The sequence below is a fragment of the Lynx canadensis genome, chromosome A1, assembly GCF_007474595.2.
Source record: "Lynx canadensis isolate LIC74 chromosome A1, mLynCan4.pri.v2, whole genome shotgun sequence".
NCBI lineage: Eukaryota > Metazoa > Chordata > Mammalia > Carnivora > Felidae > Lynx > Lynx canadensis.
Genome location: NC_044303.2, coordinates 14,429,882 through 14,969,288, shown reverse-complemented (window position 1 = coordinate 14,969,288; position 539,407 = coordinate 14,429,882). Strand labels below are relative to the sequence as shown.

General features: G+C 39.9%; 3 protein-coding genes across 7 annotated transcripts; all 3 read left to right on the top strand.

Annotated features, from left to right (window-relative positions):
• The first annotated feature begins 6,756 nt into the window (after positions 1 to 6,756).
• Positions 6,757 to 53,631, top strand: CCDC169 (coiled-coil domain containing 169). Its single transcript, XM_030309055.1, has 8 exons — positions 6,757 to 6,947; positions 8,690 to 8,769; positions 16,785 to 16,895; positions 16,977 to 17,017; positions 36,996 to 37,094; positions 37,314 to 37,367; positions 42,329 to 42,405; positions 53,110 to 53,631. Exons 1-8 carry the CDS (start codon positions 6,865 to 6,867, stop codon positions 53,207 to 53,209), a joined length of 645 nt encoding a protein of 214 aa, XP_030164915.1. The 5' UTR covers positions 6,757 to 6,864; the 3' UTR covers positions 53,210 to 53,631.
• An 18,418-nt stretch (positions 53,632 to 72,049) lies between these two features.
• LOC115511344 (spermatogenesis- and oogenesis-specific basic helix-loop-helix-containing protein 2-like) lies at positions 72,050 to 132,299 on the top strand. Its single transcript, XM_030312027.1, is given in 13 exon segments — positions 72,050 to 72,292; positions 72,294 to 72,339; positions 72,342 to 72,469; positions 85,465 to 85,679; positions 97,544 to 97,605; positions 97,684 to 97,788; positions 99,323 to 99,422; positions 101,294 to 101,404; positions 118,497 to 118,644; positions 118,782 to 118,870; positions 119,543 to 119,664; positions 131,010 to 131,266; positions 132,109 to 132,299. Coding segments are annotated over 13 exon segments (1,686 nt in total). The 3' UTR covers positions 132,169 to 132,299.
• Positions 132,300 to 185,269: 52,970 nt separating this feature from the next.
• Positions 185,270 to 533,444, top strand: DCLK1 (doublecortin like kinase 1). Of its 5 annotated transcripts, none has more exons than XM_032593840.1 (18): positions 185,270 to 185,322; positions 190,354 to 190,748; positions 209,067 to 209,413; positions 365,421 to 365,520; positions 435,144 to 435,260; positions 451,436 to 451,530; positions 466,299 to 466,383; positions 469,329 to 469,437; positions 476,064 to 476,121; positions 476,611 to 476,730; positions 481,250 to 481,396; positions 493,206 to 493,339; positions 495,364 to 495,441; positions 495,818 to 495,914; positions 498,072 to 498,152; positions 509,216 to 509,329; positions 514,756 to 514,829; positions 527,755 to 527,883. In XM_032593840.1, exons 2-18 carry the CDS (start codon positions 190,373 to 190,375, stop codon positions 527,810 to 527,812), a joined length of 2,190 nt encoding a protein of 729 aa, XP_032449731.1. In that variant the 5' UTR covers positions 185,270 to 185,322; positions 190,354 to 190,372; the 3' UTR covers positions 527,813 to 527,883. The 5 variants fall into 5 exon arrangements, with proteins under 5 accessions (XP_032449731.1, XP_032449724.1, XP_032449710.1 ...); XM_032593833.1 differs by having other exon boundaries at positions 466,299 to 466,386; XM_032593819.1 differs by lacking the exon at positions 514,756 to 514,829 and having other exon boundaries at positions 527,755 to 533,444.
• Positions 533,445 to 539,407: the final 5,963 nt, after the last annotated feature.

The window sequence follows — 539,407 nt, the reverse complement described above, 5'->3', positions numbered from 1 at the left end:
ATCCAGGAACACTCTCACAGATACATCCAGAATAATACTTGGCCAAGTGTGTGTACATCTTGTGGCCCAGTTAAACTGACAAAATTAACCATCACAGCTGCTTTGTAGTCCCGTTTTCGCTGTATAGAGGCCCTTACCTAGTAGCTCTGCTTTGCTGTTTAGTATTCATAAGATACACCATATGAAAAACAACAGTTCTCAATATTTACTGCTACCAGGGTTTTTCCTCATTTTGCCTCAACAGACTGTCCCTTCCTCATGCCGTATAGGGTAGTTTTCTGGGAGTACGTCAAGGCACCAACTGTCTAGAAATAATGATAGCTAACGTTTATGTAGTGCTTACTGTGAGCCATTAATGTTCTAAGTGCTCTTACATACATTAACTCATTTTAACCTCACAACATTCCTATGAGTTACATACTATTACAATTTCATTTTATAGAATCGGAAACTGAGATAGAGATCAAAGAGAGGTTCTTGAGAAAGATCTAAAAGTATGAAAAAGGTTCTACACTAACCTCAAAAAGGAGAGACCTACATGGAGTGATAGGCCAGACATCTTTCTTAAACTGAGGTAGATAGGAAAGGACAAATGGCCTTTATAGATATCCTCTGACTCCAGCTGCTTAACACTAGTTGTTTTTATTTTATTTTAAATTACAGTTCCACTCTCTTGATACTTGGTAGAAAATTGCCCAAGTTATTACCAAACAGATCATTAGTCTTTGGTTTTGGTGATAGTGTGAGCTTGTCTTTTTCTCTGCCTTCATGGGTATTTTAGGCCAAGCTAAGAAAAGTGAAGCTTAGGGCTTGTTAGCCAGAAATCCTTTTATATTTCACTTTTTAGGTAAGCCTGAGTAAAGCTCTGCACAAACAGAAACTAGTTCTCTGGTCTGTTCTTGCCAAATTCAAGACTTCCTATCGTTTTCACCATTTTGTATTTAGTTTAGCAACAGAAATACTTAAAAGAGAACATTATATTTCTCGATAGCTTTGTTTTCTTCAAAATTTTTTTCTATTCACATTTTCAAGATACAGAAAGATGAATTAAAAATTACAAGAACATCGATGAGGTGGGAAAAAAACTCCAAGTAATATCTTCAAATGTATTCTATGTAAAAAGTTGTCACAAGTGAAGAAACTGATCACCCTGGAGAAGCTATTCATTGGAGGAAACAGTAACTAATGAAAAGTGTTCTTTGTACACATACACACACCAATCTATTTTGTTCAAAATTGGAAGCCAGCTGAAGAGCAAATTGTTAGAGTGTGCTATTAAAGAACCAAGATCTCTGTGATAAGGGACAGGTTCCCAGCATTTGCAGGTTTAAGAAGCTTCATAGACAATATCCCTGGTTAACAAAACATTGTTATTTAGAGAGTATCTGAGTTGGGACCTAAAAGAATGAGGTTTTGGTATGCGGTAGTTTTGTTAATTTAAGTTTTCTGAGTTAAAGCCACTCTGATGACAGGATTCAGAGTATAGCTATGGAAGTGGAGTGGAGATTAAAGTGATGAGAGTTGCAAGTTGAAGGTCAAGGTGTGGGCAAGACTTCCAGTGGAAAGACCACTTTGATGTCAAAGTCAGACAATGGATGACTGTGAAGTCTTTGGGAAGTGAGGAATAGATGGTGTTACATCAGGAAGGAATGCCCATTTATAACTGCACCAAAATCAAAATACCTAGGAAAACACTTAACCAGGAAGGTAAAAGGTCTGTATTCTGAAAACCATATAACACTGAAAGAAATTGAAGATAACACAAATGGAAAGATACTCCATGCCCGTGGATTGGAAAAACAAATACTGTTAATATGTCCATACTGTCCAAAGCAATCTACAGATTTAATGGAATCACTATCAAAATACCAACAACATTTTTGACAGAACTAGAATAATCCTAAAGTTTGTATGGAAACACAAGACCTTAGCTAGCCAAGCCATCTTGAAAAAAACAAAACTGGAGGCATCACAGTCCTAGATTTTAAGATGTATTACAAAGCTATAGTAATCAAAATACTATGGTACTGATGCAAAAACAGACACTTAATGGGACAGAACAGCCCAGAAATAAACTCATGATTACATTTCACAAAAGAAGCAAGAATATGCAATGGGGAAAAGACAGTCTGTTCAACAAATAGTGGTGGGAAAATTGGATAGCTACATGTGAAAGGATGAAACTGGACCACTTTCTTATACACAAAAATAAGCTCAAAATATATTATAAAGATCTAATTGTAAGATCTGAGGGGAACCTGGATGGCTCAGTGGGTTAAGCATCTGACTTCAGCTCCGGTCCTGATCTCGCGGTTCATGAGTTCCAGCCTCACACCGGGCTCTGTGCTGACAGCTCAGAGCCTGGAGCCTGCTTCAGATTCTATCTTCCTCTCTCTCTCTCTGCCCCTCTTCTGCTCACGCTCTTTCTTTCCAAAGTAAAAATAAAACTTTAAAATAAATAAAACTGTAAATAAACTTTTAAGAAACTTTAAAAAAACATTTCTTAAAAGAAATACGACCTGAAACCATAAAAGCCCTATTACATCAAAATAAGCAGTACAGCAAAAGAAACAGTCAACAAAGTTAAAGGTCAGTTTATGGAATGGGAGAAGATATTTGCAAATGACATCTGACAAAGGGTTAGTATCCAAAGTCTATAAAGTACTTATAAAACTCAACACCCAAAAACACAAATTTTCCAATTTATGGGTTTTTTTTTTTAATGTTTATTTTTGAGAGAGAGAGGGAGGCACAGAATCTGAAGCAGGCTCCAGGCTCTGAGCTGTGAGCACAGAGCCCAACATGGGGCTTGAAGTCACAAATCGTGAGATCATGACCTGAGCCAGTCAGAGGCTTAACCTACTGAGCCACCGAAGCGCCACTAAATTTTTCAATTTAAAAGTGAGCAGAAGATATGAACAGATATATCTCCAAAGAAGATAACAAAAATGGCCAAGATGAGATATCACCTCACACCTGTCTGAATGGCTAAAATCAAAACACACAAGAAACAAGTACAGCAAGGATTTGAGAAAAGGGAACCCTCATGGATTGTTGGTAGGAATGAAAACTGGTATAGCCACTGTGGACCACCGCATAGAGATTCCTCAAAAAACTAAAAATAGGGGCGCCTGGGTGGCTCAGTCGGTTAAGCGTCCGACTTCAGCCCAGGTCATGAACTCACGGTTCGTGAGTTCAAGCCCCGCGTCGGGCTCTGTGCTGACAGCTCAGAGCCTGGAGCCTGCTTTGGATTCTGTGTCTCCCTCTCTCTCTGCCCCTCCCCTGCTCATGCTCTGTCTCTTTCTCTGTCAAATTTAAATTAAATAAACATTAAAAAAAACTAAAAATAGAACTACCATATGATCCAATAATTCTACTACTGGGTATTGACCCAAAGAATGCAAAAATACTAATTTGAAAAGATATATGCACCCCCATGTTTATTGCAGCATTATTTACAATAGCCAAATTATGGAAGCAGCCCAAGTGTCCATTGATAGATGAATGAAGATGTATATATATACAATGCAGAAGTACTCAGCCATAAAAAATAATGAAATCTTGCCATTTGCAACAACATGGATGGATCTAGAGGGTATCACGCTAAGTGAAATAAGTCAGAGAAAGACAAATACCATCATATGTGGAATTTAAGAAACAAATGAGCAACGAAGAAAACAAAGAACAGACTTTTAAGTATAAAGAACAAACTGATGGTTACCAGAGGGAAGGTAGGTGGGGGGATGGGTAAAATAGATGAAGGGGATTAAGAGCACACTGTGATGAGCACTAGTAATGTATATAATTGTTGAATCACTATATTGTACACCTGAAACTAATATAACACCGTATGCTAACTTTACTGGAATTAAAATTGAAATTAAAAACAATTTAAAAGCCATGCATATCAGAGGAGTGAGGGTTTTTTTGTAACTTTTTAAATTTTTTTTAATACAATTTATTGTCAAGTTGGCTAACATACAGTGTATACAGTGTGTCCTTGGTTTTGGGGGTAGATTCCCATGATTCATCACTTACATACAACACCCAGTGCTCATCCCAACAAGTGCCCTTCTCAATGCCCATCTCCCATTTTCCCCTCTCCCCCCCACCCCCATCAACCCTCAGTTTGTTCTCTGTATTTAAGAGCCTCTTATGGTTTGCCTCCCTCCCTCTCTGTAACTGTTTTTCCCCCTTCCCTTCCCCCATGGTCTTCTGTTAAGTTTCTCAAGTTCCACATATGAGTGAAAACATATTTCACTTAGCATAATACCCTCCAGTTCCATCCACGTTGCTGCAAATGGCAGGATTTCATTCTTTCACATTACCAAGAGAAATATATATTTATAATATGATGGACATTTAGGTTCTTTCCATAATTTGGCTGTTGTTGAACATGCTGCTATAAACATTGGGGTACATGTGCCCCTATGAATCAGCACCAGAGGCGTGAGTTTTTACATGAAGATGGAAGAGTAGTGATCTGGAAGTAGCACTACAGGTGGAGAGAATTCTTGCTCCTCCTGACCGAAAGAAGCAGGGGGTTCTACAAAGAAACCAGAGAACAAAAACATCAATTCTTGGCTTTTGATATTTCAAAAGCTATTGTTTAGGTGTAAATCATAAAGATTTGGAAGAATATATAATACATGACTATCCCTCTACCATCCCTATCTCACTCCCACCCCCACTCCTATAAGTCTGTAGGAGAGTCTGTAAGAGAGAAGAACTGAGAACTCTGGCTAGGGAAGAAAGGAGAAAGCCACTAAGGCAGGGAATAGACGCTGGTGAGTGTCTGAGAGGAGACCTGCAACTTGCTCCCCACAACCTGTCCCAGGCTAAGCACAAAAGTGGGAGTGCAGGATTTGCCATCCACTTGAGTAATTGACAGAATTCTTTCATATTACACTTCTTTTTATGTTTTATTTTTATTTTTTAAAGTATTTATATTGAGAGCAAGCAGGAGAGGGGAGAGAGAGAGAGAGAGAGAGAGAGAGAGAGAGAGAGAGAGAGAATCCCAAGCAGGTTCTGCACCATCAGCACAGTGCTGGGGGGGTGGAGAGCAGGGCTTGAACTCACAAACTGAGATCATGACCTGAGCCAAAACCAAGAGTTGGATGCTCAACCAACTGGGCCACCCAGGTGCCCTTCATATTACACTTCTTTTTAAACTGTAGGTTTTATTTTTTTAAGTTTATTTATTTCCTAACAGAGAGAGAGAGAGAGAGAGCACGCGTGTGCGCATGAGCTAGGGAGGGGCAGAGAGAGAGGGAGACACAGAATCAGAAGCAGGCTCCAGGCTCTGAGCTGTCAGCACAGAGCCCGATGCGGGACTCAAACTCACGAACCGTGAGTTCATGACCTGGGGTGAAGTCGGACGCTTAACCGACTGAGCCACCCAGGTGCCCCTGTAGGTTTTATTTTTAAAGCAGTGAACATATTTAGCATCTCTTTGTACGTAATTGATATTAATTGCGCTCGTTCTTCAAAATGCTTAAAATTCTCTTTTGCCTACAAATCTGGGTTGTTCTTTTGGACATTAAACATGTTATCCATCAAATGTGTTACTTACTACATTTATGTTCTATTCAAACAATTCAATTCCAAACTGTCCCCATGCTTAAAATATCCCCCAATATAGATTTTTAAACTTCCTTAATCTCTTTTCTCCTTTAAAACCTACTTTCTAATTGAAGACTTTGCTTAGCTCCAGCATGCATTTAATAAACAATTCTATTTTACACAAACTTTAAGTGTAGCAACCATAGGTCGAAAACTTTTGCTGTTTATATTTTTCCCATACATTATCAACTTTCCAAAAATATGCTGATAAGCAGCAACCGAATGAAACAAGCATTTACCACATGTGCTTTTTATGCTTAAAAAATCTTTGAAATTGTTGTTTATTAGCATAACCGTACATAACTACTAAGGGTCCCTCTTCTCAGCACTAAAGATGAAGCAGTAAGCAAAATAAATTCTGTACCAGAGTACTAGTGCTGATTTCTGTCAGACAAGGTCTCACATTCACACTTCTCAAACTGATTCACAGTAGGGAAAATGCACCAGATAAGTCAAAGGAAAAGGCAGATCAATCTTTCTAGTCAAAGATGGATGGGAGCCAGGGATAATACTAAAGCACAGACCTATCAGGAGCAGAATGCAAACTTTGTGATTACAAATATAAGCTTGAAATTTCAAACTGTAGTGGGCAGCTCTGACCTATGTCCATGGACAATCAGTCCCCAGATTTGTCAAAACTCAAAGACAGAACAATCTGGACTGGAAACTCAGAGGTCAGGCAGTGCCTTCTCAGGGTCTGCTCCTCCTCACTCTTAACCAGAGCCTCTGGTACTCGGTAAACTGAAGCAAAGAAAGACACAGCCATTCTTGGATTCCGCATTTCCCTAACAAGGAATAAGAGTAAAGTGAAGAGTGGGCTTGGGTCAGTGTTTAAAACAGCACCAGAGCCGATGGTTCCTTACTCCCTTGCAGTCGGCGATGTGGCTGGTGCACGTGCCCCCTCCACCAGTTTGGGAAAAGGAATGAGGCCGCAGGTTTCGGGCACTGAGGAACTTTTCTCGACGAAGTGTTCCCGGGGTAGCGAGACCTCTTTCCGTTTTAGCAGCACTCCAAGGCTCAGCCTGCGCACTGCTCCCCGACTCGCTCGGAATGCCCTTCCCGGCTCCCGGGCAACGCCCTGTGACGTCACCGCGAGGCGCCGAGAGCGGGCGACTGTGAGTCAGTAAACCTCAGTGACAGCTCGAGACAATGCCCTCACGTTCCCAGCTTCTGGGAGGGTGTCAGGTTTTGTGGTGTTAGCTGTAAGAGGGGAAGGGCGTGGGACGTTTCTGACCTGACACTATGGAGGAAGGAAGAGGCGCCAACTTCGACGGTGTGAGCACCGACCGCCTTGAAAAGGAGTTACTGGAAGAAATCCATCAGAAGTGAGTTGAAGGGCGGCGCGCGGACTTTCGCGCGCGTGTAGGGTTCAGGTACACGTAGCTCAAGGAAATGCACCTGTGTGTGCTCCGCCCTTCCAAGCTGAAGCCCCTGAGGTCGATGTGACACAAGCAGTGTGATTAATACCCGGGGAGATCTGGCGACATCTAAAATCAGTGTTTTATAAGAAAGATTCATTTGCTTCTTTGATTAAGCATTTAGTATTAGAAATAGGCAGATTTTGAGGTAGGATTTTCTGTCTTTAGGATCAGATCAGATGGGAGTGTATTGTGTGCGTATACTATAATGCTAACCTATGTGTCTTGTTTTCATGTTCCACTAAATTCAGCTTTTCTGTTTCAAATTCCAAAGGTTTTGTTTAGTTATGCTTATCTTTCATCCCATCCCTTTAGAAGAACTTAAAAAATGGTGGCATTTTGTAAAAATGACGCCCTCCTATATACTTAAAAATACTCAATATTATACTTCATATTAAATCTTTGAAACATTTTAAGTTTTTTTTTTTTTTTTTTTTAAATAACCCCAGTCCCACCAGCCAGCCCCACAAGATTTAGACCCTCTTATGTGCCCTAAAGCTTCCTGAGCTTTCTTCTGTTGTGGCTCCAGCCACACTATTTTAGTTAGTTATTTCTTGATCTGATACTAAACCATAAACATTCTGGGGACAGGTTGTATATTCCCTTAGGCAGTAGACTATAAGAGCAAGTACTTAGAGGAATCCTGCATAAATTCAAATCCCAGCTCTTATCACTTAGTAAGTACCTGATCTTGGGCAAGTTAATGAACCACTAAAGCTTCAGTGTTCTGAACTCTAAGATAGGTGTAAGAACTATTACACTTGATGTGGTTGTTGGCAGGGTTGAGTGAAAAGAATGTAAAGCACTTCTCATCCGCTTATAATAAGCATTCAGTGGAAGCCGCTGCTGTTGCTATTGTTCAGTTCACTTATTCACTGTAGTATTTTAAGCATTTAGCACAATGCTTTGACATAATAGGCAACCAAAAATACATAGTGCATAAATGATTCGGTCATCAAATTAAAAAAAAATATTTTTATGTTTATTTTTGACAGAGAGAGAGACATAGCATGAACGGGGGAGGGTCAGAGAAAGGAAGACACAGAATCTGAAACAGGCTCCAGGCTCTGAGCTGTCAGCACAGAGCCCGACACGGGGCTTGAACTCACAGACTGCGAGATCATGATCTGAGCCAAAGTTGGGTACTCAACCGACTGAGCCACCCAGGTGCCCCTCGGTCATCAAATTTTAATAGTTAATGTGCTAATTTACTAATGTCCTAAATACATCATCTCTGGAATGCTATTTGTATGTGTGTGTATATGTGTGGGTTTTTTTTTTTATTAGTGTTTCTTTTTTCCTCTTTGTTTCAGATTATCAGTTATTACCTAGCTATTCCGTTCTCCAGTAAATTGCAGTTCATTTGCTGGTCTTTGAGAAGCCAGATAACAACTTCTTGGGATCATATTTAAGTTAAGAGTAAAGGGTTTCTAATGGTCACCTGGAGGCCTCCGAGCCTTAGTGCATATTAGTGTCCTTGTCGACCTTCGTAATCAGAAGCCTCCATTTGCCTGATTTCTGATTGTCAACCATGCCTTCAATTAGAGACATTTCATAATAAATTGTTCCTAAAGTAGTTGTGCATTGATATGTGTTATTCTTTTCATGTTATAATTGGATCATAATTAACAAGATATTTGTAATAATAGGGATATAGTGCAACTATCAATGCTTGAAATAATACACAAGATAGAGGAACTGGAAGCCAAACTCAATACTGATGACAAAGGTATGTAAATAAATATTTTTATATGTGACTCTGGTATAATTATTGTTTATTTTGCCAAGATACTGGTAGTGCATTAAATTAAATACAGGAAATAGTAGTACCAAGATCTCAGCACTGCTTTTTGGCAGCATTAATAATAATTTATTAATTATTAGGCTTTAAAGCCAATATTTTCTTTTTTTCAATTTTTTTATGTTTATTTTTGAGAGCGAGAGTGAGAGAGAGCATGAGTTGGGGAGGAGCGGAGAGAGAGAGGGAGACACAGAATCCGAAGCAGGCTCCAAGCTCTGAGCTGTTAGCACAGAGCCCAGTGCAGGGCTCGAACCCACGAACCATGAGATCATGACCTGAGTCGAAGTCAGATGTTTAACCAACTGAGCCACCCAGGCACCCCTAAAACTAATATTTCCAATGTCAAACGTGTTACTGCATAATTATTCACCTACTTACAACTTCAAAATGTTCATTAGTTAGCAAAACTTTTGTTACATGACATCAATACATTATTTTTTTGGTAAATAATAAAATACAAGTTTTCTATTTAACTTAATACCTCTCATATCTTAACTTCTGTATTTGGCCATAACTTTAAAATCTTTATCTAGGTTTTGGCTATTTGTGTTGAAAGAATGGTGGACGAGTGCTGTGCACACACACACACACACACACATCTGCACACTCACATACCCACATATCTTTAAAACCTAAAATGTATGTAAGATACTAATTCATTCCACAAATATTGAGACCTGCCATATTTCAACACATTGAATGGAAGACCTTTCTTTTCCCTGTTCTAAAAAGGTTCACTGACTATTGGGAGAAAGTATCAAACTAAAATATGAATATGAGAAGGGATGTAACTTCTGCATGAGGAGGAAACCCAGTTAAGGGAACCTAACACAATTTAGATGAAGGCATAAAGACAGCCTTTCCAGAGGAGGCAGTGCTTGAACCGAATGCTAAAGAACAGTAGGGTTTTATTAAGCTTATGGGGGTGGACTTTGGTTCTTAAACCCATTTATACTTTTCTATTGGGGAAGCCATGAACAAAAAGAATTAGTAACTATATAGGAAATAAAATGCTACTTTTCTTAAGTACCCAAGGCTCTTTTAAAGCTTGATTGGAGAACACTTCTTTGTCCCAATTCTGAAGTAGCTTCCTACGTCTTCACATCTGGGATATAACTATATCTGGGCTATAACTGGCTCTGTGGCAGGCAGACTGTGAGTGCACTTACCAAGTAGTTGAAGTGGCAAGGCTAGCTGAATTTTCTCATCTATCCAGTTACAGGCAAAACGGGTCACACTCACAGATATGCATGCAATGAATAACCATGCCCACTAGTAAAATGTAAGCCCAACAAATTGTATTATGAGCAAATCTTCTCATGGGGAGGAGCTGGATTAAAAAAAAGACAACATACAAGAAGTTAAACAGCATTCCCTACTAATGTAATGGGAAATACATTAGTAGCCAAGATGATAGACAAAAGGTCCATATTTTGACTATATTTATATCCTCTGCAATTCAATTAGAAAAAAATGAAGTTCTCAGTAATAAATATGAGTAGAACAGAGAGAATTCATGAGTATGGAAAATATCCAACTTGTTTTTTCCTCAAAGAAATTTGAATTGAATTGAAACACATACAATTTGTTGCCTATTGAAGAAGTAGAGTTTTTGTTTGTTTGTTTTGTTTTTTTTTTAAGTGAAATTGGAACTTTATACATTACTGTTAGCAATGTAGTACTACCCTTTTGGAGAACAGTTTTGTGGTAAATTGCTGCTGCTGCTGCTGCTGCTGCTGCTGCTGCTGCTGCTGGTGATGATGGAAAAGAAGAAGAATAAAATAATGACAATATCAACTAACTCTTATAGAATTTTGTGTGGGCCCTGCACTGTTCTGAGTATTTTGTATATTTTAATGAATCCTCCCAATATCCTATAATTTAGGAACTTGAATTGTCCTTGTTTTATTTCATTATTTTTATAAGGTTTATTTATTTATTTTGAGAGAGAATGTGTGTGCGTGAGCAGGAGAGGGGCAGAGAAAGAGAGAGAGAGAGAGAGAGAGAGAGAGAGAGAGAGAGAATCCCAAGTGGGCTTCTTGCTGTCAGCACTGAACCTGACTCGGCTCAGTCTCACGAATTGTGAGATCATGACCTGAGCCGAAATCAAGAATTGGACAAAGTTTAGCTGACTGAGCCACCCCAGCAACCCTGACCTTATTTTAGATATGAGAAATTGAGGTGCAGGATAGGTAACTTGCTCAAGATCACATAAATAAGCTAGCGGGTGGTAGAGACATGACTCAAACTCACTAGTCCTACTTTGGGGATGTTTTTCCTCATGAAATCTGAAAATTTGGTGGGGGGTCAACTTCACCATAGGAGTTACTCTTTGCCTCATTGTATCCTCTCCTTTGTTGACACATAGGTATTTTTGTTCATGCTGTTCTTGCTGCTTGAATATCCTTTCTCACCTCCTCTGGCTTGGAACAGGTGCCATTTCCCCCAAGAGCATTTCTTGACCCTCTTCAATCTTGACCTCCCTATCTCTCAGTGGCTTCTGCCACCTTCCACATTGGATGTCCTTTTGTATGTTCCATTGCATCCATTTAACCAATAGTCTCAAATGTTCTGGCTGTATGTTTCCCCTCACCACCACTTGTCCTACTGCTAATTGACTTCTGGGGCTGTGTCTATTTTATTTTTGTATCCCTCGTGCCCAGTACAGTGCCATATATTAGGCTTTTTCCTTTCCTTGTTATCATTTTCTTATTTTACAAAGTCTTTTCAAGTCAACATAACTTCATCACTATTATCATTATAAATACAATGACCAATACAATTAAATATGACTGAACTTAATAAGTCTGTGTAGGGTCAAGTTTCAACCAATTCAACTGTGTTCTTTTTTTAACACTTTAAAATGTATTATTTGGCATTGTTGCTTAGTGGGGCTTTGTTTTTGTTAACACTGCTATCTCTCTTAGACCCCCCCCCACCCCCCAAAAAAATTCACATCTAAAAGATAGGGTTTCACCTAATTTTCTCTTGCTTTATGAACTTCCTCTTACAATGTCAATTCAAAAAATTGACCATGAATCAAACTTCTAGAATGTTTCCATTTTTGGTTTGATTTTGCTTTTTCTTGTACTGATCCTAGACAAGATCCCTCTTTGAGATTGTAAAGCAATTTTATTTTTCCTTTACAAATTAGTGCTTATTTTTTGTTTGTTTTTAGAGTTACTGAAGGAGTATTACTCAGGATATTTTCCCACCAAGAGACACAAATTTTTCTGCTAAATTTTTATCCTCATAGTCTGCATTTTATTTTATTTTTGTATTTTTAATTAATTAATTAAGAGAGAGAGAGAGAGAGAGCTCAAGCAGGGGAGGGGCAGAAAGAGAGGGAGACAGGGGATCCAAAGCAGGCTCTGTGCTGACAGCAGAGAGCTCAGTGAGGGGCTTGAACTTATGAACCATGAGATCATGACTTGAGCTGAAGACAGAGGCTTAACCGACTGAGCCACCCAGGTGCCCCTCACTGTATTTTATTTTTTTTTTAAATATCGTCTGTATTTTATTTTTTTTTAAATATTTATTTTTGAGGTGGGGGGGAGAGAGAGAGGGAGTAGGGGTGGGACAGAGAGAGAGGGAGACACAGAATCCAAAGCAGTCTCCAGGCTCTGAGCTCTCAGCACAGAGCCTGACATGGGGCTTGAACTCATGACCTAAGCCAAAGTTGGACACCCAACTGACTGAGCCACCTAGGCGCCCCAGTCTGAGTTTTAAATACTAGTGTATTATAAGTGTATTGTAGGCCTTGATACATTGGCTGCTGTTGTGCTCAAGATCAGGAAGCATCTATTTTGATGTCGAGTTTATTGTGGCTGTCTCAAAGATAGCACTACATCTCTTATTTGGGTTAGTTTCAGATGTCTCTTAACTTCCCTTAGTATCAAGACTATTAAAAAAAAAAACTTGCTATTTTTTTAAATTGTATTTTATTTATCTAAAATATTTTTGAGAGAGAGAGAGAGTGGGAGAGAAGGACAGAGGGAAAGAGAGAAGAAGAGAGAGAGTGAGGGAGAATCTCAAGCACACTACAGACTCAGTGCAGAGCCTGACACAGGGCTCGATCCCATGACCCCAGGATCATGACCTGAGCTGAAATCAAGAGTTGGACACTCAACCGACCGAGCCACTCAAACACCCTGAAAAACTTGCTATTTTTTACTGCCACTCTTCTTCCCCATTGAAAACATACTTTAAACATTATTGCATTTTAAAGATGGATGGGGCACCTGGGTGGCTCAGTGGCTTGAGCGTCTGACTTCAGCTTAGTTCATGATCTACCGGTTTGTGAGTTCAAGCCCCTCATTGGGCTCTGTGCTGACAGCTCAGAGCCTGGAGCCTGCTTCAGATTCTGTGTCTCCCTCTCTCTACCCCTCCCTCGCTCACACTCTGTCTCTCTCTATCTCTCTCAAAAATAAATAAACATTAAAAAAAATTTTAAATAATAAATAAAGATGGATAAAGAATTATGCAAAATTGTAAACCTTAATATTTTGGGTACTTTTGAGTTATCACAGAAGAAAGTGTGGGAGGGAAAGAAATAATCAGTGTGGTCCTTTTTCAAAAAAGGAAATACTTGATAAATAGGAAGTTGATGTGATTTGTGGTAGCCAATGCTGTTTTGTGAAAAGTAAACAATTTTATTAATCTCCAGTTTTGTGGGCCTCCATCCACTTGTTAAGGAATCAGAAATTATAACACATTTTTGTATTAGCCATGTAAATCAGTGATGGCTGCAGGTTTTGGTAAGTTATATAGTCCTCATTTTTATGCACTTGAATGTTAATTGATTAATTATTAATTAATGAATTATTAATAATATACACATTGTCTTCCCAGGATTAGGGACATAATTTACCTGGAACAAATCAATGTTTTATTTAACTGTTTGATAGATCTGTCTTGTCTTTTCCTGTCAGTTCAACAACAGAAACTGATCAGTTGGGCTCAGTTAGTTTATACATCTTAAGATTTTTCTAAGATAGATTCTCCTGTTTTATGTGTCTTCTTCCTCATAGCAAGGTCAAAACAGCAATGAATACACTCTCAGGTCAACTTTGGCAAAGTGGCAGTAATTAGTGCAGGCAGGATAGATTAGATTTAGATATGAACTCATTGCAAAAATATCAAACAAAGGTTATTCCAAATTAACTCTGGACATCAGTCCCAGTGATTACCCAATAGTCTAGACAGCTTAAGAACAGAGTATTCTTTGCTCTGAACAGATTAATTTGTACTCTATTAAGAAGTTGACCTAAAACTAGCCAAGCTTGCTTTCATATCTGCTCTGGCTGACTTATCCATTAGGCACAGTCGGGACATTATTAAGGTCCCTTGATGTTACTTTTAGAGGCCAATGAGATATTTTATTTTAAAATCAGAAGAAAAAAATGAATATGATCCAGTCTGGATTATGTTTGTCTTTATACCAACGTAGTAGTAAAATAGAATTTTTAATATTTTTTTTTTTAATGGAGGAAGAGGCCCACTAAGGCAACAGTGTCAAGGTCCCATGAAAGTCCCAATGTGACCCTACTACAGTAGCATCAAGACTATTTTTTCACCTTTTTTAATAGACACTACTGTTTTACAATTTTCTCCTCTAATTCAACAGTCAGTATGCTTACTCTGTCTTTTGTCCCCTACAATGCAGAGCCGTCTGTATATATACTGAAGGAGTTATACGTTTGAGTGTATGTTTGGGGTCAGTTCACCACACTGGGGGATGTGAACATTGACATCATTACCTCCAAGGCGTTGCACTTATTAACATTAATACATGATAGTATACTATTAGGTTTACTTGTATTTGAGGATCTCTAGATCAGTAATATTTTTAAAGTGGAGGCAAACATTTATAAACTATAGTCAGATGTGTTCAGAATGACTTACGTTCTTAATGTTTCAGTAACTGTTCTGATTTTGCTCTGAAGTCCCCATTCCCATGGTGGGAAAAGGGGTCCCAACAAAGAGAGACTTCAGCTAGTCAGTTATACAGATAACTCCATCTATTTGGACTCTGGTATCTTTTGGATAAATGTTCAGTCTCTCTTCTCTTTCAGGCTTCTCTTTTCTTGTTCCCTAACGCATTGGGACTAATGACTTTCAACTTCAGTTTGGGAGGGTGATTTGCTAGAGATGAGGGGGCTAAGGGAGACATGTGTGGCTGGGTGGAGAAAGTTGAGGCCAGTAGCATGTGCTACTACTCTTTCTGCTTAGACTCCTCTGTCAACTATTAAGGAGCAGAAATTGCCTCATAAATGTAAAGCGCATTTAAAGTTTAGAAGCAAGCTATCTTTTTTTCTCTATATAAAGTGTGACTTTAAAGATAAAATAAAATTAGCTTTGGGCCCTGAAGCCGACCAAAGATGTTTAAATTCTAGGCTGTATTCTCCTCCTCTCCTGTAGCAATAAGACAAATGTTTTGGCCTTAATAGCCAAAGGGGTTTGGTGAAGGAAACCTGTTTGCAGACAAGAGAAGATGCCTGCATAGGCAGCTACATTTGCATAGCAGTGAACAAGATACACTTTTGGGGTACCTGAGTGGCTCAGTCAGTTAAGTGTCTGACTCTTGATTTTGGCCCAGGTCATAATCTCATGGTCATGAGATCAAGCTCCACGTCGGGATCTGTCCTGGATGTGGAGCCTGCTTAGGATTCTCTCTCCCTCTACCCCTCCCCCGCTTGCTTGCTCTCTCTCCAAAAAAGAGGGTACACTTTCAAGTCACATAAAACCCAGTTCCCTCATCTATTAGCTTTGTCATCTTAAGAATGTTGTTTGACATCTCTGACCCTTGGTTTCTTCATCTGTATAATAGGTAACTAAGTTTTTTAAAATGAGGAATAGTTACTTAATACATGTAAGGCATTGTGTACTTTATACATAGCAAACAGTCTTCAGAATTTGTTTGCAAAGGAAAGAAAATGAACGTGACATTGGATGGAGGGTCAGTATTATTTACGCTGTTATGTATGGATATTTCAAGTTCCTATGAAAGAAACATTTTCCTGATAGTCCCTCTAATAGAATTCCGTATAAGGATACATGAGGAACTAAAGGACAAAGGGGTTAGGGAGTGAGAAGACCAGGAATCACATTAGTCCTAGTGAAGTCTGGCTGGGTGGTAATCCGACTGTGAATCTACTGTCTGCAATCTGAAAGATCCTACATAACAGAGAAATGCATACTTAAAAATTAGTTCACTCTAGGGGCACCTGGGTGGCTCAGTTGGTTAAGTGTCCGACTTTGGCTCAGGTCATGATCTTGTGGTTCACAAGCTCGAGCTCCGCTCAAGCTGAGCTGACAGCTCAGAGCCTGGAGCCTGCTTCAGATTCTGTGTCTCCCTCTCTCTCTGCCCCTTCCTTGCTCTCACGCTCTTTTTCTCAAAATTAAAGAAACAGTTAAAAAAATAATAAAAAATAAACAAAATGAAAACCCCCAAATCTTAAAAAAAATATTACCTGTCTTTATATTATATTAGAATTAAGTTGTTATATTGACTTAGATGTGTTGGTAGATTATAATATCTATGAATTGCAGTTCAGGTTTATAAGAAGGATGTAAAATATTTTTTTTTTAAGTAATTTAATCAGGGGCACCCGGGTGGCTCATTTGGTTAAGTGTCTGACTTCGGCTCAGGTCATGATCTCATGGTTTGTGAGTTCAAGCCCCGCATCCAGCTGTGTGCTGACAGCTCAGAGCCTGGAGCCTGCTTCAGATTCTGTGTCTCCCCTCTCTCTGCCCCTTTCCTGCTCATGCTCTGTCTTTCTCTCTCTCAAAAATAAATTAAAACATTAAAAAAAATTAATCACTCTAGTTCGTCTATATTGCTAACAAAGTCAAGTACAGTAAGATTGAGCCAATTAATGGTGGTGTAATGAATAAATGAGAGGTGGCAAAATGATCTTGATTTTCCCCTCTTTTTCACTCAGGTGGTGAATGGAAAGTTCGTTATGAGACACAACTTGAACTGAATGATCAATTAGAAAAGCAAATTGTTTCTCTAGAAGAGAAAATGAAAAAAATTTGTGGAAATCCTTCAGGTACAGAAACAACTATATATATGTTTTTAAGTTGATTTAAAAGTGATAGAATATTAATTGTTCATATTTGCTTTGTTGTAGATAGATTGTCTTTTATCCGTGTCTATGAAAAAATGCCAGTGGTGAGTAAAAGCTGGTTAAATAAGAAGAATAATTGAAGGAAAGAAATTATGTACTTTTTAAAAAAATAGATCCTCCCAAACATTTAAAGACTGTATCAAGTTACAAATAAAGTATTTTGTTCATTGGAACTCTTCCTAGGAAGTAAGGAGTTCTGTAGCAAAATCTTCAACTTAATGTCCACCTTATAAAGCTGGGCAGGGCTGCAGGTACAACCAAAATGGAAGAAAAAGAATTTCAGTAATCAGGCTGGGTGAAAACACAAGTGTGTTTATTCTGTAACCTAAAAGAGCCTATTAAACACAGAAATGCAAATCTTTACCTACGTGAAAACATTTGCATTCCACTTCCTCTGGAATATATATATATACACATGTATAGATATACACACATATATATTCACATTCACACACACACACACACTATATATATATATATTATATATATAATATATATATATATATATAATCCAACAGAGAACCCACAAAATTACCCTATAACATGAAAGAAACCTCATTGAGCTTATCTACCTATTTTTTCTTTGGGCGGCCCTAATGACATCCTTTCCTCCTGATAAATTACTTAAATTCATATGTTTTATATTTTACAAAGAACATTTATTTGTTTTTCATTGATTTAAATGTTTATCCTTTAAAATGTAGCTGGGGCGCCTGGGTGGCGCAGTCGGTTAAGCGTCCGACTTCAGCTAGGTCACGATCTCGCGGTCCGTGAGTTCGAGCCCCGCGTCAGGCTCTGGGCTGATGGCTCAGAGCCTGGAGCCTGTTTCCGATTCTGTGTCTCCCTCTCTCTCTGCCTCTCCCCCGTTCATGCTCTGTCTCTCTCTGTCCCAAAAATAAATAAACGTTGAAAAAAAATTAAAAAAATAAAATAAAAATAAAATAAAATGTAGAGAAGATCTGATGCATGACTTTTCCTGGGTCTAGAGCATGCTTGGAAATAGCCTTTTCTTTATAACTCATGCTGCATTTTTACTTAAGGAATATTCAGAAAAACATGGAAATATTATTAAAAATCAAGGGTATCTAATATGAAAATGAAAATATAATACTCACCTAAATTGGCAGGATTATAACTCCATGAGATAAAATTTAATATTATTCCTTTTAGTACCTGTGACACTAAGCTTAAAATGACTAAGTGAGGGGCACCTGGGTGGCTTAGTCATTTGAGTGTCCAACTCTTGATTTCAGCTCAGGCCATGATCCCAGGGTCGTGGGATCCAGCCCTGCATCAGGCTCCATGCTGAGTGTGGAGCCAGCGTAAGATTCTCTCTCTCTCTCTCTCTCTCTCTCTCTCTCTCCCCTCCTCTGCCCCTCTCCCTCTGCCCGTCTCCCTCCGCCCTCTCTTCTATCTCTCAAAACAAAAAAAAAAAAAAATGACTAAGTGATTTGCTCAAAATCACACAGTCTGGAAATGTGGAGGTCAATTCTCTTCCTCTAAAAAAAACTTATGCCCATTTGACTACACCATACTATGCCAACAGCCGCTCTATACCACTTACCAGAAGTAACATGTTTTTTAATAGTGGTACATAGAGCACTAAACTGACTGCTATATTCACAGAGGTCCTGGGGACCAGAGCATTTATGGAGATTGCTCTTTGAATAACTGCAGACCTTTAGTGAAAAATACAGAAAAATCTTGTATTTTTTAAAATAATGATTCAGGAAAGAAATAATCTAATTTGTACACCTCCGTTATTTTCAACCCAGAAATACCTTTATTACTATGGCTTGGAAAGTCAGGAACATAACATTTTTTCCCCCTACCATAGAGTCATATCCCCATCTTGTGGTATTTAGAAATTGCTGCAAGGGCTATTTTAAGCCTTGTCTTTCTTAACTGTAGATAGAATTTTAATTCTACCTATAGAATATAGAATATAAAATATTCTGGCTCCCTGTTTCTTGATAACTTATCCTCAGTACTAGCTTAAGAAATTGGGTATAGCCAGCCTTATGGAGAGTGGCCACAAGAGCTGCTGTGCCATGGTGCAGTACTCTAGAGCAACCCAAGAAGCATTTGATTGGCTTTCTAACTGGTGCCTCAGACTCCATAACATACTCATGTTGACAAAAAATACATTTCTTCCCTTTGATGGGTTTGTGTTAATCTTGAAAAAAATATGGTCTTCTAAGAGGTTTAGCTCTGGAGACAGATAATTTTATTTCTTTTCAGTAAAGGACTGAAGACATTTTAGAAGAACCAAGAGTAGGGCCATGTACCAAGCAGAAAGGAAAGATAATGAAAGTACAGCTCTTGAGGAGCTAGTTCTCTCTATTTTGGGGGCAGATACCCTGCATGCATGAGTATTTAGGTTTTCTTACACATGGAATCTGGGAGGAGTTTGTCTGAACAGCAGCAGATTAGGAATCTAGCCAAGGAGCTGGTGATAGAAGTAGCCAACTACTGAGCAAAAAGCATTGGGATCCAAGAATCTGATATCCAATGACAAAATCTTTTATTCAAGGTTAAAAGAGAATATATTAAGTCTTATTCTTTATATAAAAACAATATTTATGAAATTCAGATATATACTCTATGAAATGCAGACATTTTTGGTTTCCTATTAGGTTGATAATTGGAGAAAAGGGTTTAAATTGTTTTTTGGGCGGGGATAGAATATGAAATGAAACACTTTTTATAAATTTACTGATTCTTAATCTTTGCTGTAGATTGTTTAGTCTTTAGGAGTAACCTATACAGACATACGTAAGCAACTGATGTCAGTTTGAATACCAATTTTGACTAACTTCAAATTGCAAGTTTGTGTATGGGCAAAACAGGGATGAATACTAATTTATGACCAGTATATATGTCATTTAAAAAAATGTTATCATTTAGAAAAAAATATATAAAATATTAAGTAAGTAATTTACAAACTGGGTCATAAAAGTGGACTTGATCTTAGTATTCGAGAAAAAGTATTCACTTAAGTGAGAATGAAGTTCTGGTCCTTGTTCTGATACAGAATGGTATCAACCTTTTTGAAGGTTGAAGATCAACCTCAACCTTTTTGAAGATTATTTTTCTCACCCGCAGGTACTATATAGATTAGGTAATCTTTAAAGTGCCTTTCAACAGTATAATTTGTTAGAATTTAATTTTAGCAAGATATTTCAGTAAAGGGTTACATTTGGTTGCATGTAAAAGAAAGGCTTAAACCAGTAAGGTGTTTGGTTTTGTTTTCTCATGTAACAGGAAGTGTTAGAGGGATGCAGTTGGGGTTGGTATAATGGCTCCTCCAGACTCTTGACTCTCCACTCGGTCCTTTAATGAGTGGTTTTTGTCCAGCATGGTCACAAGGTGGCTACTTCACTTTCTCACCTGCTTCACCTTCTCTTTCAAAGAAAGAAGTAGATGAAGGGAAAAGGGCAAAGGTGAAGGCCAGTCAAGTCTGTTTTCTTTCGAAGTATTTTCCAACGTGCTGCACCCAGCATCTCCCCTTACATCTCATTGGTTAGAACTGCATCATGTGGCCTCCTGTGTCTTGAAGGAAGACTGAGAAATTTAGTGTTTTACTGAGAATGGTAGTAGGAAGAAGGGGAGAATGTGTATCAGTTATACAATTAGCTCTATGTGCCATACAAGATCATTTTCAATGAATACCATTAATTTTAAAGTAGTATGCATTCATTTAATATTATTCAGAAAATAAAAGACAAAGATAAGTATTAAGTCAAACATATCTACTGTTGGCCTCTTTTTTAAAAGTTTTGCATGCATGTATATTGATTAAAAATTACAACCCGGGGCGCCTGGGTGGCTCAGTCGGTTAAGCGTCCACCTTCAGCTCAGGACATCATCTCATGGTTCTTGTGTTCAGGCCAGCATTTGGCTCTGTGCTGACAGCTTGGAGCCTTGAGCCTGCTTTGGATTCTGTGTGTGTGTGTGTGTGTGTGTGTGTGTGTGTGTGTGTCTGTCCCTCCCCCATTTGTGCTTTGTCTCTCTCTCTCTCAAAAATAAACATTAAAAAAATAAAAATTACAACCCAGTAAATAAATGAACCCCAAAAAAGGAAAAAATAAGGACATACTTTTTTTTTTTAGTAAAAGGTAAAAGATTTATTCGAAAAGAAACCAGAATATAAGGATAGCATTTCTAAAATATATATTTTAGAATTTTAACCTTGTTTTGTGGATAATTTTGTATCCTGTAGTAGTCATGGATAATTAAACCAATGATTTTCTTATGTTATATTTTCTTCCTGTATATTTTTGAAAGCTACGTTATTTTCCATTGCACTGGATTATTAATATTCAATTCCTTTTCCCTATATTTGAATATGTTAGGTTATTTGTGGTTTTAATTTTGAATAGAATAAAACTCACAGAGGATAATCTGACAACCAATATATTCTAGTATTAGTAACTCTTTAGTTTTTGTCACTTTTTGATTTCAGTATTTTAATGAAAACAATCTATAGAGTCGAGGACCCTTTTGTTTCTCTCCCTGTCTCTCTCCCTTTGCTTCCTCTTTATAGGACAGTACTATCATGGATTTGGTATACATCATTCTAATTTATTTTTAAATACCTTTCTACAGATATTGTATCTAAAAATTCATATAAAAATATCATGTTGCACACATGCTTTTTAAAAATTCTGTCCATGTTAATACATAAGGATCTGATAAGTTTTGTTTGCTACATAGTATTCTACTTTATATCTATATATCTTCATTTGTTCCCCTATTTATGTACATTGTGGATTTTTCAAAATATCACTATGACAAACATTGCCACAGGGAACATGCTTAATACATGTCTTCTAGTGTAAAGTGTTCCTCTAGAGTTGGCTAACTTTTCTACAGAGGGCTAGATGATATTCTCAGCTCTGCAGGCCATATGATCTCTGTTTGCTGCTGCCGTTATAGTGTGAAAGGAGCTGTAGACAATAACTAAATGAATAGGTAGGGTTTTATTCTAACAAATCTTGACTTATAAAAGCAGGCTATGGCTGGACTTGGTCTTCAGGCTATAGTTTGCTGGCCCTTGCTTTAGGCCAGTGGTCCTCAAACTTTGGTAGGTAACAGAATCACATAGGAAACTTCATAAAAATACAAAGGCCAGCCCTATCCTTCAACCAGCTTGCCATTTCTGAGTTCTTTATTAACTCCAGATAATTCAGATATACACCAAAGTTTGAGAATCACTGCTCTAGTGTACATAGAGTGAAATTTTTAGATCATGATATATGCGTATTTTCAAAGAATGATAGAATCCCTCTGGATCAATCTAAAGACATCTCAGGCCTACAGTTAGTTCAGTAGGTCTGGAATAAATACAAGAGGTGATGGGAGATACGACTGGAAATATAAGCAGGCCCTCGATAACAAAGGATTTTGTATACGTGTGAACCTTTTTATATGTGATGGGAAGCTTTTGAAGTATTTAATATAGATTTTAAAAGCCTTTTACCCCCATGGAGAAAGGCTTTCCCAGGGTCAGTGAGATTTGGGGCAGGGAAACCAGTTAGGATACTTTTGTAGCAGTCCAGGTGAGGGAGGGTGAGTTGTTCAACTTGGGCAGTAGTATATGGGGGTGGAGCCAACGTGACAGATTTAAGAGATATTTAGGAATGTGGATTTCATGAGTACTTGGATGCTGGGGTGAGACTGGGAGAGGACTGGAGGATGATTAAGAGCTCTCACTTGAACAATGATTACAGTGAACCAACACAGTAGGAATCAGAACTAGGTGGAGTGTTAGGAATTGAGTTTAGTGTTGTGTATGTTACATAGATGATAGTGGTCAGTAAACATCTGGACATGACTTTAGACCATGGAAAGTTGTCTTTCCGTAAAGAGAGATCATGGAGTCATCAGTGTCATTTGAAGTCATGAAAGTGAGATTGTTCAGAAAGAAATACATGGTCTGAAAAGTAGGATTGAGGATGGAATCTTAGGGAATACTAACACTTAAGGTTTTAGCTGAGGAGGCAATTCAGTGAAGATAACTGACAAGGAAAAATATTGAGAAAGGGAGAAGGGAGAGCTGGAAAAGGGTGGCATTACAGAAGTTAAGGGAGAAGAAGGTTTTAATGAATGTTTAGCAGAAGAATGTTCTCCAGGAAATTTCAGGTGCAGGGTAGGACAAAGCACATGGTCCGAAGTTCCAGCACATTATTGATTCAAAGGGGAAAGAAGGTAAGCAAATGCTAATGAGAAGATAGGATACTGAGAGAAAATGAGTGTAGTGAAAAAGCAGGGGTGAGACAGTTGGAGTCAGTGTAACCCACTTTACCCAGAAACATGACTTTTAGAATTAGACTGCGCTGATTCAAATTCAGACTATGGGGCACTAAGGAAATTATTTCATTTCTCTGAGGCTTAATTTCCTCATCTGTAAAATGGAGTTAATTAAGCCCTCTTGCAAGTTTGTCATAAGTATTATTAGAGTTATATATAAAGCCAATAGCATAATACCTGACACCGTAAGCACTTCTCTCAATAAAGTGTTAGTTCCTTTCTTCCCTTCCCTTGATAGCAGGAACTTTAGAGGGAACTCTAAGTTTCATTAGAACAAAGTCTGTTGTGAAATTAACCTTAGTACATTTCAAGAAAATAAGGGCAAGGGTAAGTTGTGCAATATGTTTTCACTTATTCAGCTGTGCTGTTACAGAGGTTGTAAATCTTCTGGTATCTTCCTAAAACTATAGTAGAATTCTATGGCTCCTTAGTACCTTTCCAGAAAGCAGGGGGCTCTTCAGGGATCTAATAAAAAGCACAGAACTTTTACTTCTTTGGGGGTTGCTGAGTGGACATTTTCTAACCTCTTCTATCTGCATCCACCAGAAGAACCTAGTGCTTACCTAATGTTCCCTCCAAGAATTTCCTGGTGTATTGAGCAAAGATCTGTATCCATTCACTCACTAGCAGACTAGAATCTATCTTAAGCATTCCAAATGACTAAAAGCTAATGATAATTAGGCTGTGTTGTCTCTGATGAGCAATAGCTATTTTTCAGGTTCTGACTTGGCACTCTGGGCTTCCTCGTTAATCTCCAGTTAGAATACAAAGCTGAGAATTCAGCTGAACTCTTTATCAGAACTTTATGGCTCCTGGTAGATAGTCCCATAGGTAGTTCCCCAGTAATGTTTTGAGTACAACAACAACAACAACAGATTTAGGGGATATGTGTCCCTCAGAGAAAGAGTTACAGGGTAGTCTCTCTTGGGAAAAGTTCCTATAAAGTCTTTATCAAAAAGTTCTATCGTATCCCTGCGGTCAACTCTATTGCATGGTGGAAGTCCTGTTCCTTGATTCATTAGCAGTCAAAAAATTGATGACCCCTTATCCTATAGTCTGTTTAGGCTGCTATAAAAGAATACCACAGACTGTGTGGCTTAAAAACAACAGAGATTTACTTCTCACAGTTCTGGAGGCTGGAAGTCCAGGATCAAGACACCAGCAAATATGGTGTTTGGTAACAGCAGTTTCTGGTTCAGAGATGGCTCCTTCTAGCTGTGTCCTCACATGGTGGGAAGGGGCTTGGGAGCTCTGTGGGGTCTCTTTTATAAGAGCATTATCCTATTAATGAGAGCCCCACCCTCATGACCTGAGCATCTCTCAAAGTTTCCACCTCCTAATGCCATCATAGGAGGCATTAGGATTTCAACACATGAATTTGGGGAGGTCACAGTCATTCAAACCATAGCACTTCTATTTCTCTCTGCTTCTTTTTCCCATCAGTGCATTCCCTTGTTTCTCAGTACATGCAGACAGCTTGGACCCTTACGGGAAACCTCTCACCAGAGCAAACACTCTGCCAGTCAGATGGATATAGCACAGAAGATCCTGCTCCTAAAGCCAACAAGGCTATGTGCTGGTGGGAGACATGGAGGAGAAAGTATGGAAACAGAGAAATATTATTTAGGAAAATGTTGAGTTTCACATTAAATGTTCTCTGGAAGACTCTTGATCAATTTGTAGAATGTCAAGTCATAGGAAATTAATTTGCTGAAATCTAAATCTTTGAATACATTCTTATGAAAATAACCTTAGTAACATTTTAAAGAATGTTCAATTAGTTAGAAACTAAAACTTATGAAAATGGTTTACATTTAGTATCATCATTGAAAATATATTCAGAAAAAGAATATGTTTATAAGTTCATATGTATGGAAGATGCTACTAAAAGCAAATTTTTGATGACTTGGTAAATTTAGAATCCTAGGTGAATTGGCCTCTTTGCAAGTTAATCCTTTGGTCAGTTGACTTCTTGAAATGCTAATTTTTGGATATTTATCTAGTTTCCCTTCTGAAGTATGTTTCAGCTTTCCTTAGGACAAACCATAAAACCCCTCTCCTAGTCCTGCTTATTAACAGGAGAGGCTTGAAGGAAGAGATGGTTTTAAGTCTTACAAATTCCTTCGAACAGCTGGACTAGTCTCTTCATCATGTACTTGATCCTTCAAAGAAACAAGACTCTCCCTTCGTATCATCCTCTATTTTGGTCTGTTTATGTTCCACATGCTGACTTCCAGTGTCCTTAATCATCGTGCTACTCTTGTTCATCCTGATGCCCCATACCATTTTCCTGAACGTGATTCCCTTTATTGTGATTCAGATTCTTCTTTTAGTTACGCTGCTTCATGGGGTCCTGGACAAACATACAGCCCAGTTTGGACCTTCCTGAGAGCTATTATCTCACTGAAGCATCCAGTCATGCTCCTACTGGGCTCATTCTGGTCATTTCCACATTCAGAACATTGTTAGAAATTCTGTTTTTAAAGCCATAAATACATATTTTAGAGCCTAATAACTGGGAATTGGTAGTAATGAACCAAAAGCACTACTGAAATCTCTAAATATATTTGTATTTAAAGTGATATATCAGCCATATAGTGAAAGGATTACTGAAGGGATCTTGGATTCTCAAGAATGTGATATAAACAAAGCGAGAGGTGGAGTTCCCACTAGGCATCTGGCTGGTGGTAGACCTGTAGAATCCATCTTAGACTGCTTCCTGATATATTCTGTCCCAGATATCACCAAGTTTGTGCTCTCCCCAAAGATCATGTGTCAATTTGGAGACGGGTGTAGCCTCAAATCACAAAACAAGTTACACAAATTTTATATATAATCTAATAACAATGTTGTCCACAAGGGGGCACTTGGTACTTAAGCACACAGAAGGCTGCATCCACTCACTGCTGCAATTGCCTTCATTGAAAAGTACTACATATCTAGGAGCTGTGATTTAATTGTATTCTCATATTTTTTCTCTTGTAAGCATTCAATAGAGTTATTTTTTTTGTAGTTTTTATGTGTTCTTTAGTATAGTATAGCAACTACCATTGCTTAAAAAATAGGTGGCTAATAGAACTTCCTTTTGACTTGAGATAGAAGAAAGGGACTTAAAAAAAAGCAAGTAAGTATATTTGATTTCAGGTATGTAAAAGTAGGCTGAAGTTTCTTATTTTTACCCTTTTGTTTCAATGTACTATTAGAAAGTGACCTTTTCTCATTTCTGAGGAAATAGGTGAAAGATTAAGAACTCATTAGTATCAGAAACAAAACAGCTCTTCCATGATAAGAGAAGAATTAATTTTTGTATATGTGATTTATTTTTGGTTAATTTCCAGTGGAGTCTTCAATTTGGCTATAGCTTTAGTATGTCTTTGCAGGCTGTAGTTTTCTAGTATGTGACCATTCATTATATAATCAGATAAAAAGAGCTCCTTAGGAAGATCAAGAACATTAAGTTATAGGTCTTCTAATAAATTATAAGTGCTGGGATGAGAGAGTATGCCTTTGATAAAATAATTTTTAAAAATAGTTCATTTTGGAGTCAAAATAAAGAAGCCAAATCTAGAATAAGCCTTAAAGTTATTGGAATATAATTTTATAATTGTAAAGGATTTCTGATGTGTATAATAATTTTATAAATGAAAAATTACAAATATCTTGCTTTTAATGGTCCAGAGTATTTAATGCCTAATAGTTTTTACAAAATCCAGAATGTGTCCTTGGTTTCTCTCCAGAACGATTTTTTTAAATTAATTAATACTTTAACTTTATTTATTTATTTATTTATTTATTTATTTATTTATTATTTTTATTTTAGAGAGAGAGCAAGTGGAGCAGAGGGTCAGAGGGAGAGAGAGGGGCTTATAATCAGGCTCCATGCTTAGCACAGAGCCCAACACGGGGCTCAATCCCACAACCCTGGGATTATGACCTGAGCTGAAATCAAGAGTCAGACATTCTACTGGTTGTGCCACCTAGGCACTTCTAATTAATACTTTTTTTAAAAAAATCAGTTTTAGGTTCTTAACAAAATTGAGAGGAAGTCACAGAGATTTTCCACATACTCCCTAACTCTACACATGCATAGCCTCCCCATTATCAACATTACTCACTGGAATGATCCTACATTGACTCATCATAATCACCCAAAGTCCATAGTTTACCTTAGGGTTTACTCTTGGTTTTGTACATTCTATGGGTTTGGAAAATGTATAACGACATATATCCATCCTTGTAGTATCATACAGATTATATTCACTGCCCTAAAAATCCTTTGTGCTCCACTTATTTCTCCCCACTCTTAACTCCCAATCACTGGCAACCCCTGATCTTTTTATTGTCTTCATAGTTTGGCCTTTTCCAGAATGTCATATAGTTGGAATCATACAGTATCTAGTGTTTTCACATTGGCTTCTTTTACTTAGTAATATGCATTTAAGATTCCTCCATGTTTTTTCATGGCTTGAAAGCCCATTGGTTTTAATGCTGAATAATATTTCCTTGTCTGGATGTACCACAGTTCATATATCCATCCATCTACTGAAGGGCATGTTGGTTGCTTCCAAGTTTTGGCAGCTATGAATAAAGCTTCTGTAAACATCCATATGAAGGATTTTGTAGGGACATAAGTTTCAACTCCTTTGGGTAAATACCAAGAAGTGCAATCACTGGATCGTATGTTAAGAGTATGTTTAGTTTTATATGAAACTGCCAGACTATCTGCTAAAGTGGCTGTGCCGTTTTGCATTCCCACCAGCAATATATGAGAGTTTCTGTTTCTCCACATCCTCATCAGCATTTGGTGTCTTCAGTGTTGTTGATTTTAGCCATACTAATTGATGAGTAGTGATATTTTGTTGTTTTAATTTGCATTTCCCTGGTGCTGTATGACATGGAACATTTTTTCATATGCTTATTTTTTATCTGTGTATCTTTTTTGATGAAGTATTTGTTAAGATCTTTTGCCCATTTTTTTTTTAAACGTTTATTTATTTTGAGAGAGAGTGAGAGAGAGTGGAGGAAGGACATAGAGAAGGAGAGAGAAAGAATCCTAGGCAGGCTCCACACTGTTAGCATGGAACCTGATGTGGGGCTTTGAACCCACAAACCGTGAGATCATGACCTGAGCCAAAACTAAGAGTCAGACACTTAACCGACTCAGCCACTCAGGTGCCCCTTTTGCCCAGTTTTAAATCAGGTCGTTTGTTGTTGAGTTTTAAGAGTTCCTTGTGTATTTTAGATAACAGTCCATTAACAGATGTGTCTTTTGCAGTCTGTGACTTGTCTTAGAATTCTCTTGGCATTGTCTTTCACAGAGCACAAGTTTTCAATTTTAATGAAGACCAGTTTATTTATTATTTCTTTCATGAATAGTGTCTTTAGTGTTGTTTCTCAAAAGGTATCACCATACCTTTTCTCTAGGTCATCTAGGTTTTCTCCTATGTCATCTTCTAGGAGTTTTATAGTTTTGCATTTTACATTTAGGTCTGTGATCCACTTTGGGTTAACTTCTGTGAAGCATGTAAGATGTCTATATTCTTTTTTATTTTGTATGTGGATGTCTAGTTGTTCTGACACCATTTGTTGAAAAGACTATCTTTGCTTCATGGTATTGCCTTTGTTCCTTTGTCAAAAGTCAATTGAAATAGGATCTATTTGTCCTGGGTGGTCTATTTCTAGGCTTTCTCCCATCCAAGTACTACCCAGGCCTGACCCTGCTTAGCTTCTGAGATCAGATGAGATTGGGCGCTTTCAGGGTGCTAAGGCTGTAGACCAGGCTTTTTATTTGTTCTATCGTTTTGCTAATACCAGTCTTGATTTCTTTTTGGTAAGTCTTGAAGTTGGTAAACATCAGTCCTCCAGTTTTGTTCTTTTTCAATGCTGAATTGGCCATTTGGGCTTTTGCTTCTCCTATAAACTTTAGAATCAGTTCATCAATATCCATAAAATAATATGCTGGAGTTTTTATTGGGATTGCACTAAATCTGTAGATTGAGTTGGGAAGAATGGACATCTGACGATATTGAGCCTTCCCAGCCATGAACATGTTTTAATTTTTTTTTTAACGTTTATTTATTTTTGAGACAGAGAGAGACAGAGCATGAACGGGGGAGGGGCAGAGAGAGAGGGGGACACAGAATCAGAAGCAGGCTCCAGGCTCTGAGCCATCAGCCCAGAGCCCGACGCGGGGCTCGAACTCACGGACTGCGAGATCGTGACCCGGGCCGAAGTCGGACGCTTAACTGACTGAGCCACCCAGGTGCCCCTGAACGTGTTTTCATTTATTAAGTTCTTTGATTTTGTTCATCATAGTTTTGTGGTTTTCCTTATCCAGATCTTACACATTATATTTTGTTAAATTTATGCTTAAGTATTTCATTTGTGGGGGGTGCTAACATAAATACTATTGTGTTTTTAGTTTCAAATTCTACTTGTTCATTGCCTGGATATAGGAAAACAATTGATTTTTTTTATATTAACCTGGTATCCTGCAACCTTGCTATAATCACTTTTTAGTTCCAGAGTTTCATTTGTTATTATTGTTGATTATTTTGGATATTATACATAAATGATCACGTTATCTGCAAATGAAGATAGTATTTTTATCTTCCTTCCCAATCAGTACAGATTTTTATTTCCCTTTCTTGCCTTATTGTATTAGCAAGGACTTTCAGTGTGATGTTGCAACAGGTGACGAGAAGGCACATCCTTTATACCATCTGATCTTAGTGGGAAAGCTTCAAGATTCTTACTATTAAGTATGTTACTATAGTTTTGGTTTTTTTTTTTTAAAGATATTCTTTGTGAAATTGAGGAAGTTCCCCTGTATTCCTAGTTCACTGAGAGTTTTTAGTATAAGTAGGTGTTGGATTTGTCAAATGCTTTTTCTGCAACTGTTGAGATGATTACATGATTGTTTTTAGTCTGTTGTTATAATATATTCCATTAATTGAGACAGTTTATTTTTGTGCTTGTCTTATTCCCATGAGATTGCCCCAATGAACCATCCTACTTTCCCGAGTTATGGCATAATTTCAAAGTATAGAGCATCTAAAACTCAACTGTAGGAAACAGGCTCAGGGAAGGAGAATGTGATGGGTCCCAGGAATTCTGCTTGTGGGAACAGTGCTAAGGTGAACCAGGAAATCAAGACACTTTGTGGCTAGCATCTCAAATAAAATCTATTTTAGAATTCATAGTGTTTGAATATAAAATTATTGAAGAGCTATTATTGAAGTAATACTAGTATAGTGTTTTAAAAAATGTGCTTAATTGGAATGGCTCCCATTGTAATCAAGATTATTTTGGTTGTAAAATTAAGAAGGGAGATAGTATATGTAGTAGGCTCTCAGACCTAAGCTCTGTTAGGAAAAAAAATTTAATGACTACTACAGTTCATTGTTTGGCATATTCACTCTTACATGGCCCTTTCTCACAAACCCATAGTCTTCTTCCCATGTACAAAATTTCTAGACTACTCCCACTTAACCAAATCTAAATATATCATGTGAAATTGGAAAACTATGCCTGGTACCACTAAAGCATTTTTATTGGGATATAAGTTGTGTAAAGTTGTGTAAAGTTGGTTTTGGTAAAATTGAACTTGAAATGTCAAGCAAGTGTTAAGAATAGACACCATAGGACTCTTAGATTTGGATGTGATATTTATTAGCAGAGAAATGATAGTTTATAATTGAAGTGAATGGATAAGAAGAATAGAGAAAGAGATCTCAGCAGGTGAGAAATTTAAACAAATTTTGGAAGATCCTCAGCTGGAAGAGTAGTCACTGACTTGACAGGACATATAGACATAAAGCAGTTGGCCCCTGGGACCTCTTTGTCACCCTGCACAGTCAGGATGCTCTCCTTCCGTCAGGAGTCTATTTTCTGGAGAAATTAAGCTGCAGAACCTCTAGATTTGGGGCCTTCAGGCACAGAGGAAGAGGAGAGTGAAATAGAGGTCTAAGAATGAGGAAATTAAAAATATATGGTCTGAATAATGGAACTCTTAGCTCTTGTCCCCCAGAAAACCAGTGGCTAAGATTAAACCTCATAAGGTAAGAGACTGGACAATTCTTCAGTTGAAAAACTAAAATGCCCTTAAGAAAAGACTTTTAATGTGGTTACCCAGAGAATGTACCTTACGGACTTTCCGTGACAGGGGGGTTAATTGACTGAGGACCCCAGGTATTAGGCTTCAAAATCCATCAGTACTTTTGCATCAAGATCATACCTCCTATGGGCTGCTCCATGCCCATAATCAGTGCAGTGGGGATACTAAAGCAAACCTATTCCTAGGAAATGGGACTCCATTGTCAGTGACTTGGCTTAAGGATTCCTTGATGGTTTTGCTTAGGCTGCATGCCAACCTAGGATGTTTCCACTTCCACCTAACCTTCTTTTCCTTTTTCCTTCACTAAGGCTCAGACTTGCATTGTAATCAGTTTTTTGCATTGCTTTCCCAGCCTTCTCCTGCTCCTTCCCTATTTCCTCTCAGGCAGATATTTCTGATAACAGAATCATTTCACATTTAATCCCATCTTGGTGTCTGAAAACCAAGTCTACAGCTAGAGGTTCTAGGAGTGATGCAAGAAAATAGGAGGTAAGGTGGGGACATGGGCCTGGCTCTCTTACCATGTGGCAGGCAGAAGATGCTGTCCTGGCTGGTAGATGTGGCACCAATAGATGGCTCAGAGTGGCAGTTCACCTGCTAAAGACTTCACTAATGGTGACCTTGGGAAATTTTATGGCAGAGGGGAATATTGTGAAAGGTTTCATATTTGGACAATAGGGGGTTATTTTTAACTTGTATTGACACCCTGTGTAAGGATAAATGAGACTGAGAATAGTTGATAAGCACTAATATCTAAGAGTGAAAAGCAGAGAGTCTTGGTGGTAGTCTCTAAAGAGGCCTTCTATACCAGTAGTAGAAGGGCAGACACAGTAAAACAGTAGGGCTGAAGACCTGATTGTGAGTTGCAGAGCTCCAGAGGTATTCAGATAGTCAGTCCATGCACATGTGTTATGCAAAGGGCAGGGTCCTGATAGGAATAATCAGGGGTCCTGAAAAGTATGATAGGACATCTGGATGGATGCCCCTGAGGATGTTGACTTAACAACTACAGCTGCACTCTCTGGGCAGGCAGAGGTGACCCACCTCTACCTCTAGTAAGGGCTAGAAACCTCACTGTCTTAGAAGATGCTATATAGTCCTCTCTCCAACAAGGCAACAGGTTCTCCCCTCAGGAGTTGCTCTCACTTCCTCTTCTGGCAGCTGAGCCAATTAATGAGGGTGCTGTTAAGCATCTATAAAAAAAAGAGGGGCACCTGGGTGGCTCAGTCAGTTGAGTGTCTGTCTCTTGATTTCAGCTCAGGTCATGATCTCATGGTTCATGGGTTCGAGCTCCGCATTGGGCTCCGTGCTGATAGGACAGAGCCTGCTTGGGATTCTCTCTCTTTTCCTCTCTCTCTGCCCCTCCCTTTCCATCCTCACTCCCTCTCTCTCTGTCTCTTAAAATAAATAAACATTTAAAAATTAAGCAAAAGAATGGAGGAGCAAGAGGCTGAGGACAGTTAACCCAGTAGAAAGCACAATTCTTTGCTCATTTGCCAGATCTGAACCAATTTTCAGTTTCAGAAATCATTGACCAAAGAGGTGGGTAGATTCCTAGCAGAAAGGACCCTATGTTGGTCCAAGTATATATCTTGACAATATCTCCAGTTTTCGCCCAAAAGGGCCTCTGACCACTTGTGTGGGTGACGGTACACTGTGAGAAAGGAAACGACCAGACATTTTGAAGTCCAAGTTGACATTGATTCCCCAAATGCCTACAGTCCAAATCACACTGGGCCCCATGTGTTCATAAACTCCCCTGCTCCCATGGTGATCATTTTCCCAGTCCCGGAGTGTATAATTGGAACAGATATACTTGACAATTGAAGTTAACCCCCCTTACTGGGCCTTCATCTCTGGAGTAAAAGCTATCACAATGGGAAAAAACACATGGAAACTTTAGAAACTGTCCCTCTCCCACCCAAGGTCAAAATTGTAAAGCAAACACAATTTCTTATCCCGGGGAAAAGAGCAGTGATTAGTGCCACAATTAAAAACCTAAAAGATGGAAGGGTCCTAGTGCCTATCATTGCTCTATTTAAGTTGCTAGTCTGGCCCCTGCAAAAACTGGATGAATTTTAGAGAAAGACTATAGGCCACTGCAGGCTTAACCAATTGGTAGCCCCAACTGCAGCTGCTTTGCCAGATGTGGTATCCCTGCTGGAGCACGCTAGTCAGCCTTCAGTGTAGGGTGTGCAGCCACCGATTTCGAGAATGCATTCTTTTTGTTCCAATTAAAAAAGAGGATCAAGAACAGTTTGCGACTTCTGGCTTCAGCTCCAGTGTGCATAGTGCTGTCATTACAACAAAAAAAAGGTGAATCATTGTTCACACTGTTCAACACACCCAATCACTGTTCTTGACTCATTAGTGAACTGAGTTTGCAGGGCAAACTCCCATCCTGAAATCTGTATAAACAGACAAATCTAGATAGTTACTAATGACATCTGCTTCCTTGGAACAGAGCCTGCTGGAAACTGGTAGGAACACTTACATGGTGATTTTGATGAATTAATGGAGGAAAAATAGGCATATCCACTCACTATTAAAATAACACCCACCCTGTCAGTAATTGATAGATCAAAAAGGGAGAAAAGTCAATAGACATAGTTGACCTGAACAGCAATCAACTCAATCGATTGACATTTATAGAATATTCCATCCAATGACAGAATACAGTTTATTCTTATGCTTACATGTAACATTCACCAAGGTAAGCCATGTAAGACTCTCAGCTTCGTGAGGTCAGGATCTGGGTTTGTAAATCTCACTGTGGTATCCTTAGCACAACGTCTGGAACATAGGAGGTGCTTGATGAATATTTTTTGAATAAATGAATGAATTGTAATATTAGGTAACAAGACAAAGAATTTAGTCAGGAGTAGTAGTGCGATATAGTCTAACACAAAGAAAGTGTATTAAAAATATTTAAGCTTCAAAGCTTAGAACTGCAAATCCACATCAGTAAATAACATAGAAACTTCTTCTGTCATAGAAACTGCCACTTGGTTAGTATTCCTACCCCCCCGCTTTCATTTTGCCACTTGTTTAATACCTTCCAATAGCCCCCTGTGTTTAGCTTCCTGAGCCTGGCAATCTAAGTCTTCTATAACCAGGGCTTTCCTTAATTATCTTACCTTACCTCTTATTTATTTCTCAAATACTTTGCTTTACCTCTGTTGTTACCACTAAATAATCATTTTGACTCAAGTCTTTGATCAATATATAGCTCCCCTTTTTTTCCCATCCAAATCCTTCTCTTTTGGGGGATCCTGAATGCTCTCTCTAGTCCGTGTTGATTGGCCTCTTTAAAAAAACTTGTGAGACATTTATTGTCTGTGCTTCACATTTTGGCATTTCATCATATATTGCCTTGAATTTTACCTGTTGCATATGTACATTTCTTGTATAAGCTTCTAGAGTTCTAGGTCATATCTCATTCAGGTCAACATTAATATAAAAATAATTTGTATCCCAGTAGTTTATCAATAAGATAATTTCTTTTAGAACTTAGAGTGTGAGGCACCTGGGTGGCTCAGTCAGGTGAGAGTCTGACTCATGATTTTGACTCAGGTCATGATCTCATGGTTTGTGAGTTCGGGCCCCCACATCGGGTTCTGTGATGACAGTGTGGAACCTGCTTGGGATTCTCTCTCTCCCTCTCTTTCTGCCACTCCCCTGCTGACTGACACTCTCTCTCTCTCTCTCTCTCTCTCTCTCTCTCTCTCTCTCTCTCTCTCAAAATAAATAAATAAAATAAAATAAGAACTTAGAGTGCATTTTCCCATTGAAACAATATTAAAAAGAGTTAGATTATCTTTTACCTTTATAAAAGTGTACTTAACAAATGATGTTAACTGAACCATATTACTCTGGTGGGCTAAGCTTGGAATCCTTGGAGCAAAGGTCTGTGCAGCAGTATTTTGCACTACTTCCATCAGTCTCTGATTATTGGTTTAAAAACTCTTCATACTTGAGCAGTGGCTTATTTCATTAGATTATAGTTTCCTTAAGATAAATCAGTTTAGCCTCTTAAATTTGTGGGATTTTCATGGAGCTTCTTCTGGAGCAAGTTTGTATTTGGGGAAGGTGGACTGAAAGCCGTTTATGATGCCAGTGTATAATTTTCAAAGACAAATAATGAGTGCCTGAGAAATATCACCCAGTTATGTTTTAATGGTAATCAAATATGCATAGTGGAGAATTGTCACAACCAAGGGATTTGTTTTATCACTGGTGTTATTTTTAGAGACAAGAACTTTCCTGGTCTCAGCTGACCTAATTATCCTATTGATACAATTTTTAAAATCCTAATAATTATAACAAGTATCTAGGAGAGAATTAGTAAAGTTTTTACAGAATTAACTATTTTTCAGGAGGAAGATATGAGCTCTAAAATATCTCAGTTTCACCTTGTGGAGCTTTAAATTAGCTGCTTCTGTTTTTTTTTTTTTTTTCTTTAAATGTTTTAATAAATTCAGTGACCTAGATCATGACCAACAAGGGTTATATAGAATTCGATTTGGAGATTTTTTTTAAAAACATTAATGTGTAAGAATACAAGAAATAATTGGGGTTACTGCAAATGATTAGTTATTAGTTTAGGGATTAAACTTTTAATTCAAATTGGTATAATGCATTATTGCTCTGGCACTTGGCTAAACCTCTACTCAGCTCCAGCTATTTGTGATGAACGGTATCTGGATTGAAGTCTTAGCTTCCAGAACTGTCCTACTCTGCAATATTCCTTTAGTTCTTCTGGCCATCAACTTCATTGTCTGTTCTTCCTCTCTACTATTGTTATGCTGGTATCAATCATATGGATATATACATAATAATTGTTTAGCATGTGTGGCTTTTGGAGTCAGATTACCTGGGTTCTTTTTTTTTCCCCAAAGATTTTGTATGTATGTATGTATGTATGTATTTATTTATTTAATGTTTATTTATTTTTGAGAGAGAGAGACAGAGAGACAGAGCATGAGCAGGGGAGGGGCAGAGAGAGAGGGAGACACAGAATCTGAAACAGGCCCCAGGCTCTGAGCTGTCAGCACAGAGCCCGGCGCGGGGCTCGAACTCACAGACTGTGAGATCATGACCTGCGCCCAAGTTGGATGCTTAGCCAACTGAGCCACCCAGGTGCCCCTAAAAATTTTAGTTTTAAGTAATCTCTACACCCAAAGGGGGGCTCAAGATCAAGAGTCACATGCTCCACTAACTGAGCCAGCCAGGCACCCCAGACTACCTGGGTTCTAATAACAGCTTCACCACTTATTAGCTGTGTGTCTTTGGACCAGTTATTTAACATCTATCAGATGTGATTTTCTTAACAGTAAAATGGAAATAAATATATTAGCCGTCTCTATGGCTGTTGTAAGGATTAACTGAAAAAATCTGTGGAAAGCACTTAGCACAAGTACTGACTTGGCATATTGTTAGGATTCAAAAATATTGTAGTTATTACTATTACTTAAAAGGTATATACTATAGAATTTGAAATCACAGAACGTTATGGGGTAGAAGGCATTTGTCATTGAAATGTATTATTATTTAGAACATGAGTAAATGTAAAGATTTACTATTTATACTTTCAGGAATCCTTAAATATATTACTTAAACAGCTAGAAAAAGAGAAAAGGAGGCTTAAAAATCAAGTGAAAGACTATGCACTGAGACTGGAACAAGAATCAAAGGTTTGTTTTTATTCTATACTAGAAATTTCTTTGTAACTGCCATGATTTTTAGTATGTTATCTACAAACCTACTATATTATTATCACAAAATACTTACAAAACTATTTCCTACACTATTTAAAAAAAACATAGAGACATAAACTTGACTTAGTAATAGTCTTGCTAGTATTGCAAATCTTCTCTGATGTTGGGTTCTTTATTTTTGTATGTTTCTTGTAGGCTTACCACAAGACCAACAATGAGTGCCATACCTATCTGGCTGAAATGTCTCAGGTAACTTTTATTTTCTTACTTCCAAATTTTAAGAGTTTCCTCTCACTATAAATTACATTTTTCACTTTTCTAGGTTTTTGATTGGTTTGATTTGATAAACATGTTGGGATTATAGGAGAAAATGTACCAAGTTTCTAAATATATAAAGTGAAAAAGCAAATTTATAGCTTTTATAAAAAGGCATAAAAGGAGATAAAAGTTTCCCAAATTAAGGGATTTTTTTCATATTTGCTTCTTTCGTTATCTTTTAAGTTTGATCTGTAATTTCTAAAACTCAACCAAATAAGCAGTTATCCCTGTGCTATAATGAAATTCATGGTATTTTATGTCATAATTATGCACAGTGAGATCTAAGATAGATATAGCACTGCTATCACTAGAAAGGGCTAGCAACTTAGTACAGAATTGGAAAGTATGCAACTACAAATGACAGGACAGGAAAGTGATCAGTAAATTAAAAATGATGTTGCATATATTTTCCATAGTTTTTCATTTGCCTTTCAGTTTTATTTATGATGTTAGTATTATAGAGTTTTTGTTTTGATGTTGTCAGAGCTATCTTTTATTTATGGCTTCACATATCATAGTTTAAAAGACTGTTTTCATCTCAATGTTTCATAACATTTATCACATCTTTTTTTTAGTAGTTGGTTACCTATTTAACATTTAAATATTTAAACCTTAGCAACTTTATTCTGATGGATGTTTTAAGATCACGATATGAGTTTAGTTTTCAATGTGCATTATCTAAATGGAAGCATCCAAAGAGCAGTTGGACATATGAATCTCAGGGAAGAAAAGACAAAAATTGGAGATATAAACATGGAAATTATTGGCATATAGATAGTAAATGAAGCCAAGTGAATGAATGAAATGTATCAGGGAGAATACACACAGGGTGAAAAGAAAAGAGAGTCTAGAATATAGCTCTGCAGAGTTTCAACAGTGATAGTCAAGGGACAAAGAGCCAAAAAAGAGGATTGGAGTCTTCAGGAGATAACTAGGTGAGGTAAGGAAGTAGAGGACCTTGAGGTCTAGGTTGCCATAAAGATAGTCTGCTAGTCACTAATCTGGTGTTTCCAGAGGATCAATGAAAGGATTGAGAGGATGGAATTAAGACTGGGGATTGGAATGGCACCTGGGTAGCTCAGTTGTTTAAGCATCTAACTTCGGCTCAGGTCATGATCTCGCGGTTTGGGAGTTCGAGCCCCGCGCCGGGCTCTGTGCTGACAGCTCAGAGCCTGGGGCCTGTTTCAGATTCTGTGTCTCCCTCTCTCTCTGCCCCTCCCCCACTCACGCTCTGTCTCTCAGAAATAAATAAATGTAAAAAAAAATTTAAAAAAAAAGACTAGGGATTGGAGCTGAGAAGGGGATGTATAGAACAACTTGGGAATGAAAGTCAGGGCAGTAGTGGGTAAACGGAGGCTTAGATTTCTAGTACTAAGATTAAATTAGGAAACTGAGACAAAATAGGATCACTCCTTGTAGCCTCCCACCCATAAAACAGTCAGTTTATACTTGATGGTACTGGATACTTAGTTGGCAGCACTACTTACTCCTGCCTTTCATCAGACCATGAGTCCCCCTAGAATATGCTGCTTTTCATGCATGTCAACTCTGCTTCCCTGAAGTTCTAGCGTAAACGCTACCTGCTTTATGAGATTGTGATTTAATGAAAGAACCACAGATTTTGGAGTCATTGTAAATTTGGATTTAAAACCCAGCTTTGTACTTGAGTGTCATTTGAGCTTTGGGGCCGTAATTTCTTTCCTTCTTGGTAGAAGGGGAAATAATAGTAGTGTCTTGCAGGGGATTTGTGAGTGTTTAGAGATGTAATATATGTAAAGTGCTGAGTAAAATGCCTGGCCCATAATACATTCTGAATTCTAATAAGTGGTGAGTATTATTTTCCTGTTTTTCTTTCCTGATCTCCCGAGCCTCCCTCTCTGTGACAGGGGCATTAGATTTTCTTCCTGCCTCAGCTTCCTCCTTTACCTTTGTTTATCTGAAAAATTCATTTAGGTGGAATAGGTTCTACTCTGATTATGCAGGATCACTGAACATACAATCAAAGCCTATTTTAACAGCTTCCCAGGAAGCTGTTAATCCTGTTCTCCAGTATAAATGTTAATAAGGATTTTCACTCTAGAGTGAATTGTTAATCTTTACAGTCAAAGATGGTTCTGACCATGTGGATACTCCAGTGACTGGAAAGGTCAGTGGATGATCTGCAGTTCTTTCCATGCTGAATACATAAATAATTATTCTTAGGTGGATAACTAGAGCTATTGGCTGAGTCTGTTGTGTATACTTCTGCTGTCTTCACTGTTTTGAATGAAACGGAGTTTCCATATCTCACGATTTTTCCAGTTTACACACTATGTGTATAGTTGATTTTCAAGAATATATAAGTACATTCATTACTTAAAAGCCAGGCAGAAAGACTGACTAGAGCTGCTTGTAACACATAATAAACTTAAGTTCTATTCCCATAAACATAGAATTTTAGCAGTGGATCTGAGACATTGTTGAATATAATACTTTGGTTTAAAGATAGGGAACCTGAGGCCATTCTGTTTCATTGTCAAGCAATTGTAATTATTAGAATTGTTACAGCATCATGTGATGCTCCTTATTCTCCTTCCTTAAAATCTATTGGTTTTAGTTGCATCCTCTGAAGAATATAGAATAATTCTATACTTCTCCTGTGTAACAGCTTCTCAAATATTTGAAAACAACCCTTAAGTGTTTCCATAGTTTTTTCCCCTACGCTAAAATATTAAATTACAACAAAAGTTACACTAGCAATTCCCTCCGACATGGGTTCTAACCTATCCAACTGTTCTGTTGTCTTTTCAAACAACTCTATTTTGTTATTGTTCAATTGAAAATAGAGTTCCCCAGATTTAAATCTAGACTTGAAATATAATCTCAATAGCATAGCTGTTAAAATCTTGCCATTTTTTTCCTCCTCTGCTGCCTGAGAAATCCTTGCGAAATGCAGATACGATGTTGTTCCCCATTTAAAACCTTCAGTGACTCTGCATTGTCCAGAGGATCTCAGCAAAGCTTGTTAGAGGGGTCTACAAGGTCCTTTCCAACACACAGTGCCTGCCTTTCCATCCGTGTTCCTGCTCACATCCTGTACTGCAGCCAGACCAGCCATATATGTGGTCCCTACATCTGTCATGTTGCCTTATAGTTGTAGGCCCTTGCTGCTCCTTCTGCCTGGAATGTCCTTTCCAGCTCTTGACTGGCTACTCGTCCAGGCCCCCTATAGCCCAAATGAGCATCTGCTTTATGCTTACAAAGCACCTGTGCAAACCTCTGTCGAGGCAGCGAATTGTACAATCTATTTATTGTGCTGTTTTCTCCAATAGATTGTAAGAACCATGATTTATCTTTGTGCCCTAGTGCTAAATTTGAGGTTGCCCATAGTGGATCCTCCATAATATCTGCTGAGTGAATAAATGAATGAATTCCGGGGGCGCCTGGGTGGCGCAGTCGGTTAAGCGTCTGACTTCAGCCAGGTCACGATCTCGCGGTCCATGAGTTCGAGCCCCGCGTCAGGCTCTGGGCTGATGGCTCAGAGCCTGGAGCCTGTTTCCGATTCTGTGTCTCCCTCTCTCTCTGCCCCTCCCCCGTTCATGCTCTGTCTCTCTCTGTCCCAAAAATAAATAAACGTTGAAAAAAAAAAAAAAAATGAATGAATTCCGTCTTCTGGTCCAATATGCCCAAAATTGCCCCTCTTAGCAAATGGTCTCCCATCTTCGTAAAAATGCTCTTGTCTTCTACCAAAATAAAACAAAAACAAACTTTTATTTTGCCCTACCTTAATAAAACTACTACTAGGGTCACCTGGGTGGCTCAGGCAGTGAAGCCTCCGACTTTGGCTCAGCTCATGTTCTCATGATTCGTAAGTTTGAGCCCCGCATTGGACTCTGTGTTGACAACTCAGAGCCCAGAGCCTGCTTTGGATTCTGTGTCTCCCTCTCTCTCTCTGCCCCTCCCCCACTCAAGCTTGCTGTCTCTCTCTCTTTCTCTCTCTCTCAAAAATAAATAAATGTTAAAAAACAAACAAAAAACCCCCTACTACTTAGCTTTCCTTTTCTCAGTTAAACTTTGTGCAAAGGTGGATATACTCACTGTTTTGCTTTTACTCCTCGACCTCTTTCAACTCCCTCTGACTCCCACCACTGGCTGTGCCACAGTTTACTTTTTAATTGCCAAACACGACTCCTTTTCAAGCCTCCTGGTAGTAAACACCTCTGAGGCATTTCATATTGCTAACCACGCTCACTTTTTTGAATATCCCTCATCTCTTGACTTTAATGACAGTATTTTGTCCTGGGTTTTCCTATTGTTTAAATAATGGCCTTTGGCAATTCTCCTATCCCTTAAAAGGTGCTTTCTTTAGTTTATATGATCAGCTCTCTTCTCTGTGTGTTCTTACTGAATGACCTCATTTACTCATGTCTTGAATTGCTATCTATCTCTAAGGTCATCAGCCTTGATTGTTCCACCACCTACAAAGAAGTCTCCACTCTTGTGCCGTGGAAGTATCTCAAAACAGACAAAAATAAAAATATGATCTTGTCTTTCCATTTCAGGACGCATACAGCTTCTATGGTCATATCTTCCTTAATGACAGAATGCATGTATTATTTATATTCAGTGTCTATTACAAAAACTTTTAATGATCTTTATACCCATAGATGATATGATTTAAACAATTTCCTCTGTATTTGTTATAAAAACCACATGGAATGTGGGGTTGAGATAGAGGGGTCTCCATAATATTTAGAAACCTTATAATCCTGGAGAAGGCCAGAATTTAGCTTCTCTTATGCATGCCACCTAAGGGCCTGGTTATAAAAGAGTTAATTGAGAATGGACTATTTCTCTTAGCTCAAAATCAGTCATGAAATAAGAGGACAAATGCTCAAATGTTTGTATTTCAGGTCTCTGACTCATACCAAGTTTCTAAAAGGCAACAGATGGATCAACTGCCTAGAATGAAAGAGAATTCAGTGAAAATGTAAGTCTAACTGTATCCTTCCTTTCTAATTAATTATATTTGCCTGTGGATGGTACTGACAAAACAGGTGTCCATTATATTTGGAAGTTGAACTTCTAGATTTTATAGCAACAATATAAAATAACAAACAGATGGTAGAAGAACTTAAAGAAGTTTGTGCTCTCTATTCACTATTTATATACATTTTTGTAGATCCCGAGAATATGTTTTGTCCTCCAACATGGTAAGTTCTTGTTTCCTAAGCTAGAACAATGCCATACCCAAGAAGAGCCTAAATCGACACCATTAACAACAATATAAATACAATTAAATTATCAGCCTTAACTTTTTTACTGACCAAAGATGGATACTGAAATTAGTGTAGATGACAGTGCAGTTTAAACTGTGTTTTCCTATGTAAACAAAGACAATTTAGGATGAATAAAGAACAGAGGAATGTTTTATGCGTTTAGGAAGTTATGTCCACACATGATTTTTCCTGTTCTCTACTAAATCCAGAAGAATTAGTCAGGCAATTCTACCTTATTCTATTTAGGAGAATATACTTATATATAAGTTAATGATATAAAAAAGTAAACCAAGATGTAAATTAGCTATAAATCAGAATTCTTTTCAAATACAGGCACTCAAGGTATATGCAATATCTTAGCAATTTTTTTTTCGTAGAGATTCAAGGGATACATTTTGTCCAATATTTGGTTAGATGGGTAAAAGTGTATTCTTCCTTCAGTAGTCATAGTTTAGTTTAGTTTAGTTTAGTTTAGTTTAGTTTAGTTTAGTTTATTCTGATAGAGACAGAGCAGCACAAATGGGGGGAAGGAGCAGAGAGAGAGGGAGAGAGAGAGAATACCAAGTAGGCTCCCTGCTGCCAGCTGTAGAGACCAGTGTGGTGCTCAGACCCATGAATTGTGACATCATGACCTGAATCAAAACCAACAGTTGAACACTTAGCCAACTCAGCCATCCATGCACCCCATGGTCATAAATATTTTAAATTATAAATCATTATCCTGTATATTTTTATCAGTAGAAATATAATAGAGTTAAAACATTAAATTCTGGGAAAGAACTTCCCTCTGGAAACTATTATACCTGTGCTAGGGGGCCCCAAGACCACTCCCCTGTTCAGTGATTTGCTAAAACAACTCACAGGACTCAGCATGTATTTGTGCACACAGCTAGGATGGATTTCAGCCAAAGGATACAAAGAAAAATCATCAAAGGAAAAAGGTATATGGGATGAAGTTTGGAGGCAACTAGGTACAAGTTTCTAAAAGTCCTCCAGTGGAGTCACATAGAACACACTTAATTCCTCCAGCAGTAGGTATATACCATGTGCAACAATGCATGAAGTTTTATCTTCCAGGGAAACTCATCAGATACAGTGCCTAGGGCGGTGGTGGGGGGGCGCCCACTGGTCACATATGTGCCCTGTGCTCAACACATACCAAATTCCAGACTTCCAGAAGGAAAACAGATGTTCACATAAACCATAGTGTTTGTACAGCTTAAGTACAGTGAGCCGTTCTTTTTCATTTAAGGAAAGTTATATCCATGTATGGAACTTTTTACCACTAAGTTCCCAGACACCAACCAAGGGCCAACCTTGCAAACAGGCCTTTGTAAGGAAAGCAGTTTCAGGCCTGGTACAGTCACCCTGCATATTTCTTTTTTTATTTTTACATATGTCTTCCGTTTCAAATTTCTTTTAGAAAGATATTACCTCTTTTATTCAAATCTACTTAAATAATGAAGGGAGAAATATTTTGAAAATACAGATAAAACTTACCCTAATCATCACACATATACATATATAACACTAGACTATACTCTGTTAGAGCAGTTTGATTTTCCACTGAATACTGTTGTAGATTGGATCTCTCAGGGAGACTCTGAAATCAGCATGCAAGAAGTTTACTAGTGAGCCTTCTTAAAATGAGTTCCTCGAGGGCAAGGGAAGGAAATAGGTTTAGGCAGAGAGAATAGGAGTGCAGTGCAGCTGCAGTCCCTTGTATCAAGCTGACTCATCAGTGGACGAAGCGTGGGCTTTCTTTCCTTCTAATGAGGTGACCTACCCTGAGAATCTGAGTCCTGTTTGCCATGTGTAAGTGGTACTCATCCACTTACTGTCAAATTGAGCAAGGCAGTATTAAAGGAGCCTTGAGCGAATGACCTAGATACCAAACTCCTTCCTCCTGGCCCCCTGCTGTATCACCCTGGCAGTCAGTGTCTGCTGGGCCTCCATGACATCGGTCTGAATTGAGCTAGAGGTGCTGGTGCATCAGAGGTGGATGACGTGGTCTGAAATACCTGCTCAGTAAGCTTGTTTGGGGCCTCTGGCACCGCACTGCTTGAGCTCAGATGTATTACTTCCATCTTTGATAGAACCTAATGTTGAATATAGTGCCTGGCATGAATAGGTGTTTACTAATTTTTTTAATGAATGCATGAGTGAATAAATGATTACACAAATAGACAAACAACTCTTCATTTTCTAGAAGTATTAATAACGCAAATAACTCAAATAATAGAAACATTTCTATATACCTATAACCTTCCAAATTAGGTATATATAATTGGCACTACTTTAAAATATTATTGGGGCGCCTGGGTGGTTCAGTTGTTTAAGCGTCCAACGCTTGATCTCCATTCAGGTCATGATCTCAGGGTTCCTGAGATTGAGCTCCGCATCAGGCCCCGCTCAGATAGCATAGAGCTTGCTTGGGATTCTCTCCCTCTCTCCCTCTCTGCCCCTCCCCCACTCATGCGTACTCTTGCCCTCTTGCTCATTTATTATTAAAATAAATAAATAAACTTAAAAAAATTGTACTTAATTACTGCCTTAACTCTGGAATTTAGTATACTTTTTGATTTTAGTCTTAAAATCAAGTTTTAGAAAAATAAAGAAAACCAAGTTTTAATGTTAAGCCCCCCACAGAAGAGGATATCCAAATGGCCAATGGACATGTGAAAATGTACTCAACACCATTACTTATTCAGCCAAATGTAAATTAAAATCATGAGATGACCAGGGGTGCCTAGTAGCTCAGTCAATTGAGCTACCGACTCTTGATTTCGGCTCAGGTCATTATCCCAGCGTCGTGGGATCAAGTCCCACATTGGGTTCTGTGCTGGGTGTGCAGACTTCTTGGGTTTCTTCCTCTCCCTCTCCCTCTGCCCTTCTCCCTAGCTTGCTCTTGCTTTCTCTCTCTCTCAAAAAAATTTTTTTGAGAGGCCACCACAAATTTTAAGATTGATAATTCCAAGTGTTGTCAAAGGTATGGAGGATGTGTAAATTTATGCAACCACTTTGGAATAGTGTTTAGTATTACTTTCTACATTTAGATGATTATATAACTACTCTATGACCCAACAATTGCATTCTTAGTTACATACCTAACCAAATGGTACATACATTTACACCAAAAAAACCTGTCCAAGAATGTTTCATAGAAGCTTTATTCATAACAGCCATAAGCTGAAAACAACTCAAATATCTATCAGTAGCAGAATGGGGGCGCCTAGGTGGCTCAATTGGTTAAGCATCAGACTTCTGATTTTAGCTCATGTCATGATCTCATGTTTTGTGAGATTGAGCCCTGCATTGGGCTCTGTGCTGACAGCGCAGAACCTGCTTGGGATTCTCTCCCTCCCTCCCCTTCTACCTCTCTGTAGTTCATGCACACACCCTCTCTCCCTCAAAATAAATAAACATTTTTTAAAAATAGTAGAATCAATAAAATTTTTAAGAGATACAAATTTATACATCTATGTTACTCATATAAAAACAAATATTCACATATTTATTAATAATAACATGAATATATTATATATATGAATAATAACAACAATAAAAACAAACTACAGCTCACACAACATCATGGATAATCATCACAGTGTTGGGGAAAAGAGGCCAGAAATAAAAGAACACGTATGATTCTATTTATATCATGTTCAAAGACAGGCAAAATTAAACTGTGGTGTCAGAAGACAGGATAGTGTTTACTAATGGAAAGGAGAAGGGGGATGATAATTGGGAGGAGCACAAGGTATTCCGATGTGATGGCAGCATTCTGTTTGTTGACCCGGGTAGTGGTTACATGAGTATTCACTTTATTATAATTCATAGCGCTTACAACGATGTTTTATGCACTCTGTATATGTATTATACTTAAAGCAGTATTTTAAAAATCAAGTTTTGGTGGCTTTTAATGTTTGCTTTGGTTGATATTCCTACATATGCTAATATTAAATATCGACTTATGGAGTTTTCCTAATGTTCAGAATAAATCAGAGCATTAGGAAATACCCATTTCACTGTGATATGCTGTTTTTTAAAAAATATTTATTTATTTTGAGAGGAAGAAAGGGAGAGAGAGAGCATGCACGTGGGGGAGGGGCAGAGAGGAGGAGAGAGAATTCCCAGTAGGCTCTGTGCTTACAGCATATGGTGCTTACAGCCCCATGCGGGGCTGGATCCCACAAACCGGGAGATCATTACCTGAGCTGAAATCAAGAACCAGATGCTTAACTGACTGAGCCACTGAGGTGTCCCTGTGATATACTATATATTTTTTTAAGTCTATCGAAGAGGGATAAGTGAATATTAGCCACCATATATACTCCTACTTTGTGGAACCATGCCCAGAAATGAACAAGATATCTATACTGCTATTGAAAGATGTATTCCAGAGATCCTTGTATAGACTGATTTGAAAAAAAGATACAGGGCATCTGGCTGGTTCAGTCAGTGGAGCATGAGACTCCTGATCTTGGGGATTTAAGTTCAAGCCCCACATCAGGTGTAGAGATTACTTAAAAATAAAATATTAAAAAAAGAAAAAAAGGATAAATAAGAGATATTATCTTTAAGATAAATAGAAATCATCTCTTTAGGATGAAGTTTGGAAGTTGCTGAAAACTTCTAGACAAGTTAATAGGTAACCTTATTATTATGCCTCATGGCATGTATTAACTATAAAAAATCATTTTCCTGCAAGCAAGGAGTTCAAAAGCTGGTAACACAAGCAGTGTTTCCTAAAAGTAAACAACTATAAAATGAATTTTTCTTTAGTGTGAACAGCCTCATTATTTTTTTTTTTTTTTCTGTTTAGAAGTGTTCTAGAGTGATGAAAAGCTCTAGAGGAAGAAAATAACAAAGCAATCCTTTAGTGCCCTGGAATCACAGGACCTGAGGGAAAATGATTCTAGGACTCACTAAGAGATAGATTATTCGGGGAACCTCCTTTTGATAAGAAAAGCAGCTAGAACAGAGAAAACACAACCAAAATATCCAACATTAAGGGAATGAATAATTTAATAAACTATGAGGGTATTATGAAGTTACAAAATATTACATTCTAGGAAATTATATAACTGACATAGGAAAACATTTATTTATAGTAGTAAGTAAAAATTATAATACAAAATAGGAAGGTGGGATTATGAATGACTTATACCTTCTGGCATTTTCTATAAGAATATGTGTACTTTTACACAACCTAAAGTACCCAGCTTATAATGGGTATTCAAGATATAGAGCTAGTTTTATAAAGTTCCATTGGTTCTACTCAGAAAAGAACAATAAAGATTTTAAATAAGCACAGAAAAAAACTAACCCTTGATAACTTCACTTGGAACTAGACGTGTGTAGGAAGTCAAGGTAATTATTAACTGGGTACTTGTGTCTAATTGCTTTTCATGTTTCCACTTGTTTCTGTAGGGTAGAAGTGGGGCAGCCATTTTAAAGAAAAGAATATGTATTCTTTTTAATCATTTTTAACTATATTATATTAATGGAGAAAAACCAAGGGGCACCTGGCTGGCTCAGTCAGTAGAGCATGCAACTCTTGATCTCAGGGTTATGAGTTTGAGCCCCATGTTAAGTGTAGAGATTATTTAAAAAATTAAAAAAATTTTAAACTTAAATAAAATAAAGGAAAAAAGGCAAGAGAAAATTCATCTACTAGAATGACTATGGAATCCCTCAAGTCAAAATAACAGTGTAAGTATTTGTGTAGATGATGCAGTATGGTATTTTAAAAAATAGTGAAAAGTAAGGTGGTAACTGAAAAATTTGACTGGGTTTGGAGCAGATAGATGAATCAGTTTTTGCCTCTGCCACTTAGATTTATTGTGGCTTTATGTAAAGTAACCTCCCTCATACTCTGTTTATTCACCTGTTATATGGGCATGATGAAATCCAGATTGAATGGTTAATATGAAAATTAGAGATTATTGAAAAATCCCTAGTTCCATAATAGCAGCTGTTATTATTATTCTACAATGTATAGTATTTTTTAATATAAAGAATTAGCAAAGTAACAAAGAATTTGTTTGTGGGAAGAGAATAAAACATATGACAATAATTTGAAACTGCAAATGACAAAGCATAATCTTGCAAGGGTCTAAGCTACTATGATGTATATAAAAACCACAATGCACAGGAATGGAAAGTGGTTTCCAAATTTTATTTACCATGACTGTTAGCATATTGTGACCCACTATACCCACATATATATTTATATATAACTGAAAAAACATTATGAAACAGTACATAGTCTTATTATATGTGATGCACCCTGGTATTTTCTATTTTGTTTTATTTTTTTATATTGCTGTTATAATTCACTAAATAAATCCACTATTTTTGGGGGGCCCAGCGTGGAGCCCAATGTGGAGCTTGAATTCACAGCCCTGAGATCAAGACCTGAGCTGAGATCAAGAGTCAGATGCTTAACCAACTGACCCCCTTGCGCCCCTCAGTCCCCTTTGACCTATATCAATTGCGGTTTGAAAAACACTGTTCTAAAAGATATCTAGGAAATTAAACATATTTTTAGAGTTAAGTATCTCAGCTTGATGATTAGTGTCATCATGTCAGTTGGATCCTATAGAGATCATTGATATTAAGGAAGCTATTTGAAATATTCTCAGCACACTATAAAAGCACTAAGTATAGTAAACAATGTAGAATGTATAATGAGCTATGAATTGAATATGATATAACTGAATGCTTGTGGTTAATTCCATATTACACCAGAAGATGAAATTATTCTAAAACATTGCTATTTAATTAAGGAAACATTTTAGCATAGGAAATGGTTTATTCCCAAAGTACATTTAAAAAATATTTATATTGAGATATAATTTACATACAATGAAACTCATTGCTTGTTGGAATATTCACAAAGTTGCAAAATCATCACCACTAGAACATTTTCATCTCCCCCCAAAACCCTTTTACCCATTAGCATTCACTTTCTATTCCTGTCTCCCCCTAGCCCCTGCCAATCACTAATCTACTTTCTGCCACTACAGATTTGTTTATTCTTGTTATTTCATATAAATGGAAGCAAACAATATGCAGCCTGGTATGCCTTTGTCATTTAGCATAATTTTTCAAGGTTCATCTGTGTAGGAGCATATATCAGTATTTTATTCTTTTTTGTGTCTGAATAATATTCCAGTGTTTGGATCTATCACATTTTGTTTATCCATTAATCAATTGATGGACATTTGGGTTGTTTATATCTTTTGACTATTTTGAATAATGGTGCTATGAACATTCCTGCTGCATATAAGTTTTTAATTCTGTTGGGTAGATGCCCTGAAATGGAATTGTTGGGTCAATTGATAACTGTTTATCTTTTTGGGGAACTGCCCAACTATTTTCCAGAGTGGCTGCACCATTTTATATTCCCACTAGTAATGTATGAGTGTTCCAGTTTCTCCACATCTTTATCAACATTTGTTATTGTCCTTTTTTACCCCTCTCCTAGTAGATGTGAAGTAGTATCTCATTGTAGTTTTGATTTGTACTTCCTAAGGACTATTGATGTTGAGCATCTTTTTGTGTACTTGCTTGCCATTCATATATCTTCTTTGTAGAAATGTTTATTCAAGTTTTTTGCCCATTTTTAAATTGACTTGTTGTCTTGTTGTTGTGTTATAAGAGTCCTTTATATATTCTGGTTACCAGACCTTATCTGATACATGATGTGCAAATATGTTCTCCCATTTTTTGTCACTTTTTTTTCTTCTTAATGATGTCTTTTGAAGCATAAAAGTTTTGATTTGGATAAAGTACAATTGATCTGCCTTCCTAGGATTTGTTTTTCTTGGTTACTTGTGCTTTAGGTATCGTATCTAAGCCTAATTCAACAACACAAAGATTTATAGATATGTTTTCTTCTAGGTTTAATAGTTTTAGTTCCATTTTTGAGTCTTTTTTGAGTTAATTTTTGTATATGATGTGAGACTGGGGTCCAGTTTCATTCAGTCTTTTGCATGTGTCTATCCAGTTGTCCTAGCGCCATTTGTTACAAAGAATATTCCTCCCCAATTGATTGTCTTTGCACCCTTTTAAAAAATCAACCATATTGAGGCACCTGGGTGGCTCAGTCGGTTGAGCGTCCAACTTTGGCTCAGGTCATGATCTCATGGTCCATGGGTTCGAGCCCCATGTCGGGCTCTGTGCTGACAGCTAAGAGCCTAGAGCCTGCTTGGGATTCTGTGTCTCCCTCTCTCTCTGCCCCTCCCCCATTCATGTTCTGTCTCTCTCTGTCAAAAATAAATAAACATCTAAAAAAATTTAAAAACATAAAAAACCAACCATATGGAAAAAAGGGGGGCACTTGGGTGTCTCAGTTGGTTAAGCATCCAACTCTTGATCTCAGCTCAGGTCTTGATCTCAGCGTCATGAGTTCAAGCCCTGCATTTGGCTCCACATAGGGCATGAAGTCTACTTAAAAGGAAAAATAAAAAATAAAAAAAAATTAAGCATAAACATAAGAGTTTATTTCTAGGCTCTCAGTTCTTCTATTCCATTGGTCTATAAGTCTATCCTAATGCTAGTGTCATGCTGTCTTGATGACTAACTTTTCAGTAATTTTGGAATAAGTTAGTGTGAGTACTCCCAACTTTATTCTTCTTTTTCAAGATTGTTTTGGTTGTTTGGAGTCCCTTTAATTTCCATATGAATTTTAGGATCAGTTTTTCAGTTTTTTCACAGGGATACCAGAGAGCTGGGGGAAAAGGCTAAGGCGAGTTAAAATGCTACAAAGTTGTGTTCTTGCTGAATTTCAGTTGTGTGTGTGTGTGTGTGTGTGTGTGTGTGTGTGTGTAGTGTGTTTAATAAATTCTCCAGGGGCGCCTGGGTGGCGCAGTCGGTTAAGCGTCCGACTTCAGCCAGGTCACGATCTTGCGGTCCGTGAGTTCGAGCCCCGCGTCAGGCTCTGGGCTGGGCTGATGGCTCAGAGCCTGGAGCCTGTTTCCGATTCTGTGTCTCCCTCTCTCTCTGCCCCTCCCCCATTCATGCTCTGTCTCTCTCTGTCCCAAAAATAAATAAACGTTGAAAAAAAAAAAAAATTTTAATAAAAAAAATAAATTCTCCAGAATTGCTACAAATCCTTGGTTAATTTCCAGAGCTCTGAAAAAGTTGCTTCTGACCATTTTTGCCAATTTTTTCATTGATTTTATGGAGAAAAGAATTTTCTAAAATCCTTATTCTATCATTTTCCCCAGCATCACTCCCTGAGTAAAAGATTTTTGAAAAGCATCTTGGAGGGAATTGAAGCTGACTCTACTCCCAAATAAGAGCATGGGAAAGTTGGCTTTATAAAGATATGTAAGTCAATAAAGGAAAGATAGTCCCATGGAAATTCAAGAAAAGGACTTCTAATATAACTGGGCCCAAGATATTAAAGCTAGAATTCAAGGTAGCTTTAAAAAAATGAGCAGAACTTCATAGATCTTCACGTTAGTGGTCTGCCATACAAAATAGTAATTAAAGGCACAGACTTTGAACTCAGCTATCTGGATTCAAATTTCAGATCCACTTACTAAGTATATAACCTCATTTTTCTCATTTATCTAACAGGGGTAATAATAGTACCTACATCATAGGCATTTTCATTGAGGTTGATAAGAATCAATCTTTGAATCTATGAATCAATTCATAGACTAGAATAGATTTTAGAATAGTCCCTGGCAGGGGTGCCTGGATGGCTCAGTCAGTTAAGCATCCAACTTCGGCTCAGGTCATGATCTCGCGGTTCATGAGTTCAAGCCCCACATCGGGCTCTGTGCCGACCGCTCAGAGCCTGGAGCCTGCTTTGGATTCTGTGTCTCCCTCTCTCTCTGCTCCTCCCCTTCTCATGCTCTGTCTCCCTGTCTCTCAAAAAATAAACATAAAAATAAGAATAGTCCCTGGCATAAATTGTGTGCTGTAAAAATGTTGCTGTTATTATTTTTATGTAATCAACTAGTTCAGTCTCTATTTCACTTTTCTTTTCATTACCAACTGCCATCTTCACTCTCTGTATCTTTTTAATATCACAGACCTTGGTCTTAGTTTCAATTTTATTATAATTTTTGGTAACATATCTTTGGCTTACTTATTTCCTTACTCTCCTTGCTCAACTTCATGGTCACTGTCTATATTTTCTTAGCTTTAATTCATATTTCCAGAGGTAATATCAGAATGGTCCATCTCATCCCTCTTTGAACAGAGCTTTCTACATTAGGCCACCTCATGGGCTCCTTCCTGGCCTTTGGATTATCTGCCCTTGAGATGGTTGCCTGTCTGTAATGAGATAATGTGGTATAACATATGGCTGTTTAGGATGGTACCATAAGCATATAATGTTTCTGTTGTACACAGTGGTGACTGAAAAATCATGATTAACACTTCTTTTATTTCAGGGTAAGATATAATCCAGTTAATCAGAAGACAATGAATGCCAAGAGAGGACCAGGAAAAAAGATTACAAGATCAAACCATCTTCCAAAACTTGATCCATAATTCTAGAACTGGAATTCTATTTCTTCCTTTTTCTCGTCCATAATATTCAACTTATGAAGTTAATGTTCAACACATTTTTCAGGGAATGAAATAGACAAGAAAGAGCTATCAAACTTCTCTTTAGCTCCTCTTACAAAAGTTTTTTCCTTTGTCTGTATTAAAGTAATTTTCTTAAGTGATCTAATATAAGTGATCTAAAATACCTAATAGTGTTGCTTTTGATTTTAAAAATATCCTGAAAGTTGGCATTATTACACTTGCCTTTAATAATATATCCATGATCTGTGCTGGTAGTAATTGGTTTCTAGTTGGTTGTTAGCTAAAAATGTGAGCTCATCAAAACATTTAGTTCTTATAGGCTATATCATATTCATATCTTTTAAACTTATGGTTTAGCAACAGATATTGGTGAGGATATGGAGGAAAGGGAACCCTCTTGCACTGGTAGTGGGAATGCAAACTGGTGTAGCTGCTCTGGAAAACAGTGTGGAGGTTCCTCAAAAAATTAGAAACAGAATTACCCTATGACCCAGCAGTAGCACTCCCAGAAATTTATCCAAAGGATATAGGAGTGCTGATTTGTAGGGACACATGTACTCCAATGTTTATAGCAGCACTATCAACAATAGCCAAATTATGGGAAGACCCAAATGTCCATCAATTGATGAATGGATAAAGAAGATGTGGTGCATAGATACAGATATAGATATAGATATAGATATAGATATAGATATAGATATAGATACTACTCAGTGATGAAAAAGAATGAAATATTACCATTTGCAACAACGTGAGTGGAACTGGAGGGTATTATGCTAAGTGAAATAAGTCAGTCAGAAAAAGACACATATCATATGTTTTCACTCATATGTAGAATTTGAGAAACTTAACAGAAAACCATAGGGGAAGAGAAAGAAAAATGAGTTATAAACGGAGAGAGAGCCAAACCATAAGAGACTCTTAAATACAGAGAACAAACATTGATGGGGGTGGGGGCTGGGGGTTGGGGGGTGGGGAAAATGGTTGATAGGCATTGAGGAGGGCACTTGTTGGGATGAGCACTGGGTATTGTTTGTAAATGATGAATCACGGGAATCTACTCCTGAAGCCAAGACTACACTGTATATACTGTATGTTAGCTGACAATAAATTATAAGAAAAATAAGTACTAAACTTATGGCTTAGGGCACCTGGGTGGCTTAGTTGGGTGTCCAACTCTTGATTTCAACTCAGGTCATAATCCTAAATGGTAGGATCAAGCCCTTGTTAGGCTCCATGCTGAGCGTGGAGCCTGCTTGGGATTCTCTCTTTCTCCCTCTGCCCCTCTCCCCTGCTTGTGCTGTCTCTCTCTCTCTCTAAAATAAAAACAAAACACAAAACATAAAAACTTATGGTTTAAACAAAGCTACAAATCAGATGGATTTTAACCTTGATTTGAACTAATGTGGTGTTATGGACATAACCTTCAATCAGCCATCAGCTTGGTTATAATTCCTACCCTGCCATGAACTTAGATCTTGGGCAGTTTCCTTCATCCCATCTTTATTTCCCATATCAGTAAAATGATGGAGGCAAATGATATAACTTCTAAGGTTTGTACTTTGCTAGAAAACCAATACTTACTTGACTACAAGCTCCTACTACTTAGCACATAGTAATTTAAATCATTTTATGATGTTTCTTAATTCACAGTGATGTCCTAATTCTGTAGACCAAATATTGCAAGCATTCACAATCTTCAAGTCTAAAAGTGGAGATAGAGAGGATAGGAGAAGGGTTTATTTAAGGCATTTATATAATTTATTGAAATTTTCTATTTATGTTTAGGTTGTTTTATAATAGTTACCTAGGTCTGGAACATACCTATGATTTATTTGCCCAACTTAATAAGTAAAATTATTAGACTTTATATTTCCAGAAATAACTCACAGTTAACTAAGTATATTTTCCAGCAAATGGTGTTCCCACCTTATATCTGGAACTAAAACCTAACTTCTATTTAGTATCAACAGTAATGAATACTAAATGCATTTCTATAATAAATTGTATAGATATTCACTTTCTTTAAGGAACAATGCATAAATTTCAGATTGACAAATAATTCTTTCATGTGACTTTAAAAAGTAGTACAGAACATTCAGTAACTTTCTATAAATTATTCCAAATGGAAACTGTTTGGAAATATTTCTCCCATTCCTTTTTTTTTTTTAAGGTTTATTCATTTTTCAGAGACAGAAAGAGACAGAGAATGAGCCAGGGAGGGGCAGAGAGAGAGGGAGACATAGAATCTGAAACAGGCTCCAGGCTGTCAGCTGTCTGCACAGAGCCTGACGCTGGACCCGAACTCATGGACCACGAGATCATGACCCGAGCCAACGTTGGACGCTTAACCGATTGAGCCACCCAGGCACCCCTATTTCTCCTATTCTTAAGCTAACAACAGATATCAGGTATAGTGACCCATATTGTTAAGCAAATATTAGATTTTTAAGTCTTATACAATCTTTCTTAGCATTAGCAGCAAATTGATGATTTAAATATTAATGATATTTATAATCAGAATTGTCACTGAAAAATAAATTTATTTCTATCATACAAAGCAAGCCGTTGTGGGGATTGGATTTAAGAACGTTTAAATTTATGTCAATTACTAGGATGGGTAGTTGAACATCTTATTACGGGGACACTGTCATGTTTAAGTATTATTTCTGCAGGAACTACTTTGGGATACTTCCAATGACAGAAAAGGTCTGTCTTAAACAGAGAGATGGCGTAGCATAAAGAACTGATATGGGGGCTCTCTAAGATCTAAGTTCTAATATCAGCTTTGCCACTTCTAAGCTTCTGACCTTGAGTAAGTCACTTTTCATTGTCTCATTTTCATCATTTATGGAACTGGGAATAAATTGCTGTGCAGATCAGGGATACTTACTACATATTTATTTGTTTATTTGCCCTATTTCTAAAAAGATTATGTTAGATTTTACTAAATATAGAGGTATAAAAACAATGATCATAAGATAACAGAAAAAAAAAAGTTAATTTCTTGTAAGAATTCCCAACTAAGAAAAGCTTGAGCTTTTAAGCTTTCTAGCAATCAGCACAAAGAAGGACTGAATTATACAGCTCTCATTTTTTTGTAGAAGGAATATATAAGTAGAGAAAAAGTTTTACCTAATTCTAAGCTTTAACGATAATGTATCGTGAAGTTTTGTTTTGTTTTGTTTTGTTTTGTTTGTTTTTTTGACAGAGAAAAAGAGAGCGTGTGCGCACACACACGTGTTAGCTGGGGAGGGACAGAGGGAGAGGGAAAGAGAAAATCCCAGGTAGCCTCCGTGCTGTACAGATTTGAGGCTTGATCTCACGACCATGAAATCATGACCTGAGCCAGAATCAAGAGGGGGACACTTAACCGACTGAGCTACCCAAGCACCCCTCATGTGCAGTTTTATAAGAAAATGTAATTATTTATTGAAATAACAAGTGCAAAAATGATAGCTTGGGATTTTAACTTTGTTTAATACTGAAATATGTATTAATATCAGTGTTTGGGGTTTTTTTGAAGAGTTTAGAATTCATAAAGCAAAATATCAGTGAGCAATATTTAATATATTTCAACATTTTAATATCTAAATGTGTTATAAAATATCAATATCATTTATGAAAACAAATTTTGCTATGAAAAAGGCAGATGGTGAGTAAAAACAAGGATGTGGAAAAATTGGAACCCTCATAAACTGCTGGTGGGGATGTAAAATGGCACAACCATTTTGAAACAGAGTTACTATATGATCCAGCAATTCCACTCCTAGGTATATACCCCAGAGCAATGAAAACCTATATCTATATAAAAATGTATATACAAATATTTATAGCACCATAATTCATAATAGCCAAAAAATGTCCATCAACTGATGAATGGATAAACAAAATGTAGTATATCTAAACAGTGGGATATTATTCAGCAATAAGAAAGAAGTACTGATGTATACTACAATTTGGATGGACCTTGAAAACATTCTAAATGGGAAAAGCCAGTCACAAGAGGTCATATATTGTATAATTCCATTTATATGAAAAGTCCAGAATAGGCAATCCATGCAGACAAAAAGTAGGTTAGTAGTAGTTTCCAAAGGCTGGTGGGGCTAGGGGAAGAATGGTGGGTGATGGGGAATGACTGCTAATGTGTACAAGATTTCTTTTGGGGGTGATGAAAATGTTGCAAAATTAATTGTGGTGATGGTTGCACAACTCTGTGAATATACTAAAAAACACTGAGCCAGTTAGATGAGTTAATTGCATGTTATATGACTTGTACCTCAATAAAGCTGTTATAAAAAACAAATGTTAAACATGCTAATATGTTAATATAAATTAGCAAATAAATTTTAATAAAGTCTTATTTGATCTTCCTCAGAAGATGTGATCTTAAAAATTAAGGTGGATCGTCATTTGGTGCTATTGTTCAGTCAAGAGCATAATTTTGAGCATAATTTTCCAACAAAGAAACTCAGATACTACACTAGTCAGAAGAATAATGAGGATTAAGTGCTACTTGCCAAATTTCCTTGACTTCTTTTGAATAATCTCATCTCTTGCTTCATAACCTTGTGGAGATATTTATGAAACATTTTTTAAAGGAATCTGTATGTTTATTTATTTATTTACTTTATGAAATTTATTGTCAAATTGGTTTCTATACAACGCCCAGTGCTCATCCCAACAGGTGCCCTCCTCAATGCCCATCACCCACTTTCCCCTCCCTCTCACCCCCCATCAAACCTCAGTTTATTCTCAGTTTTTAAGAGTCTCTTATGATTTGGCTCCCTCCCTCTTTAACTTTTTTTTCTTTCCTTCCCCTCCCCCATTTCTCAGGATCCACATAAGAGTGAAACCATATGGTATCTGTCTTTCTCTGTATGACTTATTTCACTTAGCATCACACTCTCCATTTCCATCCACGTTGCTACAAAAGGCCATATTTCATTCTTTCTCATTGCCAAGCAGTATTCCATTGTGTATATAAACTACAATTTCTTTATCCATTCATCAATTGATGGACATTTAGACTCTTTCCATAATTTGGCTATTGTTGAAAGTGCTGCTATAAACATTGGGGTACAAGTGCCCCTAAGCATCAGCCCTCCTGTATCCCTTGGGTAAATTCCTAGCAGTGCTATTGCTGGCTCATAGGGTAGATCTATTTTTAATTTTTTGAGGAATCTCCACACTGTTTTCCAGAGTGGCTGCACCAGTTTGCATTCCCACCAACAGTGCAAGAGGGTTCCTGTTTCTCCACATCCTCTCTAGCATCTATAGTCTCCTGATTTGTTCATTTTAGCCACTCTGGCGTGAGGTGATATCTGAGTGTGGTTTTGATTTGTATTTCCCTGATGAGGAGCGACGTTGAGCATCTTTTCATGTGCCTGTTGGCCATCTGGATGTCTTCTTTAGTGAAGTGTCTATTCATGTTTCCTGCCCATTTCTTCACTGGATTATTTGTTTTTTGGGTGTGGAGTTTGGTGATTCTTTATACATTTTGGATACTAGCCCTTTGTCCGATATGTCATTTGCAAATATCTTTTCCCATTCCGTCGGTTGCCTTTTAGTTTTGATTGTTTCCTTTGCAGTGCAGAAGGTTTTTATCTTCATGAGGTCCCAATAGTTCATTTTTGCTTTTAATTCCCTTGCCTTTGGAGATGTGTCAAGTAAGAAATTACTGCGGCTGAGGTCAGAGAGGTTTTTTCCTGCCTTCTCCTCCAGGGTTTTGATGGTTTCCTGTCTCACATTGAAGTCCTTTATCCATTTTGAGTTTGTTTTTGTGAATGGTGTGAGAAAGTGGTCTAGTTTCATTCTTCTGCATGTTGCTGTCCAGTTCTCCCAGCACCATTTGTTAAAGAGACTTTTTTCTATTGGATATTCTTTTTTGCTTTGTCAAAGATTAGTTGGCCATACTTTTGTGGGTCTAGTTCTGGGGTTTCTATTCTATTCATTGGTCTATGTGTCTGTGTTTGTGCCAATACCATGCTATCTTGATGATTACAGCTTTGTAGTAGAGGCTAAAGTCTGGGATTGTGATGCCTCCCGCTTTGGTCTTCTTCAAAATTACTTTGGCTGTTCGGGGTCTTTTGTGGTTCCTTATAAATTTTAGGATTGCTTGTTCTAGCTTCGAGAAGAATACTGGTGCAATTTTGATTGGGATTGCATTGAATGTGTAGATAGTTTTGGGTAGTACTGACATTTTAACAATATTTATTCTTCTAATCCATGAGCACGGAATGTTTTTCCATTTCTTTATGTCTTCTTCAATATCCTTCATAAGCTTTCTATAGTTTTCAGCATACAGATCTTTTACATCTTTGGTTAGGTTTATTCCTAGGTATTTTATGATTCTTGATGCAATTGTGAATGGGATCAGTTTCTTTCTTTGTCTTTCTGTTGCTTCATTATTAGTGTATAAGAATGCAACTGATTTCTGTACATTAATTTTGTATCCTGCGACTTTGCTGAATTCATGCATCCGTTCTAGCAGACTTTTGGTCTGCAAAAAGTGAAAATTTGACTTCATTTTTGCCAATTTTGATGCCCTTGATTTCCTTTTGTTGTCTGATTGCTGATGCTAGAACTTCCAACACTATGTTACACAACAGCAGTGAGAGTGGACATCCCTGTTGTGTTCCTGATCTCAGGGGGAAAACTCTCAGTTTTTCCCCATTGAGGATGATATTAGCTGTGAGCTTTTCATAAATGACTTTTATGATGTTTAACTATGTTCCTTCTATCCCGACTTTTTCGAGGGTTTTTATCAAGAAAGAATGCTGAATTTTGTCAAATGCTTTTTCTGCATCAATTGACAGGATCATATGGTTCTTATCTTTTCTTTTATTAATGTGATGTATCACGTTGATTGATTTGTGAATGTTGAACCAGCCCTGCAGCCCAGGAATGAATCCCACTTGATCATGGTGAATAATTCTTTTTATATGCTGTTGAATTCGATTTGCTAGTATCTTACTGAGAATTTTTGCATCCATATTCATCAGGGATATTGGCCTGTAATTCTTTTTTTTTTGTTGGGTCTCTGTCTGGTTTGGGAATCAAAGCAATGCTGGCTTCATAGAATAAGTCTGGAAGTTTTCCTTCCCTTTCTATTTTTTGGAACAGCTTGAGAAGGATAGGTATTATCTCTGCTTTAAATGTCTGGTAGAATCCCCCAGGGAAGCATCTGGTCCTGGACTCTTATTTGTTGGGAGATTTTTGATAACTGATTCAATTTCTTCGCTGGTTATGGGTCTGTTCAAGCTTTCTATTTCCTTCTGATTGAGTTTTGGAAATGTGTGGATGCTTAGGAATTTGTCAATTTCTTCCAGGTTGTCCAGTTTGTTGGCATTTAATTTTTATGAAACACCTTTTGATTTTTGACTAAGATTTTTTTTTAATTTATAAAGAGCTATATAGTTTTGTTCAAAGAAGGTATTTCTAGTTTTCATCATCTTCATTACTTCTATCATGTGCAGCTAGACATTCCAAAGCAGAGTTATCTATATCAATTTTAGTACTGTGATATCTGTATTCAGTGGACAAGAAATTCTTTATTTTGGACTAAAAACTATTCTTGCAACAGAAGCTTATTAAAAACACTTGATTTTTTTTTTTGCTATGTATACAAATAAGGACATGTCTAGACTTATAGACCATATATTATGTGTCTTTTTTTCATAAATTGAGTACTTGAGTTATAAATATTTATTCCAAGATGTAAATAATTTAGATTAAAAAAACACATTTAATGTTTATTTATTTTTGAGAGAGAGAGAGAGTGCAAGCAGGGGAGGGGCAGAGAAAGAGGGAGACACAGTATCTGAAGCAGGCTCCAGGCTCTGAGCTGTCAGCACAGAGCCTGATGCAGGACTCTAACTCACGAACTGCGAGATCATGACCTGAGCTGAAGTCAGATGCTTAACTGACTGGGCCACCCAGGCACCCCTAAATAATTTAGATTAAAAAAAATACCAGAATAACAGAATTATGACAACAGGGATGCTAAGGGTTTTGGTATTTTAAAAGAGCAGAGTATACCAGAATACTAAAACTGCTATTAAGGGGTGCCTGGGTGGCTCAGTAGGTCGAGTGTCTGATTTTTGATTTCAGCTCAGGTCATGATCCCAGGGTCATGGGATCGAGCCCCATGTCAGGCTCCGTACTGAACATGGAGCCTGCTTGGGATTCTCCCCCCCCCCCTCTGCCCCCACCCCACCCCAGCTTGCTCTCTCTCTCTTTTCTCTGAAATAAAAACAAAAACAAACTGCTGTTAAAGTCACTAAACATGATTAATGTATGAAAAAGTATTTTTAAAATAATAAAGCACCATTTGAATGTAAGGTCATATCATTGTGATAGTAGGGTGCTATTTTACAAACAAGTTAACAGGGGCGCCTGGGTGGCGCAGTCGGTTGGGCGTCCGACTTCAGCCAGGTCACGATCTCGCGGTCCGTGAGTTCGAGCACCGCGTCAGGCTCTGGGCTGATGGCTCAGAGCCTGGAGCCTGCTTCTGATTCTGTGTCTCCCTCTCTCTCTGCCCCTCCACCGTTCATGCTCTGTCTCTCTCTGTCCCAAAAATAAATAAACGTTGAAAAAAAAATTAAAAAAAAAAAACAAGTTAACAGATTAACCTGATTTATGAATTAGACAAATTTTGAATTTATAGAACATCCTTTTAACTTTATCAAAGCAATTTCATAGTATTATCTAAGTTACAGGAAAAATCTTATTATCTGGGGAATCAGCCAACAGTGAGTTTATCATTAATTGGACATGTTCAAGGCTAGGTGACCCTTTGTCAGGGATATCATAGAAGGAATTCCTGCAGTGGGTGGAAGTTGAATTCAATGACTGCCAATATCCCTTCTGTGAGTCCCCTGCTCATTTATCAGATAAGGACACTAGAGACAAAAAAACACTTCCTAAAATATAATTGTATCATGTAGACTGTAAATATGGACTTTCAAAAACATTATTGCTTTACCAGTAGCCACAACTAACAAAATCAGGGATAATATTATTAATGGCCATTTGTTAAATGTAAACCAAAAACATACCATTTTTCATCTAAAAAATAATGAACAGTGGTTTTCAAAAAGATAATTTTTAATGCTAATACATCTGAAGTTTAAAAGTTCTAGTATACTGCTGGTGGGGGTATGAATTAATATAGTTCTTTTGGAAAACAATTTGATTATATTCTTGAAAAGCCTTAATGTTTATACATTGACTCAATAATTGTATTTCTGATCTATTCTAATGAAAAATCATGCATATAGAAAACACAGAAGGACAGCCGTATCATCAGCATTATTAATACCAAAATAGGGAGGCTTCCTCAATGTACAATTATATGCATAAGTGGATTGTGATTCATCCACATGGTTATTATGCTGCAATTAGCACTTTCTGTTTTATATTGAAATTATTTCTCCTCGTGTATTTCCTTCATTTGAAGCACTTCAGTGTCATTTATGTCCAGCACTTTAAAATGGACAATTTTATTCATCATTTGTCACCAGCTAGCTTAGTACCTAGTATATGACAGGTACTTGATACATTTTGTTTAACTTTAATGAATGTTTGCAAAACCATTTATAATATCATGGGGTGACAATGTTAGGATGTTAACGCAATGGTACAAAGTCATACATGCAATATGATTTTAACTATTTAAACATATCTACAGAAGAGGCTACAAAAAGGGGACTTTAGTCTACTGATGCCGAAAGATGTGTTTCTGTTATACAAATTTACCATCCAACTCTACAGAGGAACGTGAACTAGGCTCCAAATGGTGATCTAGCAAAAGGGGGAAGGCAGAGGCAGAGACAAGTGGAGTACAAGGGAACCTATTTTAACATGCTAACTTAAGGGAAGTTTGCTTACCTTCCTGTCAAGCTTTTACTTTGTAGAATAAAAATAGAAATAATTGATTTCAAAGATACCTTATGTGTGTGTGGGACAGAAGGGGGGTATAAACCCTTTTATTGCAACAGTTCTGATATCTTCGTGTAATAAAAATAAGTTTATAGAAATCGCAGAACATCACAAGGTATTGAGATAATGCATATTGACTTACCAGTGTGTAAATAGTTAAGAAAGTCTTGAAAGTAGCTCACAGCACTAGAGTAATTTGTCTATATAATGTTAAAGGAATTGGAGCAAAAACCTTCCTTTTTGAAAGATAATTTCACTGGTATGCACAAATTAATGGTCAAGTCTACAGGGGAAGATTAGGCCCCAAAATGATGATTCCAGGGTCTGGAGGAGAGGGACAGGAGGAATCTTCTGGAATAGAAGGAAACAAGTTAGGTTGATGGTATTAGTCTTTCAACACATTAAAAATTCCATTCTTTTGTGTGATTGCACCCACAGTTTCTGATAAGAAGTGTGTGGTTTTTCTTTGTTCCTTTGTACATAATGTGGTTTTTATAATAGGCTTATTTAAGAGTTTCTACCATTGGTTTTCAGGAATTGCTTATAATGAGTCTTAGTGTGGTGTTATGTTTATCATGCATGGGGTTCACTGAGCTTCTTCGATCTGTAGATTTTGAGTTTTCATCAATCTGGAAGATTTTGGGTTATTTTTCTAGTTGTTTTTCTGTCCCTTTTCTCTCCTTTCAGGACTTAATTACGACCTGTGGTAGGACACTTGATATTGTGCCATTTGTTTTTTCTTTTTTTATATCCTTTATTTCCCTTGATGTATTTATGTTTCTCTTTAAATAGTCAAATATAGTTATAATAGCTATTTTAACATATTTATTTGTTAATTCCTTTATCTTTATCTCTGTCATTTCTAGGTCTGTTTCTAGGGGCTGATTTTACTCATGGTTTTGGGTCTCATTTTCTGTGTCTTGTCATACCTACTAATTTCTCATTAGATGTTGGACTGTTTTTTTTTTATACACTCAGATGTTTTATTGAAAACTTGTTGCAGTTGTATGAGCAAAAATCTATAACCATTTAATTACCTTCCATTGGTCTGACTCGTTTTTAATTTTGTGAAATCATGACCTGAGCCAAAAGACTCAGATGCTTAACCAACTGAGCCACCCATGTGCCCCATTTTGTCCAGTTTTTAATTTGTTCACAGCAAGAGGGTAAATCTTGCCCTTGATACTCCATGAAGGCCAGAAGTAAAGGACCCATCCCTTTAAACTTAGAGCATCAAAACATGGAAAATATTTTTAAATCCAGTATAAAAACTCATCTTACTTAGTCTATAACAATTTGTTTAATGTTATCACCTAAATAAATTTTTCTCACCTTAATTTTGAACTAAAATTTATACTGGATAAAATGACTGGACAGGGCTTTGTCTTGTGTTTCTTGGTGGGAAGGTAAGTATATCCTGGGAAGAAAGGAACAAAAGGATATTTGGTGATCAAATCGATGGATTATGGTGAAGACTGCTATGTGCTTACCAGACTGTTGCCTTTTTTCTAATGGGACAGAATTAGGCCACATTTTCCATGTGTGAAACACATTGTTTACCAGTGCCTGGTATATACGCTACTTTTTTTTTTTAATGATATATGCGTGAAAAACACTATTTAGTAATGAGTGATGTGTGTGCTACTGTGTTTAGAGATACAGTTGTGAAACACTATGTGTAGCTAGGTGTGGCCCTGTGACTGACTTCAGGACACTATAATCTAAGCTGTATATGTCATTTCTGTGACTGGCCCATGAAAACCTCCCAGGTGATCATTCTTGGTTGTGCTCTTTGAAAATTTTGTGTGATGAGTGGATGTTGAGGGTCTAGACGTAAATGCCACGGCTCCAGAGGATGGTAGAGCCACAGATGGAAGAAACATAGGTGCCTGAATTATTGCGATAGCAAATCCATTGATTTCACCTTGTGACCCTCATTTGATCGTGGTGTATGTGAAAAGTAAATCCTCTTGTGAGTATGTATATGTGCACGTGTGTTGTCACTGAGATTTGTGTTTTACTTGCTGAAGCAGTTAACTGATGCTCACTAATATAGTACCAAACAATGTTTTTAGTAAGGCTTACAGGTATTTGGATTTTTTTTTTCTTTTCAGTAGATTAATGATATCTTTCTTCAAAACTACATAGAGATAAATTCAACGATTCTTGATAGTGATGGCCCCTGGCCTGCCTGCATCATTGAGTCAAATTCTAGAATGTCAGTTGAGATTTTTAAATTGGTTCCAACTCAGCATATTTTCCAGTTTGCTGAACATAACTAGATTTTTTTTTTTTTCCTAAACAGAATCTCTTGCTTTTCCAGCAATGACTTTCTAGGATACTGTTCTTTTAAGCCTCGTGCAAATGCTGTACAGAATGATAGCCAAACACAGGCTGTACCCAAACATTGTTGGAATGCACCAACTAATGCGTGAGAGGGGTAGGATACCCTTAATCACTTACTTAGAAAAGGAAGAATGCATAGCATCACTGGTCCATAGCACTCATGGAATCCCATTAGGTAGACATGGTGAAAGCCCTCTCTCGCAAATGGAGGATGTTCCTTGATCAGGCTCTGATTTGCTTCCAGGAAGGAATATTCTTAGCCATTTTTCTCGGTGACCTCTGGCACTACTCCATGGGAGTTTCTTTCTTTTCAGTCTTCTTGCCCATAATTGAAGTGGGTGTTGTAGGTTAGGCTTGCCTTTGGGGATGCACAGCTTCTAGTGTGCTTTTTTGAACAAACCAGCCTGGGTGCCCTGACATAACTTCACAGTTCAAATAGTTAAAGGCTTTTGGTCAAAGTTTATGGTTTCTTGGATAATATAACTCCATCCAAGTAGTAGTCAATTCCATGTATAATAATGATAAATTTCAGAGCATAATTTGTTTCTTTGGCCTATTTCTCTCTGTACCTGACGGGCAGCTACCTTGCAGCTATTTGAAATAATAGGTTAGGGTGTAAATCTAATACTCATAATCTGATCTTTGCCATAAGGCTGTCTTAGTGGCTCCTGTTGGTCAAAATGCTTCTCAGTCTTCTCTCTTGCTTTTTGGGGTCTAAAGGTATTGGCCTTTCCAACCCTCTAATGCCCCAGATTTCTGGATTCTCCCTCAGATTCTTTCTATTCCTTTTCATTTCTCCTTGCAAACTGGCTAATAATATCCCAAGCTAATCTTTTCTTCTGTCCTGTCAAAGGCAGTCAGTAACATCCATCACAAATTGGTAGTAGTAGATTTTTTTGAACATCTTTTCCTTGACTTACAGGTTTGGTAACCACTTGGACCTCTGGGATGTAACAGGGATGTCCAGGCCTTCTCTTTCATGCTTGTTTCCCTGCCTCCCCTGCAGATCTGCTAAGTTAATGCCACAAGACTTGTTTTATTTTACTATTTTGTTAATGCAGCACCTAAATTCAAGTTATTCTGAATTATGACTATAAGAAACAATTCCAAACTTCAGAGGCTTAACACAAAGGTTTATTTCTTTCTCAGGGCACAATCCATTTAGGTTTTAGTAGTTAAAAAAATCAATAAGTAAGTAGTCTTTATATCTTGGGAGAGAGAAAAGAGAATGGAAATGGGAGAGGCACATAAAAAAGATTTCAAAATTACTGGCAGTATGTGTTAGGTGGGGTCATAGGTATATACACATTCATATACTTTATATTGTATATCCGTAATATATCTACACTTGGATGTGTATGAAATTTTCCATAATAAAAAAAATTACACTAGCTGACTTTTAAATCATTACTATACATCTAAGTATTTTCAAGGAAAGTGTGAACTACATTCTTTTTTCCTTCACCTTGTCCTCCACCTTCACATATAAGAAACTTCTCTCCTTTAAGACTGTCTGGATTGTTTGTGTAGAAATTCCTCATGACTTTGACTTGGTAGTCATTGTGACCAAAGAAAAAATAGTTATTTTGTAACTATGTGATAGGCTCAGGTAGTAGAGGCCTAATCAATAACCCCAGGCTGCTTCTAATGGTTCTGCTGTTTTGTTGCACTGGGAGGATGCCCTCCAAATTAACCAGTGTGGCTGGCCTCGCTCTGAAATCAGTGTGACAGAGCCCCCTCATCCAGAATTATAGTGTCACTTTGGTATAGCTCCACATTACCTTGCAAAGACTTATGGTTAATAAGGCAAATATACATCATTTTAATTTGGTAGAACTAACTCCTAGTTTTGAAAATATATTGGTATATTGGATGATGAGAAAATTGTCACATCTTAGTGTAATTGATTGCAGGACATCACTAGAAGTTGCTATTTTCTGACCTTTATCACTGCCTACTAGCAATAGTTCCTACTTCATTGGGGGAAAACATGTATTTATTGATCACCTTCTATATACTAGATACCAGGATATGAAGTCTAGTAAAACAACCTCTGCCTTAACATTCTACTGAAACAGAGTTCTACTTGTTGAACAGAGGTATAAAATGGAATTAGGAATTCTTTGAGAATTTTCCTGTCTCCCCAGATTACCCACAAAAGGAGAACGTGAGTCAGACGGTAGTGTGGGAGAGAAAGCCAGGACAAAGAATGCTCAGGGAATGTGGTTGTCAGAACTGAACTTGCTGGTTAGGAGAACTGAGCCAGAGGCAAGAAGGAGGCATGTGAGCAGGAGAGGTCCTACCCTCTTTGACACAGGGATCACAGGGCAAGTAAAGTTTTTAGGCTGAGGTCAGAATCAAAGAACAAGGCATAGATGAATTAGCAGCTGGGAAGGATCAGGGGAAATACCCAGGGGAGTTCCCAAGTCAATGACCTGTGCTCACAGATGTTTGCTGGCCAATACTGTCCTTTAGAAGTAGTTCAGGATGTCTTAAGCCTTCAAGTGATTGATCCCATTGACCCTGCAGTTCCAGAGAATGTGGTTACTCAGTCTGATTGTGGAGTTCCTACACTGGACACTGTTGGGGGAAATCCAAGGACACTGTCAGGGAATAGAAACAAATCTAGTCAACTTGATTAAAAGCTGAATCTAGAAAGCCAAATCGGTGAGGTAACATGGGCCCTAATGCCACACTGAGGAATGGGAATTTAATTAGGTAAACATAGGTGTCTTTGCACATTTTTAAATATGGAAAGGATGGGATTAAAAGTCATCTTTCATTTTTCCTGGGCCACAACCAACACAATTTATACTAGTTCCAACTTTGAGATACCAAGCTTATCATTTTGATGCACACGATATTTTTTCCTTTCCTCCAAACCTTGTCTTTTTGTTTCCACTACAAAATGAGTGGCATTATGAAATAGAGGACAGATCATAGCCAGAAAGACCTGATTCCAAGTCCACATATACCAGTCAACTTCGAAAGTAACTTTATTTTTATTTTTTTTTAATTTTTTTTTAAACGTTTATTTATTTTTGAGACAGAGAGAGACAGAGCATGAATGGGGGAGGGGCAGAGAGAGAGGGAGACACAGAATCGGAAACAGGCTCCAGGCTCTGAGCCATCAGCCCAGAGCCCGACGCGGGGCTCGAACCCACGGACCGCGAGATCGTGACCTGAGCCGAAGTTGGACGCTTAACCGACTGAGCCACCCAGGCGCCCCTAAAGTAACTTTAATTCATGCTTCAAATAAGTGCCTGCTATGAGCCAGACCAACGTGAGGGAAGTGGATAGTACAGACAGATCCTCTGTCTTAGGGGAGAAAGATAAGGAAAAACAAACACATATGCTTTCTAATATAGAAAAGTGCTATGAAAAATAAAGTAAGAGGTTAGATTCTGACAGGGAATGTTTGAGGAGGTGACATCATAACAAAAATTTAAATGAAATGGAGCAATGTGGGGGGAAGACAGGTAAGAACATTACAAACAGAAGGAAGAACAAAGGCAGAGTGCTTTGCACTTATCGGTATTCTCAGAAGAAGGCAGTGTGATTAGAGGTCTTGAAAGGTCATAAGAATGGTAAGAGATAAGATAAGGTTGGAGGGGGAGAGTCATAAAGTCTTGCTGGACATAGAAAAGAATTTGGATTTTTTTCTGAAGGAATGATTTTGAGAAGAGTTAATATTTCAATTTATATTTTAAAAGATTATTCTGGCTATTCTATAATGGACCTGCAAGGAGGAGGGGGAAGATGGCATAAGTGGAAGCAAAAATCACCTTCCTCAGTTAACATTATGAAAATATCCTTGCTTGTAATCCTATATAGAACTCAATGGTTAGTCAAGTTAGGGTGGACTCCTGGATTTAATATTCCAAGGATAATGTAAGCACGGTGTTTAAAATGTTTTTTTAACAGATTTAAAAAGTGAGTTTGGGGGGGAAATGAATAAAGTTTTACACCATAAATGTCCAAGGGGACTAAAACAAGATCTGGTCTCTAGCTTAGAGACCCCTCTTCCGGTTCTTCTTGCCCTGTTTGCCACACACAACAAAAGCTTGCCACAGATAGGAAGCTGACAACTATAAATTACCTTTCCCCCCTTCATTCGGAGCTCAGATCTTTGGAGAAATGGTCTCCTCTGAGCCCACCGGTGTGAAGTAAATCTGATCCACCAAGGTCTCCAAGTGCTGCTTGGTTTTTCCGCCAGCGTTCCAGCCTGGTTCTGTAACAAGTTCAGTGCACTGCTAAATGTAAAAATTATCAGTGAAAATTATTGCAATTAGTTAATTCTCTGGCTTCCAACTTCTATGGTTACAGTTCTACTTATGAGAACATTGTTTGGGCCTTACCATCTTTGAAAGGGAAAGCAATTAGGTCATCTCTAGGGTCTTGTTGAGTTGTAAATTTCTGTGTTTCTGAGAACAAGCCAAGTAATAACAATACTGGAGAGAGCTTTCTATATTAGTTTCTGTAAAATAGCTGGATGGAAAAATTCCTAACATTTCAAGCATAGGTTCTTTACAAGAGCTCATTTGAACAGACCATGTATACTGTAGTACTTATAAACCTATTCAAGGTTGTATCATATTGTGAAAAATACACAATTGGAAGGGAAATAATGTAAAGTGCATACTATGAATGCTAATAATCTTAAATGACCAGGATACTATTTTTTATTTATGTATTTATTTTGAGAGAGAGAGAAGGAGTGCTGGGGAGGGGCAGAGAGAGAGGGAAAGAGAGAATTCCACCCTGTCAGCACAGAGCCCAACATGGCGCTTGAACCCATGAACTGTGAGATCATGACCTAAGCTGAAATTAAGAGTTTGTCCCTTAACTAATTGAGCCACTTAGGCGCCCCAGAACATCATTTTTAAAGAAGCAACTTGATGTTGAGTGCAAGTTTTAAATATATTCCTCTGTGTAAAATTATTCTTGTCCTATTTATAATTCATCATATTCAGTTTTCCATCAAGAGTATAAGTAGCATATTGTTATTTTGGGGAACCACAGAGAGCATCCATCTGCCCATTTTTCTGCCCAGTAATAGGAGTATGATTCAAGAATGTTAAAGGTGACAAAAAATTACATGGTTTGCATTCTATGTTATAACTTACAAGGTTTAGAGTAGTTTCTCAACCTCAGCACTCAGAACATTTTGGGCCAGATAATTCTGTTATAGGAGGTTGTCCTTGTGCATTGCAGAATGTTTAGCAGCAAGCATCCCTGACTTCTGCCCATTAGAAGCCAGTTGTGATGACCAAAAAAAATGTCTCCAGACATTGGCAAATGTCCCTTGGGGGTCAAAATCACCCTCAGTTGTTTTCAAGTAGATGCGTGCTCACTTATAAAGTAAGCTTGCCTTTGTCTTTCTTTTAGATTTGAAACTATTAAAATATCTCAAATTAATTCTTAGGGAACTTGTGATGATCTTATATTACGGATCCTGGAGAAATTTATTATTTTTTATTGCTTCCTCCAACACATAATTGGAGGGATTTCTTCCTCTCACAAAAACTTAGGGGCATTGTCCCCTCAAATTTAAAAACAATGAGTCTGTGTCAGTTCCAACAATGTCTTTGTTAGTATTAGAATCAGATTTGCTTATCTAGACCCCTGGAGCAGTGCCCTGATTACCATAGAGAGGGGGAAATGCTCAAAGCTGTCTCAGTTCACACCCACCCAGGGCTTGGGCTTGGCTTCACCTTTGTCCAATATTGGTTAGCAAGTGCCTCAGAGATGTTTATCTAGACACTCAGTTCCTGATTAACTGGAAAAGCGATAAAGAGCCAAAATCATAACTATTAAATGTGAACATTTACTTCCCAAAACGTTGCAGAATGATTTCATCAGAAATTTATCTGCGCCTTTTCTTCCCATCAAAATCAGAGCATCACAGCATATTTTTGACACGCTCTCATGGTCAAAATTAGGGTTTCAGAACACTGCAGGACCTGCTCAGGAAATCAAAGCTTGCCCAAGAAAGCAGGCACTGATAATTCAAGTACAGCACGTTTGTATTATATGTTAAGTGAGATCAAGAATCTAGGGAAATCCAAAGTGACAATTACCAGATACCATCTTCTCCCTCACTCTCCTGCCCGTCCCGGCGCCCCGCCCCCAACCCCAATTTCTAGCAATGGAAAAATCAGGAATAGTAAAGACCATAAGAGAAAGGATCCCCTACAGCTCCTGGCACTCAACAGATCTAAATAAAACGTCCAGCCAAGGCTGAATGAAGTGAGTTACACGGCAGCTACCAGAAGACTTTCTAATTGTCCAAGTTTCTCGGTTGAGAAAATGGGGACAATGCTGAGTCACCGGCAAAATGAAATACTTCTAAAATATTTAATTTCTTTGGAACGAAACGCCATAACAGCACTCGCCTTCTCTAGCTTCTACATGTTTGTCTAGGGAAAAAAACCAAAAAACCATTTGCTGATCCAAAAGATACCCTAAAGATTTTTAGAGCAGCCTGAGGCGAGGCAGTGCTTCCGCCTTCTCATGGCTGTTCTACGAAGGCCTGGGGCCGTGACCTCCCTGAGCGTGGGACGGGGACTGGGGCCGGGACTGTGGGTGGGGCAGCGTGCCACCAAGGGCCCCCAGGGCACCCTGGACAGCCCATCCCGGCAGCCCCCGGGAGCCCCTCACCCAGCACCAGGTCCCGCGGGGCCCCTTGGAGCAGGCTGCAGCACCCCCAGGTGCACGGCACCGGGCGTCCTGGCCACTTTAAGGCGGGCCTGGGGCAGTGCGCGCCCACAGCTGCGGGCCGCGAGACCCATCAGCGCGGCCCGAGCGGCGTACGGGACGCGGCGGCTCGGCCGAGCTCCTCCTGCGGTGAGGCTGCCCCAGGACACGGCACGTGGGCAACAGGCCATGGCGGCCTCAATTACCCGCCCGGAGCGCGGCCGAATCTCTGGCCAGGTAAGAGGCAGAGGAGGAGGAAGGGGCGGCAGCTGCGTTGATCACCGCGCGCGGGCCCTGGGCCGGGTGGCCCCCTAGGCCCGCACAGGCATCTCTCATTCAGGGGACGCCGGAGGAGCGCGGGCGCCGGGAGGGCCCTTCCAGGGGCGCGAGCCGGCGTCCGAGGGCGGGGGTGGGGGGGGGGGTCCCGCCCGGACGGAGTCGCCCAGGGCGGGAGGCCCAACTGAGCTGTTTTCCACAGGCCTGCCTCTGTGGCCCTCGGCACCGGCCAAACTCCGCTTTTCTAGCCGACCACTCGGAGGGTTAGCCGGGAGCGAAACCTAGTAGGTTGTCTGCACAGAATGTGAATGACGACAACTTTGGTTTTACTTTGAATACGGGGAAGTTTATTTAACATGGGGAAATTTATTTTGAGCATTCTTGTCTCCGCACAGCTTGGCAGGCTTTTTTCAGTTTGCTTACGGGCACGGGGTCCAAAAAGTCCTCGCACGTCCTTCCTCAGGCTTCCACCCAAACAGGCAGTTGTGCCTGGAAACCAAAGCCGTTGGCGGGAAAAGGCATCTGTGCTGTTCACACGTCCTCCCACCTCCAGGGGACTCAAAAAGCCCGCTGGCCTCTTTTGAAGGCACCTGATTTATCTTCCCCTTAGCAGAAAGAAGCACAGGATCATTTCCGTGACTGTCGTAGATAGAAAATGAAAGGTGATGATAAGCTTTCTAGAAGGAAGGCATAAAACCTCACCCACCCCAGAGAGCAAGGCAAGCTGGTGTTGGCTTTCTTATTTGACGTATCTTGGTAGAGAAATAGGAGAGGCAAGCCTCTTGGGCTGCCTGAAGTTTTTTAGCCCTTAGAATGTTCTGCATACTTAAATCTCCTCTGCTTTAAGCACAAGCTTTCTGAAATTACCACTTTGAAGTGGACCGGTTTAATAGGTTTTCTAATTATTTCAGAATGGAGGCACCTCTTTAAACTCAAAGGAAAAATAGTATTTTAAGGTGCGGGATTAGGCAAAGCTACACAAAATGGAACTCTGAGTGAAATATCTGATTATCTAGTAGTGCATGAACAATCTCGGCTTCCTACCCTTAAGAAAGTCTGAAGCCCCAACTGAATCTTTTGTTTGCATTTGAAGAGCAGCTTGATCAGTTTCTCCAGATAGAGCTGTTTAAATCCCTTGACTCTTGGGGAAACTCGAGGCCAACAGTTGCCCTGTGAGAGCGTTGGCCCATGCAGCTGCTGCTGATTGTCAGCACTGCTCCTGGCGATAAGAGTGACATAAATAACAACTCACTAAAATGTAGGAGTGATTTGCTTTAAGCACTTCAGCACCTGCTGTTACTAATTAAGGGTTTAGCCTGCCGCACATTGCAAATGGAAATCCAGTGTTTTCAACATTGTAGAGACTAGAGTGCCCTGAGTGGTACTGTGATTTAGAAATCAAACTGAGTGGATAAAGACCAGTGGTGATGATGATGTCGAAATCTAAAAACTGCCCACACTTCAGAGATCTACACCAAGGTGTTAGTAGTATTTATCCCCAAGTGGTGAAATTACAAATGCTTTTTATTTCCTCGTTAGGCTTTAAAAATTTTTTTTCCTATCTTTCCCAATGAATATGTATTCCTTTTTTTTTTTTTAAATAAAAGGTGCAGTAATCAATTCAAATAGAAAAAAAAAAAATCCCCACCACACGAAGTCAAGCATCTGTTGAAGTTGTGATACTCGGGTGAAAATCTTGGATGTACTAGAAAAGGCAGTTTCCCAAAGCAGAATATAGTAGAAAGTTTTGTTCATTTCCCTTTTATTATTCCTATCAGTGGATTTTTCCTCATCCCTGTGTTCATATTATACTGCCAACAAGATATTTTTAACTTAATGAATATTCAGATTTAAGTTGATTAGAAGCTATTCAGTTAATTCGAGTTACCTTGGGATAGTGACTAGGGCAGTGTTCTAATTTGTCTGATTATTAACATTCCATGTGTGCTATGGCATTGATTTTGTAGGGCAGAGGAGGAAGCCTTTGGCAGGAGAGCAAGTCCTTCTTTCTACAGCTGCTTTTTTTTTTTTTAAGTTTATTTATTTTGAGAGAGAGAGAGAGAGAGTGTGAGTGAGTGGGGGAGGGTAGGAGGGGCAGAGTGAGAAGGAGAGAGAATCCCAGACACTGGGATTCTGTCAGTGCAGAGCCTGATGGGAGGCTCTAACTCACGTACCATGAGATCATGGCCTGAGCCAAAGTCGGATGCTGACCTACTGAGCCACCCAGGCACCCTCCAGAGCTGCTGTTACTCTGTGAAATGCCTTGCACCATGGCACAGAACTATAGACTCCTGTGCAAAACAGCCTGTTACTGGTACTGCACCTTCTCATCCCTTTCTGGATTTTTCCTACTTCCTCTCAGATTTCTCTCCAGTACCTGTGTCCTGCCCTTCAGAGCTTACTCTTGCCTTCTCCATAATACTAGCTGAGAGATTCTGGGGGAGTTGGACACTGAGCCTCAGCAGGGAATATTGCAGTCAGAAGCATCAGAGCTAGTAGGAAAGGGTTTAAGTTAGCAGCTGGTTTTTGTTATTCAAGGCTTACCTTTTATTTACTGTGGGCCCTGTTTCCCCTTCTCTATGGCTAAAGTAATGCAAAGACCCATTTGATTTAGGGCTGTCTTCAGACACATTTTCTTTTCCCCTTCTACTTCCTTCCCATCATATTGATTTGATGTTGTCTCTGCTCAGGTTTGATATTCTTGAGAAAACATGGCAATACACCTACAGGGCATCATACCAACATTCTTCCTATAACAGTCAGGATTTAAGTATTTTCAACTCCCAGATGAGGATCACTAGTATCTTACTCAAAACCACTAGTAAGTGGCTGACCTAGGCAACAGACCCTGGTCTATGTGCATGGAAAGCCTTTGCCCTCTTCCCACACTGCATCCAGCTGTTTAAAGAGAATCAGTAGTAGCTTTGGTGGAACTGAGATGCATTCTTCCTGTGCTCCAAAGAATGAAAGCTATTCTTAGTAGCAGAAAAAAAAGGATTACTAGAATGTCAGCCCATGAAGGCAGGACCTTCTCTGTCCACTTTGCGTTTCCAGTACAGCATCTGCCTTGTAGTAAGGGCTCAAAAAACATCTGTGGAGAGAATAAATAGATATCAGTCAAACTTAAGCAGATGCAAGTGTTGGGTGTTTTAAAGGAAAGAGAAAATAAATATTGGTAGAAAGCCTTACAAGTTATTCATAGCCCAGGACACCTTGTTTTATATGTGTTATTTTAGTGTAATTTTATTAGCTCCCCCTTTCATTCTCAAAAGTATCTCAGTTTGGAAGGTTAATTAAATGATTAGTTTTGGACGTTCATAGGTTTAGTTAACCAGGTGAATTAAAAACAAAACTATAATCCTTTTATGACCACTTGTTAATGAGCATTTCAATTCTTGGCATTTTGTTCACAAGGGAATATATTGATGGAAGTAATCCTGTGCTACCATGGAGCTTCACAAACAATCCGCACACAAAAGCATCACAGTGGTTTTTTGAGTCCCACGTTGCTCCTAAAGCGCTATTGGAAATGCGAGATGTTTATAAAATGAAAAGGAAACGCTCTAAAGGGTCGTGATATTTTCTACTGTAGAAATTCCAAATTTCAAAGCTCATTTGAAAGTGTTTTGCTGTCTTCTTAGATCATAGGGCATTTGAGGGCAGTGGAAAGAATAAGGCTGGTGACATGGGTTGATATAAGCTATTGAAAGGCTGTGCTAAGGAGTTTGAATTCTTATCCTGTTTGAAACAGGGTGGGGCAGGTAAATCAGATTGACTCTTGATGAGGAATGGAGTGCACATGTCAACTTCCTGGTCTGGCCCTGACCCAGAGCAGGAGATACTTAAACATGTGCTGATACCTTCAGCAAGAAAAAATCATGGGGGGGAAAAAAAAAAGGTGTGTGTGTGGCAGGGGGAGCAGGGAGCAGGTATTCCAAATTAGAGGTCCAAGAGTAACCTAACCAAATGTAATGCATAGTCCTTCTTGGGATCTTGGTTTGAACAAAGCAGCTTGTCTCTGACCATTAAGAAAAAAAATCCACAGGAAAACTTGAAACTTAGAAAGCAGATGGAATGAAATTGCTACTAAAAGAAAAGTAGAAAAACCACAGTTTAAAAGACCTAAAGAAGAAGGGCAAAGGCAAAAACAATACTAACGGTAGCTCTGGCTGAATGTTAGAAGAAACAGATGAAAGTTGACCAGAGGGTGCTCACCTGGTGATAAATTAGCTGTATGCAGAGCACCTGGGCCACGTGGGCCTCTGCATTTCTTTACCCCTTGACTCTCCCAGTTCACACCTACTTCATCCTAAAGAGAATGGACGACATATGGCCCCCGGGTTCCTGGTGTTGGTCATTTCCAGATCTTTGTAACTGACAAGGAGGCAGCTCTGCCCAGGAGGGAAATAAACTATTGTTGCTTGGCCTTCAGAGTAATGCCTGCCATTATTATTATTTTGACAGTTAGCTGGTCCCAGCCTCTCTGCTCTCCAGCCTTGCTTCCACTGTCCTGCCCACTTACGCCGAACCCCAGTCAGTTGTCCCTTCAAAGGAGGCAGCCGCTGAGATTACTTATACACATTGACTTAGTCCTTGATTCATATTTATGTTCAAATACCAAGGATCTCCAGACATTAACAGAACTAGACACAAATGCAGCCACTGGACACAACTATTCCAGAGACAAGTTAGTAAGGGATATAACAAACTTAAAATTCTAATTTGTATTCTCTGTGAGGATATCATCCTAAAAATAGCAGGATATGAAGAATTACCAAAAATGAAAAATCTTAGAAGGGAGCAATTCACATTAAACGAACTGAAATTATAACAATCTTTGGAAGGACTTAAGACTGAGCTGGTGATATGAAAAATAAAGTTAAGGGACTGTCTCTGAGAGAAGCTGAGCCATGAAGGATCAGTTGTGGATGTACTGCATCTAGGAGTGATGAAGACAGGAGGAAATAGAGAAACAGAAGGAAACTTCCAAAGCCAAAGATCCACTGAGTGCCAGGTAGGAGGAATAAGATCGATACCCAGACACATCCTCACAAACTATCAGAACCCACAGCATAATGAGAAAAGCACTGAAAGGAAAGCAAAGCAGCTTATTTTTATTAACAACTGGATGCCAGAAGAAAAATGGACCAATAGCTTCAAGGTTCAGAGGCAGGGGATTTTGACCTTGGAAGTATTTACCAGGTAGGGGTGTCTGGGTGGCTCAGTCGGTTAAGCGTCCCACTTCGGCTCAGGTCACGATCCTCGCGGTCCGTGAGTTCGAGCCCCGCGTCAGGCTCTGTGCTGACAGCCTGGAGCCTGTTTCAGATTCTGTGTCTCCCTCTCTCTCTGACCCTCCCCGTTCATGCTGTCTCTCCCTGTCTCAAAATAAATAAACGTAAAAAAAAAAAAAAAAAAAGAAGTATTACCAGTAAAACTGGAACTGAATTGTGGGCCCAAATGCCACTATTGAGTAATAGAAATAAGGGCCTTAACTCCCAAAGTATTGTAGGAACAGCAGGAGGGGAAAAAGGAAAATTCCATCAGCCTAACAGAAGGCATAAGGAAAAAGAAACAAAATTACTATGATAGGAAATGTGAAATAACAAATGAAGGGAATAAGACCACTTCAGGTTAAGTTATAAATGTTTCACAATTAATGTTATTACTTGATATTAATGTACATTAGTTAATGCCATTAATGAAATTAATTAAATTCCTATATTAAAACTAAAGTCACATATCGTGAAAAGAAACCTAAAAATTCAGATATATTCTATTTACAAAATTCACACATAATCAAAATGATATATAGAAAAGCTCAAAATAAAGAGATATGAAAAACTACTGTATACCAGAAAAAAATTTCAAGTAAAAAACATTAAAAAGGACAAAGAATATTTCATATATATATAGTTTTCTGTCCATTAATGGGCATAATTATCAATATATGATATTCTTGATATAGTATTTAAAATATGCTATATAACGTGTTATTTAATATATATTAAATATTATGTTTTATGTGAATATAATTATCATGATCTTTATATATCTAACCCCAAATTAGAGTCTGTAGTTGGAGAAATTGATAAATTGACAAACCATAATTAGAAAGGAGAGATGTTGATACATGCATAAACTGAAACTTCAAGTAGACCTAAAAGTAAGAAAGAAACAATTAACAAGTTCTGTGCCCAGCAGAAAATACACATTATTTCAAGTATCCATGGAACATTAACAAAAATGACTATGTATTACGCCACAAAGAAAATAAATTCTAAGAAGTAGTCATGCAGGATACATTCACTGTTGACAATGCACTGAAAGAAGAAATTTTGTCAATAGACAAGAACCAAAACCAAAAATATCATAATCTTGAAAATTAAAAACATTTTTATATAGATGTTTAATGCAACTCCTAGGTTAAAATGGAAGTATAAAGTGAATTACATACTACCAATGAATGAACACAAACGTAATATACATGAAAATCCGTGGGGTACAGTAGAATGCCACTTGGAGGACTGTGCCATCCAAAGCACTTTATGCAGTGATGACAATGTTCTATGTCTGATATGGCAAGCCATTTGTCATACATAGATATGGAGCACTTGAAATGAGGCTAGTGTAACTGAAGTGAGTTTCAAACTTTAATTTTAGTTAACATAAGTGTAAATAAATTGCCACATGTGGCTATCATTTGGACCATGCAGTTCTATAGTCTCTAATAAAGCATTATCATAAAAAAGAAGATAGAAAAGATTTAATTATATATTAATTTCCAGTTAGCAAGAATAACTCAACACAAATAGTAAGCATTATATACATTTAAAAATTAATATATTTGAAAAGATAGATAAAATAGAATTAAAAAAATATATGAACAAAATTCACTTAAGGGAGAAATTTAAATTTACTGGTAGTCATTAAGGAGCTGTAAAAGATACTCTAAAACCCATCTCTCTAAATGGCCTCAGGCCCAGATTCTGCAGACATGTTTACCTAAATTTCAAGAAGCAGATAATTCGGTTTTATAAAATATTCAAGACCATAAAATAATATTGAAGCTTTCTGTTTTACTCTTCAAAGCTGGCATAATCCTGATGATACCCAACCCAGATAGGACAATATAATGAAACAAAATTGTATCCTATTTTGCTCATGAATATAGATGGAAAAATTTAAAATAATACGAATGAATTTAATCTATTACACATTATGTATAGGTTTATCCCAGCAAGGCGATGATGGCTTGTCATTAGGAAATCTGTTAATGTAATTCACTAACAGAATAAAGGAGAAAAAATATGATCATGTTGATATTAAAATATTTGATAAATTTCAGCACCCATTTCTGATTTAAAATTCTTATCCTCCAAGTAGAAAGAAACTTCTTTAACTTGGTAGAGGGTAGTGACCAGAAACCTTCTGCATCATATTTAGTGGTAAAAACATTTCAAATATTCCCACTAAACTCAGGAACAAAGTAAGAATACCCAGTGTTACTCCTTGTATTCACCATTGTTTTGGATTTCTAGCCAATGCTTTAAGATCAGTGAATAAAAAGCATAAATTCTGGGTGTGGAGACAAAAATGTCATTTTTGAAGACTGAGTGATTATTTATATTCCTAGAAAATTCAGAAGAATCAACTAAAGTATATTGAAACTAAAGAGAGAGTACCATAAGGTTCTTGAAGCAGATTCCTCATACAGAAGTCAGTAGCACTGTCTGTGTTGGCTATAATCAATCAGAAAATACAGTGAGAAAAGCTATCCCCTTTACAATGACTCCTCAACTTTCAAATATCTAGCAATAAACATGAGGACATGTGCAGAATCTGTATGAAGGTTACATTTAAAAAAGACCTGAGTTCTCTAAGTCCTACTTCCTAAATAGGGAGATTTAATACTGGAATGATATTCCCTAATTAATCTGTAAAATAAATGCAGCCACAATCAACATTTTAACAGGCTTCTTTATGGAACTTGACAACCTGATGCTAAAATTCTTTGGAGGAGAAATTGTGGGAATTATCTAAGAACCAAATTGAAGGATAGCAAGGAGGGAACGATAAGCTGTATCAAATATAAAAGATATAAAAAGCTAGTAATTAGTGTCGTATTAATTAGGAATAGGCAAATAGATCAGTGGGGCAGAATGAAGCCCAGAAAATCGTACATGCATATATATAAACGTGGCATTTGAAAATACTGGGAGAAGGTTACTCTATTCAGTAAGGCTACTTGGGTAATTAGCCCTGCATTTGAAAGAGATGAAATTAGATACATCACCAAATAAATTCCGTATGAGATAAAAAGCAAAATGCAAAAAAAAAAAAACAAAAACAAAAAAACCACCATAGAAGTATTAGAACACACTATGAAAACATATTTTAATAATGTAAATAGAGATGGCTTTGAAAGCAAGATGAAATTCACCAAGCCCATAAAGGAAACAGTAGGTGGCTGTTACTAAATATTAAACATTTATTTGTGACAGACCTTGTAATCAAAGTTAAAAGCCATGACAAATAGAAAAAAGTAGTTAATATATCCAGAATATATAAACTATGGAGCAATAAGAAGAAGATAAACAACAAATAGGAACCTAGAAAAAGATAATAAATAGACAAGCATAATAAATAGAATATGCAATAAATAGAAGTGGAAATTGCCACAATAATGAAAAGATACCCAACTTCACAGTTAATCAGAAAAACACAAACAAAAAGGAAGATTGGGTTTTTTTTTTCCTCATAATATTGGCAAAAATGAAGAAAATTAATAAATAGTCTTATTAAGGATTGAGGAAATGGTACTCCTGTACACTCTTGGGGATTTTTCTGTCTTTTGGGAAGAACAATTTGGCAGTATCTAAGTTGAGAAACAAAAGCAAAAAATTACCTTTTAATCTTATAGTTTTGGCACTAGGACTTAGACTTACTTGTACAAAGATGTATTTATTCCTCCATTTATTTTCCTTTAAAAATAAACTTTTAGGGGCGCCTGGGTGGCGCAGTCGGTTAAGCGTCCGACTCAGCCAGGTCACGATCTCGCGGTCCGTGAGTTCGAGCCCCGCGTCGGGCTCTGGGCTGATGGCTCAGAGCCTGGAGCCTGTTTCCGATTCTGTGTCTCCCTCTCTCTCCTGCCCTCCCCGTTCATGCTCGTCTCTCTCTGTCCCAAAAATAAATAAACATTGAAAAAAAAAATTTAAAAAAAAATAAAATAAAATAAAAATAAACTTTTATTGAGACATGATTCATAACCATGCAATTCACCCGTTTAAAGTATACACTTCCAGGGTTGCTATTCACAGAATTGGACCAACATCACCACAGTAAGTGTTGGTACATCTTCTTCATCCCAAAAAGAAACTCTGTACCCATTAGCAGTCACTCCAACCTCCGTATCCCCCCGGTAAGCACTAAAGTACTTGTCTCTATGGATGTCTACTCTGGACATTTCATGTGAATAGAATTGTGGTCTTATAGCCTCCTTTTACTTAGCATAAAGTTTTCAGGCTTCACCCATATTGTGGAATGTATTAGCACCTCATTCCTTTTTATTAAATTGGGGTATAATATACATAACATACTATTTACCACTTTCGCCATTTCTTTTTTTTTTTTTTTAATTTTTTTTTAACGTTTATTTTTTTTGAGACAGAGAGCATGAACAGGGGAGGGGCAGAGAGAGAGGGAGACACAGAATCCGAAGCAGCCTCCAGGCTCTGAGCTGTCAGCACAGAGCCCGACGCAGGGCTCGAACCCACGGATCGTGAGATCATGACCTGAGCCAAAGTCGGACGCTTAACCGACCAAGCCACCCAGGCGCCCCACCCCTTTCGCCATTTCTAAGTGTACAGTGGTATTAAGTGTATTTATGACGCTTTGCAACTTTTACCACTACCCATTTTCAGAACTTCTAAAAAATCATTCAAAACAATGCTGTATTTCATTAACACTAACTCTTCATTTTCCCCTGCCCCAGCCCGTGGTAACCATTATTCTATATTCTGTCTCTTTAAATTTACCTATTTTAGGGACATCATACAAATGAAATAATTCAACATTTCTGCTTTTTTGTCTGCCTTTTCTCAGCATAATGTTTTCAAGGTTCACTCACGTTGTAGCATGTATCAGAATTCAGTTCCTTTTTAAGGCTGAATAATATTCCATTCTTTGTACATGCCACACTTTTCTTTTTCATTCTTTTAAACAGTAATCTTGTTTATTTCTTTGATTCAGTCCTGTCCGTTATTCATATTAGATCTGTCATAAGTTGTCCACGGTTTGCTTTGAATTTAATGAGACTAAAAATACATATGTACACAAAGGTGTTCATTACAGCATTATAACAATAATGGTTTGATAAGTTACTATCCTCATAAATGAGGAAGATTGGGTCAAGATGACAGATGAGTACACGTTCTCCTTCTACTCCAGATCCCAACAAATGATAGAAAACGTGTATTTAAGAGAATAAATCTTTAACAGCCTGGGAAGTGAAAATGTTCCCAGTGAACTGGAATTTCTGAGGAATTGTTGAACTACAGTGAGAAAAGAAACTCACTTTTAAAAATATCTCCTTTATGAAAAAAAGGTATATACGTGTTATATGATTAACAGAATTCATCTGGAAGGTTGGGAATGCAAGCTGGTTCAGCCACTCTGGAAAACAGTATGGAGGCTTCTCAAAAAACTAAAAATAGAACTACCCTACGACCCAGCAATTGCACTACTAGGCATTTATCCATGGGATACAGGTGTGCTGTTTCGAAGGGACACATGTAACCCCATGTTTATAGCAGCACTATCGACAGTAGCCAAAGTATGGAAAGAGCCCAAATGTCCATTGATGGATGAATGGATGAAGAAGATGTGGTATATATATACTATGGAGTATTACTCGGCAATCAAAAAGAATGAAATCTTGCCATTTGCAACTACATGGATGGAACTGGAGGGTATTATGCTAAGTGAAATTAGTCAGAGAAAGACAAAAACCATATGACTTCCCTCATGAGAACTTTGAGAGACAAAACAGATGAACATGAGGGAAGGGAAACAAAAATAATATAAAAACAGGGAGGGGGACAAAACAGAAGAGACTCATAAATATGGAGAACAAACTGAGGGTTACTGGAGGGGTTGTGGGAGGGGGGATGGGCTAAATGGGTAAGGGGCACTAAGGAATCTACTCCTGCAATCATTGTTGCACTATATGCTAACTAATTTGGATGTAACTTTTAAAAAATAATAAAATTTAAAAAAAAACGGAAAAAATAAAAAGAAAAAAAAAGAATTCATCTGGAAGGATATAGACAAAATCATTGACAGTGGTTGCTTCTGAGGAGGAGATTAAATTAGGATATGAGAGAGGGATAAAAGAAGAGTCACTTTTTCTTTTCTTTTTTTTTTTAACAGAAGAAGAAGAAAATTAGAAGGCAGAAATAAGAAGGGCCAAAGTTTTACTTTAAATCTGACTAGTTTCTTGCACCTCCTAAGTTCCCTTCAGCAGCCCCTGGGAAACCGGGTGAAGGAGAGGGGATACTCCATGGTGGGCCACCTTCAAGAGCATCCTGCTCTGAAGGGATGTATCTTTGGCAAGCTGCCTTTCTCCGTCTCTCTCTCTGTGTCTCTCAATCCTCTCTCTCTCTCTCTCTCTCTCTCTCTCTTTATTTATTTATTTATTTATTTATTTATTTATTTATTTATTTATTTTAACATTTATTTATCCTTGAGAGACCAAGAGAGACAGAGCGTGAGCTGGGGAAGGGCAGAGAGGGAGAGGAAGACACAGAATCTGAAGCAAGTTCCAGGCTCCGTGCTGTCCGTGCAGAGCCCGATGTGGGGATTGAACTCATGAATGGTGAGATCATGACCTGAGCCAAGGTCGGATGCTTAACCGACTGAGACACCCAGGCGCCCTAAGCTGCCTTTCTCTTCCTAGGTATTTCCAACTCCTTCACCCACTTCTTTCGGCTTCAATTCTGGTCAGCTCCCAAATCTGTTTTCTCATGCGGACCTGTGGCCTGCTGTTTCCAAGTGTCTGCTGTTTCCACTAATTTAAGCATTGCCCTTCTTTGACAGTTTTAGTGGATTATGTTCAATAGCTGTAGAAAATAAAACATAGGAAAATAAAAGGTGAAGATGGAAATTATATTTTTCTTGATTGAATGTGCTTGAAAATAACCCCCAAGGGAAAGAAAGATGCTTTTTGGCTCTAAAATAATGAAGTTTGAATGGCATGTATATTCCATTTACAGAAAAGACTGTGAGTGTCTCTTGGAATTTAGGAATTTAAATCTTACTTTGTTCTCTGGAATGTGTGTTTCATTAAAACAAGTGCTTTAAGAGAATCACCAGTTTTTTTCTCATTAGTAAACACTTTCCAGCAGGATGAGTGACTGGGAAACTGGGCCTTAAGAATCCTGTCTATTGTTCCTAGAATGAAAAAGAAACTGGGAGGAAAATCACAGTAGAATAGTTATTTGTAGGCAGAACTTTTAAAAATGGCATGACCTTCGGGGCACCTGGATGGCTCAGTTGGTTAAGCATCGGACTTTGGCTCAGGTCATGATCTCATGGTTCATGGGTTTGAGCCCTGCTTCGGGCTCTGTGCTGACAGTTCAGAGCCTGGAGCTGCTTCAGATTCTGTGTCTCCCTCTCTCTGCCCCTTCCTCGCTCTCTTTCTCTCTCTCAAAAATAAATAAACATTTAAAAACCTTAAAAAAAAATAGCATGACCATCAGATCTATTCACTACCCTAAGTACTGAGGACAAGAAACTACTAGTTCCTGTCCCTGAGGTGCTTATCGTTGACCATTCAGTCTGTTTGTATAGTCAGTCATGGTATTATTTGTCACCTTTATTTTATCCTCTCATACATGGCATCTTCTCTGTGCTCAGATATGAATTATGTGGTACTTCTGCTTTTTTTCCTTCTCTTTCAGGCAAAAATAGACCTCTTATTAGTTGGAGATGTCACTGTTCAGTACCTGGCTGATATTGCACAGAAATCCTTTTCACATATTGCAAAAGTCTCCATAACCATCAGAGATGTGGAGGGGGCAGCAGCACTTCTGGAGAATTGCCCATTTGACATGGTTTTCTTGAAGATGACTTCTTTACCAACTGCTGACGAGCTGGAAGCTGCCAAATTAATTAGGTGAACTTCAAAAACGTTTATATTTTAAAATTTTTTTTTAAGTTTTTTTTTTTTTTTTTGAGAGGGGGAGAGAGAGAGAGAGAGAGAGAGTGTGTGTGCACAAGTGGGGAACGGGAAGACAGAAGGAGAGAGAAAATCCCAAGCAGGTTCTGCACCATCAGGTTCTGCACCATCAGCACAGAGGCGGATATGGGGCTTGAACTCATGAACTGTGAGATCATGACCTGAGCCAAGATCAGGAGTCAGATGCTTAACCAACTGTGCCACCCAAGTGCCCTTAGAAACCCATTTCTATAAAAAAAAACCCTTTAAAGATGGTACTGTTTATGCTTTAATTTTAAGATGAGAGATACTTTCATGGGAAGAATAGGTATACATAGTATTTTTTTATTGCCAGTTTGGCATACTATTATAAGAATTATCATTTTAATTTAAAAAGTAATTGATGTGGGGGAGCGTAGGTGGCTCAGTCAGTTAAGTGTCCACCTTCGACTCCCGTCTTTTGAGCCCCATGTCAGGCTCTGTGCTGACAGCTCAGAGCCTGGAGCCTGCTTCCGATTCTGTGTCTCCTCTCCCTGCTCCTCCCTGACTTGCACTCTCTCCCTCTTTCTCTCAAAAATAAATAAACATTAAAAAAAGGTAAAACAACAGCAAAAAAAGTGATGTGGGTGAATGTGAGAATTAATTGGTCATAGAAATTTATTTGGTACATAGTACTTACCTTAATCCCATAGGTACTCCTTTTGAATAACTATGTCGTTTAAAATGACACATCCGGGGTGCCTGGGTGGCTCAGTCGGTTGAGCATCCAACTTCGGCTCAGGTCATGATCTCACAGTTTGTGGGTTTGAGCCCCGCATCAGGCTCTGTGCTGACCGCTTGCTCAGAGCCTGGAGCCTGCTTCAGATTCTGTGTCTCCTTCTCTCTCTGCCCCTCCCCCACTCACGCTTTGTCTCACTCTGTTTCTCAAAAATAAATAAATGTAAAACAAAAAAATTAAAAAAAAATGACACATCTTTTCGGAGTTCATTAATTTTTATGGCAGATACTAAGGTGAGCACTCTTCGCTCTGTGTTATATTAGCGATGGACTCAAAGTGTCTCCTTCAAGAGATGTCCTAATGTGGAAAAGCCTCAAAACTCTTTGGATCCGTAGAGTCCAGATCAATATCACCTCCAATATTTTTGTTTCATCTTGTAGCTCCATAGATGTTCTGGTTCTGTTTGACCCACTCTACTTTAGAGATCTGGAGTCTGGTGGTGGGAGAGTTAGGTGCTTCCTTGCCTGACTACATAGGATTTTGAGCCATTCTGGATGTTTTTAAACAAGGTTAGGTCAAAATTTCGTTCCCCTTCTACGAGAAGATTTGATAGAGAAAGTAATTGCAGCTAATATTGGAATATACAAGGACTTGTAATAATTGCTGGACAGGCCTTTCGAGACTAAAGGAGAATGTTCAGAGTCAATATTATCCCTGAATAAAAAGGAGCAAGTGTATTCTGTTAGGGGACAAGAAAAGTTGGAATGGGAAGAGGCCAAAGTAATGAGTTCCTTGTTAGAGAGGTGGAGAGACAGATACAGCTCTTGGGGTTTCTTAGATTATCTACTGCATTTGTTTTGGCTTTCTCCTGGGAGTACGAACTCTAGACAAACCAGGCAGGCTACCTCAAAGTGGATTTCATTTCCAAGACATGTTGTGAACTGTCCTTCTTCTGAAGATAAACCTATTTTATTATATACCTTTAAAAAATGACTCCTATGAATAGAATTCCCCTGGCTGGGACCTCATCATAATATTGCATTTATTACAGTATTTCAGCATTTTTACAACAGTGTTATGGGGAGGTGGAACAGGTTTCTTCATCCCTACTTTACAAACAACTAAGGGTGAAGTGGTTTACCTAAGACCATATGGCTTGTTTTTACAAAACTCTGAGGAGAAGTCTTTTCTCTTCATGTTCCTTATAAAAGTCTATAATTACTTGGCTTGTGTGTTGAAGCCCCTTCTTTTACACCTGAGATTCAATATATGCCAAACTTTGTATAAACTAAAAATACATGTCATTTTATAAGAGCACTGGACAAATCAGTGTGGCTGATCTCTCTCCTCATTCCAAGAGTGGGAACCTAGCTAGGTCCCTCTGTGGTAAAGGCTTCATATTTGCTCAGTATTGAAGCTACATTTTGAACAGGATGAGAATAAAGTTCTATTTAAGAACAAATTTTATGTCCGGTTGTAATTATTAAAAGGTAGAAGATTGGAGGAGAGAACATATTCACCATGTGGATTCTCCCTATTGCTGGTTTCTTTGCTCTGAATAACACACCTAAAGATTTCTCAGCAGGGAAAAAGAAGGCATTAAATATATAGACATGCCAAAATAGTATATTTACCATATGGTTCTACTATTTTGCTATAGAAACATTTGTTTGAAAAGAAAAAAAAGGATCATTTGAAAACACCTGGATTTTTCTTGTCTCTTGTTCTGCTATTCCCAATATCTAGTATAGATTTTGACTAATAGCAAGTATTCAGTACCTTGCTGTGGGTATGAGTGAGTGATTGTGTGGATGAATAGAAGAAATGCCATTCAGGGCAGACAGTTCTAGCTTTTGTGTTCCTCCCTAAAAAATGGACAGTTTTCTTTGTGAAATCTTTGCCTTTCATGATACTGACCTCAGAGGCTAAGAATGTCTCTGGAATTCCCTTTCTTGCCCTAAGATCTGTTATGAGTTTATTACTTATGAATTATTTAAACCCTTGTGGAGCATGTTTATATTTTTGAACCTGTGGTTTTTCTTAGAGTAATGAGTCCTATAAACATACTATCCCATTTGTAAGGCATTTAAGCCTTTATCTTTCCTAAAACACTGTATATTTTGAGTTTGGGCTGACATTTAATGACTAAACCAAAATAAAATGTCTTGTTTAGCTTTTCTTCTGCTGTATTTTAGATTTTCCCCCCTTAGATCCTTGTTGTTGTAATACCTCAAAATCTGGATGGGTTTGGCAAGATATACGACTATTCATCTTACTTTTTTCTCTCCGGGTACTTTATGTGTTTTACCAGTTAATGAGGAGCTTAATATAGAGTAGAAGTGTCCACCTTTATTTGCAGTATTAGAGCCCATGATCACAAATCTATTTATCTATAAGGCATATGGATTTCTATTAAAAATAAGAATGAAGCATGTAGCCTATTAGCTATAGTGTTAGGCTTATTTTAGAATAAAATGTAAGCAGCCTGTTTAATAAGATTCTTAAATTTATTCTTACAGAAGAATGATATTTTCAGCTTGAAGCTAATCAGGGATCAATTTTAATCATTCATAAAAAATATTGGTACTTCACAGACTGACATTCTCAAGAATTATGGCACATCTCAATTACAGGTTAACATTCTTAATAGTACTCCCCAGTTGGGTTTCATTTTATAAATACATTTTTATTGAGCTGGTTTAACTCAAATACTACCTGTTGTAAAACGTATTTAAAAAACACTTTTTAATGTTTATTCATTTTTGAGAGAGAGAGAGAGAGAGAGAGTGCGAGCAGGGGAGAGGCAGAGAGAGAGGGAGACACAGAATCTGAAGCAGGCTCCAGGCTCTGAGCTGTCAGCACAGAGCCCATCACGGGGCTGGAACCCACAAACTGTGGGATCGTGACCTGAGCTGAAGTCAGACGCTTAACCAATTGAGCCACCCACGTACCCCAGCATTGATAAAATATTTTAAGATAGTTTTAGGGTTCATATGCTTAGCTTCAGAATTCTAAAATTGAACCATACTCAAAGAGCAGATACTTGATAATTCAGACACATCCTGATACTTTATCTTCCAAAGGCAGGTATGGAAAATTAAAATATCTTTTAAACTCATCAACAATGTATGGATCCTGTCTGAAATTGTGATTTTCCATTCCATGAAATGTCTCTGCAGTTTTTAGAATTCTGTGGTTCTCGTGAGCTCCAAGCAGTCCAGCAGTAGCAAAGGAATGAGGTTCCATCTGCTCAGTCTACAAATCAAGTTTGGCTCTGACTTTATCTTTCCCATGTAGTTTCAATTGTCTGATCAGTTGACTTATTAATTCATTAAGAAATCTTAGTGAGCCACAGGGGTCTAACAAGTTGTGCTTTTGTGTCCGTAATTCGAAAACATCTTTGACTTGACAGTGCAACTCAGTAAGTCTCATTAGTCAGTTGACATGACCTACCCTGCTGAATGCTTGATAATAAACAAAATAACAACAAAACATGAAAGTAGTTTTATTAAAAACATTATTCTATAATTGATGGTTGAGTATAAGTAGGAATTGCAGAAAATTCTAGGTCTTAATATGCTTAACATCGGGTCATGTGGTGACCCTGACTTAGGATGGTCACAGCAGGAACTCTTCTGAAGAATAACATAATGGGAAGAGAGCACACCAGCCTTTACTGTTGACCAGAATAAATTCTCAGAACTCAACTACATGTTATCACAGGTACCCTACTAGTAGTGAGTGAACTTAAGTGTTTTCACATGTATAGTAAAGCTCTCAGTTTTCTCACTGAAAATGTTTTAATTAATGGTCATTAGCAAAGAACGTTATTTGTTGCAAGTCCCAAATAGACCAGCCAAGTTAATTTGGCTGCATTTGGCCCACAGACAGCATAATGGATAACTGTACTCAAGGAGACCACTACCCAAAAATGACACTGGCTTTTGTCCCTTGGAGTCCTTTTGACTCTAAAGTAAATGAGTTTAGAAATTTTCCCTGGCTTCATAGGGACTTATAAGACACCATTGGTTCTCTTATTGATGATAGATTTCAGAGGCCAGGACTTTTCTGAGGCTCTTTAGTCAGTTGAGTGTACAGCTCAGCTCAAGACATTTTATATGATCTCCCCCCCCCCCCCCAGCTACCAGGGACCAGACCTGGGTATAGTGGCAAGACTAGGGAACTGTACTACTGCATTTTGAGCTTATAACTGCCTTCAGTTTCAGAGAATACCTGAGACAGGCATAGGAAGGGACACTAGAATATCAACATCCAATCTTGTATGTAGAGTATGGTCTCAGGAACCATCATGACATTTAAACAGTATATTGTATGAAATACAATGAGGAGAAATGGATTGTCCCCTAATGAATTGCAAATGTTTAAAACCCAAGAGACTTCAACTGAGAAGGTACTTATAAGGTCTCAGAATCTGCAATTTGATTTTGGCATATGAAAGAAGTGCTGTTAATTGGGGTGGATGAAAGAGATGTTTGCCTTGTTTTTGTGTTGCTTTGTTTTAAGGAACATTGATTTATTAGGAAGAGGACTTTTTTTTTCTTTTTCCTTTTTTTTTTTTTTTTTTTTTTTTTTTTTTGGTGATCCTGGAAACTAGAAACTCTTTTAGCTTATCGATCTGTAGAGAATGTGAATGAGCAGCTGAGCTCCACACCAGTGTTGGATTCTGGGAATTCTATTGATTAGTGGAGTTCCTGTACAGCATCACAATTAGTGTTTCGCTAGCAGGGGAAGTATTTGAGTTGGTAATTGATTCTGTGCTAATGACAAAAATCCAGGAATTCCAACTCTGATGTAAAGCTTGAAGTTTGAAAGTCATCATGAGGGCATTATATATATTCATATATCCAAATCTAACTTATTTTAATGCCAGTAAAATCAATTTGTAAAATGAAAAAATAGACATAGAATATTTCTTTTAAAAATTTAATGTTTATTTTTATTTTTAAGAGAAAGACAGAGTGTGAGTTGGGGAGGGGCAAAGAGAGAGAGGGAGCCACAGAATCCAAAGCAGGCTCCAGGCTCTGAGCTGTCAGCACAGACCCTGATGCCTGGCTCGAACCCATGAACTATGAGATCGACATAGAATATTTCTTTCTTTTTTTTTTTTTTTTTAATTTTTTTTTCAACGTTTTTTATTTATTTTGGGACAGAGAGAGACAGAGCATGAACGGGGGAGGGGCAGAGAGAGAGGGAGACACAGAATCGGAAACAGGCTCCAGGCTCTGAGCCATCAGCCCAGAGCCTGACGCGGGGCTCGAACTCCCGGACCGCGAGATGGTGACCTGGCTGAAGTCGGACGCTTAACCGACTGCGCCACCCAGGCGCCCCAACATAGAATATTTCTAAAAGCTAATAATCTGTTTTATTTAAAATTCTCTAATTCTAAAGTGTGCTTATAATTTACTTTTTGTGAAGCAACAAGTAATTTTTATTCCAAAGTTGAGCTAAACTACCTTGTAAGTTTCTTTCTGTGGTCCTGTTTGTTCAGTCCATCTTTCCCTTCCACTTCTGTTTCCTCATGCAGTATCATACCTTCATTATACCCCACTTAAAATATACATGAAATACTTACATTGTGGCAAGCGACATTCTTGTCATCCACCGTGCCAGCATGCCCTCCTATACCAGTATGCTCATGTGCCTTTCCTATTTCCATGTCCAGTCTGCCAGTCTAATCCTATGCTCCCTCCCGTGTATGCCTACTTGATGGTATTATTCTGCCTGAGCTTCTCATTTCTTCTTAGAAATGTGTATTCTCTCCTTTTTTCTCTTTTAGCCCAAACTCCTCAGAATTCACAGAGCAGAATCAAGCCTGAAGAGACCTCAGTTGTGTGAATGTCACGTTAGCACTATCCTTCTTGTCACATGTTAGCACTAATAATTAGTAATATTCAGAATTATTTATTTATAACAATTTTTTTAAGTTTTAAATTTATTTTGAGACATAGTGAGGAGGGGAGGGGCAGAGAGAGAGGGAGAGAGAATATCCCAGGCAGGCTTTGCACTATCAGCACAGAGCCTGATTACAAGGCTCAAACTCATTACCATGAGATTATGACCTGAGCTGAAACCAAGAGTTGGATGCTTAACTGACTGAGCCACCCAGGTGCACCAGAAATATTTATTTTTTTATAGAAAGTTCTCAGGTATGTCTTTTTTCTGCCATCAGTTCTTGCCTGCATAACTGCAATATGGTCTCTCAAATTCACCCCGTGGCACCACATAGGACGCACTCTGCCTGTCTGTCCCATCATAGAGTGGCCTTTTTAAAATGCAAATACAATCATGCCAGTAACTTAATATCTGGTATTTTAATATTTTGGGACATTTGAATACCAAATGTCTAATTTGGCCCAAAGGCCTATGTACCCCTCTGGTTTCATCATATGTGTCCCTCCCTCAGATGCTCTGTACCATATTGGGCGTTTTCACTTTCTCAAACTTACCTATTCTCTATACCCCAGGCCTCTTCCCAGGGCCTGTTCTGTCTGTCCCGAATGTACTTTACTGCTTCTCTGAGTCTGCTCTCTCCCCAGTTCTACCTTTTGTGTGGCTAACTCCTAGTCATGCCTAGAGGCATTCCTGCCTGGAAGCCTGAGGCTGCAAAGTAGGTTAGTTCTCAAGTAGGTACTCCCACCAGCCCCTAAGGCTTTCCTTCACAGCACTGGGCACATATTTGACTACTTCATTAATTATCTACAGTGATTTCTTCAATGTCTGACCCCTTCAAGAAACTATTAACTCTATCAGAGTGCAGACCTTGTTTTCCTGTTTATGATATCCCCCAGAGCCTAGCACAGAGTCTGGCATATAGAGGGCTCTCAATATATATATGACTCAGATATATAAATCTCATATACAGGGGTGCCTGGGTGGCTCAGTCGGTTGTGCGACCGACTTCGGTTCAGGTCATGATCTCAGGGTTTGTGAGTTCGAGCCCCGTGTCGGGCTCTGTGCTGACAGCTCAGAGCCTGGAGCCTGCTTCCGATTCTGTGTCTCCCTCTTTCTCTGCCCCTCCCCCACTCATGCTCTGTCTCTCTCTGTCTCAGAAATAAATAAACATTAAAAAAAATTAAAAAAAAATAAATCTCATATACAGTTGACCCTTGAACAACGTGGGGTTTAGGGGCATGAATGCCTTGCACAGTTGAAAATCCATGTATAGCTTCTTTTTGTGGGGGGTATTTTTTTTATTGTGGTAAAATCACATAACACAAATTTTACTATCTTGTCCATTTTTAAAAATGTTTCTTTATTTTGAGAGCATAAGCAGGGGAGGGACAGAGAGAGAGGAAGAGAGAGAATCCTAATAAGGCCCTTCAGTGCGAGTGTGGAACCCCATGCAGGGCTCGAACCCACTGAATCGTGACCTGCACCGAAATCAAGAGTCAGATGCTTAACCCATTGAGCCACCTAGGTGCCTCCCATCTTGTCCATTTTTAAGTGTTCAGTGCAGTAGTGTTAAGTGTATTCACATTGTTGTGAAATATGTCTCCAGAACTTTTTCATTTTGTAAATCATAAATTCTATTCCTATTAAACAAGTATTCCTTTACCCCTCCCCACATCTTTCAGTAACCACCATTTTACTTTCTATTTCTATGAATTTGACTACTTCAGATACCTCAGATAAATGAAATTATATAGTATTTTTGTGTGTGTGACTGGCTTATTTTACTTAACATAATGTCTTAAAGGTTCACCCATATGGTAGCATTTAACAGATTGTTTTTTTTTTTTCAACGTTTTTTATTTATTTTTGGGACAGAGAGACAGAGCATGAACGGGGGAGGGGCAGAGAGAGAGGGAGACACAGAATGGGAAACAGGCTCCAGGCTCCGAGCCATCAGCCCAGAGCCTGACGCGGGGCTCGAACTCACGGACCGCGAGATCGTGACCTGGCTGAAGTCGGACGCTTAACCGATTGCGCCACCCAGGCGCCCCCAGATTGTTCCTTTTTAAGGCTGAGTAATATATTCCATTGTATGTATATAACACTGTAGTGGTTAATTTTTATTTTTATTTTTTTAAGGTTTATTTATTTTTGAGGAAGAAGAGACAGAGTGCTAGTGGGGGACGGGCAGAAAGAGAGGGAGACATAGAATCTGAACCAGGATTCTGAGCTCTCAGCACAGAGCCTGATGCAGGACCTGAACCCACAAACCACGAGATCATGACCTGAGTCAAAGTTGGACACTTAACCGACTGAGCCACCCAGTTGCCCCTGTGATGGTTAATTTGTATGTGTCAACTTGATTGGGTCATGGGATGCCTAGATATTTGGCAAAACATTCCTCTGGATGTGTCTGTAAGGATGTTTCTGAAATATTTTCACACCATGTTCACAGCACTATTCATAGTAGTCGAGAGGTAGAAGCAACCCAAATGTCCATAGACAGATGAATGAATAAATAAAATGTGGCTATATTAATCAGGATTCTTCAGAGAAACAGAGCCGGTAGGATGCTGATCAGTCTATCATCTATCCATTTATCTAGAGATAGGGAAGAAGTTGGTTTCTTTAAGGAAGTGGCTCATGCGATTATGGAAGCCAAGATGTCCCAAGATCTGTAATTGGCAAGCCAGAGACCCAGGAGAGCCAACGTGTAGTTCCAGTTCAAATCTAAAGGTCTGAGGATCAGGAAAGCTGATGGTATAAATTTCATTTGAAAAGTTGGCAGGTTCAAGACCTAAGAAGAGCCGATATTTCAGTCTGAATCTGAAGGCTGGAAAAGGCCAATGTCTCAGCTCAGTAGTCAGGCTGGAGGAGTTCTCAGACTTTTTATTCTACTTAGGTCTTCAATTAATTAGATGAAACCCACCCACTTTAAGAATGGCAGTCTGCTTTATTCAGTCTTTCTCAATTCAAGTGTGGTTCTCATCCGTGTGTAACTTTCGACTCTCCCCCAAAATTTAACTACTAATAGCCTGTTGTTGATCAGAAGCCTTACTGATAATTTGGCAATTAACACATATTTTGTATGTTATATGTATTATATACTGTATTCTTGCAATAAACTAAGCCAGAGAAAAGAAAAGGTTACTAAGAAAATCATAAGGAAAAAAAATACATTTACTACTGTATTATACTTTATCCAAAAAAATCCACATACATGTGGCCTGGCATAGTTCAAACCCATGCTGTTCAAGGATCAACTGTAATGTAATTTGGAGCATGGCATAATGTGCCTTTATTTTCAAATGCGTATATAAGATAATATACAATATTATATAGTGGGGGTTCTTCCAGGTCCTGTCTTAAGGGAATAAATAATAACCACACATAACTACATATTAAGATAATAGGTGATACTTTAAGTATTATAGAATATTTTTTCTTAGGCAGTTTAGCTTAGCAGTTTAGTTCTCTGTACTTATTTTTAATTTTTTTAATGTTTATTTACTTTTAAGAGAGAGAGAGACAGACAGAACGTGAGCAGGGGAGGGGCAGAGAGAGGGGGAGACGCAGAATCTGCTTCAGAGCCTGACGCAGGGCTTGAACTCATAAACTGCAGGACCATGACCTGAGCTGAAGTCAGATGTTTAACTGAGCCATCCAGGCGCCACTAGCTGTTCTCTTTAGTCTGGCTCACAGTAATAGTCTCCTTGGAAAATAATTTCCTTTTATTCAAAGCCAAAGTTCAGTACCCATTAAATTATCAGAAATTCCAACTTCCTGAACTCCTAAGTATAGTTTATTGTAATACCACATTTCTTGTATTTATTTTTTTTTGTTTTCAAGCATATAAAAGTATAATGAACTTGCCTATACCCATAATGCAGCTTTAACAGTTATCAACACATGGCCAATCTGGTTTCATCTCTGGCCCTTCCAGTTCTCCCACCCCTGCTGAACTGGTGAACTATTTGAAAGCAAATCTAAGATATCATTTTCTTTCATCCATAAATACTTTAATAAATACTTCTAAAAGATAAGGACTCCTTTAAAAAAATAACCGCAGGGGCGCCTGGGTGGCGCAGTCGGTTAAGCGTCCGACTTCAGCCAGGTCACGATCTCGCGGTCCGGGAGTTCGAGCCCCGCGTCAGGCTCTGGGCTGATGGCTCAGAGCCTGGAGCCTGTTTCTGATTCTGTGTCTCCCTCTCTCTCTGCCCCTCCCCCATTCATGCTCTGTCTCTCTCTGTCCCAAAAATAAATAAACGTTGAAAAAAAAATTAAAAATAAAAATAAAAATAAAAAAATAACCGCAATAACAATACACACCTGAAAATTAATAACAGTTCTTTAATTTTGTCAAATATCCAGTGTTCAAGTTTCTGTGTTTATGATTTTTTATTTTTTTTAAAGTTTTTATTTAAGTAGGCTCTACCCCCAATATGGGGCTTGAACTCATGACCTTGAGATCAAGAGTTGCATGCCTCTCTGACTGAACCAGCCAGCCACCCATCTTATGATTTTTTTAAACTGTTTCTATAAATCAAGATTCAATTATCCCTTTCCTTTTTTTTTTTTTTTTTTTTTTTTTTTGTCTTACTCTTTATTTATATGTATTTTTTAAAGGGGCCATTTGTCTCACCGAGTTTTTCACATTCTGGCTTTTGCTGATTTCATCCCCACAGCATTTTTTTAAGTTTATTTAGTTATTTTGAGAGAGAGACAGAGAAAGTGTGAGCTGGGGAACAGCAGAGAGAGAGGGAGAGAGAGAAAATCCCAAGCAGGCCCCTCACTGTCTGTGCAGAGCCCCGACGTGGGATTCAATCCATGAGATGATGACCAGGGCTGAAATCAAGAGTTGGACACTCAACTGACTGAGCCACCCAGGTGCCCCATTCCCACAGCATTCTTTAAAATATTTCTCTTTTCCTTAAATTTCTTGTAAACTGGTGGTTAGCTCAAGAACATGGATAAAAGTTAGGCTTTTTTTTTTTTTTAAACAAGAATAAAAGTGGTTCATCTTTTTTCCATTGCTAATTTGAGATGCTACTTTTACTAAATTCCATATTAATGCCATCATTTGAAGTTCTAAAGAAATAAAATCATTCTAGTTTAGTTCTTAAGGTAAAATATTGCATCCCAATTTTTCAAATGATGATTTTGCTTCATTTTAACACTTTTTTCCTCTCAGATTTGGCAAGAAGAAAAATATACATTTGCTGTTTGTTTTTATAACCCCTGAAAACTTTAAAGGTATGTGCCTATTGTATATATTATGTTTTTTCTATAAATAGAAGTCATAAGGTCAATATTTAATGCAGAAATTCTTAGGTTGTGTTTCAGAGCATGGAGCTGATGTTACTTTAATTGAACCACTGACAATCGAAAAAATGAGTATTGTGGTAAAATACTGGAAAACATATTTCTCAAATACCGGTGAGTGAAAACCAAATTTCCAAAGGTTTGAAAAATTCTAATTAAATGCTCCAAAAACTATATATATACATTTTTAAGTTGGTATTCCACTTATGCTTTTTATTTGCTGAGGATTAACTGTGTGCTGTGTACTGTAAAGAACATGTAATCCTTATTAATCATAGTCTGAAAGAAAAAGTGTAAATAAAATAAAAGGAAACATATGTTCCCTACCTGCGAAGAAAAAATTTACGTGTTCCAAAGTTTAAAGTGTGTTGCACAAGGGCAAACAGTGTTGCAGCAGGCACAGGGTTTTTCTTTTTAGTGCCCTAGCTGTTACCATCATTTCTTGCTCTTTAAAATGGAATTAATCATGCTGTGTCATTGTATGAGTGTCTAAAAGCCAGGGCCACTAACCTTGAATCTTATCATACTTTCTGCTTGCAAAACCCTTGCTTATAAATTAGTTTACTTCTGTAAGTTGCTAGGGTGGTTGTCCTTTCCGTTTTAGATTTTTAGACCTAGGTAATTACTGTCAGTGCTTCAATTAGACCTCACATTTCAAAACTCTTCACCTACATTGTCTAATGTGTATCACCAGCATCTAAACACTTAAGCTAAATTAGCTTTAATTTGGCTCATGAAAGGACAAACTCCAACTTCTGAAATTAAATTCTACTGAAATCATTGTGGTCAATGACTATTTGTGGTTTTTCTAGGCCTGGGATATTAGCTAGGAATCTTTTAAAATTAAGATGTTTTTTTTCTTAAAATGGGCCTGAAAAACACTTTCAGGATTATCCTGTATAAACTCATACTCCAGATGACGTAGGACTCAGTACACTCCTCTTTTTTTCATGTTCTTTTTTAACATTGAGGGCAGATTGGTGAGTCTGTTCTATAACATTCCAATGGCTTTCAGCCCCTGAGTTTCAGAGTTCTTCCTGGAAATGGCTAACTGGTGACCCAAATCCTCTTTGCAAACTCTTATTTGGTTCTCAGTGGAAATAGAGCAGCTGCTCGTCACCAGCTGTCTAGCACCTTCCTATTGGTCATAACCACGTCTGCTTCTGGTCATCTCATGTTTGCTCTGAAAATGAGCAGCTGCAAAAAAAAAAAAAAAAAAAAAAAAAAAGGAAAGAAAGAAAGAAAAAACCATCAGATGTCATATTTTGACAATACAGCTGCCTACTGCAGACTCATACTTATTTTCTGTTAAGTATGACAGTTACCTATAAAAACTTAATAAATAAATCTCAGTTGAATGTGTTTTAAGCACACCTACCACTAAGTTACTAGAATTTGGTTCTAGAATTTGGTTGATGTCTGGAGTGAATAGAATGTAGTATTTTCATTTTGCTTTCTAACCTGGATGGTTTCCTGCTTTATATATAGACTGAAATCTATAAAATGCATTCTATTTAAAAAATCCTGCTTTGTAAACTCTGTTGAGTAAAAAGTGGCAACTGCTTTCTGTTCAGGGCTTGTATGTGTGATTAACATCGTCCCCACCAGTGATGTTAGAATTAAAATAGTCCCCCTTTAAAACTTTCAGTTAAGAATGAATATTCTGTGAAGCCTGAAGAACCTGGATTGCCCATGCAGAACTCCTGCAGTGAACACTTGGGATATTTTTCTACTGACCTATTTGCTTGGTTAGTTTTGTTTTCACTTTTTCATAATATACATTTTTACTGGGTAATTTCTGGAGAACTCTGTTTGTCAACACAGAGCCTGATGCAGGGCTGAAACTCACAAGCTGTGAGATCATGACCTGAGCCAAAGTCAGACGCTTAACTGACCGAGCCACCCAGGCACCCCTAGGAAGTACTTCTTAACAATCCTATTTGATCACAGGGGACCAGGGTGAATTGCAAGGTAGTAAGTTCCCCAACACTGGATGTGGTAGAGTCTGAGTTACCATTAATCAGAGTTAAATAATAGCAGTAATATTCAAACTTTTTAGAAACAGTAGAATCTTCTTCAGAAAAAAATTTTACATATAACCCCAGTGTTTAAATAGACAAGAACAGCCTCAGATGTTATCCACCTACCACTAAGCTTCTCCCTGATGTCTTTTTTGAACTTATGAATCTGTCCCCTCAGTTAGTGAGAAAACAACCCTTAAAAAAGGTCTCTCTATCTCTGTCTCCATCCACCCAACCCCCCACCCCCATAGATATTAGAGCTGGTGTTCAAACCTGCATTGGATAGGCAGTTGAACTGGGGGTCAGACCTTTCTTTATCTGCTTATAAAAATACAATTTTTGTGAATTTATTTCATTCACTTTAAGCTGATTTCCAAAGGGATTTTAATTTTAAATAGAGCATAGAGCTACAATAAACATAGCTGCTGAGGACATGAATGGTGATGGTGAGAATTTTGAGTCAGTCACTTCCGGAATTTGTAGAATGTGACCATCAACTGTTTGTAGAAATGTGACCATCTACTATTTTGAACAAGGAAAAGACTTGGCAACCAATAAGTGTGGTTAAACCAAAGATGTGCTCACTTAAGTGGTGCAAAAATATCAACAAGTTTCTTGATATTTTAACATTTTAACATTTTAACCAGAAAGAAATTTATTGTATTAAACTTTATCTGGGATATGAGATTGGGAAGGGTTTTAGAAGGCTTTGTAATTTTCTCGTATTATTTGCAATTTCTTTTTGAACCCTCCTTGTCTTGAATCTTTGTTTTGCTTCAGAATTCTACCACTACAAATAAAAGTAAATTTTCTTCTTTTTTTTTTTAATTTTTTTTTTTCAACGTTTATTTATTTTTGGGACAGAGAGAGACAGAGCATGAATGGGGGAGGGGCAGAGAGAGAGGGAGACACAGAATCGGAAACAGGCTCCAGGCTCCGAGCCATCAGCCCAGAGCCTGACGCAGGGCTCGAACTCACAGACCGCGAGATCGTGACCTGGCTGAAGTCGGACGCTTAACCGACTGCGCCACCCAGGCGCCCCAAAAGTAAATTTTCAAATTAAGTTCTGTCTCTTGGGATAAAGGAGATAATATTAGTTTATTTGTTTCTTAGGGAATTATTTAAAAAAAATTAATCAAAATGCATGGAGAAGTTTTAGAAAAATGGTAGAGCCAGAAAATATCCATAAATGGAGGATATCTGACCTTTGCTGATCAGGTTGGAATAGTGTAATGTGACCCTCTAATCCTTTGTGGTTTTTTCCTATTATACACCTTTCGATACAGTCATATAATTTGGAGAGTCATAATCAATGAAGTCAGAATATTTTAATACTGCTATACTGTTACTCTGTATCTGTATATTTTAGAGTTTAATCAATCATGGATTTGTGATGATCTTGATCATAAATTCTTTAGAGTCTTTGAAATAAATATTCTTCACCAAGTATGTAAGGTAAAGTGCTTTGGTATTTACCGCACCTTTACATGAAGCAAGGAACTTAGAAGCACCTTTGATTAGTGTATTGGTGCTGATTGTTTAATATTGTCTGACAATTTTCCTCTGAAATCTGTGACATGATTTTCTCTTGTTTCTAGCTCTGAATCACTAAGAAGTGAGACTGGGCTTGAATTAAAGGCTCCATTGCCAGAGTTTGAGAAAAGCAAAAAGGTTTCTCTTCTTCATTCAAGCAAAGAAAAGCTGAGAAGGTGAATTATGATACAACCCTTTTTTAACATTCATTATTCCTTTCTAGGAAGAAATTACTTTCATGAATTTCATAATGTTTTGTATTACTATTAAAAGTCTCTGTGAGACTAGTTAATCAGGCAACCAAATATGTGCCACTAACTCATTCATTCATTCATTCATTCATTCAAAAAATATCTGTGAGTATCTGATATGTGCCAAAGGGTGACTGGAGAATTTAGATAAAAAAAAAATCCTTGCCTTCGAAATCTTAGTCTAGTGCTCAGACAGACCTCTCAATAGGATGTTACATAGAAAATTATGTTCTAAGTGTCATGATAGAGAAGAGCACATAGTAATCACACTGGGAAAGTTACCTAAGACAGAATAAGGGGGCAGGAAGGCTTTCTTGAGAAAATGATCGCTAAATTGAGCTTTAAACAAAAAGTGACTATTAATTTGTTTTAAAAGGGGAGGATGTTTCATGTAGCAGAAAGAGCAGGTATAGAGACTGGCAGAATATGAAAATTCAGTGAATTTATGAAACTCCAAGTGTATCCATGTACTTGGCTATAATGGCACAAGTGGGAAGAGGCAAGAGATGAGAAGTAGTAGCTAAGGATTGTGCTCGTCATGTTAAGAAATTTGAATTTGAATCTGAAACTGTTGGGGAGGCACCAAAGGGTTTTAGCCAAAGAGTGATATGATAAGATTTGCATCTAGAGTGAACACTCTAGCAGGATGTTAGAGAGTGAGTTGAATCCGGAAGCCTGTGGAATCTGTAGAAAGAAGTGATGAAATCCTGAACTATGGTTTTAGAAATGGGATAAAGAGGAATAAACCATTTCCAGATATACTAAGTAGGTACATTCAGTATAAGCATGGATGCAGGAGGAGTCAAGTGTAACTTTCAAATAGATGTTGCATTTACCAACTGACTGGGAAGTCCAGGAGAATGGCAGTCTGGCAGTGGGAGGTGACTTTTGCTCTTGTTGGGTGTGAACACTCCAGGGGAGTTTCCATGAAGCTGTCCAGTCAGAATTGACCCTTAGGTTCTAGAGAAAGATCTAGGCTACAAATATGGACTTAGAACTCTCAGGACACAGCATCTACTTGAAGCAGTGGTTGTAGGGATGGATATGATGAGTTTGCAAACCATGTAAAGAAGAGATAAGTGGAAAAGAGAACCTTGGGAAAAATCTATTTAGGGTACAGGCAGCAGAGAAGAAATAAGGGAGAAAGGAAGGAGTTACTAGGAAGATAAGCCAAGAGGGAATGGAATTGAGGCGACCAGAGAAGAGTTTCCTAAAGGAATGAGTGTTCAATGACATGACACAGAGAGCAAGTAAGAGAAGAACTAATAATTAACTGTATTTGTCAGAGCCTAAACATCATTGGTCTTGGCAAAAATAATTTCATTGGCATGATTAGGGAAGAAGCACCACTGTGGAAAGATAGAGAATGAAAGGCAGGAGCATAAGTGGAAGGAAAGAAAATGAGGGTGTGTGATAAGTAAAAGGGGATCTTGGGTAAAATGAAAAATGTTGATAAGACATGAATATGTTTTTATATTCCAAAAGAAAATACCTGGAAGAGAGACAGAGGTCGTGAAGATACTCGTGTTCTGATGATCTATAGTGTAAAAAAATGACATATCTATGACATAAAAAATGAAGCCAAAATTTATTGGCTTGATACATGGTTTTATGGATCAGCAATTTGAGCAGAGCTCAGTGGGCAATTCTGTCTACATGACATCAACTGGGGTCACTTGGTAGTATTCAGCTAGTGGATGGTCTAGTCAGGATGGTCTAAGACCTTATGTCTGGAGCCTTTGGAGGGATGGCTAGAAGTTTAAGCTCAGCTGGGGCTATCAACTGAAGCTCTTCCTGCATGGTAGTCAGGCTTCTTACATGGCAGCCCAGGGATCCTAGAGAGTGTTCCAAGAGACAGGGAGAGGAAGCTGCCACTCTCTTGAGGTGGGGGACCAGAAACTGGCCCAGTGCTACTTCTCCTGTATGTCTATTGGTCATAGCGGTCACAAAACCTATCCCAATCTAAAGGAAGGGTACATAGAACCTCACCTCTCAGTGGGAGGAAGGTCAAATAATAGTAAAATTCCCTATAGCTAGAGAGGGGGTTGGTGATGGACTTAGCATCCCTAAGTAGGTAGAAGCTTACGGAATCTATAACCAGGTGGAAGAACACCTCTTCTAAAAATGGAAAGAAGAAGCTAAAGCTAAGTGTGGATAAAGATGAATCTTTTCATGAGGAAAATTGAGTAATTTTTGCCAAATGGCCTGTGTTATCTGCTGAAGATTAATGGGAATGTGGTAGGGTTTGGTCTTGATGACATGGGCTAGTTGATGGCCTAGTTTAGTCCAAAAGACCATCACTCACGTTTGCCACTTTGGCTGAGTGAAGACTTAGGGGGGACCTGTTGGCTAGTGCTGTCCCATAGATTTCAGTGATCTGCACTGAGTGAGAAAAACACAGTGCAGGAGTATTTTTAAAACTATATATTATACATTTTATATTCTAAGATTGTGTTTTCCATACTTTATTTGGTGTTAGAATTTGTGATATTTCTAAATGGCTGCAATGAAAGGATGTTGGGAGATGCTACCTCTCTTTCATTGTTTTTCATGCCCAGATCTGATGTGAGAGTGGAGGGGCACAGAGAGAGAGAGAGAGAGAGAGAGAGAGAGAGAGAGAATGAATCCCAAGCAGGCTCTGCACTGTCAGCGCAGAGCCTGGTGCGGGGCTCATACTCACAAACCATAAGCTCATGACCCGAGCCAAAATCAAGAGTTAGATGCTTAAGCAACTGAGCCACCCAGGTGCATATGGACACATTTTTAGTTAATACATAAGACTTGAAAGAAGTCTTTCACTTCAAAGTGTTCATAAGCGGTCACTTTGAGTTGTGTCTCAGTCAAAGGATGAAACTTTACTCAATCTGTTTGCTCCACTATCATTTAAGGATACAGGTCTCATATTTTCCTGCCCTCTCCTAACCTCAAGTTCCTAAATTTGATGTTAGAGCCAGAAAGATTTGAGAAGCAATGAACAAGGCTAGATCCATAATGTTTGCTAATATACTATATAGTCTCAGGAATATTAGAGCATTTAGGATAAACAGTTACACTTAATTGATATCAAGATTAAATCAGTGTCTGTAAGAGGTAAGTTGCATGTGTTTAAGTGTTTGGTTTGATGAATTTATTTAATTTTATTTTTATTATTTTTTGTTTTGGAGAGAGAGGTATCCCATGATCCTGGGATCATGACCTGAGCCAAAATCCAAGAGTTGAACGCTTAACTGACTAAGCCACCAGGCACCCCTGGTTTGAATTTTAAAAAGATGGTTTGTTACCCACAGTTCCCAAGAGGAGGAGGTATATCACACCATTCAGGAATACATGGGGAAGGGCCAGCATTGGTCATGAGGCAGACAAATGCATACACCCATCTAAACCACAACATTGCCATTATCAGAATGTCCCCTTGTGTATTAAGCATGTCTTTTTTTTTTTTTTTTTTTTTTTTAATGTTCACTTGGTTTGAGAGAGAGAGAAAGAGAGCAGGGGAGGGGTGGAAAGAGAGAGAGAGAAAGAATCTGCAGCAGACATTTTGCTGTCAGCACAGAGCCTGATACAGGACTCAAACCCACAAACCGCGAGATCATCACATGAGCCAAAATGAAGAGTTGGATGCTTAACCGAGCCACCCAGGCACCTCCAAGTATGTCTTTTTATTCTGACGTTTTGACATCAGGTACCTTATTGACCATGTAGAGACTGCTCATCCCAGCACTAGCCAGTTTCTAGAGATAGTAAATGATTTGCTGGTGAGCATGCCCTGCATATGTACAAACTGACCAATCCAGAGACCATCCACACCCATTCTCTCTATCAGGCTCTTATGCTCCAGGCCAATATTTCCCTGCTCTTATCACCTCATGGTAATGTGCTACCAACCTGGGACAGCCCCTACATCCCACAGCCTGCTGAAGTTATTCAAACTAGCCAATCCTAGGCCTGCTTACCCACCTAGCCTGTTTCTTCTCTCAGAAACCACAATAAACTCTCTTACCCTTGTTTTCTTTCCTCTGACTCCTCCTGCCTCCTAACTGACCCTGGTGCCTCCCCATGTGGCCTTGCATAGTGTGAAGTGGCCCCCTCCTCTTGGGAACTGTGAGTAACAAACTCTTTATAATGGTGGTCATCTCCTGATCTGTTGGCCTCAGCATACCTGAATAATAATAAAACCTGCATTTTAAATTATCTCATGTTCTTTCCTGGTCTATCCTTTCGCATCTCCTAGCAACAGCTACTATTCTATCACTATAGATTTGTTTTGCTTGTTCTAGAACTATATATTAATGGAACCATCAATATGTACACTTATGTCTGGCTTCTTTCACCTAGAAAATGTTTTAAGATTCATTACAGTTGTGTGCTTTAGTGGTTTGTTCCTATTTATTGTTGAGGAATATTCCATTGTGTAAACATACCACATTTTGGTTATTCATTCTCTGGGTTTTATCTATTAAGAATAAAGCTACCGTTGGTGGTGGGGGTTGGGGGGGGTGCCTGGCTGGCTCAGTTAATAGACTGATAGACTAATAGAGCATGTGACTCTTGGCATAGAGCTTACTTAAAAAAAAAAAGAAGGAGAAGAAGAAGACTATGTACATTATTTTATATATGTTTTACGAACCTACATTTACATTTTTCTCAGAAATAGAGTGGCATATCACAGGATTGGTGTATGTTTCTTTTTAGGAGACTTCCAAGCAGAAATCCAAAATAGTAGCACCATTTTGCACTCCCACCCGCAATATATGAGAACACTAGTTGCTCCATATCCTCATCATTTGGTATTGTTAGTCTTTTCCATTTTAGTCATTCTTGTGGTTGTGGAGTATGATCTAATTGTGATTCTAAATTTGCATTTTCCTGATGATTAATGAGGTTGAGCAGCTTTTCACATGTGTTTGGCCATTTGTATATCTTCTTTTATGAACAGTCTGTTCAAATCTTTTGCCCATTAAAAAAATGTGCTTACTTGTGTTTTTATTATTGAGTTATAGGAGCTCTTTAATATTCTGGATTCAAATCCTTTGCCAAATTTATGTCTACAAATATTTTCTTCTAACCTGTGGCTCACTATTCTTTTTTGCGAACAGTTACATCTTTTGATCAGCAGAAGTTTTCAAAAATTTTGAAGTACAATTTATCAGTATTTAAAAATATGCTGTCTCTATCCTGTATTAGCAGCCATTGCCTACCACCAAGTTCAATTACATGCCCCTATGTTGTCTACAGGATGTTTTATTTTATAGTTTTAGCTTTTATGATTATTTATCTTAATTTATATGTATGAGATGAAGTGATTGTTGAAATTTTTTTCAGATGGAGATTTTTAAGATTTTGTTGAAAAGACTTCCCATTCTTTAGTGAATTGTTTTGGTACTTTCATAAAAACCAACTACCATATCAGTGTATTTCTAGATTCCCTGTTTCACTGACCCACTTTTCTTTCTTCTTCACTCCAGTAATACACTGTAGTGATTATTTAGCTTTTCTAGTCTCAAAAATCAGATAAAGTCTTCCAACTTTGTTTCTCATTTTCAAGTTGCTTTGGATATTAAAGGTACTTTGAATTTTCATGTAAATTTTAAAATAAGCTTGTCAATTTCTTTCTTTTAAGGAAATCCTGTTAGGATGTTTTTTTTTTAAAGTTTATTTATTTATTTTGAGAGAGAAAGAGTGCGTGCATGGTGAAGGGGCAGAGAGAGAGAGTGAGCGAGAGAGAATGCCAATGCAGGGGCTCAGTCTCACAAGCTGTGAAATCATGACCTGAGCCAAAAGAGTCTGATGCTTAACAGACTGAGCCACCCAGGTGCTCCCGCTAGGATATTGATTTGGATTGTGCTGAATCAGTAGATCAGTTTGGGGAAAAATTGATGTTGAACAGTATTGATTCTGGCAGTTCATCTCTCCATTTTTAAAAAGATCTTTATTTCAACAGTGTTTTGTAGTTTATTATTTCTGAATGTTTTGGGAAGTTTTAAAACATTTTGTTTTAAGCAGTTTTTTTATTCATATTTCCAAAATTTTCATAAGTAATATCTAGAATTAAATTTATTTTGTATGTTGACCTAGTATCCCATGACCTAGCTTTATCTATTCATCACTTCTAGTCATTTTTTTAGATTTCTCACATACACAATTATGTCATCTGTGAATAAAGACATTTTTCTTTCCAATCTTTGGCTATTTCTATTTTTCACCTTAATGCCTTGACCAGTTTTTTGAATTAGAAGTGATGAAGGTAAATCCTTGTTTTGTTTACAGTCTTACAGGGAAAGTATTTAGGTCTTTTACCATTACATATGATGTAGACTCTGTTTTTGTACATGCCTTTTATTAGCTTAAGAAAGTTTTCTTCTGTTCCTGGTTCAAGTTTTCATCATGAATGGATGTAAAATTTTGTCTGTATGTTTTTGGTATATATTAAGCTGATTGTATGGTGTTCTCCTTTCTTCTGTTAATGTACTGGTTACATTGATTATTTTTAAATGCTGTACTCTATCTTAGTGTATTTTTTTATTGCTAGATTTGATTTGCTAGTATTTTGTTAATTTTTGTTAATTATCTGTGTTCATGAAGGTTCTTGGTATCTAAATTTCTTATGTCTTTATTGGATTTTGGTATTGGAAATGCTGACCTCATAAAATGAAATAGAAAGTCTTTCTTCTGTTTTCTAAAAGAGTTGTGTAAGATTGATATGTTTCATAGAATTTAACAGTGAAGTAATCTAGGCTTGGACTTTTCTCTGTGGGAAAGTTTTAATTAAAAATTCAATTCCTTTAATGATTATAGGACTAGATTTTCTGTGTTTTTCCTCTCAGTTAGTTTATGTCTTTCAAGAAATTTGTTCATTTAACCCAAGGTGTTAAATTTTTTGAATGACTTTTGGTTCATAATACTCTCTTATAATCCTTTTAATGTCTGTAGGTCTCTGATGATATTCTTTCATTCCTGGCATTGATAATTTGTGTTTTCTTTCTTTTTTTTTTTTCTTGATCAGTCTCACAAGGGGTTTATCTGTTTTATTGATTTTTTTTTCAGTGAACCAGATTTTTATTCATTTATTTTCTCTATTATTTGCCCATTTTATATTTCACTGATTCTATTCTGTCATTTCCTCTTTGTGTATACTTTGTTCTTTTTCCCATCTTCTTAAGTAGAAGCATAAATCATCGATTTTAACCTTCTCTTCCTTTATAATAAAAGTATTTAAAACTGTAAATTTCCATTTATAAAAGTTTTTTTTCTTATCAGTGCTTTAGCTGCATCTCATAAATTTTGACTTATTACATTTCCACTATCATTTAGTTCAAAGTATTTTTCTCATATCCCTTGTGATTTTTTCTTTGACCAATGATTATTTAGAAGTATATATATTTGGAGATTTTCCAAGGATTGATTCATAACTGAATTACATTATCATCTGAGAATATATTCTGTCAGGTTTCTGTCCTTTGATATTTTCTGAGATTTGTTTTATGGCCCAAAGTATGGTTGCCTTTGGTGAGTATTCCACATGCACTTGAAGAGAATGTTTTCTGTTTGGGCATAGTATTCTAAATATTAATAAGGTAGAATTGGTTGATAGTGTTTTTCATATATATTCTGTATCCTTATTGATTTTTCTGAGAGATAAATGTCCAGTGGTAACTGTAGATTGCTCTACTTTTTACTTCATTCCTGTCAGTTTTTGCTTCATGTATTATGAAATTGTTAGGTGACTGTCTTCTAAATGAATTGACCACTTGTTAGGAAATGATAAGTGCTAACTATCTATGCTAGTACTTCATCTTAAAATCCACCTTGATATTCATATAGCTTTCTTGTGATTAGTGTTTGCATGTTTTTTGTAAACTAAATATGTCTTTATATTTAAAGGGTATCTTTAAATGTAAAGAGCATGAAGTTGAATCTTATTTTCCTTTTTTTTAAAAATGTTTATTTATTTTGAGGAGGAGAGAGAGCATGAGCAGGGGAGGGACAGAGAGAGAAGGAGAGCTGTTAGCAAAAAGCCCAATGTGGGGCTGGATCCCATGAACCACGAGATCATGACCTGAGCCGAAATCAAGAGTCAAACACTTAACCCACTGAGCCACCCAGGCACCCCTTATTTTCCTTTTTAATTTGTCCATTCTAACAATTATTCCATTGGAATGTTTATTTGATTTACTTATAATTACCGTTAAGTTTGATTTTAGGTCCATGATTTTTCTGTTTGTTTTCACTAGTTCTATGTTCTTTTCCTTTTTTTCCCTCATTGCCTGCCTTAGTTTGGATTAATTAAGTATGTTTTGGCATTCCTTTTTATTCCCTCTATTAGCTTTTGAGCTAAAACTATCTTTTTTTAGTGGTTCTCTAGGGTTATAATACGCATCCTTAACTTACCGTAGTCTACCTTGATTTGACATTATGACACTTGATATACATCAGTATATTTCTACCTACCTTCTATTTTTGTTATTGTCATATATTTTACTTTTACATATATTATCAACCTCACATTGTTATTATTTTTGCTTTAAATTGTAAGCTATTCTTCTAGTTCTTTTGTGGTGTAACAAGTTACCCTAAAACTTGGTGGCCTAAAACAACAGCCTATTTATCATATCTCACAACTTTATGGATCATCAATTTGAGTAGAACTTGATTTTGTGATTCTCCTCACATGGTGTTTACTGTGGTTACCCCGTGGTGTTCAGCTCAAGTATCCTGTCTGGAGAGCCCAGCACAGCTTCATCCACATGGATATCCTCTTGGTGGGGTGTGGTTGAAACGTCCTCAAATGGGTTGCTATCTTTCCCTGTGGTCCCAGTACCTCTCCACGTGGTCTCTCCAGCAAGCTAAGACAGACCTCTTGCCTGATGGCTCAGGGTTTAACGAGACCAGCATTGAAGCTTTGTCTTCTCAGATGTTAGTCCTGGAACTGTTGTAGTCACTTCTCTGGATATCTTTTGATTAGCTTAGGCACAGGCCAGGAGAGATTCAAGGGGAGGGAAATACACCCTACATCTTTATTGAAGAAGTGGTAAAGAATTTTCAGTCATTTTCACCTATAAATATTTTTTCTTCTAGCTCAAATTTTAGATTTTTTTTTTTTTTTGGTTTTGGTTTTTTTAGTAAAATAGGCTCTTTACTGTTTACAAGGTTATTTCTCATTTACATAAATTCTTTCTCCATGTTTTTTTCTGTATTACCATGTTTTTCCCTTGTATTCTCCCATTTAGTCATGGCTGCCACAATCAGACAGGTAGAAAGTGTGAGAACACTTTGTTATTGCATCTGTAGTAGAAACCCCAGCAGCAGACATAACTGCTCCAGATCTGTCAGAGGCCTACTAATTAGTTTTTAAGATGTTAATAAATTAGATACAAATTAGTCTTTTATGTATGCCACTGTACTTATTATATCTGATACCCTTCACTTCTTTGTATAAATCGTATTTCCATCAGGTATTATTTTTTAACAGTAAATAATGAAATAAGATATTTCAACATAAAAGACAACCAGAGATTTTGACAGCTGCAGACCTGCAGGGTAAGAAGGCTAAAGGAAATTCTTTAAGCTAACCAGAAATTGTAACAAATGGATACTTGGATCTTTAGGAAGGGCTGAAAAGAATCAGAAGTGATCAATACATGAGAAAATATTAGAAAACAAACATTTTTCCTCCTTATTTATATAAAATGCTTCAGTGTGTTATAAGTGAAAATTTATAGCATTGTATTGTGGGGTTTGTAACACCGTTGACTCTTAACATAAGTGTTAGGGGTGCTGATGCCCATGCAGTCAAAAATTTGTGCATAGCTTTTGACTCCCCCAAAACTTAACTACTAATAGCCTACTGGTGACTGGAAGCCTTACCAATAACATAAACAGTTGATTAACAAATAGTTTATATGTTATGTATATTATATACTGTATTCTTATAATAAAGTAAGATAGAGAAAAGAAAATGTTACTAATAAAATCATAAGGAAGAGAAAATACATTTATAGTGCTATACTGTATTTACTGAAGAAAATCTGTGTATAAGTGGATGAGTGCAATTCAAACCCATGTTGTTTGGGGGTCAGCTGTATATGTAGATGTGTACATATGACAGCTATAGCATGAAGGATGAAAGGGGCAAAGGTACTTATGTGATGGCAGCATTTGTATATTTTATGTGATGTCACAAAATTTTAACTCTAAATAGACTATGAAAAATTAGATATATATTGTAATCCCTAGAGCAATCCTAAAGAGATATGCAGAAGGCATAACTATGAAGCCAATACATTAAAATTGGATTTTAAAAATTATTTAAAAAGAAGTCAGGAAAGGAAGAAGAAAACAAAAAAAAAGCCAAAGAAACTACAGGCAAAAAAAATCATAAAATGATAGGCCTTTATCCGACTATATCCAACTATAGCACAGATTGTCAGAATGGATAAACACTATTAACCATCTTGATCTAGTAGATATTTATAGAACATTGTATGCAGCAACTACTGAAGAATACCCATTCTTTTCAAAGGCACATGGTACAATGACTTAGATAAATCATATGCTGAAGGATATAATATGTTTTGAAAGAGTTGAATTTAAAAGAGTTGAATTCATAAGGAGTATGTTCCCTGACCACAATGAAGTCAAATTAAAAATCAATAAGAATTAGATATAAAGGAAAACATCAAATAATTGAAAAACATACTTCTAAATAATCCATGGGTAAAAGAAAAATATCACAAGAAAAACTAGAAAGTATTGCAAACTGAATGATTTTGAGAGTAGAGTATTTCAAAATTGACAAGATGCAGCTAAAGCAAATCTTATGAAAAACACTATGACTTTAAGTGCTTATATTAGAAAAGGCAAAAGGTCTGAAAATTAGTGACCTAAGAGTCCATTTTATGGAGCTAGAAAAAGTAGAGTGAATTAAATCTAAATTAAATAGAAAGGGGAAGCAGGCAAGTGAGGAGAGATATTGAAAGCATTTTACCAATATGTTAAATGAAATGAATTATCACTATGTATCCTATAAACATTTAAATATAGGAATAATATATTTTGAAGAATTTTATGCCAGGAAGCTCAGAAATTTAGACAAAATGGACAAATTAAAAAAATTTTTTTGTTCATTTTTGAGAGACGAGACAGAGTGTGAGTGGGGCAGGGGCAGAGAGAGAGAGGGAGACACGGAATCCAAGCAGGCTCCAGGTGCTGAGCTTTCAGCACAGAGCCTGATGCAGGGCTTGAACCCACAAACCGTGAGATCGTGACCTGAGCTGAAGTCGGATGCTTAACCTACTGAACCACCCAGGCACTCCCACAATGGACAAATTTTTGAAGAACGCAATTTACCAACACTGATACCAGAAGAAGCAGAAAATCTGAGTAGCTCTATATAGTAAAGAAATTGAACTTGTTATTAAAAACCTTAACAAAGAGAAAACATTAATCTCAGATGGTTTTACTGATGAATTCTGTCAAACATTTAATGAAGTAATACCAATCTTAAATTTTTACAGAAAATGGAAGAGGGGGAATAATTCCTAACCCATTTCACGAGGCCAGCATAACCCTAACCTAATAAAGACATAAAAAAACAATTACAGACCAATATTCCTCATGAACAGGGACATAAAACACTTAACATAATTTTAGCCAATCAAATCAAGCAATATATGAAGATGTAATACATCATGATCACACCAAGTATATTCTAGAAAAGCAAGACTTGTGTAATATTCAAAACATCAATCAGTGGAATTCAAAGTAAACAAAATAAAGGAGAAAAACCATGTGAGTAACAGATTCTGAAAAATGATTTGATGATATTCAATACTCTTTTCAGATTAAAAAAAAAACAACAAAACCAACCTTTCAGCAAATCAGACATGGAAGAGAACCTCCACAGTCTGTTAAAGGGCATCAATGAAAACCTATGGCTAGCATTGTACTTAATGATGAAAATCTGACCATGTCTCTTAGATCTGGAACAAAGGAAAGGTGCCCATTTGTGCTAACTGTATTCAGCATTGATCAAACTGTTCTAGCCATTGCAATTAGGTAAGAGAAAGAAATTAAAAAAAGTACAGATTAGAAAGGAAAAAGCAAAACTTTCTTATTTATAGACAGCATGATTGTTTATGAGTAAAGTCCTAAGACATGTACAATACAACCTCTAAAACCAAAAGATTAATATAGCAAGGTTGCAAGATGTAAAGTTAATATACAGAAATTAATTGTGTTATTACATATAAGCAGTAAACTATTAGAAAATAAAAATGAAAAATAATTACATTTATGGCAGTACTTAGGAAAAAATATCCAAAAGACACATAGTATCTGTACATTGATCACTCAAACTATTGCTGTGAGAAACCAAGGAAACTTAAATCATGCATTATACTATAATTACAACTTGAAAGAATCAGTACTGTTAATGTGTTCTCACCAAATTGAAATATAACTTTTTTTTTTAATTTTTTTTTTCAACGTTTATTTATTTTTGGGACAGAGAGAGACAGAGCATGAACGGGGGAGGGGCAGAGAGAGAGGGAGACACAGAATCGGAAACAGGCTCCAGGCTCTGAGCCATCAGCCCAGAGCCTGACGCGGGGCTCGAACTCACGGACCGCGAGATGGTGACCTGGCTGAAGTCGGACGCTTAACCGACTGCGCCACCCAGGCGCCCCTATAACTTTATTTGAATAAAAATCATAATTCCATAATTCCATAATGCCTTTTTTTTTTTTTACAGAAATTTATAATCTGGGGCACCTGGGTAGCTCAGTCAGTTAAGCGTCCGACTTCAGCTGAGGTCATGATCTCACGATTTAGGAGTTCAAGCCCTGTGTCCGGCTCTGTGCTGACAGCTCAGAGCCTGGAGCCTGCCTCAGATTCTGTGTCTCCTCTCTCTCCACTCTCCCACTCATGCTCTCTCTCTCTTTCTCTTAGAAATAAACATTAAAAAAATTGTTTTAGGGGCGCCTGGGTGGCTAAGTCGGTTGAGTGTCTGACTTTGGCTCAGGTCATGATCTCATGGCTTGTGAGTTCAAGCCCCATGTCGGGCTCTGTGCTGACAGCTCAGAACCTGGACCTGCTTGGGATTCTGTGTCTCCCTCTTTCTCTGCCCCTAACCCACTCGCATTCTGTCTCTGTCTCTCTCAAAAATAAATAAACATTAAATTTTTTTTTAACTTAAAAATTAAAAAAAAATTAAAAAAATTGTTTTAAATTTAAAAATATTGATAATCAGATTTAAAAATGAAAAAGACCTATAACATAAAAGGACTTAGAATAAAGCAGTCTTGAAAAAGTACAACAAAATTGGAAGACTTAAACTATCTGATTCAAGACTTAGTATACAGTATGTTAATCAGTGTGTTACTATCATAGAGGTTGACCAATAGATCAATGGAACATAATATCCCAGCAGTAGACCAACAATTAGTGTTCATTTGATTTTCAGTGAATCACCAGAGCAAAGTTACTGGGAAACAAAAGTCTTTTTTATAAATGACGTTGGAACAGCTGGATATCCAAATGGAAAAACAATGAACCTTGATCTCTTACTATATTGTATAAAAATTAATTCAAGTTGGAGCATAGACAAAACTATAGTATAAAGCTAAAACTTAGAATAGTACTGTTTAGTAGAACTTTCTGCAATGTTAGGAATACTCTATATCTGCATCCATTGTCCAGTAAAGGAGCTGCTAGTCATATGTAGTTGTTGAGTATTTGAAATGTGTCTATTGTAACAGGTAATGAATTTGCATTTTATTTAATTGTAACTAGTTTATATAGACTAATGGCTATGTAAATCATTATAGACCAGTCTACTGGCTATTGGATTGGACAGTACAGTTCTAGAAGAACTGTTTTCACTTTGTCACATATGAATCCTCCCACTGGCCATATATCAATCTATTTTATTATACTGAAGAATTTCAAAGTAAGTTGTAAACTTAAGACATTAAACTCTTACTGTTCTAGAAGAAAGCATAGGAGAATGTCTTCACAAGCTGAGGTTGGGCAGTTGTTCCTTAGGACATAGAAAGTAATAACCATAAAAGAGTAGATAAATTAGACTCATCAAAATTTAAAAGTGGCTATCAAAACACACCACTAAGAAAATAAATAGGCAAACTGTAGACTGGGAGAAAATACTTGCAAAGCAAAAATGCTAGAAAAAAATATGGTATTACAGAAGATAAAGAACTCCTACAGTGCAATACCAAAAAGCCCTGCAATCCAATTAAAATGGAAATAAAATATTTGAACAGACACTTCACAAAGGAAGATATGCAAGTGCCCAATAAACACCAGAAAAAGTGCTCAACGTAATTTATTTTTGTCATGGAAATGCAAGTAAAGCATGAGGTACTACCATGTACCAAAAATGCTAAAATTAAACTACTGGCAATATGCTAAATTGTTCAGAAGGGCCAACATACTAAAATTAAAACTACTGACAGTATTAAATGTTGTCAAGGATTTGGAACAATAGGAACTCTCATACATTGACAGTGGGAGTGTACAATGGTACTATTTTGGGAAAAGTTCTTCCAGTTTCTTATAAATTTAAAAAATTAACCCATTAATTCTATTCTTAGATGTGTTCCCAGAGAAATAAAAACATGCATTCACAGAAAGATGTACAGAGTGTTCTAGCAGGTTTATTCATAATGATCGAAAACTGGAAACAGCCAAAGTGTTCGTCAGTAAAAGAATGGATAAATAAGCTATGGCATACTTATCCTATGGAATACTACTACTCAATAAAGAGAAACAAACTACTGATAATAAACAGCCACATGGACAAATCTCAAAAATATGCTGAGTGAAAGAAATTTTACACAAAATGGCGCATGCTGTAGATTTTGATTTATGTGAAGTTCGAAGACAGGCAAAACTAATGTGGGATGGAAAAATATCAGAAATGTTGTTGGCCCTTTTGAGGGATGAGATAAGGAACTTTTTGGGGTTGTGATCATAATTAGGGTTTTTGTTACATAGTTTTGTGCGTTTTTCAAAACTCATAGAATGGTACACTTAAGGTTTGTGTATTTTTTAATTTTATGTAACTTTTATTTGAAAATAAAATAATTGAACTCTAGCTAATGATATATTTAAGAGTTTAGTGTCTTAAGTTTACAACTTATTTTGAAATTCTTCAGTATAATAAAATAGATTGAGGTATGGCCAGTACGATGATTCATATGTGACAAAGTGAAAACAGTAAACATTCATTGTAGATTCTAGGTGGGTGAAGTATATATATGTTCTTTGTACAAATTCTTAATTTTTCAACTTGTAAGAATTCAGATTCTAAGTTCTTTCAGTCTTTCTGTGTGTTTGAACATTTTCCTAACGAATGTTGGAAAGAATATCTTATAGGATTTTTTAGTGTAAAAGTAGCTTGTACCCGGCAAAAATATTTGGGAAATGTAAAAAATAAAAGGAAGAAATAATATTTTCCATAGCCCAACCATCCAGAAATAACTATGACTTGATGGTTTCACTTTCAAATCTTTTCCTATGCTTTATTTTTACTTTGTTTAATGTCTTTGATCATATTTTATATACTGCCTTATATTTTATAGCTGTATCTTCTAAAATATCCTATTTTTTCCCATAAGATTTATAGCATTTCATTTCTACTGCCAGATAATATTCTACTGAGTTAGTAAGCTATAGCTTACTTAAGCGTCCACCTATTGTTGTGTTTAGATTTTTTTTTTTTTAAATTTTTTTTTTTTTTTTTCAACGTTTATTCATTTTTGGGACAGAGAGAGACAGAGCATGAACGGGGGAGGGGCAGAGAGAGAGGGAGACACAGAATCGGAAACAGGCTCCAGGCTCCGAGCCATCAGCCCAGAGCCTGACGCGGGGCTCGAACTCACGGAGCGCGAGATCGTGACCTGGCTGAAGTCGGACGCTTAACCGACTGCGCCACCCAGGCGCCCCTAGATTGTTTTTTTTAATAGCTTACTGATATACTGCTATAATGCATATCATCTTGCAAAAAGTTTGTTCTGGAAAGCTTCAAGCCTTTGTGTACATGGTCAAATTGTTGATTTTTTTTATCCTTTTTTTTTTTCTAGAATAGTCCCTGAGACACCTCTAGAAAACTGTCAGTGCTGATCAGAGTCCAATTAAAATGCTGCTGATCTAGAATATTTGAGTTATTCACAGGCTATATATCAATTTGAGGTTCAGAAAGGTTTGGTGATTTGCCAAAGGTCTGGTAATTGTCAGAGCCAGCGTTTGACCCTATATATGTCAAGGTGCTTGCTATTCAGCGTAAAACAGGTGCTTAATAATGTTTATTAAATGAATATATGCATAAATAGAAGTACCAAAGGCTTAGATCAAAAGCTTGGATTTATGTTTCCTATGCATTTCCCTTCAGAACCATGAAAGACTTAGGTGAGTTTCTTTCTGATACTAGCCTGAATGATGTTCTCATTTGCATATTGGTTTATTTGTTCTGTTCATACCTACTTTATTTGAAGAAAGCAGCCTTCTGATTTTCCTTTGGCTCAGAACACAGAGTTACATGTAAAGCCCATGTAATTACAAGATGCTAATTGATCCGTTGTTGACAATGTGGTTCAGGTCACAGTGACATGAAACATCTCCTGACTGTTCTTTGTCTGCTAGTCTTCTAGTGTGAAGTACAAAAGGACTTATGTGTAGCATTCCACTCCCTCCTCTGAGGGGGTTTCCATAGGCAGGGTCATCCTGCACACTGCAGCAGGCCCGGGGCAAGTGAACTGGGGCTGCGGTCAGCACGAACATTGTACTGGGCAGCAGCGTGAACAGACGCCCCAGGAAGTTGTGGTTCCAGGGGCTATGGCGGCTGCTGGCTTACGGGGACATGGCCTTTCTGTGAAACAGAGACTAGATAGGGAGGGAGGCAGTTTCTCTGTTAACAGACCCAGAAGGAAGGACTGTTTGTCCTTGTTGTACAAGGAAGAAAATGAAACTAATTATTCCTCATTTATTACAATTCTCTGCTCAGAGAACGAATCAAGTATTGCTGTGAGCAGCTGCGTACTCTGTTGCCATATATAAAGGGGAGAAAGAATGATGCGGCTTCGATTCTTGAGGCAACAGTTGATTATGTGAAGTACATCCGGGAGAAAATCCCTCCAGCCATTATGGGCCAGGTATTTGATTCTAAGCCCTTGAATTTTATCCCCATAGACCGTGCTTTAAAGCTCCAGTTTTGTTTTTTATAATTGGAAATGTATGTGTATTTGTATACATGAAAAAATATCTAAATAAATGTCTCTCTGTCTCTCAGATCACGGAAGTACTTCAGAACAATATGAGGTTTTGTAAGAAACAAGTGTCCATCCAGCCATCCCTCCCAGGCCCAATCATGGCACAAAGGTATGATGAGGGCTCTTGTAAATTGGCAGTTGGCTTGTTATTTTCCTCCAGTGCTAACGCTAGAAGTATTGTGACAGGCAGTGAACCCACCCATAATGAAAACTCAGGTATTTATGAAGAATCCATGAACTTCTTCCATTGCCAATCTGTATCATTTAGTCACAGTGATAAAATATGTAATATTCTCAGGCCCACGACCTTCTCATCATTTGACTCACTCTTATTTCTTGTTTTGTTAATTCTGAAGATCATAAAATAAGGCTTTATCAGTAGTGACGGTCATGACTGGCAGACCAACAGAGGCAGGATGCATTCTACCATTCCCCAGCAGGAGATCATGGACCCTGGAGCAGTCCAGCCCTATTTCAGTTGGGGGTTTTAAAAAAAATTTGCTGGTCCAAAATGTGACATGCCAAATGAATGCTTCTGTATTTAAATTTATTAGAATGTATAAACAAAGAAAAACTATAAAGCAAATCATTCCTCTACATCCGAAACTATCATCATGAGTCCTGTTCACCAATTTGTTCATATGCCTAAATAATGTATAATTTGTCTCTGTCAAGTTAGAACTTGAATGATAGAGGGAGGAATTGAACTCAGCAATGTTCATGTTGTCTTCCTTGGGAATTGTATAAGGTGTTTTTTGTTTTTTTTTTCTATCCTTTTAAGGGAAAATGGTGTATTGACAAGCACCTATTCACCTGTGAGAGGGATCAGATTCCTGGCTAATAAGTGTGTGAATGTGTACTCTGTTCCTGCCTCAGGGGGCTCCTTGGATGAAGCTGTGAGAGGTGAGCTCTGCCTGATGCCCTGTGCGGTTGTGTGCTTGGGTTATGTGGGTGTCCTGTGCACCCCTGTGCTTCTATGCATTCATTGCCATAACCAGGGAAAGGAGTGTAGCTAGAAGATTACACCATGAGTCCTTTTGGTATTGTCTGCTTGAAGTACACAAGATGGCCACAAGCATTTATATGGTGTTGTCCCAGAAATTGGGCTCAAATTGACCATTGTTACCAGAAAGCTCATCTTTTTTTTTTTAAATGAGGTATAATTGACATAAGACATTATATCAGGTGATGATATGTTCTAATGTTATAATGATTTGTTATTTGTACACATTGTGAAATGATCATCACAATAAGTCTGCTTAACATCTGTCAACAAAATTACAATATTTTTTCTTGTGAACTTTTTTTTTTTTTTTTTTTTTTTTTTTTTAAATTTTTTTTTTTTTTTTTTTTCAACGTTTATTTATTTTTGGGACAGAGAGAGACAGAGCATGAATGGGGGAGGAGCAGAGAGAGAGGGAGACACAGAATCGGAAACAGGCTCCAGGCTCTGAGCCATCAGCCCAGAGCCTGACGCGGGGCTCGAACTCACGGACCGCGAGATCGTGACCTGGCTGAAGTCGGACGCTTAACCGACTGCGCCACCCAGGCGCCCCTCTTGTGAACTTTTAAGATCTGGTTGCTTAGCAACTTTCAAATATGTAATATAGTAGTATTAATTATAGTCACCATGTTGTACATGTATCCCCATGACTTATTTATTTTATAACTGAAAATTTTATGCCTTTTGACTACCTTCACTCATTTCATCCACTCCTCAGCCATCATATCTGGAAACCACCTGTCTGTTCTCTCTATCTATGAGCTCAATTTTTATGTTTGTTTTTTGAGATTCTGTGTATAAGTGGGATCATACAGTATTTGTCATTCTCTGACTTATTGCACAAAACATAATGCCCTCAAGGTCGACCTATATTGTTACAAATGGCAAGATTTCATTTTTTTTTTTTTTTAGGATTTCATTCTTTTTCACAATTGAATAATATTCCAGTGTATGTGTGCGTGTGTGCTTGCCTGTGTGTGTGTGTGTCTATATATCTCTTTTTTTTTTTTTTTTTTTTTGCTCTTCTGAGCTTTTATTAAGACCATAAATAGATAATTTGAAAATGACTATACCTACATCATGAAATGAACTTTATACATTTATTGAACAGTTAAGTGTGTATTTATTTTAAGTCCCCATCGAGAAACCCAGTGGTAATTTTTTTTTTTATTTTTATTTTATTTTTATTTTTATTTTTATTTTTATTTTTATTTTTATTTTTATTTTTTTATGTTCAAATTTATTTTATTTTTTTTTTTATGAAATTTATTGACAAATTGGTTTCCATACAACACCCAGTGCTCATCCCAAAAGGTGCCCTCCTCAATACCCATCACCCACCCTCCCCTCCCTCCCACCCCCCATCAACCCTCAGTTTGTTCTCAGTTTTTAACAGTCTCTTATGCTTTGGCTCTCTCCCACTCTAACCTCTTTTTTTTTTTTTTTCCTTCCCCTCCCCCATGGGTTCCTGTTAAGTTTCTCAGGATCCACATAAGAGTGAGACCATATGGTATCTGTCTTTCTCTGTATGGCTTATTTCACTTAGCATCACACTCTCCAGTTCCATCCACGTTGCTACAAAGGGCCATATTTCATTTTTTCTCATTGCCACGTAGTACTCCATTGTGTATATATACCACAATTTCTTTATCCATTCATCAGTTGATGGACATTTAGGCTCTTTCCATAATTTGGCTATTGTTGAGAGTGCTGCTATGAACATTGGGGTACAAGTGCCCCTATGCATCAGTACTCCTGTATCCCTTGGGTAAATTCCTAGCAGTGCTATTGCTGGGTCATAGGGTAGGTCTATTTTTAATTTTCTGAGGAACCTCCACACTGCTTTCCAGAGCGGCTGCACCAATTTGCATTCCCACCAACAGTGCAAGAGGGTTCCCGTTTCTCCACATCCTCTCCAGCATCTATAGTCTCCTGATTTGTTCATTTTGGCCACTCTGACTGGCGTGAGGTGATACCTGAGTGTGGTTTTGATTTGTATTTCCCTGATAAGGAGCGACGCTGAACATCTTTTCATGTGCCTGTTGGCCATCTGGATGTCTTCTTTAGAGAAGTGTCTATTCATGTTTTCTGCCCATTTCTTCACTGGGTTATTTGTTTTTCGGGTGTGGAGTTTGGTGAGCTCTTTATAGATTTTAGATACTAGCCCTTTGTCCGATATGTCATTTGCAAATATCTTTTCCCATTCCGTTGGTTGCCTTTTAGTTTTGTTGGTTGTTTCCTTTGCTGTGCAGAAGCTTTTTATCTTCATAAGGTCCCAGTAATTCACTTTTGCTTTTAATTCCCTTGCCTTTGGGGATGTGTCGAGTAAGAGATTGCTACGGCTGAGGTCAGAGAGATCTTTTCCTGCTTTCTCCTCTAAGGTTTTGATGGTTTCCTGTCTCACATTTAGGTCCTTTATCCATTTTGAGTTTATTTTTGTAAATGGTGTGAGAAAGTGGTCTAGTTTCAACCTTCTGCATGTTGCTGTCCAGTTCTCCCAGCACCATTTGTTAAAGAGGCTGTCTTTTTTCCATTGGATGTTCTTTCCTGCTTTGTCAAAGATGAGTTGGCCATACGTTTGTGGGTCTAGTTCTGGGGTTTCTATTCTATTCCATTGGTCTGTGTGTCTGTTTTTGTGCCAATACCATGCTGTCTTGATGATTACAGCTTTGTAGTAGAGGCTAAAGTCTGGGATTGTGATGCCTCCTGCTTTGGTCTTCTTCTTCAAAATTCCTTTGGCTATTCGGGGCCTTTTGTGGTTCCATATGAATTTTAGGATTGCTTGTTCTAATTTCGAGAAGAATGCTGGTGCAATTTTGATTGGGATTGCATTGAATGTGTAGATAGCTTTGGGTAGTATTGACATTTTGACAATATTTATTTTTCCAATCCATGAGCAGGGAATGTCTTTCCATTTCTTTAAGTCTTCTTCAATTACCTTCATAAGCTTTCTATAGTTTTCAGCATACAGATCCTTTACATCTTTGGTTAGATTTATTCCTAGGTATTTTATGCTTCTTGGTGCAATTGTGAATGGGATCATTTTCTTTATTTGTCTTTCTGTTGCTTCATTGTTAGTGTATAAGAATGCAACTGATTTCTGGACATTGATTTTGTATCCTGCAACTTTGCTGAATTCATGTATCAGTTCTAGCAGACTTTTGGTGGAGTCTATCGGATTTTCCATGTATAATATCATGTCATCTGCAAAAAGCGAAAGCTTGACTTCATCTTTGCCAATTTTGATGCCTTTGATTTCCTTTTGTTGTCTGATTGCTGATGCTAGAACTTCCAGCACTATGTTAAACAACAGCGGTGAGAGTGGGCATCCCTGTCGTGTTCCTGATCTCAGGGAAAAAGCTCTCAGTTTTTCCCCGTTGAGGATGATGTTAGCTGTGGGCTTTTCATAAATGGCTTTTATGATCTTTAAGTATGTTCCTTCTATCCCGACTTTCTCAAGGGTTTTTATTAAGAAAGGGTGCTGGATTTTGTCAAAGGCCTTTTCTGCATCGATTGACAGGATCATATGGTTCTTCTCTTTTTTTTTGTTAATGTGATGTATCACGTTGATTGATTTGCGAATGTTGAACCAGCCCTGCATCCCAGGGATGAATCCCACTTGATCATGGTGAATAATTCTTTTTATATGCTGTTGAATTCGATTTGCTAGTATCTTATTGAGAATTTTTGCATCCATATTCATCAGGGATATTGGCCTGTAGTTCTCTTTTTTTACTGGGTCTCTGTCTGGTTTAGGAATCAAAGTAATACTGGCTTCATAGAATGAGTCTGGAAGTTTTCCTTCCCTTTCTATTTCTTGGAATAGCTTGAGAAGGATAGGTATTATCTCTGCTTTAAACGTCTGATAGAACTCCCCTGGGAAGCCATCTGGTCCTGGACTCTTCTTTGTTGGGAGATTTTTGATAACCGATTCAATTTCTTCGCTGGTTATGGGTCTGTTCAAGCTTTCTATTTCCTCCTGATTGAGTTTTGGAAGAGTGTGGGTGTTCAGGAATGTGTCCATTTCTTCCAGGTTGTCCAATTTGTTGGCATATAATTTTTCATAGTATTCCCTGATAATTGTTTGTATCTCTGAGGGATTGGTTGTAATAATTCCATTTTCATTCATGATTTTATCTATTTGGGTCATCTCCCTTTTCTTTTTGAGAAGCCTGGCTAGAGGTTTGTCAATTTTGTTTATTTTTTCAAAAAACCAACTCTTGGTTTCGTTGATCTGCTCTACAGTTTTTTTAGATTCTATATTGTTTATTTCTGCTCTGATCTTTATTATTTCTCTTCTTCTGCTGGGTTTAGGCTGCCTTTGCTGTTCTGCTTCTATTTCCTTTAGGTGTGCTGTTAGATTTTGTATTTGGGATTTTTCTTGTTTCTTGAGATAGGCCTGGATTGCAATGTATTTTCCTCTCAGGACTGCCTTCGCTGCTTCCCAGAGCGTTTGGATTGTTGTATTTTCATTTTCATTTGTTTCCATATATTTTTTGATTTCTTCTCTAATTGCCTGGTTGACCCACTCACTCGTTAGTAGGGTGTTCTTTAACCTCCACGCTTTTGGAGGTTTTCCAGACTTTTTCCTGTGGTTGATTTCAAGCTTCATAGCATTGTGGTCTGAAAGTATGCATGGTATAATTTCAATTCTTGTAAACTTATGAAGGGCTGTTTTGTGACCCAGTATATGATCTATCTTGGAGAATGTTCCATGTGCACTCGAGAAGAAAGTATATTCTGTTGCTTTGGGATGCAGAGTTCTAAATATATCTGTCAAGTCCATCTGATCCATTGTCTCATTCAGGGCCCTTGTTTCTTTATTGACTGTGTGTCTAGATGATCTATCCATTTCTGTAAGTGGGGTGTTAAAGTCCCCTGCAATTACCACATTCTTATCAATAAGGTTGCTTCTGTTTATGAGTAATTGTTTTATATACTTGGGGGCTCCGGTATTCGGCGCATAGACATTTATAATTGTTAGCTCTTCCTGATGGATAGACCCTGTAACTATTATATAATGTCCTTCTTCATCTCTTGTTACAGCCTTTAATTTAAAGTCTAGTTTGTCTGATATAAGTATGGCTACTCCAGCTTTCTTTTGGCTTCCAGTAGCATGATAAATAGTTCTCCATCCCCTCACTCTGAATCTAAAGGTGTCCTCAGGTCTAAAATGAGTCTCTTGTAGACAGCAAATAGATGGGTCTTGTTTTTTTATCCATTCTGATACCCTATGTCTTTTGGTTGGCGCATTTAATCCATTTACATTCAGTGTTATTATAGAAAGATACGGGTTTAGAGTCATTGTGATGTCTGTATGTTTTATGCTTGTAGTGATGTCTCTGGTACTTTGTCTCACAGGGTCCCCCTTAGGATCTCTTGTAGGGCTGGTTTAGTGGTGACAAATTCCTTCAGTTTTTGTTTGTTTGGGAAGACCTTTATCTCTCCTTCTATTCTAAATGACAGACTTGCTGGATAAAGGATTCTCGGCTGCATATTTTTGCTGTCTAGCACCCTGAAAATCTCGTGCCAATTCTTTCTGGCCTGCCAAGTTTCAAAAGAGAGATCAGTCACGAGTCTTATAGGTCTCCCTTTATATGTGAGGGCACGTTTACCCCTTGCTGCTTTCAGAATTTTCTCTTTATCCTTGTATTTTGCCAGTTTCACTATGATATGTCGTGCAGAAGATCGATTCAAGTTACGTCTGAAGGGAGTTCTCTGTGCCTCTTGGATTTCAATGCCTTTTTCCTTCCCCAGTTCAGGGAAGTTCTCAGCTATGATTTCTTCAAGTACCCCTTCAGCACCTTTCCCTCTCTCTTCCTCCTCTGGAATACCAATTATGCGTATATTATTTCTTCTTAGTGTATCACTTAGTTCTCTAATTTTCCCCTCATACTCCTGGATTTTTTTATCTCTCTTTTTCTCAGCTTCCTCTTTTTCCATAACTTTATCTTCTAGTTCACCTATTCTCTCCTCTGCCTCTTCCATCCGAGCTGTGGTGGTTTGCATTTTGTTTTGCATTTCCTTTAAAGCGTTTTTCAGCTCCTCGTGACTGTTCCTTAGTCCCTTGATCTCTGTAGCAAGAGATTCTCTGCTGTCCTGTATACTGTTTTCCAGCCCAGCGATTAATTTTATGACTATTATTCTAAATTCACTTTCTGTTATATTATTTAAATCCTTTTTGATCAGCTCATTAGCTGTTGTTATTTCCTGGAGATTCTTCTGAGGGGAATTCTTCCGCTTGGTCATTTTGGATAGTCCCTGGTGTGGTGAGGACCTGCAGGGCACTTCCCCTGTGCTGTGGTGTATAACTGGAGTTGGTGGGCGGGGCCGCAGTCAGTCCTGATGTCTGCCCCCAGCCCACCGCTGGGGCCACAGTCAGACTGGTATGTGCCTTCTCTTCCCCTCTCCTAGGGGTGGGATTCACTGTGGGGTGGCGTGGCCCGTCTGGGCTACTTGCACACTGCCAGGCTTGTGATGCTGGGGATCTGGCGTATTAGCTGGGGTGGGAAGGCAAGGTGCACGGCGGGAGGGGGGGCAGGCTTAGCTCGCTTCTCCTTAGGTGATCCACTTCAGGAGGGGCCCTGTGGCAACCGGAGGGAGTCAGATCCGCTGCCGGAGGTTTGGCTCCGCAGAAGCACAGAGTTGGGTGTTTGCGCGGAGCGAGCAATTTCCCTGGCCGGAACCGGTTCCCTTTGGGATTTTGGCTGGGGGATGGGCGGGGGAGATGGCGCTGGCGAGCGCCTTTGTTCCCCGCCAAACTGAGCTCTGTCGTCTGGGGGCTCCGCAGCTCACCCTCCCTTTGTCCTCCAGCCTTCCCGCTTTCCGAGCAGAGCTGTTAACTTATGACCTCCCAGACGCTAAGTCGCGCTTGCTGTCGGAACACAGTTCGTCAGGCCCCTCCGCTTTTGCAAGCCGGACTCGAGGGCTCTGCTTGGCTGGCGAGCCGCCCCTCCGCCCCGGCTCCCTCCCGCCAGTCCGTGGAGCGCGCACCGCCTCGCCGCCCTTCTTACCCTCTTCCGTGGGCCTCTCGTCTGCGCTTGGGTCTGGCGACTCCGTTCTGCTAATCCTCTGGCGGTTTTCTGGGTTATTTAGGCAGGTGTAGGTGGAATCTAAGTGATCAGCAGGACGCGCGGTGAGCCCAGCGTCCTCCTACGCCGCCATCTTCCTGCGCCTCCCCTATATATCTCTTATCTATCACATGTTTTTTATTTATCCATCAATGGATACTTAGGTTGTTCTTGGCTCCTGTGAATAATGCTGCAATAAATATAGGGGTGCTTCCATCTTTTTGAGTTAGTATTTTCATTTTGTTTGGATAAATACCCAGAGATGGGATTGCTGGACCATATGGTAATACTATTTTAATTTTTTTGAGAAACTTCTGTACTGTTTTTAGTGGCTGCACCAATATACATTCCCACCAACAGTGCACGAGTACAGATCATCGCCAACACGTGTTATTTCTTCTCTTTTTGATACTAGCCATTCTAATGGGTATGAGGTAATCTCTCCTTGTGCTTCTGAATTACATTTTCCTGATGATTAGTCATATTGAGCATCTTTTCATGTACTCATTGGCCATTTGTGTGTCTTTCTTGGAAAAACGCCTATTTAGATCCTTTGCCCATATTTAAATCAGTTCGTTTCTTTGCTGTTCAGTTGTATGAGTTCTTTATATATTTTGGATATTAATCTCTTATCAGGTATGTGACTTGCAAATGTTTTCTCCCTTCTCATAGGTTTCCTGTTCATTTGGTTGATGATTTTCTTTGCTGTGCAGAGGTTTTTGTTTGATATAGTCCCACATGTTTATTTTTGTTTTTGTTACCTTTGCTTTTGGTGTCAAATACAAAAAATCATTGCCAAGACCAATGTCAAGGAGCTTACTCCCTGTTTTCTTCTAGGAGTTTTATGGTTTCAGATTTTATGTTTAAGTGTTTAATCTATTTTGAGCTAATTTTTGTGAATGGTGTCAATTAGGCCTCCAGTTTCATTCTTTTGCATGTGGCTGTCCAGTAGAAAGCTTACCTTACTGATAGATGATAAGCACATTAGTGACTTTATTACATGAATAGAATCTAAAGGAAAGGGAGATACTCAGATTAATTGCATAATAACTATGTTGTGAGGATTTAACATATTAACTTACTTACCTTCTTCATATCTTTGCCTAATTGTCTCCTTCTCAGTAAGTCTCAACCACCTATTAAAATTGTATACTTCCCAGCATTACATAATGCATGGACTTTTCTTTCCTTTCCTTTCCTTTCCTTTCCTTTCCTTTCCTTTCCTTTCCTTTCCTTTCCTTTCCTTTTTTTCTTTTCTTTTCTTTCCTCTTCTCTTCTTTTCTTTCTTTTTTTAAAGCATGAGACTTCTTATCCACTTTCTCTGCTGTATTTTTCTTCATAGCACTTATTACTTGCTAATATTATTTATTTGCATATGTTTTCATTGCCTGTTACCTCCCACTAGAGTATCAACTCCATGAAGACACGGAAATTTTTTTTTTTTTGCTTATTTTGTTCATTGCTGTATTTCTAGTACCTAGTGCAATGACCAGCATACAGTAGGTGCTCAAGAAACCTTCATTATATGAATATTCTTTGTGAAAAAAGTATTTACCCACTGTGAGGCATTTTTGTTATTTGTGTTATAATGTCAAGGCATGCCAATGTACTTGTAGAAATAAGAAGATGGAAAAAAGCGGAGCCAGAGTAAAAAAATACAGCTACCAGTTTGTGACTTTTTTATTCCTGGAAATGACTCTTCACTGAGAAGTCAGTAAGGTACTGAGCTCCTAATCTGCATGTTAGATGCTAGATGACACCTGGACCTGTCTCTTCAGTGCCTGAGTCTGAGGTCACCCTTCTGCTGACTTCCTTGAAGGGATTCCACTCACTTAATTCAGTACCTTCCCTGTGCTGGGGATGTCCTTTCCATACTCTACCTGGGGGACTCCCAGTTCATCCCTTAGTTCTCAGCTTAAATGTCCCTGCTTGAAAGATGGGGGCTCAAAGACGAACAAGGTGCAGCTCTTGTTCTTATGGAGCTGGCAAATGAGTAGGGGAGAGGGTCACAGTAGCAAAATAGAATTCCTGTAGTACTTTAAATGCTGTTGTAGAGGTACTGTGCATATTATCAGGACATGGTAAAAGCTGCAGGAATAAATGATGTTACTAGGGATGGTGTCTAAAGTCAAAAGAGAAAGAGACCCAAAATAGCATATAGTCCTCTTTGTTCATATAATCAAACAAGATTCAGGGTGTTTTATTAGTCAATTCAGACTTTCACCCTGACTTAGGGGAGAGGGGAAGAAAATAGAAAAAAAAAAAGTAGCCATGAGCCACAGTTAATCTACTTAAAGTAGTTGTGGCTGAATATCACCCAGAATGATTAAATCAGCCCAGATTAAATCAGATAGAGGTCAGACCACAGGCATATGCCTGTCAGTGTTACCTTTTGAACATATAGTACTTACTTCTGCATTCTCAGTGTTTATACTCTGCAGAAACTCTGAACTACTGTTTACATGGTGGTGAGTTCAAGCCTCTCTGTGACCCAACATCTCTTGGTGTTGTATCACATGAAGCAGCTGCTCTTGGGAAGACACAAATATACTAGGACTGTGGACTTTATGCCATGTTCAGACTGGGGAAGACCTGAAGGTCGTTGAGTCAGAACCTCCATTTTAATTTTATTTATATACATTTTTCCACTTGGAAAGCAATATTAGTCCTTAACTAGCCCAGCTAAGATAATAGCTGTTCATTTTTAATGTATTTCCTTCAAGTCTTTTTCTATGTATATTTTTCTACAGCAGTAATCATATTGGACATCCAGTTTTGTTGCCTGTGTCTTTTACTTAACATTATGTCCAATATACTTTAATTTTTTATTGTGTGCCTCATACCACCATTTAATGGCTTATCAAATAATTTATAGAAGATTTTCTTAGCCATCCTCCAACTGCTACATTTAGTGTTTGTAGTTTTGTGGGGAGAGTGATTCTGTGTACAATATGATAGGAAATATTTCCCCATACATAGATTTTCCTATATTTTGAACTTTTCCTTGAGGTAGCTACCTGGGAGTGTATGATGAATGAGTTTGAAAATGTGAGCACATATATAGGTCATAATGCATGTTGCCAAATTATTTTTGAAAGAGGATTGGAACAGTTGAAATCAGTTAAGTCTTCCAATGTCACTTTCACCACATAGGTCAGTAAATTGAAGGCTGTAGAAATGAAATTACCACCCAAGGTCACCAGGTGTCTGCTAACATCTGACCTGTAACACAGAAGTACTGATTGAGTTCAGTGTTTAGATTTTATTAGGTAACCTTTACCTGTCCTTTCCATAAATCTTTGTACATATCTGCTGAAATGATTTTTCAAAAGTATTCTAGATACATTTGTATGTAAAGTAGACATAAAATTTCTTTATTTTCTTTACTACTAATATCCAAAAGAAGATAGGTATTCACAGTGTTACTTCAGATTACATTATTAATATTATGTATATGTGTGTGTGTGTATATATATATGTGTGTGTGTGTGTGTGTATATATATATGTATAGTTTTTGTTTTTGAGGGAGAGAGAGAGTGCATGCATGTGTGAGGAGGGAGAGGGAGAGAGAGAATCTCAAACAGCCTCTGTGTGCTTTCAGTGCGGAGCCCAACGTGGGGCTCGATTCCACATTCCTGGGATCATGACTTGAGTGAAATCAAGAGTCAGACACTCAACTGACTAAGCTACCTAGGCCCTAGGCACCCCTCATGATATATTTTAAAATTTTTTTCTGCCTCCTAGTTACTGTACAGACCATAGATATATGATTATACAACCCATTTCATTGATATAAAATCAACCACACTTTATTTGTGCTTGAATAGAGTTCAACTTTCCAACATTCTTTCATGCTTCTTTGGGTTCATAAGAATGGTCACAATTTTGATTACTATGAAAGACACACACACACACACACACACACACACACACAGTCACAGAGATCTGATGCTCCTCTAAAATCTGTCTTCTGATGACACACACAATTTACAGTATGTGTATTGCACCGTCATACTAAAAAGTCCGCTGTGTTTTTCCATCAGCATTTGAGTATAAGAGTAGTATAAATTTGTAACAGGAGGGAACAACATAGAGGACTTTTATTTCAAATACAGTGGTTCCAAGTTACAGAGTTGTGAATACTGATGGATATTTGTTTTCTTTTTTATTAAAGGTCAGTCCAGCTCCACTTCAGAGAATGCAATTGGTGATATGTATAAAACTCGAATTCCCAGCAAAGCTCTCTCTCTTAATTCCTTCCATGCTGTCAGATACTATTCTAAAGTTGTCCCTTCCTATGATGCAGCTGCTGTAACAAATCAGAACATTTCAGTTCATTTTCCATCAGCTGTGCCCAAAGTCTCAAAGTTTCTTCCTCAGCACTACAATTCTGTGCTGGGCCAGACGTGCTCAACACATCCCAACTGTCTGGTAAGTCTTCTGGGGTCTTGGATCAGATTGGATTCTTTCATTCCAGCTATCAGGGCCCCTGGCTTGCATTTTGTTATTAATACTCTGGTCAGAAGTCTCTTAGACTGGGGCCAGGTGCACTTAACCCAGGCTCTCTCATTCCCCATGCTGCAGGACTGATATCTAGATATCCAGAATTAGTGAATCTGAATGTGATGCTGCTGGTGTGACCTTAAGTGGCCAGATGGGACCTGTTTCCTCTAGAGCCCCTCCCTTCAGCCCCTCTGCTTCTATGATGCCACATCCCATTTCACCAGCCTCATCCTCAACCACCCCCTTCACCCCCCGCCAACTGTCTGCTGCTTTATCTCATTGGCTGGTAGTAGTCAATCAGGCTAAAGGAAAACCTGTTCAGTCAACATAAACCAGGCTGATTTGAGATCCCAGATGTCCTCATATCACAGATATTTATTGAGCATCCACTCTGTTCTAGCATTGTGCTAAGCACCAAGAATGTAGTGTATAGATAGACATGATCCCTGCCTGAGTGTCATAGGGAAGCATAGAAGCAGGCAATTGTGATCCACGTTGGGGCCTGTAGGAGGAGGACCCTAGTATATATAGTATAATCTAGATTTGGGAGAGGTTAGTGACTGCTCACCCCTGGAAGAAGTACTATCTAAGCTGAGATCTGAAGGATAAGAATTAGCCCAGTAGAGAGGTCAGGAGTTGGGAGTGAGGAGGGGAAAAGCATTCTAGGCAGATGGATATAAACAGTGGTATCTTTTTTTTTTTCAATGTTTCAAGTTTTCATTTAAATTCTAGTTAGTTATATAAACAATGGTATCTTTATTTTTTGGAAGAACTGTCCCGTTTTAGATGAAGACCCAAACCAGCCTGGCCTGCTTTCAATGGACTCCTGATAACCTTAATATAGTTGCTAATACTTTTGCATATTAATAATAGCTAACATGTTTTGAGCACTCAATAAGTAATCTGCCACATACTCTGTGTACTTAATGTGGATGATCTAATGAATCTCTGAAACAATACTTTGAGGTAGGTGCTATTATTATTTCCATATGGCATCTATAAAATGGGAATAATAGTGACCTACCCAAAAAACATTTATGAGAAAAATATTTTAAAGATACTTACAAAGAAATTTTGAAATATGAATTATTTACATGTATAATACTTTTGCTAATGATCATCAGTATACCGACAGGAAACGGGGTAAATGAAAAAGAGATTGTAACATTATTATTTTTTTAATGTTGACCTTTACTTTGTGTGTAGTTTTTGGTGGAGAATTGCTGTAAGCTAATAATTACTTTTAATAGCAATAAATAATACATCTTTTAATGGGTTTATTCACCTAAAGATTTCACATGGTTTTATGAATCATTTCGTATTGCTTTAGGACATAGAAAATATATTTGTGACATTATGAGTAAAAACAGGCCAAGATTCAATTAATGTGGTTTTCTTTCCCCTTTGCAGCAACAGTTTTGGGCATATTAATAGCACATGTTTGAAATTCACACTCTAGACCACCTGTTGGGTACAGTTTGACAATAAAGGAAGAATGGAACAAAGAATGATCTTGAAAGCTACACCCAGAGACCTAATATCAAAAGAGTTTGCACTGTATGGCTTCTGATAAATGTGCTAAAAGCTTCTGCAGATAGATAGCAAAAGTGCTAGCCACTCGCTTTCACTTAACCTCAGATATACTTGGATCTCCCCCAGCCAGAGCACTACAAGAACAGATGGCCTGGTGACCTAGACTTCTTTTTTTTTTTTCCTCCTCCTCAAAAAATATTCCACAATTTATGACCCGCTACAAAGAAGGACCAGGTACACTGGATAAATTGGTAAGATTAGGGAGGTGCTTTGATACTCCAGCCTCACTGAGTATAGATGTTACAACCCGATTCCTATTTTTAGTATCACTGTGAATAACTGTCACTCATTTCTAGGTGGTATCTTTCTAGATTTGACATCTTAGAGAGCTTCCTCCATTATGCACCATCCAAACTAAGATCTCTCGGTTCAACAGGGGTGTTTATCTCCTCACTTGACTCCTAATGAATAAATTGATGTGTTTGTTTTTGCATTTTGTAATCCCTTGAGTGAAATGATAGCTAATAGGTAGATTTTTCTTTCTGGATCTTCAGCTACAGACTTTCTTTGTTATTCATCTCTTCCTCCCTACTGATATTAGAAAAGACGAATTAGAAAAAAACTGCTGAAAATAAGGGGAGAAAAATATTTGTTTTATATTTCACTGAAATGTTCTTACACATATAATAAGTTTTATTGTTAAAGAAAATATTCAGTGTTCACCTTGAAAATGGTAGTCTGTTTTTGTTTTGTTTAATAAATATGTGTTCCCTTTTTTAGTAGTACAATATAGGGAATTTAATTTTACTAGATTTTTGAGAAGTTTAAAAATTACTTTAGGCATAGCCTAATTTTCATGTTAAATTGTATAACTTTTCCTTGAGGATGCCATGATAATGGAACCTGTAGATATTTGACCAACTTTATCTTTATAAAGGAACTACAAGTTTCCAACTAAGATTCTATGCTTATTATTACAAATGTGTGCTTGACTCTTTATACTCTGGCTTTTAGGAGTGATTGCTTTGATACTGTAAGAGAACCTGCTGAGGTATTTTGGGTACTTGTGGCCACTTCCTATGTTCACAACTGGTCTTAATCGTTACTAGGACTTTTGCTCCACATGAGGATTTCCTAGGTGCACATGTGGATCATGAGAGACAGCCTGTGGCTGTGAACTCAACAGAAGACCTGGAGAGTATATCCTGGCTCCTGGCCGCTCTCAGTCCCCCTTTCCTTTCAACATGAAGAGCAAGGCTCTCTGATCCATTGTTAAAGCTCTGTTTTTTCCATGACTGCTTCCCATGATCCTGAACTTCATGCAGGTGTCCAAATTTGTTTCTTTTTTTTTTAAAGAATATTATTTTTCTTAATTTTTTTAATGTTGGGGCGCCTGGGTGGCGCAGTCGGTTAAGCGTCCGACTTCAGCCAGGTCACGATCTCGCGGTCCGGGAGTTCGAGCCCCGCGTCAGGCTCTGGGCTGATGGCTCAGAGCCTGGAGCCTGTTTCCGATTCTGCATCTCCCTCTCTCTCTGCCCCTCCCCCATTCATGCTCTGTCTCTCTCTGTCCCAAAAATAAATAAACGTTGGAAAAAAAAAAAAAAAAAAAAAATTTAATGTTTACTTATTTTCAAGAGAGCACGCAAGCAGGGGCTGGGGGGCAGAGAGAGAGGGAGACACAGAATCTGAAGCAGGCTACAGGTGAGAGCTGTCAGCACAGAGCCCGACGTGGGGCTCGAACCACGAACCGTGAGATCATGACCTGGGCCGAAGTCAGAGGCTTAACTGACTGAACCACCCAGGCACCCCCCAAATTTATTCCTAATATTAGAGCTTCGTTTTTAGTAAATTGTGCTCTTCCAAGTAAGTTCAGCTCTCAGCCAAGGAAGGAAGAGCCCATAAAAAAAGGAGCAGATTTTCCTTTGTCAAATCAAGTTGGCTGGTCATGAGACAGTTGCAGTGTTATTTTTACAATGAAAAAGGTGCAAGGAGTTTGCTTAGAAAAGGTGACAGCTTGCAGGTGTTATAGCAGTCACTGTCCCTGTCTGAACAGGAAGTAGGGGCAGAAACAAACATTTATTGAGCCCTTCCTATGGCCCAGGCAAATTATTAGACTTTTTCTTTTTCTTTTTTTTTTTTAGGGTTTATTTATTTTGAGAGACAGAGAGATAGAAAGCAAGTGGGGGAGTGGCAGAGTGAGAAGGAAAGAGAGAATCCCAAGCAGGCTCTGCACTGTCAACACAGAGCCCAACGTGGGGCTTGAACTCGTGAACCACGAGATCATGTGAGTCGAAATCAAGAGTTGGACACTTAACCCACAGAGCCACCAGGCACCCCAGCAGTGGATTTTTTTTTAAGTTTATTTATTTTGAGAGAGAGAGAGAGAAAGAGCTCATGAGCAGGGGAGGGGAAGAGAGGGAGAGAGAGAATCCCAAGCAGGCTCTGCATGGTCAGCACAGATCCCAACGCAGGGCTCGAACCCATGAATCGTGGGATCATGACCTGAACCAAAATCAAGAGTCAGATGCTTAACCAACTGGGCCACCCAGGTGCCCCTAGACTTCTTCTTGAGGAGAATTTAGCCTTACTCATTTCTATATCCTCAGTGTCAGCCATCTCGCTAGTTGGATGGATGGATGGATGGATGGATGGATGGATGGATGGATGCACAGGTGCTTGGATGGATACCTGTGTGAACGTGGAGCCAGGAGGTGTAACGGTCTGAAATTGGACGATGACTATGAGAAAGGAAAGCAAGAGACATAGTCAACTTAGGAACCCCTCTGAAGCCAAGACAGATGGAAGAATGAAAATTGATGTTTAGCCATCACTGTGTAGTTTTCATCAATAGTGTATCAGTCTGTTTACACCTATTTTCTTCCCCTCATCACACTCTTCTAATATAGAGTTAGATGGTCTCCCAACAGGGCAGAAATGACAGTAATTGGTAATGTTCATAAATACAACTGTTGTATGTTTAAAGGAGAACACTCAAATGTTGAATAACTCAGAAGTTCTTCAGTCATTTATTAATTTCTTCAGCAACTATTTATTTGAGAGGCATCGTCTTAGCCTTTTTTTTTTTTTTTTTTTTAATTTTACCTTCTATATCCAAGAGCTAGGAATCTGTTGGGAGAGAGGTAAAACAGAATTATGGTGGAGTTTGGTGAGTGCCGTGACAGGAGAAAATATGAAGCATTACTGGGTACCTACAAGCATCACACAACCATTCAGGGGACTCATGGGAGGCTTTTGAAGGTAGTAACATCTGGGGCACCTGGGTGGCTCAGTCTGTTGAGCATCCAGCTCTTGCTTTTGGCTCAGGTCATGATCCCAGGGGTCCTGCAATCGAACCCCACATTGGGCTCCGTGCTGAGCACAGAGCTTGCTTGTAATTCATTTTCTCTCTCTCCCTCCCTCCCTCCCTCCCTCTGCCCCTCTCTCCCACTGACACACTCTCTCTGTCAAAAAATAATAATAAAATGCAGATATCTTAGATGTCACTTATCTTCATCTCTGAAACTAATGGTAAAGTATTTGCATTGTTGTGAGGGTTAAATGAGATATGTGTAAAAGCCCTTAGAACAGTCCCCTGGCACATATGAAGCGTTTAATACCTGTTTGTGATCATTGTAATGATAATGATTAAGCTGAGATTTTAAGAACCAGTAGGCAGAGCTCAGCTAAGTGGTGGAGATGTGGAGACCAATGAGGGGGATGAGTTTCCAGACTGCATTTGCAAAGGTATCAAAGAAAGGACTGCATAACACAAATGGAGGAATAGAGGAAATTCCACGGGGCTGTGCATCGAGTTCAGGTGTGAGATGGAGAATGAATGAATGGAGCAAAGAGACAGCCAAGGGCCATGCGATACTGCCTTGACTGAACTTATCATGGTGCTCATTGCTGTTATGAAATTGACATAATCAGATTTGCATTTTAGGATAGCTGCTCTGGCTTTGATGAATTAAAAGCAGAATGAATTGAAGGGGGCTAAAACTAATTGGGGGAAGGGTGTGGCTATTCTAGCAATTCAGGCAAGAGATAGCCAGAAATAAGTCATTGTCAGTGGGGATGAAAAAAAGTAGACAAATTTGATTAATGTGAAGAAGGCAGAGTCCGCAAGACTTGGTAGATGATCAATATGGGGCTTGTGAAGAAGTAAGGCAAACACCTAGATTTCTGGCTTTGGTAGCTGGGCAGATAGTACTGATGGCCACTGAGGGAACACAGAGAAAGAGCATTTGGAGGACTGGTGCTGGAAGATGACAGTTTTATGTGGGGATATGCCGTGTGTAGGATATCCTAGTGGAGGTAGCCAAGAGGCATTCAGATTTGTGCGGCACAGGTGGGATATATCTGGATGAGAGATAATGTGGTTTGGGGAGTCATCACCCTGGGGGGTGGGGAATGCTAAAGTTGGGGATTCAAACATTAAACATTAAATGGTGGGATTGACTCGCAGAGGCCTTCTAATCCTGCAGTTCTATTATAATACCTCATAAGGAATCGCTTGGTCAGGCCCATAGTGTCTCATGACATTGTAAGTCACCAGATTCGAGATACTTTGGTAAAACTCTCAAAGGCAGAGGGCACAACTCGCCAGTGGCAGCTGTGTTTGTTTGCTGGTTTTTTTTGAATTGTGGGAAATTTCTCTGAATATCAAGGTTCTGAAAAAGGCAATGCTGGATCTATTCCTAGTATGCAAAGTAGCAACAAACTGCTCAGGCAAGTAGTACCTACCCCTCTTGAGGGGGCATTAGTTTTACTCTGGTCACTTCCTACCCAGCTTGCCTCATTCATTGAGCTGACTTGCCTGGTCCCTGTAGGTATTCTGGTGTGACTCCTCTATAGGGAAATCACTTTGGGGGAGAAATGAGGGCAGCATGTTAGAATGCAGATTTCCAGGCCATACCCCACAGGGTCAAATTGGTAGACTTGGCTGGGCTAGTACTTAGGAATCCACTTTAAACATTGCCAGATGTGCTGTGGTATTTGATTATCCTACTCAAAAACCCAATGCACATAAATGGATGCAGATACCTATAGAGGACACAAAAGCAGAATAGACCCAGAATGAAACCATACATTGCTGACTTCCAAACCTGGCAGTGCATCGTAAGCACTTCTAGATTTATGAAAACTACACATATCGGGACTCCGATCCTGGAGATTCTGATGCCATATTTTTAGAATGGGGCCTGGTACCCCGCATAGAATGGATCCACTGTTAGATTTATAACATGCTAATCATGATGTCGAGAAGTGTGAAGCAAGGAGCATAGCCCTCCTAAATCTAGACAGGTCAGCACTGAAAGAATAACCACTTCCACACTACTTGATTGGGAAAGGTTTTGCTGAAGAGGTAAGTTTCAAAAACTGCTTTGGTGAGTCAGAAAGATAATTAGGTTAAAACATTCCATACCCAGAGTCTAGCTGTGGGAAAATTGAAAGGTGATAACAGACCCAGAGAGTTTTGAGTAGATATAACTAAGAAGAGTGAAAAACAAAAAAGCAAGGTAGGGTTTTGCTCCCTTTAGTTCATATTGATGCCAATGGAAGCTGCTTACATGAAGGCAGGTGATTTCTCATGCTTATTAAATCTTTCATGTTTTATGAAATTACACTAAAGGTATTGTTAAAAAGCAGAATGCCACTTTTGCAAAATAGTGAACATTGGAAAACCTGCCATTTTTTTGAGTACTTGGGGTTGACTTATCATAACAGAATCTTGAGACCAGAACCTGTTAATATTCTGTGCATCTCTTGGGCACGCCATTGGTTTTCCCCTTTCCTCCCCTTTCCTTTTGCCTGTCTTCCTGTTACATGGGATAAGGAAGCAGGAAGCCCACAGATCACCTTGGTTAATCCGGAATCAAGAGCTTGTTTCATCACCATGGAAATATGACACTCTCACCGAAGACAGTGAAACCTCTTATCTCTGTATTTTTCAAGGTTGTTTTTCCATCCCAGAATAATGTTCTTTCTGAACATACACACACAAAAAAACAAAAACCGGGAAGACACGCACAATCGCATTACTCCGTATCATGTATGCTGCTGAATTTTACTCATCAGACTCCAGAAGAAAAAAAAAAGATTTTTTCATTTTTGCTTGAAGCAAAGATTTCTCGATTCAGATTATAGGCTAAGTGGGCTTGACCACTGCTGGGAGAAACTTCAGGGAAACAGACTTCCAAAATGCACAGATAAACTTGTTCTGAAAAGTCTGCTAAACCGTATATCCTAAGAAGTCCCTGTAAACAGACATTCTTTTCCGCTTATTTCTTCCCCAAATAGTCTTAAGGCTGATGGGAGGGTGTTGGGAGTGGTGTGTTTTCCCAAACACCGAATTCCTTCTCCTTTCATCCAGTTTCAGGCAGTTTTCTTATGTCTTTCAAAATAATAGCCAAAATCTTTAAAACTTCTAGGGCCTAGGCGTTATGTGACTCTTGGCACTTTTAAACCCCTACAATAGATCTCAGTACTGCAAACACTGTGAAAAGTCTTTGACAGTCATTTTCCCCCATAGACCTGAAGTTCCTATCAATCCTGAATGAGAAACTACTGGAAAGTAGACAGTCTTTCCCATAGCTATGCGTATGTTGGAGTAGGTGCACAGAAACAAGAATAAACATTGATTTTTTTCCCCCTACTGCTTCGGTCTCACATTGCTTTTCTCACGTTGTGGTATTCTAATACTCTTAAACCTGTTGTTTATAAAGCATTAAGGGGTGAAAAATCCATAGGATTCACTTCCCTATCGGTAATTGTTTTTTAAAATATTTTTAGATTTTATTGACTATCATTGAAGAAGGCCAATGTGGTTGCAGCATTGCTTTTTATCTTCTAATGGGGAACTATAATTGACTTACCCTTTTATGACATCTAATTGGTAAAATAATGATTTTAAATATCTTGCTAAAAAAGACACTCCAGATTTTTTTTCCAGCGTAAGAAGAAGTTCAATTCTTTCATAGGGTTAGTGAGTCCAGACCTGGGCAAAAATGCCTCTAAGCTTTTGATAGAGTCCGGGGAAGGGCTAAGGGTTGAGCTAACCAGTTAAGCTCTTTTTCTTTAGAATTAAAAGATAGTGTTTGAAAAATTGAATATGAATGTATTATCTTGGCATTAAAAAAAACGACTTTTTAAAGGGTTAATCCTACTCTTGAGTAACTAGGAAACAACTGCAGGATTTACCCTGAGCTCAAAATACTCCCTTTCTTGAGTCATGTGGGAAGAATTGTATATGGAGAAGGGAATTCCTTTCTTGACCATCATCGCCCTCACCCTCTGCAGCAAGAGCTGAGTTTCAATGTAAATATTATTCCTGGCCACAAGACTTCCCAGCTCCTTTTAAGAAATCTAGCCACAGAACCTGACTGGCAGAGAATGTGTTTGTACTTAGGATCACTATCAAGTCTCCCTAAAATGGAAAACCTACAACAAAGGATGCAATAAAATGCTGCTCTCGGGGTGAGATTGTGTCCACCCAAGGGGCAGTTACAGGGAGATCATGTTGAAGGATTTGTACTTACAACCTTGGCTCTGGTCCAGCCAAGGCTGGGAAAAATACTCCCAGTTCTCCAGCCCTGTAGCAAATGGTGTCAATTCACTCCACGAGGAGGCATGTCCTCTGGCTTGGTTTGGGGGAGGTGAACTTGGAGGTGCTTGTGTGAACGGTTTGCTTGTTGAGGCTCAAAATAGTTTGTGAAAAGAAGGTACCTAACCAGGTTAATTGCATTAGAGAAAATGAGTTAAAATGTTAAATCTCCGTTACTAGAATTGGCTTTGTGTCATCTGGGTATTTCCTTCAGATGTTAATGGAAGCTCAAGAATACTAATCAGATCCCATTGGCAAAGCCAAGCTAGTCACAGCAGGCTTCCAGCTGATGATTATTTTTCACTGTCTGCACATGGATATTCTGCTACCACTTAAAGGCAAGGCAAAGCCATTGGTGATTGTGCTCCTTCTATGGCCAGTTTTACCACAGCCTGTTCTCTATACTGCTCGTTCTTTTGCATTTCCCTGGCCCTTACCTCTTTATCATCAATGCCTGATGCTCTTGCTCTGTTCAGCTCTGGACGATTGCCTTACCCATGGGCCTGTAAGCTTCGCAGGGAGGTAGCTGAGTTTGTAGGAAGAAGCATGAGGTTAGAAGTCATAGTGGCTTGATCCGAAGCCTGGTTCCACCACTTATTAGCATATATTTGAGCTAATTATTTACTTCATCGCACTGTTTCCGCTTTTGTAAAACGGAGGTGACAATATTCACTTATTCAGGCTCTGAGAACTGAAGATAATGTTTATAAAGTTCCTGGCACGCAGCAACCTCTCCCTAAGTGGCAACTGCTGTTATCTTGCTGCCCTCCCTTCCTGCAGCTTCTCTGCTCATCAGGGAACTGCGGGGTGGGGGGAAGAATCCTGGTTCTCAATATCATTTCATGCCGCTCCTCCAGCTTTGTAGGGTTCTAAACAGTGAGGGTCTCTCTCATAAGCTCTCTCCCTTCTTCTGTGATTGTTGAGCCAGCAGAGTAGAACACTTATGTTTGATACCTCTTCCCCATCCCCACAACTCCCCACACCTTCCACCATCGTCAGACTGAAGCATTTTTGTAGCAGGGAGGGAATAAGCAGTTTGTGTGGATTCTCCACATGATTCTGGGGTTGCTAAGGAGCCTCCTCCGGAGCTATTACTCTCCAGGTCCTGAGTTTCTCTTCTGCTGTCACACCCAGCTTTCGGGGCTCATGTATGTGAGAGGCAGCATGGCAAATTTGAACCCCAGCTCCATCGCTTCTGCTCTTCACTCAGGGCTCGTGAGCACTTGGTTTCTCTGGGCCTCGTTTTTCTCATCTGTAGAGCTAATCCCTAACCTGCAAGCTTGTTCTGAGGATTAGAGAAAATGCTCACGATATGTTATTGAGGATAGCACCTTTCCCGTAGTAAGGGCTCAATAAATAAATTGCTCGTTATACTTGTACAGGCTTGCTCTGCCTCTTTGCTGAAAGCCTGCAGCATCCCACTGGTCATTTCCCCCCATAACTTCTGCTTTCTTGCCTTTCTTACTGAGAACCACAGACACCATCAACCAGCATTAATCATTGGTCCCTTTCTAATCTTTTCAAAGACATTTCATGTTACGAAAGTAACACGGGTTTATAAAATTTAAACCAAACAAAATTGCATAAAATGGAGTAACAATCTCTTCCTCTGAGATTCCCCCTCTCTCTGGAAGTAACCCCTCTTAACAGATGGGTGTGTTTCCTTCTAGATTTTCTTTTATGCACACAAAAACATATGAATTATGCATATGAAGAGATGTTTAGATATCTTACAAAATTAGAATCCTATAATATTGCTCTTCATTTTTTTCCCTACTTAACTCATTTATGGACATTTTCCATACCAGTGTGTCAAGACTTCATTCTTTTTAAGAGCTGACTTTGTGTTCTATTTTAAGAATATCTCAAAAGATATTTAACTGTTTTCCCAATGACACGCATTTGTTTTTTCTTCATTTAAAAATTTTACAAACAATATTACAATAAGCAACATAATTATATCTTTGCATGGTTATGAAAATATATCTGGGTGATATATTTAGCCAAGAAATATTTATTGACTGCCCTCCACAAGACGGGCACTATTCTAGCAAACTCTTTAACTTCAGGGAGCTTAAGTTCTAAGAGGGAATACCTTAAATAAATAAATATAAAATACCATGTCAGCTAGTCATGACCTGTGATGAATACCGCAAGGAAGAGAGAAAGCAGGGACAGGGACAGTCAGGATGCTATTTTAGATAGGTAGGTTGGGGGAGAGGGGTTGAAAAGTTGGCATTTGGAAGACACGACTCAAGTCAGAGAGCAAGCTGTTTTAGTGATCTGGGAAGAGAGCGTACCAGGTAAGAGACACAAGGGTGGGTGTACTCGAGGAGCAGCAGGGAGGTCAGTGAGGCCAGAGTGGAGTGAAGGAGGAGAGAATGGGGAATAACATGGCGTAGATCCTCAAAGGCCTGTGGCTTCCTAGCAGATGGAAGCAGGGAGGCATGTGATCTGAGGTACATTTTGAAAGGACCAGTGTGATGGCTGGGCAGAGCGTTGACTGTGGGGACCCAGAGCAGAAGTGGAGAAATGCAGTTAGAACACTCTTTCAGTAACCCAGGCAAACTGATGATGGTACTATGACTATGGGTCCTAAAACATAGTTATTAAAAATAATGGTTTCGGTGGCTGGAAGAGATATAAGCCTGATGAGAGGATTCAAGGGAGAATGGGAGAAGATGCAGAGGCATCAAGAATAGACAGCTCTAAATGGAGTTTTGCCATGAAGGAGGGCTGGGGAATGAGGCAATTGTTGGGGGTGGGGGGAGCACGTGTGGTTAGAAGAGGAGAAATTTCTGTATGTGCATGCTGATAGAGGTGATCCTGTAAATAAGGGCATATTTATAATGCAAAGAAGTAAGGTAATGCTGGCCAGTGTCTCTGAGTAAGCCAGAGAGTTGCAGAGACAAGAGCAGGTGTATCCTGTCAGTGGTGGTAGGAGGGAAGGCAGCATACATGGGCCCAGATGCAGGAAAGAGGATAGGTGTGATGGTGGGAGTTTTGAAAGGCTGGAGAAAAGAGAAGGACGTTTGACATAGTTTTCTAGGAGAGTGGGAGTGTGAATAAACTATGGCAACATAGGGTTGCTGTGCAGCACGGGCTTTCACTTGAAGCATGTGGTCATGAACTGAAGTGAGACCAGGCAGCACGTTTGTGTGTTTTCTCCAGGCAGATCCAGCTGCCTGCAGGATGGTGTTGAATAGGCAGAGATTTAATTGGGGTCTCACCAAGTACTTTTGACAGAGAAGATAGGTTCTAGAGAGTCCATGGAATGTACGAGAGAGTCATGATAATGAAACAGGGAGCATAGCATAATATATAAGCTTGTCAAATAACTATGCTGTACACCTGAAACTAATTTAATGTTTATGTCAATTATACTAAATGTTTTTTTTAATTTAAAAATTTAAAAATTTAATTCAGAAAACAAAAAGAACCAGGGAGACTCAGCTAAGTAGGGAGAGTGGGAAGGGGACTGTAAAGAGGGTCAGTGGATTGAGTTTTCAGTCCTGTGTGTATAAAAAAAAAATCATTGGCATCACAGCTGAGACATAAGGATAAAGTAGGGGTAAGATCAGCTGTAGTGGTTAGAGAATGGGATACTCAGCATTGTGGGTACGGAGTGGGTGCTGTTATTGGTATAAACTTGGGAGTGTTTCTTCTCATTTGTGGAAAAGTGATCGTGTAGGGTTATTGAGAGAACACATGCACCAGTAACTACAGCAAGGCCTCATTTATCCAATATTGTTAGAAAATGAGAATCATATTCTGGAATGTGAGTATTCCAGAACACAAATACTTAAAGCCTATGTTTTATTGTAATGCTTTTGATAGAATTCTTTCTAATGGCCAGTTAACTGATTAGCTTCAATCTTATAACTAAGAGAGATTGTCCTGGAATAAACATGTGCACAGAGAGAGAAAAAGCATGAGAGAGTAAGACTATGTGAGCATGTTAAGGAGGAGTGTAAATTCATCAGCCCATAATTTCGGAGATCAACCATTCCCAGGGAGTTAGACTTTTATAAGGTAATAAATTTCCATTTTTATAACAGGTATAGGAAGGGGACTCCAGTTTTTTGCTGGTAAGTCATTTATTTCCAGTCTATGGCAATAAGTAGGAAACTAAAGACACAGAAACACAGTAAGAGACTCAGATTAATGTAACCCCAGATACAGAGTTCAGGAATATGGAGTAAGTGCCAAGTACTCAATGTGCTGAGAAAAAAGGATAGTCCTTAGGTTGATAGAGTGTGACTGGATCCAGATGAGCCCTCCTCTTGAGTTGAATGGTAAGTATTTTTAAAACTGGGGAGGATAAAGTTAGCATTTCAAGTATGTCACCAGAAAGTAGATTATTTCAGCAACAGTGATGGGACCACTGCTAGCTATTTGGAAGAGAAAATAAAAGCAGTAAAGCTGCATTCCTACTCATTCAAAATAATTAATTCCTGATATATTAAAGAGTTGGGAGTTAAAAATTAAAACCAAAACAATTATTAAAGAAAACAGATGTATATTTTTATAAACTCAAAGTGATGACTTTTTTTAAAGAATGGCAATGAAACCCAGACCCACGTGATTCAGCGTGCACTCACGCGTGCGCACGCACACACACACACACACACACACGCACCATAATTTCTATTAATATGATTGACAAATGGCTTGTTTCCCTAGCATATCAGCTCTTTAAATCAATAAGGAAAAGACAAGCAACCAGAGAGAAAAATGGGCAAAGTTCATTAACAGGATTTTATAAAGGAGCATAAGGAAAACAAATGTATGAAAAGATGTTTACAATAATCATTGACAAATGAAAACAAAGAGCTATTTCCCTTCTCCTAGAGTTGGCAAAGGTTATAAACTTTAACTCGGTGTTGGCAAGAGAGTGGGGAAAAACTATCATATATGCAGGCAGGAGTTTAAATTTGCATCACGTCTTTGGCAGTGTTTGTCAGGATTTTAAATGTACATTTAATTCCACAATCCCATATCTAGAAATTCATTATAAGTTCAAGACCCCTTTCTCTTCTAGAGGTGACATAAGGGCCATGAAGACAGCCATTGTCTTTTTTTCCCTCCAGTCACAGCAGTCTGTCCCACCACTCCAAGTGAAACCAGTCCGCAAAGAGCCAATAATTAGAACCAATTGCCCAGCTTCCCCTAAAAAGTCCACGGGGACTAACTAGCCCCATCACTGTTTCATGCCTGTGTGATTCAGTCTCCACCAGAAGTCTTAAGGTTCTCATATCACTCTCCCGCCATCATAGCTCTTAATATCTTCTATTTGGACTCAATTGTCCACCCCACCTTGAACCCAAACTCTTCTTCTGGAATCCAGTCATCAGCAAAATCCTTTGTACCATACTCCTTTCTAGGCCTACCCCTCTACTCGCATCCTGGGTCTCCTCCCCTCTTGACTACTCAAAGACATTCTTCTGGCAATTGTCCCCTGTCCTTGAATACTGGACAGAACCTTTATATAGGGTAGATCTCACAGAACAATAAACATGCTTTAATATCTCCCATTAAAAAGACAAAATCTTTTGACTCCACATCCTTTTCTGCACTTCACTCTCCACCCACACTCCCTTCCGGTTACTGTTCCATTTCTCTATTCCCCTTTAGAGTAAAACTCTTTGAGAGAATTGTTTTATGCTTACCTTCTTCACTTTATCACCTCTCATTCTCTCTCTGGTAAGCATTTTTACTGAAATACAACTAACCTCCTGAAAGGTGCACCAATAGTAGGTATACAGCTCAATGAATTATCACAAAGTGAACATACCATGTACCAACATCCAGGTCAAGAAATAGTACACTGTCCACATCCCGGAAAACTTGTTCCCTCTTCTGCTTACTATACACTTCTCCCCCCAGCCCCCAACAAATAGCTATCATAACTTTAAAAAAAATTTATTTTAGAGAAAGAGCATGAGTGGGGCAGGGAGGGGCAGAGGAAGGGAGAGAGGGAGAGAGAGAGAGACCCTTAAGCTCCCTACTCAGCATGGAGACTGATGTGGGGCTCCATCCCATGACCCTGGGATCATGACCTGAGTTGAAATCAAGAGTCAGATCCTCAACCAATAGAGCCATCCAGGCGCCCCAGCTACCATTGCTTTAAAAAAAAATCTTTATTTATTTTTGAGAGAGTGCAAGTGGGGGAGGGGCAGAGAGAGGGGGACAGAGGGTCCAAGTGGGTTCTGCACTGACAGGCTGATAGCAGCGAGCTTAATGTGGGGCTTGAACTCACGAATCACAAGATCATGACCTGGGCCAAAGTCAGACACTCAGTCGACTGAACCACCCAGGTGCCCCTATCATAACTTTTAATACAACACATCATTTGCCTGTTTTTAAAAGTTGCTTTGGAATAATACATGTTTATTTGGAATAATACATATTTCTTTGTGCATGTTTTCTTTTTTAAAAAAAATTTGTGTTCATTTTCTGTTTATTTTGAGAGAGAGTAAGGGAGGGGCAGAGAGGGAGAGAGAGGATTCCAAGCAGGCTCCATGCTGTCAGCCCAGAGCCCGACATGGGGCTTGAGCTCATGAACCGTGATCAGGACCTGAACCGAAATCAAGAGCTGAATGCTTAACCAACTGAGCCATCCAGCCCCTGTGAATGTTTTCTTTTGCCCATTATTATGTTTGTAAGATTTATTCAAGTTCTGGTGTGTATCAGGGGCTAGATCACATCGGGCCTAGTAGGGCCTGAGGATTTATTTTCTGAGTGAAATGAAGCCCTTGGAAGGTTTTAACAGAGGAGTGACAATATACAGTTTTTGCACTAAAAACCTCACTCAGCTGCTACCTTGAGAATAGACTGAGCTGGAGGGTGAGGATGAAAATGAAAGCAGAGAGATTGGTTAGGAAACCATTGCAACAATCCGATCACATTATTGTTCAGCTTTAGGAAGAAGAGGCATTTTAGGTCAGTCCCTCAGCGAAGCTAAACAAAGCAATAATAAACCACGCTCGGCGTTGGACCTACAATAATTAGGCCAGCTATCACAATTTAGGCCCAGAAAATAATTAACACCTTTACAACACAAATTGCCATTGGAAGCAACTGTAACTTTAAAAATTAAAATAGGATAATTTATGGCTGAGAATAAAGAGAAGCCTCAATATTCTGAAAATTTGTGTCTTAAAAGCAGTTAATACTTCATCAAACACAAAAAGCATACTCAAGGCCAGAAAACCAAACTAATTTCAGCTCCAAGAGGGAAGCACAGGATGGTAATGCTCATCAAAAGCTGATGGATAAGCAATGTTAAATCTGCGGATTGCCCTGATACACACATTTGAGATGTGGTATAACACACTATCCAGCATTTTGCATTACTGTTTACATTTGTCCTTGTTATTCTTGGCACTTGTGGCATCGCAGAGATTTGTTTTCTTGGTAGCAAGTGTTTTTAAATGAGTCAGTTGAAACCAAGTGTTACATGTGGTTGGTTTTTTCATCTGCACATTTTGTCTTGGTCCTGAGAGTTCTCAGCTTTTGAAATGGAGATTTTAACATTTTTACTCAGACCCAGATATTTGGTTCTGTGTTGGTTTTCATAGCTCTTGGGACAGGAAATAGGGTTGGGACTTGATGGATTTTAAATCTAGGACCATTTTATATCATACACCAAAATGAACTCAAGATGGATTAAAGACTGAAACCATAAAACTCCTAGAAGAGGGGCATCTAGGTGGCTCAGTTGTTTAAGCATCTGACTCTTGATTTCAGCTCGGGTCACGATCTCATGGTTTGTGAGATCAAGCCCCTCATTGGGGTCTGTGTTGACAGCACAGAGCCTGCTTGGGATTCTGTCGCTCGCTCTCTCAGCTCCTTCCCCACTTGCATGCATGCTCACTCTCTCTTTCTCAAAATAAAGAAATAGACTTAAAAAAAAAACCTCCCAGAAGAAAACGTAGGTGGTAAGCTCCTTGACATTGGTCTTGTTGATGACTTTTTTAGATCTGACACCTAAAGTAAAGGCAACAAAAGCAAAAATCAACAAGTGGGAATGCCTCAAACTAAGCTCCTGGAAAGGAAATCAACAAAATGAAAAGGCAGCCTATGGAATGGGAGAAGACATTTGCAAGTCACATATCCATTAAGGGGTTAATATCCAAAATATACAAAGAGCTCATACGACTCAATAGCAAAAACCAAACCAAAGCAAGCAAAACAGAAAACAACAACCCAATTAAAAAACGGGCAAAGAATCTGAATAGACACTTTTCCAAGAAGTCACACAAATGGCCAACAGGTACATGAAAAGATGCTCAACATTGCTAATCACGAGGGAAATGCACATCAAAACCACAATGAGCTATTACGTCATACCTGTCAAGATATCTGTGATGAAAAAGATAGCAGATTCTAGCAAGAATGTGGAGAAAAGGGGACCCTCACGCACTGTTGGTGGGAATATAAACTGGCACAGTCACTGTGGAAAACAGTATGGAAGTTCCTCAAAAAATTAAAAATAGAGGGGTACCTGAGTGGCTCAGTAGGTTAAGCATCTGACTTCAGCTCAGGTAACGATCTCATAGTTTGTGAGTTCGAGCCCCATGTCGGGCTCTGTGCTGACAGCTCAGAGCCTGGAGCCTGCTTCGGATTGTGTGTCTCCCTCTCTCTCTGCCCCTCCCCTGCTCACACTCTCTCTCTCTCAAAAATAAATAAACATTAAAAAAATTAAAAATAGATCTACTATATAATTCATCCCATCTCTGGATATGTATCCAAGAGAAGCAAAACCATTATCTTGAAGAGATGCATGTAGTCTCCTGTTCACTGCAGCATTGTTCATTAGGGCTAAAGTATAGAAACAACCTGTTTTTGTGTTGTGTTGTGGACAGATGAAGGGATGAAGAAAATGTGATATGTATATATTTTGATGAATTTATATATTTGTATATATTAAAAACTTTATGTATTTATATATAACATATATTTAAAAATGTATTATATATATTTAATATATGTATGCATATAAAATATTTAGTCTTAAAAAAGAAAAAAATCCTATCATTTGCAACAATATAAATGAATCTAGAGGGCATTATGCTAAGTAAAATAAGCCAGACCAAAAAAAAAAAAGATCAACACTCCATGATATTATTTATATATGCAATCTAAAAAAAGAAAAAAACTCAAGCTCATAGAAATAGTAAAAAAGTGGTTGCCAGGGGCTAGGATATGGAGGAAATGGGGAGAGGTTGGTAAAAGGTTATAATATAGATGAATAAGGTCTGAGGATCTAATACATGACATGGTGATTATAGTTGATAACACTGTACTGTATAATTGGAATTTGCTAAGAGAAGTAGAATTTGAATGTTCTTACTCAAAAAAAAGAGGGGAAATGGAGAAAGAGAGATATAAATAAATAAACCTAGGAACATGACAATACCAGAACACTATCTAATTCTATAATTGCTCTAAGGCACTGATGCATATTTTTTTGGTGGGGAAGCCTGGCTCATATAATATCAACATCAAATGATTAGAATTATAACAAATATAATTTGGTAAGTAAATCTCACTTATTTACCAGTTTAAGGTCTATTGCTAATGCATTTTTCTGGGCATTTTGTTTTTGCACACTTTATTTTCAACTTTTACTACCTTTGAAGGAATGCTTCCCTTTGGAACAAAATTCTTCAAAAGGATTTCTCTAATTCTCTCTTAAACCCATTCTACAGGCTTTTGCCCCCAATATGGTCTTGTGGAGGTAACCCCAAACCTGCCTATTGCTGTCCCTACGTCAACTGCTCAGAATCATTTTATTTTAACCAACCAGTTGAAGACAATGCTTTTAGCTGTATTTTCTGACCAAAAAAGGTGAATCAAATGACAGTTTGAAGCCAGGTTAGACATGAAGCCAACAGTGTAAAAGCCTTGGAGTTGGACATACCTCCACAAGGTGCAACCCCCATCATTTATGATTGGGTGACTATGAACGGGTTGCTGTACCCCTCTACACCTTGATTTCCTTATTTGTGGAAGTGAAGAGTTAATAGAGCCTGCCTCTCAAGGTTGTGGGAAAATTCAGTGAGAAAACAGGCCTGGCACTGTGACCATTCATTATGTGTTAGCTGCTATGATTATTGTTGTTGATGATGTTATTGTTCCCATCTAAGGCCAATGGGGACAAATCTATTTTGTCAGTAGATTCCCACCCCCACCCCCACCCCCCACCACAAATCCTCCCTGGTAAGCAGCTGCTTCTAACTGATTCTTTCTCAGGCTGCTTTGTTGGACTTCCTGCCTGCTAGAGGCACCAATCAATAACATGGATGAAGCCACTGCATGTGAAATGAGGCAGGGGGAGGGAGTTTTTAAGAGAGGGTGGTGATCACTGAAAAAGTAATAGCAGGTGTATAAATCCAGCACCCCATGGATGCAGGAAATGCTGGAATTAAATTGGCCTTTCTCTCTTTACATCTGGGTTCCCTTCATAAAATTTTAAGCTTTTAAATAGAGGATGTCTTCTCTTTCTTGAGTCCCTCCACATGGCTGTCCTTAGGTAGCTAAGTCAGCAGCCCTCAATCTTTTTTCTGTTGATTCACACCATGGGCACCATCCACGGGGGTGGTCAAATCTACGGGGATGTTCAAGATTTGGTGACATTCTCAACACACCAGCAAATGGTAATCCCACCTTATTCCCTATCCAAAATGCAAGAGAAAGTGACAATGTAGAAATGTATCTGAGCTAGCTCCAGTCACTTTTCAAAAAATAAATAACTTACACATCTATCCCTACTGTTCCTTCTGACACCTCACACAGTTCACCTTCACCATTTTGACAAGCAACTTTCTGGATACAATATGATCAAATGGGCCAGAGAGCTAGCTATGAGGAGATAGGAGAAGGGTCTGGGGATGTTTACCAGTGTTTCCCAGAAAGTGTTATGGGGCCTTCCTTTTTTTTTTTTTTTTTTTTTTTCTCGAGAGAGAGTGTGTGTGTGTGAGTAGGGGAGAGGGGCGGGTGGGGGGGATCTTAAGCAGGCTTCACAGATCCTGATGTGGGGCCTGATCCCCAGACTCTGGGATCATGACCTGAGCTGAAATCAAGAGTCAGATGCTCAACCAACTGAGCCACCCAGCTGCCCCTGAGGCCTTCCTTTTTAACTTGACCCTCCTGCAGGGGCAGATAAAAAAGAATAATCCCAATGTTTGTATGATACCAACTTCTGAAAATAATGTCTGGCAAATTTTTCTTGCGTAATGGGAATATGAAGGAAGGTACAGAATAATTACAAAAGGGGGAGATTTGGCGAAGGGAGCTGTATCAGGTCAAAGAAGATAGGTCAAGAGTTTTGCGGGCCAACTAACATACTGTGTTAAAAGACACTGTGTCATAGAAAGGGCTATGGGTTAAACTAACCAGTCCTCTTCCTCCCTGTTAGTAAATGAGCCAGAAAACTTTGAGTCATCCTTGACTCCTCTCTTTCTCTCATACCCTGCATCTTATTGATGAGCAAATCCTGTCTGCTCAAGTGTGAAAATGTTACTAGAACCTGACTACTTCACACCTTCTCCTCTGTAAATGTCCTGGTCCTAAGCCATCAGTATCTCCCACCTGGGTTATTTCAACAGCACCCTAACTAGTTTCCCTGCTTGCCCTTTGCCCCTTATAATCTGTTGTTCCCTGCCCACTCCCCCACCCCCACAGTAACAAGAGTGATCTCTTAAATATTTAAATTGGATATCATTCCTTTGCAACCCTCCAGTGGCCCCTCCTCTTGTTCATTGAAAGCCAAAGGCTTTACCCTGGGTCTGAGAAACCTTGGATGACCTTGACCCTTGCAACCTTTCTCACATCATCTCAGATAACTCTTCCCTTCCCTCACTCTGCTCCAATCCCAGTGGTCACTTCCATGTTCCTTGGATAAGCCTACCTCAGGGACTTTGCATTTGCAATTGTTTCTACAAACTGTTTTCTTCCAGAAATTTGCTTGGCTAACTTATTTCATTCAAGTCACTGCTCAAAGCCTTTGTTACCAAAGAGGCCTTCCCCTTCTTCATGGGCACCTTAATCATAGGCCCCTGCTTTAGCAGTCAATACTTGTGAGCAGATTAGCAATGTTGAACTGTGCAAAATTTGTACAAGTGTTGTTTTGTTTATTTTTATTTATTTTTTTTAAGGACCTCAAGTGGAAAGCTTCTATTTCAGAGATTAGGTCAGATTTTTTGTGCATTACCTTAAGCACATTGTTGCTTTTCCATTACAAACTCTTTCTTTACTATTTTAAAGAATTTTAAAATTATTTTTAGAATTTAAGTCCATTTTTATTTTTTTATTTTTTTTTAATTTTAATGTTTTTTTTTTAATTTTTTTTTAACATTTATTTATTTTTGAGACAGACAGAGCATGAACGGGGGAGGGGCAGAGAGAGGGAGACACAGAATCTGAAACAGGCTCCAGGCTCTGAGCCATCAGCCCAGAGCCCGACGCAGGGCTCGAACTCACAGACCGCGAGATCGTGACCTGAGCTGAAGTCGGAAGCTTAACCGACTGAGCCACCCAGGCGCCCCTTTAATGTTTATTTTTGAGAGAGGGAGAGAGAGAGAGAGACAGACAGACAGAGCGTGAGCGGGGGAGGGGCAGAGAGAGAGGGAGACACAGAATCTGAAGCAGGCTCCAGGCTCTGAACCATCAGCACAGAGCCCGACGTGGGGCTTGAACTCGTCAACCGCGAGATTGTGACCTGCACCGAAGTCGGAGGCTCAACCGACTGAGCCACCCAGGCGCCCCTTAAGTCCATTTTTAAACACAGGTGTGTATTTTTGTAACTGTTGTTTTTCACACTGACACCGATTATATTTTATGCACTCTTAGTTCCAGAGACCCTAAGTTACAGAAAGCTACCCAGGGAAGCGCAAGATGCAGCCAATTGTATTGATGAGAAAGAAAATAAACTAATAGACCTAGTGACTTGGACTGTGAGATATTTATGAAGGAAGGGCCTTTTTCTCTCCACTTCTTCAAAACATAGGTGGGTATAATGTTATGTGGAGTCAGTCAAGTCGTAATTCACTTTGACAATTTAAACTCCCAAAGCTATTTATTTATGAGGCTTTGGGTGTTTTGTATTCACCTAATTCAATCACGTGGTGAAAATTATGCTTGGGTGTGAATTCCTGCATGGAAACATGCATCCCTTATTGTGTTCACACAGACCCTTTTGCGTCTCAAGGGGGATGAGCAGCTGTTGTGGAGTCTGATGAGCCCAGTTCTGAGTGAGGAGGAGGCCCTTCAACCCTGGGGTTGGAGGAAGGGCGCAGAGGTGATTTCCATCTGGGGAGCCTGGGGGAGAGCACAGTATGCCTTCATTACAGGACCTCCCCACCCTGCAGGCTGTTGATCCCTCACCAGCCTCCTGGCAATGCTCAACGCTCAGAGCTGGGGGAGGATGTCCAGGCTGTAGGACTGTCACTAGCAGCATCCTCCTACTCTGGGGAGACCCCATAGTGACCTCTGCCCTAGGGCCTGACAGCAAGGTGCCCAGTCCCCCCAGCCCTGCTGTCACTCTTAGGTGGCCAGTGGTTAGTAATCAGATCCATCATCCATGTGGGAGGCACATGACCCACCTTTGCATGCAGCCTGTGAGCCAGTGCTTGGAAATTTCCTTCACAGTCTGCATCTAGAAACCAAAGGTTCTTAAAGTAATATGTTCAACCCCTGCCCCTGGGGCTGGGGAGAGTGTTATAGCTCAGTAAACCACTGCTTTTAGGGAAGAGTTCTTTCTTTCTCTGCCACCCTAGCTATAGTGACATTCTCTCAGTTCTTTCTGTTTCCCTGACCAGGAAGGTAATGAAAGAAGTATGGCTGTAGTGGCTGATTATAACCAGATTGGGGAGACATCCACACTAGTTATCACTAAGACCCCAAATGCCCTAGGGCCAGTAATCCTAAACTTCCTCAGTTGTGAAATAAAGCGTTTAAATAAGTTGTTTAAACTTGAGTTGCTTTCTGAGTGTTCGTTATACTCCAAAAATTAAGGCAGTTTCTCGCACTAAGGTCCAATTCCACCTGCTATTTCCACATGGCAATATTTTTGTCAGTGTAAGGGACAGTTGATCAATTTGCCAGGTATAGGTTTTGGTAAAAAATTTTACATTCTTTTCTTCTTTTTCTCTCTCTTTTTAGGCTTTATTGAGGTATAATTGACAATTAAATATATTTAAATATATTTAATATATTTAAAGTATACAATGATATACGTATGCATTGTGAAATGATTCCCACAATCAAATTAATTAAAACTTATCTATCACCTCACATACTTACCTTTTATTGTGTGTGAGAACACTTTTCTACTCAGTAAATTTCAAGTATACAATACAGTGTAATCAACCATAGCAACTGGTAGATCCTCAAAATTTATTCATCCTACAGCTGAACGTTGTACTCTTTTACCAACCTTTCCCTATTTCCCTTACCCCTTAGCCCTAGCCCCTGGCAATCAGCATTCCACTTTGTTTCTATGAGCTTGACCTTTTTGTTTTTGTTTTTAAGATTTCACACATAAGTGATACTATGAAGTGTTTGTCTTTCTCTGTCTGGCTTATTTCACTTAAAATAATACCCTCCAGTTTCATCCATGTTATTGCAAATGACAGGATTTCCTTTTTTTTTTTAAGATGGAATATTCCATTGTGTATGTTTGTGTGTACACATATAATACACATTTTCTTCATCTCTTCATTTGTCCACAGATGCTTAGGTTGCTTCCATACCTTGGCTACCATCAATAATGCTACAGTGAACACGGGAGTGCAGATATCTCTTTGAGATAATGGTTTTGTTTCCTTTGGTTACATATCCAAAGATGGGATGGATTATGTAGTAGATCTACTTTAAATTTTTTGAGGAACCTCCATACTGTTTTACATAGTGGTTGTGCCAGTTTACATTCTTACCCATAGTGTACAAGAGTTCTCTTTTGTCCACATCCTTGCCAACATTTATCTCTTTTGTCTTTTTGATAACAGATATCCTAACAGGTGATATTTCATTGTGGTTTTGATGTGCATTTCACCGATAATTAGCAAGAGTGATTATTTTTTCATGTTTCTGTTGGCCATTTGTAGGACTTCTCTGGAAAAATGTCTATTCAGGTTCCTTGGTCATTTTAAATTAAGTTACTTATTTTTTTCTATTGAATTATGTGAGTTTGTATATTTTGGATATTAACTCCTTATTGGATATGTAGTTTGCAAATATTGTCTCATATTCCATAGGTTGCCTTTTCATTTTGTTGATGGCTTTTTAGTTTGATGTAGTCCTACTTGTTGATTTTTGCTTTTGTTGCCTTTGTGTTGTGTGAAATCTAGAAGTCATCACCAAGACCAATGTTAAGGAGCTTACTACCTATATTTTCTTCTAGGAGTTTTACAGTTTCAGGTCTTATATTCAAGTCTTTAATGCATTTTGAGTTGACTTTGTGTATTAGGTAAGGTAGGCATCCAGTTTCATTTGTTTGCATGTGGATATCCCATTTTCCCAAAACCATTTGAAAAGACTCTTCTTTCCTCATTGTATATTCTTGGCACCTTTGCCAAAAATTAATTGATCTTATTATGCATAGGTTTATTTTATGCCAGTATCATCTTATTTTGATTACTATAGCTTTGTATTTGAGATCAGGAATTATGATACCTTGAGCTTTGTCCTTCTTTTTCAAGATGGCTTTGCTGTTCAAGGTCTTTTGTGGTTCCATACAGATTTCAGGATTATTTGTCTTATTTCTGTGAAAAATGTCATTGAAATTTTCATAGGTATTGCATTGAATCTGTAGATCACTTTGGTTAGTATGGACACTTTAACAATATTAATTCTTTCAATCCATAAACACATATTTTTCAATTTATTTGTGTTGTCTTCAATTTCTTTCATCAATGTTTTATAGTTTTAAGTAGGCAAATCTTTCACTTTATTGATTAAATGTATTTCTAAGTATTTTTTTGTTTTTTATGAGATTATAAATGGAAATGTTTTCTTAATTTACCTAATAGTTTGTTATTAGTGTGTGGAAATGGAACTGATTTTTGATACTGGTTTTGTAACCTGCAACTTTACTGAATTTGTTTATTAGTTCTAACAGTTTTTTGGTGGAGTTTCTCAGGTTTTCATTATATATATATAGTATCATTTCATCTGCAAATAAAGACAACTTTATTTCTTCCTTTCCAATTTGAATGACTTTTATTCTTTTTGTTTTTTTCCCTAATTGCTTTGGGTAACACTTCCAGTACTATGTTGAATAAAAGTGGCAAGAGTGAATATCCTTGCTCTGTTCCTGATCTTAGAGGAAAAGCTTTCAGTTTTTCATTATTGAGTGTGATGTTAGTTGTGGGCTGGTCATCTATGGCTTTTATTATATCGAGGTATATTCCACCTATATTTAACTTGTTGACAATTTTTATCATGAATCCATATTGAATTTCGTCAAATGTTTTTTCTGCATCTGTTGAGATAATTATATGATTTTTATCCTTCATTTTGTTAATGTGTTGTATCAAATTGATTTGTGGATGTTGAGCCATCTTTGCATCCCAGGAATTAATTCCGCTCGACCACAGTGTATGATGCTTTTAATGTACTATTGAATTCATTTGCTAATATTTTATTGAGCACTTTTACATTTACTGTCTTGGTTTTTCTTTTTTTGTAAATGTTTACTTATTTTTGAGATGGGGGAAGGGGCAGAGAGAGAGGGAGAGAGAGAGAATCTCAACTCATAAACTGGGAGATCATGACCTGAGCTGAAATCAAGAGTCAGACACCTAACTGACTGGCCACCCAGGTGTCCCATGTCTTGATTTTTTGTATCGTACTAGAGTTTCCTATGTCACTCAACCTTGGGACAGAAGAGAAGAGTTAACACGTCACTGTGGGGCTTGGTTCTATTTAGTTAACGTGAACCTTTCTCAAGCAGGCTCCCGGGGCTCATGTGCTTTGTTCCTAATGCTGTTCTGCCTCTGTCCCCTGCTTCTTGGTACCTACTCAGGCTGGGTCCCAGGGGAAAAGTGCTTACGGCCTGGGTAAATATTTTGCCTTCTCCATTTGCTCTGTAGGATAGTCTCCACCTTCTTCCTTCATTTGTTTGTTTAATTTCAGAAACCCCAGAATCTGATCCTGGCCCTCCTCCATCAGACTGGAGGAAGTACAAGCCTCCTTCAAAGTGCTTCCAGACAGGTGGCTCACACAACTGCTTGTTTGAGTCAAGCCTCAGGGGACGTACCTGATTCCATCATCAGTTCCTTTATCCCCTGGGAATAACCCATTTCATAGTTGACCATATTCTATAACATCTGTTTAAGTTCCCACAAGCATCTGGCAGCTTGGACTACTGGAAGAGATATGGATTTGGGACCCATAGGCTTGACTTTGAGTTCCAGCTCTTCTACATGCATACTTTGTCACTGGAACATACACTGGGACTGATAAGCAGATTAGTCTGCTCATCTGTGAAATGGGAGTAATAAGAGTTTTATAGGAATCGAATAAAATAATGTATGACAAAGGAATCTATGACTTTAAAGCATTATACAATGGTTTTTACTTGTGCTTATTTATTTTTTGTTTTAATGTAGTAGAGTATGGTAACTAGGAGCACAACTTTTTGGAGTTAGACTTCTGTTTAAAGCTAGGCTTTACTATTTACTGATTTTTGTGACCATGGATAAGTGACTTTAACCCCTTTTTACCCCAGCTTTAACATCTATAAAATGGATAACAATACTTGTATTTTAGAATTTTTGAAATATTAAGTGAGATCATATATGTTCAGCACTTAATGTAGTTTTTAACATATCATAAAAAATAGTGGTTGCTTCTTTTTCATTATGATGGCTATTTTGCCTCCATTATAAGAATATTACTGACTCTGAGGATGTTTTTAGCCTCAAAAGTGGGTCCTTTAGACTTTTAACTTACCTCCTTTTGTTATCCACATCAGAATTTTTATCTTTAGTAGTAAATGCATGTAAATTTGTCTTACTTAATTTCAGTGTTTAGAAAATATTTTTTCAATAGCTTGAAAATACATAAAAATATAGTACACTAGCTTTTGAGCAGTTGAGATTATTCAATTTGACCATCGATTCTTAAACTCAATCAAGAATTTACCAGGAAAGTCATGGAAGAATCAATCCTCAGAGGCCTATGTTCTAAGGGAAGGCTTTTCTTGTGGGAATAACAGGCCTGAAGTAAGTGTTTTGAGAAAACTGTTGAACAGATGAAACTAACAAGAGCTTTTGCCTAAACCCTTTTGTCGATAAACCAAAAGGCTTCATAATTAGGTGTGTTTGTCCAGGTTGTTCAGGGGACTTCTTGGGAAACTATTATCCTGCATTAGGATGGGGCCTCTAGGAGATGCTGTCTTGGGCATGTCTTTTATATCCATAAGCAGCCTTCTTGAGGAAAGTGAGATTTCTGAACATGAAACGTTTTCTTCTGAAATAGAAAACTGTAATTACTTTTGCTCACATTTCTGTGGTTAGCTAACAGGTTGCTGGAGGCTGGCTGCTCTAGCATCACCTCAGCTGGGACAGCTAATCTCTGTTCCATGTGACTTCTGTTTCTTCAGCAGACTCATTTTCATGGCGGTTGCAGGAAGCAAGAGAACAAGTGAAGGGGTGTGCTTACGTTTGAGGCCCAGATTTCAAAGTCTCTTCTGCTGCATTCTGTTGGTAAAAGCGATAGAATGAAAGTCAGCCTAGATAGAAAGAGAAAGCAAATAGACCCCCCTCTTGATGATAGGAACTGCAAAATCATATTGCAAAGGGAGAAATAATCCACCATTTTTGCAATCCACCACATATGGTGTAACTGCTATGTTACTCTCTAAATAAGCTGTAGTCACTTTCCTTCCCTCTCACTCTATGTAAGAGTTTCTGTTCCCCTACATTCTGGGCAACACTTGCTAGAATACACTCAATTTCTTTTATCAGTCTGATAATAAAAGCTAACTGGTATCACATTGTTATTTGATTTTAATTTCCTTATTGCTAGTGAGGTTGAGCATATCTTTATATATTTATTAGCAATTTGGATTTCTTCTGAGAATTATCAAATCATATCCTGCTAATTTTTATATTTGTTTGACTTGTTTGGCTTGACTTTTATGATTCTTTTCATATTCTAATTCTTTAAATGCCGTATCACTGCATGTCTCTTCCGTTTCTTTCATTTGTCCTTTTAACCTTGCCGTAGGGAAAAATGTTGTGTGTTTATGCAGCAAAATATGCCAATCTTTTCCTTTATGAGTTGTGCTTTTTGTGACTTACGTCACTCTCAATTTCAAGACCTTTAATGTATTACTCTATTTCTTTCTAAAAAGAGTTTTAAATTTGCATTTTACACACAGTTCTCTAATGTATCTGGGATTTATTTCTATATATTGTATGAAGGCAAGGATCTACTTTGCCAATATTCTCAATTAACTTTTTGAAGAGTGCATCTTTCTCCTACTGGTTTTTGGTGCCATTTCTGTCACATACCAAGACTCCATATTTGAGTGGGATTGTTTCTAGACTCTGCAAGTTCTGTTGACTTGTCTGTTGTGACACCAAAAATGTGCTGTTTTTCTTGTGTGATAATTTGACTACAGAATAGTTTCTAATGAACAAGAATAGTTTCTATTATTTTTTAAGATTGCTTAGCTACTTGTGTATCTTTTCTATATGAATTCCATGTATACCAGCATTTTGAAAACTCTACCTTTGACTTTTCTGTTTTGAAATGCAGTGGGCACACATCTAGCAAACAGCCGTTTTTACTGGACACATAGAGCTTACTCCTCCCAAATCCATGGTCTTTTCTTATCAAGGGGACCTGTGCCCATTGGAAAAGGGCTGGAATTATATTCTGTTATACCACCTTTCATCCTGGTGAAGCCATTTCTCTGTTTCTCAATGTTCCCACTTTCTGAAAAATGCTATTAATGTAGAATCTTAAAGCAGTAGGAATGTTTCTTTAAAAGATCAATAATTACTATGAATCCTATTTCTAATTAGAGCTCTGGTACTTTTTAAATTAAAAAATTTTTTTTTTAATGTTTATTTATTTTTGGGACAGAGAGAGACAGAGCATGAACGGGGGAGGGGCAGAGAGAGAGGGAGACACAGAATCGGAAGCAGGCTCCAGGCTCTGAGCCATCATCAGCCCAGAACCCGACGCGCGGCTCAAACTCACGGACCGCAAGATCGTGACCTGAGCTGAAGTCGGACTTCCTGAGCTGAAGTTGGACGCTTAACCGACTGAGCCACCCAGGCACCCTGGTACTTTTTGAGTTCATATTTAATTCCTTATCTCAGATGTCTCAGAATTTAGCCTCTTCACTTATTCATTCAGCAAATATTTACTTAGGTCCTATTACCTGGCTCTAGCCATGTAGCAGTAGCTTTAGGTTCAAGGGATAGAATAGCTTACTCAGCAGTTCTTTGAAAAAGAAGAGAGAAGATTATTTTAATTTTATATGTGAAGGAACTAAAGCACAAAAAAATCTGTTTAACTAAATTGATTCAATGTAAGTTGCATTTGCTGAGTGCTGACAGAAGTTCCATCTCAGACTGTAAGTTAATGTATTAGGTGTTTAGGGATGGGAGTGTAGAAGATGAAGAAGAAAGGTCTTCCCTTCAAGACTGGTCTCATCCAGTGTGACATATTATAAGCCACATATAGACATTGCAGTTGAATCCGCAGAAAGATCACTTTCCTCCTTGAGATTTTGATTACTTCCTCAAGCATGTAGACTCTTAATTGGCTTTTGAAGAATGGGAATATCATTGTCTGATTTCCAATGAGATTATTATGTGAGACGTATTGAGGGCCAGAGGAGATATTAGAGCAAAAGGGACCTTAGGAAAAATGCAAGATGTTAGGCTAGTTGGAATGGAGCAAGTATTTGGAACATACAGAGATGGAATGAGTCGGTTCTCCTGTTCCTACAGGCTAGTAGAATCAGTGGATTAGGAGACCTGACACAAATTAAAATCATGCACTGGCTGTCAATGCTTTCGCATTACAATGCTAATTCCTTTCTAGAAGTAACTCCAGTGTAATCTCCTCTTCAAAACCTTTTATAATTCACCTCCTAGACTTAACCATTCTTCCATTTATGCCTGCTGTACTCGGTGCATTTTTAAATAACAGCATCCATAATTGTTAGCACACTTGTTGATATGTGTATCTCCCTGAGAGTAGGGACATGTGTGTTGGGCTTTGTGTCCTCAGCAACTAGCACAATGCTATTAGTTGAATAAATTTTTGTTGACCAATTTATCAATTAATCCCTATTTTCTACATATCCCTATATCTGCATATTTAACGCATCTTCTGTGGTAGTAATCTGTATCACTGATGTAACACTTTGGTCATAGAATCTTGTGATTATGTGGTGTTGTTGCAGAATGTGATGTGATCCTGAAAAGAAAGTTCTAGAGAGTAGACTTGGCCAACAGTGTACAAAGAATGGTCATTGAGTCACATATCTCAGACTAGTCTAGGCTTTGTTGAGGTTTATAGGAAAGATACTTTTATAGTAATAGGACATTTTCTTCCTAAATCCATGTATTTCCCTGTTCTATAAACTTTAAACTCAAATAACTCAAAGTTGTTTAAAAAAAAGTCTAAGAAAACCAAATAAGTCTAGTGTTTCCTATATTTGGATTTTATTCTGTTTTTAGATTAAACATTCCTTCTGCATTTCCCAGATAGCCTTTATGGCATTTGTCATGAAATTCGAATGTTCATTTGGACATAGATGGTGTGACACAGCTAGGAAAGGCATTAACTGTATCTTCAAATTGATTTTGTCAATTTGATAAGCATTTGCTGAGAATTTGCCATGAGTCAAGTGCCATTCTAAGGAAGAGGAAATACACTGAGGTTAAAAACTAAAAATAAATGTTTATTTATTTTTGAGACAGAGAGAGAACGAGTGCAAGCAGGGGAGGGGCAGAGAGAGGGGGAGACACAGAATCTGAAGCAGGCTCCTCGCTCTGAGCGGTCAGCACAGAGCCTGACATGGGGCTCGAACATATGAACCGCAAGATCATAACCTGAGCTAAAGTCAAATGCTTAACGGACTGAGTCACCCAGGCACCCCTAGGTTAAAAATTTTTGAAGTATACTTATACCCTTCAAAGAGCACACTGCAGTTCTGTTGGGGAATCAAGACAAAAACTCAGAAAGCTGCAAATAAGACAAAAGAAAAACATAAGGCTCTGGGTAGTTCAGAATGTAAGTGCTGGAGGTATCAGAGGAGGAAGTGGTGAATGAAAGGATCCTAGGAAGAGGTAGGGCAGATTCATGGACTTTGGAATCAAATAAATCTTGTTATGAATCCTAGTTCTGTTATCACTAAGTAGACGTGTAACCTAGGGCAAGTGACATAACCTATAAACCTCATTTTACTCATTTGTAAAACTAGGCTACTCTCTACCTCACAGATTATTACAAATAAAGAGTAGGATAATATACGCAAAGTAGAATGTCTGGTACATCAGTGGACTGAATAAGTAAAAGCTACTTTTATAACTAAGAAAATAAAAAAAAATAAAGGTGAGTATATAAAATAGAGTAGAATGAGGTTAAAACAACAAAAAATAATGACATATGCCCTTGTTACCAATTAAGATATAACCTGTCGCCAAGCATTCCAAGAGTCGTGCTTTTAAAATTACAAACTAACACATTACTCAAAAGACATAAAATTGTTCTTAAAATAAAATCCGGGTAGAAATTTTTCCCACAGGGCTCTATAATAAAGACCCTATGGTATGAAACATTTTAAATCTTCTCGACAGATACAGCAATAAATCCTACAAGATATTTTTTTCAGCATCTTTCAGTACATTTGGGGACCTCACAGCAAGGCACACTTCAGTCTGAGTAGTTCTGTATGGGACCAGTATGAAGAGTGAGGTCTAAACAGCCCGGAGGCCAGTCTGGCTTAAAGCAGAGGCTCTTTACCTATGTTCCTTGTAAACAGCAGAGATGGGTTTTGCTTTAGAAGCCTACTTTAAATTATTTTCTTTTAATGGATGAGTTAATTCCTACTCACATTTATTCATATGACTGATTTGTGTAGTCTCAATTCTGTCAAATTATGTCATGTGTATTATGTTGTATTTATTTGCTTTTATTTTTAACCGATGTGTCTTCCTTGCTCCTTTTAAACATTTATTTTGATGTTTAGGAAGATTTGCATTTTTGTTCTACTGAGTGTTTTGTATTTTTATCATGAATGTGCCATTGATCTCTTTTTTTCCTATTCAGATACTCACCAGTTACTTCTAAGAGACTTAGTCAATGATCTTATGTTTTCTTTCTTCTCTCATTTTTCAGTTGCGTTCTTTCTACTTCATCAGAACATATTGCCTTCACATATTATACTTCCAGCAACGTCCCTATATTTGTTTTATTATTAGCTTTACACTTAAATGTATCAAATTCTCACCATCTTTTGCCAAGTTGTCTGTTGGTTGGATGAGCTCATCCTCAGTAAATTCCTCAGAAAGTCTTGTGTGTACAGTATTCTTTGAGTTGTTGCATGTGCAAAACTGTTTTTGTTTTGGTTTTTTAAGTAGTCTTGATACTTGAAGAACATCTTGGCAGGATAAAAAAAAGATCCTTGGCTCACATTTTATTTCCTTGAGTTTCTTGAAAATGTCGCTCCACTATTTCTTTCCTTGTATATGGCTCTTGATAAATCTGCTGCTAGCCTCCTGTAAGATGGCACTCACCTCTTCCACTCATTCTCCTATTCCCCTCTTCACCAGTGACCAAGTCTAGTTGCTGTAGCATAGATTATTTGGTGAGAAAATGCATCACTGACAGGCAAAAAAAAAAAAAAAAAAAAAAAAGGAATTACAGGACACATGGTAAAGACTTCAAGGCTATGAGGACTAACACATAGTAAGAGAAAATGTTCATTTCATGAATATTCATATTCATTATTCAACATACACTTAATGACCACCTACTATGTTGTAGTCACTAACCAACCTCTCTGGGGATGAAGTGCTAAGAAAACACAGCAACATAGTTTTTGATTTCGCAAATACTAGCAGGGAAGACAGCAAACAGGTTTGCAAGAGGGCAAGTAAATAATAATATAGAAAATAATGTGATGGGATAGAACATGTGGTATGGTAGCACACCAGGAGGTACCTAGCCTAGGCTTGGGGCAGAAAGTCCTCCTGGTGGAAGTCACGTCCAAGATGAGAACTTCAGAATGAGTAAGCAGAAGAAAGAAAGAATAGGAAGGAGGGAAGGAAGGAAGAAAGGGAAAGAGGGAAGAAAGAGGGAGGGAGAGAGAAAGGTAAAAGAAAAGAATGGGAGAAAGAGCAAGAGAAAGAAAATAAAGCAAGGGAGGGGAGGAAGGAAGGAAAGGAAGAAGGGAGGGAAAAAAGAAGAGTGAAGAGAATGAGGAGAAATTTTAGGCACAGAAAACATTATTGTTAAGAAAAAGCTTGGCAAGGGGTGCCTGGGTGGCTCAGTCGGTTGAGCGTCTGACTTCAGGTCAGGTCATGATCTCATCATTCGTGGGTTTGAGCCCCATGTCAGGCTCTGTGCTGACAGCTCAGAGCCTGGAGCCTGCTTCAGATTCTGTTTTTCCCTCTATCTCTGCTCCTCCTCTGCTTGTGCTCTGTCTCTCAAAAATGAAAAAACGTTAAAAAAATTTTTTTAATTAAAAAAAAAAAAAGCTTGGCATGCTGGGGAACTGAATATGCATTATTGTGGCTATAACACAGAGTTCAAGATTGAGAAGGATAGGGTAGGGGAGAGACCATAAAGGTCTCATTGCTTCTCAAGCTATTTGTCATGAAAGAATAGTTTTTAAAACATTTTCCTAATCTGTTGCCGACCTATACTTTAGTAAATTACCAGGGAAAGAAATGACTGATGACATGTTTGCGTGTTGTGGCAATATCAAATGACTATAAAGATTCCTAACTGTTTACTCTGTTCCTGTCCTGACCTTGTTGGGGCCCAGCTGGCCAGTCCTCACCAGTCCAGGGGCCACACTTGAAGAGGACTGTTGCAATGTCACTATCTTCATGCCCTTCCTAAGAATAGTGTGGAGCCAAGGAAGGTCAGTCGGGGGAGGGATATGGGACTGCAGCATGCAAATATCTGCCTTTCCCTTAAAGTGTTTCTTCTCCCTTTTAATCACCTTTATCTGGTTCCTATAAGGCATGCATCCCAAACCATTCTTTAAGCAGAGACCTGACCTCCTCTGGGTCATCGAAAATCAATTCCATCTGAGTTGTTCCAAAATCTGCTGTTGGATCCTTTGATCATTCCTGACATTTGCACTTGAATATAGAGCTTCCACAGTTAGGTTGGGCCTGGTGAGGCTCAGGAGCTTGGGTCTCTAGTAAAAGACTTCTGTATCAGATATGAAGTGCTAACGTTTTTCTGGTCTCCCAGGTACAGTGCTCATAGATAGGACTCTGTTCTTCCTTCAGAGCTGGTATATGGAAATGATAGAGGAATTCCTGAAATAGTCGTCCCTTTATTCAGCAGCAGTAATTATACAGATTTCTACAATCTGGAATTCTAAATTTTCAACAGAAAATCTTCAAGAGGAATTAAATACCATTTAGGCTTACACTGAGAAATCAGATACTTTTCTTATATATTATTAAGGGCCCAGATAAAGTAAAATCAGCATATAGGAGATTTCTTTTGGTTAGGATATAAAAAGTTGCAAGAGAACATTAATCTCACCCTAACAATAGGAAAAAAGGATATGCTGCCAAAACGAAGGAAAGAAGGGAAGGAGGGAGGGGGAGAGACAGAGAGGGAGAGAGAAGGAAGGAAGGAAGGAAGGAAGGAAGGAAGGAAGGAAGGAAGGAAGGAAGGGAGGGAGGATCATAGAATTGAAGGTGCAAAGAAACATCAATGAACTATTTCCAAAAATTGGTGGGCCCTTCCCAGAAGTAGGGACTCATGAATGCTTTCATCCCCAATGGAGTGATGGGAAAAGAAGCAATAGGCCATGGAGGGGGAGAAATTAGGTAGCTGAACTTTTATTTAAGTGTAAACAAATTATTTATTTATTGAGGTATTATTGACATAACTGTACATATTCAAAGTGCACAATTTTTAAAAATTATTTATTTTGAGAGAGGGAGAGAGAGAGACAGAGACAGAGAGAGAGAATCCCAAGCAGGCTTCACGCCGTCAGCTCAGAGCCTGACGTGGGGCTAGATCCCATGAACCATGAGATCATGATCTGAGCCTAAATCAAGAATCAGTCACTTAACCAACTGAGCTACCCAGGTGCCCCTCAAGTGCACAATTTGATAAGTGTTAATAAATGTATAAACCAGTGTAACCGTCACCACAATCAAAATAATGAACATATCCACTGCCCACAAGTTTTCTCCAGCCCCTGGATGATTTCTCCTTCCTACTCCTCATCCCATCTCAAGGCAACCATTTATCTGCTTAGTATCACTAAGGATTAGTTGCATATTGTGGATTTTACTGATCCACTTGCTGGTGGACATTTGGCTTGTTTCCAGTTTTGGACTATTACAAATAAAACTGCTACAAACATTCCTGTATAAGACTTTTTATGGAAATATACTTTCATTTCTCCTGAGTAACTAGGAATAGAATGGCTGGATCATATGGTAGGGTATATGTTTACAGTTCTAGGACACAGCCAAAATGTTTTCTGAAGTGGTTGTACCATTTTATTTCCCACCAGTAGTAAATGAGCCTCATCCCTCCACACCCTTGTCAACACTTGGTAAGTGTAGTCTTTTAATTGTAGCCATTCTTTTTTTTTCAAGTTTATTTATTTATTTTGAGAGAATATAAGTAGGGGAGGGGCAGAGAGAGAGGGAGAGAAAGAATCCCAAGTAGGCACCATGCTGTCAGCACTGAGCCCAGCGCGGGGCTTGAACTCAGGAACCGTGAGATCATGACCTGAGCTGAAATTGAGAGTCCGACGTTCAACTGATTGAGCCACCCAGGCATCCCATAATTTTAGCCATTCTAATGGATGTTTAGTGATATCTTGTTGGTTTGGTTAACATTTACTTCAAGACTAATGATGTTGGCCTTATTTGCCATCAATATATTGTCCTTGTGTCCTTTCAAATATTTTCTGCACCTTTTAATTAGGTTGTATTCCTACTATTGAATTTTTAAGGTTGTTTACACATTCTGCATTCAAGTCCTTCATCAGAAATATCATATGTAAATATCTTCTCAAATCAGTGACCTTATCTTTTCATTCTCTTAATTTTCAATATCTTAATAATTCTTTCCATTGTTAGTATCTTTAATTTTGATAAAATCTATTTTATTTTATTTATTTATTTTTTTTATGGATTGTGGTTGTGGCACTGTGTCTGAGAAAAATTTGCCTGACCCTGGGTCACAGAGATCTCCCTATGTTTTCTTCTAGAGTTTTATATTTTTAGGTTTTACAGTTTTTTAATGCCTTATTTTTTTATTTAAATATAATTAACATACAGTGTTAGTTTCACATGTACAGTATAATGATTCAATTATTCTATGCATCGCTCAGTGTTCATCATGGTAAGTGTGCTTTGAATCTCCTTTACCTATGTCACCCATGCCCCTACCCACCTCCCCCGTGGCAGCCACCAGAAGCAGAGTATTGCAGTTTAAATAGCTTATTGTATAAAGGCTTGTACCTAAGTCCCAAATTTAGCATTTGAAATTCTTAGATCCACTTTTTACCAATGTGATGAATCATATAATTTGAACAATAGCTAACATTAGGAGAAAAGAAAATAAAGAACAGCCTGATTCCTGGATTTTGGTAATTTCTTTACAAATACAATAATCATTGTAGGACAAATTCTTTTGATGTGTTTACTTATATTAGTTCTGTTCCAACTGTGAGTTACATTATGTTACTCTACCCTTCAGTCTGTTTCTTTTTTATTTCCCCCACCTCCTTGCTTTTTAATCATCTTCCCTGAAATGCATTTGCCTTCTAGGCCCTTTCTAGGTTTAATGGTATAGTAGAAGGAGCTCTGACTTTTGAGGCAGATTTGCTCGCAAATCCTTATTCTGCCACCTTTATAATTATGAGACCTTTTGGAAAGTTACTTCACCTGTCAGTGAACATACTTTTCTTAATAAGTAAAAATGGAGCTGAAAGCCTATGTCAAACAGTTGTCGTGAAGATTAAGTGAGAGAACACCTACAGGGTGGCTGCTGTAGAGTAGACCCTCAGCAAACATTCATTTTCTTTCTTTTTCATTATGTAATAATAAAATATAGTAATATAATATTTTGATCTGAAGTTATGATACAATAAATTTAGAATGTTAGATTTATTTTTGTTCTAATAACTCTTCTATCACTAAATTTCAATGTTTTTGTTCATTTCAATCTCTTTTAATCCAACAGTTTGCCCTTAAAAGGCGAACTCCTGAGATGGTTGCTGCTACTTGTTGTAATTATAGAATTTAACATATAAATAGATAGATTGGGAGCCAATACAGTTCACTCTTTTGGTGAATTATGCTTTCCTAATAATACATGTACGATTGTATTGATATGAAAAACCATAGGGGAAACATGACATTTGCGTTTATATGTTCCATAATTGGGAAGTGAAGTAGAAATAGAAAATATTCTTTTTTAAACAATATTTTAATTGAGTATAGTGGACACATGATGTTACAATAGTTTCAGGTGTACAACATAGTGACTCAACACTATATTTCAGGCTATACTCACAAGAGTAACTACCATCTGTCACTATACAACACTTACAGTATCATTGACTACATTCCCTATGCTGTACCTTTATTCCCATGACTTATACATTCTATAACTGGAAGCCTGTATGTCTTCCACTCCCCTTCACCCATTTTGCTCATCCTCCTACCGCCCTTCCCTCTGGTCACTATCAGTTTGCTCTCTGTATTTTTAGATCTGATTCTGGTTTTAGTTTGTTTGTTTATTCATTTGTTTTGTTTTTTAGATCCCACATATGAGTGAAATTGTATGGTTATTTGTCTTTCCAGTCTGACTTATTTCACTTAGCATAACACAATCAAGGTCCATCTGTGTTGTCACAAAATCATTACAAATTATATATCTGATAAGGGGCTAATAACCAAAATATATAAAGTACTTCTACAACTCAACACCAAAAAAAAAAACAAACTACAATTTTAAAAAATGGACAGAGGACCTGAATAGACATTTTTCCAAAGATGACACACAGATGGCCAACAGACACATGAAAAGATGCTCGATATCACTCATCATTAGGTAAATGCAAATAAGAACCACAATGAGATAGCATCTTATACCTGTCAGAAAGGCTAAAATCAAAAGGACAAGAAATAACAAATGTTTGTGAGGATGTGGAGAAAAAAGAACTCTCATGCACTGTTGGTGGGAATGTATATTGGTGCAACCACTGTGGAAAACATACAGAGGTTCCTAAAAAATCGAAACACCATATGATCCAATAATTCTATACTGATACTTGGTATTTACCCAAAGAAAATGTAAACACTACTATCTATTTTTTCTAGAGTCAGATTTGGTAAATTATATTTTTTAAGAATTTATTTTATCTAAGCTCTAAAGTGTATGGGTATATTCACTCATATGAGTACTTTAAGACACAGAACAGATGAACACAAGGAAAGGGAGGAAAAAATAATATAAAAACAGGGAGGGGGACAAAACATAAGAGACTCTTAAATTTAGAGAACAAACAGAGGGTTACTGGAGGGGTTGTGGAGGGGGGATGGACTAAATGGGTAAGGGACATTAAGGAATCTACCCCTGAAATCATTGTTGCACTATATGCTAACTAACTTGGATGTAAATTAAAAAAATAAAAAAGAAAAGAAAAAAAGAAAAATTAAAAAAATAAAGTGTATTGGTATAGAGTTGTTTTAATATCCTCTTATCTTTTAAATACTTGCAGCATCTGAAGTTGTGTCCATTTTTTACCCTTATTACTATTAATTTTCACCTTCTTTATTTTGTTGTTACTTGATATTGCCAAAGGTTGATTTATTTTATTAATATTTTTAAGGAACCAACTTTTGTCTTTGGTGATGTTTGTATTATATTTTTGTTTTCTGGAACATTAAGTCAGCTCTGTTCTAGTTTTCTGTTGCTGTGTGACAAAAGACCACAAACTTAGCAACTTGAGCAATACCTGTTCATTGTCTTAAGTCTGGACATGAGTTAGCTGGATCCTCTGCTCAAGGTCGCACCAGCCTGAAATTAAGGTGTTGGCTGTGCCTGTGATTCTCTTCTGAGGCCTGGGATTCTCTTCCAAGCTTACTGGCTTTAGCAGAATTTGTGATTACATGACTGTGTCCCCCTCTCCCCATTTTCTTGCTAGCTGGTGACCAAGGACCATTCTAAGCTTCCAAAAACCAAACACAGTTCTTTGCCATGTGGTCCCCGTGGTCTGTTCACAACATAGCTATTTGCATTGTTCCAGGCCAGCATGAGAACCCCTGCTAAAGCTTTGAGTCTTTTTGACTTCTGTCTCTGACCTCTAGATCCTCTTTTAAAAGGGTTCGCCTGATTAGGTCATGCCCACCCACATGCAACAATAGGGGATTAGGTTGGGTATGTGCACAAGGAGACAGAAATCTTGAGAGTCATCTTAGAATTTTCCTACCAGAAGTTCTTAGATTTATCTTTAAAAAACCCTTATGTTGTTTTTTTTTTTCCTGTTGTTTTTAACTTTTGAAACTAGATGCTTAGTTCATTGGTTTTCTAAGGTATTTTTAAAACACCCATCATAATTTCTTTGAGCAATGTATTATTAAAAGCATATTTGGAATTTTTTAAATGTATGGGTTTTTAAATTCATTTTCCTTTAATTATTCATTTCCTTCTTAATTGAATTGTAGGAGAGAATATTGACTGTATAATATCAATACTTGAAAATTTGTTGAAATTTTTTCCATTTTATTATTATAATTCTGTCAATTTTTTTTTTTTATGTTATTGAGGTCATGTTATTTTGTATATACCTACTTATAACCATTGTATGTCCTGGATCAATTAAATATTTTATCACGATGTAAGACCTCTTTATCACTAGAAGTTTTTACCTTGATATACTTGTCTCAATTTTGTAAGTATTTTTTGTGGTATAATTTCTCTATCCTTATATTTACAATTTTATTGTGTCTTAATAGCTTAGATGTGTGTCTTGTCAACAGTATATATCTGGATTTAAAAAATCATGTCTAGCAGCTTGAGCTGTTAATTGGAGTTTTCAGCATACTCATGTTATTTCCAGAATCTTATTAAAAAAAAAAAAAAAAAAAAAAAAAGAGGTTAGAGTGGGAGAGAGCCAAAGCATAAGAGACTGTTAAAAACTGAGAACAAACTGAGGGTTGATGGGGGGTGGGAGGGAGAGGAGGGTGGGGGATGGGTATTGAGGAGGGCACCTTTTGGGATGAGCACTGGGTGTTGTATGGAAACCAATTTGTCAATAAATTTCATATATATATAAAAAAAAAAAAAAGAATCTTATTTTATGCTTTCTATTTGTTCTACTCTTCTATGGTTTTTAAATTCTCCTTTCATAGCTTATTTTGCATTAATTATAAAAAGTAGTATTATTTTAGAATAAAATAATAATAATAATTAATAATATAATTTTTATTTTGGAACTTACACATCCTATATCTACTTTTTGTGATTTTTCTAGATATGTAAGCATTCGAGCTTAATCTGTTAATATGTAAATTTAATCAGCATGTCAGTTCTTCTTCCAAACTCAAAACACATAAAATTTTAACCACCTCTTCCATCACTGAATTTTAGTTCCATCTTTTTGTATCTCCACGTTATTATTTTTACACACTTAGTATTGTCATTTTCTTTGCTGTTCATTTCTTTTACCACCTGAATGAATTCTTTTAGCATTTAAGTGAGAATTTATAGGTGGTAAACATTTTCAGTTTTAGTTTCTCTCAAAAATACCTTTATACCACTTTTACTCTTGAGAATCGTTTTCTTTGGTTTGCCATTGTAGGTGATAATTGTCTTGGCACCTTGAAGACGCCATTCCTCTGTTGTCTGGCTTCCATTTCATTCATTTCCGGATGAAGTTGGCCCTCATTATTTGCAGTAGTTTTGTCTATAAAGTTTGAAGTCACTGTAAACTATGAATTAGCAAATACTGAACTGTTGTTCCTAGAGGAAATACAGGGTTACGTCCCTCCTGTGAGCCTCTGGTCACAAAATTTTCATCAATGATCAATATATAGTCTTGTTTTATATGTGTTTTATACAGATTTTTGATTCATTAATATTGAAATCACAGCCAACAGCACTGTAACCCATGACTAAAGGGAGCTTATCCTGTTTTTCAGGCACATCACAACCTTTTTGCACTTAGGAAAGGTGCATTTCAGCATCATGCTTGGGAGACATTTTCAACAGCAAAATCAACAAAAAGCACAAAAATGGGAAAAATGAGGCACTCAATAGACTGTGGAAAGAACACATGTTTGTACTACTAGACCTGGAATAAGACAGAAGGATGCCTTGTCAGATCTCAACTGGGAACATGTGCTGGGAAACTCTGGTATTTTGCCAGCCTGTGCTTGTCCATCAACCACCGTGAAAGGGCTGCAAGTACTGATTTTGGGGTCACAAATTTTAGCAAGTAGATAAATTTGGAAATGGGGAACCCGTGAATAAGGAGGGTCAGAGTAGTTGGTCTTTTTTCTCAGTTTGTTTGTGCTCTGCAGTTTCACTATAAACTGTAAACTACAGTTATAAACTATAAACATAAACTATTAAAGTGAAGAAATAAGCATCTTCAAACATTCCCTGTCCCATTCTCTTTCTCTCTCCTCTCTGGATTTTTTGAACTTTTTACTAAATTAGTATTTATGACTCTTAACTAGCATTTAGTATCTTCTATCTCTTCATTTATCTATGTTGCATTCTGGATTCATTCTTTGAATCTTATTTCTAGTTTGCTAAATCTTTTTTCAGCTGCACAAATCTGATAAAGCCAGTGTTCAGATTTTAATTTCAGTTATTTTATTTATAATTTTTACAAATTCTTCTGATACTTTTCTTTAAATATACTTGGTCTTTTTCACCATTCCTTCCCCTTGTATCCTCTCTTTTATTTCTTTAAACATATTATACACACATTTATATTTTTATATACCATGTTTGATAATACCACTAACAAATAATTTTGATTCTGATTTTTATTTTCTGCTATTTTTTTCTAGCTCATAACATCCATGATGCCTTCTTTACTGATATATTTTATGATTTTTAACCATGACTACATTTTTTGGAAGTTTATTAGTAATTTCTTGAGGCCTAGACTGTAGATGAGTTTCTTCGATGAGGTTTTAGTGTGCTTCTCCTAAGTGCTTGGAGACCATTTCAACTGAGTTGAGTACTTGAAGGTTTTTTGAGCCACAAGGACAGTGTGAATTTAGACCGCAAACCTACATGAGGCCCAACTTGTGTATCTAAATTCTTTTTTTTTTTTAATTTTATTTTTAACTAATCTGTACACCCAACATGGGGCTTGAACTCACAACTGCGAGATCAAGAGTTGCATGCTTTACCTACTGAACCAGCCAGGTGCTCCAGTGGTTAGTTTTTTTGTTTGTTTGTTTTGTTTATTTTATTATTATTTTTAAAATTTAAATTCAAGTTAGTTAACTATATATAGTGTAATAATGATTTCAGGACTAGAACCTATTTATCACTTACACCCAGTGCTTATCCCAGCAAGTGCCTTCCTTAATGCCCATTGCCCATCTAGCCATCCCCCCACCTGCCTCCCCTCTAGCAACCCTCAGTTTGTTCTCTGTATTTAAGAGTCTCTTATGATTTGTCTCCCTCTCTGTTTTTATCTTCTTTTTGCTTCCCTTCCCTTATGTTCATCTGTTTTGTATCTTAAATTCCACATGTGAGTAAAATTATATATTTGTCTTTCTCTGACTCATTTCACTTAGCATAATACACTCTAGTCCATCCACATTGTTGCAAATGGCAATATTTCACTCTTTTTGATTGCTGAATAATATTCTATTGTATATATATATATCACATCTTTTTTATCCATTCATCCGTCAATGGACATTTGAGCTCCTTCCATACTTTGGCTATTGTCAATAGTGCTGCTATAAACATCAGGGTGCATGTGCCCCTTTGAATCAGCATTTTTGTATCCTCTGGATAAATACCTAGTAGTGCAATTGCTGGGTCATAGGGTAGTTCTATTTTTAATTTTTTGAGGAACCTCCATACTGTTTTCCAGAGTGGCTGCACCAACAGTGCAAAAGGGTTCCCCTTTCTCTGCATCCCTGCCAACATTTGTTGTTTCCCGAGTTGTTCATTTTAGCCATTCTGACAGATGTGAGGTGATATCTCACTGTGGTTTTGATTTGTATTTCCCTGATGATAAGTGATGTTGAGCATCTTTTCGTGTTAGCCATCAGGATGTTTTCTTTGGGAACGTGTGTATTCGTATTTTCCATCCATTTCTTCACTGGATTACTTGTTTTTTGGGTGTTGAGTTTAATAAGTTCTTTATAGATTTTAGATACTAACACTTTATCTGAGATGTCATTTGCAAATATTTTCTCCCCTTCCGCCAGTTGCCTTTTAGTTTTGCCGATTGTTTCCTTCACCATGCAGAAGCTTTTTATCTTGATGACGTCCCAATAGTTCATTTTTTTGCTTTTGTTTCCCTAGCCTCCAGAGATATGTCAAGTAAGAAGTTGCTGCAGCCGAGACCAAAGATGTTGTTGCCTCTTTTCTCCTCTAGGATTTTGATGGCTTACTGTCTTACATTTAGGTCTTTCATCCATTTTGAATTTATTTTTGTGTATGGTGTAAGAAAGTGGTTCGGGTTCATTCTTCTGCATGTGGCTGTCCAGTTTGTCCAGCACCACTTGCTGAAGAGAGTGTCTTTTTACCATTGGCTAGTCTTTCCTGCATGGTAAAAGATTAGTTGGCCATATGTTTGTGGGTCCATTTCTGGGTTCTCTGTTCTGTTCCATTGATCTATGTGTCTGTTCTTGTGCCAGCACCGTACTGTCTTGATGATTACAGCTTTGTAATACAGCTTGAAGTCTGGAATGGTGATGCCTCTAGCTTTGGTTTTCTTTTTTCAGGATTGCTTTGGTATTCAGGGTCTTTTCTGGTTCCATACAAATTTGAGGATTGTTTGTTCTAGTTCTGTGAAGAATGCTGGTGTTATTTTGATAGGGATTACATTGAATATGTAGATTGTTTTGGGTAGGATCAACATTTTAACAATACTTGTTCTTCCAGTCCATGAGCATGGAATGTTTTTCCATATTTTTGTGTCTTCTTCAATTTCTTTCATAAGCTTTCTATAGTTTTCAGTGTACAGATTTTTCACCTCTTTGGTTAGGTTTATTTCTAGGTATTTTATGAGTTTTGGTGCAATTGTAAATGAGATTGATTCCTTGATTTCTCTTTCTGTTGCTTCATTATTGAAATGCAACTGATTTCTGTGCATTGATTTTATATCCTGTGACTTTGCTGAATTCATGGATCAGTTGTAGCAGTTTTTTTGGTGAAATCTTTTGGGTTTTCCACATAGAGTATCACATCATCTGCTAAGAGTGAAAGTTTGACTTCCTCCTTGCCGGTTTGGATGCCTTTTTTTCCTTTGTGTTGTCTGATTGCGATGTTAGGACTTCCAATACTATGTTGAATAGCAGTGGTGAGAGTGGACATCCCTGTTGTGTTCCTGACCTTAAGGGGAAAGCTCTCAGTTTTTCCCCACTGAGGATGATATTAGTGGTGGGTCTTTCATATATGACTTTTATGATCTTGAGGTGTGATCATTCTATCCCTACTTTCTTGAGGCTTTTTATCAAGAAAGGATGCTGTGTTTTGTGAAATGCTTCCTCTGTGACTATTGAGAGGATCATATGGTTCTTGTCCTTTCTTTTATTGATGTGATGTGTCACATGGTTTTGTGGATATTGAACCTGCCCTGCATCCCAGGTATAAATTCCTCTTGGTTGTGGTGAATAATTCTTTTAATGTGTTGTTGGATCTGGTTGACTAGTATCTTGTTGAGGATTTTTGCATCCATGTTCATCTGTAGTTCTCCTTTTTAGTGGGGTCTTTGGTTTTGGATTCACGGTGATGCTGGCCTCATAGAATGCTTTTGGAAGTTTTCCTTCCATTTCTGTTTTTTGGAACATCTAAACAATACGTGTTAAGTCTTCTTTAAATGTTTGGTAGAATTCCCCTGGAAAGCCATCCGGCCCTGGACTTCTTCTGTTTGTTGGGAGATTTTTGTTTGCTAATTAAGTTTCTTTACTGGTTATGGGTCTGTTCAGATTTTCTATTTCTTCCTGTTTCAGTTTTGGTAGTTTATATGTTTTTAGGAATTTATCCATTTTTTCCAGATTGCCTAATTTGTTGGCATATAATTGCTCATAATATTCTCCTATTAGTGTTTGTATTTCTGTGGTGTTGGTTGTGATCTTGCCTCTTTGATTCATGATTTTATTTATTTGGGTCCTTTCCTTTTTCTTTTTAATCTGGTCATTAATCTGTTCTACTGTTTTGTTGTTGTTATTGTTGTTGTTATTGTTGTTTTTATTTTGATATCATTGATTTCTGCTCTAATCTTTATTATTTCCCATCTTCTGTGGGTTTTGGGTTTTATTTCCTCTCCTTTTTCCAGCTCCTTTCAGTGTCAGATTAGGGTGTGTATTTGAGGCCTTCCTTCTTTAAGAAGGCCTGGATTGCTATATACATCCCTCTTATGACCACCAATGCTGCATCCCAGAGGTTTTGGACTGTCATGTTTTCATTTTCATTGGCTTCCATGTACGTTTTAATTTACTCTTTAATTTCTTGGTTAATCAATTCATTCTTTAGTAGGATGTTCTTTAATCTCTAAGTATTCATGGTCTTTCTAAATGTTTTCTTGTGGTTGATTTCAAGTTTCATAGCATTGTGGTCTGAAAAGAGGCAAGGTATGATCTCAATCCTTTTGTACTTGATGAGGACTAATTTGTGACCCACTATGTGATCTATTCTAGAGAATGTCAGCACAGAGCCCATTGTGGGGCCCGAACTCACAAACTGTGAGATCATGACCTGAGCTGAAGTTGGAGGCTTAGTCCATACACTAAGCAGGTGGAGGGACTTGTGCCAGTCTTCTAGGGGATGTGCTTCGAGGGTACAGTTGGCCGGGCCTCGGTGTAACGGCTCTGTTTTCCACTAGGTAGCGCTGCTTAGCTTACTGGGGTGGATTACTTTGCATGCACACATGCACATGCGTGGGAGAGGTAGAAATGGCTTCACCCAGCTCCCTAGTCTCTAGCACAGGAACTTTGCGCTCTCTCCCACCTGCAGTCAAGCACCCCTCCTTTGTCTCAGGCCTCTGTCCACTCCCTGCCTCTACCCTGTCCATATCCAAACTGTCCACCTGGCAGCTTATATTAAAATCTAGTTTGGCGACTCCAGCTTTCTTTTGATGACCATTTGAATGACAGTTGGTTCTCCATCCCCTTACTTTTAATCTGCAGGTATCGTTAGGTCTAAAATGAGTCTCTTGTAAGCAGCATATAGGCGGGTCTTGCTTTCTTATCCATTCTGTTACCCTGAGTTTCATCTCAAATGAGGTTGTATTTCAAAACCCCTCACTTCAGAGACCCCTGTGGCTCCAACTCTCTGTGGGAGGGTCTCTCTGAGCAATGGCCGGGTGCTGGATTGCCCCAGAAAACGTTCATGTGATTGCTTAGTGGCAGAGGTTCAGAGATTATGGCAAATCACAACACACAGCCGGTGCCAGGTTTCACTGCACTCTGGCGTCTTTGTCCCAATACCAGCAAATGTGGCTGCTCTCCGGGGTCCCCTGGGACCTTTGCCTGTGGGGATGGCCTCTACCAAATGCTCTCCAAGCAGGGGAACTGCTTCTCCCCATGTGGCACATGGACCCCTCAGCTGCCTGCTCCTGGGGATTCGCCCTTTTTCCTCACCGGAGCACAGCCAGGCACCGAACTCTGGAACTTCAGACTCTGTGCTCCACTGTTTTCAGAATCCTGGTGGTGTTGAAACCCTCTTCTTTCTTCCCATCAGTGGTTTTGGGTAACAGATTTTTTGTTTGGTCTCCTGTGACTGTTTCCAACTTTTCTCTCCAACAACTTTTGGGGGGAGTGCTTTTCTTCCATGATCCTGATGTGCCGCACTCTCCCCCTTTCTTTTCTCTGTCCTCTCTCTGCAAAAACAGCTTCCTACCCTCCACAGCTTTTCTTTCTTCCAGTTCACCTCTCTGCACCTCATACCTGCTGAGTTCTGTGGCTCAAGTTATGCAGACTGTTGTGTTAATCCTCAGATCACTTTCCTAGGTGTGCAAAATGGTTTGGTGTTGATCTAGCTGCGTTTCAGAGATGAGACAAGCTCAGGGTCTCCATGCTGCTTTGCCATCTTAACTCCTCCTCCTTGTGTATCTAAATTCTTAGGGAATATTTTCCTTCTTTACCTAACACCAGATTTTGAGACAGGTGCTCTTTTACTCAGAGTGCCCTCCGAGGCCACAGCTTCATGAATAGGGTTTCCTTTTCAGTGTTTCCCATTAAGTGTGTGCTCAGCTTTGTTTCCCAGTCCCCTGCCTTGGGCAGCTGTGAACACTGAAACTCAGTGCCCTCAAGGTAAAGCCAGTTCTGCTTCCTTACCCTCTTGTGTATTTGTTACTTGAATCATGCTTACTGATTAAAACAAAAACAAAAACAAACAAAAACACCACAATATATTCAATCATCTGGCCTCATGTTTTATTAGAACCAAGAAAGGTAGGGCGGCTTTCCAGTGTTTAGTGTCACATTCATGCACACTAGATGAGTGTATTTAGATTTGTCGTATATTTTGAGTTGATTAAGTCAATAAAAGTTCCAAAACATTATATACATTAACATACCACTTTTTTTTTTCCATAGAAGACTATATGTTTCTATGTTTACATACACATGAAAAAAGTTTAGAAGAAAATATATGATACTTTTTTTTTCACCTAGAAAATTATCAAGAGCAGAACTTTAGTAAGTTTTCTCTTTGTTTGGAAGGTACCTTTCAGAATCCACTTCCACAAATAAAAAACAAAACAAAACAAGATAAAATAAAACTTGAGATACATTAAAAAGTTGCCAAAGATTCTTTGACTTTATGGATGAAGCTATTCAGTCTACGTGCATATTTGATAAAAGGACTATCACTGTTCTCTGAACCCAGGTCTAAAAAGTCCTAGATGTTTCTGGTAGATTCTACATTCCCAGGGTACTAGCATAACTATTGTGACTTCTTAAGTATTTGTGTCTTATAGAATCAATGAGAGATCTCAGGACATGGAATGCAGCAAAGTGGTATATTTTAATGTAAGTGTGCCTTAATGAATATAAAAAGTGAATCATCTACTTAAGAAACTTCTGGGGGAAGATTGTAGCAAACTAAAATTCTATTCAAATGCATTTTAGCAAAGGTGACTATTTTGAGGCTACTTTTAGGATTAAGTAAAATTTTCCTTTTGTTGAGGGGGACTCTTCCATGTTCTGTAACAGTGACAGAATGTATAAATACACACTTTAAAATTATTTTTCTGAAATGATTGTATAAAAAGCAACCTAAAATTTTAAATATTTTTCACTCGGAGATGCTGTATTTAATCTATGGACTTAAAAAACTCCACGGATTTAAATACCTTAATAAGCGCTGATTCACATCATCAGGGAAACATAGTACAACCGGAAGGAAGTTTCCCTCCCACCCACTGTTCTTCCCTGCCACCCTCTCCAACTGAGACCTCGAAAGTGAAATTGTTCTTATTCCCCTGTGCTTCTCCACTATGCTCCAATAGCAGCCAGGAAAGCAAGAGGAGCTTTTAAACACGCAAATCTGATCTGGCCAGATTTCTGCTTAAAACTCTTTAGTGATTTCCCTTTTCTCTTACAACAGAGCCCACATTCCCTAATATGGCTCTCGGACCTGGACCCTGAAGGGGTCCTACCCACATTCACAGCCCACGTCTCTCCACTCTGCTACAGCTACTCCGCCCATCTCCTGCTCCTAGAACAAGCTGCTTCCCACTCAGTTTTCACAGGGCTATTTTTTCTGCTTGGAATCATACTCTCCCACCCTGTTGCCTGGCTGGCTTCAGGTCTCTGCTTAAATGTTACTTCCTTGGGGAAGCTTTCTCTGAAGCTCTTTGTTCTTTTCCTTCCCAGTACTTAGCCATTTTGAAATTAAATAATTATTTGTGTAAGTATGTGTTTAACATCTGTGTCCCTACAGGCTGTCAATGCCATGGGCAGAGAATCCTTGTAATTCTACCTCATAACTGCATTACTCTCACCTAGCACACAGTGCCTGGCACATTGGAGACACTTGAAATTTATTTCTTGGGTGAATGGATGAATGGATGAAAAAGTGGTATGGAAGTCAATGATACAATCCTAGATGGAAAAACACAAATTTTAGCTATCACTAGATCTCTAGATGTTTATTTGCTATGGAGAACATGTTAATGTCTGTACTTACCAAGTACATTGAGAGTCATTTGCCATCAGTGGTCAACTTGGAGAGAGATCCTGGGCAGTGAGCTGACAGAGCCTGCTGTGACCATGTTCCTGCTGAAAGCTTTTAACAGCAACCGAGATGACGATGTTGGTGTGGTGTTAATCAGACGGACAAAAAAAAGCTGAAGTAAGTGACATAATGTGCCCAAAAAGGATCTCACTCCACAGGTTGAAAGGTTGATCACATAACAACAGACAAGTTAATGAGGGAAAATACAGAGCGTTGGACTCAGGTGCCCCAAATCTAATTGAACAAATACAGGATAAGGGACTTTAAGAGCAAAACACGTGAAATGAATGGAGATTTTAGTTGACTGCATGAGTCAATAGTGCAGCACGCCTGCCAGAGACACTGATGTGATGTTAGGCTCCTTTAATAGAAGCAGTGTGTTGAGAACCATCGAAGTCATGGAACTTCCCCAGTCAGACCACCCTGTCGCGCCTCGTCCAGTTCTGAGAAGCAGACGTGGCGGGAGATACTGACAACTGCACACCACGGGCGCTTCCAAACTATGTCACGTGAGACATAGTTGAAGGGCTGGAGCACCTGGGTGGCTCAGTGAGTTAAGGGTCTGACTTCATCTCAGGTCACGGTCTCCTGGTTTGTGAGTGGGAGCCCCATATCTGGCTCTCTGCTGTCAGCACGGAGCCCACTTCGGATCCTCTGTCTCTTCGCTCTCTGCCCACTTGCATTCTCTCTCTCTCCCAAAAATAAAATAAACATCAAAAAAAAAAAAAAAAAAAAAAAATGGTTGAAGGACTGGGGATTCCTAGTTAAGGAAGAGTAGAATTTGGTAGCGTATAAGAGGGCTGTTAAGTAAAAGGCGGGGCCATTAGATTTATTCTCATGTAGATTGAAAGAGAAGACCTGGGGGAAGTGTGTTTAATCTGAGGAGCTGCCCAGCGGAGGAGCCGGCTTTGCTCAGTTCCCTTCTACTGAGGGAAATTACACTTTAAGAATTACACAGGAAAGGGAGAAATGAGCTTTGGGAAGCTTTTTGGGAAGCGCTCTGTCAGTTTAAGAGAGGGCATCTCAAGGTGGTAGAGTCCCTTCCTGCTTTGTGAATGTCCCAAACCTTGTGTAGTTTGGCCCCTTGGCGTATTTGGAGTGCCAAGCCAGAGGTAATTGGCTAGTGAAAAAATTATTTATAGAGATCTCGGCCACTGTGTCTAGAATCCCGTGACCTAGCTTAACTCTCAGAGGATAATCTTACTTCTCTCCACTTTTGTCATATGGGCCACGATTAGAAGGCTGAAAGACCACTTGTTATAGAGGGCATTCATGCATGGGGTAAAAATTGGGCAGGCTGCTGTCAATGTCCCTCATCACTGACTTTCTGGCTTTCTAGTAGAAGGCAGAAGTAAGTGCTCTGTAATTAGGGGGAATTATGAACAGATGTGGGAAGTGCCATAAAGAGCCTTTACTGTACAGGATGAAATGAAAGGAAAATCAGAATGATCATATTCTATAAAGCTGTTTCTCACAACTTACTGGTGGTCAAATAGCCAAGAGTTGTTCTCTCTCTCTGTTATGAAATGACAAATTCATTGATTAAAAGGCTGTATTTTCCAAAAGAGAATACACTTCCTACTACAATTTGGTATTGCTTTATAAGCATATGGCCATAGCAATTGGAAAACTGACTTGAATTTTAAAACACAGGGATTTTAAAAATGGAGGAAGGCTCGACATTTATTAGCTGCACGACTCTTTGCAGATGATGTAACTTCCCTACGCCTAAATTCCTTTATCTGTAAGGTAAGGATACTGATGCCTACCTTGAATAGGATGAGTATGAAATAAGAAAATGTATAGAAGTCGTGGCACAGCAAAAAGCAAACGGTCGGTTACTGGGAGTCATTGATAGAGCTGTGGCCAAGCCACTGTCAATCTTGTAGGATGCGGAGCTGTGGCAGTCTGCCTGCAAAGGCAACTGGGGTGCACGGCTCGGCTCGGACAGCGTTAGTTTCCTAGTTTCCGGGGGTTGCAGTGAGATCTCCGTTAACGTCAGATTTTCATGAGGAAAGGATGCATTAATTCCAGTCACTTCTTTGATCGATACCCTGGGAATGTCAAGGAAGCAACATCAGTTTTTTGAAAATTACTTGAATTAGGAGTTTCCTGGCTAAATTCATTAAACTTCCTAGAAGTAACTTACGCACTCCTGTAATTACTTCTGTCAGGTCACTGGATGCCAGCTAGTGCCAGCCTGCTGTTCTGACTGAATATGACCACAGTGTAGTATAGTAGCCTCTGGCTACTGAGCGTGCCCATCTATTATCAGTGCCCTGGGTTTTCCGAAAGACTAAATGATGCCCAACTACTTCTAGTGAGAGCAGTTTGCAACTGAGAGAATCAAACTCAAAGGTGTTTTATTGTTGTTTTAAACACGTTATCTGCATGTTCCAGGTAGGCCAGCTAGGAAAATGCTAAGTTATGGCTGAATTACTTAAAGTGCTGGAGAAATGACCCTGATAGAATATCCGTAGGGGTTAGGAAATGGAATTTATTTCTTGGTTTAGCATTTTGGCAGACATTGCATCGTATTTGTCACTTAAAAGATAAATAGAAGTTCTGATTTCCGTTCTCAAGAAAATACACTTGGCTCCTCACTTTCTCTGCACTTACCCCTTGGGCCTTCATTTTGCATTAGAATTTGAAGGGAAAGTCTCAGTACTTTGCATTTAGTTAATTTGTTGAGTTCATGTACCCACATCCCTGGGCTATTAAACAGTTCAAAAATAAATATTGCAGCAACTTGTTGAATATGCAACATGTATCTCATTTGAGTGGCATTTTATAACAAATGGTAATTATTTAGTATTTACATAATACTTTGAAAATATTTCAGATTAGCTCTTATTAATAAGAAGTCAAATCTGTAACTGGGCTCACTGGGCAAGAGAAAAATAAAATTTTGATTTCCCACGGAAAGTTTCATGCTGAAGAGAGAAAAATACACATGTGTGCATATGTGGGACAGATACATGTCCCAAGAAACTTGACTGAAGGAGATTAACCGGACCAAAATTTAGGCTGCCCAGTGAAGCCGGCTAAGGTTTCACAAGTCAGCAACCTGTTCCCACTCCCTGGGCTTTTGTGCAAACACTGGAGGAAGCTGTGAACAGCCTGGATTCTGAGAACATTCCTGCCCGGGAGGGAAGGCTTGTGGTGAGCTAATGGGGCTTTCCAGTGCTGACCGCTAGCTTGGCAACCCCCAGATCTCCAGTAGTGAAACCTGGCCTTTAAGTTATCAAGCGCCCAGTGTGACATATTTGGCTCTAAGCAGAGTTCACTATTTTAAGGGTGACTCAAGTCCTGGGGTCACATGGAGATGACTGGTGGGGTCTGTGAACAGATCTGGTCCTTCCCAATAAAGGGTCTACTACAGTGTGTAGACTGGGAGAGTAGGGGGTAGGTCCTCCCTGGAGGAAGTGCATGGATGCCTCTCGGACAAGAGGGATGAGAGTGGATCACGTTGGCTCCCATAATCCTGGCAAGTGTTAAATCATGAAGTATGTGTGGGGGGCTGTGTGTGCGGGGGTGGGGGAGGAGGAAGTAACTGTTTCCCTTGTCTCCCCTGAGGGAGGGGGCCTCACCGCTGCGCCGCCTCTCACCTCTCCACCCCTCACCTCTCCATCTCGCACTTTTCCTGGCTCGGACCTGGCCCCTTCCACGTTCTCTTCCTCTGTCCCCAGGCCCCCATCCGACCTTCCCCTATCTCCAGACCACCACTCCCGAGGAATGGGGGAGGTCTGGGGGTTTGTTCAAGCCAGCTGCACCGAGGTCGCTGCGGTCATAGAGGGCGCGGGGAGGGGGCGGACCCCGGGCGCAGCCGTGGTGGGTGCGCCCGGCCAAGAAGGGCGGGGGCGCCGGAGCGCGCACGCGGAGGAGGGGAAGGACGGAGCGGGGAGGGCGTGTGAGCCAGTGAGCCACAAGAAAAGGGAGCGCGCCCGCCGCCGCCGCCCTCCTCCGGAGAGAGGCTGGAGCGAGGCTGTGCGAAGCGCCGCATTTCAATGAGAACCGGCCGAGGCACATCCCTGCGCTAGCGGCTGCAGCCGAGACGCCCGCGCTCCAGCAGCTGCTGCAGCCCAGTCCCGGCCCCGCCGCCGCCCCGCAGCCCCGCAGCCCCGGCCGCGCCCAGCCGGGTGAGGACAGCACCAGGAGGCGGCCCCGAGCGCGGCCACAAAGACCCCCGGCGGCGTCTCTCCGCGGACCGGTGCGTGGTTTGCCTTTGCTGGGGAAGGGAGCCGCGGGCAGGGTTGGCCGGGGGCCCCGCCGGGGGCTCGCGGCGCCTGCTCTTCCCGCAGCCGCGGGGCGCCGAGGTAGCCCGGGGCGCGGAGGGCAGGGCGGGCGCCCCCCTCGGCCCGCCGCCGCCTCCCCGCCCGCAGTTCCTCGAAAGGCGCTGCCCTGCCCTGGCCAGACTGGCCCCGGCCGGGGACGGTTTGTAGGGGCGGCTCCGGGGCTGCTGGCACCTGCCTCTTTTGTCTGGTGCCACCGGGCTTAAAATGGGGAGTAGGGCGAGCTCTCCCCCCCCCCCCCCCGCCAGGCTTTTCGCCACGTTGTTAGTGGAGACGGAGAGCCAGGGCGGAGGAGCTGGGCGAGGTGTTTGTCATTGTCAGAACTGGCCGCCGAGCGAAGACCAAGTCTGCGCCTAGAAGGAGTGGCCTGGCCAGGCCTCTTATTGTGTGTGTGCTTTCCCGTGTGCCCGGGAGGGTTGTGTGCGTGAAGATGGGGCGATCTGTGCGTGGTGGGTGGCTGCAGTGTGGGTGTTGCGAGTACATTTACAGGGTCTCAAGTTCCTTCGGGGACAGCGAGCCTGCCTCATGTAGAAATTAGTACCTGCAGTGCTAAAAGCATGCGGAGAGGAAATGGCATTTTCCTCCTAGCGGGAGCGCACGCACAGCCCTGCATTGCCCCACAAAAGAGGCTGCTTTTGAAAACCAGGTTTGCGCGGAATCACTGCTGGATTTAGCAAGGAAATGCTTGTAAGAGAGGGAGCAAATGAAAGGTTTCATTCAAACCGGCTCCCTCTCCACACCTGTGAGTGTGTGTCCAGATTATGGTGCACACGCGTTCAGCGGCCACACTGCAGGGTGTTTCGTGAATACGCTTTATGAATGTTCCTAAATATATCACCTTTCCACTGGAAAGGAAAGTAGGACAGTCTTTTAGGTGTGAAATGTCACATGAAGGCCATTGAGAAGGGATTTCGAGAGGGGTTATCTGCAGGAACATTATAAAAGATTGGCACACATCCTGTGCGATCTGTGTCCAGCATGATGCGTGTACTCTGAAGGTATGTGTGTGCCTCTTATTCCATACCTGCCCATCCACCTGCATCCTAATCCCACTGGCAAAATATGCCTTGGGACTTACAGCTCCAGCATCTATTTAGATGTGGTCATCTTTATGCCAAATTATATCTTGGGGTGGGGGTGTGTGTGTTTGTGGAAATCTCTGAAACGGGAACTCATGTCCTCCTCTAGAGAAGGAGGAACACAGAGTTTCCTCAAAATGGTGAGAAATCCCACAGAAGACAATTGAGGGTGCTGATTTCTTGGGATGGCAGTGTTTATAGAATATCTCTGAGAAGAGCCGGGCCCCGTCTTTCCCCTCCCAAGTGTCTATGATCTCTGTGGCCAGGGCGGTGTGGTTTCCCTTCTTGGTACCGTGACACATGTGTACCCAGGCCTCTAGCCACCTACGGTCTGTGAACCTGTGTCTCTGTGCTTTGGCAGTCTTCCTGTGCAGAAAGCAAGGACCTGTGGAAGCCCAGTGACTCTTCTTCAGGACCCCTTGGTTCAAATATATGACCGAGCCAGTTGAAGAGCTGAGACAGCCAAGACAGGAGAAGGAACACCTCTTCTGATGCCGCACATGATTACTGGAACATTAGTGTGTAGTGTGGTTTTTGCCATCCAGTTAGTGGTAGCTGTAGCCTTGAAAATGATTTCACTCCGAGTGCGGTTTTTCTTTGTCGCCAACATCGTTGCTGACTTTTGGGCAGGTTCAGTGAAAGGAAGTCAAAGATGTGGTACTTGTCCTCGTTGAATGTATGATCAAGTTTGAGGAAACAGACAAATAAAATCAACTTTTTTTTCCATTTTAATTTTTTCTATTTCTGATTCCTCTAGGGACTTCCATCAGTTGCCAAATTATTTGGCTTTTGCAAATTGTGAATCACTAGATTAAAGCCCCTTCAGACTACATCAGCACACTGGTGACACAATTGTGTCATCCTTCGCTATGGTCCTGCTTGTTGTCTTTTGGTTTGTATAGATTTGTGAGGAAACCTCTAGGGTTGGAAGATTGATTACTGCCTTTAAAAATAGGGGCAGCTGGGTGGCTCAGTTGGTTGTGTCCAACTTCGGCTCAGGTCATGATCTCACGGTTTGTGAGTTTGAGCCCCACATTGGGCTCCGTGCTGACAGCATGGAGCCCACTTGTGATTCTCTCTCCTCTTTCTGCCCCTCCCCCACTCTCTCTCTTGCTCTGACTTAAAAAAAAAATTGAAAAATAAAGAAAGAAACGAATGAAACAGAAACTTCAAAAGCCAAATTGGCCTCTATAATATATGAAGTTTGAAGAGCTTAGTGAGTTAGCATGGTACCCCATTGTCCCCTCCCCCCATACAAACATGCCTTTTTGGAAGACAAAAGAGCTCCTTTTGAGAAGAGACCAAACAGTAGGAGCAGTTGTGATACCATGGACAAAGTATTGGTTCTGTTACTCAGTTAACAGTTGCCTGAAGAACTAGGTATCAAGTGATCACTGTTTCAAAGTTCTCCAACTTCGAAATCAACGAAACTGATTCGTATCTACCTACGTATGCTATAACTTTTTCTGGAAGATACAAATTTAGACTATTATGAGTTATTAAGAGGCCTGAGGTAGTTTTTTTCATATTTGTAGGAAAAAATATACTGAACTGCTCATCAGTCCAGGTTTGAATCACACCCTGGCCCCCACTGGGGTCAGCAATGGAATCCTGAGCAAGTGAAGATAATAGAGGCCAGGTGACCACTACCCACTCTGTCTGGAGATGGGGCCTTCCGCAGAGTGACCTCCCCAAGGTCACAGGGCTATTTAAAAAAAACCCCTACTTTACATGGATGAATGGATCTAGGGAGGATCTCAGGGAGTCTGGCCTCGAAGACCTATCACATGGGGTAGAAAGGAGGGAGTGCCAGCTTCCGAGTCAGTCAGAGTAAACCCAGGTTCAAATCCCAACTCCCTCAATTATGATAACTCCGGGACCCTGGATATATATATCCTATCCTCACCTTCAATCGTAATAATATTACTGACCTCAATGGATTATTGTGAGGTTTAGAAGGGAATTTTTAGCAGATTACACAATAATTGATTGCTGAATAATAGTGTCAGCCACATCATAGACATTCAATAAACATTAGCTTTTTCCACTTCATTTCAGGAGTGCACAATCCCTAGCAGTGCTTTTAAACATGAATTTTTAGCCACTCTGAATAGACCAGAGGTTAGTTTACTGAGGGTCGAGGAAAGGTCAGGGAGGCTGGATTGACCTTCAGAAAGGCAACCTTGTCTATTGGGTGGGATTTGGGGAGCACTCCTAAGGTTCTTGCCCCAGATTTTCCCTTTCCCTTATATTGTGTTTCATCATGCCTGAAATTTTGTCATCAAAACTTTCTTCTGAATGCTTTCCAGATCATTCTGTTAAAATACAGATCCCCTGCAAGGTTAGGCCACAGGCCTTTATCAGCTAACCTCTTAGCAAGGATGAATTGATCCCACAGGCAGCTTGCTGATGACAGGGCTCCATAGAAAGTAATACGGGAACTAGGGGCACCTGGGTGGCTCAGTCGGTTAAGGGTCCGACTTTGGCTCAGGTCATGATCTAGCGGTTCATGGGTTTGTCCCCTGTGTCGGGCTCTGTGCTGATAGCTCAGAGCCTGGAGCTGCTTCAGATTCTGTGTCTCCCTCTCTTTCTGCCCCTCCCCTGCTCGTGCTGTCTTTCTGTGTCTCAAAAATAAATAACATTAAAAAAATTAAAAAAAAAAGAAAGTAAAATGGGGACCGTGAGGGTACAGGCATATACCTTTCAGAAGGTCATAAGATGAAAATCAGGCAGACCCATAAGGAGCTTTTCCTTACCAGAAAAGGGGGAGATTCTTTTCCTACTAGTTGTTTCTGTGACAGAGTTAAGAGAAAAGCAGATTTTATTAATAAACAACATTAATACTTAGCTCATGCTAGACACTCTCCCAAGTGCTTCAGGTATTAATACTTAAGGTAGGTATGATTAGCTTCCCCATGTGTAGTTGAGGAAGTGAGGCTTAAAGATGTTGATCCAGACTTGGTCCTGGACTAGCTGTGTCACCTTGAGGAATGTACTTGCTCAGCATCTCTAAGCTCCTGTTCTCTCAGCGGCAAAGACAAAGCGGAAGGAGAGGCAGAGCCCTCCCAAGAAGTAACTTTTCTCCCTTCTTGTTCTTCTTTTTCCTCTTCTTCTCTTCCTCCTCCTCCTTTTTCTTCTTTTTTTTAACCCAACTTATCTGAAGCACTAAATGTCAGTAAAGGAGTTACGGTGAAATCACTTTTAGAAAACACTGCTACCTAATATATGAATGTGTTGGAAAATCTTCAGTTGTTAGAACCCAGGGATTGATTCAGTTTGCTCTCCATCTGGCCAGGGGGAGTGCAAAGCTGCATGAGAAGTTTATAATGTGACTGTTAAATGCTGACCGCCTCTTTTGTTTCCTGGCCCACCACCACTACTATCTTTAGCCCTGTGTAATATGAAAGCGTATCTTCCCTCTCCCACCGGAGTGAGCACATGGTAGGGAGGTTTGGGCTTTGTAGCCCAGCAAATGTGGGTGGGAGGTCTCGGTTCAAGCATTTCCCAACTGTAGGACCTGAAGACATTTTTCTGTGCCTCATTTTATTCATCTGTAAATAGGGATAATAGTCCTTGGAAGGGTTTGTTGTGACTTGGAAATAACAGCTGTCCAGAACCCAATAGGTGGTCAATACATAGGAGCTGTTTCTAATGAACCTGGGGTTGATTAATAAGCTGTTTCCGCAGAGGCTGCCTCTTCTACTTCTTCGTTGTCTTCCTTCTCTTCCAACTTGATAACTCATATTAAATATATCATCAACTGCAGCGATATTTCCACCAGCTGCTCTGGAGCTGAGCCTTTCAAATCATGGTCTTAAAATAACATCAGTATGTGTCTCTGTTTTTTTTTTTTCCTTCTGTGCCTCCTAGGTTCCACTTTAACTCCATCATGTCCTTCGGCAGAGATATGGAGCTGGAGCACTTTGACGAGCGGGACAAGGCGCAGAGATACAGCAGAGGGTCGCGGGTGAATGGGCTGCCGAGCCCAACGCACAGCGCCCACTGCAGCTTCTACCGAACCCGCACGCTGCAGACCCTCAGCTCTGAGAAGAAGGCCAAGAAAGTTCGTTTCTATCGAAATGGAGATCGATACTTCAAAGGGATTGTGTATGCCATCTCTCCAGACCGCTTCCGATCCTTTGAGGCCCTGCTGGCTGACTTGACCCGAACTCTGTCGGATAACGTGAATTTGCCCCAGGGAGTGAGAACGATCTACACCATTGATGGGCTCAAGAAGATTTCCAGCCTGGACCAACTGGTGGAAGGTGAGCGCGAACTCCCAAGGGACCCTAGAGGATGCTTTCTCAGGTTTCCGCATTGTTCTAGGCACCTGCACTTGACCGCTAAGACACATCAGCCTCATTCAGCTCCGACCCTTATGGTTCACAGATCTGGGAGTTCACTTTGCTGTACTGTAGTGGAAAAAGGAAGAAAAAAACCCCGCTAATGTTATTAGGTCAGGCTTCTTATAACGATGGACTGAGGGAAAAGGTGTCTTAATTCTCCCGCATTCTCTGTTTCTTTTCTCATACCCATGCTACATTAATTTTAAAAGCCTGTTTTTATATCTTTAATCACATCGTTCGTATTCATTTCTAGATGCAAATGAACTTTTGCTGTCTGAAATTACTTGAACTGAAAATACCGAATGGATCGTGAAAGTTTTGAGTAGAAGGGAACCTTATGTAGGTAGCAAGCCCATTAATTCTGTCACTGGAGACTGAGGCCTAGAAAATTCGAGTGACATGTCTATGGTCACATGGTAAGGTAGTGTTGATACGGGACTAAAAATTAGGTTTTCTGGCATCTCTTTCTCATATGGTGCTTCCTTTTGAGTTTAAAGGATTCTCGTCTTTCTGGGGTACCTGAGAATATATAGGAATGAATCTGTTCAGTTTATTGTTTCTTAAAGTTGAATTTAGGTTAACAGTAACTATCTGTTTTAGACATTTCATGTGGAAATGAGACCATTTAGTCCCTGGATGAGGTGTGGTGTCTTGTGCAAGCAGAATAGGTACACTTGCTTCAGTCCCAATGCCACGGGAGCAGCACAGAAAGCCTATAATCACCTTAGAAATCACAAGCAAAGAAGCCCCTGGGTGGTTCAGTTGGTTAAGCTTCCGGCTTTGGCTCAGGTCGTGATCTCACGGTTTGGGAGTTCCAGCCCCGCGTTGGGCTCTGTGCTGACAGCTCAGAGCCTGGAGCCTGCTTTGGATCCTGTGTCTCCCTTTCTGCTCCTTTTCCGCTCATGCTGTGTCTGTCTCTCTCTCTCTCTCTCAAAAATAAATAAACATTAAAAAAAAAAAAAGAAATCACAAACCAAGTAAAATGACTTGGAGAGAAATAACGGGTTACATTCATGCTAAGGTGTAAACAAGGCTGACTGATCTCTGGAGAGTGGGAGTTCCTAAGTCTGAGTTGTCAGGGTCGTGACGAAGTAGCCCTCAGCACAGAGGAAGACGGGAAAGGAAATTTAGAGGTTTGGAAGTGCTTGACTTCACCCTGAGCTCATCTCCACTCCAGATGTGTCTGCCCGGGCCCGCTGTCTTACTGGATCCTGGAGGAATGCCATGCACATAATACCCTCCCTCTCTTGTGCAGGTAGCTGGGGGTTTGGGGCCCCTGTCCCCTTAATGGCACACAGGCGAGCCCTCTTGCCCTCCTCTGGAACCAGAGTTTGTATGTGTTTTAAGGCTGAGGGCGTCTTGTGTCTTCCTCCCGTTTTCCTTCCCTTGATCTGCTGGTAGGGGTGCCAGTCCAGTCGCAGTATGACTGGACTTGAGAGGGTGTGGAGAGCCTGGGTTTGGTGTGTTTATTATGTGGGAATTCACATCTCTTTTCAGTGACTCGTCACCCTGCCAAGATGCCTGTAGACTTGGCCTTCTTCCTTCTATTCAGAAGCTGGCACTTTCAGTAAATTAAAGGGGAAGAATGAACATGAAATCTTTCTGCATCGGCTTTGATTTTTGTGCCCTGTCCTTTTCCTGACCTTGGAAAATACGGGGTTAAATAAAACATTTGGGGGGCTATTCTGAAGGATCTGGATAAAGGTGAAATGCAAAGTCAGGTGCACGATCAGTCATCAAACCACCCCTTTGAGGACTGATGGTGATACAGAGAAAATATGCCAACATCTCGAAACACATTTTAAGACAGCCGGGCTTGGCTCCTCACTGGGTCTAGAGTCCCTTGTGCAGCAGCTGTGGGGTGGGGGAGGTGTATTTCAGTCAGTTTCCCTCCCAGAATTGATCTTTACTGAGAAGTGGCCATAGATATTCCCGTGAGCCCCATCCACCGAGGAGAAGGTGTGAGAGATGGGAACCAACAGTTCTTTACGTACAAGGACCAGGAAGATCATGGAATGCTCGCCACCATTTTCTTTGTCCGTTTTTTTAACACAAGAATGCCCTCTCTAAGAGACTGCTATCCTGAGAGTAATGACCGCTCACAGTTCTGGAGCGTCTGTCTTGCATATATGAATACATTTAATTTTCACAGTGGTCCCAGGAGCTAGGCACTGTTACCATCCTTCTACTAAGATGAGGGAAGTGTGGTTACGTGAGCTGCTCAAGGTCACACAGCAAGAAATGGTAGAGTTAGGATTTGAACCCGGGATAGCTGGTGCCCGAGCTTGAGCTCATAACTGCCACAAATGAGATACCAAGTGGGGTATTCTTAGTGGCTTTCAAATGAAATTTTATAGTATTAGATTTTTCTTGAAAACAAATGTTTTTAACCTTGACTTAATTCCAGGAATGACAGATACAGCTCCCAGCAACACTTTAGTATTTTCACTTACCTCCAAATACTCCTCTTCAATCGATATAAAGCAACTGCAGATTGACTATTCTGATGTTAAAAATTTACTTTTTGGGAAAAAATTCCTTTTTCTGATTGAATGAATGGTAACTTCGGTATAGTGTGTAAGTTCACATATTGGCTGCATTTTTTAAAAAGCCAGTTTAAACAGACTTTTTTTTTCTCATTTATAATACTGCCAGCATGCAGCTGCACTTAGTGTTGAAGTAGCTGGAAATTCATTTAGATTGGCCTCTTTGTCAATTACATTTTTGCTTAGTCTGTTAAAATGCAAACCGTTACTTCATATTCATCATTAGGTTCATATCTCTCACTTTACATACTAATTTTATGTAAACGTCAATGCATGTTATTAGCTTCTCATTTCCCCTTCCAATATGCTGATGTTTGAGTTTTAAATTAAATCCTTTTAGTGGATGCAGTGACAAGTGTATTTGACTTCTAATTGTTTTTTTTTTTTTTTAAGCCTGTTCTTTCTCATCTCATACTAAAAATTCTGAATTACAATGACATATGTGAGTTTCTTTATTTCTAACAGTCTCAGGGTCACTTGCACTGTTTTTGTTTTTATTTTTTAAGTTTATTTATTTATTTTGAGAGACAGAGCACAGGCGGGGGAGGGGCAGTGTGAGAGGTGGACAGAGGTTCTGAAATGGGCTCTGTGCCGACAGAGAGAGAGAGCCTGATCCAGGGCTCAAACTCAAGAACTGTGAGATCATGACCTGAGCCAAAGATGCTTAATTGACTGAGCCACCCAGGCGCCCCTGCACTGTTTTTAAATTATTATTATACACAGATGATTATGCCTAAATTTGTTTTAAGAGCATCAGCAGAGCTGATTCTTTGCCTGAAGTATAAATGGATGAGTGTGTATGTGTGTTTATGTATGATTATAGGTGTGTCTGTCTATGCATGGATGTATACACACACACACACGCACACACATATGTAAGAGCAGACAATGGATGGCAATTTTAGTTGTTTGCCTTCAAAATGGCCTTAATACATTGAAGAAGTCAGGATAATTAATAAGGAAAGTTGAATTGCAGACCTATTTCTGCAAGTGGTTTACCTTGAAACTTGGCCTCATATTCCCAATATTGCCTCTTTCCCCCAAATTTTACACTATTTATGTTCCACTATAGGTGTGTAAATGTTGTGAAGATAAATGAAGGAATGACATTTAAAACCTTTAAATTCTTAGAAGAAAGATGTAATATAGATCCCAAGAATTAACTGATTGATTTTTTTCTTAATGAGACCCTCAAGCATCAGTAATATATGTGTTGAGGGATAGCCATCCACTCCACTTAAAAAAAATTTTTTTTAATGTTTGCTTATTTTTTTTTGAGAGAGAGACAGAGTGCGAGTGGAGGAGAGGCAAAAAGAGAGAGGGGGACACAGAATCTGAAGCAGGCTCTAGGCTCCAAGCTGTCAGCACAGAACCCAATGGGGGTCTTCAACCCACAAACCGCGAGATCATGACCTGAGCCGAAGTCAGACACTTAACCGACTGAGCCACCCAAGCGCCTCATCCCACTACTTTATTTTTTTTAAGTTTGTTTATTTATTTTGAGAGAGAGAGAGAGCATGCCATCTTGTGTGGGGGAGGGTTAGAGAGAGGAGGAGAGAGAGAAGTCCAAGCAGGCTCTGCATTGTTAGTACAGTGCCCGAGGTGGGGCTCGAGCTTAGGAACCCTGAGATCATGACCGGAGCCAAAATCAAGACTTAGATGCTCAGCGGACTGAGCCACCCCACCTACTTTTAAATAGGCTTTACTTTCAGCGCAGTTTTAGGTTCTTAGCAAAATTGAGCAGAAGGTACAAATATTTCTCATAGACCCCTCCCTCATGACACATGAACAAGTGTCCCCTGTCGTCATCGGAGTGGTGCACTTGTTACAATTGATGAATCTACACGGACACATCATTATCATCAAAAGTCCATAGTTTACATTGGAGTTCAGTCTTGGCATTGTGTGTGTTCCGTGAATTTTGCCGAAGGGGTAATGGCATGTATGAAGCATCGTAGTATCACGCAGAATAGTTGTACTGCCCTACAAATCCTCTGTGCTCTATCATTCCATCCCTCCCTAACCCCTGGCAACCATGAATCTTTCTGCTGTCTTAAATAAGCATTCTTTTAACATCTTGTGTCCATGTTGGTAAAAGAAGACCAAGATGTTTCCTTTAAGCATTAACATAAATACTATTCAGGTATGTTGTCCTTTGGATAGAAGTAAGTTAATTTGTACAGCAGATACGTATGTATAAGAAATGAATGCCCTTCTTTCTCAGCTGTCACACACCTTGACCCCCATACTTCACCCTAGATACTGTCTGACTCTGGAGCTGCTGTGTAAGAGATGTTCCCAAGTCTCCATCAGAATGAACCTTTCAGGAATAAATCCACACTTCACCCCACAGTTAGGGAATCTCTAACCACGATTTCCGGTCACCCAGCTCTCCTGGCGATTTTTATTTCCCTTGATGTGGTGTTATTGATTTCTTTGTTTCTCTAATTCACTGGCTTCTTATATCTGCGCCTCTCCCTGCTATATTAAACTTTTGAAATTCATTCTTAAAGAGCTAGAAAACATACTCTCTCTCAAATTCCCTCACAGCAAACCGTTTACTAGTTTTTGTTACTGTTAATTGTTTAAAAGTTTTTTTTTAATGTTTATTTATTTTTGAGAGAGAGACACGCACACAGAGAGCACAAGCAGGGGAGGGGCAGAGAGAGAGGGAGAGACAGAATCCGAAGCAGGCTCCAGGCTCTGAGCTGTCGGCACAGAGCTCGACATGGAGCTCAAATCCGTGAACTGTGAGATCGTGGCTTGAGCCGAAGTTGGACGCTTAACCGCCCGAGTCACCCAGGCGCCCCTTGTTTTTATTTTTGAGTATCATCTCAGATATCGGTGCATGTTAGGATATGCATTATCATTTGTCCAGAAGGTAACTTACTGTGCTTCTAGTTCTGTTCCTTGCTCAGTGCACTTAACAATAGGTCATATCATACATCTAGAACTACTATGTTTTTTACTGACTTCATAGTATTCCTTTATACAACCGTGCCCTAATTTATTTAGCCAGTCTTTTATTGATGGGCATTTAGGTGGTGACCAATCCTTTGTTCTTAGATGCAGTTTTGCAGTGAATATCCTTAGGTATAAGTTTTCTATCCATGTTGGAGAATCTTTGTGGGACAAATTCCCAGAAGTAGTAGAAAGGTACAAGCTGGATAGAGAGGTACAAGTATTAAAGTCTAAAGAGCTGTTGCAAAATTCCTCTTGATAGATGTGGTACCAAGTTACACACTTACCAGTAATATATGAGAGTGGCTGTCTTCCTATATCCTCAACAAGACAGTATTTTGCGTAACTTTTTGCTATTTGCCAACTCTTATGAAGACGAAAGCATGTATCTATTGTTTTAATTTTCATCTTTTCATATAATTAAAATGCATTTGTTTCTTTTATTCATAGCTTTTGACCATTCTCCTACCAGATCGGGGTCTTTTTTTACTGACTTGTAGGACTTTTTCCTTTTATTTTTTTATTTTTTTATTTTTTTGGACTTTTTCCTTTTAGAGATACTAGCTCTTCGCGATATTTATTGAGAGTATTTTCCCCAATTGTCCTTTATCTAGTGACATTGTTTACTGTGTTTTTTTGCCATGCAGATTGAAAAAAAAAACCTGAAATGATCAAATGTATCAGGCTTTTCATTCATGGCTTGATTTTCATGCCTCTTGGGTTCTCTGTACTCTGTAATTATAAAGCCAGTTTCCTCATTTTCTTCTAGTATTTTTATGTTTTCATTTTATTAAAAAATTTTTTTACATTTATTTATTTATTTTGAGAGAGAGAGAAAGAACACATGCAAGCAGGGGAGGGGAAGAGGGAGAGAAGGAGAGAGAGAGTCCCAAGCAGGCTCCGTGCTGTCAGTGCAGAGCCCAACGCAGGGCTCAAACTTACGAACTGTGAGATCATGACCTGAGCCAATATCAAGAGTTGGATGCTTAACCCACTGAGCTACCCAGGTGCCCTGTGTTTTCATTTTAAAAATTATTCTAATGGATGTCATATTAGTAAATGTTAGTGTGAGATAGGGGTTCAATTTAACCTTGTTCTAGGCTACCGTACTCATGTTTAAAAGTTTTTATTTTGAAATTAATGTGGACTTAATACAATTGTCATAAAGGTAGGGAGTTCCCAGATGCCCTTCCCATAATGGAACATCTTACACAACCATGGTACCATTACTTTTGGAACAATGCTAGTAGCTAAACTACAGGCTTTTTTCAGCTTTCATCAAATTTTCCACTAGTGGCCTTTTATTTTTGGTGAATCACACATTGCATTTAGTTGTCACCTCTCCTTCATCTCTGCCACGCTGTGACAGTTCTTCAGTCTTTCCTGGTCTCTAATGACTTGGCCATTTTGGTCAGTTATTTCGTAGAACATCCTTCAGTTTGGGTTTAGCTGATGATTAGATTGAAGTTATCTCTTTGTGACAAGAATTCCACAGAAATGATGCTGTGTTCCTTTCAGTGCATCATTTCAGGGTATAGGATGTTGCTGTGTCCTATTACTGGTGAGATTAACCATGATAAGTTGGTTAAGGTGGTATTTGCCAGTGTCCTTCACTCTAAAGTTACTATTTTTCCCTTTGTAGCTAATAAATATTTGGGGGAGAAAGTTTGAGCCTCCGTGAATGTCTTGCTTCTCCTTAAGCTTTTGCTCATGAATTTTGGCATTTACTCGTGGATTTGTCTACAGTAATTGTTGTGGTGATGTTCTAATGGTGATTTGCGATTTCCTTCTTTACTTTTCTCACCCTTAGATGACCAACGCTTACTTGTCTTTAGATCTACTATGATGTCATCAAGTCTGATTATGTTAACCACTCTTAAGGCCCATTTCTCCCAAATAATAATAAGACCTTTCTTCTGCACTCCCAGCACCTGGATATATTTAACTGATACTCTTGTCCTTAGTCCTTTCAAACTTAACATGCATAAATGTGACCTCATTCTTTTCCATTACCCAGAGTTTATTCCTCTTCTCATATTCTGGATCTTGTGAAATCGTATTGCCGTATAACTTAACATCCCCCTTGACTTCTCTTCTTCACCCTCAAATACAAGCTGTTACTAAATTCTGTTGATCTTGCTTAAGATGTTTCTTCAGTTTGTCCTTTCCACCATCATTATTATAGTTTTCAAGTCTTCATCACAATATTACTATTTTTTTACTGCCAGAGTGATACATTTTTACACAGTGAGCATTGTAGAAAATCTGAAAGATGTAAAAACATTTAAAAAATTAAATAATAACTCCTCATATTCCTACCACTTGAAACTTGTCATCTCTTCCCTGTACTATTACAATAGGCTTTGGAGCTAAAAATACATGTCTTAGTTTTTCTTTTTCAATGTTTTTGTCTTCTTTATGGAATCTGTATTTGTCCCTGCTTTGCCATTCCTTTTTTTAAATATTTATTTTTGAGAGAGAGAGAGAGAGAGAGAGAGAAAGAAAGAGAGAGAGAGAGAGAGACAGCATGAGCAGAGGAGGGGCAGAGAGAGAGAGGGAGACAGAGAATCCGAAGCAGGCTTGTTCTGTCTATGCAGAGCCTGATGCAGATCTCAAACTCACAAACCATCTGTGAGATCATGACCTGAGCTGAAGTCAGACACTTAACCAACTGAACTACTCAGGCACCTTCTTGCTTTTCCATTCTGTAGCCTCTCTTAGGTCAAATCCTTTAGGACATGCATATGTCCCATACAATAGTCTTTAAACTAGTTTTCCTGCCTATGTAAACCTGGCCACAGACAAACCACTTTGTGCCATACCTTTGCTTCACAATGGCTCTCCACTTACGTATAGAATACAGCCCACAATGTTGCATGTATTTCTCTCAGTGGCCCTTCTCCTGCCCTTCCTTCTCTTCTGGCCGTGTCTCTTATTACCCGTTGATACACTCAGCAGTGAGCTTGGCTGCACTCTTTGCTTGTGCTCTCCTGTCTCCCGGCTTCCCTTTTTCTCCTGCGAGGACTGTAAGATGGGTGCCCTCCTGAGGGTGCATAATGATGTCGTGGTTAAATTATGGTTCTGGAGTCAGACCACCTGACTTGAACCCTGGCTCCACCTTTGCCAGCCATGTGACCTTGAGCCAGCTGCCTATCTCTCTGTGCCTCATTGTGCCCTCTGATAAGTGGTGTGCTAATACTTCGCTCTTAGGGTTGTGTTGAGGATTGCAGGTTAAATAGCATGGGTTAGCACAGGATCTGCTACATGGCAGACATTCAAATAACCTGTTCTGTCGATAGTGTCTCCACCCTCATCCCTCAGCCGACAGATGCACAAATCTCCCACAATCTCAAACATTCTTGCCTTGGTCTTTCTGGCCTCTCAAACCCAGAGCTCTGTGGTAAGAAATATTAGTATATGCTGTCTATACTTCTTCAACTTGCAATCATACTTCAGCTCCTTAATTAGCATCATGACACTGTAATATACTTGTTCATTTTATATCAAAGTCTCAAGAACTCAGGGAACCATTGGTGTCCTTACTGCCCAGCATGGTAGTTGTAAGTACTCAATATATTATGGGAAGAAAGAGGAAAGAGAATGAATGGATGGATAGATGGATGAATGGATGAATGAAAGTAGCCAGCATCACTACTGAACGAAAGTGGCCATTATAGGGCCACATGTGGCCTTTTAGTGGCCAGGCCAGTGATCTCTTAGGAATCCTTATCCTCAATGATGTCCCCGGAGCATTGGATGCTGATGTCTGGTTCTCTTCCAGCCACACACTCACCAGCTTTCAGTTTCCATGGCTCCAGGCACCTGATTTGTCTTTGTTCCCTTCAGCGGCTCCTCCATTTCTGGGCACTCTTTGAAGACTGGTGTTGCCCTGGGTTTCTTCTTGTCCAGCTGGGCATGGTTTCCCAGAACGTTTTCTTCAGTTCCATCTCTGCAGCTGTCACGTGCGTCTCCTTCCAAACTCCAGGCTTATATTTCTAATTGCTTGCTGGAAATCTTCAACTGGTTGGCTCCTAGGAACTTCAAATTTAGTATGTGCACAACCAAATGAATTTCTTTCCTTAGCATCGAGTCCAAACCTGGTTCCCTTTTTATTTTACCTATCGCGGTACTTGGGAAGTCAACCAAAATGGAAGTTTCAATGTTATCATTTCATTTTCATCATGTGACTCAGATTCCTTTGGGTCCCACATCCAGACAGTTGCCAGTCTCTGCCGTCTAGTCAGTCGAGTCTATCTGCTACGTATTCCTCTTGCATCCGCTTCTCTCTGCCTCCAGTGCAGAGGTGTAAAGGTCAATTTTCCATCTCCGCTCCTGGTCTGTTATAGTAGCTTTCTCAACTTCTCTCTCCCTGTGTCCTACCTCCAGCCCTTCCCTCACGCTGAAACCAATGGGAGCTTTCTGAAACCTGGGTCTTTTGAGAAAGACATATTAATATCTCACAGACTATCCCTTGGCTGTACTGTGTAGTAGAGCGTATTATTATTTTTATTTTATCTGAAATGCTGTCCTCTTTCTTTTCTCTAGTGAAGAATCTTACCCCCACTTCTGAGGTCACCATGAATTCCATTTCTTCTTTATTGGTCACTCAGTGGGAAGTGAGAAGTGATTTCTTTCTCTTCTGAGTTAGGGTTGCCTCGACCACGTATTTAGCAATTATCACTTACTGCCTTGTGAAATCTTTTCATACACATCTTGCTTTCTTTTCATTTTTTAAGATTTTTTTAAAGTTTGTTTGTTTGTTTATTTATTTATTTATTTATTTATTTATTTATTTATTTATTTTGAGAGAGAGAGAGACAGCAAGTCAGGGATGGGCAGAGAGAGAGACAGAGGATCTGATGCGGGCAGAGAGAGAGAGAGAGAGAGACAGAGGATCTGATGCGGGCTCTTTGCTGACAGCAGAGAACCCAGTGCAGGGCTTGAACTCATGAACCACATGATCATGACCTGAGCAGAAGTCGGACACTTAATTGAGCCACCCAAGTGCCCCTACACATTTTGCTTTCTTTTCTTCTTTTTAATGTTTTATTTTTTCTTAGAGAGAGAGAGAGAGAGAGAGAGACAGAGACGGACAGACAGAATATGGGTAGGGGAGAGACAGAAAGAGAAGGGGACACAGAATCTGAAGCAGGCTCCAAGCTGAGCTGTCAGCACAGAGCCTGATGCGGGGTTCGAACTCATGAACTGTGAGATCATGCCCTGAGCCGAAATCAGACACTCAACTGCTCAACTGACTGAACCACCCAGGCACCCCACACATCTTGTTTTCTAAGCTCTTTTGAAAACAAGCTCATGACTTAGGATTGTTTTCACTCCCCAGAATGGCAAATTCAGATTTTGTACTTATTATTAAAGACTTAGGAGTTGGTATTTAATTTTTAGTTTTTATGGCAAGTGCTGTACATATCTGTTGCAATTTTGTTATTTGTTACTCTGTGATGTGCTTAGGAGAAATTTTTAGCAATGAGAATATATATTTTTGGGGTTCCAAATACAGGTGGCCATGTTGCTTTCAAAAAGGGTTATCAATTTATAATGTCCCTAGTGGTGTTTTCTATTTCTGTTTTATTTTGTTTTTATCCTTTGTCATATATTTTAGTACCTTACATTTTTGTGAATTATAATAAGCTTTGCACATTATAGTAACCCGTTGTTCTGTGTAGATCCTTAGTCTGTTTTCTCTTTTTTATTTTAGTTTCTCCACTTTTCATTTATATCGGTTGTAAATGTAAAATTTTGGATCTCTCAATTTTTTTTCTTTATGTTATTTTTCTGTTGCTTTGAATTTAAGAACTTGACATTTTCCATAGGCCTGACATACACATTCAAATTTTATTTTCTGTAAGCTTATTTTTATGTACTATTATATTATGAGTGACTTCCATGGAAGAATGACCCAAAGTACCTTTGGGGAATATTTTCTCTTGCCTTTAATAGCACTATCAAAATTGTCTACCTGAACCAGTGCCTTTTAGGAAGGTGATGAAATGTTGCTGTGTATATTTGAGATAGGCTCATAAAATACAATATCCAGAAGGCACTTTATATTTTATTATGTAAATAATATCTTTCACGTAATTTTACTCAGTTTCTTTTCCGAGGTCTCAATATATATTTGAGTCTTCTGCAGTTTTTACTATAATTCACAAGAGAAATTTTAATTGCTAGAGTTTTTAATGAGAAACTTTATTTTCTGGAAAAATTAAATTTTTATAGGTATCTCTCACTTAAGGTACTTTTAAATATACCACCTTTGGAACTTAAAGAAGTCCTAGAGGAGGTAGCAACCAGAGATTGGGTCATTTTCAGACTGAGGTTAAGTGATGTCACATATGAAATTTACAAATCACAACTCTGAGCCACTGAAAAAGCTCCAGCAGTAGGGGGAAATAGAGCAAACTTCTAGAATCTCCTAATATGGGATCTTGTGGAGGGACACCTTCCTAGCTCACTCATCACAGGCCTGGTCAACTAGGAATCTGGGTACCACATCACTGTCAGTTTTCGGTAGTGACTTAGTTTATTTCTTTTAAGTGGAAATCCTTTACTTTCATAATGGGAGCCAATGGCCAAGTAGAATTGACTTTGCAGATTTTTAAATAATAAACTTTGTTAGAGAACATTTATTTCCATACTTTGTATAATAGCAATATAATAAATTTACAAATGCATATGTGATTTTTTTGAAAACCAAATAAAACATAGACCTTTTAGTATCTTGAAAATAATCTAAATTATTCCATTTCTCCAAGATCCCCCAAGTACCTAAATATTTCAGGGAAAGAAATTACCATATTCTGATATTTCAGTAGGCATTGGTCAGTTCCAAAGATAATCTCATGCTTTATTTCCTTACTTTCTCTTTTTTTCTTTATCTTTGCTGAAAAGCAAATATGTTTTGGCTTTTGTAAATGCCACAGCAATTCAGACAGATGCTGCTTCTGCAGCTCTAGCTGTCTGTTGGGGTGTGTTGGACATCCAGAACATTACATTTTAAGTTGAGAATTGGTCTTAACACAAAGATTTTTGGCTTGAATAAACTGGGACAAAACTAGCAGTATGATAACCACCCAGCAAATCATCATGTTCGGGAATCCCAGCTCTACCTCTAAATAGGGTGTTACACCATTTCCTTTAAACCGTGTGTGATCTTTGTCATCTTGCCATCCTTGTTAAGCTTCCCTATAGGTGATAATCCCAAACTGTCAAAGCAAATTTGGGGTTATAAAATTCTGGTCACGGATTCTGGTGTGTGTGTGTGTGTGTTTCCCCCAAACACCCAAGCAATTGTCTGTGACGGCAGCTGGATGTCCTACAATTCAACGCAATTCTGACACTATCTACCCAGAGATAGTATCAGATTCCAAGGTTAAGGGCTTAGTCCCAGGAGACTGTCTCTACCACCCCCCTCCCTTTTCAGCCACCAATCAAATCCAGGTTGTCACCTGTGCTTCTGATGGATTGGCTAACAGAGAAGAGGTTCCTAGGACCCCCGCTTTGATTCAATGAATTTGCTAGAGAGGCTCACAGACCTCAGGGGAACATTTTACTTACTGGATTACCAGTTTATTATAAAAGCTTATAATTTAGGAAAAGCCAGATGGAAGAGATACATAGGGCAAGGATTAGGGAAAGAGCTTGGAGCTTAAATGCTGCCTCTGAGATCACCACTCCTACTGAATCTTCATGTGTTCACCAACTGGAAGGTCTCTGAACCTTGTCCTTTTGGGTTTTTATGGAGGTTTCATTATATAGGCACAATTGATTAAGTCCCTGGACTTAGGGTGCCTGGGTGGCTCAGTCGGTTAAGCGTTGGACTCTTGATTTTGGCTCAGGTCATGACATCACAGTTTGTGGGATCGAGCTCCATGTCTGGCTGTGCACTGGCAGTATGGGGCCTGCTTGAGATTCTCTCTCTCCCTCTTTCTCCCTCTCTGTCCACTCTGCCACTCTCCCCCACTCACACTTTCTCTCTCAAAATAAATAACTTTAAAAAAAATCAGTCAATCAATCAATCAATCAATCAGTCAATCACTGGATTTAACCACTATCCCTCCTCCCCTCCCCAAGCTCAGGGAGGTGAGACTGAAAATTCCTACCCTCTAATCATACTGTTGGTTCCCCCGGCTTCAGTCACCCATCGTTAGTTGCTCTCCCAAAGTCTCCTCATTAACCTAAATTCAGGTGTGGTAGAAAGGGGCTCCTTATGCATATCAAGATGCCTTTATTTCTCTAATCACTTAGGAAATTCCAAGGGTTTTAGGAGCTCTGTGCCAGAAATGGTTTGAAGACCAAGTATATATTTTTTATTATAAATCACAATAGTAGGCCATTTTGCTCAAATATACTTTGGTTTTGCTAAATTAACTTTTATTTTATTTTTGCAGTATAAATTACACCATAAAACTTTGAGATGGCTTTGTGTGTATAGGAAGTTTATTATAGTAATTATGAGGTTTACTGTATGTTTTTATTTTTTAATGGCCTTTGCCACTCATACCTCTGTTAGGACTTGAATGAAACCTATTGATGATTCTCTAATCAAGAATAATACATATCTCTTCAGTCTTGGCCCCATTTAGGGAGAGATTAAACACTGGATACCCAGAGCTATTTAACCAAATCAAGACCATGTATTCTTTCCATTCAGAATAATTACATTTGCTGATTTATGGTTGTCAATGGTACTAGCACATTAACTGAAAAGTTATTTTCTAACAAAATCAAAAAATAAATCAACTTTAATTAAGACAGAGGCAGTATCTCTAGTGTTGGGAAGAAATTCAGAGTTATGATTAAAAGAAACGTAGTCAAAATGTGGGGTCAAAATGTGGGGTCAAATAGAGGCATCTGGATTTCTCAGTCGGTTAAGCATTCGAGGTCTGCTCAGGTCACAATCTTAGCATTTGTGAGTCTCAGCCCCCACATCGGGCTCTCTGCCATCAGCACAGAGTCTACTTCTGTTTATCTGTCTGCCCCTCCCCTGTGCCCTCTCTCTCTCTCTCTCTCTGTGTCAAAAATAAAACATTAAAAAAATTTTTTTTAATGAGGGGTCGAATAGTATATTTGCACAATTTTATAGAAGCATTTTAGCATAAGGAAACCTCGTCTTGTCTTCCTGAATTCCTGAATAGTGTAGTAGATTCTTTCTTTTTTTATTTTTTTAAATTTAAGAACAAGAGCATGAGTGGGGGGGAGGGGCAGAGGGAGAGAGAGAATCTCAAGCCAGGCTCAACACTCAATGTGGAGCCCAGTGTGGGGCATGATCCCATGACCCTCAGATCATGACCTGAGCTGAAACCAAGAGTTGGACACTCAACCAACTCAGCCACCCAGGCGCCCTCTGGATAGTGTAGTAGCTTCTAAATGACAGTTTGAGTATTGTGTGATCTTGGGTTTGGTGGCCAGCTCTGTCTCTCCTTTCAGCAGTTACTTTCCTTGTAGCACAAGATTGTTCTTTGTTGGAGTCTCACACCCTTCCCCAAGATTGTTTTGCCGTCTTTGAATGTGGTAAACCAGACAGAGGAGCCCAAGTGACAGCACAGATTTAACACAAGTTTCTTCCCATCATTGTTACTTGAACCAAATCAGCATTACCTTCTCAAAGTTGTCATGCTTTAAAATTTTTTTCGATGTTCTTTAAGGAGATGTAAAAAAAAAAAAAGTTTATTTTCTTTTTCAACAAACCCACTCCACATTGTTAATGTGAATACTTTAAAATTCCTCCCTATTCTTATTATATATTTTTTAAGGTTAAAAAGTTTGTTGTTGGAGTGTCAACTACTCATTTTGTTTTGATTTTAATTATTAGCTTAGTGTATAAACTTACACATGATCAGACAATTGCATATCTCTGATTAGCACAGAATTCTGACAGTCTGGTTTTGCCTGCTGTATTTTGGGCTGTGTGTGCCTTGTTGAGGAACATTTGGGGCATCGTCGCATTGAAATGGAGCCAAAGTGACGTCTCCTGGTAACTAGTTAGAAACAATTAGCACCTTATAAGACCCACTCACTGATCTCTAATAATTTTGGTTTTTTAATTTTCATTTCGGGCTTACTGCACAGTCAGGGTAATGCAGCCCCAGAGCAGGTGTCCACCTGTGTGGTTTTGTATTTGATCACTTTGACCTGTTATCTCGTTTGATCTTCACCAAAGCCTGGTGAGATCAGTGGCCCCCAAAATAGCCTTCATCTGATGGATGGATAAACTACCACTGAGAAGACTAGGGGACTTGTCCCAGGTCATGTGCATGGAGAGGCCAGGTCTTGAGAGCTCAGACTTGCAGTTTCCCATTGGAGCATTCGTGCTGTCTGTCCACAAAGCACCACTGTTGTTGCGACCCCCCCACGCATAGGTTTTTGGTATCTACATAAATCTTGAGAAAAGCATAGTTGAGACCAGTGAAGGTGAATAGAAAAGGGGGTTGCTAAATTTGTACTAGGTGTACGTCTAGTGAGATATAATGTATAAACACACATTAGAGTGTTTTCTAAGAGCACTTACAGAGTAAATGTTTGGTAACATGTATAACTGTGATTTTCTATTTTTGAAACCCTGGTTCCATTATTTTTATGTGAATACTTTATTCTGTGGCCTTGGATGCTTGCACTCATAAGTTAAAAATAGGACAAGGATTTAGATAAAAGTAGATGGGCTGTTGCAGGATTAGTCCCAGGTCACTTTACCTGCATTTATGAAGGCTTTTTAGCGTTTTAACTATTCTCTGTTACAAAGACTTACTAACACACAAAAAAGCCATTATAAAATCTTTAACTTCAAAATACTTTGACCTAACTTTATGAAATATATATATGTATGAAATATATACATATATACATATATATACGTATATATATGGGATCAGTCATTTAATGATTTATCATCACTTGTTACATATGTTACTTCTTTTTTGTGTGAGCCACATCTACTTAATAGTCTGATTATTTTCATTAAACCATTCTCTGTTAAGGAGTCATTTTTAATAAAAATATAATGTAATTAATTTCTTTTTTTTTACCCTGCTTTATTGAGGTATAATTGACAAAATTGTAAGATATTTAAAGCATACCTCATGATGATTTGATATATGTATATATTGTGAAAGATTCTCCCCATTTAGTTAACTAACACGTTCATTGCCTTGTATGTTTATCTTTTTTTTGTGACAACATTTAAATTCTAGTCTCTTAGCAAATTTCAATTATAGTATAGTGTTATAACCTATAGTCACCATATTATTCATTAGATCCTTGGACCTCATTCATCTTATATAATTACATTTATTTTAGAGTCAGTTTCTGAAGCTACAGTTTATAAGTTAACCATTCTCAAAATCTTTTACCTATAAACAAATATGAATTGGCCTTCCTAGAGTATGTAGATCACTGTGTTTGGCCATGTGTAGATGGGAGGAAAGGAAGTGTGGTTATGTTACTGGACTCTGGACTCGGGTCCCTGGACCTACCACTGGTAGAAACGAGGCTGGACCCAAAATTTAAAAGCACAAGCAAGGCTTTATTGGGGCAACAGCTGCAGTTGAAGGGAGACACAGTCACAACAAAGGCGTCAGACTGGCTGCCCTAACAACCAGGGAAAGTTTTAAAGGAACGCAGGTGGGAAAGGAGCCAAGTTTAAGCATGTAGGGGTGGGGAAACACAGGGACTTGGAGGTGGGGAACAGGCGCAGTAGACAGACCATGCTTCTTTCTTCATATGTTTTGTTTGCTTGTTATGTCTCCACCTCTGGCTGTGATTTTTAGCATTGTAATGAGGTAAAGGTAACTGTTGGTCACTCCATGGTCATTCTGCACAACAGCCTGGGTTAGGGGTTAAGCTCAAACTGGTCTGGGTGGTTTGGGCCACTAGAGCTTTTGAACAGGCAGTCATTATTGCTTGAGGGTTGCTATGACCGTCTGGTCTTTTGTCTGAGTTAAGAGCTACCTTGGAAAGAAGAGCTTAAGGAAAAATATGGGACAGAGGTTGATGGGTACAAGAAGGTGAGCAGTGAAGGTCAAGTCTTGGGGGCTAGCTGGTGACAGTTACTTCGCTTGCTTTCAGAATTTTACTTGACTTTACAAAATGCTTAGCACACACTCCAATCAAACTTATAAATTATATAGCCTTTTTTTTTTAGATTTTTAAATTTGAGTATAGTTGACACACAATGTTACATTACTTTCAGGTGTACAACATAGTGATTGAACTTCTCCATACCTTATGTTAGGCTCACCACAAGCGTCTAGCAACTGTCACCATACAATGAATCACGTAGCTATTTTAATAAGCTGTTTTCTGATCCACTTTCCATTTTCAAATTATGTTATTTACATTATTACTAAGTGTAGGTACCTCTGGTTTTGAAGTTTTCTGCAAGGATAAATACCCCAAATCCCAGAGAATACTTTGTTTTGAATTCAGTTTTATTTATTTCTGAGGTTTATTCAGTGTCAGTATTTCTTTCAGCAGTCGGAAAATGAAGTAAGGGAAGAATGATGATTTTTTTCCCTCCTAGGATACCAATCTGCTGTTGAACAGAGCCAGATTAGAAGTAGAAAATGTTTCTTTTCATTAAATGTTAATCATGCTTCCATTCTTCAAAAAGTCACAAGTATTTCTCAGTTCTAGTAGAAAAGGAAAAATCAAAGACTAGGAAAAAGGAAATGAGTTTACCCTGGTGTAAATGTAAATATATTTCTCTCTTCCTTAGGAGAAAGCTATGTGTGTGGCTCAATAGAGCCCTTCAAGAAACTGGAGTACACCAAGAACGTGAACCCCAACTGGTCGGTGAATGTCAAGACCACCTCGGCTTCCCGGGCAGTGTCCTCACTGGCCACTGCCAAAGGGAGCCCTTCGGAGGTGCGGGAGAATAAGGATTTCATTCGGCCCAAGCTGGTCACCATCATCAGAAGTGGGGTGAAGCCACGGAAGGCCGTCAGGATTCTGCTGAACAAGAAAACCGCACATTCCTTTGAGCAGGTTCTCACTGACATAACTGATGCCATCAAGCTGGACTCGGGAGTGGTGAAACGCCTGTATACCCTGGATGGGAAACAGGTAAGAGCGCTGTTGTGGTATGACCTTGACTTCACAGGGAAGAACCAGGGAATTGGGGGATCCATGTGCCTTGGTGGGGGGAGGGGATCTGAAACATGCATTTTACTGAAGTGGAGGGAGTTGGGTCCTTTAGTCAGCAAATACATAGCTGTTGGCCTCAAACCAGACCGAGGATAGAGGTAGACAGGATTAACCATAAGCATAAAGTAAAATATCTTTCTCTGAAGCTTAAATGGCTACTCAACAGATTTCTGGGTTTTTTTTTTCCAGTTATTAATTGCTTAACATAATGGTGCTGTTCAGCCGTCTATTTTCAATTTTTTTCATGTAGTAATGTCTTATAGCCTTAAGCATGACTGAGATGTAAACTCTGACCATTAGCAAAAAATCTCATTTCCTTTCTTTGGTCGAAATAATACTAAGAATACTTTATGTCTCATTAATGTTTGCTAGTGAGATTTATTTAAATTTTATAGATTTTTAAGTACATATGAAAGGAATGACATACTTCCATCTGAATGGCTTTAAGAGGCATATTTCTAGAATATTATACATCTTGTATTGAAAACATGATTTCAGAATCAACAATGAAGAGGAGGGGTGTTTCTTTAGCTATGGAATGGACACCAGTTGACTTGGATGAGGGGACGTATAAATGTGAGTTGTTCACGTGAACTTAAAGAGAAGTCTTGTGTGGACTTTTATAAAGGTTTGCCAGAATCCTGATAGTGAGCTGAATATATATATACATGTATATATATATATGTATATATACATGTATATATATACATGTATAGTGCGATTTGCTGGTCATTCAGAGTTTATAAATGTCTTTTGTTTAAGATTATAATTTTTAGCACACTATCTTTCCCTGAAATTTAGTTTTTAATGTGGACCTGTCCAGGTGATTTTTAAAAATTATTTTGAGGTGTAATTTGAGTGATTTGTATGTAGAGTACATATTAAAATCAAACTACCTTCATAAATGAAAAGGTTAATCTTTAAAAAAAATAAAAGGTCAATCTTTATTAAATAGAAGATTCGTACAAGTTCTCGAAGGCTAACACACATTCAAATTTTATGAATTAAAAATAGATGCAATTACTAGAAAGAGTGTTAGTCATGAAAGAATTCCTCCCCTAGGGAGGCATTCAAATGCTCTAAATTATAAAATTCATTAGGAAAGAAGGAATATCTGCCAGTTGTTCATTTATATTCACCAGTATTCTGCTTGTCTCATAAAACTTGTCTCCCCTAAGTGTAATGTAGATAGGAATTCTGAGAGATGAAATTCTCAATCTTCTAGATCTAAGAGGGTGTTGCCTGGATGTCATTGATCAAAAAGTCCATTGCTGGTTTGTGAATTATAGCAACATAAGATAGCAAGGTTCACATTTAAACTTTGAAACCTTTCAGTGGTTCCCTTTGTAATGAGTTACTCAGCCATTTTGTAGTTCTGCATTTTTTCTATTGGATTTTCCCAAGATGAGAGCTTACCTGTTTTGTTTTTTTTTTTTTTTTTACTCTTTATTTATTTATTTTGAGAAAGAGAGAGAGAGAGAACACATGCATTTATTTATTTATTTTGAGAAAGAGAGAGAGAGCCTAAGTGGGGAAGGGGCAGAGAGAGAAGTAGAGAGAGAAACCCAAACAGGCTCTGCACTGTCAGTGCAGAGCCCGACTCAGGGCTCAACCTCACGAACCGTGAGATCATGACCTGAGCCAAAATCGAGAGTAGGATACTTAATGGACTGAGCCACCCAGGCGCCCATGAGAAAGAATTTTCAAGTGAGTAATTTGTCCAGGAAATATCATCTGAAAGTTTTCTACGTATTTTTTTCTTGCAGTCATTCTGCTGATGGTTGCATTCGGCTGTTTGTGTGTGTGTGTGTGTGTGTGTGTGTGTGTGTGGCATTCAGTTTGCTGTTGTAGCATTTCCTCTGTTGTTGCATGTTCTCTTCATAGCAAGAGTGGTGAAAAGCTGCAGACGAATTGGAAGATAGAGTGGAAAGAAGATAAAGACTTTTTGCTTGGGTTCCCAGTAGGAACAAAGATGCTTCCTCATGGACCCCAGGAGTCTTTAGAATCGTTTCTGCTCCAAAGGGAAATCTCCCCCCATGAGAGGTTTGTTAGAGTAGAATGCTTTGACAGTCTTGGCAGAGACCAAGGCTTGATAAGCCTCTGAGAATGAACCAGTTTTCTCCAAGCCTTCCTGTGGCACGATGCTCTGCCATGGTAGAGCGGAACCCCAAGCCAACTACCATTGTACCCTGCCCACTGTGGCACTGAGGTCCTGTCCTGTCAGCAGGACCTCATCCTTCAGCTCACGGTCTCACCTCTTTTGTTTGTTTGTTTTATTTTATTTTATTTTATTTTATTTTATTTTATTTTATTTTATTTTTTTTAATTTTTTTTTAATTTTATTTTTATTTTTTTTTTATTTTTGTGTTTGTTTGTTTTAATAGTGTAACAGCCCTCAGGGGCGCCTGGGTGGCGCAGTCGGTTAAGCGTCCGACTTCAGCCAGGTCATGATCTCGCGGTCCGTGAGTTCGAGCCCCGCGTCGGGCTCTGGGCTGATGGCTCAGAGCCTGGAGCCTGTTTCCGATTCTGTGTCTCCCTCTCTCTCTGCCCCTCCCCCGTTCATGCTCTGTCTCTCTCTGTCCCAAAAATAAATAAACGTTGAAAAAAAAATTAAAAAAAAAAAATAGTGTAACAGCCCTCGTATCATCTCCAAAAATGATATGCAAAACCCAATGACTAAAAAGCTTTTAAAGGTATTTTTTTTGTATTGAGGAAATATAATTGTTTAAAAATTCAATAGCTTGAATGCTTGAAGTGACATAGTATAGAACAAGCGAATTGTAAGCAGGGATGGCTTTTCTCATTGCCTCAGTCAGCTTGCGGATATACCCACGGGATGGAAACTGGTGACTCTGGGTTGTTTGACAACAGAACAGGGGAAAATGAAGAGTGAGAGAGCCCTTGCCTGCTGTTACATATGTTACCCAGGATGGGCACTGGAGGGCATAGACCACATGCCGTTCTCACCTGTTCCTCCCATCACTTGGCCTCCTTGCTGTTGTGCCTTTGGGTGTGCTTTAAGCCCGAACCAAGAGTTCATTATACAGTGCCTTTTTTTTTGTTGAGGTTTTTAGGCCGAGATAAGGAAATCAACATATTAGAAATGTGGTACCATGTAGAAAACATTTTGCAAGAAGCTGCAGTTTCCCCAGATGACTGTTGAGGTTCACAGCAGTCGGTTTGTGAGCAAACCCTATCCAATCATTTCAGCTCCGTTCTTTATTCAGGAGCATTGAAGCTTCAGTAAAGGTTGCTGCACACACCTTTCAGAGCTCTGCCAGAACTCTGCTTCTCCTTCTCACACCTTTCAGGGGACCTCTGCTCACGGTGTGACCAGACCCTTTTGCCAGCAAGGTTAGGAGGTCAAGGAAATGGTTGCCTTGCCTTAATTTCAGTGATGCATTATGTACTGGGCCTTGATTAAGGGCCCCCAAAGAAGGAAAGAGGGCATTTTCTAGCTGAAGGTTGTAATCATATTCCTTCTCTCCATATCTAAAGGGAGCCTTTGCAGGGTGTGAGGATCTTTTCCTTTTGCCCCAGTCCAGGCTCTGTATATTGGGATTTTTCAGTGGGTTAGTCACTCACCCCGCCAAGCATCTCTTCCCAGAGGTCATTTGGAGTGTGACTACTTTTTAAGTAATAAAGTAAACCCAAAAGGTACAAGATTTGCTACAAAAGATACACTTGTGTATCTCCTGACTCCTTTTTTTGGAACAGCTAATCTGGCTGTCTTGAGCTGTTAAATCTTCCAAATCTGTGATTACTGAATCCTTTCTTGGAAATGTAAACAACAGCAAATCTTAGAACAGCTAGTGTCTAAGCAGACAATTTATACTATAAAAATCACAGATAAAGCATTTCCCAATGACCTCCCCTTCTCCACTGAAATATAGCAATGATAAACTCGATTGCTCTTTAAGTAGAAAACATATGCATGCACATCCCCATAGTATCTCCTCAATATTGAAGATCCATACAAAATAGCAGCATACTTTAGTAGCAGAGGAGAAACTCAGTCAAGTATGTTATATTTTTATCTTACAGACATTTCACGTAGGTCATGCACTTTGTAAAATCCACCACTGCTAACATGCTAGAGTGAGCAAACAGCTTATTGTCTTCCTTATACAAAACACTAGGAATCACTGAGCTAAAGCAAGGTACTCATAAACAGATTTAGAATGATGAACTGTGAGGACAGACCTCATAACTGCGTCTCAGTCTGTTTGGGTGGCTGTAACAAAAATGCTATACAGATTGGGTGGCTTATATACAACATAAATTGATTTCTCACAGTTCTAGAGGCTGGAGTCCAATGTCCAGATGCCAGTGGACTTGGTCTGGTGAGAGTCCACTTCCTGGTTCATAAACCATGCCTTTTGCAGTGTCCTCTGCAAAAGGACAGTCCTCTGCAGTGGCAGAACGGGCTAAGGAGCTCTTGGGACTCTTTTATAAGGGCACTAATCCCATGCTTGAGAAGTTTGCCCACATGTGCTAATCACCTTCCAAAAGCCCCACCTCCTAACACCATCCCCTTAGGCGTTAGATTTCAATGTATGAATTTGAGGGGGACACAAACATTCTGACTATAGTGCTGTGTACAGGAAATTCCAGTAGCTGTCAATAGTTAATCAGTTTCTATGTTGTCTCCTATCTTTTTTTTTTTTCCTGAAAGAGCTTCCTTTATTATTTTATTTTTCATTTTAGAGAGAGAGAATGTGGGCAGGGGAGAGGGGCAGAGGGAAAGAGAGCGAATCTTAAGCAAGCTCCATGCTCAGAGTGGAGCCCGACTCAGGGCTTGATCCCACGACCCTGGGATGGTGACCCGAACCAAAATCTAGACTCGGACGCTCAACCTATTGAGCTACCCAGGCACCCTTCTCTGTATCTTTTGATCATTGAATCCCCTTGTTTATTATAAACACAAAGCTCAAAAGATGTTTGTAAATGAGTCATAATAATTGCAGCCATTTATTTTAGTTAATTAGTATAATGAGCTTACTGGAATTCAGGAAATGGTAATATGATCAACTGGAATCTGTCAGTCAGATACCACAAGATGGTCTTTGATGTTTTTCCTTTTGGTTTTTCATACCTTATTCTAATCTGAAGTAAGAATGAAATGGTCCAAACTTGAGTTTAGAGACCTTAGGACGTTGCTTGCCCTTACCAATTAACAAAGTGGTACACATTGCTACCACATCTGACATTGGCTAGAGCAATTAATGAGCATAGAAAATGTGAAGATCATAGGTTTTCAGATGAAAAGGAAGGGATTTAGGACGTAATAGGATTTGACTGGACTAGAAAATGATATTTTCTGTAGCTGTTGGTAATAGTGACTCCCCCCCCCCCCCGCCCTTTTTAAAATAAACTTCTGTGACTGCTCTAATTAACTTCTTCAAGCATATTTAAAAGCCTTCATTCTTGGGAGACAGATTTTTTTACTATATGATTTGGTATGTTATCTGTGTTGTGAAAGTGAATGGAACACCTTTTAGTTTTGTTTGCAATTGATATAAAAACACAGTTGATACAAGTAATTTAGTTTACACTTTAAAATGTCAAATTAAAATTTTTTGCAAAAGCTCAGAGCACATGTTAAACCATCTTCATGATTTGTTAGAGCTCTGAATTGATGGAAAGTCTTAGCCATTTTCAAAGAAAAAGGAGCTTAAGAGTAATTATGGTACTTCAGTTAGAGAATTAAGGTGTCCAGGATAGTATGTGCTATTTTAGGTTATATACCTTTTGTTGCTATTTAGGATTTATAAGCTACATCTGTCCTTACATAGATATTAATTCCCCCAAATAGAGAAGAGTTAAGTCCTTTTGTTCCGGCTGAGCATATCTGATAATGTAATTAATTATGGGTTCCTGTGATGTATATTTTTCAGGCTTAACATTAGTCTTAGCAAAAGTCAGTTTTCTGTAAATTGAATACGAATTTGCTATAAATGAATTCTAAGTTCCCCTGTGTCCTACTCTAGAACTGAAGATGTGTTCCTTGGCCCTCCTCTCTGGTATGCTGAACGTGCTTTGGGCACTTTCACAAGACTATGGACTTGGGATCATCTCCTAGAGGTGACTTCTGCTTTGCAAAAGCATAAAGCCCTGATTTGGCCTGTGAGTCTCCTGTGCCCTTAAGGAGCATGTTGGAGTGATACAAAGAACTTGGACTTTAGAGTCAGTGGGGCCTGCACTCAGATTTCAGTCTGAGAAATCTCATTGGATCTAGTTTCTTGTGCAGGTCTGGAAAATTAACTTAGTTCCTCACTTTATTGATCACTGAAGCTAAGAAAATTCAGTACATTGAATTTACTTGTAATGAGGAAATCTGCTTAGGTATGCTGTAATTTAAGCACAGGTATGTGAAGTAACATAATATGGAGGAAGAACACTTGTTTTTATAGACTAGTTTCAAACGCCTCATTGTCTGTCCTCAACCCTTGGAATCTATTCTTCCACTGGGAAGAGGTAAGTCTCTGCTTTGTGTTATAACCATTTGTGCACTTGTGTAAGACAGAAACATCCTAGGGAAAGAAGACAATGCTTTATTGACTTCTGTATTCTTGGCTATCCTTATTAGATGCTTAATATTTATTAAATGACATTTCTTTTTTTTTTTAAGCTTTAATTTAATTCCAGTTCTTGTCTGTGCAATGGGAATAATAATAATACCTGCTTTATTAGGTGTCTCGAGGATTAAATGAAATAATGCACATGACAAAACTCAACACTGTGGTAGGTATTCAAGTATCAGTATTTATTATACCTGAAAAGCTGAGGGTGAATTGTTTTTGAAAAATAAATCATATTTTAAATGTGTTGAAGGAATTTTTAAAAATTATCTTTTTAATTGTGACTTCTCACATGAAAATGCTTCATAGTATAATGAGAACAGCATGGAATTTAAGATAAGATACTTATAAGATCAGATTCTGACTTTTTCACTCATTGGCTGTTTGGCCTTTTGCAAGTCAATTGAATTCTCTGAATCTCAGTTTCCTCCTTAAATTTTTTTTAAAGATTATTTAGTTATTTTGAGACAGAAGGAGAGAGAGAACACAAGTGGAAGAGAGGCAGAGAGAAAGGAGAGACACAATCCCAAGCAGACTCTATGCTGTCAGAGTAGAGCCCGATGTGGGACTCGAACTCATGAACCGTGAGATCATGACCTGAGCCGAGATCAAGAGTTGGATGCTTAAATGCCTGAGCCACCCATGGCCTCTTAGTTTCTGCTTTAAAATGGCAATAATAGTGCATACCTCACAATATTGGTCGGATAATTAATTAAGAAAATATGTATGCAAAGGCCCTGGCTTGACTTATGGTAGGTCCTCTATAAATATTAGTCCTTCTCCTTTCTGCCGTCTTATTCCAGGCTTTCTTAAAAGTACAGGACATTTATAGTTGTATAATTTTGTCAATATAGGGTTAGTCATTCTGCGTTGTTTCCATTGCCTGTACTGTAACTAAAACTACTAATGACTCTATTTTTATCGTTCCATTTATTGTCAGTTGTGGATGTAACCCAGATATTATTTTCTTCACCTGCTTCTCTTCAGTTGTACCAGTTATTCCTTAAGGGTATCTTATCAGTGACCCATTATATCAATATAGTAATATTACCATTATTATTACCATCAGTGCTTGAACACCTGCGTGCCTGGTGCTCTGGGGTAGTTGCTATATGTATACTTATCTCACTGAATCATCACATCTCTGCAAAGCAAGAACCTTCTCGTTTGTCAAGATTCATTTCAAGGGTAGCCTCATCTATAACACATTTCTTGACTTAACTCATGTAGAACTGACAGTTCCTCTCCGTGGGAGAGGGCTCTGTTCCTGTCCATTGTAGATGGCCCTACAATTCTTGATTGTGCTGGCCTGTTGACAATTGTTATGCCTTCTCTTCCCCTTTAGAATTTACAGGATGAGGCTAGGGAAGGTATCTTCTTGGCTTCTGAAACTCAAGGGAGGGCCTGACCTGATAAATGCTTGTTCAATAAATAACTGAATAGCTAACTGACTGGGCGACTGACCAGTTTGTCATGTGCTACACATTTGACATTAGACATTGCTTCCAGTGTTCTGTGAAGTACGGGTCATGGCCATTTAGGAACCCAGTGGTCACCCCAGGCTGTGGCTGTGTGTTGCTATCAGCGACGGTGGTGCTCTCGGCAGTGGAAACTGCAGATTGTAAGGTGCTCATCATGGTGCTGTTTTCTAGCTCAGGCTCCTGCTTCATTAAAGACGCTAGGATAATTAAAAAAAAATCATCTGCCAATTTTAGAGCATTTCCTCTATTGAAAGAACTTTTATCCTGTGGGAAAACAATAGATATTCTGTTAGAAAATTTTCACTGTCTGAGTCAGGAGAATTGCTCTACGTTTTCCTGAGATTGCCTTAGCCATCCGGTGAATAAAGAGCTAATCAATATGTCCTATGGATTTAATAATTGGTGACAGGCCAATAAGAGATTCACATGAATAGCACCTGGCCCAATTATTGCAGAGATACAAACGTACAGTGTTCAAGGGTGTTTGTGGTGGTCGAGGACAGTATGTTACAGCAGATTTTTCTGATTAGTTTAAATCCTTGAGACTAAATTATGTGAAAGAAAGCAGTTTCAGAAATTAAATGGAACTCAAAATATCCAATTTTAAATCTGAACTATCTTGTAAACAACATGCCATAGAAACAAAGGGACAGATGGGAGATTTATCTCTTAATTGGCTTTTTCCATTACAGGATTAATATAGATCATTGTAAAGAATTTTGTAGTAAATGAGAAAATAAATATTAAGATAAAATGGCTCACAGTCTCATTGAGAAGATGGTACTCATTAATATATTGTCTTTATTTCCTTTTCTTTAAAAAAAAATTCAGATCCTACTCTGCTTATGATTTGGTCTCTTGCTTGTCATTTCAAATGACACCCTGTACATTCATGTGGGAAATGTCTTGAAATTATTTTTTTAAATTTTTTTTTTTCAACGTTTATTTATTTTTGGGGCAGAGAGAGACAGAGCATGAACGGGGGAGGGGCAGAGAGAGAGGGAGACACAGAATCGGAAACAGGCTCCAGGCTCTGAGCCATCAGCCCAGAGCCCGACGCGGGGCTCGAACTCACGGACCGCGAGATCGTGACCTGGCTGAAGTCGGACGCTTAACCGACTGCGCCACCCAGGCGCCCCAAGGAAATGTCTTGAAATTATTAAGCCATTTCCTCTCTAACTTTGTTGCTTAATTGCACAAGTTGTCTAGTAGGCTTTCCTCTTTAGTGGCTCATCTGCACAGCCTCTATTCGTGTTGTGACTCATGGCTGAGAGTAGCAATGTTCTAAAGTCAGACTGAAAAGCCAACATGGAGCAGTGACTCTTGAGATGTTGTTTAATGCAACCAGTTATTGGAGGTTAAGAGTATCTCAGAATTCATCCTCACTGTCTAGAACCCTCTTGGAAAAAACTGTAGACATTTTCCAAAGCCTCTCTGATGAAAGAAGTCTAGTATTCTTCCATAAATACCAGATAACTTAGGTTTCTTAGGTCAATGGGAGCACAATCACCAATGATCTTTTATGATTCTTTCCCGGAGGAAAAAACCCAGGTCATTTTCTTTCTGTGCCAGATCATTTCTGCTTTGTGTTGTAACCATTTGTGCACTTGTGTAAGACAGAAACATCCTAGGGAAAGAAGACAATGCTTTATTGACTTCTATATTCTTGGCTATCCTTAGTAGATGCTTAATATTTATTAAATTACTTTTTTTTAGTTTTAATTTAAATTCCAGTTAGTTAACATAGAGTGTAATATTAGTTTCAGGTGTACAATAGAGTGATTCAACACTATGCGGTACCTGGTGCTCATTGCACCAAGTACACTCCTTAATCCCCATCACCTATTTTTACCCATTCGCTATATCCCCGCTCTGATTAACCATCAGTTTGTTCTCTATACTGAAGAGTCTGCTTCTTGGTTTGCCTCTCTGTTTGTTTGTTTGTTTGTTTGTTTCTTTCTTTCTTTCTTTCTTTTTAAATTTTCTCCTTTGCTCATTTGTTTTGCTTCCTAAACTCTACATGTGATTCTTGATTTTGATTTGTGGCTCAAATTCTGATATGTACAATCACAGGACTTTAGGGCTGGGAGTGCCACTAGGAGAGATTGCTCTGCTCTTTCTTTTTCTCTACTTGGAAGACCATAAACTAAACTCACCTTGGCGCAGGTAGTAGGATAAAATCAGCATTTTATTTTTAGAAAATCTCTTAGGAGGAAAATAACTCAAGGTAAGCATTATCTTTTAAAAAAGGTAGGCATTTAATGTATTTTCAGAATAATAGTACGGGAAGTGGTGTACACTTTCAAAGTAATAGTATGGGAACAGATAACTAGTTATACAACAGAAACAAGTTGTAAAAAGCCCTGCTGTATGCTCAGGTAAATGCTTCACCCATATTCTTAAAAGCATTGCTACCAACAGTGGTCTGAGGACAGTGGCAGTAATGCCACCAGAGAGCTTGTAGAAATGCAGACTCTCAGGCCCCACCCTAGACCTACTGTATCAGAATCTGCATTTTAACCAGATCCCCATATGATCCATATTCACATTAAAGATGAGGAAGCACTGCTCAGGCAACTAAGCAGTACAAATGGAACATTAATACAAAGACCTAAGGATGATAAATCCAGGCTGTTAGTTGGTAGATGGAATTAAACACGAATTTTAGCTTATTTAGCAGTTGTATTTGCATATCCTGAGCATCGATGTTAACATCAAATAGCAAGATATGCTCACCATCCACAATGTTCTGGAAAGCAGCCAGTCTCTTAGTACGAAATGTGTGCCCACTGCAATCTAGCCCCAATGGGCTGCCTGTGTGTGAAGGATGGGTAACTTCCTATATGGAGAATGATTGAAAGTTAAGAGGTTAAGAAAGGGCTGAGCAATTACTGTGGAAATGCTGATCCTGATGAGAGATTGATGCACATGGCTGCCACAGGGTCCATATGCATGCTGTTAGAAGTTATCTGTATGTTCTCCTCAATAGGCTGCACAGATTTAATATTTTCCTTATGGTTTTTCTGAATGACTTCCACGGGAATGATTGGAAGTCATTAAAACTCTTCCTGAGAGTTGATTTTAGGTCTCCAACTGTTGTCAGGCAGAATTCCTATGCATGGGAAAATTCTCAACATGGAAAATGTCCACAAGAACATGGAGAAGTTCTTAATATGTGCAGGGAATGGAGGGTAACTTTTGGAGGTAATTTCTGGCTAGCATGCCTCAGGATTTAATGGCCAAGAGTCTTATGTATCACAGACTCGCTGCTGGGAACAATGGATGGGGTAAACTGGTGTGCAATAATCACCTAGCAATCAGAATTGGAGTGTTTTTCTTATAATGTAGCCTAGGAGGTTAAGAGACTGAACAGATGTACTCTACTCAATTCAGCTGTTGGCTGGCTATGATTGTATACTACTTAGGCAGATATGGCTATTTCAAATAGCCACACAATGCCCAGTGACCCCATCAACAGTGACTTCTTTGAATGGGAAGTTCAACTCTATCTCTGGGGTTATGGCTCCAAATATTGGAGGGAAAAATCTCTAGAAATAAATGAAGTGTCTCTACAGAGAACCAATAGAAAGTTCATTTTTGTAATTGGTTGATGCCGTGGCTCTGGAAAAATAAAATTACATATTTCTTAAGACTTTTCTGGGGTTGGTGTGCTATGAAAGGAGTAGCATGGACATGTTGACCATTTTGTCTTTTTAGTAATATCATTATTTTATTCTACAACAAAAATTCCTTTTTTAACAAGTTTATTTCTTTTGAGAGAGAGAGAGAGGGACAGAGAAAGAGAGAGAGAGAGAGAGAGAGAGAGAGAGAGAGAGAGAGAGAGAGAGAATTTCAGGCAGGCTCCATACTGTCTGTGCAGAGCCTGACATGGGGCTCGATCCTACAAACTGTGAGATCATGACCCGAGCCAATATCAAGAATTGGACACTTAACGACTGAGCCATCCAGGCACCCCTACCCTGTGTATTTAATTTTTTTTTTTTCAACGTTTATTTATTTTTGGGACAGAGAGAGACAGAGCATGAACGGGGGAGGGGCAGAGAGAGAGGGAGACACAGAATCGGAAACAGGCTCCAGGCTCTGAGCCATCAGCCCAGAGCCTGACGCGGGGCTCAAACTCAACGGACTGCGAGATCGTGACCTGGCTGAAGTCGGACGTTTAACCGATTGCGCCACCCAGGCGCCCCTACCCTGTGTATTTAAATTAGTATATATTTCTATCTCTGATGCTTCTCTCATATGGAAGGATCTTACTGTAAATGACCCCACTGTAAATGGATTCTGTTCATCTGGCTTTTCATTTGTCCTGTTTGCCTTATAGTTTGGCTTAACACCAGCTGAAGAAAGTGTGTCAGACTAATTCTGGGATGTAGCACCAGAATTGCCAGCAGATGAGCAATATCACATTGTGTAATGAATCGAAGCTTGGAAGATATTTTCTGTTAAAACAACTGGAAACAGTGGGCATGAGCATTGCTGAGTAATTGGTTTTCCAGTAAGGTACAGGACTGGAGATGTCCCTGGGTGTGAGGTTTTGTGGGAAATAAAATTGAGAGAATAAAATTGTCTGTATATGAAATCCAACCCAGGATAACAACATCAACAAGAATAGAGCAGCAGCTAGCATTTCTTGAATGCTTACTTTATTCCAGGCCCTCACGAAGTATTTCCCTTTTCCCATTTCAGCAGAAGTGTGTAATTGATACCATTGTGATCTCCATTTTATAGGTGCAGGAATGGCATTGAGGGGGCGTGGTGGGGAGGTAGGTAGCCTACCCATGTGGTTAATGTGTGATCTAGGCTGACCTACACTCTTAACCACGATGCTGTATCTGGCTTTATAGGGTGTTAAAAAAATGTTTTGAGTATATAAAAATTCACATGCATCCTTTTTTTTTTTTGTAAGAATGCTCATGATTCATTCTGTGTAATCTACTTTACCCATTGGAGTTTAAAAATACTTCCCTTCTGAAATTATCAAATCCTAGTGATCTGTCAATATTAAAGCTTGAGTGGGTTGCTAAAAGAGTAGTAAATGTTGAGAAAGCTCCTGAAATGTCTTGCTTCAGTTTCTTCTCAGTTTGTCTTCCTATTTTCATTGTTAGTTATGAAATTAATCCATTTCCAGTAACTTTTAAAAACATTTAAGACTGTTTTTTTAAGCTGTCATAGAGATTTCTATTCCCAACAATGGAAAAAGAACATTCTTAATGTAACTCATCACCATAAAGTACAACTCTTTTATAGAATGGGATTATTGCTGAATTTTTACATACGCCAACTTGAAAAAATATTTATAGCTTCATTAAGGTATAACTTATATACTATAACATTTACTCATTGTAAGTGTACTTTTCAATGACTTTTTTTTTAATTTTTTTTTTAACATTTATTTATTTTTGAGACAGAGAGAGACAGAGCATGAACGGGGGAGGGGCAGAGAGAGAGGGAGACACAGAATCGGAAGCAGGCTCCAGGTTCTGAGCCATCAGCCCAGAGCCTGACGCGGGGCTCGAACTCATGGACCGCGAGATCATGACCTGAGCTGAAGTCAGACGCTCAACCGACTGAGCCACCCAGGCACCCCTCAATGACTTTTAATAAACATAGTAGTGCAGCCATTACCACATCCAGTGTTAGGACACTTTTACCACAAGAGGTTCCTCATATGCCCACTTGCCGTCATTGCTCACTCCCACCTCCAGCCCAGCAACCACTGATCTGCTTTTAAATTGCCTCAGCTTTTTTCCCCATAAATGTTCTGTTTTTATTTATTTTGTGAGAGAGGGAGAGGGAGAGGGAGAATCCCGAGCAGGCTCCACACTGTCAGCACAGAACCCTACGTGGGGCTCGATCCCAGAAACCGAGATAGTGACCAGAGCCAAGACCGAGAGCCGGATGTTAACTGACTGAGCCACTCAGGTACCCCAGATTGCCTCAGCTTTTAAATATTGACCTCATCTTTCAATATGCATTTCATAAAAGACTCACTTTTACCCCTGAAGTCATGTGTATAATTACGGATTTACCAAGTACATCATTCTTTAACCTTTTACTGTGATTTTCATCCTCTGCAGCTCAGTGTGAATAGTCCTGGGTTTCACTGAGGTTTTATAAGTAACTTACAGCAGAGAAGATTATGCAGCCCGTTTTAGCACAGTGAAGCACTTATTATCTTTGCACTCTTTGCACATATGGCATTTCTGAATTAATTCCAAACTTAGGCAACTAAGAGGAAAAACATTGAATGTTCATGGCAGGATGGAGTATTACTTGATGCCCTCCAGTGCCCCATGGGTGCGCCTCCAGGGTCTGCTCTGCACTCTTGCCTTCTGCATGCTCATTTGGCAACACTTTGCTACAGTCCAAAATACCATTTATAGGCTGATTAGATTGCAATTATATTAACATATTTCAAGCTGCATATCTTTTTGCTCTTCATAGTTAAAATACGCTTTCCATGTGCTCTGTCTGTTTCTTGGGTGAGATGCAATTATTTTGTGATCTCTCTCTTCCCCTCTTCATGGTGGTTTTCCCTCTTGTCCTTTTATCACTTTACTATTCAAGATCTTTGAGGACTTTTGTATTACTTGGTTCTCTCTTAAGGAAGGAGACTTCATTGTGAATTCCAATATCCTGCCCTACAGTAAAGCTGCACCTGGGGAGATTCTATTCATTGAACCATCGTTGAATGCCTTTGTAATTCAGTGTTCAGCTGCTACTGGCTTTTGGAGTCAAGAGAGATTTATATACTCACTATAATATTTACATACATATATTTATATCATGTATTGCTGTTCAAGGGCATCTCTAAACCCAAAACAAGTCTTAGTCTCCCTGTGAGGCTTCTCACAGGGTGGGGGAGAGAAGTTGGTGCCTGGCCAAGATCCAAAGGTCCTGGGCTCATTTCTAGGCACGATTTTGAGGTTGACGAGACGTTCAGGTTGCTGTCTAGGATTTTTTCACCTTCTTACCTTCTTCTTGGTGATCTGCCCATCCCCAGAACCAAAGGATATATAGTGGTAGACAGCTACATTGGAGAGAATCTTATATAGAAAACCCTTTACAGACGCACCTGGGTGGCTCAGTTCGTTGAGCATCTGACTTCAGCTCAGTTCATGATCTCACAGTTGGTGGGTTGAAGCCCCACATTTGGCTTGCTGCTGCCAGCTCAGAGCCTGCTTAGGATCCTCTGTTACTCTTTCTCTCTGCCCCTCCCCCACTCACGTGTGTGTGTGTGTGTGTGTGTGTGTGTGTGTGTGTGTGTGCACACGTGCCCGTGTGTGCTCTCTCTCAAAAATAAATAAACATTTTAAAAAAAGTAAAACCCTTTACCACTGGTTTACAGTTTTTAAGGCCCCCCCTTTATTGGCCAGTTCTCTTACATACTAAGCTGGATGGTCTTTATTATAATTCCCTTTAACTGAAGCTAAACAACAAAGAACAACAATAACAAAATGAAAAAAAAAGGACTAATTCCAGTGATTTAAAGCAAATCAAACCCGTGTATCTTTAACTGAGTTTTTCTTGTTTCATCTGCAACAGTAACTCTTAAATTTGGGGATCACATTCCCCTTTGAGACTGTTATGAATACTGTGACCTGGGAACACTAGCCCCAAGAGAGCCGCACTTCACATGGGAGGTGGCACTTAATTTTTCTATTACCTGCTTATCAGTGTTCAGTCTTTTATTTATGCATCCTTTTTGGGGAGTTTATGTTTTTGATATTTACTCATCCAGTGACATACATCAAATCTTGTTTTAGGTCACTTTTAATTTCCTTGCATTTAGTAATGATTTCCTGAATGCAACTAGGAGATTGAGCCCAGAAAGAGAGATGAGAGGGTAAATTGCACCACTTGTAGTCTTGCATGCCTTTGGTTACCCAAAGAAATTTCTGGTTCTTGACAAAACATTTCCTATTCACAGAGGGATTATTCAGTTCAGTTGGGTATTGGTTTGCTTTCTTTCACTTCTTTTTTTTTTTTTTTTAAGTTTTTATTTGTTGAGAGAGAGAGTGAGAGAGAGAGAGAGAGAGCATGCAGCATGAGTGGGAGAGGGGCAGAGAGAGAGAGAATCCCAAGCAGGTTCCACTGTCATCATAAGGAACCTGACGCAGGGCTCAATCTCTCAAACCGTGAGATCATGACCTGGGCCGAAATCAGGAGTTGGTTGCTTAACCTGCTGAGTCACCCAGGGGTCCCTTTCATTTGCTTCTTCATCAAAACAAAACATTTTGTGCTTCTGTACAAAGGAAGACACAACATAGGCTCCTTCTTCATACCGTCTCTGCTTTTTCTTTTCCTTTTTCTTTCACACTTTAATTTTTCCCTCTCTTTTGAGCCCTTAGTTTGTTTGAGATCATCTCATTTTTCTCCTCATAGAATTCTTTCACTTCTAGGAAATCATATTTCTGGCCTTAAGTACCCTCCCCCCCCTTTTTGTTTTTTACAACAGATGTTCTCCAGAGCTCTTCATTTTGTCCTGGACAACACACTTTCAAAATGGTTAAGTTCTTCCTAGCTGATGCTTCTGGAAGCCCTTAGGGAGCTCGTGAATGTGTTCCAGTAAAGACGTTTGTTCTAATGTCTTAAAAATGCAAACATATTTGCTGCTTAAAAACTTTACCCTTAAAAAGGAATCAATTTTCGGGGCGCCTAGGTGGCTTAGTTGGTTAAGCGTCAGACTTCGGCTCAGGTCATGGTCTCACGGCTCGTGAGTTCGAGCCCTGCATCGGGCTCTGTGCTGACAGCTCGGAGCCTGGAGCCTGCTTGGGATTCTGTGTCTCCCTTTCTCTCTCTCTACCCCTCTTCCGCTCATGCTGTGTCTCTCTCTGTTTCAAAAATAAATAAAGATTAAAAAATTTTTTTAAAAGGAATCAATTTTAGAGCCGCTGAGTGCGTGTCGGGTAGCCTTGCATAGCAGTTAGCGGAGATCAGGGAAGAGTCTTCATGACCTATTTCTGAGTTGGCTTATGATTCAGCGAACTACTATGAGTTTTCGACCATTATATAGCTTTGAACTGGCTTTGTTCCAAGCCATATATTGTTAAATTTATATTCATAATGAACTATTGGTTAAGTATAGAAAGTTAGTAAGGAGCAGAATATAAAGCGACGATAATGCCACTTTTTATATAGTACACTGAGGTGTTTTGGGTACTTTAGAAAGTAACATTCAAAAGGAAATGTAATGATAGTTTTATCCAGTTTAATTTTTATTTGCTGAGATTAAAACTGTTGGCTTTGACCATTATTAAATAGGATGATATTTTTTGGTACGAAATGTAAATTAGGTCATAAAGGCAGATTTTTGTTTTTTTGTAACATATATTTTAATTTGTCCCCATTTTAATATAGAGCTAACTCTTATATGAAACAAGATAGAGTCATTTTTCGTGATCGATTATGTATTTGCCTTACACATTAAAGTTACTTTGAAACATGTACCACAGGTTGGTTGGGAAAAACAAACTTTATCTTCATATTTCATAAATATTATCCAAATTCTAGTGTCATTTGTTATTTACATGAAAACATTTTATTTAAAATACCAATCATTCAAAAATATCAAAATTATTTAAAAAATTTTTAGGGTGTTCAAGAGGTTGAATAGTTCTAGAAAGAGATTCCTGGGGGAAAATGGGTTGGTACATGGTAATTCTTTATAGAGAGGTGATTGAATGTTGGGGACTTAATAACACCTTGGGCATATCTTGGACCTCAGTGTCTCTAACATGGTACTTTGATTTTATCAGATGTTTGGTAAATGTTTATTCATTAAAGGCATTTACATTTGACATGCGATACCTTAATCATATAGTACTGTTTTTATTTAAAAAATGGAAGTCATACTACAATATATGGAAAGTTAACTAGGTGGCTGGTAGCCAATATGGGAACCCTCAGCTGCAAGATTCATTATAGCAAGATATTCTTCCACAGATCCCAAGACCTAGTGTTAGTGAATGAGGTATTGCTTTTATACATGTGGTGACTTTGTCAGTCTTTTGTTTTTCTTAAAGTTTATTTATTTATTTGGAGACAGAAAGAGAGAGAGAGAAGGAGAGCACAAGGGAAGGGCAGAGAGGGAGGGAAAGAGAGAGAACCCACACAGGCTCCGTGCTATCAGCGTGGAGCCTGACATCGGGCTGGAACCCACGAACCATGAGATCATGGCCTGAGCCCAAACCAAGAGTCAGAGGCTTAATCAACTGAGCCACCCAGGCACTCCTGACTTCTAAATGAAAAATATGCCTACTTTATTATTCCAACTTGCCAGTCTTTTCCAAATAAGGTACACTGCCAACTTTAAAAGTCGGCTATGTGGGCACTCCTGCCTCCACTGTTTTCAAGTAACAGTAATGTAAACCAATTACATATTTAAGGTTTGATATAGAAGTTACGAATTTCAAGAACCCTTCATGACTCATTGTGTTAATAGTTTCTATCCCTTATAGTCAATAAGGTCTAATTATGAGGGATGTTTAGCAATACTGTCCTATCTGCAGCCACTTTTTTCCTTGACTTGTCTTATTTTCAAGGTCTCTTTTATTCAGTTCATGCCTATTTTGTGCGGCCTGGACCCTTGACCAGTATTCATGAGATGTTTAGAAGGTCGAATTTATAGAATTTCGGGTCTGATTAGATGTGGACAAGGAGAGGGAGAAGTGAAGAAGACGAAAAGGAAAGAAAAGGCAACTCCGGTGAATGAAGGCTCTGCTTTAGGCTGTAAAGTGGAGAGCAGTGGTAGTAAAAGGTACATAATAGAATATGCATAAGACCTGCTGACACATGGTCAGCAATTTGCTGTGTGCTAGAGACTGTGTTAAATGCTTCATATGCATTATTAAATTAAATCTCACACTAACCTGATGACGTAAGTTCTGTTTTTTTTTTTCTCTAGATAGATGAGGAAACCAAACTTTAGATGGGTTGTATATCATACATTCAATATAACACAATTAGAAAATAACTTAAGACCCAGAACTCTACGTACCCTTGCCTTCCAGTGGGGAAAATGAAGCAGGCTTGGAGTTGTGTATAGTCAATGGTATCACATGCTGCCAAGTGATTAAACAAAATAAAGTCTGCAGAATATTGGCAAGTAGCACAGATAGAGGACATTCTAGGCAGAGGGAACAGTGTGTGGCAAAAGCCTGGGGTAGGAAAGCAAGGGGTTGGCCTAGAATGATGATGGCTGTATTGGATTTGGGGAGGGTTGCTCTCAAGGATATAAGAAATAGGAAGATAGTGAAGTAAGAAAAAGTAGGTGGAAGGGGAGAGCAGTGGGGAGGCATGGGTAGGTCGTGGTGAGAATGGGAAGAGGGACCCGGATGAATAAGACGTAGCAACTTTCTTAGTGTCTATGTTGAGTGCTTTATCATATGGAATACTTCACATTAGGAGAGGTGGCTGTTTTCCTTATCGACCCCAATTTATGTGTTACACATATATGTAACTGGGAAGTGTGGTGACTGAAAGAAATTTTCTAGATTCACTTTATAAACATACAGAGAAAATGTTACTCTGAAGTTTGGGTTGGCATTTTCCATTTTTATGGCCAAATATAGATGAGACATCTCTGTAATTAGACAGTGAGCAGCCCTGTCAGGCAATAGATACAACATCTCCAGCTGTGAGAATTTTTTGTAATGTTTAGTTTTGAGAGTGAGAGAGAGTATGTGCTGTGCATGAACGGGAGAGGGGCAGAGAGAGAGAGAGACAGAATCTGAAGCAGGCTCCATGCTGTCAGCACAAAGCTCCAATGTGGGACTTGAACCCATGAACTGTGAGATCATGACCTGAGCTGAAGTCAGACGCTTGACCGACTGAGCCACCCATGTGTCCCACCAGCTGTGAGAATTTTTGTCAAGAAAGCCTTGAATATCCAGACCCAAACATAAGTATTTTCCGTTTTGTCTCTGTCTTTCACCAGACCAGTAAATGCTGAATGCCTTTCCTTCCCACATCAGTAAACCTACACCTGTTATGTCAGCCCATTCTGAAGGCCAGACTGCCTTAGAGTGCTTTGTAGGGCATCTGACAGTTTATCAAGCTAAAGTGCATTACAATTTTTTAACAGCAATAGGTTGTCGATATGATGCTCATTCCCACAAAGCGTGTGGCACGTTTGGGGACTATGGTAATTGAAAAAACACAATCCGGATTACTGAAATTTGTTAATCCTCTCCAGTTTGACTGCAGTAATGATTAGTCACCAGCAGAGTAAAAAGCTTTGGTTCTATCATGCTGATAAGTGGAGATCAAAGTGTTATCAGCCTTTCCCACTAGCTGCTGGAATCACTCTTGTACCGGAGGAAACGTGATTTTGCCTTGTTTCATATTTTAGCGGTTGGAGAGAAAAAAAACAGACAAACTGGGCTAGCTGTTATTGGTGTGTGTGGCAAGAGTCAGTGCCTCAGAAACAAAAAGGAAGTTAGAGAAACTAAGTGACCAGAATTGCCAGTTGTATGCTTCTTTGTACAGAGGGGGAAAAAAAGGAAAGAAAAGAAAAGAGAAAGTGCCTTTGCCAGAGAATTGAGGTGGGAGGAGGCAGGTGATGGGAAACTTGAAGTAGAAAGGAACATTTCACAAATAGACGGGTTGGCGCTCATGTTGAAAGACAGTCCTGTGGAGAAGGTTGTGAGGGAGTGAAAAATTGGAGAGTGTTGCACAGGGATGAAACATATTCAGACCGACTTGGAACAAGATTCTGTTTCCAATAGTAGTTAGAATTATGTCAACTGCACAAAGTACACTGGGGAAAGGCCTGTATTTCTCTCTAGACCACTGGGCCTGTTTCACCAGGGTCACCCAACTATTTATAATGTGGGTTTTTCCAGGAGCTAACATATTTATGCACAACTATATGAGATTATGAAGAAGAGGAGTGATTTGGAGGGGGCCAGAAAGCAGGCCAATTGAAGATAACATTAGAAAAAATATGTAAAATCAGCTTTCATTCATCAGATTAATGATTCTTATAAAAGTCATTTAGTTTTTTTTTAATGTTTATTTTTGAGAAAGAGAGGGACAGAGTACAAGCGGGAGAAGGGCAGAGAGAGAGAGGGAGACACGGAATCTGAAGCCGGCTCCAGGCTCTGATCTGTCAGCACAGAACCTGACACGGGGTGTGAACCCACGGACCATGAGATCATGACCTGAGCCAAAGTTGGATGGTTCACTGACTGAACCACCTAGGTGCCCCATAAAAGTCATTTAAACTGATTTCAGATTTTTTTATTTCAAACTTGCGTATATAAATAGCACCAATGATGGTAAGGAGATTGAGAATGTTTTTAAAAAATATAGGCTATAATTTTATTTCTTTAATTGGTTATTGGTATTTTGTCTATTTTTTAAAAAGTATTCATAAAAATTTTAAATCCATGTGAACGTGGGAATTAGAGATTAGAGGCGAGAAGGAATATAATGTGCAGAGGAAATGTTTGCACTAGAAAGCTGGGCTAAGAATAGTTCGTGTTCTCCAGTTATTATGAGCTAAGACATAAATGGAAATGTGATTGTCATGGGGCTCATTAGCAACAGAATAAAGTATTTGGGTTTATCAGGAGATACAGACATTTTCCTAGCACTAGTGTTAATATTCCACTCCCTCAGAATCTCCAGGTACCCCTGGGAGCCCTCCTCCCACATCCTGCAGACCCCTGGCTTTCTCTCCCCATCTCAGCCTCCTTCTGTGCACCCTGCTGCCCTGCTCTCCAGCAGGGCACCATTTGCCGTCTCACCGCCTGCTTTTTCCCAGCTTGTGTCTCTGCCCTGCCCCACTTCTTCCTCCTTTCATTTCCCACAGCAGAGCTAAGGCCAAATTATATTTAACAAAGCTTTCTGGAAGCCTTTTGCATGGAAGAAAGTTGTGGGAAAAGCCTTCAGACTGGACCCTGCACAGGATTGCCCCTGACGCCCTGAGCCAAGTGCCTCTTGGGCACGGTGGGAGCACGCACTCACCTGCCCAAAGCAGGAGTGCCGTCTGTCTGCCTGCCCATTCCTCCTGGGAGGCAGGCCCCTGCCCGAAGACCCTCCCCTCTGAGTAAGAAGGACATTTCTCTATAAGCAAATGCTGCCTGCAGAGCTGGGCTTCCCCTGCCAGCCTTTAGTTACTGTATGGGGCTGCTTGCTTCTTCCAGTCTTGAACCCCTTTCAGGAACATTGACTTTACCTTTGCACAACCACAGCCCCTTGAAGTGTTTTCTGCCAAACGTCAGTGATCAGTCTCCAAAGGCGAATTTGAGTCTTTAATTCTGCAGAAACACCTGTAACGTTATCATTTTCCTGCATCACGTTTAAAAGAAAAATTGTCATTCCAACCCCGCCAAAGCCCCCTGTATGTGCAGGCGTTGTGGCACTATCCAAGGGCTATCCTAACATTTTTACTAACAACGAAAAACCACAGGTTTGTGTCTCTTGCTCTCTGGTCTCTGAGCACCTTCATTGCTTTCTCCTTATTTCCCAGGGGTAGCTTTGTCATCAGCCCTGTTGGAGCCCTGGGAGAAGGGTGTGTCCACAGCCTGACACGGGTGTGCTAATATTAAGTAGACACTTCGCCCTGCCTACCCCCAGCCAAGGCCTTCTCATGTTGGAACAGAGTGAGGATGAGAGGAGCAAGTGTCAGCCTCCAGGAGGCTTCCCAGTGGGACAAAGGCATTGATAACCATGGAGCTTCTCTAGGTGCCAGCAGCCCGTGTGGCCTTGTCTTGCGGTCACACCTTTACATGGCTGCATCTGTCATTAGGCTGCAAATTTCTTACAGTCAAAGGATGGGTCTTTTTGTGTTTTTGTGCCCACCAATGCTTGCCTGTAGGAGATGCTCAGAAATTGATTACCAAATTATAGGGGCGCCTGGGTGGCGCAGTCGGTTAAGCGTCCGACTTCAGCCAGGTCACGATCTCGCGGTCCGTGAGTTCGAGCCCCGCGTCGGGCTCTGGGCTGATGGCTCAGAGCCTGGAGCCTGTTTCCGATTCTGTGTCTCCCTCTCTCTCTGCCCCTCCCCCATTCATGCTCTGTCTCTCTCTGTCCCAAAAATAAATAAACGTTGAAAAAAAAAAAAAGAAATTGATTACCAAATTATTACCTAACGCCATCACCTAACACTTTTCTTTTTAATATTAATTTATTTTTGGGAGAGCACAAGAGGGGGAGGGGGACAGAGGATCCGAAGTGGGCTCTGTGCTGACAGGCTGACCGCAGCAAACCCGATGTGGGGCTCGAACTCCCGAACCCTGAGCTCATGACCTGAGCCCAAGCTGGATGCTCAGACCTGAGCCACCCACGCTCGCGCCCCCTGTCACCTAACACTTTTAATTGCAACATAGTTGAAGAAATCACAGGTCTCTCTACAAAAGCTTATTTCCTTTGTGGCAACATCTATGCTGGAAAATCAATGGCCTATTTTGTTGCATACTTTGCATCCCATTTGGGTAGACGTACAAACAGTCTCTATCACTTAGAGCGTTTTAAAAGCTATCCAGGGGCGCCTGGGTGGCGCAGTCGGTTAAGCGTCCGACTTCAGCCAGGTCACGATCTCACGGTCTGTGAGTTTGAGCCCCGCGTCAGGCTCTGGGCTGATGGCTCGGAGCCTGGAGCCTGTTTCCGATTCTGTGTCTCCCTCTGTCTCTGCCCCTCCCCCGTTCATGCTCTGTCTCTGTCCCAAAAATAAATAAAAACGTTGAAAAAAAAAATTAAAAAAAAAAAATAAAAGCTATCCAGAAAACAGTTTATTTCCAGCTGAAGTGTGAAGCATTGAGGTTTTTTTTTTTTTTTTTTTTAACGTGTATTCATTTTTGAGAGACAGAGACAGACAGAGCATGAGGGGGGGGAGGGGCAGAGAGAGAGAGGGAGACACAGAATCCGAAGCAGGCTCCAGGCTCTGAGCTGTCAGCACAGAGCCCCACGCAAGGTTCAAACTCACAAACCGAGAGATCGTGACCCGAGCTGAAGTTGGACACTTAACCGACTGAGCCACCCAGGCATCCCAGAAGCAGTGAGATCCTCTTATGCAGACTTGTCTGGGGACTGATTCTCTCTGCCCCTGTGCTTTGTCCCAACACCTCAAGTATTCTGGAACCCAGGGAATCTTGGGTTGTGCAGAGGCCAACTCCAGAGGGCTAGTGTAGGTAGTGTTTTAAGTCACAGAAACAGCTCCTGACAGTGACTTGGTTTGTTGAAGGAACTAATTAAATAATGCTAATAACTGGCAAACGTTGACGTCAGATGGGTAAACAGTGACCCTGGCTGTTGAGTTGAATGGGGGAATGAAAAACACAGAGGAAGAGGATCTAGTTGTATCTGGTGAAGGATGAGCATTTTATACCTAATGTAGAGTGAGAACAATAATCTTTTATTAAAGATTACTGCCCTTGTACTGAGTGCCACAGATTTGGTTTGTGTCGAGAGTTTTCCCTAAGTATTTCTTCATGAAAGTATTTTCTTACTGGGTAACTAATTGAAAATAAACAATGTGCAAATGAAATACTCTATTTTGGGTTCCTGTCTAATCAGCGTTGCTGAGAAAAGAGGAATCCAGGGAAAGAAAGAATGAGGGGACAGCTTCAGGAGTAGGTAGCAAGAGCTCTTGACATGGCCCTATGCCTGCCTCACTTTTGGTTTGCCTGTTCAAGCTTTGGCAGCTAGCAAGCATACTGTGCTTAATGGCAGACTGTAACTGTCTTATCACAATGGCAATTTCATGGCAATTTCACCTGATAACATTGAAGATATTGGTAGTTGTTCCCTCAGATACAAAGCACAGCGTGCAGTAATTTGGGGGCTTGATTTCTGTTGGACAGTGTGAGGGCAAGTTGTGGCAAACATGAGCAGTCATGGGAATTTTATGGTTGAAGTTTTACAGATAATTATAGAGGGACTTTTGCCTCTTTGGGGACAAGAGCTGGTGTCTAACCTTTATTTACTATTAGTAATCTTTACCTTTACTAAGGCAATTTGCAGAATTTGTACAGTACAGTTTCTTTTATAATAATAATCATAATCATAATAAAAGATAAAACTCAGGAAATATATAAATATGGAACAAGGTTTAGAAAACACCACAGCAAATTAATGAGATATTACCTCTGAGAAAGAAAATGGGACTAAAGTCTATAAAGGTTTCATTTGCTTTGCATCATTTGATTTTTTTTCATAATATAAATGTGTTTAAATATAAAAGGTAAAAGTATCCAGAAACAACTTTTAGAGCATGTAGGATTTTATTTCAGACTTTTCCCAGGGAAAAAGAAAATCAGTATATTTTATTTACATAATTTTGAGGTAAAAGCCATTATTTTAAAATATTGATAAAAATATTGTTTTGGGGGTCCTCAGGCATATTTATAGTATCTAAGTTTAAGAGTGGATACTTAAAGAAAACATTAGTTATTAATCACTTATCTTTGGCAATAAGGTGACAATAAGACATTTGTTTTCCTTGCCAGGTGGTGTATATCTGTAGGGTCGTTTTGGTTTCAGGTCTTATCTTGATTTATAGAATCACATGACTTTTTTGAGAATGGAATGATAATTTTAGTTAGCATTTGACAGGAAAGTGATATATGTAAATATATCCTAGGAGTAGTTCTAAAAAAATTAAACTAGATGCCGTATAACCAATAGTAGTGAAGACTTTTGCATTGGCTTGTTGCTTTCATATCAGTTTTTGTACCTTGTTTGGTTTTTACATTTTTCTTAATGTGACACACTGATCCCTTGTTCTACTAGGGATTTAGTGGGAACATAGATAATCACAGAATGATTGTCGCTTTCACAAGTGTAATTAACTTCTTGTAAAGTACAGTTCTGCAGGACAAATCTTGAAATAGAGTGACTATTTCCAGACCTGGGCTTTTATCCCCAGCCTTTAGAAGTTCCTCCCACCTCTATGCTGTCAGCTTAGCGATTCTTCTCAGAAGACTCCCCCAAACCTCAAGTCGTTTTCTTGCCTCTTCTTTTTAACCGTTTCTTTCAGCAGACTATACATAAAAATTTTGTGAAGATTTCTGTAGGATTTGATTCCTGTGTGCCCAGTGATATATATCAACTGTTTGAAAAGTTGTACATGCAGCTGTTGTCCTTTGGAGTCCAGTTTCTAAATCCAAGAAGCATGAACTGTCTGGAAATAAAGGAGATGGAAGGAGGTGCTCCTGGCTACTGTCTGGTGATTCTCGCATGTGGTCTTTTTCCTCACGCTTCTCATTCTGCCAGGGAAAAATTGTAAATGTTACCAACATTTCTCATTATGTTTTTGAAAGCCTCAGGAATTATTTGACTTTTCCATTGTGATAGTCTAATCCGAAGTGTCTGTTTGCCTTAATCTATTTTTAATGCCAGGAGACAAATGAATTTAGTTTTCCTTTTGATAAACAGCTCTTTGAGAAAGGGGAGTCTCAATTTGACCTATCTCTGTGCTTTTTCTAGCACATTCTAATTAGTTACAAAAATAGCAACAACAAAGAAATTTAGAGAAATCCAGGAGGAAATGCACCTGTTGACTTGGAGACAACAAAAATATCTCACTAATCCTATGCTTACTAGAATGCACAGAGCATCTTAAAGAAACAAGTTTCCCATCCCCACTTAAGAAGACCAAAGGAAGGGATAAGAAGCCCAGATACTAAATATCATAGTGGATGACACATTTTTGGTCCTTCATAAATATTTGTTGAATTAAAGAAAAAGGAATGAGGAAAAAAAATGGAAAATATTGTTTCTAGAGGGGTCTCATGGATCATCTACTTGTGACATTGCAGATTGGCTAGGATGTGAATACTACAATTGTATGTTTCTTAGAATCTATTCCATGTTCAATCTTCCATGTTTCAAATTTGTAAAGTTTACAGCACCTATGTTTTGGTTATTGCATGGTCATTAATTGGCAGCATAGGCAATAGACATTTTATTACAAGCCATTTAAATTTTCATTATCATCATCTGGGTAGTGCATGCCTCTCTGTTTGTTCTGTAGACTGATATGCCAGACTAGGGCACTGAAGTTGGGCTGACAAGGGACCCAGCAGAGTATTTAATCATAAGATGGAAGAAAAGTTACAAAGACTTGAACACATGGGACAATTGAAAACAAACTAAAAATTTTCAGTATATTTTAGACAATTTTCTCACGCTTTGAGGTCATTGACCTAGGACTTAAAGGCTTTGACAGAGACTATTTAGGGCTGCAGGCAACCATCTTGATCTGCTAAAATAGCCTAGCCTTCTCCTCCTTAAATAAGATGTTTCCTTGTGGCCTAATGAAGAATTAATTGTTTACTTGTTGAACTTCTTTCCATAAAGACTTTCTAAATATCAGTTTGTGGGCGCATTGTTAAACACTGAGCAGGTGATTTGGGAATTCAACTGAGATTTCAGAGATTCTTATGTTCAAAAGATTTTTAAACAAACAGCTTTTGTGGTCAGAGCCCATTCATTCCCTATAACCATAAGTTTGACTCCTTAGGAGTTGGCTTTCTGAGGAAACTGTTGTCTTTCTCTAACTGCAGCCATCTACTTTTATTCCCTTCTGTCCACACGAGGCAGGGAAGCAAAGTGAGGAAAGCAGAAGAGACAATGCCAGATGGACAGCTGGGGTTCATCTGGCTCAGATTTTTGTCTAACCCAGTAGATGGATTTGACTCTTTTTATATGAAAATATTTTAGTAACTTTAGTGCCTCTGCCAACTTTTCCACTGCAGTGAGATTTGAAAATTGTGCTCTCCTCGGGTGGTCTTAACCTAGAACTGTAACTGTTCCGTTCATGGTTTGGGAGAGGAGGCATTTGATGACACCTTCAGGCCTTCTGGATACAGTGAGTCTGGGGAAAATGGCTTGTCTGTATGCACTTTTTAGAGAATTTAAGTGACAAATGACATGTCTAAGTAATTGCTCAAATTGTAATGCTGGAGATAAGACTATCTAGAGAGGGCGGATTGCAAGCCTCTCCACCCTCATTAGCTAATGCTTATCCAGGGCCTACTGTTGGTAGGATGCTACCAGTTCTCTTCAAGTCATTTTCATCTGGTAGCATCGTTGTTCCTTACTCCAGGTGACTGGAGCAAATGGAATGTTAAAGGAAAACAAAGTTTTCTCTGAGGAATGCCTGTGTAAGTCAATCTCCTTACTTAATTTCCACAGTCTTTTGACTTAAGTTGAATGATTGTTGTTGTTTTCCCTGGAAGAAGTGAGATTGGCTTAATGCTATCCTTTGTAAATTGTAAGACCTTTGTGTGCTTGTGTGGTGGGGGTGGGAACAGGAAGTAGAAACAGTGGTTCTCAGTGCTTTCCATGGAGACACAGGTTAGAATTCTAGAACAATGAAACTTGCCAAGAATGCCATTTCTGCATATGACTTTTAAGTTGGCCACATTTTCTGAATGTGACTTTTAAATTGGAACTATGAGAATTTGCATTTCAAAGCCACCATTAGCCTTGCATGCTTTTGAACTGTTGGTGGTCTCCTTAAGTAGATAGATTTCAGCATACTTATTTATTATTTTTTTTTCCGTATGTGACTTTGAGTGTCTTTTTCTGCTTCATTTGATCTTTTTATGGTCTGGCCAAAAAGTTATTTAATAAAACACTAAGTAATGAGATTGGATCTTCAAAATTCAAATTATTTTTGTAAGGCTTTATGATAGTAGACTATCTTAATGTGGTGTTAGGAAAAAGGAATGATTTGAAGGAAAATACACTTGAGTCAAATTGAGTTTTGGTTTCACTATATTAACAATTCTTTAATTCTATATATTTTTTCTCTTAAAGGTTACTTTCATTTTGACCATTTAGGTAAGGTTACATTAAATTTTTATATACACTGAAATACTTATTTTGTGTTGTGAGTGATACAGACCTATCACAAGTCTGTAAACTTAAAGTGGGGTTTCTTAACCCTGCACGATTGACATTTTGGGCCCAGTAAGTCTGTGTTGTAGGGGCTGCCCTTTGCATTATAGGATGTTTGCCACTATTCACAATCTCTACCCATTGTAAGAAAAGAAAAGGAAATTTGTGAAGTCCTTACTGTGGCTATGCCAGCTGGTGCTAAAACCTTGTACTTTTTGTGAAATACCTTCTTACATTGTGCTGAAAATGCAGCTTTTATGTGGGTGCAGGATTACTATATGAAAGGCAGACTTAAAAAGTCTAAAACGATTTGAAAAAAGCAAAAGGAGGTGAAGGTCTAAAGCTGAAGAATGTAATGCCATCAAAGGACGGTTGGGTAATTTTAGAACGAAGGTTGGCTTGAAAAATGTCACGATGACGGGTGAAGCGACTTGTGCAGGCCAAAAGGCAGCCGAAGAGTTCTCAGACGCCAGTGAGAAAATCATTGAGGAGGAAGGATATCTGCCTGAACAAGTTTTTAATGCAAATGAAAGGGCCCTATTCTGGAAAAAAATGCCACAAATGATATGTCTTAGTGAGGAAGAGAAGGGATCACCAGGATTTAAGGCAGGAAGGGATAAGCTAGCTCTACTGTTTTGTGCAAATGCAGTCAGGTTTATGATCAGCACTGCCCTTATCTATAAAGCTGCTAACACCTGAGCCCTGAAGGGAAAAGATAAATACCAGCTGCCAGTTGGTTGTCCAACAAGAGGGCCTGGACAACAGGAACTATTTTTTTTCTGGATTGGTTCCATCGATGCTTTGTCACTGAAGTCAGGACAGTATGGGACTACCTTTTGTAGTTCTCTTCCTAGTGGACAGTGCCCCAAGCCATCCAGAATGCCATGAGTTCAACATTAAAGGTGTTGTCAGAGTGGTCTCTTTGCCCCCAAATGCAGTGTCTTTAATTCATCCTGTAGGTCAGAGGGTCATAAGGACCTTAAAGGCTCATTACACACTGTGCTCTATGGAAAAGATTGTCAACGCTATGGAACAGAACCCCGAGAGAGAGAACATCATGAAGGTCTGGAAGGATTACACCATCGAGGATGCCATTATTGTTCCAGCAAAAGCTGTGAAAGCTATCAAGCCTAAAGCAACAAATTCCTGTTGGAGAAAACTGTGTCCAGATGTTGTGCATGACGCTGCAGGATTTATGGCAGAGCCTATCAAGGAATTTATGAAAGAGATTGTGGATGTAGCAGAAAAGGCTAGGGGAGGGGGTGAAGGGTTTCAAGATATGGATCTTGAAGAAATTCAGATGCTAATAGACATCACACCAGAGGAATGAACAGAAGGCCACCCGATGGAGATGAGTGGTTTGGAACCAGTACCAGACGATGAGGAAGAGGACATAGAAGAAGCAGGGCCAGAAAATAAGTTGACATTAGACAATCTGGCAGAAGGGTTCAATTACTCAAGACTGCTTTTGACTTCTGTTATGATGTGGACCCTTCTACAATATGGGCACTGAAACTAAAGCAAACAGGGAAGAAGGATTGGTATGAAATAGAAACATTCTCAGAGAAATGCGAAAGTGAAAAAGTCAGAAGTTAAAGCGTATTTCCAAAAAGTTACATTAAGTAATGTAACTGCCTCCCCTTCCACCTCCTATCAGGCAAAAACCGAATGAGACATTTTTGCATCATCTTCCTCATCACTAAGTATTCATCTTGTAGAACATCGTGTGCAAGATTTGTATGATGGGGACAGCCTATCATGACATAGGTATAAAGTGAGTGCTATTTAATATAAAGTTAATATGTGTTAGTTTTCTTACTGTTTCAAAATTTTGCTACATGACCATACAGTATGCTTCTCTCCTAACTGGAGAAACTGGGTGTAGGCCTATCTTCACAGGTAAGTGGTTTAAAAAAACAAAGTAAAAGTGTTTCCAAAACTGTATTATGCATTTGACTGCAATAGTGTATGCCATAAAAATTGTATAACAATTAATTCATCACTGTATAGGCTAGGCTACTGGAGGCAATCATGTTGATTACACTAGGCTATCATAAAGCAAATATATCCTTGCTTTTTCATTATCAATGCACAAATTGTTATACCTGTAAATAAATGTGAATTTCTTTTTCATATTGTCTTTTCATTTTTAAAAAAAATCTTTGATGGTGGTCTCTTTTAAATGTTTATTTATTTTTGAGAGAGAGAGAGAGATTCAGAGCGAGCAGACAAGGGGCAGAGATAGATAGATAGATGATAGATAGATAGATAGATAGATAGATAGAGGGGTGGGGGGCAGGGAGAGACACAGAATCCAAAGCAGGCTTCAGGCTCCGAGCTGTCAGCCCAGAGCCCGACATGGGGCTCAAACTCACGAACCGTGAGGTCATGAACTGAGCCAAAGTCGGATGCTTAACCGATTGAGCCACCCAAGTGCCCCATTATCTTTTCGTTTTGGATGACTAATGTTAGTAATATGTATAACATCTATAACATTTTGTATCACATAAGACAGTATTGATGTAGGTGCTAACAGATGATTTATCTTATAAACAGGTGACATAAAATACTGATACAGTAGAGCACTGTAAGTGTATTTTCTCTTCCTTATGATTTCCTTAATAACATTTTATTTTCTCTAGCTTACTTTAGTATAAGAATGCAATACACAGTACATGTAACATACAAACTATGTACTAATTGATGGTTTATGTTATCAGTAAGGCTTCTGCTCCATTGTAGGGTGGAGACTTTGTAGCAAGTCTGGGGGGAGTCAAAAGTTATATGAAAAAGTTTTGACTGTGCAAGGATCAGAAACCCTAACCCGCACATTGTTCAAGGGCCAACTGTAGTTGAATTTTAGACTACTAAAGGAAACTGATACATCAGATTCAAAATGCTATTGACTATTTCCTTATAATATCCTAGACCTAGGTGGGAGAACCCAAGATGGACTAGAAGCTTCTTGTTTAGTTTCTATCTAAATTCCATGTTTTGATTTTTGACATTAACAGATAGTTCCATCTCGATCTTCCTACTTTGATCTTCATTGATGCCATATTGTCTTGTTTTTTATGCTTTTCCTTTGATCTGTTGGCTTTCCTTTCTGCCTCCCCACCTACTGCTGGTTATCCCCCACAAGCCAGTTAGTTCTGATTTTCCTTTTCTTTCTTCCTTCTTTGTGAGCTCTGAGTCACCTTGAGTGTAGGCCCGCAATCCCTTTTCTGCTATTCCCAAACCCCAAAATCTATGGAAACAGGAATTTTGTCATTACACTCATTTGTTGACAAAACCTGACCCCAGTTGAGGTGAGGCTATTTTATAGTCCTGTTTCTCCCATCTAATGTAAATGTGTATACATGTCGCTGAAGACTTATTAATATGATCACGGATCGTGGGAAACTTCCTCAGATGCCACTGTCAGGGACACGTAGTGTGTGATATGTGTACTGTCCTATTTTTCTAAAATCTGAAAATTCAGAATTCCCAAACACTGCTGGCTCCCCAAGCATTGGGTAAGGTATGACTGTATTGTTTCCATGTGGAATATCACAAATCAATAACTTCTAATGTGCTCTCTCTCTCTCTTTTTTTATTGAGAGAGAGAGAGAGAGAGAGAGAGCACGAGCACACAAGTCAGGGAGGGGCAGAGAGAGAGGGAGACAATCCCAAGCAGGCTCTGCACTGACAGTGTGGGGCTCGAACTCACAAATCGTGAGATTGTGACCTGAGCTGAAGTTGGACACTTAAGGGACTGAACCACCCAGGTGCCCCACCCCCCCCACCCCCCCCACCCCCGCCTTTATTTTATACCAGCTCTCTCTAAACTAATCTTGGACTATGTTCTTTGAATGAGTAAAAGGGAAATTTTGGTTGATAAGTCCATTAACAAATGTGCACCAGATGACATGGAATAGTACCAGATAAGCAACTGACTAGAGATGTAGGACTCATTTAAATGACTAAGAATTGATATTCACAAAACGAAGAAAGAGATTTTATTCACCACGGAGTAAGATTGCAAGTCAGAGCTTGCCAAGAACATCTTACACCTAAAAAAGCTTGGACAGTCATTCTTTCCCATGTTAAATATAGGCTTATCTAGAACCCAACAAGAAGTTCTGCTTTAACGGACTCCTTTCTCCAAAGCTACTTAAACTTGTGCCCTATTTTATATAAATTCAGTATCTGAAAATCTAGATATGGTCATAAGGAAAATTAATGATTCTTTATTTTACAAAAGCACTCATACTAACCTCCCTGTAAATAGTAAGCTTCTCTAGAGTATTTTTTGATTAAGATATAATTGATGTAGCATTGTATTAGTTTTAGGTGTAATAATTTGGATAATATGCAGGATAATAATTTGATAAATGCATATATTGTGAAATGATCACCACAGTAAGTCTAGTTAACACCCATCACTACATATAGTTATAATTATTTTTCTTGTGATGAGAACTTTTAAGATTTACTCCCTTAGCATCGTTCAAATATATAGTACAGTATTGTAGACAGTATGTTCACCATACTGAATATTACACTCTTAGGACTTAACTTATTTTATAATTTATATATTTATATATGTATATATCTAATTTATATATTTTATAATTTATAATTTTGTATATATTTTATAACCCACCCCCATTCCTCATTAATGATCTCTTGCTTTCCTTTTGTGTATCTCCAGCTATTGATGGAGCCTTTTTTCAATGCTTGGAATAATGTGTTTAAAATCATGGCAGTTCCTTTCCCCTGCTTTAGGAAGTAGAATATTCCTATTGCTCTTGTTAGTACTGAGCAGTTCTTCTCCAGTTCTTGAGTACTTCTCCAGTTCTCAAAATTTGGGATTGTCTTTTTTTTTTTTTAATGTTTATTTATTTTTGAGAGAGAGAAAGACAGAATATGAACAGGGGAGGGGCAGAGAGAGAGGGAGACACAGAATCCAAAACAGGCTCCAGGCTCTGAGCTGTCAGCACAGAGCCCCATGCGGGGCTCGAACTCAGGAACCGTGAGATCATGACCCGAGCCGAAGTCCAACGCTCAACTGACTGAGCCACCCAGGCGTCCCAAAACTTGGGATTGTCCTAATGTCTCCATTTCTCTACTTATCCTGTCTGTTCAGTTCCTAAGCCTTTCTAGGTCCTCATGCACAAGTTTCTTTTCATTTCCATTATCACGACCAGTGATGTTAGTCTTGAGCTGCCACATCAGCCTCTATTTTGCACATAGTCCTTTTCTACATCAGGGACCTGTTGGAAGCCTGCAGAGTAATAGTGGAGATATTGCCACAACCGCCCTATTGTGGCCTCAGCGCCAGCCATGGGACACCTGGGCTCCTCTGCTCCAGCGAGACACACACGTGTTTGGATGATGTGTCCTATTTTTGTGTGTGTTTACCTTCTCCCACTGACGAAGTGCCCTTTTTCTCAGAGTCAGTGTCCATCATGCCGTGCAGTTTCATCTTCTCCACACAGCCTTCCCTAAATATGATGAGTCACAATTTATAGAGGGATGCATTCTTTTTAAATATAATTTATTGTCAAATTGGTTTCCATACAACACCCAGTGCTCCTCCCAACAGGTGCCCTCCTCAATGCCCATCACCCACTTTCCCCTCCCCCCACCCCCATCCACCCCCAGTTTGTTCTCTGTATTTAAGAGTCTCTTATGGTTTGCTTCCCTCCCTCTCTGTTTGTAATTTTTTTTTCCCCTTCCCTTCCCCCATGGTCTTCTGTTAAGTTTCTCAAGATCCACATAAGAGTGGAAACATATGATATCTGTCCTTCTCTGACTGACTTATTTCACTCAGCATCATACCTTCCAGTTCCATCCACGTTGCTGCAAATGGCAGGATTTCATTCTTTCTCACTGCCAAGTAGTATTCCATTGTATATATAAACCACATCTTCTTTATCCATTTGTCAGTTGATGGACATTTAGGGTCTTTCCATAATTTGGCTATTGTTGAAAGTGCTGCTGTAAACATTGGGGTACATATGCCCCTATGCATCAGCCCTCCTGTATCCCTTGGGTAAATTCCTAGCAGTGCTATTGCTGGGTCATAGGGTAGATCTATTTTTAAGTTTTTGAGGAACCTCCACACTGTTTTCCAGAGCGGCTGCACGAGTTTGCATTCCTACCAAGAGTGCGAGAGGATTCCCATTTTTCCCGTTTCTCCACATCCTCACCAGCATCTATAGTCTCCTGACTTGTTCATTTTAGCCACTCTGACTGGTGTGAGGTGGTATCTCAGTGAGCTTTTGATTTGTGCTTCTATAGAGGGATGCATTCTTGAAGACCTAGTAAAAAGGCAGAGTCACAAAATTCAAGCCTGATTTTTTGTCTGCATAAATTAGCAACCTTATTAATGTTTGATATCAGAATATTTTAGGTCTACACAAAATAACGCCATTTGGGAACTCTACCAAAAACTGACCTGACTTTGTATTTCCATCAGCACTTTGCTTGCAGTTTGCAGTGTCTTACCATCCACTTACTCCAGTCTCAGATGCTTTATTTGCAGATAGCTCATCTCTTCAAACACCCTGAAAAAAATGTCAGTAGATTCAGCTTGTGGATCACTTTTAGTAATAATTTGATAAAATGTCATGGTTTTCACATGGCTGAGATGAGAGACTGGTGGGAGGACCTGCCCAACTGAGGAACCCATACCAACTAGTACAAATACATCATTTTGCACTTGGAGGGGTTTCAGCTGCATACAGCAAGCCTCCGTCCTGTGAGCATTGTTCAGATGCTTTTTAACACACTTTGGTCTCTGTCCTAAAGAAAACATAATTGGTAGGCTTATTGTCTTGGTCAGTTGGGACAATTCTAACAAAATACCATCGACTAGGTGGCTTAAACAACAAACATTTATTTCTCCCAGTTCTAGAGACTGGAAAGTCTAAGACCAAGGAGCCAGCAGATTCTGTGTCTGGTGAAAGCCCTTCTTGTCTTGTAGGTGTCCACCTTCTCACTGTATGACAGAGAGGAAGCTCCTGGGTCTCTTTCTCTTCCTATAAGGTCATGGGGGCTCTACCCTCGTGATCTCCTCTAAACCTTATCGTCTCCCAACGGCTCCACTTCCAAATGCCACCACATTGGGAATTAGGGCTTCAACATATGGGTTTGGGGGAAGCACAAACATTCAGCCCATAGTAGTTATGTTACTGATGTATGGGTTAGTGAGAGGATCGGATGATTATGACACACGAAATGACGGGTCACGCAAAATCATATTAATGTTTGTGATATTGCAAGCTCTATATTTATGTCCCCAGTATCAGTTATATAAGTATTGGTTAGGGCAATAGCTTGACATTAATTTATGGGGAAATGACATGGATTTTGTTAACCAGAATGGGCCAACCATGTATAATTGACTTGCTAAGGCAAACCCAGGGGGACACATGCGGCAAAGCGTGTGGCTCTAGGGGGTTGGCTGTCTCATTGCATTGTTCCAAGTGATGAGTCTGTTTACAGTGCTGACTACATCTGGCTGGAGCCCCTTCCACTTTCTTCCATTACACCTTCCTCATGACTTTCATGTAGCACTTTTTAAAGTATTATTTCTTCCTTTTTTAAAAAATTATTTTATTTTATTTTTGAGACAGAGAGAGACAGAGTGTGAGCAGGGGAGGGGCAGAAAGAGAGCGAGACACAGAATCCAAAGCAGGCTCCAGGATCTGAGCTGTCAGCACAGAGCCCAATGCGGGGCTTGAACTCACAAACCGCGAGATCATGACCTGAGCTGAAGTCGGACGCTTAACCAACTGAACCACCCAGGTGCCCCTAAAGTATTATTTCTTCCTATTTACATGTCTTCAGCGCTAATAGATTTTTAGATGTTTGAGGACAAGGACTGTCTATTCATCTCTGCTTTCTCCAGCACTGGCAAAGTGGTTGGTACTTAATACCCTCATAGTAAACAGTTATAGAGATGTCTCAGTGATCTGTTTCTGGGGGTACGATGGCAAGCCAGTGTGCATCCAGAGGGGGTGCAAGTAGATTGCTGAAAATTCTTGAATCATAGTTATATAGTCGGTGAACTGGGATTGTTTGGTCTGGAAAATAATTGTGTGTACTCAATATGTTACAATTTGAGGAAGAACATGAGATACAGAAAGGACATAAAGCATAGTGGTTAAGAGCTAATAGCAGTGTGACCCTAGGCAAGCCTAGATGTATCCATTTGTTTTTTAATTTTTTTAATGTTTACTTATTTTTGAGAGAGAGAGAGAGAGAGAGAGAGAGAGAAACAGGATGAGTGGGGGAGGGACAGAAAGAGAGGGAGACATAGAGTCCAAAGCAGGCTCCAGGCTCTGAGCTGTCAGCACAGAGCCCGACGCAGAGCTTGAACTCATGAACCCGAGATCATGACCCGAGCCAAAGTGGGATGCTTAACTGACTGAGCCACCCAGGTGCCCCTAGTTGTATCCATTTGTAAAATGGGACAGGACACAGTGAGCACCTCACTGGCTGGTTGGAGAAGTCCTAGTAAGTGTTCAGTAAGTGGTGCCACTTTCTCTACTCCTCTGCCTACTTTTCCTCTATCTCCTCTCTTTCTCTTTCCCCCTTCTCTGCAGCCCTCAATCGGAGGATTATTCTATCTGTTTTATAGGCAAGAAAGGTAAGACTAGGAGGGTTAAATGATTTGTTTAAAATTTCTTAGGGAGAAATGAAAGAAGGAACTATAATCTAGGTGTTGGGCCGTTCTTTCTTAGCAGGATGACCATCTTCAGACATCTGAGAGAGCATGGTGTACAAGATGTAGACAAGTTAGAGCATGTTGCTTCAAAGAGCAGAGCCAGGACTAATGGTAGATGTTACCCAGGTGACGTGTAGGGTGGCAGGTGCCATCTGAACTTCTAACCATTAGAGCTGCTGTTGGAATCAGGAATTTCCCATTGTTAGGAATGTGCACCTGCAGGAACTGGGGAAACAGAATAATAGTCAGCAGGACTGGAACAAGGGGATCTCCTCACTGGGGCAGGGAAGCATACTAGACACCTCTAAGTCCATTCTAAATTTAAACATATACTATTCTTATAGTAAGTCTTTCACCTTCCCTTACATCTGGAATGGCACTATGCCATTCATTCTTTGAATTGATGTAATTTCAATACTGGTACAAGACTTGAGATCTTATATTCTTCTGGGGAGAGCCAGGTTTGAAAAGTTCTTCTTCTGTTAAAATATGTGGGGGGGGGGCGGAGAATTCTCAGGACTATATAATCAGAATGGCACACAATAGCAGAGATGGAAGGAGAACTCCAGCGCAATCAGAGCTTTTCAGGAATTCAGCTAATGACTACTTGCATTAATTCTCAGATTGTTTTTAAGAATTGAGCCATCTGCGGTTTCCAGGCACTGGTTCCCTTCAGTAAGGAAGACTAGGGAAGTAAAGACGATATTTGGAAATGACAGGTATGTGACAGCTGTGAATGTGCCCATAAATACTCGTGTAAGCTCTACCTATTCCAAAGAGACAACAGAAATCTGACATCTTTTACATTACTAATTGGTAACCCTACCTCAGTCAGCGTTTCTTTGCATACGTTTCAAAACACAATTTTTTTCTCTGTTAAACATTTGGTTTGTCTATGCAACAATTTCTATTTACTCAAGAAAAAGAAAGTAGTCTTATGGATTAATAAAAGTGTGATGGGGCAAGAAATACAAGATATATTAAAAGGGGGTCGGTAAGACAGCACTAGCATTTATTAAGCACCTATGTTGAGCTTTGGCTATTATTCATACAATCTCATTTAATTCTTATTAATCTCATCCACATTTTATGGATGAGGATTGGAGGCTCATATGTTAAATAACCCAAAGCCCTGCAATAAAGAAATGCTGCTCTATCTTATGAGGCAGACAATAGAGAGAGAAATTTTTCATAGAAATGGGTCATTCATTTGCCTTTATAAAATTGTTCGGGAGCTCTAAGTTATAAGGCAGTTGGTGGCATGTGACATACAGTTGATTTCCCGGAATAGTCAGATGCAGCTTATAAATAATAGCTATGTTTATTGGTTTCATCCTCACTCCTATTTCCCCTCATTCTGTGCTCCCATATATCACTCCCTACATGAGAAGAATGTGTTATGCAGAAGACCATAGTAATAGAGTACAAGAACTAATGGAAACAAACCTGGCAATATATATCTACTTGTTTTATACAGGAATGAAGTCTGTAGCATTCTGCTTGTGATCTGGAAAGAATTTATATTTTGCAGATGATTCTAAAAATAGTCTTTACCTTCAAAAACCATCTGTTTTTTTCAAAACACAATTTTTTATGCCATTCCTCATTTGAATTCTAAAAATGTATTTGCCACCCTTGGATGAGGGTGATGTTTACTTGAAAAATACACTTTTTCCCTTAAACATTTAAAAATAAAATATTTGTGCCATTCCATTGGTGGGAATTCAGCAGCAATGATAAGAATAGAGTTACCTTCTGTGTCTAATATTGTCCTTACAGTTGCTTTGTTTCATAGTTTTATAAATTGAGCTTTCTGGTTTCCTTGGAAACCCAATTGTCGACATGGGTTGCTAAGGAGCAGCCTTTGCTGCACAAAGCATAAGGAGCTGTGAGTCTGCTGCTGAGTGACTTCATTCTTGGCCGCTGCCAAGGCTCCCACAGGCGGTGGGAATCTTAGTACTTGTGCGAGTGAGGCCTCCATCTTGATTTTCAGCCTGAAGGATTCGGATGGATTTTCCTGGCCTTTCTTATCCTGACAGTTACGCTTAGGTATAGGTGCTTATGGGAAGTGACCATCGTGTGGTATTTAGAGCATCTAAGTTCTCTTCTCTGTTTCATCAATCATTTGATGTCAATGACTTATTCAACAAAGGAGAATCTATTGCTGCAAGATATCAAATTAGCCGTATTGTCTTCTTTCTTAAATTTAGCACTGGGCTATCATCAAAGGAGGCCAACTGTTCATCTTTGTAAATCAGCATGGTAGTATGATGCTGATATTGGATTGGCTATGATCTACATTGTCTAATATTCCAGCTGGAACAGCTGTAGATTATAGGGCATGTACTTGTACCACAATCAAATGGCTTTCCCAATTAAAAAAATAACCTAGAAACTGTAACCTTTTTCTGTATTAATGTACGACAGATATTGCAGTTCTTATAGAAATAATTTCTTAACTTGGCTTATACAGATTTTTGAATATGACTTTATACGTTATTTTAGACATAGTAATTCAGATGCAGGTCTGTCTGTGATGTTCCACGTGCCTGTCTATTTCACGGGTGCGTGTTGCATTAGGACTATAGTGATGTGTGCGTCTTTTAGGTCAGAAGTAGCAAGGCCCTAATTTTTAAAATAGGCGCTAAGGACAAGTACAAGCTCCATTTCTATAACCCAGGTGTGAGTCAGCCAGAGCCATTGTCCTTAGCTGTCAGGCCTGGAGGGCTGATTTGGGTTATGGCAGGTGGTGATGCAATTAAACCCTTACTGAGCACCATTCACCTCTTTGCTTGGTTTTGGTTGATAGCACTCTGTAAATTCATCATATTGTGTTAATTATCTATCAGAGATCCTCAAATTCAAGCCGTTTGTTTTGTGGCTCCAAATAATTGAGACTGTTGTTCCTCATGAGACGCATGAGTTACTCTCTCTGAACCTCAAGTTCATCGTCTATAGTATTGGCAAATAATAGTATCTCATATTTATTGTAGGTTATTGTAGGACTAAGTGAGACAACATATGTGAAATGTTTAGTTAGGTATCTCGGTCTTAAGAGGCCCTTAAAAATAGTATCTGTTTTCCAGAAGAAGAAAATCTATAAAGATAGATAGATTAGCAGTTCCTGGGGCTGGAGGTGTGAGCAGAGAATTACAGCAGCCTGGTGTGAGGAATATTTCTGGGCTGATAAAAGTGTTCTAAAAGTGGATCATAGTGATGGTTACATACTGTATATATATTGACTAAAAATCATGGTACACTTACAATGGGTGAATTTTATGACTAAAGATTATTGAACTGTACACTTAGGATGGGTGAAATTTATAATGTGTAAATCACACCTTAATAAAGCTGTTTAAAAAAGTCAGAGCTATAAGTAATACCAGATCTGTTTTCCCCTTCCTTTTCTCATCAAGTTATTTGTTACTTGAACTTATTTAACTGTCATTTAAATGGAGATGGTATGTATGTTAATTTTTGAATGAAGTCTAATGTGTGCATATGTAAAAATGAATTTGAGTATGTTTGTATTTCTCCAACCATGCTAATCCCAAGGCGAGAAACAATTAAAGCATTTTAAGTTGACCAAATTCTTATTAACTGTGGAAATAAGTCACCTCGATAGAGCAAGGTACTTCCTGGTGTGGTGTGAATGGATAAGCAGGTGTGTCTGTGAATGACGTTTTCACACAGTGGGAGATCTTCACTATGCCGTGCTTGGAAATTAAACCTTGTTTCTCATAGGCTGTCTTTGATGTACTAGTAACGTCTTGGAAGATGTTATTTATTAAGCTAAGATATTCCAGAATCCATGTAATGATGAACATGGATAATATTGGAATTTATTGTATGTGTACGTATTATGACACAACAGAACATAATGACTTTTGTGATTATCTTATAGGATTCCTAGTTATCTGGAAACTTTGACTTTCATGACTGTGTGAGGGTAGAGGTAATTACCATGTTTTTGTAACTGACTCACGTCAAATCCTTTTAAAGAAGTTAGAGCTGCTAGTTGCAGAGTATATCACTGTTATCCTGCTTTTGAGACTCATGTTCAGTTGACTATGCTGTATCTATTCATTCAATGCAACCCTTTTATTGAGCACCTAATACGTGTTAGTGATTTTCTAGATGTTGTGGGTAGAGCTGTCAAAGAAGATAGAAATTCAGCATTAAATGTGCTAAATTTGAGACCTCCGCCAGTCATACAAGTGGGAATGCTGAATGGGCAGTTGATTCCAGTCTGGAATTCAGGAGAGAGATGTGGGCTGAAGATATAAATTAGGAAGACGTCAGCAGATAGATAATATTTAAAGCCATGAAACTAGATGAGCTCACCAAGGAAATGAGTGTCACCAGAGAAGCGTTCCAAGGAGCAGCCTTAATTTTGCAGTGCTCTCAAATTAAGGAAAAGATTAAGGAAAAGACAAGACACCACATAGAGGACTGAGGAGGAGTGACTAGATGAGGGAATCAGCAGAGTGAGGCATTCTGGAAGCTGGGTGAAGGCAGTGCTCAGGAGGGCAGTGACATCTGGACATAAGCTGCCAATGGCCGGGGGAGGATGAGCCCTGAGAACTGACGTTTGAATATAATAACCGAGGGGTTGCTGACAGTGTTGATGAGAGCAGTCTGGGTGGAAAAGTGGGGCCTAAGCCTGATGTAGGTCGGGGGTTTAGGAAGAAGTGAGAGGGGAGAAATTGGAACAAAGAGAGACAACTCTTTCTGGAAGAAATGGGGAGGAAGCTGGTGAAGGAAGTAGGGTAATATGGATGATTTTAATCAGATATTCAAATCTGTAAACATTGAGCGTTTGGTCTACATGGGCTAAATTAGGTTAATTTAGCCACACATAATCACTACTAGTATTCACATAATCACTAGTAATCACATAATCATAATGACAACACATAATCACTACTAGTATTTTTTGAGTTTCAATTTGCAATTTGTCAGTTTCTACAATAAACTTCAAGTTATCATGTTATATGTCAATTAATTAATATACATATTCCCCACAACCAAAAAGCTGTAGAGGGGCGCCTGGGTGGCTCAGTCAGTTAAGCATCCAACTCTTGGTTTCGGCTCAGGTCATAATCTCACGGTTCTCGAGATCAAGCCCCGCATCAGGCTCTGCACTGACAGTGTGGAGCCTGCTTGGTATTCTCTCTCTTTTTTGCACTCTCTGCCCTTCCCCTGCTCACATGCGCTCGCTCTCTCTCTCTCTCTCTCTCTCTCTCTCTCTCTCAAAAGAAAAAAAAGAAGAAAAAGCAGTAGAATCCAGTGGTTAAGTCCACCTTATGTCATTCAGCCTGGGATTTGAGTCTCTGTTCTGCTCTCTCTTGGCTGTGAGAGCCAGGAAAGTCCTTTAGAAATGGTTCTAAGCTTCAGCTTCCTCATCTGTAAAACTGGGGTGGCAAAGTTCTTACCTTTACCTTTGTAAACTTATGTGAAAGAATGCAGTTAATAGCACCTGTATAAACTTCCCAGCAGAGGTTAGCTATTCCTGTAGCTATTAATTTATAGTTTGATATGAAGTAACATAATGAAGTAGAAAGAACACAGGATCCTTGGGTTTCTACCCCATTTTGTCACTCACCCTCTGTGCGTGTTACTTACCATTGTTGAGTTAGTTTCCTTATGTCTGAAGTGATGATGATTCTTAGGGGATTAAATGATATGTTTGTAAACACTTTGTCTCTTATAAAGTGCCATGCAAACATTAATTTCACTCATTTAAAATGAGATTGTTTCTTCAATTTATTAGACCTCTTACATTAGATTTATAAATTAAGAAAGAATAAATCTTAGCACACTTTTGCAGTTGTAAGTGTTTAATTTCAGGGGACATTTGGATTCCAAAGAGAATAAAGCTATCCTGTGGCAATGTAAGAAGATATGCTCATATTAATGTTGGTAAAATTTTTTGAAATGTTAAAGATGTTACAAAAGAGAAGAATAGAAATGTGTACCCTATTACACATATATGCAATTATATACAATTTATTTTCCATATGGACTGGCTCAAGTGAATTAGCCTACCTGGGGCCAAGCAGGTTGTCTTTTATTTTTCTACCAGAACACTACGTCCCTTAGGTCTCTTTCTAAAGATGGAGAAAAATGATACATAACAGCTGGTAAAAGACAAAGACAAGGGAAATGAGGTCAGCCAATGATCTAAGAAACCTTCCAAGTAAGAATAACCTAATGGAAAAAACTGAGGTTCGTGTGGCCTTGTTTGGCGAAAATCTCTCCCAACGTCATACGAATTCTCTGATTGAAAACTGAAGTGGCTCAAATCACTTTTGAGCCCTCTTGGTCATCTTTTTTTAAAAAATGCTTATCTATTTATTTTATTTTTTTTTTTTTAATTTTTTTTTTCAACGTTCATTTATTTTTGGGACAGAGAGAGACAGAGCATGAACGGGGGGAGGGGCAGAGAGAGAGGGAGACACAGAATCGGAAACAGGCTCCAGGCTCTGAGCCATCAGCCCAGAGCCTGACGCGGGGCTCGAACTCCCGGACCGCGAGACCGTGACCTGGCTGAAGTCGGACGCTTAACCGACTGCGCCACCCAGGCGCCCCTCTATTTATTTTTAAGAAGAGAACACGAGAGCTAGGGGAGGGGCAGAGAGAGAGAGAGAGAGAGAGAGAGAGAGAGAGAGAGAGAGAGAGAGAATCTGAGAGCACAGAGCTGGACAATGCAGGGCCTGATCTCGAGAACTGTGAGATTATGACGCGTGAGCCGCAGTCAAGAGCTGGACGCTCAGCCGACTGAGCCACCAGGCGCCTCATCTCTTGCTCGTCTTTTAAGGACGTAGAACAGCCAAGGCTAGTGCTGTCACTACTAGTTCATAGTAATTCAGCACACAGATCTTTTCAAAATCACTTTCCTGGGCTTTGTTCCCCATAATTTTCAGAACCCATGAGATCCCTTTTGGAGCTGGCATTATGTCCATTTTGAGAAGAAACAAACTGGTTTCTAGGGGAGGTGACCTTATTGGGTAAGGGCTGGCACTGAAGCCACTTGAGTGAGTTGGTGATCTAAAGAAGACTTTTGTTTCACCTTTCCAGGCAGTTATGCAACAAATGGGAATTGTAAAGTTCTGAGCTACCTTGGATACCTGAAAATTTAAATTTTTTAATAACACAAGCCTCTTGAGTTAAAACTACATCTGAAATTGTTTCTTCAACATTCATTCATTTTTGAGAGACAGAATGTGAGCGGGGCATCCTCTCTGAAGCAGGCTGCAGGCTCTGAGCTGTGAGCATAGAGCCCGACACAGGACTCAGACTCACGGACTGCGAGATCACGACCTGAGCTGAAGTCAGACACTTAACCGACTGAGCCTTCCAGGCGCCCTGAGTTAAAATTACATCTAAACTCACTCTCTTTTCACCAAACACACAGTTGGTCCTCAAGAACTCTTTGTTGACTAGCCGACTGCAGTATTCTGTTGGAGCACAGGTAGTAATTCTAATTCATTGCTGCTGATGCACAGAACGCTCGGCATTTGTTTCAGAGGAGTAACACCAGATTCTAGCGTTTAAATCCTTTGAGATTGTATGCCTTGCAGGTCACTCTGGAACATACACAACAAGTTAAATACTACCACTGCTCTGAGAGTGATAAGAGACGGGACGTCAAACAAGAAGACAGCTAGACGATGATTCCAAAGCAACATTGACATAAGCATTGAAGTTGTGACACAGCCTGAGTGAATGAAAGATGGTGGTGGGAACAGGTGGATGGTCAAGGGACTGGAGGCTGGACCTATTCCCTGGAAGGGGGGTCAAAGCTGATGGGTGGAGAGGAAAGGAAAAGGTGTTTCAGGGGAAGAGAACGGGGAAAGTGGTGGCACTGGTGGTAGCAGGAAGGGGAGTAAGGAGTAAGCGGTGGTCATTTCCTGTTACTTTGTTAGTGACTGAAATTTGCCTCATGAACAAGCTCTGTGGCTTTCACGCGGCCTAATAACTTGGAGCCTTGGGGTGAAAACCAAAATACATTTGAACAAATTAAGTCATGTTTTCATTGAAGACAGAGGCTTGAATAGTTGTGCATTCTTGGTTTCTTCATTTCTCGTCTTTATTTCTGTCACGTGTTGGCCAAGTTACATAGCTTAACTTGAACTCAGTCTAACTATCATTTGGGTTCAGGAAGAGGATTGTGTTTTAAAAGAATCAATCTCTTGAAGCGTTTCCCTACGTTTTAATTACAGTTCAGAATAACATTTTCCAGTTACTGTCTGGAAATAAATTATTTTCTGCAAAGTACACTTTTCCAACAAAACCTTGTGCTTGGTTTCTTTCAACATTGCTCCGTTCCTATAGTACCTCAGTTTCTTCTGACAAATGGAAGTTCATGCTAAGTGTCTTATGTGATTGACAGGATGAAATTAGTATGATGTCATGTGAAAATCATGTACACTGAAAGGTGCTTTAGACTACCCTAAAGTGATATTCTATCTATAACTTACCTGACTGGTTGTATTTGACTATACATACCCTAAAGTGATGTTATATTATTAAACGAAGTCAGGTGAAATCTGTTCTTTTATTGCTATCTTTGGAAATAGTAACATGCATTTTATTATTGTCTTTCCCTTTGTCTTAGCTTATTTTCATATTATCCTGAAGTTTTTAGTTATCCAAACTAGTAGTGTGTTTTGAAAGACCATGTACTTCATAGCATCCATTACTCGTGATCTTAGAGCATTTGAAATACCCTGTTTTGAAACTAGTGAAGCAAATTATGGGTTTCCCCCTGAATCTTTTAAAAAAGCATTCCAGAAGATTATTGTGGAGAACACATTTAATTTCAAATTTTGTGTGTTAGGCCCCATCATGAGGAGATTTGTTTGTTTGTTTGTTTTTAAAGCTTTCTTTGTTGATCAAGTTAATGATTTATTCAATATTGGAGATTTCTTTGTAAAAGAATTGTGAAAGTGTGTATAAAAGACTCTGCTCTGCCAAGAGTCAGAAAAAGAAAAAGCTTAGGAGTAGAGTTAAAAAGAAGTCTAAGGATTTGATTTTTGGCCTATAAAAACTGTGTTATACGAGTTTTACATAGAAGTCATTCAGAGCTGAGTTTAAGATTTATTTAGAGAGGCTCATATTCACTGAATACCAAACAGTTCTTTTTTACTGTGGCTTTGTTTAAAGAGTTTAGGATTGATTTACATGGTCTCTTATTTATAACCTGAGAGCAGGACAGTGTAGCCAGTCAGAATGATGTACAGTATCAGAAGCATGTTAACTAGACACAGAGCAATTCATCTCTGTTGCTCAGCATGAAACTCGCCAGGTCATCTATTGCCAAAATCATAGGAACGGTATGCTTATAGGCTTAGCAAATTTGGCTGTGCTTTTTTTTTATACCATAAGTTGTCAAAAATCACAATATAAAAAGCTGGAATCCAAACTTGGTATTGTGGTTTTTTTAAAAATGTTCATCAGTTTGGTCATATTTCCTAATTATATTCTTCTGAATATGTAATTTTTCCTTCCTACTCTTTAAAAATATGAACACATTTATATATGTGGGTAGTTCTTTTGTGCTTCCCTAATATTCAGATGGTAACTTTGTTTTCTAAAGCACCCAAAGCATATGTCCAGCACCCCTATAAAACATCTGACTGAAGAACAAAACTGATTTTGGGGGTCAGGTGGAGGAGGGAGCTCTTCTCATTTAGCAGAGAAGTTTTGGAGGAATAGCAGGGAATGTTTCATGTTTATCATCTCCTAGGGCAGAAGGCATAGCCTAAGAGAAGCATATTGGAAATCTAATGGAAAGACAGGGCCCTGGGATTGTGGTTGAACCAAGACTACCCCACAAGGAAGTAGAGCTGTAATATGGTACCAGGACCCACACTCTTCAAAGCTATTAGCCTTAATTGCTGAATTATGATGAAAAGAAGAGGAAGGAAGGAAAGATGGAAGGAAGGAAATAAAAAGAAAAGAATGGAGAAGAAAGAAAAGGAAGGAAGGGAAAAGAAAAGAAAAAAGAGAAAAAAGAAAAGAAAAGAAGCAAGAAAGGGAACACCTGGAGCACCCAATAGGTTGGGTGTCCGACTTCGGCTCAGGTCATGATCTCGCAGTTCTTGGGTTTGAGCCCTGCATTGGGTTCTCTGCTGTTACTGCAGATGGATCCTGTGTCCACCCCACACCCCCCGCCTCTCCCCCACTCATGCTGTCTCTCAAAAATAAATAAACATTTAGAAAAAAAGAAAGGGAGAGAGAGGGAGGGAAGGAGAGGGAGGGAGGGGAAAGGGAAAGGATCAATGAAGGAAGGAAAGAAGGAAGGAAGGAAGGAAGGAAGGAAGGAAGGAAGGAAGGAAGGAGAAAAGAAAAAAGAAAAGAATAGAAGACACCAATTATTAGCACATATTCTTTACAGATCCCCTAATTTATGATGGGAGAAGGTGTAGGTTCCAGATTGAACCTTGCTGAGCTCCTTAAAGCATCTGCAAACAAAATGGAAACTTCAGAGAGGAATGTGCCAGTGGTTACTTCAAAGGCTAGTACAGTGTCTTGTTTCTAATTATGACAAGATGTGTTTGGGAAAGTAGTCAGGGCCATTTACACTCATTTTACAGACCAGGAAAGTAATGTGCCCAATGATTGACAAGGCAGCTACAGCTGTGGGTTCTGGTATTCCAGGTCCAGTCTGGTCCAGAATTTCCCTCACAGGAAGAAATGTAAGTTGGGTGGGAAAGCCCTGGATTGACCTTGGGGCCCTGTCCTTATTTATGTATTATCGTGGGAAAGGACTCGACCTTTCTAACCTTCAGGTGCCTGGTCTGATAGAAACGTTAGGTGTTAAACGTACATCATGAGGTTATTTGAGGTGCAGATGACACCATGTATATTGTAGCCCCTGGCAAATTGTAAATTACTATTCAAATTAGAAGCGATGAAGTTGTTGTTATTCTGATATCTGTGACTTAACATATTTTAGTGTTTTTTTTTTTCTTTTCTGTGCAAATACAACATCTGGTAAAAGAGGAAAATTTTTCAACAGCCGTAACTGTATACCTCAGACCTTTACTATTGCTATTAGTATTTTGATATAGTCATATATAAATGATTAAGAATGTACATAGATATCCTTCTGTATATTCAATTTCTTATCCTCTGTTTCTTTTCCATAATACCATGGCATATGCATTTTTCTATGTATAGTATACTTTCAATGGTTATTTAATTGTTGGCAGTTTAGAGTTTGAAAAATGTTAAAAGGATGTGTCATATTATCCAGGTGGGTCTTTAGCTAATTGTCTTAAGTCTTATCACAGCATCTTAGAAGCTGGGGTGTCGAGTCTCCACATCAGTCATTGAAGATTGTCTTCCAAACCATTCTTCCTTTCGTATTTTCTTTTCACTCTTGCATAGGAAGAACTACCCCAAATTCCAAGTTGTGGGAATGAATACTGGCTAGCAGTTATTGCATGCCTCTTCTGCGCCCAGCACATGTCTCATAGATTAGCTGTGTAGTCATCACAAGAACCCTAAGATAGGTGCTGCTATTATCCCCATTTTATAGATGAGGAAACTGAGGCACACAGTGTTTCACCATGTTAGGATCACCTAGTGAGTGAGTTTTGAAGCTAGGGTTTAAACTTAGGTGTTTTCTCTGGGAAATCCTAGGCATCTCATGACACAGGTAGCTAAGAAACACAATTTATATATTTTGTTCAACTGTTACATATTTACAATCTGTCTAAGGTCAGGGATTCCAGAGACAAAATCTTTTTCAGAAGAGTGAGTGTTTGGGGAACATTTCCTGCATTATTTAGGAAAGAGAATGAATCATTAGTCCCGTTGCCTTTCCTTATTTAGTCACCATTAGAGGAAGGTAACGAACTCAAAGTAATGGCATTGCAATACTATTTTTTTGTTTGTTTGTTTTTGGGGTTTTTTTTCGCAATACTGTTTTTACTTGAGAATAAAATTCTGATGATTGGAGATGGGTACTCTTATTATGCAATAAATCTGAAGATTTTACACAGAATTTTCATGTTTTACTACTTTTTTTTTTTGTACAGTAGCCCCTGTTATTCCTTGCCCAGAATAAAGACAAAGTTACCCCTTTCCTTCGCTGTTTCCTACCTTCTTATAAACTAAAGTTCAGTGGGCCTTTGTCTTATCTGTAGCTAAATGGCATTAGTCTTGAGCAAAGAGCTCAACAAATTTATAATGAACAATTTGCTGTATATGTTTCCTTTTGGCCATTTGCTTGACTACAGTATGCTCAATGATGTTTTAAAGCTTTGTGGGTTTTCAGATTAGCAGATGCATTATTTTACCTTGTTTGCTAAATCCAGTGAATGCCTCTAGTCAGTCTTGTTCACAGCAGGAACGTGATATATGAATAGTATTCATCAAATACTGCATGTGGGACTCTTCCCAATGACCTCTTCCTTTTTTTGTGAGAACTGTTTGGCATACCTTTATTACTTTTCATCTTACTTGCTTATTACAGATTAATTACAGCTGTCAAAGTGCCAGAACCTACCCTGTAAGTCATGTTTTAAAAATGTAATCATCTGTTTCATGGATTTATGAAACTCTTTGTGGGGATTTCTTGTAACAGCATCCACTAATCATTTCACTTCTTTGTGCAATAAAGATTTACTGCTTGTTTTTTATGTGCCAGGGTGAGAGCTAGGAACTAGGTGTATGTTAATGAATAAACCTGTGGCTTGGAAGTCTTTTAAAAAGGTGTAATTCCTAACTAGTTACTGAAAATACACCAGATATTCTTGTCCAATAAGAGAAAAGTTCCATTTAGCTCTTTCCACATTTTTGAAAAAATTTTTAAGTTTATTTATTTATTTTGAGAGACAGAGGCAGGGCGAGTGGGGGAAGGGTAGAGAGAGGGAGAGAGAGCATCTCAAGCAGGCTCCCAGCTACCAGCTTAGAGCCTGATGTGGGGCTTGAACTCATGAAACTGTGAGATCATGACCTGAGCTGAAACCAAGAGTCGGATGCTTAACCGACTGAGCCACGCAGGCGCCCCTCCACATTTGTTTTTCAAACTAGCAGTCTTTTCTCTTATGGTGGAAAGAAACAAACCCCCTATACTGACCATTTCCCTATCCCAGCTAGCAAGGAGTGGGCACTTTGGCAGGTATAGTAACTTCTGAAATATCGGGCATACCTGTACCCTTCTTTACCTCCTTGCCTTTTCCCCAAGTGACCTATGCCACACCTTCTCCAAAAATGAGAGTCTCAGGGCATTGAAGTTGCTGGGAAGCAGAGTAACTGTGCATATTTTTTTCTTTCACATATCTTAAAAACGGTCAGAGTCTTAACTGAAGCCATGATTCAGTGATCTAATTTCCTGACGAAGCAGAGAAGTCATTTGGAGGGAAGATTCTGAATCCCCTTTGGTTTCTCCTTTCTCTTCTACCTTTTGCAGTGTCCCTAGGACATCTGGGGGCACTGAACTTCCAGCTACAGAAGGTGTCATCTGGGACCTTCCAAAGTGTCTAAGAGTCAAGTCTAAATGTAGTTTGCAGTATTCTGGTGACATTGGAGGGCCTTTCTGTTAGAAGTTAATAACTTTTAGCTTGGATGATAGAAATCATGATCAATATCAAAATCATTTTGCTTTCACATGCACGTGGTGCTGTATTGGCTGCAGGCAAGTCCAATTAAATAGACACGGGCCCTGTTCTTACAAGGCTGTTGGCTGCATTGTTACACACAGGCAACCAAAAGACATCAGATCCAGACATCAGCAAACATATTCATGAATGAAGACCTTGCATTGGTTGTGGTTATCAGAGGAAATATACTCATGAAATGTGCAGATAACAGTTGGGTCGGGGTTATTGATCTTTTGACACTAGGAGATGTCAAGAGTGAACTGAACATATTATGAAATTGGAATGTCAGATTTGAATGATGGTTTGTATCTTCAAATTTTATTTAAGGTAGACCAAGTCTAGACTCAGAGAAGTTTCCACATTGACTCCTATCTGTGGCCAGTTCTCTTCTCTTTTGCTTTTTTTTTTTTTTTTTTTTTTTAATTTTTTTTTTTTCAACGTTTATTTATCTTTGGGACAGAGAGAGACAGAACATGAATGGGGGAGGGGCAGAGAGAGAGGGAGACACAGAATCGGAAACAGGCTCCAGGCTCTGAGCCATCAGCCCAGAGCCCGACGCGGGGCTCGAACTCACGGACCGCGAGATCGTGACCTGGCTGAAGTCGGACGCTTAACCGACTGCGCCACCCAGGCGCCCCTCTTTTGCTTTTTAATCTGAGCCATCAGACTTTGCATTTGCTGTCACTGTCAACAGCACCGTCCTCGTAGCTATTATTTGGGTGTCTTTATGTGTCAGGCAGGCACTTTATGTAATTATCTGTAATTGTCACAGAAGCTATGCTGCAAGGTGTTATTATTTCCATTTTCACAATCAACCAGGAGGTTTAACTTTCAAAGGGGCATATTAAGTAATAGTTGAGACTCCCAACTGTCGAGATCCAGCGCACATGCCCTTCTCACTCCAGCACAGATGGGGCTTCCTCATACTTCCCTGTATTGTGCTCCACTGGCTTTGTTGTTTGGTTGTGAATTCTCTCTATTTCTCTGCGAGTTCAGAGATGATCCACTTATTCAGTCATTTAGCAGTGATGTATTGGGTACTATTCTCAGCATTGACAATAGAGCAATAAGCAAAACAGAAAGTCCCTGACCCCACTATGGGTATGCACATTCCAGTGGGTGCCAGGCAACACTCAGTTAGGAAGGCTTGGGCAAGGGGACATGGTTTAGGGTTGTCGGAATCATTCTATACAGATCACTGATGAAGTCTAAAAACAACTCTGTAATCCCTGGGCTTCTTGGAATGAAGTACAATGTTTCTTTTTTAGAATTTTTTTCTTGTTTGTTTGTTTATTTATTTTACTTTTTATTTTATTTATTTATTTTTCAATATATGAAATTTATTGTCACATTGGTTTCTGTACAACACCCAGTGCTCATCCCAAAAGGTGCCCTCCTCAATACCCATCACCCACCCTCCCCTCCCTCCCACCCCCCATCAACCCTCAGTTTGTTCTCCGTTTTTAAGAGTCTCTTATGCTTTGGCTGTCTTGTTGTTTATTTATTTTTGAGAGAGAGAGACAGAGAGGGAGAGAGCGAGCGAGCATGAGCAGGGGAGGGGCAGAGAGAGAGGGAGACACAGAGTCCAAAGCAGGCTCCAGGCTCTGTGCTGACAGCTCAGAGCCTGATGCGGGGCTTGAACTCATGGGCCACGAGATCATGACCTGAGCCGAAGTCAGATGCTTGCTCAACCGACTGAGCCACCCAGGCACCCCTGGGTACAGTGTTTCTTAAACATCAAAGCCACCATATAAATAAGTGTGGTTGAAAGAACTGGGGTGTTTCCAGACAAGAATGACATTTTAAGATGACAGGTAGCTCAACTAAAGTGTGAATCACAACCAGGACTCGAACAGAATCATACCTGACAGAAACATTCCAAATTTAGACGGAGTTCTCAGAGGGCTGCTTAATAGAGGAAAAGTCTGAAAAATAGGGCTTTTGGGTTTCCAAGGTAGTGTGGTGACTTAAACGGTATTTTATGAAAGATGACACATTGATAGGGGACTTTGAAATTTACTATGGTATGATTTAGTGCCAAAAAATCTCTGGCTGCCACTTAGTTTTGAGTAGATGCTAGGTTACTGTATTAAATGTTTGGTTGTTTGGAATATTGATGTGTTGGGCTTCCTGTCAAGCACTAAATTGAGCCAAACTACATTCATACATCATCACTTCACTTCTATCTGTGCTGCTGCATTTAAACTAGAAATTGTTTCTGCCAGGTTTTCCAGTGATAATATTATTCTTATTAAGTGTTCTGTGGACTGGTATGCCTTGTAGGATTATTTGTCAGTCACTCTTTAGGTGGAAGGAGAGACAGTGGCTTAAAAAAAAGAATTGAAGTAGAAATTTGTGGAGCATTGGGACTTTAAAATGTTTTGGTTACAGTTTAACTGCTCTCTCAGTCATCAGAGTGTGTGGTGTGAACAACTAGCTATTTAATCTTCTACTTTCAGAACAGACAGTAAGCATTTGTCTTTAGATGCCTCTTTACTTATTGTAACAAAAAGACATGTATACCAGGGTACTCCTTTTTAAAAAAAAAAATAAATGCTAGGACTTATCTTAAGATTGGATCTTGCAGCTGGCCATAGATGAGAAGCAATTTCAGTTTTCAGTTTAAGAAGGTCAGGGTGGAATTAGTTTGCTCTTGCTGAATGCTGGCAACCTAGGTTGTAAGACTTCTATCCGGCCTCATTGCCCCACGTGCCCTCCCTCGGCACCACCACCATGACCATCCTCGCATGCTTTTTCTTGGTCTTCTGGAAGATTTCTTCTCTGAGGTCTTGGTTGTGTTATAATCAGTCCCACATGCTCCCACTCCTGTGTGGTTTTGTCCGATTTCACACATGATTTCTAAGCAGATGTTGCATTCATCAGAGGAGGTGATGATTGCTTCCTCATCTAGCCTGTGGACCATTTCTGCCAGTCCTTGCAGTCCCTGTGTCCTTGTATTTGCTGGACACAAAGTAAATACTGGATGTGTTTCCCTGCCTACATTCTTGGATGTCTGAGCTGTGGCCACAGGTGCCTATGTCTTTGATTGACATTTTAGCAAGTAAAATATGGAGTGTCTGTGTTTGCTGAATATCGGGAAGTCTATATTTGCACACTCAAGAAGAGCTCAGTGATTAACTGCTCTGACAATGGGACTAGTAAAACAGGAAAAAGTCTGCTTTCTGGTCGCTATACCACCGAAGGTGGGAAGCTTATATTTAAGAGGCAGTCAAATGTGGGGCTATGTCAGAGTAACCTGATACAGAGTAAATAATAAGTGCTTGAATCAATTGCCCATTAATAGTCATTTTATTATTAAAATACTGGAATTTACCAGAAACACATGTTAAGGTATAGATACCTCATGTGAATTGAATGTTGATATTTTACCTCTAGAGAGAGATTTGAACCTAAGTCCTCTTTATTACAGAAAACCCTATGTTTGAATAGGGAGTATTTCTTCAGGTGGCGGCATGTTCTGAAAACTGGGGAATCCCTGGGTTAGAACAATGGAAGCACGAGAGTTTCCCCCTTATTCCAACTACTTGCAGTCCAGCTATTTAACCACCGTCTGTGGTGAGTGGAGTTGAGGATAACACTGGTAACCCTCCAGAACCCACCTTCAGATCTTCCTCCTTACTTCTGTTGTTTAAACGCTCTTTATTCCATAGTTAAATCCCAGAAAAAAGGATGAGTGGCTGCCTTTTGTGTTTAGATTTCTTTCTCCTGCAGCTGGCAGCTGGCCACTGAGGTCTAGTGGAGAAAACCGTTCGCTGGAGGATGAAGACCTTGATTTTATTGCCAGGCCCACTGTGATGATTCCACAGGATACTGGCTTATAAACTGCTTTTGGCTTTTTGGGAGAAAGGTATTATTTAAATGCCAAGTTTCTAACATTAAGATTTCTCTGTGCGGCAATAAAGTGTGTATTTGTATTACTGTGTGAAGGGAGAATGGATGGAAAAGTGGACCAGTACCACAGGGAATTAGAAGGAAAGAATGTTCCCGATTTCCATTTTCACTTGACTTAAAGAATATTTCTACACAAATATTCAAATGACCCCAAGCATACAGTGGTATCATCATGGTGTATAGTCCCTAATTTTATTTGGTTTCTTATCAACAGACAGCTGTGTGGCCATACCACCATGACTGATTGATTTTTATGGATGTGTGTGTGTGTGTGTGTGTGTGTGTATGTTATTTATTTATTTATTTATTTATTGATTATTTTGAGAGAGAGAGAGAGCAGGGGAGAGGGGCAGAGGGACACACACACACACACACACACACACACACACAGAAAATCTTAAGCAGGACCCACACTCAGCACGGAGCCTGACTTGGAGCTCAATTCCAGGACGCTGGGATCATGATCTGAGCCTAAAAAGAGAGTCGGACACTCAACCAGCTGAGCCACCCAGGCGCCCTGAGGACTGATGGATTTTAATGATGGGTTTTGCAAAACATGATTTGCCATCTTATTTGGAGAGGTCATTCCAACAATTCTGAACCCACAGGGTGGTCTTCCTATGTAGGCAGAGTTTTGGGGGTGGAAATTTTTTTAGAAAAGTAATGGAATCAATAAAATATTGCTACTATTGCCATTGGTGCTAATTGAGAAATCTACTGGATTTCCTATGCCCGTTTCTAACATCCTCACCTTGTTCTCAGCCTATGTCTAGAATTGTTTCAGCCTTTTTCAATTCATGCCTCACTCCAGACTAATTTTGGATATTAGCTTAATTTGCATTCTTGTTTTATCCTTCCGGTGTTTTCCTCTTCTCAGCCCTGAGTCCTGATGCTGCGTTTGGCACTGATCTCTAGTTTTCATCTCCTATTAAAAATCATGCTTGCTTCTTGCACAGCCCCATCCTTGGTTGTTCTGTGAGAAGTTCCCTTTCTCAGTCCCTTGGGCTCCTAGAACCCTGTCCTGGCTCAGACATTGTGGCCAGCAACACAAGGAGTTTGGCCCTGTCCCCTGAGTGGGAACTGAGCTTTATTTCCCTCCACAGAGATGCCCCTACCCCTTGTGTGCTTGTCTAAATTCTACTCTTCTTTAAAAACCTAGTTCAGATCCCATATGCTCCATTAAGTTTCTCAGCATCACCAGCCCACAGGTTTCCTCTCTCCTCTGAAGGCTTTCTAGTACACTTAGGAACTGTCCTATTTTATTGATATTACTGCTGCTGCTGCTGATATGCCTAAACACAAGGACAAAATGAAGTGACCCTTTATATACAGCTGTCTTACTGCCCCCCCACCCATCTGTAAGCATCTGGAGGTCAGAAGGCATGCTATGCATCTTCACATTCTATATAGTCTTTATCACAAGGCTGTACTTTTAACAGATAGATATTCATGACTGGATGACTCTCTAAACCCTTCTCAAAGCCAGGTGGTCATATGAAGAAAGATAAGCTCAGCCTGAATACAAAGCTTTGAAATCCCTTTTCCCCTCATGCTTTATTCTGCAAACTAAAAGCCCATGCTGGCTGAAGAGCATTGCTTTAGTTCATTCCATAAATCCAATATAGTAATATTGAACACATTCAATCTAGTCCTCATGTGAACTCTGCATGGGCTAAAAGTACAAATAATTTTTCATGGGTGCCTCACATAAAGCAAGGCCTGAGCAAAGATTTAGATCTCTTTAAAGCAGAAAATGTGGCTCATTTTACCTATACCAGGGCTTTACAGAGGAATTTTTACTCCTTCCTTACCAATCAGGTTGAGTAATTGAGGCCTGCCTTAAATAATGTTCATTTCCAACGTGTATGGTTTATACATAAATAAATGTATATGACATACATACATTTAAGTAAGAGATTACTAACATTCAGGATTCACCCCTCTGGAAATTGTTTAGCCTCACTTATATTTGCAGGTTTTTTGTTTTTTGTTTTTTTTTTTTTTTTTGAAAATGGAGATTGGAATGAAGTTACTCCTGTGAAAGAATAAATATTTTTGAAGTGAAGGAAGAGGGTTGGGAAGAGATGTTGCTGTCCATGGTTCTGATTCGTGTTGCTGTGAGAGAAGGTAGATTAATTTGGCAAACACACACACCACTGTACTTTACAGAGTAATAATAATGGTGATGATAGTGATAAAAGATAACAAGAGAGAACTACTTTATTTATTTACTATTTATTTATTTATTTATTTATTTATTTATTTATTTATTTATTTATTTATTTTAATGGTTATTTACTTTGAAAGCCCGAGCACGAGTGGGGGAGGAGCAGAGAGAGGGAGACACAGAATCTGAAGCAGGCTGCATGCTCTGAGCTGTCAGCACAGAGCCCGATGCAGGGCTCGAACCTGCGAACCAGGAGATCATGACCTGACCCAAATTCGGATGCTTAACCGACTGAGCCACCCAGGCACCTCAACTTTGATATTGTTTTAAAGTAGTTCTGTTTTGAGGCACCTGGGTGGCTCAGTCGGTTAAGTGTCTGACTTGATTTCTGTTAAGGTCATGATCTCATGGTTCATGAGTTTGAGCTCCACACTGGGCTCTGTGCTGACAGCACAGAGTCTGCTTTGGATTCTCTGTCTCCCTCTCTCTGCCCTTCCTGTTCACACTCTCTCTCTCCAAAAAAATTAAATACACATTAAAAAACAATAATAAAAATTTAAATACTGACCATATTTCACATGTATGTATCTGAATGTGTGTGTGTGTTTGTGTGTCAGTGTGTGTGTGTGTGTTCATGTGCATGCCTACTTAGGGGTGAGTCCATGGAAATGGTTCCAAAGACGTATGTTTGATCCTCAAGGTTTGAATACTATGCTACCATTTATATAAAAAGGGAGAATATATACACACATATGTATACACATATGTACATATGCTTTTATTATGTATTTTTGAATGAATGTTGATTTTTGTAAAGGATTTTAGATTTTTTTAATGTTTATTTGAGAGAGAGAGAGACAGCGTGCCAGCAGGGGAGGGGCAGAGAGAGAGGGGGGGACAGATATGAAGCAGACTCTGTGCTGACAGCAGAGAGCCCAGTGCAGGGTTCCTACTTGTGAACCATGAGATCATGACTTGAGCCAAAGTCAGACTCTTAACCAACTGAGCCACTCAGGTGCCTCATGAATGCTTTTTGATTTTTGAATGATATAACTTTATTAGCGATTCAACAGTTACTTTAAAAATCTTATACCTTCCTATATTTTTAATATTCCCTGTTTTTAGAATTCTATAATAAGCTATAACTGTTTTAAAATAGAAATGAAATTCCTCTTACCTGACTTTAACCCCAGTGTGGTCTGGTAAGCTCTAAAGAAGTTAGAATGAGGGGTGCCTGGGTGACTCAGTTGGTTAAGCATCTGACTCTTCAATTCAGCTCAGGTCTTGATCTCAGGGCTATGAGTTCAAGCCCCATGTTGGGCTCCACACTGGGCATGGAGCCTACTTAAAAAATTTCTTTTTAAAAGTTAGAATGTACTGAGATAGTCGTGCAGTTGACACAAAGGGATAACGTGTGACAAGGATTTATGACAGTTTGTGGTCTAAATTTTTTATACCTAATATAAGTTGAGATAAATCAGACACTAGTACATTGGTGTTTTTAGAAGCCTATGAAAAAGAAGCACTGAGAAAATTATGTTTTCCTCTCGTATTATTATTCAGTTCCAAAGGGCAAGAAAAATGTAAATGCTAGTAAAAAATAGACACCAAGTTCACACCTCAGTTTTTTGAGGGAGTAGCCTGGTTAGGAGCAACCAGCATGGGACAGGTAATTTTCTCCTGCTAGTTTTCTTATAGGGTCCAATGGCTGGGATACAACTAGAATTTGAACACAATAAAGGTAGCAGTAGAGGGCAAACAAACGAAGTCCATGTTATCTCAGATCTGAGATAAAATTTCAAAGCCTATTCTGCCAGTGCAACAAGCTTGCTGTGTCTGAAACTGAATCATTATTTATCCAGTTTCTGATCTTCCCTCCAGCCTGACCCCTCCTCCTCGAGCCCCTATGTCTGGCCATCCAAGCTCAAAGGTTTCAATTCCTCTCAAACCTCTCTCTGTTTGCGTTTCAAGTGGCCCTACTGGCCAGTTTTGTGAAATTTGTCTCTCATGTCTGCCCCTTCTCATAATTCCTGCTGCATTTCCCATGGTTCTGGCCCTTATTACTCTCACAGACATGAGTAGCGTCTCACCTGGTCCCCACACAGGGGAGTGTAGTGTGGCAGTAGAAATTCCGGGGCTGCAATCCATTCCTAGGTTCATCTCCCCACCCCAGTACTCATTAGTAAGGCTGTGATAGAGTCTTTCTGACCTTCAGTGTCCTCAGCTCTCAAGTAGACATAATAATAGCAGTTATCACATTTTTCTTCAGGTCTCTTCTCATGTTCACCTCCTCCGAGAGGTTTTCTCTGACTCTCCTATCTAAAATAGCATTCCTATCCGTCTGTCCCTTTACTTCACTTTATTTTGCTTTATAACATTATGGCCACCAGACCTTCTGTCAACTCTTTGGTCGGTTGGTTGTCTGTTTATGTTCAACCCTAGAATGTGAGTTCCATGGACACAGGAATCTTGCCCGTGATTTTGTTCATGGTTATAGCTCAATGCCTAAAGAGTCTCAGGAGATAGTAAATACTCAATAATTACATGTTGAATGAATGAACGATAAGTATACAGTCTATTGGAGGGATTAAGTGAGATCATGTATCAAAGTGCATTACCCAGAAAGTATGAGCTTTCACTGTCTGTCCGCTTTATCACTTTCTCCTCTAGGTGATCCTAAGCTGCCCTGATAATTTAATCTTAACAAACATTGCTCTGCTTAAATTCCATCACTGACTTCCCCTTGTCCTGTCCCAAGTTGGATGACTGTGTCTCAACTCAGTATTCAACTTCCTCTATAGTAAGGACTCAGCTATGCTCTGAGGTTCTGAGATTTTACCTTACAAGCTAACAAACTAAACTGAAGCAGTTTCATAGATGCTGGCTGAAGACATGGGTCTCTGGGTCAGAGGCAAAGGACTTAGGTATTCCCATCACAGCAGGCAACAGGAGCTTCATGTTCTCATTAGTTTCCTCCACCACTTCCATGGAGGTGATGTAGAGTGGCCCAGGTATGAATGCTGTGTGTGCAGTGGTATGTCACTGCTGAGAAACCCCAAGATTGGAAAACCCCCAATCTTATAATAGGGCTGCTACCAAATCATTGCCCCAGAGAGAGAGAGAGAGAACACATTTATTATGCCGATCAGGAAGCAAATCTGCCCTGTATCTACCCCATAAGACATCACCTATATCTTCCAAGCCTGTTTTGCTATGTACGTATTTCTGGAAAGATGGTTTAGGACTAAACAGATGGGGAGAAATGTCATGGAGAATTGCTCCCCAGTTCTCCCTTTCTATACTTATCTTCCATGACTCTCACATTTCTCCTGTATTACTCCAAACTGCAGCATATGCCATTTTCCTTTGTATTATGTGGTCTCCTTGCTTGATGCCTCTGTGTATACTTTTCCTTCTGAGCTCTTCCGGGTGAAATCTAGTCTCCTCTTTAAGATACATCTATCCCCCTAATATCAGAATAGCTTGCCTGTTTGCTTCCTGAAGGTCTATTCTTAAAGGTTCCCTTAAAGTGAGGCCTTTCTTTTACTTAAAATAGAAACCTGCCTCTGACCAGCAACACTATCCTCTTTGCCATTATCGTTGTGTGACATCTGTTTCCTTGTTTGTGATCTGTCTTCCCCATCAAGAACCTAAGCTCCTTGAAAATAAAGACTTTGAATGTTCTGCTACAACCTCAGCTCCCCGCAAACAGTACCTGAACATAGTAGGTGGTAAATAACTATTGGTTGATTCTTTGAGTTGGTTTTGTAGTTCATTGTTTCCACGGCTCTTTCCAGGTTTGCCGAGTGGAATGTGATCTCTCTGTCTGCTGAACCTTAATTCTAAGTGACTTATTCTCCTCTGTGATGATGATCCTCTTTTGTCTCTCATTATAGATATGTAGTCTCCATTAGACAGTGAATTTGTTGAGGACTAAGCCTTTCTCTTATTCTAGTAGCTTCCTAGGACCCCACACAGTCTTTTTAATATAGTAGATACTCAATGAATATGCTCTGTGTTTCACGGTAAGTGAGGAGACCAAGTAGCCCCAAATATAGCACTCCTTTTGATCCTGATTGACTTTGCTATGTGTCTTGGGTAATTGGAATATGCTCTCTAACAAAAGTTAGAAGAAATAACCAGTGTCAGTTGGCAGGAACAAAAGGAAAAGAGGTTTCAGCTAAATATAAAACAAATGGAATTTTCCAAAGGTAGTGACTGCCCTAAAGCCACCCTATCCTTGAATATGCTCAGTCACAGAACTCAGGCTAGGTGACTACTTAGCAGTAGGTTGACACCAGATTCAAGTACAGGACAAGGTGTGGGGAGTGGGATATGGTTTGACTAGGGGGTTCAAGGACGTTCCTTCCACAATTTAGATTCTGTGACTTCTCTGTGCATATAATTTACCCAGCCATCACATAAGGATATGGAGCAGCATATTCTGAGCCTAGAAGTACAGTTTCTTTTCCATCTTTTAGGTGGGGCTTCAATTCTTTTGTCTTTTAAATCCGACGGCATTTTGAATATGTCTCTTACACTTTACTCCTTTTATTTCAGTATTTGCTTCCATGTCTTTCTTTCTAGGAAACCTTAGAGTGAACCCCTTAAGAGTGAAAAACATGTCCTGTTTATTTATTTTTTATTTCTTTTAAGTTTGTTTATTTACTTAGAGAGAGAGAGAGAAGAGAGAGAGAGAACATGGGGCAGGTCCAGAGAGAGAGGGAGAGAGAGAATCCCTAGCAGGATCTGCACTGTCAGTCCAGATCCTGATTCAGGCCTTGAACTCATGAACTGTGAGATAATGACCTGAGCTGAAGTCAGACGCTTAACTGCCTGAGCTATCCAGGTGCCCCAAACGTGTCCTATTTAAATTCCTATTTGTTGTGTCTGACCTAGAGTCTTAGTTGGAGTTCACTGGGTTTTCATAGAATGAATGAATAATCATTCTGAAGTTGACACTTTCTCTATCATTGATACTCAAGTTTTGGGGCTTCTAGTTTTGCTATCTGGACTTGTTAAGTGCCCCAGAAATATCACCTGTCTTTCCCACATGTTAATCCCCACTACTTTGCTCTTCTTTTTTTCTTTTTTAATTTTTTTAAGTTTATTTATTTTGAGAGAGAGAGAGAGCGCAATGGAGGGGCAGAGAAAGAGAGGGAGAGAGGGGATCCCAAGCAGGCTCCGCACCATCAGCACAGAGTCTGATGCAGGGCCCGAACTCATAAAACCACCAGATCATGACCTGAGCTGAGAACAAGAGTTGGACTCTTAACCATCCGAGCCACCCAGGTGCCTCCTTTTTAAATTTTTTAAAATTAAGTTTATTTATTTATTTTGAGAGAGAGAAGGAGACTACTTTGCTCTTCTAAAATGAATTCATCTTTGAATCTCTGTAAGATGATGATAAATTTTTTCCTGCAAATAGTAATCCTTTCAAAGAGAAAGATAGTTCTGTTGTCAGATCAAGCGAGGACATTCAATAAAAGGAAGCATCTTAAAAAGCTATGAATCATGGAGGGATATTTACAAAATTAATAGCAGTTATACTGGCTACCTTTAAGGTGATAGGAATGGAAAAGCCGGTGGAATTGTATTCCAAATCACCTAGGAGACTCAAGTTCCCTGAGAACAGCAACCTTCAATTCTGTGGAGGTAATGGAACTTTCATTAAAGGTCTTTTCCTCTTACGTAGGATAGGGTCCTTTTTTTTTTCTTAACAGATTAATTCCCTTCTAAGGTTCTTTTTTTTTTTTTTGGAAAAATTAATCTGTAAACATAGCTCTCTAGATGGCTATCACTGTAATAAGGAAAGTATTGAAATTCAGAGAGCTGCTATTGAGAAAAAGGGGCATTGTCCTTTTGGTCTAAAGAAAGACGAAGGGGAACAGTACCTTAGTGTTCATGCTCAAAGTTACTTTGATTTTTCACTTCTGTAAAGCAAGCTCTCTTTCTTCTGCTCACATCTGAGTAATTTCAGAGGTAAAAACATGTGCTGAATGAGATTTGGTGAGTGAATGAGCAGAATGAAAAGAACAGTGAATTTCAAAAAATCTTCATGATTATTAACAAGTAAGAGTACACATGAGATTAGGGATGGGGATTAATAGACTATACAGAGGATTTTATGACCTAAACTGGCAAGAATCAAGTGAGACAAAAGGACATAGGTATTGTTAAAGAAAAAGATGTTTACTTGTCCATAAAGGGAAATAACCTTTTGCTACCTGAAGCTGTGAATATGGTTGAGCAGTGAAGTGATCTGAGGTTTGGTTATTCAAGTGGGATGATTGGTAAGGTTTGGCAGATGAGGAGTCATTGGTGCTTTTCACGCTGATGTGTTGAAGGACTAAGGAGTCTCTGGAGACCCCAATAACCAGATAGGCAAAAAATGAATTCTTGAAGCTTATGCAAACATAAGCTAGAAAGATTAGTGTCTAAGGCGAGAATATTATTTTCCCCCACTTTCTAAATTTCTGAAATAGCTATTTATTTTGTAGTAAATGATATAAAAGGAGATAGCTGGTGCTTTCCCATTAAACACGGTTAGTGTTTTGGATGGAGTGAAGTAGGTTTCTGTCTCTGTAGCATCATCCCAAGCTGATTGAGGTATCATTTTTGTGGATGGATGACTTGTGAAATGTCACTGTGCTCATAGTCAAAGTCTGGAGGCTTGATGTTTTGTGTTTTTCATGTGATTCTATTGGCACTCTTCACTCTGACTGGCTCTTACCTGGTTCACCAGACTGCCAGAGATCAGGTTATCTGTCCTCCAACATCCTTGAATCCTCAGAACCTGATATAGTTCTTGACAGGCAGGAGATACTCAGTAAATGTAAAAATGAACTGAATTGGTTTAATCACAAGGGACACTGGTCAAGATGGTGTGCACAAGTGCAAATCCCATAATTTGAAGGATAACTCAAACCTCATGCATAATGGAGGAAGGGATTAACTTAATCCTTGGATATAAAGGGAAAGCACATTTAAAAGACAAATGAAATAATGGGGTCTAATCTTCACAAGTCAAGACTGTCTGAATGTGAAGATTTTATGACGATAAAGGAATTGGCATTGGGATTCTTAAATGTTGAAAACGAAATTATGGTTTTGGCATTTTCTGAGGTTGGTCAATCATTACACAATGGTTTAGAAAGAGTGATAAAATTAAAATCAATTCTTCCTGCTTCTCACAGTTGAACTTAATTTCTGCTACATCATTGTTAAGTCCACCAAGAACTTAACAGCCATTGGTGAACCTCAGGTTCATATGCTGTGCCTGTGTTGAGACTTCTGTTTGTTGATGCGCTTACTTAACTTGTGTGTTCTCAAGTAGCTTTTGAGTATATGAAGATATTTGAGGTTGACCAAGAAATCGTACTTTACTCCACGGTTTTCATTATTTAAAAATTATCATTAAAGAATCAACTGACAGTGGGCCAAAAGAGTGTATCGATGACACCAGAGATCTGGTAAATTTTTATTTGGTGATACAGTGAAAGTTAAATGATGCTTTAAATACAATAAGCACCAATTCTATAGCAGAGCTGACTTGTACCAGCTTGCTAGGTCTGATTGTTAAAATTTCGAGTTTTCTGAGCTAGTTGCTAAACATTTGGAGGCTTGAAATTAGCCATAAATTTCATGGTGGGCATATTTACATCATGGAGATCAGCAGTGACTACAAATCAAGACCCTTCACCCACTCATCCCCACCCAGAAAGCCAGATGTTAAACATTTACCAACCCTCCACTGGTTTTAAGTCCCATTTTTATTAAATGATTTTTAAACCAAGCATAATATGTTAGAGTGCTTATTTTTTTTATCATGATAACTCTATAATCATTGCCGTGTTTTTATCTTTCCATAACCAGTTTCTTTTTAAAAAATTTTTTTATTTATTTTGAGAAAGACAGAGAGATAGAGTGAGAGCAAGAGTGGAGGAGGGGCAGAGAGAGGGAGAGAGAGAATCCCAAGCAGGCTGCACACTGTCAACACAGAGCCTGATGCGGGGTTTGAACTCACGAACTTTGAGATGATGACCCAATCCAAAATCAAGAGATGGATGCTTAACCAACTGAGCCACTGAGATGCTCCTCCATAACCAATTCCTTAAAGTTAATGGCTTATGTATTTCTTTGAAAAATACTTTTTAGAAACCACAAATATGGTTTTAAAGAAAATTCAATTATAAAACTGAATAATTTAGCAGATCTTTTGAAACCATCCTTAAGATAAAATTTTCAAGAGATGAAATCTGGGACACAAAAAATAATGGGCATTAGATGATTAAGATGGAAAAATATGCACTTTGATTTAATTTTTTAGATGGTAATTGGCAAAGAGTTCCAGGAGACCACATGGGGCAGCCAGGGAGCTGTGGGAGAGGAATGGAGCACTGGAGAGTAGAATGGAACAAGTAATTGGGAAGTTTAGTTTAGAGAATAATACTTTAGTGGAAGGGATCTAGTAACAACCAGCCTCTCACAGTGCATTAAATGTCTCTGAAAGTTTGCTAGATGCTTTCAGATATGCATCTACTCTTTTAGGTCATTAGGGCTTGGGCATAGTTTGGTGAATTCTTAGAAAATAATCAGAATATGCTCATGTTTCTTAAGCAGCCACACTTGCCCCAAATGGTCAGGCGCAGTACAAACCAATCTAAAATAATTCAGTCTCTTCAACCAGGCATCTTAAAATCAACCTGTCCAGACAACAATGGCTTCCTTTTTCTACAGTCCTTTGTTACATTTTCCTGGGCTCACTATTGTCTTTGGAAAGTGGTGTGGAGGAGGATAAGACGGAAAGTACATGGAAGCTGTGAGATAAGTTTAAAGCGATAAGGGAGAAACAGAATGGGGTAAGAGGAGAAGATAGAGTAAATAATTATGGGAAGGAAGTAATATGTGAAACCGCTCCCAGCCCCCTCCACTTCTAGCCCAATGACTGTACTGAATAGATTTACAAAGCCAGGGCTATTTCCACAGCAGGAGGAGACAGAGAATGGAGTTCTGAGAACTTTGAAGTGATTGCTCACAGGTACTGTGACCCCTGGCTTACAAATGCCCAACAATAATAAAGTTGTAAACTTGAACACTGTGAGGGGTCTTGACCATCACAGACAAAGAAAGAGAGGAGTTGACTTTCCCAAGAACACACAACTCTACACACAGTCTACAACAAATACCCTGGAAATTATTTTTGTGTTGAGTGAAACACTCTGTCACATGGCTCTTATGGGCTCAGAAGTTCACTACTGTGCGGGAAATACAAGACTGAGAATATACAGTCTTTATCCACAGGGGAATATTCTGAGTCAGGAAGTGAAATGTAATCTATATGCCACCACCATGCAAAGGGAAATAGAAACAGAATAACTCCACATAAAGTAAAATAATATTGTCTTCAAGTACGTGTTAAGATATATAATAGTTGTTGATTCCCTAAGCAATATAAACAGAGTATTTTAACTTTTTTAGTTGTTCGTTTCGTGGGCTAAATTGTAAAGCACTCTCAAGAACTTTGTCAATAAATGCTTCTTCCCTGGTGAATGGTTTTCAGTAGCCCCTATTCAGTACTGAATATACAGTTGGCTCTAGCTCAGCTCCCATGGAATATTTAGCCAGAGGAGAGCATGAGTTTAGCAGTGAGGCCTGGAGCTTAGCTGCCCATGCAGAGTGTCTGTGGATGTGGCAGCTGCCTTCTCATCCTGAGAGCTGATTTTTCTGTGTGTAAATTTGAATTCTCGCTTTACCACCACCGCTGGCCTTTTTGTGACATGTTTATGGGTTTGGAGTTTCAAATTTCAATTTCATTCTGTTGGTCTGGTTTCGATAGTCCCAGCCCTACTCCCTGAAGTTAGTGATGTTATATTTCAAGTCAGGGGTTACTAAAAATAGAAAATGAAAAATCATTAACTGGAAAGGAATAGGGTCATCACACACTCCCCTGAGGGCCGTGAGTCTTGGATTTCTTCTGTTGAAAGATTTGATGCGGCCATTTTGTAGGATGTCCCACTTAATTTTCTTTGCCATCACTTGTGCCTCATGTGCTCTGTGCTGGCACAGCCATCAGATTTCAGAGCAAAGGGTTAATGAAATTTCAAACTACTGATTTACTTTTTGGCTCCTTAGAGGATGCGATTTATGGATCTGGGCAATGCCACAAAGTCATGGAAGTATTTTAAGGGATGTGCTAGATTTAGCATTGTCTGTTAAACCATAGTCATAAAATTACCAGCGTTCAGGCACTCTTTGGCTGCGTATGTTATAATTTGCATCAATTTAGACACTGTTGAATGATTAGAGAACCATAAAGTGCCATTAAAATTACTTCAGCAATTTGCATTGTGACATTCAAGTTAGTCACATGTTTCTAACTAAATGTTGGGCCACAAAAAATTGTGTGTTTGCTATTGCAAGCTTACTAAGCAAGGAGGGAAATTCTTATTAGAAAAGGAAGTAAATACTCCTCCCAGCCGATTCTGGTAACTTCTTTTACTGACCCAACATTTAGGTTTCTGTGATAACACTTGAGGAATCTTATTATAATTATAAACTTAGGGGTTGTTTAAATATGCCACACTACACGATTGAAGCCAGTCATCTCTCCTAGAATTGGACCACGAGTTAATCAAACTGTGCTCAGACAATTGAAATTTCAATTTACATTTATTGGGCTTCTTTATTAAGCATTGAATTTGACTCTGAGGAACACTTATTTGATGGGAAAAAGTTTAAAGCTGAAATGTGCAAAGTCATATTTTGACCAAGAAGATTGGTACTTTATTGAATTCCTGTTAGTCTCTATTTTGTTCATTCGTTTGCCTGATTTTTGAATTTGTAAAAAATATTTCTTCAAAATCTGTATGTATGTTGAAGTGCTTAGGGGAAGTGTACTGATATCTGCAACTTACTTTGGAATTCATCAAAAGAGAAGATGGATTTTGGATGGCTAGAACAACAGACAGATGGATAGATATTGATGAGAGAAGTATGACAAAATGTCAATGGCAGAATCTGAGTGTTGGGTATACAATTGTTCACTATAAATATTCTTTCAACTTTACTGTATGATTGAAAGTTTCTGAAATACAATTTTGAAAAAAAATCACCTATACCCCTATTTAGCTTAAGAAGCAGAATATTATTCCTGCCTCTGAAGCCTTAATTTTACTATAAGGGATATATTTATTTTTATTTGTAACAAACTAATGAATACATGTACTTAGAAATCAAATAGTGCTAAGAGATTTATTACAAAGCAAAGGTTTACTTTCCTCACCTTTCCATACAAATTTTCTGCCATGGACTTATTTTTAATTTATTTTTATTTATTTATTTATTTACTTATTTATTTTATTTAGTTAAAGTTTATTTACTTATTTTGAGAGAAGAGGTAGAGAATCCCAAGCAGTTCTGCTGTCAGCGCAAAGTCTGATGCGGGCTCAAACTCATGAACCATGACACCATGACTTGAACCAAAACCAACAGTTGGATGCTTAACCGACCAAACCATCCAGGTGCCCCTAGACTTTTATTTTTTTAAACCCATTTTGGGCATTTACCTCAATATTTCTTTAAAAATCTGTTTTTTTCTGCTACTTCTTGATTTATCAAGTTTTGATACTGTTTTTTTACTTTTTTGATAAATGAGGATTTATTTTGATTACAGTTTCCTTAATTTCCCTCCCTCACTCTGAGGCATCCATATCACAAAGGTTTATTATTAAGTCAGTAGTCAGCATTTACATTTTATTCCTGAGTCAAGTAGTATACTATCACTATTTATTACACAATTTGCTTTTCTTTTTTTTTTTTTAATGTTTGTTTATTTTTGAGAGAGAGAGAGAGTGAGAGAGAGTGTGAGCAGGGGAGGGACAGAGAGAGAGGGAGACACAGAATCCGAAACAGGTTCCAGACTCTGAGCTGTCTGCACGGAACCTGACACGGGGCTTGAAGTCATGAGCTGTGAGATCATGACCTAAGTTGAAGTCGGATGCTTAGCCAACTGAGCCACCCCGGCACCCCACACAATTTGCTTTTCTTGCGTGGGGTTATTAATTTCTTCATGTTTTTAAAGTTTGCCTAGTTTTCTGCATACCTATCTGCATGCTTCTGAGATATGTCAAACACGAATTAAATGATTTACATGTGCTTCAGTGCATCAGATTGCCCAGTAATTACATTTCTTTTGGAAACGTTCCTTGGAAGCCTCCATTTTCCTATTCATTACTGCATTGAACTTTGGTCTTCTGCACAACTTTCATTCCCTTCCCCATATTCTTGGGACCCTCCTTTTGACCTTTCAACTTCTCTATAGTGAAATGGGATGTAAAACAAACTAAACTACCTAAATATTAAGAATGGCATGTTACTCCATCTGAATTTTAAGTTGACCACATATTTAATATGAATTAACAAATCTATGCTTTTATGGGATAAAGTAAAAAATGAATCTCAATAATCGAATGTTAAACCACATTAAATGTATTTGGATGTTTTCTCACCAGAACTCATTGGGAGAAGTTAATGGAGATGGAATAGAATAAACAAAAAAATTCTTTTGACTTCATTTAAAATGAATGACTTTGAGTCATTTGTTTCTCCAAGATGCACAATGCATGAGGCACAACTTATATTTAGTGGTCCCATTGGATGCCTGCTTGAAGCCTCTTACATGCAGGAATTCATTGAAAGCCTCTGGCTTAGTGGTGTCATCCTTAACATTTGGTTGTTTTATGGCCTTGTGGCTGTTTATGCCCTCTTTCTTGTAAGTCCTGATCACAACATTGTTATTTGAACATTCTCTCTGGTCAGTGTTTTAGAGAAGCATTGGGAGCCATTTTACCTTTATTAGTTCTTGATAAAAGTAAGTGCATGCATAGAACGATGGATAGTACTTCAGATGGGAGGTAGAGATTGTTCACCGGGATGGGTACCTGTGACTTTCTAAGGCTAGGTGGTGGTTACAAACCTGGCCACTAGATTTCTCACTCAAGTTAATAAGCAAATATCCTTTATTTAAATCAGGTTACAATGTAGAGAAAGAAAACGTACAAGTAATTTTATACATACTTTATTATATGAAACATATGCAGACAGACATAATTTAACATTTATGTTTGGAAAAGTTGGATTTTCTTGGAAACTGCTTGTGACATAGTCACACAGTAACTATCTTCAGTAAGTATATAACACTGGGCAAAGTGCCACATGTTCTATCCTGTATGACCCAGGCTTATTTTGTATGTCACCTTCCCTTTGGGAAGTGCAGACCTGAGCCCCTGAAGCAAAACTCTGGCTTTACACTTTGTTCACAGCCCCGATCTGTCAACTATTCAATTATATTTTTCCAGTAATGAACAGAGAGGCCAAGGCAATGTTTCCCTTGCTTTTATTTTTTTTTTAAGAGAAGAGGAGAGAAGATAATGAAAATCTTTATAGGTGGAGTCATCTCTCAGAGAGTGTGTTTATATACTTATATTCTTTCTAATGCATAATTCTAAAAGATACAGTTTATCTTGCTAGAAGGTAAAATATGAAATGTTCCAACATATGGATTTATATAAAATTTATCATAGTAAAGAGGTTTAGGTATAGGGGTGTGTGTGTGAGAAGGAGACAGAGAGAGATAAGCACCATGAATAAACTCAGTGACTGTAGAGATTAAACATTGTGTTCAAAATACCTGCAAACCTAGAACAAAATATAATTCTATTTTAAATATTCTGGCATCTAGATTAAAGCAAAACAGCTTAATATATTTAGCTTCCTTTACTTTTTAAAATACAATGGATATGACAACACAATCTAACTGTGTTACAAATGTGTGGAACAACGTCACTGAAAGAGGTGTCTGTGTGTGTGGAGGGGGGGGACGTCACCGATGTAGGTGACTTTGGAAACGAGTGGAGTCTGTAAGACTGAAGACAAAAGAAATTGTGCATTAGCACTGTCCTGTAGTTGATAAAGTTATTTCCTATGAGAGTATGGGTTAAGAATGCTGATACAAGAAAAAAAAAAAAAGAATTCTGATACAAGGGTGCCTGAGTGGCTCAGTTGGTTGAGCGTCCAACTTCGGCTTAGATAGTGATCTCACGGTTTGTGAGTTCAAGCCCTGCATCGGGTTCTCTCCTGTCAATGTGGAGCGTGCTTCAGATCCTCTGTCCTCTCCCTCTCTGCACCTCCCCCGCTTGCCCTCAAAAATAAATAAGCCATTAAAAAAAAAAGAATTCTGATACACCTGTGCATATATAGTGGAATTGAACAATTAGGTAAATGGATGGCAGATGGTGGGAGCCAGGTTCTCACTGTTGTAGTTGAATTTTACAGGTAAGCAAGGGGAGAAGGCTAAAAATACCCAAGGATTTATGGATTAGAGTTGGAGAGATCAGTATGACTCACGTTGAGCTTCATATAGATACAGATAACCCATATAGAAATATTTATAGATATGTGTATTACATGGGATAGTATACACACATATATTTCCTTGCTGTATTAGTTAAGAAGACCTAGAAGCAATAACACTACAGTTACAATGAGTATATCTGCTACCCAATCTTGGTTTTTAATACCGTTGCCCAATAAAAGTAACCAGGGGTCCATGGAGAAATGGCTGATTCTAGCACAATGATAGAGATATGTCAGAGGAACACAGGAGCCAATGGAAAGTGCTCCCCATGGCCAAATTGGAACAATTTGAGAAGTACATTAAATAAAATAGTATTGCATTATAACTGAAAGTGTCAAATAAATATCCATGAGTCCATACTGCTAAAAGTAATTGACTGAATAAATAAATTAATGGCAGAGAAGAGACAAATCTTCCATGCAGAAGAATTCTAAAAAGCTTAATGTGGATATTCTGCCCTCAAGGAGATGGAACATAATTCCCTAGTCCTTAAGTGTGGGCTGCACATAGTAACTTCCTTTTAAAGAGGACAGTATGGAAAGGAGAATAAAAGATTAATTTTATAGTTGAGAAACCTGAAAAACACTACGTCAGCCAGGTGATCAAGGTCAACATCAACAGTGATAAGTCATGTTGATAGTATGTAATGTAAGTACTCTTAATGTAATGTGATGAGAATGGCACTCTACCGCTGTGGTCTTCCTCCCCCAAATCCATGACCCGATGTAAACACAAGACAAACATCAGGCTAATCCCAGTTGAGGGATATTCTACAAATATCTGGCACGTATTCCTCAAAACTGTAAAGATCATCGAAAACAAGGAAAGTCTAATTAACTGCCATACCCAAGAGAAGCCTTAACGGGACATAATGACTAAATATAATGTAGTATCATGAAAATCTTACAAAATGAAAAATAGATAAGGGGGGTGCCTGGGTGACTGTCTGACTCTTGGTTTCGGCTCAGGTCATGATCTCACAGTTTGTGAGTTCAAGTCCCACATTGTGCTCTGTGCTGACAGTGCAGAGCCTGCAAAGTATTCTTTCTCTCCCTCTCTCTGCTCCTCCCCCACTCGTACTCTTTCTCTAAATGAATAAAAATAAACATTAAAAAAGTAGATAAAGTAAAAACTAAGGAAATATGAATATATAGACTTTGGTTAAAAAAGTTTGGTCCATTCATTGTAATACTAATGCAACACTAATATAAAAATATTAATAATAGGGGAAACTGGGTGTGAGAGTTTACAGAGTAAGCTCTGAATTATCTTTGCATTATTTTCTGTAAGTCTAAAACTGTTCTAAAAATGAAATTAACTTTTTTAAAAAAGCACGTGGATGATCATAGCAAAAGTCAAACTAATAAACAGGCATATGTGTTTAGTTTACCTATGAGACTCTCTTTCCTTTAAAACCAGAAAAAGCTGTTAAAAAATATTACCTCATCTAAAAAGTCTTACAGATTCCAATAGATGGAAATCCCTTCTAGATATTCACCTTTCCAAAGATACTGTCACATTAGATGAAGTGTTTTAAGTATTATCATTTTGCTGAACCAAGGGGCTGGAAAAGTATTGAGTTTTATGAAATTAACATCATTGCTTGAATCTTATTGGTAACCTGATAAATTTAAAGAAAAGGAAAGTTCTTTGTGTTATCTAAATGTTACTTAGTAGAGCCACCTCAATTTTAGATTTGGGGAAAATAATATATGCATTATTAGACCCTGAGTTCAGAAGTATTGTGCCAGAAACTGATTTACTTTGTGTGGCAATATATAGATGGTTGTCAGGCACACCTTCAGGATTTTATGATAAAATTAGGTCTTTGTTTGAATGAATCGAAGATCATTTTTTGGACTCGTAGCTTGTTTTGAAGCTAGAAGGGCATTGTATTTGTGTGTGCACACATACATACTAACCTTGACTATGCTGCACTGTAAATACAACATTTTACCCAGAAAAATGACAGGAATTTAAATTTAAAAGGCATTTTTAAAAGGCAGTGTTTGCCTCCCTGGTTTAGCTTTAGAAGAAAGCAGTGCTGAAAAAACCTCACCAATGTTCGCACATTTTGAAGAGTGTGAATTTTATTCACCAACTTGCTTTTTATACCAGAGACCAGCTGCTGCTTTTTGGAAGAGTGAAACGTTTCAACCAGAATTGTCTGCATCTCAGTATAGTTCTAATGGCAGAAGAAATCCTACCAGATTATGTCCTTTGATTTTCACAGATTTTATTCAGAAGATCTGGCAATGGGTTGCAGTTTCACACTTGAGAAATACATGGTTGGCCAAGAGTTATTTCTGGAATTTTCTTTTAAAGCCTTAATGTTTTTGAGATTCTCTCTGTTCCTAAATCAGTTCCCTAGTCATTCCTTACCTGAAGTGAGATATTTGTATCTTTTTTAAACTAAGTCACTTTTAAAGTTGAAAATGGCATTTGCTAGAACCAAAGACCAAAAAGCCAGCTGAGCATCTGAAAGGGTTCTTCTCTCCTCGGCACCCTAATGACTGCTGAGTCATGTAAACTACCTTCTCTCTTCATGGAGTGTGGTGATGTGAATTGTAAAATGTTAGACATAAATTCTGCCCACACAGAGTTACTTTCTAAAACGGATGACAAGGATCATTGGCTCCGAAGTCAGAGAAACTTCATTCAAGTTTCAAACCAGCCACTTCCTGGCTGTGTGGACTTGGGCACATTCCCTTTAACTTCTCAACACTTCAGTTTCCTTATATGCAGGGTGAAAAGAAAAAAAATAGTGTCTAATGCAGTGAGTTGTTTTTTAGTATTCAACAAGGTAGCTTTCTACTATGCTTCTCATAGGACACAGTAAAAGTTAAATAAATGTCGCCTATGTTCACGATCATGCTGGCATTTATGGAAAACATCCCAGGATGTACCTGAATAGTGCCACCAAGTAAGTGGCTTCTAAAAGATCAATTGTGGGGGCGCCTGGGTGGCTCAATTGGTTGAACATCTGACTTCAACTCAGATCACGATCTTGTAGTTCATGAGTTTGGGCCCTGCCTTGGGCTCTGTGCTGACAGCTCAGAGCCTGGAGCCTGCTTTGGACTCTGTGTCTCCCCCTCTCTCTCTGCTTCTCTCCTGCTCGTGCTCTGTCTCTGTCTCTCTCTCTCTCTCTGTATCTCTCTCTCTCCCTCAGAAATAAGCAAAAAAATAAATAAAAGATCAATTGTGTAAAAGTTGCTTAAGAATGCGTACTAGAAAAGCCTCTGAGATTATATGTTTGATTAATAGAAAGAAATGTACGTGCCAAGAAAGGCCCGTGCTTGTTTAGTTCTTGACTTACGAGAAAGCTCTGCCCCATAGGCCCTCAGTGTTCCATTTTTCACTTCCCATCTTCAGTCAGAACTGGGCTCTGGAGTGCTTGTCACTGTGTTTGGATCTTGGGATTCTCTGCCTTGTGCCAGGGAAGCCCTATTCCTTTAACCATGAGCAAACAGACTCAACCATCCCATGGCCCTAGAACAAGCCTCAGGGGGCAGGAGTGGATCTGTGCACGTCGCCACCTCCTTGGCTCTCGCTCTTGTGTGCACAGAGACCTCCTCTGTCTCTCCAAGCCATACCTGTCCCCAAGGGCCCAGCTTAGCAAGGTAACTTTAGGCAAGCCACTGAGCTTTTCTGGGACTTGGCTTCCTCCTTTGTAGGGTGAGAAAGCTGCAGAAGATGATGTTTATGGTCTCTTGCCTCTCTGTCATTCTCTCAGATTCAGTAGATTATTGGACTTCTATTAAGTAAAAATAAATTACATGGTCCACTATCTTCAGAGGCTTTCCTTCTCCATAAAACCTTCCTTTCTCTGCCATCCCAGGCTACAGGCCACTCGATATTTTTTTAATTTTTTAAAAAGCTTATTTATTTATTTATTTTGAGAGAGAGAGAGAGAGAGAGCGAGAGCTCATGTGCAAGGGAAGAAGGGCAGAGAGAGAGGGGAAGAGAGAGGGAGGGAGGCAGGGAGGGAGGGAGGGAGAGAGAGAGAGAGAGAGAGAGAGAGAGAGAGAGAGTGAGTATCCCAGCGTGGAGTTCAAACTCACGAACCGTGAGATCATGACCTGACCTAAGTAGGACACTGAACCGACTGAGCCACCCAGGTTCCCCAGGTCACTCTCTTAAAATTCTTAATGCATTTGTTATAGATATTGTATTTTCAGTGTATATTTCAGTTCTTTTTCATTTACCTCCCTAAGGAACCTTACCTAAATGACATTCAAAATGAACATAAAATTGATAATTTAAATTTAAATTTATAATTCATTACGATTATAATTCTCTATCATATATGATGTTTAACATATCTGAAATCTGGTAGCTTAACATGTAAATGAAATATGATTGTACACACACACATCTACCCTTTTTGGTTCAAAACCACATGAAAGTATAAGGAATCATTGTTATTAAAATCTGTAGGTGGTGTAATGCTTTGTAGGAGATCAAGATATTATTAGGTTTGCCATTCAGGAATTCCAAGAAGCAACATATTATACCCACGGAAATAGTATCTCTTTGGACAATATTATTATCTTTATAAGTGTCAGCATGTGGCCAAGGAAAGAAGTGATCCGTATTCTTGCTTTACCACTTTTATGTAGTACATAACTCAGGTTGCCCTAAAATCCATGTTGACTATAGTTGACTGCTGCTTTTCTAGGAATTGAAAGGACACATAAAAATAGTGGTGTAAGTAGCAACCTTATTCCCTTTTGCAACAAAATGATAAAAGCACACACTGAGTGCGAAACAATTAAATTCAAGCTTTAAGTTATTTGGAGCCCCCAATATTACATTGTAGCCCTATCAATGAAAAATGCTGGGGAGAGACAGAACAGGGTAATTGAAAAGAAATTAGTTATCAGATATTTTGTGTAAGTAGTAAGACTTAGGTTTCTGTTCTAAGTTAAATCTTCAATCTTGAGAGGCCAAGCCAGACTGGAAAAGATACTCAAAATATGGCTTTGTAAACATTGGGATATAGATGTTACCCAAAAGAAGTAAGGGGAGGAGGGTGGGTAGAGACTAGGAAAGGAAGAGAAAGACAGAAACCCAGAGAGAGACAGAGACAGAGACAGAGACAGGGGTGGAAACAGAGAGGAAAGAAAGCCGAAGATGGACAGAGAGGAATGAGTGAAGATGTGCAGATGGCTGGAGAAACAACTAAGGGGAGGTTATGAGCTGGATTCACACAGGGACACAGTAACGTGGGAAGAGGCAGAGGCGGAGAGCATCTTCTTGGTCTGGTGGGCAGAAGGGGTTGAAGATAGCAGAGTGTTGTGGTGCCCCTTGACGTTCGCCTGATATTTTCATGTTTTCCTACACTTGCACCTTACCAACGCCTTTTATTTCAAATGGTAGGTGGCAGTGGTATACTGGAACTCACTGTCCCCGGTAGATACACAGAAGTTTTGTGATCTGGTCATTCCATTTTTGGTAGCTTGAAATCAGCCATGGTGGGAGAATTCATACCTTGGAAATTGGTAAATTAAAGCCTTCCCCCCTCTCGCACCGAAGGCCAGTTTATCACCATACCAACGAGAAAGGACTTGGTTAGATAAAATTTGCATGAAACTCATTTTGTTTTCCTGCTCATTTGTATGTGTGATTGATGTCATGACTTACAGCCTTCAAAGTTTAGGGATTAGAATTGATTATTGGGCCAATTTTACAATTTAATGCAGTATGCAAATCCAAGGCTCAAACATCTGCAGCATTAACATTAGAGGCATACTTGTCATCATTTCCTGGAGATCATCTCAGGGAAAACAGAATAAATTCAGGAGAACTGACTTTTGTTCTTTCAGGAATAAAAATAAAAGGACAAGTAAAGTATGTTGCACAAGAGTTATTCATATTTATTTTGATGTGAGGGTATGTTTAGTACCTTGGTTGTGGTGATGGTATCCTGGGTGGATGCATACATCCAAACTCGTCAAGATATGTCCATTAAATGTGTGTAATTTTTTGTGTATCAATTATGCCTGCATAAATCTAAAAAAAAGACTTATCCGTATTTAAATCAAACTCAAAGTGCTAATGTTAATAGGCAATTACTTTAAAATCCTGATTTAATTACCGTTGATTCCATTTTGGAGGAAAACCCCCAAGAAGTTTCTATTATCTTCCATTTGTTTGTTGATTCTTATAGTTGCATTAATATAAATGATACTTCTTTCTAGACTGGAGTTTAATTTCTTTTGAATTTTTTATACTCATGACTTCAATGATAACACTTTGAGCTGGCTTTAAGATATCTTCACTAGTGGACATGCCTGGATCAATAACTTTACCTTCTGACTCTCCGCTTTTTCCCATGATGTGTCACATAGATGTAAAAGATGACTTACCTGCTCATTTACTTATTAAGCTTATATTATTTTCAGGAAATATTCAAAAGACTTTATAATTGATAACATTTTATATTTTAAAATAGAACTAATAGTTACTGACTGCTAACTCTAACAGGTTCTGGCAGGCACTTTATTTATTTTGTCTTTCCAGAACTTAACGGCAATCCCATATGGTAGGTATTATTACCCTCTCCTTCATCCCCAGAAAGTTAAGTTAACTTGCTTAGGGTCACACCTACACTAAGTTTAAATGGTTTAAATTCCAAAGCTTAAATTCTTTGCACTGTCCAAGACTATCTCCCCTTTATTATGTGATCTTAATCTTCCTAATGCCTTGTGAAGAATACAGAGGAGGTTTTATCACTGTTTTACACATTAAGTTTTTAAAAAGGCTCAGAGGCAACAAGTGACTCAAAGTCAGAAAGCTAGAAAGGCCTCTGACTTCTCTTCCAGGGCTCCTCCCCGAATGGCGAAAATTACACAATTAAAATGAGGTCACCATAACTAACCTAATGTGAAACTGCAGTAGGACATTATTTCAAATTCATAAAAGCTTCTCCTGGATTGATTGCAAACCATGTATAAATACCTCTAAGTGGTTCATATTTCAAAAGCAAGTGTGTAGGCCAAGAAAGAAATCTTTAGTTGCTGTTTGCCTGCTTCAGTCAGAATATGTTTGGCACACAACGTGTTGTGTTCATCAATCCTGTTGCTTCTGGGAAACACTTAGTTCTCAGCCATCCACACTCTCCTGTCACGGGCCCCAGCTACTGCCTTAGGAAAATGAGTCATTTCAGTTTTGTTGTGTTTTGTTTTTGGTTTTTTTTGTTTTTGGTTTTTTTGTTGCTGTTGTTTTGTTTTTTTACAAGGAATTATTCTTAATGAGTTGAAAAGAATTCTCTGTCACCCAAGGAACTTTTAGTCACCCAAATTCACACCTTGCATGTGTGACAAAAGGAAGTAGAAACTAGAGACAAAAATGCATTAAAACATCATGCTTGCCGAGAGGGTGTCCTCCCAGTGGGGCTGAACTGAGGGGAGCCCCTTCTCCACTTTCCTTTCCTGATGCGGATAAGGGATCGCTGGACGTGGGGAAAGGGGACTGTTTATCCCTGGGAGTGTGACAGTGCCAAGCTGGAATCCATTTGGCCCACATCCCTCAGCACTGCCCAGCTGAGGGGGGGGGTTGTTGCCAAAGCAGTTATGAGAGCCACAGCTCAGTGTCATCGTATGAATCTTCAGATTATGGAAGTGGTAGATACTTGGGATTTAGCAATTGATTTTTAGAAACATAGTACCTGAATTCTAGTTGACAACCCACGGTCGGGTTCCAAGCCACCCAGAGGTGTGGGAGAAAGACTAATTGGTGGTTGAGAAGGGGTCTGCCCCCCTAGACCTGTCCCCTGCTTGGTTCTCTTCCACTTGTGCTTATCATGCTGGGCTGCTCACCCAGACTCATCCTCAGCTTCTTACCCCTCATGTCTAACAGGTGGGCCCGGCAGGGAGCCAGCAGGGTGGTTCTCTCAGAAAGGAGGAGCAGCCAGGCTCTGCAGAAGCCACATGCAAAGCTGTTCATTACCCTGAGTGAGGTGACAGCCACAAACTTCAACAAGAACAAAAGACTGCAGGGGAAACAGAAGGTTCATACAATGCAGTTTCATACTACCCAGTTACAGCACCCCACCGTTAAATGATCGTCTATTTATGTCACTCCAAATAACACCATGGTGACAAAATGTATTTTTACAACTTAACAAATGATACTTTTAATTGTCTAGTAAGAATAGGAGCTTCCTTATATTATCAAATTTATTACCAGGATGTAATTTAGGGTCTAGCGACAATAAGATCATTGGTCTGACTTTTTAAAAACAAATTTGATGATGATGATATGTGTGTGTGTGTATACATGCATACATATCATACATATTCTATATACGTGTAATTCATATATAATACACATACACATATATCTAAGTGAGCCCTGATCCTTTGAAACTATCACCACTGCAGAATTCAAGCTTCTTGCAGCCATGTTATACAAAAGCCAAATAATTTTGAAGGTCCTCCTTTTTTGTGGTCAGAATTGCAGCCCATCCTTGTGCCTCACAAGTACTTTTCTGTATTTTTATTCCTTTAGCCTAAATGGGACTATCCAGTTTGATCACACACCCGAAATCAAATTTGCAAATAGCCAAATTTGGTTTTGGCTATTTTCCAAAGTCAAATTCAGTTTTAAAGGCTGATGAATTGCCACTCTTTATAGTTTTAAGGAAGTGAGCCCGGGCTATGAAGGCCTAAAACTCCAGAGATGAGGTTTGAGCAATCATGGTGGTGTTGGGGAATGTGTGGGGGTGACTGTTTTGTATTGATCATAGCATATTTGTATTCATAAGTGGTTTAGAAATAAGTCCTATGGCTTTTGAGTTATACTTGCAGAACACAGAGTAATGTTCTTTCTTCGAAGTGCTAAGGGAACAGTACCTCCAAAGACACAGAGGTCTGAAATAAAAGGTACTATCAGGGTATTATAAGCAGATTGGTGTGGTAAGATCTCATGAATGAATGAATAGGATGAGCTGATTAGGTGGTGAGTTTTCCAGGGACCTGCACTCTATTACTGCAAGCAGAAAATTTGAGAAAAGAAATATAAAGAAGTGTTACTAAGGATAGAAGTCTGATGTCTTGTAGGTCTGACTTCTAGCAGGCTGGCTGCGTTATTACAGAAACAGGGGTTGGTTTCCTGGGTAGCCTGCTGCAGGTTAAGGGTCAGAGTTCTGTTTTTGATGGCTTTTTAAAAATGTTTATTTATTTTGAGAGAGAGAAAGAGAGAGCCTCCGAGCATGAGTGGGGGAGGGGCAGAGGGAGAGCGAGAGAATCCTAAGCAGCCTCCATGCTTGTATGGAGCCCATCATGGGGCTCCATCTCATGAACGGTGAGATCGTGACCTGAGCCAAAGTCAAGAGTCAAATGCTTAACCGACTGAGGCACCCAGGTGCCCCATGAGAATTCTGTTTTTATATGTGCTCTGGCCAGTGTCTGTCAGTCTCCCACTGGGCCTGGCGGTGTCTTTTCATTGCGTTCCCCAGTGTCTGGCACTGAACCGGGCAATATTGTTGAGTGAATATGTATGTCTGATATTGTTTTTCTATCTTAATTTTTTTTAATGTTCATTTAGTTATTTTTGAGAGGGGCGAGGGACAGAGAGAGAGGGAGAGAGAGAATCCCAAACAGGCTCTGCACTGTGAGCTGGGAGGCCAGCTGGGGGCTTGAACTCACACACTGTGAGGTCATGGCCTGAGCCGAAATCAAGAGTCATACAATTAACCAACTGAGCCACTCAGGCGCCCCTACTAGCTTAATTTTTTTTATCAGCACTCTGCCAAGGTAAATTAAATGTTCTTTTAATATTAAACATTAGACTCTACGAAACAAGCAACTGCATATTACTTTTACTTGAGATATAGGCAGAATCCCAGTTATTTCAAAGAACCTGATTTTGAGACACAACCATAACAAAAAGAAAATCATAAGAGAGTGGGATTGAGAGAGAGCTGTTAGGAGACCCAGCTCTATTTGGGGCCACTATATTTTTAGCTATGAGTTTATCTACATTGTGTATTGGAAACAACAGATAAACAAGAATTGCTAAATAGAATTTGCATTTCAAGTACCATTTTTAGGCATTCATGTGTTTAGTGATGGCTACATCCTGTTTTCCATATTGGGGAAATACTGTCTGAATGCGTCTTCTGTGCCAGGTGTTGTCATGTGCTTACACAAATTGTTAAATTTTATTTAATCCCCACAATAACCTGGGACACAAAATGATCAGACCGGTTCTACAGGTGTGGTTCAGAAAGGTTAAGTAACTTGCCCAAGACAACACAGCTAAGTACAACACTGAACTAAGGCATTGACCCAGGTCTACAAATGCAGCAAAGGCCAGGAACTCTTTAATGAGTTATAAGTGCTTGAACGTGGGATACATCCAAAGGAGGCATCCCCCATTCTATTGACTGAAGTAGAGTGTTAAACGATCACTAGATTTTTAAAATAATGTAGCATCTCATTCAGGTCAAAAGAGTGTATTTGTCAGAACTGTACTCTCAAACTATCAGAATTCATATTCAAACATTTAAGAGTTATTAAGTGACCCAAAGTCTTTTATTTTGTTTCTGTTTCCTGTTTCTTTCAAGCAAACTGAATCTGGAGAGTGCTCCAATATTAGGAGAATAGTATCTTAGTTTGTTTACTTTTAGGGGAAAATACCTCTCTGAAAGGAAATGTTAAATTCCAAAGCTACCCTCTCATCAGAGAAAGCTTCCCTTCCCCCCACCCTTGCCCACTTTAAAGCTTTTCCATTCTTCAGCCTGCCTTGAAGTTTCTTCCCCAAACACGAATGACAAGGGCTGACATTTTTTTCTATAGAAAGCCCAAGATAAATTGTCTTTGCTTTTCTCACTTGATTGGTCTTCCTTTCGTCTCACGCCTGAGTCTGCTGCCTTGGCTGCTGACATCCATTAAATAGCCACACAAATAAATGCATAACTGTCACTGTGAGCGATGTTATGAAAGCTGGTGCTGTCAGAGTGTGCAATAGAGAGTTGTGACCTGGCCAGGGGAGGTCGGGAAAGTGATTCTTGAGCTGAGGACTGACGAAAGGGTAGGTGTCATCTAGGTGAAGAGAAGGTAAGCACTTCCCAAACCAGGCAAATAGCATGTGCAAAGGCAAGAGGAAGCAAGACAAATGGAGGGAACAGAGAAGTGCATCGTGGATGGAGCAGGGTGAGCAGGGGCCCTCAGGGGCAGCTGGAGGTGTAAAGGCCAGATAGTAATGGGCCCAGTGAAGGAGCAAGGGAAAGCCAGTGAGCATTTAAGTCCAGGAGTAATGTGGTCAGATCAGCATTTTGGAAGACCAACATGGCGTCTCCACTAGGGCTGTTTGGAGTATCATAGCAAAGTATCTGTTTTGAACATAACTAAACATTAAATAATAATTCCACCATGCAGTTGCATTTTAGAGAAGTCAGAATCACATGTGGTTAATCCATTACAAACAGCCACTGAGTGATTTTTATAGTCAGTGGGTAGGTCCACAAGAAGTGCAAATTACATCTCATAATAATCTAAGAAAACTTGGAAAATTGGAAACAAGTCTTTAAAAACATCGACTTAATTAATTTAAACCTCAAATGTGAATCCCAATTACCACAACCATCAATAAAAGGTGGTTGATTGTCCCAGCCAATGTATTAGGTAGAGAAATATTTTTCTACATATATAGAAACTTATGGGACTTTAAATATTTAACTCACCTGCTCTACATGGATCCCAGAACTGCAGTAATTGTTCTGGAGGGTCAGCAGTTGGCACATTCATCCCAATAGGCACATGTTGAAGCTGTCAAATTAATGCACTCATCCAAACCTCTGTAATATTTCCGAGGTCATGCCTTAGCAATACATGTCCAATCTCATTACATTTAATGTTATCGCAAAGAATGATGGTGCAGTGAAAAAAATCTCACTGTATGAAAATAGTTTGAAGCCTTAGATATTAGCCCTATTAGTTTTGCTGGTGAAAGAATAAAATTAGAAAATCAGTAAAAGAATTTTAATATTTTTTAAAGTTTTTTAATAAAATTTCATTTTGATATCCCAACAATAGGTAGGGTTCTATATAAATACAGCTTATTTTGGGTTAATGAAGCAAGGTAATGTATTTTCTCTAACATTATATTAATATGTTATAAGGTAATATATTATTTCTGACAATCAGGCAAATTGTCCTAGTTTGTTATAATGCCTGAGAAGCTGTTGACTAAGGATATTCCTGCTTAGACAGAATTTTGAGTAGTTTCATTTCCAAGGAAGCTAGTTTATTGTCAGCAAAAGATGCACCCAAAGCAATGCAAAAATATTTGCCCAAAGTAATCAAATCTTATTATAATATGTGAATTCAGATGTGTTCCCACAGCCCTCAAGAAGCAATTAAACAAGGTTTAAATTTCTTGCAGAACTGACTCCATTTAATAAATTCATCATAAAATGTATTTCAGACAAACATTGATGTGGTACAAAGTAAAGGATTCATCTTTAGAACGTATCCATGGTTTTGAAAGTGAATATCTCAGATATAATATCGATCTGCTAATGAAGAATTGACTATAAACTTTTTCTTTCTTTACCAATAAATGTATTATGTGATTGTATATAGTGAAATCTCATTGTGGAATATCCAAATTTGTGGAATTGGATGTGGGCGAAGTTATTGTTTTGCATTATATTATAGAAAGTCTTTGTTCACGTGAAGTTCTTGACATATTTGAAGACAGTTTTTTGCATGGCTTGTATTCAGTATTTATGGCTCTAGGCATATTTAGACAGAGAGAGAGAGAGAGAGAGAGAGAGAGAGAGAGCGAGCTGACAAATGTCAGGTTCTTTCTAATTTGGATAGTGCCGAACCAGCACATTATTTCCTGCCCAGTGATAGAAGCATCAGAGAATTCTCAAAATACCTAATTCACAAGCACAATCTAATAGGCTTCATGTTTTATTTGTAATCAGATATGTAAATAAAAAGATGTAGAGGTAACATCACAGTTTCATTTAAATGTGCTTAAATTTAGCTAAATTTACCGATCAAATGAAATTGATAAGAATCTACAAAAGGAAACCTACAATTCCCAATTCATTCCTTTTCCCCTTGGGTCTGCTACCATGCTAGCTCAGGCCCTAATCTGCTCTGATTTAGATTTTCAAATTGTAAGAATTGTCTCCTTTGATCTCCATGTTACTGCCAGATCTCCATGATGTTCTTGGAAATACAGATTAGATCATGTAGCTTTTGATTTTTTAAAAACCTCTCAGTTTTTCTCCAGAACAATATCAAAAGTTCTTAATCATGGTGTTTAAAGCTTGTCCCCACCTATTTTTCCCATACTTCTCCCTTTATCATCCTTAGCATGAGCTCTGCTTTAGCTCGACCAAATACACATTACACTTTTTCTTCGTTGGACATTTCATATAAATGGAACTATGCAGTATGTGGCCTTTTGGGTTCTTTTATGTGGCATAATATTTTCACAGTTCATTCATGTTATAGTCTATATGCTTCATTTTTTGTGGCTGAATAATATTCTCTTGGATAAATTCACTTCATTTTGTTTATCCACTAATCAATTGATGGACATTTGGGTTGATTCTACCTTTTGCCTATTATGACTTATACTACCATGAATATTTTTTTCTTATGGCCATGGATTTTCAATTCTCTTGGGAATGTACCTCCATTCTTTTACATGTGGATGTCTAGTTGTTCAGAACCATTTGTTGAAAAGACTATTATTTTCCCCCATTTAATTGTCTCAGGACTCTTACCAAAAATCAATTGACCATAAATATATGGGTTTATTTCCTGATTTTCAGTTCTATTCCATTGATCTATATGTGTCTCCTTATGTCTCTGTATACTGTCTTGATTGTTATAGTTTTGTAGTAAGTTGTGAAATTTAGAGGTCTGAGTCTCCAATTTTATTATCGTTTTTCAAGATTGTTTTGGCTAGTCTAGGTTCCTTATATTTCCATAAGAATTTTAGCACCTATTTGAAATGTCTGCAAAAAGAAAAGAGAGACAGGTTTATGGGGATTGTAGTGTGTCTGTAGATCAGTCTGAGGGGGTATTGCTATCTTAGCAATAGTAGGTCTTCAAATCCATGAATGCAGGATGTCTGCACTTATCTAGGCTTTCCTCAGTTTCTTTTGAATATGTTTTGTAATTTTCATTGTACACATATTACCCTTCTTTGGTTTAATTTACTCCTAAGTATTTTTTTTTTAACGTTTTATTTATTTTTGAGACAGAGAGAGACAGAGCATGAACGGGGGAGGGGCAGAGAGAGGGGGAGACACAGAATGGAAGCAGGCTCCAGGCTCTGAGCCATCAGCCCAGAGCCTGACGCGGGGCTCGAACTCAGGGACCGCGAGATCGTGACCTGGCTGAAGTCGGACGCTTAACCGACTGCGCCACCCAGGCGCCCCCTAAGTATTTTATTTTATTTTATTTTGGTGTCATTGTAAATGGGATTGTTACCCTAAATTAAGTTTTGGATTGTTTATTGCCAGTTTAGAGAAACACAGTTGATTTTTGATGTAGGATTTTCTATGTACAAAATTATGTCATCTACAAATAGAGGGAGTTACATTTCTTCCTTTCCAATCGGGATGCCCTTCATATCTTTTTGTTTTCTAATTGGTCTGGATGGAACTTCCAAACAACTAAATAGAAATGGCAAGAGCAGACATCTTTGTTGTGTTCCTGCTCTTAGTGGGAAAGCTATCAGTCTTTCACTAATAAGTATGATGTTCTTAGTGGGTTTTTGGTAGATGCTCCTTTATTAGGTTGTGAAAAGTCCCTTCTAGTCCTTTTCTTCCTTTAACATATTTGTCATGAAAACGTGTTGGAGTATGTCAAATGCTTTTTTTCCTACATATATTGAAATGATCAGGTGGGTTTTTTTCCCTTTATCCTGTTAATTTGGTAGTATATTCATTGATACTTGGATATTAATCCAGTTTTGCTTTCCTGGGCATAATCCCATTTGGTCATGGTTTACAATCCTTTTTATATGTTGCTGGATTCAGTTTGCTGGTATTTTGTTGAGCATTATCATATTTATATTCACAAGATATATTAGTTTGTAGTTTTCTTTTCTTGTGATATCTATGTCTTGTTTTGTGAACAAGGTATTACTGGCTCATAGAATAAGTTGCGAAGTGCTTCCTTCTCTTCAATTTTTTGTAAGAGTTTATGAGGGATTAGTGTTGATTCTTTAAATGTCTAACTAAAAGTTAATGCCATTTAATTAGAATTTCTATTTGTTTGGTAGTTTGTGTTTTCTAGGAATTTGTGCATTTCATCTAGCTTATCTAATTTATTGGCATAGAACTGTTTTTTAGTATTCCCTTATAATCTTTTTTATTTCTGCCAGGTTGGAAGTGATGACCTAGAAATTTGAGACTTCTGGGGTGCCTGGATGGCTCAGTTAAACGTCTAACTCTTGATTTTGGCTCAGGTCATGATCTCACAGGTTTGGAACCCTATACTTAAAAAAGAAGAAAAATCTCAAATCAATGACCATCCCCTATGGGATGGGTTCCATCCCATAGGTTTGTATTATGTTACCATTTTCATTCTTGAACTATTTTCTAATTTCCATTGTGATTTTACCTTTGACTCTTTGGTTATCTAGGAATGAATTGTGTTATTTTCCACATGTGTGTAAATTTCCCAATGTTCCTTCTTAATTAATTTTTAAATATTCCAATGCGATCAGAGAAACTACTTTGTATGATTTCAGTCCTTTTAAACTTGTTGAGACTTGCTTTATGGCCTAGCTATCCTGGAGAATGTTCCATGTCCATATATGTTTATTCTACTTTTGTTAGGTGGAATGTAATGTATGTGTAGTCTATTAGGTCTAACTTCTATAGTTTTCAAGTTTTCTATTTCCTTTTTTATTTTCTGTCTAGTTCTATCCATTATTGAAAGTGGAGTATTGAAATCTCCAACTTTTTAAATTTTTTTTTTCAACGTTTATTTATTTTTGGGACAGAGAGAGACAGAGCATGAACGGGGGAGGGGCAGAGAGAGAGGGAGACACAGAATCGGAAGCAGGCTTCAGGCTCTGAGCCATCAGCCCAGAGCCTGACGCGGGGCTCGAACTCCCGGACCGCGAGATCGTGACCTGGCTGAAGTCGGACGCTTAACCGACTGCGCCACCCAGGCGCCCCTGAAATCTCCAACTTTTATTGTTGAATTGTCTATTGCTGCCTTCGATTCTGTTCATGTTTGCTTCATGTAGTTTGGGGCTCTAGTGTTAGGTGCATGTATGTTTATAATTGTCATATCTTCTTGGTGGATTGACCCTTTTATCATTATAAAATGTCCTTCTTTGGCTCTAGGAAAAATTTTTCTCTTAAAGTTTATTTTGTCTGATATTAGTAATGCCACCCCAGCTTTCTTTTAGTTACTGTTGGTATGTTGTATCTTTTCTTATTCTTTTACTTTCAAACTTTTCCATGTCTTTGACCTTAAAATATGTACTTTGTAGAGAGTATATAGCTGAATCTTTTTTTATTATTCATTCTGCCAATCTCTGATTTTTGACTGGAATATTTTGTCCAATCACATTTAATGTGATTACTGATAAAATAGTATTGTGTCTACTATTTTTAAATATATAAATTGCATTTTTGGATTCTATTAGTCCATTACTGCCTTCTTTTGTGTGAAATAGATATTTTCTAGTAAATCCTTTTAATTTCCTCATTTTTTTAAATTGTATTTTTAGCCATCTTTATAGTGGCTGCCCCAAGGAATACACTTATTTTAACTTAAAAAAATCTAGCTTGGTATAATGCCTACTTAGTTTGAATTCTATAAAGAAATTTCACTTCAGTATAGCTCTTTCCCTTTTCCTGCCTTTGTGCTATTATTGTCATACAAATTACACCTTTATACATATTAACCTCATCAAGGCACTTTTATAATCATTGCTTATGCAGTTATATTTTGATTCAGGTAGAAGGAAAGTGTTATAAACAAAAATACCTTTCTATTTTCTTTTAATCTACTTTTATATTTAACTATGTACTTAATTACCTTTGCTGGTGCTTATTATTTCTTCTTGTGGATTTGAATTAATGTCTTAGGTTCTTTCATTTCAGTCTGAAGGACTTTCTTAGTATTTTTTTTAGAGCATGGCTACTAGTGATAGATCCTCTGTTTTTGTTTATCTCTTTTTGTTTTTGAAGGATAGTTTGCCAGATATAGAGACTGTCTTAAGTTGACAGTCTTTGTCAACACTCTGAATATGTCATCCCACTGACTTCTGGTCTCCACTGTTTCCGATGAGATGTTAATCTTATTTAGGGTCCCTGTTATATGACGAGTCACTTTTTTCTTGCTGCTTTCAATTCTGTCTTTGTGTTTGGCTTTTGCCAGTTTGACTATGATATGTCTAGATGTTGAGCTTCTTGATTTTGTTCTAGTTGGGGTTTATTGAGCTTCTTGAATATGCAGATCTAAGCTTTTCGTCAATTTGGGAATTTTTAGCCATTATTTTTTCAAATATTTTTTCTGCCCCTGTCTCCCTCTTTTTCTCAGGCTCCTATTATGTGTATGTTGGTATGCTTGCTATATACTCTATGTTGCTGAGACTCTGTTCATTTTGTTTCATTCTTTTTTCCTTTCTACTCCTTATACTGAATCTTCTCAGTTGACCTGGGGGGGAATTGGATGAGAATAGGGCAAGAAAAATGCCATAAAGCTCTCATTTCTTCCTGAGAGTCAGCCATTTTCTTTAACAAATGCTCCTTAATCCTGCAAGTCTTTGGTTCATTTCCACACTTCTGGGAAAAAGTTGATTTTGATCATTTTTGTTATTACTTAATGTTTTTCTTTTTTATGGAAGAATCATTCCAGAAATGCTTCCTCACCATATCCGTATTTAACTCAATGCCTCTTCTCATGATTGTCTCAACATAAAGATTGTGGTCATCTTTGAGGCACCTGGGTGCTCACTTGGTTGAGCATCCGACTTCAGCTCAGGTCATGATCTCACTGTCTGTGAGTTTGAACCCCGCGTTCGGCTCTGTGCTGACAGCTCAGAGCCTGGAGCCTGCTTTGGATTCTGTGTCTCCCTCTTTCTCTGCCCCTCTCCCACTTACTCTCTGTCTCTCAAAAATGAAAGAATATTTTTAAAAATTTTAAAAAGAAGGAAAAAAGATTGTGGTCATCTTTTATGTAAGTTATTCAATAATTGTTTATTGGGTAAAACTATAAGCCATATATTGGGTGCTAAAGAATACAATGTGCCTTTCAGTGGCTTTTAAAACTAGATACTTCTTACATTAATTCTTTTCATAGTTGCCCTTGTATATTATTAAAGAGGAGGCACTGAATAAGAGGAATGTTAAGAAATAGGTAGAAAAAGAAAATCTCTAGCTTAATATAGACCCAATTTGTACATGAAACTTCATTAACCATGTTTGGAATTTTGGGAACTGCTGTCAGGTGCATGAATGCTTTAGAGCTATGAAAAAGGAATACAATGTGAACAAAGAAGTGAGATTTTATTACATAAATTTAAATGAATAGATGCATACTTTAGAGATGGATATATACTGTGTAGGAAAGCAAAGAAATAGGTTGGCTCAATACTTTGATAAGACTCAGGATAATTATCTGTTAATCTATCAGTTACACCTTTTTTGGACCTGGCATTTGGGATAGAAAAAGAGAATATTTCAGTAGAAAGCTTCAAAGCTTAAGATGACAGTGGCCAAGATATTTGAAAACTGAGTTCTGTTTACTGTATGGGTCTGGACCTTCAGAATACAGAACAGTTGGCTTTTAATCAAGGAAATCATCTTATCAATTCTTATGATAGCCAAAAGAACACAATCTGAGATGATAAAGAAGCAGCTTAATTAAAATATTTGAGAAAATGATAGAAAGAAATTAATTCAGAAGGTGCCTTGACATTTATCATGGAAATATGCAGCTCATTTTTGGTGGAGTACATAGAAAATGCAAAGTGGAGTAAATTTACATGCCAATTAGATAAGTAGATACCACATATACCTCAAGATAAATTTAAAATCCAGAAACAAACAATTGGTTCTATAATGTTCTAGAATATATCCATTTGAATATGTACTATCTGCATTTTTAGTGAAAGGAAACACATGTAATCAAGGCATAGGGAAAATTCTCTCAATAATATTCTAAATACTAAACTGAACTTGGAGAAGATTGTGCAAGTTCACTTATAATGTGTATGAGAGTAAATTAAAGATGTACAAGAAAGAAACATTTGGGTAGGAAAGGGATAAAACTTAAAAAAATTGTTCAGTATTGATAGCTTATTTTTTTCCTTTAAAAAATTGTATTCTTAAAAAAAAATCGTATTCTTCCATAGGTAATTCCACATGGGAAAACTTTTACATACAGCCTTATAAAAAGTCTATAGTAAATTAGCATGTTTGAATTAAAAATTGAAAAGATCTGGCTGTGTATAAAAGGAAAATATAAATTGTGATTCATGAAATTTGTTCAGTTAAGCAACTATGTAAAAAATAAACCTTTAACAGACTCAATTTGAAATGATTAAAATATGAACAATAACTTTTATAAACAGTAATAGAAAAATATTTTAAATTGATTTTTTAAGAATGCTTAAAATAATTATTAGTTAACTTAAAGTTACAGACTCCACAAGAAAATAAATTATACATATAAGCCATAGATCAGATTTGTTCCCTCAAAAAAGCTTTTGTTTATACTTAATTGAAGAAACATGATATAGGCTCAGCAGGAGGTTATGTACAAAATGTGACTTATATATAGAGATATGTGCAAACTGAATCCATAGGTCACATGTGACAGTTTTAATTTTATAATCATAATTGTGTCGTGTAAAAAAAATCACTGGAATGGAAGAACCACCCTAGAGCGTTAGAGTACGTGCTCAAATACTTGAGATTGTTCTGTAATTGTCTTTGTTTTAAGTTAATTATGAAATTTTTATTACCTTTCCAAAAGAATATATCTTTGCTTTCACAGGCATTAATGTGTTATTGTACCAAGCTTTTTAATATTAATATTTTAAATGTATTATGTAGTTGCTGGTATTTTTCTGTAAATCAAAAAGAGCAACCTTTCTCACTTTGTCAGATGTTTTTGTTCAAAGTTGCCTCCTCTAACATCGCCACTAATCACATGTGGCTACTGAACATTTAAACTGTGGCTAGTCTGAATTGAACTCTAAGTGCAAAATACAGACCAAATGTCAAAGCCTTCATACAAGAATGGAATAGCAAAGATTTCAATATAATGTAGAAAAGAATGTAAGATTATAAGAAAAGAATATAAAACATTTCAATAATTTTATCTATTGGTTACATGTTATTATGATGAAATTTGAGATATATTGGGTTAAATAAAAATATATGATCAAAATTGATTTTATCAACTTATTTCTACTTTTTTAATGTGGCTACTAGAAAATTTTAGATCACATATGTAGCTTACATTATGTTTTAATTGAACAACTCAGGTTTAGAGAACAATAAAAATGTATTCAGGTTATTGGGGAAACCGTGATAAAACTCATGGATAAAACTCTTTAATGCACACACTTCCACTGGCAGATTCCTTTCGTGAGATGAATGGTAGGGAGGAGGGAGTCCTGATGAAAGAATCCTATCTGATAGGTAATTATTGGCCATTCCTTTCTTTTCTTTTTCTTTTTTTAAAAAAGTTTATTTATTTATTTTGAGAGAGTAAGAGAGAGCACATGTGAGCAAGGGAGGGGCAGAGAGAGAGGAAGAGAGAGAGAATCCCAAGCAGGCTCTGCGCTGCCATCACTGAGCCCCATGTGGGGCTCAATCTCACAAACCGTGAGATCATGATCTGAGCCGAAATCAAGAGTCAGATGCTTAACCAACTGAGCCACCCAGGTGCCCTGGAGTTGGAAAGTGTTTTAAAGGAAACCTGGCTTTAGAGAATAAAATGTATTCAGTACCCTTCCAGTACAGAATATATTCCAGTTCCCTTTGTGAAACTCATCTGCCTTTGTTTGCCACTCTTTAAAAATTTTTTTTCAAAGTTTATTTATTTTTGAGAGAGAGAGAGAGAAGGGGGGGGGAGGAAGGGGCAAAGAGAGGGAGACACAGAATCTGAAGCAGGTTCCAGGCTCTGTCTGAGCTGTTAGCACAGAGCCCAATGCAGGACTCGAACTCATGGACTCGAACTCATGTACCGTGAGATTATAACCTGAACCAAAGTTGGACGCTTAACGATGGAGCCACCCAGGCGCCCCTGTTTGCCACTCTTCTTTAAGACTATTTAGATCCTTTCAGTAAGCAATGTTCAGCTTTACTCACAACCTCATGACAATATGAGCATTCACCGAAGGAATATAGCTGGGATTTTTCAAGAACATGCAGTGTATGGATAAAGATTTTGCAAATTCAAGACTGCATGATTCTATCTTCCAGTGTGTGTTAATACAGCCTGTACCCCTCTCACAATACTCTAAAATACTCAAAGTGCACTAGCTGGCTGAAGCTTCTGCCTGTGAAATAATTTTAATAATCTTCATCAAGCTTCATGGGTAAGAAAGCACTCTTGGCATTCATGGATTTGATATTTATGATTGCAGGTGTTTGAGTCTGTTCCTAAAGGTCCTTGATATACAGTAATTTGAACTTTCTTTGAGACACAACTAGAATGGTGAGCAGTCAGCCCATGATTTTGCTAGGCTGACACATGCCATCCAGTTGACAAACAAGCCTTGGCGGACACGAGGCATCATTCTCCTCTTAGATACGCTTACTCTCCCTAAGTAGTAAGAATGTGATTTCATGTTAACTTTATATCAAGTGAAATGAAAATCACCGTGGACGTTGAAAAGAATTAATGTTATGAATGTAAGCATAGGAAATGGCAATGCAGACATTTCCATATTAACAAATATTTAAATTTAAAAGGTACTGAGACATATTCTTTCAAATATATGTGATCTTATCTGATTCTCATAGTATTATCATTATTCTATTTTGCAGATGGAGAAACTTAGCTAAGAGTCTATAAATTACTTGACTGGAGTCAGCTAGCTTTATGCATCAAACCTGGGTCCCCTAGTTCCAAAAGTCCTACTCTTTAATCTTTCATAATTGCTCCTGGATCCAGGTCACTTTAGATACAAGGTTTTTTGCTCAAGAGGTTGCAAGTCAATTGCTCGGACAACAAAGTGAAGTAATATTTGTCTCTTCTGAAGCATCTGCTTTCGGGGTTCTGACCTTTCCTTTGCCCTCTCCTGAGGAGCCCTGCCCTCCAGTGTCTTAAAACATGAGAAGCTGCAAAGCAGTTTTTGAACAGCAGGCAAAAACAGTTTCACTCCAGGGCTATGAATTATTAAAACATAAAGGTAAATGTATATTCAAATTTGGTAATGTCAAGGATAATGTATCATGTTTCTTGCTTTATTCACATGTAGATAGGTTTTTGTGGCCCTTCCTTGTTCTATTTGCCAGTTTAAGCCAGAGGTTTCCATAGAATTTCTCTAAATTGAGTGTCTGTCGATACCCTCCCACCACCCACCCTACCTTTCCTGGACTTTCTGCTCCTTGGAACTGTTCTCTGGAAGATACACTTGCCTTTGAACTTTCTTCCTTGTTCTTTACCCATGGTTTCTCTGAAAGTTTCTGTGTCATTCAAACTTCCTTTCCCTCCTCCAGCATCACAAGAGTGCTGCTATGCTATGGGTCATTTGTTTCTGCTCTCTGCTGTAATTTAGCTTTAATAGGTAGAGCTTTTGCCATCGAGTAGCATATTTTCTTGCATCCTTTTAAAATGTTTTCAAGAGGTACTTACAAAATGTTAGTAGATATTCTTATAAAAGCAGTTTTTTTGAGTTTTATTTTTTTAGAGTTTTATTAGCGTTTTTTTTGCTTTTTTTTTTAGAGTTTTATTATTATTTCTGCTTTGACCTTTAAAAAGAAGTTGCCAGGGGCGCCTGGGTGGCTCAGTCAGTTGAGCATCTGACTTTGGCTCAGGTCACAATCTCACAGTTTGTGGGTTTGAGCCCCACTTTGGGCTACATGCTTGGGAGTGTGCAGAGCTTGCTTGGGATTCTCGTTCTCTCCTCTCTCTCATTCTCCCCCACTCATGCTTTCTCTCTGTCTCTCTCAAAATACATAAACAAACTTTAAATAAATAAATAAATAAATAAATAAATAAATAAATAAATAAAAGAAGTTGCTAATACTTTGATATGTGCTTTTTGTGATGCAAGGTTAAGAATTTTTCACATATGTGATCAGTGTTATGTCACTGTGGTGTCCTGGTCTCTGAAATAGGAGGGATAATAAACAAAACATGCTTTTCATGAGTTCTTTTTGACATGCATTTGTATTTGTTATTCTTTACATTCAGGATAATTGTATGTTTGAGTCAGGATGGCCGAGCAGTGTAAGTCACAGCGTTCAAGATAGATCTTTTCACAATATTTGTTACCTGTTCATGTACTTGTTTTAGTTAGCACTTCTAAATTATAATCGAGTAAAGTCAGCTACCATTCAAACTTCTCGTTTAGGTTTTATGTCGTATTCGTTAGTTACCTTATTTAGACTCTCTAAGTCAGTGTAGCTTTTGAAATTTGTATTCCATTTTTCTATTGAAAGAATCGTGCATAGTGGTATTTCACTTAAGTTCCTTTGAGTTTAACAGTCTCGTTGTATTAGTTTTACACTCATTCTCAATATTTCAGTGCCATACAGTTTTCTTTATCTGTAAAAGATATACTTAACAGAGTTCTTGGAACCATCAAATTAGATAAAGTAAATGTAGCCCTTGGGGTACAGTAGATGATAAAAGGTAGCTGTTAGTACTGTTTAAAACTTATGAGCAGTTTTGTTCATTTCTGACTGTATTCTCTGTTCTTTTTAAGAAAGCGTCAGGTTTATTGGTTTCCTTGATATAGCTTCTCTTTTTCCCCTTTTTTGTCACCCCTGCTCTTTATTCCTTTATTCAACAAATATGTATTGAGCACCTATTATGTACCAGGTCCTGTTTTAGGCTATGGAGAGGCAGCAGTGAACGATAAAAGCCCCTGCTTTTATAGAGCCAATACTGTAGAACCAGTGTATGTAACTTTTTTGTCATTTTAATTAAAAAAATTATCTGTATAACCTGTTAGGAGCTATATAATTAGGTAGTCTGAGGAAGCCCAAAGGTAATGGAATAATGGCGTGACCATACGTTGAATTATTAGAAACAGTTCAGAAAATGATTTCATTTTTTTTTTATTTTTTTTAACGTTTTATTTATTTTTGAGACAGGGAGAGACAGAGCATGAACGGGGGAGGGTCAGAGAGAGAGGGAGACACAGAATCTGAAACAGGCTCCAGGCTCTGAGCTGTCAGCACAGAGCCCGACGCGGGGCTCGAACTCACGGACAGCGAGATTGTGACCTGAGCCGAAGTCGGACGCTTAACTGACTGAGCCACCCAGGCGCCCCATGATTTCATTTTTTAAAAGACCAGGCGACACAGTTTCATTTGCACTAATCAAGAAAGGACGTGTATTAAGGCAAAGCATCAGAGAAATATATCATTATTTTGTTGTTGTCAATTATCTGAATTTTCTTAGGTAAACCTTATTTTTTAACTTATTTTTAGAGCCATTTATATACATGTTTTTAATTATTGAGGAATAATTGGGAACTAACACTGTTTATTTATTTATTTGCTAATACTGTTTTTAGAACAAACAAAACACTCTATAGTGAAGTTAACAGAGATATAAAATTTGATTATTCATTGCTCTTTCCGAAGAAAACTTTCATGTTTATTTATTTATTTTTGTTTATTTATTTTGATGTCCACTTTACTTTTTCATAAGGCATACGTTTTTCTCAAAATGTATTAGGTCAAATTGAAAAAGTGAAATTAATACGAAAATATCTGTTAAAGGATGTTAGGGTTCAAGCTCTCCATCTTTTCCATCTGTGATTCATCTGGGTGTAATCAAACCTTATTAAACAGAATTAATAAGTGTTTCTCGCAACCAGGATGACTTGTGTCCCCCAGAGAACATCTGGCAATGTCTGGACACACTTTTGTTTGTCACACGGAGGGCGGGGGGAGGGGGAGGGTGGTGCCACTGGCATCTGGTGGGTGGAGACCAGGGATGCTGCTGAACAACCCACACTGCACAGGACAGCTCCCCAAAAGAAAGAATAATCTGGCTCTAAATGTCAACAGGAGTAAGAAACTATGGTCTACACCAAGCACCTTGATATTTAAAATACAACACAAACTGGTTCTTTGTTCATTAGAATTCTTGCAGAGGAAATAATAGAATATTATCATTTAAAAATCATCTCAACGGCTTCTCAGGGGAAGCCTTTGTTCTTTTTTTTTTAATTAAAAAATTAACTCCATTATAATTTATATACAATGTTATATTAGTTCCAGGTGTACGGTATAGTGATTTGACGATTCTATGCATTAGTAGGTGCTCATCATGATCCGTGTACTCTTAATCCCCTTCACCTATTTCACCCATCCCCCCACCCACCTCCCCTCTGGCAACCATCAGTTTGTTCTCTATAGTTAGGAGTCTGTTTTTTTGCTTTGTCTCGCTTTTCTTTGTTTTGTTTCTTAAATTACATGCATGAATGAAATCACAGAGTAGTTGTCTCTGTCTGACTAATATATTCCACTTAAATATCTTAAGTTTTAGTTGCAAAGCAGTATGTACTCATTATTAGAAAAAAATTAGAGAAAATACAGATTATTATATTTTAAAAATCATAACTACTTACACAAAATCTCTACTTTATCATCTCACAATTTTTAGTGCATCCACATATTTTTTTAATAATGGAACCATAGTGTATATATTGTTTTGGGATTTTATCACATATCAATGTATTGTACAGTTTTTCATGTCAACAATCAATATTTTTTAACATAATTTTAACAGGCCTTAGATTTTTGTATGGATTTAGTTTGTCAATATCATATTGTTACCTATTCAATTTATTTCCAGGTCTGTTCATTCTTATAAGCCATCTTGCCATGAATTCTAGTCTCATGGTAAATACTTTATATGTCTTCCAATAAATTATCAGAAGTTAAATTGGACAGGCTTTTATGGTTCTTGTCATGTATGACAAAATTGCTTTTCACAGAGATTTTAGCACTGACATTTTTCTAGCAATGTATGAGAATATGTTTCTCCTAACCCTTAATAATTTAGGGAACAGCACACACACACACACACACACACACGCACACAGAATGGGAAATGCAGTTATCATTATACTTTTCTTCATCTTGTGATTTCTCTTCATAGCTATTATGTATAGCAGAATTAAAGTCTTCAAGGTTATTTTCTGCTCCCTTCTATCTAAGGTTTAATCTGGAAACATTCAGAGCCTGGAAAATCAAGCTCATGGTCACCAAAGTCACATGAGATTGATTGCAATCAGGTTGGCATCAGAATGTCCATTCATTAGTTTATGCAACTGTTTTTTCCAATATCAGATGAGATTAGATTGATTAGAAAATCTGGGCAGATAATTGAGAAGAGGAACCAGTGCTGGCCAGCATGGCCTCCCTCGTCCACACCCACCAGCTTTGGTCTCATGACAAGCAGGGGGTAAAGTGGCAGAAGCCCCATAGGGGTCTGTCAAACAGGGATCTGTATCCCCTGAGGATACAGATACAGCTTTTCTTAGAGTTGAAATTGTTCCTTTTTTGATTTCTTAAGAACTGTGGATCTTTTAGAATTTATAATTTATTCAGTTAATTTCCTACCGGATTTAAAACAATAGACAGTGAAGGGTGCCTGGGTGGTTCAGTTAAAAATTACTTTTTTTTTAAGATTTCAAAAGTTACTGAGGGGTGCCTGGGTGGCTCAGTTGGTTGAGCATCCAACTTTTGATTTCGGCTCAGGTCATGATCTCACCATTCCTGAGTTTGAGCCCCGTGTCAGGCTCTGTGCTGACAGCTCAGAGCTTGGAGCCTGCTTCAGATTCTGTCTCCCTCTCGCTCTGCCCCTCCCCCACTTGTGCTCTGTCTGTCTCTCTCTCTGTCAAAACAAAATAAAAACATTTTGAAAAATTTTAAAACAATAGACAATGAAATCATGAAATTAGCTGCCACAAGGATGGTACATTGTTGAAAGGAGCAGCAGTACTAGAAGAACACATGTGAGTGCACGCCCCCCACATGCACAGACACACATACACACAAACATGCACATGCATACACACACGCGCACACTCACATTTGCTGTTGGGTCAAAATATGACATTTTTCTACTGCCTTCGTTATTTATTTTGCCATTCTTTTTTTTTTTTTTTTTAATTTTTTTTCAACGTTTTTATTTATTTTTGGGACAGAGAGAGACAGAGCATGAACGGGGGAGGGGCAGAGAGAGAGAGAGACACAGAACCGGAAACAGGCTCCAGGCTCCGAGCCATCAGCCCAGAGCCTGACGCGGGGCTCGAGCTCATGGATCGTGAGATCGTGACCTGGCTGAAGTCGGACGCTTAACCGACTGCGCCACCCAGGCGCCCCTATTTTGCCATTCTTAATCCTTCAGCAAGTATAATTTTCCCTGTAGATCCCGATATAAAACTTGCATTTTTCTTAATTCTTTATTGCTTAACATGTTTCATTGGAAAAATTTTAATGTAACATTAGTATTTCAATAACTTTGTATTTTTTACTTTTTTTAAAAAAAAATTTTTTTTTTCAACGTTTATTTATTTTTGGGACAGAGAGAGGCAGAGCATGAACGGGGGAGGAGCAGAGAGAGAGGGAGACACAGAATCGGAAACAGGCTCCAGGCTCTGAGCCATCAGCCCAGAGCCTGACGCGGGGCTCGAACTCCCAGACCGCGAGATTGTGACCTGGCTGAAGTCGGACACCCAACCGACTGCGCCACCCAGGCGCCCCTACTTTTTTAAAGATGGTTCTAATTACATGTAAGAGGTGTCACGATACTTGTCTTTTTTTTTAAGTTTATTTATTTATTTTGAGAGAGAGTGTTAGCAGGAGAGGGACAGATCGAGAGGGAGAGATTGAGAATCCCAAGCAGGCTCCACACTGTCAGTGCAGAGCCTGACATGGGGCCTGAACCCACAAACCGTGAGATCATGACCTGAGCCGAAATCAAGAGTTGGATGCTCAACCAACTGAGCCACCCAGGCACCCCTCAGTAACTTTTGAAATCTTAAAAAAAAAGTAATTTTCCATCTCTTCAAAAGAATATGTCTGTTTTTCACTGTGGAATAAACTTAGCTCTACAGATTATTTTGGAATGCATTTCAAACTCATTTTATTCTCTAGAACATATTATTCTAGCAAATATTTGTTGCTGGGTTTTACTAAAGAAATCCTTTGACTTAAGTTGGATGATACCAAATTGAAATTCAAAACTATTTTAAAAGTTTAAAAGTTGTCAGCATATTTAATCAACTATATTGTACTTGTTTGGAAAAAATATTTGTCATCTCACTTGCTAAAAAAAAAGGATGAATCTTGAATAGACCAAAAAGCCTGTGCTTATATATATTTTGGTTCTTGCCTAAACTAAGCCTTGAGTTGGCCATTGCCAGGAATAAAAATTGGATATTTCGTTTCACACATTATATCTGGCCTTGTGAGTACAGCTTTTGTCTTTGAAGAGATTTTTTTTCTCCAAACTCATCATACTTCTAAAAGGGGATAAGGTAGACAATCAAAGCTAAACCAGTTCTTTGTACAACAACAAAAAGACAAGAGTGCATCCAAGCTTCATCTAGCTGATACTGAAAAGAAACCAAGCAAAGCTTCCAATTAGTTTCATCTGTACAATGATGTGCATTCTTTTCCAGTTAATTAAGAGGGGTTCAATAAGATCCAGACCATGGGTTCAGGCTTTTCATTTTCCAAGGAAAAAAAAATTACCCCAGCAAATCAAAACAAACTAAAAGGAAGACTTTGTTGAGAGATTCTCCAGGGTGATGAGTCTTATTTTTTTTTTGTCTTGCTTTCTCAAAATAGTTCTGTGTCTTGTAACTTTGGCATTTGCAGAATACACAGCATATTCCATGCCACACATCTTTTCCATTTAAATCCAAAGTCAATGAGATGTCTTTCTGTTAATGAGGAATGTGTTGTCAGTGATCCATGCTGAAGGAGCCAGACCGTCTTGGAAAATGTCAGAGACAGAGACCACCAGATGGGGATACTGAGGCCCAGGGAATAGAAATGACCAGCACGAGATCACATAAACCAAAGAGGTACTGGAACCTGATCTCCTGATTCCTATTACACTCCATTTTTTCCACTAAACTCTTGCTTTGATGATGCTAAAAGAATCATTGTCCGTTGAAATGGTAGCACTACTCTTTGCTGTTAAATGTTTCTTTCAACATTGTGTTTTGTTCTGCTACTAAAGCGTCACTGACATATACCTTTGCTTTTATAGGCAATGTGTAGGGTACATACTGTTTTTAAAATACAGGTTATGTGAATAAACTTCGTATTTGCTTATTCAGTTAACTAACATGTACTGATGTCATCTGTGTGCTAAGTGCTGGCAATATCAAATCCAATAACAGATGATCTCTGCACTTATAGATAGGAAAAAATATTTTACAGGAAAAACAGGTGTCTTTTTAAATAAAAAAAACATAATATGGTTAGCGTGCTGTGATTTTTTCAAAATGGCTTTATTTTATTTATAATGTAATATAATCTTTTAAAGACTTGAAGTTAGGTTACTTCCAGTGATTCCAATAATGGTATAGAACGGTATATAAATGGAATATAATGCTAATTTATATAGTGATAATTAAAAATGACTTCTTTTCAGATACCAGCATACAGCCTCCTTCCCTTAGCTCCGCTTTGTGCATGAGAGTTCTTACGAATCAAATAGCCATCAGGATACGGAGCTTGTACCCTGCAGTGTCTGGGAGCTGCTGATGTATAACTCAGTCAGATCAAGCCACAGCAGAAGCTTGGCTTCCTTTATCCTCACCCCTGGGGTAGCCATCAACTGGGATGTGCCAGAGTCTGTGCTAGGACCAATGAAAGCTGACTTGTTTCTGCCCTAGAGTCATGAAACTCTGGGAGTCCCTGGCAAGAAGAATGATGTCAGTAGAGAGTAAGTGTCCGGTGAGGGCTTTAGGGAGGAGGAAGTTACAACTGGGGTGGGGGTGGGGGAATGCTGATATGTTGTTTGGAGTATGTGGGGTTTAAGATTCACCTTGAGGATTAAATGGAAGAATTGAGGAAATAGTGTGGGCTAGACTCCTGAAATGGAGGGATGGTAGTTCAAGGTTAGGAGTCAAGACCTTGCTTGAGGCTAACAATCTGGTGTTCTTCCTGTCAGCTGCTTCAAGTATTTGACTGTTCTTCCTAGCATCACTGTCCCAGATGCAAAAGCTTTGCTCCTTGGAGCTTAAGACATTTTAGGGGTAGATTGGGAAATTTCAGCAATTATTGCTGTTACTTTTGTATATAAGTCAGTACTTCTGTAAGAACAGTCTAGGATTGGGGCGCCTGGGTGGCGCAGTCGGTTAAGCGTCCGACTTCAGCCAGGTCACGATCTCGCGGTCCGGGAGTTCGAGCCCCGCGTCAGGCTCTGGGCTGATGGCTCGGAGCCTGGAGCCTGTTTCCAATTCTGTGTCTCCCTCTCTCTCTGCCCCTCCCCCGTTCATGCTCTGTCTCTCTCTGTCCCAAAAATAAATAAACGTTGAAAAAAAAAAATTAAAAAAAAAAAAAAAAGAACAGTCTAGGATTAGCTCTGATTGGAGGCCCCGAACCCCCAAGCATCATTATCATTCCAGACAACCTCCAAAGAGGCCTTCTTTTACCAATTTCCTCATAGAAGAGTTTGGTACCAGGATGTAACAAGACACAAGGTATTATTCACAAGGAGAAAGGAATCTAGTGTAATACTGCTGTTTTTAAATTCCAGCCTCAGAGTGGCTCTCTGTTTATGACAAGAAAAACAAAACCAGTAGAACGAAAGTCAAAGGGCTCAGGATAAAGTTTCCGTCTCCCTGACAGTGGGAGGAAGGCCTTGCTCGGTCAGGTGGAAGGAAGGCAGTTTCGTGTGGGGCCTTGGATTAAAGGGCAGTGTTTTTATATTTCAAAATGTTCTTGAAGAGGAAGAGACAGAGAAGAAAAGGAAAACAGGTTGAGGTCCCCAATACCACCACTGACTTTGACCCCATGAAACAGTGTTGTGACTTTTAGGAGACAGAAAGTTCCAGTCTAGCTCACCGCAGCTGTGAGCATGACTAGGCTGTCCGTCATGCTGAGTGGACGTAGTGTTCACAAACAAGTCTGATCTTGGTAGCAGAGATGGATTTGGGGGAACTTAAAGGTCATACCAAAAAAACCAAAATCCCTTATCACCATTAAAGTTTGTACTTCTCTTGTTTCCACATATTTTGGACTTACTGCCCAGAAAGTGGTAAATACCCAGGACACTTTAGTAGTAAAACGTTTACCAATTGCAGCTTCATCTAACGCAACTCTTTCTGCACTCCGTGTTTTCATTTAATCTGGAAATGTTTCCCAGCGTATCTCTAAAAGTTATGGACACCTTTTCTTTTAAAGCGTGACTACAAACATTTAATAATCTCTCAATGTGTGCAGTGCACATTTAATGAAAACATTAATGTTTTTTTAAACCTTATGAGAGATTCTCTTATAAAGCAAGGCTGATAATGTATCATTCATTCATTCATTCAACAATCATTAAGTACATGCTCTGAGAGTCCCTGTTGTGTATAACTGGGTACAGGGGTGAAGCCCCTTACTATATATTTACTGAGACATGATGGAGCACGCTGAATTTTTTATACCCTTTATGGTACTATTGCGTCATTATTTTTCATGTTCACAATTTGATACAAGCCCCATAAGATACTTAATCAACATACTAAAAATACATCTATATTTTACTTTATTTCAGCCAGTATTTATTTAATGTGTGTAATGTGCATGGCAGTAACTCAGTTTCTATAGGAAGAGGGGAAATGATAGTCTAAAGGATAAAGATGGAAGAATTTTTTTGGTTGCCCAGAACAGATCGAGGAAGACCTTTCCTTGACCCCTAGATATTTAGTAAAATCTTTGTCACAAAATGCTTGGGGAGAAAGCAGACGCTGTCCCGCGGGAACCAAGGATGTGGGTAGAAGACTGGGAGAGTGAGGTGTGGGAAGAAATGGGGCAGGGGGCACTTTAAATTGTCACCTGGAGGGGAATTGGGTTCAGCCAAATTCGACTAACTTCTTGGGTGTAAGGCTCCTAGCTGGTGAGAGGACTGAGGAGTGGTGCAGAGGGAAGCCTGGATTTTGGAAGTTGGGGGGTGGAATGTAGAGGAGGGGAATGGACAGCGTGCCCTGAAGATTTGATGGTAAATGGAAGGAAGCTTGAGGGGTAAGGCAGGTTGAGGGAAGAGCTCTTCTTTAGGCTGAGGGATATGTAAACAAGTTCAGTGTCTAAGGGAGAGAGAAAAAGAGAGAAAGAGGACCCCTGATGAGTAGAAAAAGGGACATCTAAGGCACAGACTAAGGATTTCATTCTAGGAAGGCGAGGGACATGTCATTTTCCAAAATCAGAAGGAGGGAGAAGAGGAGAAGTTACAATCCCAGGAAATTCCAGGAGAGAAGGCAAATTTATGAAGATTAAGCTAACTTACCTGTTGTGGGTAGGTAACAGCTACTGTCGTGATTATTTTTATGCGTCAGCTTGACTGGCCCAAGAGATGCTCAAATAGTTGGTGTTTCTGGGAGAGAGCAGCATTTGGTTTGGTAGACTGAGAAGAGGCCTGCCTCCAGCAATGTGGGCAGGCATCATCCAATCCACTGGAGCCCTGAATGGGACAAAAAGATGAAGGAAGAGCAAATTCTGTGTCTCTCTTCTTGAGCTGGGAGTCCATTTTCTCCTGCCCTCAGACATTGGAACTCTGTACTCTTGGGCATTCTGACTTAGGACTTAACAACTGTGGCCCCCTGGTTCTCAGGCCTTGAACTCAGACTGAATTATGCCACCAGGTTTCCTGGTTCTCCAGTTTGCACATGGCAGGTTGTGGAGCTTCTTGGCCTCCATAACCACACGAGCCAACTCCTATGTGATATATCTATCCATACACATACACCTATACATATTGGTTTGGTTCTTCTGGAGAACCCTAATACAGCTACTGACAAGTAATTTGTTGTCACTCAGAAATGAAGACCGTGGGGGCCCAGATGAGACATGATTTGGTTCACAGCTTTGTAGGAGAGAGAGCAGATCCAATTTTGGCTTCTTCCAGTAAAAAAAATTTCCAGCCAGAAAGTCAACATGATGGCATATTACCTAGGGCTAGAAGTTATGAGAAAAGATTAAGTAGACAAGGGATTCTCTGTTTTATGGAAAATATTAAAATGACCAATCATGGGCCCATGATGAAGTCATGAACAGGATGAAGGATCAGTGAGGAGGACTGAAGGAGAGTGGGTGTAAATATGGAAGTCTGTGGTCAGGGAGGAATTGGAGCTTGGTATCTGGTAAGTCTGAAGATCAGGATGTTTGAAGTGGTAGGATTGAGAGGGCTGGAGAAGCAGCACGTGAGGAGGAAGAGCCACCAATGTGGATACGAGGTGGCCTGCAGTCATGTCTGGTCCTGAGTGGAGAGGAGGGCCAGCCACGTACTAAAAGCCTCTTTTTTAGGATGTTAAATATCAACCTGTTTTCAAAAGCACTTCCATTTGAATGATTATTTATCAAAGGGCTTGGTATTTATGATGATAGGAATATATTGTGTCATATTTTCAACTTTATCTTGACATTTTAAGACAGTTTTTCTTCTAATACTCCTACAATTTCATAAAATTAAAAAATATTTTTTAACGTTTATTCTTTTTTGAGAGACAGAGAGAGACAGAGCATGAGAGGGGAAGAGAGAGAGAGAGGGAGACACAGAATTTGAAGCAGGCTCCAGGCTCTGAGCTGTCAGCACAGAGCGCAATGCAGGGCTCCCTTCATATAATAACCCTTCAGGTAAATGGTGTCTTAGTCAGGATTCCCCCAAAAACAGAACCAATAGGATAAGTGTATATGTAGAGAGAGAGAGAGAGAGAGAGAGAGAGAGAGAGAGAGATTTACTTTAAGGAATTGACTCACCGACTGAGCCACCCAGGCGCCCCACAATTTTCAGTTTTATTTATTTATTTATTTGTTTATTTTTGAGAGAGCATGCATGTACATGCTTAAGCCGGAGAGGAGGAAAGAGAGAAGGAGGGGGAGAATCTGAAGCCAGCTCCACACTCAGTGCAAAGCCTGACGCAGGGCTCCATTCCATGAACTGTGAGATCATGACTTGAACCTAAATCAAGAGTTGGACATTTCATGGACTGAGCCACTCCGCTGCCCCTTAATTTTATTTAAATGTTATTTAACTTCAGGGCATTGAATGCTCAAAAAGGTGGTCACTAACTAAAGTCAGTGAGAGCATAGTACATCAAAAGAAGAATTTACTTAATGATGTCACCAGAACAATTGTCTGAATCAGAGATTGGAACAAGAGAAACTGTTGATCATCCTTAGCAAGAAAGTAGACTGGTTGTGTTTTGGATAAATTTTCAGTAATAAACCTTAGAGCAATAATGCTAAACTTCAGACTGTTGCATCAAACTAACCAGAACACCTCTAACCTATGCATTTGATTGGTGGAGGTTTTCCTTTATAATGTAGCAAAGCAGTTGACAGTAATTGATCTATGAGAAGCATACATTTTTTCTTTGCCTAAAAAAAAAGTCTGATTTAAGGACCATTTCATTGTAAGCTTCATGACTTATAACCTTATTTGAAACTTTTCAATGTAGTCAGAAAACCTAATCAGGGCACCTGGGTGGCTCAGTCGGTTGAGCTTCTAATTTTGGCTCAGGTCATGCTCTCGAGGTCCATGGGTTCAAGCCCCATGTCGGGCTCTGTGCTGACAGCTCAGAGCCTGGAGCCTGCTTCAGATTCTGTGTCTCCCTCTCTCTGCCTGTTCCATGCTCATGCTTTCTCTCTCTCTCTCTCTCTCTCTCTCTCTCTCTCTTTCTCTCTCTCCTTCAAATAAATAAACATGAAAAAAGAAAAAAGAAGAAAAGAAAACCCAGTCAGGCCAACACCACCTCGTGACCAGTGGTATTAAAAACTATTGATAGACGTAAACATGTGATTGACTGTTGAACCGTTTTGCTTTGTCAGAGTGAAATAAGGCCTTGTAGTTAGAGTCATATTTGTTCCATTCACCCTGGAAAAAGTCAGGAAAGTGAAAATGCCCTTTGCTTCCAAATCAAGTTTTCAACCTTCTGCTCTACGATGATTGCTTTTACCCTTTAAAATGGAGGATGAGAGAAGAGATTAGAATAATCATATCTGTCTAGGTTTTGGTTGGATTAAGTCCTGTCTTCATCGTAATACATCTCATATTCCTTCATCATTAAGAGGAACTTGATCTAGACAACATGTGTTCAAGAGGATCACAAGATCAGCTCTCCTTGACTATACATTTTATGTGGATGAGTCTGATCTTGGAATTAACTTCAAATCAGAGATGTAGCCCCAGGAGAGGGAAGCCATTCTGTAAACTGATTGGCTTTTTTCCATCCTACCTTTTATTCACAGCTTCATTAAACTCCTTTCCTAGCTTGGAGGAACTATTCTTCTTCATGCAAATGCAGGGAAGTAGTTAAGGGGTTTTAAAGAATTTCACTACATGCAGAATACATAGCACAGGAATCAGAGTATTAAAAAAAGAAGCTGTAAGTTCACAGCTGTATAACTTTGTGGCCAAGAGATTGAATGCTCACTCTCAATATTAAATATGCAAAAACGAAGTTATGCTGTCCATATAGATGAAAGGAAGATGTGTATGGAGGGTGCGACAGAGTGGGTAATAAATAACCTTTCAGAAAAATGGTGTATTAGTCAGGGTTCCCCAAAGAAACAGAACCAATAGGATAAATATATGTATATATATGTATATACATATATGCACGTAATTATATATATTACACATATTATATATGTGTAATTACATATATAATTACACATATTATATATATACATATATATGTGGAGAGAGAGAGAGAGAGAGATTGGAGATTGATTTACTTTAAGGAATTGACTCACATGCTTATGGAGGCTGGTAGGTCCAGAATCTTCAGGATAGTCCAGCAGACTTGAGCCTCAGATTGAGCCAGTGCTGCAATTCAAGTCTGAAGGCGGTGGCTGGCAGAATCCTCTCTTGCTTGGGGAGGACAGTCTTTTTCTATTCAAGCCTTCAACTGATTGGAAAAGGCCCACCTGCATTATAGAGGGCAGTCTGTTTTACTCCGAGTTGCCAATGTATATATTAATCTCATCCAAAACCTCCATCACAGAAACATCAGAAACATCCAGAATAGTGTGCGACCACATATCTGAGCACTGGGACAAGTGTTCATGTGAAATTAACCATTACAAGTGTGAATGGTTGGCATCATCTGTAATGGTGCTGTTTGCAATACTGGTGTAACTTAAGTGAATTTCAAGGAAGAGAAGTCTTCATCTGTTTCTCCTACTTATGACTTTATTTAAAATTAAAGGAGATCAAAAATACTGTTGGGCCTTAGGAAAAGTCTAATTTAGGAGGTATTTTAGGCAAACTGTTTTAATCTAGTTGCTCACATTTGGAACATTTCTTCTAGATTTGCATTTGTAATAGCATTGAGGGAACAAAGATTTATGGAAAATATGTATGATCTCATACCTGGGTTAATTTATATTCTTTCAGGTTGTCTATCACAGCCTGCCACTAAAAGTAAGCAATCTTCTGTTATTTGCACACCTGGGATTTACTCAGAAAAGCCAGTGTATTCTGTCTAATGATTTGGGAAGAAGGGAAATTTTTATTACAAATGATAATTTCCTGTTAATCACTGATGAACTGGAAGAGCTTTCAGATTGTTCCCCAGTGTTTGAATTGATCTCAGTAAAAATAAAACGAAGACAACGGAACATTCATGTAAAAGGAAAAATGTTCTTACTCGTTCTGATTTTGTTAATAAAGTTACCAGATTAGTTTCCTCCTCTTCATTCCCCAAATTCTTTTCATTCCTTTCAGTGTATTTTGATGTGTGCCTCATTAGAAAGATTGTCCCATACTAAGTAGGCTGTTGAAAATGTATAGCATTAGTACACTCATGGTGAACACTAACAGAATTGTTGAATCTCTATATTGTACATCTGAAACTAATATAACACCGTATGTTAACTATACTGGAATTAAAATAAAGAAATAAAATAGTTGACTTTAAAAAAATAAATAAAAGATTCCTGAAAGAAAGAAAGAAAGAAAGAGAAAATTATAGCATTAGATTTAGTAATAAAATGAACTTAGTTTACTCACACATTAATTTCCCTCATTTAATCCTTTTAGATACAGGCATTTTAAAAATCTTTCCAAGATGATAGCAGGAAATAAAATGAGGAAATATCAGCGATTTGATGTAAAAAAGAAAACCATTGTAACTGAACACAGAAACTCTTATTTTCTTGATCTTATCCTACTGCAGCCAAGGTTTAAAGAGAAAAGGAAGAAACCCTGTGACTACCAAGCTACCTTTGAACATACTTGGAAAAGAATTGCTGAGAGCATATGCTATTTGATGGAAATAACAGATCACTCTTTATAACCTTCTAAATTTGTGGCATATGTGCGTTTTCAAATTGAATATGCTATAGTTACAACCTGTATGCTTTTGAGGATCTTGATGATGGGCCATTGCTTATTGTCATCCTCTGTGCTTTTCTTTGCTGATTTATGTCAATTGCTTTAAATGCATTGTGGTATTTGGGCAGTGGATAAGATAGTAATGCCATCACATGCTGGTTGCTTAATGATGCAATTGCTTGAAAATGTTAAAGCCCATAATAGCTTCAGGTCAGGTTCAGAAGTTCATGTACAGCGCCAGACATTTGAAGATTGAAGCAGAGCCTGAACTCTGCCAAAATAATGCCACATTTGTCAAGCCTGGTCTTGGGCAAAAGCTGCTGGAAGCCTCTCATTCATCCAAGCCAATCATTGATAATGAAGCTTGAAGGAACATGAAATATCTTTTCTAAAGGAACAGACAACTCGCCAATTGGCTGCCTTCTTTTATTTTTGGTATAATTACCAGGGCAAACCGTCTTGCAAAATTGGTTCCTTATATTAGTTTAGAGTCTGTATCTTTGCAAGCGGGTGCAAGGAAGTTTTATTAGTTAAGAATATGTGGCTTGAGATCAGCTGAGCATTATTCTTTCAAGATTTTTATTGTGGGCTATCATGTGATTGATGATTCTATGGTGTGGGAAGCTTACAGAAAGAAAAGCAACTTCAGAAGGACCACTTTCCTGCTTTCATGCTTGCATTTTATCTCACTAATTTGCTTGACTCATGCCACAAACATCCATCAATGCACAGGTTTCTGTGATGTGGAAGGTTCCAGAAGAACTCTGTAGTTGGAATACCTCAATCAAGCATGGAGCTAAAATTGTAAATTCCAAAATGACCATGCCTTCAATCTACCTCCACTAAATGGCTTACTTTTTTTTTTTTTTTTTTTTTTTTGGAAGCTGCATGCTACTGTTTCCCCTCTTTCTTCTTTTCAAAGGGCTCATAGTACTGGTTCCAACATCTCAAAAGGATGTTTTGCAGATGAGAGAAAAGAAACTTGAAAGCAGTCTGAAATGCTAGAAGAACTGACAAGTTAGCTGGCCCCTTTCCCCCATTCTTCCTGCCTTTCATACTCCACACTTAGCTCTTAAGAGGCCTGAGCACTGAAGAAAGGAAATGAAATGTGGTGACCTTAAGACTGACACATTTCCTGGCACCTTTTTTGTGAGTATTCAGAGAAAGCAGTTGAACTCAAGTGCTGTGATACCTGGCCGGGATGCAGTCAGCTCAAGTTCAAATGATACCTCTCTGAAGCATGAGGTTATAGGACTTCTGATGAGGTTGTGGCTAGATAACATTATTATTACTGTTATTATTATTATTATTACCAAAAATGTTTGATTCATTCCTCACATGTATAGGACTTGGTGATTTATAAAGGTTCACTTTACCTGCCTCCTCACTACAACCTGGTAATGAAGGCAAGGCGGGTATTATTGTCATCATCATCATCCCCATTGTATAGATGTGGAAACTGAGGATGAGAGCTTATGCCCTTTTCCTAAGCTGTCACAGTAAGTGACAGATCTAAGACAAATCATGCGAGAATCTGTGCTTTTCCTGCTTTTCAACTTGCCTCCTTTCTGCTGAGCAGATTTTGGTGCCTGTTGAGAAGAGAAAATTATAAGGTCCCTGTTCTTGCTGAGCTTTAGATCTACCTGGAGACACAGAATAGAGCCATGGAAGAGACCCAGAAGGATGTAAGGTGGGCTATGCTAAGTGCTAACTGAGCTATTCTTTGCTGAAGGAATGTCATACAGGAGAGGTGACTGAAGGCAGGAGACAGGAGAGAAAGCTTTAGGGAGCAATGAGATTTGAGTTGGGTCTTAAAGGAGCATCAGACTCAGATAAGGTGGCCCAGGAGCAGCTTGAGCAGTGAGATAGCCGCAGCGGATGCATTTGATGGATGAAAGCTGAGCAGGCCGTCTGGTTGGACTCACATGTTATGTAAAGAAGTAATTAGAAACAGCATAAGGGCCAGAATGTGAAAGATCTGTAGCACCTGGGTTTGCACTTCATCCGTTTACAAAGACATTGAAGGCTTTAGAGCAGCAGATTCATGCATATAACTGATCAGAGATTGGAGACCATACGCAAAGGGGTATTATATCAGTGCGGTTCATAAGGATGGGGGATTTGAGATGAGGGAGTGCATGACCAAGTGTTGCAAAGGAAAAATCAATACGATTCGGGGGGGAAAAGAGGAAACGTAATCTGTTGTCCAACCTGGAACTTTTTTCCGGAACACATGCTTAAACTGGCCAGGATGCTGAGGAAACGGGCCTAAACCAGGACCATCCCAGGTAAACTGGGCCTGTGCTCATACTGGGCAAGAGAGATGCTAAGGTTCTGAGACAGAAACAATTGTGGTGTCCTTGACAAGAGAAGGAAACTCAGCAAGGAAACTTCGTTTGTGGAAAGACCAACGGTCTTAGATTTTAAGCTTTAAGATGACAGTGAGATGTCATTTAAGGATTTCTGGAAGAAAGTTAGAAACGGACAGACGTTGTCTGTATGTCTTCCTGATTTCTCCTTCCATTCCTCCTTGATCTAGACCTAAAAGTGCATCATTTTCCCTTAAAGAAAGCAAGAGAAGTCCGAAATGGTGGCTTTTTCCCGATGCTGCCAACGTGTTGCACTGCGATTCATGTTAGAGACTTGAGCCTGAATGTCCTGTCAGGAGCTCCTCATCTGTGTGAGTCTTTGGGCTGCTAAAGCAACACCAGGCACATTTTCCCACATCAGAGGGGCTCATTTGTCTCCAGAGTGGATTTAGACAGCTGTGAGTTTCCAAACAGCAGGATCGAATATTGACTATCTGCCTGTGAACAAGTGTGAGGAACAAGTGTGAACTAGGAAGGTGGAGTGTGGCTACCTGCTTATTGTCTGTGATCTGCAGATCAGAAAGGATTTGGTCATTTGTTATCAGTTGTCTTGGGACTTCTCAGAGTGACAGCTAAACCAAGATAATTTCAGGCCATTGAACTTCTAAAACATAATTTCTGTGATTAGAAATGTCATTTACTTTGGCTGTGTGTGTGTGTGTGTGTGTGTGTGTGTGACATTTTAGGTGGTTTGTGTGGCACTTTCCAGGCATTTAAAAAAGCTTTATCGATGCTGTGTTTAAGCTCTTCTTTCCAAATAGACGAGTAACTTGTTACATGAGGCTAGAGCAGGGAAGGCAGTTTCAAACTCAACAAAAATTTCCCTTTTTTGTTTTTCTCACAAGAAGTTCTTGAACCAGACCTGGATTTACCAAGGAGAGGTATGTTCTCCCCAACTTCAGGAAAAATAGTTCATGAGGAAAACAGACGCAGTCAGTGCATATTGTAGGCATTTGAAAATGTCGTTCTCCATAGTTGGTGTTTTTTTGTTCTCCAGGCCTCCTTTGTAGACATCATGTATGAGAGAATCCATCAAATTCTAAATAACTTGGTTATTTAGAAGTATCTCCCTAAAAATATTCCCCAGCATTGGTTATCTGTTTTGAAACCAGCAAATGAGGATAACGACAGCTACAACATATGAAGTCTCACTCGGAGTTCAGAATGAGGTTAGAAACCATCTGCTGTGATTTATTTAATCTGGAGTGGTCAGTGCACATAGACAGCTCTCCCCAGGTGCTGTGAAGAATCCAGAGATTTCCAAGCTTGACTTGAAGCAATACACATTTGCTTGAGATTGCAGAACCCGTGCCCGGGAACCAGAGGGAGCAAAGGTGTCTGCCACACGGAGAGCCACTGTCTCTGAATACGTGACAAGTTCAGAGAAGGAGAAAAAACATGTGGTCAGAATGGTCAGGAATGGCCTGGGGTGGAGATGAAACCTGGGGTCCCTGTAGGAGAAGGTGGACAGAGGAACCACCAGGGCCCTCCGGGCAGAGTGGAGAGCAGGAGACAAGGAGCCAAATGCAGCTGATGTTCAAGGGGGCACAGAAGAGCATCCCCTCTGTGGGAGACAGCGTTTTCAAGTCCTGGGAAATATGGAGGCTTTTTGCAGGATGCTGGCAACTTTCCCATCTTAGCCAGGTGAAAAAAGGTGCCCTCTTACTCAGTAAGAAAAGAGACCCTTTATGATCTGTTGCCAAATTCTTTCTGTTGTTTTCCAGAACTTTAAGTTGGAACTTGTATGTTCCTGAAGTTTAAACTCCTTGATTACCCAGAAATGGTCCTTGGCTTTGATTTATTGACAAAGCTGCTGAGCTCTGGAAAATCTTAGGCTGCCTTTAAAAGCCATGCAGCTTTAGCACTCTCCAGGGCAGGATGTGGCAAGGATTGTTCCAAAATAGAAAGAGTGGTGACTGTGGGGCTGTGGTGTTTGAAAATACGGATGATGAGTAGATGCTATAAGTTTTACGTTTAGTGTTAGACAATATGTTACTTAAACACAAATGTTAGGTTTTTAAGATTTTGTATCTTGGTATTTAGTATTAGTACAGATTGTACTCTGATATTAAACCTATTTTTATATCCTTGGGGACAACTGCAACATGGTTTTATTATTTCTTTTATTAAAAAATTTTTTTATCTTTATTTTTGAGAGAGAGAGAGAGAGAGACAGAGTGCAAGGGAGGAACAGACAGAGAGAGATACAGAATCTGAAGCAGGCTCCAGGCTCTGAGCTGTCAGCACAGAGCCTGACATGGGGCTTGATTGAACCTATGAAATGTGAGATCAGGACCTGAGCTGATGTCAGATGCTTAACTGACTGAGCCACCCAGGTGCCCCTATAACATGGTTTTAATAGTTTTTTTTAATGTTTGTTTATTTTTTTGAGGGAGAGAGAGATAGGGAGGGGCACAGAGAGAGGGAGAGAGAATCCCAAGCAGGTCCTGTGCTGACATTGTGGAGCCTGACACGGGGCTCGAACTTAAGAACCGTAAGATGACAACCTGAGCTGAAATCAAGAGTCAGATGCTTAACTGACTGAGCCACCCCTGTGCCCCAAAACGTGGTTTTAAAAGGGAGAGATTGTTGGGAACTTGGACCTTGGACCATGAATGTGTTCTCTATGCTTATTACAGTCTTTTCATAGGTATGCTGCCCTCAGATATGATTTTCATATTTTTATTAGGCATATATGAAAGAACATAATTGAGACTGGCTACCCCAGAGTTCTACTGTCTTAAAAAGAAGTGATTTATGATGTCATCATTCCCCTTTCCAAGTACAATGACTATATCTGGTACTTATCAACTCTTTATCATGTATCAGTTACTTTTTTAAGAGTAACGATGGTCTTCAAAGGTGAAAAATGTAAAAGAGACTCTGCAAGGATCATGTTTTGGAGTTCCAAAGTATGTATCTATTATAAAAATTAAATTCACATAAACTTTTCCAGTAAACCTATATTGTAAGGGAGTCAGTGGGGGCAGAGAGTTCACTCAGGGAAGAACAACATGCAGTTGACATTGGAGAGCGCGAATATAGCATGGCTATTGTACCCCATTATCCTCTAAATGATGGGGTAGCGTGTAAAGTTTTTAATTTATCATCTGTTGAAAATTGAGATTTACGTTGTAGAGGATGTATGTGACTGCAGGCCAGAGAGGGCCGGTGTGTAATTTCCGAGGGCTCTTTAAATCTGGGACTTGGCTCCCCTCCTGGCCGTGTGCTGCTAATGACCTGCGTGTAGTTCTGGGCCGCCATGCTGACGCAGGTCTCCTGAAATGTTTTGGGCCGCAGCCATTTCCTTACTGCAAATGAATAATGAATGAGCTGTGGTAAAAGCTAATGGTTCAAGATAAAATCAGAAGCTCACTGCAAAATGGGTAATGTTCCTTTGTCATCTCCGTGGAAACTGCTATTTATCAAGACATGCTAGTATTTCAGAAGACAGTGAGGAGTAACCAGTTTCTGTAACTCCGGGTCAGGTGTTGAAGAATAGACTTATAAAGATTGAGACCAGAATGGGTAACGAGAAAGCCATCTGCATGCAGTGGGGAAGCTCTGTTAGGCCATTCTGTTGGATCTTCATAAATGGCAAAATAAATACTAAGCTATAAGATGCGAATCAAAAAATGAGTCAATGCTCTTTTTCCCCAAAAACTTTGCCTTGGCCTCTGGGTGGGCTGCAGAGTGAGTGAGTGTCAGACATCTTCCAGGTGGCTCTCCTGGGTTGCAGAGGGGAGGGTTGGCACCGGCATCAGGAATGCTGTGAGCAGCTGGCTACGCAGCATGGGTACAAAACGGCCCCCCAGCCTCATGCGTGAGTGACTCTCGTTGCCTGCAGCCTGGGTGCGTGATCTCCTCTGCAGGGGCTCGTGTCATCATGCCGCTCTCACGCCGGGGGCTGGTCCTGTGCTGTGGCTCAGCCAGCGTGCGGGGAAGGCTGGTGAGCAGAGCCCTGAGGACTGTTAGATGGAGGCTGGCTAAGCTGGGAAGTGCCAGGACAAAGAGAAGTGACGAGAAGGGGCTGGGAAGGCCCAGAAGGAGATCTGGTGAGAGGAGAACCTGTCATCACTGGCACAACATGCAGTGACCTGGGCCTGAGATCCGGGACCCCCAGCATGGGGGGTGCTCCCTGGCCCTAGTAGGAAAGAAGTGAGAAACAATGAGGAGACCATGGAGTAAGAAATCTGGAAACATTCAGACACGAGTAATCTGCACACTGAGGTCTGGCCTTTGGAGCACATAGCATTGGGTTACCTAAAATCTGAGGGAAAAGAACCCAGTTTTACAGACTTCAATTCCATCTCAGCTCCCCCGTTTTTGGCCTCATCACCCAGGGTGGGTCAGGTGTCTTCTCTCAGCTTCCTCCCATTTTATATGTGAAAAAATGGAGCAGTGATCCTCTTCAGGGTCATTGTAAGTATGCAGTGAGATAATGTATGTGAAAGGGTTTAGCCCAGAGTCTAGCACCAGACTGCGATGAGTGAAAAAGAAAAGTATCCACAGAGGTGTCCCCCCTCCCTGGAAAAGGGGGGCTAAGGAGGAACGAACGTCAGTTTGGTACAGGAAGCAGCTGGACCAGACAGATTCTGCAGAATTCACTTTGTGGAGGAAGGAGGAAGGAGGAAGGAGGAAGGAATGGGGGTATGTTTGGACCCCAGTCTCTCAGTGACCCGTCCTGGTCCTTCTGCGGGGCTTGGCCCCACTGCCCAGAGGTCCAGACACCTGGAGATTTGTGTCTTTGTGGACATGTGAGAGGCTGTTGGCTGGCCATCTGCATGAATGCCACTGCCTCTACGGAGAAGTCCCCATCAGTATTTCACTGTGAGCCAGTCTCCAGCTGACCTGGCACAGTCCCCACCCCTGTTTCTGCTCAGTTAATGGAAGCACGGGGAAAGCAGACGATTTTAAGGTTTTTCTACACATTTTCCTATGTCATAGGAAAATGGAGCTTTCATAAAAACACAAAACATTCTTAGTGCAAACATCAATGACTTTTTACAAGTTATTATCCAGGCCTCCTTGAGGCAGCAGGACTTGCCTTCCTACCATGTTTCCCTTTACTACTCCGTGGGTCTCCCCTCTGAGACCACATGTCCTGTGCTCGGCACGCATTGAACATGTCATTAGTGGCTGGTCTGTGTACTGAAAAACCAAGGGGTCGGTCTACTTACAAATGCAGCCTGTTACTTAGGGAAGGACCTAGGTCTTGATCTTCTATTAAGATCACGCGGGCCCCAGCGGTGTCTATTTCTCCATCCTCCACCCCCAGTCATTTACTTAGAGAAGGATAGTAGTGATCAGCACAAGAAACCATCCCAAGAAGCCAGTCTCAGCCAAATTACGAAAATTGCTGTTTTTGTGACAGAAGTGATCAATTCTGCATCCTTGGTATGTGCTTTTTATTTTAGCTGGCTATTCAGATCTGATTAAAAGTCTGTATACAGGCTGAGCTATAGCAATGAAGGCCAGATGCATAGCTGTGAAAAGGTGTAATGGGAATAAGCTCTACAAGGAGGGAAGGGGTCACCTGCTAGACTGAGTTTAGGAATGACTCCTCAACTTCCTGGTCCTCCCTGGCCTCCTTTTGTAAAGCGGGAATAATGTACCTTATCCATCTTCTGAGTACAGCTAGACCTTATGAACTCTTGATATCTTCTCCAGCTCTCTGATTATGATTCTTCAGATTTTTTTTACTTCTCTTTACACCTAGGGATAAATAGGAATACTAATGCTTCTTATGCTGAGGATATGAATTTCTTTGTGATAAAATATCTTTTTTTTCCACTGGAAGAGATTATTTGGGGGTCAACTCTGCATTTTAGAATGAACTCTTAATGTTCTACTGGGTGGCATAGCCGGAAAGGGAAGCATGGCCAGCCTGAATAGGCAGCATGGGCTTAGTGGCCCAACACAGCCAGCCTGACCTTGAGCCTTCAGGCCACCAAGTCCCTAACCCCCATGGGATCAGGCTGCCGTGCCCTCTCTTTGCAGAAACCACTTTACTGGTGCCTAGAGAGCTGTCAATTACCTTTTAGTCGCTTACCACTTTGCTAATTGCAAAATGAACAGACCCTGCAGTCAGCTTTCTTTTCTAGCCTCCTCTACTTCCCTGATATTTATGTTTTAGCTTCTTTTGAATTGCATTTCACTTATTATTCCCTAAAGACTGTCTCTTCTCCCCTTTTGTATTTTAAGTGTCCCCCATTTTTTTTTGAAGCAGAGAACAGGGATCAGTGTCAGATTTTCTAAAGGGACTGCTCGTGCCACACCTGCTATTGTTGATCCTCATAACCTAAAATCCCTAAGGATGGCTAATCCCCCTTGCAGGAGGCATTGTTTCCAGGGAGAACTGGCTTATTGGCTTTCCACACCTCCACCAAGGAGCAACGGTGGAGAAAGGCGATGTGAAAGGGAAGTCATCTGGCAGTAGGGCTAAATGAATCTGTATTCAGGAAGATTTCCAGATTTCCCTAATTGCTGTTTTTATTCGCAGAACTTCTATTTTAAGCGCACACACTCACATGTGGATTGACAGGCACTAGCCGCAGTAATGGCTGTGTGTGTCTGTAGTGCCTGCAAATGCTCGTTTCCATGGTGATGGATGGCACTGCAGAGGCATGATTATGGTGCTGCTGGGACCAGGGCACTGACACACAGGGAGACTTCTTGTGTGTGTGTGTGTGTGTGTGTGTGTGTGTGTGTGTGTGTGTGTGTTGGGAGGCTGGGGGCTGTCAGGTGTGACAGCCAAAGGAGGAATGGGCTGGGGAGGTAGGATAGGTGGGTGGGAACATTAACTGAGTAACTCAGGGGAGATGAAGAAAGGTGATAGATACCTGGAGCAGGGGAATTCTAGAAAATTAAAGAAGAAAGTGAATTCAGATGGAAAAAGGAAAAGCAAATGGAGAACTTCTCTCTCTACAGAGCATTTTCCCCTGCCCTGGAAAGGGTTATGGTGGCAGAATTATCCCCCATAAAAATGGAAAAGAGAGAAATTGAATTTAGCAATGCAGACAGTGCAGGTGGTGTGAGTGTCCATGTTTCTGAAACTCCAGAGTCACTGGTTTGTTGCCACCAGCCCAATAGCGTGACAAGGGCAGGAGGGAAGCTGCCCCCTCACCCACTGCAGGATTGGGGGAACACATGAGGCCATCACCTCACCACCCCAACACTGGGGGAAAAACAGCCGCCAAGGTGGAGAGCGCCCAGAGCTGTCTCACCCTGATCTGAGTGAATGATGTGGTGGCTTCATCTAGGTCTCACACAGGGTACAACTGTTAATCACAGAACTTGAAAGGATGACCAGAGTATTACATTATATTAGCATTTATTTTGTGAACATCAGCTGAAACCATATCTTCAGCTAAAAGACAGACATCGACCCTAGGGGTCAGCAACCAGAAGAGAACTTTCTGGGATTATTTGACTAGTCTCTGGTTGTAAAAATCTATTATTTTTGAGCATCTGCTGACTGTAGTTGTGTTCCAGAAGTTTCCCCTTAATGCTGAGATCTGTACCAGTAGGTACAGTAAGGGGTATGCACCCCATTTTACAGTTGAGAATATAAAGGTTCAAAGAGGTTGAGCTTTTTGCCCACAGTCTAGGTCAAGTCAAACCCAGATTTGCAGATTGCAATTCATTGCTGTTGCCTGTATTTGCTAGTTCTTCTTTACAAATCTTTAACTTCCTGATGGAAAGATTCAGGCTAAGGAATCTCCACTGACTGAACTTGGCTCCACTTATGGGCTTGGTAATGGAAGGAATAAGAGATGGTAACCAGGCCCAGGATGGGTTTGGCTTGGGTCCTTGGGAGAAGTACTTTCCAGAGATGAACTCTCAACCAACCTTAGAAAAGAAGCTGGTGGGGAGGGTCTTCCTCTGTATCTCTCGACTTTTTAAAAGACTTCTGGACCCTATGGGAAGCTTGATAGACAAAACAGATAAAAAGCCATTCACCCTAATGAATGGACTTTGGAAACCAAACAGTCCTAAATCATTTGTATCTCCCCCTAAGTATGTGACTTAGCAATCTGGTTTTAGATTTCTGAAAAATCATATTCCGAATCTGGAGACTGAAAGAAAAGCATTCACTTGTTTTGAGTCATTTATAGTGATGTTTGCTCGGTTTTGTTAATGTTCACATTGTGCTTTCTTTGTGGGCCCACTCTGGGTTTGGAAATTAGTGGAACTTTATGAATTCTGACTTCACTAAGCTGGAATTCACTTACATTGGCTGCCCTCACATTGGCCGTCGAATTCTTGGTTTCTTCTCTCTCTTGTGAAAAGTCCTCTAGGGGTCCACCCTAACGCTCCTCCACTCGGACCCAGCGTCCTTCCTGGGGTGTGTAGAATCTGGAGGCAGTAAGGGATTTAAATCTTCAGTGCATGTGATACATTTCTGTAACCATTAAGTACTACTGCAAGGTTTAAGAATTAGGGCTTTTTCCTAGAATTTCAACCTTGGGAAGAGTTTTAAAAGGTCCACCTCACATCCACTAGGATGGCTTCTATCAAAAAAAGACCAGAAAATAACAAGTGTTGACGAGAATGGGAGAAATTGGAACCCTTGTACGATGTTGGTGGGGTTATAATGTGGCACAGCTATTAAGGGAAACGGTATGACAGTTACTCAAAAAAAATAAAAATTGTCTTGATACTAGAACTCATTCACTTAATTAAATTTATTCCAATCTTAGCCAGCCCTGACCAGACAGAAAATCTCTTTTCAGAGATTCGTTTTCCACAAACCTTCTTTTTTCTCAACTTTTTTCTCAACAAGATGCATCTCTATTCTTCATGCCTTCTTTTACCAAAACACAAGTCCTTCTTTCCCTACATAGAGATATTTCCCTTATTATTTCTTGTAGCTTTTAGTATATATTAGAATTTTGACCCTAAAGCCCTTGATTTTTAGCGAAAATAAAGAAGTAGAGAATTATGAACTGCCTTTTGTATTAGCATTCTATTGCTTGACAAACATAAAACACTTTTTATAATTTTTAGAGGTAGGTTTCTTCATAGTAAATTTTTCAGTATAGCACAGGACATGTTTAAAGGGACACAAATATCTTTAGTTCCTCTGTAAAAGGAAACCATGTTCAGTGATTAATTTTTTTAGTATTTCGTCTTATTTGGAAATGATCTAGCTATTTAATGACTGTCCATCATTTAATTTAACTTAGCAAAACTTTAATGCTTCAGTTTACCAGAAATATTTGGGGAAACTTTTTAAAAATTTCAGCTAAATTTTTTTTATTCTATTACATCTATTTAATTTACTTGTTCTTGATAATTATGTTTATATGACCCACAAAAACTTCATGAGACATCAGGCAAAGTCAGCCATTATTCTAAGTTATTTTGCTGATTGACAGATTTTGTAACAGAGATAACCTGAGCTTATTTGACTAATAAACTCCGGCAAAATCAAAATTGTATGTCTACGTTATATTTAATGCCGCAGCTCTGAAGACATTCCTATTTTAATGAAGCCAAACCTAAAGCTAACTTTTATTTGCCAAAGATTTTCTCAGCTCACATGACCCTGAAAAGTGGTTGGGTTAGTTTCTATTATATTTTTGAGAATTTTAACGAATAGTTATATAAGTGCTTGATTTTCTTTAAGCCAATTAAATAGAGCTCTTCTACAAATTAATTTTGGCAATACTACCCAGAGGTAGAAAATACCACACATTTATCACACACACACACACACACACACACACGCACACACACGCACATAAACGTACAGACAGATGCATACAGAGACCTTATAGCTTCTGTACACTTAAGATTTCCCATTAGTCCAGATTCCAAATGACCTTTCCCCCTTGTTTTTCTTCTAATAAGAATCACCTCATTGAAGTTTGTACTTTAACATATATAATCTCAAAGGCACAGGGAAGAATGCAAGTTATAAGCCTTTATAAGTTAAATAGGGGAGGTTTTAGGATTGGTTTAAAAAAAAGGAATAGGTGAACTTTGTACTGTCTCTAGAGCTGCATTTCTAGTTTTGGAAGGATTTGTAAGATGAGGACAGTTGCTCTTAATTCCTCAAAGAATTGGGTTGCAATGTAAATGACATCATAAGTTGATCCACCCATAAATCCTTTCATAAGGGCTTTAGAAGGTTTTTCTTTCCCTCTGGGTACATTGAGCTTAGAAGGCCTAAAAAAATTTCCCATCAGGCTCTGAATATCAGTTTGCAATTGGGCCAAATTTCTGATCATAGTGTTATTAAGTCCTTTCAAATATCTTGTAAGGTTTCAGCCAGAACGCATAGTAAATATTTCTGGCAGTCTTAAAAAAAAAAAAACTCCATGGACCCAAGAGGCATCCTCAAAGAGGGTGTAAATGTTATTACCTTCCCAAGATCTAAAGTCACTCCCAAAGACAACCAAAGGAAAGAACTGTATGTTCCAGGCAAGCAGAAAGCCAAGCCAAGCTCTTAAAACACAAAACAAGACAAACAAGAAGGCAGTAACTGTCCCTGAGAGAGATAGCATCAGGAATCAGTGGGTCTGGATTTGGAAAGAGAGGACAACATGCAATTTTATTTTTCTCTCTCAACTGGGCACTGTGGACAGAGGTTTGGGAGAGCAGACTTTGGTAAGAATTCTCACCCATCACTGGCTTCTGTTAGTCTTCCCAGGATCCCCTCTGCAGGCTCTAATTTTAATTTCGGCTTCCCTTAGCTGGTTAAGGGAATAACGTGGCAGTTTACCAGAAAATCCTTCACAATTTCCCCAACTCTGGCAGGGGCCTCTATGGGGGCCCTCCTTTGAAGGTAGATACATGGGTGTCTGTAAGGCTACTAGCTTGATGGATTTTTGTTTATGGTCATGTAAAGGCAATTCAGACAGAAGATTGTCTGGATGGGTGCTTGAATAAAGGGAGATAAAGGGGAGCAGTAGGAGTTGTGTCCATTTCATAGTCTTGTTTGAGGTACCTCTTGTCTTTAATTTTTCAGTAGCTTTTTGCCATGTAACTTTCATGAAATGCTTTTGGAATTCTGAAGCCTTTTGGAAGCTTCTGCATACGAATTAAAATAGGTATACCATTCTATTTATTTAAGTACACTTCTTAAATGATCTTACCTAATTGGAACCTTCCTTCTAATGGCCATTGTCATTCTTCAGAGGGCTAGCAGTAGGGTGAGACCTTAGCAGCAAATAGAGTTGAACCCACATTTCTACCCAGCCGTGTCTAACCACAAATGGAGTCCAACCCACATATTCGTCTGGCCATATTTTGGGTCCCCAACTTGAGTGTTACCAAGCGAAGTTCTCAGGGCACAGAACAAATGAAGTAAGATTTCACCATTTTTGTAAATATTTATAGCTTCCAGGATCACAGTTCTTAGGTATAAAATAAGCATGTGTACCAGAAGATAGTACAATTAACTCTTTAGATTTTAAGGATCCTATTTCTTTTAGCTAAGCCTTTGGTGCTCTTGGAGTCAAGCTAATACCTAAGAGGGATGTGCTCAAAGGGGATTGTGCAGTGGTTTACAGTAGACCTTACTGCACAGAACTTTTCTTGAGTTAATGGATGACTTAGTGTCAATCTGGTCGATTCCATGACCAACTTATCCTAACATACGAGTCTTTGGGTTGTGTAGTGAGTGCTCCAACAGCTTTTTTTAAAAAATTTTTTAATGTTTATTTTAATATTATTTTAATGTTTATTTTCCTCACTCACAGAGCGTGAGTGGGGAAGGGGCAGAGAGAGAGGGAGACACAGAATCCCAAGCAGGCTCCAGGCTCTGAGCTGTCAGCACAGAGCCCGATGCAGGGCTCAAACTCACGAACTGTGAGATCATGACCTGAGCCGAAGGCAGACGCTTAACAACTGAGCCACCCAGGCACCCCCAACAGCTTTTACATGCTCAACCTGTGCCCACCAATTTTTCAGATTTTTTACTTCTGAGGTTCCCATTAGCAGTTAACTTTTATCTACATAAAACAAGATCAACAAACACATGCACCTTGACAGAAAAAAGTAACCAATTGCTGCGGCCTGGCCATGAAAAAGTCCCATGCCCACTACCCAAAACTCCCAACATGTAACCTGGGACTGCAGATTGGATTGAACCAGCAGACCTCAACAAATGCAGACTTCAGGCTGATTCCAAACAAATGAGCTACACCTGCCACCAGCAGTTCCCAGTGTGGAATCTGGGGAAGGATTCCAAATAAATGGGGAACTGCAGCCAGCAGTTGCTAATATGGAATCTGGGGACAAAACCAAGGCCTGGAGTTTCCAGTGCAATGAACAACTGTGGCCTGACCTCCCAGCAGCTCCCAGTGTGGAACCAGTGATTCCAAACAAATGGGCACTGACTGGAAAGCCAATTAGATCGGGAGCTTGACACAAAGAGAGCAGAGCTTAGAACAAAGAGGAACTTACCCATGGCCCCCAGAAACAGCAAGAAAGGCAGAGAACTCAAAAAGGCATTTGCAGGTACTATGCCTGTGTTTCTTGTTGCCCCCAAAGGCCATTACAAGTTTACTTCAAATCCCACCGCTCGCTGCCACCAAATATGTGAAATAACAAAAATTCAACTGAGTGAATTTGAAGATTTAATTAGCTTTTTTCAATGAGATTCACAAATTAAGCAGCATCCCATCCAGCAAGTAGGAAAGAGCGCTGAGGAGATGTACAAATGGAAGGCTTTTATGGGCAGAAGAGAGAGGGAATAAGAACAGATTACCTCATCTTCCTTTGGGGGATAGGAAGGGTCATTCCCCAGAAAATTCCAATCTGACCAGCTAAGACTACATTCTTGGAGAAGATTGAAACTGCAGTTAGGTTAAGGTATTAAGTCTTCGTTTGGTGACATGGGCTTTAACACATGTGACTCCTTTTTTGTTTTTAACAGGTACAATATGGATGAACCTTGAAAACATGGTGCTTAACGAAATAAACCAGTCACGAAAAGACAAATACTTTCCCCCCATTTACATGAGATATTTAGAGGTTTCAGCTTCCTAGAATGGAGGTCATCGGGGGCAGAGGAGAATGGGGAGCTATGGCTTAATGGGTACAGGGTTTCAGTTTTGCAAGATGAAGAGTTTTGGAGACAGATCATGGTGATGGCTGCACAACAGTGTGAACGTTCTTAATACGACCAACTGTACACTTGCAAAAGGTGAAGATGGTAAATTTTATCTCGTGTCTTTTGCCAGAATTAAAAAAAAAATACGTAAAGGGGTTTCTCCCGTTAGTCCTAAGTATATGAGATTTCACTATATTTCCAGTGAGCAAACTTTCGGCTGTGATAGGGCTTAGCCAGCGTGACAAAAGAACCCGTGTGCTCGGGGCCAGCTGACTTGATGCCACAGTTGCTCAGAGAATCCTCCTCACAGAAGAGGAATCAACCGCCCACATGTGGTTCCCTCTGTGGAGACAAAGGCCATTTTCAGCCCTACTGCTGGGTAACACATTGCAGAAACTTGCTGCTCTCCAGCTGTTAAGACTTGAATGAGGTAAATGACCATGATTGGCCTTTCACCACCAGCATTTGTTCCCGGTGAGTCATCACCATTTGACCCAGGAGCCAACTCAGCAGCTTTTGGGGGGCGGGGGGCGGGATCATGCATTGCCTTTCAGCCCCAAATGCTCTGAGTCAGTACTTTGGCACTGGGAGTGGAAAGCAGTGAGAAATGGGTGGGCCTGTAGGGATCTAGCAGGGAAGGATAACTCTGGGAACAATATCGCTTATGCACTGGCTGCTGTGCATTTGTGAAGCAAAGGCAGTGGCTGTTCTCTGGCTTTCTGCCCCTCACCCACTTGCATATATTCTCTTCCTGGGTGTCTTAGCTCAGAACCCCCTGTGAAGATCACCTAGTGTCCCTTGACTTCCAGGAAGCCTCAGTGATCAGCCTCAGGTCTCCTAGATCATGGGATGAATTATCTGGCTTTTGACGGTCATTGGACAGCCTCTTGGCATGTAGTTTATGGCCCTTGGACTGCTGCCTTTTCATGGGTGAGCCTGTGTCTCAGCTGAACTGTAGTCCCCCAGGCCAGAGACATGGCTTTCTCCCGTTTGTGGCTTCATTGCTTCAGCAAAGATTGGGCACTGGGGACAGTTCAGTAGATTACTAAACTCTGGGGAGCTCAGATTCCTCATTGTAAAAATGGGTATAACTACCTTCAAGGAAGATAGTATTTTAAGGCTTAGATGAGACAATATACATGAAGCTTTTAGTACTGTGCCTTGTAATCCATAAATGATGGTTATTACACTTACTTCTATTATATGTCGTAGGTGTGTATGGTGCTTGGGAGTTAACCTGACTTTACAGTTCTTTTAGAAGACAATTCTATTAATCTTAGGGCTCATGCCATTCTCACTTTATAATCATTTTGCATGGAATGGGGGCATTTAAAGGGGAAAAAAAAAAAAAAAAAGCCTAGAAGTCTGATGTAATCAGACTGAGATGTAATCAGGCTGAGAATGTTTGACATTCCTGGAGGTCTAGTGACACCATGTGGACAAATATGTAATACAAGTTGATTATTCTTTTTAGGTTTTCAAATCGTATTGCATTGTTAAACAGCAAATTATTTTGCAATGTATCATTCATGATTATTTCCTTCTTAATTATGATCTTGTTTTAAGGAGTCGGGTTAGAAAGTGGAAAGCTGATTATGAAAGTAGTGCATGTAGGCTTCACTAAAAGGAAAGCTGCATTGTGTGATGCAGAAAATCAGTTCTTAAAGGGTCAAGTGTTTTCTTCATGTATTACTTACATCATGTCAATACAGTGACACGTCTGAAATTGATGCCAATTTATAACGAAGCATTAGTAACAAGCCATTAAGATTTCATTCAGGGCTGATGGCAGTCTACTTCGTATCAGCTACCCAGTCTGTCTATGAGGCTGGCACTTGAGGGCTCACAGAATTGGTGGTGCAGTCGGCCTGCCTGGGGTAGGTTAGTCCCATTCCCAGAATTGTTTCTGGATTCCTTCTTTCCTCCTTGACTTTCCTCATGGGGAAAAGAAATGAACACCTCTCCATCTTTTCTACACCCCTGGGTTGGCATCTGGGTGTGGAGTTAGTCATTGAGCATGGAACTGTGTGCTTGGGCCTATTATTGTTTTAGTTACTGAAGAGTGGACCAGTTTGGGTGAACTGGACTTTTCTAAACCCCTAGTTTGTTCTTCTCAATGTCTCTGCCCACACCTGTCTCTGGCTATGTTCCAAACCCGTGGGTGTTTCTTCTCATTACTCAAGGTGCCCTGGAGAATAAAAGAGACATAGATCGTCAGAATGCACGTGGTGATCAGTAGTAAATGCATGCATTTCTAAACTTTAATCAGCAATCATTTAATATTGGGTAATTAGAGCAATATGCCCAAGTGGTAAGTGCTTTGCACCACTCATCCATCCAAGTGTGGTTTATCAGAAACAAGTCCTCATACACATGAGTCCTTTGCGTGCTCTTAGGTAACTTATTTGGTGAGCTGTGAGTGGCTAACATACCTTTCCGTCCTGCCAGTCCTCCGTGAAGGAGTATAGAAATTGTGCAGAGGAAAAACTTGTCCAAGTTTTTCCAAGTTTGAAGTATCTGCTCAGATACTTCAAGGGGAACCATAGTCAACTGGCACTTACAAAGAACACGGCTTTGTATCCAATTTCTTGGTATGCATGAAGTAGTTTATGTATCTAGAACAGCTGATATAATCTGAATTCATATGTATTTATGAAATAAGCGTCTTATATTTATCATTTTGTAAAATTCTAAAGCAAGTCTGAGTTTCACAAGTGAACCTTTTTGAATATTACCAACACAATTATTTTATTATTATTAGTTTTGAGAGAGAGAGAGAGAGCACAAGTAGGGGAGAAGGGAAGAGAGAAAAAGGAGAGGGAGGGAGGGAGGGAGGGAGGGAGGGAGGGAGGGAGGGAGAGAGAGAGAGAGAGAGAGAGAGAGAGAGAGAATCTTAAGCAGGCTCCATGCTTGGTGCAGAGCCTAATATGCTGCTCAATCCCGTGACCCTGGGATCATGACCTGAGCCAAAATCAAGTCAGATGCTCAACCAGCTGAGCCACCCAGGTGCCCCCAACACAATTCTTTAAACAGTAATATCCAAATTCTACTAAGGACCCTTCTAAGGCTTTGTTAATTGTTTTAGGACATTGCGCTGATCTGCTCATTGGAGTTGGCTGAAAGAGTTGTTTAGTGCAGTTTCCAACAAAGCTGCATTCAGAACCTAAGGAAAGTTGAAGTGCTGGGACAGCCTTTCTCATTACCACTCGCAGGGTTTTGCCTCAAGCTCATGGCTGAAGGCTCATCCGCAATGGTGCACAGAAGTGTCACTGAGGTTGTGAGGGAGAGGAGGTGAGCACTCTGCCAGCCTTGGCAGGATGCTGACATGGGAGAGGCATCCCAGAAATTCCTTTTGGGCTCTGTCTGCCACCACCACCCATCTGCTTGGCATATCTGTGCAGTCCTTCCTTACCCAGCTGGGCCCCTCCTGTCATCCCTGGACTGACCAGAGCTGGTCAGGACAGCTCCTCCCTCCTGTACTTCAGTCTCCAATCCCACCCCTTACACTGAACCTTTTCTGTGTCTCATCCTTTTAGGGCCTAGGGAAGTGACAAATTTAATTGGAAAAACAATTCACGCAGTAGGGTGCACAGGGGCTCCCTGGAAGGCTGTCTCCTGTCTGTGTCACTGACAAGACAGTGTCCCAGTTAAACTGCCAGTGCTGCTCTGGTTGGGGGAACTCAGGATGGAGTTATGTGGCCCCCTCACACATTGCGTTGCAGGAAGGAATATTTTGGGTTTGAGGTTAGTGCCCACTGTGAAAGTTTCCAAATCACATCAAGTCAGTGGCCACTGCCTCTCAGAGTAGGCAGGGCTACCTGCCATGGTGAGTTGGCACAAGAGGGGCTGAGAAAGGTTGGTCCGAATGACTTTAGACACTAGGTTTCCACTTAGCCCTTGTATGAAATCCATAACGTGATTTCAGTTGAGTTAGAGCAGTGGAAAGCAAGAGAAGAAACATAGGCAGACTTGTATGTTGGTCAAACTCAAGATTCCAAAAAGCAAACTCATCTTCTTGCTCACAGGTTATGGACCTCCCTTCTGTTATTTTCCAGTTTCAGGACCGTTTTATACAAAGTGACAGTGTGAGAGCTCTAGTAGAAAACGGGTGACATCCAGCTCAGGATGTGTCCCTGGCTTTGCCTTTGAGTTTGTTGATGAGATAGGCTCCCTGGCACTCCTTCATACACTGTGTAGAGCGGGACTTGTCTAGGAATGGTGAATAGACATCTTGATGTCATCTCCCTGCACCTCTGTGCCCTTATGTTTACGGCATGCCAGGCTGGCACCATGACGAGCTGGATGGCATAGCGTGGTGGGGTCTCCAGCCCCATGTAGGTCGGAAGAGTCCTTGTCTCCTCAGTCATCTCTGGCTCTCCAATGGCTCATATATGTTCTTTCCTGTGCTTGCTTCCACTCACTCTGATCCCTGACACCTTTGTTCCCTGCCTGATCCACACCATAAGCCCCATCTGCCTTCTCTGCTTATGTTCCTGGCGGGAGAAATGGTGAATAGTGGAGACTGATGTCTTTCAAAGCTGTGGTTTTCATCCAAAGTTGGCCTGAGATACATCCTTAACCAGTCTTTGGTCATGGAGCACTTCGTAAGGAGTGAGACCTCTGGAGTCAGACTGATGGGATCATACACAATTGCTATGTCCTTGGAGACATTACCCGACATCTCCCTTCACTTCCTCACTGCAGACTGAGGATGGCAATGACACGTGCTTCATAGGGTGGTTGATTTAAATCAGATAATTGGGGGCACCTGGGTGGCTCAGCTGGCTAAGCATCCAACTCTTGATATTGGCTCAGGTCATGATCTCATGGTCGTGAGACCCAGCCCTGCATCATGCTCTGCGCTGAGTGTGGAGCTGTGTGGGATTCTCTCTCACCTCTCTGTCTGCTCCTCCCCTGCTCACGTGCTCTCTCTCTCTCTCAAAACAAATAAATATTAAAAAAATAAAAATAAATAAATTAGATATTTGGGCTAAAGTTCTTACCTCCATGCTTGGTGTATTCATGAGTTTGGGCAAATGGAACAATGTGCAGAGACTGAGAGTTTATATTCTCACAGTTCTAGAGGCTAGAAGTGCCCAGATCAAGGTGTTGGCAGGACTGGTTCCTTCTGAGACCCCTCTTCTTGGCTAGTTGGCGGCTGTCCTCTTCCTGTGTCTTCACGTGGTCTTCCCTCTGTATGTCTGTCTGAATTTCCTCTTCTTTTTTTTAATGTTTATTTATTTTTGAGAAAGAGAGACACAGCATGAGTGGGGTAGGGGCTGAGAGAGGAAGACACAGAATGCAACGTAGACTTCAGGCTCTGAGCTGTCAGCACAGAGCCTGATGGTGGGACTCGAACTCCTGAACCATGAGATCGTGACCTGAGCCAAAGTCAGAAGCTTTAACCAACTGAGCCACCCAGGTACCCCCCATATTTCCTTTTCTTATAAGAACACAAGACAGATAGGATTAGGGCACAACCTAATGACCTCATTTTAACTTAACTACGTCTATAAATCTCTGCCTCCAAGTATAGTCACATTCTGAGGTGATATGAAGTGAAGACTTCAACATATGACTTGGGGGTGGAAGACACAGTTTGGCCCATAACACCTAGCACATACCACGTGTTCAATAAATATTTTCTCCTGGACAATTATTCTAAACTTTTGTCAATTCTTCTACTTGTTGTTTTTTTCTAACCTATTTTTTCTTAAAGTTTGTTTGTTTGTTTATAGAGCATGCATGCATGCAAGCCAGGGAAGGGCAGAAAGAGAGGAAGAGAGAATCCCAAGAAGGCTCTGCACTGTCAGTGTAGGGCCTGATGTGGGGCTTGATCCCATGAACTGGGAGATCATGACCTTACCCGAAACCAGGAGATGGGTGTTTAACTGACTGAACCAGTCAGATGCCCCTACTTGTTTTTTTTAAATATATTTTTTTTCTGTTTCAATTTGCTACTCAATATATGACCTTTCATTTTATTCAGAGGTATCAGAGCATAAACTCATTCGACTTCCAGACTGTTCCTCATTCATCATCCCCAAAAACCTTGCCTACATTTCTTCCTCTCCTTACAGTCTCAGAAACTAAGTTTCCACTCTTTGTGCCCCAAGCTTGCTCCTACCCCTGAGTGTCCTTGGTCCCTCTCCTCTGGGACTCGGGCTGGAAATCAGTCTCTCATCCTTGTATCTTCAACCTCTTGACATCTTCTCCTTCATTTTAGCCTTTGAACATGTTCTTCCCTTCACAAACATGTTTCCTTGGCCCTTCTCCTTCTATCTGCTGAGCTCTCTCTTCCTTTTCTCATCCAAGCTTTTGAAGAAAGTTTTTACATTCATTTTCTTCTGTTCCTCATTTATTCATTCATTTCTGGAGCATATTCTCTTTGCCAGGAGCTGGGAGAGGTGTGGGGGACACAAAGGTGCCTGTTCACAGTCCCAAGACAGAGAAGGAAATGGATCATCACAATATCATGAAGCTTGTGCCCTGCTAGGGAAGAACCCAGTGAGCCCTGTAGGAGACATAGGTACACCCAGTTCGATCAGAGAGTGGCAAAGGTGTTGGGGTGAGCTTTCCATAAGAGGAGAGCCCTGAGTCCAGAGGGTTTAGGTGGGTCATGAGCATGAGGGGAGGTCTTCTCTACAAGCAAGTGGACTTGGGTTCCTCTGGGTGGGTAGAGTTTTCTTTCCTCCCATTTAGTCCTCAGCTTACTGGCCTGTTCACGCACCCCTCCCCTGAAGGGATTTTCATGGATTTTTCCCAGTGGACCCCTAGCTGCACAATCCAGGGGATTTGTTGCATTTTTATCATGTGTGACCACCTCTCCTCCTAGCACCTCTTCTCCTTTGGCCCCACCCCCACTTGGCTGTCCTCAACCCTTTCCCATCTTTCCTTTTCTGTGTTCTTCAGGGATATTTTGGGAGCTGATGTGGGCAAGTAGGCAAGTGGGTTATCACCAAAAGATGGGGGAAAGCAGGCACTGGGCAGCGGGAAAACATGGATTTGTTCAGTTTAGGGACTGTAAGTTTCATGACTGGTCATGTTTGCTAGACAGAGGAGAGAAGGGAAGGGGTCAGACCTGCACCAGAAGGTGGGTAGTTATCAATTTACAGATGTACTTGAGCCACCACTCAGCCTCCCTTTTACTTCATCCCTCATGCGTAATTAACCACAAAGTTCTTTTGTTTTTACACTCTCTGGCCATCATTTGAAGCTGCCTTCTCATTTCCGTCTTCATAGAGATATTCATCATCGCTTCCTTCTTAATCTGCTTCAGTGGTGCCCCCCCTCCCCCCGTCTCCTTGGCGCCTTTCTAAGATGCCACAGGCTGCTAGTCACTTCTTTCTGTTTGGCAACCTACAGTCACTCTACAACCCACACCATATTAGGGCAGAACGCCTCTGCTGGGCTTTCATGAACCTTCGTAATCTGGCCCCATCCTAATTATTTGTTTGTAAATTCATTAGGACATGCTTTTGAGCACTATGTATATAGCTCTGAGGATAAGGCCTTTCTCTCCTCTCTCCCACTCCTGTCTTCCCTGCCTCTCTCCCTCCCTGTGCGCACGCACACACAAGAGCTGAGCACTTACTAAGCAGCCAGCACCTCGTGTCCAATGATTGAGGGACTTGTATGATTGAGAATCTCCATGGAGGAGGAATTTGCTGAAAGATGTTTGGGAAGCACATAAAGGTCCTAAGGGAAAGAAAGAGGGGAGGAATGTGGCCCAGGTTGTGGGCAGGACCGAGCTAGAGGTGTGCTGGTGCTGAAACAAATGGAGGGCAGAGGCTGTAGAAACACTTGAGTAGAAACACTTGGGAAGGAGATAGCCATCCAAGTCTGCGGTCAGCAATCTGGGGACGAGAATTTTAATAATGTGGATGAAAAAGGAGAAGCTCCTGGGAGTTCAGTAATGAACAACTGGAAGGATTTAGTCTAGACATAGAAAGGAAGTCCAAGGTAGGACTATTATTAGAAGATAGGAGTAGTTTGTACCTTGATCCCTCTCCTGGTGCCAAATGGAAATGAGATATAAGGATGGGATTTCATCCCCGAGTTGTGTAAGCAGCTCCAGAACCCAGCATGGGGCAGAGCGCCTTTATTATGAACTCTTGATCAAAGCACATGTCTCCTCCTGTCACCTTACCTCGCAAGGGATCTTCATCAAGCTCTGAGCCTCTGCTTCACTGTCATGTCCTTCAGCGTGTGTGTGTGTGTGTGTGTGTGTGTGTGTGTATGATTCCTAATGGTAGAACTCCCATCTGGGGTCCAGAGAACCCCCTTAGGGTTCTTCCCCTTCTCTCAATGCTCCAGCAACACTGCAGTCAGTCGATGATTCTCTGCCCACCTCACTGCAGGCGTAGCACGAGTTGTGCAGAGTGGAAATCCTGTCACTTCGGTTGGCTGTCTGAGCTACCTGAAGCTGAACAGCTGGATGTGACCCACTTTTCTTTTCAACCGAACTGAGTATATTCCTGGCACCTTTGCTTTTCTTTATCAGGTATGTAGCCTTAGTGAGAATATAAATTGTATCTTCGTTACTCAGGGGCCCTTTCCTTGTAGCTCCATTCCCATGGCTTGGAAGGGTCCCATACTGCCCAGTCTCATCTCTGCTCTTTCACTCCGCTGTGTGTAGCCTGAAGCCCGTCAGTGACATTTAGGGCCCTGAAATGGGGCTACCCTTCCTGCTTCCCTACTCTGCCAGTTCTCCCCTAGCCGAAATATCCTATGAAATTAACTGTTTGTATCCTCTGGAAAAATATTAGAAACAGGATGTCTAGGAAATTCCTACCTTTCAAAAAAATGCAAATACCACTAAAGGGCTGATTGTACATTAAAGAAAAGTAAACGGTCTCAACTGTGGGAACGTGGGTCATTTTAATCTGATATTGCTCTCAACTCATTTCTGGCTAGGGCCATGGGTAAAATTTTTTCTTTCCTTGCAAGGAAGATTAGCAGAACCTAGGAAAGCTAAGCAGTTTTAAAGAAAACAAAAGTGGGGGACTTGGTTCTCTGAAGGAAAAGGAGAAAGGGTCTTTAGGTGATGAGACAGGTCTTAGCTACATCACTGCCTAGTTTGCTTGTGTCACAATCAAGTGGACATGTGTTGGGTGGAGACAAATACTTCTTTAGCAAAGAGGGACCCCAGTGAGGAGATTTGCAGGCTCTGGTACTCAGCTGTGTTCGTTACCCAGGGTTGCTGCCATAAATTACCACAGACTTGGATTAAAACAAGAAATTCAGGGATGCCTGGGTAGCCTAGTCAGTTAAGAGTCCAACTTTGTCTCAGGTCATGATCTCACAGTTCATGAGTTTGAGCCCCACATCAGGCTCTGTGCTGACAGCTCAGAGCCTGGAGCCTGCTTTGGATTCTGTGTCTCCCTCTCTCTCTGTCCTCCCCTGCTCACGCGCTCTCTCTCTCTCTCTCTCTCTCTCTCTCTCTCTCAAAAATAAATAAACATTAAAAAATTTTAAAAACCCAACAAGAGAAATTCATTCTTTGCAAATCTGGAGGCCAGAAGTCTGAAATGAAGGTGTCAGTAGGGCCACACTTTGTCCAAAGGCTCTAGAAGAAAATTCTTCTTGCCTCACCCAGCTTCTGGTGGCTCCAGATATTCTGTGACTTGTGGCCTCATCACTCCCCTCTGCCTCTGTCATGACATGCCCTCTCCTCTGTCTTCTCTTCTGTCTCTTGTACGGACACCTGTCACTGGATTTTGGGTGGATAATCCCAGTTAATTCAGAACAATCATATCTTGAGATCCATCATGTGTCTAAATAGTGTGTCACATGCACAGTGCTGGGGTTGAGGACTTACACATATATTTTGGGGGCCACCATTCAACCCACTACACATGCCACATGAGTTCAGACACTCAGATTATGTGGCCTGAATGTTGGTTCCAAAACTATGCTCCTTACAGGTGTAGGAGAGGTGAAAATTCCCTGAAGTACAGGCTCACCTGTTACATTGTGTGATGATTTCCCCGGTTTTACTTTCTTTTAACTTGCAGCATTTTACTCTAGACCCAGAGAAATTTAAACTAAAGGTTTTGCTTGGTTTTGAACTGGTGAGGACTGTTTTGTTTCTTGTTGGTTGACTGGTTGATTAGGACTGTAGACGGGAGAATGTCGGGGGTATGGAAGACCTGTACCATCCTGAAAAAAACCTTTTTCTGCAGAGCTGTCCTCTGAGCTTGATGTGAGTAAGGTGGCTTTTCCCCCCTTTCTTGTTTTCTCTTAGGAAAGAAGCCTGAGAGTCTGTAATCTACTGAAAGAATAGCTTGCGACTCAGAGACTTGGTGTGGCAGTACCTCCCCAACCCCCCTTGCAACCCATCTACGTGAGAAGCGTTTCAGCTGTTCCCTTATAATTGAGTCTCAGAGAAATGCCAATAGATTGACAGTCATGTGGACCATAATATAATGGCTTCATTTTTATGTTCGTTGTGGCAAGCTGTTACTGTTAATTTGACTTCCTACCAAATCCTGTAGACAGTGGTCTTTGCAAATTGGAGCAGCCTCATCTGGTGTTGAGGAGAGTGAAGCAAAGGGAAATTCTGTCAGAGGAAGCAGTGAAGGAAGGCGCTCTTTGCAGGTGGATCAGGGCCCCAAACTCCCCATGGGACAAACTGTATCCCCACTTCTCTCCTTTCAGGCTGACTCCTTCCGGCCCAGTGGGGACATCTCTGTAGGAACTGCGGCAGGTGTTCATCACATTTATTGCCTGGTGCCTTTAAAGGGGAAAGGATGCTTTTGATTTTGAGATTTAAACAGAAATGTTTCATTACCTCCAACTATATGGATATATTTAAAAGCTCACAAAACTTTAACAACGACGTCATATAGTTTTCTTATTAGGACTTAGTCTGCAGCTTTGACTAAAGTTCTGGAATTGCTTTTGAGGTCAAGGTTTTTCATTCTTTGGAGTTTTCTTGCCCATATCTCACAACGACGTCATATGATCGCCCAAATGTCATATTGGTTAGGTATTTGTTCTGTCTATCTAGTTATATTATTTAGACCTGTGGAGGCTGTAAGCATCTGTTTTCCTGCTTTTTCAGACTTATGTTTTTTTGTTTTTTTTTTTTAATTTTTTTTTTTTAACGTTTTTATTTTATTTTTGGGACAGAGAGAGACAGAGCATGAATGGGGGAGGGGCAGAGAGAGAGGGAGACACAGAATCGGAAACAGGCTCCAGGCTCCGAGCCATCAGCCCAGAGCCCGACGCGGGGCTCGAGCTCACGGAGCGTGAGATCGTGACCTGGCTGAAGTCGGACGCTTAACCGACTGCGCCACCCAGGCGCCCCCAGACTTATGTTTTAATATAAGGTGGCTGTTATCTCTTAGAGAACCACAGAGAAGTGTAGACCAAGTCACCGCTTAGCCGCCCCACCCACCCCAGCCAAGGCCAGAGGTTGTGTGGTTCAGCAAAGTTCCAAAGCAGCATGTAGGTACACAGACTAATGGTTCTGTTTATTAGAGATCACACTTGAAACAACTAATCAGATTATTATTAATGTGTCTTAATGATTTTGAAATGAAAGGGTAGATTCCAGATTCAGGGGTGTGCACGCTAAATGTTACCTTTTATGGATCTCTGATGGCAGGACTGAAATACGGTGTGATTAAATATGAAACAAAACCACGTGGCACAAAAATCACGAGAGGAAGAGACAGAATAGTGAGTGTAGGGAAGGGGTGAGGACAGAAAGAACCTGTCTCAAAGTGAGTTCAGAGTTTATGTCCAACTTTCTACAGCTCCTGGCTGGCCTTCAGTGACCCTAACTTAACCTGAGGAGAAGTGACCATAACCCTTCAGTGACCGTAACCCTGAGGAGAGGTGCCCAAGCCCATCCCAGGATTAAGGGCATTCCCTTCTGGAGCCCTTGTTTGAAAAGAAAAATGGCAGAAACCTCAGAGCAGTGGTTGTGGTCCTCTATGGCTAAGAATCCTTTAGTTAGCTGGTCAACCAGCTGATTCCCAGGGTCCATCCAACATGGCCACTTGGCAGCACAGTGCTCAGGAACTTGACATTGTCCAGGAGTCCACAGAAAACTCTGATACAGGTTTTAGAGAATCTGTGACAAGAAGGAGCTATACAATTTCACGGCCTTGGGGAGCTGGTCTGGAGTCGACCTAAAGGCACCCAGAATTAGCCCCAGGCCATGAAGTGTCTTCTCACCTCCTTCCAAATTGTCCTCACTTCACCTTGTTGCCTGGGAAACTTGCACAGTGAAATGCATGCTTCCCTTGATGAGCTCCCTCTGCTAAAAGTGCTGACACTGGAGGGGATTGAGGGGCAGGGGAACAGGAACTTTCACATTTAGGATAGATGTTCCCAGTCAGTTTTCCTCCCTCCTTTCCTGAGAGGTGCCTGAGGGAAGCGCTGGGATTATCACATGGGCCAGGCCCGGGCACTGGGAGAGGTGCTGGGTGGATAGGTGCTGGAGGTGAGGTAGCAGTGTCTAGGGGTTGGCTGAGCCTATAAAAGAATAGGGGCACATGTCAAAGCTTTGTAAGCCCCCACTCCAGAAAATGTGGAAAATTCTGCGGGCCTCTGTCCTCCTGTCATAGAGGACTATTTTCCTGACCCTGGGAGCACAGATCGGTTCTGGTGGTGTTTTCACAAACCTGGATTCTAAGGGGTTTTGAAGGGACCCTGATGCCTCCGAAAATGTGATCTGCATTTTCAGGCTGCGGCTTTGCTCGTGGCCATCAGGGCATGCCTGGTGTTCACTTAATTGTCCGCTCTCCAGGGTGCCAGGGGCAGGAGCCCACACATGCTAGCTCATGCAACTTAGACCTTATTAAGACACGGAGAGATCACTCAGAACACGACTGTGGAGTAATAGGCTAGCATCAGGGGTTCTGGCACTGAGAACTAGTCACCAATATACTCCCCTGTTTCTCTCTGCTCCCCTCTCCTCCCTGCTCCCCTGCACACACTCCGTCACCCTCCAGTATCGCCTCCCCTCTCCTGCCCCTGCCATTGTTTCTCTCTTCCCACAAGTCCTCACTCTCCTCCTTCCCACCTCCACTCCTTGGTAACAAGCTCCGCTGTAGATCAGCCTGTGATACAGCACCTCTGAGCCTCGGTGGTCGCATTCTGAATTAAGGAGAAGCTGGCACCAGGGTTGGAAAGCTGTAGAATTAAATTAAAAAACGGTGCCCTTGATCACGCTAGCTGCTCCAACAATGCTGCCTCCTTTCCTTCCTTCCCTTCCTTTAAGACCTTCAGGGGAGAAAAGCCCAACAGCTGTCGTAAGCATTTTATTAATTATTTTTATTTTAAAATTCACTCACTGGTGACTAACCATCTAGGTTTGCTTGGGACTGGAGGGTTTCCCAGGATATGGAACTTTCAATGCTAAAACCTATTAACCGCTCTCTCTCCTGGGAAACCAGGGCAAATTGTTCTCTTTTCCACATATACCATCTTAACAAACACAGTTTTTCTGTGTTTAATTTTTTTCTGCTTCTTTCAGTGCATATACACTTTTCCTTATGTGTATATTGCTTGCCGGACATAATCGCTATTTTGTCCAGCAGGTGAGTTTACTAATGTTTTCTTGGAGGCCAGTTTTTTTTCTTATTTTGTTAAGTATATGTAACATAAAATTTACAATTTTAACCATTTTTTTCCTTCACATTATTGTGTAACCATCATCACCACCCATCTCGAGAACTTTTTCATCTTCCCCGACTGAAATTCTGTACCCATTAAACAATAGCTGTCTACTGCCCTCCCCCAGCCACTGGAACCACCATTTTGCTTTCTACCTCTGGGAATTCGACTATTCTAGTTACCTCATATAAGTGGAATCATACAATATTTATGATTTTGCAACTGGCTTATTTCACTTAGCATAATGTCTTCAAGACTCATCCATGTTGTAGCATGAGACAGCCCTTCCTTTTGAAGACTGATTAATACTCCATTGTATGGATATACCACATTTATTTATTCATTGTTCTGTTGATAGACGCTTGGGTTGCTTCCAGCGTTTTGACTGTTGTGAATAATGGCCATGTGTGTACAAATATCTTTTCAAGTATCTGTTTTTACTTCTTTTGAGTATATACCCAGAAGTGGAATTGCTGATCATAGGGTAATTTGGGGTGGTTTTTTTTTGAAATTTTTAAAGTTTATTTATTTTGAGAGAGAGAGAGAGAGAGAGAGAGAGAGAGAGAGAGAACAAGAGAACAAGCGGGGGAAGGGCAGAGAGAAGGAGAGAGAGAATCCCAAGTAGGCTCTGTGCTATCAGTACAGAGTCCAAGTTGGAGCTGGATCTCATGAACCAGAACCGTGAGACCATGACCTGAGCTGAAATCAAGCTCAATCACTGAGCCACCCAGGCGCCCCTGTTCATATGGTAAATCTATTTTTAAATCTGGGGAGAACTTCCATACTGTTTTCCACCAGGGCTGCTCCGTTCTGCATTCCCACAAGCAGTGCACTCCCTGTGAGTGGATGGGGCGTTGGCAAGAGGAAGTAAGTGTAGTTAGATTCTCAGTGGCTCCCATTCAGTCCTTAAAGAAAAAGAGAACAGTATGGTTTTTGAACTAGTTCTTAGCCGCTTTCAAATGAACTTTCCTTCGTGGGAGGAAACTTTAAGGTTTCACTGAATAGGAATTTTTCTCTTTCTGTGCTTTGCACAGCAACTGGTAAACTAAGATCATTCTTCCTGTCTGTCTGTCTGTCTGTCTATCTATCTATCTGTCTATCTATCATCTATCTACCTATCTTAACGTGGAAACATCACTTACAACCAAATGAATAAAATTTGGCTAAAAAAGAGCATGTCGGTGTCAGATGGAATTAGGGCTGTGTGTACACAGTACAGAAGCTCCAGAGGCTGGTGTTAATTCAGTTAAATTCAAGTCAGAACAAAGAACTGGTGGCACTGGTGGATCAGCAGGTCATATGGATACAAATGGCCGGTGCTCACTTGGCCTGGATTGTTGGTCTCAGCAGAGTAGCAAGGTGTTGCCATCTACAGGAATATTCCTGTAATGCTCACTGAAAGACGGTTGTATGTATTTATTTTTAAAAAATTATTAGCATTATGAATGACACATTCATGAAGTACCTACCCTGTGTTGAGGAGACTGCTAGGTTTAGGATGATGAATGAATTGCCCTTGGGACCTAAGACCTGGTATGTGCTGTAAAGGAACTTTCTGGTTTCATGTCAAATTATGAATTTGACATAAATCAGGGATTGCCAAACTTGTTCTGAAAACAGTCAGATAGAAGATATTTTAGGCTTTCTGAGCTATATGGTTTCTGTGGCAGCTACTCGACTCCGTCATTGTAGCTCAGAAGCGGCCATAGACTATAGGGAAACATGAGCATGGCTGTGTTCCAATAAAACTTTATTCATGAACCCTGAAATTTGAATTTCACCTGACATAAAATGTTATTTTTCTTTTGATTTTTTTTTTTTTTTGTTACTTTAAAATGTAAAAACCATTCTTAGCTCATGGACTGTATAAAAACAGACAGTGGGGCCAGATTTGGCCAAGTCTCAGTTTACAAACCCCTTGGAAGTCATAAGAATGTTTACTTTTGATGATCACATTTTTGTATGTGCAGAAAAACTTGGATGCAAGAACATTAAAAAATGTGTCCTAGCAAGTCATTAGTGAAGATGTAAATTTATGATATGAAAATAAATATTTCTGGCCATGTGCCTCAGTATAATTTGGTTAGCTGCCTTTAATGGTTTCAAGGAGGCAGAGATTTAGGCAGCAAAGTGAACATGCCAAATAGGAGAGCAATGTGGAGAGTTTTAAGACCCTGGCACCATCTATGAATTCTTCAATCATGCAGTCATACAGTTTGCATGTTCGTTTCCTCTTTTACAAAATGTTTGCTCCTGGAATTCTTATAGTCTCATTGTCAGTGACAGGGGTTTCTTTGTGTCTCACAACCCTGTATTAGAAGTTCTCAAAACCTGGCACTTCACGGCGTTATTCCTTTGAATGTCTTTAATTTTACACACCCCCTTATATTCTAAATTTAATTCATTTTCAGAAGTTCTTTACAGAAAAGGACCCATAGTAATTCTTGATTAGTCCCAATTATCTTCTTATAATTTAATACAAGAGGACTTTATTGCATTTTTTTTTTATTTTTGTATTTTTTTTTTCAACGTTTATTTATTTTTGGGACAGAGAGAGACAGAGCATGAACGGGGGAGGGGCAGAGAGAGAGGGAGACACAGAATCGGAAACAGGCTCCAGGCTCTGAGCCGTCAGCCCAGAGCCCGACGCGGGGCTCGAACTCACGGACCCCGAGATCGTGACCTGGCTGAAGTCGGACGCTTAACCGACTGCGCCACCCAGGCGCCCCTGCTTTATTGCATTTTTAAAAAAAGTGTTTGTTAATTTAAAAAAGACTCTCCCAAGGTTAACTTTATAAAACAGTAGTCATAATTTAACTATTTCCTGATTCTAGAAGTATTTTTGTATCTAAAAAAAGGGGGGTTCCCAAGTTGTTGTAATGCTGCAGTGATAATTTAACTATTTCATGGTTCTAGAAACATCTGGAACATTGAAGTTTTAAGGTTATCATTGACTAAAATATGCTAAAAATTTAGTGATAACCTTTAACCTTAGCATGAAATCCAATGTTTACAATCACAGTCTTCATATTCATAAACATTCCCCCAAAGCTTCCTATTGGTAGCCTACCCTTCCAAAATATTCAATAGGAACATCTAATAAATTATAAAATCAATGATATTTTCATTGTTTCCCACTATTCTAACTATAGAGACTCCTCGATATGGTGATAAAGGTACATTTTATCTTTAGGGTCTTGGACATACTAGGCTTGCAATAAACATTTGCCTTCCCCATTTGTCCATTGCATGTGTTCCTTTCTAAATCATGAAACGAAAGAGCTAAAAAAGGCATTGCCACCGCTCATTTAGTATAATCCCTCCTTAGAGAAGACAAAACTGGCACTCAGAGACATCAGGATCACACAAGAGTGATTTAGAGTCAAGATGAAGGCAAACTAGTTCTCATTCACCACGGTCCAGGGTCTTATCTGTTACCCAGTTTCTCCTGGGGAATTGTCATGATTCGTTCTCTCCCTGCTCCTGTCTTAGAATTCAAGGAGGTGTCCATAAAGGCTTTCCTGTTCTTAATATTCTATCCTGCATATATAATGTAAAACAACTGGCTGACAATGAACAAAGCAGAAAAGGCAAAGAGAAAATAAGAGTCTGGATAATCTAGGGTCTGCACAACTCTCACACAATCAAGAATTGGTTATTGTAGCATAAGAGCTAACTGGCATAAGTGCGAAAGAAATAAAAACCATGTGTTTGCCTCTCTTTCAAGTTAGCACAACACCTATAATACTTGAATAAAATGTTCTAGGCTTTAGAGCTTGTCTCTAAAACTCTCTAGAACTTACCAATAGAAAAAAACAAGCCATTAACAGCTGATGTTACTAAGAAAAATCTTCAGTTTAGAGTTTAACAATGATCTGTTGTGTCTGAACTCTCCTTCTTATCCTTGTAGTTAAAGTGAGATGAGTGTGTTCTGTGAGAAATTTTATGTTATTCTACATTTTTGTGTGCATAAAAATACACACCCATGTTGGTTTGCCAAGGCTGCCATAGCAAATTACCAGAAGTGGGTGGCTTAAACAACCAAAATTTATTGTCTCTCATTTCTGAAGGCTAGAAGTCCAAAATCAAGGTTTGGGCAGTGTTGATTCTTTCTAAGGGCTGTGAGGGAGAATCTGCTCCACCCGTGGCTCTTATTTTCTGGTGGTTTGCTGGCTGGCTTTGACATTCTTTGACCTCTAGAAGCATCACCCCGAGCTCTGCCTTCCTCATCAAATGGTGTTCTTCCTGTGTGCATGTCTGTCTCCAAATTTCCCCTTCTTATAAGGCCAACAGTCATATTAGATTAGGGGCCCGTCCCATTCCAGCATGACTTCATCTTAACTAATCACATCTGCAATGACCATAATTTCCAAGTAAAGTTACATTTTGAGGGTACTGGGAATTAGGATTTCAACATATGAGTTCGGGAAGGAGGCATACTTTAAACCATAGCAACACCCTTCACTGAGATATGGTAAAAAAATAACTTCTTTGTTCACGGTAAAGGTTCATGCAAAGGCATTTCTTGAGCTCAAATGTTGTTAACAGTTCATGTGTTTGGACACTGAAGGGCAGTATAACACTACAAATAATGCAAAAAGAAGTTTCCATCTCAGTTACTTTAGACATTAAATTATTATGATTTGTTTAAACATATTTGATGAGCATAGCTGCTGTCTATGGTGATTTTGACCTTTTTTATATCTGATGAGACCTAATGATAGAGGCACAAGACACACAAGGAGAGAACCTCAATATTGAGATTCACATTGAATGATTACGCTTTTTTTTAATGGTTTTAAAGCTGTAAATTGCTGCTCATCCTGGCAATTCATGCTTAGATTTCATTTCCTTGAACATTAAGGAAGTTATGATTGGCATGGACAAATGTTTCAGCATGGAGGGAATGTTTAGTCCTCTACTTGTCAGGCACTTGAAAAGAATATGATTTTCAGGGGATGTAAGGAAATAGCTTATATTAATAGAGTTATTGCATTGTATTCTTCACGTGTGAAAGAAAAATGGATAACCCACAGACGGAAAGAAAATGTTATTTTCATGCACTTTGGTTAGTGTTGATTGTAGTTCTAATGTCTTATGGTTGTCTAAAGTCTGACAGCCATTAGATGGAATAATTTTCAGCATAAAAACAGTACAAGGGAAGGACAAACGAGAAACTGCTGATTTACTCTGCCTTCTATTCCATGATTGTTGACTTTTCTGAGCGTAATCTTGGAAGTTTATGCTTCAGCAACATTAAATTAAGGCCTATATACTGTTTTTTGACTTTTACTAAACACGTCCTCTGCTTGAGACATGTCTGGGCATTACCTCAGCAAATTCTTTCTACCATCCTGAGAGATGGATAGAACATTATCATCACTCTCTCTATGGAGAAAGGAGATTTCCAAATGTTGAGTAATTGACGCAAGTCATCCAGCTAGTAATTAATGGAATTGAGATTTAAGCCTGACTTTCTGTGATTCCAGACTACCATGCAAAGCCTTTCAAGGCTGCTATAGTCATGGAAAGCCACTATTGTATGCCATTCTGTATTGGTGCATTGTTGAATGAGAACTAAAATGTAATAAAAAAGTGTAAACGTGAGCATGTTCTCAACCAGACATCAAGAGCGCCTCCCTGTGCTAGATAGATGTTCCCTGTACAAATGGACCTAACCCTTTATGTGCCATTAAGGATATTCAGAGTTAATCATCACACTGTGAGAGAAGGCCAGCAATAATATAAGTTTATGAAAGGAAAGAAGCCTCATGTCAGCTTACTCCTGACTTGGGAGACACCTAAATAAAAATCAACCGTTCGAAATTATTTGTGAAAAGCTTGGGTTTTTCCTCACTTTCATGTTTTAGACCCCAAATCTATTTCCTTAGATGGTTGAGTTTTATTTACTCTGCCTCTTTCCAACTAGAGTTAACATTTCTAATAATTTTTAGTAGTCATGGGTGTTTTTGGCAATTGGGCAGAGCAGATGTGATTAAGAAGAAAATTACTGCTTATGGACTGATTTTCATTTTTTCAAGAAGAGACCTTTAATTTTTTAAAAGAAACTGGTAGCTTTTGAAACCATGATTAGACCTTATAGCCAGGAGATGTCGTAAGGGGCGGGAGAGAGATGCGTAGAATGTGTTTGTACTCTTTATTACAGGGAGTTCATTTGGTTCCATCTCTACTGAGCTGGTAACCTTTGCTCTGAAATTTCGTGTTACTGATACCTCAAGCTGTCTATTTCACTCCCCTTCCCTCCCAGGAAGGGAGAAGGGAGAGTGTAGAAGAGAGGAAGGACACAAAAACTAATCTCAGCTGTGACAAATCCACCCGTTTCCCAGGACAACCGTGTAAGTGAATGTGGACGCACCCAAAGCATACTCTCGCGTGTGCACACACACCCACACATGCACACACACACACACACACACACACACACACACACAAGACAAGTCTTTCACAGGCTCCAATTTTCAGAAGTGTTGGGTCTTGACTACATCCTACCCTACCTTTGGAAATTATAGGAATTGGAGTCAGTTGGTAAGCCTGGTTGCCTTCCTTGGGACTTTGGCACAGTTATGGAGACCAGCCTTGTGCACATTAACCATGGCTAATAGCCACTTAGTTTAGGAATTCTCCCCTAGAGATTGGAAACTGCCTGCCCACGGGTTGAATCCAGGACACAGGTGTGTTTTATTTGGAGCGCACGATGTTTTTTATAAAAAATGAAGTTATTGCCAACTTCTAAAAATCGAGGACTTTCAAATAAAAATCTGATTTCACTTTTTCTTAAAAAATCAGTGTAGCAGCCCTGGGCTCACTTTGCTGCATAACAATTGTCAAGTAACTGCTGCTGCCCCATTTAGGTGAAGGGAGGGTTCCAGTTTATTACACTCCTCACCGATTTCCTATTGTCTGACTATGTTAATTACCATTTATCGCCCCATTTACACTGTGTTGTATGATGCCTGGCCCACTTCACTGTTTGTTACCTTCCAGACCTCCATAGGCATTTGAAGTCCTCATGCTTTATTTACACTTCTATCTCATGCTTTGTCGAAATAGCAACCAGCCCTATGTTATTCACTCATCTCTAAATTTAGATAAAAAGGAATTATGGAAACTCATATACATGGTATAAGATGAAGACAAAGAAGAGATATTGGCCTAGCGTGTTTTGGTCACCATACATAATTGTCTGAAAGACCATGGAGGAGGGAATATCTCCAAGTGTGTATTCATAGTTGGATATCCAGATCAACATTTATTTATAGAAACAATGTTTTAAACCAAGCCTTCATTTGAGGCTGTAAAATTTTTTGTCTTGCCATTGCCATCTCTCTCTCAGCCTTTTATTAGCTGTGCTTGGATCTTCATACAATTATGCAAAAATGGTATTATTATTCAAACAACTCCAGAGAATGTTTTTATTGGCAATTTTTTTTTTTTAAATTTTTTTTTTTTCAACGTTTATTTATTTGTGGGACAGAGAGAGACAGAGCATGAACGGGGGAGGGGCAGAGAGAGAGGGAGACACAGAATCGGAAACAGGCTCCAGGCTCCGAGCCATCAGCCCAGAGCCTGACGCGGGGCTCGAACTCACGGACCGCGAGATCGTGACCTGGCTGAAGTCGGACGCTCAACCGACTGCGCCACCCAGGCGCCCCTTTATTGGCAATTTTAAAAGCTGACTTGCTCTGAAGCATAGTTTTGGAAGATCAAGTACTTTTCTCCAGCAATAGTTTTGATGCTATATAAATGTTTTTATTAGCTGCATTTAAGTTTGGGTCTAAAAAAAGTAATTTTTGCACTTAATAGTTTTATAATGTAATTTTAGGTTAAATTTGTACTAGATACTACTGGGATCATCATTCTCAGTTAGAAGTGGTTCAGTATCTGATGAGCAGAACACTGACCCATACTGAACACATAGAAGACAAAAGGCTCTGTCCTCAGCTTATGTAAAACAAAAACCAAAACCAAAAAACTTCCGAAGTTTTATGAGGGCTCCCACCATGGAAGTGGTGATGGTGATGGTGGCCATGGTGCTGATGGCTAGGGGGCTAGGCTCAGGGCGGTGATGGTGACAGTGGTAGCAGCCATTTTGGAGATTCACCTTTACGGGGCTGTCATTGGAAAACATCACTCACTTGAGAAGACTAATTTGAACCATGAAAAAATCCCTTCTAATGTCAAGCTGTATACCCAGACAAGTAGATTATAAATACAGAAATAGAGATATTTAAAGCAACCAACTCCCGTACTTCAACGTCAGGCAACATTTACACATGTTAGACACATACTTCTATGGCTTTGGGAATATCATTTTTTTGCCTCTAACCTTAAGTGACAAGCCAACGTGCAAGAACATAAAAGGCAGATTGATTACCTTTATTATGTTTTTATCCCTCAAACAAATACCAGTTCTTTGGATTGTGATTTTCTTGCAAATTTTTTTAAAAATTAGGGTCCTTCACCAAAGGGTCCTTGTGAAGAATCAATATAAGGATGTGAGTCAAGTCTCTTTGGGGCCTGGCACATTGTAGGCCTTGGCACTGGCATTGGGCTCCTTTGAAAACATCAGGAGGGAAATTCACAGCCATGTGATTCACTGGTCACATGCAAGTTGAGTAAGAGTTAACAAAATCACAAGATAGCAACTAGTTGCTTTAATTACATTTTTAACTCCTGACGCAGAGAAACTGTATCTGAGGGTGTTGGCCAGACACAGGTTTTGTGGGTTGGTTTTATTTCTCTGGGTTTGAAACCTACCCTTTGTAATGCGAGTGTCTTAACTTTACTTGCATGCCAAGAACCCTGCCACATGTCTTACATTAGAGAGTGTTTTAGTGACTCCGTTTCTCTAAGGAGAGTGTTCTGTCAGAGTATGTTCCACGACGTGCTGTCCTAGCTGTTGTTCATGTAGACGAGCAGCTGAGAACACGATCAAGAAAGGAATGTACTTCCCACTTTGTGATTGTTAATTTTTTTTTTATTGATTCAGCAAATTAAATTGCTTACATTTCAACAGAGGACATTTTCTTTTCCATTTTTTAAAGCATCAGCATATTATTTCATAAATCTCATCCATTCTGAATTTCAACGATATTATCTGTTTTTACAAAAAAAAAAAGGTCTTAGAGCTTCAAACTTGTAAAAAAAAGTAGTTTGAGGCTCTTTATTTTCCTCTCTCTGTTATTATTATTTGAGTCATTTATTTCTTTTATTAATGACTGTCTTCCCCTGGGCAAGAACCAGAGTTTCCTTAAAGGATTTTTCTTTATCAGAAATTTCTTGCTAGAAGAACAGTTGTAGAATAAATTATCATTTGCTTAAGTGCATTATCAAAGAAATGAAAAGGTGATAAAGAAACAATGGAGAATGTATTTTCATGACAGTAACATGGCATAACACATTCCTGATATTTGGCTATAAAACAAATTGTCGACATGTCTTAGGACCAGAAATGTATGAAATTACATGAGTATAGAACAGAAAAATTCAGTGGTTGACTTGTAATATCACGTGCATAACAACACTCAATGCTAAGAGTGGAGAAAAGAAGCCAAATATGGAATGAAATTGGAAGAGAAACCTTATCGAAATTAGGTTTTGGCAGGATGAGGACGCCCACATGTGCCAAGTTTTAACTGAAAGCTAATTATAATGGTCACATTATGAATTGTGCAGAAAGAAGGAGGTGATTGATTCTGGTGCTTTAGATACATAACGTGGTTGGATTTTTTTAAACACAGGTAGGTGTAAGCATTCCTTTTTGGTAAAGAACATCTCATTAAAACTGGACCTTTCACCTGGTCCCCTTTAACTGGTACCAAGAAGAATGAGAAATTTTAAATGAGTATTTAAAAAACAAAAAAAAGGAAAGGATATGCCATACTCAGTGATTCCAATAAATGGACTGAATTTCCTGGCTTTTATTTTTGTGATTGCAATCTCACTTAAAATACATTAATGTATTTTGATGGTAAAATATTTTAATGTTTCACACAAAGAGAGGCACCTGATAAAGACACAATGACTTGTGTGGCTTCAAAAAAATAGGCCGTGGCTGCAGAGTTTTTCCATTTTGTTGGTAGAGGGCGCTCTTGGAAAGAAAATGTAGACTGCTGAAAATCTCGCCCTTCTCTGTGATGTCAGCGTCACCATGGAGATCTCATTCCAGCGAGGGGGAATGGATTCCACAGTCCTGCTTTGGAAATGTGTAAATAGCAGATGCTTTTATTGCCTTTGTTTGAATCTCTGTCCGTACAGAGCAATTCAAGGCGGAAACTCAGAGCAGGGGAAGTCCATATTTATCTGTAGTGGTTTTTTAACTCACTGTAAGCAGCTCAGTCTCCTGGGACAAGTATGTGTAATGACAAGTTAATGGAAAAGATATAAATTCAGATTTCACATAAAAAGAGTCAGAAAACGGAATATATCTTCTTAGGATCAAAGAAATAATTCAAACTTCCTTTTTAAAAAATTTATTAGACATTTTTTATTATAAACTATTAGTGTACAATATATGTGATGACTATTATTAAAATGGTTTTATTAACTGAAATTTATAATACACAATTGTAAGGGTACGTGTTTCTATGCTTTGAATAGGTTTGTTTTCCTGTAGCTTGGTAGTTAAGAGCCTGGTTTTGAATTGTAACTGATATAGTTTCAAATTTCTACACATCTTCTGTTGAATCTGGCTAAGTTGTTTTTTTAATCTGTAAAATAGGGATACAAATAACATCTAACTAACTCTTGTCAGATAGAGTCTGTCCTCTTTACAGCAGAGAGGGTTCAATGCAATAATGTATATTGAGGATTACATGTAATAATGCATATAGAACTATTCTTGTTGCTGTATCACACCAAAAAGAATTTTCTTCTTTTTTTTATATCTTCATCGTATAAATTACTGCGATAAAACATATTGGAGCCAGTATAGAAACTGATAACCAAGAGAACTTAAGGAACTGTTTCAAGTTTATACAATGTTTGTGTCAAATCTAGGCTCAGAACCCAGGTATGGTGATACTCATTCAAGGACTTTTCCCAGCACATCTGGCAATTATAACCACCCATGTTTTTTGAGATACAGTGGGTTTGGCATTATGCTAAGTGCCGTCAGAGATAAACTCTGATGCAATAAATGGGATGTCTTTACTTGGGGTTAGATTTTCGTATAATAACCGAAGCACTAGGTAAGAACTGAAAATTAATTGATAGAATATTAAGCATTGTATGCCATAAACTACTTCCTTTATGAATTGCATATAATACACATACAGTTTCTTTTCTAATGTAGGGACATTTCAACTGAGGATGGTTTTCTCAGGGGAATACAAATCTCTGGATCCCACAAAACTGAAAGTTGTGACAGATTCCAAGTGGTCTTAAGTTAAAACAGCGCTACCTGTGGTAGCAGGTGGCCATCCTTGTTAATGACGTTAACAAGCATCATTTCAGTGGAAGCCTGATGGAAATCAGAGCATGTACCATATTCCATCTTCATTTTACACCATTTCCCTGATGCTAATTCAAAGTATGCTATTCACCAAAATAATTATACTAGTAGAATTCCTGTTCCCAAAGTGAGAAGGGGCACCTATATGCTGTATTTTATCGAAATTCACTTAGGAGGTTAAGTATATAGTACCCAGGAGCTACATACTATGTTGTATTTTTTGTTTATATTAGGTACACATTTGGGGACACCTGGGTGGCTCAGTCAGTTAAGTGGTGAAGCATCCGACTGGCTCAGGTCATAATCTTGCCATTCCCAAGTTCGAGCCCAGCGTTGGGCTTTGTGCTGACAGCTCAGAGCCTGGAGCCTGCTTCAGATTCTGTGTCTCCTTCTCTCTCTCTCTGCCCTGCCCCCACTCATGCTCTGTCTCTCTTTCTCTCTCAAAAATAAATAAACATTAAAAAATTTATATTAGGTACACATTTGGCTTGTACTTATTTGGAAGCAAAAATGCATTTAAGCTAATAAAAATAGCTGAAATTTATCGAGGACTTTTTCTCTTTTGATTCATAGTCTAAATTCTTCTCATTTTTAAATTTTTTTTTTTCAACGTTTTTTATTTATTTTTGGGACAGAGAGAGACAGAGCATGAACGGGGGAGGGGCAGAGAGAGAGGGAGACACAGAATCGGAAACAGGCTCCAGGCTCCGAGCCATCAGCCCAGAGCCCGACGCGGGGCTCGAACTCACGGACCGCAAGATCGTGACCTGGCTGAAGTCGGACGCTTAACCGACTGCGCCACCCAGGCGCCCCATAAATTCTTCTCATTTTTAAAGTAACCAACATGATAAACATATTTGATATGAGGCACGAAGAGATGAACATCTAAGTGGCAGAGTTAGGTTAATTCAGGACCTGAGCTCTGATGACAGGCTGTGCTCTTGGAAATTGTGCCAGAGGCAGTCTCTGAGGTGCTGAAGAATCCTCCCCCCAACAGGAGGCACTACCTCTGCCCTAACCAAATGTAGGATCTTTAGAAACAGGATGTGTTTCAAGATTGCTAACTGGGGTTTCCTGACTCGCCCAAGTCAGCAGTGGTCATAGTGCCAGGATGGCAACTCAGCCACCTGAGTCCAAGCCCATGACAAAAACCACTGGTAGGTAATGCAGTTTACCCTCTGCTGAATTGTTAATTCACAACAGTGTGTTAGGAATTCTTTGGAGTGTAAGTCTACACACATCTGTACTGGAAAGAAAGAGATGAAGGATGAGGGCAGTTGTATTCTTAATGCCTAGCACAGTGGCTAGTAAATAACGAGTTCAATAAACATCTATTGAATGATGACTAGGGGCTCAGGGAAGGGGTAAATCACTTGGGATTGGAGTGGATAAGAAGGTAAGGCTTGAACCTTCAACTGAGCCTTGAGTCATAGGAGAGATTTGAACAGGCAAAGAGTTAGGTTGGAAGGGATACCAAGTGGAAGAAAAAAGTCATACAAAAACCCATACAAGTAGGAAAGAAGAAGTCCTTTTCTGAGAAGAATATGTAAAGCAGATAAATAGGACCGTGTTTTGGGTTATAGCATAGTCCTTGCATTCGTCCTTATGTCCATCCATCCATCCATCCATCCATCCAAACATCCAGGCATCCAATCCTCCATCCGTCCATCTATCCAAACATCCATCCATCCATCCATCCAACTATCCAATCAATGCTTACTAAGTATCAGGTACATGGCATGACTACTGTAGACTTGAAAAGTAGGTTGGAACCAGATGGAATGCCAGACTCAGAAGATAAACTTTAATTTGATGGTGGTAAAGCCATTGATTTTTTTCTGAAGCATGGAAAGAGGTATTGAAAGTTTAAAAGAAAGTAGATTAGCAGAATTAAACAGGATGGATTGGAGAGAAAGGAGATAGGAATGAGAAAATCCACCGGCGGGAAATGCCAAGGTCCACAGGTAGGAGAATGAGCTCTGGACGGATGTGGTGATAGGGGTAAAGGGAAAGATGACAAGAAAAGGCCTGGCTTTGAGAGATGTGCAGAGCACGATGCAGGGCTCAATCCTGGGATCATGACCTGAGTTGAAATCAAGAGTCTGATGCTCAGTCGACTGAACCACCCAGGTGTCCTGGGAACTTCACATTTAACAACACCGTATAGACATATAAAATCAGATCTTTATGCAAAACGTTGGTTTTACACTTCTCTATCTGTCTTAATCCTTTGATATCAGAATGTCCAGTAATGCCTGAAGGAAAATTCTCACAGTAGGTTGGCCTAGAGAAGAGGGTTATACGTCGTCTTCTGTTACTCTGTTTTGTTAGATGGAATACGTGACAGCCACCTCTAGATCAATGATAGAGGGTGAGAGCACCGGTAATTGAAGTGCTCCGATTATCCGAAATCCATCTTTTTCATGACTTTGTGTTTAAGCCTCCTTTACTATCAAATCTTTTATCAGGGCTTCTAAAAAGAAGCAGTTTTCTAAATTTGAATGTGATCTACTGACCATACCCAACTTCTGCAGTGGGAGGTTATGAGCAGGGGAACGGCTAAATGATGCCAGAGCAGAGAGCACAGAAAACGTTACAATTTCTGATAGTTTAACAAATTCTTTGATTTTAGTCACTGGAGATTGAGAGGTAAATGAATACATGTTGCTTGGCACTGAAACGGCCTTTTCCTGTCTTTTTGTGCTGGGTGATGACAGTTACTTTTCTTTAACAATTGCTACATTCCTTTTATGTTCTTGGAATCCTGGAGTTGGAAACAACATCAAAAGTTCATCATGTTTCATTTCCCACTTGCCAACAGAATTAAACCTAAACTGTCCAAGCTGGATCATTGGCTGCTGTGTTCTTTGAGTCTTGGGCTTAAAGGATGGCTATGGGTATATGATGGAAGGGAGTTAGTTGGCTGGCAACCTGCTTATCATGTGTTACAGTTTTTTTTATTTTTTAATTTTTTTTTAACATTTATTTTTGAGAGACAGAGCATAAATGGTGGGGGAGCAGAGAGAGAGGGAAACACAGAATCCAAAGCAGGCTCCAGGCTCTGCACTATCAGCACAGAGCCCGATGTGGGCCTCAAACCCACAAACTGTAAGATCATGACCCGAGGTGAAGTCAGACGCTTAACCGACTGAGCCACCCAGGCGGCCCTCACGTGTTATAGTTTTGATGATAGTTATCTGCCTGCTTAGCGATAACATAAGACATGCACACATAGATGAATGTGATCTGATTGGCAGTCTGATGTTCTAGAATACAAATGAGGGGAATATGTGGAACAGAAGGACAATTTTCTTTGGAAAACAATATTTGTCATCTATTAAGTTTTGTTATCATAATGTTTGGCACAAAGCTTAGCAACAGAGTAGGCCCATCATAGGTGTTTGAAGGAGTAAAAAAAAAAAAATCTAGCAAATAAATATTTATCAGCTGAAGAAATGTGGCTGCCCAGGAGAGTGGGTTAACTGTTCTTCCCATTGTGTATTCCCAGAGTTCTTTTCAACTCTGTCTGTCAGTGCAGACCCCAAGAGAACCACGTTACACAGTAGTCCCTATGATACTATGTGAAAAAGAGTTCTGGAATCAAATAAGATTGGGAAATACTGGATTTTCTATCTCCTGTTTGGAATTATGGTGCACATTAGCATGTTAGGGCTTTGCAAAGACTGGAAATAAAGAAACCTGTTTATATTGGATGAACTCAGTATTTACTAAATCTATTTGGCCATAGGGAACTCCCCTCCCTTTTTTTTCACAAAACCTATTGACCATTCACACTCCAGGAAACACTGCCTTTTAAGGTTAATTGTTCATATTTTTGTCTGAGGGAGAGACCACCTTTTATTCATTTTTGTCTGTATGTGCTCTATGCTAACTTGCATATAGTAGGCACTATAAAGACTTACGCATGTAAAAGGAAAATGGCCTGTATGGGTTGGTTGGGATGACATCAACCAGTGATCGAAAAGGCTGGGGTGGAGTGCTTGTCTTGAAGATAAAGATAAACAGTGTCACAAATGAGATCAGACAGAAAGGGAGGAGTGAAATGGAGTGGGTTCTGAATTCAAAGGGCCTGTTTTTAACCCAAGTAGAAGACCAGAGCTTCTGACGCCACTCTTGAAGATCTTTAGTCTACTTTTTTTTTTTTTAATGTTTATTTATTTTTGAGAGAGAGAGAGAGACAGAGACAGAGACAGAGTGCAAGCTGGGGAGGGGCGGAGAGAGAGGGAGACACAGAATCCGAAGCAGGCTCCAGGCTCTGAGCTATCAGCACAGATCCCAACATGGGGCTCGAACCCACGGACTGTGAGATCATGACCTGAGCGGAAGTTGGACGCTTAACCAACTGAGCCACCCTGGTGCCCCTTTAGTCTATTTTTTATGACAATTACAATGTCCCTCTTAAATCACCTATATTTTCAAGCTTTTCAGAAATCTTTCGTGGGTGTACCTCAGTCACACTTAATGCGATTATCATACTATTATAGCAATTTCATTCTTAAAATTTCAGCCAAGCGATTATTTGGAAATGAGAGCCTACTTGGCAAAACTATCTGCAGGCTACACATGACTGTGTTTGGGGTCTCTAAGCAAGGCTGTGTTCTCCCAACTTACTACTGCAAGGCTTACAGCACCTTTGATGTGTCAGAGCAGTGCCACCCACCACTGAAATAGAGCAGAACCCCAGATATGCCCTGCAGCTGACTGCAGACAAATAAGGGAGTGCTACTAGTAAACAGAGGCCCCAAGGATCCAGGGGATTTTTCTGTGGTCCTCAGATATCCAAGGGAAAATGCTATTAGAGAGTCTATTTCATACAGCTCTGAATGGGTGCCTTCATTTGGCTGCTTTATGTTTTGCTCCAAGCAAAGGAAATTGAAAATAGATAGAAATCAGTAGTGTTCCCAGTGCCTTGTGTTGGCATCATACATATTGTGAGCAAAATATTACACCACATATCCAGAGACAGAGAGCCGTGTGCTTGAAATTTTTCATTTTGACCACATGTGCTTGAAAAACAACATTTAGCTCTCTTAAAGTTCTTACTGGAGAATAAGCTGAATAAATATCCAAAGGTTGTTTTAAAACTTTCCTCTGGCGTAACTACAAGAAGCTGGGCAGCACAGGAGTTTTAAAGTTTAGTATCACTTGAGTTGTGGGCATACACCGTAACTTGAGTTGCCCCGTCTCTGTATTTGAATTTAAGAAATAACTATTCTATTATTCCTCTTGTGAGGACTTCCATTTCCATTTCTGTTTTTTTTAAGTGGATTTATTTATTTTGATGGGAGGTGGAGGGGAGGAGGGCAGAGGAGGGCACGGTTCCATGCACCGTGAGATGACCTGAGCCAAAATCAAGACTCAGATGCTTAACTGACTGAGCCACCCAGGTGCCCCTCCATTTCTGTGCCAACTAGAGGTAGAATGGGTCTAAAGGAGATCATTATATTCATACTCTGATACAGGTATTTTTCTTCAGTAGTTACCCTAGTAACCACCACACGTTTACTGTATTTGTTGCTAAAATCATATGCTGACTTTTATTGCTATCGAGGAATATTACATTCAAAAGAATAAAGGGGTGTTCCTTTTCCACATCTTGCTGCATCCACTGTATTATGAAAATAAAGGGCTCTTACCTCATAGCCTATTGATATGTCAAGTAATAAATGTGACAGTTACCGGTTCTATTTTCCTTATCCCGTCTTCCTGCGCAACTGAAATGTAACATGTTTCTTACTAGTAACAGATGCTGGAAACCTTTTTTTGAAATTCCTCTGGAGAGGCTGTCCTGTTGATTCCATTAGACGTGGGAAGTGGCTTTATGCAGATGTCTACTTGCCAGGATGCAATGTTGTAATTGCTGTTCTGCTGACCCCTTGCTGAGTGCCATGCTTTTCTCTTGTAGGTGATGTGCCTTCAGGACTTTTTTGGTGACGATGACATTTTTATTGCATGTGGACCGGAGAAGTTCCGTTACCAGGATGATTTCTTGCTAGATGAAAGTGGTAAGGAAAAAAAAAAGTTCAAAACCAGGGGAAATTTGAGGCAGCTTTCCAAAATGAGCCACACCAGGCCAAGATTATGTCAACCCCAAAGCTACCAAATCAGTTTCAGATCCTCACCCAGCATGTCTTTTCCATATCTAGAATTTCTTTGATTTTTTTTATATAGAAAACAGATGAAATGATAATTGGAAAGGTTAAATCATTCAGAAGAGTAAATTACCAATGGCTAATTTATAACCGTTTAATAACTAAATTGATGTTTTATAGAAGACCATGATGCAGATTTCTACATTTTTAATTATCTATTTTTGTCAACATGTGTAGTTGAGAGCTTTGTAATCATAAAATTATTGAGTATGTTTCTCTGAAGCTTTCACTTTACCTACTTTTAGGTTCCTAACTGGGGACAGTGGCTAGGTATCCCTTTTTCTTTAACGACTACAGAATTTGTATGTCATTAGCATCTGTGAGAGACCAAAAGGAGGAGGGTAGGTCCTTGGATTCAAACTGGAATGTGATTGTAAAAAAGAGAGAAGAGACAGTTGATCAAGAGGGAAAGAATTGTCTCAGGAAATGAATATGAAAAATTGTGACTTCAAGAATGATTTTTTTTTGATGCCATAAGTCATCTCAAGAGTCCTAACAGCATCACAGAAAAGATTATTGCACTGAAAAAAAAAGAGACCTCTCCTTAATCGTATTACTTCTGATTTAATTGGGAGATATTACATATTTATGGACAATTCAGACTCTAGCTAGTGGGAAGTGCTTTTTGAAGTGATAATGGATTTTATACTAAAATGCATGTGGAAACAAATTAGTGAGCTTTTGACAAAGTGGATGGGAAATACTTGAGTGCCGACTTGGTAGTGTAAGTGATGTGATGGAGGGGTCCTGCCGCGCCCCTGCTGATGTATGTTCACATATAGTATCTATATTAATGGTATATACGCGTATCATCTATATGCATTTGAACATAGTACAATTATTTCATCATTTAAAAATGACTTGGGGTGTGTGGGGAGGGATAGGAATTAGAAAGATTTCCCCTGTATTGTGAAAACTTCGAATGCCCAATGGACGTATATATTTGACATGAGATATGACATAATATGTTGGTTGGATAGATAGATAGATAATATGATAGAAGTGTCATTTGAAGAGATTTAAGTTATTTTGCTTCAAAAAAAACCTAGTTGAAAGAGTGATGTAGGTATCCTTCCCTCTAAATAAATTTTCTCTAAATACATTCCATCTTTATCTCTGATTGATGTGCCTTTTGGGGGCCAGAATTTATGTAAATCTATCATACACAGGGTGCCCGCTGGGAGGACTCTCCCATCCCACCCCTGCCTTCTACAGGATGAGACTGCTCTGCCATTGTGCAAAACAAGAGAATGTTAGGAGTCAGGCAGGAGCCAACAACACAGTTTCGAGAAAAATAAACTGCCTTGACTTTCAATTTAAAGAAAATAGCTGCTTCTGATAGAATAGTCTGAGAGAACAGATAACGTTCTGAAATGAAAGTTTCATTTGTTACCTCGATAGAAAACAAGCTGTCAGATTCCGGCTGGAATACAGTTCAGTGTCAAGTCAGCAGTGTTGACCTGGGGCTGCCGAAGTGTCTATCAGGCCTGCAGGTAGGCCTGGGACCTCCCCTGGCCCAGCCCCTCCCGGTGAGGCCTCTGGGTTGGGCTTTGCCTTCTCTGCAATGTGCTCTCACACCATATGCTGCAACTTGTCCTATTCCCCTGTGACAATAAACAGGCTTTCTGGAAAGCACAACAGAAAAATACCAGGAAATCCTTTGTGATTTCCCCTTAGAATCCTTTCTCATTTAAAAAAATGCAGATAGGGGCACCTGGGTGGCTCAGTTAGTTAAGCTTCAGACTCTTGACACGGGCTAGGTCATGATCTCACTCTCATGAGATCCAGGTCCTGCAATGGGCTCCGAGCTGTGCGTGAAGCCTGCTTGGGATTCTCTCTCTCTCTCTCTCTCTCTCTCTCTCTCTCTCTCTCTCTCTGCCCCTCCCCCCACTCCTTCTCTCTCCCTCCCCTTCTCTGCCCCTCCCCTGCTTGCATGCACTCTCTCTCTCTCAAAATAAATAAACATTTGTAAGAGAGAGAGAGAGAGAGAGAGAGAGAATGCTCTCATGCTAACAGGGGAGGAGCAGAGAGAGAGGACAGAGGATCCGAAGTGGGCTCCGTGCTGACAGCAGAGAGCCCCATATGGTGCTCAAATTCCATGAAATCATAACCTGAGCCGAAGTTGGATGCTTAACCAACTGAACCACCTAGGCGCCCCTAAATAAACATTTAAAATATTTTTTTTTAAAAGGCAGCTAGCTAGCTAGATATCTACATACACGTACAACAGTGCACGTGAACACACGTGGATCAGACACCTTGCCCATCATTTATGGTTTGCTACCTTGAAGGACCACTTCAAACTATTTCAGTGAGAAAGTGCGAACTTCAAGTTATTACCCCCGATGAATATACCCTAACCATTACTTGGTGTGATATCCATTTGCTGAGTAACAGTGTCCTCCTCCATCCTAAAAGAAACACGTGGATTGGGGGAAGGGGTAGAAAAAAGAATCTAAATTGAGATTTTACTTCCTTGGATGAACTTACTCTGAGACTAAATTCACACATTGACAACTGCAATTTCCCTGTTGCTTGTACAGCATGTTCTAGTGCTAATGTATTAAAATTTGAATCTTTTTTTAAGTGCTCTGGGATGATTTATCCCAGCTTATCTGTACTTGCTAAATGGTATTTGCACATTGTGGCTTCATTTGGCCTGTTCCATACTAGCTTCCTAAAAGGGGTATCGGTGGGGGATACAGACATCTTCAGAATTAATACTCAAGCAAGGCTGGGCTTGAGTTAGTGGCATCAAGAAGTGGCCTTTTGCCACAAGGCAGTACTTTTATTTTGTCTTTCAAAATTAACCCAGCTCCCTGGGTGCTCAGGATCAGCAAGAATATGTCCCCCTAATTACTGCTGGGCCAGCTCCTGGAGATGGCTTGTAAGGTCTTTCCAGTGAGGAATTCTGCCATTATAGACTTACATTTCGTGGGCTGCATTGGAGCCAGATCAATGTTAGAAACTGTGAGGGAGCATCCTTCCTCCCCTAAATTTTCACATGCGGGAAAAAAAATGCCTTCTTTTTTCCAGCTTAAAATGTAACCCATTTTAAGCAATATCGTCATCAATCGGTGGAGTCTTAGCACCTTTGAAAAATGGTGGATACAGCGCTATATATAGAGACAGACAGGCCGACAGCTCCTTCCCCTGCATGGGCTGCTGTCTCATTTAGAATGATGAAACATAGTCAAGGAAAATGCCAAATTGGAGACAGGAAGCTTAACATAGCTTTGCTTATATATTGATGATAAACTGACAAATTGGTGATTTTGTTGCCATTAAAAAATGAGAGGATTTTGTTGACAAATGCCCACCTCACACCTAGGAGGGACGATTAACCCCTCGGTGATGAGCTTGTCACGGGATGTCACCTTCTGTCTGTACCCCCCCCCCCCAGCTTCAAGCCAACAGCCCCCAAACCTACTAGGCCAGTGCCTTCACCCATTTACCTCACCCCTGCCAAGCCTGCCACCTGCTCAGGAATCTAAGTATTTCTCATCCTCTTTTTTTACCAATTCCTGAGTGCTCTTGAATCTGATGTTAATCGCCATTACTTCAGACTTACATATTTTTGCACAGATGTTACTAGCTTCCTAGGGCTGCTGTAAGAAAGCACTGTAAACTAGGTGGCTTCCAACAACAGAAATTGATTTTCTAACAGTTCTGGAGGCCAAAAATCTAACCTCAAGATATAGGAAAATTTCTGTCTCCGAAGTCTCTGGGTAAGATGCCTTCTAAGCTATAATCCTAGTTTCTGGTGGTTGTTGGCAATTTTTGGAATCCCTTGGCTTCCTGCGCCATTACTCCAGGGTCTGCCTCCAGCCTCACAAGGCCTAATTCTCTGTGTGTGCAAAATTTCCTCTTCTTCTAAGGACCCCAGTAATTGAACTAAGTCCCATCCTAATCCAGTATGACCTCATTTTAACATGATTACATCTGCAAAGACCCTATTTCCAAATAAGGTCACGTTCACAGGTACCAGGGGTAGGACTTTAACATATCTTTTGGGGGACACAATTCAACCCACCACAGATGTTTGAGGTTGTCCAGATTTTATTTGAACTTGAGTTACAAATAAACTCATTTTTATTTGTTTGTTTCGGCCTGTCTTTAGATTTTCACAGTTATAGCTTTATATTAATCAGTACAATACCTAGACAACAGAGCTGTGACAAGACTGTCCCCTCGTCTGACCTTTCACGGGTAGGGTCACTCATCTCGTGGATCAGAAGAATGCTGTGAGATGGTCTGAGTAAATGCATTGGTCAGCAGTGCATTTGACAGGGCCTCTCCTGGAATCCTTTTGGCTAAGATAAAAATATATGGTCTGAATGACATAGGTGGTTGTGTTTTTAATTGATTGAACTGAGTTGCCTTGTCCAAGAGGCTGATGTCCATGTGGTGGCGGAGATCTCTGTTAGAATTCACTCAGAGGTCCCTGAAGAGAGGGACTGTTTGTACGCTGAGAATCACACCAATAGGGTTCTGCCTTGGATTCTGTGTAGTTGAGTGTGGCTAGAAATGCCCATTTGAGAACATTGATGGTGCATGGATGAAATCATCTGGTAGGAAAACAAGGATCCACAAGGATTTTAACAGAATGGATTGTATCCAAGAAGATAAAATTAAATTGGTATTAACAAAAAGTAGTGCTTCGGGTATTTTTTTGTTTAAAAAAAAAAAAGCCAGTTTTACAAGCTTAATTAGGAGTAACGTAGTTTTAACAGTAGAGCCTGCATGTGAAGATTTTAGTTGACGGCGGGCTTCTTGTGAGATGTGGCTCATTTGCCGAATGGTTTGTAGGCACGTCGTATATCATAAAACCTTTCAATCCGCCTGATTGAACATGGCAAATGTTGACCGAAAGGTAAGATTAAAAGTGCTCTTCAAAATTCACAAAGCTAGTATACAAGTAGAGTAAGTATAGTGTAGAAAAGAGAAGAAATTTAAATTATGGGGCTTTCACATGAGTTTTGTAAGTTTGCAGCATTTATACTTTTGAAGTTTTGGAAGTTTAAAACTGCACTAAGACTTTCGGGATACCGTGTGTGTGTGTCCATGTGTGTGCATGCACTTGTGTGCGTAGTGTCCTATTTCTGAGGAGTGCCAGGCCAGGTTCTCCCTGTACTAGACACACCCATCTGAAGTGCAGTGTGCTTCCTGGGTATGTGATTCTAAAGGTTTCTTTGTTTTTGAGGGAGAGATAGAGCACAAGTGGGGAAGGGGCAGAGAGAGGGCGGGGGGACAGAGGATCTGAATCAGGCTATGCTCTGACAGCAGCTAGCCTGATGTGGGGCTCAAACTCACAAGCTGCGAGATCATGACCTAAGCTGAAGTCAGATCTGACTAAGCCACCCAGGGTGCCCCCTGGGCATGTGATTCTAGAAGGAACATTTCTTTGGCTTCTCCTATGGACTCCCTGCTGGTGGGTGCCCAGAATCCACTTCGTAAAACATTTCTGGAAATACTCCAACCTGACCACTTTCCAGGGACCCATGTCCTGAGTGAGATGAGACAGAAGCTGCATTAGGCACCCTTCACCAAGCAATGATTTTGATTGTTTTCCCCAACTCTGGGTAGTAAGAAAATGGGGTTAGAACCTAGAATAGTGGAAGCAGTCTTGGAGTAAGGTTAGAAGACAGGTGTAGTCCAAGTTCCATGTCCTGCTTGCTGTGTGGTCTTTGTATCTCTGAGCCTGCTTCCTATTCTGGGAAACACCTTTTTTTCCTGGGTTGTAATGGACCTCAAATGAGATAATAAATGTCAAAGCACGTTCAGAACTGTGTTCCTTGTTACTTAGTGAATGATGTTAGCGAATGACACCTCAGCTAAAATATACCTCCTAGTGGACTGCAGCTGGACTCAGCCACGTAGATTCATTTGCAGGGCTTAATTGGAGGCAGATGTCACCAAGATTTGGTTCTGGTGCTCTTTAGAACCAAAAAGCGATTGTCTGTTGCTTTCTTCCCGCTCTCGACTTCTATTCCTGTGGTGGAGGTAAGAGGGAATTAAGGGACCTTTGAAGATATCCACCCTTCTCTGGAGGGAATCTCTGGAAGATTAAACGAAACCACATCTAGAACCTGTCAGACTCTTAAAATGGACAACATTCAAGGGTCCCAGCCTGTGTGTCCACATAGATTTGGGTCTGTGGGATTTTTGGTGGCCCCATCACTCTGTCCCAGGGCTGGTGATGCTAGGAAACCATAAGTCATTCCAAACACTAGGAAGATGCTCCGAGTCTGGATAGGCCTCCTCACAGAATGGATTTTTAGCTACTGCTAACAAAACTCATTTTTTCATGCATCCATTCATTTATTCAATAGGCTAAGCTAATTTAGCATGTGCCAGGCAGTATGCTAGGCACAGATAACTGTGCATTTACTGCACTTACATGAAATATGACCGGACGACCCGTCATAAGACTTTTAATATTGCTTATGTCTAAAAATGCCAACGGATCTCTGGCCCTGAACTTTGACTCAAAATATTACATGGTGCTTCTTGCCGTAGTGTATTTTATTCCTTTGGAAAAATATTGTGGGAAATGACTAATGGGGTCATAATAGACTGACTTCTCTTTATAGATTTAAATTTTAATTGGATTATATGGCCAGTTTAAATTGAATCTGTGGGCATATTTCTTTGAGATGCGTGGTACTTCATGCTGGAATATTTTATTGTTTCAATAAATGTTAATTCTAGGAATGTATGGTTCTTATTTTTTAAAAAACTCGATAGCTTTCTTATTGAATAATTGCCAAGTTTCCATGACATTTCATTGTTGTATAGAAAATCTGGCATGATTTTGATTGCATTGATTTATAGAACGCAGCCTGATGTTTGAAATAGAGTTTTAGGGTTTTTCTTTGTTTTGAGTTCCAGAGAGCACATTGGTAACATACTTACTCTTGTCAGCAAGTTCCCATTTGCCTCTTAGCGGTGGTAAAACTGGAGGGGTTCAGGGTTCGGGAGACTTTCTCCACCATAACTACATTTTAGCTCATGCGTAATATAAAATTCCCCAGAACATAGTGATATTTTCAAATTTCATAGCTGCCAAGCTGTGGAGACATATAGAATATTATTCTTTGGGACAGGATTTAACTCCAGTGTAAGCTAGTTCCTTTGCTACAAATAGATGATTTTCTAGTTGGGAAATCAAGACATTGTGTAACACATGCGGTCTTTTCTTTACACTTTCTCTTCTGGTCCCCCGGGCTTCTTTTTATTGTATTCAGTCACATTGACACCTGAATTGTTGGCAGGGAAGCACCCTACAAATATAACATTGACAATGAATCTGCACACTAGGAGTTTTGAAGGCTATCAGCCCACCTCCGTGTCCAGGGCAGAGGTCCCTCACATGGCATTGCAATAGCTGTTCATCCATTCCTACCTGGAGCCCTCTGTTCTGCAGCTTACAACTGTATAAGGAGGTCAGTCCCCTGTGCTGATATCACCAGTGTTGATATTTTTATCTCTTTTTTATGCTTATATTTGAAAGGGGGGGGGCAGAGAGAGAGGGAGACAGAGGATCCAAAGCAGGCTCCACACTGACAGCAGAGAACTAGATGCAGGGATTGAACTCATGAACCGTGAAGTCATGACCTGAGCTGAAATCAGGAGTCAGATGCTTAACTGACTGAGCCACACAGGTGCCCCAAGTTCTGTCTTAAAAAACAAAAGAAAGAAAAAAAAAGTTTATTTATTTTGAGAAGGGGGGAGGGGCAGAGAGAGAGAGAAAGAGAGAGAGAGAGAGAGAAAGAGAAAATCCCAAGCAGGCTTCATGCTGTCAGTGCAGAGGCTGATGTGGGGCTCCATCCCATGAACCATGAGATCATGATCTGAGATGAAATCAAGAGTCAGACGCTTAACTGACTGAGCCCCCCAGGCAACTCTTTTATAAGTTCTTTCTTATATTGGGCCCAAGTTAATCTCTTTCTAGCTTGTACACAGTAGTCCTCATTCTGCCCTCCAGAGTAATAAACACCACTCACTGCCTTCATTCACAGAAGATGAACTTCTATAAACTACAGGGATGATCAAAGTCATTCACTATAAACTGTTTTATTTGCCTTCCTTCTACGTTTTTTTATTTATTTTTTTTTTTGGGACAGAGAGAGACAGACAGAGCACGAACGGGGGAGGGGCAGAGAGAGAGGGAGACACAGAATCGGAAACAGGCTCCAGGCTCTGAGCCATCAGCCCAGAGCCTGACGCGGGGCTCGAACTCACGGACCGTGAGATCGTGACCTGGCTGAAGTCGGACGCTTAACCGACTGCACCACCCAGGCGCCCCTATTTGCCTTCCTTCTAAACCAAAATGTCTTTATATCTTCTCTCTTCCTTCTCTCATCTTTCAGGGGAAAAAGAGTCTTTTTTTCTAAAGGCAAATGCAATGTTCTTGACTTTGTCTTCTCTCTTCTTCTTTGTGACCTTGCCTTATCAGTCTTCCTTTCCTATTGTTCTTGTGGATTTGTTATTTTACCCTATCTTTACCGTCTCTTTCTCCTCAACCTGCAGCCACAACTAAGTTTCTCCTGTCCTAAGAGGACCTTCAGTCATCTCTATCACCTCATCAAAGCACAGTGCCCTTTCTCTGCCAAACAGCCTTAAAAAACAAAAACCCCACAAAATTACTAAAAAAAAAGGGCAAAATTACTGTCCTCAAGACCTTCATGTCCTCATCCTGACTCACTTTTTATACCCTTGGGTAAATAGTACCTTTTAAACATGAGAGTTATGGGGACTTTTTTTTCACTAAAAGTTGTCTTCCACTATCCTTTTAAATGTATATAGTGGTGGGAGCTCTTCTTTGCCACTGTAGGACACTTAGCCACAAATCTCAAGACTTTTCTCCTCTCTCCTAAGATGGTAAAAAGTATTATGGACTCTTCTTATTACAAATCACCATCTCAATCCAGAAATGAATATATTGAGTCCCATGCGATAGTCATTCAAAATTGGAATTCCTTTTCCATACCTCTCCAGGGCCCAATGTCGTGAGTCCCTTCTCTGAAGGAAAAAGGTAGGGTTCTCCTTTTCCACTTACCTCCTCCCTGATGTTTTTTTTATCTTTTCAGGGTCGGAAGAGAGAAGGGTGGAGAGGAGCAGGGTGATGAGAGAGGGGAGGTGGGATGTCCTTACAGGATAGCGCTGTTGTAAGATGGCTTCAGGCCCTCCGGGCCAGCACACGTTATAGGAAGCCAACTTCTCATACGGGTGTTTTTGTGGGTTCTTCAGGGACTCTTACTGGGAACATTCCACTCTTCTGCTTTGATGTGGTCAGTTCGGTTTCTTCCAGCTTTGGATGTTTCTCCCTTAGTCCTTATTTTCCAAAGCTCTCCCTGTTGGCCTCAGATGATCCTCTTGGGAAGAATTTAAATTAGCTCCATGCCAATTCACTCCCTCCGTTCCACAGTGCACTCATATGTCCTTTGCCCAGACAACAGGCCACCCGATGCAGCCAAGCCTCCTTTACTCTGCTGCCAGTGGTCCTCCAGTAAATAGCCAAACACTCAGACGCGAGTGTGTAATTCCCCTCAATCCACAGATGACACTGACCAGGTTCTTCAGATCTCCCAGTGAAGCCCTAACTGAGATGAAGAGAAGCATCTCCCCTCTTCTGGAATGAGGGAACTCTGCACAACTCTCTAAAGAAATCCTTCTCACAAATCCCCTTTCTCTCTGTTAACATAAGTCTTTTATCCCTTTGAAATGAGTAAGAAAACTAAGGCCTGCAATTTGTTTGTTTATATCTGCTTTGAAATTTCTAGAAGGTGATCTGGCTCTCAATTCACTTCGGTGTCTGATACACATCCCCTTGCAGTCTGGGTGCAAATTCCATTTTGAACCCTGTTCCATTTGTGACTTCCTTCCACTCCTGCCACATATATAATAGTTCCATACACAAGGATAACCTTCAAATCACTATATCCGATGCCCTTGTTTTCCTTTTTCGTCCCCAACTTCTTTGTAGAGTTTGACATGTTCCAGGATTCCCTCCTTGAAATTCTCTTCTCTTGTCCATCCCCGTGTCTTGCTGTTCTGATCTTCTGCCCACCTTCTTGACTGCTCCTGAGCTTCATTCAGGTTTGTTCTGCCACGTTTCCCTTAATAATTGTTCCCTAAGATTCATTCCTCAACCCTTTTTTTCTGCTTAATTACTTTCAATTCCAAGCCAAGTTCATCTACCTTAATGGTTTCAGCAATGATGGTTATGGTAGACAGTGACGGTGACAAATGGCAACCAGATGGTATGCAATAAGCAAAGTCTTTGAAGTATGTATAATTTTCCCAATTTTACAATTAAGGAAATTAAAGCTTTGATGATAAATAATTTGTCCAAGGCCACACAGCTAGTCAGTCTCAAAGTTAGAGTTCAAACCCAAGTTTGTTTATGTTTGATGATATACTCTTAATCTCTAAGTCCACCTCCTCTCAGATCTACATCTCTAGCCCTGACTCCTCCCATGGGCTCCAGAACCATATTTCCAACTTGCTAGTATGAACTTCCTTACAGTTATTCTACAGCCACTTGCAATTCAACATTTTTCACAACTGAACTCATCATCTTCTTAGTCAATTTTATCCCTCTTTCTGTGTTTCCTATATTAGTTCATGGGATCAGCATCCTCTTTAACACCAGCGTTGCAAACGTGGAGTCGTCTTTCACTTGCCCCTCCCCTTTACTCCTCATATCTCACATTTTGTCACCTGCTTTTCAATGCCACCACCATTATTTTAGGTCAGTTCCTCATTATCTCTCGCTTAACCTCTTTTTTTTTTAAAAAAAAAAAGTTCATTTACTTATTTTTGAGAGAAGGAGGTTAGGGGAAGACAGAGAGAGGGAAACAGAAAACCCCAAGGAGGCTCCAAGCTGTCAGTGCAGAGCCCAACTCGGGGCTGGAACCCATGAACTGAGAGATCGTGATCTGAGCCAAAATTAAGAGTCAGACACTCAACAGACTGAGCCACCCAGGCACCCCTCTTGCTTACTCTCATGATGACTCTTGCTTTCCTGGTTTCAGTCTTTAATTGTTCCACCTGTTTGTACACAGGTGGATTCTCCCAATATTCACTTGAATATAGCCCTCCACCACCCAGAAACTCTAGGGAAGTTGTGATTCAGCTTTGTGATATCTTTATAGCTCTTGTCATTGCTTTATTACTCCTCTGCACTCCAGCCACAGTAGTACTTGCTGGTCTTCCAAAAGCCATTTGTTTTCAGTATCTCTGTCTCTACTCATACTGCCCCCTCAACCTGGAATGCTCTTTTTCCTTTTCCCCACCACCACCCAGCAAACTCCCTTTGCCCTTTTGAAGTCTAGTTCGAAAGTTCTCTTTCCCCATCTTGTTGGTTTCAGTCAATTACTGATTTCTCATTCTTTTTACAGATATTTATCTCATTTAATCCTCAGAAAAACCCTGCGGTGTTGCTTTGCAAATAAAGAACACCAAGTTAAGACAAGCTAAGAAACTGCTTAAGGTCACATATCCAGTGGGTAACAGGGTTGGGAGGAAAACTGGAGATTCCAGACTCCTTGTTTTTATCTTACTTGTTAGTTCCTTGGGGCTGGGTCTCTGTATCATCAATCTCTGTATCCCACAGCACGTATCACAGTGCTCTGAATGTAGTAAAAGCCCAAGAAATGTTAGCTGAGTCAGTGGATGCAGAAGGGATCTACTCCACCAGTCAACCTTGTAGACGCTTGAGGACTGAGGCTCGACACTTCCCCAGAGCTGGTTTCTCCAGATTTGTTAGGAAAGTTCCTTCAGTTGTTTCTCTGAAGACCATCCTACGATCCTGGTTACTTTTGTCTGGATACTTTTTGGTCGGCAATCTCCTCCTCAAAATAAACCCAGAACTGAATGCAGTACTCCTTGAAGGCTTCAAATAGCACAGAGAATATACACTTATTTAATAGGGGCATCAAACTTGTTTAAATGCAGCCTAAATGTGATTATGGTTTCTTTAAGCACTAGCCAAGCATTGCAGGCTGTCAATTAGCTTGCGGTCAGCTGAACTCTGTGGGGCTTTCCGATATGGTGTGAAGCCAGGTTCTACTTGTTTAATTGCATGTCTGAACCTCCATCCAGTACTTTAGTTGTATTCATGCCAGAGCACCTTATTAATTTTAGTCACTAATTCTGGCCATTTAAGAGCCTTAAGCATCCAAATTCTGCCTGAGGATAAATAATAGCAGAGGACAGAATTGAAATAAGGTCTGTCTGTTTCCAGGCCCTTGCTCTTCCCAAACAAGTTATGCTGCTGAGGACCTCTCTAGCTAAAGACCAGTAGCATAGCTGCCTGAAAGCTCTCAGACAAGAAGTAAAATAAATGAAAAGCTATAATAACCTTTATATGTGTCTTCAGGGGCGGCAATGGGAGGGCAGCCTCAGGCCCAATGTCTGGCTTTGGCTGGCTCATTCTTTTCCCACAGAGGGGGACCTCAGTTTCTTTTATCCCCTGCACTGACCCCCATATTCCCCCCCGAGTATAGGAAGGTACAGATAGAACTTTCTTCTTTGCGTGCATCCCCAGGGCATATGCACTGGGGTTTTTGTGCCCATTTGAAATCTCCCAGTTCAATTCCCCATACCAAGCGCGTGTTAAGAGCCTACTGTGTGTCAAGCATTCTTGGGGTTTAAACAAAGAAGTTCTGGAAAGTTAAATATCTACTTATGGAAAGCAGATGAAGTGAATGTTATGGTGGAAAAAGACTTGATGTGAAGGTAATTCTAAAATCTAATTCCAGACTGAGTAATAATTTGATATGTGTGTGGATATAGGTTGTCTCTATAGATTTTCATTATTGTAAGTATTCTGAGTAGCTGAAACATAATAAGATACTGATGTTATATGACTCTTTGCTGCCTAAAACTAGATTTTCCTTCACGATAGCTCTGGAAAATAAACAAATGGATAAAGCTTTCAGTAAAAAAAATATGATTGCGTGGGTGACTTATCTTCTTGTTTCAATAGGCAGAATCACTGTAAAATCATGAGTCCAACTTTTCTTGGAGACTTAAAACAGATCTGAATAAGAGTTTGTCTAAATTCATATGAGTCTTCATCAAATAATCAGAACTAGGCCAAAGAAAAGCAGCCTTGTCAGGAGTGCCAGCAACGGAACTGAAAGAAGCCACACCTGTAAGCTCAGGGAAGGGAAGTGAGCAAAGGCAAACCATTGCCAGGTCAGGGCGAAAACTAGCATCATCACGATCAAAGACGAAATCAAGCTCTGCATTTAGTTTAGCTATTGAGGTACACTAGGGCCAACTGATTCAGTGAATGCCTTTCGTTCACTTGTGGGGCGCCCCGCTGATACGACAGCTAGGACATCTCGTTGATAGGACCACAGAGATCCTTGCCCAACTATGGAGAACAGAGGTTATAAAGCTTTTGAGTTGATTAGCTCTGGAGAACACAAAATTTCTTTTATAGATTGCCTCTCAACCTTAGTGTCAACTTAGGTACATTTATAGCTTAATACCTTTTTTTGTGTTCATTTCACACTTGATAGCCTTTCAACAGAATTATTCTAAGAATAACATTAGAAGTCAGAGGATTAGTTCACATTATGATTAGTTTCACAAAACCTATGGAAAAATGAGTACTGTTGTTTCTTCTTAAGATATAAAATCTTCCCATATGCAATGGATTTTCTAAATATGAAAATAAGGATAGCTAAATATACTAGGCAGCAGGGTCTATAGACAATTAACATGAGTTCAATTTATTATATCCCCTATGAGATATGTGTGTGTATGGATATAGTAATAGGTTCTAACCAATTTGACTAGTATTGAGTGAATATCTACCATGTGCCAGGCACTAGTGAAGTGAAGAGAGAAAAATTCTGGTCCACATGGAGCTTATTGGGAGAGGAAGATATTTAATAAGCAAAATCTTTTTTTTTAATGTTGATTTATTTATTTTTGAGAGAGAGAGCTTGCACTTGTGCACGTGTGCATGTGGGGGAGGGAGAGAGAGTGAGGGAGACAGAGAATTCCAAGCAGTCTCGGCACTGTCCACACAGAGCCCAATGCGGGACTCGAATTCTCAAACCCCTTGGATCATGACCTGGGCCAAAATCAAGGGTCAGACGCTAAGCTGACTGAGCCACCCAGGCACCCCCAATAAGCAAAATCATAAGCAAATTACATAGTGTATCGAAGATAAGTGGTAGGAAGAAGAATGAAGTAGGGTAGAGGGGAGTGTGTAGGGGAGGATGTGGGAGGATGTGGGTGGGGGTGCACAGTGAATAATGTAGCTGAGAAGAATTCAGTAAGAAGGTGGCATTGGAGAAAAGACTTGAAGGAGGTGGGGGAGCCAGCCAGGAAGATCCCAAGGGAAGAGTGTTCCAGGCTCAGGTGACAGTTACTACAGAGTCTGAGGTGGGCATGTGCCTGATGTACACATGGGCAGAGCTCTGTGGTGGCAGGTGGGCTGTAGGACTGTGCTGCAATCTGACACTAACTACGTGGAGTCAGCACAGACTTCCCAGGTTAAGGGCATGGTCCCCAGGAAGACAACCCTAATTTCTGATGCTAGCTGCCAGTTCAGGGGTCCCCTGGCCACCCACACTCCTGACCAACTGGCTACAGATTCAGAGGTTGCTGCACCCCCTTCAGGTTTAGTAATTTGGTAGAACGACTCACTGAACCCAGAAAAGTGATATGCTGTATCTATGATTATAGTTTTATTATAAAGGATACGATCAGGACCAGCCAAATGTAGAGACACATAGGGCAAGATCTAGGAGGGTGCCAGAGGGAGACTTTCCATGCTCTCTTCCTGAAGAATCAGGACACATCACCCTTCTGGCACATTGAAGCGTTCACCAACCGGGAAGCTCCACTGAGTTTGATATACAGTTTTTGTTGGGGTTTCATTACCGCGAGCCTGGTCTATTGACTCATTGGCCACTTGTCTGTAACTCTCCCACTCCTAGGAGGTCATGTGGTTATTCTGTGGCTCAAAGCCCACCCCCATCACATGGTTTGGTATGAGCAACCCCCATCTTGGGTCCTCTCATTAGCATAAGCTCAGATGTGATTCAAGGGACTGGGCAAGAATGACATGGACACTGCTATCACGTGGGAAATTCCAAGGGTTTAGAAGCTCCCTTCCAGGAACCCAGGGAAGAAACCAGACACATCGTGTGTTATACAACATTGGACTCTGTCAAGATCTCAAGGAGACATCCAACATCCATGCTAAATCTATAATAACCACGCCAACCACTTATAATGAGGAGAACCAAACAGTAACAAAAACAAAAAGCTTATCAAAGACTTTGGATCTTGGCAGACAGAGAAAGGCAAAATGACTAGATCCCACCCCAGAAGGGGGCAGGCTGACCCCTCTCATTTGACACTCTCATCTCAAGAGTTGATTTCTGTATAAGGGTCATAGAAATGATTTAATAATTGTGTAGACAGTTAGCTCTTGGTGAAGTGTGCTAATTGAGAGGGACTTGTGGCATGAATCATCTAAAAATGTGCATAATGCAAAATTCCTTTCATCTTCTTATTGAGTGTATTTTGTATCTCACACTATGTACATTCCCTTCAGACAGATCATTTGGGAGCGGGATTACTTTTGCTCAATAAAATTCCTAATTGTTAGAGTTGAAAGAACATTAGGGAGTGTCTTGCTCAGTTCTTCCATTTCATATGTGAGGAAGCCCAGGGGAATTAAGTTGACTACCCGAAGTCAACCAGCATGCTAGTGTTAGAGCTGAGTGAGGCTCGAAGCCAGGCTGCTGATGTCCACTTCGGGGCTTGTTCCATTAAGTAAGGTTGCGTAAGTTAGTGAGCGCCTCAACCTCAGCCTAAAATGCATCCTCAAAAGACCACCAACCCTGGAGAAGGAAGGTCCTGTGCTTATCACCTGAGTGATGCTGAGCAAAGTACTTATCCTCTCTGAGTCAGTGTCCACTGGAAAAATGGGGACAAAAGTAGTACCAATCTGGAAAGGTTGCCATGAGGATTCAATAAGATGATGTGGGTGAAAATCACATTGCAAAGCTCTAATGTAGTGGACAAATGTTACTATGTGATATTATCATTATTATTTGGGTGCTTGGAAACCCTCATCTCGTGATTAAAGTGGAACAGCTTTTAGATCTTCATTTTGAACTATTTAACAAATATTTATCTGAACAATATGCTAGTGGATATGGGAGATGCCAATTTACGGTAAAAAAAAATGTCACCGCAAGCAACCAACTCACGGAAAGAGTCTGCCCATGCTGGGCAGCAGCCTTTAATAAAATCAGATTGGAAAACTGTACGAGGTCCGTGTAGCATCCCAAAGAGGAAAGCTCAGACATTCAAGCATGTGGTGATGCACTGTTGAGTGGAGGAAGCCTTTGAGGTTCCCTGACATTAAGATTAGATTCACAAATATTTCTTCCCCTCTGGCTAAGAGTTTGGTATTTTGTGCAGTGCTCTCTCCTAGCTCCAGACACCTAGCTTCATAAAGAAGCTGCAAGTTTAGGTCAAGCATGCAGTTCTTTAGGTTTCTGGCACACAAGGCACTAACATGGAATAAGGCTGCAGAGCTCGAGGGACACCTGTAGTCATACCTGCCATAGTGTCTGCTTGCTTTGTTCTCTGCACATGTGCAAGCAAAGCCCATGTACAAAAACAGATCTGCTGGCAAATATATCAGAAGGATGAGAGCTCTCCAAACAACATCAACAGCAAAAAACACACAATTATTCTTGATTTAATGGTAAAGAAATTAATATGCTGTTGATCAAAAAATGCATTGAACGTGGAATATGCAACTTACAACACATTAAAATGGAGTTAAACTTCTTCTTAACCTATTTTGCAGCCCAAGCAAAGTATTCTACCAAACTGACTGATACCATTATTTTTAGAATACCCTTAGGATGTTTCTCTTTATTTGGACTGATCCTATAGGCTAGTTAATAGATGGCATCGTTACTGCAGCTTTGCCTTACCATGGTGAGAGCATTAGCATATTTTATATAGTCTTTTAAATCTGCTGCAGCTAATTATATAATTTCTCATCTTTGGTTTGAAGCCAGCAGCAGGACTCTGTTTGAATTATTTAGAGTGATGTTAATTCTCTTGCTTAACTCTTCTCTGGCAGTTTGCAAAGGAAGCGGGGCCCAGGATGCCTGCGGCAGGGTCACTTTGGAAGAATTCTATCCCATCTCTCTCAGCCACTTCTTTGTCTAGTGGTCTTCCAAGGAGGACAGAAGGAGGACCAGCCCAGGGCACATGAACTAATCTATGAGGTTGCCACATGGGGCAAGGGAAACTTAGATTCTAAAATTATTTGCTTTTAGCTTTGGGTGGTGAATTATTAGCAAGCAACCACTCGTGTAGTGGATGGCTCTAAAAAATATTGTCTAAATTGGGGGTCAGCACCTTTGTCTGTAAAGAGCCAGATAGTAAAACCATACTTTTGTTGTTGCTGCTGCAGCTCCTTGGTTCTGCTGTTGTAGTGTGAAAGCGGCCACATAAACCCCTAAGTATAGCTATAGTCTAAGAAAACTTTAAAAGAATGGGCTGTGGGCTGGATTTGGCTTGCAGGCTGTAGTTTGCTGAAGCCAGGTCTGAATCATTGATTTTGAGTCTTCTGGGGCATATGCTCCTTCTTGAGAACTTAATGAGAGCTATGGACCTTATTCTACAAAAATATACATCTCATGCCAGGTGTATACACACACACACACACACACACACACACCCCACAGTTCACACATATAAACCTTCAATTTTAAGAGGTTATATATCCCCCAAACGCATCTGTGGATCCAGGTCAAGAACTCTTGATCTAAGTGGTGTTTTCCAGTCAAAGAGCCTTTGTAATAACCTGCTGGATACTCTGGGACAGCCATTCTTCAAAAAAAAAAAAAAAAAAAAACAAGTGATTTTGGGGGCCCCTGGGTGGCTCAGTCAGTTAGGCATCTGACTTTGACGCAGGTCATGATCTCACGGTTTGTAAGTTCGAGCCCCACACTGGGCTCTGTGCTGACAGCTCAGAGCCTGGAGTCTGCTTCAGATTCTGTGTCTCCTTTTTGCTCTCTGCTCCTCCCCTGCTCTCTCTCTCTCTCCCAAAATAAATAAACATTAAAAAAATTTTAAATGGTTTTGCTTCTACTTACCTCACATCAGAAACTCTAGACCTTAATCAGACTCTACAGTTTATATGGAAACATGGAAGTCCTGCACCAGAAGGAGCCATGGCACTCACTGATGGCTTTAAAGGGAGAAGCCAGGAAACGTTGGAAAGATAGAGAGGTATGTTTATATTTGGGAAGAGACGGGGGTCACAGGCAGGTGACTTGTGACACTTAAGTAAACGATGGGTGACTTGGGTCTGGGCCTGTAATTTTAGACATGGCTGCAATACCCACCTCCTCAGGACTCCTTTCCTTTTACACTGTCCTAGCCCACATTGCTCTCTCTTTTTGAGGAACGGGCTACTCTAACATCTACATTTGTTCTACTTTTTATTTTTCTCTTATCATCTTATGGGTGTTAGTGTCAAGATTCCCTGAATTTATTGCGATATTCTTTTTTTTAAGTTCATTTATTTCTTTTGAGAGAGAGAGAGATGGGGATAGGATCAGAGGGAGAGGGAGAGAGAGAATCTTAAGCAGGATCCATGCTCAGCACAGAGCCCCACAAGGAGCTTGATCTCATGACCATGAGTGAGATCATGACCTGAGCTGAAATCAAGAGTCAGACACTTAACCAACTGAGCCACTTAGGTGCCCCTATTGTGATATTCTTGAAGACAGGGGGCTAGTATTTACATTCTTTTTTAACTCCCCAGTGCCCAACACTAAAGAGTGTTGTATCTTTGTGAGTGTATCTTTGTGATTCACTTCCCCTTCCCCAGGCTCCCCTCTACACCCAACTTCCCAGACATACCAGACCCTTGTTCTACATGTGATTCCTGTATGCTTGTCCATATGGTTCACTTGACTCCCCCATCCCACTCTACCTTTGTCCTCCTTCAAGAGCCAGAGCAGTGTCATCACCTCTGAGGAATCTCCTGGAACCTCCCCAAACTCAAGGCGGAACTCATGGCTGTCTCTTGTGTTACTATGGCACTTGATGTTTTGAGTATGTGAGCAGGTCATACTGGATTGTAATTGTTTGCATTGCTGCTGGTCTACTTGAGCAGCCCATGAGCAGTAACACAGTGCAGGCACTCACTGTCTATAGAGTAAGTGGCTGGACAGACAAATGGTGGGTACTCAATAAGCAAGTACTTACTGGTTGAGGATAATTGCAAGATAGGGGAAGGGGAAAAGGAAAATAAAAGAAGGAAATTGTTAAGTTTCAAGTATATTTATTTTCTAAGTATTTTCTAAGACTGCCCCATCAACATTTCTCTTTTTTTGACTTAGTGGTAATTATGAAGAGAAATGTGTTGGACTAAGCTGCATGCAAGTGAGGCTCTGTTATCCGGTTGAGTAAGCATCCCTGGGGCAATATTTGCCCTCTTCTCCATGGACACTCCCCACACAAGGGCTCCCATGTGCTGGAAAACTGGTGATGCTGCCTCTATAAACTAAAGTGGTACAGCTTCCTGAAGGAGACAGGAGGGGAGACTTGGGGGTCCTTTTTCCAGAAGTGATGGCCATGGGGTTGTGATTGTGTTCACTTCCTGTGGTAGGTGGCCCAAGCACTGGCAGGATGACCACTAGGGCTGGCTATGTGGAGTCTCCCTGATTGAATTGGCTTGACCTCAAAGGGATGGAACCCAGGACCACCTCAGACAATGTTCTAGCATCAAAATTGCCTGATGTCCACCAGGAACAGATGGATACAAAGCCCTGATGTCAGTTTACAAACAGATAGACTTGAGTGTGTATCTCGTTACCACAAGCTTCTTCCCAGATCAAAGGCTAGTGGTAGAATAACAAATGGCTAGGTGCATGGCTCTGGACTAACTGGTTTCAATCCCGGCCCCAACCCATACTAGCTTTGGGACTTAATAGCTTTGTGCATCGATTTCCCCTTCTGTAAGTTATAGCCAACAGTAGTCTGTCCCTCATGTTTGTGTGTGTGTGTGTGTGTGTGTGTGTGTGTGTGACTTAAATAGACCATAGAAAGAATGGTGCCAAGTCAGAGGAACATCAATAAATGTTTATTATTGTTAATGCTATGTAGGCTTGCATTTGGTACCTCTAGAGTTCTACTTCTTAGCAGAACACTATAATAGCAAATGCAGTGAACAGACCGTGTACTGATATAACACTCTAGCTATTAGCCACTTGGCTGGGTAATCTAGAAGGACTTGAACCCTAGACACTCAAGTCTTTATGAACATGAAGCATTAGTAGACCCCCAAGGGTCTCTTCTGCCTTTCGAGGGCATTCTTCACAGACTTGGCACCATCTGGGACAGGTAGAAGAGACTTCTGTCTTGATGCCTTGTAATTCAGCAATTGCAGCATCTAGAAATATATAGCACTAAAACATTGTTGCTACCACTACTGCTAATAATAAAGTAGCTGCTACCCTTTACAGATTGAATATTGTGCTGGACAGTATGTATTCATTCTTGAATGGTATCTCTAATTTTCTCAAGAAGAATAGGAATGAGCCATTTTAGGGTCAGAGAAACAGTTAAACCTCCCCAAGATCACATAGATATTAACACATGGCCAAACTGGAATATGAACCCAGATCTGCCTGCCCCCACCCCCTAACACATGATCTTTGCCTGAGGCCATCTCTCATTGGGACCAATTACAGCTCTCAGGGGTTTAAAAATTGACCAAGATATATATTGCATGGCTTTTAATTAATATAAAAGTATAGGCTCTATTTAATTAATTGTTCTTTTTGTTTCTGACGATCAAAGAGAACACAGAGACCTGAAATATACCTCACTGTCCTTTTCCAAAACACAATCCAAGGCTGTGCTTCCTGCTCACAGACTATGACTCACTGGTGAATCAGGGGGCTGAGCCAGCCTGTGTCCTTTGTGTTTAGTGCCACCAGCTTTATCATTTGTGTCGTAGCCTCTCTGCCCCCCACTGCTCTCTCGTAAGAGTCCCGACACCCACAGAATCGATTGTCTCCTCCTCCATAATGTTTCTCGGGGCCCAAGGCAGCCCACAAGTCCTAGCTGTCTTCCTGGTGACTCAGATGCCCTTTAAACAGCTCGGGGGAAAGGTCGTGAAATCGTGAAGCGGGGGTGTCTTGCTCTGCTCTGGGGCTGGGTTAGGAGCCTGGTTCTTTTCGGAAGCAGACTAGAGTGTGACTTCATGCAGGATCCTTGACCTGGTCTCTAAGGTCCCTCATGGCTGTCCTCATCTGCTCACATTTCTTTTCGACCTTGGTGTAGAACTTCAGGAGATCTTCTAAGCTGCCTTCCCTTCTGGAAGTCTTTTCCAGTCTTTTGCTGGTTAATTTACCAGCTGACTGACCTGTTCACTTCTTTTAAGTTCCTGATTCAGAGCAGTTACTCCAATTCTTTAAGGAACCAGTGTAGATCCGAGTCATTTTCAGGAACAAAGGAAAGATGACCAGGCTTTCCGTTTCTGAAGTCTGGTTTTCGAGCTCCACTTCTGAGTATCAGTCCCATGAGGCAGCTGCTTCTTTAGGTCTTAAGCAGACGAGGTGCTGAGAGAAGCCATGAGGTGCCCTGGGATGACAATGGCCTTTGAGGTCACTTGGGCCACTTGAGGCTGTGTGACTTTGGGAAAGTATCTAACAGTTCAGAGCCCGTTTCCTTGTAGAGTTTTTATGAGGATTAAAAAAGATAACACATGCCAGGCATTTGGCACGGTCCTTGATCTGGCTCAGTGCCTAATAAATGTCAATTTCCTTCCATCTCCTTCCATTCTCTTCCAGTGTTAAAATTCCATGCTGTATTTATAATAATAGAAAACATGCAGTTTTAGGTTCTTTACAACTTGGGAAGTGCTTTTATGTGTGCTCACAACAATCTTGTATAGAGATGGAAGTTTTTAGTTACATCGTATGGCCAAAGAAATAGATTCAGAACCCAGATCTGACTTTAAATCAGTGTTCCATTCTGTGTCTAACAGCCAATCAATGAATATTTATTGATCATCTTCTGTATGTTCAACTCTGGGCTTGGTGCTGTGCAGAGGGCTTGGAGGATATGGTCTCTCTCCCCAAGGAGATCATGGGTGATATGGGTGGGGGAGGTGATGGGCAAAAGATGTGAAACAAGCTGCCGCCACTCCAAGAAATTTTTATGTGTGCAAGGCTGTGAAATTATAGTACGTATTATTTACTTTTTAAAATGTGGTGGGACGCCTGGGTGGCTCTGTCAGTTGAGCGTCTTACTTTGGCTCAGGTCATGATCTCACAGTTCGTGGGTTTGAGCCCTGTGTTGGGTTCTGTGCTGATGGTTCAGAGCCTGGAGCCTGCTTTGGATTCTGTGTCTCCTCTCTCTGCCCCAACTCCACTCGTGCTCTGTCTCTGTCTCTCAAAAATAAATAAACATTAAAAAACATTTTTTAAAATGTGGTTCTTTTTTTTCTGACACTTTCTTTCATAAGGATCTTAAGAGAAATAGAGTTTGAAAGTGAGGCTTGATTCAGCGCAAGTCATAATTAGAAAAAAGACAAACAACAAAAACCCTAGCTTTTTGTTTCAAGGGCAGAGCAAGGTTTTTAGCCTTGAAAAAGATTTTTGTTGGGTAGAGTTCATCTTCATTAATGAGGTCATATGAAGCATTCAAGGTGGTGGGCACAATACTCCTGTATTCATTTTTAACGTCTGACCCAACATATTAAATTCCAAAAATCAGTTTCTAGTCTGGAAGTCTGCTGCTGTCATTAATACCAATTTATCCCAGTTCTGTAACTGGCAACTTTATCCCTGTCCTGTCTTGTGGCCTTCCCTCTGCTTCCTTCCCAGTCATCAGCACCATCCCTGTTATCTTCCCAAATATCTTTCGATTCTTCTTTCATTCTCTGAGTCACTGCAGGAGCCTCTTACGTGATCTTTATTCCTCTCTCCATTCATTCAGCAAGCATCTGTTGAGCTAGGCACTGTTCTAGAGGCTGCTACCATATTACATAAAACACATGGTCTTTGCCTGATGGAACTTAAAGTCTAGTGTGAGGGACAGGCATTAAATGAATAACTGTAGGAATAATATATACTATGATAAAGGACATACAAGGGTTCTGAGACCATGCAGAATGAACCTAATGTCTGGGTTTAGGAAAGGCTTCTTTGGGGACGTGGAATGTAAACTGAAACCTGAGGGAGTAATAGGTGTCAGCCAGGCCACCGAAGTGCATGAGTGTGTGGCTTTGGGTGTGGTATGGTGTTGGGGGGCAGGTGGAGATGGGGTGATATCGAGTGATTTCAGGAGGAGAGAAAGCATGTTTCAATACCAGAATTGAGGAAGGGAAAGAAATACAGAATGGCTGGAGAAAAAGTGGCAAGAAATGAATTTAGAGCCAGGCTGTGGTGTATCTTCTAAAACCATTTTAATGATTTGGAACATCTTGAGAACAATAAGAACCAGGGTATGACATGATTGAATTTACATTTTTGAAAGATCTCTCTGGAAGTAGAATGGATGAAGAATGGATGGAGGGACCGAAGAGTGAATACAGGATGACCAGTCAGATGGCACATAAGATGGTCATTATAAGGCTGTTAGTGTAAAAATAGAAGCGAGTGGTCATGGTGACTTATTGAATGTAAGGGGTGAGAGAGAAAAGGGGTCAGGGACCACTGGCAGTTTCTTTGCTTGTGCGTCTTGGGTGGTGGTGATGTTCACTGCTACAGGTTGCATAGGAGGAGCAAGTGGGAAGAAGACATGCTCCAGCTTTATATGTGTGGGAGACAGTGGGTCAAGGTGCCCCTCAAACAGGTGTCCCTCCTCCTCCTACTTCCCACCCCAGTTCCTTCTACACACAAATTGGTGGCCCTCAAACTCAATTTTGACCACACCATCCCCCTTTTAGGAAGCTTTCAGTGAACCATGGTGTGTAGAAACATGGCCATCTTCCTTGCCCTCCATGAGCCAAAGCTTGTCTCTAATTAGCCCCCATCTATAAAGTTCATCAGGTTCTTCCACAACCGCCATGCATTATTCTCCATGTTGCTCATATTCCTTCCAATTCTGAATTCAGTCTCCTTAGGAATGCTCCTTCCAGCTTTTCCAGCCTCTTTAAGCTTTTGTTCTCGCTGTTAATTTAGGAACACTCTACCCAACATTGCTGCTATTTTCTCCATTTACATATTCTGCCTTTCTTATTTACTTAGAGAATCCAAATCAAATATTGTAACACACTTCATTGGCTAGTTCCTTCCACAGTGCTCTGTGAATGGTTATGCTCCAAATACATAAGGGCATGGACATATGAAGGACAGGTCTATGGAGTGAAAGATGGGGCAAGTTGATGATAGAAGGTTGATAGAAGATATATAGGTGTACACATAGTTATAGATATAGATTGATATATATCTATACACAGGGACACATACATACTACAATAAGGGGTTAATCATTTATTCAGTGTGTAATAGCAAAGAGAGAAAACATTACAAAGTTTGAAACAGGGAGATGACACATGGAATGCAGTAATTTATAAAAATTAATCTGGCTCTGCCATATGGGTAGGTTTGAAGGGGAAAACAATTGCTAGTGATTAATGAGTTCATTTTATCTGCCAGGCTCTGTGCTCAGCATTTCACATGGATGAACCACCCTATAAGAGTGGTACTATCATCATCCCCATTTTACAGAGCATGAGTACAAAGTTAGAGAAGGCAAACTACACGCTGGTGGAACCAAGATGCAAATCTAGGCTACCTGACTCAAGAGCCTACCCTCTTAACCATGACACTGTAATGTATTCTGGAAGAAGAGGAAAAAGAGAGGAGTCTGGCTGAGTGTTAGCAATGGAGAATGATTTTCAAACTGATTCTGGGATCCCTAGGGTTCCAGGAAGAGCCTCAGAGCCTACAGTGAAAAGGAGCCCCTCCGCTTCAGCCAGAGCAGTCCCACTGGTGGCATCTGTCTTAACATTGAGGCTACGCAGGATTTGAAGAAAGAATCCCTTGCTAAAAAAACAAAAACAAAAACCTTTGAAATCACTAGGATTTCACTTCTTTGGCTTATTGAGGGAGCCAGAGAACTGGTACCGGTCACTGCCTAAGATGCTACTATAAGCCCAGAGAAGCATTCCTGAGTGAAAGGAAGGGGATGTTAATTATTCCCAAAGAAATGAATCCATTAGCTCTAAATTTAAAAAAAAGACATTTTTAAAACTGAAATCAGCAACTGAACTTGTTTACGTATTTTTGAAATTCTTGGGAAAGAAGTTTTCTTTTTTGGTTCTTTTGACAAATTATAAGTCAACTAATTAAATAGGAGAAATTGCATTGTATCAGCCTTTACCAGAATGGTCATAACTAACTAACTAACTAACTAAATAAATAAATAAATAAATAAATAAATAAATTTGAGTCTTACAACTACCTGTGAAGTATGCAAGGCCAGCCATTAGTGCCCATTTTGCCACGCCAATAATAGACACAGAAATTTGCTCAAAGTTGGTGCCTGTTTTTTTGTTTTTTTTTTAATTTTTTTTTCAACATTTTTTTTTATTTATTTTTGGGACAGAGAGAGACAGAGCATGAACGGGGGAGGGGCAGAGAGAGAGGGAGACACAGAATCGGAAACCGGCTCCAGGCTCTGAGCCATCAGCCCAGAGCCCGACGCGGGGCTCGAACTCACGGACCACGAGATCGTGACCTGGCTGAAGTCGGACGCTTAACCGACTGCGCCACCCAGGCGCCCCAGTGCCTGTTTTATTCATTGCTCTAATTCTTGTGCCTAGCACACAGTAGTTGCTTAACAAATGTTTGTTGAACCAATCGAATGATTGAACACAGATAGTAAGTGATAGAGTTGGAATCCAAGCTCTTCAAAATTGAGGCTAGTTTTATTTTCCCACTTTGCCTGAAGTATGGCAAGAGTCCAGTCCATGGGAAGGTTACCAGTGCAAGTGAGTATAAATTACAACATTGGAAATCAGTCACCTCTTTGTGTTTCATCTATCAGTTTAATGTATGGAATACTCTTTTCTGTCACATAAGCTTGACAAATCTCCCCCACAGACTTCCTCATTCTTCCACATTTTAGGTTGGAATCTGTACGATCTCCTAGACAATGTGTCTGCCAAGCAGTAAATCTTATTGCAGCCACCTGTGGCAATTAAATGTTTCTTTGATCATAAACCTAGGTGCAAATTATATCTTGATTTGGGGAGAAGAGTCTACTTACTACAAATCTATTCAATGCTTTTTTAGAAAGAAAAATTAAAATGTCATATATGGGTTCTATGAGGATATAGAATGGGTTCATTCTTTTTGCTAGTCACTTGGAATTATTACATTTTAGTATGCCTATTAAGAACAAGCATAGCGTTTGACTGTAAGAATGTTTAGAGAAGGGAAGAAAGATCCATGGCAGGATTTGGACATGGTCTCTATTTGTTTTCTCATCTGTCTGGTTTTAAGGAGCGTGAGCTGGCAGGCTCATGAGCTGGCTACGCTACCTCATCCTCTGGAAATCTCCTCAAATTCTGAGATGTATGTCAGGCCAATTGGGCAGTCTCCAGCCATGTAGAGAACACCTCTCTACTGACGACTCCCAATATGAAACGCTATGCTAATCTCTGTTGAAAATATTCTCAGGATCCCTAATTACTTTAAAAATGCCATGTTACCATTGGTACTTGAAACATATGGGTGGAGGGTCGTGCAGTTGGGATTCAAATGAAGTCTCCAGGTTATAAGCTTTCATTTCTTGTTGTTTTCAGTTTGTGCTGAATTTGAACCACAATAAGAAAACCATCATACCAGGCTTGCCTCTCTTGCTCTTTTGCCTTGCCTCCTCCTGGCAGCTTTGCCCTCCATCTCCTAAATTCCCACCAGTGTTCTGTTTTAGAGGCAGGGTGGGGACTGTTTGAAAGCTTCCACATCGGGGGCACTGGGTGTCACCCCTGTGAAGTGCCACTGACCACAGGAAATGTGAACAGATGAACTGCGGGCCACAACCACACAAAGAAAACCAAACAAAACCCTGCCTCAGTAACCAGTGTAGCTGTTTTGGTTATAGGCAATCCAATGATCTTTTTTTTTTTTTTTCACCATCGTTCAAACACAAACACACATGATTCTTTTTTAATTTTTTTTTAACATTTATTCATTTTTGAGAGACAGAGAGAAACAGAGAATGAGTGGGGAAGGGGCAGAGAGAGAGGGAGACACAGAATCCGAAGCAGGCTCCAGGCTCTGAGCTGTCAGCACGGAGCCCAATGCAGGGCTCGAACTCACAAACTGTGAAATCATGACCTGAGCCTAAGTCGGACGCTCAAACGACTGAGCCACCCAGGTGCCCCACACATGATTTGATTTTAGTTTCATACTTTGGCCTATTAAGGAAAGGGCATCTAGAGGGCCATAGAGGAAGGGAAGGAGTGAAGCATAACTGAAGAAGGGATGTAAGAGATCAAAGAGAAAGGAGAAGGTAGTACGGGAGGATGAAGCTAAAATTTATTGACCATCGACTCTATGCTAAATTTATTTAGCTTAATTATTTTGCTTAATTATTGACCATTGACCATCCTTGCTAAATTTAGGCGGGCTAGGCATCTTACAGGAGAGGGAAGGAGTCCCAAGACTCAGGGATGGGGAGACAAGCTTAGCCAGTGGGTTGCAGGGAAGAGAGCTGCCTGGAGGAACCAGTAGTTACTGGAAGTTCCACGTGGTGTAATCCACTCTTCATATCTACTGTGTGTCCTGCTCCTGGTGGCTGAGTGACTGGATTTCATGATGCTGGATTTCAAGTGCAAAGATTATTTATGGTGTGTGTTTCTATGGATGTTTTGTTTCTCTTTGCCCTTGGGAGTCTTAGGGTTTTGCTTCCTGGGGTTCTGGAAGTTCAGCGTGGCCTTCCCTACAGTTGCCAGTTCATTTCCCAACTGAGACCTGAAGGCCACGGACACCACATCTCCAAGAGCCTGAAGTTTAGATTTGAGTAAGGGGTGCGCTGACCTGCGACCCCCGATTCCCATTCTTAAAATCAAATTCCCTTGATTTACTTGCTTATTTGTTTTAAAGCACTTCTTACTTCCTTCAGCACGGTTTTTGTTGTTGACCTAGAACTGTTGAGTTTCTGTGACTTTGAAAAAAAAATCTTTCTTTTTCTTCCATCGGCAAAAGTAGTGATATGTTCTAAGGATCAATGAATTGCTTTAAATTCTTAATATGATACTATTATACTTAGGCTTAACTTATTATTATGCTTTCTCATTCAATGAATAGAGCATTTAAATTCCTCATGGGAAATTTTGGGTACAATTAGTAGAGATTCCAAAGCATAATGCAACTGTAAATGTTTCTTTTCAGTATTTATTTGCTGCTTAGGGCCTCATAAAAAAATTTCTAAAATCACTGGCTCTCTCCAGTTATCTTCACCTTTCAAGTAATCTCTTTCCTATTTATATTTGATTCAATTATGATATCTATTTGCCAGGCACAAAACTGGATGCTGGGGATATAAAAATGAAGAAGCTATGATCCTTGCCCTCAAAGAATTCCTGTGGGTGTTGTTGTTGTTGTCGTTGTTTGTTCATTTATGAGACAACTCATAAGCAACTTTGAATTTAGCAACCTCAGAAAATATTAATATTTTCATTAACAATAATTTTGCTAATGTATCTTTTTCTTCCGTAAAAATTCCATCCTCTTTTCTAAATTGACATTACCAATTTGGAATAAAAATAATCCAGGCTAGAATCGAAAGGAAAATTAATCCTTTCGTCTTGTCAGTGCCATGATGGGCTGAATGCACTGATCACCTGCCAATCACAAGTGTTGTTCTAAATGACAAACTTCTAGCCAACATGTTCTTTTATTGTGCCATCTTTCTGTAACCTTATTTTCCTAGAAGCATGAGCCTTGACTTTTTCAACATTTCTGAAATTCTCACACACCCAGTATCACAGTTTTTGCTGGGTACAATCACTTGGCAACAATTTATAACAAGAATTATATTTATCCTATTTTTGCTTCACATTGTGAGGAGATTCTAGGCTGCCAGAGTTTTAAGATAAGAAAAAAAAAGTGATTTAGTGGGCAAATTAAAACTGTGATGGCCAAGGGGATATGAATATAACCTGTTTCTGTGTATCTCCACTAAAAATAATTTGTTTGAGAAGATGGTTAGGAAGAAAACCAATGAAAAAATATTTAAACAAAATTTTTAATGTTTCTTTATTTTTGAGAGAGAGACAGAGCACGAGCAGGGGAGAGGCAGAGAGAGAGGGAGACACAGAATCCAAAACAGGCTCCAGGCTCTGAGCTGTCGACACAGAGCCCAGCGCGGGGCTCGAACCCATGAACTGTGAGATCATGATCTCAGCCGAAGTTGGATGCTCCACTGACTGAGCCACTCAGACACCCCTCTTTTGTTAATTTCTTTAAAAACAAAAGTGATTAATAGCACGAGGCACAGAGATAGCATTTTGGTGTGGACAATATACTCTTCCCCACCTTCCCTACCCCAACCCTGACCCTCACCAATTTGTGGCCTGTTCCCTAAAGTGGCTTATTGCCACATTAAAGTCTTCACTGCTCCTTCTGTTCGGGAGGACGCTGCCACAGGGCAACATGACCCCCCCCAGAAGGTTTCTGCATTGCTAGTTTTCTCTATAGATCTGTCCAAGAGAGATCTGAGGGATTGGAGAGGGATTAGGTCCTTTAAGAAATGGTCTGTTTTAAGGAAGGGCTGTCAACCTTTTCTATTTCCATTATGGAAGGAAAAAAGGAAAAAGGGAAAGAAAAATTCAGATTATTTTGGGGATACTTTTTTCTATTAGGCACAAAATCGATAGTTCCCTTTCAAATGCCTAGTGACCAGACAAAAACATTGTGCATACTCAAGCTGAGTGATACCTCGTTTTTTATCAAATTCTTTTGTCCCTCATGCTCTTTCATTCATCTCCTGTAAAGAGGCAGATCATAGACGGATTTTAAAAGATATAACAATGTCTTGATCTCTGCAGGGTAATTTTAACCACTGTGCTGCCTGTTAGTGCCTTTTGGTTTGTTATTGCTGATTTCTACAGCATGTAATTTGCATCCGAAAGTAGGTTACAGACAGATAAGGGAGTCGCCTGTCCAGTTTTGTCATCATAGTAAACCAAACCCTGTTGGAGGATCTGGGACCGTGCACTGGGGTCAGTAGCTCTGCTGTAAGCTCTGAAAATAATATCCGGAGAAGACAAAGGAGAAGCATATGGGTGCGGGTGTCTTTACCAAGGCAAAGGAAGCAAAATGACAGGTGGGACAGGGCAACAGTGAGAGCCTAGGGAGGAAGGTGCTGGATGGTGAAAGCTTCTCCCTGTGGAGCTCTAGATGCAAAAACTTGTTTCTGGGCAGGGTGGCCAAGTCTCATTCCCAGAGGAGATTTTGTTTTCTTTTAAGGAGTAATGAAGTCTGGAGTGGTTTATGTATATCATTTCACCCTCCCTGAAGAGCAGACTAGCTTTCCCCCAGAATGCCTCCTTGCCCTCTGAATCTGTCAATACTCACCTCCTTCCGCAACCCTTGATTTTAAAATCCCTGCCAGATGCCTTCCTATAAAGCCTTTGGCATCCTTTCCCTTTGTGGAAAAAAAAACCCAAAACAATAACAATTAATAGCTGGAGTTAATTGAAGGTTTATAGTGTGCCAGGCATTGCTTCATTATACGCACGATCTCATAAAACCCACCCCGAATGCTACACGTTGGCATTATCCTGCTTTGAAGAGGAGGAAATCTTAGAGAGGCAAATGAGTTACTTGAGGTCACACAGTGGAGGGCCAGGATTCCCAACAGGCCTGCCTGGCTCCAGGGCTCACGCTTTGAACCTGTGTGGGGGCTGGGGGGTGGGGTAGGTGAGGCTTTCACAAATACTGGGTCTTCAGTTTCATATGCACATATTAATTTCTAATGAATATTTCTAATTCTCCCTCTTTGGAGAGAGATGAGATTGAGAGTACTAAAAAAAAAAAAAAAAAAAAAAAAACAACCCAAGTTTCAACTGGGTAAATTTAAAGACCTAATTGGTTTTATTAATGAATTCATGAACTGGGTGACATCCCATTTAGCAAGTAGAGGGGAACTCCAAGGAACTGTACAACATGGAAGGTTTTCATAGGAACGAGGGTGGGGAGGGGAGTTATTAGTAAAGGAAAAGAAAGGATTGTTTTAGGCAAGGTCACTTTTCCTCAGGAGGGAGAAATGGGGTCTTATCCTGCAGATTACCTCATCTTCATTTGGGGCAGGGAGAGGGCCCATGTGGCAGATTACTTCACTGAGGCTAGTCGGAAAATTCCTCACTGACAGTTAAGACTACCTTTCTGGAGGAGGTTAGAAGTGCTGTTAGATTAGGTATTAAACCGTGGTTTGGTGACTTTGCCTAATTGACACTATTTGGGGCCTGTGGTTTTCTTTTCAACAAGAAGTTGTAGATGTTTCAATAGGAGCACTAACATTCCTGAGTATACGGTCCAGAAAGCCTCGCTGGGCCAGCCTTGGCAGGAAAGCCAGCTGCAGAAGGTCAGAGCCAGGCAATGCGGCAGCCATGTTGTCCATTCCTCAGCCTCTTTTCCTTTTCTGCAGCATAAAATAGCTGCTGGTGTAGGATATTGAAAATATGTGTTGTCTTGTGCTGACACAATAGAACATTTTTACCAGGAGTACTCATGACAACTCAGGAACTCAGGAGCTCCAGTCTCTTCTCGCTGAGATACATATGCAAACTTCTGTAAACAGTTTCTTTTTTGTAATACTTGGAAGAGATATGTATTTTTTACTGCAAAAGCTCTATGGTTTCTCGTTCAAGAAAATCTGCGCATCTGAATATCTCTCAGCACAAAACTGTTAAGGAAAAAAACCACCTTTTTTTGCTAGATCAACAATAGGAGTTGATGCTTTACATTACGCCCCCACGAATTAATTACATTATGCCCCCCGCGAATTATACGACCATAAGGAGAGGCAAATTGAGGGGTTTATTGTCTAACTTAGTTTAGAATTAGCATAATCCATGTTCTTCACTCTGTCCTTCACCCCAAATTTTCTTCTGCCTGATTTGAATAACAAAATGGCCTGACCTGTATGAATGATAAGAAATCTCTTATCTTCTACTGAGAAACGATACATAGTATTAGCTGAGATTTCCTAATTTTTATGCCTTATTCAAAATGTCTTAGATCTTTTATACCAATACCTATAATACATCGTATTTCCTGCCATAATTTCCCGTGTTCTGTATTATCTGTCTCCTACTAATTCAGACCTCATCAGGAAAAGAGAAACAAAGCTTATTCTAACCATTATTCCTTCCTGAGTTGTATTAGAATGTTAGCACAGTTCTATTTTAAGATCTTAAGCTCAAAAGCTCATTTTTAAGGGTGTGAATCTGTCTAGACTACAATCTCATAGCAGCCCTAGTATGTAAAGGAAAAATGTAATGTTCTTAGAAATGTTATTTTTAAAGTTAAAAGATCATTTAAATAATAATATTAATCTTTAAGTCTGACAACGCCAAACGGTAAGGTGGTGATTCTAAAATTTTGGTTTTAGGCTGTTCTTTTGAAAATTGAAAAAAAAAAACTCACAAAACTTGTTTTTTTGTAGATATGACATTAAGGGTGATGGTAAGGGTTCCAGACTAGTTCACGAAAGGCTTTTTTTTTTTTTTTTAATTTTTTTTTTTAATGTTTATTTATTTTTGAGACAGAGAGGGACAGAGCATGAGCGGGGGAGGGGCAGAGAGAGAGGGAGACACAGATCGGAAGCAGGCTCCAGGCTCTGAGCCATCAGCCCAGAGCCCGACGCGGGGCTCGAACTCACAAACCGTGAGATCGTGACCTGAGCTGAAGTCGGACACTCAACCGACTGAGCCACCCAGGCGCCCCTACGAAAGGCTTTTTAACCTACACTGAGCCTGAGTCCTGGTTTCCTCTGAGCTCTGGCCTGCTGGGGGCTGGCAGCAGGGGGGTGGGGAAAAAGCCTTTCTGGTGTCCACAAAACCTCCCTACTACCCTTTGTTGAGGCTTCTGTGGCTTTTCTCTTTGATTATTCTCAGGCCACTGCCAAATCATTCCTACACCCCAGCCCTGGTTTTGTGACTGTCTTGCTAAAAATTCTTCAATGAGTTCTCAGGGACAACTGAATTGAGAAAGGACTTCAGAGTCCTGCGTAGTATACTCTCAACACACATTTCTAGACTTTATCAATAGTTTTCTACCTGCAAGTAGCACAAGCTGTGTGTTCGTATCCAGCTGGGCCACCTGCAGTTTGCCAGGTATATGTCAGGGCTTTGTAATTTTCCTTGAGTTCTGCCTCTCGCTCATTCCTGTCCTTCAAGATTTAGTGCAAATGCAACATCTGTGATGTCTTTCCAAACCTTCATTCAAGTCAGAAGTAATCATTCTCTTCTTAGAAATCTTTTAACACTTTAAATATATTTCTTATGCATTGCTTTGATTCAGTTTGGTATTTATTCAACAAATAGCACAAGACAAATTCTGTTGTTCCTTGATTTTTAAAAGTGAGTTACTTGAGGGGTGCCTGGCTGGCTCATTCGGTGGAGTGTGTGACTCTTGATCTTGAGGTTGTAAGTTCAAGCCCCCCAGTAGGGGTGGAGATTTAAAAAAAATTGTTTAAAAATAAGTGGGGTATTTGACCAACTAATAAGGTGAAAATTAGAAAACATCTACTTCCTAAATTTACTCCAGTGACTTTGTTTTTCATGAATCCTACTTCCAAAGGTGAAAAAAGGAATTCATGCTGTGTGATTGCAATACTGATTCTGTTCTCCTCTTTGGACCAAGAGGTAATTGGGAAGGGTGGAGAGGTCCTGGAAGCCAGCCATGATGGTGGTTTAGGGAGGAAAAGAAGAACAATGAAACACATTTGTATGTATTTGTTTCAATTTTTAAGTAAAGTATTCTGGGAGAGTTAAACATCATTTGCATTGTGCTTAATTCAGTTAGCTAAATGATACCTTGCTGGAATTTGTAATGGGAAATGAACCTTCTGGCTGGGATAGGAATCGGGAAATTCCACCATTGACAGGCAAGAGAATGCTTGAGTTTACCTAAGTGGAAAATCCAGAAGTGGCCCTCAGGGTGGATTTGAGCCAGAGGTTTATGAGGTCTCAGGGTTGTGGCTTGAGTTCTTCAAAAAGCTCTTGACTTTGTTGTCTTGTGTGTGCCATCTTGGACCTCATGAGAATAAGATGGCCACCAAGAGCTTCCAGGGCTCTTGTGTATTCCCAGCTGCTGTGGAGAAAGGCGGAGGAGGGAAGCTTCTCTTTCCCCAAGTATTGAACAAAATTCCTGAGCTTCTCTCTGATTGCACTAAATTATATTACATGTCTACCTCCACAGTGTGCAGGGAGAAAATGATGATTGACTTTGGCTAATCAAGGCCTGCCTCTGGTGCTGGGGGTGGTATCGATCCTTCCTAAACAATACAGACACTAATGTGGAAAACCCTAGGCATCTTGGAGGCCAGGACTGATGGGGAGACTTTGACTAGCCTGAGGGAAGCATGAGGTCATTGTACCTGTGAATTCCCCAGTAGGAACAGGATGAGGCAGGGAGTAAGCAAGGGGCTCATTTATCTTATTCTTCTCTATGCCAGCCCTTAGTCTGGATGCTGAGGGTGTTGGTTGAACAACACGAGCCAGGTTCCTGCCCTCATGGAACTTACAATCTATTGGGAAAGGAAACAATAAGCAAGCAACAAATTCAGTAAACAAGATAGTTTCAGATTGTCACCCGTGCTATGAAGGAAATGACAGAATGCCGTCCAGAGGTGAGGGGTGAAGGACTTTAGGAAAGGTGAATAGATTTCAGAAAGAAGAAGAGGGCAGTTTTGTAGTTTGCAGTTTTGCTGAGGGCATTGGCTGGCTTGCTGTCCTATGGAGGCTGCCAGTGCCTGAGCAGAGGTGTGCAGATCAATCTGGAAAGTCACAAAGGGAGCTTCCCCCAACTCAGCTGGGTCTTCACAGGCCCTGCTAACCCAGATCAGCCTTCCTGGCTCTCCCAAGGTTTCCACTTCTTGGTCCAGCCTTTCCTTCTAAAATAGAGAAGGGTGGGGCACCTGGGTGGCTCAGTCAGTAAGTAAGGGTCAAGTGTCTGACTCTTGATTTCAGCTCAGGTCATGATTTCACAGTTCGTGTGTTCGAGCCCCGTGTCCAACTCTGTGCTAACAGTGTGGAGCCTGCTTGGGATTCTCTCTCTCCTTCTTTCTCTGCCCCTACCCCCACCCCTTGCGCTCACACACTCTTGCTCTCTCTCTCTTTCAAAGTAAATAAATAAACTTAAAAAAATGTAGAAGGGAAGGAGGTAGATGTCAAAGAGGAGCTGAAATCATAGCCCTCACCCAGCCAGTATCCCACCACCTCCCCATCTCCTTTGTTTCTTATTACAGCAGCAGGTGCAGTGTTCAATAGAGACCCCTGTTGAACAGGACCTTTAGAAGAGTTTCCTACTAGAAATACTGCTTATTGACATTTCCTCACTACTGAAAATATCACATGATGTTTTTAGCTGCTTGCAATGCTGTTTCAATAGTATTTGTTTGAGAATATCCATAGCTTTGCGATGTTATTTGTACCCTCAGCATGTAGACACATAGCTTTAAACTTTTCAAAAATACACGTAATTGAGAACCCTTTCTTGGATTTATATCTAACAATAAATATATAAGACTCTGTTTGATCTTTGCTTCACTGGAAATGAAACTAACCATATGAAGAATTCTAAAGATCAAAATTATATGTATGTATACACACACACACACACAGAAGAATTGATATCGGTAGGTTCATCAATAAATTTGAGAGGTGTTTTGTAGGTTTTATTTTTGGCAAATGGATCACTAGTGGTTTTATGCTTTTGAATAGAAATTATATTGTCTGTGGTTTAGTAGTTTGTTCCAAGACCATATTTGAATTGTTGGTATTTTCTTAGGCCATGTATCAAAGCTTGGCTTTGGAGGGGGTGGGCAGTCTCCACTCTAAAACATTTGTGTGTGAGTGTAGCCTTCAATATTTTTTAGATTGAAAGTGGTTCTGAGAGCACTAACTACAATATCTTGTTTCTTAGAAAATATTAAAAACTCTTTTTCTGACATAGCCATATGGTGCCACATAGAATCATTGTAACTTGATTTTGTAAAGTGACCAAAGCAATCATAAAGTGGATGGAAATGAAATGGGAAGAAACAAGCTAAAGATTAAAAAAAAAAAAAAAGACCAAGATGAAACAAATTCTAAATAATAGAAAACACGTCTGTTTTAAGGTTAGAAAATTGTTCAAGAAGTTGTACAGAGGTTTCCACAAGCACTATTCCTACCTCCGAGTTATAACCAGACATTTTCCATGGCATTCTCTCTAATTTGCTAAGTGTACCTGCCATAATGATGTCAAGTGACATCATAGAGCTGATAGAAGGCTTTGTATTTTTAACCTTATGCTGTAGGACAGCTGATAGAAACAACTTATCAAAACTCCCTTGTGATTAAGCATTTAAGGTTTAATATTTAATTTAGTTTGCAAAGTTTTACAGAAATTGTTTATAATTCTCATCGAGAATTCTAAGTTGCCAAAGAGACATTTTCTTTTCACTGCTTCCTGCCTCCCATTGAAATGGAACTTGGCACAGAGGAATTCCAATTTTTACTATTTGGTGATTATTTCAATTATAGGAGAATTTTCTTGCCTTACAAAATGATTCACAACTGTGTCTTTTAAGTGAAGACTTTGGAAAGTCCTTATTTCATCTCCCCTAATAATATTTGGTGTATCTTTTGGACATGCACCTTTAAGACCCACAATTTCCATTGTTTGTGGGACTGAGATCACTCTGAGGCCCTGCCTTTTTTCCCTTCCTCACAGCCTCCTTCAGCTGTGATTGTGACAACTTTTCCCTCATTATGGATTGGACACATCTAAAAACACATGCAATAATAGGACACCAGCTCTGTTACTTCTGGTAATAGTGCCATGCTCCCCTTAGTCTCCAGGCTTACCGCCAGTCATTCCTGATGTACATACTTTTTTTTGCCTCTGAATCTATCCCCACAGCTACAAGGTGATAATGGTTCAGCCAACAAAGAATCTCTACCATATCCTCTTCCTTCCCGTTGGATAGGTAGCCTGGTGCACTGTAGGATACAGAAACGTGGGTTCAGGGTAGCTCTCTGAAGCCCTGTCTTCAGAAGGATTCTGAGGCCTTATCCAACCTCTTGGTAGAAAATCTATTTGTTGGGGTGACTGGGTGGCTCAGTCAGTTGAGCGCCTGACCAGCTCAGGTCATGATCTCACAGTTCGTGGGTTTGAGCCCTGCGTCAGGCTCTGTGCTGACAGCTCAGAGCCTGGAGCCTACTTCAGATTCCATGTCTTCCTTTCTCTCTGCCCCTCCCCTGCTCACACTCTGTCAATCTCTCTCTCAAAAAATAAATAAACATTTAAAAAAAAGTTAAAAAAAAAAAGAAAATCTATTTGTTTGGGGCGCCTGGGTGGCTCAGTCGGTTGAGCATCCAACTTCAGTTCATGTCATGATTTCACGGTTCATGGGTTCTCATGAGTTCGAGCGCCGCGTCAGGCATTGTGCTGACAGCTCAGAGCCTGGAGCCTGCTTCGGATTCTGTGTCTCCCTCTCTCTCCGCCCCTCCCCCACTCACACTTTTTTCTCTCTCTCTCTGTCTCTCTGTCTCTCAAAAATAAATAAACATTAAAAAAGAAAAAAAAAAGAAAATCAATTTCTTTGGGGGTGCCTGGGTGGCTCAGTTGGTTAAGCATCTGATTCTTGGTCTCAGCTCAGGTCATGATCATGATCAGCTCTTGGTTCATGAGATCCAACCCCGCATAGGCCTCTGCACTGACAGTGTAGAGCCTGCTTGGGATTCTCTCTTTCCTTCTTCTCTCTGCCCCTCTCCTGCTCGTGCACACATGCACTCTTTCACTCTCTCTCTCTCTCTTTCTCTCTCTTTCTCACTCTCTCTCAAAAATAAATAAACATGAAAAAATTTAAAAAGAAAATCAGTGGTAAAGAAATAGGATCAGCACATATGTCACAAATTTGTTGTAACTAATGAAAGACGTAAAGCCTTGGATTTTGGAGTTAAGGAGATCTGGGTTTCATCCATGGCTCCAAAATTTACCAACCATTTGATCATGGGCAAGTCATTTATCTTCACTGGACTTCAGTTTCTTAATGTTAAGTGTAGATCATAGATTAACTTAAAATGAATTGAGTTAAACTGAGCTAGTATTTATTAAATATTTCCTGTGCATAAAGCAAATCTAAATTTGTTTTTGGTTATTATAAGGAACAAATAACAACTATTACCCTCCAAAGTAATACACAAAATGTAAATGGTTCTATTGTGTTCAGTGTCTTCTGTCAGCCCCCTAACTTAGGCTCTCATTACCTTTCTCTTGAACAGTTAGCATCCTCACTATTCTCCGTGTAAATGCTCCCTCAAAGAAAATTATTCTGTATGATAAAGTGAGGCATTGATCATGCCTCCCTCCAATTCCCAAGCCTTCTGTGGCAGTCATTGTTCCTTTCCTGGCAGTGGTTCTCCCTTGTTTTCTAGTCTCTTATCCACACATCCTCCTTCATGGACACAGTGAGCAGCTGGTGGAGCCTGAGGAGAAGGATGTTGGCAGCCTGGTTTGAGGGGCTGGGCTCAGGGGCTAAAAGGAGAAACCTGAGAAAAAGTAGAGTGGGGAGCCAAGAGAAGCTCCACTTTTAACTGCCAATCTGCCAGTCTCTCTTTCTTCTAAAGTTCTGCCTCCTTTCCACCTCCCTGCCACCCCACCTCCGCCATCTTGTCTATTCTGTCTTCTCCTACTTATGTCTCCTCTGTTTTATCTTTCAGTTTTCATCTCCCTATTTAAGGTATAATATGGAATTCAAGTGTATTTTTATAATCTGCTATGTTTACTGAATTAATTTTATGTCCTCTGTTCTTAATTTTACAAGCAAGAGAGAACATTTCCTTATTTCTTGTTTCTTTCTCACTCTCTCAACACCTACCTTAAACACACGCGTGCGCGCGCGCGCGCGCGCACACACACACTTTGTTAGGTTTTTCCTTTTGCTGAGTTTAATTTTTTCCTGTGGCTTGATAATTTTCATCAAAGAAAAAGTTCCCTATGCTTGTTTAAAACAGTGAATTTGACTAGTGCAATTAAATTATGACTACATTAACAGAATTTTTTATTTGTGTACACCTTTTCACATTCTATAAAGCAGTAGCTCTCAACAGGGAACAGTTTTGCCTTCCAGGGGGCATTTGGCAATGATACGGAGACATTTTTGCTTGTCAATACTAGGGGTGGGAGGGAATGCTAGTGGCATTTGCTGGGTCTCTATCAGCATCCGTCCGCCAGCTAGGGATGCTGCTAGCCATCCCACAATGCACACAGCAGCCCCCACAATAAAGAACTATCTGGCCCAAATCATCAATTGTGCCAAGGGCGAGAAACCCTATTATAAATTAGGGTAGGCTAGTGTGGTGCTCCTACAGAAAACTTGGGGAATCATTTCTATAAAATGTTTATTTAGTTGGATCTAAAATCTCTTAAAGCTAAAGGACTCAACTTATGCTTTCCCTATCACCACATTTCTTTAGTCATGTATTGTATTACTCAAATATCTAGGTATTTCCATTGCGGGTATCCAGTGATTCCTTCTTCCAATTCTGGTGACATATTTTTCCACAACGTTGTGTTCTAATTAATGAAGAAAAATATTTAATCAATGTATTTAGTACTATTTATTTAAGAACATGTATGATTTTAGAGAAAGCTGAGGGTATTTTTGATGGTTTCTTCATTTGTATCTTTTAAAAATACCTATTAAATGTTCTTTAGGAATTTGATTTTAAAATTTGCTAGATATTTACTCCAGTATGTCCCTTTATCCCCCTCTCAATACATCTAAGGTATATTCCATGTATAAACAGCCCATCATATAAAATAGCCAGCATATCTTTTACCAGTAGCTTCCTTCTTGTCCTTGTTTAGATATGCCATTTTTCTAAAATTATAATTACTTAAAATATTCATTTGATTCCTTCCTCACCTTGTCATTTCTTATAAGCTTCCAAAACTTTAAGTCATGGGCCAATGAGCATACTAGAGGAGTGATAAATTGTGAAGACTGACTATACATTAGCAGAGCTCAATGTTGTAGTTAAAATGTGCACTAGTTAATCCGATGTATAGCTAATGATTTACATATTCATCACTGTGCTGCCTGGTAATTAGGCATGTGGTAAACAGTTCAGAGAAATTACTGTAATTAGTATTCCTTCTACATGTCCAAACTACATTTTTGTAAGGTTTTTTTTTCCTGCTTGCTTAGTTATTTCTACAGTGTCTATAATCAATGTCAGTGTTGACATTCTCCCTCATATGGAACTGTGTATATTTTCTTTACACTTTAATTGTCTCCTCTCTCTCTCTCTCTCTTTCACATGCACACGTACATACACACACACACATACACCCCACACTTCTTTTTTTCATTCACACATACTTACATGAAAGACTAGCGTACTCAAGCTTATATTATTCTATTATTATCTGGGTCTTGAGAATGTTCAGAATAAGGAAATGTTTCGGAGAGAGCACTAATCACACCTCTTTTTATCATAATTTTTTATAATATGGATGAATTCATCATTTTTGTTTAAGAAAAAAGAAGGCATAACAACTGATAAAAAAAGGCATGAACTGGAACCCAAGGTATACCTCAGTGCCAGTTGTTACATATGTGTGTCTGTCCATAAGTGGGGAATCATTTTCTACCTATGACTTACGGAAGTAAAACATCACGTTCTAAAGCACGAGAACTCAAAGCTGTAACTAGACTGTGGCACACCAACAAAATGGCACCGTTGGTCATGCATACCAACCAAGAACTGCCTTGTGCTTACTTTCTCCATTCATGCTTATAATGTAGGCTGGCTGGGTCCAAGGACCCAGAGGGGGTCCCACAGCACCAGCCAAGAGAGTCCTTAGCTTTGTGCAGAATGGAAATCAAAAGCGAGCCTAGAGGAAGCAGAGTTTATTAAAGATGTAGAGAGAGTGTAGGTACAGACAACATCTGGGAGACTCAGAAAGGAAAGGAGATGGAGTCTTGTTTTTGCTTTGGGTCTGGGATTTTTATTGAGGATAGTGGTCTGGTGTATGTGTCCTCTGAGGCATCTAGGAACTGGTCAAAATGAGGAGGGTGCTCAGGTGTCCTCCATAAGTCAGTCACGCCCTGGAGCCCCAGGGTCTTGGTGAGTCATTGGTCTGGAAAACATACATAAAGACCCCACCTAGTTACTCCTCAGATGTTCTCTATTGTGCTAGAAGACTCCAAAGAAATCATTAAATCCTCGCCTCTTACAAGGAGGACATACATATCCATATACATACTATATGGCATACTGTATACCCATATACCTACTATAAGGCACATGGAAGACAGGGGCGCAAGAATAGAGGTGGCAAAAAAAAAATCATAGGATCCCTTCAGTTTCCCTCTGTCACCTGGACATGAATAGACATGAAGTCTCAAAATTATGCCTCATAATTCCTTTTAAACCAACCAGACTATACTAATTTTTCTAACTAATTGTTCTAACTAATTTTTCTATACTAATTGTTGCAAATATGCTAAAATGATGAGACTACAGCCAATTTCAATTCTCGTTATTTGTGAACGAGATCTTTGTAGTACAGGAAATGTTTACAGCTAATGTGTCCTCTCACTTATTAGTAAGAGCAAGTTTTTCAGACATTTATTATTTATTTTTATTTTTTTAATGTTTATTTATGTATTTTGGTGCACCTGGGTGGCTCCGTCACTTAGGCATCCAACTTCAGCTCAGGTCATAATCTCATGGTGTGTGAGTTCAAGCCCCATGTTGGGCTCTGCACTGATGCTCAGACCCTGGACCCTACTTCGGATTCACTCTCCCTCTGTCTCTCTGCCCCTCCCCCACTTGTGTTTTCTCTCTCAAAAATAAATAAATAAGCATTCAAGGGTCAGAGAGAGAGGGAGAAAAAGAGAGAATCCCAAGCAGGGTCCAGACTCAGCACAGAGCCCAGCTCAGGGCTGCATCTTGCAAACCGTGGGATCATAACCTGAGCCATGAGATCATGGCCTGAGCCGAAATCAGGGGTCGGCCGCTTAACTGACTGAGGCACCCAGGCGCCCCAGACATTTCTGTTTACACATATACTCACAAGACTTAATTAAATATCTTCTCAAGGACTTGGGATAATGAGAAGTATGTTTCATTTCTTTTGCAAAGCTTTTCCTGGAAAACTAGGCAGGGACCACTATTTAGATGACAGTTGAAGAGGCTGTCAATTGTGGCCTACTTTCCTGGGATAAGACATTTATAGGCATTTTGTAGTTCCAGGAAATAATCTTGTACCTTTAACTGGAACTTATTTAGGCTTTCACAGACATTAAGTGTGAGTTCAAGGTTAACCTTTGGAAGCAACAATGGAAGAAAACCAAATTAAAAGAACAAGGTTAACCTAAACAGCTATATCTGCCTCATTTTGGTGCCTTGTGCTATTTGGCTTATATATGTTAGATCCAGGTAATCTAATGTTTTCATACATATTTGAAGACCTCTGCTCATGGAGATGGGCCCTCAATTCTGAATGAAGTATAATTATTATAAACAAAACTTAGGAAAAATGAAAATGTTTAAGATATACTAAACTAGTCATCTACATACTTAATGTCAAATACAGTTTTATCAATTATACTCTCCTTTATCAGGTATGTATGTTTTTATAGTGTTTCCTGAATCAAGTTCATTGTTGTCCTCAGTTTTGCTTTACTTTTAAGTGAGTGATTTGGGATTTTTATGTTTCACTTACATGGGAGGGGAAGATTTAGCCCACTGTCTACCATCACCACCAATAAAATCCCCCAGCTAACTAATTATAAAAGTTAGGTGACGTGGTACTTTAAAAATGTGTCTATTTCTCATTGCCCTCCTATGTTTAATACCTTTGATAGGAAAAAACAAATTTTTCTCCTAGAATATGTGTTATCATGACTCCACTTGCCCAGCAGTGTTGCCCAAGTACTCATTGTCCACATTGGTTCATTTATCCCTTTGATATTCATTGAGCTCCTGAAAAGTCATATTCACCTTTTCTCACCATCTAATCTAGCTGGTTTTTAAAAAATTTTTTTAAAATGTTTATTTATTTTTGAGAGAGGGAGAGAGAGAAAGAGAGCGAGAGAGAAAGCATGAGCGGGGGAGGGCCGGAGAGAGAGGGAGAGAGAATCTGAAGCAGGCTCCGTGCTGTCAGCCCAATGTGGGGTTCAAACACAAACCATGAGATCATGACCTGAGCTGAAGTTGGAGACAAGTGACTGAGCCACCCAAGGTGCCCCCCAATCTAGCTAGTTTTGCTCACACTTGGTCCCTGCCCTCTATTCCTTCCTGGGTCAAGGCAGTCCTCATTTCTCATGGCATTGGGGGCAGTACCTTGACTGATTTCCTTTCCTCCAGTCTTGTTCTTTTCACATCTTTCCTTCATTATACCTCCACGGTTCTCTCTAAGATGCAAACCTGATCAAGTCACTCTCGTTCTTTAAAATATAGTACTTTAAAAGATCGAGGAGCCTCCTTTCTACCCTTTCCCCATCCCCTAAGGATAAGCTTTGTGCTCCTTTAAGGAGTCCTAAAGATCTACATCATCTGGCCTCTGTCTGCCTCTCCACACTCCTCTTCCTTAACTTCGCTGTTCTACTGAATGACTCAGTGATGAATGGCTTCAGTTCTCCACTCTGGGCTGCCTTAGACTTCCCCTGCCCTTGACTTTGCATTCTATAGCCTGAGGTACATTATCCTCTCTTCACCTAGTTTACCTTTGTAGGTTCTTCACATTCTTCATAATTCACTCAAGTTTGACCTCTTCTGTGAGGCTTCCACCCACACCTAGATGGAATGTGCCGCTCTTCTGAGCTTCCAAGGCCCTAGACACACCTCTGTCTTCTATCCTTGCACCTTTACCACCTCACGTGTGTAGATTTGTCTTTCCCTCTATTGGAAAAGTTTACCTAAACAAAGGACCATACCCTCTTCATCTTGGCATGCTAGTGCTGAACGCATGAGAGAAGTAAGAGAATGTCTCTGAGGAACTTTACTAGATTCCCTGATAAGAACATTACTGCTGGGATGCCTGGATGGCTCAGTTGGGTGAATGTCCGACTCTTGATTTTGGCTCAGGTCATGATCCCAGGGTCGTGGGATTGGGCCCCTCCCACACTCAGCATGGAGACTCCTCAATATTCTTTCTCTCTCCCTCTGCCCCTCTCTCCTCCCACTCTATCTCTCTAAAAATAAATACGTTTTTTTAAAAAAAGAAGAACATTGTTTTCTATATACTTTCAAAGGAAATAGATCATCTTCACTTGTTTTTCTTTTAAGTTCTAATAGCATATTGAAACTGTTTCTTTTACTTTTCTTTGTTGTTGCTGCATACAGTTTAACCAAAGTCAGAGACCTGTGTGTTCTAGAAGCAGATTTCATCAATTTTCTACCCTATTTCAAAATAGATATTTAAAGTATTTCTTTTCCTTGGGGGCATATATATGTTTAACATCTCCTTTCTGAAGTTTTTCTGAATGATGATGTCAAAGTAATGCACAAGAATGTCTGGAAGTAGTGGAATGTGGTTAATTAAGTTATGGAGGAGAAACGAATACTTTTTCTTAAGAGAGCTTTAGATTAGTGTGAACTAGGAAAAAAAAACATTCATGAGAAGGTCAAGCAACCACTGACAGCAATCTATAATCTTAATAGTGCTTTGGGATTAAGTGTCTTTTGTGGTATTTGTAGAATTAAAAAAAAAATATGTGTTGGTAGTAGTAGATGTAATAGTCCTTTTTTTTTTAAATTAAAAACTGATTTTTTTTACTTTCACTGAAAAATATTATGCTAAAAATGGGTTAACCTTCAGGTTTATATAGGGTCGGCAATCCCTGATTTTTTGGTGTACTATAGGGATACCAAGTTACAAAGACCACTGTAAAATTATTATATTTTCTCATAAGATAGGTGCTTCCTTATATTCCTCCATAAAATCTTGACATAAAATATTTCGCAGAAATAGCTAACCACATGCTATAAATGTGAAGATGTGAATAACCATCTCTGATATCATTTACAGAAGACAGCCTACCTAAAGAAAGTAGGAATAAGGGTAGTGTGTACCTTGATTATTTAGAGGGCCTGAGGTACTTTAAAATAGATGCAGCTTAGAAAAATACACCCATGTGGTAACTTAAAGGGGCCTGATCTAAAACTAAATACTGTCCCCACAAGCCATGAACTCATCTAACCACAATTGGTCTTCCATTGTTATATTTATGAAAGTATATTAAGGATAATTCTGAATGACCAAAACGTATTTAAAAATCCACCTAAAGAATTTTCATCTGAAGTTGTTTTCTTTCCTGTAAGAACAATATGCATTCAAGGATACCTGAATGTGATTGACTTTTTAGTCATGCTCCAGTTTGGAACCACCTTTTCTGTTAGTCATCCTTGCAGGATCTACATACTTGAAAATGAAGGTGTTTGTTTGGTAGAGTTTGGAGATGGAGCATTGCTGAAATCTGAGCCCTTGACCATCTGCTGTCCATTGTCCTCTCTGTTCCTCATGCCTGCCTCTGTCACTGGCAGGCTTAGGAGCCAGGAGGAATCACAAAGGAAGAATGGAAGAATGGAGCAGCAGGACCACAGGGCTTTGCACCACCTTATTTTCTGAAGTGTTTTTAATGTTTATTTAATTTTGAGAGAAAGAGAGAGAGAGAGCAGGGGAGGGGTAGAGAGAGTTGGAGACACAGAATCCGAAGCAGGCGCCAGGCTCTGAACTGTCAGCACAGAGCCCAGCACAGAGCTCGAACCCACAAACTGTGAGATCATGAAGTTAGACGCTTAAGTGACTAAGCCACCAGGCACCCTTACACAACCTTGTTTTCAAGCTCCCTGCCCTCCCCTGAGCACTTTCTAGTGCAGTCACTTTGAACTTCCCAACACTTTCCTGTGCATTTTGGTGCCTCTGTGCTTTTCCTCATGCTGCTTCCTGTTTTTCTTGAGGAAGCTCTTATTCCTACTTTTAGACCCAGCTCAAAGATCACAATGTATGGCAGAGGCAGTGCTCCATGCACACGAGCTTTCTTCTCCCCTTGCGCCCAGGCTGGAGGAGCCCCTCCCCTCTCTGCTAGAAAAGCCCTTCCTCCCAGTGCAGGACCTTGGGGCTTTTACATCACAGTGCACCAAGTTCAAGTTCTGGCTCAGATGTGTGTGGCTGTGAAGCCCTGGGTCCTTTGCCAGGCAAAATCTTAATTTCGTCTATACAATTGAGTCATGCTTAGTTCAACATCACATCACAGCGCCGAATGAAATCATGCATATAAAGGAATTAGCCTAGTGCCTGGCACATAGCAAGCACTCAGTGAATGGAGATTATTAATGACTTTGTCAAAGTTTATAATGAATCCACCCTTCTATAAGGAGAGGGACAGGGTTTTGTTCTTCTTTGACTATCTACAGTGTCTGGCACATAGACACTTGAAAAGTGTTTACCAAGTGAATGAATTAGTAGATAAGTTCCGAGTGGTGGTTGTGAATGAGCAGCAAGAATATTTCATCTTTCTGGACAAGCTGCCTGCTCCCTTTGCCTCTTTTCCCTTTGTCTGCTGGAGGTTCTGTGGCCCCCTGGTAGTTTGGACCCCGAAAGAAATGACCAAGATAGAGTAGATGTCCTTGTTTTGAGTCTCATTTATTCCTTCAGCATTTATTAAACAAACACTATTGAGCTTCTTCTATGTGTCCAGGCACAGCTTTCCATCCGAAAGCCAAGTTCCACTTCACACTGCTGAAAAGGAATCTATTTGATCTTGTGCATTGTTACATACATAGCTGTCCAGGCACAATCATGTTTTAGCATATTTCAAGTATGCCTCTTTCTCCCTCTGCGATATCAGAGGCTTCCTATTTATCTTTCTAGCCAAGAAAAATGTCTGCGAATCATCCAAGGCTACTTACCTTGTGCCAGAATCTCCAAATGAACAGGTAAAGGCCCTGAGAAGTTTAGCAAGAAGGGCTACCGGACAGGTAGTGGAACAGGGAAATGAGATGTAGTCAAAGCAGAAACCTGCTTGTGTTAGTGAGATAGTTGACGGTCCCTTTATCGTAGGAGAGCACCTTTATATGGCCAGGATGGACTAAAGCTCTTCATGGACAATGAACTCCATGAGGTCACAAACCGTATCTTGGACACTTTCTGAGAACCTCCAGAATACTTGATAAAATTTAATTGTTTGATCACTTCCTATTGGATACTAACTGACATCTAGCTGACTATCATTTCCTAACTATAATGCCTCTCTCAACTGTGTTAGTAAATGGGATCAAAAAACTTGACAATATTGCCCAATTGTGTGAATTAAGGATGATTCTACTGGATTAAATTAATTTTAGAGGTTTTTGCTCATTGCTGACTCATTTGAGATTTGTGCCAAGAGAGAAAGGCAATTTACCTTGATTTTGACTCATACTCTTGGAGTTAAGAATATAATGATTAAGGTAAGAGTCATCAAAAGCTATTGGAAATAATGCAATAATGGTTACAGTTTTATTCTTTGTATTGCATTTTAATGAAAGCTCCTAAAGAAAAAATATCTAAAAAGCAAAAAAAGTCTACCACTGAATAATCAGTGCAGGAATTTAAAGTGAGAGACTCTTCAAGAAATAGTGATTGTGTAACCTGCTATGTCACATTCCCTTCAATAAGATGAGGGCACATTTGAGCATAAAAGTCCTTAATGATGTCACAGCTGGTACTAGCCAAGATAAGTCTCCTTGTATCATCCAAGGCTATTTACCTTCTGCTAAAATCCAGTGTAGCATGGTATGTTATAGAGTATCTGCATTGAAATAAATTGGCATAATCCCAGGGATCAGAAGAATAACAGAAGCGTGGAAGAGAAGGTTGGAAAGTCCCCTCCATCTTACCCCAATCAAGAGAATCTGAGAAGGGAAGAAGACAGAAGAGAATAAGCAGAGAAGGGAGTCTCCAAAGATGAGCCCATTGAAAACCTCCTTCCTAACGAAACTCTTTCTTAGTGGGTGCGGAAGATGCTATGGGCAATGTGGTGACAAATCACAGTAATTTATTTTGCACACAGCTGTACTCAAAACGTACAACAATTTATGTCTTTATAGCATCTTATTGAGATATGAGTCACTCACTGCACAACTCACCTACTTAAAGTATACAATTCACTGGTTTTTAGTATATTCATAGCATTGTGCAAGCATCACCACAATCAAGTTTAGAAGTTTTTCATCACCCCAGAAATAAACCCATACCCGTTAGCAGTCCCACAGTTCATTGTTATTCAGACAGAAGGGGAAAAATCCTATATTTATAAACCTGGATTTATATAATTTTGTTTTATGAAAGTAATGTTATAATTGGGATAAAGCAACTACGACTTGTTCTCTTACAAGGAAATGGTAACTTGAAAATTATGTACATAATCTAGTTTAATTTTTTGTAAACATTTTTATGATTTTTAAAAAAATATATAAAATTCTACATTTTATACTAATTTTTTGAGACAGAACTCTACAGTCTATCAGAGTCATTGTTGGTCATTTCCAGAACCTTTAATGTCACCCATCTAATGAGAACATTCCTTGAACACACTTTGTGACCTTTTGTTTAAATATCGTATTGAATAGTTCCCTTATAATAATTAATTCCCAGAACACTAACAAGGCAAGTTTGGCTAATCAGAATGCAAAACAATTAATTCTGTATGGCAAAACATTATGCAAATTTCAAGTTAGGAGACAAAAAATACTATTTGTAAAACGTGTCTTATAAAGGACTACATTTTGTAACATACAAAGAATATGTGCTGATCAATAAAGAAAAGGACAAACGACAGAAAAACGGATGGATACGAACAGTCAGTTCATACAAGAGAAAGCCCAACTGCCATGGGGAAAGTTTTCAATTTGTTCAATTCAAGAAGTAGTAAAAAATGTAAATTAACACAGCAGTGAAATCCCATTTTTACTCAACAGGTAAACAATGTGGTGGTTTTTTTTTTTTCTTCCTACCAAGTTTGTTTCCTGAAAGCAGGAAGAAACTCACTCACATACAAAGTTGATGAGAATGTGGATAGTGCCAAGCAACACTAATTTATACAAATTTTAAAAGCGCATCTGTCTTATTACTAAAGTATATATATAAAGTTTATTGTAGGTTGTAACCACAGAAATCTTGAGAGGGGTGCCTGGGTGGCTCAGTCGGTTAAGCATCTGGGTTCAGCTCAGGTCATGATCTCGTGGTTCGTGAGTTCAAGCCCCGCATCGGGCTCTGTGCTGACAGCTCAGAGCCTGGAGCTTGCTTCCGATTCTGTGTCTTCCTCTGTCTCTGTCCCTTTCCTGCTTGCACTCTGTCTCCCTCTCTCAAAAATAAATAAACATCAAAAAAAAATTTAAATGGCCAACTAATCTTTGACAAAGCAGGAAAGAATATCCAATGGAAAAAAGACAGTCTCTTTAACAAATGGTGCTGGGAGAACTGGACAGCAACATGCAGAAGATTGAAACTAGACCACTTTCTCACACCATTCACAAAAATAAACTCAAAATAGATAAAGGACCTGAATGTGAGACAGGAAACCATCAAAACCCTAGAGGAGAAAGCAGGAAAAAACCTCTCTGACCTCAGCCGTAGCAATTTCTTACTTGACACATCTCCAAAGGCAAGGGAATTAAAAGCAAAAATGAATGATTGGGACCTCATGAAGATCAAAAACTTCTGCACAGCAAAGGAAACAACTAACAAAACTAAAAGGCAACCAACGGAATGGGAAAAGATATTTGCAAATGACATATCGGACAAAGGGCTAGTATCCAAAATCTATAAAGAGCTCACCGAACTCCACACCCAAAAAACAAATAACCCAGTGAAGAAATGGGCAGAAAACGTGAATAGACACTTCTCTAAAGAAGACATCCGGATGGCCAACAGGCACATGAAAAGATGCTCAACGTCGCTCCTCATCAGGGAAATACAAATCAAAACCACGCTCAGATATCACCTCACGCCAGTCAGAGTGGCCAAAATGAACAAATCAGGAGGCTATAGATGCTGGAGAGGATGTGGAGAAACGGGAACCCTCTTGCACTGTTGGTGGGAATGCAAATTGGTGCAGCCACTCTGGAAAACAGTGTGGAGGGTCCTCAAAAAATTAAAAATAGACCTACTCTATAACCCAGCAATAGCACTGCTGGGAATTTACCCAAGGGATACAGGAGTGCTGATGCATAGGGGCACTTGTACCCCAATGTTTATAGCAGCACTCTCAACAATATCCAAATTGTGGAAAGAGCCTAAATGTCCATCAACTGATGAATGGATAAAGAAATTGTGATTTATATACACAATGGAGTACTACGTGGCAATGAGAAAGAATGAAATATGGCCTTTTGTAGCAACGTGGATGGAACTGGAGAGTGTGATGCTAAGTGAAATAAGCCATACAGAGAAAGACAGATACCGTATGGTTTCACTCTTATGTGGATCCGGAGAAACTTAACAGAAACCCATGGGGGAGGGGAAGGAAAAAAAAAAGAGGTTAGAGTGGAAGAGAGCCAAAGCATAAGAGACTCTTAAAAACTGAGAACAAACTGAGGGTTGATGGGGGGTGGGAGGGAGGGGAGGGTGGGTGATGGGTATTGAGGAGGGCACCTTTTGGGATGAGCACTGGGTGTTGTATGGAAACCAATTTGACAATAAACTTCATATATTGAAAAAAAAAAGAAAGAAAATTAAAAAAAAATTTAAAAAATCTTGAAAAAAAAGCAAAAGCTAAAAACAGAGTTCTGGCTAAATAATTAAGATATATCCATTTAATGTAATAGTACATTGTCACTAATAAAAATTAGGTCAACCTAAATGGAAAGTTGTTCAATATGTATTGTGAAGTGGGGGGAAAAATCATGATATCAAAATTATATATTCTATTGCATTTTAATACAAAGGAACACACACACATTTACTTTCACATATGTATCTTTGTGTGTGTTTATACATGCACTGATATTTTATGACAGTCTCCCAAGAAATTATCAGTGATTATCTTCTTGGTGCTGAACTAAGAGGGGAAATGGGGAAGAGACATTTTTTACTTTATCTTTTCTTTAGTGTTTGCATTCGTTCTAAGAAATCTACATTTTAGAGCATTTTTACATTTCAAAATCAATGCTCATATAGTACAGAAAATTGAAAATGCAGAAAAACGCATTCATAAAATGCAATCCTTTTACCTAGCAGAAAAAAAAGTGTTAAAATCTGTTTAGAAATATCCTTTTGCAACATTTATTTGCATACACATGCACACTATGCTCTTGTTTTATAATCCACTTTTTTTTTACCCATAAACGTTTTCCATGAAACACTATTTTATAGTACATTCCAAATAAATGTGTCCTTATTAATTGTATGGCAGTGATAGCCTGTTTGTGCAGTTTCTCTTAATTTCCCTTCATAAATAGAAATAAAAAGGTTTGGGGAAAAATAGCAATCAAGGTGGGAAGAGATTTGTAGAAATAAAAATATTATAGGTGAGGATTGGACAATGACTCCGAGAATCAAATCCAAATTCCTTCTTAAAAAATAACACGTATGGGGCACCTGGGTATCTCAGTCAGTGAAGTGTCCAACTCTTAGTTTCAGCTCAGGTCATGACCCCACATTTCGTGAGTTCAAGCCTGCTTGGGATATTCTCTCTCTCTCTCTCTCTCTCTCTCTCTCTCTCTCTCTCTCTCCATGCCCCTCCCCTGCTCCTGCCCTCTCTCTCTCTCTCAAAATAAATAAATAAACAAACATTAAAAAAAGTAACATGTATCAACAAATCTTTGTGGTGGGAGAAAAGATGAAGGAATCAATCAGAATCACAAAATGTCTTATACTATATTCCTAACAAGATTAACAAAAAGTAATTTAAACAATTAAAAGAAAAATGAAAAAAAAATCAGTAAATCTTCAGCTGTATCCAAACAAAGAAAGAGGAACAAGTCTAGCTTATAAACTTAAAAATGTTTGTCAATGGGGCACCATTGTTAAGCATCTGACTCTTGGTTTTGGCTCAGGTCATGATCTCACAGTTCATGGATTTGAGCCCCAGGTTGGCCTCTGTGCTGACAGTGCGGAGCCTGCTTGGGAATTCTCTCTGTCCCTCTCTCTCTCTCTGCCCCTCCCCTGCTCTCTCTTTCTCTCTCTCAAAATAAATAAATAAACTTAAAAAATAAATAAATAAAAATAAAAGTGGTTGCCAGGGAAGGACATGGAAAATTCTGGTGTTACCCAGTTAGGCATAGCTATGTCTAACTCCTAATTTGAGATTTATCACTTTCTTTTGACTTTTTTGCACTGTTTGGACTTTTACAATGGGTGCATGTCATCTCTATAAAAATAATAAATCCACTTAAAACATTTTGATACATTATTTTCAAAGAACAAGGGGAAATTATGCATTAAATATTTATATTTGGCATGTATGGACATGCTTTTCTCCCTAAGTGGGGCCAATATACATCACTTGAAATCCTATAGTTGCTAGGAGACCATCATGTTCAATATTGTCTCTCTCAGCCTAAATGATATTTTAGGTGTCTTTAATTTTTGTCAGGTACATGATGTGCCAGGAAGGTTGAGGAGAACAGGTTTTTTTTTTGTTTTTTTTTTTTTAAATTTTTTTTTTTCAACGTTTATTTATTTTTGGGACAGAGAGAGACAGAGCATGAACGGGGGAGGGGCAGAGAGAGAGGGAGACACAGAATCGGAAGCAGGCTCCAGGCTCTGAGCCATCAGCCCAGAGCCCGACGCGGGGCTCGAACTCATGGACCGCAAGATCGTGACCTGGCTGAAGTCGGACGCTTAACCGACTGCGCCACCCAGGCGCCCCATGAGGTCAGGTTTTTTAAAACAATTATTTAAATATATTTCTGCTAATATTTTCAGAAAGGAAAAAAATCCTCTCTGTGAAATCCGAATGTCTTTAAATATGACTTGACACTCTTTTTTTGTTTGTTTGTTTTGGAAATAAAGGGCCAAATTCACCATAAAAATTTTTTAAAGTTTAAATTTAAAAGTTAAAATTTAAAGTTAAAATTAAAATGTAAATTTAAAAGTTTAAAGTTAAAATACCAGTTTATCTTATTCAGTATTTCAGTTTATTGGGTAAATATTTGACGATAAGTCCATCCACATAAAGAAGTTATCTACAGAAGTCATTTAGTGAGTTACTTTACTAGAGGTAACTACCTTGAGGATTGCAGTAATGACTCATTTGTTTGATGGCTGAGGGCCAAATGCAAATAGAATATCATCTGATTTCAGACACCTTCCCCACAAGTCAAAGATAATGTCTCCCTTCTAACCAGACCCTTTTCACTGGAAGACCACAATCCCTCCAAAATCTTATAGACTGTCATATTAGAGGCTGTCTTCCTATGACTACAGTATTTATTAGCCTTGAAATACTATAACTGAGGGACTTACATAAGTACTGCACAGGGAATTCATTTCAAGCCACATTTGACCCCTTGTTTTAAAGGTGATCTTCAAATAGCTTTAAGGGAAATAAATCAAATTTTCAACCCATAGTCTGCTTTCTCCTAATAAGAAAAGAAAAGAGGCTTTAAATGTTTCTAACCTTTTCTTTTCTGCACTTTGGAACAGAAGATTAATCACATCTAGCCAGAGATGTAATTTAATGTCTGTCATTTGGAATAGAAGGGAAAATAGATAAATGGCTCATGAATAGAGTGCTTTAAAATTAAACTGTACAACCAAAGATTTTATTAGCCAGTTGGTGGGGAGGATGCCTCTCATTAAAGAGAAAGTCAAGTAACAAGGAAACATGAGAAACGATATAATAAATATTACATTTTTTGGCCAAAGCGACAGAAGGAAATCTCAAGTTTTCAGAGTAAGAGGTGGAGGATTGCCCGTAAGAATGAACTCACCCTTAAAATGGTTCCATGTCATCGCATGAATGTGAAATAATTTGGAAAGAAAACATTGTTTGGAAGTTTGTCTGATCCAGGAAAACTTTGTCGTTCATAACTTAACATTCCCATATATGCCTGGGCATACTTTCCTGCAAAGTTTCTGTTTGTATTGATATAACTCTATCCTTAACAACAACAACAACAAACTAACTATAAGGCAGAAGTGATTACATCATGCTCATCAGATCAGTTCCTAGATAATAGTATTCCTTGGGTTTTCATGGAGTAAGAAACTGGAAATTTTGTTTTAAAAATTATATCCATGGCTGCCCTTCCCAAATTTCCACTTCCTTATTCTTCCCTACACACAGCATCCTTTGTGATCTGTGAGCAGCCCAGATCATGCAGCCAGAAATCCACTGATCAGCATAATGGGTCGCAAAAATGATGGCAAATACCTTGTCTGCTTGCACACCGTTTCTTTCTTTTTTTTTTTTTAAGTTTATTTATTTATTTTGAAAGAGAGAGCTGTGTGAGTGGGGGAGGGGCAGAGAGCGAGGGAGAGAGGGAGAATCCTAAGCAGGCTCTGCACTGCCAGTGTGGAGCCCAACATGGGGCTTGAACCCATGAACTGTGAGATCATGACCTGAGCCAAAATCAAGAATAAGATGCTCAACCGACTGAGCCCCCCAGGTGCCCCGACTTGCACACCGTTTCAGCTGAAACTTGAAGACCCATCTGAGCTGCTAAAAGTGTAGATCTGGCAACAGCTGGAAATTCACCAGGAATGCCCAATTCACATTGGTTCAGCCATTTTCAGGTGTTCACCTCACTGCCTTGTCCATTCAAACAGGTCACCTGTGTCTCTTGGACAACCTGTGATTTTCCCTCAAGACTTTAAGATGTCACATCATTAGCTGCGTGTGACAAGTGTGTTACCTAAGAGATTGCTGATAGAATAGCAGGATTTATCTACTTGAGGCAAACTCTCATTTTTGCAACAATATCAGCAACTGAGAAACATGTCTTCTTTCTGGTTGTATTGCAAGGTAATGTTCGGGGAGTTGCCATCCAGCTAAAAACACAGTTGTTTTCTCAGCATGGATTCAAGTGGGGGTTGACCCTGGAGAAGTGTGGAATGTATTATTGATCCGAGAAAGTAGTATCTAGAAATTTATCTCTGACGTACATTAAGCCTGTGAAATTTTGTCTCTGGGCTTACATTTTTATAAATCCTATTTAATCTTTAAAAGAAATAACCTGACTTGCTGTTTTCCCTGGAGCAGTGAAACAGTCAGGAAAGCTAAGACTATAAAAGCGGTCCTAATGTGGGTGTTGTCTGGTTCATGTACTGAGTTATTTTAAAAAGGAAAGAATTTATTTCATCCCTGTTTCCTGGGTTCTTTCATGCTGCTGTCTTCAAAGAGTACCCTAGAAACCCATAGGCATAACTGATTCACAGAAAACTAATTTATATGCAGCACTTAATTTAATTTTTCCAGTGAATCTTCCTGGTGACACTCTTCAGAGCACTTTTAGAAAAGAGGCATTGCTTGTGTGGCACCAGTGGGGGATTCTTACTAAGACCTTTTTTTTTCTTCAGGGTAGGTACTTCCGTGATACTCCAAGAAGTCACCAATTCTAAAGCCTGCTCATAGTTAGAACAAAAGCTAGACCGTTGTGGAAAAACATGATTGGCTGCCATACTTTTATGTTTCTCCTTGGAAGGAAATGGAAGCTTCCTTAAGAACCTGTTCAGTCTTTATTATCTAACAGCTTTCCCTACATCTAGGGAACTTCTGCTACAATTTTAATTTCCTCCTTTAGGTGGTACTATTATTTTAGGTACAGAACACCTTATACTATCTCCATAATAATTATTTATGATGGAAAAAACAGTCACAAAATGTTTTCAAAGTTTTACTTCTTCAGACTATAGAATAATTACTCTGTCATTACTTTTGCATTCTAAAGATCTATTTTAATTTATATTATGGGGTCACCAAACCAGCAGCAGAATTATGTATTAAAAAATATGAATTTAGGGGTGCCTGGGTGGCCCAGTCAGTTGAGTGTCCAAGTCTTGATTTTGGCTCGGGTCACAATCTCATGGTTGTGAGATTGAGCCCCGCATCGGGCTGCATGCTAAGCATGGAGCCTGCTTAAGATTCTTTCTCTTTCTCTGCCCTTCTCCCCCACTCTTGTGCACTCTCTCTCTGTCTCTCTCTGTCTCAAAATAAAAAATTAAGAAAAAACAGATATAAATTTGAAGGTTTCAGGTAGGGTATGGCTAATTCAATTCCTGATTTTTTGTGCTCTGCCAAACATACACATTTGTGTTACCTGTTTCTTCCCTAAAGTAGCTGAGTTTCATCAACCCTTGTGATTTTTTCCTATTCCTTGAAGGCAAAACCTCTAAATTAAATGCTATCCCAATGATACTTTGCTCAGAAGTAGATTTTCATCACTATTCTTGAATACCACTCAATCCCTTTATAACCATGTAACTTCAGCTTGTCATTTATCATGACCTTCTGATTATTTTCTTCTACACCAGGGTTGGGATGTTTATTCCTGGTCCTACAGTTAGGGGGTATTTTTCCCCTTGGTTTTCCTATTGAATTTTTATTTTTCCCTCTTTGAGATGACTGTGCAGGCTCAAAGATGATTTTGGTTGGAGAATTATCTTCTCAAGTCTTGTCTTTACCTCAAGACACAAAAGCAATGACCCCCAAAACTCATTCACTCAATGTGGAATCAGGTTTGGATGCCCTTTCTCAGGATGAGTCTCTAATGATTTCTCTTCAAATGCAGATACCCCTTCCTGATGGACAATCTCTATTCTCAATCAGGCTTGATGTCCATTTTACATAACATCTAGATGAGGGTAGGTGACTTTCTGGAAACTTCCTTTGTATGTAAGTCCCTCCCCCCACCAAGAACCTGGTCCTTCTGCTCTAACTGATCAAGTGATAAGCTAGATAGGACAGGCCCACCTTGTACAGTTCCCTTCTTAACTGTACCATGGATATTTTTCTTGAGCTGTGTACCTTCCGGTAAAGCAGTTCTAAACCTCTCTAGTTATAAGAACCACCCAGGATACCTATTAAAAATATAAATTCCCAGACCCATTGCATCAAAACATCTGGGGAAGGGATTTGGGAAGTTTAATGTTTACCAATAACTTTCAAGTTATTCTTATCATTAGGGAAGTCAAGAAACACTACTGTAAAGTATCGCTCTCAGTAAGGTGTTGGGCTCTGTTATTTAATCCTTTCTGTGGTTACTAACTCCTATTTATTACCATCTATGGCTCTGTGTCTTAAGTTATGCCTTGGGTGTTAGAATCACAATCAGCTGAGGCGCTTGGTCAAGATATAGATGCCTGGCCAATGAGATTGGAATCTCTGGAGACGGGGCCCAGGAACCTGTTGTTTTTTCACATGCTTCCTTACTCAAGTCAGAGCCACTGATTGAAGGGTGACCCTCCTCAGCTCCAGAGCAGTTCTTCTTAAGCTTTAACGTGAATACCAATCACCAGGAACATTGGTAAAATGCACATTCTGATCCAGTAGGGCCAGGGCGGAGCTGGAGATTCTACAAGATCCCAGACGACGCTGAGGCTGCTGGTCCCTGGACCGCATCAGCACAAGGTACTAGAGAACTTTCCTAAGCAAAATGGCCCATGCTATTGGACAGCACAGAGCCTGAGACTTTGTTTTAATGAAAGAAGAGTGGACCCACTGTCATCCAAACTGTGCTAATCCTAATCCCATCAAGGGGGCACAGGACAATTCAAAATAAAATCTTAACCTTTGTGAATGACATACCTGGCTTTCTCAACTGTCATCGCTTTGTGCTGCCCACAAGCTCCATACCTTCACCTTTCCCAGTGAGCCCCTTCCAGACCTCCTGACCCTGAACCACTCGGATCTGTGCTAGGCCAGTGGACCAAAGATACACATTTACCCTTGTTTCTGAATGGCTGAGATAAAGTCAGGCATAAAAGAGCCTTTCCCAAGGAGAGAGCTATCAAATTTAATTTCAGTTTATACTTCTATGCTCTTTTTTTTTTTTTTCTTGGCTTCTTTTGTTTCCTTTTCTCTAGGAGGAATTCATACCCATTTTCTAGCTTTCAGTTCTTGAGTAATTTATCAGTTTCTTATCTATCTTTCAGATCCTTTCCATTTTGTAGTTAATGAAAACCAGGTGGTCATGAGTTGCTAATAAATGTGAACTTTTATTCTTCTTCCAAAGTCTGCTTTCATCTTGGTCTCAGGATGATAGTTTATTGTATTTGTACGTTTGAATTGGGACCAAATCTAAAGCAGGACAGATACTTGTTTTTTCAAGACTGATTTGTCTTGCTAATTCATCTCCTCATTCTGTTGGTTTAATCCTTCTTTCCAAATGCCACATTGTACAATTACTTCGAACTGTGAGCCTCTGGGTTTCCTTCAGTAATTTTCTGATCTGTACACCAGAGAATGGCAAAAGTTTTCTGGTCTATGGACCCACATCATCAGGATCACCAAGGGATATTTTTAAATGCCCCAGGTCCCACTTCCAGTGATTGCAATTGAGTAGGGTCAAAGGAAGGACAAGGATTTGTAAAGAGCTGCAAAGTCTGTCCTCTATCCTTCAGGGATACCATAAGCTTGGTAAAGTCTCAGTCTCTCCTGCCCTTTGTCTCAGTCTCTCCTGCTCATGTGCCACTACATGTGCAGACCCCTCAGCAGGACTCAGCAGTACACCTGTCATAGATCGTGTAGGCAGAGATTTTCCTGTCCACCTGCACCCTATCCAGCCTGTCTTTTTGTGGACTCAGTCTTCACATCAGACCCCAAGTCATTCTCTTCTGTCCTTTTCTATTACCTCCACCTGGTCCAAGCCACCATCCTTTCTCACCTAGTTTCGTCCCTCTGAAACCCTTCCCCTACACAGCAGCCAAGGTGACCTTTTAGACACAAATTAGATCACACCAATGCCTTTGCCTAAAACCCTTCTATAACCCCCCATATTGGATAATGTACAATCCAAACCCCTCCTTTCTTCCCAGTCCTGACTTGATCTTGCCCCTGCCTTGCTTTCTTTCCCCTAATCTACACATGGCTGGCTCTTTCTTGTGTTCAGAGATCACCTTTGGTGTCCTTTACTCCCAAGACACCTTCTCTGACCACCAGTGTAGAGACACCACTCACTCAGCCACTCACTGTCACATCATCCTTTCAATTCTTGGCAAAGTACTTATAAAACCAGCGCTTGTCCTTTTTTGTTGTTATTTTTTAAGGCCTGTTTCCTCTACTAGAGGATACATTCCATGCCAGCAGGTACTCTGTCTCCCAATTCACTACTGTGTCCTGGCACCTAACCAGCAGGGATTTGGTGAATATTTTCAACATGAATGAACTTCAACTGAGCAGGGCAGTATGAGCAGAAGTTGGCCAGGTGAGGTGGGAATAGGATGGACTTGTTTCTTGTGCAGGAAATTAAAGTGCTGATGCCCAGAGATGGGAAGATATTTTGTTCATGTAAGAAGCTGAAATAATGTGTCCAAAGGAAAGAGGAGACAGAGGCTGAGGTAGACGGGGGCCTTATAGACTACGCTAAGGATGTTCTCAAAAAGCAACAAGGAGTCATGGAAAGGTTTTTGGCAGGGGAATAATAACAGATTTCCTGACAATAATTCTCAAGAAAGGCTTCCCCCAAAGTTGTGTCACACACACTGTAGTGGATTGAATAATGGCCACCCGTATCAACTGGTAAATGTTACCTTATTTGGAAAAAGAGTCTTTGAAGATATAATTAGGTTAAGGATTTGCACATGAGATTACCTTGGATTATCCAGGTAGGCCCAAACACAAACGTCCTCATATGAATCCGACAAAAGCAGATAAAACACACACAGAGTAAATGTTCATGTGTAGACGGAAGCATAGATGTCAGTGATGTGGCCGTAAGTCAAGGAATGCCTGGAGTCACCAGAAGCTGGAAGAGGCAAGAAATGAATTCTTCCCTAGAGCCTTAGGAGGGACTGTGGCCCTGCAACACCTTGATTTTGGACTTCTGGTCTCTAGTCCATGAGTGAAGATATTTTGGTCACTTTAAGCCACCCAGTTTGTGGCAATTTGTTATAGCAGCCTCAGGAAATTAACACATGCACTTTGCAAAAAAGAGAAATAGAAATAGAAATGCAGATGATGTGCATCCTCACGCATGGGAACCCACCCCATCAGTGTAGGCCCAGAGTGTGAGACTGGAGATGTTTGTTCATCTGCTGTTTCTTCAGTCAGCCCTCTTTCCCTTGTGGATGTTCTCATGACTCTAATGGATAAAGGTAAGCCTGTTTCATGCAACACGATGCTTGACTCAAGCAAGCTGCTTCATTTTAAGCTAAGGGAGAGCCGTGTGTGGTGGAAGCCAAGACCAACCAAACGAGAACATGCTAAGGCTATCTATTGTGAGCTTGCTAGAGCAAAGGAGTCAGCCGCCATCATTTGCATTTTGGCAGAGACCTAAGTCAGGCAGAGGAGTGGGAAAGCTTCATAAATGGTGAGAAGGGAAGGCTTCAGGTGTGGGCTGATTGTTGGTGTGGAGAAGCTGTGGGTGGGCTAGCTATGCGATCGGCTAGGGTGCATATTTAGTTTTCTCTGGTTCTGAGTTGGAAACAGGGACAGAAATTAGGGGAAGCTGTCAATTATTAACCAAGTCTTGGCCATTTGGGGCCGATTCTAACAGGAGTTGCTGGTTATCTTCCTGGGTCATTACTAGGGAAAGCAATCTGGCTTCTGGCTAGTCTATCTTATAGCAGACTGGCTTCTTGGCCGGTTAGCATAGATAAAAGTGGTCTCCTTGGCAGGTTGCTGCGGGTAATGGGCCAGAGTCCTATTTTTTCTACATGGCCCCGCCATTTTCCATTTGTATATTCAGTCACTCAGCGTTGTCAGACTTCAGTGAAAACGGAGAAGGTATTGCTCTTGTGCTGGTCGACAGGCATGCATCTGTCATCGGGAGCACATTAGGAGAAAGGCCCTCAGCATCTGTGCTTTGTTCAAATTTCCCACCAACAGCACACAGGTTTCTGAGGAGAAGCTCAGAGCCAGCCAAAGGGAGCGTCTCAGTTTTAGCAACTCCTTTACTTTCAAAAGGGATGAAGATTGGTGGCAAAGCTGCATTGGCCAATGAAGAGGCAGCAGATAATTGAGCAAACAGCTGAGGGCTGTCACAGGAAAAAAAAAAAAAAGACTGCCCTCAGGGACAAGTTTTAATGCTGATCCTTTTGGGCTTTTATGGGGAAAACAAGCTCTCACCAACTACACTTACATTTTAGACTTCCAGAAAGACAAGATCCTGACTTCATATCAGCGAAAGAGTACACGATTGTGTCATTTTGAAACCATTCTTCCTGGCTCACCGAATAGGGCTGCGTATTCCCAGTCTCAATAGGCAAGAACATCCTCTTGGGTACTTGCACTCAACTAAAATGGCTCGGGTAGCACCATTTGGGGATTGGTTCCAAAAATTTCATTGCAAGGTCGAATGGTACCTGGAGGGAAAATGACTTGACTTGGAGAGCAGCTGATTATGGGCAATGTTCCCGGCCCTTCTCCAACACTCAGATTTGTACAGCACAGACTGGAAGTCTTCTTTCTCTACACTGTGTCCCCACGAGCTCCTCCGTCCTCCAAACTCTCGAGTAAGAAACCCCCAGTGTTGCAAGGCCCCATGTCTCCACGTTCCCAGAGATGGGTAGAGCAACGGGTGCTGATCCAGTTTTAGCAGACCATTGGAAGACCTTCAGTGTTGCCAATTGCATCACCTACGCTGTAGTAGATGCATAAAAGCCTGAAACTATCGATTCGTGTTGGCCAAAGCTACAGAAAGAATGTGCAAAATGCATTGTTTCAGGCAGGTGGTTAGTGATGGCCTCATTAACACCCTCAAGGAAGACTTTAAGAATTGGTTACAGACCGGGGGAAGCATTGCTTAATGAAGAGATCTAGCAAAGGTTCTCAGCCAAGTGCAGTATGTCCCCAGGGGAAATTTGGCAAAGTGTGGAGACGTTCTCGGTCATCACAACTAAAGCGGTGCTTCTGGCATCCAGCATGTAGAGACCAGGGAGCACTAAGCAGTTCAATTGACATGAAGGACGAAGGAAAGAACGAAATCAGTTTCAGGAAATGAAGACCTGGTGAAGGCACAGAGCAACTTTTCCTGCCTAGCATCTGGAGGCCTCCCTCTTTTTCTCCTTTCCCCCAAGGCTGAAACTCAGAGACCACATGACAAGCTGGCTGGGACCACGTGGACGAGAACATGGCAACAGAAATAAGATAGCAGGAACCCGGGTAAGCAGGACAATCTCCTAGAGCAAAACTGCCCCCCTCATCCCGGACCCCCATATAACTCAGCTCTTACGTGGGGAAAATGAACTTTTATTTGACTGTTGGGAAACAAGAAAGTATTTGGAGAAGAGAAGCATTCTGAGTGGCGACTCTTGTGGTGGAAGTACAGAAGATTCCAGCACCATAAAGCCTTCTGCAGAGGTTACGTAAAGGAGTCTCAGCTAGCGCGTGCTTCCGGAGCGGGTGCGTGTGAGTCTCACAGTGAGCAGCCCGGGCTGCGGGAACACGTGTGCGCCATCTGGAGCGCTTAGCTGGGTGTTCTGAAAAGTGGTGGTGGGCCAGTCTAGGTGCTGGGTTTAGACACGCGTAGCTGTATTTTTAGAAGGTACTTTAAAAATCTCAGTTTCTGGGACTTTACTCCCCAGCTAAGCGACTTTCAGCTCAGTCTGCTACATACTTTATTTTTTTAAAAACTATGTTTTAGAGTGTTGGAATCTGATTGCTTTTATTCGAGACGTGCTGCATATGGAGATTAGGGAAGTAACACTGGCTCCAAACCCCACAGCCAGTAGGGAGGGGGATTTCACCGTAGTGTCAGGATTGCCTCGGAATCCACGTGGCACAGAAATGAGAGAACGGACCTCAGTCCTTGCTGGGCAGGTGCAGACTGACCCTTCCTGCGAGGAGCCTATGTTTGGATATCCTATGATTCTGCTGTGAAGGGCGAAAATCATCATGTTTCTACGGGAAGTTAAATGTGCTTGTCTGACATACCAGCAACGCTCTGTTGAATTCACCTGTGATGACAAGCTGGAAACTAAGCAGGATGGTGAAAGCTTCAGAAACCATGAGACAGAGGTGGTGAATCCTCCAGGCACCAAAATGTTGCAGAGAAAGCTGGACAACCATTTCTAGAGACAGGAGGGGATATTCATGGGTTGAGGAGAGAGTCGATTTGGTGACCACTGATAACCTTGGTGTTCTCAGAGGGCTCCTTCCAACTCAGAGCATATGAACATGTAAGAGCAACTTGTTGGAGAATTACAGATAGAATCACAAGTTCTCTCTTGGCCATTGAGCTTGTGCCATTTTTATAAAATGTCTCTAGAACCGAATGTGCTTCCTGACTTTCTTTTGCATATAACCAAAGAGGGGAATGTTATTCCATTTGGAGGCTTTGTACCTTTGCCAAGTTGAGAGGAAGCTTGTCTTTGTAATCAGGATGGGGAGGAAAGCACAACACATCTATTGCTCATGATGGATTCTTCCAGATGAACTTGCCCATCTCCTTAACCATTCTGAACAACTGAATTTAGAGCAGATATCGGTTGAGAGGCCTCTGCCTGACAGTGCTTTCATTCTGGCTGGTTTTGAAAAGAGGGTAGAGGAGTAGAAACATACCTTGTTTAAAGACTATTCATTCCCTAGCCAGCATGCAGCATGTCTCTAAGGCTATTTGGATACTTGGAGGCTTTCCCTTTGCTCTTCAAGATTCTCCAAAAGGCACAAGTGGGTCCCTTTGAATGCATGAGTGTCCCTGCTATGCAAGCTCAGGTGAGGCGTTGGTGCCTGGAGTAGAATTCTGTCATCATGTCTCTTCTTTAGCACCTTCCACAACACTACAGCCTACCTACCAACTGTCTCTGAGTGGGGGGAGGATCTGCATAAGTGGAAGTTCTCATGCCACTGGGAACATGGCCAAAGAATTTATTCCTTCTTCAGTCCCTTCCTTGTACATCTGCATCGCGGTTGTCTCTCTATGTTTATCCATTACAGGAGGCCCATTTCTTGAATTGGGGTCCAGGGTAAAGGTGGGAAATGTTTTAACTTCTCTCTTACCAGATTTTGAGGACATCTGTAGAGCGAACATTAGTACAGACCATATGGAGTATGATACTTTCCCCCTCACAGAACTGTGAGTATAGGGACTTTCCAAAGCAGAGATTTAACTAAATCGTGCTTGCCTGCTTGCTTGCTAGAGTGGGTTCAGTCACCAGATATCCAATTAATGTGTTTGATCTGATTTTCTATACTTGGGTAGGTTTCAGCCTTTAGTAGCAAGAGAAATTACTATCCCGAAGCTTCCTTCAAGTGGCTTACCTATAGTCCTTTAATATCGTCTTTCTTAAGGAGTAATTGTGTTGTCTGTTATCTCCACTGCCAAAGGAAATATATCCCTTATAATGAAAGGGTGGCAAAAATATCAATGTAGTGATTACCCCCTCCCCCCAAAACAAATGACCACGCGAGGAGAGAGGGAGAATGGAGGGTGCTGTTTTCTTCCTTGCCAGAGGCTATGAAAATGTCTTTTGTGAAGACAAATGAGGCTTTCTGTTTTACTGGCCATTTAGATCATATTATTCATGATGGTTCTAAGTTGTGGTTTTAAGCTGACAAAGATTTTGGCATTCTTTCCAAAGTAATGAAACGTTTGTCCTTCTTCACTGCATTTTTCACCATTATAAAACACCATTCCCATTTAAACTAATTAAAATACTTAAAATCCAAACTTTAATGGAAAAGATGGTTAGAGTCTTTTGTATTTATTTTTCCTAATTTATGGCTTAGAGCTGCAATTTTCTTCAGTTGGTTTTATTTTGACCCTAGGAAAAAAGCAGTTGCTGTCATTGTTTTGTTTCTGTTTTCTATTATTCAACCCAAGCATTTCAGAATTATTAATCCCTTATATGACCCATGAAGCTTTGCTCTTATCCTGAAGGCAAGAGGTACGAGATTTGTAATATTTGTAATTATCTTTCAGACTCCATGACCTGCAACCTACTTACTACTTCACTATAACTCCATTTTTAAGAGTTCGATGTTTTGTTTTGTGATGCAGTAGGCATATGGATAGAATTGTAGCATTAGCATCTTCAATTTTTAACTTAATGTTGATATGGGAACTGGTTGTTTGCCAACCCACTATCCACCATCACTCACTTGTCTGTCCGCCCAAAACATGGTCACTGATAGCAATTTTCTAGCCTTTATTCACAGGCAGACAGCTTGCTTAAGCGACAGCATCAGGTCCTGGGTTGTAAGGAAGCCATCAATGCGAGAGACCTGGGTTCTGATACAAGTCATCTAACCTCTCTGAGACCCAGTTTCCCTCTCTGCAAAATGAGAAGTTGGATTAGTTCAGTGAATAGTAAGAGTTCACACAAGTAGTAACAGGATCAGTGGCAATTTGGGCCAATATTTATGGAGCAGCTGTACACACTTTTTAATATGCCAGGACTAGTTAGTACCAAATGGAGTAGGAGGTGGGGGGAGACTAATAAATGAATACTTTTGATAGATTAATAATATGGTGAGAACTAAGTTCAGGAGAAGCAAGAGAAGCTATAGAAGCGTGGCCTGAGCCCACGAGTTCTTTTCAATACTTCGAAAATCAAACAAAACGCCTACGTTGGCTCTGATAAGGCTGAGCTGCCTAACTAAACTGCCTAGTTTCTTTGTGGTAGCTGGAAAATGTCAACTTGGTGTGGTAAGATTGGTTCAATTATGCTGGTCCAGAGCCCTGGTTGGTAGTTGAAGCCATAACTAGTAATTCTGGCACCTGTGGCCAACAGCGTGCGACAAACCCTAAAATCAACTTTTTAATTCATGTTGCGGCTCACAGATGGGTGTTATTACCAATGTGCACCATCTGGTAGCTTTCTATTTTAGCTTTTCATTCTTGCTCACTAGATACTGAGCTTCTTAAATTATTATTTTAAACTTAGTGACCTCTAAGCATTCACGACCTGGGACAAAAAGTCTTGGGCATCCTGCCCTCATTATGGTCCTGATTTTGAGTTAAAATGAAAAATGTATTATTACTTAAAGTGATTTGTTTCCTAAAACAACGTTTTCAAACATGAGTTCCATGAAATAAAGATTAGTCAAAGAGAGCCCTCCGTTTCAAAAATGATTTTGTTAAAATTATTGCTGGTCAAAAGACTCCATACTGCACTACCAGGTGGTGAGTATCTCGAGTCCCAAAACTGTATTTGTTCTTCATTATGCCTGCCATGCTCAGTGCTTGGCACATAGTGGACACCTGATGGAAGCATGCCAATGGACCAGCAACATTACAGCCATCCAATTTGGATGCTAATATATTTCCAAAAGGCCAGGCCGGTGTCCAAGGCTAGGACAAGCTCCAGGTTGTGTCATCAGTTGTGGAGCAGAGCTTTGAGCTAATTGGATGTCCTCTCCACAAGTTCCAAAGATCTGTTTTGTGAATTAAAACCTCTGTGGACACACCTGTAAACGCTATCGCTGCATGGGAACAGTTTTTACAGTTCTGGTCATATCTTCTGATGTTATTATGTTATATCTCTTGCTTACTTGTCTTTTAATGTTTGCTGATATGTCCATATGCATAGATTTCTCTCTCTCTCTCTCTCTCTCTCTCTCTCTCTCTCTCTCTCTCTCTCTCTCTTTTTAAGAAATGGAAGTCTATTTCAGGACCATCTGGCCAGGCTAGAGCAGCCAACAGTGGCCCAAGTAACTGTCAGGGAAGCCTGGGCATGCTCAGTAATGCCCTGAATCATTTTCTCTCTACTTTTGGCTATGAAGCCACAAATACTAATACCTCAAGGTGGAATTTCTTTCCCCTTCTTTTTCTATCGGAAATCCTTCCTTTTCTTTTTGCCCCCCACAGTTCAATCCCTAAGGTTCTATGACGCTCTCCATTATCTCCTATTTGCAGCCTTGAGACATTTATATTTTATACACACTTACATTCCTTCTTTCCTAAACAATACGAACTACTTTGTTGGTTTAGGAAAAATAGGAAAAGATGTTTATATAAAGCCACTCAGGATGTATAAAGGGGAAAAAGACATGTTTTGAGCTCAGAAAATTAGAAATTACATGAGCAGGGAAGAAAATTTCAAAGTCAGGCATCAGAATTAGATCTGGAATTTTTATGATTTCTTTGTGATTGAAATCTAAGATATTAAAAAATGCATAATGGGAAAGCTAATCAATTAGACTTCATTTTTAAACTACTATACTTAAAAAGAATGCCACAGTTAAAGCTAACATATTTCAACCACTGCCTACACAGATAAATATTTATAACGTGACAGACAAAGGGATAAAACTTTAATACAGCATGCATTCTTATAACCCAGTAAGAAAAAGAACGTCCCAATTGCAAATGGCCAAAAGACATGAACAAATAATAGCAAAAGAATACTGATAAGCATGTGGGAAAAAATATACAATTTTATTGGTAATCAAACCAATTCAGATTTAAGGCAACAAAGTCCAATATTTATTTAGAAATTAAAGATTTTTTGAGAAGATAAAACCCAACCTCAATGAGGGGTTAGGCTAATGACCACTCTTTTTTTTTTTTAATTTTTTTTTTAACATTTATTTATTTTTGAGACAGAGAGAGACAGAGCATGAACAGGGGAGGGGCAGAGAGAGAGGGAGACACAGAATCTGAAACAGGCTCCAGGCTCTGAGCTGTCAGCACAGAGCCCGACGCGGGGCTCGAACTCACGGACCACGAGATCATGACCCGAGCCAAAGTCGGCCGCTTAACCGACTGAGCCACCCAGGCGCCCCAAATGACCACTCTTATAGTCTGATGAAAGTACAGTTTGAGTCAGCTTGTCTCGAGGGCAGTTCGTCAAAAACTTTTCAAAAGTGCTTCTCTTTAAACTCGCTTCATTCCCACTTCATTCAGTAGAATTTTTTAGGCACCTACAATGGGCCCGCTGGTTTCCAATTACTAGAAACTAAATTTCAAGTGCCAGGGTGTAAGTCTATCCTGAAGAAATAATCAGATAACTGTATGCTCATTTCGAAGGATGTTTTTGTGTAATTATCTATGAGAGGGAAATGTTGAACCCAAGTTGAATATCCAACAGTAGGAATTTGGGTAAGCAAATTATGGTACATCCGTGTAGTAAAATGTTCTCTCAAAGACAGGGTGAACATGCTCACAATATATCCTGGTGTGTAAAGGGCTGGTAACAGATCAACATGTACAGACTAATCTCAAAGTTGTTTAAATATAAAACGAGCAGAAAGAAATTCTAGAAGATTCTAGTTTATATACCACCCTCCAAATAAAAGTATCACTTGATAGTTATTATTTTATATTCTGTATACTTTTCTGTCCATGGTGATGACTGATTATCATTACAAGCATGAAAGTATTTTTTCATTATTAAAAGTGGTTTCTTCAGAACAAGGTGTGTAGATTTACACAACATCATAATTGGTCAATGCAGCTCACTTAGAGGGAGATAAAAACTCTTTGCTATTTAAGATGTTTAGTGTTGACATTCATGAGCACAAACACCAAGGATGAAATCTAATGAAGGCAAAGTTGGTTTTTATCCTCAGCCCAAGAACCGTCCTACACACACTGTTGTGTGGTGGCATAGGCTCACACGGTGCCCTGGTAGCAGGGTAAGGTCATCTGTTGGCTGATTTTACCTCTTCTGAGCAAATGCTGTCATTTCTCACACCTGGTAAAAGCCCAGTGCTGTCGCTGCAAGGATTCCCAAGAACAATCAGTTGGGACCTGATAGGTGGAATCCTCCATCACTGCATATCTTGGTTTACCAGGTTGACCTTTTGTCTAACATTTTTCTCGGAAGAAAGAACAAATTACCCTGAAAGAGACGTGTACACACAAATAACACAAGAGGTGGGTGGAGAGAAACCAACAAAACCACCTCTTTACCAGGCTATGACTCCCAGTCTATCCAAAATATTATTGTAAACAAGGTAAACTAGAAGTCTTAGAGTATTATTTACTTGGATGTCTAAGACGCCTACTGTGCCCTTTTCTCATTGTTTTCTTGATTCTTTTGTTTTAGATAAGCACCGGGCTGGCAGGAAGTAGGCATGACTGAGGAGGGCCATATGTTTCTTCTGTCTTCAGGTTTACTGTGCATTTTGAATGGTTTGTGCCATGATCCTATTATGATGTGTGGTTGTTGTTCTTTCCCCAGAATGTCGAGTGGTGAAGTCCACTTCCTACACCAAAATAGCTTCATCATCCCGCAGGAGCACCACCAAGAGCCCAGGACCTTCCAGGCGCAGCAAATCCCCTGCATCAACCAGCTCAGGTAAAGCACCAAAGGAGATGAAGAAACTGTTGTTTCTGAGGCATGATGCACAGAGGGTGTGTGAAGCCCACAGCGGGAGGTTTTCAAGAGAGTAGATTCCAGTTTATAATTTTAGAACATGTTGAAATGATGGAACAGATTTGCCAGAGTCTAGCATGTTAGATTTAAGAAAAAACATCAAGCTTGGGAAAACTTACTTAGCAAAGACTCAGGAAACCCAGATTTGCCCACAAATAGAAGTATACTACCAACTTGCATCGTTTCCCACCACAAATACCAGTTTTTCAGGCTAAGGGCCCCAACTGCAGAAGTCTCCGTTAAAGCATTTATTCTACTTGGGACTGGCTTACGAGTTTCCAATTTGTATTTGCTGAACTTCTGTTTCACACACATTTTACTGTGGACCCAGCACGGCTCTGGAGCTAAAAGCAGTGAATTTGTATTTGCTGAACTTCTGTTTCACACACATTTTACTGTGGACCCAGCACGGCTCTGGAGCTAAAAGCAGTGAGAATGAGAGCGTCGAGCAGGGAGGGCTACAGTGACTCTGGTCTGTGTCCTGCCTCTCAGCGGCCCTAGTGCTGGTGCCGGAGCACAATGTGTGTGCTCACAGGATGACCATGTCACTCTGCCTCTTCCTTCTTTGGTCTTAAAAATGATGTGAGTCAGTTAGAAGGTGTGTGTTTGGTTGTTTGTTAGTTTGTTTGGTTTTGTTTTGTTTTTCTTTTTGGCTTCCGGTCTAAGGTCTATTTCACGATTGAAGGGAATTATTTATTACATACTATAAACTGTTGAATGGGAATTATTAAATGATACGTACATCAAGGTGATTGTCCCTGATTGCATGAAGACAGAGAAGGTCTTATAAGTAGAGACAAAGACCTTTGGGGCCTACACAGAGGCCCTCTTGTACTCACCAAAGTGGGCTTAGACAGAGCATGTGCAAAGATCTCTCGGCTGGGGCTGCGAGGCCCTGCCTCTGGCATCACTCACCAGCTGTTACACTAGAATGTAAGTTATAACCTCCATACTTAAAAATAGAGATGTTATGATGTTTTTCCTTAAAAAGTAAAACCAAAACCTCCAAAGTGAGTCTCAGAAAAAGGAACTCCTAGTAAGCTAGATAGCTAGAACCCCAGCCTTGGTTCTCTAAGAGTTACCGTCTCCCTGGGCTTTTGCTGATTACAGCTATTCCCCAGACAGGTCTCCAGAGATCTTCTCCTTTGACACTTACCCTAAGGTGGCAGCCTCTGCACGCTTCTCACAGCATGCCCTACATCACAACCAGCCTGGGAATAAGTCTCAGATCATATTTGGCACTTGGGATGAAGCTTGTTTGCTCCTCCTAGTTTAAGGGTGGGCTGAGAACTCCTTGCTTAATATGACATGACTCACCCAGATTGGATGGAACTCTGAAACGAGTTTTGCTAATGGGTAAGGCATCGAGAGTCAAATCTCAGCATAAATGTCACTTGGGGGCTTGTGTCACTTACGACTTCTTGGATCATAAGCCTATGTTTTAGCAAGTATTCTAGGCAATTTTGATCAGGTGGTCTATGGAACATAGTATGAGGAGCAGTGGGTGAAGGAAGTGGTTCCCAACATGTGTTCTCTTGACTGGCACTATCACCATCACTTGAGCACATGTTAGAAATGTAGTCCTGATGAGCCCCTCCATCGACCCACTGAATCAGAAGCTCTGGAGGTAAGGGCCTAGCATCTGAATTTTCACAGGCCCTCCAGGTGATTCTGATGCTCACCCAAGTTTGAGAACTAATGAATTACGGATAACAAAATGGAAATAAATACAGGAGGCCATTTGACTGCTAATCTGGGGTGAAAGATAGGGCTTGCTCGTCTTCATTTATTGGCATGACACAGATGACTTCTTTCTATGTCTCTGCTTGCTTCCAAGTGGCAATGTCCATCTTTAACCCTGGCAACCCAAGAGCAGAGCTCCAAATACTATGAGGTGTAGACCAAGGTTACAATGACCCACCTTCAGAGAGCCAGTTCCCTGGGACAAGAGAGAATTTCTGTCTGAAGGTCATCCCTTCCCTGGAAACTGATATTGAGGGAAATCTTTCCCTTCGATAGAGACAATATCTATACACAGAGATGTGGGCTCCTACGAAATGACAGAGGAGTGGTAGAATTGCTGCATGTAAAACTCCCCCGGGAGACCTTAGCTTCTTCATTAACCAGCTAGCAGGTTAAAACTGAGCTCTTTGGAGGATGTTCAGTCTCGACCAAAGGACATTGCTCATTTTCTCTAGGCAAACCCAGGCTGTCGAATGAGCCCCGGTAGAACAGTAAGAAAGAAGAAGGTCATGGGCCTAGCCCAACTGTTGCCCCTAAAATCTTGGCTATTTAGTATAATCACATAAAGTTGTAATGGAGAAAGAAGCCCCACATTAATTGAAACATTATCAATGCTATTAAAAATGACAATATTAACAAACAAAATTAGTCCCCGATCTCAAACAACTCTGACATTGACAAATTTTAATATTTTCTCTCTTCTTTCTTAGTATACACCATGAATTTTAAAATGTCAGGTGTAGTGGGGAAACATTTAATAATGGGTGATTGGGCAAATTCTTACGTCTTTTACAGTATAGCTATTTCAACAGAATAAATATGCATTATTTTTATTGTTTTTAACAGCTTTTTTTTTTCATTTTAATGTTTATTTTTGAGAGAGAGAGAGACAGAACATGAGCAGGGGAGGGGCAGAGAGAGAGGGAGACACAGAATCTGAAGCAGGCTCTAGGCTCTGAGCTGTCAGCGCAGAACCCAACGTGGGGCTCAAACCCACGCACCGTGAGATCATGACCTGAGTCGAAATCAGACGCTTAACTGACTGAGCCACCCAGGAGCCCAATCTAACAGCTTTTTAAATGTTGATTTAGTTTTTTTTTTTTTTTTTAATTTTTTTTTTACGTTTATTTATTTTTGAGACAGAGAGAGACAGAGCATGAATGGGGGAGGGTCAGAGAGAGGGAGACACAGAATCTGAAGCAGGCTCCAGGCTCTGAGCTGTCAGCACAGAGCCCGACGCGGGGCTCGAATTCACGGACCGCGAGATCATGACCTGAGCTGAAGTCGGACGCTTAACCGACTGAGCCACCCAGGTGCCCCAATGTTGATTTAGTTTTTAAAAATATTTTATTTGCTTATTTATTTTGAGAGAGAGAGAGATAACACAAGTAGGGGAGGGGCGGAGAGAGAGGGACAGAGAGAATCCCAAGCAGACCCCGCACTGTCAGCACAGAGCCCATTGGTGGGGCTCGAACTCATGAACCGTGAGATCATGATGCGAGCCGAAACCAGGAATCGGACGCCTAACTGACCGAGCCACCCAGGTACCCCTAGTTTTATTTTTTAACTGGAGTATAGTTGACACACAGTGTTGCATTCGTTTCAGGTGTGCAGTATCGTGGTTTGACAATCCCATACATTATGCTGTGTTCACAAGTGTAGCTGCCATCTGTCGCCATACAACCTATTATAATGCCACTGACCACATTCCCTTTGCTGCACCTTTTATCCCCATGGCTTATTCATTCCATAACTGGAAACCTGTATCTCCCACTCCCCTTCATCCATTTTGCCCAGTCCCCCACCCCCTCCTCTCTGACAACCTCTGTTGTCTGTATTTGTGGGTCTGTCTCTGCTTTTTATTTTTTTGTTTATTCATTTAATACGTTTTATTTTTAGGACTTCTGGGCAGCTAGATGCTCCTGGGTTTGGGCAGAATTTTTTTTTTCATTTTTTATTTTGTTTTCATAAGTCAAGGAAGGGGGGTAAGTCAGATTATTGTGCACATGTCAAAGAACGAGATCATGAGCTCTGAAACAGTTATTGTCTGCTGCTAAGGTTTCTTCTACTACAGATGCAGAAAAAAGTGTCCTCACGCTTTCTGTCTGATTGTGGCATCCAAGACTGAATGGGGGAATACAGGAGAAAAACATGAAGAGAGAATTTTTGCAGCTCAGAAATAACCTTGTAAATAGTGAAAAGCCTGTTTTACTCCAAAAATACATCTAAAATTTGAGTTAAAAAAATCATGAATCTAATTTTAAAAAGATAATTATGAATGCAAGAAATTATTTCACTTTAGAATTAACTGGTAACATAATCACTGCACAGCATCTCTAACATTGTACAAATATTGTAATATATTTAATTATAATCTTATAAATATAGATGGAATGTATCATTTACCAAAAGTAATTTCAGAAACGCTGAAAAGCAGACAGGCAAATGCAATGAATCTATTTGTATTCATCCCTGCCAGAATTTGTAACTGTTCTTTTTAGAAGTTTAAAATGGATAGGATGCAATGCCTCAAAATCAATAGATTGCTTTAAACAAGCATTTCAGTTTTCTATTGTTTCCTTGAGTCCTTTCATTTCTAGGGAAAATCTGGTTGATTTAAGCGGCACCAACTTAGAATTTGTGATAGGTGAGCCATGCCGGGTAGTATCATTTCCATAAAAGAAAGTGAAATCCAAATCCATTCCAAAATTACATTTCATTGAAGGCATCGTTAACTTCTAGGTCAAAATTAATCAAGTGGCATTGATTGCATTTCGTTTAACGTGAGACCTTTATGCATATAAAATTTTCAACTTCATTTTGTTTTAGAAAGTATGCCATACAACTATTCCTTGGTTATATAACAGCCAATAAGATGCAATGCCTGTCTCTTGATTCTGATTTGCTACCAAATCCTTTCACCTTTCTCTGGATGATACTACTTTAGAGAGGGTTTACAGAGCAGCAGTACCCAGTCACAAAATTGTCGATTATGTGAACATTCCCAAGACCACTCTCTTTCCCTGGGATCTAAGCCCAGAGTTTAGAAAGGCCAGTGGTATTTCCATTTCTTTTCTGGGCAAACACAGCTTCTGGGTGTCAGGGGAGTGCTTGCCTCAAATCCCCTCCCCTGTGCTAGCCTAAGACTCCCATCTCCACCCAAGTATGGCTCTTAAAACCAGTGGAAAGGATCAGTGAATTATCTCTATATTAACTGCATCACCAGTTCCTTTCTTAAAAAATTTTTTTCCTAATTTTTTAAATGTTTATTTGTTTTTGAGACAGAGAGACAGAGCACAAGTGGGGGAGGGGCATAAAGAGAGGGAGACACAGAATCTGAAGCAGTCTCCCAGCCCTGAGCTGTCAGCACAGAACCCGATGCGGGGCTCGGACCCACAAACTGTGAGATCATGACTGGAGCCAAAGTCTGATGCTTAACTGACTGAGACTCCTGCATCACCATTTTCTTAAAATAGCCTGTTCACTGTTTTTTATAAATCACAGAGACTAGAATGTGCATAATTTTAATTATATGCCTTGAAAGCCCTGCTATTGCCCCAAACCAAGTTACCATCATAGGCCTGACTTTCTCACATGAAAGAACGTTAGGGGGAATGTTTTTCCCCCTAAAGTATTAATGTAAAATTTGAAATCACTTCTACTTCAGTTCAATTTCTGCTTTCAATATTCATCTTCCTATGTTATACAGAGATTACAACGTAGTATAAAGTTAAGGTTTGCTCAGTTTTCATGTCATGCTGCTGTTCGTGAGAAAATTGTTAATTTATATTTAAATGACATCAGAGTTTGCACAGGATTTTTATCTCTCTGATGTTTTTCAGTTCTCTTAACTGACTTCCAACTACAATCAAGACATGATATTATTATTTGTTATGTAACAATATAGTCTGTTTTTTTTTTAATTTTTTTAATGTTTATTTATTTTTGAGAGAGAGAGAGAGAACAAGTGGGGAAGGGGCAGAGAGAGAGGGAGACACAGAATCCGAAGCAGGCTCCAGGCCCCGAGCTGTCAGCACAGAGCCTGACGCGGGGCTTGAGCCCATGAGTGAGTCACGAGATCATGACCTGAGCCAAACTTGGATGGATTCTCAACCGACTGAGCCACCCAGGTGCCCCCAGTCTGTTTTTAGAGATGAGGAAGCAGTCAGGGCTGGGGAAACTGCTTGACTCAGAGTGACAGAGTTAACAGTGGCAGCTCAGGGCTGGCACCTGGGGCTTCCTGTGCTGTAGACAATGCAGGCTGGCCATCCTCAATACCTGTTTCTTCACCTCTGTTTATTAAAGATTTGATTTCCAGGAAATAACTAATATAGTACCTGGTTTAACATTGCAGTTTACAACATCATAACACCTTGTAATAGAAGCCTAAGTATTAGTCCCAGATACCAGCATTCGAGAAGTTAAAATGATTCACTCCAGCTGACCAACTGATGTATGGTCAGTTGTAGATAGAGACTTTCCTTTGAAAGTCAGTGTTAGAACAAGAATGAGTATCCACTCTAAATCTTCTCTTCATCCCTTACTCATTCTTCTTCTTGGAACTAAAAGAAGCCTAGAGGTGATTTATTAATGTAAGGTGTTCATTTACACATTCAGAAATATCAAGTGCAGATCTGTTGGTGTCAGGCATTTCCTAGGCACTAATGATGCAGAGATGAAAGAAATAGCCTCAATTCTCAAGAAGCATACAGGTCAAGCCCCCTAAATAATTCGTAGATAACATAATTCACATACCTGATGAATTAATATTAATCTACTTAACATAAAGAGTCCAAAAAGGCAATTTGAACCAAAGAGAGAGAGAAAGAGAGAGAGAAACCAGGAGCCTTAATAACACACAAGAAGAATAATGAGCCCCCAGACAATAGTGTGCCGAGACGCTGAATGCAGTTATCACTAAGAAATGGGAAAAGTGGTTTTTAGTTGCTTTTTAAAGAAACGAGAATATCTAAGAGTATCGTAAAGAGTGTTTAATATGGGTTGAATCTTTATTCATGTGTGTTTATCTTTGGAACACAGACTTTCATAAAATGTGTAATTTAAAAGTGAAATTCTTTTAAACAAATTCCTTTATCTATACAAGGAAGTTATAACAAAATATCTCCAGAATAAGAGTATAATATGCACTAAATTTATCTCAGTAAAAATGGATAAAGTTTAGTTTTGCTTTATATTGTTTTCTTAATATTAAAAGTGTAAGAAAATCACACTCACCTATCTTGAATTTTCATTGCTGCAGTTCTCCTTAAAACTTCAGATTTCAAAATTTTGACCTCTTCCTGGATCACTTAGAAGAACTTTGTGTTTTTTTGTTTGTTTGTTTGTTTACTTGCTTTAGAGTTTTTATTCCTATTTAAACGGATGGTCAACTTTTTCTCATAGAATAACACCTACTTAGATTCTCTCTCTATAGAAGCCATGGCAAACATAATTGAGCCCTCAGTGGGTGCCTTACACCCATCAATTCAAGCATAAGCTGATGGACTTTCTTGTCCTTCAGAAGTTTATAGTCGAAGGTAGAAATCCTCTTGGCGACAACTATTCATTCACTCAATATGCACTGAGAATCCACCATTGACCAGCAATGCTGTGTGCAGGAGATGCGAGGGGGAACATTTGACAGAGGGAAAAGCTGGGTGGCTTAGTAATGACCTTCTACCATGACTGAAGCACCATTCTGTCCTCCACAGGCTTACAACTTAGTTGTATACGACTCTGGAAATCCTGCAGTTTTCTTATTTATGCTATTCAAATTTTCTTTTTTTACACTTATGTAAAAATATTTTATGCAACATATGCAGATAAGACAGGAATCAAAGCTGGGGAAGCAAAGAGAATTTTAATCAGCTTTCTAGTCCAATATGTCAACTTTTTTTATTTATATCAAACACCTTCAAAGGCAGATTTATAGCTATTATTTTTTTCTTAGCTCAGTCTGGTTCTATAATGTAGATTTCACCTTATACATTCTATGGAAGATCTTTGCTGCTTTGGAGTTCCAAGGGAATTCTTGAAAACAAATACACCAAGAAGATCAAGGGGGCTGATGATTCATCTCTTGTGTTTTTAGAATTTTTTGTTGCATATAAATCTCAGTCCTCTTTCCCTGCACCCACCAATTCCCCCCAGTGCTCGCCCTCAGCAGGTGAATATCTCCAAAGGTGCTTTGCAAAACTTTGAAACATTATGTTGACCCACTGTGTATGGGGGGCAGGTAGCACCCTACATCAGCTGCCTTTATGAACTCCTCAGTGTAAATGCCCCATATTAATTAAATAAACATTTCCTGAACATCTGCTGTGTTCCAGGCGTGTATTAAGTCCCAAGGATATGAAGATAATTAAACCACAGTTCTTGTCTTCAGGTTGCTTATATTCTTGCTTTCAAATTGAGATACACACACACACACACACACACACACACACACACACACACACACCACTTACTGTAATTGTGTAGGAAGTGCCATGACAGCCCAGAGAAAGAAAGGGTTAAATCTCATTAAAGCGGTCAGGGAAAACTTCCATGAAAGTTCGGAATTACAAATTGGGACTTGAGGATCCTTCCAGGATAAGAAGGGCCAGGTGGGCCTTCTTATCCTGGAGGTAAGGCACAAAAGCATGAATTTGTATAGCATATTTAAGGAACAGTTGTTACATGACCAATGATAGATTTGAGGAAAGGGTTGGAGAAGAAGGTGGTAGTCACGTTGGTTGTAGTCATTCATTGCACATGCCTGAGAGGGCATATTTTTGTTGTGGGTATTAGACGGTGAAAGAGAATTTAAGGGAAGATCATGATTTGATTTTTCTTTGAATTTTAGAAACAGTGGTGCAGTGGTAGAGAGAGAGGCTACCCATGATGGGCCAAGGACCAAGGAAGGCTCCATGAGGCCACCGTAGTCATCCAGGAAAGAAATTTTCAGGCCAAAATTTAAACAGCAACGTTGGGAATGGGATAGACTTTGAAAAGGGCATGAGCCAGGAATTTAACTGGATATGAGGCCAGAAGAGGAGAGAGGAGTCAGAAATGAGGAGCAGGTTTGAGGGGTGAGGAGAGGAGTGGTAGGGAGTGAGTACATTTCAGACATGTGGAGTGTGAGTTGCTTTGGAAACATCAGTAGGCAATTAGGAATAAGTAACTGTGTTTAAGTCAGATTTGAGCCAACAGTGTATATTTGGGAGACCCCGGCATATAGTAGTGATTTAAATAATAGAAGTGTAGGATGCCTCTCCCTCTAGCCCAGTGAGAAGTTTGTAGAGTAAGGACGGACACGGAAGCATGGTGACCATCTGCGGTTATCAGAGCACATCAGAAGAGGCAGGAGAACCATGACAGATGGTGACGGAAGTCACAGGGCAGAAAGTTTCAAGATGAAGGGAGAGCCAGAAATATCTGATAAGTTCAGTAACATGGGAACTGAGAGGAGGTCATAGAACTCAGCAGTGAGTCCCACTGGTAAGCTGGGAAAGCTCCATTTCAGCAGGTGAGCCCAGATGGCAGTGGAGTATCCTCTGGGCATGTTGTCCCTGGGTGGGGGGAGGGGGCGTCACTGTGGAACTGCCCCAGGGCTGACTCCCAGGCTCAACTTGAAGGGGAGGCTGTCCTGCCGTTCCTGGTAGAATGGGGGCAAAGCACCCACATGGGGACCAAAGGGGCAGCAGAGCCCTTCAATCCCAGGACACTCATCCACCCTGATCTAAGGTGCTCTGCATGCCCGATTCCCTCACAATAACCATGGCCTGTCCTGGGACCCCAGTTAACACATTTTCATAATTATAAATCAGAGGTCTCCAGGAGTCCTGTTTTGTTATTGTTGAATTACCCCGAAATCATCTTTGACTCCTTTACCCCCTTCCCTTCTGCATTCAGTTTGTCCCCAGTCTTCCTGGCTCCCCCTTCGCAGTGCTGTTCCAGAACTCCAGGCTACAAACACTTGCTTGCCAGGTGACCTCTTCCCTGCCTTTGTCCTCTGCCCCTTACATCTGCCCTGCACACACATGTCAGACTTGTTGCCATTATTTACTGTCTGCCCCAAAACATCTGAACTCCTTATTCTCATATGAAAAACTATCGTGATTTGGTCCCAGTCTTCCTTTCCAGCTCAGTCTCCCACTTTTCCTCTGGACTTGTGCTTTATCTTATGAACTAATTTAAATTTCTACCAGATAACCCTTGGGCTTTTCCACTTGGTAGCTTTCTTCAGTCCTAGAAGCCTTCTTTTGCTGCTTCAGCTGAAAAGAGGGTGCACACCCAGTTGGCCCAGATGACCTCTGTGAAACGTCCCCTGATTACCTCACTATTTAGGGTCTTCTTCACCCTACAATCCTGTGACATTTGATTTGGTTCCTGGTCTTTAGGTGACATATCATATCACCCTCCTAGGTTGTGAGGTTTCTGAGAGCAGGAGTTCTTTACACAGTCTGTATGCTCCCAAGTTCATGGTAACTACTAGGTAAATTGACCAGATGAGTGAATTGAGAAATACTGGGATCTGTTCAAGTTGCCTAGGTTTCCTGGTGTTCAAGGGACTTTTCATAAATATTAAAAAAATTAATTCATAGAGCCAGGTCCCTTCCTGCATCCCCACAGTTTCTGTGTACCTACAACAAAAATATGCCTTCATGGGCCAGTTCCCATTATTCTCAATAGACAGTCCCTTTGAATTGGACCCATTGATTCCATTTAAGAAGAAAATGTAGACAAATGGAGAAATTCAGAGTTCCACCTCACTTATGAGTTGAGCATCTATGAAGACAGAATTAGGAAAATGCATGTTTCCCTGAGAGTTCCCCCACCCCTACCCCATTCGATAGTTGTCTGTTTTCTCTTGACCTCATTGGACTCCATCTGCTTTTTGTTTCTTTTTTCTTCTTCTTCTAATCCGTAATGTGGCAAGCAATGGACAAGGGCTGGGAAAAGAGATTTTAGAGTATCTACAACCTCCTCCATGATCAGGGAATGAGTTAAAGTCTAAAGCAAGCAGTCAGATCTTGCCAACAACATGCCCGAATCACTACCCCCTGAATACATAACCGGACCCCATATGTATGCAGACATGTTCTCTCCTCTCATCACTGCAAGTGTCGCATCATAAATAAATGAACCACCTTACGTGCAGGAAGGAGATTGGGAAAGGACAAGGTAGATTTTCATGTCTAAAAAGTTACCTTGTAATTAGATAGTTTTGCTTGGAGAGTGCTCTGATTTCAGGACCAGTTTGAGACATTTAAACATTTAGCTTCCACATGTAGTCTGAGACTGTTAAGAATGAAACTCCAGGGGTGCCTGGGTGGCTCAGTTGGTTAAGTTTCCGACTTCGGCTCAGGTCATGATCTTGCGGTTCATGAGTTCAAGCTCCGTGTTGGATTCTGTGCTGACAGCTCAGAGTCTGGATCTTGCTTCGAATTCTGTGCATCCCTCTCTCTCTGTTCCTCCCCCAGTCACACTCTGTCTCACTGTCTCTCTCTCTCAAAAATAAATACAAAATTAAAAAAAATTTTTTTTAAAAAGAATGAAACTCTAAAGAGAATAAACCCTTTAAGTTTACCAAGGCGTTGCTAAATTAATATACACATGCACCTAGTCACCTGATAGGAGCAATGAACTAGTAACGGTAAGCCAAGTATTCCCAGATTCTAGAGTTTTTTTGTAATGTTCATATTCAAGTACAAGTTTTGGGACACAGAGACCGACAGACAGAGGCAGGCCCATAGTCAGTGTATGGTATATGCCGTGTGGGTGCTGACTGATTGATTATAGAGCCCTGAATTATGGCTCTAGAGGAGGGTCATCTGTCAGAAATGATAAAAGAAAAGGTGAAACCGGATCCTTCATGACGAGTAATGTCCTGTGACCAGTCCATGCTGTTTTGTTCCCGATGGGCTTAGGTGATGGCCCAGTTGGACAAAAAGCAGGGACACAAACTAGGGATTTTTAAAGCCAACTCCACAGACTTCATACACAGCTCTTTGGTGGCCAGTTATGTGATTGATCATCATGGGATCTGAAAATAATCCAGCTTAAAGTTTAGCACTTCTCATTCAGGAAGTAACAAGTAGAGCAAGGGATACAGGATTTAAGGGAGATGTACCCCAATAGAATGTACCCCAAGGCAGTGGATCTGATGCGTCCTTCAGTAATTCAGATGTAGTGACTTTCACGTTGAAATAATTGTTAGACCTGCTTGGCCACTCAAAAACAACCATTTTGAGTTGGATTTTTTCCCATTTGGAATACAGACTCCTTTAATCAAGTAATACGTTATTCTGTGAAGCAATGCCATTTGTTATTTGAATTTTAATAAGTTCTATTAAATAGGTGACAAAGCCTTTTTTTTTAATTTTTTAATGTTTACTTATTTTTGAGACAGAGAGAAACAGAGCATGAGTTGGGGAGGGGCAGAGAGAGGGAGACACAGAATCTGAAGCAGGCTCCAGGCTCTGAGCTGTCAGCACAGAGCCCAACGCAGGGCTTCAACCCACCAACTGGAGATCATGACCTGAGCGGAAGTCGAATGCCCAACCGACTGAGCCGCCCAGGCACCCCATACAAAGCCTTTTATATTGGCATTCAGAGACTTCTGGTATTACAGGATAAAAAATAACTGAACTCAACACATGTGTCAGACTTACTTAGAGAATAAAATTATGTATTCCATCAGTGAGTCAACAGTAGGTTGTGTGATACTGTCTGGATGTCAAGAACCACTTTAAGAAGTTGTTAATGCTTTTTCGGTGGCCAAGAGGAAGAGTCTGAATAGAATTCTGACCCTAAGAACACAAGCCGTTCCCAGCTTTCAAGCAGGTTGTGTTCCAAAAATGTCTGGTTGGAAAATGGCTTGTTTGGCACTTGAGCCCTATTTTTCCAGAGAGACGGCAACACAAGTAGAAGCCTTGAGTCCAGTGGCTTTAAATGAAGGAGGCGCCCCAGTGGTAGAGAAAGGAACCTAGAATCCTTAGCCCTGCAGACGGGGGACACGAATTCTGGACATGTTCTGAGGTGTCAGGACAGGCCACTCACAGGAAAAGTGTGCAGTTCTTTGCAGAGACAGAAATGAGATCCAGTTTTAGTGCTGCTACCTTCCAGCTGGTCATCTTTGGGCACATCACTTCAGATAAAATAGGAAAAATGATACCAACCTACACTGTGGAACTGATGTCACATAAGATGTTTCATCTGACATGTCCAAATTCTCTGTCCTTCCAAACTTGCTCCCCCTCTTCTTGTCGCAATCCTCTCCAACCAGTTACTACGTCCTTTAGTGTTGAACCTCTGAAATCTCTCCGGAATGTTTCCATTTACCTCTACCCCCACTGCACCACCCTTCACCCAGCCACACCATTTCTCGGACCATAGGACACTTAAATGTGCCACACTCCCTCCTGCCTACCCATTCTCCATAGGGATATCCCTAACTGAGCCCATTATTGTTCTCCCCTAATCCGTTCTTGACAAGCAAGAGCTCTGGAGAGCTTTTAAAAATATAAATCTGATCTACTCGCTCCTGCTTAACATCATGAAGAGCTTATCATTGTCCTTTGGATAAAAATCAAACTCCTTAACATTAACTGTAAAGCCTTGCATTGTATGACCCCTACCTATTTAGGTCTTTTCAATGCACTACACTGCTCCCTCCTCCATGCCCAGCCACAAAACACGTGGTTCCCTTGCCTTGGAACACTTTTCCTTCATTGTATCCTACCCTGTTTCACCTGCAAAATGACACTAATACTTGGGTTCGGTTTCATTACCCGTTATTCTCTCTGTAGGGTGTAGGGCAACTTTGACGCCATACTTAGGATTTCAGTAGCAACCCTCAAGACAGTCATCCTCAAAATACTTTATTGTGATTACTAGTGTAGTTATCTGGCTTCCCTGCAGGCTAGCAGGCTGACGCCTTAGGGAATGTGGTGGTGAAGAGTGCAGATTCTGGATTGTCTTGGTTAGATTTGGGGCTCTGCCCACATATTTGCTGGTGAAGTTGTTTATCGTTTTATGCCTCAGTTTCCTCTTCTGTAAAATAATACTGCCTGCCTCATAGAGTTATGGTAAGCATTAAATGAGCTCATGTATACTATATGCTTATCCATACATATGTAAAAGGTTTAAGTGCATTAACGGGTCCATAGAAAATAAGTCTTCATTAAACTGAGATGCACACATAACGGGTACTTACAAATGCAAACATATTGCAATTTTGTTTTGCTTTTTAAAAAGGCTAAGGCAGTCTTCCAGGGAGCCCACTTTGTCTTTTTCTTTATTTTCCACCAGCTTGATAAAATTAGCGAATCAAAAGTAAAATGAAATGTTAATACTCCGTTTGCTTCCCCATTTGTCCTTTTCCCCCAATCTGTGTCGCCTTTTTGCTCTTTTTCCCCCCAGCCTGTGTAGCCTTCAGGTGTGACATAGAGATGTAAAGTGGAAAAGGGGACAAAGAAAATATTATGATCCTAAAATCTGTCTTCATGTCAACCCCTGAGGGACCTCTTGCCTTCTTCATTGTAGATTCTGCCTCTGCCCGCATTTCCTTAGTTCTTGCCTATTTCAGAGCCCTCCCTAGAGAGGCCGGTGGCTGGAAGTCCGGTGCGTAGAGAGGCCTGACCTCATGTTCATTCAACAAAAGCCGGGCTGTTGAATGCAAGCCCATGAAAGCCTTCTTCCCCATGCAAGCCCGTGAAAGCTTTGCTTTTGCTTCTTTGGGCACTCCGCCTCCCCCCCCCCCCCCCACCAGCCGCCAAATTGTTGTTTAGAAGGAGTCACCAAATACATTTCAAAGGCAAAGCTACACATCAGTGCAGCATGGGTTATGTGACATTTTTTTTAAAGGTCTTTAGAGAAGATGACAAAACAGGGAGCTTCCCACTCTCACGGGCGTGAAGTTTTTGTGCAAACAGAGTGAAAAACCAATAAACATTGCACCGAGCCACTGAATTTTGTGAGGGTGTACTTATTACCAGGTACTCACCAGGTTTTAGAAGTTATTGTCATTATGATTTTCGGATGAGTCACCGGGCCACTTGCCCCCGGGAGGCACTCCATTATGATTCAGAGCAAAGTACGGAAAGGGCTCAGGCTTCCGGGAGTTAGTGGTGTGGGGGGGTGGGGGGTTGCCGTGGCTCTGCCTTGGCATGAGGCTTAATCGACACCTTTGATGTAGCCTAAGACAGAACCCGCACCTCCCACTGCTGCTTGGAAGACGTCAGCCTTACGCAGAAAAGGCATCTGCTGATGAATCCTGCATCTCATTCAGTCTGCTCTGGGAGCAGCCTTTAGCCATCCTTAACTAATCCAACTGCTTCCCAGTTCCGCGGGTGCTCGGCTTAGTGCTGAGAAGGGAGCTCGCCTCTTGATTTTGCCAGGTTAAACACTAAGCCTGTGTCCATGTTAGAACTCATAGAAGGTAAGTTAAAAGCATTCTTGCTCTCCTTCATGGAAAATGTTTTTGTGCACCCTCAAGAATGTGTGTGTATCTCATTGCAAATTCTACTTCATTGACTGTGGGTGTAAAACATGTGAAAATGTTGTCATGTTTATGGGTAAGATAGTGGCAACCTTCTATATCTTTGTAAAGTCATGTCTCTAAAGGGTTTTAATCAGTTCCTAGAGGTGATGTTACTCAGAGAAGAGAATTGCTTACTTGAGTTCTGTGACTTTGATTGCATTTGGTGATAATGTGGTAGAAAAGTCTTCGGAGTTGGGTAGAATTCCAGTGATTTAAACCTATCATAAAGCAGCTTTTATTTTCAGCAGCAATAAAGACAAACTGTGAGGAGTTCCTCCTGAGTGTCTGTGCCAATTAGTTTGTCCTGTGAAGGCGGGTCCTTCAGAGTTAGTTAGGCCAGAGGGATGTGCAGGGCACAAGTGGATGCAGGAACTTCGAGAAGCTAGTTCTTAACTGTGAAAAGATAGCGATCTCTTTTAACAAGGCACCGGGAATATCACTTGTGAGTTATGCTAATTTTTACCCCTACTGGGTGGTGCTCGGAAGCTAACCTATAGCATTAAGGATGAATCCCGCTGAAAGCGTCTCAGGACCTTAACCACATGTCTAAAATCTATCAGCACAGTTAAAGGCACCGTTTAATAAGTTCTTCAGGAAAGTTGTCAAAAGTACATTTGTAAGGACTTTTATGTAGTCTGAGCCTGTATTTAACACAGGATTAGCAAACTAGTGAATTTCTGAAGAGGGTCACTTACAGGACTGCAGATAAAAAGGTATCTGGAATTTTAGCACATGTCCCTTTATAATTGCTTGCTTCTCCGAGAAGATGATTTGTCATGAAAACATTTTAATGAGCGGTTTTTTTCTCCCTGTGAAACTTCGATTCTAGTTAATGGAACCCCTGGTAGTCAGCTGTCTACTCCACGCTCGGGCAAGTCGCCAAGCCCATCGCCCACCAGCCCGGGAAGCCTGCGGAAGCAGAGGGTAAGGAACTAAGCAAGCTCCTTGTTTAAGACCTGCCTGCGCTTCTGCATACAATGGCACAGGTGCCAGCTCCTTAGAGCACTGCTTGTCTCTAAGTAATAACCAGGTGAGGGCAGGAGGTGACCAGTGGCAGGTCCCTTGCAGGGGCTATGGTTTCTCTCAGCTAGAACTCAGGGCTTTTATGTTGTCTGAATTTGTCCGAATCTTAACTCTGACAACAGTAAACAGTTGCTGGTTCTCTTTTTGTCCTGAACGGGCACAGACTTTATTGGCACTGGTTTGTAAGCTTCCTTAGTTGTAATGAGTTTCATTAGACATCATCTCTGACCATCAACCTTCTTTAAGAAGGAAAAGGAAAAGTGCCATTTTGGAGAGGGGGACTATGGTGGGGGGTTGCTTCATGGCACAGAATGGTGGTCCAGAGCAGGTTAGGGTCCATGGCATGGGGGATAGATGCGTATGACACGTGTATTTATGAATGAAACCCACATCGAGTACCTTCTCTTTTTCATCACTATTTGCCTTTGTTTTTTTTTTTTGGCTTGTGTAATACTGGAGAAATTGACTGAGCTTGGAGACCAAAGTCAAAAAGTTACTGGAAAGAGTGTTAGCTTCTTCATGTTCAGGAAGGGGGAGGAACTACTATTCTTACCCCTCACAACCTGCCCTGTCTGTCTTTTCCAGTAATACCAGGGCAGGAATAAAGGGGGTAGGAAGGGGAGGAGAGGAAGGTGCAGTGGGGGGAAGGGAAGGCCTTTTACTATCCTGATGTCACAGTGAGGTGGAGAGGAATACGTGCTCTTAGGAGGTTTTATGATGGCTTCTTGAACTCAAAGTCTGGGTTCTTAGTTTGGTGTCGTTTATTATGTGCTTTTAAATGAAATCTCTGAGTTCCATAAATTTAAACTGCATCCAACATGGAAGCTTTTCTCTTCAAGCCTCCTGCAAGGTTGCATCCTCCTGCTGCTGTCTGAAAGTGGGAGCGGGGGCGGGGCCTCCATCAGTCCCGGGTCTCTTTGGCTCCTGGCCCACCACGTGTCAGGGTGTGCTGTGTTTCTCCATGGATCTTCTGGCATCAGGTGTAGCTCCTTTAGATTACTTGATGAGGCCTGGGCTCTGGCACCAGCTCCTCTACTAAATGGCTGTGCTGTCTTCGATAAGTCTGTTATCCTCTCCGAGTCTCAGTTGGAAAAACAAAACAAAACAAGAAGGAGGTTCCTTCCAGATAGAAAACCCCATAACTCTATTCCATCTGAGTGTTTTCATTATGGGCTTCTTCTTGGCCACAGTCTAATTTGGCGTTTTAAAGTACGGGAATCATTAGTGAACTACTAAAAGAAGAATTGGCCAAATGCATTGAATCCCCTAAGTGTCTGTCGTTGAGTGAGGAAGGGGTGGTCGCGCGATTCTTTTCTAAGTGCATGTTACCCAGCAAGGCCCCCTTCTGTAAGGGCAGCCATGTATAGCTCAGACAGTGCTCTTTCCTAGAACATTCTCTCTTTTGAAGTGTAGACTTTGGAGAGTACACATGGCATAGTAATCCTTCCTCATCCTTTGAACAAATTAAACTCAGATTCAGGATTTAGCTCATGCTGAGTTGTTGAGATTAAATTATAGTCACTGAGAATCCCTGCCACAGATTTGAGCTTCTCTCCCTGGTTGCTTATTGTGGAGACCTCTGTTGAGAGGATATAAAGTGCTTTGCCCGACTGTCCCTTTGTTGGAAGAACGAGGCTAGAATTTGCGTCCTCTGCCCTCTGTATTCTCTGTGTCATTATGACTTTGTCCAAATGAGGCAGAAAATGTCTAGCCAGTGTCGAGCGGCTGTGTGGCCAATGGCTTCTATAATTAACATTGCCAGCACTTTGGGAAATTACCATAAGGGGTGATTCTCTTATAGATTCTTCATTGTGTCATTTAAACTACCAATGCAGGCATCTACTTGAGAGGGAAAAATAATCCCATTTGTTTCAGGGAGACAAAGGGTTTATCGTCATCTGAAAACATTTATTAAGCACATGTTGTAAGCAGAGCACTGGATAATCCAGAGATGGTTCACTTTCCAGGCTTTTAAATTTAGGCCATAAATGAACATCCTCCATCCATGTACCATGTCAGTGCATGGAGACATTCCCAGCTGCTTTAGCGAGAGAAGCTTTCATCTTGGTGTGGAGGCAACTGCATCAAATAACCCCTCCCAGTTAAAATGGGCCTAGAATATCCCTCAAAACTGATCCTGTTTCAAATTTGGTTAATGTTCTTCTCAAATGGTTGGCTATACTCCTATGCAGGAAATACTGAAATAAGTGAAAGATGGCAAGTGCTAAAAGAAGATACTTCAAAGAATAAATTAACTCTTTTTATTGCAAATTGGAAAACAGTAGCTACTTCTATTTTTCCTTCTGTGTTGCCTAGCAACATGGCCAGGAAAATGAGTTAGCTGTGCCCCCTAACACACACACACACACACACACACACACACTCACACTGCCTACCTCAATTTATAAAAACAGGAACATATTTTTTTTATTTTTAAAGGAATATTGAGACGTTTGACAATTAAGAAAAATCTATTTTATTTATGTTAATTATGATGATTTAATCAACATTTCCCCTTCCTTTAGAATTATATTTTTCTGTTACATCTTTTGGTATTTTACAATAGTCATATACAGTAAGAGTCTGCATGCCAGATATTTTCTTCATAAAAGCATTGGTGGCGATGTACCAAAAAACCTCCCTATTTTTCCAAAACACTGTTATTCAAATTGCTGTCTAAAAGCTGTTAACTGGTCACAGAAGCAGATCTAAGAGGATCTTTTCCATCCATGAACTTTTCTTGGTCTTGTTTCTTAATACATCAGGAAGAAATGTGTTGTGTTGTGTGGGTTGAATGAAGCTCCCCATTCTACTCCCACATGGCTGACTTGTGTAGATTATCTGATCAGTCAGATGATGTGAGGAGTGGGTGGTACAAAATAGAAAAGAAGCCAGGATTCTAGACAGTCTGCAGATCTGAGCTGGTTGCCTGGGTACCAACTGAGAGATCTCCTAGCAGAAAGGGGTGGAGGGAGGAAGAAAGGAGTTGATTGGTGAGTGGTTGGAGACCGCAAGAGCATTGGGAAGGCAATGGGAGGTCAAGCTTGCATTTTTTTCTGTCTTCCAAGTATAAAATTTTGAAAAGGCAATTTTTATTGGGTTTATGCAATTTGCAAATGCAACACTTGGGTTGCTGCTTTGGGACCAGAATTTGCTGATTGCCATCTGGGGTTCCTAACAAATTATTTTGTGAGGTAAGCACGTTCCTCTTCTACCCAGAATGGGAAGGAAATGTTCAAGGAAGAATGGCCTAGACACATAGTTAGCGGAGTTGGCATTGATAGACCCCAGGGGCTATGTATAAAATTCACTGGACACAGAAGGCAATAGCTCAGAAGCAGATCAAGCCAATAAGGCAAATGAGCACCATTTTTGTCTGTTTAAATGGCTTCTCAGTTATTATCTTTCCTCTTATCCAAATTTGGTGAGTCTAAAAGGTCTGATGATGTTAGAAACCAAGGATGCTCATTCAGTGTTGCTCCCTTCCTAAGAGAGCCACATGGCACCCAAGAAAGCCAAGTAAACAAATCTATACCGCCCTTCATCTTACAGGACCTGTATCGCCCCCTCTCTTCGGATGATTTGGATTCAGTAGGAGACTCAGTGTAAAAGAGACAATGGAGCATTGTATATGGTTTGTGATTGGGTGAAGGTGTTTCGCATTTCCTAAGAAAAGTCTAACAGCAAAATAAACAAAAGGGTTTTGCATACCTTGAAATTATGAACTCAATTCCTCTGAAAGTAAAAAATGCAGGCATTTTATATTCATGATCTTAATCCTTGAAGAAGATTTATATACCTGAGGTTTTTGTGCAAGGCCTGGGTTTAGATGAATTTCATATATGACCCGATATTGAGTATAAGAACAAGCTAATGATATAGCGATATAGGGTCATTAATTTCTGCAGATACAGTTTTCATTTAACCATAAGTAGACATATAGATACAATTTTCCTGTACTGTTGGTCAAGCAAATTAAAATGGCACTAGCAGACATTTTTTTTCTTCTTTTTTAAAATTTGGATTGCTGATTTTTTAAAGATGCTTCTACTGCAAAGTAATAAAAATAGGTAGATTTTTTTCTCCCTGCACAATAGACAAAGCTACTTATTTTGTGGGTTAATATGTCTAAGGAAAAACACTCATGCCGAGGACACTCCTCATGAAGATTCCAACGATAAGCTTTAGGAACTTTCCTAGCTTTTGTTGTCAACTAAATTTTTTTAAACTTCCCTTTCATTAGAAACAGCATAAATGTGGCTTGAACGATATACCAACACGAAGAACTTGTTCGATGGCATTGCTATAAATGACATAATTCCTCCCTACAACCGTATATGTAATTTTTCAAATGTTGAAAAGGCTGAAGCTAGAAAGCTTTTTTTTTTTTTTTTTTTTTTTTTTAACACACAGACCCAAAAAAATTGGGTCTGGATTTTTTTCTAAGAAGAATCCATTTGAAAAGCAAAATTCTCTTAAATGGTGCTGTTTAAACCAGGCCCCCCCAAAGTCCAAAACTCCATTCAGATAAATCCTGGCTCTCACTGATGTTTTGGAAATTTTCGTATGCAAAACTCCTTTTGTATTAAACCAAGTAAGTCTGTGATTATAACCCACTGTTTAACATTAACCTACTAATTCTGCTCTTCTGGTCCTCTGTTTTAAAAATCGTAGTCAGCTTTGCTTAAACATAAAATAATTATTTTCAAATCTGAATGTTAAAAATTAATTTAATGTGTATGGTCTATTGTATGTAAGCCATACCCTAGTGATCATTTAGTTTTACTAGTTCAAACACTAACAATTTAAGACTTGTGAAGCATGGTTTTGATATTGTACAGGCTTGACATATCTCAGTAGGTGATAAATTAAAAATGTATGATGCCATTTGGAGGCCTTTCCTTGCATTTTTTTTCAAATTTTACTTGAAAACTGAATTTAAAAACAAAGTGTTTGATTCAAGATGGAGAGAAATTCAGTTGTCATATACTGTTTTAAATGTTATCAATTTATCTCCTTGATAAATTGCTCAACTATCAAATTTTACCATCTGGTTTATAGTTACATATGTTACCATCTCACTTTCCAAGTGAATAAAATATTTCAACCAAAAGAAGGTGAAAAAAAAGAGTCCAGGCAATCTAACAGCATCTGAAAACGTAGCCTTATAATAATTAGTGCCTCATTATCCTGTCTGTTGGAGAGAAAGACACTTCTCTGGCAGGTTATTCGAACCGCAAACTGAATCATTCCATCTTGAAAGAACAGTTCATAATAATACCTGTTCCAGACTTCAGGTTTTAAAACTGTTTCCAATAGAAATGAACAGAGACTCCTGCTGAGATCAAAAGGCTGCTTTGTTTTAGCTGAAACAGTAAACATCTGTGAAGTTGCCTATGCTGGTGTCTGTTCTAGTTATGTCTTTGTAAAATGCATTACTTAATACAGTTGAGTCCATAAAAGATTAGTATGTATTTGACTGAACTGTCAAAAACGCAAAGAAAGCAGTGGAACAGTTAACTTAAATCTGGCGGGGTCAGATGGTCCAGAACAAAAATAAATTCCAAAAATTTCAGCTTCCCTGCACTGTCAATCTTAGGGACAAATGCTGCTTAGCAAGGTCCAATAAATGCTATTTGTTCTGGATAAGTGGCAGATATTGCCAATTGATATGAAGCCCATGGCTTTGTTTAGACATGGCTAAAAGAAACTGTACTTGTACTAATTGCCGATAGATATCATGGCCAGCTTTCCATTCAGTCAGTTCCAAAGGAAATGCAGTTCCACAGCATTTAATCTTTTGAACATATGACTTTTATTAAAGGACTGTTCAGAGGCAATATATATCATTTACTTTTTGAAACTAAAGTCCCTCAGAGATTGAAACAACACACCGTTTATAGACTTTGAGATCTCTTTCTATGCAGAGCGTAATTCCATTATACTAAAGGAGAAATTTAAAAAAAATTCTTAGCGACAAACCAGAAGTTTTCAGTTCACCAGTGGACTCAAACTGATGATTTATAGGCACTTAGGATTTACTTACGCACAGAATTCTTTTTAAAAAATTAGGCACTGAACTTTAAAATTATTCTGAGCAGGAGAGAGCTCGAGCAAAAGCCATGCATTTTTGTTCTTATGGTCAACCTTAAGTGTGCCATGAAGACATTGTGCTCTAGTTAAAATTTTGACACTTCTTCATTTGCACGCACTTGTTTTTCTTAGACATCGTAGAAAAAGATAGGATAAGTATTTCCTCTGCTTTCAGCATTTTAGAAATGCAAAACAATAATAGATCAAGTGTGAAGTTCAGTGTGAACTCAAAAGACTGGTTCTGAAAACCATGTGGTGGTTTATTTCTTCTTGGTCTTGCTTTCATCAGTCAAGTGGGGGAAAAAATCCACAATGTTTCTATACCATCCATAGGCTTTTAAGATGGTGTCTGGTCCACTCATCTGTACACATCCCGGGTATATCCTAAAATCATTGGAACCAACATTTATGTACTATATGTATTCCCTACATTAGCCAGCAGGGCTATTAGGTTGCATCCACTGCAAATCTATACTTTATTGGGCTTTTTTTTTTTTCCTTTCCCCATTTAAAAGCAATGAAGTCTAAATGCTAAATTTCTTGATGAAAATAGAAAATAATATTCTTGAAAAATAATCCCATGCATTTGAGCTATTGGACTACTAAATTTTTCCTGTGTGGCCATATATCTATACAGGTGTGTGGGTGTCTATGTAAATTTTCAGGGCTCTGTGTGTATATGGGTGTGCTTATATACATGTTTGTGTATGTTTATAGACCATAAATAGTGAAACATGGTGTTTGTGACACAGCCTTATACGTTACTGGCTCTTGTGGAACTGTATATGGATCTTGTAAAACCTAAATGCCACAAATTGTTAAACGTGACATAGTAGTTGGGGCATTTTTAAGTTCAAAAGCAGTATGCTGAACTAGTAAGGCAAAATGGTTCCTAATAGATGTAATGATTTATTTAACAAACAAACAAAAAATTGGAATCCAGATACACAAAAAATGTGGCATTGAAACAAATCCAAAGTTGTGTTAATTTTTAAATATAAGCACACATCAGTGTTTGTTTCGTTATGTCTTGATATTCAGTTATTAAAATGAGTAAATACTGTCACTGATGTTTTCTCTAGTGTATGCATTGATGACATGTATTGATTGTCAATCAATATTCACTAAGAATGAAACATTGATTTATAGAGTTGTGAGTAGTTGAGTGTTAATATTGAAACATAAATATAAAATAATCCAAACTGTGTTTGAGTTGAAGTAGGTTGGTAACAAAGCCAGATAACCTGTAAGGCAATTTTGTATGTTCTTTCAAAACACTATTCTGAACTGTTGACGTATTTTCAGTAGTAACCTTCCTATACTTGCTATGTGTGTGTATATATCTGTATAAATATATACACACTTGAAAATGTTAATCAAATGGATTTACTATATATGCATACATTTCCCATTTATACATATTTGCATTAGTTTTGCTAGCATCTCTAATTGTGCATGTGAGTGAGAACTGTATTTGTTTGAGATAGCCCACAAGAGTGTAGTGTAAAAATTAGAAATATATTGAATTCAATATACCGATTGCCTGATGCAGTTTGTTATACTGTCAGCTGAAAAATATTTGTAATTTTGTGCCTGTAACGCATGTGGAAAAGATAGGAAATCTGAGGCCCTAGCTGTAATTTTCAAGAGTGCATGATATATAGTGTCTTTAAAATGTGGTTCATTTTAGTAAGGATGATGGATAAATGGTGCATGTAATACATGGGTGTTTGTATTATATATGGCCACAAAAAGGTTTTGAAGCCAGGATAGTAGGCATCTGAAAGGTCACAGGCAAAGAAGTATGAAAGCTAATTTTCCTGTGGTGTGTATTTTTTATGTTATATTCATCAACAAACAAGGAATTGACTTATTTGTCCTAAGGACTTTTTACTTCAAAATACACTATGAATGTTGTACATTTGGATGAAATTTTTACAAAGAGGGTGACCTAGTTTCTGTATACAGTTTGAGTGGCTTGGATGTATATTCTCTTAAAAAGAGCATTTGGTGTCAAAATGTTTTAAAAATCCATCAGCTGAGGCCATCGTAGAGTTTTATAGTGCTAAATGATGAGATGTTTCATTGAACTACCCAGTTTTCAAAGTTCCATCACCTTGTGTTGTGGTTTCATTGTAAAGTGTTATAGCTTGTATTCCGCACTGGACCATGTTATTCCCCTCAAAGTTAACTTTGTGACACTTACCACCTTAGAATAACTATGTAATAAACAGGAAAAACCACCTACGTTGTTCAGTGAGTTTCTTTCAGAAAACTTATAAGTAGACACTGAAATGGAAATGACTTTGAGGGGTAATCTTTACCTTTGTAATTGTGTGTATGGCATTCTTGTGATGTAATTAGCACCAGCAAAGTGATACTTGAGATACTGCAGAATGGCATCCCATGACATCTAAAGTATAAAATATTGGCAATAACAAACAACAAAATGAGAAGACTATGTGATGAAGAATTCGGGTTCAGATGGTTATATTAAAATCATTAATATACTTTTCTCTCAGGGTTGTCTTAAGGGTGAATTTGTCAGACCAATGGCCGACTGATTGAAAAAAGAATTGGCTTGCATTTTCTTAGACATACTAACTGTCTCCTGGGTTTGAATGCATTTTTTGCAAGGTCATTGAATTGTAGGGTGGGGGAAATGATCATGTAGATATATGTACATGGGTGTGTAAACAAGTTTTTTTAAATCACTGAATAAATAAATATATAAAATAAGTAAATATATGATAAAATAGTGATGATAATAAAATGCTTGCTTACCCAGCATCAGTCTAGAATAAAAATCCATACTTTATTTAATGCATAATGTGGGGTAAGGGAGAATAGAAAACTCTACTGGCTTAGTTAGAAAAATATTTTACAGTAAAATTATTATGGAAGTCCAAAATTCTAGTTTTAAATCTAACATTTTTAGTAGGTTCTTTTTAGCCTTAAAATTGTAGTTTACTTTAGTTGGTTCTCTTTATTTGTTCCATGATAACCTGAATGTAACCAGTGCCCAAAGCAATAATGGTACAACTGGAAGAAATGTTTACAAATTTATAAATTCCAAATTGTATTTATGCTTTCTTAATATAGCAGAGTTTAAAATAAAGTATAGTAGGTGCCTGGAAGAGTAGTGAGCTCCCTTCATCACAGACTAGGAATCTCATTTGGGGAGTAAATCATGGGGGGAATTATTTTATTGAGAGGTGATAAACCAGATGACTTTCTGGTCCCCTTTCCAAACTATGATTTCATGAAGAATAACTCCTCAGAGGAGACATTGTGTCCCCCTCCCCCAAAACAACAGTCTCTTCAAGACAAATGGTTCAGATTTTAAATTGATACATCTTGGCCTGACTCTTGAGGCAAGAGAGCTGCCTGATCAAACAAAATTGCAGCTAAATACATTTATTTTTGAATGTTTGGCTCACATGGGTGGCTTCAGTATCATAGATTTAATCCCAGTATTCCCATTTTCATTTTTTGTTCCTCTGAGTAAACCAATTTCATGAATAATGGGTCTTCAGTCTTTTAAAAACTGTGACCGAATCTTTATGATAACATTTTACATTTTTCAATACTGATTCTTGTTACACACACGATTACTTGTCATAAACTGTATTTAGGCTAACATGTTATGAAGAATGCAGACAGAGGAATTTGAAAAAAAGGAATTCCCTTTCTCTTGTTTCACATAATAACACCTTACTAGTTATTATGGATCGATGTCACCTACTTGTTCTATACGCACTCGGAGAGCAAATGAATGTATGGTTTGTCTATACTCATATAGAATCCTTGGGTTTTAAGCTTTCTACACTAAGAGTATGATTTAATTTTTTTTTTTTTTATTAAAGGAGGTCATCTTTACAGATTCTGTAGACTTCAAGTCAAGATCACCAAGACAGTAGTTTGAGTTTGGTAACTATTTATTGGTTGCATTTTCTTTATAAAGTTGATCCACTTGATTTTCAAATTCTTTTTTTTTTTTTACAGTTTTTCAAATCAATATTAACAAAGTAATAATTGTATGCCAAGACAGAATGTGGAGTGGAAGTAATACAATTATCCAATCAAAGCTAAAGTTATCTGGTGAGATTTTTCTACCTTGAATAGATCAGTTGCATCAATTGGATATTTTTGAAAACTTTATTCAGTGTAGTCCTCAGGTGAGTGACACCATTAATACAAATGGCAGGGGTAACTAGTACCATTATATTTAAAATGAAATGTTTTTAACTACATAGTCATCAGATACATCTTGGTAAAATGTGGTTAGAGCTGTTATGTCAGCTTTCTCACTTCAAAAAGTGTGATATGTTCTCCATCTGTTATATGATCCCAAGCTGAAAAGCTACACTTCGGATGTGTTCTTACTTAGGGCAGTCCTTTTATGAAGGTGTGCCATAAAAGCATCCAGGTGCCAGCAACCTGCCCACCTGGTTTCCATTAAATCAGCTTGGAGGTGATAACATTTCAAATGTCACAATGTCTCTTAGAGCAGCTAATTGCATTAAATTCTAAAATAACTGTATGTTCTGTACTGTGCACCCAGATGTCTTAGAACTAGCAAACTAAAGCAAACATAAAATCTTACCATTATATATACTATAAAATGGTTTATCTGTCCAGAAAAGCCAAATAACTAAACTGATTTCACTTGTAAGCATGCAAAAATATAAGTGGGCTTTTCGGCTTCTGTCGGTCACAAATAAAGCTGGTTAATCTCATTGGGTTAATTCTAAAGAGCAAAAATTTACACATTTTCCCTTTACTATTTTCAAAATCCTTCAATCAGACTTATGGGCAGTAATCAAAATGTTCCAACACTGTCTAAATTAGTATATTTAGGATTAGTAACTAGCATACACAAAGAGCCATCTCTTGCTAGTTGAATCACTTCAACTAGGAGAGAGGACAAAAAACATTAGGTGACAAAGCCAGAATCCAAAAAATAACAGTCTGCAAGCATATCTATGTAATAAATATAACATTTAACATGAATAAATAGGAAGTCTTACACTTGATCCAAAACACCAACCTCTCAAATACAGACTAGGGAGATCTGACATATCTGTGAGCTCAGTGTCAGGCTAAAAAGCTATGGTGCTATCAATAAGCCGATGTGATCTTACCGTGCATTAATATTCTGTTCACAAGGAAGAAAGCTCTATCCTCTGCTCTGGGCTGGTCAGGTACATCTAGAATATTACATTTGTTTTAACACTAGCATTAACAAGAGTTATTGAGAACTGGAGTGTATCCATAGGAAGGTAAAGAGGTTATGGAGCTCTGTCACATGATGAACAATAAAAAAAAAAAAAAAAACAACTCTGGGAATATCCAAATTGAAGGGGTGCAGTAACTATTTCCAACTTCCGGAAGCACTGTCATATGAAAAATGGATTAGACCTGTAATGGGTAGCTCCAGAGGTGAGAGCTAAGACCAATAAAGGAAAATGTAGAAGGACATCATTTCAACATACGGAAGAACTTTCTTGGCCTCATATGAACAATTAAGGGGCTACCTCAAGAAATAATGTGTTCACTGGCGGAGGTGTTTGGACAGAGGCCATTTTACCACATGGCTGGGATTTTTATAGTGGGAATTTGGTCTTTGAATAGAAGTAGGGTGGAATAGATAATATTTAAGGCTTACTCCAATCCCTGAAATTCTTTTAATCTATGAATAATCATTGTCTTAGAAAAGGGTATAATGTTAACTATCTTACTTCTTTGGGAAAAAGAAGTGATAACCCAATTAAAAATCGAATACTCTGAATCTTTTACTCTGAGCATAAAATAAAATGAGAACATTCCTCTTGGAGTTCTACTTGTAATTAAGTAAATTTTTCTCTTAAAAAATGCTGTTACCCTCAGCATGAAATTTGAAATTACCTTGGGTACATTTTCAAACCTGAAGTTGAAGATAAGCAATTCTAAAAGTAAGCAAACTTGTGTTAATTCTACCTTTTTTTTTTTTTTTTTCCAAACCAGAGCCTAAAATCCTTGAGGGGTTTTTGTCCATAAGGCAGAGAAAACACAGCTGGCGTTGTGGCAAGCATTCAGGGCATCAGACGTTTGGCTGAACTGTTAAAAATGCAATTAGTTAGTTGATAAGGCATTTAAGTGAATAATATCCAGCAAGTTTATAGCACATTACAGTTTAAAAGATGTTTTCATATACTTTGGGTCAGAGTTCTTTTTTGTTTTTTTAATGTTGATTTATTATTTTTGAGACAGAGTGTGAGGAGGGGAGGGGCAGAGAAAGAGGGAAACAGAATCCGAAGCAGGTTCCAGGCTCTAAGCTGCCAGCACAGATCCTGACATGGGGCTGGAACTCATGGACCTCGAGATCTGAGCCGAAGTCGGACGCTTAACCGACTGAGCCAGCCAGGTGCCCCTGGGTCAGCGTTCTGTTTTGAGTATCTGATATTATTAAAAGAACAAGCTTTTGGAATTGAGTGCATAACTGTGGACATCTTTGCTAGGAAACATGCTACTAGTCTATTAATTCGAGTGCTTGATGAAAGAATGTGTCTTTGTATTCTAAAATTTAAAACACCATATGACAAGACAGCACCTGCCACCCCAAACCGCAATGTGTCTACATTATTAAACACCACTTGTGATGCTGCTGGAAGAAATTCAAGGATCAGAAAGCCCAGAAGAGAAGGTCTACATTTTAGACATTTACTTACTGCTTTTCTGCTTGGAACAACATTATGTCTACAGCAAAAGCAATGACACAAGGGATAAAAGACCTCACTTTGTGGAAAACACACACCTTCCTCTCAAATGTGGTAATGTTAATGTTTATTTTCTCCAGACATCGACATCGTAAATCTGCCTTGTTTAAGCCTTGTATTCCAATATTACAAATACAAGGTTTTCACACACAGACTTCAGTAAAAGTCAGCAGAGCGTGACTTAGAAGCTCATACATTTACAGTACCTTCGACAGAGTTGATTATGACTACATAGTATCATCTCAAGAGAAAACTGTTTCAATGTCATGATTTGAATCCCTCTTTCTAGCCTGATATAGGATAAATGTGTTCTGCTGGTCACAAAGGGAGGCTAGATGAGATGGAAAAGACCCCACTCAAGTCACCAGACTGATTGATTGATGGGGGAATTCTCATGATATAGGAAAATAAAGGGCACACCACACAAACTATGTGGCCTTCGGGGGTATTCTGGAGTAACCACACAACTTCTAGGATGCCCTATACAGAAGCAGATGTATCCTTTCCGCGAATTTAACTTTTACCCCAATGTCAGCTGTCAGCTTTGATGAACTTGTCCAATGGAGCATATTTATCTTAGCCAAACCTGGGAGAACAGGCAGTGGACTCAAATGGCCCTGCAGTGATTTAAGTAACATTTCCCGAATGATATTAGTCTTTTTGGTGAAAACTATAACCTTTGCTTTTACATGAAGGTACTGTTGGGGGTAAAGGAATTACATAAAACTTTCTCCTCCCTCCCACTTTGTGTCCTGTTAAGGCTGGATGCAATGGGGAGGAGGTTGAAGGGAAACAGGTAAGCAGAAGAAAAATAGGTCAACTTTGCTTCTCGCCACCTCTTCATTATTAATTCAACTACAGATGCTCTTTCCCTTCTCTCTGCTCCACAGACAGCCGGCACCATGAGCCAATGCCGCCCCCTCACCGCCTCCTGCTCCCATCAGGCCAACCAAGTGGATAAACCCAGGGAAACAGAAGGAAGATCTTTTAGGACAAGCTGTGTTCACTGTTTAGAAATAGCATTGAAATGTGCAGATTGTTTTCTCAAGGAATAGATGCAGAGATGGGAAGGTTCATTGTTAAAGTACTGCCCTGTAGCTAATCATAGTACTAAATATTTGGTATTGTTTCACCCTCTGAGCTTTGTAATAGAGCTGTTACCCTGTCTGCTCTCATTGGTCTTGGGTCAAAATACACCAAAAATACAAGGGAATCACCAGGCTTAGGCTTTTATTCCTGTCTTTGCCTCAGACTTATTTTGTAACAGTTAACATATCGATAACCGGCTTAGTACTTGTGTCTTTATTGCAAAGTGGAATTAACAAACCCACTCTATAACCTTTCTCCAACGATGTGGTAAGCCTCAATATTTTTTTTTGGAAAATTCCATAAAATAAACTGAAGAGGATTTTTTTTCCTATGGTGAGAATAGAAAACTCATTGGATGAGATCAGAGTGGCACCATATTTGAGGCCTGTTTGCAGATAGACTGTGGAAAAGTGAGGTGAGATGCTTAAAATCTGACAAACCTAAACAGTAAGCTGTGGGATGCTCATTTTGAGAAAAAGGAATAGAAAGTCAAGGAACATCCAAATTTAGAGTGATTATCCTGACACAGTTAAACCATCCATTACTGGTTAATAGGGTGGGAAAGAGAAGCAATCCAATTGAATAAAAACCTCCCTTTTCGAGTGTTCAGAGCAAATCCTCCCTGGTGACGGGTGCAGTTACTTCCCGAGATTCTGGGCTGGGCATAGCATCTGGAGACTGGCACCCTGACCCAGTGTTTTCATTCTCTGTGTCTGTTCCCTTTTGCAGAGCTCTCAACATGGAGGTTCCTCTACTTCCCTTGCATCCACCAAAGTCTGCAGCTCAATGGACGAGAATGATGGACCTGGAGAAGGTGGTGAGCTTGGGAACTTGGTATCTGAGGAGAAGGCTTCCCTTGTACAGGGGGCAGAGGATGGGTTGGCTAAATTTACTTCAGAAAACCGTAACTTTGGGAGCATTGTGAAATAGAAGCTTAACACAGCTCCTGGGGGCCAGAGGAAGGGGATAGGATTGCATATAGTTTCTCCCAGGGATCATATCTACTCTATGGGAACAGGAAAAGGGAATTAGCCCGATTTGGAGATATTTCACATCCTCTGAGGGTATAAGTATTCTAAGAAGGCCAGCTATTGCCTACTTTGAAAATAAAAGGAAGTAATGGCTGCCTTTGTTTTCCCCAATTCTGATCACTTGCAGTATATTAAAGTATACTTATTCTCTTGATTGACTGGTTTGGCCCCACAGATGTACTTAAGTGAACTCAATGTGTGAAAACATGGCCTTACAAAAAGAATTACTTGATAGCAGTTGCAAAAAATATTCTTTGTACCTTAAGCTAGTACATTTTATTTTATTTATTTTTTTTTTTTTAATTTTTTTTTCAACGTTTTTATTTATTTTTGGGACAGAGAGAGACAGAGCATGAACGGGGGAGGGGCAGAGAGAGAGGGAGACACAGAATCGGAAACAGGCTCCAGGCTCTGAGCCGTCAACCCACAGCCTGACAGGGGGCTCGAACTCATGGACCGCGAGATCGTGACCTGGCTGAAGTCGGACGCTCAACCGACTGCGCCACCCAGGCGCCCCAAGCTAGTACATTTTAGAATTTCTCTTTGATGTGGTCAAATGACCTGGATTCCAGAATTGACCTTTTCACTGACTCGTTGAATTGTTTTGGATAAGCCTCTTCAGCTTTTTTTCACCTTGGTTCCCCTTCTATAAAATTGTGTAAGACTGTACTATATGCCTCTTTCCTTGCTGGGGGTCATTATCAGGCTCAAATCAATTATGAGAAAGTATTTAGAAGAGTAGAAAACTGATATGATCAAGTCACTGTTAAAGAATCGGCATCCCTCATTTGTTTGAAATGATATTATTTAGTTTTCTAGAGAAAGTACCTTTGGGGGGAAGCACTTTGATTATGTCAAATGAGATAAGTGATTTGCACATGAATTCTTTCCTGACTACCATGCGGTATCAGATTTTTTTTTTTTTTTTTTTGCATTTCCAGAACTATGAAATTCAACCATCTCAAAGTGCCTTTTGTTTTACTGTGTTGTATCTACCTAATGAAATGAACTGGTCCTTGGCTAAGACTTCAGCAAAGACTTCTTAGCCAAAAGCCTAAAAGATACATTTTTATCAATAGGAAAAAAAAAATCCCAAGCCGTGTGCTCCAGATGGGTGCCTCAGTGATGCATCCACTGGAAGGACGGATGAAGTGCCTCCTTCCGTTTCCCATCTGGAGTCAGACTTGCTTCTGACAGCCAAGCATGGCTATTTTTATTATCCATGTAGTAAAGAGCCTTAAGACCGTGTCATCTGAGAGATGTTTTATAAATTCGGGTGCTTTGCAGTGGATTTGAAACTTCTCCAGCCATCTCCTTTAATTCCCATGGAGTAGACAAAAATCCCCAGGCTAAGTCTTTCAAACAGAGGCAAAATTATTGGCTTCTTTGGGTGTGAGATGGTGGGGATTAGGGAAGGGGTGTTAATTGGCTTCAGCTCTCACTTTATTCTGGAGACCACTGTGATAGCTTCCGGTGGGCAAAGACTAAAATGTCACCTATAAAGAGGTAAAGAGGCTGCACAAATAAATGCTAGGGGTAAAAATAGCAGCAGCAAATGTCCTACTTTGTACAACCCTTTCCAGAAATTCCATCCACCCTAGAATCCAGAGTGGTACAGATGGAGCATGATCACAGAACCAGAATAAGGGTCCTAACACACATGTGTGATAATTGTGAGTTTCCATTTGTTGTTCCCCAATGATGAGGACTAACGGAGAATACAAAAATCACCCAGAAAGTCGAGGCACCGCCTGAGGTTTTAATTTTATTGCGAGAAGAAATGTTTAGTCTCAGTTTATGATTAAAGGTCAGAATAGGAGCACATTTAGAAAACACACTAGGCCTTCCATCACATTTTGTATTCGGTTTGCCTGAGGGAGAGCTAGGATTTATACCTTTAAAGCATGTAAATTTTAGAGCCCAGCAATAAAAGGCTTTTTACACCCCTAAGATGGTAAAGGTTATCCAATATATTTATGTGACCTAAGTGTGGCTTATTTAGTTTTATGGCCTCAGATATTTAAAGCATTATTAGGCATTTGTAAAATGTTTCAAAATGCATTTTAAGGGGGAAAATGTGTTGTGTTAGTGGCACTAACATAATTGAAACTACAAAACTGTTCTGTTCACAGACATAATAAATATTGCAATTTTAACTCAACATCTGCTATGCAGGTTGCTGGTGAGAACATTTGTCTAAAATCTGGTCATTGATACTGGGGAGGGCTGACACTCCGGGCTTAGTTCATAAGGAATTTTACGGAGATCTCCACTTCAGGATGTAGTAAAGCTAAGTGTCCAAACAGCAGGCATGCTTCATGCTTCTACCCTGTCAAGCAGCCCGGCGCCCCCTATAAACTCCATTTTCCTACTGAGCCATCCCTAGGAATGTCATTTCTCTGTAGACAGGGGGTGTTCCGTAAACACTATTGATCACATTGGCATGAAACCCACAGAGCCAGACTTCCTCCTCAGAATCCCCACTGTCCCTCTTCCATCGGTGGGAATGGACCCCATACGTTCTACGTTTCCTTTTAGTTTATCATTCGTCTTAGTAAAACACTGTTGAGTATGGAGTGTCAGCAGCAGGGCTTGCCTCACTGTACGGAAAGTGACATATTGATTCTGAATCAGTTCCAGTCTATCCGATGATACTTCTAAATGTCTCTCTGCTACAACATCTGTGTTCCCTTTTCTACCGATAAAAATGTACTAATGATTCTTTCAGAAGTGTTGGAGGAAGGCTTCCAGATTCCAGCCACAATAACAGAACGATATAAAGTCGGAAGAACAATAGGGGATGGAAATTTTGCTGTTGTCAAGGAATGTGTAGAAAGGTGAGAAGGATCTCATTTGCATCGAACTTTAAAGGAGACATTTGGCATTATGTTTTCCAAGATTGTGTCTTTATTTGCAGTCTGTGGCACATATGGAACAGGTTAATGTCTCAACTCCAGATGTAACAAAAAAAAAATTTAAAGAAAGAAAAGTCCATCTAACAACAGATTTGAAAAATGTAGTGATTTCTGGGACAATCTATAAATTAAGGACTTTGATTTTTCCTTTTTAATGTACTCAGCAAAACTTTGCCAGATCTTTCAGGTGAGTCCTTTTATTTTGGTAAAAAAAAAAAAAAAAAAAAAAAAAACATATTGAGCAGTTTTTTCTGCACTTTCTGGAGCCATTTTGTAGAGGTCAGAACGTTTTTGTATACAGTGAATTCTAACATGATATATCATCAAATTAAATATAATAACCTTGCTTTAAAACGCATCTGTACTGATGCCAACAAAAATAGTGTTTAGTGCATTAAAATATCTTAAAATGAAAGACATCGGTACTCTTGTGGGCCAAAGGCGAGGGGTTTGGAGTAAAAGGTTTATGCCTGAGACTTTGGTACCTAATCAAGGACAGTGGCTGGTGGCTCCTAGATGAAGTGACAACTAATAAAGTCACAACCCAGATTAAAGTGGCCTCAAACTCTAAGCCGGGTGTTCGAATTGGAATTCCTTTCTTGAGCAGATTCTTGCTTTACAGGGGCCTGGTGAGCCAGAAGCATCTTCTCAGAGCTGGTGAGCAGAGTTTTGAAAAGTCAGGGGGAACCTGCCTCGTTCCTTGAGGGGGGTGGGTGTACCCCACTGGCTTCCTGGGGACCGGCCCGGGGTGTGTGCGCTTCCTTTGCCACTTTTCTCTGCCCTGAGTGAGGCTGGGCCTCTGCGGGTCAGCGCTGTGTGAGATAACGCTCCTTCCCTCTGCCCTACCACTCAGGGAGGATGCCTCGGACTAGGAGCGTTAGCCTGGCAAGATCCCCAGCTTGTTCTTCTCCAGGGGCTCTGATTTAGAAGCACAGTTTCATGCTACTTTAGAGCTGGAGGTCTGCACAGGGCCTCGGACACCACAGGGGTCCTTAGTTTGGCCAGCGTCCACCGATTTGCTCCCCAGATTTTGCAAAGGAAACTTTGCTTCCTTTGCGGCTGTTAGGGAGACGCTTCCCTGACTAAGGTGACAGAGCCCTCGTCAAGATACCCTTGTGCACCAAATCTCAAACTTTGCTCCACCCCAGCATACCAGGTGGGCTAGGGTATTCCCAGTGCTAGCAAACTGCTGTAGCAGCCACTGTTTGTAAGAGGGGCGTGAGGAATCGGCAGTATGGAAAACCCCTTGGTAGTTACTGCTAGGCCAACTTTTCCCCTGTCTTCCCCTCATCACCCTACTGCCACCACGCAGTGTGACCATTTATTGCATCACCACCAAATATAGAAAATTCTCCATTGCTTTCCTAGGCTTCACACCTTCACAAACAGGAACAACCACTGTTTGCTGAGCACACACTATGTACACACACTAAGCCCTTATCATATTTCATGTAATTGCCATGATAGTCCATAATATTGGTATTGTCTCCATTTATAGCATACAAAGAACACCTAGAGAAGTGAAATGCCCAAAATCGCTCAACGAGGAAGTACTTAGTAAGGCATGGGTCCGAGCCCAGCTCCAGAACCCACACTTTGACCGCTCTGCTGCCTCCAAGAGTCCATCATGAGAATGCAGCTTATCTGATCTAAAGTCACACATGCCCTATCTGTTCCTGTAGAAAGAAGTCCAAAATTAAATCAAGGAAGCCATTCTTAAGGCAATGGATGGAAGTGTGGGTGTGTTTAAATACGTTTATATTTCATTTATACCTTTACTGATAGTCAATTCAACTATTTTTTAACGTTTTTTCCACCGTAGCAGAAATTCCCATTTTTAGCAGATTGCCCTTCGTATGTGGGGTATCTGCCAGAGTTCATCATCTGTTGAGTCTGGTGTGGCAGCCATGTGCTGTGTCTTCTAGCTAGCACAGGGAGCATGATGGCGTCTTAGTCCAACATTACTGGTCTTCCCACAGAAGGAATTTATCAGGGTTCCATCCAGAATTAATTTCTTTCTCTCTAGTTTGGCTTGTGTTCATTTTGCATGAGTTCACATCTTGGGTCTCTTCGTACAAACCTTCAGAGTCTAAACACCAGATCGCTCCAAAAAGTGTTAATATTCTGCTCCTGCTGAATGAGGACATATGGCATGTGCCCTCTCTCCCTGGAGGCATCACGAAACATTCTTTTAATATTTTCCAGAGGTCCAAGAAAATAAAAGCAAGCTAAGAACGTTGTGAATGGCACACATTGCTTGCGGGTACATTCTGCCATATTTTGAAGGATGCATGAGTACTAACAAGAGCAAATATGTCCCTCCTCTGTTAATAATATGCTGTCACAGGGAAGGTTTTCCTATAACAATGGATACAATAACAGTGTTCTGTAGGCTTTTTGTTCCATGGTCGCGAGCCAGCATATCCTTTGGTAGTAACTGCCAGGCCCGCCTAGATTTTTTTCTCCTCCCCAGCAACAGTTTCTCCAGTGGCCTCGGGAGACCCTAGGACGTGCTAAAGGAAGTTGGTGAACTGAGACGTGTTCTATTCTGAAGCTGTTTCATAGAGCACTCGAGGCCCCAAAGAAAACTCAGAAAGCTGAAAAGCACTATAGAGAAGTCAGAGCATGAGTAGTGGGCTCTCAATGAGGTGGCCTTCATCTTTGGCTTTCCTGGCTCTTCATGCACTAATCACCATACAAGCCGAGGGTACATGTGGTGCAGTTATGACCAGTGACAGTGTCTCAGATAGGTTTTGGCCCTCCTGTCTACCTGCACTGCTTGCATTTTCAGCAATATAGGCATCAGAATCGTATTAAGATTCGAGCTGCCCATGATTCCCTCTCTCCCTACTTCCCCTATAAACCTGAGGAAGTATACAATGAAACCATTGGCTTCAGCAGTGAGTGTAGGTGGGCTCGAACCCATCTGAACATTCTGAGGCTTCAGTGTCACAAATAATGGGTTGCATCTACCTAGAAAGTCTTCAGAATTCTCAAGAACCTCAAAACCTTGTAACTGTAGTTTGAAGGTATTTCCTTCTGAAGTGCAATTTGGAGGATGAGTCAGAATGGAGAAGCTTAGCTATTTTTCAGCTAGCTGGCAGTGTGCTTCCTTCTTTTCTTCCCAAGGATGCTTGGCACCCAATAGCCATTGGGGCTCGCGCTCAAATTCAAAATAAAACTCTACTCCAGAGATGTGAGACTGGGCTCTCCACAGTTACCCCATTAGGAGGAGGCTGAGATGGGCTTTATTATGATTATGAGGTAAACAAAGGGTGCTGTTTATGAACCCCTCTTTGTTGGGGGGTCCTAAATGCCACCACGCTCTGGAATCTCTGCACCTCACCCAACATGCTTGGAGCCCCCGCTAACTCAGGCCTACAGTGGACACATCTGGGTCTATAGAGAGAGATGAGACCCTGGTCCCTCTGCTTGAGAACATGACCCATGATCAAAGGACAGCCATGAAATTCATCAAATGCTATGGTGGGAATGCCTGGGAAGCTGTTTTTCCTTTTCCACGTAATCTTTTTTAGTACCCTGAAAACCTAGCAAATCCCCCATAAGAGCCACAACAAAAAGCACATTAGTCCAAGACACCCAATCACTAAGCATTCTGCTGCCTTGGGGAGAGTGGGGGGGAGCAGGCTGGCCTTGGGTTGACAGTCACCAAGTCTAAACAGGACAGCTTTCTCCAAACCATTGTTTTTTAGCACGAATATTAAAAATTAGACTTAGTTCAAGTTTGTAAAATTTGGAAATTTCTCTCTTAGTAGTTCAGTTTCTCACCTTAGGTCAAACCTAACAGGAAGAGACCTTACAAATTCGGTTCCTGTATACGAGGAAGCAAACAAAATCTGTCTAGCTGCTGCTGCTGCTGCCTTTGCTGTGACATTCAAGGGCTCCATGATTCTGTGCAAGGTCAAGAATGTAATTTCAGAAACAAGCAAATGGCTGACAGTTTCACCAGCAATCCCTGTGTCTAGTGTCCTCGCTATAACAAACTGTAGACTCCTGTCCTTGGGGACAGGGACCAAGTTATACTCACCTCTGTAACTACCAAAGAACCATGCGTGTGTTTTTTTTTTTTTAATTTTTAATGGTTATTTATTTTTGAGAGAGAGGGAGACACAGAATCTGAAGCAGGCTCCAGGCACCGAACTGTCAGCACAGAGCCTGATGCAGGGCTCGAACGCATCAACCGTGAGATCATGACCTGAGCCGAAGTCGGACGCCCAACCGACTGAGCCACCCAGGCACCCCCCCCCAAAAACCATGCCTGTAACCGCTTGCTGCGTAATTACAGGGGCACAGGGGTCCTCTGTGTTAGGGTATGCAGGAAGACAAATACTTGATTTAAGGTTTTATTTCTTGCCAAGTGTTTTCATTTACCAACTTAAAGCAAGCAGTTAAATTTTTATTCTTATGGTATACATTTAGTACTAACACCTGTTTTCAGGCTAATTTTCCAGACTCGGCTGCTTTCCTATAAACATATACTTCCAATAATTAAGGATTTTACTATGACTTTATAGTTCCGTCCTCAAGGAATCAAGAAAGAAAACTTGCGGTATTAATTTCGGTGGGTAAATCTAACCGAGTGTTGAGTCGTATTATGTAAGGTTCTGGGTACTGAACTCATAAAGTCCCTTTTCCTTCTAAGCCCTGGGGCCACAGCAACCCAGGCTTGCTCGCATTTTCCTTTCAGCCCTAGGCTCAGTACATAACTTGATTTGCTTGGTGTCTTGGGAGCCAATACACCCACTTGCTCCTTGGAGATTCTGTTCCTTGTCCCGCTGTAGAGAAGATTCAGCCTTCCTGGTCCTACACCAGCCCTTTGCTTTGCATCCTGAAATCTTACTCCTTGCAGGGAAACAGAGGATCAAATGGCAAACACAGGGAATGAAAAAACTAAAAAGGCCCCCTCTCTTCTCACCAACACTGTCCTGTCATCCACCCCTTTATGGAGGCACAGAATGAAATGTGACCTCCATTCCAGCTCGCTGGCCCTCCCTGGGACTACTGGCTTTTATCACAGCAGTCAGCCTGATAGTCCAGATTTCTCTGTCATCGAATGAAACGTTTTAAACCAGATAGGAAATTGCTCATGGATTCAAAGCTCAGATTTGTTTTACTATAGTTTTTTTAGTGATTCGTGAAAAGCAGAATCTAGAAGCACTTCAGCTTTTAGTTTTCCTCTAGATTGAGGGTTTTCACATTTGCGAACAGACCCTTCGGAAGCCTCTAAAGAAGAGGCTACTTAAAGGGACCCGGTGATCCCTTCATAATGTGAGGAGTCCCCTTGAATATGTGTAATTTCACTTTCCTATTTATCCAGGCAGGGACCTGGAAGTATCCTGGGAGAAGCAGTTTTAGCAGACGACACCATCCATGTCACGCCCCTGAGACACCCTGCTAATATGTGGCCTCTTTCATTTATCGGCAGGTCACTCTAGCTCTAAGCACATAAGTAGGAAATCCTCATTTGATTCTCTATCCTGAAGGTTCTAAAGCCCTATTTTAAACTTTTGTTTTTAATCAGCCCCACTCCCACTGTATTTCATTTGGATCCCTAAAGTTGGCTGTTATCTCTAGGGAAGGAGCTAAGCTGTCTCAGTTTCCCACCAGAAATGAAATGGCAATGCTTGTAAAATAGTGGTTTCTTATGCTTATTAAGTATACGTCGTGTCCTTGGACAATAGAGCGGTCGGTCGTTTTTTGGCACTACAGCATCTTAGAAATGCTAACACCACTTAGGAAGCTATTTAAAGGTAGCTGGGTGACTAAACCCTCCCTCCCACACCCATCATGGTGGGGAGGGCAGTGTTGGCTGGGCTGTGTGTGAAGCAGAGTCCTCAAGACCTCAAGAGTCCTGATTTTGATGCTGCCTTGTGGCTTTGGGAGATGAACTAACTGTCGCCTCTGTCTTATTTCTGTGATATGACACCACCACAGAAGGCCCAAGAAGTCACAAGAAGCTCAGATAATGGGCATATCCCTTTCTGTACACCTTGAACACATCATCCATGCTTTCTCCAACAGAACTCGTAGACTTGCACACTGAACCAGAGTCTAAAGAGTGTGAGCTGTGTACTGAGAGGTTTCAGTAAGACTGTGAGAGCCATTCAGAAAACGGTCACGGCCACACTTCATGGAGACAGAACCTCAAGAGAGATTGGGTAGAAGGGCAGAAACTCACGTCTGCTTTATGTCCTGACCACACACTTCAGAGGGCAGGGCAGGGCTGGGCAACCCGGCAGGAAGAGTTACGCTTGGCAATAGCAATAATGGTGGGAACATTATTACAATATGGTAACATTAACAGCTCAAGATGTTTCTATGCTATCATGCTGGTTGTCTGCACACTTGGTCAGCCCCTTAAGATATACATATTTCTTTGAAAAAAGGAAAAAAAGAGGTGTTTTCTTTTTATAAAGTATTTACATCTATTTGATGCAAGATCTATGGGGTAAGAAATTAATCCTTACCAAAATGACTCAATAGATTTGAGATTCAATTTATTTTTTACAAATATTTTCTCTTTGCAGGTCAACTGCTAGGGAATATGCTCTGAAAATTATCAAGAAAAGCAAATGTCGAGGCAAAGTATGTATACGGTTTATTATTGTGAAAATACATTGTTGTGGGGGGTAGAAACACAAAGATTAGTTCCCAAATATAAGTTCACCCTAGGGGTTTCATTTGGGTGGAATAGAATGTTATGTATTTATTGGAATATAACTTTATAGATATTCTTGGGATAAAAGTTAATTGGAATGGCTGTATGTTATTTCTGTCGCTTATCATTGTTTGTTTACTTGCTTTATTTACCGTTGTGTTTTAAGTTTCATTCCATCCTTCTATATGCAGTTAGAGTTATCCTGATAGGTTCTAAAATTACGAGCATCATCTGAGGACCTTTAACAGCTTGTGGTGATTGTAGGCTATCCGAATATCAGGATCTAAGATATATTCATTATATTTTACCAAAATGTATCTCCTTTGATCCTCAAATAGTATAGCTTTACTCATGTGAGTTAGCTCTTCATATGTTTTGACGTGTATATTGATTAAGGTAACTTTTCCCTCGAACAGGAGCACATGATCCAGAATGAGGTGTCTATTTTAAGAAGAGTGAAGCATCCCAATATTGTTCTTCTGATCGAAGAGATGGATGTGCCAACAGAACTGTATCTTGTCATGGAACTAGTAAAGGTGTGTATCTTAGAAAAAGAATAAACTTACACGAGGCACCATGCTTTTCTATATAATAGATAGCGCTCTCTCCTTTATTCCCTTCCATCAGTGTTTAGTCTCTCATTTCTATGCATTGGCATAATGGTGAAGAGTATTAATACTAGAATTTTACTGCAAGAGTTCAAGTCTCAGCCTTGCCTTACAACAGCTTTCTGACCTTGGGTATACCTCTCTGTACCTCAGTTTCCTCATATGTAAAATGAGAAGAATAATAGCACCTACCAGGAGTGTTATGGTGAAAACAAGAGGGATGGCTTCTGTCATGCACTTGCTAACACACAGAAAGTGTTAGATACCATTACGATCATTGTTGTTATCATTTTAGTGGAAATCGTTCACATTTTCATGAACGGCATGCAAATGTCCCAACCATTCTTATATTTAAGAAAGGCTTTAAACTTTTAGTCACCAACCTAACAGAGAAACAGCACAGTCTTAACAATCATGCGAATATTCTGCTGCCTTTCAGTAAATGTTACAACCTTGTCCTGTCACATAAGATTACATTTGTGTTTTATTAATCACAGAATATGGAAATGGCCATATGTTAATAACGGCTGAATCTACGTGAAAGGTGACCCATCTCTTGCCTCTACTTCCATATTTAACATTTTCAGTAACTAAACGTTTTTATAAATTTAATGTTTAGTTTGCATGGAGTGATAGTTTTCACTTTTCTATTTTGTTGCTCTAACTGAAGGTGTGACCGATTTCTACTTCACTTGTAAAATGTCGTAAACCGGTCACACCACCCTCTGCATCAACTGTGCACATCCATCAGTGAGAGCCTTGGGCTCCAGGAACCCTGTTTGGAATCCCACACCCCAGCTGGTGGCAGGAATCAATACTGTGGAAGGTGGTGTTTCCTTGGGTAAAGATTTAAGACAAAGACAGCATGTGATAAACTAATCTGTTACTATATAGAAAAAATACTCATTCGAAGAGCCTTTAAACTTCTATTATTCAGAGTTGCTTTACTTTAGAACCGTTGGCTTTTTTTTTCTTAGTGGCTATTTATCTCTACAGGTGAAGCCTCCTTTTTCCTTCCTCATGTTAGGATTTGTTCCTTCAGAGAGGTGGGACTTATTTGTTTATAGTGATATAGGTTATTGTCACATTTGAAGCTAAGGGAGATAAAAAATGGTAAACTGTTCTTTCAACAAAAAAAGGCTGATTTCAGTTATTCAGAAGATTTTCATATTGGTGCTTTATTGCCAAATAAAGTTTGGTAATTACCAATATTATAAAATATACTTTATCTAGCACCAAAGGTAATATTTTTACAGTGACTTTAATTAAAAAGAAAAAAAATTTTTTTTACATTTATTCATTTTTGAGAAACAGAGAGAGACAGTGCACAAGTGGGGGAGGGGCAGAGAGAGAGGGAGCCGCAGAATCCGAAGCAGGCTCCAGGCTCTGAGCTGTCAGCACAGAGCCCGACGCGGGGCTCGAACTCACAAACCACGAGATCATGACCTGAGCCAAAGTCGGACGCTCAACCGACTGAGCCACCCAGGCGCCCCATGACTTTAATTTTTAGAGCAATAAATTTAAACCATTCTTCTTGCCCTTGTGTGTGCTGTTAAACATTGATTATCCCCCATTTACTGGCTGATTTTTGCAGAGTTAAGGCCAACTTAAACTTGAAGCTGAGAAATGAAAGAGGCAAAGGCTTAAGAGCTCGGAATACGTTTTGTGGGAGAGCCTAGTGTGATTGTCACTCATTTGCTTGGTCAGGCGACAATAGCTAAGTACCACTGGGAGGTCCTCACTTCACTTAACAGCCTTTTGCGAAGTTCCTCTGGGGCACCAAGCTAGCCTAACAAGGCCAGAGAGTGTCTGCGTAGTCTAGCATCGGGACTTCTCAATTGTACCACCAGATCATACCCTTAAGTTTAGGCTGACCCCGAATTGCTGTGAGACCAGGTCTGGAAGCGTCCCAGGAAGTGAAGGCTAACCCCAGGCTTGACTTGAAAGGCTTCCACAACATTTCCCCCCTGAGAAATCTAGCTAAGGCTATGCCTCTCAAACCCTAAATGTCCGGTGGTATGCCAGAGTGCCTGCAGCTATAGGATAGACAAGGCTTATATTCTGGAAAACAGTAAAGTAACAGTTATTATGAGTGAAATTCCAAAATTAATAAGAATAGGCCTTTAGACTTCTGCCTACAGATGTGTGCACATGGGAACTGTGTATGTGTTCCGAGGAAGGCAGGCCTTGTCGGGGAGGTGACCCTGCAGCCAGGCCCTCATTGATCAGCAGGAGTTAGAAAGACAAAGAGACTAGAAGCGACGTTCCAGGGGGGAGCCTAGGTGGCTCAGTCTCTTAAATATCCGACTCTTGATTTCAGCTCAGGTCATGATCCCAGGGTTGTGGGATGGAGCCCAAGTCGGGCTTTGAGCTGGGTGTGGAGGCTGCCTAAAATTCTTTCTCTCTGCCTCTCGCTGCCCCTCCGGCATGCATTCTCTCTCTTCCTTTAAAAAAAAAAAAAAAAAAAAAAAAGGGGCGCCTGGGTGGCGCAGTCGGTTAAGCGTCCGACTTCAGCCAGGTCACGATCTCACGGTCCGGGAGTTTGAGCCCCACGTCAGGCTCTGGGCTGATGGTTCGGAGCCTGGAGCCTGTTTCTGATTCTGTGTCTCCCTCTCTCTCTGCCCCTCCCCCGTTCATGCTCTGTCTCTCTCTGTCCCAAAAATAAATAAACGTTGAAAAAAAAAATTAAAAAAAAAAAAGGGGGACACTCTAGGAAGGGGGCTCTAAGGACAGGTCTGGAATGCAGGGTGATCTGGGCATGTTTTAATGATCTGGGAAGAATATCCTGGCTGGAGCATAAAGGTGACTGATGGGTCCAGCTAGTGGCAGGAGATGGGATGAAACAGGTTGGCATGAAGCAGGGCAACTGAGCATGGAGAACCATGGGGGAAAGGAATGCTGACTTCCTGAAGGGAGAAGAAAATGCCACCATTGCACGTGGGAAGGCAACAGTCATTTCGCCGGATGTTTTGTATGAACGTCCTGGCAAGAGGGCACGTTGTGAGGCCACATGACAGCCCCCAGGGACAGTGCAACAAAAACCTTCACCCGGGAGATGCAGTGGATGGCCCGGGAGGCTGTGCATGCGGCACGACTTATGGGAAGAACTGGCTGACTGCTTTGTTGAGGATGCAGAAGAAGGGGGGATACAGGATGCCCGGAGCCTACCTGGATAACTAGGACACCCGTGGAGTCGTTGTGGGGTTGCCGTACTCAGCCACGCACACATCCGGCTGCATCGGGGTGCTGTTCATGCAGACCGCAGTGGAAATCCCACCTCCTGGAGAGGCATGGAGACAACCTGTAAACCCACATCTGGCAGCCTCGCCTTTGAGAGAAACAGAAGGCCGAGAGAAAGTGTTCATGTTGACACAAATGTATATGTTTAGTTTGGGAACTGAACGGACCGTGAGAGAAGCCCCCTGAGTTAAGGCTGTACAGGGGAGCAGAGGCCACGCCAGAGGGTGACATTCGAAAATTGTCAGCCTGCACGGGCTGTGTTTTATTTTTGCTATTTAAAAACAACAATGCAATCCCTTACCACCTGAGGCAACAGATGAACACAGTTGGCTCCTGTGCTCGGCCGTTTGGTGCACTGTGTGCAAGAATGATGCAAACGTTGTTAGTAAATCAGACCCAAATTTCTGAAAGGGCTTCAAATAAATAGAACTAAAATTGGAGCCTACAATCATCCTGTGTCTCCAAATAACAAGTTAGCAAGGAACAAGGGAAACAAAAGTTCCGATGAATAATGGTCCTAGAAAACTTTCCTTGAAATTTTTCCATCCCCCTCCCTCCTCCTCTCTTTCTCTCTCATCTTTAAAATGACAGTTTCTGGTCCTTTCCTCTGCTCCTTACAAAGAAGCACGTTATTGAAAAAGAAAACAGTACACCCACTCCAAGAGAGCTAAATCTAGAGATTGAAGGGAATTGAATGTGTGTGTGTGTGTGTGTGTGTGTGTGTGTGTGTGTGTGTGAATTTCACAAGCCAGCAGACCATTTTGTTAAGGGTGTGGTCTGCACTATTACCTGTTTCTCATTTGAGGAGGTTTAGGATTATGACTTTGAACTTCTGTTGGCCGTTGGTACAAGGCACGTAGCACGTGCCACCGGGGCACCCAGGTGTGTGTCACAAGGCTGCTGCCCTGGAGACCTGGCTCCCCCTCTCCACCGGGGCTGGGGCTGTGGTAACGACTTCGTGTTGGATGGCAGGGAGTCCTTGCCCTGCTTCTTTGAGCCCTGGAAGAGATGCCGCTGGCTTTCCCAGTGGGGAGAGAAATCACCATGGAGTCCATGAGCCTTTGAGAGGCAAGTGGCAGGGAAAGCCCTGGGAGCCCAAAGACTCTGCAAGTATCATTCATGTCCCTGATAGCGTGTCAGTTTCCTCTCCAGGCGGCCCGATCGGACCATCTGTTAATGTGGGCTCCACCTGCCGTTCTCTTCTCAGGGAGGAGACCTCTTTGATGCCATTACTTCCACCAACAAATACACTGAGCGAGACGCCAGTGGGATGCTGTACAACCTGGCCAGCGCCATCAAATACCTGCACAGCCTGAACATTGTCCACCGGGACATCAAGCCAGAGAACCTCCTGGTAAGAGGGATTCTAACCTCAGGGGTCTTGAGTTCCAAGCGCTCATGAGTGAATATCAATCTTTCTTTTTTCCTTTCCTAATTTCTTCCTTTTTTAGAAGGAAGAAACTACCTTAAGGGCTAGTTTCCAGCTGGACTTCAGTAACTAGCTAGAAACTAGCCTTTTAAGTTTATCTATAAGGATTAATGTACCATTAGGAGTACTTGACTAATCAATAGCAAATAAAAACCTGAGACAGGGTTGGGGGAATACAACTCGGAACCTCTAGGGCTGTGGTTAATACCCTGGGCTAAGCCAAGATAATCGTGAGCATTTACATGCCTATTATTTATCCACGGCATTTTGATGTTAAAAGTTTTGGGGCGCCTGGGTGGCGCAGTCGGTTAAGCGTCCGACTTCAGCCAGGTCACGATCTCGCGGTCCGTGAGTTTGAGCCCCGCGTCGGGCTCTGGGCTGATGGCTCGGAGCCTGGAGCCTGTTTCCGATTCTGTGTCTCCCTCTCTCTCTGCCCCTCCCCCGTTCATGCTCTGTCTCTCTCTGTCCCAAAATAAATAAACGTTGAAAAAAAAATTAAAAAAAAAAAAAAAAGTTTTTACTTGGGGAAAGAAAAAAGGAAGCCCTTGGTCTCCCAAATTTATATTTCAATAATATGAGCTAAAAGTTAAGACAATAAATCATGAGTTTTAAAGTCACCAGCCCTTCAGCATAAAAATAATCATAACGGGGACTGATTTTTAAAATCACAGACGTCCTGACCCTCCTTTATGACCATTTGTTTTCCTTTTACATGAACTCAGCATCTTTGGGGGAAACGCCGAGAATTCTTTATGCAAGCAAGTGAGGTTCCTTTCCTAGTCCAGTTGTTAAGGGGACAGTTTTGGAAAGAATTGAGGAGACAGAGACTGGGCATCAAGGAGCTGTCACTGGTGAATATGGGAGTAACATAAACTTTACTGGCTCTCCAGGCTGGAGTTTTAATGAAATCTATTCATTTTCTACTCCCCCCCCCCCCCCCCGCCAAGATACTAGTTCTTTTACTTTCATTATCTGGGCCCAAGAGTCATGTATTATATATTACTGTTAGTTTGTTCATCTCTTCAGAAATCTGGGAATTGCGGATTCTCTTTATAAAGCAGTGTTTCTCCGAGGGTGGTCCAAAGACTCCCTGCATCTGAACTACTCCCAGATGCCTGTTAAAAATGCAAATTTCTGAGCCTCCCTGTAGCCCTAGCAAATCAGAATCTGGTGACTGGTGACAGGGTACAGATCTTCATTGAAACAAGCTCCCCGCTCCCTCCCCACCTCCTCCACCCTCCGCCCCATGACCCGAATGAGCATTCAAGTCTAGCAGCAGATGAGCCACCCAACTCCCACCGCACAAAAAAGGCTGGGGACATCTGCTGTAATGGAGACCCACCCGTGTGCTTGCCCTGCGCTTTTCACTCATTCTCTCATTTAATCCTCTCAACAGCCATGTGGGTTAGTTCTGTTACTGTCCCATTTCACTGGTAAGGAAACTAAGTCCCTAGAAGTTCAAAGACCTGCCCAGAGCCATTTATAACTCACATGTGGAGGAACTAAGATCTCCACCTAACTCTGTCCTACTCCAAAGCCTAAGCTTTTAACCACTAGACCCCGTGAAGCTGTGAATTAGGGATATTTATTGTGTGCTTGCTCTGTGCCAGGGGACAGAGAGACAGGCCTTCATCGAGGTGACATTCAAGTAGGCTAAATCGGCATTCAAGAAATAAATATGCAAGCAGTTAGTTAATTGCAATTATGTTTGTAAGCTTGTAGCTACTGGCTAAGGAAGGCAGCTGAGGTCAATCGACGGAGTTCTGACTTAATTGCACCTCAAATTCCACATCTCCGCAGTAGCCTGAACATTCTCTTCTGCATAGTTGCCTCCGTAAACTGCAGCAATTTTCTCTTGTCTGCATTCATTATTCCTGTGTCCTGAATTATGTAGGATGGTCTCGTGGGAACAGACTCACAACTGAGCCTTTGTTTCAAAACTTCTCTAAACCCTGAAAATTCCGTGATTGAAAATTAAAGTTTCGTTTCCCTTCCCCCCTCAGCAGTTTGCTTTTGTGTGACATCGTTCACTTGCTTCTCACCAGAGCATTATCTATTTCTGTAAATGCCATAAGTGATTACTTAGCAGCGTTCTTTCTCTAAACTTACAATTTGCAGGACACTGTGAAAGTACTGTGCTCATTCTAGTGTTCTACTTTCTAAATTACTCAAAAAGAAAAAAAGTTCACTGCTTTTTTCCTTTCTTTTCCAATGTAAGAATATGAAATACACACATGCCATTGGAGTCATTTGCAGTCTAGATTTAATATAGAAGCAGAAGTAATTCTGCTTCTCTAGTAGAGGAATTTCTTACTCTCAGAGAGTAGTAAAGTTTGGTGAGTTTTGCAGGGATAAATCTATTTATAGTATAAAATAGGTAGAAGAATAAAATAAGCTTAACAAAATTAGGATGACATCACTAACTGAACTTGGGACTTCTGTTAATGTCACATTCTGTTGACCTTTTTGTGGAAATAAGAGAGAATCGTCATGGGAGGCACATTCACATACTCAGGATTTATAGTCAGATGGACCAAAGTTCAAAACCAAGTGCTTTACTCGGAATTCGACTGGCTAGTCCTATGACCTTGAACAAGTTTCTTAACTCCTTTGAGCCTCCTTTAAGGGGATTTTATGAAGATAAAGAGATAATACGGCACTATTAGCTTCCTTCATTTTTATTCCCCATTTATTTGTAGTAAAAATTAAATTACTCCTAAAAATAAAACTGTTTCACGATAAATTGTATGTTGTAAAAATCATCTTCCATCTTTTTCGACATTGCTTCTAAAATTTTACTATTTACCCATGCATGGATTTGGCATCTCCTGGCAAAATGTAGAGCTATAGGCCATTTTTGAAAAATGCTATGACAAATTTAATGTAAAGACTTTGAATCCATCTTTTTACTCCCAAATAAATAAACTTACCAAATAAATAAAAAGGCCTCACAACACACTTTGCATTACTCTTTTATTAAAGGGACCTCAAAAAAGCCTAAATTGTTGGACTGCTAACAAGATTTTTGCTAGTTAAGCGTTTAATGATAGTTATAAGTATTATTCTTAAATTCCTAACTCAGCTATAGATTTCACTTTATATGGTATTATACATATAGAACTTTCAAAATTTTTTATTTTTAATTCTTACAGAACTCTATAAAAATGTTGTAGCTTAGCCTTAAGAACCTATTTTGATCTATTCAAGTCTAAGTATTTATCAAAGCCTTTTAATGAGAAAACATGATTTGATGTACAGTGATGTTTCCAGCCACATTTGGGGTGAGAACTGGGAATTGACCCAATATAAATAACCCTATAATTTTATGATTGTATCGTTACTAGGTTTTTGTTTCATTTTGCTTTGGTTTTTGATGTCACAAGTTAATCATGCCAGTGATTTTCCATGGTTCTTTTTCTTTGTCAGGCCTGGAGCTTAATGATCATATTGATGAGTGACCGGTGGAATGAGAGGGTGGATGAGATGAAAGAATGAGTCAATGAGTGACACTTCTTCCCAGACTAGAGGACAGATCCAACATGACAGGGCCAGGCCATTCCTCATTCATTACATGGAGGATTCACATGGGCTTCAGTCTAAATGTCACTGAATGAGGAGACAAAGTGCAGTGTTTCCCCAACTGCACTTATGCTCAGAACCAGTGTGTGTGTGTGTGTGTGTGTGTGTGTGTGTGTGTGTGTGTGAGAGAGAGAGAGAGAGAGAGAGAGAGAGAGATGATAATATATAACTAAAAGGAACTTGTTGCTTTTTAAAAAACACACAAAACCGTGAAAATGCTCTTACGGAGATCAACCGCGTCCAGTTTGCAGGAGTCACCACTAGATGGCAGGCTTGTACCCTTGGCAGGAAAAGTCCTCAGTAGCAGCCTGACTTTCTTCCAAGGAGCTGGGAGGATCTTTTAAAAATGTGTATGCAGGGGCGCCTGGGTGGCGCAGTTGGTTAAGCGTCCGACTTCAGCCAGGTCACGATCTCGCGGTCCGTGAGTTCGAGCCCCGCGTCAGGCTCTGGGCTGATGGCTCGGAGCCTGGAGCCAGTTTCTGATTCTGTGTCTCCCTCTCTCTCTGCCCCTCGCCCGTTCATGTTCTGTCTCTCTCTGTCCCAAAAATAAATAAACGTTGAAAAAAAAAATTAAAAAAAAAATGTGTATGCAGATGCCACCTCCTTAGGAAAATTAAAGTATTTACTGGCAAAAATAGAACTCGCATCACTATTTATTTATTCCAGAAATAAACTGTAATTTGCTTGAAATACAGAAGTTTATATTCAAGAAACTTTTTCCTTCTAAACTCCCCAGTACTCTCTGGAAGAAAGCAGTTTCTCAGAGATCTGCTTCTCTTGGTCAGAAATTTTCCGTTAGAAACTTTCTGTCCAGGTGTCTGTACCTGTTTCTAGCTGCCCATCAAAATGGCATGCCTAGCACATGACTCTCGTTGTCACTCTGTAGATTGTACATAGCAGGAAGATACCCTGTTCCCTCCAAGGGATGACCAGGTATGACCAAGAGATGGGGTGTTCCAGCTTGGATTCATTTCCGGTTCAGCCAGCCCCAAGCCCAGGAGATGAATGGATTTCCTTCTGCCTTAATCCCAGAACTCTTAATCCCCAAAGAGGTCCATGGTACACAAGGCAACAAGGTACACAAGGTACACAAGCCACAGATAGAGTGCATGTAGAAGTCATAGACCAAAGTACAGTCGAGTAGATTCTGTAGTCAGTCCACTGTCATATGATCTCAAACCAGAAGTGTTGATTAATGGTCACGCGACCCAGAAGAAAGGAGACAGGGGCCTCTCAGGACTCTGTCACTAGCTGTCACCCAGTCAGCATTATTAGTGATGTGAAATGAAGATGTATTACGGCAAATAACAGAATTGAGATCCAAAAGTATCTTTGGCTCTATGAGGGTCCAAAATCAGTAAGATGAAATTTGACAAGAGAGGAACATAAATCCCAATGGACTGAGTGATCTTGGTAGAGTTGTTTTAATGATCATTGCAGAAAAGCAGCAATGGAAAAACTTGGCCAGGCCACGTGAAAGGCAGTTAATTGACCGTAACTTCAGTGTGAGCCTCAGTGTGATATGATTCCTTAAAAAAGTGCCCCTAGACTCCTTTCACCGAAAGAGTGCTACATCAAGAGTCCTCTGTCTTGCTTATACCATTTGCCACTCTGGTGAGGAATCTGAGCACGGCATGACAGGGGCCTGGAGTTTAGCCCACAGCAGGGACGGAGAAAGTAGAGTGTGGTGGCTCTGGTCAAGTAAATGACACAGAAGATGGAAAAACTTTTCTGTGCTGTACTTGAGAGCACTGAACTCTAAAGAGAAGACATTAATTGCTGAGAGATTTGAGGTTGATATAAGAAAAAAAAAGTTCTAACAATTGCACCAGTTTGCAAATTAAACAGCCTTTACTATACGTAGCTTGTGGTCATTGAAAATGTCCAAGCAGAGGGGCACCTGGGTGGTTCAGTCAGCTATGCCTCTGCCTTTGGCTCAGGTCATGATCTCACAGTTTCTTGAGTTCGAGCCCTACCTCGGGCTCTCCGCTGTCATCGCACAGCCCGCTTCAGATTCTCTGCCCTTCTCTCTCTGCCCCCACCTTGCTCCCGCCCCCTCAAAAATACATACATACATACATACATACATACATAAAAATAAAATGTCCACGCAGACACTGAATGATTATTTTTTATAGGTGTTTAGGAAAAAAAATTCTGCTCTCTGAATTTGGATAAAAGTTAAGGGAAAAATAGAAGAAAAACAACATCGTCCCCAAACATTATTTAGTACAATCATATGCCAGTTATTTTGCTAACACATTTGCTGAGGGCCCTTTTCCAAGGACCTATGATGGCACAAGGAAGAAGAAGACAGGAAATAAAAGTGTAGTGTGCTGCCAGGGTTGGCCCAGGTCTGTCTGGTGCACTACTCGTCCCTTTTGTGATTAAGGACTGAAATAACACCACTCATCTCACTTAAAATGACATGGTCTTATTGGAGTAGCAAAGATTAATAATAATAGTATATAGCGTTGCCAAAGTTATTAGACTACCAATCATCTCATACATGTTGGTGCGGAGTAACTTCATAGAAGCTTTTTGAAAGGTAATTTGGTAATAAATAACTGAAACCTTCAATAGTATGTGTATCCTATGACCAAGTAATTCTAAGTCTGGAAAGGTAACCTAAAGAAAAAAAATCAGATATGTATACATACATACAGATATTCATCCCAGTGGGTTTTAGTATGAAAAAATAGAGATACGTATATATGGAAACAAGTTACCTCAGGGCACCGATTAACTAAATAATAGCATGATGAGGAGGGAGGAGGACATATGGTTAAAACCTTAGACTTGGACATACCTGAGCTTAAGTTCTGGCTCTGCCACTTACTAGCTGTGCAACATTGGACAAGTTACTTAATGTCTCTGAGACTCAATTTTCTCATCTGCAGGATATCAGTAAGATTACTTAATAGGTTGTTGTGAAGATCCAATAGGGTAATGAACATGAACTCAACACAATGCCTCGTGTATCCTGTGTGCTTACTAAGTAGCGGTGGTAGTAGATGTTGGGGGTATTATCATGGTGCCTCCATACAATGGAATATCCAGTAGTCACTGGAAATCGTGATGTAGATACAGGCTTATTCACTCAGGATATATTGTCCAGTGGAAGGAGAAGGGCAGGAAAGAGAGGTAAAGAAGGGGCTGGAAGTTCATACCCCAAAATGCTAACAATGGTTATTTCTAAGTGTCAAGATCATGGGTGAGTTTAATTCCTTTCCCTCTATAATTATCTGTCTTTTCTAATTTTCCTACAGTGACATGTTGGATATTACTCGTGTGTCAAAAATGTAATACCAGTTTTTAAAATGGCAGTGACACTGAGTTCCCAGTTTTAGCAAAAGCCTAGTATGTACAATGGCCAAGAGAATCCCGAACGTGCATGTTTTGTGTATCTCAATGCAGCTGCATAGGACTCCTTTTGAGATAGTTTCATGATGATTTTAATGTGAGGATGAGAATCAGGTTTCCGGGAGTCTCCATTCATCCTTCTGTCTTCCCAAAAATCTCTAGGTAATACCTTAAAAGCTACTTTATTTTTCGCTCTGCTATTGTTACCCCTCTTCTGACTTCTATATGACATTCACTGTTATTATTTCATTTAACCTTTGATTTCATAAAGATTTTACATGTGGGTATAAGATAGTTTTTTTAAGAATTAATTTTTTTTCCAGGAGGTTTAATTTTAAAGTATGTGGACCATAAAGTGCATTTTAAAAAATAATCTCTTGCATTAATGTTGTTTTACTTCACTTCTCAAAGATTAAAGATTTAAATTTATTTTCCTTAGGATCGTAAAGGCCATATACCATGGCCAGAGGAAAAGCAACGTCTTTTTAAAGGGATACCATATTGGTTAAAAAGTAAATCGACTTTTTTTTTCATGGCTTTGTCAATTTCATGCCACCTTTGTCCAATTCTATTTGGTGAAATAATTTTTTAGTACCTATTGAGCTCCTCTGTGAAAATATTTCCGTGGATACTAATGATTCATTAGCCAGGATTTCAACAGGGTTATCCTTGAATTCACAGCAACATTGAGAATTATGTTTGTCCCAACACATCTGTTATGTTAGTCAGCTCTTAGTTCTCTATTATGGGAATCTCAGAAACCATTTGCCTGGGTTCAGGTTATCTGTGAATTTTCATATTATTTTATGGCCACCAGCTGCATTTTATGACTATATATTAAATCTTTTATTTTTTCAAATAACTTTTCCAAATGGTCTCAGTTTCTAATCCAAAGGAAATCAGGCCTATGCCCAAACATCTACTGTTCAGCAAGTTACAGCTACTGCAAAACCCTAAATAAAAGAAAAGAAACAAAAATAAAACTCTTCTTTAAAAAGGAAAAATCCTGTGCGAAATGCCGGTGTGCCAAAAACCTAATACCTGACCTTTCACTATATCTGTTCTTGGTAGGACGTGCCTTCAGCTTTTAATTGGAACCTTTTTCATAATTGTTGCCATTTAACACATTTAGTCTGTCAAATCATGGGATGTCTTTATAGCCATATAATAAACCCTAGAGAACAACTTCTCTGACTGTAGCCATCTGCAATGATCACAAGAGTAGCTTACAAAATACTGACAATCTTTATGGTAATAGGATACATATGGCCGCCCACAATTATGGGTAGCTGCATTCAATTAGTGTTGTACAATTACACAGTTTTATTGCTTAGTTAAAACAGTGAAAGCACTACATACTGGTAATTTGCACTAATCCCCGTCTCTTTAATAGCCCCTCAGTGTTTAAAATGTGGGGGAACATCTAGAGTATTTAAAGGGTTTGGGATGAACATTAAATTATATCTCATGTTGTGAATACTCATTGATTGACAATGTACTCCCACCTCACTTGTGGGTCGCGTTTTATGGAAGCTTTACAATACAGTGAAGGCCAAAGTCCTTTTTCCGCCAGAACCCCACTTGCTGGATCAGGCTGCCCGAGCCCGTACTTGCAGCCAGTTAACGTCCCTCGTGGAAGATGGTCAGGATGAGGAGACGTGCAGAGGAGCGAAATCACAATCGATTCAGGGAGCACTATAAGCCAAGGACTCCACATTTTAAGTGTGAACTTGTTAGAAGCTTTTTCCAACTCCTAACTTTTAATTAAAAACTCAGTTCAAAGTAAATTTATAGCTGCCGTTTGGGAAAATACTTTCTGGGGGATGGTTGTGCAAGTGGTGGGTGTGCGTGTGCGTGAGGGTGTGTGTGTGTGTTTGAAACAGATGTATTTAGCAATCTGCGATTTGAACAGAGTTTTAATTACATTTTTTAATGGCCTCACTCATGCCCCTCTGTATCTGGCTCCGTAAGACATAAATAAGGGTGAGCCCAGCTCAGGGTGCAGCAGACGCTAAGGGTGAACCCCAGTTGTGAGGTGGCTGTGTGGGGACTCAGGAAAGGTGCTCTCCCATTGGAGGGGAGGAAACGCTGGAATATATTCTTCTGTATCCTTCTCCCAAAGTGTTGACAGAGAAAAACCCAAGGCAACCTTGTTTCCTGCCCTGCCTGACAGTAAGTGAAACACAATTCCAAACGAAAAGCCTGGACATTTATTCACCTGCAAAAACATTTTGCTGAAGCATTTCTAATGTAGTTGTGTCTAGAAATGTTTTCAGTTACATGGATTAGGCCTTTGTCTCTCAGTTCTTATTGTCTATCATAAGCATCACGTTAACTACTTTATGTTCATGAAATTCTGTTTTTTCAAAGCCCACCATGGAAGTGATAAAGATAAAAAGATAAAAAGAGCATTAAAATGATAGATTCTGTGTTCTATTTAAAAGGTGTTGGTTTTATTTTTGAAGAATTACTTCTTTCACATAATCCTAAATTTTAGGTACAATTTTTTTTAGTGCTTGTTTTCCCTTAGTTGTTGAAACTTTGAACTTTATTGTTTGGCTACGTTAAATATAACTATCACATGGCTATGTATGAGATGGAAATCCTATCAAAATGTAGATACTCAAAAATAAAACCTTTGCTACATGTAAGAGAATTACATAGTCACAGTCAGAACCAAAATATGACTTATGACTGGATCTGCCAACATCTGCTTTCGTCCAACTTTTGAATAAAGTTAGGTGAATAAAGTTAGGTGAGTATAGATAGTACGTTTAGAGGAAAACCACAAAATTCCTGTACAAATGGAGTTGCGTAAATTGAAACCTGCATCTGCACAACCTCACAAAACACACCCCGCGAATGTTCGGACTAACAGAACCTCAAAGCGAGAGATTATTTCGCATTTTAGGAAGGTTATTACTAAGAAAACGGAAGTAAGGAAGTAAACAATGCTGCTTTGTCTGGGAAGTAAACTAGACGATCTTCTAGATATATTTCCATCTCAGGTTTCTGCTCATGAAAAACATTTGGATGGCCAGAAGGGCTGATGCACTAAAACTATGATTTAGGGATTTCTTTTGCTGGAAAACATTTAGGCTGGATATGATATTATGTTTTGTGGCTCTAATGCCTCAGAGCCCCTAACTTGCTCCTGCTGATGGGCTAGAGAGCTGCTTTGTTAAAGGAGTGAGGACAGTGTCTATCCCAGATGACAACTGGGCAAAGTTACGTCTGTGAGGGACATGCAACTGTCTTTGCCCTAATGACCTAAGTGCAGGAGACCCCACAAGTCTCTGGACACCTGCCCACAGGCCCAGTCTAGATGGTGGTCAAGCCCTTAAGGAGAAGACTCCATGCTCTGTGTGGAGAAAACATAAAAGGGTATTTTCTGCCCAGAAAAGACATAGTCACTCCAAAAGGGAGGATCAGACTCCCCGCCTCTGCCAAAACAGATCCAAATGATCGATGCTGATACCACAGCTTAGCCAGCCAAACATCTGCACTTTATGCGGCAGTGAAATGAGAAGTTAATGTACTTTTGCCAAGGAAAGGGAGACTCGGTGTGTGAACGGTAGTGGAGCTCCTGATGTGTGGAGAGATGCCTTACTGTGCAAGAGGTCAGACCGCCGTAGCAAGTACAGATGATCACAAGGCGGCAACAGAAGAACATTCAGGCTTCAACTTGCTGGGGGAGGAATTATTCTGATGTGCATGGAAAACTTCACCATTTCCTTAAGGCATCTCCTGGTGACTGCCTTTGCTGGGAACAGGAGCTTTTTAGTGTGGTTTTCTTTATCTTATTGATTCCAATGGAGGGCACTGAATTAGAATTCTGAATGCCCTTTGATCTTTTCTTTGAAATAGTAGAAGTTGTTTGGAATACTTTTTAGAGCAGACCCATTTGGTTTGATCACGGGCTGGAATTAAAGCAGTATAAATACTTGCCTATAGTCACATGCATCCTTTTCTTGATTTGTTGGGTGAAAGACTAGAGACTTTTACTGCCTTAATAAGGAAACCTGGGCAGAATGCTGACTCTGCACCTGATAAATCTTTCCAAATTGCCACAGGTGAAATGAAATGTTAATATCCCTTTCAATTATTAATAAAAAAAATGTAAATAGATTTTGTTGGAAGTGTGGGCCACTGAAAATGAAGTATTTTAATATTTGTGTAGATTTTTTTGTTCAGTTACTAAAGAACTGTATTTTTAAGGCCTCTTATATATTAAAATGGAGAGGTAATTATTTTCATAAGTTGGAGATACTGCACTGGAGACTATATTTCATTGTATTACACAAATCAATTTTAATTGTGGAAAACATTAAATACAGAGGAGCAAAAAAACAAGAAATCTGCCTTAATCCTACCACCCAGAGACGGACACACGAACACTGTGTTCTTTCAGACATTTTTCTTTCTACGTCTTCTTTTCTTTAATACACATTTTATGCAGACCAGTCTGAAATCTGCCCTTTTTTCCCCAAAATAATGTATTTCAATAAATATAAACCCACATCGCCATGTTAATGCTCATGTAGCACGCCATTGTATGAACTACCGCAATTTATTATTGAATTTCCATTTGCTGGCTGTTTGCCATGCTTCCAGTTCTGCTGTCATCTAAAAAAAGATAGTCTCATATGTATATCCTTGCAGAATTGCCTCATTTTTTTTTTTACTTTATGATAAATACATGAAAGTTAAACCACAGCGCCCCTCATTTCTTCAAGAAAGAGCTTTTGAGCTCTTCGTTTTAAGGCAGTTTCACTCTTTGCTTTTCCTGTAGGTGTACGAACACCAAGATGGCAGCAAATCGCTGAAGCTGGGTGACTTTGGACTGGCCACCATTGTAGACGGCCCCCTGTACACAGTCTGTGGCACCCCGACATATGTGGCTCCAGAAATCATCGCAGAGACTGGGTAAATGCTTTCCGTGTGTTTACTGAAGTGCTGTGCTTGTCAAAGAACTAGTCTGCCTCAAGAATAGGAGAAAGTACTGCTCTGTGCCATCCGGACAGAATTAGCTATCAGATTTCTTTCACTCTTTTTTTTTTTTTAAACTTGAAAGTGGGAGCCATTTTCTCTGTTTCCCCAATCAAGTTGCCAATTACTGCAGTCTTGTTCAAGGCTTCCATTTGGCCTTTGTTAAAGGTAGAACAGCAGTTATTAACCTCAGAGTAAAAAATGTTCGGACTAACAGGGAAACATATAGCGATGGTAATTAACTTGCTTTTGGATAAAAGAAACAGACACTGCTGTGTGTGGTGATTACAGTCTCCTGTGGTTATTTCTCTCAGCTGTCCTCATTCTCCCGTCCCAGTCTCATTTTGGCTCTCTTGGCGGTCCATTGATTATCTGTGCAGTACAAACACCCTTAGGCATCAGAGGGCCACTGGGAATTTTCTGGTTTCTGTGTGCAGCCGTATCAGATGAATGAAAATCTCTAGAATGGGGGTGGGGCGGCGGAGAAGGCGGGTGGCCTGACACTTAGTAAGGACCTACTGCACACCAGGTCCTAAGCTCCTTTACTTCTAACTCTTACAGTAGATGGTATGATTCCCATTGAGCATATGAATAATCTTACTCTGAAGGTTGAATATCACATAAGCTCATGACTAGATCGTAGTTCAGTCAGCATTTGAACTCAGGTCTGTGTGAATAAAGGGCTCTTTCCAAAAAGAGCCTAGTTCTTACCAAGGATCATGGGCAACGTTCTGAAGTACTACCCTCACACAGAAGGATTGGGAAAGGGTGGTGCAGCAAGGGGAGATGGCCCTACTTTTCCCCCCAGTTAGTGGCACCAACCCACCCCCAAGGGTCTAGGTTGTATGCTCCACTATGACCCATTTGAGAGAGTTTTTCTGCTTAACCATAGACCAGAAAGGTAGAAATGCAGAATAGATGAGAAGGGAATGCCAATCGGGAAATCCCAAGGGTGAGATGTAGGGTAATGAGAACTTTTTTATTCGTCAAATTTGAGTGAGTTGGGAGCCCACATCTGTAACCTTGCCTGACCTCCCTCAGAGGGTGTTGCCTCAGGCGTGCCTACAGTTTCTACTGTGAGTATTCTGACAGCCTGCCAGGAGGGAGGGGTCTGGGGTAGAAAGAGAATTGCATTGGGCTCTTGAAGATCCTGGTTGGAACCCAGCTCTGCCACAGATTGTGTGATCTTGAGGAAAACTATTTACCTCACTGAACCTCAGTTTTCCCCTCTATAATATAGGCAACAATACTTATCCTTGGGAATGTAAAGAGCTGTTAGAAAAACAGCATATAAGATAATATATGTCGGTGCTTTATAAATTGGAAATGTCCTGGGGCGCCTAAATGGCTCAGTCCGTTAAGCGTCCGACTTTGACTCAGGTCATGATCTCACAGTTTGTGGGTTCGAGCCCCGCGTTGGGCTCTGTGCTGACAGCTCAGAGCCTGGAGCCTGCTTTGGATTCTTCATGTCCCCCTCTCTGACCCTCCTCTGCTTGCACTTGCTCTCTCTCTCTCTCTCTCTCAAATAAATATTAAAAAAATAAAAAAAAATAAATTGGCAATGTCCTATATGTAATTGTTATTTCTAAAATCAGGGAGTTGTATAGTTTCAAGGGTCCCGCCTTATCTTAAAACTGATATGGCTATAATAAACCTTTTTGATGAAACCCCTCACTTACTGATATTTGGATATGATCATAAGCATGCTTTTACTTTGATTTTTATTCATGTATCTTAGACAGTCTCTCTCTCTCTCTCTCTCTCTCTCTCTCTCTCTCTCTTTTATTATTCTTTCCTTGAATTCTGATTAGCGGGTGGGTTTTAGTTTATTGTTTGTTGTTGGGCTTTTTATTTTGTTTAGTTTGGTTTTTGGTTTAGAATAAAAGAGTCATCTATTTTGCTATGCCCCATAATTTGTCCTGGCCTGACTTTGCTAACTCTAACCTCACTTACTTTTCCAGATATGGCCTCAAGGTGGACATCTGGGCAGCTGGTGTAATCACTTACATCCTGCTGTGTGGTTTCCCTCCGTTCCGTGGGTATGGGCAGTAATCTTTTATTCCTCACCAACAAAGCATTGCTCTATTCTCTGAGTGATCCATTCCGCCTTCTTGCACAAAAGAGCCTGAAGCAGGAAAAGAACATAATAAGAACTTCGCTCACAGTGCCTGTTATTTTTTTCTATGTTGTACATGCTAATTTACATGCCTTCCATAAATCTTCCTCATATAATTTAAAAACTCATTCTTTCTTAATTTACCAAAACAGTTCCATATTGACATTTTAAATTGCTTAAAAACACACATTTTACACATTAATGGGGAAAGGAAAGGCTCTAATGTATAAGAATGAAGAAACATACTCTGAGTTGACATTTTAGTGCTGTTTTTCCCTTGTCGTTGTTCATCTAAACAGAAGTGGTGATGACCAGGAGGTGCTTTTTGATCAGATTTTGATGGGGCAAGTGGACTTTCCTTCTCCGTACTGGGATAACGTTTCTGATTCTGCCAAGGTAGGTTTCCAGTGCCTTCTTCTTCCTTATAGCCTGTGCGCCTTAATGGAATTACTGATTTTGACTCGTCTTATGCAGGGAGACTTAATGATATTGTTAATATGATTTCTGTCTATTTTGGTTATAATTACTAGGTTGTCCAAGAGTTCACAGTCATCAAGTCCTCTGTTCATAGCCATCCCAACTTATCAAGTGCCTCTGTTTCCCTGGCTTCATTGCTCCTTGTTGCCACTCCGGTTACATTGCTACAGGCTCTTGCTCCCCCTACCCGCACCAGGCCACCTTAGATTTCCACACAGCTTATCGCTTTGCCTCTTTCAGGTCTCGACTTAATTTTGTCTTCTCAGTGAAACTTTCCCAGACCACCCCACTTTCAGTTACAGCTCTTTAACCAACCTGGCTCACCTTATCTTCCTCATCTGCTTTATTTTTCTGTATAGTACTGACACCCACATGTCCATCTGGTATACCATGTAACTAGCCTTCTACCTTTCTAGACAGGTAGATTTAGAAAGGTGGATACATTCTACTTATGTAATTTATTTTCTGATTCTCCTACTGGAACACAACGTTCCCAAGACAAGGATTTGTGTCTATTTTGTTTATTGCTGTAACATCAGTGTCTACGTAGTGACCAGTACATAACTGGTGCTTAACATGTATTAAATGAATGAATAAATAAAGGAATGAGTGAATGAAACAACTAGCTAATCAATCAAAGTGAAGGAAGCTCAAACATTGAAATGATCCACACAGATATCAGGAGGAAGCTACAATCTAACCTGGATCTTGAAAGACAGCCAGGATATAAAGGCAGAGGGAAACAAGGCATGTCATTTTTGTCCATTAAACTAAGAAGAGATCAGTATCTAAGAAAACTGTAAAACTCTTACATGGAGACAATAGTAGAACTTGAGATAAAAAAGAAGACTTTTTAATTGATTCCTTAAACTTACGTCTCCAAGCATTGACTTAAATTTATGAAAAAATTCTTGTTGAAAAATAATTGACTTTTGATTATTTGGTGTATATGCCTTTCCTTTCGCTGTGTCCTGAGTGGGTTCAATTGAAAACCTGACTTTTTCTGCCTGGCCACTTTCCATAGAAAATGATGCATGTTAGGTCCAAGGCTTTCATTTTCTTCAGCCGCCCAGGACTTCTAATTACCTCTGGGCCTAGGAAAATGTGGGGAATTGAGAGAAGTTTCATAGGAAAGGCAGAAAGGTGATAGGAGGTGGGGTGATAATGCATGGGGGTGGAGTTGTTTTTGCCTGTGAGCAGTCTCTTCAGGAACTTACTGCCTTATGCCATCACTCCGTAACAAGAGGGCTCCAAGTCATTGACAGATAGGACCATCTCCTACACACCCATGACACCTGGCAAAGGGCATCACACAAAATAGTTGCTTTAATAAGTTCTGGCCCAGGTTGGAAAGTGAATGAATGCCTTCTTACACAAAGGAGCCTGAAGCCGGAGAAGAACATAATGAGAACTTTAAGGTAGAAATCTCTGTATCAATGGAGATAAATCATCCCCATCACGGACTGGTACTCAGACCCTGTGAATGTAAGGAACTGGATAACACATATCTAACCATTTTGTTACATGGGAACTTCTAATCCAAGGTGGACAGATGTATGACAGACTCATCATTAAAACCCAAGCTGTGCTTTCCTGGTCCAAATCATTTGGAGCTCATGAGGAAGTCTCATTAATTTCAGAACCATTAGATCGTTTGCCCCTTAATAGTTCCATTTTATTGGTATTGATTGATGTGGAAATTTTCGAAGCAATTTTAACATATTTCTGTATTAAACCAACTTAGAAATCTGCCTTTAAAGCACGAAATTCTAGGCAAAGAAAGGAATATTAATTCTTTAACTTGTATAATTTATTTCTTTTCTACTAAATACATTTTTAATGAAATTTATTCTAATATTAACTTCATTTTTTTCTCAACGATAAGCAATATATTTGTAATTCTGAATACTCGCCTTTCCTCTAACTTCTAAAGATATTAGGTGGCTGTGGGTAAGTTGAGCGGATATATTTAAGATTTAGAGCTTTTCCAAACTGAAAGAGAACTTCTGCATATGAAAATGCTCAGATTGCTACCGTAAAAGTTAGACAAATGGAATCGAACGTTCCCTTCTGCAGGAGCTCATTACCATGATGCTGTTGGTTGATGTGGATCAGCGATTTTCGGCTGTGCAGGTCCTTGAGCACCCCTGGGTTAATGTAAGTGACTTCCTCCTTCCCCTCCACTTACTCCTAATGTTCCTTTGGAAAACTGCAGATTTCCTAGTGGTGTCACCTCCTTTTCTGAAGCGTTGTGTTTGTATTTGTCCCTCCCCCTCAAGCCAGAACAGTTACGGGATCTCAGTCTTGTTCCACGAGGGCCTCTGATGAATCCGTGCTGACGTGCGTTCTCGTGATCCCTTGCACAGAGCATTTTGTTTCATTCAGATGGGACTGCCTTCCAAGTGGGGAGGTGCATGTACATGGTCACTCCCCCCCCTCCCCACCCCCTAGTCTACATTCTGAATACATCAGTAAGACAGAGAAGATTTTCTGAGTCACTGCTGCTTTTGCATGATTCCCACCAGAAATACAACTGACCCAAGGGTCTCCATATAAGCCCTGAAGTACTCCAGTGCAGCACTTCTTGAACTTGAATGTGCTCACAAGTCACCTGGGGATCTTGTTAAAATGCAGATTCTAATGTAGTAGATGTGAGGCTCTGAATTTCTAAAAGCTCCCAGATGCTGCTGCTGCTGCCACTATTTGAATACTACAGTCTAATGATACATCTTTATGAAAGAATTCTCCAGAGCGCAGTCATTCTGTTTTGTTCCTGTATCTCTTTACAACTGATTGATAAGATTTGTTTTGAATAGTAATAAATACGTATAGAGTGCTTCACTTAGAAAGTCTCCCCACGACTCTTTTGAGTAGTTCACATACATGAGCTGATTATGTTCTTCCTAACAAGTGTAGAATCTAGGCACTCCTGTAACCCTCACTCACATGCGGAAGTTCCATACCTAAGTTTAATGGTTCGTACTGCCAAAGTAGAAGACAGACACAGATTTGCACGTGGATATGGACATGAACACAGACAGGAACAAGGTTACAATCGTTAGCTCGATGATTGAAATTTTGCCAGCCTTTCTACTGCTTTGAGTGATCTGGCTGTGAGTTGAAGGCAACAAAATGTTCCACTTCTCTAAATTATCACCTCGGTGATTAGCCACATGTCTTTTTCCTAAGCCGCTAATTGTTAAGGATAATAGAAAGCACAGTGTTGAGACAGACTGTATCTGAAGTGACAAGAGGTTGGGGTCTTGTACATGTTCTGCCATATGATGACCATGGGCCTAGGTTAGTACTTTACATATATATGTATACACACACACAGGTATACACACACACACACACATATGCACACACAGATACACACACACACATATATTTTTTATAACTCAAATTGTTAATTGATGCTTCTATCCCTACATTTCCTAGATTATATAATTTGTTTAGAAATGAAATTGGTGCTCTATATGTTTTTCTTCTGTATTTTATTTTATTTATTATTTTTTAATATGAAATTTATTGTCAGATTGGTTTCCATACAACACCCAGTGCTCATCCCAACAGGTGCCCTCCTCAATACCCATCACCCGCCCTCCCCTCCCTCCCACTCCCCATCAACCCTCAGATTGTTCTCAGTTTTTAAGGGTCTTTTTATGGTTTGGCTCCCTCCCTCTCTAACTTTTTTTTCCTTCCCTTTCCCCATGGTCTTCTGTTAAGTTTCTCAGGATCCACATAAGTGTGAAAACATATGGTATCTGTCTTTCTCTGTATGACTTATTTCACTTAGCCTAACACTCTCCAGTTCCATCCACGTTGCTACAAAAGGCCATATTTCATTCTTTCTCATTGCCATATAATATTCCATTGTGTATATAAACCACAATTTCTTTATCCATTCATCAGTTGATGGACATTTAGGCTCTTTCCATAATTTGGCTATTGTTGAGAGTGCTGCTATAAACATTGGGGTACAATATACACACACATATATATCAGGAGGATATATGTGAATGTGAGTGTGTATAGATAGATAGCTAAAGTTTGTTTTAAATATTTTCATATACCAAAGCTCCCCAGTTGGCATACACGTGTGTAGAGGTATTAATCCCAGCCCTTGGGATAGTCAGGTAGAGCAGCTAGAGTCCAGGAGTGGTCATCTCCAGCCTCAAAACCTTTGCATTTACCCCAGGGTGCTAAACAAAAGTTATCCTTTTCTGTGAAGTGGGAGAAGTTAGGAAGCATCTCACCTAAGCCTAATAATAAACTTAGAAGATAGGCAGAGTGGGTATTGTTGTACCCATTTTACAGAAGAGGAGACTGAGACTATGATGAGTGACTTACCCGAAGTAGCCAAGTTTAGGTGGAGCCAGAATTTTCTGCCAGGTGTCCTCCCCCCAAGGATAAAGCCCCATGCACCACTTTTGCATTTACCCATCCTTTGTTCTGTGTGAAAGCACTGTGAATATTGCACAAGAATGCATATGTACATCATATGGTTATCATGATTGTTCAGAGAAGTTAGCATCCTTGCCGAAGTAACTTACCTAGGTCGTGGCACCTTTCCCTTAGATATCAGGGAGGAAGAAGCACAAACCAGCTGCAGCCCGTCTTGGTGGCAGCAGTTTGTTCTGATTGATCTACATGCTAATTAAAAGCCCATAATCAGGGTGCCTGGATGCTCAGTGGGTTAAGCGTCCGACTTCAGCTCAGGTCTTGATCTCGTGGTTCGTGGGTTCGGGCCCCGCGTCGGGCTCTGTGCTGACACCTCGGAGCCTGGAGCCTGCTTCGGATTCTGTGTCTCCCTCTCTCTGCCCCTCACCAGCTCACACTCTTGTCTCTCTCTTTCTCTCAACAATAAATAAACATTAAAAACAAAACATTAAATAAACATTAAAAACAAAAAAAAGCCCATGATCTACAAATTGTCAAATTGGATGTTAGCACTAGAAAGAAACGGTGGGACTATGATCACACAGAATAAACCAGAAAATGTGAATTTGAAACATGGCCTTGGAAGGCTAACAACGAGCCACAGAGGAAAGAGATTCGTAGACTGTACATAGCCATTTTTAAGTACGTTTTCATCAGAGGACCACTGCTTGCCAAGCCTGTCCTTGGAAGCTGTGATAGAATGAGACAGAAGGGCTCCTCCAGCCATCATCGGTGTGGGGAGAGGGGTGCTACAAAGGATTACGTGGGGGAGGCTGTCCGACAGAGCAAGCTCCAGTGGGATCTTCATATTTGTGTTAAGATAACTTTGTGAAGGTGAGCAAATTCGTCTGTATGTGTGAGGGGGCTGGAATGCAGTTGGAAACAGCCTTAGCCTGATTACAAACCAAATGACCCTATCTCCTTACGTATCCCAACTCAGGGGGTTCAAGAAAAAAAAAATTAAGAAGACTTTTGGCTGTTGCCTTTGAAAAACTAGGTTCCTCCTTTTCCTGAGGCAGCATGTACATGTCTCAGCAGTAACTTTCTGCCTTGGCAACCTGCTTTGTACACATTTTTTACACATGGTCCCACTTTGCTGATGATTAGGCTCAGCCACTCCCTCTAAAACTTGGACTTCTGCTCTCATTTTAGTTTTCCCTCTCAGATTCCCTAAAGACATTTCCTAAAAGCAAGGATAACATTTAAGGAATTAGCCAGGAGATTATAAACTAAAAAAAAAAAAAGTTATGTAATTCTAATAGACCTTAGATTCTAAGGGGAAAAAATATTGGTGTGAGCAAAAACTTTAAACATATTTTTAAAAAACCCCAAAATGTGTGAAGTGACTGCTTAACTTTTGAAATTACATTTATGTAGTGACTAAATCAGAAAAATGACTATTGTCTCAAAAACATAAATGAAAAAAACATACATAAGCTCTCATAACCAGCATTTAGTATTCGTGGAGGTCTCCAAGGGCAACAAAATGAAGCAAGCAATCAAAATAAATATGTTAGGAATTTAAAAGGAAGTCCATTTAACAAGGCATTTTGCATTTGGTGATCAAATTATATCTGATTACCACCGAGGACTCTACCTTAGGGGGTAAAAGGTAATAATAATTATATGAGCCCTGAGGAAGTCATCAGAAGGCATTTCCTGTTCCCTCATTCGTCCTCATTTTCTCTGTTGCTTATACAGTGACCTTTTCACTTGGTGCCTTTGGAATTGAAAAGGCAGTCTCTTATGAAATAGAGAGTAGGGCAACAGAATCGGAAAATCTAGTCAGCGAAAGTCACTTGTTTTATAACCTTACCTCTCGGCTCACTTTTTCATTCGCTCCGGGTGGGGATCCCACCATGTTCCTCGGTGTTCTGGGCCTCTGCTCTGTTGCTGGAAGAGTCATGAGTGAGTCCTCTTGGTGGATTGTTCTAGCAAACCAGATGGGCAATGGCAGCATCAGTGTGCAGCCAGGTGTCTAGGAGAGGAATGTGGACTCCCAGGAACATCAGCTTACCCTCCTGTGTAACCTTGGGACAGTCATTTCACTCCTTTGAGCCTGTTTTTGTGACAGTGAAATGGAGACAATAGAATCAGCCTCTTGGGCTGTTACAAGGATGAAGAAGGGATTAGATATCTGAAGAGTCTGAGAGTCAGTCTGCAAGCACTAGCACTGTGTACGTACTTGATAAATATCTGGGGAATTTGGGTCTAAGAGAGACAGTAACCCTCACCTGTTGCTATGGGCTGATGAAATGCGAATTGCTGGTGTATGAGAAGTTTGATTAAGAAGGAAAAACCCCTCATCCAAAATAAAAGAAGAAAATTCTGTTAGTGCTCCAAGCACTACATACATAGTGTGTGCATTATTGGCTCTACTGTGTTCTCCAGTATCACAGCTATTCCTCATCCTGGCTAAGTTTATTTATCTTAGTAGTCATCTAGTGGAGAACCACAGGATTTAGGCACATAAGAGACTGAAATAGGCAATATACATCTTGATCACTCCAGGGACTGAGGACAAGGTTGAGTCACTTTCCCCCAAGCGACACTTCGTTGATAGAAAATGTAGGCCAGTGATAAGTTCATAAACTTAATTGACACTTCCAGAAATAAAATTCTTATTTGTAAATAGAATTAAATTATCACCATTGTAATATTCCAAATATATTACTATATATTTTTTTAAAATTTTTTAACATTTATTTATTTTTGAGAGACAGAGAGAGACAGAGCACGAGTAGGGGAGGGGCAGAGAGAGGGAGACACAGAATCCAAAGCAGACTACAGGCTCTGAGCTGTCAGCACAGAGCCTGATGCAGGGCTCAAACCCACGAATGGTGAGATCATGACCTGAGCTGAAGTCAGATGCTTAACTGACTGAGCCATTCAGGCACCCCTCAAATATATTACTGTTACTGCATTTTTATTTTTAAAGTGCCAACCTGCTTTATCTGATGTTATTCTCCTGATACTAGGATGAAGGTCCAACTCAATGCTGTAATATTATGAGTCTGTGTTTTGCCACCAGTTATTTTCCTGGTTTTATTGATGAGGAAACTGAGCCTCAAAGAAATCTCTAGCATGAAGCTCGGTGGAGTTTCTAGCACAAGGTCTGATGCCTGGATTTTGCCTTTGAAGATTCTGAATTGGTCTACATGGGCATCTGGGAAGGCATCAGGAATTTTAAGAGTTCCCAAGATTCAGAACCTCTGTCCTGGTGCAAAGTACTGGGTTAATTGAGTCAAGTGTAGTTATTTAGCCAATTCAAGACTTCCTGTCACCTTCCTGGCCTTTCAATTGTATTTAACTTCCTTTTTCTTGCGCACCTCCTCTTTTGAAAAGATACTACTAAGCCAAGATATCCAAAAAGAATGAAGAAAAAGAGGAAGAAGAAAAATCAAGAGCCTGGATAATCTACCACGATATTCCATGCTAATTAAAAGCAGCTCTCCCCACACAAAAATTTACATGCATTCATCTTGTGCTGGCAGAATTTGTTAGAAATTAAGAGAACCCCTAGTGATACTATAATAATAAATAAAACCACCTATTTATATTCATGAATTACAAATGATGACCTGGAATTCAAGTTTCCATTTAGGCATCTTATCCTGCCCTTTCTCCAAGCTAGATCTTAATTTACTTCACATTTTCTCCTCAAGTGCAGTGCGAATTGTAGACATAGGGGATGTATAGGGCCAAGCTGGAGAGAGTCAAAGGTCCTGGGTGCCGTACAGCTGGAGACGGTTAACAAGAATCAAGAGGCCAAACCCTGGGATGCCAAATGAAGCTGCTATTGAAGAGTGCTCTAATGTACTTGAGAGATGACTTAAAACTAAATAGGGATATTCTGGTAGTAAACTGCTCACGACTGCCATGCCTTCTCATAAATTCACAGATATTATTAATAATAGAGCCTGGTAATGAGTTGACTGAAAACCAGATCCACGAGTCAAAAGCAAAAACCCACGAGGGGAGGAGGGTTTTCTAAAGCATGACCCCTGGAATGGTTTCCCTGAGGAAAGAGGGGAATTTACTCCGCCGAGTGACTTCACATCCAAGCCCCCACACCCCTCCTCGCAGCTGCTCCCCAACATCCGCTGGAGAAATGGAGACCAGGAGGCTAGGTCTCCTACAGACAGCTGTGAGAGTTCATTTTCCATTTTGCAAACTAATTTTGTTCTTGTCAGCTGCAATGCTCTGCCACGTGGTGGATGGGAATTTCTAAATCAAAAACCACTAACCTCAAACCACAACCAGCCCGTGTCAAACTTCAGAAACTACTCCCAGAAACTACATACCAGAACGTATGGTAATAATACTATAACTATTTGTAACACACTGCCAGGTTTGTCACGTTTCGAAAATTCATAGCACATTTTTGGCACACAGTCTATTCAGAATAACGGCGATAAAGATGTATATATAAAAATGTATGTTTTTAATGGCCCTATTTATTTTATTGATGCAAGACAGTAAGTTAACTAAATCTCCATCATCAATCCGTATGCCTCAGGTACAGATTAGGGGCCTGCAAAGTCAGTTGTTTATGTCTTTTAATCCAATTATGCTCAAAGCCTTCAAAATTGATATAAAACTCTGCAGACTTTCAGTTGATGTGAGGTGTGTGTGTGTGTGTGTGTGTGTGTGTGTGCACGCTCCCTCCCCACATTCTCTAGCTGAGACTCTTTATTTCATTGGGGAAAAAAAACCTGAAATGTTTTAAGATTTATGAAGTCAGAAGCATCTCTGACAACGTGTGAGGGTTGTTTCGGGACTTTCATTGCTTCAGCGTGCACTAATAACCCAAGGGAAGCTGAAAGCTTCACGAGAATTTGAAGCTGGAGGCCTGAACCCCCAGGACCCAACATCTAAAAGAGTTGCTAGGAGTCTTGACAGGAGATTAGGACCAGGACAGAGCCGGGAAATGATAACGAAGTCCATGCTGAGGGTGGTGAGAAAGCAAACTCTGAGCTCAGGAGCCGGCAGGGGGAAAAAAGCCAGGTAAAGGAAATTTCAGGCTACAATGGCCCCGGTGAGGAAGTGAGGAGATGGCAGGAATACCTCTCCCTCAGGAAGTCGGAAAGGGGCCACTCCTGTGGAATCCCTACCGTGTGTTGTCTCTATAATCTCACCCAGCCTGTTAACCACAGCCTGTGTGGATCACAGGACCACACTGGGACCCTCTGCAACTTTGTGTCATCCGGTGTCAGCCAGGCCTTCTAGCGCCACCTGCTTCACATAGGATTGGAGAGCCCGGCTCTGGATAGTAGACATCTAGTCTCTCCTTGACATAAAAGTCAACTGCATTCCACTGGGCTCCCTGAAGTGCTCACTATTCCTTTTACTGACCTTCATCCAGATGCCATCCCAGGTTCCACTGAGGCCTGTCCAGGTATTCTCTGTTTTTTTTTCAGTCTCCAATCGAATCCTTCTTTCTCCTTGCCATTGCACCATTTTCATCATGGAAAAGTTGGGATCCTTCCACTTAACCCTGAGGGAGCCCTTTTGTAACTGATGCCGTGCTAACGAATGCCCTGGATGGATACAATGTGGTGTCATGGAAAGAATACTTTCAGACTTGGTTCAGTCCTGACTCAACTACTTTGTAGCTATGTGACCTTGAGCAAATTACTTAACCTTTGCTGAGCCTCAGTTTGCTCATCTTCAAAATGGGACTGATAATGCCTGTCATAGAGGATAATCTGAGGATTAAGGGGACAGTATATGTAAACCCCTCACCCAGGGCCACATAGCAGTTAACACTTGTGTCACCTTCTTCTTCCTGGCTTTCTCTTTTATCTTTGCTCCCTTCCACCTCCAAATGGGCCACACTCTCTCCTTCCTTCACCTTACCTCACAGAAAGAGGTAAACTTGCATTTCCCCAGGGCAGACTGCTTCATTTCCCTTCCATCCCTTCCCCTCACCCTGATTAGCCCCTTTCTCCTGTCTTCCCGCTCTTCCTTTCCAGCAGCTTCTGATCTGAGACTACAGACATGCTCAAGGTGTCTTTTTTTTTTTGGCGGGGGGGGGGGGGGGTCCTAAAGACAAAAACCTTCCTTCAGCCTACTTCCCGATTAAGTTTTTCAAATTCGCTTTTAATCTAAAATGCATACAAATCACTTTGACTCAGCTAGCCTGGAAATCTATTAAGAGATGATTACGCGTACATGTATAATCTTGGGGGGAACCCTTCTGTCAGGCTGCTCCCTTTCACTCAGGCAGAGCCCCAACCTATGCCAAATACATGACACTAATACATGACACTAATCATTTCATCCCTCATCAAATGTTTAAATGCTCCCAGAATTCTAACTTAGATTCAGAGGCCTCTTGTTTCCTCCACCATTAAAAAAGTGTTTCGCATACACCATTGAATTCACCCTTGTGTTTAAACCTCTGGGTTGCATGATTCTAAATCTATGTGAGTAAAGGGCCATTAGTCCTCTCTACCTCCTACCCTTACACCCCTCTTATTAAAAAGCATTGCTTTTATTCCTGAAAGAGATTAAATCTTCCATTTCCAGGTATTTCTCATAGTCATTTGTGGCCAGTCTGTTTTTGGTTTTGTTTTGTTTTGATTTTTTTTTCAGCTTTCTCCATCATTATTCTCCTACATACTCTTAACTAGAGATAAACTGCTTAACTCATTGTTTGGCAATGAGACTCACACTGAGTGAGTCCCACTCACTCACATCTGTACACCAAAACATTGATTTCCTCCTCTCTACCCATAAATCGCTCCCCCTCATTAAGGACCAGGCTGGAGCCCATATTCCTCTTGAAGTCTTCTCTGTTCACAACTGAAAATATGTCCTCTCTCCTCTGAACTCCTTCCGTGTTTCTAGCTGAGCCATGAGGCTACATGCCTCTTGACAGCTCTTTCTTATCTTCTTGATCTGCTTTATTATTTGACATTGTGTGTGCCTACTTTGTCTCTCAGCCCTCAAGGTTCTGGTGGGCACAGATCATTTTTCCCCCACCCCCTACCATCCCTGGCATAGCCCCGGACAGAGGAAGTACTTGATATGTCCCTGTTTCTCTTCCCTTCCCAAATATTATCCCACTGTTACCCTAATTGACCTTCACTTTATTTCTGACTCTTTTCAGAGTGTCGATTTTTAAAAAACTTTTTGAATTTACTCTGCAATCACTGCAAAGCATCCTTCCTTAAGATTTGGTTTCTGATGTGACTTAATAAGCATAATAATGGTTCTTTCTTCTAGCCGTTAATAAATCTGTCCAAGAATATCATAAATTGGCTATCCACTGTGAGCAGGGAACTGAACCAGTGCTAATATAAAAGATTATAGAAGATATGGACGATGTGGTACAAAAGGGACAGGAGTTCAGAGTTGATTATATATCATATATGTATAAACTATATATGTTAATTACATATGTACATACAAAATCACCCAACATCAGAAGAATATAAATAGTGCAAATATATATATAATGAAAAAGCATTAGGAGTTTACAGAAGAACCAATATAATGAATTTTGCTTAGTAGGGGAAAAATGTTTTGGAACAGGTGATGTGGACCCATGTTTTGAAGAAACAGAGGGGCCATCAGGCCCATAAGAACAAAACCCATGCCTATGTTTGCTCCCCATCTTCCCCCACCTCTTGCCACCGTAGTACCTGGTGCACTGTAGACGTGCAGCTGCTACTAAATAAATGAATAGCCAAGTACTGAAAGCAGGAGAGACTAGGTTATGTAAAAGGGCAAGCATGTTATGCCAGGGAAGCAGCAATTTATTTTCCTGGGTGGAGCCAAGAAATAACATGCAAAATGGTGGAAAGGAACGAGAGAAGGAAATGATGAATGGCCTTGAAGTCTTGCCAGGAATTTGGTTTTAACAGATAGTAACAAACACTTTATTATCCATTCATTCATTTATTCCACAAATATGTAGTAAGCATCTACCATGTGCCAAAGCACTTTGCTGAGACCCGAGGGTTCTGTAGTGAACAAAACACAGTCTCTGTCTTCGAGGATTGGGCAGCCTTTTCAACATGAGCTAGTAAGTGGTGGCACATACTTATGGCTCTGGTTATTGTTATCCTAACAGTATTTAGCAAAAGGGAGCAATCTGTCTAGCCTCCATCATAGACAGCTCCGGCAGAGAGCAGAAGCCTTCATTAAAATGAGCTCCAATGTGAAGTATGTCAAAATAACAGATGATTTGAAGGCAGTAAGGAGGATTTAAAACTCAAGGAAGAACTTTTTGCCTGGAAGATTGTCTGGGATTATAGAATGGTCGATTGAGTAGCTGTGGAACCAGGCTGAGTTTATTTACGGGCCCTTGCATGAGCCCAAGACTGTCAGTTTTTTCATTTTGGGGCCTGAATGATGGGCTAAAAGGATAAAACTCTTGGTTCAGAAAAAAAAAAAAAAAAAAGAAGATGTTTACATTGATTTGGGGTGGGGGAGGGTTGTTCAGATTTAACTTGCTTTTTGACATATGTCCCTAGGGTCATGGCTGAAATCAGTTTTATTAGAAACCAAACACAGAAATAAAAACTTTTTATTTAGGGACAGAATGACACGGCAAATTGATTTTAGGGCAGATGTGGAAATGAGTGAGACCTCAGAGCAGTACTTCCAACAACCGTGTTTAATGAGAAGACATTGGTTAGTTTATTTCTGAAATCTTACAAATTCTAAGATCACCGCCTGCTACTGGAAGATCTTGGCCTCATTTTCCATCTATCTCATTTTTTTTCTTTTTCTTCTTTTCTTCATTTCTTTTTTTTTTTTTTCCCCAGGATGACGGCCTCCCAGAAAATGAACATCAGCTGTCAGTAGCTGGAAAGATAAAGAAGCATTTCAACACAGGCCCCAAGCCGAATAGCACCGCAGCTGGAGTTTCTGTCATAGCAGTAAGCATCTGAAATATCCACCTATAACTTTGTAAAAGCAATCCACCTAAGAGACAGGCATTACTCAGGAGAGTCCACCCAGAGACAGCAGAGTGGGTCATTTCTTTAGACAGCTCGACCATTGAATGCACTGGGGGAGGCTCGGGGCTTATATACATTATGTGTTTTCGCCGAACGTTTCCCTAGGAGTCACATCATTATCCAACACCTCCAGGGTGTCTCGCGGTACATATTAATTTCATGATTTATTTTTTAAAGGAGAAAACCTCCCCCACCGTGGACTCTGTGCCAATGCAAACTTTGGGACTCTGAGGAAAAGAGTTCACAGTGTCCTTTTGCCAGGACCTGGAGGGACAGGGAAGCCGGGAGAGACAACACTGCAGAGAGAGATCGGAACACTATAGATCTTTGTACGAGACACAAATGAAAGCCAAAACATAGCAGAAGGCTTGCGCAGCACGATTTTCAGTGAAACTGAACTGCTGTGAACACCCAAAGAAATAACGGAGTCTTGCTCCTTAGAAATTTCTGTTTTTAAAGTTGAAAGTCTTTTACCATTTACCATTTTATTGATGTGGCTGCACAAGGATTTTTTTTTTTCTGTTCTATACATGCAGACATACACTTTATGCAATTTGATAGCAGCTCTAGGCAAAGATTAAATTGGGCAGAGAAATAATGAAACCTCATACTTCCTGGTGTCATATTCTAGAGTAAATATATTCAGGTCCCAGATTACTTGAGTTTTTAATAATTTCCTCTTTTTTCAGAGTATGTAAATTTTAACAGCATACTCAATGTGAAATCGCTTGAGCTGTTTTTTCTTTTCTAAACAAAGAACTTACACACTACAATGTCGAATTTTAAAAAGCATATATGCTATTGAACAGTACTTTATTGCTCATGAACGGTACTGTTTTACCACTTCTTTGGGTGTCTTTATTTCCTTTCTTTGTTTCTTTTTTGGCTCCACTAGAGCCCCAGATAAACTAAAGATGGATAAGTGACACACTCAGTACAATCAGTCCCAGATCCGGGTTACTAAATATTTGATATGAGCTTCCAGAATTTGCAGATGGCACAAATGTATGTATACACGTTCTCGTACCGTTTGCATTTCGTGTTTTTTGGTTGAACCCTTTCCACAGTGAGCCACATGTGAGTAACTGGCTCACGAGCCCACTCACGGTGCTAAATAGAACGCAGACTCTTGCAGATGCTTCCCGGTGCTGCCGAGAGTTTAAAATTCCAAGTTATTCTCCTTGCCCTCTCTCTCGAGTTTGTTCTAAGGAAATGCAACGTACAAGTGCACTGTCCTTCGTGTCTCTATAGATGTGGGTGTTCTTTGTTGTCAGCTAATATTCGGTCAGTAATTTTTGGAAGTAACAATCTCATGGCGATTCTCCACTAAACCAGACCTTCTATACTCTGTTTTCATCGTTCATTCCAGATAGAAGTCTATTCCAAAATGTTTGACTCCACAACTTGCTTTTGGAATGGACTGCCAGCACGCTTGTCCATGAAAAGGACTGGTTTTCTGCTCCCACTGAGGGCTTATGGGGCTAGAAAGGGTGCCTTTCCACCTTCGTCACTTTGTTTTTTGTTTTCGTTTTTCTTGGTCTTTTATTTTGATTAGTCTTTGGTTAAGTTTGCCTTGGTTGCTCAATAATGGTTTGTTCACGGTATTCTGGGAGTCTTACAATGACTAAGGGCAGGAACTTCAGGGCAATTTTCCAGTGGATAGACAACACAGATTTGAGGAGAAATCCTACTTTAATCAAATTGGGATAAATTCTGAAACCTAATCCATCGGAGTTTATTAAAACTTTATCTAAGTGGATCTCAAAAAACTCTAACTTAGTATTTGAAGATCAAGGCCTATGGAATTTTTCCCCCTAAATATCATGATTGGACCATTTTGAATACAATTCCATATCAGTTTCTCAGTTCATCACTAACATTTCCATGGAAACTATACAAACTAGTAATATAAATTGTAAAATGGACTGTGTATGGCTGCGTGTACACATTAGTTGTGTGCTTATTGAATCTTCTTTATTCACTACAAATCTAAAAAAAGCATCAACTTAACTCAGACTCAAAACAATGAGCTGTTTGGAGAAATCTCTGGGAAAGTGCCTTGTCCACTCTAAGGCACAATTCACATGTTAATCAGCATTGTTAATATTTCAAGCATGAGAGAGAGAGAGCACAACTGTAAATTTCAGGTGTTGTTTGAGGAGTAGCTGGCCTGCCCTGATGTATACATTTCTGTGCCCCCCACAGAGTGCTTTTCTCTCAGAAATGTCCACACCCTCCATTAAAACCTGGGGGAGGTCGCCGGTGGCAGGGCGGGGCTAGGGATTAGAAATTGGCCAGTTTGGCTGCCTTTGTGATTAACTTTCAGAATAGCATTGGATAAGTCATTTATACTCCACAGCAGTTTTCCCGTTCTCACAGGGCAAAGACTAAGTCTCAGGGGACTAGCACAAGAAAAAGGAGCCCTGACATTAAATAATACTGTTGACCCTTGAACAACACGGGTTTGAGCTGTATGGGTCCGCTTAGATGTGAGTGTTTTTAAATAAATATATACAGGACTGTAAGTGTATTTTCTCTTACGATTTTCTGAATGACATTTTCTTCCCTCCAGCTTACTTTATTTACACAGTGTGTAATATATAGACAAAATATGTGTTAATTTCCTGTTATCAGTAAGGCTTCCAGTCTCCAGTCGTCTTTTAGTAGTTAAATTTGGGGGACTCAAAAGTTATACATGGATTTTTGACTGTGCTGGGGGTCAGCATCCCTACCCTCATTGGTCAAGAGTCAACTGTATTCCAATTCAAACTACGGCATAACTGCCAAAGAATGATATTCTGCTCTGAGGCAGACTATAAGTGGGAGGTAGGAGGAACATCCTTCATAAGTGGTGCATCCTATAAACACCACTGAACAGTTTAATGACGCAATATGATTATTAATTCACCTATATGAAAAATTCCTATAATTAATATAATGTTGTAAATGGCTTCTATTGATAGATAAGAAAAACTGATTGCAGCATACATTTCGTTCAGACAGAATTTTTTCCCATGCGCACGTGTGCTCTCCCCAGAGGCTATAAAATAATGTATTTTAATTTTAAACTGCCTCTATGGGACCGATTGTTTGGAAATTACACACACCCTTTAAAATGAAAAACAAAAGGTATTTAGAATGTAGTATCAGTCAGCTTATATTTTCAGGAAATCAACAATTAAAACATTAATCTTTAACTGGCACTCCTCTTTCCTTAGTTAGAAATCTAACTACCCACTGGAGATCAGCAATGCTTATAAAGGAATTCATGACACTTTTTCTTTCCCAAAGTGACAAAGGAAAAAGAGCATCCTGTCATAACAAACAGGATCTAGTCTCAGATGTAATTTATGACACGAGCGTAGTTTAACATGCACTCGTGGTTCTGAACCTCAGTGTTTTTTGTTCCTGTTGTCATTTTTTTTTCTTTTCTGCTTCCCACCCCCTGCATTATTAAGACCAAAGAAAGGGCAAATGATAACTTTATATTAAGGTTGCAAGAGGTCCTCAAGTTGGCCAGGAGAGTAATTACCAGCTGGAGGCCCATGGCGATCACCCGGCCCTTCTAAAAGGAGAAAGGGTGTTCTGACATTGAGGTCAGGTGACGTGATTAGGTGGAAACCCATTGCTACCCTTGTAAATGCAGCACTCTGCCTTCTCAGAAGCACTCTGCCTTCTCAGAAAGACTCCATTGTCCCTTTACTACCTTTCTCAGTAGTTGGGGGATTAAAACGTGCGCGCACACACACACACACACACACACACACAACAGAACAGAGAAAGGGAAACAAAAGGTTATTAAAATGCAATTTATAGACATAAAATGGAATTAGAGATGACATTTTAACGGTGGACTTCTTGGGAGCTGAGGGAGGGAGGGAGGCATTATTAGATTTGCTCAGCTTGATGAAGAACCGATGACTAAGATGTCAGTTCCAATTTATTTTTCCTCATTTAATTCTGTTTATTATTTTAACCGATAATTTTCCTAATGCTTTAAAGTTCTTCCTTTGCATTTTGCTCATGCAAATAGAGCATTTCAGTCTAATTGAACAAATCCATACTAATCAGTGTGCAAATAATTGTGATTCTGGGAAGCCGAGTCGTACAGTGAGAGCCCGTGGCACTAACGCCTTCTGATGTGTGTCCTGTTATGGGACACTTGGCCTGTAGATGGCAACAGAGGACTAGTTACCGAGTAGCCAACTCCGTGGACTAAAACAGAAGTGCGGGACTTCATATGACTCCCTGAGGCAAGGGTACTTGGATTCTTTTTTTTTTCTTAAATGAAACGAAACGCACCTTTTTTAAAGATTAAAATCTCACATCGCTGTTCCACGAACACCCAGATAGCCTAGTTTATAATCAGAACCCCCAGTCCTCCAAGCAGTTTTTAGTTTAAACGTCTGGTGCCCCAGTCTGTTTTTGCCATGCCTTTGTGAATTCAGAAGTAGAAACTGTCAGCACAGCACTCTCGGGCGCCTCTCTAAAGAAAGGTGTGCGTGTTGCCTCCTCTCGTGGGCAGAATGGGCGAGTGGGTGTACCGCATGGGTATTGTTTTCAAGTTTGGGGATTGAACCTTTTATTCCTAGGTAGCCAAAGCCTAACATCTTATTCCAGGATGAACAACTTTGAGACCTTATCCTGTCTTCTATTTATTGTACCTTTGGTTAATCTTAAGCTCTTGACTGTACATATGCATTTTTAATATACACTGAAAACTATTTTTCATTTCATTTTATTTTCTGTATTTTCATAGAGAAAACTTACTGTTTTATATTATATCTTTTTAGTTCAGAAATGTAATTAAGATTCACCTTTAAGAGTAGTTCTGCTTTCGAAGATTAACTCTTCAAGAAAGAATTCCAAATCGCTGTGATTTGTGAGGGTTCCTGTCATCTTTTATTTCATATTTACGAAGCCCTCAAATTTAAGCCTGATGGGGTAAGATGGGGAGGAGGGGGTCCGATCTGCTTTCTCCTAGGTTGCTAAAACGATTTCAGTACTTCATTTAATTGTGAAGCATTTTCCATTCTATGGCATATGAAGAGGTGTTTATATCTTTTGAAATTGAGAGGACATTATTAAATGTGCATTCAAAACCTTGTCTGACAAATTAGATCTATTCTAACAAATTGGCCTCCGAGATATTCATGAGGGATTAGTGTTTTTTCTTGCCTTTTTATTTTCAAGGTGCAGATTTAGGGTATTAGCTAGTTACCCTGCAGAAGAGGCATCGTAACTATATATGAATATATAGTCAATGAAGAAGAGCTTGGTCTGGAGTCGTTAATTCTTTAGCACAATGTCGATCCACTGAGTTGCCCCCATTTCTCTCTGCTCAGCTGGACCACGGGTTTACCATCAAGAGATCAGGGTCTTTGGACTACTACCAGCAACCAGGAATGTATTGGATAAGGTATGAGATGGTGCAGCTCAACAGTCAGTGTTTCCATGGCAACGTGCTGGCAGTCTCCATTAACCAGTTCCTTCAGTGGATAAACATGCTTTTGATTTGTTATCCAGTCCATATGCTGCTTTATCAGTTTCATTTTAATCTTGATTGAGATGCCACACCCCCTCATTCCTTTTTTTCACCCATTATTCACACTGACATTTGCCAGCTTTCTTTCCATTGCACATGCTCAGTATCAATTTTCCTTACAGTTAAAAGGACAGTATATTTAGTGTTAATGCCAAAGCCTTTTCCTGATGTTGCTAATTAAAACAATGATTACCGGTGCTCTTCTGTCCCTTAACAAATGGAAGAACAATAGTGCCTTAGTGTACGTTCTATAGAAGTATATACTGTCATTTTAAAGTCATCAAGCCCAACCTTGACCTTATTAGATGGATGAAACAATGCATTTACACGTTAGTAGTAGAAGCTTCTCCAAGTACAATGAGCTATAGAATGCATTGTGTGTGTTGGTAAGCTTGTGTTTTCAAATTCTCCACCTTTTTGTTTTGTTTTGTTTTCGTTTTATTGTTACCTCTCTCCCCCTGGAAATCCCTTTATGTACTAGCTATTGCATGAATTTATTTTTCAATATTTTGTAACTGTCAGATTATTTAGCCGGCTTATCTGCAGAAGCAAAGGGACTGTGTATGGGAGGTATCGATTTTTTTTTTTTTTTTTTTAAACTGGGCTAAGAATTCTATCCAATCATTTTCTATTCTAGTCAACTGCCCTGGCATTTCCTTCAAGGGGCATTGTTTGTGTCTCTTTAAGTTATCCACAGGCAGGATGGTTTTTGATGATTTGGAAAATTTACTCTGAGAAGTCCCAGGGAACTTTTCTCCTCCATCTCGATGTTTCTGAAATGATCTCCAGGTAAAGCTCCACATCTTAGTGTTTGCTAGGAAAAATTCCAGGGGTTTTGGTATTTGTTTCCATCAAGTGATGGAGTCTATCTGCAGAAATGTAGCTACCTGATGTTTTTTTCATGCATTAGACTACTAAATTTTAGAAAACAAGAAATATATGTGTGTGTGTATATCTATCTATCTACATAGATAGATAGATATAGATATAGATATAAGATATACACACACACAATATGTAATTTTAACTCCCAATTAATTATTCCTAATTTTTACTTCTACACTCAAAACAAAGGGCTTAAGAGAGCAGTAAAGGGCACACTTTGAAAAACTATCCAGTATACTAAAGTCATGATAGTTTCCAAGTCTGTTTAAAGCAGGAAAACACCTAAACTTAAATGAATGTTTTAAAATCAGTTTTATGTCGAAGGCTATTTGTGTCTTCTAGACTGATATGCGTGCAGGAATTACACGCAACCTTTTTATTTACTTAAGTAAATTAATTTTATATGTATAGAAAGAACTCTGTTTTATTTTTAACCTTTTTTGGGGGGGGGTTAATCAGGATTTACCTTTATGCAGACTCTTCTTTTTGACTTTTTAATGTAGAAAACGGTCTCTCCGTCTTTTACTTTTCACTGAAGGATAATCTGCATTCAGAAGGGTGCACATATCATGAATTCTCACGAACTGAACACGCCCCTGTAAGGGACCCCAGGTCGGGCACAGAACATTGCTAGCACCTCTGGAGATTACCCCCCTCCACCTCAGGGCCCTTCCAGGAGGGTCACGTAGCCCCAAGGGTAAACACTGACCTGGACTCTATCCACGTTAATTAGCTTTGCCTGGTTTTGTACTTTATATAAATGGAATCACTCCATGCGCTGCCCTTTTTGTTAATTGTGTGCCTCCTAACCTCAGGCATAGTAACCAAATATATATGAGTAAAGTTGATATACAATTAAAAATAGGCATCAAATATGCCTAATTACAGTTGTGCATACTGGTACAACACACATTGCACATATAAATTAATCTGATTTCCAAAAGAAAGCTCTGGGAGATTCCGTTGCTGGATTTGTGAGATTAGGGGTGGGAGCAAAATGCCAAGTAAACACAATAATTAATAAATGTAGCCAAGTATAAAAAGGCCATTTGACTAAAATCCTAGTGATGGTTCCCATCAGCAGACAAAATGACACATCCCTGAATAATGGGCAGGAGCAGATGGGAGATAATCTCTTTTTTCTTCCACACATAAACTGCTCTGTTTTCCAGCTGGGGGCAGTAACAACAATGTTTATAGTTAATGTTGGAGTAAACAGCACACCCAGTATGTAAAGTTAAATTGGAGAAACGAGGCTAAAAACTCATCGGCATATATGCTTAATTAGGAAGTTTTATAATGCCATTTAGCCTCAGAACGAACACACTCTCCTCACTGATTGCAAATGCTTGCCTTTTATCTCCATGAAGTAGGAGCATTTGTCTAACCACGGTGGCAGCCAACTTCCAACATAAACAATCATTAGAGGCAAACATCCCCGCTCCCAATTGTTGTGTTTACAAGTGCTCATGGCTGTTTTCACTTCTCTGAGCATAACACTTGGGAGTCGGGGTTGCTTTTTTGTAAAGCAGCTCGCATCAGGGCATGGGCTGGAAAAGCATCTCTTCGGGGTGCCCAGAATTGTCATGTCCTTCGTAATAGGCTTTTCGGTGATGGTAGAGAAATGGTGGGGGTCCGCTTTCCTCTTTCTCCCCTTCATTCTCTTGCCTCTTAATGGGGGAGCTGCTTCCAAGCTGTAACCAGGGGAGCAGTGTCCTCCTTGGCCCATTTTTCCAGGAGTCCTTGGTCCTGTCACCTTGAGTCCAGGGGGGACACTCCCCGAGGAATGAGCCGTTGAGGCCATTCCACTCCCTCATGGCCTTACCATGAGCCGCTGGAAACCACTTACATCTCGTTACATTGTCCCCTCCTGAAAATGCGTCCTTATCAATGGGGGATGTGATCATACACATCCTGTGCCTCTCTCAAGTGAAGCTGTCACTGTGGCAGGTGCTATGGCCAACAACACACGGAGAAGAATCCTGCATCTTCCACACGCAGAACAAGGCAACAGCCAGAACGTGGTAACCTGATTAAACAGAACAAATATCCAAACAAGACGTAAGCTGAAAATGCTAGATAAGACAAAATGCAGAGGTGAGCTAGGACAAAAGGGTGGTTGAGTTCCCAGGCATGACGTGACTAAAATGTGCATATTGGATTCAAGCACCATCCTGAAACAGTGAGTAATGAGGCAGAGCGGTGGCAGCCAAGCGCAGTCTTTGCAAGGCTATTAAATGCTGTCATGCTCGGCTCTTAAAAGGAATGGGGTCAGTTAAATGCATCTTGCTTGGTGTAGGTTTGAAAGAAGAGTTCCCATGAAAGCCAGAGAGGAGACCCCAGCATGGTGTCTGAAGGGCTCCCAGGCCAGCCTCCGCCAGCAGCCAAATGCCCACCGCAAGTTCCATGCATTGCAGGTTGTTTCGCTGCGAGTTGCCTTGGCCTTCCTCCACCGTGGAGAGAGTGCTCCCCAGTGAGTGTCAGAGCACTGGCAGAAGGAGGAGCAGACGCCTCCGTTCCAGCAAGGGACTAACCACCCTTCTCCACGCCAGTCCTGAGACTCTGTAACCGAGGGTTTAACACGTAGGGAAGGCATAGATTTAAACTTCAAACCACCCAAGCTGTGATGACAGAAAAGGATCAGGGAAGTAGGAGGTTTGGTTTTGCAACTGTACCTGGATGTTACAAAGTGAAGCCGAGACGCTCAAAAGATGGGCAGGACTGTAGGCCCACCAATGGTATTCAAACACAGGAAGCATGAGACATACGTGTTATTTCGCCGAGTCCAACAGGGTGCTCACTGTTTGAGATTTTGTCTTTTTATTTTCAGAGGCTCCCTAAGAAAGGAGGTCAACAATATCTCTCTGTCTTTAGAAATATAACATACTTAGTATTAAAATGAGAAGTTGTCATGGCATCCCAAGACTTACTGATTGGGTATAAGGTGAAGTGAGATTTTAAACTTCTCTTGACATCCTCGATTGTTCAGTATTGATCAAAAATATCATATTTACTTTTGACCTTGCTTCAGAATCTCTTTTCCTCTTTTTGATAAAAAAAAAAATCTACACTCTCCTACGTATTTATTCCTGCCATCCTTTGACTCCAGATGTTCCCCAGTGATGTTTGCTGATACAATATAGATTTTATTTGGTGTAAGTATGTAGGAAGAATAGTCATGAAGAACTTAATCCATAAGCATTGACACACTGTTATTCTATTAAGAAAGAGTGTAAATGTCCATCTGCTGAAGCCAGACAATTCTCAAATACATGCAAGCCACTTGACACTTAGAGAAACCAAAAAGTCCTGAAAATTGAGATGTAACGAACTTGGTTAGAGATTGGCAGCACAGCGTGTACAGAGTTGATGACTTTGCTGTTGGGAAGGACTGGTTTGGGATCCAGCCCACAGCACTTCCCGCAGTGTGACCTTAGGCACGTTCCACGTTTTTCTCTGATTTTCAATTTCCCCATCTGTAAACATGTGAAGAGTATTACCAACCTCCCAAACCTGTGGCCAGGATTGTATGAGCTGCCTGTGCTAACGTGCCTTCACAGACCCCTGCCCAAAGGAGGAACTCAGAAAACATTGCTTCACAGGGTTCCTCTCATTTCCAGGAGAATATCTTGCACTCAACATAGCAGATAGATCTGCCTGAGAAAACCGATCTCGCTGCAGATCAAAGCATCCGCTATTAAAGTAGAACCATGAGCATTTTTGATGCTCTGATTGGGATAGACTGCCGAGTAACTTATATTATTCATGAGCATTTGTGGCATTAAGTGATACTTAAAGTACTCTGTTGCCAAAAATCCTCATGAAGTATAAGTTTTAAATGTTACTCTCCGGGGCAGAGATTGGCACACTACAGCCATTGGGCCAAGTCTAGCCCACTGCCTATTTTTGTAAAGAAAGTCTTATTGGAACAAGGCCACACACATTCATTTATAAATTGTCTATGGCTCTGTTTGCCATACAGTGGTAGAGTTGAATACTTGGGTCAAAGAATCGTACGGCCTACAGAGGCTGAAATATTAACTCTTCGGCCTTTCCATAAAAAGTTGTTTCACTCCCATCCTAGGGGGAAAATATTTCTAAGTTAAAAGGTACCATCTGGTGGGGTTGTTAAAAACTGTATCTCTACCACCTACTGGAATGTCTGGCACATAGTAGGCCCTCAATAAATGTCTGTTAAATCAATGGATAAATGATTGAACTGTATAATAAAGGGACCATTAATATAGAAGAACCTTAATTTTGAGGATAAACATGTTTTTGAAGGATTTGGAGTATGTTAAAGTTTGGACAATTAAATTACGTATGAGATGCTCTAGGATAGCATTCCATTTATAGCGACCTGAGAGGAAGTCTTTCAGTAAAGCTAAAAAGTTGTTTTGTAGTAAAAAGAAATACCCATAACTTACCTGCTTAGTAAGTTCTACATTCCCATAGGTTTTCTTAAGGTTAATTATGGCTGTGGTTGTGCTTTGGGTTACTAGTATGATGAAGGGAAACAAGATGGCAGATCAGTTTAGCTTCTCTTATGAGAAAATCAGGGTCTGTAGGGCAGAGGGAGCACATGGATTTTGTCCTCTAGAAGCCTGAGCTCAGCAAGTGGCTGTAATTTTAACCCTCCAGTGAGAGGCCATCAGAAACCCATTCTAGAGAGCAGGGACAACTTGGGATTCCACTAAGAACAGACCAGCAAGAGGAGCCTCTGTTTAAGAAAGGTGGTGGAGAAGCATCTGGGCAGTTCTGCCTGGGGCAGGAAGGAAAGAACACTGAAGAGTCACACCTAGGAAGTAGCTTAGAAGGCTACTAGGTTTCATTCCATGAGGCAACCTTTTGCCATTTCAATAGGGCAATACCGTGTCATAGATCCAGATCTGGGGCGGCGCCTGGCGAGACCCCAAACGGATATGAAAGCAGAACAAAACAGAATCATAATAAGCATGACAGAAAGCCGAATGAAACGAGGAAGGTGACTGCCTCAATCGATTTGCCAGTTTAATTTTACTAGCAAGCAAAACATGTCCAAAGTGGCGAGCAAATCGTAGCTCAGTCCCTACAGAGTGAGGGCGAGCAAGGGAAAGGGTTCCTGAGATTAATGCCCCAACAGCTGCATCCTCAGTTTAGTCTCCTTGGTAGTATGAATAATGGATGGGCTAAAAGGCAAAATGCACAATAATGTTCTTTTATTAATGAAATGAAGACTACTTGTGATGGCTAGCAATAAATTAAGAAAAGCAAAAACGGAAAATCAGTCAACGTTTGCCTCTGAAAAATGCTGTTACTTAAATCCAATAATTATGCCATGACACAAAACATTGCCTCACAACTTAAATGAGGTTCATCTCTTGCAAGTCCTGCCCGTGTTGCAGAACAGAATTATTTTTGATCCATAGACTGCAAAGCCCATTGTTTGCTAAGAGAAAAACATAAGCCATTAGAGTAGATTGATGGTGATATTAAGCATATTCATAGTATTTCATAGGTGAAAGTTTCCCTAGGGATCATGCACTGTATCTCCCCTTCCATCTATGGGCCTCAATGTGGTTAAGAAACATGTCCAAGGACACATAATTAGCCGAGCTAGGACAAAAAGCTAGCTCTCCTGACTTACCCCAATTGCTGCTTCCAAGCGGATTAAGCTAAAGCTACCCGACAAGACAAACATTACAGAGACGCGGGTGATGCAGACTGGCAAAAACAAAGCTAATGTTCTGGTTCATATTCTTGATCCATTCCTGACTTTCCTCCTCCATGCTCTATTTTCCCTTCAACGTTTCATAGATATGCTAGATGGATATGGCCTCTATATTTATGCTGATTCCCAAAAGTAACGTCAAAAATAAAGATTTAAAATATCTGAGTGCTATGAGGGGGATAGTATTGTTTCATTGTAGCAGAAGAGGCCAGTGACCAAGTTCATTAGCTCTGTCTATTGTTGAAATATATTTCTTCAGTAATAGGCAAGCGCTGTCTTTTATTCATGCATGCTTGGTATTGCACCGGACACCAAAATCTGATGGATGTTAATTTCTCCAAGATTTCCAACTACTGTGTGTATAGCCACCTGAATTGTTGAGGTCGCTGGCATTGTTTTACCATTCCTTAGTTTTCACACTTGATCCAGCAGCTCCCAAGGACACTGTGATAATCAAGAACTTACAGTCTGAGGTAGTGTTTCTTCTGTGTAGGACAGGTTTATATTAGTTTCTCCTTATCATTTTATATGGTCATCTATGTGTACTGTTTGCCAGGATCCCTCAGTACGCTATTATTTAGCTGTAACTCAGTACACAGGATAGCAGTTGTTATTTGGTACATATTTTAAGTAACTAGATTAGAGCTTCATATTTGGTTACTACCGGTCAACTCCAGAATCTCAAGAGATTTCTTGCTCACCTCTAACCTGTGGTAATTAGCACCAAAATGTGATAATGCAGGCTTCAGATTCTCTTATGAGTTCTTAACAAAGTGATAACTTACTGAGGAGACACTTGGGAATTCTACTGCAAGGCCGTTCATGTCGGTTCTAACAAACCTACAAACTGAGCAAAATAACTAATAGAATAATAAATCTGTTAGGAAGTCTTAAGTTTTAATGGAACGTCCAGGCTCTACATGAGGACAAACTTCCCTTACAAAGACAGGCATTAAGGAGAGACCCTATTTGCTTGATACTGGGAATTTTGGTAATTGATAAAGAGGAAAGCAGCCTGCCAGAAATCATTGAAAGGGACCAGAATTTAAATTTGTGATGCAGCACTTAAGGGGAAAAGTGGTGTTTTGAATGCTTTTTGGGGGGAGAAATAAACTGGCAGTTGGATTGAATATATATTGTGTAGCAATAACTTTTTAAAATTATGGAATAGCACATTGTTCTGTTATCTTGGTGAATTCATCTGTTTTGTACTACAAATGGAGTCTACAGAATTCGAGTGTAAAATTTGAACTGTCATACTATATATTTTTAAGTTTATTTATTTATTTATTTATTTTGAGAGACAGCGGGCGAGCAGGGGAGGGGCAGAGAGAGAGAGGGAGAGGGACATTCCCAAGCAGGCTCTTTGCTGAGCCTGATGCCGGGCTTGATTTCATGAACTGATCTCATGAACCATGAGATCATGACCTGGGCTGAAATCAAGAGTGGGACACTTAACTGACTGAGCCACATAGGTGCCCCAGACTACATATACTTTAGAGGCAAGTTCATTTTATAGCCACAATTAAAATTCTAAAGCTATGATAGATGACAGTTCACCATGTTTTACCATCAGTTTACCATGATGAGAATTTTGCAATAAGTGGTTGTTGAGTAGATAATGATATGAGTGTAAGAGAATATTAACTTTATGTGACATAACCATTTGATCATGCCGTATCCTTAAATATTAACTTGTGATGCTTTTAAGTTCTTACTCTTTTGTATTATAGAGTTGCTTTTGTATTATAGAGTTCCATTTTTTTTGGTTGTTATTCAGAAGGCACATAATCATCTAAAATAGTTTAATCCCCTATTAATTGAGAAATATTTAATATGTTTCTAATATATGTGCCACAGTCTCTAGGCATTCTGGAAAATGCAAAGAAGTTTCAGATTCTACCATCGAGATTTGAGTTTGATCAAATCTCGGAACATGGATAAATTTGAGTGGACAGGAAGGAGGAGAAGTAATGTCAGATAGGTGAGCACTTGAGCCAAGATGTAGGGCAAGAATGATTGAAGCGTACTCAGAGACACATCAGTTAGGACTTCTTTGATTGCAGGTGACTAATACCCAAACCAAACTGGCTTAAACAAAAAAAGAAATTTATTATTTCATCTAATCTGAAAGGTTCCAAGGTTGGGTCTGGCTTCAGTGATGGATGGATTCAGCACTCAGCCATGTCATGGTTTCTTTCCATCCCTCCACTCTGCCTCCCTATGTTGCCTTTAGACTGGAGCTTCACATGGTACCAGGAGGTAGGAAGCAGCTCCAAGCCCACCATCCTTCCACAATTGGGATTCATTATAAATGTGAAATTCCAGTGAAAACCTCCTTGCGTCCTATTAACTGGCTTGGGTAGCCCTGCCGAGCCAGTTGTGGATGTTGGGCAGTGCACTAGGCTCATGGTTGCTCCTGGGTCACAAGCCCATCCTTGCCCCACTTTCAAAGATGGGACTATGGTCATCTTCACTGGAACCACACAGCACAGGAGCAGGGCACATCGAAAGGGAAACTGAGGTATGGTTAACCGTAAACAGAGTAAATGGAAGCTGTGCAAGAAAATCAAGTGTCCGCTAATGGAGAACAGTAAGTCTGCAGGTAACTGAGTAATTACACGAATGAGACCCTGGAAGTGTGTCCTGTAAACACATCGTGAATGTTAGGACGAGAAGTTGGGCTTTATGAGGAATTATAAATAAATCGGACCTGGGGATAATTGACCTGTCAGCTATGTGCAGGATGGACGGGGGCTGGGTGCTTAACAGGGGAAATAATGTGACCTCTGTTGTACTTTCCCATATTTCAAAAGCTGCAATATTTGCAGAGTATCTATTGTGTGCTGTGAACTGTGGAGAACACAGAGAGGATGCCCAAGACTTGATCTTGCCTTCCAAAGAGTCTACAGTGTGGCAGGGAAGACAGTGAGTTAGAGGCAATTGTGATATAGGCAGGGTGCACAGCAATAGCAAAACTTAGGCTTCATGGAACACAGACAAGGAGGATGTTAGTAAAATGAACCACAGTCATGGAGCTGGAAGCAGAGTGAGCAGGAACCCAGGGAAGCAAGGCCTAAAGACAGTCACCCCCATCTGGAGCATCTTTGAGAGCAAGTTGTTTGGGAACCCCAGTCATTAGTTGTGTAGGCCTTGAGAATATTACAAGGACGTGGGTGGGTAGGAAACTGCCTTTGTGTCATCAGATACAAGCCTCCCTAGGGCTTTACAGGCCCGGAGTGGGATTGTACATGCTCGCTGTCCCTGAAACAGAGGGCTTGTCAGACCAATCAGCATGGGAAAGCCCTGGTTTTTAGCCCTTTGATGCTACTTGTGGTCAGTGTTTTCTCCCCAGCTCATTCTGGTTGGGAACAAAGAAAGAGTGAGCTACTGGCACGTGGTGGCTCCATTTCATTCTGTTTCAACAGACTTCAGAGTAAATGGGAAGAGTTTTCTTTCTCCTCCTTCTGCACTAGGAGAACTGAGTGCTGTTCCTAGTTAGTGATGCGATTCAGGCAAGTCTCTCCACATGCCTGGGCTTCAGTTTCCCTGCTTATAAAGGCAAAGCATTGGACAAAGACCGCTTTATGAATTCTCTTTCCATTCTAAGAGTCTATGAATCCAACAGAAACAACCATCCCACCTTTATTCCGTGACATGTGATCATGACATGATAGATTTCTAGAAAGAACTGCTCTGAAGTTCCTGGTTAGTGGCGCAACTAAAAGCATGGGAGCGTTTGAGCACCAGGGTTCATCTACCAGGGCAAACATTTAGAAGGCTGCTAACTAGAGAAAGTGGCAGGAGTGGCGAGACCTGACCGGTTTTAAAGGGGCCAGGGCAAGGGTTCTCCAGGCAGAACGACGAGTAAGGGAGGGAATATGGCTGCCCTTGAAAGGATCTGGAGAAACGCAAGTGAGAATAAAGGGAATGGGATCATCCAAGCACAGGCTCAACATTGAGTGCCACCAGCCTCTGCATAGACTGACTTGCAGGATTTATGGAGAAATGGCGCATTTCAGTGACTGCAGCTGAGAGCATGATTTGGAGTAATTGAGTAGATTATGAGGAGATGAAATACATATGGAGAAGGTGACGATGAAAGGAAGAAGGAAGGGAGAGTGCCCTGAGATGAGTTCTGATGGGAGCTTGGTTTTGAATGTTTTTCTCTGACCTGCAGTTACTTAATTTGAAAATTATAAGAGGGGTCTGGGGGAAAGCCTTCATTTCAGAGCATCTCAGCCATTTAAAAAGCATTTGCACATCTTACCTAGGGCAATTCTGGGCGAGCGGGAAGGGATTATTACTGTTCCTTACTTAACTAAGAACTGAGTAAATCGTTTACACAGCCAGTGATGGGCAGAGCAGGACTCAAAATTCCTGACTACAATCCCAATGTGCTTTTCATCTCCACACCAGAGTCTCAGTCCACCAGTCAGTATGTAGTCCAATGCCAATGACTTTTTCTTTCTCAAGAAGGTAGGAATAGAAATATTTTTTATGACCAAGAGGAGAGTTTATATTCCTCTTGGATTAACTACAGAATGGTTTTTATGTAAGTCAGACTAAATAGACGTCTATTTTTTTTACAAACATTCAAATCTACACAAACAGAACATTTTCAGTTTGCTTTGAAAGCAAAATACCATGTGTCGTAACTTTACCATGTTTTAAATAAAGTTAGGAATTTGGGTTTATGATGCTGAAAATATCATAAAATCGGTGGGTAGAAGACCAAAACCTATATATATATATATATCCTTAAAAACTCTGCAAGTAAAGGAATCAAAGGTGGATGTTTCAACAAACCAGTTATTGAATCATTGTGTTAACGATCTAGTGAAAGGAGAAGTGAATTATTCAGGTTTATCTTCCTCATTGATTTGTAACACTGCTCTTCAGTATGTGGGTAGTTTTTAAAGCAGAGCAGTTCAGCCTAACAAAGCCATTTACTGTACTGGTTCCTACACACTGGCACTCTTTTGCTCTTTATTACTTCATTTTGGAACTTTGATTGCCCTATTTTAGATCTAAGATTGCTCTAATGCTGCACCGCAATTGTATGAGGGGCTTAGTTTTCACTTTGTTCTCAGAACCAGGCTGGCTATAAATTTATCTCTGTTCTTTGAAGAAGCTAACAGTAAATTTTCAAGAGGAAAAAATGGTGGTACATATCCCTACAGAGGAAAAGTAATCTCTTAAAAGCAGAATAACCTCCAGGCTACATCCTTTTAAAGAGAGACTTTCAAACCAGGACGCCTTCAACTTTTATATGTCGTCTATATTTTTCTTCAGGCTTTGTACCTACTCTTCTGCTCTCTGTGTAAGGTTTCTCTGTAATGACCCCGTTCCTCCCCACACCCTTTAAATCTGTAATGAAGTCATGCGTTCCCAATTCTGATGTCATAATAACTTCCAGAGCTGCGGCTGGGTAGCACATCCTGGAGATCATCTGAGGTTTCATCAGGAAAACGAGGCATAGAGACCCGGAATTGGAATACCTACAAAATCGAATCTCTGTTTCATAAATTACCACATACTGCAATGAAAATGAACTTTGTAAAGTTAAATCCATGGGAGGGTTTCCGTTTGGTTTAATTGCACTCAAAGCAGTTCTCCATTTCAGGCATCGGTTTCATTAAAATGAAACCAGTCCTTCCCAGAGATTCAGCCACACTCCCTCATCAACAGATAATAAGATAATTTAGAATGAGGAGGTGCTAAAATAACAGGATGAGCTCGTGGCTCTGTTTCCATGTCTGACAACTTCATCACCTTTCATCTTTATTATACAGCCGCCCTGAGCTGAATGTTGATGAATGAGGCACGCCTGGCGTCCTCCCTTGTCAGACACACGGGCCTGGGGCTCCCCTTCCCAGGGGCGCTCTAGCCCGCCTGGGAGCCACCAAGGGGAATAGATGTGGAGCTAGGGGAAGGCTGGGTAGGGCTGGGAAGAGGTTGAACCCACGACATCATCCATCCTGCCTGTGCCTCCCCATGTCATGACCAGGCGCTCTAAGGAGCTGCATTTGCGGGGAGCAGAGAGCTCCCCGGCTGTGGTGGCTCTTGGCAGCCAAAGCGAGCCACAGTGGAACAGTTAAGCTGGCCAGCGTCTTTTTCTGACCTCACCAAGTTCCAGAAAGTGTTTCTTTAGCCACTTCCTTCAGCCTAATTGTCCTCTTTCTCATTTTATGCCCCTGCTAGACCACCGCTCTTGATAAGGAGAGGCAGGTTTTCCGACGAAGACGCAACCAGGATGTGAAGAGCCGGTACAAGGCCCAGCCAGCTCCACCCGAACTCAACTCGGAATCGGAAGACTACTCCCCAAGCTCATCCGAGACTGTTCGCTCCCCAAACTCGCCCTTTTAAGAAGACCCTTTGACTCGAAGTCCTAGCTTAACCCTTTGAGACTCTGAGATTTTTTTCCAAATTTATGTAAAACGGTTTCATCTGATCTATCTAGCACTCAATGCTTGAATGGCAGAACAGAAAGCGTGTTTTCTGGTATCGTTGTAGCGATTTCTCTTGGCTCAATGAGATGACCACACGTCGTTTGCGAAGATGGCACCTTGCTGCTAACAGGGTCCTCAAAGGGTTAAGGCTAATCTGCAACTTTTTTAAACATAGAAGCAATGAATGTGTTCATCAGTCAAACTAGGATCTGCAGTATGTAATATAGCACATGTTAACCCTCTGAGTGCATAGGATTTGACGGAGAACCCCTGGGGAAATTTTCAGGCCTCTGGATGTGTACACACGTGTTTCTTGATTTTGCTGCAGATCAAGGGATGTTATTAGATGCTGAGATGTCCAGACGAGAAGGACATCTCGAACGATATCTTGCTTGTCGTTTTTTGTGGGTTTAGAATATAGCAGGCTTATAACTTAGACAGAAGACCTCTCTTTCACAATCCCATGATGAAAGGGACTTTTTCACTCGAGGGATGACTGTCAGCTGCCGTGAGCCCTGCATCCCAAGCGGAGGCAGTTGGGTCTGAGACAAAACAGCCTGACCCCAGGAACTAGATGGCGCCCCCTTCCCCCAAATTCTCTCCATGTGAAGACGGCCTGATGATGCCCCAGAAATGCTGCTTCCACATCAGCTGCTGCTAGTTCCAGCACAGACCCTCGGAAGTCACCATATCTCGTCTTGTGCTTGGTGAATGAGGGTCTGCCCGCTCAGGATGAGACATCTATAGGAATAAAAACAACTGGTGGGAAAGAGCAATAAATTGCCAGGTGCTCTATAGGGCTGGGGTTTCAGACAGAAAGAGGAAACAAGATCCTGTTCTTTTTCTTACCTGCTTTTCACACACCGCAGTCTTCATTGTGAAATCCGTGTAGAGTATGAAATCCATACACAGGAGTCCGGGGGCACAGGGATACTAGAGGCAGGTGCTTTGCAAGGTGGCCAAGGAGAAAGCACAATCCAGAATGTTCTAAAAATGGGCTTTAAGAAATCAACCCATTGGTAGGAGAATTCCATGTGCACCTTTAGGTTACCTAAGTACAGCCTCCCAGGAAGAACAGGATGAGGACCTACAAGGTACCCCTGAGAATAAAACTGCTGTTCCCCAAGATGACATTTTAATCCCACTGTCTTTAGCTGTCCACAGAGACATGTTTTTCTCCCTTTGGGCCAAGTCCTGTCTGAGACCTGTGTTTTCACTCCCGTTACCAAACCTTTCTCAAAACCCAGCCCTGTATCCCCCATGAGTTTCTTCTGGAATGTGTCCCATTTCAGAATGGGGACCTGCGGCTTCCAGTGTGTCACTGCAGTGCTTAGAGAAGAGGCTAGCCACGGTGTCTTGGAGACAGGGATCCAGCTCAAATGTCCTGCTAAGGTTTGCTCAGCAGTGTGATCCAGGAGACAACCAGTGAGTGATGGCTCATGAAATTGGCAACTTATTGTCTCTGTTTTGCATATACTTCAGTATCTGAAAGTCTTGGAACTTGTAGAGTCAGTTCTTTATTTTCAAATAGACATTGGTCTTCAATTGCTGCTTTTCACTCTTCAACTCATAAAGTATGGTCTGTATTAATATATATTTTAAAACCACAACATGTCATAACTTTTGCAACGGAGCGTCCCCAATTTTTTGCTCTTCCACATTTTGGTTTATCTCTTTGGTCTGCGTTGTCCTGACATGTAAACAGTAGATTATTTATTGAGAATCCCCACCCCCGTTTGAGAGAGTTCTGGAATGGTAGCGTACTCGTCGCAAAGTAGCACAAGTCGGTTAGGTTTGGGATGGGGGAGGGAGGACCGAATACCAGGAAGGGTGTTGGTGTGTAGGTAGATACCATATTAGTAAAATACCTTGAACCGGTCAGAAATTACTGCTTTCTCTAGACCTATAAAGCAAAGCACTATCCTGAGCCTAAAGAGGAGCTGTATAGGTTGGCCTCAACTTTAAATGTGTGAATATGAAGAATCCTATGGGCAGAGACCTACCTGCGATAGACCGTCACTTTCGTTTCTTTCTCTGAATTACTGTTTTTCCCATGGGAGTTACGTATATTGCTACAACCTCCATGTACAGAGCATACAGTGCAAGGCTCAGGCCTGTTTCCATCCAAGTCTAGGGGGACCGTGGACCCTGCAAAGCTGTGGAGTGTTTCCCGGCACACTGCAGAGCGGCAGCTTGGAGGAATGCAGGGCCCATTGAACATGGGGATCCCAGCGCATCGCTGTAGAATTTGAGTGATTTATGCTGAATAAACAGTGGAATGTGACCTGTCAAGTAGAAATATTGAGTAATCAGATGGAATGCAATCTTCGGCATTAAGCTATTGAGATTCTGAATGTCAGAGATGTACTCAGAGGGTTAACAGACAAGCACAAGGCATGCTGATTACATTGGTGTATCCAGACTGCTTTGCTTTTAGCCAGTGCTTTCTAATTTTTTTCACAACATTCTTGGGATAGTTCAAGTTTGAAATAATTAAGTGGTGGTGTTCTTTAAGGAATTTCTATAACCAAATTGATCTTATTTTTTATTTTACTTTATCATAGAATATATATGTACCATTATGGCAGTGTATCTCTGTAATTATCAATTTAATCATTGCCACAGTGTTTCCATATTTTTTTCCTAAGTATTTAATATAGCTCTTATGGTGGTGGCCTGGTGATGCGGACTGTCTTTCCTTTATCGATACATGACCAACCATATGGTATCTTCAAGGGAATTTTTAGATTCACCTTTTCAGTTTGGTAGTAGACTAATTAAAGAACTTCATGGCTTGCATCATGTAAATCATCTCTGTTAGATGAGAACTGTTCATATTGATGAACACATTTTTTCTCAACAATGTAGCAGAAATCATTTTCTTCATCATAATCAATGAATACGTGATTTGCTCCAGTCATTAGCAGGAAAAGTAAGATTTCAGTCATTGAAAATGTTTTTACCGTAGCCCTCACCTAACTTACACGTGGTGCATATTCAAATAAGCAGAGAAAAAAAATACAAATAAACTGCTGAAAACACTTGGTGTTTTGTATTCAGTGAGACCTTCTCGCAATGCCCAGCACCCCCATGGGTGGTGGTTAACAGGCCTGTCAGATATTGTTGAAAGAAGGCAATATATCCACGAATGAAGGCTAAAATTGCAATCCTTTACCCTTTGAGGCATATTTCAGTTGGAAAAAAAAAGAAAAGAAAAGAAAAGAAAAATTGGTTTAGCGTAGAGGGTCACAGAGCTACTGTGCGACCGAGGCTCAGGCACATTAAATCACGGTCGTTTGCTGACCAATGGCACCCATTAGACAACTCTGTACCCCACGCTGAAGTGCCATTGTGCTTGAGGAACAGCTTTCCTAATATTACTGTGTTGCTGCTAGCCCTTCTCAGGGTAAGGATCTGTCAGCGTTTCCATGATAAACTTCTGTTTTCAAAGGTTTTTAATTTGACCATAAAAAGGTGCCCCAGGCTGAAGTTTGCTGTATAGGGCCTGCACCAAAGAGTGAAGGTTTCGCTTCCTTCTCTTTTCTGCCTAATTCTCCCCCAGAAAGGGGCAATGACAACAAAAAATTGGGTTGTGTCCCCTTCTTCACTGTAAGTTCAGAATTTTGGAAAGCACCAAGACCCAAGATGGTAGTTTTAATGTAATGATTCATTTGGATGTGGGTTTAAACAAAAATTAATGAGTCACCTGGCATATACTGTAGATAACATCTTTTCTATAATTTGTAAATTAATTTTTTAAACTGCTACATGATTTTTTTTTTTTTTGGTCCAAAGACCTTTAAAAAACTTGAAGTTGGTCTGTTCAAAGGTTAGCCTTTCCTGCGTGTTGTCTGCCATTTCCATTAGGAGTTTAGGGAAAATACTCTCAGACCGACCCTTACTTTGCATGGAGTGATAGAGGGTCAGATATATGCTTCTGTTGGAGATATGGATTTCTTTATTTAATCATCACGAAGCCATTCTTGTCTGTTGGGGGAAAACGGTGATTAAAAGCACTTCCAAAATTAACATTTTGTCAGTTCAGATACGGTAAGAGCATAAATTAACACACTTTACACTTTTTTTGTTGTTTAAAGGCAAATAAATCAACAAAACTTGAAGACACTAAACATTTGATTACTGCAAATGTGCTTTAAAATTGGCTCAATGGTGCTTATACATAACACAGTAACAAATGGGGTTCCTAGGACTGTCAGAAGGAATCTTTAATTTGTATGTAATTACATACTTGAGGAGGAGGTGCTTTTAAGCCAGTCTTTTATTTTTTAATCATCTCAAATATGCAACCATCCATCCAGTAACATTAAGGGTCGTAAACTGGTGGGAAACAGGAAATTCAGTGTAGAGGCTTAGAATACCTCGGGTTAAAGTTGGGGGGCAGGTTCTCTCCCTTTGGTTTTGTTGTTGATAGACTTCAACGCTGGAGCTGCGGTGATCATTTTTCAGTGACCGAGCTTCTAACTGGCAGGTGTTTTGATCATGAGGTTTGCAATATCTTGCCCTTGGAGACAAGAGAGAAACCTAGTTTCCTTCTTTTTCCCTAAAGGAAAAGCGGTCTCTATAATTAAACCATACCTGTAAATTTCCTCAACATTCTCTTTTGGTCAGCTGAATGGAGACCCTTAATGTTGCTTTAATGTAAAATTGTATATTTTTGTCTGTGATATACTTTATTAATTTAAAGTAAATAATAGTTCTAAAAGCCTTCACTGTCGGTATTAAGAGAAAGTAGGATTTTAAAAGTGATGATAAAGATGCTATAATGTCAATTCATTCCAGTCCAATCGAATGTGGTAAGAAAAAGACCTTGAATAGTTCTCTAGGGACAATTTCTCACTTGCCATTGACATTAATCTTTGATGTCTGCTCAGAAAAAAATAAAAAGAAATTGAAACTGGTCCAAGGTTAGAGTCATATCCTCGATAACTATTTTTTTTAATTTTATTAGGAAATTAATAATAGCCTTTTTCATTCTGGCTGAAAGAAAATTATTAAAGGATTAGTTGAGTGTGAAATTAAATAGTATTTTGCTCATGCATACTAAAAAGGTGGGCTAGGTACTTGATGTGTTTAAACAAGTTTCTGGAAGGTTTCAATTTGGTGCAAGAAAAAAATTCAATGTTTCCTTTGAAAATACTGAATTTATCAATTGCTGCATGGATCAGATGGCATAGGTTAATCTTTGATTTTCAGAATCTTAATGAAATAACTTTCAAACGATTTGTATCCGTGATTAAAGCTGGAATGAGATCAAATTTTTTCCCTAATCTCTCAGTTTAAGCTAATAAATGTAGGTTAATGTGGAATGAAATCATCTGTGATATATTATGTTTATTTATCAACTGAGCTTTTTTGATGTTGCCTGTTTTTATGTAAAACATGTTCTTAAAGTTAATAAAATAATAGTACTTGGTGTATGAACTACTATGTAATGCCCTAGCTGCAGCGTCCACTCCTCAGTTCCCTTTGTCATAATGGAGTAAAATTTCGTTTTAGTTCAATTCATAATTGACACATTCAGTCCACGAAGGAATAACCCAGCTGTGTTCTTGGGGGGAATTCTCTCTATGCAAGGCTTTAAAAATTAGTCATGCGGTCAGAGTGTAGCTTTCCCACATGTCCCCCACAGCAGAGTGTATATTTCATGGGCATAATTCAAAAACAACTATTTCAAAAATGTCCCTTTTCATATATTACCTTCCTGCCTGGGCCAGTGACTTGGATAAACACAAAGAAATCAAATACCGTTCAGCCCGATTTTATCCTTCAACCTACGTGCACAAGCTCTCCAGAGAAGAGTGTTGTTTTATCCGCTAACCTGTAATTAGCTGCCATTTTTATAGCAGTTTCCCATTAGGCATTCCGTGTGCAATATTGACCTTAGCGAAAATTGCAAAACTGTACAATGGAATAAAGTTCTTTCCCATGTTAGTTTTTCAATGCTAGGAGATTGAGAAGTCGGCCAGCAAAAGTGACTGCAGGTTCTCTGGTGTCCTGTGAAGGTGCCAGAATGATCTCCAAGCACTTGTAAAATTAGCAGTCACCTTCCCTGCCATCTACAGGCTGCTAAGGTGGCTACTGTTTTCCCTTTTGCTCCTCTGCAGTGAAATCACTGGGTCCTTTCTGGGCTTTTTGTGCAACTGCTGTAAAACAATAGCTAAAGTGATTGCTTCCTAAGGACCATTACTTTGTTTTATGAGGCTGGAACCCCCTCAAAAAAACCTGCTATCAGAAAAATGGGCCCTGATGCAGAAACCTCAAACACCAGCCACTCTGGCGTTGAAGATGATAAAACTGCCACAGGAGGAAATTGGGAAAGAAAGGTCTCCCACGACTCCTCCGGAAGGATTGGTAGTTGGGAAGGCGGGGCTTCTGTACAGATAAGGAAGTTATGCAAATGAAGGTAAATGGGTAACCAGAAACGGGGAAAGAAGCATCCTGGGACAGTTCTTGTAACACCTCCTTCAACGGAAGAAAGGCTTTGCTGTATCTTAGAAGGTGGCTCATTCCCCCAGCTCCAGGAGGAGTACTGAGGGAAGATGAGGAACCCCGCCCAGCCAGCTGGACCAGCCAAATCCACGCTGGCCATCAGCACTGTGACAGATGTCCCTGCCAGCTTGCCTGCACATCCAAATCATTCATTCAAATGTTTCTTGAGTAAGTGCCAACGACACGGCACTTGGTTGGGGCTTAGGAAAGAAAAGGGAATCTCTGTTGTCCATTTTGATTTTTACTACGGATCAGAAGACTTTAAAGGTGAGAAAATATGCCTCTAGCTGGAAGGTTTGGCATTTATTCTGGGGCTCCTGGTCCAGAGTTCAGACAACATAGACAGACACACCCACATCCAGTGAGACCTTGTGTTTATGGCAGCTTGGATTTTCTCACTTGAAGATGTATGTTTACCATCTGCCTGTTCTACGGTGCACACGCCCCGTGGTACTCTTGGCTTTGCTCCTGACCTCTGAAGTAGAAGACCTCCCAGAGTCCTCTCACCATCTGTAATTACCATGCAATTTTAAACCCTGTCGTAGACTGATACAAAACTGTGTCCATTTATTCAACAAGAATTGTCAAGTACCTACTGTGAGTGATGCGTTTGTGGGGGCTAAGATGAGCAAGTCAGAACTCCTGTTCATAAGACTCTCAGATCTAGTGAGAAACCTTCTACTTTGGATGTCCATGGATGGGGGAGACTGATTTATCACTCACAGATGGTGGAACACCAGTGTGTCAGGGGCACAGCATCCCTACCGGCCCGCGACTGGCCCTCTCAGCATGTGTAGACTGTGGCTGTCTGCAAGCCAACCATCAGTCTCATGCAAATAAATTTGTGGCCCGTTCTATTACAACAATTCATATGTCACCATTAGAAAAACCCTAGACGGAGGGGGAGAAAGGAAGGGAAGGAAAGATAAGAGAGGGAACGAAGGAGGGAGGGAAGGAGGAAATGAAGGCCGCTGAGAACACAGGTGCCTCAGTCTTATGACCCAGTGTACCATTTGGAGAATTTCAAGGGAAAGAAAAATATTAATGTCTCACAGTGTGCTTCTCAAAACCAGTCTCAGGAGATGCTCTGTGGGAATCATAGAACATACCTTGGTATAGATACAACATGGCTTTTGTCTCTTCCACATTCTTCAATCAAGTGAATGGTCCCCCATGACAGGGTGAATAAAAGTAAGATCTCATCAATGGCACCATCCCTGCGTTTCTTCAGGAAGCAGGAGGTGGGGTGTTTCCCCAAAATGTTCTTATTCCCACCCTTTGCTGTCCATTCTCTCTTTGACTTTCAAGATCCCCTTGGAGGACCCATTTCCCACCACCTGGAAGAAGAACATTCCCTAAACCTCCACTACTAATGGAAATTTCAGCCTGAGGGACCCGCTCCCCCATCTGCCATCCAAGCCAGATCATCTCCTCCCATCTCCAGCAAGTTCCTCTCAGGTGCCAGTCCCTCTGCGTGATCCTGGGTCACAGGTAACACACCCGACCGCTCTCTCTGCCATGCCCAAGTCCTGTGTAGGAAACAAGTAAATGGAGAGGAATCATCCAGAATGATCAGGGCTGTGGCAGAGAAAAGCATGAGACGCTCTGAGAGCGCTTTGCAGTTCACCTGTGATGGGGGGATTCGGAGGACACTACCTGGAGAAGGTGCCCTTGAGTGAGGGCCTGAAGAACAAGCAGGAGTCAGCCAAGAGGAGGAAGATCTTCCAAGCCATGAGAACATGCATAGAGAACGTGAAGGAGCTCCGAATCGGCAAGATGGAGTCCTAGAGTCTGTCCAGTGAGACCAGGGTACAGCCCAGGGATCTGGGTCTCATGGGCCTGCGGCTGTCAAGCCAGAGGACAGGCGTGGGGATGGGCACATCTCATTGTGTGCGTGGCAGGTACACTTAAAAATGAAATAGCTCCAGATGCGGGTCCCCAGGAATTGGCTAAGGAGGAAGTGGAGCAGGGCAGACGGCTCTTGAGGGAGCATTAAAGACACTTTCACAAATAATATGGATCCTAATCACCCCTGCACAGCAGTAGCAGAGGGCAACCTCCCTTTGCCAACAGAAGAGCAGGCCATGTGTTAATCCTTTCCTGTGAGGAGTAGAACCCCCATCTCACAAAGCTTATCAGCCCACTGCTCACAGGGAAAAAAAAAAAATCATTCTCTTGTATGTTGCTCATTTCTGGAAAAAAAAAAAAAAGAAAGAAAGAAAGAAAGAAAAGAAAAGAGAAATTCACTGACCCTGAAAATAGCACTCTTGCTCCTTCTTCCTGGACAAATCCACATTGTCACCTTTCCCTACAGCAGGGTGATAATTAATGTTCCACCCAAGAGAGGTTTCGTTATTCCATCAGAATTACCTATTAATTTCCTGGATTTTTCTAAGTAGTGAACTTGTCATTGCTGGCACATTGTTCAGAATGTGAAATACCCTTTCATTTTCAACAGGTAAATCAAGGCCCCAAACAACCCAGACATTTTTCAATTTCCTCTCTTGACATCGTCCCCGTTGTAGATGCTCCACGTTTTAACAGCATTTTCCAAATCATCTGGTCTCCTGCCGAGTAAACCATTTTGCTTCATCAATAGCTTCTATTGCTTCTACTTCCCTTCCTGTAGAGGAAGGTAACAGTTCACACTGGTCTGTTAAGTTGGAAAACTGAAAATTTCCTGCTCAGGTTGGGAAGGGAGTCTCATTCACAGGCTTGCAGCCTCTGATTTGCTCAAGGTCCTGCCATGAAGCAGGTTTTGTGGGTTCTCCTGAATCACCCATACATGGGCGTGCTTTTCTGCAAAAATGTGGACAGGTTATGTCTGCCTTAATATTGCTACTTCTCAGGGCCCTCTCGCAAGAGAGCTTTCCTTTCTCAACATAGTCGCACAGAAACGTCTGATGAAAATACACCAAGGAGGAGAAAAGGAAGGAGGCAGATATCACCTAGGCAACCTGAGTCTGTAGAATGCCCAGAGTTGCATTCAGAAAAGTGGGGAAAGCAAAGACCCATGGCCTGGGTGACCAAGCTGCCGGAAGGATGTTTGCTGCTGAGCCTTGGATCTCTTTACTATCAGCTGAGCAGAGCCTCTGGAACCCTCTCTTAACCAAAGCCCAGTGCACAGGGATGGTGCTGACAGGAGCAGAGGATGCCCTCGGGCCTCAGGGGTCACTGTTAGTCCTGTTAGGATATCCTGTTAGGATAACACTCAGTATTATCCTATTCAGCTCTAGCCCCAACCTGTCATCAGGGCTTGCTCTCATGGATAAGAGGAAGGCCAGAGTTTCACGGGGCCACGTCAGGCCTCCTATCACAGGCTCCTGCCCCCTCTCCATGCCCAGCTCCACTAGCCCGTGTTGTAGCACAAACAGCCACATAAAGCCTGATATTACCATGGCTTCCACCTGCTGAGTCCCGGGCTTCAACCTGCTCTCCTCCCCAGGGTCCCATCTGCTGCGGAAATCCATGTGGCTTCCCCATCATAAATGCACAAGGTTTCACTTCGCCTTAATGTGGTCCTAAATCCAGACTGGCCTCTGGGCAACTCTAGCCCTGGCCTCTACCATGCCTCTTACAGTCTGGAGACTTGGGGATCATTTCCAAGAAGGTTAGCTTTCACAAGAGAGGCTGTGTGCCCCTATTAGAGAAACAGATACCGTTTCAAGGTAGTCAAAAGCACAGTTGGTGGGTAAGCTGTTTGCTGTTTCCTGCCCTGCGGGGCATGAATATGTCCTGAGAAATGTCCCAACTGTAGCAACTCATCACGATCTCTATGTGAGCCAGGGACCCTGTGACATAGAGGTGGAGCTTTTCCATTCTACAGTCTGTTGCATCAATGTTTGACTTTGGAGCTCAGACCCGCACCACCACTGCTTCTGCGCTGCTGTGTTAGCAAGTTCATTTCCCCAGTCCACCTCCCCAGAGGCACGGGTGCCATTGCTAGAGTGCCTGGTGCTGTCATTAACTAGTTATCCTGCAAGTATGCGCATGGATATGGGTGTGTGTGTGTGTGTGTGTGTAGTCTGTGTATATATGTGTGCGGTATATATGCACTATGTGTATGCATGTGGTACATGGGGGGGGGAGTATGTGTATGTGTGCATATGTGTGTGCTGTCTGTGTATGCCTGTATGCATGTATGTGTTTGTTGTATGTGGTATGTGTGTATGTGTGTGTTGTATATATGGGTGCATATGTGTGTGGTATATATGTATATGCATGTGTGTATGTGTATGCGTTGCATGTGGTATATATGTGTTCATGTGCATGTGTGTACGTGTATGTTGTGTATATATGTGCACATGTGACGGTGTATGTGGTATGGTTGTATCTAAGTGTGCATGCATGTGCGGCATGTATATATATGCGTGTAGTGCGTGCATGTAGGGGGCATGGTAATTTAAAAAACATGAACCTACATCATACAGCACAGCAAGCTCCCTGCTGGAGGCAGCTGAACTATCTAAAACGTTTGCCATCTTATTATCCCCCATAAAGATTATCCTCACTCTCCCACAGTGTCAGTCTTAATATCTGCTGTAACATGGGATTTAGTTCCTGGCCAGAGCCGGCCTCCTAGAGCTCTATTTACTCTCCTACACTGTCTTCCGCTTCATCATTTGCCACAAGCAGGGGAGGCAGCCGCAGTAACTTTAGATTTGAGTAGTTAGCCTCAAAAGTCCTGCCGTAAGTCAGAAAGGCACAAGCTGGCACTTGGAAAATGAGCTGCTCCTTTCTTTAATACAAGTTACTATATTTTCGGTCCCGGGCAAGAGTTTCCTGTCTCCCTGCCTTCCCCCAGTGCCGATGCTCTTCACAGATATCTGATGTGAAAGGCTGCCTGGCGGCTATTGGCATCTTAAAACTGTTTACATGTGAAATCACCAGACCAT

What these genes read in the sequence shown, in the direction of transcription:
- CCDC169 (XM_030309055.1), top strand. Translation starts at nt 6,865, where the DNA reads ATGGAGGAAGGAAGAGGCGCCAACTTCGACGGTGTGAGCACCGACCGC. An exon ending in ACTCAATACTGATGACAAAG is followed by an intron (nt 8,770 to 16,784) that starts GTATGTAAATAA and finishes TTTTTCACTCAG; the next exon opens with GTGGTGAATGGAAAGTTCGT. An exon ending in AATTTGTGGAAATCCTTCAG is followed by an intron (nt 16,896 to 16,976) that starts GTACAGAAACAA and finishes GCTTTGTTGTAG; the next exon opens with ATAGATTGTCTTTTATCCGT.
- DCLK1 (XM_030309040.1), top strand. Translation starts at nt 190,373, where the DNA reads ATGTCCTTCGGCAGAGATATGGAGCTGGAGCACTTTGACGAGCGGGAC. An exon ending in CCTGGACCAACTGGTGGAAG is followed by an intron (nt 190,749 to 209,066) that starts GTGAGCGCGAAC and finishes TCTCTTCCTTAG; the next exon opens with GAGAAAGCTATGTGTGTGGC. An exon ending in GAAGCCTGCGGAAGCAGAGG is followed by an intron (nt 451,531 to 466,298) that starts GTAAGGAACTAA and finishes TCCCTTTTGCAG; the next exon opens with AGCTCTCAACATGGAGGTTC.